The sequence below is a fragment of the Phacochoerus africanus genome, chromosome 15, assembly GCF_016906955.1.
Source record: "Phacochoerus africanus isolate WHEZ1 chromosome 15, ROS_Pafr_v1, whole genome shotgun sequence".
NCBI lineage: Eukaryota > Metazoa > Chordata > Mammalia > Artiodactyla > Suidae > Phacochoerus > Phacochoerus africanus.
The window spans coordinates 107,109,765-107,533,931 of record NC_062558.1 but is presented as its reverse complement, the minus strand read 5'-3'; the positions used below and the strand labels follow the sequence as shown (position 1 = coordinate 107,533,931).

At 46.0% G+C, this 424,167-nt stretch overlaps 2 protein-coding genes, 1 long non-coding RNA gene and 1 pseudogene across 46 annotated transcripts; 3 read left to right on the top strand and 1 right to left on the bottom strand.

Annotated features, from left to right (window-relative positions):
* Positions 1-9,333: 9,333 nt before the first annotated feature.
* On the top strand, positions 9,334-54,252 carry ALDH18A1 (aldehyde dehydrogenase 18 family member A1). 4 transcript variants are annotated; one of them, XM_047760632.1, is made up of 18 exons: positions 9,334-9,537; positions 13,267-13,382; positions 19,107-19,321; positions 23,353-23,502; positions 23,616-23,720; positions 26,785-26,943; positions 27,353-27,443; positions 30,964-31,088; positions 31,837-31,981; positions 32,910-32,983; positions 34,146-34,239; positions 37,245-37,465; positions 39,796-39,933; positions 47,059-47,254; positions 47,356-47,477; positions 49,595-49,781; positions 50,787-50,882; positions 53,178-54,252. In XM_047760632.1, exons 2-18 carry the CDS (start codon positions 13,295-13,297, stop codon positions 53,357-53,359), a joined length of 2,388 nt encoding a protein of 795 aa, XP_047616588.1. In that variant the 5' UTR covers positions 9,334-9,537; positions 13,267-13,294; the 3' UTR covers positions 53,360-54,252. The 4 variants fall into 4 exon arrangements, with proteins under 4 accessions (XP_047616588.1, XP_047616587.1, XP_047616589.1 ...); XM_047760631.1 differs by having other exon boundaries at positions 9,334-9,542; XM_047760633.1 differs by having other exon boundaries at positions 9,334-9,546; positions 26,785-26,937.
* A 35,109-nt stretch (positions 54,253-89,361) lies between these two features.
* Positions 89,362-331,930, top strand: SORBS1 (sorbin and SH3 domain containing 1). 41 transcript variants are annotated; one of them, XM_047760524.1, is made up of 34 exons: positions 89,363-89,497; positions 156,392-156,479; positions 207,122-207,176; positions 212,494-212,562; positions 215,558-215,653; positions 217,652-217,780; positions 227,139-227,251; positions 232,547-233,260; positions 233,870-234,229; positions 238,629-238,773; positions 242,731-242,760; positions 248,811-248,983; positions 251,310-251,373; positions 253,208-253,282; positions 253,614-253,676; positions 263,351-263,398; positions 263,523-263,652; positions 266,211-266,325; positions 272,370-272,453; positions 276,780-276,845; positions 277,460-277,561; positions 281,843-281,892; positions 291,623-291,795; positions 294,445-294,530; positions 297,804-297,971; positions 301,130-301,176; positions 306,516-306,630; positions 306,772-306,897; positions 308,770-308,964; positions 310,731-311,492; positions 321,679-321,738; positions 322,484-322,542; positions 325,527-325,639; positions 329,164-331,930. In XM_047760524.1, exons 3-34 carry the CDS (start codon positions 207,167-207,169, stop codon positions 329,229-329,231), a joined length of 4,608 nt encoding a protein of 1,535 aa, XP_047616480.1. In that variant the 5' UTR covers positions 89,363-89,497; positions 156,392-156,479; positions 207,122-207,166; the 3' UTR covers positions 329,232-331,930. The 41 variants fall into 41 exon arrangements, with proteins under 41 accessions (XP_047616491.1, XP_047616521.1, XP_047616480.1 ...); XM_047760535.1 differs by lacking the exon at positions 297,804-297,971 and having other exon boundaries at positions 89,362-89,497; XM_047760529.1 differs by lacking the exon at positions 215,558-215,653.
* On the bottom strand, positions 231,120-233,942 carry LOC125115876 (uncharacterized). The gene is made up of 3 exons (XR_007132186.1): positions 233,234-233,942; positions 231,554-232,078; positions 231,120-231,337 (listed from the first exon to the last, which is right to left on the bottom strand). It is a non-coding gene; the product is annotated as an uncharacterized LOC125115876 (long non-coding RNA).
* Positions 331,931-353,809: 21,879 nt separating the features above from the next.
* On the top strand, positions 353,810-354,369 carry LOC125116992 (COMM domain-containing protein 2-like; annotated as a pseudogene).
* Positions 354,370-424,167: the final 69,798 nt, after the last annotated feature.

Sequence of the window (424,167 nt, the reverse complement as noted above, 5' to 3'; positions counted from 1 at the left end):
CAAACGCTGCTCAAATCTGGCATTGCTGTGGCTATGGTGTAGGCTGCCAGCTACAGCTCCATTTTGACCCCTATCCTGGGAACTTCCTTATGCCACAGGTGTGGCCCTAAAAAGCATAAATAAATAAATAAAGGGACTTGGGTTATTTTCCTGGGAGATACACTCTCTGAAGACCTGAAATATGTGGCACTGACATAAATAGTGAATTCAGCATGAAATCTGTTTTTAGTGTAAGGCAGTGGCAGCTTTAAGGGGCAATGCACACAGGCATGGTTGGGCCCTACCTGCTTGACCAACTCATAGATTCTGGCTGCAGAGAAAACCACTTAAAAAGGTAATTTCCTTTTAAAATCATTCTTGAGTGGAGAAGCATGGGTTGGGAATTACTATAGAAAACTTAGAAAGCAGGAAGCATAAAAAGGTTTAGACTGGAGTTCCTGCTGTGGCGCAACAGGATAAGTGGCGTCTTGGGGGCTATGACACAGGTTCAATCCCTGGCCTGTCACAGTAGGTTAAGGATCTGGTGTTGCCACAGTTGTGGCTTATGTCGCAACTGCGGCCCAGATCTGATCCCTGGCCCAGGAACCCCATATGCTGTGGGGAGGCCAAAAAAAAAAGTTTTGACCTAAAACAGAATTATGCTATCCTTGGAATTTAAAACAAAATTCTTATGTAAGAAGTATCATTTTATCTAATTTTCTTAAACTTTTTAAGATCTTTTTTATAAAAAAGAACAATGTAAAGAATAGGATGTAAGAGAATAATTTACTGCAATGAAAATAGTATTGAACACCTACTGTGAAACAGAATTGGAAGATACAGCCCCTTGATGAGCTGACAATTTGGTGGGGGAAGATGACATGTGACATGGGAGATGCCATTTCAGAGAAGTAATCAAGGTGGCCTAGACTAGTGAGGGACAAGCTTTGAGGAGGTGGTTGGGTTGGAGCTAAAGGTGGCAGATAGGTAGGATTGGGAAAGGAGGCCGTGATCCCGAGGAGGAAGAACTACCTGAGTGAAGGCCCAAAAGTTCACGTGGACCAGAGGCTTAGGAGCTGGAAGTGACAGTAGAAGTACTGCAGGGGCAAAATAGGCAAGATGTGCCAAGTAAAATGGGGAGTCGAAAGCCAGGCAAAGAGAAATGGGAGGTAGTATATTTTCAGACTCTTCCACAGTGTATTAACGATCTGAATCTAAAATTGTTTTTTAATAATAAAGCATGGGGAGTTCCATTGTGGTGCAGAAGAAATGAATCCAACTAGTATCCATGAGGATTTGGGTTCAATCCCTGGCCTCCAACAGTGGGGGATCTGGTGTTGCCGTAAGCTGTGGTGTAGTTCACAGACTTGACTCGGATCCTGCGTTGCTATGGCTATGGCACAGGCTGTCAGCTGTAGCTTCTATTCAGCCCCTAGCCTGGGAACTTCCATATGCCACAGGTGTGGCAAAATAATAACAATAATAATAATAATAACTTAGTTATAATAAGTCCTGCTTCATGAGCAGAAAGTACTATTGTAGGAGTTCCTGCTGTGGCACAGCAGGTTAAGGATCTGGTTTTGCCACAGCTGTGGCACAGGTCACAGCTACAGCTCAGATTCAGTCTCTGGCCTGGGAACTTGCATATGCCACGAGTGTGGCAAAACAAGAATAAAACTAATTGTAAACACCATCTCTGATGGGCTTATCATTTTGCCTCATTCCAAAGTACCTCAAAAATAACCTATGTCCACAGAATAAAGTGGCACATTTCTCGTAGCAATTATTTATAACTAGTTTCTGTATAAGGAAGATTCTGCACAAGGAGACTTGGGAGCTGGGAAGATGATGGCAGGATTTTCACCAGAGTTCATTACAGAGATGTTTTCATTCAGCAACCCTGCCTCTAAGGAGACCTGTATTAAAACAGACCACAAAGCTATTAAGAGTATTTAGGTTTTCCAGTTTAGACTGCTTAAAGGGAACTAACGTTACAGTTCAATCTGAGATACAGGGTCAGAGACATCTAGTCTGCTCCCAACAGCCTCAAAGTCTTTTTCAGAGTCCAGTCCTTTTCCTCTTTTATTCAAATGTTTATTCCTACACCAAAGTGCTATGAAACCATTCTGCTCCTTAACAAAAAAAGTTAGATCTCAATTACAATTCACATACCATAAAATTCACCCTTTGAAAGTATACAATTCAGTGGGTTTTAGTATATTTGGAGTTAGGCAAACATCATCACTAATTCCAGAACCTTTTTATCATCCTAAAAAGAAGTCCCTTGCTGATGAGCAGTCACTTCCATTTTCCCTTTACCCCTGGTTTCCAGCAGCCACTAATCTACTTTCTGTCTCCATAGATTTGACCACTTACAAAGTCTCATGTAAAGGGAATCACACAAGGAGTTCCCCATCGTGGCGCAGTGGTTAACGAATCCGACTAGGAACCATGAGGTTGTGAGTTCAATCCCTGGCCTTGCTCAGTGGGTTGAGGATCCGGTGTTGCCATGAGTTGTGGCGTAGGTCGCAGATGCGGCTCGGATTCCACGTTGCTGTGGCTGTGGCATAGGCCGGCAGCAACAGCTCCGATTAGACCCCTACCCTGGGAACCTCTATATGCTGTGGGAGAGGCCCTAAAAAAGGCAAAAAGACTAAAAAATAAACAGAATCACACAACATGTAGCCCTTTGTATCTAGCTTTTGCACTTGACGTAATATTTTCAAGATTAGTCCATGTCGTAGCATGTATCAGTACTTCATTCCTTTTTACAGCTGAATAATATATTCCATTGTATCAATATACCACACTTATTTATCCATAAATTGATGGACATTTGGGTTGTTGCTATTTTTTGGCAGTTAGGAATAATGCTGCTATGAACATTTCATGTTCAAGTGTTTGTGTGGGCTTATGTTTTTATTTATCTTGAGTATATATCTAGGAGTGGAATTGCTGGGCAGTATGATAATTCTATGTTTAATTTATTGAGGAATTGCCAAACTGCTTTCCAAAGTGGCTGTACCATTTTACAATCCCACCAGCAATAGATGAGCGTTTCAATTTCTCCACATCCTGGCCAATATCTGTAACTGTCTTTTTTATTTTGCCATCCTACTGGGTGTGAAATGGTATCTCACTGTGATCTACTATGCCTTTTTAAACTACTGTATGAGATCTTAATACCAGAAATTAGCACATCTGCTCTTCCAAGGCAGGAATATCTCAAATATTCTTTTCCTCTCTTCCTCTATGCTAACTTGATTAGCTTGTAAGCCTAGTTTCCAATTACAAAAAGCTGCTTAATATATCTTAGGTAAGATTTTATGGAGATCTTATCTCCAGTCACTCCCTTGTAGCAGACCTTCAGGGAAACATTTTTTAAAATCATCTACGGAATTATGTAGTCTTCATCACTCCCTTTATTTTTATTTATTTATTTTTGCCTTTTGTCCTTTTAGGGCCGCACCCACGGCATATAGAAGTTCCCAGGCTAGGGGTCTAATCGGAGCTGTAGCCGCTGGCCTAGGCCACAGCCACAGCAACTCAGAATCCAAGCCACATCTGTGACCTAAACCGCAGCTCACGGCAATGCTGAGTCCTTAACCCACTGAGCAAGGCCAGGAATCAACCTGCAACCTCATGGTTCCTAGTCAGATTCGTTTCCTCTGTGCCATGATGGAACTCCCATCGCTCCCTCTATTTATACAGTAAGTGATCTTCTCTCTGACTTACTGTATGAGGTCTCTATTGTAATCATGTATTCAATTTAAGAAGCAAGTTTCACTGCAGAGGGTTATGTGCAATTTGGATAGAATGAAATGGAAATCCCAGCCAGCCTGTTGTAGGTGTGGAGAAACAAATACTCTCAAATACTTTTAGTGAAAATATAAACCAGTAGAAACTTGGAGAGAAGGGCAAGTAGCTATTTAATAATATGTATCAAAAGCTTTTAAAATGTTCATAAACTCTAACCTAACAATTCCATTTATTAGATTGGAATGTTGTACAACTATTGAAAATTGAGTAGTACTGTCTTTATTGCCCTAAGAAAACATTCAGGATCTATTTTTAGTGCATAAAATACCAAAGGGTACGTATGTTTTATCTTCCTATTTTTGTGAAATAAAAAAATATATGTATGTTGTTTGACAAACAGAAGTCTGGGAAGCTAACATGTCTAAAATTGGAATTTTTTTCTAATTTTTATAATCAGAAAATAAAACTATATTTTATTTTATTTTATTTACTTATTTTTTTGTGTCTTTTTGCCTTTTCTAGGGCTGCTCATGGAGGTTCTCAGGCTAGGGGTCGAATCGGAGACGTAGCTGCCGGCTAACACCAGAGCCACAGCAATGCGGGATCCAAGCCTCGTCTGTGACCTACACCACAGCTCACCGCAACGCCGGATCCTTAACCCACTGAGCAAGGCCAGGGATTGAACCCACAACCTCATGGTTCCTAGTTGGATTCGTTAACCACTGAGCCAGGACGGGAACTCCTAAAAACTATGTTTTAAAGAAAATATTTGCTTTCCCAAAAAACCCTTCCTGTTTATTTATGTATTATAAATATTCCTTATTTATAAATAACTCCCCATTTCTACTGATGTATTTGTTTGTTTGGCATTCTGGGCCTATCTTTTAAAGCAGGGGTTCCTGAAAGCCAGTCATATCACAATCCAAGTTTCTTTAAAAGTGCTGCCTCCTGGGAGTTCCCATTGTGGCTCAGCAGTAATGAACCCGACCTGTATCCATGAGGACTCGGTTCAATCCCTGGCCCCACTCAGTGGGGTAAGGATCCAACATTGCACGGACTGTGGTATAGGTCATGCAGCCTCAGCTTGGATCCTTAGTTGCTGTGGCTGTGGCGGAGGCTGGCAGTTAGAGCTCCTATTTGACCCCTAGCCTGGGAACTTCCATATGCCTCTGGTGTGGCCCTAAAAAGACAAAAAAATTAAAATTTAAGTCAATCAATAAATACAAGTGCTGATTCCTGGGTCCTGCCCCTAGAGATTCTAATTCACTGGGGGCTTCTAAGAATCTGTATCTTTTAAAAGCCTTTCTGGTGCTTCTGATATTCAGCCCAGTTTGTGAAACTACAAAATGTTATCACCTATGGAGTTCCCATCATGGTGCAGTGGAAACAAAGCAGACTAGGAACCATGAGGTTGCGGGTTCAATCCCTGGCCTAGCTCAATGGGTTAAGGATCACAGCATTGCCATGAGCTGTGGTGTAGTTCGAAGATGCGGCTTGGATCTGGTGTGGCTGTGGCTATGGTGTAGGCCAGCAGCAACAGCTCTGATTAGACCCCTAGCTGGGAACCTCCATATGCCGTGAATGTGGCTCTAAAAAGACAAACGACAAAAAAAAAAAAAATGTTATTGCATAGTGTGGCTGAAACTGGTTTATTCGTTTGTCCTAACACTCCCAACTCAGGTAACATGTCTACCAGTCTCACCTACTCCCTTTTCTCAGAGAATCTCCATCACACAGAGTTCTGCTGAAGGGGAGGGCCCGGCCTCCGTGTTCACATTACCTGTGTGACCCCTCCTCTCCCTGCCACAGCTGATTAGACCAAAAATAGGAGTCCTGGACCAAGGTCGGCCAGTAAAATATTCTCTCTAGGAATATGAAACTGGAACCAAGTCTAAAAGTCCAGCTGGGAGTAGCCACTAAAGATATTTTAGGCTCGAGGAGGCCATTTTCCACCAATGTTCACTAATGGAAAGTGTTATCTTAAAAAGAGGGGAAAAAGGAGATGAGTAGAAAGAAGTATAAACTAGAAACACAGAAATGGAGGATATTCTTGGTTCCCAACTTCCAGCTCCGTGTACCCACCTGTTATGAGATCCAATTTTACCTCCTGCTCTTGAAAACTATAAATTATTCCTTCTAGTAAATTGCCTTTTTTGAATAAGTTTCTGTTATTAACAATGAAAGAAACTGAGACTAAGATAATTTAACCTACTACACTATAGGATGTAAAGAAGCAGTCCTCAATCCTGCATTCTTACTTCTTAGTTTTGCTTTTTAGGGCCGCATTTGCAGCATATGGAAGTTCCCAGGTTAGGGGTCGAATCAAAGCTATAGCTGCCAGCTTATGCCACAGCAACACAACAACATCAGATCCTTAACCCACTGAGTGGGGCCAGGGATCGAACCCACATCCTCATGGATCCTGGTTGGGTTTGTTACCACTGAGCCACAAAGGGAGCTTCCAATCCTGCATACTTATAGTTCAGTTCTAAATAGTCCACTTCCTATGTGACTTTCTGGTCATGTCCAGCCTTATTTCCATTTGCTGAGACAAAAATCCCTCCAATCAAAAAAGAATCACTTGGAGTTCTCATGTGGCTCAGTGGGTTAAGGATTCAGTGTTGTCACTGCAGCAGCTCTGGTAGCTGCTGTGGCATGAGTCCAGTCCCTGGTTTGATCCCTTACTTGTGAAAAACTGCGCTTTTTTACTTATTTATTTATTTGTTTTGCCTTTTCTAGAGCCTCTCCCTCGGCCTATGGAGATTCCCAGGCTAGGGGTCGAATTGAAGCTACAGCTGCTGGCCTACGTCAGAGCCACAGCAACTCGGGATCCAAGCCGTGTCTTCGACCCACATCACAGCTCACGACAATGCCAGATCCTTAACCCACTGAGCAAGGCCAAGGATTGAACCCACAAACTCATGGTTCCTAGTCGGATTCGTTAATCACTGCACCACAATGGGAACTCCCATGCTTTTTTTTTTTTTTTTTAAGTCACATGCAGGAAAGATACCATGGCTGAATCAGTGCCTTGATTTCTAGGAAAGGCAAACTAGATTATAATCCTGATATTTGATTTTTCCCAACCCACAGGCACATATCCCATTTCCTTCTCTTTTTTGGTGGAGTAGAATATTAATAGTAAAACAGTAATGTATATAATAGTAATAAAAAGGAAATGTTTGGACAATGTTAAAGGATTTTCATATTTGATCTTAACAACCCTCTAGACTAGTATATGTAGACTATACTATATAAAATATAGGCAAGTATAGAAGACAGGGGCAGTGTTATTAGCACAGTTCTTATTTGAGAAAACTAAGGCCAAAGAAATTAAATTCATTTATCAAATTTTTATTATGTGCCATGAGTATACTTCCCAGCTCTGAGGAGCTGATTTTCTAGCAGGGAAGGCAGGCAGGCAATTACCCTAATATGACTGTGAGTTAAGGACACATTCAAAACAGAACTAGACTTGCTGAGTGGAGACTCTGTTCCTAATGGCTTTAACCATACCCACAGTTCCCTATTTAGTTCTAAATTCTTGGTGGGAATCTTAAAAGCTCAAGTACCCAACGAAACCACCAGAGGGCAGTTTTATTTCTTTTTTATCCCCTACCCTTCTTTAAATGCACAGTGCTCAAAACTTAACATATGCTTGGTGTTCTCATCTTTCACCCCCAAAAAATGCTCCCCTCATATATTTCCCAACACTGCTGCAGCACCACCAGATTTGCAAGTGCTCCTCCTCGCCTCTCGCCCTCCCACTTTCAAGTAGTGAGCAGAGATCAGCTCTCCCTCTTTTATGCTCCCAGGCCCCCTGCTGGAGCCTTTTCCCCAGCCATCATTTCTTACTTGAGCCTTTGCGGTGGGTTAACCAAGCACTGTTTCTACTCCTCTACTACTTTCAGACACACAAATCTGATCATGCCATTCCAGTACGTTTAAAAGTCACGGCTCTCTATCTTTGAGGATAAGATTCAAAACCTTTAGCACGGCACAGAAATTTTGCAAGATGCCCCCCTTCCATCACCACCAGACATCTCTCCTCATAGAGTGTCTGATGTCTCTACGTGTTATACTCTCTTCCTCCTATGATCCTGTGCCCCTCTTTTACGTGAACTACTTCTTTGTTTTTTTGTTTTGTTTTGTTTTTGTCTTTTTAGGGCCAAACCCGCAGCATATGGAGGTTCCAGGCTAGGGGTTGAATCGGAGCTGTAGCTGACAGCCTACACCTCAGTTACAGCAATTCAGGAGCCAAGCTGTCTCCAACCTACACTACAGCTCACGGCAATGCTGGATCCTTAACCCACTGACCAAGGCCAAGGATCAAACTTGCAACCTCACGGATACTAGTCAGATTCATTTCCCCTGAGCCACGACTGGAACTCCGAACTACTTACGTCTTGTCCTTGAAAGCATAATTCAAATGTCTACTCTGTTTAAAGTCTTGCCTGACTCCCTGAGCACCCCCCCTCTAACACTAATCACACAACTGTTTGCTCACATATCTGTCTTTCCCTAAAGTCTCTTTAGAGAGGTGACATGTCTTCCTCCAAACCTAGGGAAAGCCTGATACATAGAGCAGCCAACTTTTAACGAACGAGAGAATGAATAAATAGGCTCAGCAATGTTCTCAGGGACAACTACACAAGAGGCAATGTGTCCTCCTCATCACCAACCTCGACCAAAGTGCTCTGCCTACTCCAGCCCCTCACATGTCCAGTGTACCCAGCACTACATCTGTGTCTATGCAAGAACGAAGATGCCCTTTGAGGAAAACATAGCAAGTAGAAAAGAGGGAGAGAGTCTGAGCTCTAATTTTAAGGGTGGATCTGCATTCACCTTTGGAATGGTTCTAATTGTCAGGAATTCAATATAACCTTTTTTTTTTTTTTCCTTTTAGGGCCACACCCATGGCATAGGGAGGTTCTCAGGCTAGGGGTCAAATGGGAGCTACAGCTGCTGGCCTATGCCAGAACTACAGCAACACAGAGCTGAGCCACATCTTCGACCTACACCACAGGTCACAGCAAGGCTGGATCCTTAACCCACCGAGCGGGGCCAGTGATTGAACCCTCAACCTCATGGTTCCTAGTCAGATTCGTTTCCACTGCACCATGATGGGAACTCCAATGTAACTTTTAAAATACAGTCTTCTCACCAATGCCCTTGCTGAAAGGGAGTTGGGCTGGGACCCTTGAGGAAACCTCCAGGCCACTAGGGAATAAACCATTTTATAGTAATGCCAAAATATTCCCATTTGATAGCAGTAATATGCCAGGAGTGTGGGATTCTCAAATATGTATAAATTGATCCAACCTATTTCTGAGGGTTGCCTGGGATATAACGATCAGTAGTGACAAACACATCATGTGGGATCTACAAGCAGCTACGGCATCTTTTCTGCCTCCCTGGAAGGCCCAGTGAGCGGTCTCGGACATTCTCCTTGGCCCCTCTCTTGGGCCCCTGTTCGCCTCTGCTCCTGGGACGTGGACAACCACCTATAGCGCTCCAGCCCCGCCTCCCGGCGTCTGCCCGGGCCTCGGCGGGCGGGGCTCGCCACGTGGAGAGTGAGCAAGATTCTTGGAAGGCGCGTACGCCATTGCCGCAGCGCAACTCCGGGCCGGCCCCTTGCTCTGCGTCAACAGCGGAGGCCCCGCGGCGTGGCTTTACTCCAACGCTGTTGACGTAACGTCATCTTGCGGGACGTTGACGCAAGAAAAAGGAGAGTGAGCCGGAGCCGGAGTTGGCAGGCGTGGAGTGTAGGCCGGGCGGCGGCGGCGCCGGGCGGAGGCGGTGAGGCAGGTACCGGCGGGCGGCGAGGATGGCGGGGACAGTGGCGGGGATAACGAAACGGCGGCGCCTTCGCAGTGGCTGAGGCGGCGCCGGGGCTGAGGAGAGGGAGGGTGGGCGCGCCGGTTCGCGGGCGACCGAGGCAGCTGCGGGACGCGCGGCCCAAACAGGAGGAAGGTGGTCTGGGGTCCGGCTTGCGAGTGAGTGTGGGCGCGCGCTGAGGGATGGCGGCGGGCTTGGGCCTCCCAGGGCGCCGCTGCACCGCCATATGCTAGCGCGGGAGGCCTAGGGCTGGCGGGTGCTGCGGGTGCCCGAACTCGCAGGCCACCCTGGGATACACCCCAATGCGGTAACTGATCCATGTAGAGGCTTGAAGACTCAGCGGACCTCTTCTTGACCGGGAGTCTGGAACCAGCTCCCAGTGCACCTGCGTCGGTGGTGGTGTTTCACTGCGTGTGAGAGTCTCCCCCACGCCTACGCTCAGGGGCTTGTATGTGCACCCTCTGCAGCCTGCCTGAGCTTACCAAGATCCCCTCTTTAGACCCAGCCCCCTGCAGCCAGAGAGCTTGCTCACGACCTCCTTTTGCAGTGTGGCTTATAGTCTGTGAAAGTGCCTCCCTGGCCCATCAGGGTGGACCCAGATTCCATCCCCCATCAGCATCCCCTGCTCTGGAGGCCCTGAGGTTTATCATTGGGTCTTTGTCTTTAAGTGGTGAACCATAACAATCCTGTGCTTCTGAGCGACGTTTGTTGGGACTAAAGTTCACTTCTCTGTCCAGGTCAGTAAGATAAAGGCTTTCTGTTCAGAACCTGTAAAGAAGTTCTTGAGAAATGTCCAGAGTCAAAACATGGAAACTTTTCAATTGTTGACATGGAGGCTATACACACACAGAGACACACATACCCTTTGCTCCCTGGAATAAGCTGTCTACTTTTTGAGGGTGTAATAAACTGGCAGGGTGAACTGTCTTTTACAGTGAGGGAGGGGTCAGTCAGAGGCGAAGAGAAGAGGTCAGAAGGCTTGGTTTCCAGATGAGTCTTCTGCCTAATAACTTACTGACCTTAAACATTCAGAGCTTGCAGTTATTCATAGATAAGAGAGGGGTAAACAGTCAATAAGTATATTTTGTGGTTATTATTTGTCCATTAGAAGATGTGAAATTCTTTGTGACAGGCCCTGAAAGAAGTGAAGAAGTGGTTGTAAGATATTATTGGTGCTCGGCGTTCCTGTCGTGGCGCAGTGGTTAACGAATCCGACTAGGAACCATGAGGTCGCGAGTTCCCTCCCTGCCCTTGCTCAGCGGGTCGAGGATCCGGCGTTGCCGTGACCTGCGGTGTAAGTTGCAGATGTGGCTAGCATCCCGCATCGCTGTGGCTCTGGCTAGACCAGTGGCCACGGCTCGGATTAGACCCCTAGCCTGGGAATCTCCATATGCCGCGGGAGCGGCCCTAGAAAAGGCAAAAAGACAAAAAAAAAAAAAGATATTATTGGTGCTTAAAAGACAGAGGAGGAGAACTGATGTTTATTGAGCATCTGTTGTACCCAGACATTCCATACATTGACTCACAGTAATTCATTGAGATCCTTATTCTTTTTTTTTTTTGTCTTTTTGCTATTTCTTTGGGCCGCTCCTGCGGCATATGGAGGTTCCCAGGCTAGGGGTCGAATTGGAGCCGCAGCCACTGGCCTACGCCAGAGCCACAGCAATGCGGGATCCGAGCCGCGTCTGCAACCTACACCACAGCTCACGGCAACGCCGGATCGTTAACCCACTGAGCAAGGGCAGGGACTGAACCCGCAACCCCATGGTTCCTAGTCGGATTTGTTAACCACTGCGCCACAACGGGAACTCCGAGATCCTTATTCTTATTGTCCCCGGTTTACAAATGAGAAAATTGAGGCTTAGAAAGATTGAGTAACCCTCCAAACAGCACACAGCCAGCAAGTGCAAAGCTTGACCAAAATCTCTCCAACTTTGAAGTCCTTGTTCCCCATTCTGTTTACTGTGCTGTCAGTGGGAGGTTTATAATCCAGTTGGGAAAATCAACCGTAGCACGTAAACCAGTCAAAAACTAACTTGTAGAATTATATCCAGCTTTGAATGCAAGAGTTGCTGGGGAAAATTTGTGGAGATAGAATTTTAGTGTCATTATTTGATTATTTTACCCTTTGGGCTTTTCAGTGGGTATTTTGGAAAATTCACATGTAAATAATTGTTTAGCAACAATTACCCAAGGAATTTGTATAAGCAGCAAACATCCATCATGGAGTTATATCATGCTTCAGTGTTATGCAAGTAATTTTCTCTTGAGACCTTCTATACTCGCAAACACTGAAGTTAAAGACAGCACTTAACACTTTCTATTGCTTATTAGGTGCCATAACTTTACAACAGATGTATCCTGCCAGTCTCTTCTCTCTCCTTTCTGTACCTTTGCACAGTACAAATTGAAGAGCAATACATGCCATTCCTTGTTTCTCTTCACTATAGAGCAAAATGCTAGTACTTTGATGCAAGTTTAGACACACAGAGGCAAGTTTAAGAGGGTTACACTCTATCTGCCACGCCATAGAGCAGAAGTTAAAAGGAGGCCCACAAGCAAAGAAGGCACAGTATTTTCCTTATCTTGCACAACCATGTTACTGTAGTATTTTAAGAGCTGCAATAATGAATGGCATATTCTGTGTGTGGGGGGGGAGAAGCTCCCTAACTTTTTGTGAAGTAAATATTTCTTTGTCTAAAACCTGCAGTTTGACCTGCGGTGGGAAAATTCTCACAACTACTGTGTTCTCAGCCCTGAGATCACTAGCCATGTACTCATCCTCCAGGAGATGTGCCCTTGGACATTTCAGGTGCCAGCCATTTGCAGGCATTGCCATCCCTCCCAGGGATGCAAGAGTGTGCTTTGGATTCCTGTTTTCAGCAGGAAGAAAGACAAAGCAGCAGCCTCTGACTTTTCTTCCCTCCTCTTGTGTCAGCAGGGATCAAGGGGGCATTTCAAATATGTGGTTTTCATAGTTCTGTTGGGAGGTGATAGCAGGAAGGTGGAGGTAGCTGCTTATTGGATGTCAAATCTGTTTTTTGATCTGTTGGAGACACCCTGATGGTTTTGGAATTATAGTGAGGATTTAATATCAACTCATAAACATTATTTGTATTTATTTATTTATTTATTTATTTATTTATTGTCTTTTTACCATTTCTTGGGCCGCTCCCTCGGCATATGGAGGTTCCCAGGCTAGGGGTCCAATCGGAGCTGTAGTTGCCGGCCTACGCCAGAGCCACTGCAACGCAGGATCCGAGCCGCGTCTGCAACCTACACCACAGCTCACGGCAACGCCGGATTGTTAACCCGCTGAGCAAGGGCAGGGACCGAACCCACAACCTCATGGTTCCTAGTCGGATTCGTTAACCACTGCACCATGACGGGAACTCCCATCAACTCATAAACATTATAGCTTCAAGATTTTTTCACTCAGGGTATTTTTAATTCTTAATTGCCATTTGCTTATGTAAAACCTAAGATGGTTCTAGAAAAGGAAGGGTAGAGTTGGAGCTTGAGAAGGAGCCATTTGTTCTTTCTCTAAATAGAAGAGGTGGGAGTTCCCCAAATGTAGAGGAGTTTGAGCGGGAGGGTCAGGTTTTTACTCTGAGTGTGGGGAGGTGGACAGAAATAAAATGAATTGTCTTGTATTTTTGATTATTCGTTTTTTTAAAATGCATTCTGCAGCTACCTTGGTCAGTGACCACCTTGCAGTATGTTGAGTCAAGTCTGCCGCTCTGGGTTCCAGTCCTTCACCCAGCATCTCCTGCCCTGGGTCCAATCCACCACACTCTCCAGATCTGGTAGGTACCATAGAAACATAAGTACATGGGACGCTTGGTCAAACTGTATTTCAAACAAGGTTTTGAAGAGGAAGAAAAAAAATGTCATTTGACAGAATTGGACAAAGGCAGTAAGCAAGAAAGCAGCCTTACTGGTGAACTGTTACATTTGTATTTATCAATAAAGTGAACTTTTCAGAGGGGATAGATAGGTTTATGGCATAGATTATGGTGATGGTTTCACGAGTGTATACTTATCTGCAAACTCATAAAGTTGTGTACATTAATCTTGTACAGCTTTTTGTACATCAAATTTTTAAAAAACTCAACATTAAAAAGTGTTACCTTTATTTAATTCTCCCAGGGTTTTTTTGTTTGTTTGTTTGTTTTTTCCCAGGGCTATACCCTAGGCATGTGGAAGTTCCCAAGCTAGGGCCTGAATCAGAGCTATAGCTGCCTGCCTAAGCCACAGCCATAGCAGCTTGGGATCCAAGCCAAGTCTTTGACCTACACCACAGCTCACGGCAATGCCAGATCCTTACTGCACTGAGCAAGGCCAGGAATCAAACCTGCATCCTCATGCATACTAGAGGTCAAATTGGAGCTATAGCTGCTGGCCTTGGTCAGCTATGTGGTTTGAAAGTATTTTCTCCCAGTTCATAGTTTGTCATTTCAGTCTCTTAACAGGGTCTTTCACAGAGGAAAGTTTTTTGTTTTTGTTTTTTTACTTTGGTGAGGTTGAGTTTATCAGTTTTTCCTTTTATGATTGTATATATGAGGTCAAGTCTAAGAACTCCTTTATAACCTTAGATTCTGAAGATTTTCTCCTGTGATTTTACCCAAAAGTTTTGTAGTTTTACATTGAAGTCCATGATCCATTTTGAGTTAATTTTTGTCTAGGCATGGTGACTAGATTGAGATTCACTTTTTTGCCTGTGGATGTCTAGTTCCAGCACCATTTCTTGAAAGGTTGTTTATGATGTTTTAAGTTGCCTGTCTCCTTGATAATACATAAAAGTTACCAACAATCTTACTGCAAGAGGATTTGCTTATTTAACTAATCAAGCTTATCATCATTGGAAAAATATCTCTTTCCCATTCTTGTCAAGAAAAATGTGAAGATTAAAAGTTCAGGGTCTGGAAGTAGGCTCCCTGTGTTTGAAAACTAGCTTTGCTACTTACTTAATGACCACAGCTATGGATTTAGGTCACCATTCCATAGGTTGGCATTTTGGACCGAGCTTAGCTACTCAGCGGTTCTGTGCCTATGTCAGTTCTTGAATCAGCTCAGGGTTGATTGTTGAGGGCCGGGGAAAATCTGCTGAGATGATAGATCATCTCTGTTCCAGATACTCATTCATTCTTCAGCAGGCTATCCATGGCTTCTTCATATGATGCTTCCCAGGACCGGGAAGTGACAGGGTCTCTTGAGGCCTCAGCTCAGAATTCATACAGAGTTAGGTCTCTGCCACATCATATTGGTCAAAGCAAGTCATAGGGCCAGCCCCCACTCAAGGAGTGGGAAAATAGACTCCATGTGTTGGTGGTAGAAGCTTCAAGTTTTATGGCCATTTTTACAATCTGGGAATGTTGTTAAGTTATTCGGCTTCTCTGTGCCTCAATCTCCTTATTTATAAAATGAGGCTAATAATAACTAACTCATAATAATTCCTAACTCATAAGTCTTAATTCCTGAGAATTCAGTAAGATAATGGTGATGACGATGATAGCCATAGCTAACACTTTGCTTTACCAGCTAATATGTATTGAGTGTTTATTTTGTGCTAATCCCTGTTCATGCATTAACTCATATCATCATCCCCCACAACAATCTTAGGAGATTGGTCAAGTAAGTGGAGAGGTTGAGATTCCAACCTAGGTGGTCTAGTTCTAGAGCCTACACTTGTCCTTTCATATATTCTCTGCCTCTGTATAAGTTGTATGAATAATTAACACAGCTCCTAGCATACAGTAAGTATTCTCTTCAATATTTTTATCATGGCTATTACTGTTTCTTCTTTTTGCCTTCTGTGAATGAGGCACTTTCTGATCCTGTCCCTAGATTTTTTTTATCTTTGTATTTAGATTTTTCTGGAGCCTGGAGTCCGCATGTTCACTGACCATGATAAACAGAAGAGCAGAAAAGAAATAAACAGGCAGAGTGAGAAGCATATAGATTCAAACAGAGGGCAGTGGAAGGCCAGGAGGGGAGATGGAAACCATGTCAGGATCCCTTCCTGTTTAGACCTGGAACACGGCCTCATTGATTGCTGAGTATAAGGATTCTGATGCTGAAAAGGTCAAGGGCTTCTCCTCCTTTGGAGTGTGTGTGGCACTTTTGAGGAATATGAACAGCCCTCCCCCAACACGAATGCACACATATACACCTGAGTATCCCTTCATGTATAAACAGGAGGTGCCTTTTCATTGAGACTTAGAGTTTCCTTAGAAGATAGGACGAGATTACCCATCCAGAAGCCTTGGATTTTTCCTAAATAATCAAGGCTTTTTCAGTCCTTCATATGGACCCTAAAAAGTATACTACCCGACAGAACAGAAGAAATGCCCTCAAGAGAGGTAGGGTCAATCTGAGGGGGTGAAAGTATTGTTGAATAGAAAATCCAGAAAAGCCCTGGACCCCAAAAAACTCTTCTTGGTATGATACACACTGGATGTGACTGAGATTTTACTTGCTTAAAACCTTGTTCATAGATGTGGCCTCTTCTTGAACTGTATCAGCTCTGATCTGATATGACCTGGTTGCCTGCCACCAGAATAACCCTTGACTCCCTGGCATCAGGCCATGCCACCTTTCCGTGGATCAGGAGTCTCATTCATGCTCACCTGGCCTGTTCGATTCTAATTGGTTTGATCACCTGGACTGACCTGCTTGCCACCACCTGTGTCCCTGAGGTGCCCTCTCAGGCTGCCGCACCCGTGGTCAGTACTTTTGCAGGCCAGGACATTCCCTGCAGTGCACAGGAGAGCAAAGTGACCAGCAGGCCTTGTCCTGACAGCTGTCAAAGAGATGCATGATACTCTGCATACAGCCAGTGATGATTACAGGTCCAGACTCCAGGGGAGTAAGTCTTTCCCTCTACCATCCCTCCCTCCACCAGGTCAGCGTGGCCAAAAACATTATGTGTAACTTTTAAACTTAGACTTAGGTATATTCATTGCATAGGCTGATACCCCTGCAGACTGAGCCAGCATATCTATATTGATCAACCTAATGAAGAAAGAGAGCTCTTCACCGAACAGCCCAGCCCCTCAGTCTCTGGGACCCCTCCAGCAGGAACGAGTCTAGCAAAGGTGCCAAGCTCCAGTTCTATCCCAGATGATGGGCTTACTGAGCAGCTCTCTGCCTGTTATGAAAAAAGATCATGTCGTCTTTCTTGTATCTCCAACACACTTGAAACACAGTCATTTAAAGAAAAGATTATTTAATAGAGGGAAGAAAGGACCCTTCATGACTTTGTTTAAGATGTTCTTTCTCAGATTTGTGTGTGAAGGAGGCAGAGAGGGAAGAGAACACACAGTGAATCTTCTGGTTCACGAGAATAGGACTCTACCAGCTTTACCACCTTTCTTTTTTTTTCTTAGCCGTACCTGCAGCATGGGGAAGGTCCCAGGCCAGGGATTAGACCCATTCCACAGCTGTAACCAGAGCCACAGCAGTGACAATGCCAGATCCTTAACCTTCTGAGCCACAAGGGAACTCCTACCCACCGTTTTTGTAGCAGAGAGAGAGACAATGGATGCTGTGTTACAGTTAGAGGAGTCAGTTATCAGGAGATAGAGGCACTGGGTAGAGAAATTCTGAGAAAGCTGTCTGTAAATATAAAGGGAGGTGATAATGGTTGACTCAAGTGGAAGAAAAGTTACTCTGTGATAGTGCAATTATAGAATGGCAGCTTGGAAAGATTATTTTGTAATTCCTTTCAGTATTTATTAGCGCCTGTAGTGATACATAGGTAACGCCTTGTGGGGGGAAGAACCTAAAGTTTTGTCCTGCAGAGAACAGAGAATCAGGGAATCCCACCAAGAAGTCCATTTACTGTGAGTAAGACCACCCGTTAAAGCTACTGTCCTCAGGAATTCCCTTCGTGGCTCAGCAGTTGACAAACCTGACTGGCATCCATGAGGATGCAGGTTCAATCCCTGGCCTCGCTCAGCAGGTTAAGGATCCAGTGTTGCCATGAGCTTTGGTGTAGGTCGCAGACGCAGTTTGGATCCCATGTTGCTGTGGCTCTGGCATAGACTGGCAGCTCCAACTCTAATTGGATCCCTAGCCTGGGAACCTCCATATGCTGTAGGTGTGGCCGTAAAAAGACAAATAGAAAAAAAAAAAAAGCTGACGTCCTCAGTCAGCCTCTCCTCTCCTTTCCAGGCCTCACCTGTCCCTCTACCTGTGCACTCATCTTCCCCTATCACTTATGATTGCAAGTAACAGAAAAGCCCAAAAAATAATGGCTCAACAAGATCGACATTTGGAGTTCCCTGGTGGCTTAGTGGGTTAAGGATCTGTCACTGCTGTGGCTCAGTTTGCTGCTGTGGTATGGGTTTTTCCATGGCCTCGGAACTTCTACATGCCCCAGGAGCAACCAAAAAAAAAAAAAAATAGATAGATAGACATCTATTCTCTCTTCTTCCCCTGAAGGAAGATGGGTTCCTAAAAGAAGGAATATCTCTTTTATCCCTTCCTGGACAGAGTAGCTCTTTGAAATCATCAGCCTTTCACACTCTTTTTATTGAGTCACAGTTCTTAACATGTTTTCTTACAGTCGAAAATCAGATATTTGAGTTTTGGCCTTTTCATCTGTTTTCCAAGGATGGATGAAAGGAAACAATTTTTTTTTTTTAATTTAAACCTTTTCCTTGTTCACATTTAATGTAATTTCAGTCAAAAAGGCTCCAGGCAGCACCAGTAGGTAACAACATAGGATGAGAAGTGATTCTAAGAGGCAGATTGGTTCTATATAGAGAGTAACTGTGGGGAGCTCTGGCCTGAACCTTGATTTTTATTTGTCTAGGAGTAAATAATAGCCATGAATTGACACAAATGGATGTGGCTAATGGCAGCTTGATATTAGGCAGCTGTGGGTTCTAGTCCCAGGAAGCACTTTTCTTTTTTAAGGAAATTCCTAGAAGGGTTAATTGGGTTTGGGGTAGGGGTAGGGGTAGGTAATTGGTAATTGATTAGGTAAATTGGTAAGTGATCAGCAGTCACTGGATTTGTTTTCTTTATCTTTTTCTATGAATTTAAACATGTATGTGAAACATATGAGCATTTACCTATGTTATTGAAAAATTCTTGGGCATTTACTCTTTCTGATTTTCCTTGTTTTAAATAACACTGATGAATAGCCTTCCGATAAATCTTTGTCGCCATCTCTGATTAGTTCCTTAGAATAAATTTCTGAACATGGAATAGTTGGATCAAAGATTTGAACATTTTTAAGGCTTTTGATATATTTTGTCAGTGCATCTTCAGGAAAGATTGCTTCGTTTAAACTTTCCACCAGCAGTATTTGGGTGTACCAGTGTACTGGGCATAAACTCTACATAATACTGGAATAAAACATGCTGTACATGGCTTTTATATACTGATTTTACTCAGTTAAGAATGATAAAGCTCTTTTTTGGTGGCTAAACTCCTTACTATTATGCATTCATCTTTTACTGAGAAATTATATTGTGTTATTTCTCTTTTTTTTCCCTTGCATTTGACTCTGGGGGCTGCAGGTCACGTCCAGCCTTCGGCCATCAGACATGTTCGTTCTTGGAGCAACATTCCCTTTATCACTGTTCCCCTCAGTCGTACACATGGCAAGTCTTTTGCCCACCGCAGTGAGCTGAAGCATGCCAAGAGAATCGTGGTGAAACTCGGAAGTGCCGTGGTGACCCGAGGGGACGAATGTGGCCTGGCACTGGGGCGCCTGGCATCTATTGTTGAGCAGGTAATTGCCAAAATGGAAAATTCGGCTGATCTAAAACAAAGTCGGCTTTTCAAGCTCTTATTTCAGGTTCCTCAGCTTGTAAAAAATAATCTTGATTTGAGTGCAATAGATTTACCCAGTCTGAAAACTGCTTTCCTGATGAAGATGCCACTGGGAGATGGCATCCCTGGGCAAGCAAAGGGGGTGTCAAGGAGTGGAATTGATTTCATGCCTTTCATCCCCCAGACTTCTTAATGATAAGGAGCTGTATAAGTCAGTGATTCTTCATCCTGGCTGTGCGCTAGAATCGCCCGAGGGACTTGGAAATCCTTTATTAAGGACTTCGCACTCAATCCTTTATTAAGTGTCTCTGCTATATGGGGCTCAAGCATCTGGTGTTTTGTTTGTTTGTTTTTTGTCTTTTTAGGGCTGCACCCATGGCATATGGAGGTTCCCAGGCTAGGGGTCCAATCAGAGCTGTAGCCTACACCATCAGCCACAACAGTGCCAGATCCCAGCTGCATCTGTGACCTACATCACAGCTCAGGCCAACACCGGATCCTTAACTCACTGAGCAAGGCCACAGATCAAACCTGTGTCCTCATGGATACCAGTGAGAGTTCTTTCTGCTGAGCCATAGCAGAAACTCCAGCATCTGTATTTTTAAAGTTCCCCAGGTTATTCATATGTAGTCAGGGTTGAGTCACCAGATGGGTTTGTGTAAATATTGAGATTTTTTTTTTTCCTGTTTTGCTGGGCTTTATCTTTTTAAGTTAGCCCAGTAATCTTAAAATAAAAATGAGCTATCATTGCATAAATTTCCCAAGTTCACATATTTAAAAGGGTTCCCCGGACTCCACAGAGAATGTCCATGGCAGGCTTTCATGTCAAGGCAAAGGGATTCAAGGCTCCAAGAGAGAAGGAAGCAAGCCTTGGGGGTCTGAGAGACATCCTACATACAAGTCCCCCAGCATCTTTACTCACACAAGGACCACACTTTGTCTCCAGACTGAATCACCAAGAGATCTGTGCAGGGAATCTTAGCTTTGGAAAGACTTAAAGTAGAAATTTTCAGTGGGAATTTTATGCCCCACTACCCATGTGGTCAAACCAGGCTGGCCACTGATAGTTTATCAGTTTAAAAAAAAACTCCTTGGGGGGTCAGTACAGGAGTTTTGGACTTTAAACATCACATCAAAAATTCCACTACCCTTATCTTTTCCAAGAGCAGGGATTACCAAACCTTTCCTGTAAAAGGCCAGATACTAAATATGTAAGACTCTGTAGGCCATGTAGTCTTAAATATATGAGGAAAATTCTATCAAGTTTTAGGTTAGCAGTTTTCTAATACCAACTCTTCAGAAACACTGGGTTTTTTAAAAACTGAAAATATGGTTATGGAAGATTGAGCTGAGTTACAGCTAGAATGGAAAGGCTCTAGCTTTATCTTCAGGATAACTGGAGTTCTGGTTTTTGACTTTTTGGTCAGGGGTTGGCAAACTATGCCCTGCAGGTCAAATATGTCCCTGCTCTTGGGACTCCCAGAATAATTAGGTAATTGTTCAAGGCAGGTAATACCCAAATGAGAGGCCCAAATGACAGTGACTGACAGGTTTAGAGATAGAAAAGTCAAATGAGAGAAGTCATTTCTTAGGACTTTGTAGGAGAGCTGGGACTCAAGGTGGGCCTGGTACTTGTAGGATTTGCACCAGCAGAGGGGAAATGCTCCATGCTGCTAAGTGCACACTGTGAATGGTGCCTCTTGAATGTGCAGCCCAGTGGTTCTGGGGAGCGAGTGGCTGTCCAAGTAGATGCCAGACAGGAGACCAAAGCAGAAATGAGTACGGCATGCTGGTGAGCCAGGGAGGAGGCAAACTTGAAAGCAGTGGTGGTGGTCTCATCAGGGAGAGTGGGAAATAAAGTGGATCATTCCATTAGGCAGGGCTTTGAAACCAGGAGGAGGAATTGGGGTTTGATCTCAAGGCAGATTGAAGATTTGAGCAGAAGAGAAACTTGATGAAAACTGGGGAGAACCTGGTAATGGTTTGCTTAGGTCACCAGCTCTCCTTCTAGGGCTACCCATGGACCTCAAGGAAGGGTTTTCTAGATCGGAGTAGTACTAGTATATAGAGTCAGCTCTCTTGTCCCAGGCATCTGATCCCCTAGGTGGATTCAGGAGCTGACTTAAAATGGCTTCCAGTGGCCAAAGATGGGAGTATCTGAACATCAGTAATTATTGCACTGAATTTAAACACATGAAATATGTTGAAATCCATGAATCACAATGATACTTAAAAAATATTGGTCATCTTTGAAAAATTCTAGAGAAACTACTCATTATTTAGGAAACAAACAAAGGGAAAGAGACACATTTGTGCTGCCTTTCACCTACAAACCGTACCTCAAGGTAACTAAATAATGAATGAACGTTTTCTTTTACTGAAGTATTGTAGCCTATAAATAAAGAAGTGGGAGTTCCCTTGTGGTGTAGAGGATTAAGGATGCAGTGTTGTCACTGCAGTGCCATGGGTGCAGCCAAAAAAGAAAAAAAGAAAGAACTGAATTAATGAGAATATAAGTACTTTATAGGTCTTGATGATGATCGTCATGATGTAGTTGCTATTATCACAAAAAGAAAAGCAGCCAGGTTTTTATTTTATGTCCCCCTTGATGGACACCATGACCTATTAAAAAATTACTGACAAAAAAATCAAGCCTCCAAACAGCAGTTTTACAGGAAGTAGAGTACAGCATTAAACTACACCACAGGGACACAAGCAGGAAAGTCAAGGCTGAGAAACCCCAAAGGACAAATAACCTAGTTTCTTTAAGAAAAAATTATAAGGGGAAAAATTATGGAGGGGAAACTAATGATTAAAGGTGAATTAAAAGACATTTCAACTAATTGCAATATGTGGGCTTAATTTGTATCTCAGTTTGAACAAGTTGAAAAAAATTGGAACAATGTGAACACTGGCTACTTGATATTAGGGAATTACTGAAATGTTTCAGATATAATGGTTTTGTAGATATATACACATACCTTGCATTTTAGCAATTACTTTCTGAAATCTTTACAGGTGAAATAATGTGTCTGGAGCCTGGGATTTGTATTAAAACAGTGGTGGGCGCTATAAAAGGAATACTGGAGAATGAGAAATGGCCGTGAGAGATGGTTGTTGAAGCTGGGTGATGAGTACGTGGGGATTTATAATTTTATTCTTACCACTTTGGTTAAATATGACATTTTCTATGATAAAAGGGTATTTTTTTTTTTTTTTAGGTCATGGTGTATCAGAGCTGTTTCTGGGTTCCAGGAGGTACAGACAGATTAGGAATATTGAATCTTTGATTCTTTCATGTGAATCTGTCCTAGGTGGGAAACAAAGTGACCACATCTGGTTCTAGGCAGACAGCAGAACAGGGTCCGTATCTCTCCCTGGTCTAGCCGGAGGCAACTCATGAGAATCAGACCTGCCCCCAAAATAGCTGCATCTCCCCCAGGTCATTCCTTAGAACTCAAGAAGTCATCTGCTAAGTGTATGCTGCAGTTGCGGGCTCCAGACTTGTGTTCCAGCTTTATTTCCTGAAACAAGTAGGCTTCTGCATTATGGAATCCTCCAGGTACCTGCAAGTCCTGTGGATGCCAAAGCGGCTACAGCCAGAATCCCCTTATTAAAAACTTCTAGTTTTCTTTCTTACTCTTTCTGTCTGTCTCTGTCTCTCTCCCTCTCCACCTACCCTCCCCCCAACCAGCCCTCAGAGCCTGCCTGTGCTTTCTCTACATTTGTCTTCTCTCTAAAACAGACTCGCCTCACTAAAAAACAAAAACAAAACCTTTTCTTTTCTATCTGCTACCTACTTATCAGATTTGAGGAAGCATGTAAGACTCTTTTTACCCAACAACTTGAATGATTCTTTCAGAGCCAGTCCAGTGTTGATCTGTAAACCAGTGTTTGGGATCCACTCATTAGACCAACCTTCCTGAATCTCTTGTGATGAGAGGAAGGAGACATTACAGGGACTTAGGCCTTTTCCTTCCCCATTGTCAGGTGTCAGTGCTGCAGAATCAAGGACGAGAGATGATGCTGGTGACCAGTGGAGCCGTAGCCTTTGGCAAGCAACGCTTACGCCATGAGATCCTGCTGTCTCAGAGTGTGCGGCAGGCCCTACACTCAGGGCAGAACCAGCTGAAGGAGATGGTGAGTGCTGATTCCCCAGTCCCCAGCCCCTGTGACAGGGCCCTCAAGCCTCCTTCCCTCACTCCCAACCTCCTTCCCAAAACTCCCACATTTTGTCTGTTGGTGTGTTACAGGCAATTCCAGTCTTAGAAGCCCGAGCCTGTGCAGCTGCTGGACAGAGTGGGCTGATGGCCTTATATGAAGCCATGTTTACCCAGTATAGCATCTGTGCTGCGCAGGTGAGAGGCTGACCTTCCCAGAGGGTGATTCCGGTGGAGCAAGGTGATTATGAGCAGGAATCGAGCCAGACTGGCAGGATACAGTCTCAGCTTCACCACTTGCTAGTTGGGAGATCTAGAGAAAGTCTTTAAGTCTAACCTTTTATGGCTCCATTTCCTCATCTGAAAAATGAGGATATTATCAATGCCTACCACAGAGAGTTTTTGAAAGAGTTCAATGAGAAAATATATGAAAAGCATTTGATACAGTGTATGGTACACAGTACTAGCTCTTGTTATTATGCTAATAACTCTTAGGACTACTACAAGTACTGATGCTTCTCCTAAAAATAAAAAGGTTTTTAGATGTCTTCATTTGATTGGCTTCCGTGACTTCAGGGGGCTTGTTTCTCTTTGCACCATGTTGTCTCATATAATGGATATCTACTAAGCATTAAAGGGAAATGGTGGTGGTTTTAATTCGTTTAGCAAATGTTTGTTGAGCACCTGTGGTGTACCAAGGAGTCCGTTACACATTGAGGGTACTTTGATGAACGAATCAGCCATGTTCCAGTCCTCACGGAACTTAAAAAATTTTAGTGGTTACCCCCTAAATATTCTAGAACATTCTTTCTACATTATTTCTTTAAAAAAAAAATAGAGCTCCCCAAGTTATTTTCAAATTCCTTTGCTGCCTCTGATCCTACTATTTACACAGATATTATTATATACAGATGATTTTATATATACATCCTATTAGATTTGGCTCTTGTGTTTCCTATCACTTCTGTTTGTCCATCATTTTCACAGTCGTTATCCACAGTGGTGTTCTGGTATTGTACCAGAGTGTCCTTGAGCAAGGGAGCTGAAACAGGCATGGACTTGCCCACCTGTTGGCCTGTGGCTGAAACCCCACTCACTGTAATTTTAGATTTTTTTTTTTTTCTGTTACGCAAATGCACTGGAAACCTCAGTTTCTGTCATTGTATTCTCAGTTCTTTTCTCCACAATTCTGTGGCAATTTTGGTCTTTAAATTTTTTTTTTTTTTTTTTTTTAGGTGCCTGGAGCTAGGTGAAGAAACTTAGGTCTAGAAGCTATACTTTCGTTTTATTTTTTTCTCAAGTATGATTCTTTTTGAGTTTTTAGTTTGTTTTAGTGAAAGTATCATTAGTAATATTGTGCATTAGCTTTGTTTTTTGTTTTTTTTTACTAATATTGATGTGAAAGAACTCTGTGCCTCCAGTTTCCAGCACACATCCATCCTCGGGCCCCTTCTCTGTCACACCTTTGCATTCCCCATGATCTGATCTACAAGAGGTTTTTGCCCTTTGTACTTCATCCTCTGGTTCCTTAGTTTCTTCTGTAATCCTGTTTTGAAGGCTATTATCAGGGGCTTTTGAAAATCTCCCCTAAGTTGTTTGTCAGATTAAAGACTTAAACAAGGACAACAGTTTATTTTTTTCTTCAGAGAAATGAAATTGACTTGCATCCTAAGAGATTGCCCTTCTCCTAACACATACTTTTGTCTCTCTGGTCTCTTGTCTCTTGCTTCTTATTTGTTAAACTGTTTGAGCAACAGGTCTTTTCACTGGACCTTTGTATCTCCTGCTTGCCTCTCCACACACACGTGCTTACTTTTATTGTTTGACCTTTCACCACCAGGGCCAGAATTTATATGTTCACCTTTGATCTAGGTCTGTTTCCTGTAGCACTAAAAGGCAGTCGTGATCTACCCCACTCCACCTTCCCCACTCCACCAACATTTTTATGAGAATAAGGACAACTCAGCCCTATTCCATTTTGTTTAATCCACTTTGCAAGCAGAGTAGCCATTCATTCACTTGCTCACCACATTTCAGCACTTATTGTGTATGGCCAAACTTTGAGTCAGATACTGGAATATAAAGATATTTTAGAAATTCATAGCAGTGATTACTCTCCCTAATACCCCTCTAAAGTATATACATTCATTTTCTTAAATTTTTTTTAATTTTTATTTTTTATTTTTATTGATTTATTTATTTTTACTTTTTAGGGCCGTACCTGCAGCATATGGAGGTTCCCAGGCTATGGATCCAGTCAGAGCTACAGCTGCTGGCCTATGCCACAGCCATAGCATTGCAGGATCCAAGCCACATTTGCAACCTACACCACAGCTCACAGCAATGCCAGATCCTTAACCCACTGAGCAAGGCCAAGGATTGAACCTGAAACCTCATGGTTCCTAGTCAGATTCATTTCCACTGCACCACAACGGGAACTCCCATTTTCTTTTCTTTCTTTTTCTTTTTTTTTTTTTGTCTTTTTGCTATTTCTTGGGCTGCTCCCTCAGCATATGGAGGTTCCCAGGCTAGGGGTCCAGTCGGAGCTGTAGCCACCGGCCTACGCCAGAGCCACAGCAACGCGGGATCCGAGCCATGTCTGCGACCTACACCACAGCTCACGGCAACACCGGATTGTTAACCCGCTGAGCAAGGGCAGGGACCGAACCCACAACCTCATAGTTCTCAGTCAGATTCAGTAACCACTGCGCCAGGATGGGAACTCCGGAACTCCCATTTTCTTAATTTTGTAAATGGATGTTATTTGGTAGCTCTCTGAGGATTAAAGTACTTTTTCAGGTCTTTAGCACCCTAAAATAAATCTTCCAAGTGATTTTAACTTTTTTCCCATCCTACAAAAGAATTAGATAAATATCCAAAGATATGTTTCCTGGGATTCGTGTTGTGACTTAGTGGGTTAAGAACCCGACTAGTATCCATGAGGATGCGGGTTCGATCCCTAGCCTTGCTCAGTGGGTTAAGGATCCCTCATTACTATGGCTGTGGCGTAGACCAGCAGCTGCAACTCTGATTTGACCCCTAGCCTGGGAACTTCCATGTGCTGCAGGTGTGCCCCCAACACACACACACCAAAAAAAAAAAGTCCAAAAAGCCCATAAAGATGTGTATTCCATTCTGATCTATGTGGTATTCTAGAAGCCTGAAGTTTAACTCCTTTACTCATAGCACCCTTTAGATGCTGTTCCTGGGAATTTCATCATTATCCTCTCTCCTGCATTTTCAATCTTTTTAATTCATTTAGATTTTGGTGACCAATTTGGATTTCCACGATGAGCAGAAGCGCCGGAACCTCAATGGGACACTTCATGAGCTCCTCCGAATGAACATTGTCCCCATCGTCAACACAAATGATGCTGTCGTCCCCCCAGCAGAGCCCAATAGTGATCTCCAGGGGGTAAATGTGGGTAAAGTATTCCTGAGGGTTGAGCATGCTGTAGACACTAATGGCACGCTATGCTGCATGTACTAACACTGGACGTTGCGCATAAACAAGACGGAGAAATGGGAGAGAAGCTGGCGTCCCGGAGCAGCGGCTGCATAAGCTCTTCTGAAGTCAGGGGGTTTCATTCAACCAGATGAGGTGCAATGGTGATTTAAGGTGGTGCTGTGAGCATGGCTTGTGTGTGTCAGTGAATGGAAGGGGGGTTGCCAGTAGGCATGGTGTCTTGAAGACTAGAGGGGCCTGCAAGAGCTGTCATGCATGTACTCTGTGTCGCTAATTTTGCCTGCCAGAGCCTAGCTGAGTACTTCTGTGGAGTTCTTTTTGAACTGTATAGCTCTCTGACTCTCAACTTCTAATTGCATTTTAGGTTATTAGTGTTAAGGATAATGATAGCCTGGCTGCCCGTCTAGCCGTGGAAATGAAAACTGACCTTTTGATTGTTCTTTCAGATGTCGAAGGTATAAATAATGCCTTTTCTTTTTATCACAACTGTATGTGTGAGCATATGAGTTTCTCTGTTTGTTGGAGTGTTTCTGATTTTTTTTTTTTTTTTTTACCATAGACCATTATTTTCTGCACCATATGGTCTAAAAAGGGTTCTATGATTGTAAAGGTGGGGGAGTCTGGGAAATGTCATTGGAATGCTGAAATGTTGTTATTTCCAGGGACTTTAGTTTTGTTTTTTATAACAGCTTTATAAAGGTATAATTTACATAACATAGAGTTCATCTATTTAAATGTACAGTTCACTGATTTTTAGTACATTCATACAATTGGTCAACCCTTACCACAATTTAGAACATTTTTTTAATCACCCCAACAAGAAACCCCATATCCATTTGCAGTCGCTCACGTCCCCTGAAACTCTCTAGCCCTTGGGAAGTTCTATATCTACCTTCACTATTGATTTGCCTGTTCTTATTACATCTGATATAAATGTAATCATACAATATGTGATCCTGCATGACTGACTTCTTTCACTTAACATAATGTTTTCAAGGTTCACTGATATTAATAGTACATATCAGTACTTCATAATTTTTATTGCCAAGTAATATTTCTCTATATAGATATACTAGATTTTATTTACCCACTCATCAGCGGATAGACATTTAAGCTGTTATGACTAATGCTGCTTTGAACATTCGTGCACAAGTTTTGGTGTGGACATGCTTTTGCTTGTACTTAGGAGTTGAATTGCTGGATCACATGTGTAGCCTTTTGAAGAAGCAGACTGCTCTCCCAAGCAGCTGCCTATTTTACATTTGCCCGGCGGTGTATGAGGGTTCTAGTTTCTCCACATCTTCTCCAGCACTTCCCTCTTGATGTCTCCCTTTTTGATTTTAGCCATTCTAATGAGTGTAAAGTGATAATCTCACTGTGTTCTTGATGACTTTCCATTTTTATTGTAAATCACGAGGCAGATTATTTTAATTGGAGCCACTGCAGAAAATGCAGGCTGCATGACTGCCGTGTTCTTTGCTCCTCTTATTCCTCTCTGCTTTCCTCTTCCTCGTGGAGGGGCCCTTCTTGGCTCCAACTAGGCTCTGCATTTACTCTTCTCACTTTGTTGAGCTATTCCCATTTTACATTCTGACCCATAAGGAATATGGTAGCTGTGTCTAAAATAAGCCAAACTTATAGGATCCCCAAAGTCCTCCATTACATTCCCAGGAGGTTAGAAAAACGGTTTTGTTCCCTGCCCACAACCAAGGCGAGTTAATGTGGCAGGACTTGTTCTCCAGTTTTATACTCTGACAGCAATGGGGAGGGGCAGGGGCTGCCTGGTGGAGGCAGGGGAGGGTACAGATGAATTGATCTGTCTTCTGCCCATGTGGAAGGTCAGAGATATCATACTTATATGTCAGTATCTTTACCTGTAAGAAGTCTTAGTACCATGTTTATTCATGATAAATTTGAAATCTCAGTGTAGGAACAGCTAAGTTTGGGTAAGAATAAGCCTTTCTGGAAAAGAAGACATTTCAGTTAATTACCAGATTTTTATTAAACTTCTGTGTTCACATACTGTGCTAGATGCTTTTATAAATGTCAGTTTATTCAGTCCTTATAAGCAGCTCTGCAAAGTAGCTAGGTTAGTCCATTATTCAGATGAAGAAATTAAAAATCAAGTTCACATTAGTTAAATGGTATATTCAGAGTCACATAGCTAGTACTTGGCAGAGGCTGGTTTCAAATCTAAATCTTTTTGGTTAAAAAATGTACTCTTCCTTTCACCTGTACTATCTAGCACAGCAAAAGTTATGAGTTTGAGAGATCAATACATAAAACCCAATATAGGGGTTCCTGTTGTGGCTCAGCAGTAACGAATCCGACTAGTATCCATGAGGATTCAGGTTCGATCCCTGGCGCCGCTCAGTGGGTTAAGGATCTGGAGTCACTGTGAGTTATGGTGTAGGTTGCAGACACGGCTCAGATCCTACCTTTGCTGTGGCTGTGGCATAAGCCAGCAGCTGCAGCTCCAATTTGACTCCTAGGAACTTCCATATAAGGTAGCTTCAGACACCAAAACTGGTCATTGGCAGACTTGTGCTCTTAACTCTGATTAGTTATCTACTGAATATTGATTTTTAGAACATCATCAGATTTTATTTTATTTTTTTGCTGCACCCATGGCATATGGACGTTCCTGGGGCAGTGATCAAATCCAAAATCCCGCTGTGACCTATGCCACAGCTGCAGCAACACTGGATCCTTAATCCACTGCCATAGTGGGAACTCCAGAACAATATCAGGATTTTATATGTGCTCTTGGTGAGTTTCAGATGCTGCTGTAAAGAAAAAGAAGAGTAGGCAGAATATCAGAATACTAGGAACTCCTCTGAGTCTCTGGAGAAGGCTTGGCTTAGAATTGTCCAACCTTGCCCACACTAACAATATCATGGCACAGTTCACCCCAGCTGTCAACCCCGGGAGCTGTGGGGTTCTGAGTTGAGGTGAACAGGGGTTGTGAAAGGTTACTTCTCCCTCCATGCAATTGCTGCTTGTGGTTTGCACTGCTTGTTGTGCCTTGGACACTATGTCCTCACTGCTCTGATTCCGTTACCTTCCTAGAGAGGATGCTCTTGACAAGGTTGTGTTAAAGATGTGGAATAATGGGGCAGTGGAGTGTATTTTAACACAGGAAAAGCAGTAACTTGAAATCAAAAACATCACTGCCTAAATATCCTTCAGCCAGTCCCCGACCCGCAGCAGTTCCTCCCTGTGTCTCCATTAGACGCTGATATGACTCCATTTTCTCCTTCCCCTTCCAAGGCTCAGACCACTCTTTTTCAAAGTGAAATTGAGAATTTTTAATTTTGAATGATACACATGTAACATTTCATGTAACACTTACGTCATTCTACTCAGTTATAAAGGGAACATAGGCTTTGTGGTGACAAATCCAGACTGAATGCCAAGAGTCATGTGCTCTTCTGCTGACTTGGCCTAACAAGTCACAAAGCCTTACCCATAATGCGGGGAGTATAATGTGACTGTTTCAAAGGGTACTGTGAGAGCTCACGAGAATCTCTTTCATATTTCATGCCCTTGGAAACCCTCACATTAAACAGTATATGGCAGCTGCACTATTTCTGCAAAAGCCACTCATCTTTTTCAGTTGCTTCCTTAAGGTTCAGCATTATAAGTAGCAATAGCAAAGGGGAGAACAGCTTCCCTTTAGACTACAGGCAGGGTCAGTAAATTTAGTGCCAAGGGTATGGCCATGCCCTGATTCTGTCAATCATTCGTTCATTAGGCAAGGTTATAAAAGTATGTAAGGTGCATCCACCTGGAGTTGTTTTTAGTGTGAGCAGACTCCACGAATCCCTTGACTTCTTTTCTGGTTGGAGCTGGTGGAATAGTAGGATATATTTGGATGAGGCAAGTACAGAGTGGTTGGCAGGTCCCCAGGGAGGTCTGTCATGTGGGATACTCACTTCTGTTAAACAGCATTACCAACTTGTATCTACTTTTTAGGCCTCTTTGACAGCCCCCCAGGGTCAGATGATGCAAAGCTCATTGATATATTTTATCCTGGAGATCAGCAGTCTGTAACATTTGGAACCAAGTCCAGAGTGGGAATGGGTGGCATGGAAGCCAAGGTAAGAATCCGGTGCCTTTACTGCCTATAACTAACAGTTACAATTTTATCCTTTTTACTTTTGTAATTGTTTGAGGGCTGATGCACATACACACTTAAAGATGCATGTATCTAAATACAGATTTCATGTGCGTTGTGTACCTACATTTAGTCATGTCTTTGTATTTTTATTAATAATATATAAAGAATATGTTCATATTATAAATTCCTCAAGGGCAAGGTTTATATATTTTGCATACTTCTTAAGTCCTAAGTGTTAATATTAGAGCTCAAATATTTCTTGAGGAAATCTTTCAAAAATTCTCTCCCATTAATTGTTCTTAGAAGTTATGCCCTTCAGGCACAGCATCATGTGTAGCAGTGGCAGAGATGAGGATATGAAGTCCACTTACAAAAGCTCAGAACACTCAGGGTCAGATTCTGATCAAACAGCAGGCTGGACACTAAGTTGAGGCACAATAAGTCAAATGCAAAAGTCATGTGTCCCAGTACTAGAGAGTCTTAGAGAAAACATGGGGAACACAGAGGACAGGTTGGTTCATCTTTAGACAACACATGCCAGAGTTGGGCTGGGAAGAGTGTGTAGGCTGAGCAAGTCTTCAGAGCTCCTGAGCTGTTGAAAATATTCCTGCGGGTACTTAAATTGCTCAATATCCCATTGTATTGTCTATGTTTTGGCATGTTTGAAGTGCAGGTGACTAGATCTTGCCAAGGTCTTAATTTCATCCATGGATCTGATCTCTCCCTAGGTGAAAGCAGCCCTCTGGGCTTTGCAAGGTGGCACGTCTGTGGTCATTGCCAATGGGACCCACCCAAAGGTGTCTGGGCACGTCATCACAGACATCGTGGAGGGAAAGAAGGTTGGCACCTTCTTTTCTGAAGTAAAGCCTGCAGGTAAGCAGTTCTTCATAGAATCCCATGGTCTGTGATGGTAGCTAGTGACTCTGTGGTGGCCTAGATGGGGCTGAAGAGGGAGCTTTCCTTCTGGGAGTAGAACTCACAATTTATTAATGTGCTGATGATATAAAATATGCTATTGTTCTGGACACTACTTGCAAAACTGGATTCTACTTTGCTTTTGTAAAATTCATCTAACCTGCCTAACTAGGCCTCCTGTCCTCTCTAAAATCAGTAAGTTAAAGTATAAACATCCATTTTTCTCAAGAAATGTTTGCTAGGCCCATGCTGGATGCCAGGTACTAATGAACACTTACAGATGCAAAGATGCATAAGATATGGTATTTGCTCTCCCAAGTGTGTACAAAGACAGAATTGCTTTATAATCTACATTCAGAAATGCAAACGCATTAGGAGTTCCTGTTGTGGCTCAGTGGGTTAAGAACCTGACTAGTATCCATGAGGACACGGGTTCGATCCGTGTCCTTGCTCAGTGGGTTGAGGATCCTGTGTTGCCGTGAGCCATGGCTTAGGTTGCAGACACAGCTTGGATCCACATTGCTGTGGCATAGTCCGGCAGCTACAGCTCTGATTTGACCCATAGCCTGGGAACCTCCATATGCCGAGGGTGCAGCCCTAAAAAGCAGAAGAAAGAAACAGGAAATGCAAACACATTAGGAAGTATAAGCCAAGAACTCTAGAAAACATATTGTCCGCCCCGAAGATGCAGGCAGGTTCTTGTTTTTTTGTCTGAGTTAATTGGTATGCTGTTCTGCCATTCTATTGTTCAGAGTGATCTCTGGATGTGAAACAGGCACACCAAGACCCTGCGCTTGTGCTCTGTACCTGCAAGGAGCCCGTGCACGAGCGGATAGTGAGAGGGCGTAAGCTGACCTTAAGCTGATGTTGACAAATGTTCTTGCAGGCCCTACCGTGGAGCAACAAGGGGAAATGGCTCGATCAGGAGGAAGGATGTTGGCCACCTTGGAACCTGAGCAGGTAATAACCCTAGGTCATAGTTTTCAGAGTGAGTCAGACTGTGAGGTTTAATGCTCAGTTAAGCCTGCTGTTTCCCCATTTATTCCTCAGATCCCACAGAGTTAGATCCGAGTTACAAGCCTGATTCATATTTGCTCTGCCTTTTTTCTTGTTCTAAATTTCACTTTCCCTTTTGTCTTTTATAAGCTGAGGCCTAAGGTAGCTTTGCATCCCTATGATGTTGATAGAAAGCAACATGAAAATCATGAAACCAAAGAGGCTCCCTGATCCTGCCACATAGTGGGCGTAGAAGTGTAGGGAAGTTACTTACCCGAAGCTGTCCAAGTCACCTAGCTTACCTATCAGCTGTAGTCATAGCCCTGCCCTGATCACAGTGAATCGGTCAGTTGAAGTGGCAGACACAGTGAATTCGAAGAGGTTGAGGGGAAGCAGGGGGCTGCTTCCTAAGGGTCATGGTGTTAGGGCTGGATTTGAAAGTGATGTATATAAATTTCTTCTGGGGAGTACTTTGGCCTGAGAAGAAAAGAGTGAATTTAAAATAACTACAAGTAGAGAAGGAGAAGCCAGGAGGACCTAGCTTCTCTTTCTCTTAAATCACTTCTTTTACTCCTTCAGTAATTACTACTCTAATTTGCCACATTTCCTAATCTAGATGGGTACGGGTTGGGGTATCCTCCACCATCCAGGACAGGGTTTTTCCCCTTTGACTGAATTCATTTAATGTATACTGGCCAAAAAAGAAAAGCTAGATACAGAAACTTACCTGAGAAATCAGCTATATGGCTAGTGCTATTAAATAGGTGGAGATGTGTATAGTATACTGATTCAAAGTGCTGGCCCCTGTCTCATGGGCAAATTGACTAATTCATCATGCCCTCTCCCTGCTACAAGATTAAGATTTACTAATCATCAGCATCAAGAGTGGTAATAGAGGAAGTGAAGTAAGGAGAAACAGGGGAGATAGTAGTGAAAGAGGAAGGAAAAATGAGAGGAGCACTGGTGGGAAATGAATGAATGAAGTAAAGGGATTGCAGTCATTGGTGACCTTGGATTTAGGAGCAAGGCATGGCCCACTCAAAAGAGTAGGTTTAAAAGTGGTGCGCACTTGTCATGGGTTAACATGTTTGCTTATTTGTTTTAACGTTTTCCCTTTTTTTCCTAGAGAGCAGAGATTATCTATCATCTGGCTGATTTGTTGACGGACCAGCGAGATGAGATCCTGTTAGCCAACAAAAAGGACATGGAGGAGGCAGAGGGTAAAGACCAGGCAGTTTAGTCAGTGTTGTGGAGGAGTTTGTTTTGGTTTTTGTTCTGTGTTGTACCAGTAATACTTTTTTTTTTTTTTTTTGGTCTTTTTAGGGCCACACCTGAGGCATATGGAGGTTCCCAGGCTAGGGGTTGAATTGGGGCTATAGCCACCAGCCTATGCTACAGCCATAGCAACATGGGATCCAAGCTGAGTCTGCAACCTACACCACAGCTCTTGGTAACACCGGATCCTTAACCCACTGAGCGAGGCCAGGGATCAAACCTGCGTCCTCATGGATGCTAGTCGGGTTTGTTAACCACTGAGCCACGACGGGAACTCCTCTTACTAGTAATTCTTCTATCATTATCTGCCTGAAGTCAGGATTGTTATAGAAGAAATTATATATTATGCATCATTTTTATTGAAGGTTGGTAGCTGGTATTCTTTGGGATTTTTTAAACTATACATACTGCCTCCACCCCTTTCCCAGATATTCTAGTACAAGCCCAGAGGGGCTTTTTCCGTTCCCTCTAGGTCACAATCTCTGGCTACTGTGTTAATTTCAAGACAAAAAATAAAGATTGAGGACTTCACTATTTCAGATGTGCAGCTGATAGCAGCTAACATTTACTGAGGCCTTCAGTGTTGCTGGGCATTGTGTTAAGGGATTAACAGGCAAGATCTCATTTTATCTTTACAGCATGGTACCTATGTGGTAGCTACCATTTTATTATCTCTATTTTTTAGAGGGAAAAAACTGAAGCACCGAGAAATTGTTATGTGCCTAAAACCATACAGCCTGGACAGTGCATATAAAATAGTTGCAGAGATAGTTTTGCATCCTGTAATGAAAGATAGTTTATCTTCTAGTTCCTTAAGCAGTATGTAGTCTGCCCTCCAGAAATGCCCTTGAGCTAGAGTCAGTGAGATGGCCCAGCTCACATTGCAAACAACTAAGTACCAAGGGAATCAGGTGGGCCCTCGTGCTTTCTCTCCTTTTTCTTAGTTCTCTGTCTTTTCCACCCTAAAATAATAGGGGTTGATTTTATGGGGATTTTTTACATTTCCTTTTTTCTTAAATAAATGTGCCCCAAATTAAACATCTAGATTAGTGGTTTTCCCTTTAAAGAAACCTTCTATGGCTTATCAACGTCGTTTTCTTTCCTGAAAACATTTTTGAGACATTGCCTTGGAACTTCCTTTAGACTTTGCATTTGATCTTTTGAATTTTCGCAGAACTGAAGAGCCACAAAATAAATTTTCAGAAATGGAAGAAATCTTTATTGACATCTTTTCCAGTTCATTAAAGTAAAAGAATTAAGACCCACAGGTGTTAAAGCTGTTGCTTAAGGTCACACACCTAGTTGTTGCCAGAACTCTGACCTCTGATCCCAGTTACCTCTCTCTGGGAATCCATGAGGACACACATGGCTCTAGAACAAAGTCTTGAGTATACATGAGCATGGTAGTTGCCTTTGATTCCATGAGCCCATTTCAGGAAATCTATCCCAAGAAAAGATTGCAAGAGGAGAAAACAGCTCTGTATGTAAAGATTCTTAGAGCAGGATTATCCTATTGAAAACTAGAAACAACCTGAGTGTCTGATTAACATAAGTGCGGTCATGTTCATTAAACTTTATCAACTCAATGGAATATTTAATAGTACTTAAAATAATTTTTGCAACATGAAAGATGTGCATGCATTAGGAGGTGAAAAACCAGAGTATAACATTAAACATGCACTATAATTAAAATTTTATTTTTAGCACATGGGGAAAAGTGGAGAAAATCAATTAAATTGATATGTATCTATATCTGTGTGTATATATATATGTGTATATATATATTTTTTTTTTTGATCTTTTGTCTTTTTAGGGCTGCACCCATGGCATACAGAGGTTCCCAGGCTAGGGATCTAGTTAGAGCTACAGGGGCCAGCCTACACCACAGCCACAGCAATGCCAAATACAAACTGCATCTACAACCTACACCATAACTTATAGCATCGCTGGATCCTTAACCCACTGAGCGAGGACAGGGATCTAACCTGAAACCTCATGGTTCCTAGTTGGATTTGTTTCCACTGTGCCACAACAGGAACTCCTGATATAATTTGTTGAGAAAATGATTGTGTATATTTTTCCTAATATAGGATTGGTTCCTCCCCTCCAAAGTAGAAATCTTTTTATTATTTTATCATCGTGGTTATGACTATAAAAAAGAAGGGGAAATTTTTCATAGTCTCATTCAACATGAACCTTAGTTATGATTTGTGATGTGTGATTCCAAATGATTTTCCTGAGTGTATATACCTGTACAGGTGTATATATGAGTGTGTGCGTGTGTAGAGAGATAATCATACCATGCATACACAGTTAAATTTTAAGAAAAATTCTATATGTAAACTTGCCATAATTCTGTTTTTATTTAAAAAGAAAACATCTTTATTGCTTCCAATTATAAAAGTAATTCATTATAAAAAGTTAAAATAACTCAGAAAGGTAGGCAGAGATCATCACTGTTTCTGATGTTTTCTGGCATCTCCCTGTGCTCATGTATTCACAGTGTGAGATGGGATCATGGCATACCTACTTTTGTAGTTTCGCCTTGTTCACAAACTATATCCTGGACCGCTTTTCATATTGGTAAATATAGATATTTATTTATAATAACTACATTGTTGCCCATTGTCTGAATCTATAGGTAGAATGCAGTTTCCCACTTTTATAAAAATGCCATGCTGAGTATCCACCACATGTAAGTTTGCTCATGCAAATGATAAGTTTCTGAAACTGAAATTACTGGCATAAAGGGTGTGGGTGTCCACACCTTCACATGATGATGTCTGCTGCCAAACTGCCCTTTCTCAGAAAGGCGATATAAATGGATTATTGTCTCCCCAAGATTCCCTAAGTTCCATGTCTGTTCCTGACACTGTGCCGCATGTTCAATAAAACAGCCGTAGCCTGCCCAGATTTCCTGCTTCATCATGTATCCTTCCTGCCTCTTCAGGAAGACTTGCAGCTCCTCTGCTGAAACGTTTGAGCCTATCCACGTCTAAACTGAACAGCCTGGCCATCGGTCTGCGGCAGATTGCAGCCTCCTCACAGGACAGCGTGGGGCGGGTTTTGCGCCGGACCCGAATTGCCAAAAACTTGGAACTAGAGCAAGTGACTGTCCCAATTGGAGTTTTACTGGTCATCTTTGAGTCTCGCCCTGACTGCCTACCTCAGGTATGTGGCTAACTCCTGCCATTGGGCTGAGGGAATTGGAGGAAGTGCATCTTTTCAGGACTCGAGGTAAACCACCCAAAGATATCTTTCTTTCTTCTTTCCCATTCCATCCTCTCTCCCTGCCTCCTTCCCTCCCTTTCCTCCCCAGATACAATTTTTGAGACTTTATTCTCAGGTTGCTCTCAAGGCATTTTATGTTTTTTATTCTTCCAATAATTCTAAAGTAGGTAATTCATGTGTCCATTTTACAGTTGAAGAAACTGAGGCTTACTGAAGTTAATATTCCTGTGACATATAAGGATGGGGCTGGGCCTTGAGCCCAGATGAACCTCCTGTGTCATGATGCAGGAGCACATTTCCGTATGTCCTCGCTCGCTGGAGCACTTTGTTCCCTGGCCACCGGGTCCCCGCTTGCCTACTATAGGCTCATTCATCTAACAGCTGGCTTCATCCATGTGAAAAAGACACATTTATTATCAGTGTCACAGATGGCTTCTTGTAGGTACATCTCTTAGGAAAAAGAACTTTTATTAATTGATGGAAACTAGTGTGCAACTCCCTTTAAGGAATCTAACAAATCGCAGGCTAATGTGAAGAAACCATGTGGTAAATGGCTTGCCAGGCAGCCCTGCTCTGAAATATAAGGTGCCGTTAGAGGTTACCTCGCTCATTGCCCTAAACTCTCTTCTGGGAATCTGGAACCGGTTCTCTGCTGGACTGTCCATTAGGATGATAGCAGCTCTTTCTTTGCACTAGCCCCAAAGTCTCAAAGAGAGATTCCCTGTTTTAAAACAAACTGAAAACCAGTACCTCTTTAGGGCATGGGTGACCATGGGAGTTTCATATGCTTCGTGGAGGCTACTGCCTGACATGACCTAAGACCAGCTTGTCCACCAAGGGACTCCCATACTATTGGGGTCTGTCCTCAGCCCCTGGATGGTGCTGTCACACTGCCTCCTTCTGGCCACATATTTGTCTCAGAGAAGCCTCAGAGATACTGTACAACTCCTCTCATCTGGTAGAAGTGGCTCCTGAGTCTCTCTTCAGGCTGTGTCCGTGAAATTTCTCTGCTACCTTTCATCCATACTAGCAAATAGTTCACAAGGAAAAAAGTTTCTTTTTTAGGCCATTACAGCTGAAGTTTCTCACCTGGGATCTTAACCTTGGATGGCATCACAGAATCCATGAATCCTAAAAGTTATGTGCAGAATGCTGTGTGTTTGTGCATTTATCTGGGAAACATTTACATAATTTTTGCAAGGGGCTCATGAGCAACAGAAACAAAGGATTGAGAACTATTAATCTGGAGATTAACATTTTCAAGCAAGTTTTTTTAGTAAAAAGTTTCTTTGGCTGTGTTACAAAAAGATTTTTGTTCATCCCAAGAGCATTTAGAAAGTTCATCTTCAGGCCTTGGATGATCAGGCCAGTGTCATGATCTCTTTGCTGTAAGAGGGCAACTAACCCTCCTCCTGGGTGATCTGCTCCTTCCTCCCAAGACAGGCTTGTGCTTCTTCCCAGCGGTTTCTGCCACAGCTGTCCAGGGGCTGGCAGCTCTGGTCCTTCCAGGTTTCACACTAGGCATTGGAGCTCTAAAACAGTGACAGGGCCAGGGTAGGATGTGGCCAGAGATCCTGTCCAGCCTCAGCCTGAGTCAGGGGGCCACTATGGCCAAAGGAGTGAAGGACCCATGTGACCCTAGCCACTTAACTCAGGTTACTCTGTAATGGTGCTAAGGAAGCTGTACAGTATAGTTCCTAAGATCTGGTGCTTTGGCTCTGAAGTTAAGGATCGCAGCCCTTCCATTTATAAGCTGTGTGATTCAGGGGAATCACCAATTTCTCTGGGCATCATTGTCCTTATTCATAAAGCAAGGGAGGAGTTCCCTTCGTGGCTCAGTGGTTAACGAACCTGACTAGGATCCATAAGGTTGTGGGTTCGATCCTTGGCCTGTCTCAATGGGTTAAGGATCCAGCGTTGCTGTGAGCTGTGGTTGTAGGTCGCAGATGCAGCTCGGATCCCATGTTTCTGTGGCTGTTGTGTACACCAGCAGCTACAGCTCCAATTTGACCCTTAGTCTGGGAAGCTCCATATGCCTTGGGTGCAGCCCTAAAAAGCAAAAAACAAAACAAAAGAAAACAAAAAACCATAAAGCAAGGGATAAAATAGGTACTTAATTTGCTGCAATATTGTGAAGATTAAATATAGGAGGCCTTACAAAGTGATTAACACAGTGCTTGGCACAGAGAATGAGCTTAGTGAGTGCTAATGTTACCATTACTCTTAACTGCTTTTTGTTTTGGTTCACTGCTCTTTTCTTTGATCTGTAGGTGGCAGCCTTGGCTATTGCAAGTGGTAATGGCTTGTTACTCAAAGGAGGGAAGGAGGCTTCACACAGCAACCGGATTCTTCACCTCCTGACACAGGAGGCCCTCTCCATCCATGGAGTCAAGGAGGCTGTACAGCTGGTAGGTCCCTGGGAATGAGCCAAGTTAGGCCCAGAGGAACCAGGTCAGGCCTTTGGGTGTTTGAAGCAAAGTGAATGCCACATAAGGTCAGGCTGCTTGTACAGACAGGATGGATTGGAGCAGCAGCAGGTCCTGTGTGCCTGCTGACTTTGGAAACTCCAAGGGCTGCCTTGGCCCAGATGGACCTTGAGTGGCTCAGGAAGTCCTCTCTCATACAGCTGTGTCCTGGCATCATTTACTTACAACAACAACTTTTAGCCCTTTATTCTTTAGGTCACAGGTAGCAGTGTGAAGCCTGGGTTCTACTTACTGGCAGTGATTTAGGCCAAGTCAGAAAAAGTACATTTTCTGAAGGTTTGTCGTAAACTATCATGCAGCTTGCAAGTATGAGGTCATGCTGTTATCACTGTTATGATTATGGTGATTGTTTAACCATTGTGTCAATCTCTTCTAATATCTTCCAGTGGAGATATTAGATAGTTTTATTGAGCACCTACTATGGGCAAGGTAATTAGATAGTTTTATTGAGCGCCTACTACGGGCAAGGTACTTTCATCCACTATCTCATTTAGTCCTTATAACAGCTGTATGAAAAAATACCATTAACTATTAGGTCCATTTTGTAAATGGAGGAAAAATAAGTCATCCAAAATCACACAGTCTGTGGTAGAATTTAGGTTTGGAGCTAGACTGACTCCGGATCCTTCTCTTTTTTTCCTTGAGGCCCACTTGCAGCAACATTCCAGGATTCTGTTGGTTGCTAGTAGGAATCCTGTTACGGGATTCCTGATGAGACTGGGTTATTCTCATAGCAATGTAGTGGGTAGAAAGAGCATAGACTTTAAGGGGTTCAATCCCCAACTATGACAAATCTTGGTTTAAATTGACAGGTTTCCTACTTTTTCTCCATTATATTGATAACATACATACAGTAAAGTATCCTAATCTTATGTGAACAACGCTATGATTTTGTCCATATATATACACACATACGCATGTAACCACCACGTCAAGATATGGAACATTGCCAACACCCTGAAGGCTCCCTTGTGCCTTTTTCGATTAGTATACCCCACCCCCACCACCAGATAACCACTTTTTTTCATTTTTTAAAGTTTTGTTGAAGTATAATTAACAATGTAATAATTTCTGCTATACAACAAAGTGATTCACTTATACATATACACACATCTACTCTTCTTCAGATTCTTTTTCCTATATAGATTATCATAGAATATTGAATAGAGTTCCCTGTGCTATACAGCAGGTCTCCATTGGCCAGTCATTTCATATACTTCAGTGTGCATATGCCAGTCCCAAACCCTCAGTCCCTCCTTCCCCCCCACCTGACTCCTTTGATAACCGAGTAATATTCCATTTTGTATGTGTACCACATTTTCTTTATCCATTCCTCTGTGGATGGACATTTAGCTTGCTTCCATGTCTTGGCTTTTATAAATAGTGCTGTAGTGAACATTGGGGAGCATGTATCTTTTAAAATTATGGTTTTCTCCAGATAGATGCCCAGGACTGGGATTGCTAGATCATGTGGTAGTTCTATTTTAAGTTTTCTGAAGAACCTCCGTACTGTTTTCCATAGTGGATGTACTGATTCATATTCCCAGCAACAGTGTAGTAAGGTTCCCTTTTCTCTGTACCCTCTCTGGCATGTATTGCTTGTAGACATTTTGATGATGGCCATTCTGGCTGGTGTAAGGTGGTACCTCATAGTCGTTTTGATTTGTGTTTCTCTAATAATTAACAATATTGAACATCTTTTCATGTGTTTTTTGGCCATCTATATGTCTTCTTTAGAGAAATGTCTATTTAGATCTTCTGCCCATTTTTTGATTGGGTTGTTTGTTTTTTTGATACTGAGCTGTATGAGTTGTTTGTATATTTTGGAAATTAATCCCATCAGTCACTTGGTTTGCAAATATTTTCTCCCATTCTGTGGGTTGTCTTTTTATTTTGTTTATAGTTTCCTTTGCTGTGCAGAAACTTTTAAGTGTAATTAGGTCCCTTTTTTTTTTGGTCTTTTTGTCTTTTGAGGGCCACACCTGCGGCATATGGAGGTTTCCAGGCTAGGGGTCTAATCGGAGCTACAGCTGCCGGCCTATACCACAACCACAGCAACGTGGGATCCAAGCCTAGTCTGCGACCTACACCTCAGTTCACAGCAACTCGGGATCTTTAACACACTGAGTGAGGCTGGGGATTGAACCTGCAACTTCATAGTTCTTAGATTCGTTTCCACTGCACCACGATGGGAACTCCTAGGTCCCATTTTTTAATTTTTGTTTTTATTTTCATTATTCTAGGAGGAGGATCTGAAAAGATACTACTGTGATTTATATTAGTGTCCTACCTATGTTTCCCTCCAAGAGTCCTGTAGTATCTAGTCTTACATTTAGGTCCTTAATCCATTTTAAGTTTACTTTTGTGTATGGTATTAGAGAGTGTTATGCACATGTAGCTGTCCAGTTTTCCCAGCACTTATTGAAGAGACTGTCTTTTTCCCATTGTATGTTTTTGCCTCCTTTGTCATAGATTAGTTGACCATAGGTGTGTGTTTATTTCTGCACTTTCTATCCTGTTCCATTGATCTATGTTTCTGTTTTTGTGCTAATATCACAGTTTTGATGACTGTAGCTTTGTAGTATAGTCTGAAGTCAGGGAGCCTCCAGCTCCATTTTTCTTTCTCAGGATTGCTTTGGCTATTCAAGGTCTTTTGTGTTTCCATAGAAATTTTAGTTCTGTGAAAAACACCATTGGTAATTTGATAGGAATTGTGTTGAATCTGTAGATTTTCTTGGGTAGTATAGTCATTTTGACAAAATTGATTCTTCCAGTCCCAAAGCATGGTATATCTTTCAATATATTTGTATCATCTTTGATTTCTTTCATCAGCATCTTATAATTCTCAGAATATAGGTCTTTTGTCTCTACGTAGGTTTATTCCTAGGTATTTTTTTTTTTTTATGCAATGGTAAATGGGATTACTTCCTTAATTTCTTTTGGATCTTTCATTGTTAGTGTATAGGAATGCAAAAGATTTCTGTGTATTAGTTTTGTACCCTGCAACTTTACCAGATTCACTGATGTGCTCTAATAGTTTTCTGAAAACATCTTTAGGATTTTCTATGTATAGTGTCTTGTCATCTACAAACAGCAACAGTTTTACTTCTTCTTTTCCAATTTAGATTCCTTTTCCTTATTTTTCCTCTCTGATTGGCATGGTTTGGATTTCCAAAACTGCTGAATAAGTGATCAGAGTGGACATCCTTGTCTTGTTCCTGATCTTAGTGGAAATGCCTTCAGCTCTTCACCATTGAGAATGATGTTAGCTGTAGGTTTGTCATATATAGCTTTTATTAGGTTGAGATAGGTTCCCTCTATGCCCACTTTCTGTAGGGTTTTTATCATAAATGATTGTTAGATTTTGATGGAGGCTTGACTTGTGTCCCTGAATGTGATATATCCTAGAGAATGCTCCATGTGTGCTTGAGAAGAATGTGTATTCTGCTGCTTTCAGATGGAATGTTCTGTAAACATGTATTAAGTTCATCTGGTCTAATGCATCATTTCAGGAGTGTTTCTTTGTTGATTTTCTGTCTGGATGATCTGTCAATTGCTGTAACTGGGCTGTTAAAGCCCCCACTATAATTGTGTTATTGTCGATTTCTCCTTTTATTACCATTTGTTAATTGTTTTGGATTTCTTCTTGTTGGTGTTTTTCCTTCCCTTCTTCTTTGTTCTCTTCTCTTGTGGTTTGATGATTATCTTTAGAGTTGTGTTTGGATTGCTTTTTCTTTCTTTTTTTTAATCTATTTTTTTTCTTTTTTTTCATTTTTTAAGTGAGAATTGCAACTTTTTAATTTTTATTTATTCATATTATTTATTTATTTGCTTTTTAGGGCTGTACCCGCAGCATATGGAGGTTCCCAGGCTAGGGATCAAATCAGAGCTACAGCTGCCAGCCTATGCCACAGCCATAGCAACACAGGATCCAAGCCATGTCTGTGACCCACAGCTCAAGGCAACACCAGATCCTTAACCCACTGAGCGAGGCCAGGGATTGAACCCTCAACCTCATGGTTCCTAGTCAGATTTGTTTCCACTCTGCCATGACAGGAACTCTGGATTGCTTTTTCTTACTTGTGTTGTAGCTATTGTAGATTTTTGGTTTGTGGTTATCATGAGGTTTTAATACTGGAGTCTGTATATTTGTACACGATTGTTTTAAATTGCTGGTCTTTTAATTACAAATGCTTATCTCCAGTATCCTGCATTTATACCCTCCTTTTCTCACAGTAGCTGGTTTTGATATTATATTTGTGTGTGGATGATTTCCTACCTTTACTATATGTTTGCCTTTACTGGTGAGCCTTCTTATTTGTAATCTTTCTAGTTGTGGCCTTTTCTTTTTTGCCTAGAGAAGTTCCTTTAGTGTTTCTTGTAAAGCTGGTTTGGTCATGCTGAATTCTCACTTTTGCTTGTCTGTAAAGTTTTTGATTTCTCCTTCAAATCTGAATGAGAGCCTTGCTGGGTAAGGTATTCTTGTTTGTAGGTTTTTTGTTTCACCGTTTTAAATGTATTGTCCCACTCTCTTCTGGGCTGCAGAGTTTCTGCTGGAAAATAGGCTGATAACCTTGTCAGGGTTTCCTTGTGTGCTACTGCATTTACCTAGCTGCTTTCAGTATTTTCTTTGTCTTTAGTTTTGGTCAGTTTGATTAATAAGTGTCTTGTGGTATTCCTCCTTGGATTTATTCTATATGGTATTCATTGTGCTTTCTGGATTTGAGTAAGTGATTCCTTTCCCATGTCAGGGAAGTTTTCGGCTATTATCTCTTCAAATATTTTCTCTGGCCCTTGCTCTTTACTCCTTCTGGCACCCTTATAATGCAAAAGTTGGTGTGTTTAATGTTTCCCAGAGTTCTCTTAGACTGTCCTCATTTCTTTTCATCCCTCTTTCTTTATTCTATTCCATGTCAGTGATTTCCACCAGTCTGTCTTCAACCTCAGTTATTCATTCTTCAGCCTCTGTATTCTGCTATTGGTTCCTCCTAGTGAGTTTCTCATTTCAGTTATTGTGTTGTTCATCCCTCCTTGTTAATTCCCTAAATCTTCTGTTTCTTTGTTAAATGTTTGTTTTAATTTATTGATCTTGCCCTCCAGTTTTCTTCAAGATCTTAGATCTTCCTTACTGTCATTACTCTAAAGTCTTTTTCATGTAGGTTGCTTATTTCCCATTTCACTTAGCTGTTGTTCTGGGGTTTTTTCCCTTGTTCCTTCATCTGGCTCATATCTGCTGTTTCATTTTATTTAGCTTTCTGCATGGACTCCTTTTTGCAGCCTACAGGATTGTAGCCTCTCTTGCTTCTGGTGTCTGCCCCCTTGTGGTTGAAGTTGATATAGGGACTCGTGGCAGGCTTCCTGATGGGAGGAACTGGTGCCTGTCCACTGGTAGGTGAGGCTGAGTCTAGTCCATATGTTGGGTGGGGCTTTGTCTCTGCATGTGATTAGAGGCAGCTCTGTGCCTTGGAGGACTTTAGGCAGCCTGTTTGCTGATGGGTGGGGCTGTGTTCCCACCCTGTTTGTTTAGCCTGGGGCTCCTCAGCCCTGGTGGGCGGGACCTGATTTTTCCAAAATGGCAGCCTCTGGGGTGCTTACAGGGATGATTATTCCCTGGGACCTCTGCCTCCAATGTCCTGCCCCCATAGTGAACTACAGTTAACTCCTGCTTTTCCAGGAGAACCTCCAAGACCCAACCATCTGACCCACATTCTCATGGAGTCCCTGCTTTGCCCTGAGACCCAGTGAACGTGAAATCCTGTGTGCGCCCTCCAAGACTGGAGTCTCTGCCCCAGTTCTCTGGAGTTACTGTGCTCAAGCCCCACTGGTCCTGAATACCACATGCTCCAGGGGCTCTTCCTCCAATGCTAGACCCCCATGCTGGGGAACCTGTTGTGGGTTTTGGAACTCTCACTCCTGTGGGAAAGCCTCCATGATATAGTTGTTTTCTGGTCTGTAGGTTGCCTACCTGGCTGTTATGGGATTGCTTATATTATGAAAGCACTCCTCCTACCATCTCACTGTGGCTTCTTTTATGTCCCTGGGTGTAAGATAACTTTTCTGGTAGCTTCTAGTCTCTTTTGTTGATGGTTGTTCAGCAGTTAGTTGTAATTTTGGTATTTTCGTGAGAGGTGAGCTCAAGTCCTACTCTACCATCTTGTCTCTGAATATCAGTAACCATTTTTTTTTACTTCTTTCACATTATTTCTTTTGCCTGCTCTTGAACTTCACATAAATGAATTCATACAAAACGTACTCCATCATGCTGTATTTCTTCTGTTTCGTTATGTCCATAGGATTCATTCATAATGTTGCATCTAGCAGTATTCTGTTTTCTATTGCCATGTGGTTTTCCATTTACATGCATGTACGACCGCTTATCCTTTCTTCTCTTGATGGACATTTGGGTTTATTCCACTTTGGAGCTATGCAGATTAAAGTTGCCATGAACCTTCTTATACATATATTTGTATTTCTATTATTAGTAATATGACAGTATGAGGGAATATTAAATAAATATCAAGAGGAAGAAAAAAAGTGCCCATAATCTCACTGTCCTAACACAAGCACTTTAGTCAATCTGGCCAGCAAAGTCGTGGAGAACCATGACTCCCTAGCAAGACCTGACATGTCATTAAGGTTGTCACTGGAGAGCCAATGGGGCAGCCACTTCCTTTTGTAATCCTCATAGCCTGGCATGCTCTGTTCCTCCTTGACCTTCCAGAGATAGCACTTTGTACCTCTTCTGGCATTTTAAAAATGACTAGTCCTGTCCTAGTCTTGTCTTCCCTACTAGACGTGAGCTCTGTCCTGCTTGTTTTGTAGTGCAGAGCACAGCACTTAATTATAGGGTTTGATAAGCATTTGTTGGATACCTTTTAAGTTCCCATGATCAAGAACTTAGTCTTGTTTTTGGAATAAGTTTTCACAGTACCAGACTTAGTTCTCAAGAGGTACAGACATTTGTCAGTAAAAGGGATTCTGCTGCTTCCATATTTTGTATGGTCAGAAGATGTTACCTCTTTATCTTTTTATTGTCTGCCTCTTCAGGTGAATACCAGAGAAGAAGTGGAAGACCTTTGCCGCCTAGACAAAATGATAGATCTCATCATCCCACGTGGCTCTTCCCAGCTGGTCAGAGACATCCAGAAAGCTGCTAAGGGCATTCCAGTGATGGGGCACAGTGAAGGGATCTGCCACATGTATGTGGATTCAGAGGCTAGTGTCGACAAGGCCACCAGACTAGGTGAGCTTGATGGGGTCCCCTGTTTTATGCAGGCAAAATATTTGTCACGACCTCAGTGACTCTGGATCATGTAATAGAAACAATTCTTTATCCTCTTTCAGTCAGAGACTCTAAATGTGAATATCCAGCCGCCTGTAATGCTTTGGAGACCCTCTTAATCCACCGAGATCTGCTGAGAACACCATTGTTTGACCAGATCATTGACATGCTGAGAGTGGAACAGGTAGGGCAAGTCCCTCACTTCTGAATCTTTCCTTCCGAGATTTAGAAGCCTGTGGGATTAGACTGGGAGCAGCTGCCATACCATTTAAGGCAATTTGAGAAGCAATGTTTTTGAGCATCTGCCATGTACAAAGTTCTGTGCTGAGTACACAGAATGAGTTAAGACATGCCTGTGTTTCTGACAGCCTAGTAGATGGAGAAGACCCATATACAAATAGCTTCATTCCAAAGGGAAGTGTGTTCAGTGCTAAGAGGGTTCAAAGATAAGGCAGATCCCATGACTGCCCATTGAATGGACTCTTTCCTGCAACCCTTACCCAGACAACATAAAATTTATGTTTGGATTTGATTTGAAAAGATTGTGCAGAAATTTTTCAAACCAAAAATTTTATACATCTATCTCTCCACAAATGTCTTCAATTACCAATATTAATGTACTGACTAATATAGTGATATTTGGGAGTGAGCAATCTGTATAATATTCTCTCTGGATTATTTTCATACCATGTCATTAAGGTTGTAAATAACCAATGCTAGTAAGTTTCAAATAGGTTAATCCTAAATTCCTAATTTTAAGGAAATAGATGCTCCCCAGAGAAAAATGGACTTTTTTTTTTTGGCCATGACTACTACATGCAGAAGTTTCTGGGCTAGGGATCAAACCTGCATCACAGCAGCGACAGTACCAGATCCTTAACTCACTAGACCACCAGGAAACTCCAGAAATGGACAATCTTAAATTTTCTGTCAGGATGCACTTAAGCTTTAATATCTGATTTCATGGTGCTCTTTTAGAATGATGTAAACTAAACTAGCACAGTAGTAGAGAAAGTGACTGCTGGCTTTGGTTGCTTTGACCCCGAGCATGTGTCTCTTCCCTTTCATCCCTCTGCTGGAAACCGAAGGATTCAGCCAGTTTATAAATGTGGCATGGTCCCAGTGAGAACCCAAAAGGACAGTTTTGAAAATGAAAATGTACCCTACAAATGACAGGGGAGTTAGATTACATTTGGGGCCTGACTTGACACAAATGGCCTATTTGAGCACTTGTGTATATGCCAAGTGCCAGGCTGGACTGGACTCAGTAAGACAGGAGAAAAGCTCTCCTTTATCCAGGAGTAAAACCCCCAGTCCTGATTCAGACAAACCCACGATATCTTCATTCGTGCTAAGGATTGCCTTGAAATTCCTCGAGTCACAGTGAGCCAGTATGTGTACTCATGCAGCACCTTACAGTGCAGGAAGTAAACCAGAGCACAACTTGCAGAGGGCTGGGGTTCTGGCCCCTGAACAACATGGTTGGATCCAGGCCTGGAGGAAGTGAGATCCCAGCTAGGAAACCACACAGAACCTCAGGAGCAGTAAGGACAGGACAAACACCACTTGCCCTGATTTGAGCTAAGGCAAGAGCTTGGTCCCAAGGAATCAAGGCATGAACACCACCCTATGGAGGTCTCAGAGGACAAGGCCTAAGTGGGATCATACTTGTGACTGGGGTTCTCAGTGACCAGCTTCAGGAGCCTATAGTTCCTCCAGCCAGGAGCAGGATTAGCCCCAGTCTGGACCTGAGCTGAACCTAGAGATGGGGCCAGACAGAGGTGTAAGTCAGAGATGTAACTATAAACTGTGGTTACCAGCCAAGTACCATTTCCCTCTAAAGTACACCTAGGATTTTTCCAGGGTGAAGGGAGTAGAAGTACATTGGTGACGTCTCCCTTTTTCCACCTGATCCAGTGCCTAAGTCCCACATGCAGGGAGTGGGATTTTTATAGTCATGTGTTCATTTTAGTAAAATGCCAGCAGTCAAGGGCTTATGTCGCTAGCCTGTTAAATGCCTTGCACATTCTTCACATTCGAGAGCTTCCTGTTTAAATCCCTGCTCCAGTTTTACTGGGGGCCCATTGCTGGCAAGTGGCCGTCAGCATTTTCCAAAGCGGAACATCCTGGGGGGTAGGGGCTGCCTCTAAAAGGAAGCAGAAACTGGTTTAGTTTGCAGGCACAGGAGCCCCAGGCTCATTGTCTTCAGGCTTGTCTTGCTCTGGATCTCAGAAGGAGGAGTATGCACTTGCCTGTTTCTACTGTGTTTATGTTGTTGCCCCCAAACTTCCTCTGTTCCAGGTGAAGATTCATGCAGGCCCAAAGTTCGCCTCCTATCTGACCTTCAGCCCCTCTGAAGTGAAGTCTCTCCGAACTGAGTACGGGGACCTGGAACTGTGCATAGAAGTGGTGGATAGCGTGCAGGAGGCCATCGACCACATCCACAAGTACGGCAGCTCCCACACAGATGTCATCGTCACAGAGAACGGTCAGTGTGCAGAGGCTTCAGCACACGGGGTCTGCTTCTTCTGCCTTGATTTCCAAGGCAGCTCTGCTCTTCTCAGCCCCTCTTGGCCTGCAGGAAAACAAAGTATCAGTGAACTGATGGTGATAACATATTGGTAGCATTTGCTGGTTTGCTGAGTGCTTTTACACCTGTTACCTCATTGCGTTGTCACAGTGGCCCCATGCGAGGAGGCAGGGAAGAGGTGATTAGTTCCACTTCAGACGTGGCGCCCTCTGTGTCAGAGATGTTACTATTTAATCTACACAGCAGTCTTTCTAGGCTCTTGGAATAAACCTGTTTTACAGCTGAGGAAATCAAGGCTCAGGAAGTTAAGTACAGAACCAGCTAGTTTAGGGCAAAACCAGCTCTCTGTGGTCACATTTTCCCTCCACAGTGAACACTAAGAGACATGCCTGGGTGTCAGGCACTGGAGGCCCAATAAGAAAGGAAGCCAGTATAGCCCCTCAGGGAACTAAGGCAGTTTACTGGGAACTCAGACTGTCACCATTAGTGACAACAGCTAATATTTAGGCTTTGGGATGCATGCTCTATGGCTGTCCATTCATTTTACCCTACCCCCAGCTGGGTACTATCATCAGTCCCCATTGTACCCAGGCTCAGAGAGGTTCAGAGACCTGCCTACAGTCACCCAGCTGTGGGTGTGGAGTTGTAGCTGAGACTTAGGCATTTGGCCCAGGCCATGTAAGTAGATAGTATAGGCAGGCCATTGCAGCACTGAAGGTATGTATGTCTGCAAGGAGATCTGGATTCCAACCCAGTCTTTCCCAGGACCTGCTCCTTCAACAATATAACTGATGAAGCTGGTTTTCTTTCTTCCTTTTTTCGATTTTTCAAAGTCCGCATGTTTAATAGGTGGGGAAGCGCCTCAAGGACCTGGACCCTGCCCCGGTCAGGCTGTTGAGTGGCTAGAAGCAGGAATGTTCTCCACTGTCCATCCTAACTCAATTTTTTCCCTTTATGCTGCAGAAAAGACAGCAGAGTTCTTCCTCCAGCACGTGGATAGTGCCTGTGTGTTCTGGAATGCCAGCACTCGCTTCTCTGATGGCTACCGCTTTGGACTGGGTAAGGAGGAGTCCGGTTGGGGAGAAAAGAGTCCCTTATGAACCACTGTGTGGCCCGAGGAGCCCAGTGAGGGTGGAGGAGACACCTGGCCTTTCTAGTCACACGCGGGTTCAGGATAATGGAGACAGACTGGGAGGTGGGCTTATGAGAGCATGGTAACCCTCCCGTGAGCTGGTACAAGATCTGCGTTTTAGGCATTTCACATGTCAAGAAGGTAAGTATTTGTATTTCCTTTTTCATAAATGAGGAAACTGAGATTCAAAGAAATGAAGTAACCTGCCCCAGGTCATACAGCTGCCACTCAGACCCAAACTTGAGCAAGTCCAGAGCCTAGGTCATTACCACCACTTGTGGCAGGCCTCAGTGTATCTGCATTCATGGGTTTTGACAGTTGTGCATGCCAGGGTTCCCAAGGGCAGGACAAAAGAAGGTATTGGTACCTAGGCTGGGCTGAAGTGTCAGCTGCAAAAACAAACAGGTAAGCCCAGAGGCACAAGGTTGACTTCTAAGTCAGTATTTGGAGGAGTTCCAGTCATGACTCGGCTGTTAGCGAACCTGACTGGTATCCATGAGAATGCAGGTTTGATCCCTTGTTCAGTGGGTTAAGGATCCAGCGTTGCCATGAGCTGTGGTGTAGGTTGCAGACGCGGCTCGGATCCTGCGTTGCTGTGGCGTAGGCTGGTAGCTACAGCTCCGATTCGACCCCTAGCCTGGGAACCTCCATATGCCACGGGTGTTGCCCTAAAAAGAAAAATAAAATAAAAATAAATCAGTATATGGAACAGAAAGCTTCAGAAAGACACCCTTTCCCTTTCCATCATTAGTAATGTAATCTCCACCGCCAGTAGTATTAAGAATTTTCCAGACAGTCTCTGGTTTTCAGGGGTACCATTATACAGAGCTCCAATAAGGCATTTATGGCACATCTGAGAATATTTCAACTATGTAACACACTTTAATTTCTCTGAACTTTTGAATAGATGATCTGCCTAGAGAAGTAGTTCTCACTGAAATGCTAAAGGTTATTAAAGGGAATTTTGCTCAATTACTCTTAGTCATTGGACTCTTATTTTTAGCTCCATATTTCTGTTGAGGTGGGATATGATTTAATTATCACATCGCTTGCGCTGATCTTTATATTCCATGTTCTTGAAGAAAGAGCAGCATACTTATAAGAGCTGAGGTGCCCAGCTTTCAAGTGCAAGTCCAAGATGTGGGAGGAGCAAAGACCCCTCCATACTTTCCTTCACCCACTCAGGCTCTGGTTGAGTTCACTTCCTGTGAAATGCATTAATAACAGTGACAGGCAGTATCACTCTACTAAGTGCATCACATGCATTATCTCACTTAGTTCTACATAATGGATTCTGATATTTTCCTCCTTTTCCAAAAGGAAAAACTGAAGCAAGAGATGGTTAGGCAACATGCCAAAAATTCATGCGGTCTCTACCCTCTTAAACCAGGATTTGAAGCCAATAGTCACAGTCTCCTTTTCAGCCACTTCCCCGGGCACATCCCCTCTCAAGTCCTTGCCCTTGCTCCTCTCTGCCTGCAGCTCCCCCCCACCACAGCTCCCCCCTCCCAACTCTTTCTCATTGTTCAGGTTTTAGCCAAAGGCACCTCCTTAGGGAAATTCCCCCTGACCACAGTATCCAAGATGCTGCCACCCTGCCCACAGTCTCTCTCCCAGCACCCTTCTCTGCACCCTGTCACTGCACAGAATTATTTGCTGCACTATTCCTTGGCTCTTTTGACCACAAGAATTGCATCAATTATTTATTACTTTGTCCCCAGGGCCTAACTCAGTGCCTGTTCAGTAAGTTGTGATGAATGAGGGAACTGCCTCCACTGTACACAGTGCTTGGGAACCTTGTACGAAGCCAGACACAGGAAAAGCCCCGGTGCCTGGTGTCTGAGGCTGGAGCTGGGCGGAGGGAAGTGAATAGTACCCTTTTGTGTATCCAATCTCATGAGTGTCTAGATGCTGAGCATCCTGGAGAATACCTAGAACATGTCCTTTACTGTCTCGAGTTTAAAGGATACTTAGGGAGATGGAACTTCTATGCAGTACCAAAAAGAAGCCCATGCATTGTCTTTCCTTAGAAGAAGGACCGTGATTTATAGCAAGCAGAGGACACATTTATGGGGACAGTGGAAATCAGGCTAGCACGGCAGGGATGGGTCAGGAGAGAAGGGGAGAGGTGCCTAGTGAGAAGGAGAAGATGTAAGCCTGATGGGCTACAGGAAGCAGAGGCTAGGGGAGTGCCACATCCTCATCCCCCTGCTTTTCCACAGGAGCTGAAGTGGGAATCAGTACATCCCGAATCCACGCCCGGGGACCAGTGGGACTTGAAGGATTGCTTACTACCAAGTGGCTGCTGCGAGGGGAGGACCACGTGGTCTCAGACTTCTCAGAGCACGGAAGCTTAAAGTATCTTCACGAGAACCTCCCTGTTCCCCAGAGAAACACCAACTGAAAGCATTCAGAGGAGAGCTGGACATGTTCTGAGGGGTCTTCCCAGTTAAAATGGTCTTCTGCACCTCAGGGGATGGACCAGGCCTTCTTGTCTCCTGCTTCCTGGAAGGGTCTCCTGTTGGAACGTGCACCTTGATGCTTCTGGGCTCTGTGGCAACATCAGCCTGGGCCAAGGACTCCATTCCAGCTTACCCTTTTCTTTCTTCCTTCCTTCCTTCCTTCCTTTCTCTCTCTCTCTTTTTCTTCCTCTCTCTCTTTCTTTCTAAGTTAGATAACAGTCGCTGTAGTTAGGGACTTTGCTTAATTGCTACGGATGGGGACTTTGCCTCACATAGTGTAATTCCCTTCAGTGATAGAAACAGAAAGGTACCATTTCCCCACATAAAAGGCAGTGGAAAATCATGGTTGCTTTTTACCTTTTATCACCTCAATGAGGTAAAGTCTCCCTTGGCATTTGGTAGTTACAAGAGCCAGTCACACCTAATAAGTCTTTCCATGTTTCATTTCTTTCATACTCCTAGTCATCTTCAAAAAGGAAAGATTTGGAACTTTGAAGAGAGACAGCTCTTCTTTTTAGCATTCTCATCATAAGCAATCACAAAAAGGACTAAATCATTTGCACTGGGAAGATTGACATTTTGTATTTATTGGAGTAAATATAAGTAAACTCTCTGCATCCAGGGGCTTGCCATTACCTGGACACAGTTGGAACCCAGAGCTGCAGACAGGAGATGCAAGTTTCAGGATGAAGTACCTACAGCCATTGTGCTTGAAATTTTTTTACGAATTATTTTGTCATCCTTTCCTTTCCCCCAAAAAACAAAAATTAGAGGATTATTTTAATACTTTGTATTCTTCCCCCCTTTTTGAGAAATAAAGTTCTTATGAAAAGCCTCTGTGCTCTGGTTCAAGTTTTCTCCCTCACTGTGGCCCTCACCCTGCTCTTACACAGTCTCTTCTCTGGAAATTGACTGGGGAGAGAGGCCATTGGAGAGGCCTCTGGAGAGAGGCCACCTGGAGAGAGGCCAGGTGTCAGTGGAAGTAGCACAGGCAGACCCCCAGGGGAGGAACTCAGACTGAGAGAGGAAAGGAAAGCATGAGATGAAGCCCCTAGAGCTCAAGGACTGAAAACACGGTGACGGTCTGAAGGTGGTGGATGTGAATGACACGAGCGTGCTCTCCATGTGCCAGATCCACGCATTGTCCACTTGGAAGGCTGTAGCCCCTCCTGGCATCCGTAGTTCACTGTGGGTGATGCTGCCAGCCCCATTGCCTCAGGATCGCCTGCTTCATTGACAGCTCTAAGCCCTCCATCCGTCCTCCATCCAGCTCCTGTTTTTAAGGTTCTTGGTGCCTGACAGTCTGCAATTGGAAGATTTCTTGTCTCATGGGGGCCCTCCCAGAGAAATGAGCACTTGCTTACATGTTTCTTCTTATCCTCTTGAGGATGTTTTATGAACACAAGAATTACGGTGTCGTGTGCAACATGTTCCCAGGCTGGCTCCAGACTCTACCTCTCATCCAGACCCGTACATGGTCGGCCAAGTTACCCTGCCTGCTCTGCCCTCTGAGTGGGGAGTTCTGGCATAGCTTGCCTGAAAAGGCAATAAGCAGATTTCTGCCTGAAACTACAGCAAAGACCATGATCAGCTCCCAAACAGACAAGTGCCCCTGGGATTGAAAATAGAAAGTGACCCAAGAAGGCCAAACCCTTGGGGAAGACTCCACCGAGGAGGCAGGCCTGGAGCTGGGCCCTGGGAAGGACAAGCCGCAGGATAAGGAGAGGGCAGAGGATTCAGGCAGGGGGTTGGGGAAGCAAAACCCCACGGTGGGGTGAAACCCAAGTTTGGGGAGCAGTGAATATGCCAGTTCTGGACCAAAGTTCAAGTGGGTAAACAGGAAGGTGATAACATGGCAGGCAGCTGGTAAGTGTAACCTCTGTGGGAGCCACCCTTCTTTGGGCATGAGATGGTGAGTTTAGAGCAGAGGATGCAGGTGAAACTCAGTTACCCAATAAGTCCACTCCCCCTGGAACGGCTTCCTCAGCCCTAGCCCATTTCTTTCTTGTTCTTTTGTATTTTTAGGGCTGAACCCGTGGTATATGGAGGTTCCCACGCTAGGGGTTGAATCGGAGCTATAGCCCTCCGGCCTTGGCCACAGCCACAGCACCACAGCGCCACAGCAACTCAGGATCTGAGCTGCATCTGAGACCTACACCACAGCTGGATACCTAACCTGTTGAGCGAGGCCAGGGATCGAACCTGTGTTCTCATGGATACTAGTAGGGTTTGTTAACCTCTGAGCCAGGACGGGAACTCCAGCCTTAGTCCATTTCTGTAGTGTTGTGGACCATCTGATTCTCCCTTTTTCCACCAAAATAGATCTCCAAAAGAGGGCCAAGAGGCAGCCATAGCCTCACAGGGATCCCCCCCACCCAGGCAGCCTTCCAGTACTTGGCTTGTCTTAGCTAAAGGAATGGGGGCTTTTTATTCAGAAATCTGTCCTGTGGTCCTGCCCTACTACTTCCCTTTTCTGGCCACTAGCTCCTGGCAAAGGAGGTTGCTGAACCAACCAATCCTGAAGCTCACAGCGAGGGGGAAAAAAGCCCTCAGCAAATTTTTTTTAGGCCTTCAGCAAATGTTTTTATTCAGATGTTTTACTTGGGTTTAGGTTTTTCTATTGCTTATAAATAATAATCATAATACTAAAGGTAAATAGTGATAAAAATTGTCTGGATGATACCGGATATTCATACATTATAGGGGCATTTACAAAATTATTCATATGGCCCTAAGATTCCCCTAACGCTAGGGGGCAGTCAGGCCCCACAGACCTAAGGAGGTCTGGCCTCCAAGTCCTAGTGGACTGCCCTCCCTCCGCCAGCATCCTCAGGCTGTCCACCTGGAGATGAAGTGCTGGCACAGTAAAATAGCAGAGAACTTGTTTACCTAGAGAATAAGAGTATAGCCTTTTTTTGGATAAGAGAGGGAATAGAATTTGGACCTTGGTTCCACCACCTGCTGGCTGTTTGATCTGGGGAAGATATCTTAACTTCTCAGAACTTTGATAATACTTATCCATAAATGGGTTTTTTTTTGAGATTATATGTATAACACTCAGCATAGGAGTTCCCACCGTAGCTCAGTGGAAACAAATCTGACTAGCATCCATGAGGACGCAGGTTCAATGCACAGCTCTGTTTGGATCCCTAGCCTGGGAATCTCAGTATGCCATGGGTGCGGCCCTAAAAAGACAAAAACAAACAAAAACCATTCAGTATAATAGCCTATGATAAACCTTCATTAGCTATTAGCTGTATTATTTGTTTTGTTCTAAAGGATAGGTTTCACTTAGTTCTGGACATTGCTCTCTTAATTAAAGTACAAATGTCTCTTCCTAGGAAATGAGGTAGGAACACTCAGAAAATAATCTGCTAGGTATGAGGCACCATAGTAGGAGCCTTACAGGTGATGCCACAACAATCTGAATGAAGTACTTGTTATCCCAATTTTACAGGTACAGAAAAAGGATCAGAGAGGTTGAGTAAATTCCGAGGTCACACAGGAAGTGGCAGAATCTAGATCAGAACCAGATAGCTGGGCTTCAAAGCTCTTCACCACCACGCAGGCTGTAGCAGCGGTGTTGTCCCAGAAGTTCTTGTACCTTAACCCAAGGCAAGTTGTAAGGCAGAAGAAGGAGATATAGCTATAGCTACTAACTGGACCCCTTTTCAAGTAATCAGATCCTACGTCTGCTCCAGTTTTGCAAGAGGAGATGCTTGTCTGGAAACTCTCCTCAACACCTGCCCCTGGAGGGAGCCAACTGCCCCTGAATTATTTAGAGAGTCCCTAGACACTTGATATAATGAGCAGGTGTGGATGCTTCTCCAACTTTCCCCCAAACATGCCTTTACTGATCCCCCTCTCCTCCCCCTAGTTGCCTATGAGGAAAAGGGAGCCTTCTCATATTGTATGTATGTCTACCTTGTTATCCATGAGAAGTGGATCATTTTCCTTGCAAATCTTAAAATCATATTGGTTTCAGTTGAAATTGATGGTGTATTGGGGTTAATCGATGCAAACTATTGCATTTGGAATGAATAAGCAATGAGATCCTGCTGTATAGCACAGGGAACTATATCTAGCCACTTGTGATGGAACACGATGGCGGATAATATGAGAAAAAGAATATATATATGTGTGTATGACTGGGTCACATTGCTGTACAGTAGAAATTGACAACACTGTAAATCAACTATAATGGGAAAAATAAAAATCTTAAAAAAAATTGAAGGTATAAATAGGACCTTAGCTAGTAAATTGATAAATTGTCTTTTTCTATTGATACATAGTTCCTTTTCCTCTATCCTAAGCTCATGCAAGTCAAACCTAAAAACTGAATTTGTATAAATGAAAACAAAGCAGGTAAAAATATTCATAATATAAATTTCAGTTACATAAAGGAAAAAAACTATACCTAGAAAAAAGCCTATGGAGTTCCTGTTGTGGCGCAGCGGAAACAAATCAGTCTAGGAACCTTGAGGTTGCAGGGTTCAATCCCTGGCCTTGCATTGCCGCGAGCTGTGGTATAGGTCGAAGACAGAGCTCAGATCCTGCGTTGCTGTAGCTGTGGTGTAGGCTGGCAGCCATAGCCCCAGCTGGACCCCTAGCCTGGGAACCTCCATATGCCGTGGGTGCAGCCCTAAAAAGACAAAAAAAAAAGCCTGGAGGTAAATATGAGTATAACGCTGGCACTTGGCCTATAGTTTTTATGCCATACTGGCATATGGAATAGTACAAGAGCAGTTATTAAAAATTCAGGGATTAGGGTCATGAGTTTTCTAGGGTCTGTTCCCTACTCATGCATCCTCACGTGTACTCCTCACCTGGACTGTCCATCCATCCAGTCCTTTCACTTCCTGTTTGTAGGCCAGTAGTGGGTCACTGTGCAGCCTGAAATTACCCTAGTAAAGAGTTGCTTCCAGGTCTGTACCTGATCTAGTCTGTGACTCTGTGTTGTTTCAGCATCTTTTGCAGTATCCCGATTAGATTTTAATGTGAAATTAAACTGAAACCATTGAATCTGAATTAATATTTTAAGTATGTATCTTTTTACAGTGAATTATTTGAAAATAATTAGCCATTTTAAAAAGTTTTTTTTTTTGGAGTGGTTTTTTGGTTGTTTTTTTTTTGTCTTTTTAGGGCTGAACCACAGCATATGGAAGTTCCCAGGCTAGGGGTTGAATCCGAGCTGCAGCTGCTGGCCTACACCACAGCCACAGCAACTCAGGATCCTTAACCCACTAAGCGAAGCCAGGGATCAAACCTGCTACCTCATGGTTCCTAGTCAGATTTGTTTCCACTGCACCACAACAGAACTCCTAAAAACCTTGTTTTTAAAGAATATTTACTGACATGAAAGAGAGGCTCGCTACAAAATGTCAAAGAAAAAGCTTGAGGAGTTCCCGTTGTGGCGTGCAGTGGTTAACGAATCCGACTAGGAACCATGACGTTGCGGGTTCGATCCCTGGCATTGCTCAGTGGGTTAACGATCCGGCATTGCCGTGAGCTGTGGTGTAGGTTGCAGACGCAGCTCGGATCCTGCGTTGCTGTGGCTCTGGTGTAGGCTGGCAGCTACAGCTCTGATTAGACCCCTAGCCTGGGAACCTCCATATGCCACAGGAGTGGCCCAAGAAATGGCAAAAAGACAAAAAAAAAAGAAAAAAAAGAAAAAGAAAAAAAAAGCTTGATTTTAGGAGTTCTCTGGTGGCACAGCAGGCTAAGGATCTGATGGCTCAGGTGACTGCTGTGGCATGGGTTCAATCCCTGGCCTGGGAATTTCCACATGTCATGGGCATGACAGAAAAAGAAACCCCAAATCAAAACTTGACTTTACACAGTGTATTTAAAACTTCCCAATTATGCGTGTGTGTGTGCTTAGAAAAATATGTATTTGGTTAGAAGAAAAACTGAAAGAAAATGTATCAAAATATTATGAGTAATTCTTACTGAGTAGTAAGACTAATAGTGAGTTTTTCTTATCATTGTACTTCTCTGCTTTCCAAAGTTTCTGTTTTACTACTTGAATTATTTTTAGAATATTTTTCTTGTTTTCATAGCTACTAATACTTATTCCTATGAGAAATTAGTGGGGGATGGTGGAATGTTGAAAATAGTTTGTGATAACAATCTTTTAAATCTCAGGAGGCTTATTTTTCCATCCCATCCCCCTTTGCACTCTGTTTTTTACAAACAAGAAATCAAGGCTTAGAGGCTAAGTCTAAACTGGAGCCAGGGCCTCTGTCCTGTAGGGGGATTGTGGCTGTGGCCTCCGGGGAGACACTGGACTTGTCAGCTCTAGGGCACCTCCAACCTGGGGCTCCTGATCTCTGTTGCTGTGCTCGTTTCACCCCTGTGCTCACAGCCCTCCCAAAGCAAGAGAACATCAGAAAGCCACCGAGTGTTTCTGCTCCAGGTCCTTCACTGAACGCAAGTTTTCCTTCTCTGACTCACAAATAAGGCTTCATCTCTGACTCTACGTTGCCAGATTCCGTTTCAGTGCAGACAATTAGATGATAAATAATTCAAGAGAACGGAAACTGGCAAAGTGGTGTGTGATGTCCAAATAGCTATCTTGTTTACCCTCTGGTGTAAACTTCAGGCTCATCTGCAAGTGGGAGCCCTGGGAGTAGGTAAAATGTGCAAACGCAAGAATCTCCCTCTTATATTCCCTCCCATTTTTGTATATTGTTGAAGGTAAGAATGCAATTTCCCAGTTTGATTAAAATAAATTACCATGGTTTTGGCAGACAGATTTAGATGCCTTCTTAGGCAAGTCTGAAGTTCCTCCCCTGGTGGGTTGGGTGTCTAGAATCTAGAAGCCTCCTCCTCTCCTTGGGATGAGGATTCATGACCAAGGCTGAGGTCTCAGCAGTATCACCATGCATTCCCCCTCTCTTTCTTCTGTGTGGTGAGGAGGATACCTTTCAGCAGGCCTTCTAAACCTGCCTGTCATTAAAGAAGCAGTCTTAGTTAAGACTCTTTGAGTTACAAGTAACATAAACCACCTCCACCTTGCTTAAGAAATAAAGGATAATGGAGAGTTCCTGTCGTGGCTCAACGGTTAACAAACCCGACTAGCATCCATGAGGACTAGGGTTCGATCCCAGGGCTTGCTCTGTGGGTTAAGGATCCCGCGTTGCTGTGAGCTGTGGGGTAGGACGCAAACGCCGCTCGGCTCCCACGTTGCTGTGGCGCAGGCTGTGGCGCAGGCTGTGGCTGGCAGCTGTAGCTCCAATTCGACCCCTATCCTGGAACAGCCATATGCTGTGGGTGTGGCCCTAAAAGACAAAAAAAAAAAAAAAAAGAATTCCTTATGAAATAAAGGATAATGTATTATATGGATGCAGGGTAGCTCATTAAAGCCTAAGGACTGAAAAAAGGGGGAAAAAAAGAGCTAGCCCACTCTCTAAAGAGACTGGGAGTAGCTCAGGTGAAAAAGAGAAATTTGTGGCTCAGGAAAGCAAACCACAGCAAGCATGAGAGACTGGAATCAGGAGCCCAACATCCTTTCCACATACCTATGCCTCTCCTTGCTGCAGGAAGGCTTCATTTCCTCCTCAGGGAGACGGGCTTTGTCCATGAGTCTAGCACCTAGCCAATGGAAGCTTCCAGACATAGCCTCACAGCTTTGTCTCACTTCCCACCCACTGCAAAAATAAAAAGCTCTTGGCTCCCAGTTCCAGTGCAGAAGGACTTTGGCTGTTTACTTGGGCCCCCTGCCCTCACTGTATGGAGATACAGAGGAGGGGCCATGGTAGGGTCTGGGCTGATTCTGCCATATATACTTGCATGATCATTCCATGGCTGAATCTTGAGATCATTTCATAGGACTGGTATGGGACAAGGCATGGATACAGGACATGCCTCTCTTCTGGTAGCATGGGGTAGGTAGCAACAGTCCAACTCAAGCTCCTTAAATATTGTTTAAACTCATGAGTTCATAATAGCACTTAAAAGAGCGTCCTTTGTCATCTTTTGAAAGATATTCTGGGAATCAGCCTATTATTTTGAACCTGGTAAATAAAAGGAAAGAAACAGTATTTATTCTGCCATTCCTTTTCCAACTGTGTGTCAGGATAGCCAAGTAGTTGGTGAGGGGAAGTTTTTCTTCATAGAAATATGCCAGCTAATAAATGAATAGGTGAGGCTAGGAGTTCCTTTGTGGCACAGTGGGTTAAGGATCTGACTTTGTCACTACAGCAGCTCAGGTTGATAACTGTGGCACAGGTTCAGTCCCTGGCTCCGGAACTTCCACATGCCACAGGTGCGGCCACCCCTCCCCCTCAAAAAAGAAGTGAGGCTTAAAAATAAGATTAACATATCAACATATCAACATTTCATTTTTGGCTGCACCTGCAACATGCCCAAGTTCCTGGACCAAGGGACAAACACAAGCCATAGCAATGACAACACCAAGTCCTTAACCGCTAGGTCACTGGGGAAATCTATCAACATTTTTACAGATGTTAATGGAATAATAGATCCAGGCAAAGTTCATTAATGGCTGCTAATGTGCTAATGTCAAAAAAAGAAAGATAGCAGAGTTCCCCTCATGGCTCAGTGGAAATGAATCCGACTAGGAACCATGAGATTACAGGTTCAATCCCTGGCCTAGCTCAGTGGGTTAAGGATCTGGCAATGCTGTGAGCTGTGGTGTAGGTCGCAGACACGGCTTGGACCTGGCGTTGCTGTGGCTGTGGCTGTGGCTGGCAGCCATAGCCCCAACTGGATCCCTAGGCTGGGAACCTCCATATGCCGCCGCTGCAGCCCTAAAAAGCAAAAAAAAAGAAAAAAAAAAGATAGCAAGGTATTATATGTCTTTTCATGGAAATTTAAAAAACTACCTATGAAGCATTCTAAAAAAAAAAAAAAGAATCCGAACCCTCGCAAGTCTTTTGATCTATCAGTTTGTAGGCAGTACAAGGTTGATGTTAAATGATACTATGAGAGGCGACCAGCAATATCCTGTGGAAAGCTCTAGGCCAAGAGACCTGGTCCCTTCAGAAATTAAATCACAAGCAATGTTCATGTGTGTGGTGACTCTAGATTAAACAAAACAACATACATATCACCTTGCTGCGATCTTTAGACCCTAATTTATAAAATTCTGAAAAAACATTCTTTTAGGACAACAATCATGAAAATTTGAACACAATTTCATTAGATTATATTTAAGGAAGTACTGCTCTTTTTTTAGGGGTGATGATGTTGTATTTGCTTATTTTTCAGAGAGACACATTGGAATGTTTGTGGGCGAAATTATACAATGTCTGAGACTTGCTTCAAAGTAATCTTCAAGGAGGTTGAGGGGTCACTTGGGTGGGAGCATAGGAAAGTGAGATTGGCCATGAGGGAGGATTCGTGGATCTGGATAATGGGTCCATGAGTTCATTGTATGTTCTCTTAGCACTGTGTATGTTTGAAACTTAATGAGCACTTAAGGAGGTACAATGACAGTGCTAAGCACTCTGAGATGAAGCAGATACCATCTCTCCCCTAGATCGTCTCACAGCCTGGTTCCCAAACTCTTATCTCCAAGCACCTCCTCTATTGTTCTTTATCCTAGCAAGCTCCATGTTTGAACGATTCTGATCACTAAATAAAGGCATTTATTGGCACAGCAGAAATGAATTCGACTAGGAACCATGAGGTTGCAGGTTCGATCCCTGGCCTTGCATTGCCATGAGCTGTGGTATAGGTTGCAGATGTGGCTCAGATCTGGCATTGCTGTGGCTGTGGTGTAGCTGCCGGCCTACACCACAGCCACAGCCCTGATTAGACTCCTAGCCTGGGAACCTCCATATGCTGTGGGTGCGGGCCTAAAAGACAAAATGACAAAAAAAAAAAAAAGGCATTTATGTGATAATTTTAAAATACTACATCTTTGTGAGGAATATATACATAAATATATATAATGGAATATTACTCAGCCATGAAAAGGAATGAAATAATGCTATTTGTGGCAACACGGATGAACCTAGAGATTATCATAAGTGAACAGAGAAAGACAAATATTATATGATAATACTTACATGTGGAATCTAAAATAGGATACAAATGGGAATTCCCTCATGGCTCAGTGGGTTAAAAATCCAGCATTGTCACTGTTGTGACTCAGTTTACTGCTGTGGCACAAGTTTGATCCCTAGCCTGGGAACTTCCACATACCACAGGTGCAGCCAAAAAATCTTTTTAAAATAATTAATTAAAATTATACAAATGAACTTATTCACAAAACAGAAACAGACTCACAGACATAGAAAACAAATGTATGGTTACCAAAGAGGAAAGGGAGGGGGAGGAATAAAGTAGGAGCTTGGAATTAACAGATACACACTACTATATATAAAATAGAGAACCAACAAGGACCTACTATATAGCACAGGAAACTATATTCAATATCTTATAATAATCTCTAATGGAAAAGCACTTGAAACAGAATATACATATATATTAGTTAGTCCTCCTAAGTTCACTGCTTTTTCTGGTGTACCACTGTCAGCTGAACATTGGAGGGGTTTTGGGAGTACATAGACAATCTAGTTTACTGTACTAGAAACAGTAATATATGAGCCTGTCACCTTCTTTTTTTAGGACTCAGCTATGCCAGTTCTTTTGACCTTTCCTCATAGATTTTATTTACTTGCCACCTTCTGAGACTATTCCAAGGCTGTCTGACACATCACCAGTTTGTTTAACATTTCCCCCTGTGACAGGTTTCTCACACTTACTTTCCTCACCCCTCTTCAGTTAAGAGTGGAACTAAGTGAAGAAGTCAAGCACAGTCAACTCTTGGTTAACTGGGGCCAATTTTCTGTCAATCATTATTAAAAAAAAAAAAAAAAACCCAAACCACCATATAATAGGTGTAGAACAGCAATCAATAGATGCCACGCTGATTAACTTTGATGTTAGAATGTGCCTCCTTTCACCAAGCACACAGTGTGTGCACGTTGGCTTATTGAGAAATATTTCTAAATGAGTATTTAGTATTTTATTTTGGACGCTTGTCACAAACACTTTTGCTCAAAGTTTCCAGTGTTAAAGGGCACCTCAGTGATGCTTCAGCTGCAACCTCTTCTCCATCAAAGACGATTATCCTGTCAAAATGGCAGAACCACATCTCCCCCCATGCCTCTATCTAACTGACCGTGGAGAGCCAGTAACCAGCCTCGGTTGCCAAAGTTCTCATATGCAAGATTGAAATCTTTAAAAGCCCTTTTGGATGGTTACTGTGGTCAACTCTCATCTCTGTTGGGAATTATTTGGTTTCCTTCCTGAATTTCTATCAAGGAGAAAAAGAGGCTTGACCTGCCCCCAGCCAGAACAAGAAGTGGCTTTCACAGCAGCTGATTGGAATGGAAAACCAGGATCAGATCCACCTCCAAAAAGCTTTCACGTGAAAAGGAATGAAGATTCAGTTATCAGCTCCAATTCCAGAAGTTCCAAAAGCTTCTTGAGAACCCAGAATTTCTTATGTAAATTAATGAAAGAAGAAACATGACACATAATTAGAGCCAAGTTTTGCCACTGATGTGCTCAAGGGTCCAGGAGAGCCTTTGAATTGCAGTGCCACCGGTAGTAAGGACTGAGGATGAGGAGTGACTGTCAGTACCATGACAGTCCCTAAGGACAGGATGCTCCATCATCCGCCAGCCTGCCCACTTGACCTCAATTCTTTGTTCTGATATCCCCAGGACACCTTACAAGTCAACCTACTTAGCACCCTGCTTCCCTGATTTTCATGATTTACTTCCAACCTGGAAACTCAGGCCTAATAACCACACCTACATATTATATAAGCTTAGCAAACTGGACATCAATGAGAACGCCCCCCCATTGGGTAAAAGCTATTTGGAACAAGACCTAGAAATAAATCATAATTATTGGCAAAATATTAGAAGGGTTTCCATTAATGTCAGAAACAAGGCAGGCAACTCACGGTAATATACTAATGCAGTGGCCAAAAAAAGGAACGGGAAGCACACATATTGGTGAGAGGGAAAGAGAACTTCCTGTTTCCTCTGTCCTCATTACTGATGGCTCCCTTTCCGACCTTGACTTTACCACGCAGTCTGTGGCAAGGAGCAGATGGAAAATGGCCTGTAGCTTAAAATGCCTGCGCAGTGAGGCAGTTAACACTTACTGATTTTACTGTTACCAGGTTGATCATTTCCTCTGGGATATCTGGAGCCAAGGTAGGAGGCAGAATAGAAAAGGGAATTAAAAAAAAAAAAAAAGAACTTTACTGATTAAAGTTTCTATGATATAAAGAAAGATGAGAAGAAAAAACAAATAGCAGGAATTACGGCAAGAATTAAGTGAACAAGAAGGACAAGAAAAAGAGAAATGGAGGATGGACATGGGGACAGATGGAGGGGTAGTCGGGGTGGGATAGAGAGGCAGAAGCCCAAGGTGCAGTGTGAGCAGGAGAAAATGGGAAGAAATAATAGCCAGGGAAACATCTGCACACAGGACCTGAAGCCTTACCTTGGCTGAAGGAGCTTGGTGATGTCTGAGATGGAGCTGGGGTAGCAGAGGAATTTGATTGGAGAAAAGTAACTTGCATAGGTCTGAGGTAAAGTCTGGGGAAGCTCTAAGTCCTTAGAGATGCACCAGGCACTCTGTTAAGTGGATGACCTCCAGTGTCTAATTTAATTTCACCCTTACACCACCTCTATTAGGTGGGTGCTCTTATTTTTTTTCTCCTTGTACAGATGAAGAAACTGGGGTTCAGAAAAATCAGGTCTTTTGCCCAAGGTCATTTAAGAGTAAGGGGGCTAGGATTCAAACCCAAGGCTGCTGACTCTGGAGTCCTGGCTGCAGACTGTTCAGTTTTGCTCCTAAAAACTCTTATCTGGCTTGACCCAGTTTACCTCCCAGGATTGGGTGTATCCAGAGTGGTATGGGAGGGGTTGCTATGCATTATGTAGGTAGGTGAGAAGAATTTTCTCAGACTAGTGAAATTAAGGATGCCAGTGCTCTAAAATCTGTGTCGAATGGGGAGCACTTGGAGAAGCTGAGGTTGGTTATCTGGAGAAGAGGAAGGGGGGAAGCTGGATATTTGAGGGGACTGACTTGAAGAGGCGTCATTCCAGAGAGGAGACCAGGGGTGTGGCAGGAAGTGGGTTTCAGGTCAGTCTTGGGTCAGACTTTCTGTTAAGCCTTTCTAAAGTGGGACGAGCAGCTTTAGGCTATAGAAGCTCCCCATTTCTGAAGGCATTCCTCATTCACTCATCTGTTCAGACAAATTTCTATGGAGGATCCACAAAGTGCCACCTTGGTTCTAGGGAAACAAACGTGTTCACTGCTCTCCTGGAGATTTCACTTGAGTGGGAAAAACAGACAATAAACAAATATAGAGACAGATAATTATATAAACTACTTACAAACCGTGACATGTGTTATGGAGGAATGAACAAGGGCCTAAGAGGGATGATAAGGGAGGGAACTGGAGTGGGCCTTGTGGGTGCTCCACTGCGGGTCCCTGGGATCCCGTTGTGGTTTCTGTGTTTCAATCTCCTGGCATCTGTGCACCTTTGCTATAAGGACAGGCTCCTGCAGCTTAGTTCCAAGGAGGGCACTTGGGCCACTGGAGCTTTGCTGGCTTGGGCAGAGAGCGACCCCCCACCTGCCCTCGGGCCAGGACTCAGCTAATAGAGCAGGAATGTGAAGTTCAGGGTGCACTGCAGCCTTGCAGGCTTTTTCCCGTGGTGTCTCCCACTTGTCTCTACAGCTCCCCCTAGTCCCTCACCAGTTTGTCCTGAGGCTTTTTTTTTTTTTTTTTTGGTCTTTTTAGGGCCGCACTCACGGCACATGGAGGTTCCCAGGCTAGGGGTCGAATCGGAGCTGTTGCTGCTAGCCTATACCAGGGCCACGGCAACACCAGATCCGAGCCACGTCTGTCACCTACACCACAGCTTACAGCAACACCGGGTCCTTAACCCACTGAGCAAGGCCAGGGATCGAACCCGCAACCTCATGGTTCCTAGTCGGATTTGTTTCCACTGCACCACGAGGGGAACTCCTCTCCTGAGGCATTTTTAAAGTAAAACGCTTGTTTATGAATCCTTGTCTGAGGGCTGTTTTGGGGGAACTCCACTTAAGATGAGGGGGGAGTCATGATCTGATTGACTTTTTTGTGTGTGTCTTTTTTTTTTCTTTCTTTTTTTAAAGAGCCTCTTTTTTTTTTTCTTTCTTTCTTTTTTTTAAGGGCCGCACGCATGTCATATCAAGGTTCCCAGACTAGGGGTCAAATTGGAGCTGTAGCTGCCGGCCTACACCACAGCCACAGCAATGCAGGATCCGAGCCTCATCTTCAACCTACACTACAGCTCATGCAACACCAGATCCTTAACCCACTGAGCAGGGCCAAGGATCAAACCCACATCCTCATGGATACTAGTCAGGTTCATTACCACTGAGCCATGGCAGGAACTCCCTGATTGACATTTTTTATTTTATTTTATTTATTATCTTATCTTATTTTTTTTGTCTTTTTGCCATTTCTTGGGCCACTCCCGCGGCATATGGAGGTTCCCAGGCTAGGGGTTGAATCGGAGCTGCAGCCGCCGGTCTACACCAGAGCCACAGCAACGCAGGATCTGAGCCACGTCTGCAACCTACACCACAGCTCATGACAACGCTGGATCCTTAACCCACTGAGTGAGGCCAGAGATTGAACCTGCAACCTCATGGTTCCTAGTCGGATTTGTTAACCACTGAACCACAATGGGAACTCCCCAACTGACATTTTTAAAAGGTACCCTGGTTCCCTGGGGTATAGACTGTGGGCTTGGAAGAGTAGAAGTAAGGGGGCCAGTTGGGACTAGCAGTCTAGGTGAGGGATGAAGAAGGCTTGCCCTGGGACAGTGCCATTGGTGATACCAGGAAGAGGAGAGATTTAAGATCTCAGCAAGTGTCAATAAAGTTTGCTTGGAAATGACAGAAGGGGAAGGAGGAATCCAGAATATCTTTTAGACTAGATGAGGGCATATGGAGAAATCCCCTTGCAGAGTGGGAAGTGGAACTAGGTGAATTCAAAGCCATATATCCATTGGAAAATCCACCTGCAATGGCCAGATTTAGCAACCAAAAAAAGATGGGAGCTAGAGATGACTGCACACACGAATAAACATAAAAACACAGGGAGTGTACATAGATTGGCAGGTAGCTTGCAGAACTCATTAAAGTAACCCAAATTCCTTTTGAGTTATCTAATGGAGGGTGTTTCCATTTTCTGCTCCTATGGTTCCCCACCCACTTGGATCCAGGCCATACGTGGCATTCTGACACGTACTGGGCCTTTCTCTAGGAGGAAAGTATGTATGTGAGAATCATGCTGGCTTTCTTGGCTTGCCTAACCCAAGCTCTTGCTGATGGATCAGCTCGCCTTTTTATTTATTTTTTTTAGGGCCACTCCCACGGCATATGGAGATTCCCAGGCTAGGGGTCTAACTGGAGCTACAGCTGCCAGCCTACACCACAGCCACAGCAACGCAGGATCTGAGCCCCGTCTGCAACCTATACCACAGCTCATGGCAACACCAGATCCTTAACCTGCTGAGCGAGGCCAGGGATTGAACCTGCAACCTCATGGCTCCTAGTTGGATTCACTTCCACTGTGCCACGAAGGGATCTCCCAGCTCACCTTTTTTTAAATTAAATTAAATTTTATTTAATTTTATTTATTTTTTGCTTTTTAGGGCTGCACCTGTGGCATATGGAGGTTCCCAGGCTAGGGGTCAAATTGGAGATACAGCTGCCGGCCTACACCACAGCTCACAGCAATGTCAGATCCTTAACCCACTTATTGAGGCCCGGGATCGAACCCGCAACTTCATGGTTTCTAGTCGGATTCGTTTCCACTGCGCCATGGCGGGAACTTCCCAGCTTGCCTTTTTAAAAAAGAGATGCCAACCTGCTTTTGCTGCTGTTGCTGCTGCTGCTGCTGTTATTATTACTGCTAACATTTACCAAACACTAATTACCAGGCATTTTGCTTAGTAATTTGCTATATAATGTCATTTACCCAACACAACAACTCTTCTAGGTGATGCTTTCGTATTCCCCCCTGGGGGCTGGAGCCATCACAGCTTAGCTACTTGCCCAAAGTCAAATAGCCTGAGAGTGGTTAAGTTAGGGTTTGAACCAAAGATCCCATTGCAGACCCTAAGTTCTCAACCAGTATGATTAAACTGACTGAAAAAAAGAAAGTGCTCTTAGGGGAGCCTGAGTGCTTCCTATGCTTACACAAAACTCCAGGCATGCCAGGGCACCAAGTCTAGTTCCCATTGTCCCACGTGCCAGAGCCTCTCGGCATCTATGCCCACTGCCCTCTGTTCACACCCAATCCCAGAGGTCCAGGTGTTCATGGCACCCAGCAGGCCTCATCGATTTCTTCCTCGGGTTCCTAGGACACAGTACAAGCTCCTGAAGAAGTCCGTCCCCTCTGGAGTTTAGGAGTTTCCTTAGAGTCGACCCCGGAGTAACTTGTTTAGGGTCATTTAGATCCATTCAAACCATGTTCCCCAGCAACTGTTTTGTGCTAGACTCTGTGTTTGGCAACGAGTGAAGGAAAAGAAGTAAATAGTGTCTTTGGCTGTAAGGAAATCACAGTCTATGTCAGGCATGTTGTTCAAGCAACACATCTAGAAGGCTGAGTACTTCCAGTTCTCTGATGACTTCAAGGGTCTTTTCTAGTTTAAGAAGGGGAAAGGGCTTCCAAAGCCAGAAAAGATTCCTCCCACAGGTAAATATGTCCAGTAGTAAAGGATTTGTTAACTCACTGATACACTATTCCACACCACAAAATGTTTTTAAAGGCCTTAAAAAGAATTCTGAATCACATGGTCTTCATGATATATTTTTAGGAAGTGAAAAAAAAGGTATTAAGGGAGTTCCTGTCGTGGCGCAGAGGAATCGAATCCAACTAGGAACCATGAGGTGGTGGGTTCGATCCCTGGCCTCGCTCAGTGGGTTAAGGATCTGGCGTTGCCACGAGCTGTGGTGTAGGTCACAGACATGGGTCAGATCTGGTGTTGCTGTGGCTGTGGCGTATCAGCTACAGCTCTGATTCGACCCCTAGCCTGGGAACCTCCATATGCCTTGGATGTGGCCCTAAAAAGACACACACCAAAAAAAGGTATTATAACATGTTGCAGACTATGATGCCATTTAAATGAATAAATGATACATGGTATATGGTGATTATGTCAAAATAGTGACATTCCTGGTGGATTTTATTTTCTTCTTATGATTGGCTTGAAAAGGTTGATTTTAAAATAATTTCTTTAGAAGACTACCTGCAAATACTACATACTATATTGTTCCAACTATATGACATTCTGGAAAAGATAAAACTATGGAGACAGTTAAAATATCAGTGGTTGCCAGCAATTTGGGTGGAAAGAGGGAGGAGTGAGAAAGTAATAGGTGGAGCAGTTCCCGTCCTGGCTCAGTGGTTAACAAATCCGACTAGGAACCATGAGGTTTCGGGTTTGATCCCTGCCGTTGCTCAGTGGGTTAAGGATCTGGCGTTGCCGTGAGCTGTGGTATAGGCTGGCAGCTACATCTCCGATTAGACCCCTAGCCTGGGAACCTCCATATGCTGTGGGAGCAGCCCTAGAAAAGGCAGAAAGACAAAAAAAAAAAATAAAAAACAAAACAAAAAACAACAACAAAAAAGAAAGTAATAGGTGGAGCACAGGGGATTTTTAGGGCAATGAAATAATTCTGTACAATATTACAATGATAGTACATGTCTTTGTATGCTTATCAAAACCTATAGAATATACAACACAAAGAATGAACCCTCATGTAAACTATGGACTTCAGTTATTAACAATATATCAATATTGGCTCAAAATATACCACACTAAGGCGACAGTGGAAATTGTCTGTATGTGTTGGAGGTGAGAGTGAGAAGGGATGTGGAAACTCATACTTTCTGTTCAATTTTTCTATAAACCTAAAATTGCTATTAAAAAATAGTCTATTAATTTAAAAAATAATAATCTATTCTATTTCAAATATGCAGAAAAATACAGAGAATGTAATGAACACATATTTATTCATCACATAGATTTAATAAACCTTAAGATTTTGCCATATTTGTTTTAGATTTGTTTGTTTGTTTGTCTTTTTAGGGCCGTACCCGCAGCAATATGGAGGTTCCCAGGATAGGGGTCAAATCGGAGATGCAGCTGCCAGCCTCCACCACAGCCACAGCAACACCAGATCTGAGCCGTGTCTGAAACCTGCACCACAGCTCATGGCAACGCCAGCTCCTTTACCCACAGAGCGGGGCCAGGGATCAAACCCACATCCTCATGGATACCAGTCAGGTTCGTTACCACTGAGCCACAACGGGAACCCTGAGAAATACTCAAGATATTAAGTGAGAAAAAATAAGATATAAAACATTACTTACAGTATGACACAGAACGCATACATACAAAATAAAATGTTGCAATGGCAAATACAAAAAGTTTAACAGTGTTACTTTCGGATTGCGGGATTATGGATAATTTTTTGTATTTCCTAAACTTTGTACAGTGAATAAGTGTTGATTTTATAATTTTTTGTAAAAGTAAAACTAAAAGCGTGCGGTCTTACTGAAGCAGGGGTTTGAGCTACATATCTCACAAAGTGATAACCTCCCTCCCCACCTCTGTTGGTATAGCCCCTGGATACTCTGGAAACAGCCCTGCCCTGTGTCACCCAGTCATCTCGCAAAGGGCCAGCAACTAGTCCTGCAGCTCCAGCCCCAGTAGTGCTATCTTCCATGGCACATTGAATTGGGTTTTGATGCCTGATACCCGCAACGCAATTATGGGATTAGCTATAATTATGCCTGCAGTGATATTATAGGGTGGGATATAAATATTCTTGCTACATGTGAAGAGAGTTTATTTCTGTTCACAGTTTACCATCTGGCTGCAGTGCACCCTTTCCTAGCTGAGAAGTGGAAGAGCATTATCAAAACCAGAGGTGAAACAGGAGTCAGATCAGAGGCTTTGGATAATCAATTTCAAAAAAAAAAATCATCTTAATGTATGTGAAGGGGCCATAGTGTCAGGAATCACAGGAAGAGGCAGCAGGTTTTACCAGGTCTGTGTTTTCTTTCCCTGCTCTGAGCTTGCGTCGGAGCTTGGTCAGGCTGGCTTAGACCTTTCCCAAGTCACAATATTCCTGTGCCCCAAAGGCCACAGAGGGTACCCAGGTCTCCACCTTCCGCCTTGACTTCCCTCTCCTGCTCAAGTCCTACATTTCCACCTGCCTGCCGAATGGTTCCATCTTCCCGTCCTACTGTATATCAAACTAAATTCAGAAGGATTTCTTCCTAGATACTCAAACCAGGTCTCTATCCTAACTCATCTCTTTCTTTTAATGGCAACACCATGATCCTAGACATCTGGGGCAGGGGGCGTTCATCTTTGCACCTTTTGCTCTGGACCTTGTATCTCAGCAGAAAGCAAGTCACGCCACAACTTCCTTTATGCATTCAGTGCCCAGACCTAGCACAGTTCCTGGATCTCAGTGCTTTATAAATGTTTCTTGAATGAATGCATCAGAAGATGAACTGCCAGTGGTCACCTCCCGTCCCTTATGACCTCACAGCAGGACTATTGCAGTAACTTCTCAACTGGTTGTTCTGCCTCCTGTCTTTCTCAGCTTTAGTTCATCCTGCTGTTGCTACCAGACAGGTTGTGCTTACCTGTCACCTCCATCGCACCACTCCCCTGTTTAAAAGCTTTCGGTGATGTCTCACTGGCTACCAGATAAAATTCAAAATCACACGCCTAGCTTTCAAGGCCACTAACACTCTAGCCTCAATTCACATCTTTAGCTTTTTGCCTAAAACTATTCACATTCCCAAGCCCTCTCTACTGTTCTCAACATCTGACACTTGACCATCTCCAAGATGACTATCCTCAGGCCATTCCCTTAGGCTGAACTGATGTTCCCATTTCTGTCTGTTCTCTAAAGGAGGTAATATCTGAGCTAAAACCAAAAGCATGACTAGGAAGAAGTCAAACTATTATTCCTCTATTTAACCAATGTTTACTAAATTTCCACTCTGCTGAGCACGGGGCTGGCACAAATCAATCTCATCCTTGCTCTTGAGGGGACAATCATTTCACATCATCCACAGGCTCTCCAGGACTTTGGGATTGTCTCCCCCTGAGCCTCCTTGATCAGACTGGGCCTTCAGGAGTAGACTGTGCCTTTGGTTTTCTGACCATCCTTGGGTTTGACCTGCTGACCCCACAGGGGAAATTGGCCGTTGTTTATCCCTAATGGTTGCCTTGGAGCTAGCTGACTCTGACAGGCCAGGCCTATGGGGCTCAGCTCTTGGCCTGGGCCCCCACTCTTGCAGGACATCACACATCCCATGCGCCTCCAATCTGGGATCAGTTTTGTTTTGTTTTGTTTTGTTTTGCTTTTTAGGGTCACATCCACGGCATATGGAGGTTCCCAGGCTAGGGGTCCAATCGGAGCTACAGCTGCCGGCCTGCACCACAGCCACAGCAACGCAGGATCCAAGCCCCATCTGCAACCTACACCATGGCTCACGGCAATGCTGGATTCTTAACCCACTGAGTGAGGCCATGGATCAAACCTGTAACCTCATGTTTCCTAGTCAGATTGTTTTCACTGCGCCATGGTGGGAACTCCTGGGATCAGCTTTTATGTTAACCAGTCTTTTCCCCACTTCCCTGAGCCGAACAATTCCATTCAGGCCTCCCAAGGACCAGGTGGCTACCAAAAACACACAGGACGTCAGACCCTCCCAGGCACTGTCATGACACTGTGGGACAGGCCTATTTAGAATAAGCAATTACAATTTTTAAAATATGGGTTATGAAATGGCATGTATTACATGGACTTATTTTTAAAGTAATTCTTGGAGTTGCAGACAGGGCTCAGATCCTGCATTGCTATGGCTGTGGCATAGGCTGTCAGCTGTAGCTCCGATTAGATCCCTAGCCTGGGAATCTCCATATGCTGTGGGAGCAGCCCTAAAAAGACAAAAGACAAATAAATACATAAATAAATAAAATAATTTTTCAAAGTGAAAAAAATTTTTCAAGATAAAAATAAAATCTGGAGTTCCTGTCATGGCTCAGCAGAAATGAATCTGACTAGTAACCATGAGGACGCAGGTCTGATCCCTGGCCGTGCTCAGTGGGTTAAGGATCTGGTGTTGCCGTGAGCTGTGGTGTAGGTCACAGACATGGCCTGGATCCAGCATGGCTGTGGCTGTGGCATATGCCAGTGACTACAGCTCTAGATCAACCCCTAGCCTGGGAACTTCCATATGCCGTGGGTGCAGCCCTAAAAAGACAAAAAAAAAAATATATATATATATATATATGTGTGTGTATATATATATATATATATAATAAAATAAAATCTAATAGAGCTGATTTAAAATTTTTCTTTTTGCTTATCAGTGGTTTCCAGTTTTTTTTCACAATGATCGTAACTTCCTAGTAGGCCATTAAAGGGAAAATGAACCTAGTGGCACAAGAAATGATAGAATTTTAAAAAACATCACTCTATAATTTGTGTTTTATAAATGTGAATTAATAATACAATGCTTTTGTGATTTCCTTTCTTGGAAAGTTCGTAATCATGTTCCTTGCTAATTATATCACCTATTACAGAGGGTGGTTCTTAAAACTTATAAAACTCAAAGTTCTCACTTCTCACACATGCTGGCAGCCCAGGCCTCACAGTCACAGCTGCCAAATCTTGGCATTTACCAATCTCTGGGCACATGAAACCCTGGATAAGGGAGTTCTCCTGGCCTGGCCCAGAGAGGCTTAGACAAGCATTGCCACAGAAGCATCAAAAAACAATAGAATGTGATGTCGTGGGCATCCCAGGGGGAAATAACGCTAGATTGAAATGCAGTTTTGCATCATTGATTCTCCCTGCTGATTGAGCCCAGTTTATCTCATTTGGCAGATCAGCCTCAAAGTGCATGAACTATTTGTGCCTCATTAGTTTCCAATAGATTGATTTTTGCTAGGATTGCGAATTGGCCATCTTGCATTGCAGCCCACAGGAGCTGGCTCTGGCTCAGCCTTGGGGCACAGGCACATGGAATAGCAGCAGCCCCTGTAGCACTGCCACCAGCAAGAGACTAGAGAGCTGTTCTATGGCCACAAGCACAGCAGTGTGTTACATCTTTCCCGGAACCAGGCAGGATAAAGTAGGGACCTATTTGAAAGCAAACAAGGGCTATATGCGCTCTTTTTCTCTCTCACACATACATACTCCTCGCCCCCCACCCACCCCCCCCGCCCCCGCCCCGGGATCTCCCTCCTCTTTCCCCCAGGTCCCCCTCACCTCCAACCTTAGCCCCTTCGTCAAAAGTAAAAAAAATTAATAATAAAGAGAACATTTTTAAAAAGAAAGACACAAAATAAAATAAAATTGAAGGTCAGTTTATAAAAATAGTGAGTGCTGAACTACTTATAATGATTGGAAAGAAAAACAGAAAATAAAACTGAACATATAGTGTGATGTTGCTTTATTAGAAGTATACACAGGAGTTCCCGTCGTGGCGCAGTGGTTAACGAATCCGACTAGGAACCATGAGGTTGCGGGTTCGGTCCCTGCCCTTGCTCAGTGGGTTAACGATCCGGCATTGCCGTGAGCTGTGGTGTAGGTTGCAGACGCGGCTCGGATCCCGTGTTGCTGTGGCTCTGGTGTAGGCCGGTGGCTACAGCTCCGATTCGACCCCTAGCCTGGGAACCTCCATATGCCATGGGGAGCGGCCCAAGAAATAGCAACAACAACAACAACAAAAGACAAAAAGACAAAAAAAAAGTATACATAGAAAAAAAAAGATGAAAAGGAAAAAAAACAAGCAGATGGGGATAGTGGTAGCTTTGGATATTGGGTGAGATGGATGATTTTCTTTTTTTTTTTCCTTTAAACTTTCCTGTATTTTCAAAATTGTCTAAAATGACTAATAGTTCATATACTTATTCTCAGAAAAATTTTATTAATATACATAAGGTAATAATACATACATAAAATAACAAAGTCTTCCATGCTTTTCATTCAGCAAGGTATATTGGTTCTGCCAGTTAAAATAACAGAAAACTAACTCAAACTAGTTTAGCAGTTCCTCAAGAAATTTAAAAGTTACCATATGACCCAGCAATTCCACTTCTAGGTATATATCCAAGAGAATTAAAAACATATGTTCATATAGAAACTTGTACATGAATGTTCATAACAGAATTGTTCATAATAACCAAAAAGTGGAAAAAAACCAAATGTCTCTCAACTGATGATGGAACAAACAAATTGTGGTATATGTGTACAGTAGAATGTTATTTAGTCATAAAAAGGAACAAAATATTGGCACATGCTACACCAAGGATGAACATTTTTCACATTATATTAAGTGTAGGAAGCCAGACACAAAAGCTGCATATTATATGATTCCACCTATATGACATGACCAGAATAGTCAAATCTATAGAGACAGAAAGTATATCAGTGATTGCCAGGGACTGGGGGGAGAGGGGAAATGAGGGGTGGCTGCTAATAGGTATAGGGTTTCTTTTCGTGGTGATAAAAATGTTCTGGAATTAGTTTATGGAGATAGTTGCACAACTTCATGAATATACTAAAACCCACTGGATTATATAATGTCTTTTTCACTACGCCTAGGACATGCAGAAATTCTGGGGCCAGGGATTGAACCCATGCCAGAGCTGTGACCTGAGCCACAGCAGTGACAAGGTCAGATCCTTAATCCACTATGCCACTATGGGCATTTTTGGATTATATACTTTTTTTTAAATTAAAAAAAATTTTTTTTGTCTTTTTGCCTTTTCTAGGGCCTCACCCATGGCATATGGAGGTTCCCAGGTTAGGGGTCGATTGGAGCTGTAGCCGCCGGCCTACACCAGAGCCACAGCAACGCCAGATCTGAGCCGCATCTGCAACCTGCACCACAGCTCACGGCAACGCCGGATCCTTAACCCATTGAGCAAGGCCAGGGATCGAACCTGAAACCTCATGGTTCCTAGTCAGATTCCTTAACCACTGAGCCACGATGGGAACTCCTGGATTATATACTTTTAAAGGGTAAATGTGGAGTTCCCATTGTGGCTCAGCAGTAACGATACCGACTAGTATCCATGAGGATGTGGGTTTGATCCTTGGCCCTGCTTGGTGGATTAAGATCCCATGTTTATGTGAGCTACAGTGTAGGCTGCAGATGTGGCTTGGATCTGGCATTGCTATGGCTGTGGTGTAGGCCAGCAGCTGTACAGCTGTAGCTCCAGTTTGACCCCTGCCTGGGAATTTCCCTTAAAAAAAAAGGGTAAATGTTCTGATAGGTGAATTATACCTCATTTTTAAAGAAAGTATCTGGGAGTTCCTGTCGTGGCTCAGTAGTTAACGAACCCGACTAGCATCCATGAGGACGTGGGTTCAATCCCTGGCTTCGCTCAGTGGGTTAAGGATCTGGCATTGCCAAGAGCTGTGGTGTAGGTCGCAGATGCGGCTCAGATCCTGCGTTGCTGTGGCTCTGGTGTAGGCCAGTGGCTACAGCTTCAATTCGACCCCTAGCCTGGGAATCTCCATATGCTGCCAGTGTGGCCTTGAAAGACAAAAGACAAAAAAATAAAAAAATAAAATAAATTTTAAAAGTACCTATCATACTGTCTTGTAATTGCCAATATCTTTTAAAAAAATGTTATTGGAGTATAGTTGACTTACTACCTGTAGTAGTTTCAGGTATACAGTAAAATGAATCTGTCACACATATACATATGTTCATTATTTTTTCCCATATAAGTTATTACAGACTATTTAGTAGATTTCCCTGTGATATACAGTAGGTTCTTGATAAGTATCTATTTTATATACAGTAGTATATACATTATTTCCATCCTCCTAATTTATCCCTCACTTACCCCCATGGTGACCTTAAGTTTGATTTTGAAATCTCTGCGTTTGTTGCTGTTTTATAAAAAGGTTCTTTTGCATCACTTTTGTTAGACTCCACATATAAGTGAAATCATATGGTATTTGTCTTTCTGTCTGACTTCACTTAGTATGAGACTCCCTAGGTCCAACCATAATTGCCCTTGTCTTTGTCAGTCTCTCCCACTCCTTTGAAAGCATCTTAAGGATGAAGGCCGCTCCTTTTTTTTTTTTTTTTTTTATGATTTCTTGGGCCGTTCCCACGGCATATGGAGGTTCCCAGGCTAGGGGTCGAACTGGAGCTGCAGCCACCAGCCTATGCCAGAGCCACAGCAACACAGTATCCGAGCCGCATCTGCAACCTACACCACAGCTCATGGCAATGCCAGATCCTTAACCCACTGAGCAAGGCCAGGGATCGAGCCTGCACCCTCATAGTTCCTTGTCGGATTCGCTAACCACTGAGCCATGATGGGAACTCCAAAAGGCCTATTCTTATTCTCTGGTTCTCCAACCCTGAGTAGAGGGCCTGGAACTGAGCAGGCACATAAGATTGTTAATTGAATGATTTGAGAGTTTTCTTCCCACAATCGCAGGGCAATGGCTGGCTCTGCTCCCCACTCTCAGCAAACTGTCTAGGTGTTAGAAGCTCTAGTCCAGGTATAGTATACTCTGGAACCCAAGAGTGGAACAGCCTGTGGTTTAAATATCAACTGGTAGACTCGCTTTGTTTAATCCCATTGAACCTTGTCCAGGGGTCACACTGCGTCAAACAAAGAGGCTGCCACTGAGCCTTCGAGGTCCTTACTTTCTTATTGTTGGAAGGCTCACCATGAATAACTTTCTTCCTTTGAAGGTGGCAGCCAGAGGTGCAACAGACTATGAAAACCCAGGTCTAGCATGTTTCTGATTCTGCTCTACTTCTAATCAGGGTCAAATGAAGATGCCCTTGGTTCTTTTGGCCTAAGGGAGGAGATAGGTATCTCTATCTACTTCTCCCTTGAATAAAATCTAGTTGCCTTCACTCCCTGGGCCTTAGGCCTGATTCTTACAGATTATCTCCTTACGGACAGAGCAAGATAAATAGGTGGGCCAGGCAAGCACAGCTTAGATTGCCAGTTTAAAGAGGGCTCCAAACATCCCTGGATGTAGGTGATTCTTTTTTTTTTTTTGTCTTTTTGCCTTTTCTTGGGCCGCCCCCGCAGCATATGGAGGTTCCCAGGCTAGGGGTCTAATCGGAGCTGTAGCCGCCGGCCTACGCCAGAGCCACAGCAACACGGGATCCGAGCCGCGTCTGCAACCTATACCACAGCTCACGGCAACACCAGATCCTTAACCCGCTGAGCAAGGCCAGGGATCGAACCTGCAATCCCATGGTTCCTAGTCGGATTTGTTAACCACTGCGCGGGAACTCCTGTAGGTGATTTTTCTATGACCTCCTCTCACAGAAAGCCATGCAGGCCTGGAAGAACCTCTTGGTTCAGCCAATCAGGGAAACTGGCAAAAAAATCCCTAGGGGGCACAGCACAGGGACTAGAGATGGTCACTAAAATACCATTCACAAAAGTGGGTTGAGGTAACTGAAGGATTAGAAGACAGGTGTAAGAGACAGGGCAAGCGAGTTTGTGGACAGGACAGGCTTGCTGAGGGAATGGAGAAGGGGCTGATGCCGGATAGGCACGCCCACCATCTTCCGTCTGCCCTCTCCACAGCGCTCTCATCGCCTCTTGATGAATGCTGACAAAGTGTCATTAACCTTCCCAGGGCACCCATGTGACTCAATTTGGCCTTGTGTGATGAGTTCCCTCAGTGAACGCTTCCAGTCACCTCTGACAAGCTTCCAATAGCTTCCAGAATGTCAGTTATTCCCTTAACACCATTGTTGTTGATTTTTTAACCCTGTTAACGTTACACTAGTGAGACTAGTTGCCCCATTTCTTCAACTGCTGTATTTTTCTCTTTTTTTTTTGTCTTTTCTGGGGCTGCACCCGAGGCATGTGGAGGTTCCCAGGCTAGGGGTCCAATCGGAGCTACAGCTGCCAGCCTATGCCACAGCCACAGGAACACCAGATCTGAGCCACGTCTGCCACCTACACCACAGCTCACGGCAACGCTGGATCCCCAACCCACTGAGTGAGGCCAGGGATCGAACCCGCACCTTCATGGTTCCTAGTCAGATTCATCAACCACTGAGCCACGAGGGGAACTCCTCAACTGCTGTATTTTTTTCCTCAGGCCATTTAAAATGATTTGTCCTCCTCTCTTCTGCCATCTCTCAAATATTCTCTGGTTCTCCCTGGCTTTCCCTGTCCCACCCTTTTTTCTCTCTTCCTGGCTTCCTCCTTTTCTCTCTCCAGCCTCAATCAGAATGCATCTCCCAGAGCTGTCAGCTCTATCCACCAACCATAAATGGTTTTCTCAAGGAAATGCTTCATTAACTAAATTACTTTAGAGGAGTAAGTCTTTCTCAAGTAAACTCAGCATATGCTAATCAGTGAATCCCCCGCCCAGTTAGAAAGAAATGGATTTCCCAGCAGCTGCCTTCAGACAGCCCCCTCCTTTTGTACCCTCCCCAAACCCCTGATCTAGGGCAGGCCTTTCCATTAATACAGTGAAAGTGGACAGAAATGCCTTCTGTATTTTTGGTTACTCCCAGAGATCCATCCAAGTCAACATTTTAAAAGTCTTATTTTGACTTCTAATGGCATGAAACATTCTCAAAGCCAAACCTTATACACTTGGTCAAATACAATACAAAGGTATAGAGTTGGGTTCTATTATGTACAAATGCTTTCATCCAAGCAACACAAGACACGGAGCAAGTGTTTTTAGGTTGACAAATAGAGGCCTGGTGGCTAGACCCTTGGGGTGACTGATTGATATTCATCTGGGCCCTGCTTCCTAAGCACAATGAGGTCCTTGCCTCCTCTCATTCTCTACCTGGCCCCACAGCCTTCCCCTGACCACCTTCCACCCATCTCTCCAAAATTCCCCAAAGCAGCATCCCCCAGTCCTGACCGCCAAAGAATGCGGAACTCTGGGATCCGGCATTCCACCATCTTCAAATCAGTTGGGGCCCTCAGGCATGAGGGTATAGACTTGCTTTTTCTCAAAAATTCATCGTCAAGAAGCAAGAGAATTAATCTTTTAAGGACATTTTGCTCTTTCTACTCCTTGCTTCATTTTCTTCAAGATGCTACAAAAGAAATTAAGTACAAAGACCACCAGGGTTTTTAGTTATTGAACAGCTAAACTCTTTGATTCCTTATTCCCTTTCTCTCATTTGGCTTTCTTTTTTCCTCCTGGCTTCCTCTGGCTGATATGCCTGAAAATGACTGCAATCAATTTTTTGGGTAGTTAGGGAAACAATTACCAAAACCAACACTTTTTTTTTGGTGGAAGTTCCCTGGCCAGGGATCAAAACCACATCACAGTAGTGACCAGAGCTACTGCAGTGACAATATCGGGACTTTAACCATTGCACTGCAAAGGAACTCCTAAAACCAGAACATTTTAAGAAAGCATCTTTCATCAGTGTGATACACCACATTAACAAACTGAAGAATAAAAACCATATGATCCTCTCAATAGATGCAGAAGAAGCTTTTGACCAAATCCAACACCCATTTCTAATAAAATGCCTTCAGAAAGTAGGCATAGAGGGAACCTACCTCAACATAGTAAAGGCCATATATGACAAACCAAGAGCTAACATCATTCCCAGTGGTGAAAGCTGAAAGAATTCCTGCTGAGATCAGGAGTAAGACAAGGATGTCCACTCTCACCATTACTCTTCAACATAGTTTTGGAAGTCCTAACCATGGCAATCAGAGAAGTAAAAGAAATAAAAGGAATCCAAATTGGAAAGGAAGAAGTAAAACTCTCACTATTTGCAGATAACGTGATACTATACCTAGAGAACCATAAAGACTCTACCAGAAAACTGTTAGAGCTCATCAATGAATTTGGCAAAGTTGCCGGATACAAAATTAATACACAGAAATTGACTGCATTTCTATATACTAACAATGAAAGATCAGAAAGAGAAATTAGGAAAACAATCCCATTTACCATCACATCAAAAAGAATAAAATACTAAGGAATAAACCTACCTAAAGAGACAAAAGAGCTATACTCTGAAAACTATAAGATGCTGATGAAAGAAATCAAAGATGACACAAACAGATGGAAAGACATACCATGCTCTTGGATTGGAAGAGTCAATTTATCAAAATGACTATACTACCCAAGGCAATTGAGAGATTCAATGCAATCCCTACCAAATTACCAAGGACATTTTTCACAGAATTAGAACAAAATATTTTAAAGTTTATTTGGAAGCACAAAAGACCCAGAATAGCCAAAGACATCCTGAGAAATTAAAGTGGAGCTGGAGGAATCAGGCTCCCTGACCTCAGACTATATTACAAAGCTACAGTCATCAAAACTATAGAACTGGCACAAAAACAGAAATATAGATCAGTGGAACAGGATAGAAAGCCCAGAATTAAACCCACACACCTACAGTCAACTAATCTATGACAAAGGAGGCAGCCTGTTCACTAAGTGATGCTGGGAAAACTGGACAGCCACATGTAAAAGAATGAAATTAGAACACTTCCTAACACCACACACAAAAATAAACTCAAAATGGATTAAAGACTGGGGAGTTCCCGTCGTGGCTCAGTGGTTAATGAATCCGACTAGGAACCATAAGGTTGTGGGTTCAATCCCTGGCCTTGCTCAGTGGGTTAAGAAATCCGGTGTTGCCATGAGCTGTAGTGTAGGTTGCAGATGCGGCTTGGATCCCACATTGCAGTGGCTCTGGCAAAGGCTGGCAGCTACAGCTCCGATTTGACCCCTAGCCTGGGAACCTCCATATGCCATGGGAGCGGCCCAAGAAATGGCAAAAAGACCAAAAAAAAAAAAAAAGGATTAAAGACCTAAACATAAGACCAGATACTATAAAACTCTTAGAGGAATAAATAAATAAATAAATAAAACTCTTAGAGGAAAACACAGGCCAAACACTTCCCGACACAGACCACAGAAACATCTTCTCAGATCCACCTGCTAGAGTAATGACAATAAAAACAAAAATAAACAAATTGGACTTTATTAAACTTAAAGATTTCTGCACAGCAAAGGAAACCCTAAACAAAACAAAAAGACAACTCACAGAATGGGAGAAAATATTTGCCAATGAAACAAGTGACAAGGGATTAATCTTCAGAATATATAAACACCTTCTGTAGCTCAATACCAAAAAGACAAACAGCCCCATCAAAAAATGGGCAGAAGATCTAAACAGAAAATCCTCCAAAGAAGACATACTGATGGCCAAAAACCACATGAAAAGATGCTCAATATCATTAATTATTAGAGAAATGCAAATCAAAACCACTATGAGGTACCACTTTACACCAGTCAGAATGGCCATCATCAAAAATTCTACAAACAATAAATGCTGGAGAGGGTGTGAAGAGAAGGGAACCCTATTACACTGTTGGTGGGAATGTAAATTGGTGCAACCACTATGGAAAACAGTATGGAGATTCCTCAGGAAACTGCAAATAGAACTACTATTTGATACAGCAATCCCACTCCTGGGCATCTATCTAGAGAAAACCATGACTTGGAGACACCTGTACTCCAATGTTCATTGCAGCACTATTTGCAATAGCCAAGACATGGAAACAATCTAAATGTTCATGGACAGAGGAGTGGATCAAGACGATGTGGTACATTACACAATGGAATATTATGCAGCTATTAAAAGGAAAGAAATAACAGCATTTGCAGCAACATGGACGGATCTAGAAATTATCACGCTAAGTGAAGTTAGTCAGATAGTGAGATACCAGCATCAAATGCTATCACTTACATGTGGATAAGTGAAAAAAAGGACACAATAATTTTCTTTGCAGAACAGATACTGACTCTCAGACTTTGAAAATCTTATGTTTTCCAAATGAAACAGGTTGAGGGGTGCAGGGATGGGCTGGGTGTTTGGGATGTAAATGCTATAAAATTTGGTTGTGATGATCATTGTACAACTATAAATGTGATAAAATTCACTGAGTAATAAAAAAAAAGGAAGGATCTTTCACCACTTGGCTTCCTAGTAATATTAATAATAACGCCCCCTTAATGAGTGCTTGTCTGTCAGGCAGTGTATAAGCACTTTACATGCATGCTCTCATCTACAGCACACAAGGACCTAGATCTTGCCCAAAAGTTCCACATTAGGCACTGGAGCCAGGATTCTGCCCACAGGCTTAACTGATACGCTTCTTGCCATCTCTAGATCACCTTCTTTACCCCTCCCTTAGGGCATGTGACCCTGAAGATGGAGGACAGACTGACAACTCCGGGCTGCACTCCACAAAATCCTGCTTGTTCCTCTCTCAATGCCTCACTTATGGCCTGCTTGGGGGATGCTTCCTACAGCATGTTTATGACCCTGGTTTGTGTGTTTGACCCTCCCGCCTGATATTTTTATTTCTTTCCAACAGCGGAAGGACTGCTGGGAGTAATCTTATGCACATGAAAAGAAAATGAGGAGTTACTAATAAGACTAAATTAAATGTAAGCACATTTTTAACAGTGTGTAAAGCACAGCACTAAGCACTGTTTGAGATGAGCAGACACAAGCCAGGACCTCATGGAATTTACGATCTGGTGAGGAGCGGGGACGAGGAATAAGACTACCCACATACATCTATGAGTTCATGCCAAATATGGTAAATTCCACGAGAATTTACCACGAGAAAGGAATAAATGAAGTGCTGTAGGGCTGGAAAGCAGGGACTGCTCACATTTCCCTGGGGAACCAGGAATGAGACCATATGATATAAGAGAATGGTTAGGATAAGAGTGGAAAGCCCCGAGCTTTACTCCAGGCTCAGTCACTGATATACTAATAAGGCCTTGGTATTTCTCCTCCCCAGGACAGGCCACATAATTTATAGGGCTTGGTACATAATAAAAATGTGGGGTTTCTTGTTCAAAATGAAGACTTTCGACATGGCAAGAGCAAAGCAATAAACCAAGTGTGGGGCCCTTCTTAGCACCTCCGTGAAGCTGGACATCCCTGGGCCTCTGCATCCCTAGGAGTTACCTTGGGGAGGCAGGGAGTCAGGTCTCTCCAGCTCCCGGCACAGGGCCTGCTACTCAGATGAATCAGTGAATGTCTAGAGACAACAGGGAATTGACATGAGCACCCTTGATGATTTCTTGGGTCACTTTCTGTGTTAAAAGTTTATTGGACCATGATTCTGAACAGTTCTTGGAGGAGAGACTGGAGATGATGAATCTTGAAAGACAGCAGCATTTTTCTTCTCTTTGGCTTCCCTTCTCTCCTTCCCTCTTGTCCTTCCAGCATTTTCCCATTTATCTCCCAAACCCTCCTAACCTACAGACTTGGAACCAGCAGAGGAAGGCAAGGGCTCATTAAAGATTCCCCCAGGCAGTTTCCCACTTACAGGGGTGACCTTGCCTGGAGATGGAATCTCCACAGGTAGAGTCTGATTTTTCATTTTAAGATTATTTTGTTTTATTTTCATTGAACAATTTGATAGATGTTTATGAAGAAAAAATCTGAAAAATATAGTTGAGAAAAAACTACTGATAATCTCACAAGAAATAGTTCTAGTGGGATTGCAGTATAAAACTAGTTTTCAACATACTTTTCCATCCAGTGATACAGTATAAGCATTTTTGTGTGTTAATGACTCACTAAGCCTTTTCATTTTTCATGGCTGTATGATATTCTGTCATGTGGTTGTACAATAATTTTCTTAACCAATCCACTGTAACTGGACATTTGGCTTGTTCTGATTTTTTTTTTTTTTTTGCTATTCTAAGTGGTGTAACCCTGAATTTGCTGGGGAGGCAATTTACTTAGTTTTTCTAGTCTTATTTTCCTTCTCTGTAGATAAACTCAAATAGCATTCCCTCCTGGGGTTGCTGTATGGCGTCAGTGATTTAATGCATGTAAAGCTCTTAGCATAAATATATTATAGTGCATAGCAGGCTAGTCATGAGGTTAGCCCTCCATATATGCAGGGTTCACATCTGCAGATTCAACCAAATCAAATGTGATCAAATTTGATTCGGAGTTGGTGGAATCCGATGATGTGAAATGAACCAATACAGAGGGCTGACTGTATTCCATTTTAAATAAGGGACTTGAGCATCCTCAGATTTGGGGATGCACTGAGACTTTAGGAACAAATCCCCCACAGAAAATGAGCGATGAGTGTATTAGCCATCTTATTACTTGATAGGCCCAGGAGGAACGGTCTCATCTAGATCATGGAGTAAGAGAGCCTAGTCTAGCGTTTTTTGCAAAATAGCAGGATGAGGTGCAATTTGGGAGGGCTTAGGCTGGGGACTCCCTAGACTGGGTAGTTGTTTCTTGGTTTCTTGTCTCTTCAGTTGTAGAATAAGCTCTGAGGCAGCTAGGAGACTTCTATTTTTTTTTTTTTCTTTACACAGCAAAGGACAGCAGGGACTCAGCAAAGACTTGTCTCTGTTCCTTGACATCCAAGAACCTTAGCAGATGTGTTTCCCATCAGCCTGTGCCATCATCAAAGCCTTTCTTTCTCTTGCACACACAGCCTATTAACTGGGAATGTGCTATAGCTGAAGATTCTGGCCAAGGGCAGCTGCCAAAAATCAGCATTCAGGGGTGGCCCAGGGATGTGGGAAACTAGGTGTGGAGGGAGCAAGTTCCAGGCCAAGTACCTGTCAGCCCTGAGCTTGGGCAAGCAGTTTCCCCTCTCTGAGTGCCCTGTTTCCATTTTGTAACACTGAACAGAATGGAGATGGTCAGTATGGTATAGTGGTTAGCTGTGAACCCATCAGGCAAAGTATTTTTCTCTCCACTGTTCGGTTCTATTTACTCTACTCTTTACATTGTAGGTGATCGTGTGTGCATGTGTGCGTGTGTGTGTGCGCGCGCGCATGTGTCTTTCTACCACCGCAACGGGGGTGGGGGTGGGGGTGGGTTGTATGGAAGTTCCAAGGCTAGGGGTTGAAATAGGAGTTGCGGCTGCTGGCCTGCACCACAACCACACCGGATCCAATCGGCATCTTGGACCCACCCTGAGCTTGCAGCAATGCCAGATTGCCAGGCCACTGAGCAAAGCCAGGGATGGAACCCACATCTTCATGGATACTAGCCCTGTTCTTAACTTGTTGAGTCATAATGAGAACTCCTGGTCTTTTTAAAATTTATTTGCTTGTTTCTTTCTCTGTCTCCTTCACTAAAGTGGAAGCTTCCTGAGGGGAGGGGTCTTGATTGTTATTTTCTTCATAACCTCTGGACCTAGCATATGCCTGCTATGGAGCTGCTTATTTAACGTGGTGCCTGAATGAAATCTCAGAGTCTGGGTTCAAATCCTAATTACACCAGGTTTTGTGTGACCTTGACCAAGCCACTTAAACCATTTCAGTTTTCCCACTTGAAAGATATATATATTTTTTCTTGTGATGAGAACATTTAAGATTTACTCTCTTAGCAACTTTCAAAAACACATACATTTCAGTATTAACTATAGTCGCCATGTTATACATTACATACCAATGACATTTTAGATGTTTTTAAATGAAGTATAGTTAAGATACAGCATTATATTAGTATACAGCATAATGGTTTGGTATTCGTATTTATTGCAAAATGATCACCACAATAATTCTAATTAACATTCATCACTGAACATGGTGACAGAATTTTCTTTCTGGTGATGAGAACTTTGAAGATTTTCTTTCTTAGCAACTTCCAGATTTACAATACAGTTATTAACTATAGTTGTCATGCTGTATATCACATCCCCCATGACATTTATTTTATAACTGGAAGTTTATACCTCTTGAATCCTTCTCACATTTTGCCTGCCCCTCTCCCATACCCTCCTACCTCTTTTCTCTTTATGAGCCTGGTGGCGGTGGTTGTTGTTAATAGATTTTACATATAAATGAGATAATTTGGTATTTGTCTTTCTCTGTCAGACTTATTTCACTTAGCCTAAATGCCTTCAAATTCCATCCATGTTTTTGCAAGTGGCAAGATTTCTTTTACCACTTGAAAAATATGAATTAGTAATGGCGACTCATAAAACAATGAGGATTAAATGAGAGAAAAGCTAGGAATCATTAAGTAAGTATACTGGGTGGTATACAGTATAATAACGATAGCAGCAAACATTTATGAAGCATGACGGCCAGACACTGATCAAAACGCTTTACACACTTGAACAATATTAATCTTCTCTATATCCTACAAAATTGGTACTGTTACTATACCATTTTATTTTTATTTTTTTGTCGTTTTGCCTCTTTCTAGTGCCGCTCCAGCGGCATATGGAGATTCCCAGGCTAGGGGTCTAATCAGAGCCGAAGCCACCGGCCTACGCCAGAGCCACAGCAAGGCGGGATCCCAGCCGCGTCTGCAACCTACACCACAGCTCCCGGCAACGCCAGATCCTTAACCCACTGAGCAAGGCCAGGGATTGAACCCGCAACCTCATGGTTCCTAGTGGGATTTGTTAACCACTGCGCCACGATGGGAACTCCTACTATATCATTTTAAAGATACGCAAACTGGGGTTAAGAAGTTATATGCACTCAAGACAGGTTAGCTGTTTTTTTGTCTAAGATTCCTTCCCAGTTTCCCGTGGGCGACCCCTGTGTAGGACCAGAGGGCGTGTCCCGCCTGCCTCCCGCCCAGCTTGAAGCCGGCCAGGACGGAAAGGGTTACTGGGACCGCGTGCACGTTATCGGCTGGAGATCCGCGGGCCCGCGCCCAGGGCTCACAATGTCGCGGGGCTGGGCGGTGCGGCGCTTTCTCACCTCTCATTGGCGCACACGCCCCTTCCTGTCACGGCCAGGCCTGGCCCCGCCTCCTACCACCGCCCGCCGCCCAGGAGCCGCGGGAGTGGACAGTTCCAGACGCATGCTAATGAGGGGGCGGCCGCCGCAGCCCATTGGCCGGTCGCGGAGTGTCGGTGAAGTCAGCCTCGAGTCCCAGAAAAACAGAGCGGGGCCAACTGCAGCGTGTAGTGCGAGTGGGGCAGGACGCGCGCAGCCAGCCCGCCCGCCCGGAGACCCGCAAGGTAAGCCCGCGCCAGCAGTCCCTCAGCCCGAGCTCGCCTGATCTGCAGCGCCAGCGCCGTGGGCGTGCGCCGGCCCGGCCCCCGCGGGCGGCGCCTTTGTTCCGCGCTCGGAGGAGGCGCGTTTAAAGGGCCAGCTGTTGGAAGGATTTGGGGGACCCCCTCCCCCAGAGCATCCATCCCCCGTAGTTACAGGGAAAACCGTAGTCCTCCTCTGCCGAACCCTCCTTCCTTCCTGCTAGGTGGATCCCCAGTCTTTAAAGGAAAGTTCTCCAGGATGCAGAGGTTCTGAGGGATTCCGGGGATTTTTTTTTTTTTTTTTTGGTAGGTGTGGGTATGTGAGATCATGGCCTCTGCTAGGAGAGAACGTCCTCCGTCTTCAGGCTGGCTACAATATGGGTGGGTGGAGGAGACATCAAAGCTCGGGTGGGTTTGCGCTGTAAAGTGAAACTACCGAGGAGGGGCTCCTCTGCAACAGCCAGAGGAGGAAGGAGGGAGTGAGCGGCAGAATGGAGCCATCTCAGGTGTGTTCATTCATCAGCATCCCTGTGGGAGAGAGGGCGGCGGGAGGGGCCCAAGGACTAGGGTCTGGCCTAGGACCCGTCAGAATGAGTGTGTGTGTGTGTGTGTCGCCGTGTCCGGGGACGCCGGTGCCTGCTCATCCGCCCATGCTCCTTCATCCCCCAGAGTGACAGGCAGCATCTTGCTAGCCAGCTCCTGAAATGGACAGAAAGCAACTCCTTTCTCCTAATTCCCAGGGCATCCCCAGATCTCTTCTGGTTGCTTTCCGAGGAGGCTTCCTTCATAAGCGTTAGCGCCATTCAAGATAGAGGAGGGAAAAGGCTTGAAGTCATTACGTTTTTTTCTTGGGAGTATGTGCTGTTGAAATCTGCATCCCCGTGCATCCGCTGTCGTAAGATGGCTTTGAAATTCACCAGTGCATGCTTTCTTCGGGCAGACAGAATTTATTACGCTTTTACATTGCTACAGAAAAGCGGAAAGGATCACACTGAGCGGGGCTCGTTTCATCCAGACCCAGGATTTTCCCGGCATGTTCTGGCTGAGCCTTTGGATTTTTGTTTTAAACTGAGCGCTGGGTCGTCCCTCTTGTCACAGGGCGGACCTGCTGAAATTGCCCTAATTGATTTCACCGTTGATAGGAGGGAGGGTTCATTTAGAGATATCATGGAATCTGTCTGGCATGTTAGGCTTTTTACATTAACCCCCACCCCCTAAGGCCAGGGAGGGCTTGTCTGTTTCCACACCCCTTTTTGGTTTTTGAGCTCCCATAGATTCAGTTTTGTGTTTTTGATTGAAAAGATGGCTTGGCGGAGATTGAGAAGGGGGTGGATTAAGCATAGGGTGATCAGCAGATGTGGACGGCAGCCTCAACGACAGAAAACACATGCTGGACATTTGGGGACTCCAGATCTCCAGCCCTTACAGGAGTAGGTGAGCTAGATGGGTGTCTACAAAGCGAGAGAGGGTGTGTGTGTGTGTGTGTGTGTGTGTGTGTGTGTGTGTGTGTGTGTGTGTGTGTGTTTGCGCTTGCTGTGAGGGAGGGATAGAGGAGGATGCTGCCATCAATTTTTCTACTCCACCCTCTTGAGGCTGCCTTAAATAGCTCCTTGCCATCCAAGCCCTGGTGTTTCAGGCTCTTGGCCTTAGAGGAGGGCCTGGAAGGTTTGGTCTGTTTGGTACCTCTGCCCTGGGCACTGTTAGTGTGGCTGGTTAGGAAAGGGTTAGTTCTCCAGAGGTTGCAGGGAGCTCATTTCTCTGCTGCAGGGCGCTGAGTTGAACTTACTCCCTGACTTCCTGGCAGGGTATTAGCAGCTGAAAATAAATGCTTTCCAGCCCCTAGGGTGAAGAGCTAGGAGGGTATTGTCAGCCATCCCTTTGACACTCACCTCCTCTTGGCTCTTTTCTCCTCTTACCTGCTTTGTTTTACTCTAGTTGGAGAGTTTCTGTGAACTTTTCCAGAAGGTACTGGGAATGTTGGGAGGTGAGGTAGGAGTTATGGGAAAGGAGGAGCAGATACTTCTTCCTGGCAGAACATAGAGACCTGTTTGGCTCTCCTTTTTCCAAAATAGAGTTCCATATATAGATAGCAGAGTCTGGGGTTTTCTTTGCAGAGAATGAATGGGCAGGGTTCAGGAAGGGAAGCTTGTGTTAGGCAGCATTAGTAATCATCAGGTCATCCAAACCTAGCTCAGGACCTTTCCTGGGACTTGGAAATAGATTTTGCCGTAGAGGACACACTCACTGGGAATTTGGGATTGAATCTCTCTCTCTCTCTCTGAAAAAGGAAACGGGTGGTCTCAAAAAGCTTTGGTGGAGGTGCTCTGGACTAGAAGCAGGACAGCTGGCTTTGATCCCGGGCACCAACCTTGGGGCTTTTGGCTAGCGCCTTCTGCTCTCTGGGGATGGGTCCTCTTTGGGCAAGTGGACGGCTTGGGAGAAGATTGTTTACTGACAGCATTACTGTTCTTAGATTCACAAGTACAGTTTTCAATGGTACTTCTAGATTCCTTTCCTGTCTGCTAAGCTGATGTTAAATTCACAGTATTGCTTGATGGCACAAAAGAAGCATTCCAGGACTCAGGCTTCTGTTGGATTCAGATTCATCTGAGCCTTGATTAGCATGATTTTGAGGTTTTACCATATCTAAATGATTTAGAGCTAGAACAGCCCAGAGTGAGAGGCACAGCCCCTCAGCGTAGGTGGTTGGTTGGGAAGACTAGGTGGAATGACAGAATGCTGAGGAAAGAGAGTTTCTGAAATTCATTCTCTCTTCCTGTGTATGTTTCACTCACTGCTGTATTTATGGCTGTACAGGTGACTGTTTAGATCTTTAAAACCTGAGAGTTGAAAGAGACCTCTGTGATTGCCAGGTTTGGCCCCCCTTACTGAGGAGTTTGAAGGGTTGGTTGGCTTGGCCATTTGTCCAAGGTCACACAGCTACCAAGATGCAGAGCCAGGCAGAAACCCAGGTGGATAGATTCTAGGTCTTGTGTTCTAGATAATTCTCTTAAGCCCCTCTTCCTCTGCCAGGGATGATATTCAGATGAGGTGGAGGAAAGCAGGGAGAAACTAGAGGCAGAAAAAGGGAGAGGTTGGGGAAACAGACCAGGTGGAAGGTTGGGGGCAGGTCAGGTGAGCAAGGGGAAAACACAGACTCCAGGCTTGGAGGAAAAAGGGGATGGAGCTAGAAGGAGGAGGCTCTATCAGCTGTGAACTAGCAGATGTCTTCGGCCCTTACAATGAAGTAAGCGAGGAGAGGCTTAGCTTAGACAGGGGTTGAGGTGGGTGGACAGAGCCCATCTAGGACTGGGATTGACTTGGAGTCTCTTGGGATCTCTGTTGACCCTTAGAGAGTGTGTGGTGGAGGCTGCTTCAGCTTCAGGGCCAACCCAGGGAGGGCTCTGGAACCAGTGGGGCAGGCAGAAAGAACTTGAACATCTGCAAAGTCAGGCGTGATGCTGGAGAATGCTGAGGTGGGAACCAGTGCTGCTGAAGTTCCACTTTTTGTTTTTGGAATGAATGCACAATTTAAACAAGTTTTCCATGGAATTTCTTTTCAACTCAAGCAGCATTTTCTCCTTTGACTCTGGTTGGTGCTTCGTACATTATAGGAAATAGTGTTTTCTGTGATAGTGTTTCATGTACTCTCCTTTCAGAGCAGATGCTTGGAGATGACTGAGTTACTGAACTGTATGTATCTCATCTGGAGGGAGCTTCTGGTCTGCGACCTGAGCTAAGCCTCAGAATGTTTCAAGGAGCAGCTAAAGAGCTGTGAACAGTGGTTAATCAGCTTAGTAACCGGTCAGAGGCAAAGATAAAAGGTGATGACACTTTGAAGTCTATAGCCCAAGCCAACAGCTGGCCATGTACAGTGTAATTTACTTTGGCCTGGGAGGTGTCTCTGTGGCTCCTTTAGTTGTTCGCTCTTTTTGTGTATGGTTACATATGTGTGTCTGTCTGTGCCTGTATCTTGCTGTCTTCTCATCCTTCTTTTCCCACATTGCCCTCTATACATTTTTTTTTCTCCTCCTAGTGTATCTTTTTCTTTGCCTTCCTCCCCCATCCTTTATTTCCTGTCAATAACATAGCTCTGAAGTGTATTTTGATTTATTTATTGTGTTACTAAACTTGCATCCTCTCTGTTCTTAATTTGAAATCAGTTGAGGTCACTTCTTTGAATGTGTATCTGTGTATTTTACACAAAAAACAAACAATTAAATTGCTTTTTAACTTCTGTGTGGCCTTCCATTGATTTCTTTTTGTCTCTTGTTACTCTTCTGTGGTCAGTAGTGGCTCTTTATAGAAAAAAAAAAAATTCCCAGCCCACTGTCATGTGGATATTATTGTTTTTATAATAAAAACAGCTACAACAATAGAAAAAGTTTCCACCCTTGTATTGTGGACACAAGGGGCACCCTCTCCCAAGAGATGTGTCCTATTTCTTGACTTCCTTCCATGGAAAGAGTATCTGCAATGTATTCTTTAACAGAGGCCTGTACTCTAGGGGGCAGGGGGGTGGGTGCTGATGGTGGAGCTGGGGTTTTATCAGTGATTCTGGTCATGCTTACAGTGTGGGGGGGGGGAGATGGGCAGGCTTATGGCCAAGGGAGGACATCTAGGAAAAGTTTTCTTTCTCTCCCCAGGCTGAGCTAACCCTCCAGGCAGTCACACAACCAAGACCCCTTGAAAAAGAATGAGATGCTTCTCAACTTTCCTATTACTGTTGGGACCCAAGAGGCATCTTATGGTGACACAGGGAGGGTAGGCAGCCAGTGACAAGTTGCTGGTGTGAAGTCCCAGTTGCTTTGATGGATGCATGTTGTAGCACTTTAAACTTTCTTCTGACTCTTATTAATTATAGAAGAGATTGAGTCTTGATGCTCAGTGGTCAGCGGATAGTTTAGTGGGCCTCTCAAACAAGAGGTCGCCTTGAAGTCTCTAGTGTTAAAAATTCATGTGAGTTTCGTATTGTGTGATACCTCTGTGCTGGTTTTGGTATAAAAGTATTTAAAATGCACTACTCTTAAAGTTCCGGTCATGCCTCAGTGGTTAATGAACCTGACTAGGATCCATGAGGACACAGGTTCAATCCTGGCCTTGCTCAGTGGGTTAAAGATCTGACGTTGCCGTGAGCTGTGGCGTAGGTTGCAGCAGACTTGGCTCAGATCTGGCGTTGCTGTGGCTGTGGTGTAGGCCAGCAGCTGTAAGCTCTGATTTGACCCCTAGCCTGGGAACCTCCATAGGCAGCGGGCGTGGCCCCCAAAAGACAAAAATAAAAATAAATAAATAAATAAATACAATGCGCTACTGTTGAGTACAGTTGACGGTACAGTTGTGGTTGTCTTGGGTCTTCATGTCTCCATACCCGCCCCAAATATATATAACAGGTCCTGAACCCCAGCCAGGGAAGCCAGGGGCGGGGCAGGATTCAAAACTCATGGTGTTGGGAAGGGCCCACCCAGCCTCTCCTGCTGGCTCTGTCAGACCTAGTGATGTCCCAGTCGTTCAGATCTCTTCCACCTGCCCCCTGGTCTTTGTTCCCTCACCAGAAGGCCTGTTTCTTCTTTGGCTGGCTGACTCCTACTCTTTCAGTCACCCCTCACATCTCCAAGAGGTGCTTTCTTCAGCAGTAGCTAGTTCTCTGTCTGTCTTCTTTCCCAGATTGTGAGATCCGGCAAGGCAGAATTTGTGTTCCATCCCTTTGAAAATGAAATTTAAGTTTGTATCAAAGTTATTTATATGAACTATATACATCTAGTTTTTGAAGTCAAATAACACTGCGAGGCTTATAAGGAAGGCTTTGTCACTCCTCATCCTGGGGCTCCACTCCTCAGGGTTAGTCATTGAACATGATTTTCTGTTGCTGCAGTAACACATCACCACCGATGTAGTGGCTTCAAGCAACAGAAATTTTTATTACAGTTGTGTGTGGGTTAGAAGTCTGGGAAGGGTCTTAAGGGCTGCCTTCTCTTCCTTGCATCTTGCCTGCATTCCTTGGCCCGTGGCCCCTCCCAGCATCTTCCAAGCCAGCAGGGGCAGGTTGCGTCCTCCCAGGCATCACTGGCGTTCAGCATCATCACATCTTCCCACGCCCTTCTCCTCCTTCCCTCTTCCACTTTTAAGGACCCTTGTGATTACTTTGGGCTCCCCTGGTAATTTAGGATAATCTTCCTGTCTTCAATTCATTGGGATAGCACCCTGAATTCCATTTGCAACCTTTATTCCCCTCTGCCATGTACCTGTTTATGGATGCGGGGATTAGGATATGAGCATCTTCATCTTTGAGGGGCTGTTATCCTGCCTTGCTACAGGCACTTCCAACCCTTTTAGCTGTTGCTCCTGATACTGCTGTTGTCCTGCCATAGATTAGAAGAGCCCGTATTCCCCTCTTCCCTCCTCCCCCCACCCCTCCCACTTACTTCCCTTCCTTCATGTGCTCCCAGTGTGGTTGTGTCACAGTTGTGGTTACATTGATCGTCAATACTTATATTATTTTGATTGTGTAAATGGCGTTCATGGCTGAGACTTATTCCTATAATAACATTTCCTTTCTTGTATGTCTTTTTGTTTTTTGTTTTTTTTTTGTTTTTTAGTGTTAATAATTGCTTTTTTCTCTATTGTTTCCTTTGTACTTATGACTAATTCCCAGAGTTTTGGATAGCATTTTAAAAAAATATCTCTTTTATAACACATGTTCCTTCTTATTTTACTGCAGGTTTTTTTTTTTCCCTTGGATGGATGGATTTCCCTTCTTCCCTCTCTCCTCTATGCTGGGCTGAGTGACCTCTAGGCCCGGGCATGACTCTTCCTGGGGATTCCCTCACCTTGTTCTAGCTTAGATGCTCTTTGTCTTGTTTCTTGATTTATTTCTTAGGAGTTTCCAAGGGAGGGTTGGGCAAGTTGATCACCTCAAACTTGCATGTTTGAACTGTTTTTATTTTCTACATTCACACTTGATTGGTGGTTTGATTTGTTTAGAATTTTAGGTTGAAAGCATTTTCCCCTGGAATTTTGAAGACATTGCTCCACTGTTTCCCAGGTTCCAATACTGATGTCATCATTTGGATGGCATTCTGATTCTTGATCATTTATGAGTAACCTGATTTTTTCTTTTCTTTCTTTCTTGGCCACACCTGCAGCATATGGAAAGTTCCTGGGCCAGGGATCAAATCCCAGCTGTAGCTCTGACCTGTGCTGCAGCTGCAACACCGGATCTATAACCCACTGAGTGAGGCTGGGGATCAAACTGGCGCCCCTCCACAGAGACAAGCCAGATCATTAACCCACTGCATCACAGTGGGAACTCCAACCTGCTTTTTTCTTGCTGAAAGTTTTAGGATTCTCTCTCTTTCCCTGTATTTGGACTGTTCTTGCTTTAAAAATTATGACACTGGGTCCTTGGTGAGCTCTTTTGAGCTTCTTCAACTTGGGGACATTTTGTTATTTTTTTCTCTGTTAATGTCCTTTTCTCCTCTTTTTTTTTTTTTGTGTGTGTTTTGTCTTTGGAACTCCTGTTACTTGAATGTTGGACGTCCTGGGTCAAGTTTGCAATTTTAGAATCTTCTATTTCTTGTTTTCCATTCTGTTTTTTGCTTTGCTTTTTGAGATGTATCTTCAGCTTTATCCTTTATAGGCCTTTTGAATGTTTTCTTAGGCTATCCTGGTTTTGCATGCAACATTTTTGCATGTTTTACTTTCTAGAATTTCTTAGTTCTCGGAAGGTTCACTTTTCTCTCTTCCTTCCTCCCTTCCTTCCTTTCTTCCTCCTTGCTTTTTCTGAATAACATCTTGTTCTTGTTTCATAGGTGGAATAAATTCACTTATATTTGTTTTGTTTTGCTCTTGGTGTCTTTCCAAGTCCCCTGCATTGTCTTTGTTTCCTCGCAGTCCTTTTTCTGCTTCTGTTACTGTATTTTCCATTGGAACCATCCTTCCATGTATGCTGATCCTTGACTGTCTGTTTATATTTTAAGAGTGGAGACCAAAATGCTGATTGGGCATCTGCATTGGGCAAGGAAGGGGCTGTGACCTTCAGTGTCGGGTGATTCAGTAGAGAGCCTCCCTCTTCTCCACTGGGAACACCTAGATGTCAGTGCCTGTACATCTTTTCCCTGGGAATGTTGGGTTTTCCTGGAGAGGAGTTTGCCTGGGGGTGTAACAGCCTGTTTCTGGCTCCTTCTGGGAGCCTTGATGGCCAGGGAGGCTGGATACCCTGTTTGGTATGCAGACTTTCACTCAGTCTGTCTGCCTCCGGAACGTTGCCCCCCTCTTTCGCCACCTCCCTCACTGTGTCTGAATCCAGAGTCTCTGGTGTAATTTGCCTAAACAGTGACCCTCCACCTCTTGTGGCTGAGGGAGGGAGGTCCCCAGACTGAGCACATGGCAGGAGGGACCTTGGGGTCTCATCGCTCCTTCCACCGACTTTCAGCGGTCTCCCTTCTTCCCAGTTCCCTCCTGCTTCTCCCCTCACAGGCCTTTGGTGCCTCCTGTTCCTGAGCCTTCTCCTGTTTCTGTGGCGTAAGTCACCATTTGTTCTGTGGTTTTCTCCTCTACTTGGACTCAGCAGAGCTGATGAAGCAGAAACCTGGATCAGCGACCACATGACAATCAGCTCTTTGTCTTCCAGAATTCTGTTAACATATCTTGTCTGCCATTGTCTCTTTTCTTTTAAAAAGCAGATTCCTCTACTGTCCTTTTTGTGGGGCTCTGGGAGAGCAGACATATATGCGGGTGTTCTGATCTGACCGGAAGTTTGTTTTATCTCATTAGCCAGGCCTTTAAACAGGTGTCCAATCTATAGTATGTTCCCAAGAATTGTTTGTGAATGATTGGATGCATGTTTCTACGATGGTATGCATACATTTAGTCCTCGGATTTCAAGAGCGTCTCCAACATACAGTCATATAAAAATAAATCCATTGTTTATTCTGAGAGTTTAATAAATAAGCAGCCGGCAGATCCTACCACCCTCCCAATGTAGTGTTGGACAAGAAGCACTGTGAGATGGATCATAGACTGTGGGACTGGTAAGTGACAAGGCCCAGGTGCCGTCTCCAGCCCCATCACTAGCTACCTGGGTCACCTTGAGAAGTCACTTAACCTGTCCGGGCTGTGGTTTCCTCAGCCTTCAAATGAGCCTCTGGTCAAGATTCGATTCAGTTCACTGCACCGAGTGCCTGCTGTGTGCAAGGCACGGTGCAGCCCCTGGGCCCTCCAGGTATCTCTTTAGTTCAGTATTTTGTAGACGTGTCTGTTACAGCATGTGTCACACTGAATTGATTGTGTTTGGTTTATATGTCTTTCTCCTGATCATAGTTCAGTGACTTGCACAGGGCTAGTACTCGGCAACTTTCACCTCTTTCTCCTTTAGACTGGGGCTCCTTGTGAGGGCTGCACCATAGCCGTGTTTGGGAGGCAGCTGTGCTCACCACTGTACCACCAACACCATAGCCATCTTTGTATCTCCTGTATCTGCCACCGTCCTTGGCCCATAGGGAATGTATGGAAAAATGTTAGATTTTTTTTTTCACTTAGAAAGAGTACATCAAGGAAGTATGAAAATGTGAGTTGCTCTACCAAAATCCCCAAACCTTGAGAATGAGGTCTCCCTTGTTGGGAGTCTAGCTGCATACTCTCTGGCTCACTTATGGAGGCTGGGGGCTTGAATGCATTAAGTCAGTGGAGATAGCAGTTCTCGGCCACAGCCTTGACACTAGTGTATTGTTCCCCCCAAATGGATCACAGTCATGTAGTTGTTTAATCAGCCTCATAGTGTTAGGAGTTAAGATTGGACTCAGACTAAGGAAATGAATTACAGATCTAATTCTGTATTTATAGTTTTTTTTTTTTTTAATGTTTAAGTGCTATTTCAAAACTTATTTTGGTTTTCCCAGACCTGTGAGCTAATGTGCCAGGACTAGTAAGTAGAGATATCCGGGAGATAGATGTAGCTCCGCAGAACTTTTAGAAGATTTGCCTCCGTGGCTCTTCATCTTGAGAGCTGCTCCCTCCAGTACTGCTCTGGGAGGTCTGGGCTCCTTGTCATGTTGAGATTTGCTGTCCAGTGGGCAGGGAACCTGAAGAATCAGTGCTTGTGTTCTGATGAGGTCATATTAGGGCACCTGAAAAGTCATTGGCTTTTGATTTGTTCAACAAATAGTTACTAAGCCCCAACCACAGCCTGGGTTCTCTCTTGGGCTGTGTGAATACAGCAATGACCAAAGAGAAATGGCACCTGCCATCCTGGGATTTATAGACGAGAGCTGAGTTTCCAATACGGTAGTCCCTAGCCACATGCGTATTTGTTTAAATTAATGAAAATGAAATACAATTTAAAATCCAGTTTCTCGATCACGCTAACCTCATTTCAAGTGCTTCATAGCCACAGAAGCGAGTGGCTGCCATATGGACAGCGCAAATAAAGAATGGTTCCATCATCGCAGGACATTCTCTTAGGCGATGCTGGACCACAGAGCTAAAAGTCTCTGTTTCTAGACCAGGCATCTGTGACTAGCTTTGTTTCACAGTTGAGACAGATGAGGCACAGAAAAGCAATTTATTTAAGGTCATGTGGCTGGATGGGCCTGAGCTGGGAGCAGATCTCATATTGGAGCTTGTCTCTTCTCTCCTGGAAGTGAGGTCGGGACCAGAGTGATTAAGAATGTCATCCCTCTGGAGTTCCCATCGTGGCTCAGCGGAAAAGAGTCTGACTGGTATACAGGAGGACGTAGGTTTGATCCCTGGCCTCGTTCAGTGGGTTGAGGATCTGGCGTTGCTATGAGCTGTGGTATAGGTCACAGATGCAGCTCAGATCCCTTGTTGCTGTGGCTGTGTCGTAGGCTCGTGACTACAGCTCTGATTCAGCCCTAGCCTGGGAACCTCCATATGCCCCGGGTGTGGCCCTAAAAAGACAAACAAAAAAAAAAAAAAAGAAAAAAAAGAATCCAACCACAGTGGTTCGGGGTGCTGTAGAGGCAAGGGTTTGATCCCCTGCCCGGCACAGTGGGTTAAAGGATCCAGTGTTGCCACAGTTGCAGCATAGGTCACATCTGTGGCTCTGATTCAGTTCCTTGCCAAAAAAGGAAAAAAAAAAAAAAGAAAAAGAGTGATCTCTGCACTCAGGCTTCCTGGGCTCCCATCCTTGCTCTCCTGCTTCCTAGGGGGCAGGTTACTAGTCTGGGCCTCAGTTGCCTCACCTGTAAAAGGGAGAAAATAAGAGTGCCTATTTCACAGGAGTGTCTAAGGCTTTAGACCTGTGCCTGACACTTGGCAATCACTCAGTAATGCTGGTTGCTGTACTGAGGATGAGAAGGAGACAGACGTCATTGGAGAAATCAAGGAGGCATTTCCAAACAGGAGACCGTGCAGTGGCAAAAGAACGTTGGCAGACGAAGCTGTGTTTGTAGAGCTGACCGACCCCCTGGAGAAGGACGTGTAACTGACTATAACTGAATATTTCTAAGCCAGGGGGCTGGTTTGATCACGTGCACTGCTGTGAAAATGCCTGCATGTTCACGAAGCCCTCCCAGCCCTCTCCTCATCACTGGTGCTCCCAACAAGAATCCTTTGATGTCTCCTTCCTCCTGGTCTGCCCCTACCCACAACCTTCTCTTCTGCCCCCAGACATTCCTCTCCACCTTGGAGGGATGGGGGCACCGATGGTTACCACTCCCCCCGCCCCCGGGGAGCAGAGGGACGTGTCAAGGAGTGCAGAAGAGAGAAGGGACCACGATTTAGTGGTTGGATCCTGGTCTTTTCCTGGAGGTTTCTATCCCTTACTGATTCCCTTGCCGGCAGGTCCATCTAAATGTAGCTTGCTGTTCTGGAGGTGCCCGTTTTGGTGGACAAGGCAAAAGAGAGCTCTGCTGTTAGCTCCAGGGATGGGAGGGTCGTCATCGGAGAGGTGAAGCCCTGCCTGCCCTTGGAACATTTGTTTGAGAAGTGTTTTAATAACCACAGTCTCATTTTATTTGTTAAACAAATATTGGTGAATGATGTGGACACAGGCCCCGCCCTCAAGCTGATTTTCTCACTAACACCCAGAGGGGCTGACTCTTGTCTTCCCTGGCAGGTTTGTTTCAGGTTTTGAAGTGGGAAAGTGTTTTGTTTTGTTTAATATTACTGCCTTTATTTTTTAACCAAGGATGCAATAAAGGTTGTTTATATTCTCTTGTTAGATACTTTTAGTTTCTTTTTAATATAAAACAGTCAGAGGTAGGAAGGTTTTAGTGGGACAGAGTGTGTGGGGGCAGTGAGGGCGCTCTTGAATTGCATAACCCATGTGGCAGGAAGTAAAGAGAGGCCGGTGATGGGCCTGCAGTCGGGAGTGTGGTAATGACAGACCCAGGAATGATCTGTGAAGGGTCTGTTTCTGGCACTTGAGATTCTCAACGTGGCAGAAAAATACTGCCCGAGTACCCATACCAGTGATCAGGAGTATTGACCTTTACCTATACCTGGCTCTGCCAATCTCATCCCCATTTGAACCTTGACTTTCACTCATCCTGGGTGATGTTCTGGCTCATGCATGGCACCTGTATCAGAAGTGGGTGCTTTGTAGATCCCAGATGTGGAAACTCATTACTCATTTATATAATGCCTTCCGCATTGATTATTAACATCTGCCCACAGGCCCTCCTTTGAGCTTGGTTTCCCAGTATGAAAGGTCACTAGGACATACCCTGGGAAATCCTAACAGTTTCTCTCTTTGCCTGGATTCTGTGTGTGGAACCTGGCGGCTGTGCACATGAGTGCTTTCCTTGGCTGATGTGTAAATAACAAGTAATACATTTGCAGATTGCTCTTCTCCATTTAGAGTTTGTCTTGAGTCAGGGCAGATCCAGTGTTGGGTGAGTGTTTCCTGCAAATCTTGAATAATGGTCTGGGATTTTAGTTGCTGATAGCAAATTAACAGGAGAGAACGTGTGAACATTTTCAGGGTAGGTTGCTCTAAGGGGGTCTTTCCAAGGGTGCTGTAGCATGCACACTGTGGACTTGTCTGTGCTTGGGTTCTTTATATAGTCAGTGCCCACCAGAAGCAGGATCTGGAAGCTAAGGATGAAGTCAGAAAGGCTGGGTGAAACTGGATCTGGGAGATCTGAGTGACTGTCCCAGTGGCCCAGGCAGTGGGCTTGAGAGCAGGCCAGGGACCTGGATGGAAAAGCCAATGCAGAAGTAGGAACTGGGCTGCTTTAAGCAGGACAGAATGAATAAGGCTCCAGAGAAAGCAAAATCCCAATAGGGACAGGAAGTCGAGTGGCTGGAGAAAGCTGGGACTCAGGAGAGCCCAGGGTTTAAGCAGGTTGCTGAAAATCAGGCTGCCAGGCACATGAGCCTGGGCCAAAGTGGTCTCAGTCCTTTTGGGACAATTTTGCCTTTCCTTTGTGCGGCCTTTATGTTGGACATGAGTGGGCCAGCACTGGCAGGTGTGAGGGGGCGAGGTCCCCCAGGAACTGAGAAATGTTAGTCATGCCTGAGCACTCACAGAAGATACGGCTCCTCTTCAAGACAGCTGCTGCGGGAGGAGGCCCCACAGCCCGCCTCCCTGCATTGCAACCCACGGTCTTGGGTTTATCCTTAATTATTAAAGTCACGAGCTATTTAAACACTCACCTGCAGCATCACTGTAAATAATTCTCCCTTCTTGAGGTCACAAGTGCTCCAGTTAAGGAAGAGGTTTTGCGGCTGTGGTTCTGAATTTCCCAGGTTGCTCCTGCAAGGAACGTATACCCGGGCAACCAAAATACCCAGAGGATGCCCTTGACTGCAGGTTACACACCTCCACAGACCATTTGTAGATTGGCATTTATTTTGTGTAAATCCTTAGTCCAAAGAGTATAGGGTTTTCCTTTCCATTGTAGGCAAGGAAGAAGCTGTACTGTTAGCAAATGTAAAATATTTAACACTCTCTTTAAAAAATTAAACTGCCCAGGAGCCTTTGCTTGGTGGTGCCCATGGCAACGTGCATGGTTTGCAAGAGTGTCTTCCTAGCTTTGGGGCTCCTCAGAAGTGAGGGGAGCCTGCTACTGGCAGGACTGGCTGGAGGCAGAGAGCCTCAGAGGCTGGGCAAGTAGCAGGGCTGAGTGACCCCTTCAGAAGCTTGGGGCAGTCTGTTTGGAAAATTAGAGAGGAGTAAAGGGGAGAAGAGGAACTGCCATTGTTTGGGGGCTTGTTCTGTCATTTTTGGTGTTTTTCTTTTTCTCTTTTCTATTATTATTTTTTCCATTATAGTTGATTTACAGTATTTTTTTTTCTCCCCCCACACCCAAGGTATATGGAAGTTCCCAGGCTAGGGGTCAAATCTGAGCTGCAGCTGCTGGCCTGTGCCACAGCCACAGCAACATAGGATCCAAGCCGTGTCTATGACCTACACCTCAGCTCATGCCAACGCCAGATCCTTAACCCACTGGGCGAGGCCAGGGATCGAACCCACATCCTCATGGTTACTAGTCGGGTTCATTACTGCTGAGCCAACTTAGCTCTGTTCATCCTTGAGATCTCAACTGAAGCAGCCTATTTCTGGGGAAACCTTCTCGGACCCTCTGGAGCAGATTAAATACCTCTGATTGAGGCTCTCATGATTCAGTGGTTCTGGACAGAGCATTCTTCACGGCATCTGTCTCAGCTGCTTTGATACACTTGTTTGGAAAATCATGTGTGTCTGCCCACCGGCTAGTCTGTAGGATCCATGATGACAGCGGCCAGGGCTGTTTCTATCCCCGATGCCTGGTATGTGCCTGGCCCACAGGAGGTGCTCGCTGTGGAGCAAATGGACTCATTTATTAAGTTTTCAGTTCTGTTCCAGATTCTGAGAATACAAAGGGAATCACAGACCCCTGCTGTCCTCACAGAATTCTTGGCTGAGAGCAGTGGCTGAGCTCTCAAGATCGCTATGGAGGGCCAGGAGAAAGAAAACATTATCAGTTAAAGTTCTATTTATTCTTTAACTCAAACAGAAGAAAGATGAAGCTTTCCTATTTATAGTACTCTAGATTTTATTTGAGTAAATATGCTCGAAGCTATTTTCTAATAGGAATGTGTGATCAAAATGTTTGGTGACCACTGGTCTGAAGGGAGGGTAGGCACATCAAAGAGTTTTTTTTTTTTTTTCTTTTTATGGCTGCACCTGCAGCATATGGTAGTTCCCAGGCCAAGGGTTGAGCGGAAGCTGCAGCTGCTGGCCTACATACACCACAGCCACAACCATGCAACCAGATCCGAGCTGCATATGTGACCTACACCTCAGCTTGCAGCTACACTGGATCCTTAACCCACTGAGAGAGGCCGGGAATCGAACCTGCATCCTCACGGACTTTATGTTGGGTTCTTAACCCACTGAGCCACAATAGGAACTCCACATGAAAGAGTTTTTATATCAAAATGTGATGAGCATTAAGTTAAGGCCAGTACAGGGTGCATAGGAGAAGAACTGGACCCAGACGGGCGAGGAGGGGCTGCCCGATGAAGCAGGGTGGCACGAATAAGGCACATACTTGGGTAAGGCTTGGAGTATAAGACCGGCGGAGAGGAGTTCCTGTCGTGGCGCAGTGGTTAACGAATCCGACTAGGAACCATGAGGTTGCGGGTTCGGTCCCTGCCCTTGCTCAGTGGGTTAATGATCCGGCGTTGCCGTGAGCTGTGGTGTAGGTTGCAGACGTGGCTCGGATCCCGCGTTGCTGTGGCTGTGTCGTAGGCCGGTGGCTACAGCTCTGATTCGCCCCCTAGCCTGGGAACCTCCATATGTCGCGGGAGCGGCCCAAGAAATAGCAAAAAAAAAAAAAAAAAAAAAGATAGGAGGAGAGCTGCTGGATGTCCCTCCTGGGGTTGGCAGGGATTGGGACCTAGGAACAAGGAAATAGGTGAGACAGGCCTCCTGTCTGCAGGGTGAACACAGTCTCGTAGGGTCTCCTAAAATTGTGCAGATGTGCCTTACGAGGGAGATGGTGCAGCGAGTACCTGGAATTCAGAAGAGGGTGGATGTTTTGGTTAGGAGGGATCAGACCTGCCCATGTTTTCAAAAATCTGCTATGCCCCAGGTTGCACAGCCCCCTCTCTTCATTGCAGAAGGGGAAGGGTAGAGAGCCAGGGGGCTGACCTCAGGCTTCTTTCAAAAACCCTCTTGGGGTGAGGCTTCTCCATGGCTTTCTCCTTCATCTTCTCTGACCTGGAGAGATTTTTTACTTAGTATGATTTAGAAGCACCTCTCCTCCTTCCTCTATTTTCTGGGTCACAAAATTGTGTATGAACAAGAAAATGGCATACGGTATGTATAAGGACACATATTGATGTGTTCACTTTACCTGTGTAATCATACACCCCTTTCTTTTAAAGTCCCGGGGCTTGAAGTAATTATGTAATCAGAATCCACATAGTGTGGCTAGGTAAGGTGTAATTAAAGAGGAAAGCCTAATTTTGGAAGAATGATAAGAGGTCATTTGACTCATGCTGGGCCCAATCCAATCTTGGAAGAACAGTGCAAGGTCACTTGGATGAACAGAGCTCGAGGCCACCCAGGAACCCAGACTGGCCTGTTGGACAGATTCTGTTCCAGTTCCCTGTGAAAGCCATTCACGGAGCATCTTTTTGGTACAGGGTATTGTGGGAGGCCCGGCCGTGAGTAAGGATGGAAAGAAGGTCTGGATCTCAGGGAGGACCCGGCCAGGGTGGGGGGAAACATGGCTTGAGGACACCCTGGAGGTCCTAACGTGATGACTTGAAGACTCCTGCGGGTTGAAGAGGAAGCTGGGTTGGGGAGAGAGTCACAGTGCAGGTGGCATCTCAGAGGTGCCTTGAAGGGTCAGGAGGGTTTCAAGAGCATAGACAAGAATTTTCTGGCACCTTAGAGGCACTCAAATAATGTTTGTGGAGTGAACACCAGGCCGAGTGAGGTCGGAGGTGGAAGGGACGTGGCCATTTGTGATTTGGTGGAGAGGTAAAGCTCAGATGCTCAGCGGTACAGTAACAGTGGGGGGCCTGGAGCACAGCAGGCTGAGGCCTCCAAGTCTGAAGAGGGAGCCCTGAAGGATGACAGGATGGGGGGAAGGGGGAAGGGACGCAATGATTTGGGCCTACAGTCTGGAGAGGGAGAGAGGAGGGGGCACGAAGGGGAGCAGGGCAAGGCCAGGTGGGCTGGAGTGTGTTACTCTGGTGCCTGGGGGTCGGGGGTATGGATCCAACGGAGGAGCCCTGGTAGGCCCTGGTAGGTCTTTGAACAGGAGAGTGGTATGAAGGAGGCGTGTTGTCCTTGTCCCAAGGTGATAGGGCCCAGGCACTGAGCCCTTCTTCCCGAGGGGTTAGTGGTCTTGGTGATAAGAAGGAGGAGAGACTGGAGGCAAGGGAATGGGGTGGAGGTGACCACGCGCTTCCTGGCCTGGGAGGATGGTGATTCCTGAGACAGGAGGGGGTCCTGCTGGTGGGAAAAGGTGTGGGTGGCGGCCCGGCGGCGTTTAGAGCACAGAGATCCTTCTTCCAACCCAGCCCTGCTTCTGAACTAGCTGAGAGACCTTGGCCCAATTCCTTTATCTTTTGAGCTCCTTTTTTGTTTGTTTGTTTTTGGTCAGTAGACACCTCTGTACCTTCTGGTACAAGCTTATCTCAGACAGTGGAGTCATTTCCACCCTAGGCCTTGGGCAAGGGGAAGGGTCTGGGCTGGAGATTCATGAACTTGTGAGGCTGCCCCTTAGAGGGGAGAGAAGAAACCCCGTGGCCTTTGTCTTCCTGGAGGGGAGGGGTGTGGGGAAGGGGCTCTGGGGGATCCGGTTGGATGAGACTCTCGGGGCAGAGAGGGCACTGTCCAGACTCGTCCTGCCATCTCAGGGAGGTTAGGAGATGCCGACATAAGGTGCATATGAAGCCTAAGCCTGGTCACTGTTCCAGGTCACTGCTCCATTCTGGGGTGGAGCAGGGGAGGGGGTTAATCTTTCTGAATTCACTGAAAGGAAATTCTCAGGGCAGGGAACTGGTTCTTAGGGAATTCCTTCCCCTCCACCTACCCCTCCCACCCTACTCCCCAAGCCAGTCTTTGGGACACTGTGGCCTTCGACCTTCAGAGACAGGGTCTGGGCAGAGAAGGCTTCCTGACCCTTGGGAAGGCCCTTCCAGAGGAGAATGACACGGAGTTACAAGATTTCAGACGGAGAGTCCAGAAAGGAAGGCAGATGTCTTTTGAATCCTCAGCTCTGTGCCAGGTGCTTTCATGATCTTTGTCTCATAATCTTTTTTTTTTTTGTCTTTTTGCCATTTCTTGGGCCGCTCTCACGGCATATGGAGGTTCCCAGGCTAGGGGTCTAATCAGAGCTGTAGCCGCTGGCCTACATCACAGCCACAGCAACCTGGGATCCGAGCCTCATCTGCGACCTACACCACAGCTCACGGCAACGCCGGATCCTTAACCCACTGAGCAAGGCCAGGGATCGAACCCGCAACCTCATGGTTCCTAGTCGGATTCGTTAACCACTGTGCCACGACGGGAACTCCTGTCTCATAATCTTTATATCATTTCTGCCTCTGTTAAGGCAGCAGAAACAGAGAGATGAACTAGCCCAAGCTTTCAGTGCAGGGTTTCATTTTACTCAGGTCTCTTGACTTCAGTGACAACAGACTCATTTTTGTAGTCTGCAAATACTGTATTCCACTAGCTTTCAGGGGAGCTTAGAGAAAAAGGGAGAATGATTGTCTTTATGGCCCTTATCCTAGTTAAGCACTTGCTTAAAATGTGGGTCCAGCTGCCATCTGTGCTGCAGCGTTTCAGTGCAGAGCCGTATCTTGGAGCTTGCCAGGGTCTAAATCTCTCATTTGACAGATTAGGAGACTGAGGCCCAGAAGAAGGGATATGCCAAGGTCAGGAGCAGAATGGGGATGAGAACTAGAAGAGTCTGGAGACTTTGAGACTTTTCTGGTCCTTTTAAGGCCTCCCTGTGGAAAAGTTTGTTTTTAGACAACAATGGAAGCCTTTGTCTGGAGAATTGGTCTGGGCAAGGTTGGATCTAAAAGGTTTTGTGTGCGTGTGTGTGTGTGTGTGTGTGTGTGTTTTCTTTCCTTCGCTTTAACCCCAGATGCCTTTGAACCAGCAGGAAGGATTCCTTAAGACCAAAGGTTAAGACCAAAGGCATTTAACAGGTGGAAAGGCCATAGGAAGGAGGGGGAAGATCAGAAGCCACAGAAATAGAAGACTAAACTCTAGGCTTGGCTAAAAGGAATCTTCAAATAATCGTGCACGTTTATTGAGTCCTCACTGTGCTGGGCAGTCTTATGAGTCATTTTATGTAACTGCCGTGGCTTCTGCGTGAGATAGCTGCTGTTTTGTTGCTCCCATTTTATAGATGATGGAACTGAGGCTCAAAGAGGCCAAGTGACCTACTTCATGTTGCAGAGTCAGCAAGACATAGACCCAGGACTCCAGGGCAGGTCCACCTGATCAAAAGCTCTGCTGTTAACCCCTTGGGTATTTTATAGGACTGGGAGCTCCATTCACCTGAACTTTGGGGGATGCATGGAGTGGGACATTTTAGGGAGGTCCCCCTTTGGCAGTGGCTCTCAGCCAAGGCAGTTTTACCCCTATGGGATGTTTGGCAATGTCTAGAGATGTTTTGTTTGTCACAATTGAGGGGGTGCTACTGGTATCTGGTGGGTAGAGGCCAGCATGCTCCTACACAATGCAAGGCAACTCTGCCACCAAGAGTTATCCCATGCCAGAGGTCCACGTGCTGAGGTCGAGGGCCCCTGCCCTTGTATCCTCAGGCCAGTGGGAGCCACCCGGCAAGCCCACTGGAAGAACTTGAACGGTTCTCTTACCTCCAGGGACTTGTGTTGTACCCTAATGGGTGTTTGCAGTTTGGGCTCCTCGCTGACTGAGCCCCTAGGGGCCAGCGTGGTGGTTGTGGTGGGTGGAGGCTGGGAGGAAGAATTCCAGCCCAGGGCTGTAGACGAGCTACAGCAGGTGAGAGGCGGGGGTGGGGTCCAGCCCGGGCTGCTGGGAACCTATTTGGTTGTTTCTCAGGGTGTAACTGAAATAAGAACTCAGATCCAGCTAATTGTCTATTTTGACTTTATGAAATGCCTTTATCAAATTATTGCTGTGACTACTCACCATCGAAATGCCTGAGAAAGGGGTACGCATCGCAGATGCACTTGGATGTGACCGCGCCGCTTGCCAAACTCCTTTGGTACTAGTTACTGTTTAATCTAACTCTCATCTGCCCGGGCCACTCAGGGCAGAACTGCAAACATCTGGGAAAGCCCCGGGACCCACAGGCTTTGCTTAAACTTCTCTGAGCAGTTTCATCTGCACGTTGCCTGTGGCCGGAGCCTCCCTCTTCCAGGTCAGACACAGCAACAGCGTGTGGGGGTCCTTGTCTTGGGTGGTGTACCTCACCAGGTAAGACTTCTGCCTCAGCCACGGGCCTCCCTCTTTGACCCCATGTCAAGCTTGCCTTCCCTGCCAAGCCTCCCTTGCCTTCGGTCACCCGGGCCCCACCCCCAGACACTCTTCCCGAAGCTCTCTGGGCATGCAGCTGCCAGGTCACCTCCCTTCTCCAGTGATTCCTCTGGTCATTTATCCAGTCTTTTTTTTTTTTTTTTGGTGTTTTTGCCTTTTCTAGAGCCATTCCCTCGGCATGTGGAGGTTCCCAGGCTAGGGGTCTAATCGGATCTGTAGCCACCAGCCTATGCCAGAGCCACTGCAACGCAGGATCCGAGCCGCGTCTGCAACCTACACCACAGCTCACGGCAACGCCGGATCCTTAACCCACTGAGCAAAGCCAGGGATCGAACCTGCAACCTCATGGTTCCTAGTCGGATTCATTAACCACTGATCCATGACAGGAACTCCCTATCCAGCCATTTTTAAGATTTTTTTTTTTCTTTTTAGGGGCATACTCGCAACATATGGAGTTTCCCAGGCTAGGGGTCGAATCAGAGCTACAGCTGCCCGCCTACACCACAGCCATAGCCACACCAGATCTGAGCCTCATCTGTGACCTACACCACAGCTCACAGCAATGCCAGATCCTTATCCCACTGAGCAAGGCCAGGGATTGAACCTGCATCCTCGTGGTTCCTAGTCAGATCCATTTCCACTGTGCCACAATGGGGACGCCTATCCAGTCATTAAATTCTCCTCTGCCTGCATCACCTTCCGACCTCTCTGGTGGTTCAGTCACTAACTAGCTGTGTGAACTTGGGTGAGTCACTTAGCCGATGGAGAAGCAGCATAATGTTGAACCAGGTGACCTCCGCTTCCTCCCAGCATCAGTGTCGCCTGCAAGTCACAGCTGTTGGAGCTGGGGTGTCTCTCTAAGGTTGCTGGAAATTCAGGTTCCCCATTGATCCCATATAGATTTGTGGAGAACTCAGAACGTGTTGTTAGGAAACTGTCTCCAGACTAACTAAGTAAACTTTAATATTAATTCTTTACTCGGCCAATGTTTGTGGAGTAGAGTGCCTGCTGTATCTAGGGGTGTGTGGTGGGTTCAGCAGGGCTGAAAGATGGGTCTCTTGGGCATAGCCCTCAAGGAGCCCACAGCCTTGTGGCTCCTGGGTGTGTCTGTAGCCTTCAGCATATCGCCCTGGGTCCATCCTTAGTACCTGCTCCCACAGTTGTGTAGACACACACGCACAGACACAGTTCCATAAGATGTGGAGTTTTTTTACGTCTTCCTCACTATGTGCCAAACACACGACCAGCAGACAGTAAATATTTGTTGAATGATTGCAGTAAAGAATGGCACCATCTGACTTGGGTTTTGGAAGAAGGGTAGGAGTTCGATCTGCATAGATGGGGCACTGGCGGGGGCTGGGGTGGAGGCAGGAGGAGGAAATGGCCTGAGCAAATGCACAGGGAGAGTAAAGCCCAGGGCATGCTGGGTCATGCATGTCCACTGGGATGGGACCAGGCAGGATGCAGAAGGACTGGACAGGTAAGTTGGGGCCAGAGGGTATAGAGTCTTGGATTCAAGCTTATGATAAAGGGACTGGATTTTATCCTACAGTTGGATGACCTCAGCATCCAGCTTCCCACGGTGGCTTTGCCTGTTGCCCCAGTGTGATCATTAAATATCCCCCTTTCACTAAATCCCTGTTTGGATGATAATCATACAGTCCTGCCATCCAGGGCTGAGTAGGAGCCCTGAGTGGGACACGGTCAGGCTGGCCTTGGGGAGGTCAGTGCCCACAGTGTTTGGTGGGCCCTGGAGGCAGGAGAGGAGGCATCTCGAGTCCAGGTGATTCAGGCCTGAGCCCAAGGACTTGTGGTGACACTGGACAGGAGGAGATGGTCACACAAAAGATGAAAAGCTGACGTGGCGCTGCACATGGTCTCGGAGATGACTCTGAAGCGGCTGCTCCAAAGATGGAGCCGCTCTAAAGTGCTGACATCCCAGAGAAGCCTTTTTCTACCTTCAAGTTATGACTGATACGAAAACAGTCTATGTGGTGCCTGTTTCCCGAGCAATTAAAAGCCAGAGAAGCTTCTTCCCAGCCTCCAAAACATTCTGGTGAAACACACTGGTATTCGCTTTCCTAAACCCCAGCATTGTTCTTTGGAATTTAAAATAGGTTATGAATGTGCCTGATGTCAGGGAAGATAAATCTGCGAGGAGGACTGTAGTCAATACATTTCCTTTTTAAGTAGAAACAATATAAAGAGCTGAATTCAGGCCCGAATCAATCTCACTTTGTTGCCATGATTGTGTAAAACCTGAACTGCTTTATGTCTGTCACACTGTTTATATTCCCCCAGTGTTCCCGTCTCGGTGGGGCCCTCACGGAGTCAAAGCCTTTTTAGGCCATGCATGGCTCTCTTCTCGCAGGGCTGTTTTCTTGTCCGATGCAAAAGGGTGGTGCTGTGAGCAGTGATTTCATTTCATCTCTAGGGGTGCTCTTCAGGGTAGCTATTCACTGGTGCCCCCAAATGACTTTCCTTTGTCCACGAGGGTTAGAAGGCTGAATTCTTTTCTTTTTTTTTTTTCCCCATTAAAAAGATGAGTACATTTTAAAATAGTTGATACATACCCATGGTTCAGAAATCAAAACACTGTTAGTGTTTCCACTCTGGCACAGTGGGTTAAGAATCCAACTGTAGCAGCTTGGGTTGCGGCAGAGGCGAGGGTTCAATCCCCGGCCCGGTGTAGTGGGTTAAGTTGCTGCCGCTGTGGCATAGGTTTCAGCTGCAGCTTGGATTCAATCCCTGGCCCGGGAACATCCAAGAAACAGAAGGTGAAACTCTATGAAAATGTGTGCATTGAAAATTTTCTTTCTAACCCCCGTCATGTCTACTTCCCTTCCTCCCCCAACCTGGTCCCCATTCTGCCTTGCCCATGACAATCCTAGTTTATGTTCTTTGTTCTAGTGAATCATCAGTGACACCTTCTCTTATTCTCAGAAGTGTCCCAGGTGAAGAGATAAATCCTCCTAAAGATTGGTGATCATTTTTTAATTTTTATTGATTGATTTATTTATTTTAGGGCCGCTCCTGTGGCATATGGAGGTTCCCAAGCTAGGAGTCTAATCAGAGGTGTAGCTACTGGCCTACACCACAGCCACAGCAATACAGGGTCTTTAACCCACCGAGCAAGGCCAGGGATTCAACCCGAAACCTCATGGTTCCTAGTCAGATTCCTTTCTGCTGTGCCACGATGGTAATCCTTGGTGATCACTTTTTTGGTTTCTTATGTATGTCTTCGGATATTTCTATATGCAGATACATTCATCAGGGGGGCTGATACACATTTGCCTTTGTTACTTAACGATATAGCCTATAAAACTCCATATCAGTAGAAGTGGAGTTTCCTCATTTTGTAAAACTTTCTTTGGATAGGGGTGTTTGTAGAGACTGGTAGGCAGTGACCTTTCCCTTGGTTTATCAATTAAATTGCTCCTTAAAAGTTGCTCCTGTTTACCCAGGGAGAAACAAAAGGCTGTGGGAAATAAAGCCAGCTTCCTTCACTTACAAAAGCCAGTTCAGTAGTAAACTCATCCAGGAAGCATTTATTAAGCCCCAGCTTTATGCCTAAGGTGGTGCTAGGCATTTTGGATGAAGTGGGTCCTCTTTTTTTTTTTTTTGTCTTTTGTCTTTTTTGTTGTTGTTGTTGTTGTTGTTGCTATTTCTTGGGCCGCTCCCTCGGCATATGGAGGTTCCCAGGCTAGGGGTTGAATGGGAGCTGTAGCCAGGTCCTCTTTTTATCTCCACTTGTCCCAATGCTTCAAGATCCAGCTCAGATGCCTCAGCCCTTCATGAAGCCTTCCCTGATTCCCTGGCCAGATCTCTTTGGCATCCCCATGTATCCACTCACCCATCCATCCATCCATTTTTCCATCTCATGAACCAGCCTTTGCTGAGTGCTTCCTTGGGCCAGGACCTGTGCTGGAGATGAACCAGATGATGAGCGCCTTGCTGTCAGAGACAGAGGCAGGTGCACCACCGGGGATTACAGTGCAGTGTCATAGCTGCAGTGATAGCATCATCATTGTCAGCCTGTGGGGGAAGCACAGAGATGGATGCCTGATTACTGTTGAGCTGGGGGGTTGGGAGGCTTTCTGAAGACACTTGGCCTAGTGGGACTTGCTTTTTATTTTCTACTGTATTTGCCTTATCTTCACCATTACACTGAGGCTCTTCATGTTCTCCTCAGCTCTGGACCTGTCTCCTGTCACTTTGACCCCTGGTGTGGTGCTCTGCATTTTTAGCCCCTCAGATATTTATTAAGTGAGAAGAGAAGCCAAGATTAGTTAAGTAGACCTAGCCTCAAGGATCTTGTCATCAAAAAGGGTAGGTGAGATGTTCTTTGCTGGCCTTGACCTTCATGGTTTATCTAGGCAACTGGTATCCTCAAAGGTCCCTCCAAATGGGAGTTCCTGCCATGGTGCAGTGGTTAACGAATCTGACTAAGAACCATGAGGTTGCGGGTTCCATCCCTGGCCTTGCTCAGCGGGTTAAGGATCCGGCGTTGCTGTGAGCTGTGGTGTAGGTCTCAGATGAGGCTCGGATCCTGTGTTGCTGTGGCTCTGGCGTAGGCCGGCGGCTATAGCTCTGATTCGACCCCTAGCCTGGGAACATCCATATGGTGCGGGAGCAGCCCAAGAAATGGCAAAAAAAAGACAAAAAAAAAAAGGTGCCTCTAAACAGAGGCTGGCCCCTCCCTTCAGTGTTTTTTTTTTTTTTTCCATGCTAAGCAGTCTTTGTCCCACTCCATCCATTACCATTGCCATGGTGAGAAACCCCCAGACTCTGACTAAGGCTGGAGAGAGAGAGCTGCGTAAATGGAGCCCATAAATCCCTCTTTGGTCTTGATTTCCCTCTTGGCAAGAGGGCGGTTGGGGCGCGAGCCCTGAGGACACTGCTCCTCTGACATTTCAGAAACAATGCTTTCAGGAATCAGCCTTCTGCCTCATATCTTCTCCTAATAAATCCAGCTTCCCTTGCTGTTTCCTGGTGCCACAGGGGGTGATCAGTGCACGATAAGAGATAGCCAGGCCAGGAAAATGACCTTTTCATAAAGTGGAAAGGGACACTGGGAGAGCGAGGATGGCCGGACGTGTGGCCGTGAGCCGTGTGCTCTGTGCCGTGATTGGCATTGAAAGGAGTTTCAGGTAGTGGCTCCAGCTGCAGCTGCAGAGGAAGTGAAGAGAGTTGGGTTGTCACGGAAGGGGAGTCTGGCTCAATGTTAGCCGATGTTTCCCTAAAACCCTGCAGAGCAGCCTTTCGTGGGAAGAGGTGAGCTTTGTTTGACAGCTCACCCGCCTCCCCCACCCCCTGGCCCTCTTCTTTCTGCAGTAGCTTTGCACAGGAAATAGGAAGCCGAGACAGCGTTTCTCGGGTCAGTCCATTGTGTCCCTGGCCCTGTACTGAGTGTCTTACATTCCATTAAAGCAGTGGCTCTTCAGCTTTGGGGAGTACCAGACTCACTTGGGGGTACTTGTGAAAAATGCATATTCTTGGAGTTCCTGTCATGGCTCAGCAGAAACGAATTTGACTGATATTCATGAGGACGCCGGTTTGATCCTTGGCCTCCCTCAGTGGGTTAAGGATCCGGAGTTGCTGTGAGCTGTGGTGTAGGTCGCAGACGCTGCTCGGATCTGGCATTGCTGTGGCTGAGGCGTAGGCCAGCAGCTATAGCTCCAATTTTACCCCTAGCCTGGGAACTTCCATATGCCACAGGAATGGCCCTAAAAGGACAAAAAATAAAAGCATCTTAAAAAAATGCGTATTCCTGAAGTTCCTGTTGCGGCTTAGCAGGTTAAGAATCTGACTCTAGTATCCATGAGGATGCCAATTCAATCTTTGACCCTGCTCAGTGGGTTAAGGATCCGGTGTTGCCATGAGCTGTGGCGTAGGTCACAGATATGGTTCAGATCCCGCGTTGCTGTGGCTCTGGCGTAGGCCGGCAGCTGTAGCTCCGATTCAGCCCCTAGCCTGGGAACTTCCATATGCCGTGGGTGCAGCCCTAAAAAGACCACAAAACAAAAAGTGTATTCCTCCCTGGTGGGGCCCCCGAATCTGCATTTTCAGCATTGTTCCCTGGGTTTGTTCGGGTTATCTGAATGTTTTCTGAGATTGGCTAACAGTAGGGTAACTTGTGTCTCTCAAACAGAAGAGGCGCCCTGTAGAACTCCACGGCCCAGCAGTCATGTGACCTGCAGTGTGGATTGTGCATACCCCCTCCCCGCCTCCGTGGAGTTGTGCAGTGGGCTGATTTGGCATGGAATCCAGAGGTCGAGTGGGCTTTGGGTTGATTCAATGGCCCCATGATGTCCACAGGGATTCCTCCCTTCTCTGCCATCTCTGGTGCCAGCCTCATTTGCAGGCTGGGAATAAGATGTTTGAGCATTTCCAGGCGTTTAGGCAGACACAGCCACATCCAGAGAAAGAAGAAGGGCATAGAGCCATCCCTGCTCGCTCTCTCAGGAGCCAGGAAGTTACCTGAGGCACCTCCAGCATGTCCCCTTTGCCTCCTTGGCTGCCCCTGGGTCACATGACCACCTCAGGTCAGTCACTGTTCACTGGGAAGCAGCCGCACCTCTGGACTCACCCGCAGGAGGCATGGATACCCGAACAAAGTGGAGGTTCTGTTAGGAGGGAAGGACCAGGGTCTAGGGGCTGGGGAGGCAGCCACCGGGGCCCAGCGCACAGGTGGTTTGCAGACCACAGGCCGAGAGACACGGTCTCACGACATCAGAAGGGCTGGCTGGGGCTGTGGGTAAGGTTATCGCTGTCCTGCAGATGAGGAAATGAGACGCACTGGGCTCCAGTGACTTGGAGATAACACGCCGCCAGAAGGTTGTGGGTTGGGAGTGAAGGGACTGGGCTGTTTCAGAGGCCTTTTTTGCCCTAGGAGAGTACGCAATCATCCTTTTTTGCCTTCCCGAGGTGTCAAAGCAGCCCCCTTCTTTTTGCTTTCTCCTCCAACTGCAGTTACTTATGGCAGGAGGCCTCTGGGAAGAATTTTCCAGGCAGGATAAAAACTATATATTATGCTTCCCCCATATGCATGTGGGCTGTGCCCAGAAGCAGTTGAAAAAATATCAGCTCCCATTTTGGGCCGGGGGGGGGGGGGGCTGCCCCTGTTGGCCCTTGTACTAGTTATAGTACATATATTATCTTGAATGTTGGCAACAACCTCTTCAGTTGGGTTTTATCATCTGTATTTTCTGGATGGGGAAACTGAGGTTTGGAAGGTGAAGCTGGCCACTGAGTGGGTCGCACAGCTTGGTGGTGGAGCCAGGACAGTTGACACCCTGCCTCAAAGTGCTGCTCCCCTGCTCCACAGGGTGACTTAACAGGGGTTGCCAGTCTTGTTATGCCGCTGGAGGAAGGTTCTCAGGGAAAGGGGTGTTAGTGTCAAGAGTTCCAAAGGAGCTGAATGTTTCCTATGGAAATAATTCTCAGGACACTAGGAAAAATATCCTGAGCATAATAAACACAAGAAAGAAACAGGAAATCTGGTTTGTTATATAGCAGCTAAAATGCGAATACGAAAAACCTTATAAGAGTTCCTGTTGTGGTACAGCTGGGATGACCCTGTCTAGTGTCCATGAGGATGCAGGTTCGATCCCTGGCCTCACTTAGTGGGTTAAGGAGCTGTCGTTGCTGTGAGCTGCAGTTGTAGGTTGCAGACGTGGCTTGGATCTGGTATTGCTGTGGCTGCGGTGTAGGCTGGCAGCTGCAGTTCCAATTCAACTTCTAGCCTGGAAACTTCCATCTGCTCGGTTGCAGCCCTAAAAAAACGAAGAGGAAAAGCTTCAAAAAGCCCAAAGGTTTGTTGGATTTGAAAATGGAAGGCCCTGACTGAGAGGGTAGGAAAACTGCCTGGGGTTTCGGAGATGGTGGCTCCGTGGTGACAGATGGCTCCGTGGTGGACAGTGTGGCAGCAAGAAGTGCTGGCTGCAGAGTCTGGGTCTGAACCTCTCATGCCCCACCTTCCCCCCAAGTCCTGCTTTTGTGCTATGTGACCTTGGGCAAGTCAATTGGCCTTTCAGAGTAAAATGGGGTCCTGGCTGGCAGCTCACTGGGCAGAGGAAGTGGGAGAGGTAAAGGGTGGAGCGAGCCTTGTCAGCTGGGCAGGGCTTGCAAAGGTGAGTGTCAGGGTGTGAGCAGAGCTCAACGTTTTAAACTTAGTGCAACTCTAAGGTTTCAAGCTGTGAGTCACCTCCAGCACAGGGGCGCGTCACGGCCAGTGGAGGGCAGATGTCTGGCTTTGGCCTCATCTCAAGGAGCAATCAGCTTTGCTTGCAAAGTCTCCTTTTTAAGCTCTGGAAGTTTGAAGTCCCTCCCTGGGTGCGTGGCCTGCATGTGCCTTGGGGAGTATCGTCCACAGATGCCCAGGAGGAGAGGGCAGCAGGACAGAGTGGCCAGAGATAAGTGCCCCGGGCTCAGTTCAGAAGGTACAGGACCATGGCTGCTGTGGGGGCACCCCAGGGACTCTGGGAGCTGTGGATATGCTGGGAGGAGGGAGCTGTGGGTTGAGGATGGACCACAGGTGTGTGTGGGTTTGGGGGAAGTGACAGGTGAGGCCCTTTCCAAATGCAGCCAACACACCTCTCTGATGGTGTGAGCACCAGAGAGACAATGACTTGACTTTTCAAGTATGAACAGAGGAAATAACAGGGAGTTTTCTCCCACCTCCCCACCCCCGCCCCCTCGGGAAGTACATCTGCAACTTTGTAGAATTTTGAGTCTGCAGCAAAGCATTTAAGATTGGTTTCTCCTTCTCATCCTTCCCCTCTCCCCTTCATAGATCAGACTCTTGGGAGTGGGACCTGGGATCCTGTTTTTAACAGTCAACTGGGGGAGATTCCTGGATGTCTTAAGAGTGTTGGGAACTGGGCTACGTGATTTCAACCTCTAATCCTTTCAGTGATAGTCTCCTTAGCCATACATATGACCACAGGAACTGGAAAAATAAAATATCAGCTCTTTTTTTTTGTCTTTTTAGGGCTGTACCTGTGACATATGGAGGTTCCCAGGCCAGGGGTGGCATTAGAGCTACAGCTGCCGGCTTATACCACAGCCACAGCAACTCGAGATCTGTACCGCGTCTGTGACCTAGACCACAGCTCACAGCAACGCTGGATCCTTAACCCCTTGAGCAAGGCCAGGGATCGAACCCACGTCCTCATGGATGCTAGTTGGGTTCATCAACCACTGATCCACGACGGGAACTCCAAGATACCAGCTCTCTTGATGTTTTATCCTAGCTCTCATGCCTTCGGCAAACTGCTCCATAGTTTAGGTGTCCTGAATCTTGACAGCGTGGGCTTGTGAGCTGTTCTGCAGGCTGGCTTTGATATTCCTTGAGGAGGAAAAGCCTTGTTAACACGCACCCGAATGTGACTGTCAGAATCTGTTTATGAGCTGAATCATTATAATAAACACCCATCTCAGCTTTTCATCTCCGGCTTTGGAGTGTTTGACCGGCTTCGCTTTTCTGAGTCATTCTCCCTGGGCTCCTGCATTCTGACGAGGTCATTTGGATTGTCTAACGTGGAACCAGAGGTTTCATCTTCTCTTTGACAAATGGCCTCTCTGCTCTGGTTCCCCTCCTGTCATCTTTGTGAAGTTACTCATGGAGATTCATGAGGTTTTCATAGCTGCTATGTGGGTTCTCTTTCTCTCTCTTTTTTTGATATTGCGTCTGAAAACACAGTTTTAGTGTTCCAAGCTGCTAACTAAGGGCTAGTAATACATGGTTGCCTGGGAGTCTTTCCCAGTTTCTTATTTTTTCCCTTTGAAAATCTCCTCGTAGCCCCCAAGATTCTACAATGTTGTGACTTGGAGAAGCTGTTGCCTAAAAAACCCACTCTCAGCCCGACCCCTTCGTAATCCTCAGGTGTGAGTGAAATGGTCTTAGGTGAGAGTGTGGTATTTTGTCCCATCATGAAGACCAAACCTTGGTCCCAAGTATCCTAGATCGTAACGACTAGGAACTTGCCTCTGGATCTTGGTTCACTTCTGGTTCTGTTATTCTGTGCTGTGGTTTTCCTTGTCAAAATCAATGTGCAGTCACAGAATTCTACCCTAGTAAATTCTGGGGAAGCCCACATGACCCAGGTGGGAAAAATCCAGAGATGTCTGGAAGCTATGAAAGTGGTAGATGAGCCCCAGAAGGCAGGGCCGGTGTGATCATTCCCTGTATTTCCCAAAGGTCTTACATAATTCTCTGCCCACAGTGGGTGCACAATAGGTGGCTGTGGGAAAAATGGATTTTATTAGTATGATAGACCAGTAATTAAACTGGTGAAGGCATGGAATTCAAAGGGGGAGGAGGAAACAGTGTGATTTTGAATTTGCCCTTGTTTCTTCGTTAAGTTTAATTTTCATGGAAATATCAATTAGATGCAGGATTAGTTGCAGTGCAGAATGGCAGAGAGAAGAGGCAGACGTTGTATGCATTTTAAGTACTTTGGTACATCTGTTAGTTGTTTATTACATGCCATTTTGTTAGATAATCCCCAGAGACTGACTGAGAGTCCCCTTCATTGTGGGTCCAGAGAAACTGAGGCACAGGAGTGACATCATTACTCTAAGTTTACATGGTGAAGCTGTCTGCAGGCCAGTTGACCAATAATCAAGAAGGATTTAGGGGGAGTTCCCATCGTGGCTCAGCAGTTAAGGAACCCGACTAGTATCCATGAGGATGTGGGTTTGATCCCTGATCTCGCCCAGTGGATTAAGGATCTGGCGTTGCCGCGAGCTGTGCTGTAGGTCGCAGACGTGGCTCAGATCCTGTGTTGCTGTGGCTGTGGTGTAAGTCAGCAGCTGTAGCTCCGATTCAACTCCTAGCCTGGATACCTCCATATGCCATGGGTGCAGCCCTAAAAAGACGAAAAAAAAAGAGAGAGAAGGATTTAGGGAGTACCTCCTCTCCACTGGAATGCGCAAGAATCAAAATTTAGCTTTGCAAAAGCTGGTAGAGGTGAAGGAGAGCCCTTTGGAACATAGAGCATGGAGTTGCCTTGTGACGTTTCTATACTTGGCTCTTTGGCTTTTGCAGGTGTCTCCACAGGACGGGGAGCTCACTCTTCACTGAGGCAGTTCATTTATTTTTGAATGCTTCTAATTATCAGAATTCTTTAATATGAGCTGTCATCAACTTGTCTTATAATTTTCTCCTTTAGGAGCCCTGTCTCAATATATCTGCAACTGTGATTGATTGATTAACTAATTAATTCATTCAAGTGTATGTGTTGAGCCCTAGCTAGGTTTTAGGTTCAGAAGAAATAGGAGTAAACAAAATAGATATGATTCTTGCCTCCTGGAGTCTGCTATTAGTATAATGAAAGGAGAGTTGAACTAGAGGTTAGACGTACAAAGAACATTTATTAAAAATAAAAACAAGAAATGGGAAGTTTTGGATCCCTTGCAGCCTGCATGAACTTAGCTAAGACACTTGAGTATTTCTTCTCACTTCATTCTGCAAAGGACATTATCCCAGTGGACCTTGCAAAGCAGTGTGAGTTCACCGGGGTGAGGCGCTTTGTAAAATGTTAATGGCTATGTATATTACTAAGAGTAAAGTGGTAGCTCTTGCTGCTGGAGCAGTGGTTCTCAAAGTGTGGTCCCTGGGCCAGCAGCATTGGCATCACCTGGGAACTGGCTAGAAAATGCAAACTCCCCAGCACCTCCCCCAGACCTGCTGACTCAGAAACTCAGGGGCCTAGAAATTGTTTTCCAAGGGCTCCAGGGGATTCCGATGCCTGCCCTCGTTGGGGAGCTAATATAGGTGAGGGCAGTAGTTTTCAGCCTTGACTGCGCAGTGGATTCACCTGAGAGGAGGGCTTATCAACCTAGACCTGCTGCGACCTGGCAAGTTTGCGCAGAATCTGAGGGCGGGCCTCATGCAGAAGCCGCGTGGGTGATTCACCGGTGCAGCCACAGCCAGAGGGGCCAGGATCTGTGAGGGTGAGAAGCACAGATGGCAGGACCTGCCTGGTTTGGTTTGAGTCCTGGTTCTGCTCCTTCTCAGCTCTGTGGTTTTTGATAAGAGGACACTGGTCTGGGTTTCCTCATCTGCGTAACGAGGATAAAAATGCCCATCCCTCAGGAGCGTCGTAACAGCCCAGTGGGATGATGTGTGCCAGTCTCCGAGGATGTGTCTGTGTCCGGGCCGTGGTAAGTGGGCCAGGGTGGGACTTCTTGCTGTGGCTGTGGGTATTTGAAGCTGACGATGCTCATCTTTGGTCCCAGCTCTCATGTCTGCACGCTAAGCCTGCCTCTTCCTTCTAGGACATAATTTCCAGCCCCTTCTTTAGGGAACCTCCATGTCGTCCATGACTCTTTAACAAGCAGTGTCCCACTGGATGATACCTGTCAGTTACAGATGCATCCCCTTTTTGTCCTTGTAGTTCTAGTTCTCGGAGTTTGTTCTACCGACATCCTTGCCTTTGTGAGAAATGATGTGTGTCTTACAACATTCACAGTAGCAAAAGACTGGAATAACCTAAATGTTTATCAATCTAGAATCTCCAAGCAGTTGAACCCCCTGCTCTTCAGGTGCTGGTCTAGAACGCTGTAGGGTTTTTTTTGTTTTTGTTTTTTATTTCATTTTTGGCCGCCCTGAAGAATATGGAGTTCCCAGGCTGGGGATCAGATCCCAGCCGCAGTTGAGACCCAAGCTGCAGATGCTGAAACACTGGATCCCCAACCCACTGTGCTGGGCCAGGGATCAAACCTGTGTCCCAGCACTCCCGAGATGCTGCCATCCCATTGCGCCACAGCAGCAACTCCAGGATTTATTTATTTATTGTCTTTTTGCCATTTTCTAGGGCCGCTCCTGCAGCATATGGAGGTTCCCAGGCTAGGGGTGGAATCGGAGCTGTAGCCACCAGCCTACGCCAGAGCCACAGCAACGCGGGATCCGAGCCGCATCTGCAACCTACACCACACAGCTCACCGCAACGCCGGATTCCTAACCCACTAAGCAAGGCCAGGGATTGAACCTGCAACCTCATGGTTCCTAGTCGGATTCGTTAACCACTGCGCCACGACAGGAACGCCAGGATTTATTTTTTTAAGTGAAAAAAGCAGAGTATGAAGCTGCTGATATGGCGTGCTACCATTTGTGCAAGAGAAGAGAATATATGTTTGCTTGTAAATGCACGTAGTGCGTTTAGGAGGGTACAAAAGAAATGAGTAACGTTGGTTGCTTCTTAGGAGGGTACTGGGTGACTGCAGGACTGGGAAGAATAGAAATTTTTCACTGTAAACCACTGGGTGCTTCTTAAGTTATATGATTGTAACCCATTACAAGTTTTCCTTAAAAGTGTGGTGTCCTGAGCTGAATCTTGCCTTTGTGGCCTGACCACAGTGGGGTACAGTGGGAGTATTACCATTTTTCCGTGCAGTGGACACTGTCCTACTTTTGATGCCATTTAAGATTGCATTAGTCTTGGCACTGCAGGCTCCGATGAACCTTGCGGTTGGAGACAGCACCCAGCTCTGTTTCACGTGGATGGCTGCCAGGGCAGGTCTCATGGACTCGAGGAAGTTTAGAACCGCCCCTGCCCCCACCTAGCTGGTTCCTTGCACAACCGGCTTTGTTTTGGCCCAGAATACTGGGCTGTCTGGATCGGGTGAATCTTGCTTCTGCCATCGGTAGCATCAGCTCCTCTTTCCCATTTTGTGCTGTCTGGGGAGTTGATGCACCTGCCTCCTGAGTGCATCTTTAGTCCAGTCATTGTGGAGAAGACATTGGACAGGGTGTGGCGAGGAATCGAACACTGTGTTGTGCTCTCAGTAACCTTTCTCTGGCTTGTCATCAAGCCATTGGAGAAGCCAGTGTATACACCTGTTCCCCCCACCCCAAATCCTGAATGTGTGCCGGGCCCTGTGCTCAGGCCGAGGCTACCCAGAGGAATGAGACCACCTTCCTGCCTGAAAAGAGGTGCTCCTCTCCAAGAGGTTGGAGAACTTTTTCTCTAAGGGGCCGGAGAGTAAACATTTTTGGCTTTGCAGGCCATGCAGTCGGTTCTAAATAGTCAATTCTGTGATTGTAGTGCCAGAATAGCCGTAGACAATGTAAGCACATGGCACGGCTGTTGTAGAAAAACGTTCTAGACACAGGTGGTGGCCTGGGTTTGGTCTCTGGGCCACGGCGTGCTGACTGCTTGTCTCATAGAAAGACTAGTAGCTCCGGGAGGTGTGAGAAGTGCTGTGAGAAGGAGACAGTTCGGGGGGTGGGGGGATGTGCTGGGGGCATGGGATGGAAAGCCTGTGCAATTGGATTGTGATGATCATTGTACAACTATAAATGTAATAAACTCATTGAGTTAAAAAAGGTGCTGTGAGAGAGCCATGTACAAAGGACAGTGACAGCCGGCCGGCCGGACGTTCTGGGGGGGAGAGGTACGGTGAGGTGTTAGCTGGCTAGATAGTCATACACTGGCACCAGCTGCTTACCTCTTTGACTGTCTTATTCGCAAGTGCATCACAAGAGACTCGGTAGATGCTCTGCTGAAGTCAAGATACGTGTTCTCTCTCGCCTTTCACCTGGTCTGGTCATCGCAAGAAACAACGGGTTGCCTTTTGACACAGCCTGGTCATTGTGGACCCACATTGCCTGTTCCTTTTTTTTTTTTTTTGTGCCACACCATATGGAACTTCCCAGGCTAAGGATCAAATTGGAGCACCAGCTGCCAGCTTATGCCACAGCCACAGCAAAGTGGGATCCAAGCTGCGTCTGCGACCTACACCACAGCTCAAGGCAATGTCAGATACTTAACCCACTAAGCGAGGCCAGGGATTGAACCCGCATCCTCATGGATACTAGTTGGATTCGTTACCACTGAGCCACAACAGGAACTCCCACATTGCCTGTTCTTAATGTTTATTCTTTTCTAAGCATCCCCAAAGCACTGTTTGATAGTTTTGCCAGGAATCCTTCTTGGTTTGTAGTTATCCAGGGCTTTTTATGTGTAGATGTCAGGGGGGCCCACTTTGCTACTTTAAAATCGGAACATTTGCCCATGTCACATGCCATCATGCCCTTCTCTGTGATTTTGACGTTGATCAGTTGCAGTTCTGAGAAACTTGTATAGGCAGTTAAATATGCATGAAAGACACTAGATGTTGTCTAAAGAAAATTGGGAGCCATATCAAAAAGTGGAAGGGGGAGTTCCTGCTGTGGCACAAGGAGAAAAAAAAGCCAATTAAAAAGGGGGGGAGGGGCATTGTCATCATGGCTCAGTGGTTAATGAACCCGACTAGTAAACATGAGGACTCAGGTTCGATCCCTGGCCTCGCTCAGTGGGTTAAGGATCTGGTGTTGCTGTGAGCTGTGGTGTAGGTCATAGACGTGGCTCAGATCTGGCGTTGCTGTGGCTGTGATGGTAAGCCAGCAGCTGTGATTGGACCCCTAGCCTGGGAACCTCCATATGCCTCCAGTATGACCCTAAAAAGATAAAATACAAAAAAAAAAAAAAAGGGGTAGGGGGAGGGAATGCTAAAACAAGTTCATCATGAGACTCCACCTCGGCCCCTGTTAACATTTCGGTGTTGTTTTTGCCAATGATGAAAAGTAATCAAAACTTACAATCAGACGCTTGGAATGGCTGTGCGAGCCTGAGGTATAAGTTAATTAGGAATGTTTTAGAGGAGCAAGATTCAAGTGTGTTCAGACGGGAGTGGAAGCGGTAAGGAGGAGAAAGGGGTCAGCTTCACCTGGGCAAGGGAATGGCTGGGAGGGGCTCCACAGAACAGGTGACCCTTGATCATCATGCAGAAGCCGTCTTTGGAAGACCAGGAAACAGAATTGTATATAAGCCATAGTCATAGCCATGTGCTAAAGGTAGATGAAAAAAATGCAGGGAAACATCCGCAAATAATACCACAGTAGGAATGTTGGTGAATGGGGTTTTATGTTATCTGGTTTTCGAAGTGGGAGTATATTGCCCCTTGTTAGTATTTTTCCTAACACCACACACACGGGCCCAGTCTTCAGTGACTCTGGGTTTCAGAACTTGGCTGCAGGCCTGCTGCAGAGCCAGGAGTCAGGAGTGCAGAGCCACGCTGGCAGTGCCCATGCAGCCCTGTCCTTGCTTTCAGCCCTGTCCTTGTCCCTGCGAGGCTAGCATGAGCTTTGAAACCTGAAAGTTCTTGACAAATCTCGGATGTAACTTGAACAAGATGGTACAGATAGCTTCTTTGCAACCTTGCCTCATCAGGTCAGCTCTTGCTTCTCCATGCTGAAGTCTTTGACGTAGCAAGAGGTAATTTCAAAATGTTTTAAGTGCAAAAGCTTGAGATAATGGTTGGGGAGGTAAGTAACATCATGGGGACATAGAGAATGTTTACATGTGGATTTCTCCCTTTTCTCATTTCAAAATCATGAAAAGCAAATAGGTCTTTACTGCTGTCATTCTCCATGATATTTCTGGCATGTAGATTTCCCACTCCCAGCATTGATGCCCACTGACCAGATCCAAACACAGAAGGGAGGGGCATCGGGAACCGGGGAAGTTCTTGCTGCCTGTCCTCCAGACATTGAGTCCTGTCTGATTCTTCTCCACCCCCAGGATGAGGAGAGTTGTTGGACTGACCCGAGTTCAGATTTCGGCTTCACCTCTTACTGTGTAAACTGTAGGCAAGGTCTCTAAGCTCAGCTTTTCATCATTAAGTTGGGATGATAAAACTGACCTCCTGGAGTTCCCTTTGTGGCTCAGTGGTTAACAACCCGACTAGGATCCATGAGGATGTGGGTTTGATCCCTGGCCTCGCTCAGTGGGTTAAGGATCCAGGGTTATCATGAGCTGTGGTGTAGGTTGCAGATGAGGCTCAGATCCTGAGTTGCTATGGCTGAGGCCAGCACCTGCAGCTCTGATTTGACCCCTAGCCTGGGAACCTCCATATGCCACGGGTGTGGCCCTAAAAAGCAAAAAAAAAAAAAAAAAAAAAAAGAAAAAAGACAACACACCAAAACCCAAGATTGACGACCTAGTTGTTGTAAGGATTGAACCAGGTAGTGTACTTAAGCACTGGAAAAATGCCTCATCAGTGAACAGGTGTCTGGTATATTGTGGCTGCTGTTACTCATTATTACTATTTGTTGGTCATCGCCAGCTTTGTGAGTCCTCTCATATGTGTGTCCAATATGTGGTTGTGTAGAAATCGCCCTGCACTCATTATGATTGCTTTGCCCCCATGACTTTGAATATTGACATGACGTTGGCAAGAACTGGGGTGCTGGTGGGAGCTGTGGTCCAACAATATAAAATAGTGTTTGGCAGAATTTCATGTCAGAGGTCATTTTTTACAAAAGACTCTACAAGCTCCCCTCCCGGGGCGGGGGGGGGGGGGTAGATGTCATGAAATGTCAGGTGCTTTGTATATATTGATGAAAGCTGCACTAAATTGGGAGCCAGGCTTATGTTAAGGGCTCAAGAAGTATGTGTTGATTGACTAGAAAAACAAAAGGGTGATAATTGGCTATGGGGAAGAAGGAAGGAGAGAAAAGGAGGCCACTGTGCGTTGGGTCTTAAAGCCTCTGGAAAAGTGTCTCCCCCCTTCCTGTCTCTTTCTAACCTGTAACCACACTGGGACCTGGCACTGAGCTTTGAGGGCCTGAACAACTTGGCTTGAAGTTAGTGATGTGACTTTATACTTTTTTCCCCTCCGGGACAGCCCCAGTGTTGTTCACATCTCTACTGCTCTGAGGTCTGCTGAATTCCAGATTCAGTGTCATTGGTGACCAGAAACAAGATCAAATCAGGGAAGGAAGGTTTGCCCTTTATCCAGAGGACCTGAAGGATTGGCTTAGAAGGCACCAGGGAAAGAATGGTGAAAGAGTCAATCCATCTCCTTGGCTGCCTCTTAAGATGAAAAAGTCATCCTTAAATTAGGGCTGACTGATTCCTCAGCTGCATGGAGCGCTGAGCTCTCCCTGTTTGCCGTCCACCTCTGCCTGCTGTCAAATATCAGCTGTATCTAAAGGCATGGTGTGACCTTCCGTCCTTATCCTCTGTTTTTTTTTTTTTTGTCTTTTTAGGGCCACACTCACGGCATATGGAGGTTCCCAGGCTAGAGGTCAAATCAGAGCTGTAGCTGCCAGCCTATGCCAGAGTCACGCCGCAGCTCAAGGCAATGCCGGATCCTTAGCCCACTGAACAAGGCCAGGGCTCAAACCTGCGTCCTCTTGGATGCTAGTCAGATTCATTTCCACTGAGCCACGATGGGAATTCCCTTAATCCTCCATTCTTACCCCATCATGGCTGTTTGCGGACTGGGTAGACAAAGGGTCAGGCAAAAGGAATCTTAGCTCTGAGGTCTGGCACACAGTAGGTGTTTAATAGACATTTTTCTGTCTCATCCAGTGCAGGACCCATCTGTGGGAAGTACATCAAATTCAGGACAGGGATAGAACTGGAACCATGTGTTTGGGTCTCTTTAACAGTAGGGTAGGTGCTATTTGGAATATTCAGGTTAATGTATAAAAATAGTCTAGATATCTTTTTTGTAGAAATGTCCATTTTAGCACATTTTACAAAGAGTGAAAAATCTGTTGGTCTGGGTTTAGCTGCCTACTGCCCTTTCCCCTAATTGCAGAACCATAGCTTTAGATCTAATGGATTAGATCTATCCTCAGTCTCACTGCAGTCTCTTAAGCCTCCCAGCATTTATTGCAAAATCCTGGTAGCTTTGTCATGCCCTTGCACTGTGCAAGCATTACGCTTCATCTATTTTTAAATAACTTAAAATGTTTGTTTTTTAAATTAAGGTATATTTTCTCATTTAATTGGAAAGCATTTGCCTGTTCATATTTGGGCATTTAAAGGCTTATTTTAGAAGCTAGAAATGTCCTCAAACTCAGCGTCTGCTGTCTTAGTGGTGGGTCTGCTCAACATTTGTTAATGGCCTTTTTATTTTGCAGAAGGTTGGGTGCTGACATGGTACAGTTGGTTTGTTAGGTTTGTTATGTCTCTGATGCTGCTGTATAGGGGGGAGTTGTCCACCTCCCTCTTGAACAGCCTTGGTCATTACGGCTGGGGGAGCAAGACCAAGGCTACCAAGGCAGCGTCAGATGGGGGCAGCTGGACACTGGGCTTCCGCTTTGACACCATTCACCATTCTCTACGTTTTTCCTTTTTTTCGGTCTTTTTCTAGGGCCACTTCCCACAGCATATGGAGGTTCCCAGGCTAGGGGTCTAATCAGAGTTGTAGCCGCCGGCCTACACCAGAGGAACAGCAACTCGGGATCCGAGCCACGTCTGCGACCTACACCATAGCTCAGGACAACACCGGATCCTTAACCCACTGAGCAAGGCCAGGGATCAAACCGGCAACCTCATGGTTCCTAGTCGGATTCGTTAACCACTGCACCACGACGGGAACTCCTGTTTTTCCTTTTCTTTTCTTGCTGTATATCTGTTTCTCTTTACTTTCTTGCCCCTGAAATTTTTTTTTTTTTTTTTGGTCTTTTTAAGGCCGCACCCATGGCATATGGAGGTTCCCAGGCTAGGGGTCCAATCAGAGCTGTAGCCACTGGCCTACACCACAGCCACAGCAACGTCAAATCCGAGCCGTGTCTGCAGCCTAAACCACAGCTCAAGGCAACGCCGGATCCTTAACCCACTGATCGAGGCCAGGAATCGAACCCACAACCTCATGGTTCCTAGTCGGATTCATTTCCGCTGTGCCACGATGGGAACTCCTTTTTTTCCCCTGAAATATTTTGTAGGCATTGTTAGACTTAGTGCATCTAGGCTTGTCGTGAAGAATAGGGGATGTGCCTTCCTCGATTCCCCCCCTTCTGCTCCTTCTGTTTGGATGAGCATTTCACAAAATGCCCTTGGCCATTTCCCCATGCCTTTCTGTGCATGTGCAACTTAGTCTGGGTTTTGCAAAGAGAGCGATGGCTCAGGGGTCGGCACCCTTCCCCAAACTGGATGTCAATTATTTGTGACTCCTATTTTTGTGCCGGGGGCATGACTGTGCTCCCCCTTGGCAGTGACTTGGCGGTGACAAGTACTTGCTGAAGCCTGGCCAGTACCAGGCTCCTTGGCTCCTGCCGTGGCCGTTGCTGACTCTGCGTTGCAGCTATGGTGTCGTTTGTATTGCCCATTTAGTCTGTGCTCTTCTACAGCCTTTTCATCATAGGACTTGCACAACTTGAACATTTTTGACCTTGTAAGGCTCTGTAGAAGAGACTGTAAATTCCAGATCACTCTGTACGGCCTGGGCTGATGCCAGGAAGAGATTGTTGCTTGGACGGATGGCCTTGGTCTCTGAAGGCTGTCGTGCACTTGGTCTTGCGGGTGTGTTGAACCCATCTTGGAGGGAGCTGGTGCTGCATGGAAGACTGCTGGTAGGCATGAGCCCGAGGGCAGCTTGGGGATAGACAACCTGCTTCTTATGGTGGCATATGGTGTTTCTTCAATTTTGTGCTGTGGGGAGGGAAGTTCAGGTTTAATGAAGGGCATGGTAAACAGTCTCCTTTAGCTTGTTGCTCATGCTTGGTTTATTCCAAGCTAGTATCAGGGGGCCTAGGAGAAAAGTCAGTGGGCTATCATTCCTTCCTTTGCTGGAGGGAAGCTCTTTGACTGACCTTCACTTTGGGGGAGGGAGAGCCGAGACCCCACCTGGCCTGGTCCAGGCAGATGTGATTTTGTGATGGGTTTTGACTGGCAGGCGTTTTTAGGAGCTTAGCACGTCTCTTCTCACAATGGCCATGTAAGCCCACTCTTTGGTTACTGGGGAGGAAGCCTCCCTGGGGCTGAGGGAGATGAAGTGGCTGACCCTGGGTCACGTAGTCATGGAAGGACCTGGATTAGAATTGTCTTTCTGCAGTGTGTTTTACACCACGTTGCACTGGCTCACCAAAGCCTGGACCTCCATCAGTCTGGAGAAACTTCGACCCAGTGTGGGGACAGGTACTGCCTGAGTATGGCTAACGCCATGCACTTTGCAATCTCATTTGGGTTCCGGTTCTAGCTCCGCGACCCATGAACTGGGTGGTTGGGAGTGTATTCCTGAACCCCTCACCCCCAAGTCTGTTTCCTCACCTGTAGAATGGGGACCACACCCACCTGATGAGATTTTGAGGATCACCCTGGCCTGTTCCTAGATAGAAACACTGACAAAATTCAGCCTTCAAAGTTGAAGCTGGGATGAGTCTGGAGTCTTAACTGATACTGAGGCAGAGAAAGTTGCAAGGGATTCCAAGCCTGCTTGGGTCTTCACTTCATTCAGCACTTGGTTCTGTGAACAAACCAAGGCCCTGGGGGATGTGTGTCCTTTGGAGGAAGACGCCTGTGGGTTTAATAACTTGTGGGTTTAATAATTGGCCTTTATTGGCCAAGTGATATTGCAGAAGCAAATGGATTTTTTTTTTTTTTTAATTGGGGCAGAAAGAATTGTATGCTTCTCCAGGTAACCATGAGTCAAGCCCTTGTGACTTCTCTGTTCCTGTGCATAGCCGGCTGTACAGAACCTCCTCTTCCCTTTGCCCACCCCTGCCCAGCTGCCCTATGAGTCATTCCTTAAATATTTGAGTGCCTACTGTGTTCCAAGCGCAGGGCAAAGTACCAAGGAAAGATACTGGTGAGTGGAAACAGACCAGGGCCTTGACTCCATGGAGTTTATGGGGTTGTGGGGAAGGCAGACTCTAAGGATAAAACTAATCATTGTAAGGCTATGAAGAAGTCCTTGGGGCCATGGGGAGCATACACCAGAGAGAGCTGACCCAGTCTGGGAGGCCAAGAAAAGTCCCCCAAGAAGTGACAATTGAGCTGAGCTGAAAAAAAAGCTAGAGGTGGGGTGGGATGGGTGACCTGACTTCCCCTGCCACCCCCAAGCCTGGCATCCACCCTTTTTCTCTTGGTCTTTAGGAGGCAGTTAATTCTCCTGCAGTCAGTCAGTCCTATAATTTCAAATGTAGGCTATTTTTAAAGATTGCATCATTTTTAGGGCAAAACTATAGTATGGCTGCTACTTTAGGATTTAAAAAATATAAATTGCAGCCATTTGGAGTGCCCACGGTTAAGAATCTGACTGCAGTGGCTCTGGTTGCTGCCCAGGTGTGGGTTTGATCCCTAGTCCAAGCCAGTGGGTTAAAGGATCCCATGTTGCTGTAGCTCAGATTCAATCCCTGGCCTGGGAACTTCATATGCCGTGGGTGCAGCTATAAAAAAAACCCTGTAGGAGTTCCCGTCGTGGCGCAGTGTTTAACGAATCTGACTAGGAACCATGAGGTTTGCGGGTTCGGTCCCTGCCCTTGCTCAGTGGGTTAAGGATCCGGCGTTGCCGTGAGCTGTGGTGTAGGTTGCAGGCGCGGCTGGGATCCCGCGTTGCTATGGCTCTGGCGTAGGCCGGTGGCTACAGCTCCGATTCGACCCCTAGCCTGGGAACCTCCATATGCCGCAGGAGCGGCCCAAGAAATAGCAAAAAGACAAAAAAAACCAAAAAACAAAAAACAAAAACAAAACACCCCTGTAGCCATTTGCTGCATGTCTGCTGTGTGGTAGGCACTGTTCATACACTGTCATTTAATCCTCGAAACAACCCTGCAAGGTGAGTCTTAAAGACTTACAGGTGAAGAAACTGAGGCCCAGAAAGGCTCAATGACTTGGGTTTTGTCTCCTTTTGGTTAATGATGGGAAAGCTGGGGTTGAAACCCTCTGGCCACTACCAAACCTCCCTGTGTGCTCTTCTGCCTCTCCCTCTGGCAGATGGACTTTTGTGGTGTGATCTTGGGATCCAACCACCATCTCTGTGTTATGTTTGGGCAAAAATGCAGTCAGAGTTCCAGCCTTCCAATTTATAAATGAACTTTGGGAGCATGGCTCATTTATCACTTGAGGATTGTTGTCTGTGTCAGGTCAGCATTGAGACTAAGTGGATCTGTCTCACAGTGGTTATAAAATTGCTTTTTTAGTTCAAATCCAGAATTAGTGGAGGATGGTTTTAGGAATAGACACTTGAGATGGGTTACAATGGGCCAGATAAAAAGGAATGTCAATTTCTTTCTTGCTGCCAGCAGTATCCCTGTGGGCCATGGGGAAAACAAAACAAAACAAAACAAAAATTGTTGTGGACTGGTAACTCTTAATTAAAGTTTTGGTGGCTTTCTAGTGGCTCGTCAGTGAGTGGGCTCTGGGTGAGGGTCCTGGCTGTCAGTCACGCCATCTCTCTGAACCACAACCGCTTTACCCATAAAATGGGATGAGAATTTTGCTCAATCTATCTCAGCATTGCTATGAGATGCAAATGAATTGCCAGACCTTAGGATTAGGAGAGGGTATCCCTAAGACACTCTATTTGAAGGTGTTTTGCAGGCCTTAGTAAACAAATGCCTCTTTTGTTGATTGACCATTATAGTTCGTATTAGCAGTGTAACCACTAGTTCTCACACTTTAGCTGCAATAGATGTACCTTCAGGGCTCCTCAGGCTACAGACGGCTGGGCTCCCCCAAAAGCATTTCTGATTCAGTAGCTCTAGAGTGGGGCCAAAGGATGTGTATTCCCAGCACGTTCCCACAGGATGCGGATGTGGCTGGGCTGGTGGCCACACTTGGAGAAGCACTGGCACACACCACTTAGATCTGGAGCTGGTTGGTTTTGCCGCTGCCACAGGCCTAGAGTGACAGGTGAAACCCATTGACTCTTGGGGTATGGTGGGTGAAGAGGTCAATTTGGGGCCATGTTGTAGGCAGGCAGAGTTAAGTGCACCTTGGCCTAGGGGTTGGGTGGAAGCAGCCTCACTATTTCCTGGGATGACTTGGGATGGCCTTTGGCAGTCACTGCTTCTCAGGGCCGTGGTGTGGGGAGCAGAAGGTACCTATGGCAGAGTGCTTTGGGCCAAACTTGGACAGTCCCATCCATGTTGGGGAACTGTTCCATTCCTGAGGCTGGATTCACCCAAACTCAAGCCCTCTTTGGCTCCTGTAAAGAAATCCCCTTCTTTCATAAGATTGTCCAAGGTTGTAGTGGAGGGAGAGTCTCGCTGTTGGGCTGGTGGCTCATCATCCCATTCTCTCTCTCTCGCCCTAAGAGATTTCCCACTGATGGCCCCAGCCTTGGTCTCCTTCTCTTCTTCACCTCTGTGGCTTCTGGTTCAATCTCTTTCCTCATCAAGGCGCCCAGCCTTTTCCTTAATCACTACAATTTCAGAAGAGGACAGGCTGGAACAGGCTAGCAGCAGGTCTCACACTTTCGGGGTCCTATTGAGTGACTTGTTAAAAACACGGATTCCCTGGCTGGGCCCTCAAAGATTTTGTTTTCTCAAGTTTAGAGAAAGTCTAGGGATTCCGATGTTGGGATCCAAGAACGACACTTACAGAAATAACTAAGGAGATTTATGACTTGCTTTCCAGTCTGCCAACATGCGGTGGGCACCCTTTGACTTGGACATCTGTCCTCTTTAGTGTTTACCACCTTCGAGCCTGTTCCATCCCTGAGAGACACAAAGCTGTGGGGCTGGAAGGGGAGGCGGTTTGCTACATGGTTGTTTTCTTGGTCACCCAACAGATGGCCTGGCCTTTGGTTTCTCTGAGGAGAAGAAAACCTCAGGGTATCTGTTTTGGCCGGGAGTGTATTTCCCTGTGCAAAGTCTGGGTGACCTTTGTAGCCCATGCTTGATTCCTTCTCACAACTTCTTATGACTGATAATGGGTTTTTAAATTTTTCTTTTGCTTTCCATGGCTGTCTGACTACCTTTCACTGGGCTGACTTTTAGCTCAAACGACATTGTAAGCATCCTGGAAGTTATGCTGTCTGCATGGTGCTGGATGTACAGATCCCCGATCAGTGGTGGTTTGGGTGGCGTTACCATGAGGCTTCTGGGCTGGGCTGGCCACTGCTTGATCTTTCCCCAGATCTCAACTCCATGGCAATAAGGGTCTAGAACTGGCTCGATCTCCACGGAGTCTCTTAGCCGGAAAGCCGTTTTTAGTACAGGCCCTTGAGGATCACGGTCATCAAACCGTGCTTCCAAGGAGGGAGCACCAGGCACGTCTGGTCCCTAACCAAAGACCAAGATTTTCACCCAAAATAGAGCAGCATCAGGAAGGGAGCTGGGCAGGCAGCTCTTCCACTGCATCAGTGGTTGGCAGCGGCTGCTGGCGGTGACAGAGTTAGCTGGGGATCTGCCATGGCAGCGGACTACTCAGAAGGCTATTTGAGGGTGTTTGAGTTTTTGTGTGTGAGGGAGAAGGAGACAAAGTCCTTACTTCAAACAGCATTCTTCCTGTGTTGCACAGGGATAGATTTTTGTCCCCTTAAATGTTTCTTTTATTTCTTTCCCACATAATAGTCAATGTTCAAGATTGTGCAGAGAGAAATTCAGGCAACAACCCAAGAGCCCGGTTTTCAAAAGGGCCTGGGGAAGCTCTCAGCATTTTGTAAGGGGCTCTTTCTAGCCTGGGATGCCTTCTGCGGTGGCGTGCCAGACCCCTCTGGCGAGATTGCCGGGTGGCCGGCCCATCCTTTGCTCTCAGTGTAAAGTAACTTCTTGGTTCATTCTAGTCCTTTTCAATTGGTGACATATTGCATTTGGGTTGCTAAATTTAAAGCGAGAACATGGAATCAATTGGTACAACCAGGCCCAATGACAGAGCTGTGACATTCCTTCCTGGAGGATCCCAGCTGGCCCACAGGGATCTTGCTGCCGCGCACTGCCAGGGCCTTAAGCCCAGGTGCCCCACGACTGAATTTCACGTTCTTCCTGCCCCGAACTGCCATGGCAGAGATCCTGGTTTCCCTCTGCTCCTCCACTTGGCCAGACGGAGGTGGGGCCCGTAGAGAGAGAAGGGGTTCCAGGGCCAAGGTTGGTGGAACCGTTTCAGTTCAGGGAGACTGCTGGGGAAAGGGGTGTGTTCAGATTGCATTTGAAAATGGGCTGGGAATAACACTGGCTGTGAACCCATTATCAGAAATCTGCAAAATCAACACTCTTTCTTCCTGGTAAACATGAAAGCGCGGCAGCTGCACCTCCCTCTCACGTGTGTGGCCAACTGCTGTCCAGGACCCTGTGCCTCCCTCAGTGGCGTATGGGAGCTGAAGGCAGTCAGGGTTGGCATCCCAGCGCTTTGCTGGGTGGCTCAGGGCGTTTCAGTGCTTTCAAATGCTGGACCTGTTCAGATGGTTGTTGGACTTGAACTGGCGCTTAGACGCATCCATCTGAGGTCACATGGACCCTTTGATGTGGCTCCACGTCGCTAGTCGGGTTTGGCAGAGTCAAGACCCAGCGCAGGCAGAAGACCTGATCTTATTTAGTCAGAGGCGATTTGTGGGTGATGTCTTTTCCATCAGAATCCTCACCCTCTTAGTCACCCCGTAACCTCTGTTAGACAAGAGAATTTTGTTTATTTCAGAGAACTGGCCCACACACAGGTTTGAAGCAAGTCCAAAAGGAACATTTGCCACTGTCTGAAAACTTGTCTCATCTTGCTGCACTCAGAGAACTGAACCACCCCTCTCCTTGCCCCTCTGAATGCCCACCCACCATTTACCTACATCATTTGTAGAAAACTTACTGGATGGGGATTTAACTGGTGTGTTTCTCGGGAACTGGAGCCATTGCCTGACTTTCTTCAGGAAATACTTAGGGAAAACAGAACTGCCTCACTCACTCTCTTATTTCTTTCTTTAAAAAGCATTACATGTGTCGGAGTTTCCGTCGTGGCGCAGTGGTTAACGAATCCGACTAGGAACCATGACGTTGCGGGTTCGGTCCCTGCCCTTGCTCAGTGGGTTGGCGATCCGGCGTTGCGGTGAGCTGTGGTGTAGGTTGCAGATGCAACTCGGATCCCTCGTTGCTGTGGCTCTGGCGTAGGCCAGAGGCTACAGCTCCGATGTGACCCCTAGCCTGGGAACCTCCATATGCTGCGGGAGCAGCCCAAGAAATAGCAAAAAGACAAAAAAAAAAAAAAGCATTACATGTGTCTTTACCAGAAGAGGGCTTAGAATAGTTACCAAGAAGAATGTACCAGTGATTAAGTACCAGTATGGGTTCCTGGAGTGCAAGCCTGTCAAACAGGATATCGTCCGTCCTTTTTTTTTTTTTTTTTTAAGATTTTTTTTTCCTGCCTTGTCTAGGGCCCCTCCTGCGGCATATGGAGTTTCCCAGGCTAGGGGTCTCATCGGAGCTGTAGCTCCCGGCCTGTGTCAGAGCTACAGCGGGATATCGTCCTTTCTTGACATGGGTGGATACTGGACCTACTGGGTACATGACTCCTGTGATTTCAATGTGGCATCTAAGGGAAGGGTCCCACTCAGAGCCTAAGGATAAAAATGGGAAGTGAGGGCTGGGTGATAGGACTGCACGTGGATTCACTGCTGGTTCACCAGATCAGACTTGCATTTTCTGTAGGGGAAGCATGTGTGACAGACCTAGGGTTGTGCTTGGGCCTGTTCTGATCGATATTTTTTTTTATCAGCTCCTTGGGGCTGTAGAAGTCTGCCATACGACGTATGCAGATCTCTTAAGGCTGAATGAGAGAACTTGCACTTCCAAGAGTAATCAGGACCCAGAAGGTTTTTTAAAATGTGCCCAGCCTCTGGGCTACAAAATCCTGTATATATAGGATGACGGTAACCTGATTTTAAAAGAGGATCTTGGGGGAGTTCCTGTTGTGGCTCAGCGGTAACAAACTGGACTGGTATCCATGAGGACGCAGGTTTGATCCCTGGCTGAGAGTGTGGCCCTAAAAACATAACTAAACAAAAACAACAAGAAAGAAGCTCTTGGGGAAAAAAGACTCAAAACATTTTGGGTAATCAGAAGCAGCAGCAGATCCCCCTCAGAGGGATGGAGGACTAGTTGGTACTTTAGCAGGATTCCGTGATAGGTTTAGGTTTGCCCTCTGGACCTGCTGATGCCCCCGCAGGGAGTGGTGCTGCGCTGTGTGCAGGACCTTTCCTCTGGCAGGTGCCCTGGGGGAGAGAGAGGCAGCTTCGGCTTTAGTCCTCCTCCCTGACCTCTCTGGGTGGCCGCCCCCCTGCCAAGGCCTCTTCTAGGGCTACACTGGCTTTTTCAGGCAGGGGTCAGAGCTCTTATTTCTGAGGGTTTCCTAGTCGGACCCTGGGCCTTGGGGCTAGAACTCTTTTTTTTTTTTTTTTTTTTAAACAAAGGCACAGGGACCTTAAAAAATGGATGAATGGAACACATTGTGTCCCTGTTTTAAAGACTATTCTATTTTGCAAATGCAAAAAAAAGTAGTAAGAATACGACTTCAGTTCTGTATTCTCTCAGATTGAGGGTGTCAGGGAGAAGGTACAGTATAGGTGTGAGAGGAGTAAAACAGGAAAATGGGGACGAGAGCTAGTGACAGGTGGGCAGGGAGAGAGAGAGAGAGGGGCAAAGACCTGTGTGGCAAGAAACGCACGGTATATGGGGAGAGAGGCAGATAATGTAACCTGAGGTGAGACCGGTTTTCAGTAAGGATTCCTCCCCACTGCTGCAAACAATTTTTTTTTTTTTAAAGGGTTGCACCCAAGGCATATGGAGAAAGGCTAGGTATCGAATTGGACCTGTAGCTGCTTGCCTATACCACAACCACAGCAGCATCAGATCCAAGCCACGTCTGTTGACCTACACCATAGCTCACGGCAACACCGGATCCTTAACCCACTGAGCAAGGCCAGGGATCAAACCTGCATCCTCATGGATGGTAGTCAGATTCGTTTCCGCCGAGCCATGACAGGAACTCCCACTGCTGCAATTTGCTGTCTAAGAATTCTGAGAAAATCACAGCACTCCTATCCAAAAAGTGCTTGTCTTTTTCTTTGTAAAGGAACCACGCAGTCAAAATATGACAAGCTGGCATGCCTATGCTTATCGAGTGGAATCTTCATATTGACTGATGGTGTAAGAAGCAAAAGCCGAAGTTATTTAATACCTAAAAAAAAAAACAAAAAAACCCCACTCCTTCTCCAAAATAAAACAAACCTTATGGTCATTGGATGAGTCCAAAAAGTTAAAGAAAAATCTCTGTTTTTACTGATACATGTATATATACATACATAAAAAGAAACTACCTCCAGATCATCCAGCACTTCTCTCTGGAGGGTGATTTTATAGCTATTTTTCCTTCCCCACCCTTTTTGGGGGAGGGGGTGTCATTTCCAATTTTTTTTTTTTTAGAATAAGTATTTCTTGAATCAGGAAAGAGTTATTAAAATATACTCTGGAAAATACAGAGAAACAGAATTTAAATATTATCATTTGCAGTATTACTTATTTTAAGATGGGAAATAGATCCAAGATAGCCTAGCCCTTTCTCCCCGACCCCCTTTTTCTTTTCACAGTGTAGTTTTTATCAAATTTACACATGCATATAGTTTCAAGAATCAAAAGATTCTACAGGAAAACAATCTCTTGCCTCCTCATCTCTATGCCTTATACCCTGGGGCATGCACTTAAGTGTAGGAGCTGATTCTTTTGGTATTTCAGGTTTTGCTTTTTTTGTTTGTTTTTTTAGGGCCGCACCTGAGGCCTATGGAGGTCCCCAGGCTAGGGGTCAAATCAGAGCTACAGCTGCCAGCCTATGTCACAGCCACAGCAACGCCAGATCTGAGCCCCATCTAGACCACCTACACCACCGCTCTGGCAACGCTGGATCCTTGACTGAGCAAGGCCAGGAGTCAAACCGGCATCTTCATGGGTACTCGTTGGGTTTGTTACCGCTGAGCCACAACGGGAACTCCTCCAAGTTTTTTAGTAACTTCTCTGTGTTGCTACTTTGGGGTATTATTTATTGACTCCTGAGGCTTGAGCTGTCCTTGCCCTCCCCCAGCACTCTGTACCACCCCCTACCCCTGTCTCTGATCTTTGGAGGAAGAAAAATCCTGTCTTTATTAAAAGTACAAGTGTCATGTCTTATCCTAGAGAGGGACACGGGGGTTCTTATGTGGAATAACATGCACAACTTTAGGCCTTTTATGAACTTGCCAGTAAGACTTTAAACTCTGTCCAAAATTCTCAGTAATAGGTTTGAATTGAGCCGTGTATTATTACTAGCTCCATGGACCAGCCAAAACCAAGGGCCCGTCAGAAGCTGGGTTGAATTAGGGCATGTTCTGGATGTGGTTTTTTTGGACCGAATATCAACTTATTTTGTGATCCTTTGCTTTTATCATGGAGTGTAGAGAAAATACACCATCCAGGTTAATGTAGGCCATTGTGTGCTGCACTGGGTCTTTGGGGGTTGGGGGGGAGGGTCCTAGGAGGCACCTTCCTTGAGCTCTCAGCTCCAGAGCCCTCTCAAGGAGATGACTTCTGCGTGTATTCGACTGGTGATATCCAGAGTTGGTGGAACAGTGGCAGCACTGCCGGTGTCCTAAAAATGCTGCCTTTTCCAGAAAAGCTGCTCCAGTCCAAACTCAGGTTAGGACCTGTGGGCTCTGCTCTGAGTCTCCGAGTCTCGCTTTGTTCCAGAGCTACCCACAGACACGTCTGAATTCTTTGTCCAGTTCTAGAGGCTGTTCTTCTGGGCTTACCTGTTTCCTCCAGCTCAGGAGGGACTCACATCTCTTGCCCTTTACCTCTGTCCAGGGCCCTCCTGCATTCTAGAGACTTCGGGGGAACTCACGCCAGGGATCTTGCTGTCTTATTAATGAGGGATGAGGGGAGGCCAAGGGCCATCCTTTTGCAATGGAGATTGAATCTTAAGGTTATGAGGGAACTTGGAAGCCTTAGCTTGTGTACCCCCAGCAGGGAGGTGCTCACTTTCTCCAGAAGCCCCCCCCCCCCTTCCCATGTTGGGTGCTCATCCTTTGGAAAGTTCTTTCCTGCCCACCTGTCATCGTCGTTTGGGATGTCCCTTCACTAAACGGATGAGGTCAGCCTTGACAGTACAGTTTGTTGAAACTAGTCAACAAATCACTCTTCCTATGTTTCTAGCATCCGTGGTACTAAAAGTGGTTTTAAGAGGCAGCCATAAAAGATGCTGATGAAAACTCATGTTTTTAAAGCATTGAGTGTGTTGCCAGAGAGGTTCAGTTTTGTTTTTCTTTATTGTTATAATTTTGATTGATTTGCGTCCGATAGAATGGTATCAGTAACATGAGGAATAATTACATATCTTTTGAAATTCTATCCTGGAACCCCACTGGGAATGGACTTAAGATTCGTGCCAAGGAACACATTGTAGGTCTTGGGCTTTTTAGAATGTGTTTTTAAAAAGGCTCGTTTGAAATGCTAGACTTATTGATACTTAAAGAGCATTGTTGTAGTGGGTGGAGTTCTTTTTTGATTCTCTAAGTTTAAACTTCTTAGCTTAGAGTGGCCAATAGTGACCATCCTGTCTTGTGCGTTCAAGAGGCCTCTGAGCCTAGACCTGCTTGTGTGTGTGTATGTGTCTGCGTGTGCGTGCACACACACTTGTGCCCATGTGTGTACTTGTCTCCCTTTTGTCAACCAGTTCTAAACTTTTGATGCTTACTGCCTTTACTGAATGAATCTTCAGGAATGCTGCCCATCTTAGGAAAGCTATGTGATACAATTTTTTAAATAAAAACGATTCGACTTACAGAAACTGGCAGCGATAAATCAACATGTTAACGTTGGTGGTTGGATAATTGTTTCCTTTGAGATTTCCTTTGCTTTTCCAGCTTAATATGAACATGGTATGACTTTTATATTAGGGGAAATTATTTGGGGAAGCATGGTTGCTTCCAAATTTAATCCTAGTCCGCCAATGAAGTAACACGATGGATGATACAGGAAGGGCAACAGATTGGAATGGAGGGATGCTGGGAGCCAGGGCTGCCATGGGAACTGTTATCCCCAGTCTTTTTTTTTTTTTTTTTACTATCAAAAAGTCCTCCTTTTTTTTGTATGTATTTATTTTTCTTCTGTCCCTTGCTTTGAAATATTTCATCTAACCCAACATGGCGTTTGTTAAGTAATAATTCCCCCATTGTTGATCAAAGACTAACTGCCTATTAGAGAGTTACTGGGTTATTTGATAGAGTTGATGCTGTTCCAGCTGAGAGCAGAGACGTGCAGTTTGAGTTGGCCCTTCGTTAGGCACTCATCTATCCTCTCCATCTTCATGGCTGCCCAAGGTGGGACCTTCCCAGCTGAGGACCCTTGGCTGGGATTCTGCAGTTAGAGCTCTTTGGTATTTTGGGCTCCAGGACTCTGTAGTCCCTCTGGTACTGGGAGGTCTTTCCCACAAACCTGCCTTAATTTTATTTTTAATGCAACCTCTACACAACCCCAAACCAGTAAGACAGTAGGGCTTCTGGGCCACGCTACCCTTTGAACTGCCTCACCCTTCTTGATCATAATTCTCATCATGGTAATGATAGTGGGCATCAGTTGAGCGAGCATTTGCCTTGTACTGGATACATGTGAAATGACTACATAGGTGATCTCATTTGACCCTCATGACTCCTCTCTGAAGCAAGGACTTAATTAGCCGCCACCCCCCATTATATTGATGGGGAAGCTGAAACTCAGAGGTTGAGTAATTTGTCCCAGGTCACAAGGCCAGAGAGTAGCAAAGAGTGCTTTCCATCTCTTCCACCTTCCTTTAATCTTCCTCCCTACTCATTTCTTTTCAGACCAGGACTCCAGCTTTGGATCTTCTTCACATCCCAACACATCACCTTCTTGTGTACCTGGAGCCAGTTGATTCTCTCCTCAGAGTTCCCCAGCAGGCGGTACAGGCAGGGTGGCCAGATGCCTGGGATGGCGCCTATTCTGCAGATGAGAAAACTGAGACCCTGAGATGGTTAATGACTTGCCTGTAGACATGCATTTAGAAGGTGGTTGAGGGAGTTCTCGTTGTGGCTCTGTGGTTAACGAATCCAACTAGGAACCATGAGGTTGAGGGTTCTGTCCCTGGCCTTGCTTAGTGGATTAAGGATTCGGCATTGCAGTGAGCTGTGGTGTCGGTCACAGATGTGGCTCGGATCCCGTGTTACTGTGGCTATGGCATAGGCTGGCAGCTACAGCTCCAATTCGACCCCTAGCCTGGGCACCTCCTTATGCCATGGGAGCAGCCCTAGAAAAGGCAAAAAGACAAAAAAAAAAAGAAAAAGAAAAAAAAAGAAAGTGGTGTAGTCTTTGCATGGGATTTTAGTTGGACCCCGGGGTCTAGAGTACTTCCGTTCTAGAGTACAAGCCAACACGTGCACTGCTTAAAGATAGAAATTCATGTAACAAGATATTAGGTGGGTACCAACCCCCACAGTCAGTGATCAACCTGCTTGTCAAGGTGGTGGAGGAAGGAGAGGCTGCTTGTGGCTCCCCTTTTGCAGAATCCTCCCCCATCCTCTTGGACCAGTGAGGTGCATCTGCTTGGAGTTTCTAAGTGTCCATGCTTTTCAGGGATCCCACACAGTTATCTCGTTGGCATTTAACAGTTGGTGGGGAGTCGGACAATCTGGGCTTCTCTCCCAGTTCTGCCCCTCCAGCCTGTGTGACTTGGGGAATCATTCAGACACTCTGAGCCTGTCTGCCCCTCTGCAAACCAGGGAGGATGACTCCTAGCCTTCATTAGGATGAGGAAGGGTCTCACCTACCACCGTGGGAGGAAGGCGCTGCCTTTAATGTGTCTTCGTGTGGTCCATGAGCAAATGGCCTGCTCCCAAGTACAGTGTGGGCGGTGTTCTGGTATTAAGATTAATGGGCCAGAAACTGACCTGTGACTCTGACCGCACCTGACAACTGTAGCTTTAGAAAGTACAGTGAGTATTTTCATAGAGCATCAGTGACCATAAGAATGAAGATTTTGGAATGGTCTGTACTCCTCCTCCTGCCTGCTTTGCTATTCTGTTCCCCACCTGTTCATGACCCCCAACCCCCAGCAGGTATCCTTAAAATCAGAGAGCTGTGGCATGTCAGTGCCAGAAAGGAGCGCTGATCACCTATGACCAAGCTTCTCATTTTGCAGGAATGGAAATTGGCTCAGAGAGGCATAGGAACTTGCCCAAGGCCACACAGCTAACTCTCGGCAGAGTCAAATGTAGGTTGGCATTCTTTCAGTTGTGCCATGAGGCTTTTGTATCTCCTCCTCTGACTTCCTTCACAAGCAGGCTTAACTCTTTTATCATTTTTTACCTTGTATGGCTCTTATCCCCTCTACTTCCTTGAAAGTAGAGGCTGGGTCGTTCTCATCCTAGCTTCTCCCTCTTCCTCTTCACCGCCTCCCACACTGCCTCTCTGCATGGAAAACGAGGCAGCAAAGCCATTGCATAAGCAGCGCCATCTCGGAAGTCCTCGATGGTGCCAGGCTCACTGTTCTGCACAGTCAGATCATTGTAACTTCTCTGAGCACCAGGATGAATCTCTGCTGTAGACAGAGACCTAGAGAATGCCCCTCTGTATCCTACTTTAGCCCATCAGAGTAGGGATGGATATACACAGCCGATGTGTTACCCGAAGCTTTGGAACCCAAGGTGGGCTGGCTTCATCATGCCTGTGCTGGGCTCTCTCTCCACAAAGCTGTAACCCAGGTATAAAGAGCATCTTTTCTGGAGTTCCTGTTGTGGCTCAGCGGAAACGAATCCAACTAGGATCCTTGAGGATGCAGGCTTGATCCCAGGCCTTGCTCAATGGGTTAGGGATCCGGCGTTGCCGAGAGCTATGGGAAAGGTCACAGACGTGGCTCGGCTCTGGTATGGCTGTGGTATAAGCCGGCGGCTACAGCTCTGATTCGACCCCTAGCCTGGGAACCTCCATATGCCACAGGTGTAGCCCTAAAAAACCAAAAAAGGGAAAGAGCATCTTCTCTGCATCTGGCCGGCGGATCTGAGAGGTGACTTTTAGCACTACCCCCTTGCCACATGCCACATGCCACAAGCAGTGTTCATAGACTTTCTCCTCTTCTCTCTGCTAAACAGAGGTTGTCTGTTACTCAGCTTTCTCGGTTTCCCTACCTTTTAAGGAGAATTTTCTCTTGGTTAGCTCAGTTCCTGGGCCTTTCTCATATAGAGGCGATGAGTAGAGGCTGAGTTGGAGGACCGGGAGGTGGGCCGGTCTGACTGTGTGTGTGTCGGGGGGAGGGGAAGTGTGTGTGAGCTGAGGGTGGGGGGTGTGGAGTGATGAACAGGTGAGTCTTTAGAGGGGTGGCTGCTGCCTCCATATGGGATACCAGCTGGTGGAGGAGGAGGATTTGTAAAGGCAGGTCCCCGTGCATTAAGAGTTTAATTCCTCCCATTGATGTTCAAGGGGTCAATAACATTTCAAATTTTATGTTTGGTCTGGATTGTGCTTGGCCGACTGTGTGAAGGCGGGGCTACGTGGAGACGTAGTTGTGGTCATGCTACACTGGCATGTTCTGTCTGAGAGATGGAGACCGACTACGGGGCAGGAGAATTGTGAAGACTGAGGCGGGTGGGGGATTTGGGGAAACACTCGGTGGTTGGGTCCAGGGACCCAGGGCTGATGTGCCAGCATCAAGGTGTAGTTTGTATTCCTATGAACAAACCCAGATCATTTTCCTGCATTAAAACTTGAAAAAAAAAATGTATCTGAGTTCTCAGATTCAGTGCTTATTCACTTTGTACCCTTTTTCCGAAAAGAATATAAGGCAGTTCAGACTCAGTGGGGAGAATGTAGTGATTCAGTCACATTGTATTTTTTTCATAGATTTGCCCAAAGAAGAAAGAGCAGGTTGAGTTTCCTGGTCATATTTTACTGACAGAAATACTGGGAAGGATATTTAAATTTTTGTTCTCCAGGAAATCGCTCTTTTGTACTGATTTAAGATGGAGATGGGGAGTTCCCGTCGTGGCGCAGTGGTTAGCGAATCCGACTAGGAACCATGAGGTTGCGGGTTCGATCCCTGCCCTTGCTTAGTGGGTTAAGGATCCGGCGTTGCTGTGAGCTGTGGCGTAGGTCGCAGACGCGGCTCGGATCCTGCGTTGCTATGGCTCTGGCGTAGGCTGGCGGCTACAGCTCCGATTTGACCCCTAGCCTGGGAACCTCCATATGCCGCTGGAGAGGCCCAAGAAATTGCAAAAAGACAAAAAAAAAAAAAAAGATGGAGATGGCTTAGCACAGAACGCTTTTAATCCAAGGGAAGAAGCAGTGACTGTTAGGTTGAGATAAAGTGCTGTTTTCTGGGAGTTCCCGTTGTGATTCAGTGGTAATGAACCCAACTAGGATTCATGAGTCTGTGGGTTCGATTCCTGGCCTTGCTCAGTGGGTTAAGGATCTGGCGCTGCCATGAGCTGTGGTGTAGATCACAGATACAGCTTGAATCCCACGTGGCTGGGGCTGTGGTGTAGGCCAGCAGTGGCAGCTCCATTTTAACCCTAGCCTGGGAACTTCCCTATGCCGCAGGTGTGGTCCCCCCCAAAAAGGGCTGTCTTCTTCTGCTGGTGTCCAGTCCTGGAGTTGGATTGGTCCATGTGCTTTGCCAGTCTAGCATTCACGTTCAGTAATGGCTGAGGCCCCAGAATCAACAGGCTGCTGGAACTTGTGGGGCCAGGCGTGGAAGTCCCAGCCCCATTCTGGGCTCCTAGGGGAGCAAGAGAAACACTGCTGCAGAAGAGCTCGATGGGTCAGCCTGCCATCCAGAAAGTTGAGGCAAGCGCCGGGGTTGTCGGTAGCAGGCAAGGGTAGAAAGAGGTCCCGGTCCCTCTTGAATGTTGCTGGTGGCAGCGCTAAGGCGCACAGTCTTTTTTAACCCAGTTACCAAGCTACTGGCTACTTTGAAATTGTCTGCATTTTTTGATCCTCCTAAGGGGCCTCGTGTGAAGGCAGGAAGTGTCAGCTGTCTTCTGGTGTTTAAAACAGTGTCCGGGGCAGACAGTCATTTCCTACCGAGCTGTACAAGATGCCAGGAAAGCAGCCTGCTGCTGAGGAAGGGCCCCGGTTAGCTTCTGGCCTCTCTGTGGGCCGCACCTGCCTCATTCAGCCTGGCCTGCTGAGTGCAGCCGGTGGTGGAAGTCCTGGGCCAGCCCTGACGCTCCTGGTTACAGTTGCTCAGCCATGTCAGTTTCTCAGGGGGACTCCTAGGCCAAGGGCACCAGAATGCTCCAAGGTTTGTATGTACTCCTCCTACTATGTGCACACCTGGACCCCCACCAAGTAGACTGTTGGGAGTCTCGGGGAGGTCGAGCTCCTCAGCTGATTCCTTTGTACCCTCTGGCCAGTGTGCCATCTGCTGTCCCAGCCCAGTTCTGCACATTGTGCCTAATAAATTTGATGCCCTGAGACCCTAGATTCACCTTTTATGGACTTGAAGAAGTTGGGGAAGGACGCGGGTATTGAGAACTAGTTGCTCTGATGACGCGCCCCACAGCCCCGCATGTGGGGTGTTCTCAGCCCCCGTCTGCAGAGGATCTGAGTCTCGGATGGAGAGCTTGCTGAGGATCCTGGCCTTGGTGGGTGACCAGGCCTGACCACAGTCCTCATTTTTCCTGTTAGCATTACGGTCCCCACCCTGGTGTCTCCTCAAGCATGGCTGGGCAGTGGATGTGAGCCATATATGTAACTTAAGATTTTCTAGTAGCCACACTAAAAACATAAAAAGCAATGAAATTAGTTTTAACTACATACTGTCTTTAACCTAGTGTATTGAAAGTGTTACTTCTGGAGTTCCCGTTGTGGCTTAGCAGTTAACAAATCTGACTAGAATCCATGAGGACGCAGGTTCGATCCCTGGCCTTGCTCAGTGGGTTAAGGATCCAGTGTTGCTGTGAGCTGTGGTATAGGTTGCAGACGCAGCTCGGATCCTGTGTTGCTGTGGTGTAGGCCAGAGGCTACAGCTCCGATTGGACCCCTAGCCTGGAAACCTCCATATGCTGTGCGTGTGGCCCTAAAAAGCCAAAAAAAAAAAAAGAAAAAAAAAGAAAAACCAACAAACCAAAAATATTACTTTAATATGTAATGAGTATTTTAAAAAATCTATGAGCCATTTTACCTTCTTTTTTCCCCACACCAAGACTTCAAAACCCAGCATGTGTGTTCCCTATACAGTACCTCTCAGTCACAGCAGCCACATTCCTGGACTCAGTGGCCACATGCTTAGTGGCCAGGGGCTGCCTTACGAGTCAGCACAGTTCTAGCATCTCTTGGCTGGAAAGGTGCGTCCTGCCCGGCTGCCCAGGGTAGCAGGGCGGGGTCCCAAATTTCTAAAATAATTGTTTCCAAATGGCCACAGAATGAATCCGTGCTGGGCAGTCTGCATGAGTGAAACATGAGGAAGAGAGGGTGTTAGAATTCCGACATCTGTCTAGAGCCCCGGGTGATTCTGGGTAGTCTGACTGGAAACAACTCCTCTAAAAACATTGACTGGGCAGTTTACCTGGGTTCTGTGCCTCGGCCCCACCCCTTTAAGGGACACTGGCATTCCAAGCACGTTCTTGGTGGGGGGGGGGGTAGTGTGACAAGAAAGGGGGGGAGGCATGCCTTGAGGGCCTCTTCCCTCCCTGGCTAAACTGAACTGCAGTTGCAGTGGAAAAACAAAATCTTGTTTATTTATCTGGATGTGTCATGCATAAGGGGTGAAACCTTCTCTTTCAGTAGCAAAGAGTAGGATCCTGTGTTCTCAGGCAAGGTGAGATGAAAGAACCAACATATTTAGGTAGAATGGGATACTGTGTACTTAACCTGTGTTCTTTTCCAGTGGTTTGATGTTAAAGTGCATTTGCTGACATAGAGCAAAAAATTTTGGTCGTAAAGAGTCACAGTCCAGGTCCAAACCTCAAATGCCTCAGGCCAGGCAGGTAACATGCGATCAGGGCTGGGGGATTTCAAATCAAAACTTGTAGGAATGTTTTTCCCTTTCACAAAAATGTGGCGGTTTCCCTTTTTTCTGGAAATACAAGACTCTCTTGGTCTTTGCACTTTCCCACTGTTGATGGAGAAATATTTCTCTCTCTGAGAAAAAAAGCAGTTGCAGGCACCATGATGAATAGCATTTGACACTTGGCCTTGGTGTTTAGGGAGATGAAGCTGAGAGCCATGCCTGTCAAGGGGGGGGCTTGGTGTTACCACATCTTGCTATTTCTAAGTAGAAGCTACAAATCTAGAGTATTTAAATGGTAAAAAAAATCTTTGAGTCTCTTAAGATAATTAAATTTTTTTTTTTTTTTTGGTCTGTCTTTTTAGGGCCGCTTCCACTGCATATGAAGTTCTTAGGCAAGGGGTCAAATCGGAGCTGTAGCCACTGGGCCTACACCACAACCGCAGCAATGTGAGATCGTAGCAATGCTGGATCCTTAACCCACTGATCGAGCCTGGGGATCAAACCTGAGTCCTCATGGATACTAGTCGGGTTCGTTAACCACTGAGCCACGACGGGAGCTCCTAAGATAATCTTTAACCTTAGGAATATGGACTCCCAGGAAGTTTAAAACAAAACCAAAAAAAGGCACGGGGTCCCGTGTGTCCTTCCACTAGCTTCCGCCAATGGTAACATCTTACATAACTAGTACAGTATCCTAACCAGGCTGCTGCAACCCACAGTCCTTATTCAGATTTCACCAGTTTATATCTGCACTCATTTGTGTGTGTGCAGGGTAATTCAGCTTAGCATACTTTTCCTGAGCACCATCTATATGTCGGTTTCAGAGTCAACACAGAAGAGTGTGGTTAGACCCCAGTGATCAAGGGACAGTCAGTTGGAGGAAACAGAAGAAAGGGTTTCAGGGTGTTATCATGATTTGGGGATCAAGGGGAGGGGCACTAGGCCCAACCAAGGGGACCTTAGAGGCAGCAGCGGGAGAGGGCTAGGGTTGTGACAGAGGCTGAAGTGGGAAGCTGGGGTGTTGGAGAGGAGTCAGAAAACTGCCCCCTGCAGGTGGCCTGAGGCTTCTCTCCCAGAGTGTCTGCGTTTGCTTCCTTCTCTGCCTGCAAAACCCTTTCCCTGTCTCTTGCCATGGCTGGGATGTTGTCACCATTGAGAGCGCAGATCAAATATCATTTCTTAACCAAGGCCAGCGCTGATGACCTAACTTGAGTCCCACTAGCAAAAACTACTTTCAATCCGTAATTATCTAATTATCTTGTTTATCCATACTCCTGTCTGGGAAGGCATGAATATTGCCTGACTTGTTGGCAGGATTTTCTGGGGGAGAGGGGAGGCCAAATCAGAACAGTTATCTTGGGGAGGTGCCTTGTCTTATGATGGTCAGGGAGAAAGGAGGGTGCCACCACCTTCCGGAGTAAGAAAAGCAAATCCCAGTGGAAGAAAATATGAAGTCACTGTGAATCATTTAATGTAGGTGTGCTTTTTTTTTTTTTAAAGCGTGCTAAAAATCATTTTGCTATTTTTCAACTAATTTTATTCTACTTGAAGAGCTTTGTGTCATTCAGAGAACTTGGAAACTTCATTCTCCCTCCTACTGAATCTGTGGGGTAGGTGGGAGAGCTATAAAAAGCTCCTGGAGATTCACTTTCTTCTGCCAGTGGGTGTGGAAGGGGGACGGCGGGGCTGGAGGACCAGAGGTAAGAGGTGTTTGGGAAGGAGGAGCCACCTGGGCGTTGAGCATCCTGGAAGCTTCAGTGGCGTTCAGGCCTGGAGGATGTGACACTGGGCCTGGCCCCAGTGGGATTTGCTCTGGGAGATGGGGAATGCTTCTCAAGCTCAAAACAGGAGTTCATTTCATATATGTTACCGTCATTTTAAAATAGTAAATGCAGTGTAATTTTTTTAAAATTGCACAACATGGAAAGATAATTAATCTGATTTGTTTCTTTCCTGAGTCGGTCAGCCTCAAGGCAAGTTGAGGATTGATTTTTTTTTTTTCTTCTTCCTTGGACTGTCTGAGTTGGTTCATGGAGGAGTTGGAATTGGGGGAGGGAGGAGAGTCTTCCCTGAGCTCAGGAAGAATGCTGGGCCTTGGATTCAGAACGAGGAGAGGGGTCGAGTGTGAGAGGCAGGAGAGGAGGTGGGTAAGGTCCGGTTACCTTCAGCAGACTTTCCTGTTTCCGGCTTGGGGAGGGAGTGCGGTGGGGTCAGAGCCAGGAACCAGGTGAGTGGCATGGGCAGGGTGTATCACGGTTGAGTAGTTAGGTGGAGTTAGGACACATACAGAGTGGCAGGGGTTGGAGCGGGCATGAAGCCGGAATTCTAGGCGATGGTCAGGGACCTAGATGTGTTTAGGAGCTGAAGGCTAATAGCGAGCAGCTCTGGCATCAGGCAGAAACTTGAAGCATTGTTGTGTCATGCCAGAAAACTAGAATTATGATCAAATTCCTGGTGAGACAGAAATCAAGCCCCACTGTTGCTCTCAAGCAGAGTACAGGTGCTTTGAGCATCAGGTTGAGGGTTAGGACTCAAGACTCTGGTTTATGGTCCATAGGAACCTGATTGTACCTCTTGGCTCTCTTCTCTCCTCGTCACCCGGTAAACTTTTCCAAACTGACTTTGACTTTTGTAGGTGAACTTGACCTTGGGAGCCCAACTGAATTAGTACTTTACCAATACTGGACTAGCCTTCTGAGCAGGGTCCTTCCTTGTCCACTAAATTAGTGGACTAATTAATGATACCTAGATTCCAGAAGCCAGTGGCAAGACTGAGCGGTTAGGGAATGGGTTGACTTGGGCACCTTTAAGCTGGAAGTCTTGAAATTTGGGGTGTATTTTGAGGGAACCTAGAGGGTTTAAAGATACTATACTGAAATACAGTGATTGGCCAGTCAAGCAAACAAAAGAGCCTGACAATAAAAAGACAAAATGAATGTTGACCTGGATCCTTGTTCATACATAGGTTAGTGGGAAAACAATGTAAAAATAAGTGATTTGTGCTGTGTAGGAGAGATACACAGTGGCTATGAGACTATGTACCCGGAGAGGCTCCTTCTGGTCCAGAGCTGATTGGTTGGTCTGATATGATGTTGAATAGGAGTCAGTGTAACCAAGGTGACTTTGATAGCATCCAGGATTGTCCTTTGTTCTGGGGATGGGCTGGAGATGAGGGTATAGATGAGGGTGTTTGGCCCTCATGGTTCAGGGCCTTGAGCAACTCTTATGACTACTTTTGGAGGGTTGGGTCAGAGAGAGGTCTTGCTTTAGGTCAGTATATCATGGTATTGCAAGAAATATTGAATTTCTTGAAAATTGAGGGTCACCAGAAGGGATAAATTAGTCTCTTGAGCTTTTCCTAGACTTCCTGCCTCACCTATGGTCTTCCAAATTTGCATTTTGGCTCAAGTGGAGGGCCTTTAGGTTGAAGGGGATGCTTGGGGGTCTCCTCATTCTGGTGAAGGATCCTGTAGGTTGCTGCTGGGCCTTGCAATCAGGGAGGCTGACCTTAGTGAGCCATTGGTTTCTCTGGTGCTGGGCTGTCTGAAGGTCACCTGATAGCATCTGGTGATGTCGGGGACGAGATCTCTTTAGGATAATCCATTCAGGGAGCCAGCTTACTCCGATCTGTCCTCCTTGTGGTCTATAGCACTTACTTGCCATTCTTGGCTTGAGATGGTTCAGGCTGCCTCTTGGCCACAAGGGGAAATCTGGGAAGAGAAGTGCTCTGCTGGCTTGTCAGGTTTCCAGGCGTTGCATTCATCTGCAGTGTCCTGCTCTTTGGCGGGCAGTGAGGACCTGATCAGAGTGATGTGTGCCTTGGCGCTTCCTCGAAGTCCACCTGGGTGACCAGATGTTCCCAGACCCTTTGCTCTGCCAAGTGGAGCCTGTGCCACGTGTACAGGAGCTCAGGTCTGCTGAGACCAGTAACTCCGGTGGATCATCTGGAGGCCCTGGTGTTGGGTCATGGTGTACAGGGTCTGGGGCAGGGGAGGCTTACCCAGTTGGCATCCTGGCTACTGGCATTCTGCTTTTGTTTAAAATAAAAAAGAGGAGTTCCCGTCGTGGCGCAGTGGTTAACGAATCTGACTAGGAACCATGAGGTGGCGGGTTCGGTCCCTGCCCTTGCTCAGTGGGTTAACAATCTGGCGTTGCCGTGAGCTGTGGTGTAGGTTGCAGACGCGACTCAGATCCCGAGTTGCTGTGGCTCTGGCGTAGGCCAGTGGCGACAGCTCCAATTCGACCCCTAGCCTGGGAACCTCCATATGCCGCGGGAGTGGCCCAGAGAAATAGCAAAAAGACAAAAAACAAATAAATAAATAAAAAATAAATAAAATAAAATAGAAGTTAAGCGATGGCTGTGACAGTGTGATGTAGGGAGTGGGTCAACATACTAAGAATGTGCAAGCCACCTCCCCAAAGCCTGGCTCCTGGAATCCTGCCTGAAAAATGCTGAACTAATAACTTGAGATTGTTATAGAGGGTGGACGATACCCTTTTGACTATCACTCATACGAGTATCACTGTCTGGGTATCAGAATCATCTGAAGAGTTCCTGGGCCTCCAAACCAGAGATTCTGATTTAATAGATCTGAGGCCCAAGAAACTTTGGTTTCCAGGTAGATTTGGGAACCTAAGGGGTGCTTCCTTGTTTCCTGGTATCCCCCTTGACCCTGAACCCTAACCGTGGTCTTCACTCCTCTTTATGCCTCTTCCCAAAAGCTCGTCTTTCGGGGATGCTGCCCCCTGGTTTTGCCTCAGCCGGGATCATGCCTGGCAGCTCCTCCCTCTCTTACCTGTGAAGAAAAAGGCAGCTTGACCTAGGCACTTTGATGGGCAGAGATTCTGGAACATTTTCTCACAGAACTTCCCGCTTGAGGCTTGATTCCATAGTAGACTCTGGCTGTGGAAATCCAGGTGCATTGGAAGTGGAGACAGGACCCCCCTGTGATGGCAGAGGGAAAAATCTGTCTCCCGTCTCCTCCAGCATCATGGAAGTACTGGGAATACTGGGAGGCTTGGTGCGTCTACCCCATGTTTCTTGGGCCCCGCAGACTCGAGGGTAGCATTGATTGCCCTGAGGAAGTCACAGGTAGGCTTTGCCAGGCAGCAGGGCTGAATTCGGTGGCTTTTTTTTTTTTTTTCCTGTCTTTTTGCCTTTTCTAGGGCTGCTTCCCACGGCATATGGAGATTCCCAGGCCTAGGGATCGAATTGGAACTGTAGCCACTGGCCCACGCCAGAGCCACAGCAACGCGGGATCCGAGCTGCGTCTGCAACCTACACTGAAGCTCACAGCAACACGGGATCCTTAACCCACTGAGCAAGGCCAGGGATGGAACCCGAAAACTCACGGTTCCTAGTCGGATTCATTAACCACTGCGCCACGACAGGAACTCCCTGGTGGCAATTTTGATACAGGCACTTGGTGAGATAAACTGCCTGTGTGGGGCTGTGCATCAAGTCTCAGCAGATGTTGGGTCAGGTGGCGTAAGGCGAGGTTTTTTAAAGACTGATAAGGTAACACAAGATCTGGACAAGGCCAAACCGGAGGGGCTCTTCTTACTCTGCTTTTGTCCACACTGTTCCTGTAATTGCTGCCTGTCCCTCTTCGCCCCTCTCCTGCTCCACTCTCAGCCCTACTTTAAGGCTTTCCTTGGGCATCTGTCCCAGCTGGGAAGCATCTTTTCACCTGAGCTGCACCAGGAGCCCCTGCTCGGGTCTCCCATAGCGCCTGGGCCTACCCAGGTCTTTACGTTGACCCACCATTTTGGAATTCCTTGAGTGCCTGTATCTCTTACCCAGACAGAGCCACTTAGGGGCAAGGACTGGGTCTGTTCATCTTTGTGTATCTATTGCCTCACACACTGCCTGGCATCTAATAGGGTTCAATAAATATCTGCTGAGTGAATGGATCAATACATTCTTAGAGGGGATGATATAAATAACCCCCTTCACGACCTTAGAGTTGAACATTAGTCATTTATGACAGTGTTGGTACCTGTACATAAGCTTATTTATAGCCTTGTATTCAAGATGAGTTTTTTGTTGTTGTTGTTGTTTTGTTTTTTTTTTACTTTTTAGGGCCGCACCCATGGCATATGGAAGTTCCCAGGCTAGGGGTCAAATCGGAGCTGTAGCTGCTGGCCTCTGCCACAGTCACAGCAACGCAGGGAACCGAGCCGCATCTGCAACCTACACCACAGCTCACAGCAATGCCGGATCCCTAACCCACTGGGCAAGGCCAGGAATATAACCTGCGTGCTCATGGATGCTAGTCAGATTCTTTAACCGCTCAGCCTCAATGGGAACTCCTCAAGATACATATTAAGGGACAGTTTTCTAGCATGGAGAGCATTTCAGATTGTTTGAAACAATAAGTGAGCACTTTTGAAGTAGTAGCAGATTCATGGTATTTGGGAGAACTTTTTTTGTACTTAAAGCTGCAAAATTGTTTATAATGTCACATTAGGAAACAAGCCCCCAGGGAACCTGATGGAACATACTGTTACCCTCTTTGGCAGATGGAGGTATGGCAAGCATTTTAGAACAGAGTGGACTGGATGCTTCAGCCAGTATTTCCTTGCGTATTAGTTTCAAAGGCAACACACACATACACATGTGTGCATGCATATCTCTATAAAATTTGCATTTTCCTTTGTAATATAAGACTGTATTGATAATGTAATAATTATGTAATATAATGTAATAATATAAAATAATAGTGCTGATATATATGTACTATGACTGTGCAATGGGGCATAGTGAAGTGTCCCGGCTTAGAGCCGCTTCTAACTGTGCTAGTGGGTAAGTCAGTTTTCTGCTTACACTATAAAATGGGGGTGTTCTCTTCAGGGGTTGCAGATGTCTGCAGGAATGAGTAACTTAAGTTGCTCTATGTGCTGTAATGGTCTCTTCCCCTCCCCCCGCCCCGCGAACTCAGCCCCTCTTTTTGTGTTCCCACTTTTGTTAGAATCATAGGTAGAGGGAAATATTTCTGTACCACAAGCAAAACAATAATACAAGGACAGTGACAACGACAACTTTTCTCTGTGTTGAGATGACAGGGGTTGTTAGGGACTGTGGCAGATTGGACTCGCCAAGCTGGCCTGTGATGGGTAGCTGCCACCTAGCACCAGCTGATCATTTGCAGACATGAACACGTGCCATGATGACAGATCTTCTGTTTTTTAAAGAGAAGCCAGCCGTCCGGGCTTTTTTTTTTTTTTTTTTTTTTTTTTTTGCGACAGCTCTGATTTTTAAGTTTTGGCTCAAATTTTCTAAACATATTCTGCAGGTTAACATAATTCCTCTACAGGGAGTTCCCTGGTGGCTCAGCGGGTTCAGGATCTGGTATTGTTGCTGCTGTGGCTTGAGCTTCTGTCGTGGCCTGGGTTTGATCCCTAGCTTGGGAACTTTCTGTGTGTGTGTGTATATAAAGTAATATATGAAATAATAAAATACTTCTACATCTATTATAGATGTGACCCACCAGGCATCTGTTATAGATGACCTTTAGAACTTCTTTCTGCCCAAGATCCATTCATTCTAATAAGGACCATATCAGCTAGTGAACTAAAGATTCTCCTACTTGGGGAAGTCAGGGTAGGAAGGAAGGTGGGGCTGGGAGAGGAGGACGAAGGCTTTGAGTCCAAACAGGGTGCCTGGCAATTGGTATTTGGGTGGCCTCCTTGGAGAGAGGTCACGGGTACCTGATTCACCGCAGATGTTTGGTATGTTTGTCATTGCAGGAGTGGCGTTCGTCGGAAGAGTTTGTGAAACCTTCTCTCTGCCCGGAGCTCCAGGACCAATGCATCTTTCCACCACCTTGAACCACTGGTGAATATATGTGTTTTTTGGTTTTTTTTCCTGCTGCAGCAGTGAAGGGACATTTTCAGTAGACTGTAGAATGGGATTTTCTGAGGACTGCACTGTCCTTTCTATTAGAGAAGGAAGGACACTGGATGGGCCTGGGCATATCTGGGTTCTGGTACCCACCTGGTTCTGCTACTTATGGTGGGATCTTAGGTGCATTGTTTGATCTCCCTGGGTCCCTGGACAGGGAAATGAATTCTGTCCTGTTGGAAGATGACGTATGTGTGAATGCTTCCAAGGGAATAAAATGCTGAGCAAATATAGAGTAATCCTGTTTGGCTCTGAGGTGCAGAGCTGTGCCATTCTCTGCTAACAAATTGAGATGTGATCACACATGTTGGAAATGGGGATTTTAAATACCTACTTTGAGTCCTCCAGAGTGGTTCTTGAGATTTGCATTTTCATTTTTTTCCTTCCTGCCCCTGCAGCTGCCATTTTTTTTGAAAGATAAATTAACTATGTTTTATAATTACTTTCATTTTTATTTGAGCTCAGATAATTTCAGTTAACAAATGTTCTTCCTTTTGCCGAAAGAAACTTAATTACTCATCACAGCAGGTAAATGTCTTGCATCTGTGGCCGTTGAAAGAGGCAAATATATGACCTTAATTGCAGAGTGTTGCAAGGCTGGGAGTACGTTGATGGGGACAGTCTCACGTGAGCTACTGAGGGGGAGGACCATGAGCCAGGGATGTGGTTATGACTCGTGGGTCTCAGCTGCAGCCACTCTCCTTTGGGAGAAGCTGGCTCATTTGCTGCTGACTGCCTAGATCATGCCCACCAGTGAGACCTGGCCTGGTGGCACAGCCACCTGGGGAACTTGCAGGGTGCTGGGGTGGAGCAGGAAGGAAGGGTAGTCAGTCAGGCCCAGGGTTAGGGACCCAACTCAGGCATAAGAGGCTGCCTGTCATCCCACTGCTGTGTCTAAAGGGACACAGTGGACATTCTGGGTCCCTCAGTCAGAGTCCCATCTGTTCAAAAGAGCTATGGGGGGAGTTCTCGGGGAAACGGATGGTCTCAGGTGGGTGGGACACTGTAGCCATTCAAGCAAATGTATACAAAAGCCTCCTCTGTGCCAGGTCACTGCTCTGGGCATTGGGGACTCCATGGTCACAGACGGACTGGAGCTTAGATTCCCGTGGGGCCACAGACAAGAATGGGACCGCCCCGAGGGCAGAGATCTTGGCTTATCTATTCACTGCAATCTTCCCAGCTCCTAGAAGAGGACTTTGCTCACAAAGGTGGCGGGTGTTTACTGAATATTGTTTTGTAAATGAAGGAAATAACTAAATAATATAATTTCCTGTAGTATTCAGTGCCATAAAAAGTGAAGGGTTCTTTTTGAAAGGTCTGAGAAGACTTCTGTGTGTGTGGCGGGGGCGAGGGGGGGAGTGGATGGAGGGGGGAGAGACTTTTTGTGCAGAGAGCTGAATAGAGTGAAGGCGTTTGGGAGAAGTGTTCAGGCAGAGGAGCAGCAGCAAAAAGAAAGGCCTTTGCCGCAGGCTGAGCTTGGCATGAGGGAGGAGCAGGAAGGCATCCATTTTGGCCTGCCTTGAGCTGGGGGATGGGGCCAGTTTTGGGGAGGGGGTGTGGTATGAAAGGAGAGCCGTGGGAGGTGGAGGCCAGATCTCAGAGGCACGATAAGGAGTTTGGACGTGACTCCAAAGCCCAGAGTGTGATGGGATACCTTTCAAGAAGTTTGAGTAGAAGAGTGATGTGATCTTTGTGCTTTAAAATGATTTTCCTGGGTCCTGAAAGGAGAAAAGCCTTTGGGGGCAAGGATAGAACTAGTGTGACTTGTAGGAGACCCTTCCAGTGGTCCAGGCAAGTGACAAAGACGTGGCTTGGATTAATATAATGGTGGTTATAGAATGATATGAATGGGTCAAGCTCAGAGTATCATTTGAAGGTGGAGCCTGCTGAATTAGGGGTGTGGCGTGAGCCAGAAGTCAAGAATGAGTCCTGTGTTTTCGGCTGGGGGAATGATGTTGCTGTTTACTGAGATGGGGAACAAGGAGGGAGATGTGGGCAGGACTCTGAGAGTTCCGTTTGGGCTTATTAAGTTTGAGATACCCATTTGATATTATTCTCAGGGAGATTTCCAGGTGACTGTGGCTGGGAATGGTACCTTTGAGAGTCATCAGCGTGTAGATGGTATTTGAAGCTACAACTTGATGAGATCACTTCGGGAAAGGAGGTCTAGGTAGGATTTGGACAGGAAAGAAAGGCGAAGGATGGGTTTTTCCATGTAAAATCCCTACTAAGAAGTAAATGAAGACACATGCTAATGAATATGAGATGATTTCATCTAATGCAAATATAAATTATTCAAGTGAGATGATGGGAAAGTAGTAATAAAGCCTCACTTTTTTTTTTTTTTGGTCTTTTTGCCATTTCTTGGGCCGCTCCTTCGGCATGTGGAGGTTCCCAGGATAGGGGTCGAATCAGAGCTGTAGCTGCCAGCCTACACCAGAGCCACAGCAACGCAGGATCCGAGTGGTGTCTGCGACCTACACCACAGCTCACGGCAACGCCGGATCGTTAACCCACTGAGCAAGGGCAGGTATCGAACCTGCAACCTCATGGTTCCTAGTCGGATTCTTTAGCCACTGAGCCATGACAGGAACTCCTCACGTTATGTTTTAAAAGAAAAATGGGAGTTTCCTGGTGGCCTAGCAGTGTTGTCACTGCTGTGGCTCAGGTTTGATCCCTGGCCTGGAAACTGCTGCATGCCAACAAATGTGGCAAAAAAAAAAAAAAAAAAAAGGAAATACTGTGACTCCCTCAAATCAAGAAAATGAGTTTTAGGATTGCATGATTTAAAATCTGGCCAGCTGAGTGAATTATAAACTGCATTAATGCAGTTGGCACATGGCTGTCTTTGGCTGGCAGGCAGGAGGATCAGCCTCCTTTGCCAGTAATAGCCTGTTAGCTATACTGTTCTTTTTTTTTTTTTTTTTTGTCTTTTTGCCATTTCTTGGGCCTCTCTCACGGCATATGGAGGTTCCCAGGCTAGGGGTCGAATCAGAGCTGTAGCCGCTGGCCTACATCACAGCCACAGCAACGCGGGATCCAAGCTGCATCTGCAACCTACACTACAGCTCACGGCAACGCCGGATCGCTAACCCACTGAGTAAGGCCAGGGATTGAACCCGCAACCTCATGGTTCCTAGTCGGATTTGTTAACCACTGAGCCACAACAGAAACTCCTAACTATGCTGTTCTTAATATGCACTAGAACTTCTACAAGCCATTTGGATGAAGTTTAATTCACTGTTAATACGTTTCAGATTTTTTTCATCCTATGATCATACCCAAAAGTTCATTACATGAAGGTGCACTAAATAGAAGAAAACAATGCCTGAAATTCATTACTTTTGCAGTGGAAGTTGTGATAGAATTTTATGAAAAGGCCAAACAGGCACGGTGAATTGTAGGATCACAATTTAGGAAACATTTAGGATATCTTTGAAATACCAAGGAAAGGACAATTGCTGTAAAAGACCAAAGCAGCAAAAATAGACACATGATGGTTGCAGTAGACACGTGTGTTTCAGGACTATCGATACCCCTTAACCATCATCCTCTGAGATGAGAAAATCAGTTTTGAACATAGGCATTTTCAGCTATTTGTGGGTGTCTGGCACAAAATACAGCTCCTCTGTATTGGTTTTGTCTACTTCCCAGAGAAGATGCCCCATGAGCTTCCTGCCTTTTCTCACTGTGGTCCTTGGCTTTTCCATTTTCAGGATACCCGAGAAGTCTCTTTAGTCTGGTTATCTCCAGCCCCCAGAGACACTCCCCGCCCCCGCCCCACCGCCCTCAACAGCCATCAACTCAAAGCTGCCCCCTCCTCCCTCTTGCCGACCTTCAGGCCCCCCCCCCCCTCCAACTGCCCCAGGAGCCTCAGGTGAGCAATATCCTCAAGATTCTCTTCTTTGAAAACGTTTCCACTTTTTCTCCAGGCTTGGTTTTTTTCCACGCCTTTTGTGGAAATGACAAAAGAATGGGAAACCCGTGCAGCTGTTGGGGGCATTGTGATAAGCAATGTTTTAACATGTGCTCTTCCAGATTGCCTGGGCCATGGGCAGCCCCAGCTTGCTTTTATAGGCCTCTTAAGACCCTTGTGTTTCAGTGACAGTATTCTCACGAGACTTGTGGAGCATCTCATCTCTGGAAGATGAGCTCTGATTGTATAGCATGAAAGCATTGATTTATGGCAAAATGAAGGTTTCAGTGGAATGGTCATGACAATTGACACATGAAAACCAGGGATGGTGTCATCTTTTCTCAGTGTGGAACTTAAGATGAAAAAGAATGAAATTGACTGGTGGTCATAGCCAGGAAGATTTGGCCTTCCTGTTTTCTTTTTAGTAAGTGATTTTGGGAATGAGGGGGGACAAAAGACGGTGCCTTTCCTGCCCCTAGAGACTTAAGAGTGGTGGGGCATTTAAAAAAATAGTTATTTATCTTAAGTTTTATTTTATTTTATTTTATTTTTTTAAAGCCAGGTGTGCAAAATAGTGCTTCAGTGCTCATGTGCATATAGACCATCTCAGGAGGAGCTGCTGGAGACTTGCAACTTTGTGGGGAGGGCAGTGGTCTCGGAAGGAAACTTACTTTTTGCCCTATACCCTTTTGTACTTCTAAATTTTTTTGTATTCTGTTTATGTGTTACCTTTTAAGAAGATAATAGTTTCCCTTTTCGGCTTAGTAAATAATCTAGAAAAATTTAAAGTTCTTCACTGCTTGGTTTTATCAGTGTTTTGCTTGATGTCTGTTGATCAAGGTCTTGCCTTTGTTTTCAGGCTTCACATTCATCAACTTGGGACTAGGCTTTGGGAAGAAAATTTTTTTTTGGTCTTTTTGTCTTTTCTAGGGCCATTCCCCAGACATATGGAGGTTCCCAGGCTAGGGGTCGAATAGGAGCTGTAGCCACTGGCCTACAGCTGCACAGCAATGCAGGATCTGAGCTGCGTCTGCAACCTACACTACAGCTCAAGGCAATGCTGGATCCTTAACCCACTGAGCGAGGCCAGGGATCGAACCTGCAACCTCATGGTTCCTAGTCGGATTCGTTAACCACTGAGCCACAACGGGAACTCCAAGAAATTTTTTTTTTTACTCTTCTGACTTCTGGCTGGTCTAAGAATTACGTTGATGTGAGACAAATTAGCAGTAGAAAACCAGATTTAATAACCCTCATACAAGGGAGAGGAAAACTGAGAAACTTCCCCTAAAGGCCAAAGCTCTTATTTTAAACACCATCTTTGTGTGGCAGCAGATTAAATATCCTGCATTGTCACTGCAATGGCTTGGGTGACTGCTGAGGCACGGGTTCGATCCCTGGCCTGGTGCAGTGGGTTAAGGATCCGGCGTTGCTGCAGTTGTGGCGTAGCTTGCAGCTGCAGCTCAGATTCAGTCCCTGGCCTGGGAACTTCCATATGCTGAGGATGCAGCCAAAAAAAAAAGGAAACAAAAAAACACAACCCATCCTCAGCTAAAGATAAAAGAGGGTGAGATCAGTTACGGGAGGTGACCAGGAAAAGCACTGTAAGGTAGGGTAAGGTCGTTGGGCAGATTAGTCAGTGCCTTCTTGATGAGTTTCATCATCCTCTTCCTGGTATCGCCAGGGACACGCCCTAACAAATGAAAATTTACCTTTAATTTTTTTCTTTTTAGGGCGGCACCCATGGCATATGGAAGTTCCCAGGCTGGAGCTGGAGCTGCCGGATCCACAGCCACAGCAATGCCAGATCCCAGCCACATCTACAGCCTACACCACAGCTCACAGCAACACTGGATCCTTAACCCACTGAGCAAGGCCAGGGATCGAATCCGCAACCTCATAGACAAGAGTCGAGTTCGTTACCGCTGAGCTACAACAAGAACTCCTCAAAAAGGATTTAAGGCTGTTTCTGGCCAATATTTTATTCAGCTACTTTTGACAAATGTGGATTCAAAATGAGGTGTGGTTTCCGTGAGTTGAGGCACAAATCATGTCCATTACAACTGGACATCTCCCTGCTACGCTTTAGAGCAAAGTCTTAACTGCATTGAGGAGCAGAGCATGGGGTTTAGAACATGTGGGTTTATTTTCTAGCTGTAGAGTTTGGTCCAGTTAAAGTGATCGTCCCAAACTCATTTTCCTTGTCTTGAGAATCTCAGCTACTTTTAGAAAATGTTCAAAATGAGATCTGCATATAAGTTGTAACTTGTTCTGAAAGTGAAGGCTAGAATTCATTGTCTAGGACCAAGGGTGCTGCTCACTATGTCGGGAGTGACTGTTTGGGGCCAGTTTCTTCAGGGACCACTGTCCCCCTGGGCTGCCATATGGGTTTGTATTACCAAGGCTCCTAAAGCCGCTTTCTGGCTTTGTGTCCTGCAAAGACGTGACATCCATTTTGTGCAGCCCTGACATTGTTTGAGGTGTTGATGTTTCTCCAAGAGATTTACACGTTTGATTTTGTACTTCTAAAACAAACAAGAAGTTTTGCCATTTACGCTTGCCAGCCAACCGTGTGTAAAAACAAGATACTTTATCCTTTTCTATCTAGTGATAACAAATAGAGCGAGAGAGATTTTTTTTGGATTTCCTTTCTTTTCCCTCTGGTTTGGGGAGGTAAATGTTAGATTGTGCTTGGGGATGCCACTAAAACAAGGTGTTTCATATTATCTCCAGTGATGACCGAACATCATGGGAAGAAACCATTCTGACTGCTCCACTAATGTAGACAAGGCACCACCTAATACCTGCCTCACAGCAGTGCCCTCTTGCAGCCTCTTATCAACATGGAGATGACTCACTCTGTTTTTCTCACTCAGAGAGTTTTTTCCCTGGTCTGCTGATTACAGCAGTGATTAAATTAAAAATGGTTCCTGCCAAGAGAGGTATGGCTGGGGGCGGGGGGAAAGGCTGAACTCTTTGTGCTTGAATTTGCACAATTGAACTTGGACTGTTATAATCAGCTGTTGGTTCTTAGGCTTCTTGCGGGGAAAGGGTCAAGAATCCCTCAAAGGTGCGAATGCACCTACATCATTTCTATAGATTATACTTTCAGATTTCCAGGAGATGACATCCCCCCACCCCCGCCTGGTTATCGTGCCTTCCAACTTAATCACACGAATTATTAGCATACCATTATAGAAGTGGCTGCCTCTGGGTAGCTCTGGGTGGCATTTCTGATTAAACCGAGAAAGTTTAGGGAAAGTTGCTATGTTCAAGGCAGTCTAACTTCAGTGAAATTGACAGCTTCCGGAATTGTCTCCTTGTGGACTCAAAAGCTGGAAATACTTACATGAACTGCTATTGTTTTAATAAAAAAAGGAAGTAGAGGTACCTTTAACCCTTCTTGATTTTTAACGGCTGATTTCATTTTTTCCCCTTCAAATTCAAGTAGCCCCCCATGCTCCTTCCTCCTGGGTAAAAGGCAAGTTATGGGAGGGAAATTTAGGTTTAAAAAAGAGTATTTATGGAAAAAATAAAAGTCTTAAAAATTAAGAGTATATAGAGATCAGCCTTCATTTTCCAATAAATATGTTTCTAGATATTGAATTTCCTCCTTGAATTAATCATGTTTGTAGCATTTTATCCTTCAAACTAACTGCCCATAAAACACCAGTGTTTTAAAAGTCTTTGAAGAGGCCAGGATTTTCAAAGTCGGGAGATTTCACATGGTTTGATTTCTAGCTACTCTTTTTTTGGGGGGGCCACACCCACAGCATATGCAAGTTCCTGGGCCAGAGATTGAATCTGAACTGCAGATCAACCTATTACGCTGCTCTGCCATGGCTATGGCAACACCAGATCCTTAACTCACTGTGCAGGGCTGAGGATTGAACTTGCACCTCCTCAGTGACCTGAGCTGCTGCAGTCAGATCCTTAACCCACTGCGCCACAGTAGGAACTCCTGATTTCTAGCTACTCTTGACACTTAGAATATCTAGCAGTGTTAGGCCATACTTTTGTATGGAACAGTGTGGGCTGGAGTGGAACAGCCATTGTCCCATCATATGGGGGCACAGAGTCCAACTGTAATCCCCACACTGTCATTTGTTATCGGGCTGGCTCTCTTAACCTATTGGCTTTGGAACCCCTGACTTTTAGTATCAGTTTAAAATCTTAACTGACAAACCAAAGGATCTTGAGATTCAGCAAAACATCCTGTGGTATCCTCTTTTTAAATAATGGAAAGTAAATTAAAAAATGATAGAAAAATAATTGGCTGCAGAGTGAAACAAATGCTTCCTCTTTTCCTTAAAGAAGTTTGTGTATTTTAAACAAGAGGGGAAGGAAAGAAAGCAATAATATAATTTTTTTAGTATTCTTTACAGATATCAAATCATTATATTAGTTTTGAAACATATCGTGTACCCTGTGTGATGTGGTTTGCCCATAAAATTACCATGTTGGGAACATTTATACAAATCTACAAATTACATTTGCTCTTAAATAGTTCCAGGTTTTTTTCCTTTCAAATAGAGCTGAACTACTGAACTTTGAAGGAGCTTGAACATTTCTTAGTTTCCCTTTTTACAGTTAGCAGACAAGAATATAAAACTGGACGACAGAAGTCACTAAGGTTTTAGTGAGGCAGAGTTGCTAGTTTTTGGGGTCCTGATATTTTCCAAAGTATTCAGTAGATTATAAGAAAGGAACTTCGTATAAACAAAGGTCAACAAACTATCCTAAGACCTTAATAACCATGTGAATTTAATCTAAATCATTTCCATTTTAGGCGCTATTTGTTTCTCAAAATGCCCTTTTCCTCCTAAAATCATTCCTGTAAGCTTCTGAAAGCTAAACGCTAGCCAGAAATTCAATATCTAGAAACCAAGAAAGTTTAGGGAAAGTTGCTATGTTCAAGGCAGCTTTTTGATCCTTTTTCATTTTGAACTGCTTGATTTTCAAGAGTGAAAGCTCATCACAGACTCTGGGGATGCTGGACACGGCCGAAGGGGAGATGGGAATTCTCACCCTGGCCACCTGCTGGGCCCTGCCGTGCCCCCTACCCTCCCTGGGCTTTGTTTGTTTCTTCCATAGAATGAGATCATATTTGGGTTTCACTCCAACTCAGAACAGTCTAGAATGCTCTTGCACTGTTGTATGTCCTGCGCACTCAGTGCTGGGCCTGAGTTCTGGGGAACCCTGGGGTTCTGGTTACATAACCAGCTCTGTGGGGTTGGAAGAGCAGCATCCCTGTGGAGGAGGGTTCCTCATGTCATTTCTTCTCCACGGTTACCTGCAGTAAGCACAAGAGGACTACATATAAGGGGTTCTGTACCTATGAGCTCACGGTGGCGCCCTGACCTCACAGCACGGTGAGAAAACGCTCTAGTTCTGCTCAGTACCTGGTGCGCAGGTGAGCGAGGCAGAAGGATCGGTCTTCCTGGTCTGCTGTAGCATATTTCCGGGGATCGGGGCTCCCAGTCTCTAAGTTGACCCATGTTCACTGGTCGGACTACTGGACACATTTACACTCCTGGGGGATACTTTTCCTAATAAAGGTCGCGGGTTCACCACAAGTTGCTGACCACCTGTTGGCCATTACAAGTCAAACTTGGGCCTTCCCGTCATGCCTCACTGGAAAGGAATCTGACTAGCATCCATGAGGATGCAGGGTCGATCCCTGGCCTCGCTCAGTGGGTTAAGGATCTGGCGTTGCTGTGAACTTGTTGACCAGAACAAAAGATAAGTGAACAGGCAGACAGGGAGGTGTTTGTTAGCAGGGTAAACAATACATGTTGTAGAACATGCTCAAGGCAGGACCGAGCTACAGAGGCTGCTAGGGTGTTTTGCCTTGGGCTGTGTCAGCAGTCGCCTGAGAGTGTGTTGGGCTGCTTTCCTTTGGCTGAGAGCTTATAAGGGAACTGAGAGCTGGAAAAATAAATAACAGTACACATGATGCAGTATAATACATATGCAATACATGGAACCTCTTGGGTGCATATTTGATATTAACTGTATTGTGTTTTTAGGAAATTTATTTCGGAAGTGAGTGGCACTAAAATGATCCAGTGTTGCTTGGGCTGGCATTAAATGGACTGTTATTTGCCTAGGAACAAACCAGGGACCGGAGACGAGGCTCGTGAAGGCCTTGCCATTATGTTATAGAGAGAATCTCTTTGGCAAAATCGTAGACTGCCTTCATGGTTCACATGCCTGAAGATACTATGTGTTTGCAACTCAACATCAAAACCTGTTTACTTGTTTATTCAAACATCGGTATTGGAATAGCTAGTAGTCCTTATGTAATGCCTTTTGGCATGTGGGGTACATCCATATACCTCCTCCCACTTAAGTGTGCTGTGTCAGAGCCCAGTCAGATGCCTGGGCAGCTCCCTGCATGGGTGGACCACTGTGATTTCACTTTCTTGTGCTTGTGAGCAGAGCTACCCACAGCTTGGGCTGGGCTACGCAGAAAGGAGCTGGGACAGGCGGGTAGAAGGATAGCTGTGGGAGCGGTACTTGGACAGTCGTTCCCAGCAACGGAGGAGGTGGGGGGTTGTCTGCTGAGCAGGAGGCTGGTGGGTGGGATGCGGTTGGGGCTCTGAGGAAGATGGAAACTATTTGGAACAGCTGCCATGGGTTGGGCACTAGGGGCCAAGCAAAGGCTTGAAAGCAAGGCCTGCCGAGTGGACTGGGAGGAAGCCTGGATGTAGAGCAGGTGGGGCTTGGCTGTGTGACTCAGAACAGGCTGGGGGGCAGGGGTTGGATGGCTGCTTGGTGGCTGGCCTGGTATTGGCATACGCTGACCCTGAGAGTGTGGCTATATAGGGAGATGTTAGGGTGAACAGCAGGGGACCATGGGGGCAGAGGGAAGGGGGGGACGCTGGGTGTGCTGACAACAGTTCTTAATATGGCTTATAAGGCCCTCTATCTCTGAGTCCCTCCCACTGTGCACGCTCTCTTGAGCCATTCTGTGTGCTTTTGCATCTGTCATTCCTCTTACTCTTTCCTTTGGCCTCACTACCTACCTCAGGTGCTGGCCTGGGCATCACTTTGGGGGAGCTGTTCTTGACGGCCCTCTGTTCCATTCTTTGCTGGGCAGCTGACCCTTTGTCCTGTCCCCACATCCCTCCCTCTGTACCATAGTAGAAGCTTGTTTCCAAGATGCTGGCATACGTGGATTGGCAGGCTCCTTGAAGCCAAGGCCATCTGGTACCCAGCAGAGCACCTGACATACCGAAGGTGTTGAGTAGAAGGAGGCATGCCTGCCCTTCTGTAGCCCTTCGTCGTGGAACGGAATGTTAGAACTGGAAGAAAACTACGAGGGCAGCTAGTCCAACTGATTCGTTTCATAGTTCACGGAGAATTGAAACTCAGAGAGGTTGAGTGCCGAACCTGTCATCACACAGCTTTGCTTGAGGCAGAGCCAGGGCTCTGAGTCGCCTCCTCTGACTCCAAATGCCACCTTCCTTCCTCTCAACCACCAGGTTGTCTGTGGAGGACTTTTAAATGTGTGAACATGGCAAGCATCTGTCTCTGCTTAGCGCTTGGGTGCAGCCTCGTGTCACTGTTGCTAGCAGTCTGTTTTTTCATTCTTCTCACCGGGAGGAAGACCGAGTCCTGACAGCGCTTTTCCTCTGCATGGTGCCAGGTTTACAGCAGCTCTTAGCTCACTGCTTCCCCTTCCCTTTCCGGGTTTGTCCTAGTTTATCTTTGGGGTAAGTATCAGCAACTGTTTCTAAGTAAATAGAGGAATTGCAGATTCAGGGCTTGTGGCTTGAAACATTCAGTGCTTTTGGCGTCAGCCTGTCCCCTTCTGGCTCCGGTCACTGCTGCTCCTGTTTCTAGATGGCCCTGACTTTGCATGTGTTAAAGGCTGGAAGTTTCCTCCCTGGAGCAAGCAGCAGAGCTGGCAGAACCCTGGAAAAGGGGAGCCGTAGGGGACGGAAAGTCAACGTGTATCTCTACCACTTGCAATCAATTTTTTCTTTTTTTTTAAAAAGGAATCCTGTGGTTTCCAGACCTATCCTTGGAGTATAGGATACTAGGTGGAGTGTGTAGAAATGTTTTGTTTCCATATTTTCTATCTCTAAAACTTGTCGCTGAGCTTTTGGACAATATCTGAGATTTAGAATATTCTGTTCAGGGTTAAAGCCTCAGCGTGGATGATGGAGGGTAGGCATGGATGATGCCGTTTTGTGAGGGAGGTTGTTCCACTTCACTGCAGGTTGTCTGAATTCTGCCCATCACCCTGGGTCCAAAGTAGCTCAGCGTCAGTTCCAGGACTGGAAAGTCCACTCACTGAACACAGGGGATGAGGGAGCGACTGGTTCAAACATTCTGGTTCTTCTGTTAATGAACCAAATAGTACGTGGGGAAAAAAATGCCCATTTTGGAAAAAGTACTTGGGAACGAGGGTCTTCCAATTCTTCCTTATTTTAGGGAACCCTGCAGCACTGCTTCTCTTAAGCACCTCCATCTCCCCCCCCCACCTTTTTAAACAGGAAGAGCTAGATGATGTCCGGTGCCCCTTTTAGCTCCCCATGGCTTGTGACAAACCCAGTGTCTTTGATCCTGGGGGTTTCTGAAGGCACTTTGGACCTTCTTGGCTCCCAGCCACTTGGAGCCTGTTTCTGAGTCTCTCTGGGCTGGTCTTGAGTTCCAGGTATTGAACCAAAAGTTCATCGGCCAAGGGTTTGGACTGCGTCAGAAGTATTTTGATGGGCTGTGTTCTCTCCTTGGCATCTACTCATTTCCTTCGGGGACGTCCCCTTCCTTGGAATAAATAACTCCAAAGATGCTAAGGCATTCCAACCGGGCATTTCCATGCAGGGATCTTGGCTCGTCAGTTACAGGTCACTGGGTGAGAAGGATGTCACCCAGTTGGAAATGCTCCTGACACCCACCCCTCCCTGACTCACCCCTGTCAGCAGTGGTCCTTATGCTGGCCAGTTTTGAGAATGACCATCTTGAGATAGAACCATCTTTGGCAATAGCAAGCGTTGTCCAGAAGGTGTTTCTAAGCTGCTGGGCTGTTCCTAAGAGGTATCCAAAAAGTGGTGGTCCCTGTTGAGTCCCAACCTCAGCTGTGTTGGGATCCCACATGGAGGCTGTCTGGGAATCATCATAACCCCTTTTGTCAGTGACCACCTTAGGCTCTTGGTTCAAGTGAAGCGTATTGTCAACCCAAGTACTACCCTCTGCCCAGTTTCTGCCAGAAAGATGTCACTGTCACACAAGTTTTCATCCTAACTTCATTTTATCTTTTTTTTTTTTTTTTTTTTTGACTGCGCCTGCAGCATGCAGAAGTTCCTGGGCCAAGGATCAGACCTGAGCTACAGCAGTGACAATGCCAGATTCTTAACCCACTGAGCCACCAGGAAACTCCCATTTTGTTAGCTTTGATTCATTTTATAACCTGTGAGGAACTTCTAAAATCCGGTCTTTTATCACCTGACAAGGCGGTTTTCCCTCCCTCTTTTGTGTCACAAATTGTTGACGCAAATGAAAAGGGCAGAGCCAAAAGCATGTGCCTGTGGTCTGGTGGTTCACCTATCTATATATAAACCCCCAGTTGCTCTTGTTTCTTTTGCTGTATTCACAAGAATGTCATGGGCTCTTTGTGAGAGCCTGGCTCAAGGGAAGTCACACTCAACTGAACTATCGGTGTAATAAATCTCATCTCAAAAGGGCATTGGTTAACGTGGTGCTTATTCCTAGTGAATCTGTGTCAGAACTTGACAATCACCACTTGTTTCTTAGGTATTCATCTGTGTAAGACTCCACCCTAGACCTTTTCTGGGTAATGATGCCAAGTTCCTTGGTGTAAATGTCTAAAACCTTCCTCTCGTTAATTCCTTCCTCATCTTTCATCACCGTTCGTTGCTCTGAGGTTTCTGAAGGATTACAGTGGTGACACCTGCTCGTACTTTGACCGTCTGTGGCTCTGACTCATCTGAGCCTGAAGACCTGATCGGACTTAGAGTGGCTGTGGCCCTGCTCCTAACTCCATACCTGTCCTCTGCTTTGGGTCACTCTTACCCCAGGGGCTTTTCCTGTTTGATGAGCCTTCTCTCAGATGGAGGAGATGAAGCCCTACTGGTGAGCAGCCGGTTTTCTGTCCAGCTGTCACGTGACACTGGCTTCCCCAAGCAGGCCTATTAACTGCTTTGCTTTGTTTCTTGCTCTGATCAAAGCTTGAAAAACCCCACATAGACACCTACCCCTGAAGGTTATTCACATGTTTCACGTGTTTTAACTCATCCCAGACATTATTAGCCTTCTGGACGTTCTTCTGACATACACCGCTGTCCTTTGTTCAGCCTCAGTGCGTTCCTTCCTTCTGTGGCCCAGACATGTAAAGAGCATTCTGAGGGTGGTAGTGCTTCGCTGCCATTTAAAGGACTTTCCAGGGCTTTCCTGGCTCCAGTGCCCCTCCCCCCCACCCCCCACTTGTTTGGACTGCAGGAGTTTTCACCTCCAATCTCAGATGACCCCTGCCTCCCTGGGTGCCCTTCCAAGAACTTTGTTTCTCACTGTCCTGTTCTTTCCAAATTTAAGTTGTGACTGGTTCCCTTGGCTGCCAGGCGTAACCATACTGGGCTGAATTAGTGACTCAGGACAGGATTCAGCCACGCTGACCACCCAGAACTTTTAGTCCCCCCCTGACTCCCCAAGAGATCAGCTTTTCGGAACTCCCACCCAGGGCTGGGCTGGGCCGGGCCAGGCCGGGCCAGGCCGGGCTGGGTCCACCCATCCCTCTGCCGGGATTGAATTCCCAAGGAGCATCTGGGCCTCTCCCTGAGCTGAGGCACAAGACCAAGGCCGCCCGGCCCCTGCGTCAGAACCCAAAGGAGAGAACTGGCCAGGGATGGGCCAGCAGAGAGAACGGGCCGCTTGAGCATGGAGACAGGACGTGTGGGGAAGGGCGGAGAGGGGGAGGTTGGGAAGTTGGCAGCGACTCTGAGGACGCTGTAACCCAGGGGGACCCAGGCAGTGGGGCGTTTCACTTTTCTGGAACTCGGTGTTGGGCTGGTGCCCTCTCAGGCACCCATCCTATTTTGGGAGGAGTAAGACAAGGAGCAGCTCTGTCCTGGCGCCTGGAAGGGCCTCCCCTTTCCTCATTTTAGACGTGCCATTCCTGTAAAGAAAAGCACCTTTACCCTCCGTTATTAGAGATTCAGGATCGTTAAGACTTGGGCTGGATTAAAATGGATCTCTTTACTGTCTGTGGAGAAGGGTTTACAGAGAAAAAAATCTCAGCGAGGAATGTTGATTGAGGGGCGAGCTCTTTAAAGGGCCCATTTTAGGAGTGTACATTTGCATACACACAATGAATGTGCTAATTAAAATGATTCTCACACAGTCATTTTGCTGTATGGGGGGACTGCTGCTTGGCAACACTTGGAGTAGCAGTGAGTGTACTTGGAAATGATAAAACATTGCTTCTTCCATCCATCAAACCACCTCAGACGTAGTGCCTTCTGTGTGCAAGCACCTGCGCTAGAACCAGCGAGGTGGGGGTGGAAGGTCAACCTAATATTTACCCTCTAGGGTGACGTGGGACTACTACCGGGAAAGTCCACGGAGAACTGGCATGGGTCAAGCTGCTTCTGGAGTGGAAAGCTTAGTGGGAATTGGCCAAGTACCTAAAATGGTCCACCTGTTAGATAGGCCACACCCGTTCACCTTGTTTTAAAAACTGTCAGCTTTCTGCCCTAGAGGGCTTCCTCGCCTCTAGATTGAGGAGTTGAATTCCCCCTTGAAACTATATCCCGACATTTAAAATATTCCTGTTGTCATCTTCGTCCTCATCGGCCTCAGCTCTCACCAGGCACCTGCTGTGGGCAGAGCTCCGGACTTTGTGAGTGTGGGACGTGGGGGGAGGCTTGACTTAGTGTGGAAGTGATACAAACGCCTTTCAGCTTCTGAGGGACCACCACCACCTCCTTACCTTTTTAAAAAGGTGTGTTAGAGCACAGTACTTGCAGAGTAAATATTTGTGGATTGCCATTTATTAACTCTGTGGTTAAGAGCACAGGGTCCAGAGACACGGACCTGGTTTCAAATCCTGGCTCTCTGCCATGTGCTTGCTTCACAGTCTCAGGCGGGCTTGTGCCTTAACCTCTGAGGCTCATTTTCCTCATTTCTGGAATTGGGGTTAATTGAAGGTGTTTGTAATAACGATGGTGAGAGGCTGCCTAGGGGCCTGCATAGCAGCACATACGCTGGAGACAGACTGCCAAGGTTCAGCTCCCACCTCCTAGTTAGTATGTAACCTTGAGCAAGTTATTGAGCCCCTCTGGGCCTTAGTTTTCTTTTTCTTTTTTTTTCTTTTTAGGGCTGCACCTGTGGCATACGGAAGTTCCCAGGCTAGGGGTCAAATCGGAGCTGCAGCTGCCAGAACCACGGCAATGCCAGATCCGAGCTGTGTCTTCGACCTACACCACAGATCAGGGCAACACTGGATCCTTAACCCACTGAGCAAGGCCAGGGATCAAACCTGCGTCCTCATGGTTGCCAGTTAGATTAGTTTCTGCTGAGCCACAATGGGAACTCCTCTTTTTGTTTTTTGGCTGCACTTGTGGCATGTGGAAGTTCCCTGGCCAGAGATTGAATCTGAGCCACAACTGCAACATATGCCAGATCCTTAAGCCACTGTGCCAGGCTGGGGATCAAACCCATGGCTCAGCAGTGACCCGAGCTGCTATAGAGACAATGCGGCTCCTTAACCCACTGTGCCGCAGCAGGAACTCCTGGGCCTTAGTTTTCTTATCCATAAAACAGAGATAATAATAGTACCTATGTCAGAGGGCTGTTAAAAGTAAGAATTGTACAGCACCTTGTGCCTGGCATTTAGTGCGCTATAAATGTTTGCTAAATTTTAAAAACTACAAAGCTATTATTATTTCACTTTGGTTCTCATATAGCGTTCCTGTGAGGTTAGACAGGGCAAGTATTACTCCCTGTGGCTTACTTATTGTTGTTACAGTTGAGGGGCAGACCTGAGATTCTGATAAGTTCAAATGGTCTCCCAAAGGGAATCTGGCTGGTATATTTAAAAACCAGGACCAGAGGAGTTCCCGTTGTGGCTCTGTGGAAGTGAATCTGACTAGCATCCATGAGGATGCAGGTTTGATCCCTGGCCTCGATCAGTGGGTCAAGGATGCTGTTTGCCGTGAGCTGTGGTGTAGACTTGGGCAGGATCCGGCATTGCTCCGATGGTGGTGTAGGCCAGCGGCTGCAACTCCGATTCAACCCCTGGCCTAGGAACCTCCATATGCCGAGGGTGCGGTGCTAAAAAGACAAACAAAGAAAACCTCCCAAACAGAACCCAAAACTCCTGGGACTGAATCCATGGTCTTTGCCATAAAAGAAGGTACAGGTGCATCTCTATGTATTTATCAAGGGCACATGGTCGTGCATGAAAATATTAAGACTTTGATATAATGCCAACTATTGCATTTAGAATGGGTAAGCAACGAGCTCCTGCTGCATAGCACAGGGAACTATATCATGTCCTATCATGACAGAACATGATAGAGGATAATACGAGAAAAAGGATGTATGTCTATCTATGGCTGGATCACTTTCCTGTACAGCAGAAATTGACAGAATAGTGAAAATCGACTATAATAAAAAAAGATTTTGACCTAATCTGGAGACCAATAAATAACAGATGTCCCTCAGACGTGGTCCCCCAGCACACTAAGTGATGTGCTCTGTGAATGACAGCACTGAGCTTGTACCCCTGCCCCCCAGTTGGGTCCCTGGATTGACTAAGGTTGTCAGTTTAAACCTCCTTTTGGAGATTCTGCTGTATTTATATGCCTGATTTCAGAGCCCCTCAGAGGAGCCGTTTGATTCAGGAGAAGCCCAGGCTAAACAGGAACACTTTCCCTTCCCCTGCTTTTATATTTGGTGTCCAAACTCGTCATTCTTTGTGAGAAGCTTAATCATGAAAGCCGTATATCAGGGAGTTTAAAAAAAGCTTTAAAACGCTTGCTTTTGCCAATGTCTTGTCACTCAGGCAGATAGCTTTGGATCGAAATGTTTTCATGTCTGTTCACAAACATGGGCATGTCTTAAAACTGCTGCAGTGTAGGGGTTAAAACATAAGTACGATCCTATATGAGCGGTGAAAGGTGCTTTAGTACGTAGGTCCTATTTTTATGCTCTGGAATTCAGTTCCTTCCTGTTGCCAGCTGAACCTGGGACTGATGTATTAGATGAAAATATACTCCTATCTTCAAATGCAGACAACAGGACATTCTGTCCTCCAAATTTCAGTGTTTGAGTTGGGTGTTGCAGGAAACTTGGCACCCTTTCCTTCTTTTCAAAATAATAAACAGAGATGATGTCGCCTCAGGTTTCATCTGATGAGGCTTAGATGCGATTGCCTCATAAAGGCTGATTCATAGACAAATGTGAACTAATTATAGTAACTTAAAAATAATGTCCCCATTTAAATTTGGCAGGGCAGGATGCCTTGCGTGTTTTGTAGGACATGAGAGACTCCGTTTCTTTAGTGGCCTGGAGGTGACATACCCACTACTATTTTAGCCACACAGTAGTTGCGCTGGGTCACTACCTGTCATCTTTATTTTTTTTTGGGGGGGGGAAGGGTTGCTCCCATGCACACCCCATGCCCAAACATTCAAGCACCTCTCACTGTCATCTACACAAGGAATTCTTTCTTGCTATATGTCCACTGCATTTTAAGAAATTAAGTGTCTGAAGTGAAGAAAGTAGACTACTTTTTTTTTTTTTTTTTGGTTCTAGGCATTTCGGAATCTCTATTATGAAAAATCGTAGGTAGTTATCCACTTCTGTCTATGGAATGAATAGAAAATTGTCAGACTGTGCTGATCGCTTCTCCCTTTCTCTGGGAATTGGGTGGGAACATATTATGCTGTGATCCTCTTCAAATCATTTTGTTTTTGAATCTGCTTTATTTTATTGTATTAAAGTGTAGTTGATGTGCAGTGTTGTGCCAGTTTCTGCTGCATAGCACAGTGACTCAGTCATATATATATATATACACACATAGTCTTTTAAAATATTTTTAATCTTACTGAATTTGCTTTAAATACCTAGGTGATACATGACCATGTTTAGGATTCAAAAAATTAGGAAAAGAGTTTGTAGTAAAAAGCAAATCTTCCATCTCTCCCATATTCAGGTACCTAGTTCTCTTTTCAGAATCAATCCTGGACACCAGTTTTTGTGTGTGTATTTCCTGTGGAAATTTTCTCTGCATTTATAAATATGTGTATATGTATATTTCCCCCCTATAGAGGCCATCCTGCTACCCATGGTGTTTTGAACTTGGCTTTTCTATTGAATCAGAATCTTAGAAACCACTCCATCTCACATTTTGAGCTACTTCATGATCTGCGGGTTTTGTTGTGTCCATTGAACAGATGTCATGATCCATAAACAATTGCCTGTGAATGGCATGTAGGCCGTTTTAATCCTTTGCCGCTAAGATCACGGTATAATGATGATTTTGTACCTCTGTGGGGTAGGCAGTCCATCTCAGTGGTGGTCAGTGTGGGCTCCAGAGCCCAAAGCCTAAGCTTAAATCCCAGCGTTTCCATTTACTATTGAACTATATAGTCTTGGCCAGTTACTTAATCCCTCTATGCTTCATTTCTAAGATAGTATTTATCTCATAGGTAGGATGTGATGATTAAAAATACTAACCTAGGAGTTCCCGTCGTGGCGCAGTGGTTAACAAATCCAACTAGGAACCATGAGGTTGTGGGTTTGATCCCTGACCTTGCTCAGTGGGTTAAGGATCCGGCATTGCTGTGAGCTGTGGTGTAGGTTGCAGACGCGGCTCGGATAACATGTTGCTGTGGCTGAGGTGTAGGCCGGCAGCTGTAGCTCCAACTAGACCCCTGGGAACCTCCATATGCCACAGGAGCGGCTCTAGAAAAGGCAAAAAGACAAAAAAAACAAAAACAAAAACAAAAACCACTAACCTATACAAAGCTTACAGCCGCTGCTGGACACATAGACAAGTCTGTATGTAGTTAGTATTATTAGCATTTTGCATGGAAGCACATGGATCCTGTACTTAACTCTGTATGTTTCTGAACCACTCCCAGTGGCTTTTAGAAGTGGTTATACACCTTTTGAGCCTGTGGATTTTCTCGCCTAAATTTACTGAAATGTTCACCTCCCCCTCCCTTATTTCTGTGTTGCTTTTTTATCGCATCTTGGAGGAGAAAAGGGAGGATTATATTTCAGGCCACTATACTCGGGTATCCCGACCCTTTCAAAGGCATAAAATGTATTGCTGGTGGTGATGCTGTTTAATGAATGGTTCACACTTTCCCCCCATACATACATACCTAATTTATAACTTTACAGTACTTAAATATTTTACACTGAGGCAAGTATAAAGCTCGTGTGTGTATGCATGTGTGACTCAAATTTTTAAAATTTCACCATGTTTTAAAGATTTATAAATTATATCTTTGGGAAAGACTGGAGAGTATACGTAGACTATTTAGTTAACTTTGGAAGTTACATGGTCTTAGGTCACCCATAAATCTTGTATCATTGGAGACCCCCACTTTTGGATTTAGACAAGTCAGAGCTAAAACCCCATGTTGGCCTATGCTCACCATGTTACCTGGGGCAAGTCACTTAAGCTTCTAGGATGTTGGCTCCCCCCTCAAAGGGAGACATTGATCCAACCACGTGATAGGAATTTATGAAAGTGACAAAAGATAGTGGGTGAAAGAGCCAGCAGTGTACGGCTCAGTGCAGGTGCTCATGAACCATCTAACCTTCCCCTCCTGCATCTCACTTCCTCAGTCCCCTGGAAGTCACTGCCTCCACCTTAAGTTCTTCGTCGCCACTCCCCTCCTGACTGGCCCTGGACTTACCAGTGTCCTTTCTCTGCCTTAACTTGGGGGCAGGGGGCAGTTCCTGTCTCAGCTGGTGTCACTTGCATCCTACCCAATGTTAAACACGTCTTCAGCGGATGTCAGTGAGGGAGGGAGGCAGAGGCGGACTTGTCATGTCCCTACCCAGTGAGGGCGTTACTGTCTGGATGCATCAGCTAGCGACAGCCTTGCAGGACTGCAGGCAGGAGCCACAGTGAGTTACCGCAGCCCTTGATAGCGTCACAGAGGAATGGCTTTTGCACTCTTGGTCATTCCTTTGAGGAAATGTGCTATAGCCAACTAGTGAAATTTACATTCCTAGCTGGTCTGGTCTTTTTTTTTTTTTTGGGAGGGTGGAGATGAAGGGCATGTGGAAAACCCGTTTCACATCCTCAGGCTCCATAGGACCGGCACTTGCAGGAGGGTGGCTTTGACTAGTTACACATCCACTTCCAGTTGGCTTGTAGACCTTGTGGTCAACTGTACGTAGGTCTTGCTTTCAAGTCCTGGAGGTGGGCTGCTGGACACCCAGGCAGAGAGGCTGAGCAGGAGAAGTGAGGCTATAGCTGGCAAGCAAGCAGGAAAAACCTGGGCTAGATCTTCCAGATCACTTATTTGGAGAGGAGCTACTCCATCCTGCATGAAGTGTTTTGCTGTGAATGTTCGAAATAGCAGGCACACCCATATTCAAATATAAGAAGCAGAGCGCTCTCCGAAGACGGGAGGCCAGGCCCCTTCCAGCTACTAAAGGTGGCGACGATTCTAAACATAAATACTTGCATGATAGGAACCACTGCTGCCACTGGGATATTCTTCCCAGTTCCTTTGCACTTGCGCCTCCCTGTCCTTGAAGGTCTAACTTAGCTCCCACCGTCCATTGTTTGTGGTTTTGACTGGGCTGTTTGACTGGCTCTTGGTTAGATGTAGCCTTGTGTGTTGAACTGGTAGTTACTAAGTCTGTGGCCATTGAGGCATTTTTCCCATGCTGATGCCCTGGCTTCCCCACTAGGTCCTCACACTCTAGGCTGAGGCCCCATCCAGTGCCTGTGTCCCCACAGGTGGGCCTAGTGCAGGAGGTCCTCACTGCTGCTGTGTGCCTCTTCCAAGAGCTGGTTGGAAATGCACACCAGCATGCTGAATTAGAAGGTCTGGGGTGGGACTCAGCAGTGCGCAATCTCACAAGCACTGCTGGTGATTCTGCCAGGCAGAGGTTGGAGAGCCTCTGGTGTAATGAGGAGGGGGATGGACAGGGGTTCGAAGCCAGCTCTGCCACTTCCTGACTGACCCATCTTAGGAAAGTGAGATTTTTCCTTTCTCTCTCCATCCAGAGGTCTTTTGCAGAAATGTGTGCTGCATGATGTTAATAGGCGCTCTAGAAATAGGGATGTGTCAAGTTCCCGTCGTGGCTCCGAGGAAGCCAATCTGACTAGTATCTATGAGGACACAGGTTCAATCCCTGGCCTCGATCAGTGGGTTAAGGATCTGGCATTGCCGTGAGCTGTGGTGTAGGTCGCAGACGCGGTTTGGATCTGATGCTGATGTGGCTGTGGTGCAGGCCCGTGGCTTCAGCTCTGATTTGACCCCTAGGCTGGGAACCTCCAGATGCCGTGGGTGTGGTCCTAAAAAGACCAAAACCAAAGGTATTTTGTGGGACACATTTTGGGAGATGCTGATTTAGGTGATCAGTAAGGGCACTTAGAGCGTGGAGACTTTACAGTCCTATCAATCCGTGAGGAATTCAGACACTTTTCGTACAGGGCAAATCAGACCTGATACCAGAATGTATCATTTGAGTAAACCAGATTTATACAGCAACTTGAACATTGAGATGATATGGAAGTGACTAAACATTGAAGGATACAGGGTTATGTATTTTTTAAAGCAGCTAGTTTTTCTTAGGTAGAAAAACTGGATATTCAGGGAGAGGAGTGGGGAAGGCGGATTGAGGAAGATGTCACTTCCTGAGCGTTTTGGAGTCCTGGTAGGAAATATGGCACATTACATCGGGTAATTTAAGGAGATTTAAATAAACGAACTAATTATAAAAGGTGTAGGCAGAGTGTGCAAAAAGCAGCAGTGGTCACAGCAGGACTTGAATACCTCTTTATGTGCGAGGTTTATGTATATCCTGTTCAGTCCTCCTAAGAACCCCAAGGATGGGTTTTATTATTTTAACACTTTCGCGGAAGAGCAAAGTGAAGCTCCAAGAGGCAAGGCAGATTACCCGGAGACGATAGCTGGGGAATGAAACAAAACTCCACTGCCACCAGCCTCTCGGTCCCCAGCTTCTGTTACGTGTTTCTTTAAACAGAACTTCCTCTCTTGACGCTCTCCTTGTGACTCAGCAGCAATGAATCTGACTAGCATCCATGAGGACGCAGGTTCAATCCCTGGCCTTGCTCACTGGGTGAAGGAACCGGCATTGCCGTGAGCCGTGGTGTAGGTTGCCGACGCGGCTCAGACCTGGCATGGCTGTGGCATAGACTGGCAGCTATCTGACTGGACCCCTAGCCTGGGAACCTCCATGTGCTGTGGGTGCAGCCCTAAAAAGACAAAAGACAAATATATATATATATATAATATATAATTAAAAAAAGAACTTCCTCTCGTCCATCAGTCTTTCTCCATATGGCAAGGCTGACAATACACTGTGTTCTGAGCTAGTTACACGGCTAGAGTTGGTAGATGGGGAAAGATAACACATTAGGCAAATATATGTACTCTGCCTGCTTTTCTGATTAACTTATATATATGCGGAGGAAAGATGATACACATGCAGTTTCCATGGCTCAGTTGGTCGGGGCTGTGGAAGTCTGTCTTGCACCCTTTTTTGGGGGGGGTCCATCCCTCTCTAGAAAAAGGTTTCGGAGGATATGGCAGCCATTCGAAGGGCGCAACTGAGGCGGCTTAGCTTGAAGGGGCCTAGGAAGAGGTAAGGGAACTTTTTCAGACATATGGCACAGCTTGGGAAGGCTTGGCGGTGAGAGCAGAGCTAAAGAGCGCTCTGTTCCTAGGTGCCTGAGCCAAATGGAAATGGTGCTGCTGGTGGCAGGTGGGCAAGCAGCTGGGAGAGGAAAGAGGTGCCGTGGTGGCTCTCAGGGTGCCTCTGACTCCAGTTTTTATGCCGGGGCCACATTGGTCCAGTAAAATCTCTCTAGCCTGATACTTTGTTAGAAGGTGGTAGAGGATGAAATTTCGAAGAAGTGACTTTTTACTTCCTTTAGGAAGTTTCAGGGTACCTGAATGTCTAAGTTCTCTTACCTCCTAAGAAAATGCAACAGTCCTGTGTCTGAAGAGGTTGCTTTTGTCCACGTTACTTTGAATTTGGGTTGGTTTTTAATGCTCAATTTGAATATAGCTTATGGTCAAGCCCCCTTTGTTCCAGAAAACAAAACCGCCTCTCAGACACTGTGCACAACAGACCTGCCTTTGAAAACATCTGGTGAAAATAACAATTCACTTGGAAAACTGTGACTCTCAGATGCGACCTCCACCCCTTTATTAGCGGGGAGTCACTGGAGCAAACCTTTATTTCCTGTTGCTTCCACACAGCGGTCCGTTGTGGAAATATTTCACATGTTTCCTTAGGCAGCAGGGAACCTTGAAGGGCAAACAGGGCTGAGGCCCCGGAGAGGAACAGAGATGCTGTCTTTGCCCAGCAGCACCTCGGGGTGTGCAGAGCGCCTGCCGAGGCCCCGGAGCTTTGAAGTGGCGCCAGGCTCCTGCCCCCATGCTAAAAACTTCAGCTCTTCCCCCGGGCACGAGCGAGCGAATGAGGCCCAAACCTGCCACACCCCCGGCTCCTCTTACAAGAGAGATGTTCTAAAATAGTCTTAAATGTCAGATATATTTTTTTCCATAACACGCCGCAGACATCTCATAAATTATCCTTCAGTAAAATTTAATAGGAATGCTCAGAAAATTAAGAGTTCTAGGCTTGGGGTTTTTGGTAACTTGGATAACCATTGACCCCCAAACGTCTTGCTTTTTCTACTCCAGACTCCTTGAAGAAAATCATTATGAATTGATTTCCCTGAAACTGTGCCCAAGGCCATCTTTGATGACCAAGGTCTTATGTTCCATCGTGAAGCCGCATGTTGTTTGAACCGTGTGACACTCCAGTATGTGACTGTTTTTCACTTAAGAAAACCATCTGATATGGTTCCATCTGATAACAATATAAAGGGTAGGCATTTGAAATATACTTCAAAATATATCTAGAAAACAGTTTTATTTAAGGAATCTATGAGATCCAGGTGATAGCCACCTTGCCAATTGCTTCTTTCTTATGACAATGGGTAATTAAAGATTCTGGTGGTAGAATCTGTGTCACTGTTCAAGCTGTGATATCTGTTACACTGGCTCCACATGGGGCACTTCTACAAACACGAGTCACATCTCCAGCCTTAGACACATTAGGTTCTGTTTCAGGCATACTTGCTTCTGGGCACCGTGAGCCTTCCCTTTATGGGGTGTTTTTTTGTTTTTTTGTTTTTGTTTTTTTTTTGGTCCGTTGTGTCCTATGTTTGTTTTTACTTCAATGCTTACTGATTTGATCTATTCAGTTACTGGAAACTAGAATTTGGGGAGAACTTTACCTTGCTCGTTGGTACAAAGAGAGAAGATGGGGGGCTGTCCTAATAGTCTGGGACGCGCAGCATAGTGCAGAGCTGTGGTCACTGATGCCCAAAGTGATGCTCCTGGTGGCTTCTGGCCCATGGGAAGAGAAATTGTACTAAGGATGCTGGTGCGTTTGATTTCATAATATTTCTCATGGTTCAAAAATGGGACTTGGTCTTTTTAGGCTTCGATAACAAAACACCACAGACTGGGTGGTGTATAAACAACAAACTTAATTCTTGAAGCTCTGGAGACTGGGAGCATCAAGGTCAAGGGGCCGGCACGGTCATGTTCTGGTGAGGGCCGCCCTCCTCCAGGTTGCGGACTTGTTAGAGTCTCCCATGGAAGGGCTGGGAGCTCTCTGGGGCCTCTTTTATAAGGGCAGTGACCCCATTCATGAGGGCTCTGCTCTCTCCATCTTCGCACCTTCCAGAGGCTCCACCTCCTAATACCATCCCCTTGGGTGTTAGGTTTGCAACATGAATTGGGGGGGGATGGGGCCCAGACTCTGCAAATCAGAGCAACCAGTGTATTTTGTTATCTAGACCATTCCATCATGTCTTTGTACATGAAATGTTAGTACCTAGGAGAATTTTTCATAGTGAGGCTATTTTAGTATCATTTGCCTTTTTATATCTACTCAGATCAGCAAAATATTAATTGCCCCTTTACTGCATCTAAGGCACCATGTGACAATTCAGAAAAAAATATTTTCAGCAAATAAAGAATTTTGCTTCCCTTGAAATTAGATGCTAGCCTGACAATTTCCTTACCATTTGGTCTGTAGAAAGGTAAAGCCGATTAGACACATCTTGACTCAGGGAAGCATCCTCTGGGGGAAGTAGCACTGGATTGGGAGTTAAAAGCCCTAGTTTCATTCCTGTCTGGGTCACAAGCTCACTCTGACTTTGGGGCAGCCTTCTCCTTTCCTAGCTAAACTATTTTCTCATCTAATACAGGGAAGATTATTTCTAAAGAGCCTAAGGTCCTTCATAACAAAGTAGACCCAAGGGTGCTTTTATTCAATGCTTTCTACTGTGTAAGGAACTGAGATAGTTCAAAATAAGTGTAAAAGAGCCTCTTACTTTTGGAAGTTTTAAAGGTTCCTCATTGTAATATTAAAACAAAAAACAAAAAACAAAACTAAAATCATTTATTGGCCATCCTCCAAGAGTAGATCCTTGCAAAGAGCAGAGAAAAAGATAAGATGGTGTAGAGGATTCACCTCCCCCTCTTCTGAGAGTCATCCATGGTTTACAGCAGAATAGATAATACTGGAGGTGTCACATGAGTGGGACAAAGAGTGGATGAGACCAAGGGTGTCCTCCAGCCTGAGTAGCAGCTGTCACTAATCAAGCACTTGCACTGTGCCCAGCTTGTGCCAAGAGCTTCCAAGTGCTTTACCTGTATCATCCCAACTGAGCCTTGTCGTAGCCACGTGAGAGGGATGTTGTGATCACCCCATTTTAATTTACAATGAGGAACGGAGGTTGACTTGCTCAAGGTCACACACCTAGTAAATGCGACTCATAATTGTTACTGAGCCTGCCTTCTTAATCACCATGCCTCTGAGGGAAGGTGAGGCATGGGTAGAGTGGCAACTGACCTCTTGTTAAAGAAAAGCATGGAATTGCCAAGCGTTGGTGATGGAAGGAGAAGGGGACTGCCATGACCGTGGGCCATTTACACGGACCCATTGCCTTAGGGTTGTCCTGCTTTGATTTCCTGTTGCTGGCTGCTGGGGAATACTGGCTGTCTATGGTGAAGGCCGTAGCCCAAGCTTGGCCACAGAAGCTCCTTCCAGCTCCCCTCCAGCTTTCCTGCCAGCGCTAAAAAGAGCCACGTGTTTACTGGAACTGGGGATATCTTTGCCACTTGACAAGGGTCAAGTCAAAGGAGTAAACAGTGGACTTGGGATTGGAGGGTGACCCCCCCAGCAGCATAACCATGAATAAGTTTAAGTTTTTGTCTCCAAAGGTTCCCAAACTTGGTTTTACTTGAATGTTTCTGATATTTAATGTCTCCATGTGCTGAACCGAACAGCTCTGGTTTTGGAATTTGTGCCATGAAAAGCTCAGAGTGAACAATGTGACAAGTCCTTAACTAGCTCTCTGTTCATTTCATGGACCAAAGGGGCCACTTGTATCTGCTCATAGGCCTGAGTCCAAGCTTCTGTTCACTGTCACCCTCTCGGCAGCCAGCAGTGGACGATGGCCAAACATCATGTGACTTAAAAAAAAAAAAAACCCCAAAATGCCAAAACACTGTCCTGCTTTTAAGCACCCTTCACAGCTTGGATTGCAGGCCCCTCCAGGGCAGTTGCTTCTCTCTGCAGCTAGACTGAGCAGAGTGTGGGGACTAAACAGATGCTTCAGAAAGGCTGCTGATTCTGTGGAATATGTCCTGTTGAGCACAGATTCCTGATTACTCTAAAGACGAATGGAATAGAAAGATGTTCTCAGAATGAGCAAGGCACTGTAGGCAGGGAAATGCAGTGAGATGCAAAACACATCTTTGTAGAATGGGGTTGTTGTGAAGAGCCCGAGGTTTAAGGTGGGATGGGGTTGTCTCTCGAGATATCACCACTTACTGACCGTGTGACCCCCGAGAAGACACTGAACCATCGCCTCCTTCTAAATTGGCAGCACTGGTCCAGGCATCATAAGGTCACTGGCAGTAAGTGGGGCCTTGTGTGTAATGTGCTAAGCATAGTGCCTGTGCTTAAGAGGGGGCCTCTGGGTGATAATGTTAGTTGCATTTAATTTATTGCTAGGAAAACAAGATCGGATTTGGCCACCTTTCAAAAGAGACAAGAAGCAGAACTTGAGTATGTGCCCCCTCACCCCCAAATTAAATTTTTTTTTTTGTCTTTTCTAAGGCCGCACCTGCGACATATGGAGGTTCCTGGCTAGGGGTCTAATCGGAGCTGTAGCCAGAACCACGGCAACTCGGGATCCGAGCAACATCTGCGACCTACACCATAGCTCACGGCAACACCGGATCCTTAACCCACTGAGCGAGGCCAGGGATCGAACCCACAACCTCATGGTTCCTAATCGGGTTCGTTAACCACTGAGCCACGATGGGAACTCCTCAAATTAAAATTTTTTACGTGTTACACAATGGTATAATCCTGAATATTTTGCAGTTACCTGGATCAGAAAAAGTTTACCAGGCTGTGAGTGATATTTGTGGCGGTTTGGTCCTACAGGCCAAGAGATGGTGATAGGGTGGTGACATTATGGATTTTTAGTTTTCAGATGTTTGGGTCTGTGCTTATATTTCTTTTGTGCTTAAAAAAGAAATAAAACCTGATAAATCTTAAAGAAATTACTCTGAAATGAAAAGGGGATTCTTCTAAAAGAACCTAATTCTTGAACAACCACTTTTGATTTTTTTTTTTTTTTTTGGTTTGAGTTGCTTTTCCAACTGCTTTCTGCAAGAAACTTTGCTATTGCTGAATAATTAAAAATTACTAACATGGAAACACATTAGAAATTGGGAGTTTGAGTCTAATATAAAATGAAAACCATTCCTTTACAATAATATGATGGGATAAAGTATTAATGGACTATTAGAAATCAGAGCCTGTATAATTAAAAAATAAACATTTACTCTTTAGGTGGCATCAGCAGATGCATCAAAATATGTCTTTTTGGAGGAGTTCCTGTCATGGCTCAGTGGAAACAAATCTGTCTAGAATACATGAGGATGCAGGTTTGATCCCTGGCCTTGCCCAGTGGGTTAAAGATCCGGCATTGCCATGAGCGGTGGTGTAGGTTGTAGATACAGCTCGGATCTGGTGTGGCTGTGACTGTGGTGTAGGCCAGCAGCTGTAGCTCTGATTCGACCCCTAGTCTGGGAACCTTCATATGCCACACAAAAACACACACACACACACACACACACACACAGAGATGTATATATGTATTTTTTTAAGGTTATAGTCATTTTATGGATTATGATATGAAGTTGTTCTACATTTGGGGTATATTTGAATTTTTTGCTTTCTCAAACATCCAGTTTAGGAATCTTGAAGCTAATAGATGAGTGTAGTCAAGTTCCTTCCTCATTTGGAAACCCTGTGCCAGACTGTGTGCAGATGGGGCAGCAGTCATGCCTGGCAGGCCCTGCAAGTGGCATTACATTGGCACATTGTCTTATTCACTGTGAACATTTGCAGGGGAAAGAGGAAAAACTGTCTCCTTGCTTAAATGAAATTCTGACGCAGTCAGTGCAAGTTATAAATTATGTTTAAAGTGATGCAACACATGCATGAGTCTCCAGCTTTGTGAGGAACATTGTGGGTGAGCTGTGGGCCTCTAGTCCTTGGTGCTGCAGTAACTTGATTGTACCGACCAGTGTTTCTCAAAGGGTGGCCAGAAATGCAGATTGCAGGGCCTCCTTGGAACTTCTCAATCAACATTACAGAGCAGAACCTTCAATCTGCATTTTAAACTTGTGCCTCCCCTGTTTATCAGTGTATGGCAGTTTTTGAGACCCTCTGGTGTAGTGGAAGATTTTGCAAAGATTATTTTAGGTATCAGCATTGAAAATGTTTTTAAATCCAGAGAATTCAAATTTATTATGAAAATTGAAGTACAAGTTAAGAATTTGTTGAAAGACATGTAGGAAAATGAATTTTTTTTTTTTCCCCTTTTTTGGCCACCCCATGGCATATGGAGTTCCCGGGGCCAGGGATCAGCTCCAAGCCATAGTTGCGACTTAAGCAGCAGCTGCAACAACACTGGATCCTTAACCCACTGTGCTGGGCCGGAATTGAACCTGCGTCCCAGTGCTCCCAAGATGCTGCTGATCCTGTTGCACCACAGTGGGAACTCCTGAGAATAATTTGTAAAATGCCTCCTCTTTGGAGTTCCTGTTGTGGCTCAAGGGAAACGAATCTGACTAGTATCCATGAGGATGCAGGTTCCATCCCTGGCCCTGCTCGGTGGGTTAAGGATCCAGCTGTGGTGTAGGTCGCAGATGCCGCTCGGATCTGATGTGGCTGTGGCTGTGGTGTAGGCCAAAGGCTACAGCTCCGATTTGACCCCTCGCCTGGGAACCTCCATATGCTGTGGGGGCGGCCCTAAAAATAAAGAAAAAAAAGAAAAAAGCCTCCTACTCCATTCTGAATTCTCCAGTTCATTGAGTTGACTACAAATAGCATTGCAAGTTAGTCTTTAAAATACTTTCTCAGTGCTCATGAGAAAGAGTGCTCTTAAGAAGGAAACTTAAATTTGGGAAAATCATTAATTATTAAATTACTTATGAATTTATCAAAGTATTTGTGGAGGAAATTACTGAATTTAGAGGAAAATGATAGAGAAACCCAAGTGTTACCTCTTATCAAGGGCTAAAGCCAGTATTTAATTTAATAGCTATTAATTTGTGGGTAGAAGAGAAAGGCAGTTCTTTACATAAAAGACAACGATGGTTCTATTTGGGTCTCCCCTAACCATGTAGTTACACAAAGCAGCATTTTTGGCTTTAAGGTAATGAAATGAAAGCCAAAAGACGTCACTTGATGTCACACCGTACTCTGTAATACGCATACATCCTTATCTTTAAGGAAGAAAATTGAGACCTAAGAGAAGCCATCATTTTGATTGCCTTAAAATTTCTTTGACTTTAAAATGATTTCACATAACCTATCCATATTTCAATATAATTTCTTTCTTTCTTTCTTTCTTTCTTTCTTTCTTTCTTTCTTTCTTTCTTTCTTTCTTTCTGTCTTTCTGTCTTTCTGTCTTTCTGTCTTTCTGTCTTTCTGTCTTTCTGTCTTTCTGTCTTTTCTGTCTTTTCTGTCTTTTCTGTCTTTTTAGGGCCGTACCCGAGGCACATGGAATTCCCAGGCTAGGGATCTAATTGGAGCTATTGCCGCCAGCCTATGCCAGAGCCACAACAAGGCCAGATCTGAGCCATGTCTGCAACTTACACCACAGCTCATGGCAGTGCTGGATCCTCAACCCACTAAGCAAGGCCAGGGATCGAACCCGAAACCTCATGGTTCCCAGTCGGATTCGTTTCCACTGTGCCATGACAGGAACTCCTGAATATAATTTCTTAGTATCATTTGTGTAGATTTCAGTGATAGACGAAATGAATGAAATAAGATTTAGGGAGTTCCAATGTGATGCCTAGAGTTAAGGATCCGGCAATGCTACAGCTGTGGCACAGGGTGTAACTGCAGCGTCTGTTTGGTCCCTGGCCCGGGAACTTCCACATGCAGTGGGGGTGGCAAAAAAGAAAAAAAAAAGACTTAAAGAAATCTTAATCTCCGTTTAGAAAGACAGATACTACATAGTATCACTTATATGTGGAATCTTAAAAAAAAAAATAACACAAATGAATCTATTAACAAAACATAAGCAGACTCACAGATAGAAAAAAAACTTGTGGTTACCCAAAGGGAAAAGGATCTGGGAAGGATAAATGAGGAGCATGGGATTAATGGAAACAAACTATTATGCGTAGAAAAGATAAGCAACACGGATTTACAGCATGGCAAAGGGAACTGTTTTCAATATCTTATAAAAACCTATAATGGAAAATAACTTGAAAAAGATGTATGTGTATATATAAATGGAATCATTTTTGCTTACACCTGAAACTAATATAATATTGCAGATCAACTGCACTCCAATTTTTAAAAATGATCTTAGAGCATCAGAAAAAAAATTAGGCTGCAAGGACCAAAAAAATTAAAAAATAAAAGCACCAAGTAGTACACAAACCAAAAGAACCTTTCTGTTTGAAGAATTCTGTACGTATCTCTGTCTGTATAATTTAAATAATTCTTGTAAAGAATTGGTCTTTTTTTTCCCTGTTGAAATATTGTCTGGGCTGGTCTATCCATCCGCACGGTTTTATTCCTCTTTGGGGACTCCCTGCCCTTCTTCCTCCATCTGTTGTCCCTCTGTGATGGCAGTGGGGCCGAGCACATTCTGCAGAGAAACCAGGCTTTGTTTCCAGCCAGAGAGCAGTGCTCTAAGGATGATTTCCTTATCTTCCCTCCAGTTGCCTGAAATCTCCCTTCTAGTGCTGATCTAGGGCCTCGTCTCCTCTCTTGGCCAGGCGTTTCCACAGCCTTGCCGGGGTCACCCTTTGCAGCTGGTTTCACTCTGTATTTAATGAGGGAGCTGAGCTGAGTGGCCCTGAGAAGGGTTTCCCCATCCGGGCGGCGTGGGGTTGGGGGGGGTGGGCTCGGCTACACGTCCCTGTTCAATGAGTAAATGCCGGCTGCTGGGAGATGCTGGGAAAGGGCCTTTCCAGCCAGTTCTCCTCTGTCAGCATCTAGGACACATTTCTGAGCCCGCCTGCTCCTCCCTCCTTTCTCTTTGGACTTTGGTGTAACTGGCAGTGAATTAGGAACGTGAGTGTTTTAAATCCCAGGTATGTGTAACTTTTGGAGTCCCTGGCATCCTCTGTCCCTGCTCACTGGCGGGACTGGACCATTTAGCAAAAGCCTGTCGGCCAGCTTTGTGTCCTTGTCCAGGATTTCATGCTACCCAAGGCCTCACTGCACCTGACTGTCTGCATTTAAATTTGCCAGTTTGTTTTCAGAGATGTGTTATTAGCAGATGGGAGTTTGAAAGGCCTTATGCCATGCTGAGAGGCCAAGTATTTTTCATCTCTGTTTTAAGAGTTTTAGCTCTTATTTTAGTCCCCCCCCCTTATAATCTAGTGTATATACTTAGGCTTTACATTTGTACATAAGGAAAAACTTATTTATATTTGCCCTTTTATTATTAGATAGGAAGAAAGTCTATAATTATATACCTCTTAAACTGGATTTCCTCCAGGAGTGTAATTATGTTCACCAAACTCCACAAATACCGAAGCTCCCTTTAAGAAGATTGGGAACCGACCCAAGCGTTCTAAAGTTACATTTTTATGAAAGATTTTTGTTGCATGCTTAAAGGATGGGAGAGATTTCTTAGGGGACCTTTATCCTTTCCCCCATCTCTGCAGTCTTCTTAAAATGCCCTCTGTTAGAATTTTTGAGGGCTGGATTTGAGACATATAAGACATACTATAAATTTAAAGTGAGAAGAACCAGACTATTCAGTGCCTTGCATTAGTGAACTTTTATTGAATGAATTAATGGGTTCAGAAGCACCAAAAGTCATTTGATTGCAGCTTTGCCTTGAATTAATGGTTTATTTTTTAAAAAGGAGCCATTTATTCCCCAATTTTATACTTATATGTAGCATTTTTTACTTTAGTTTGAGACATTTGGACTTGCTATAAATGGTATAAAACCATGGATTTTGGAGTTTCTGTTGTGGCTCAGCGGTAACAAACTCGACGAGGATCCATGAGGATGCGGGTTTGATCCCTGGCTCTGCTCAGCAGGTTAAGGATTTGGTGTTGCCGTGAGCTGTGGTGTAAGTCACCAATGCAGCTCAGATCTGGTGTTGCTGTGGCTGTGGTGTAGGGTGGCAGCTGCCGCTCCGATTAGTCCCCTCGCCTGGGAACCTCCATATGCTGTGGGCGAGGCCCTAAAAAAAACAAAAACAAAACCCAGGGATTTTAATTTTCTGCTGCCGCTTCTTAAGAGGGAAGAGTAAGAGGGAAATGAAAATTTTAAAAGGAATTTATAACAATATTTTAGTGCCCTCATGACTTACAAACTCATATAGGTTACAGACGCCTGTCTACAGCAAGCTTAGCTTCAAGAAGACACAGCAGGCCCACAGGCATAGTAGCTGTAAGACTTGTAGTCCACTGGGTGGAAGGGCTTGGCAGGGTGGGGTTTTTTGTTTCAGCGAGCATGTGTACCTGTATGTTGCATTTTCTCATCTCATTGGGTTGGTCTGGACCTCAGGGCTCCTAACTTTCGAAACCTGTGGTCCTTTCTAGCCCTGAAATTCTGTGATGCTCCGAGACCTTTTGCACACCTTGTTAAGGACAGATTATATTGCACTCCGCCCCTCATGCCCCCCCCCCACCTTTTTTTTTTTTAAAGATTTTAGGCAGCCAAGGCCACTGCTGGCAGTGCTATACAAAGTTCTATGCACATGCGGGGTGCTGGGTACCACATGCTTTATATTTTCTGTCCAAGGCAAAACCCCTCATTTCTTGGCACCTCTTTCAAGCAGAATCCCAGTAAACTATTGGTATAGTGAAACAGTGACTGACTAAAGGCCTTTATTAACTAGAGTTTCCATTCACCTCTGACTCTCCTCATTGTGGAATTAGAACAATACAAATGGAACATAGAGCTGTTGTGTCAATGCGATCATTTATTGCGTTCTTACTGTGTGTATTGAGTTCTCACTGTGCTACATGGGTAATGCTTGTCCCCATTAATCCTTTCAGGAGGGAAGTTAGTGCTATTTTAATTCCTGTTTTGTGTGAGGGACTCTTTGCTGATGGTGGGATGTAAGGGATTTAATATTCTTTTAATCAGAATCGTAATGTCATCACTCCATCCCCCTGCCCCCAATCCTACACTAACTATAATTGAATACATAGTTCTGTTCTTCCAATGTCTTATATCTATGTTAAATTGTGAATTGTGATAGCAAGGTCATTTTGTGTTGAGAGTTGACTTTTTTTTGGGGGGGGGCTTTTTATGGCTGTATTTGTGGCATATGGAGGTTCCCAGGCTACGGCTCAAATCAGAGCAAGGCATGCAAGATGCTGTGGCATGTGGACCCTACAGCACACCCACAGTAACCCCAGATCCGAGCTGTGTCTGCGACCTACACCACAGCTCATGGCAATGCTGGATCCTTAACCCACTTAGCAAGGCCAGGGATGGAACCTGCAACCTCATGGTTCCTAGTTGGGTTTGTTTCTGCTGTGCCACAATGACAACTCCCGAGAATTGATCTCTTTGACATGAGTTTGAAAATGAACTCTTAAACAGCCCCGACTGTCATCTTTTATTCTGTTTTAGTGGCTGCTATTGTAGGGTCCCTTTGAATTCTAAAGGATTTTTGACACTTTTTACTTTCTGATAATTTTATGTTGTCGGTCACCAGGGTAATTGGGCAGAAAAAAAAAAATTGCTGTGGACAAAAGTGGCAGAATATGATTTGAGTAAGCTCAGAAAATCAAATTCTCTCCGAGCAGCAGTTTTTGCTACAGATAAGCAAGACAAGACAGATGTAAAAGTTATCACCTGAGGTTGCTGTACCCAAAGGCTCTGTGGAGCTTTTCACATCCAATGGGAAAAACAAGTTTTCTGGGAGCAACTTTCCTGGGCAGAGAGGGTGTATATGGTTGAGGGAGATTTTCCTTGGTGCAGGAGTGGTGTCTTACAAAAAACACTAGAGGAGTTCCCGCTGTGGCTCAGTGGTAGTGAACCTAACTAGTATCCACGAGGATGTGGGTTTGATCCCTGGCCTCGCTCAGTGAGTTAAGGATCCAGCGTTGCAATGAGCTGTGGTGTAGGTCACAGATGTGGCTTGGATCTCGAGTTGGCTGTGGCTATGGTGTAGATCGGCAGCTGCAGCTCTGATTCGAACCCCTAGCCTGGTAACCTCCATATGCCGTAGGTGCAGCCCTAAAAAACAGTAAAATAAAATAAATAACACTACCCCCTCCCTTGGCCTGGCCTCAGCTCACAAGCAGTCTATTCGCACATGCTCCCTGCCCTGGTGCTTCCACTTCTTCTTGTCCTTTGTCCTGCATGCCTCGGTCAGATCAAACCTGAATTAGGAAACTTCCAAAGCGTTTGTCTTGCATTCCATGTCCTGGTAGAAGCCAGCACAAAGGCTGATGCCTGGCCTTCGACCCCATTTTTCTGGCCTGGACACGCCATCTACCCAGTGTTCTCTCCATATGCGCTTCAGTACGGATGCTTCCCACCTACTGGACCGGACTGGAGTCTTTTCTGTGCACATTCTGTGCTGTGTCCCAAACCCTGCCTATGTGGATCCCATCTCGGAAATATCACCTCGGGAACTTTTCGAGGAGCACAGCTTGTTAGTAGCACAGACATAGAAGATGATAATCTTTATATCTCAATCCAGTGATACCTAACCGGTCATGCAACTATCCACTGAGGATTTACCCTTGGGAGAAAGCGGAGACTAGTTACTTGGCTTCTTGTGGGAAGTTGAATTTTGGAGGATTGTGCTTTTGGGCCGATAGGCCCTGTGACTTCAGGAGAGAGAGGACATAAGTGCAGAAAGCTCTTGGAAGGAGCGCTGACTGAGACTGTTCTTTAAGCTTGAAGAGGTGAGCTTCCCTGGAGCTGAACACAGAACGTCTGCTGCTGCTCAGAAACCAGCTGAGGAGAAAGTGGATTTGAGCCTCGGCCACAGATGCACCCGATGATGATGGTCATGCCGAAAGCAGCAGGAGTTTAACAAGCGCTTTGTAAGACCGTGATGTGCTTGACCTCATTTAATGCTCATCGTTAACACTCTGGGGCTGACCGCTGTTGTTATTCCCATTTTACAGATGAAGAAACTGAGTCTTAACATGATTCGCTGACAGACCTCAGCTTGAGCATCTAGTAAGTGGCAGAGCAGCAAACGAAACCCCAATTATTTATTCTGGAGTCTCTGCACCTTTTAAAGGTGTGCGTGCGTGGGTAAGGGGGTGTTGATGGATGTCATTGCTTCCTAAAGGCTGCTCAGAAGTGCTGTGTGTGATCCAGTTCTGGTTAACTTCCCCCAGCGAACCCTCTGTAGAGAAGTTCATGCTGTAAGAACTACATGGATGCCCTTAAATGTTCAGAAAAGGGTATATTTGCCAGCATGTCCCTGGTCTTTTGCTGGGTAAGTCTTGAAGCTTGGTCTTCTCTTGGCTGGTATATTCCTACAGTGGAGGACAGTCCATAGATGCTCTTCCAAGGCTATTGGTCTTCTCAACTAGAACACAAGGTCTTCAAGGGCAGGTGCCATCTCTCTCTCTCTCTCTCTCTTTTTTTTTTTGCATTTTTGGGGCTGCACCTGCAGCATATGGAGGTTCCCAGGCTAAGGGTTAAATTGGAGCTACAGCGGCCAGCCTACGCCACAGCCACAGCCACAGCCACGCAGGATCCGAGCAGCATCTGTGACCTATACCACAGCTCGTGGCATCACCGGATCCTTAACTCACTGAGCGAGGCCAGGGATCAAACCTGCAGCCTCATGGTTCCTAGTGGGATTCATTTCCACTGCGCCACGACGGGAACTCCTCGCCATCTCTTACCTTGGTTGATAAGTTTGCTTATTGCCACAGCTGGATAAAAATGCCTCCTAAGATTATCCATCTCTTTTTTTAAAGTGTATCTGTTCTCTGAACAACCTTCAAACGGGGGCATCTTGCTCCCAGCAGGAACTGTGTTGTGCCTTTTGGGGTGAGGATCATGGGATGGAAAAAGCCTGGGCTTAGGACCAGCACCAGGATTTTTCCTGCTTCCTTCTCTAAGACTCCTCAGTGAGTCTTTTCATGTCCCTTGAGGTTCGGTTTCTCCATTTGCAGAATGAGTATAGAAAACCTTACAGTAGGGTTCTCAGGATTAGAAATGATGTGTGTAAGTGGTCGGGTCAGGGTTGCCATTTAGGAAATGAAGAGATGGTTCAATGGGATCGGCAGTGTCTTGGGAGTGCTGGGATGCAGGTTCGATTCCCGGCCAGGCACAGTGGGTTAAGGATCCAGTGTTGTTGCAGCTTTGGCTCGGATCTGATCCCTGGCCTGGAATCTCCATATGCCACAGGGTGGCCAAGAAAAGGAAGGAAAAAAAAGTGGGTTTCTTACAGCATGCCTTTGGGTCTTGTTTTTTGATCCATTTTGATATTCTCTTTTAATTGGTGTATTTAGACCATTGATATTCAAAGTGATTATTGATATAGTGGATATACATAGAGCAACTGAAGTCAGAAATGTGTCTGTGTATATATATATGCATATATATAATGCTTATTAATATTTAAATGTATAATAGATGCCAACTTATTTCCAGGTAATCTGGTCTGAGAAGCAATGTAAATTAAAAAAAACACACAAATTTTCTTTTTTGGAGTTCCTGTCTTGGTGCAGTGGAAATGAATCCGACTAGGAACCATGAGGTTGTAGGTTCAGTACCCGGTCTTGCTCAATGGGTTAAGGATCCAGAGTTGCCGTGAGCTATGGTGTAGGTCGCAGATGTAGCTCGGATCCTGCGTTGTTGTGGCTCTGGTGTAGGCCAGCAGATGTAGCTCTGAGTAGACCCCTGGCCTGGGAACCTCCATACGCTGCAGGTGTGGCCCTAAACAGACAAAAGACAAAATCAAAAAAACACACCTTTTATTGAATGGTTTGCTATGACCTTGGCACTATAGTGAATATTTTATTGATTTTAGCTTAGTTTGAAGAGAAGTCATTTCAGAAATTTGCACTGTATTTCCAAATGCTTGGATGCAGCTTTTATACCTGATATAAACGTAAAAAGTGCCTGAAATTAGTGCAAAATACAATTAAAAGAGAAAAGTAGCTGATGTACCATTCACTGCATGGTAGATGGAAGGTGGTGTGTCCCCTTCCATTGATACCGTGAGGCACCAGGGGTCTGATGCAGCCTTCAGCCTTCAGGGCCTGGGTTCAGGGATGATTGATTCTGGGCCTGGCTACATGTGTTCTACCTTGGTTCTTAAACAGATGCTGCTGAGAAGAGAGGCTTTCTCAGAAAAGATGATGCTTTCCGTGTTTCTCTTGGCTTCTTGCTAGAAGTGTATTTTCAGTAGAATTTCAGAACGACTTAAGGAAAACAAGCAATTCCTGAATAGGCCAGTATTATGACCTGAGGTATTTACGTTGTACATGTGCAGAAAACCCAGGGTCTTTTTACTGAATGGGACGTCTGTTCTCTCATTCCTGAGCAAGGTATGGGCCTGCACTGCAGATGTCGGTGTGATATATGATGTGGTAACTACATCACCTTAGGAATGTTGTGGTTTAAAAGCAAAATTGAGAGGGAGTTAGGGCTTGTCTACAAGAGTGGACCCCTCTCTTGCCATATCAAACCCACCCTTCTTTCCCATTCCCAAACGCTGAAAGACCCCTTTTCAGTTGTTTGAGCTTTCCAGCCCCACACAGTAACTTCTCAGTCTCTCTATCTATAGCCTGTGGTTTGACCTTGACTCCTGAGAATTCAATAATGCTCTCCTTTATGCTGTCTCTACAGGTGGACATTGGGTGGCAACTGCTACAGAAGAAAGGCATCATCCGTAGCCTGGGCTTCTTCCCTTGATTAGTTGGAGGTTCTGTGTTGACAGTTTAAACAGAGCTAAGATGTTGTGCTGTTCTCTAACGAGTTTGGGCATCTGCCCTTGTTTGAATGCTCTAGATTTCCTGAGTGGAGGGTTTCAGGTATATTCGAGGCTGCGGTGAGGCTGCTTTGTTTTGGCTCTGTAGACAGAGCCATATTTGGGAAAGACAAATGGGCCAGTTTTGTATTGAAGACTCGTCTTGGTTAACAATGCCTGCTTAAGAAACTGTGTGCTCAGAGCTGTACATATAAAGCGTGTGAGGAGCTCAGGGCTCTGGAATGTCGCGAAGTTGGGTTAGGAGCAGGGAATTGGCAGTGAGCAGGCCTGGGGAGTGATGGGGGTACTGCGTGTGTTGTCACCTGGCAGCCCCTGTGGACTATTTTAAGATAAAATGCTTTGGTGCAATTGCTTCTTTAGGAAATCTGGCTGAACACTCTAGCCGCGTTATTGCCCCCCTTGTCCTCATAAGGAATTGCATGGGAGTAGTTTGGCTTCATTAAACAAAAGCAATCACTGGCAATTAATGTTGGAATTCCACATTTGGGGTATTTGCTCTGAGTCCCGCAGAAGATTGCATCTTTGGGGCGCTGCCCTGTCCTAATGAACTGCTCATGGCATTTTTTTTTTTTTTAGCTCGTCTCCTAGACTTTGCCCTTAAAATGATTAAAGATGCATCCTTAAAGATGACACAAGCACATACCAGATGTCAGGGATGAGATCAAAACCAATTTCTTGTCACCAAAAGAGAAATGTATTATAACCACATTATACACAGTTTGAAAGGTAGAAAGGGAATTTAAAAGTTACCCGTAATTCCACACTTCCACATCATTAGTCAACTTTGGACATAGTTCCTTTGAAGTATGTGCCGGTGTTTGGGTTTTTATATATTTATAATCACAAGCGTCACCCAGTCCTACGTCCTGCCTTATTCACCTAATCTTGTAAGAAGTGTTTTCCTGTGTCGTGTGGTCCACATAACCATTATTTTCCTAACTGTTCAGTCGAGCCAGAGGGTGCGTGGCCATGTAATTGGTCCCCTGTCACTGAATGCAGGAGTGTTTCTAGGTTTTCACTGTTAATAAAGCTGTGATAAACATCCCTGTCTCCGTAGCTTTCCTGTCATCTGGGGTTCTTTGAGCTGGATTCTCCTAAAGCACAAAGGGTAGGCGGTTCATTAAGTCTTGACATATAAAGCTGAAAATAACAGTAACAATTTACAGTGTCACCGACTATAGGAAAATATAACTGTCTTTGCCTTTGCCCAGACTGAGTGATGGTGTTTTTAAAGGTGTGGACTAGTTTGAGAAGTGTCAAAAAACAGTCATGATTTGAATCTTTTTAAAACTAATCAGCCTAAGTGAACATTTTCTCGTAGATTTGTTTGCATTTTTTTTTTTGAATTAAAACATTGTAAATGCCTTTAACATTTTTTTCTTGGCAATGGATATTGAGCACACTCTAAAGCAAGGATAGTAATTGTCTCTTATGTTGGCTTAAACCATGCATTGTTATCCATAACTTGTAATCATATATTATTTCCTAAGTTCTATTGTCTGCAACTCAAATACTTTTGCGTTTATAAGACTCGAAACTGTTTGGGGCTGTATTTTGCTTATTGGCAGTTTTGTTGGCAGAGTCCACTCAGCATGTTTATATAGACTTCATTTAAGTATACAAGTGAAAAAACGGTTGTGGATATTATCAGTGGCCAACCTTTCCGCTCTGGATCTTGACCCATCTTTGGCAACGGCGTGGGATGAGAGTGTGATGATGTTGGTGGGATCTTGGGCATGAGATTTCTGAATTCTGTGATAGTTAAATAGGTCTTATTAAAAGGAGTTCCTTCTCATGATGACTTTGAAGAGTGATTAAAAACTAAACTGGAGTCCCCAGAGTGGCTCGGTGAAAACGAATCCGACTAGTAACCATGAGGACGCAAGTTTGATCCCTGGCCTTGCCCAGTGGGTTAAGGATCCAGTGTTGCCGTGCGCTGTGGTGGAGGTTGCCAACAACCATCGGATCTAGGGTTACTGTGGCTGTGGTGTAGGCCGCTGGCTACAGCTCCGATTTGACTCCTAGCCTGGGAACCTCCATAGGCCACAGGTGCAGCCCTAGAAAGCAAACAAAATGAAACAAAACAAAACAAACAAACAAACAAACAAACAAACTAAACCAAAATTAAAATCTTCCATTGCAGAGTGGGGGCACTTCGTCTGGTGAGTGGGATTGGCCTTAACATTTGGGGGAGGCGAGAGAGAGGGTATTAGTGGAAAGTAATGATGGAATTAAAGACTTGGAAATGGGAAATCTTGTTCAGGATTCAGTAGGAATGACAAATATGATGCACATGGAGTTTAGGGCTTATTGAGCGCAAGGGGGAGATGAGGCTGCAAAAGTAATTGGGACTTCATCTTACAGAGCCTTGTGAAATTTGGATATTTAGACCATGTTTCCCGAAGTGTGGCATTTGAGCTGAGGGTAGAAGGTGTGCCATTGAACATTAAGAGCTTTTAGTATTTATCATTCCTTGCTGCTCTCTCCTTGCAGAATTTAGTTCTTTTCTTTCTATGCTCCTGTAACACTTAGGTTAGATCGCTAGCAGAGGGTCACCCTTCGTATTGTATTTAAATGGGACGCGTCTGTTATCCTGCAATGCTGTGATGGCCTCAAAGACAGCAGCCGTCCGATTCATGTTGGTCCCCTTTGGGCCAAGTACTATTCTGGGGGCCTGGTAGATGCTAAAGAACTGCTTTTGGGATGGCATCATTGGGTCTGTGTGTTAGGTACATGATTCCTAGGAGGTTCGCTGCCTTTTTTCCTTTGGCCCAGTACTGCCCAGCCAACCTCTCTGAGCTCAGAGGAGCCCCATGGATACATATATATTTTTTCTCTTATTGAAATTTGACCAAGGAACACTCTCACTGTAGAACTTCTCCACAGTCAGAACATGGCAGGACCTGGGCTGAAGGGTGATTCTGAGGCTTATCAGGCCATTGTAAGGGTCTGGGAATGAGGTGATGGAATGGAACAGTGAGTGTGGCTGGGGCGCATGAGTCATGGGGGTGGAAGAATTGACAAGACTAGACAAGGCATTAGGTGTGGGATGGAGAGACAGAGGTGGTAAGAGAACAGAAAGCAGTGGACTCAGACCTACCCAGGGAGCAGACATTCCCTGTTGGGTGCTTGCTCTAAGCTAGGCACCATACCAGCGTTAGGATACAGAGATGAGCAAGACCCCGCCTACTGGAGGGGGCTCATGGTCTTGATTGGAGGAGATGATGAGCAAGACCCCGCCTACTGGAGGGGGCTCATAGTCTTGATTGGAGGAGCAGAGACTAGGAAGGCAAGGCAGGGAAAAATGAGTAATGGACTTGGCCAGTCTTTGCACCTGATGACCAGGGCACTTTGCATTGTTTGGTGAGTGATGCAGTGATATTGGAAAGTTCTAAGGGGGAGATGGCACCATCCAATTCATGTGTTGGCTGTGAAAGGTTGACTCTCAAGTGGAATTCAGCGTCCATTGCCAAGAGGCCAAAGGCTGAAGGTGCCCTGAGGAAGGAAGAAGAGGGAGGGGAGGGAAAGCCGGCTTAGTAGATGGAATTCAAGAGCAAAATTAAGGGGAACTTTCCTGAATCTGTTTTTGCACCTACATAATAAGGAGGCAGATTAGATTTCTGGTTTATGAACCTTCTTCTTTTTTGTTTTTTTTTTGTTTTTGTTTTGGAGCCGGAGAACCCATTCATCCAAGGAAAATTCAGGAAGTATAAATGATACATGATTCCTAGGAGGTTCGCTGCCTTTTTTCCTTTGGACTTGTCCTGCGCAGCCAACCTCTCTGAGCTCAGAGGAGCCCCATGGATTTTTTTTTTTTTTCCCTCCATTGAAATTTGACCAAGAAACTCCATTGATAAAAGCACAGCTTCCCTGGTGGCCTGAGGGGGCTCAGGGAATTTTCTTCCAAAACAGGTGGGAAAACCATGAAAACGGGCTAGCGAGCCTGCGTGGGTCCTGCTGGTCCTAATAGTCCATGCTCACGCTTCTCTAGGAAGCGTGAGCATGCGGTTGGAAAGGAAAGAGGACCCCGCTCAGGGCCCTTGAGCTCTTTGAACTCCTAGAAATTCTGCAGAGGTCCTGTTCTAGAAGGAAGAGCCTCAGGGCCCAGTGTAAACCTGTCCACAGTGACAAGTAGAATTCAGGACCAGAACGTGCCTGCGGGAGGAGGAAGGAGTTAACTGTCTTAATTCAGGGGCAAGGTCAGTGAGGCCCCGACCACTGCAGAAACCATTGGGCTTGGCCATGTGTGTGCCCTGGAAACCTTTCTGAAGGCTGTTTTCGATAATTGGTTAGAACGGAAACCACGTTGGAGGGATTCCAGGAGGAAATGGGAAGATGTGGGGGATGGCCTTTCAGACAGGCTTTCCTATTGCTCCCTCTCCAGACCATCGGTCTTTTCACAGAAACCATGTGCGTGTTATGTTCTGAGCCCCCAGCCGTGTCATGGGATTCCAGGCTGAAGTTAAGGTCGGGGTCAAGTTTATCCTAACTTCCTCCCCTTGAAAGGCAATGTTCGCGACTCAGTGTTGATCCTTTCTGGCTCTCTGAAGAGCCTTCTCCACCCTCGCCAATACTGTAGAGAGTGCATTTGAAGAGATATGACATTAAGAGAGATTGAGAAGAAGATGAGCTGTCAAAAAAAAAAAAAAATTTGGAGAACAGTGCCTGTCTTGGTGGATCAGCCAAGTATAAAGCAGTAAGGCCAAGCGTGTATTCTGGGGCTTTGTGAGCTGTCCTTTATGTCCTTGTCCTTTTCAAGCTTTTGGAAGTCTTTGCAGATATATATAAAATCAAGTCCCAGATTGGATTTCAAAGCCAGAGTTTGCTGTGTTCCTATTAAGGCAACTATAATGGAGTTAAGGAGGGTCTTGGTTATTTTGAAGATAAGACTTGAAAGTTAGGTTCTGATGGCTACATACAGACAAGGGCCACGTTCATGACTGAGCACCCACTAAATTCTCAATTCTGAGGATGACGCAGTGTCTCCCTTCCGGAAACTTATGATCAGGTATGTATATGTAAGTATTTGTGGAGAAGCAGCAGAGGCAAAACACCATAGGGCACAGGAGAAGCAGGAACATTGCTGCATGAGAGGCCAGCCAGCAGCTCCTTCTCTTCCAAGAATCCTTGTTGGACCTTGAATTCATTTTTACAGACAAACTCAATGATCCATATAAGGAAGGACCTTCTTTCCTTCCCTAATAAACAACCCATATTTAGTTATTGGATTCTGTTTCAGCTGGAAACATGAGTATAACTTTCGCTTTTTCGTAATTATTCACTCTGTGTCATCAAGACTTATCAACGAATTACAGGGTCGTGCTTTTGGAGAGGGACCATGCAGAGCCGTTAATTATCTGGATGCATTCTTAACAAAATTGGCTACTTCACATCTTGTTCTTTTGGTGGAATGTCTGGGTTGATGCTGTGGTGTTTTGATCAAGTACAGTAGGTCCCCACAGCCCGAGGGATGGAAAGGCAACTTGGCCCTGGCTCGCCCACCCAAGCCGGAACACTATAGGTTGCTGCAAATCACGGCAGGGATACCCGCTGGCAGCAGTCCAGTTTTGCCACTAGATGGCACTGTTCATCCTTTTGGCTTTGACCCAAAGGCCCCTGCCTCCTCTGGAGGGGACCTGGGGGAGAAATTCCAAAGATGTGCCATCATCATGTTCTCAGCCAACTCCAACTCTTTACAGTTTAGTTTTTAAACAAATATTAAGTGTCAGAGGTTTTTATATAAAATGAATTCTCATGTTCTACATATGATTGTAACACTTGCACTATCTCTAAATAAACTGCGGGGATTAGATTGTGACTTCCAAAGCTTCCTGCGTTCTTCTGGTCAGACTTGGTCTGTGCCGCTTCTGGATTGCATCTCTGCTGCCCTGACTCTGAGCTCTTCAGGCTGTAGAGACAAAGCCATTTGCTGAGCCATGGGATTCAGCTCTGGATGCCCCCCTTAGGAGAGAGGAAGGAAGACTCCCCTCCGACTGAAACCTTTGGGGGCTCTCTTCTCCCCCATCTTGTGCTGCTCAAGATGCTTGGGTTGCACATGACCAGAAACCACCTCTGATGAACTCAACTCAAACTCAAAAGGGGGATTTATTAGCAAGATCTCAGGTAGTTTGGGGTTTATGGGAGCCAGGAGAATGGCACTCAAACAGGGGCAGAAATCCAGGGGAGGCTAAGTTGGGTGGGCTCAGAGCCAAAACCTGGCCCCGGAATAGACTGGATAGGATGTCAGCACTATTGCCACCAGTGGTGAGGATGGGACACCGAGTGCCGTCTTCAGCACAACTGCCACTGTTGCAGTTTTAATTTTTATTTAATTAACTTTTTTCCTTTTAGGGCCACACCCCTGGCATATATGGAAGTTCCCAGGCTAGGGGTGGAATTGGAGCTGCAGCTGCCGGCCTGCGCCACAGCCACGGCAATGCCAGATCCGAGCTGCCTCTGCAACCTACACCATAGCTCGTAGCAATGCCAGATCCTTATCCCCCTGAGCAAGGCCAGAGGTCGAACCAGCATCCTCATGGATACTAGTTGGGTTCTTAACCCGCTGAGCCACAATGGAAACTCCCAATTTTTATTTTGTCTTAAACTGCCCCCTGCTGCCTCTTTAAGCATCAAGTGAGAGCTTGTAACAGAGCCTACTACTCAAGAAGTCTTTGTGTGCAGAGCTGGCACCCACCTAGGCATTGTCATTGCCACCTACCACTGTCCTATGTGTTCCAAAGGTACTGGAATAGTGTTCTACCACCCAGGGCCCAGTCTCCTTCCATCTTTTCACAATCCAACCACTATATGGTAAAGACCTGGCCTGAGGAGCCCCCCACCCTGAAAGAGTGCTACATTTGGCCTCTGTTCTGGTTGGTGCACCTTTGTGTCAAAGTGATGGTTAGTACTAGGGACACTCTCCCTGGCCATATGTACTTTAGATCCGTTTTTAAGCAAGGATGGGGCTGACACCTCAAAATTACTGGTATCTGTATTGAGGAATATAAAATGTGCAAAGGGTGACCCACATGTGACAGACAGTGCTGACTCATCAGATGTGAGTCAAGGCATCCTTTTGTTGGCCTTGTAAGACATTTCCCTTCATCTCTTCCCCAGCCTAAGAATGCTGTTGTGCTGTGTACTTTTTAAAAACTAAAGCATAGTTGATTTACAGTGTTGTTAGTTGCAGGTGTACAGCAGAGCGATTCAGTTATCTAACCCACTTCTTCAGATTCTTTTCCATTTTAGGTTATTAAAAGATATTGAGTATAGTGTCCTGGGCTATACAGTAGGTCCATGTTTGTTTATTTTGTATATAGTATTGTGTATCTGGTAATCCCAAACTCCTAATTTCTCTCTCTCTCCCTCATCTCTTCTGGTAACCTTTGTTTTCTGTGAGTCTGTTTCTGTTTTGTGAATAAGATCATTTGTATCCTTTTTTTTTTTTTTTTTGGTCTTGTTAGGGCTGCATCCACAGCATATGGAGGTTCCCAGGCCAGGAGTCTAATCGGAGCTGAAGCTGCCGGCCTACGCCACAGCCATAGCGAGGCCAGATCCAAGCCTTGTCTGTGACCTACACCACAGCTCATGGCAACGCTGGATCCTTAACCCACTGAGCGAGGCCAGGGATTGAACTCGAGTCCTCATGGTTCCTAGTTGGATTCGTTTCTGCTGTGCCATAATGGGAACTCCATTTGTATCATTTTTTAAAAGTTCCACATATAACTGATGTCGTGTGATATTTGTCTTTCATTGGCTTACTTCATGTAGCATGATAATTTCCAGGTTCATCCATGGTGCTGCAAATAGCATTATTTCATGTTTTATGACTGTGTAATATTTCATTTATGTACTTAGGACTGTAAGAATCAAGAAAAGTGTTTATGAAATATTTAAGAACTAGAACACAAAGCTGTCCAGACATTGTTTTCAACTATGTAAATGCTCTTTATGCCAATAAAGGTTAGAAAGGACTGTAAAGAAAGAAAAATAGCTCTATTAAGATATCTTCATGGTTAAAGCAAAAACATTTCTTCAGTCGTGCTTTAAAAGTTAAATAAAGAAAACCTTAACATGATTGTTAACATTATTTGAAAAATAAAACATCAGAATGATAGCCCAACATCTCTTTGAGTCCTGGGAGGCAAAGAAAGATATCATAAAACCGGGATTGAAAACCACTGGGGCAAAGAGAACAGAGCAGATTGTGTTCTTAACAGAAAGAACAAACGTTTCCAAAGCTTAGAGGACAATCTGAAGGGCTGTTGAAGGTCACAGATAGTCTCAGGTATATTGGACAGTGATGGAGGCAAGGTTTCTGCTGATTTGGGCTGGAGACAAGGACTTAGAAGGACAACGTTTTTGCCCCCCAGCTTTTAGTCAGTTCCAAGGACAGTCAACAAGACACCACCCAGAAAGGAATCCAGTGCCCACCTTCAGTGTTAAAGAGGAAATTAAAGCATGGCTCCTGGTGCAGACCCTCCGTGCATACCCTGACTTATTACAGAATTTGTGAGCCAGGGAGTTGATCTCTACATCACTGTGTCTCACATTTGGGACCAACTGGGGATCTTGTTAAAATGCAGATATGGGAGTTCCCATTGTGGCGCAGTGGTAACGAATCCGCCTAGGAACCATGAGGTTGTAGGTTTGATCCCTGGCCTTGCTCAGTGGGTTAAGGATCCGGCGATGCCGTGAGCTGTGGTGTAGGTTGCAGACGCAGCTTGGATCCAGCGTTGCTGTGGCTCTGGCGTAGGGTGGTGGCTATAGCTCTGATTAGACCCCTAGCCTGGGAACTCCATAGGCCACGGGAGCAGCCCTAGAAAAGGCAAAAAGACCAAAAAAAAAAAAATGCAGATATGAATTCAGGGGCCTAAGGTCGAGTCTGAATTTCTCCATTTTTCAATAAGTTCCCAGCGGATGCCAGTGTTTCCTGGTCTACAAACCACGCCTTAAAATAGCAAGGTTCTACATCTCCTGAAGATCTGCTTTTCAGGTTGTCCTTCGGATGTGTTCTAGAAGCTAGAACTTACTGTTCAAAATACATGTAAGACCTGTGCCTTGAAAACTACAAAACAGTGCTGAGAGAAATTGAGAGAGACTTATATAAAGGGAGAGAGTTCATTCTCATGAATTGGAGAATTGAATGTTGTTAAAACATTAATTTTCCCCAGATTGGAGTTCCCGTTGTGGCTCAGTGGTTAATGAGCTCGGCTAGTATCCATGAGGACGTGGGTTCCATCCCTGGCCTTGCTCAGTGGGTTAAGGACCTGGCATTGCCGTGAGCTGTGGTGTAGGTTGCAGATGCGGCTCAGATGCCGCATTGCTGTGGCTCTGGCGTAGGCCAGTGGCTACAGCTCCTATTAAACCCCTAGCCTGGGAACTTCCATGTGCCGCGGGAGCGGCCCTAGAAAAGGCAAAAAGACAAAAAAAAAAAAAGAAAAAACAAAAAACCAACCAAAAAAAACAAAACGAAAAACAAAAAACCAAAACCTCTAGTCATCAAGACAATGGACTCCAAAAAAACTGATCGAAGGAACAAAATCCAGAAATAGACTCACACATATAAGGCCAGTTGCTAAATTGTGTAATGCTCAGTGAGAGAAACCAAATACAAAAGATTACACACACCATGATACCTTTTTATAAGATTCTAAAAGAGGTAAAATGAGTGACAGTAGCTCAGTGTTGACTGGGGACCTGGAACCGGGACTTCATCAAATGAGAGGGTTACCATTTGTAGAACAGTACGTAGATGGAATGCATTCCAACCTCACAGCCACAGAATGTAGTACCACCTCTGCCACATGGGCAGGTGAGCTGTTCACCTCTCTGTGCCTCAGTTTCCTCATCAATGCGGACTGATACAAAATTAGTGCCTACTTTGTATGGCTCTTGTGAGGATTAAATGAATTAATATATTTAAAACAGCTAGAACATTTACTTGTGCATTATAAGCTGTGTAGAACATTATTATTTTCCAGTAATTAGTTTGTGTTCTGACTTTACCTCCCTCTCTCCCAAATCTTGGTTCTTTCCTTCATTCTCTCCTTGACATACATGGACTCATGTAGCTTGAGGTTTTTATCAGAATGTTAGAGCTGGGAGAGATCTTGGATAATATCTGAACAAAGTGTGGGTGACACAATAGCCAAGACTTGGAAACAACCTAAATGGCCACCAGTAGATGAATGGATTAAGAAGATATGGTACATATATATAGTGGAATACTACTAGGCCATGTAAAAGAACGAAATAATGTCATTTGCAGCAACATGAATGCAGCTAGAGATTATTATAAGTGAAGTAAGTCAGAAAGAGAAAGACAAATACCATATGATATCACTTGTATGTGGAATCTAAAGTCATGGCACAAATAAGCCTATCTACAGAACAGAAACAGACTCACAGACACGGAGAACAGACGTATGGTTGCCAAGGAGGAGGGAGAGGGATACATGGGGAGTTTGCGCTTGGTAGACACAAACTATTACATTTAGAATAGATAAGCAATGAGGCCCTACTGTGTAAGCACAGGGAACTATATCTAATCTCCTGGGATAAACCATAATCGAAAGGAATATTAAAAAAAAAGACCGTATATATGTTTTTAGGTCACCTTGCTATACAGCAGAAATTGGCACATTCCAAATCACTGTAGTTTAATAAAAGACAAAAAAAATGTGGGTGACCAAACAGAGGCCAAGTGATGTCCCCAAGGTCATGTCAGTACACAGCCCACCAAGAACCAGGAGCCTGGCGCAGCGACTCCTGGCTCAGCTCTGTTTTATCCAGGGTTATGTACGGTGTTTGCATTTTTAATGTGAACCATTGGGATTTATCTCGAACCTGCCATTCATCAGTTCCATTGTGGTGTTTGTTTTTCTGCAGAGCAGTGCAGAGCCCCAGTTTCAGAAGACTTGTCCTGCCGCCACCATGAGCTCTGGTAAGTCAGTTTAAACCCTGTCTTTCTCTTCTTGACAAATCTACAAAACCGGGCCGCTTACCCAGGTCTCCCGCTTACTCTGAAGGCCCCAGTTGCATTTCATGGTTTATTATTTGAGTCCTTGGTAACTGCCAAAGCTTTGTCATAAACCGTCGTCGTCATCATCACCTTTATTATTGAGTACCTACCGTATGTCAAGAACTATGCTATATGCTTCCTACGTGCTGTGTGTGTCCTAATCTGTATAATGGGCTCGCCCTTTTCCTTGATTTAATAACTTCATTGAGATATAACTGGCATACAATAAACTATGGATATTTCAGTTATACAATTTGACAAATGTCAACATAGGTATACACATCAGTGGCATTTCTTAATCAGACTGAAGCAAAGTAAACAGATTGACCGTAACTGCTCCAGGGTATGAGCTAATTTATCATTTCTTTTGTCAGGGCAAAATCACTCTTTTGCAGTGGGTTTGGTAGTAAAAATCAAGACCTCTATGTAGGAGTCCCTTCATGGCTCAGAGGTTAATGAACCCGACTAGGATCCATTAGGATGTGGGTTCGATCCCTGGCCTCACTCAGTGGGTTAAGGATCTGGCATGACCATGAGATGTGGTATAGGTCACAGATGTGGCTCAGATCCCGTGTGGCTGTGGCGTAGGCCAGCAGCTGTAGCTCCAATTCAGTCCCTAGCCTGAGAACCTCCATGTGCTGCAGGTGCGGCCCTAAAAGGCAAAACAAACAAACAAACAAAAAATCTTAGACAAATGACCTGTTTTGAGTTGTTTTAGAGCAGCTGTGCTGAAAAGCCTGGGCTAGGGAAGACAGAGAAGGCAATAGCTCCCTGTTGGTTGCCTGGCCAAGGGCAGTTATCCTTCCAGCCCAGAATTTGAGGCCGAGAAGTTTCCATCTGGAGATGAAGGTCCACCTTGGCGACTGAGGGAGCCCTGCAACCTCGGGAGCTGCAGGCTGGGTGGGCCAGGGGACCACTGGATGGAGAGCTCACTCGGCGGCCCCGCCATCCTGCATTATCTCCAGAGTGTCATCAGAGACCACTTGAGATGAGAAACAAGCCTTTCCATTGATTCACAGGCAATACCCTTTTTTTTTTTTTAATCTTTTTTGTTGTTGTTGCTATTTCTTGGGCGCTCCCACGGCATATGGAGGTTCCCAGGCTAGGGGTTGAATCGGAGCTGTAGCCACCGGCCCTACGCCAGAGCCACAGCAACGCAGGATCCGAGCCGCGTCTGCAACCTACACCACAGCTCACGGCAATGCCGGATCGTTAACCCACTGAGCAAGGGCAGGGACCGAACCCGCAACCTCATGGTTCCTAGTCGGACTTGTTAACCACTGCGCCACGATGGGAACTCCGGCAGTACCCTTTTAAGCCAAATCCTACACCGTGCAGGACAGTGTGTGCTTAGGACCAGGAGGAGCCGAGGTGGATCAGCTCAGGGCCCACGTATGGACTGTGGGCTTTGGCCTGCAGTGGACCCTTCCCTGTAAAATGGGCATCACGAAAGCACCAGCTCATTGGGACTTTGTGAGCGTTAAGGCGGGGCTTCTCAAGTACTGAGTGCTGTGCTCGAGGCCTGGCCAGTGTCCCATCCGTGGGTCATCAGCTCTGGTTCCCTCTTTGCGAGGAGAGGGGCTGGGCTCGTTCTTGACTCTGTGGGTGCTTCTGCTGCACCCCTTCTTTTCCAGGTGGACTGGGGCACTGCCAGTAACTCCTGCCTTGTAACTCAGTTTTTCTCCTTGTTTGGCTTTTTGGTTTTATTGTCATGTAAAACAGGCCAGTGCTTTTCTTCTTCTTTAAACTTCACTCTACAGCCTAAAGCCTCTCTTTCTTCTAATATCAGAATTCGCTTAAGCCAGCGTCACCATTTCCAGCACCCATAAGGGTGGAAGAGGTTGGCTGGGTGGGGCTGGCCGGAGGGTGAAGGTGTGGAAATGCCTGGACCTCTCCCCAGCCTCCCTCTCTCCCAGGTGTGGCGTGGAAAGGAGGCATTTCATAGGAAGAGTCCAAAAAGTTGGACCCTTTGGCCTGATAATCCCACACTTGGGAACGTCTGTCTTAATTTGAAGGAAACAAAAACATCACCCGGATGAAGGTGGGAAAAGGAGTAGATTCATTGTGTGTGTTTACTTGCTGGAAGGTTTTGCCTCTAATAAAAACAGTCACAAGGGAGAAAGCGGCTATGCAGAAATCATTTGCTTTAACTTTTGGTGGAAAGAGCAGCCTGTTTTTATTCCAGGCTTTGGGGCTTGGCTGTCAGTCACAAAGGGAAGGAAGTGCTTTACCTACCATCTCTCACTTCGCTCTCCTGGCAGACCCTCAAAGGTGGGCATGGTTTACCACCCCATTCTAGAGATGGGCACGCCAAGGCCCCTCGGGGTGATGATTTGTCCATGGTCCCCAGCTAGTGTGCAGTGGAGCTGAGGTGGCCCCTGCACTCTGTGCTGCAGAGGTTTGAGTCTGAGGGGATGGGAGTACTTTTCCAAATAGCTTCAATTGTGTTGGAATTTAAAAAACAAACCAAAAAAAAAAAAAAAGGAAAGGAAGAACACAGACTAGGGACTCATGAAAGCTCAGAGGCTGCTGGCTTGGGGAGGCCAGAAGCAAGGCCTACAGTCCTAGGAAGGAGACCTGCAGTTGAGAGAAATTAGGGCAGGTGGGTGGGGAAGGGAAAATTGGAAAATATGGAAGTGTGGAATCTGTGATGTTTCTTTCCCATGGATTTCTGGTTTTCTGCCAAAACCTTCCTTCTTTTTTTTTTGTACCCAGAAATGTAGGTACAAAGGGGACTTTGGTATCTGGAGGAACTAGGCTTCATCTGTAGGTGGATCAGGGGCAGTGGACAGGTTGGGACCTGAGGGGCCAGTGTCGGGAGGTCCTGGCTGCTGGTGGAAGAGCTTGGGGGCAGTAGCCCTGCTCATGTCTGGACCAGGAGCACCCAGGCTGGCCCAGCAGTGTAGTTGGTGTCAGGGAGGCTGATGGTTAAGGGTCCAGGTAGGGAGACCTAGTCTCAGTCAAATGAGCTACTGGGGAGTGGGGCATTTGGGGAAACAGAATATATATAAACTTATATAGACTGTATCTGGTTTATACAGAATCTTCTGTATATATATAAATTTATTATTATTTTTTTTTAGGGGCCACACTCACGGCATATGGAGGTTCCCAGGCTAGAGGTCAAGTCAGAGCCGCAGCTGCTGGCCTACACCACAGCCACATCCACACCAGATCCGAGCCTCATCTGTGACCTACGCCATAGCTCAAAGCAACACTGGATCCTTAACCCACTGAACGAGGCCAGGGATCAAACCCGCATCCTCACGGATACTAGTCAGGTTCTTAACCCACTGAGCCACAACGGGAACTCCTATTTTTTATCGTAAAAAATTAAAAAAAGTTTATCCCAGCTGAGGACAAAGATAAGCTTGTGAGATGGACCAGGCCAGCCTTCAAATCCCAGTTTTGTGCTCTGAGAGCCTGGCATCCTTTCTGAGCTTCAAATTTCTTATCTATAAAATAAGAGTTCCTAAGTCCTAGCTCCAGGGGCCTGGGTATTAAAGATAAAAATGAGATGCTAATTATGAAATGCTAAGCATCGGACCCTGAGATCCAGGCACGTAGAGGCTTTAAAAGACCAAAGCTGGTGGGATTCTGTTTGTGGCTTGGTTGCTCTTGGCCTCAGGGGCTCTCCTCAAGCACGCTGGTCATGTGTCTTGTCTGGGCTGTGCCATCAGCGCTGGGATGCGGAACTGCTGGGGCTTAGGCTGCAGGGAGCACTGAGGGTCTTGGTGTCTGCAGCTGAGCAGAACTCTGAAAGGTCTCCACTGACACATAGGAGGTGGCATTCAAGGGGAGCCTTGAGGCGGTGCAGGAGTTCCCTGAGGAGCAGGCACTCCTGGCCGAGGGCCTCTCAGGAACCAAGGCCTGAAGGTCAGAAAGCCTCTGCTGTGCTGAGGGGCTGTGAGACCAGCGTGGTGGGCAGGAAGAACTTGCCGCTGGAGAAGGGCTGGGGCCAGTGGCCGGCGAGCGTGGAGTCTGGGGCGTGTTGCTGAGGCTTTGTCCCCTAGGCAGTCGCTGGCCACTGGGGCCTTGCTGGTTGTTTGCTTTTCATCATCAGGAAGGTCAGTCTGTTAATTTGAATGGGACCGCTTAGGTCAACATTCAGGCCATCGCACTTCCCAAAAACCTTATATTCCTAACAATCTTTTTTGTTTTTGTTTTTGTCTTTTTTTATTTATTTTTTTTATTTTTTGTCTTTTTGCTATTTCTTGGGCCACTCCCGCGGCATGTGGAGATTCCCAGGCTAGGGGTCTAATCTGAGCCGTGGCCACCGGCCTACACCAGAGCCACACCAATGCGAGATCTGAGCCGCGTCTGCAACTTACACCACAGCTCACCACAGTGCCAGATCCTTAACCCACTGAGTGAGGCTGGGGATTGAACCCGCAACCTCATGGTTCCTAGTGGGATTCGTTAACCACTGAGCCACGAGGGGAACTCCTAATAATCATTTTTATGTTTTGGGAAACTCAATTCCAAGTTTTCTTTTTGCCTCGTGGGAATGATGGTATAAATGATTGACGTCCCAGCCTAAACGTCAGTATTTCTGTTTTCAAAATAGAAGTGAAATACAGTATATTTGACGTGGAGGGGCTTTAGAGGGTCACACTGCTGTGTCCTGTTTTCTTTTCCTCTGTCCTGTGCGCTGGGGCTCGGCGAGTGCGCGCAGATGCGGAGTGAGGGCTGGGTGGAAAGGGGGACCGAACAGAGGAAGGGAGAACGGTCAGGGAGCCAGGTCATTCCCACAACAGGAGCACAAGGACCTCTCCTGGGGGCAGTGTGGGGACCAGTGGGCAGCACGGCTTCAGTGGCATCGGATAAAGGACAATGGCCCAGAGCCTGAGGTTTCTGTTCTGGTTTTCTGACAGCGCTCACTCCAGAGGCACAGGGATGCATGCAAGTGGCCTTGGGATAGTGGATATGCTTTTGTCAGGCAGGAGATGGTATTTTGAGGGAATTAATAAGCAGATCTTTTAAAAATAGCAGAAGCAAAGCCTTAGCCAGGCGGCCAGAGCATTTATATTCCTCCCAGCACCCTTCCCCTCCCCAACCGGCTTTTGCATCCTCCCTGGTTCAAGCCACCCAGTGCTCTCAGGACTCTCCCATTCGCCCCAGGGCACCCCCTCCAGGCCTGAGGAAGCCTGTGGGATTCCCCCCCCCCACCCCGACCTCCATGGGTCTCCAGAAAGGGCGGAGAGATGCAGTCACAAACCTCAGGCTCCTTTTCTTTCAGAATGCGATGTGGGTGCTTCCAAGGCCGTGGTGAATGGACTGGCACTGGGCAGCAACGGGCGAGACAAAGGTAAGGCTCTGGAAGGGAAGCCTGGCATTTCTAGGAGGAGCAGGGCCTGGGCCACCCGCCTGGTGGGAACAGTCACTGATCTAATTAGGCTGTGACCCAGAGACCTGTTCCTGTGCCTTCCGAGACTCCTGAGTCTGAAGCTGCTGTGTCCCACTGTGAGGTGACATATTAAAATCTGTCCCCAGCTCACAGGATGCTGCATACAACTAAACACACAGCCAGAAGTCTCACATATATGGCATTTATCAGCCTGAATCTCTCTTATCTGGCATTTCACCTTCACGTGTCATAAACAGTGGCATACTCCCAGTCCGGACCCTGAAGCAAGAGCCCAAATTGCTGAATCAGATGTTTTGGTGACATTTAGTTTCGCATATATCCTCTGGGATTTTCAATTCTTAACACTTTAGGGCAGAAGGTTTACATGTGAAATGAGTGATGACTAAGATGACAGCGGAGGTCCTGTTGGCCCTGTGGCCTCTCATCCTGAAGAGCCAGGCAGCAAGCTTTCCACATCGTGAGATGTGGGTTCGAGTCCCCGTCTGCTGCTTGTAAACAGATAGCTCTTGGGAGGTCCTTTGTCTTTTTTCTTTTTCAGGGCCATGCTGTCGGCATATGGAAATTCCCAGGCCAGGGGTAAAATCAGAGCTACAGCTGCTGGCCTACAACACAGCCACAGCAACACAGGATCCAAGCCACGTCTGTGATCTCATCACAATTCACAGCAACCCACTGAGTGAGGCCAGGGATCGAACCTTCGTCCTCATGGATACTCGTCTGAGTTCATTTGCACTGTGCCCTTATGGGAACTCCGGGAGGTCCTTTTTCTTTAATGAGTTTCCTTCTCTAGAAAAGCGGGGAGTTGGATGATCTGTGGTCTTTTTTCATGCTTCAAGTTCGGGCTGCGGTGATTCTTTCAGTGCTCACCCCGCTAAGTCTTATGGTATCAAAGAGGGAGGGCAGAAGTCCTGTTGTGGGGAACCGAAGTCAGGACGCACCTGCTCACAATACCCTAGAGAGCTTGACATGTCTGGACTCTGTAATTACCATCTGGGTCAGCTAAGTATCCCTGTTGAGAAAGGCAAAGTGCCAGGTCAGGGGGAGCAGCCAGGAGGGATGGGGAGCCTAGGGCCAGCGTCCTCCTGCTTCCTGTCCTCCGAGGCTCCCTGCCTGGCCGCCCCCTCTGCTCGAGGTGTGGGGCTGTGTTCCCCGGGTCTTGGACAACCTTGCCTGCGTGGCTTAGGGCAGGTTGAAGGGCAGTGCCTATGGTGAGGAGCATGGGAAGACGGCGCTGATGCTGGCCACCCACCCCGCCCTGTGAATTCACCACAGGGGAGACTTCGGGGGTGTGGGCAGGGGCAGGTGGACCTGCGTTCCACTCTCCCTTTGGTTGGAAAGAGGAGGCAGATGCCACCTGGGGTCATCGCGGTGGCCTGGGGCAGTCACTGAACCCAGTGCCAGGACAGTTGGGCTCCATCTCAGCCTCTTTACCTGAGACCCAGATGACTCCAAGCAGCTCTCTTGCTCCTTTCCCTGAAAACAGTAGCAAAATGCTCCCGCTCAGGCTCCCAGGTGGCCGTAAGAAGCAGGCAGAAGCCTTAACACATGCAGGGTTGTTGTTACCAGCTCAGTTCTTGGAGGCCATGTGACATCCACACGCTTTTCAAAATGGCAGCCCGGGAGTTCCCGTCGTGGCGCAGTGGTTGACGAATCTGACTAGGAACCATGAGGTTGCGGGTTCGGTCCCTGGCCTTGCTCAGTGGGTTAACGATCCGGCATTGCTGTGAGCTGTGGTGTAGGTTGCAGACGCGGCTCGGATCCCGCGTTGCTGTGGCTCTGGCGTAGGGCCGGTGGCTACAGCTCCGATTCAACCCCTAGCCAGGGAACCTCCATATGCCGCAGGAGCGGCCCAAAGAAATAGCAAAAAGGACCAGAAAAAAAAAAAAAACAAAAAAAACCCAAAGTGGTAGCCCGATGAACTAACTAGAAGGTGAGCGGCCCATCGCCGAGGTGCCTCCCTTCCTCCTTCCCCTGCCGGGCTCGTCATTGAGACACTGATGCAAGCATGACAGCCCTACCCCCCAGTTATGATGTGGGTCTGGGGCCAGAAGACCTCTGGGTGCTGCTCATTGGATTGACCTGGGCACCATAGCACACAAGCACCCATCTCTCTCTTTGCTGCCGTTAGGACGGGGGAAGCCTCACAGCAAGCTTGTTTGGGGATGTGCCCACCATTGAGATTCCAGTACCCAGGGAAGCCCGTGGATAGACAAGTGTGAGGGACTTTGGGACAGCAGCCTTTGCCAGCATCCTGGGCAGGTTATCGCAAGTCTCGAGCTCACCTGGTGTCCGCATCCGGGGTGCTGCCCAGAGTCTTGAGCATGCACGAGGACACTTGGCAACCTGGGTGGGTTGAAGTAGACCATCTGCCGCCCAACAGACGGGGCTTCTGCTTTGCCGGGAGCCAGAGGGCTGTGGTTGTCAGAGCAGGCACAAGACACAGAAGTTAGGATTCTGGAGAAGCAGCTGTGATGGCTGCAAGGACCAGGTGACTCATGAATTTGATCCCTTTCCTTCCTCCACTCCCAAGAGGTCTGTGAACCATAACTCTCCTCCTCAGAGCCTCCCCCAGCACAGACACCCCAGCATTTTCCCAGGGGGCCCTTGGACCCTGCTTGCTCTCCCCTTCCTCTCTTTGCCAGGCCACCTGTGGCTCCATGGATCTCTTTGTCCCAAGCCTTGGCAAGTTCCTGGTGTGGCATGGACACTGACCCAAGCTGCATTTGGGGGACGGCTGTGGGGAGGGTTCTGCCATCTGGGCGTGGGCCTCTAAAGAGCGAAAGCAGGTTATTTTAAGTTACTGCATCTACTGCTCTTCCTATTGTTCTTTTCGTGCGGGTGACTTCCTTCTATTGTCCCTGCCTGGTTCCTCTGCTGCCCGAGTGTTTCCCAAATGTTTTTTCTGGATGCACCATTTACCCTTTTGTGTTTTCAGCAACTGCCGACCCTTTCCGTGCACGCTCTATTTCTGCTGTTAAAATAATCCCTGTGAAGACAGTGAAAAACTCTTCAGGCCTAGTACTCCCTCCAGGTATCTCTCCTTGGGTTGGTTTCTTTCTTTTTTAATTGTTAGCACATCATGCATGGTTTTCCTTTCTTTTTTCCTTCTAACAAGGACTTGGAGGCTTAATCCTTTGCATGTTCAGGAGCCATTTCCCCTCACTTCCGCTGGCTGGTTTCCTTTCTTCGTGTGTGTGTGTGTGTGTGTGTGTGTGTGTGTGTGTGTGTTTCTGTGAGCCACTGGCACGTGTGGAGAAGAACTGACAGGTGCCTTGCCCCTCCCTCCTTTAGGGAAAGGTCAGTCCAGAGGCAGAATGTTGACTTCAGCTGGGTGGGTCTGAGCCACATGGAAGACTTAGGGTTCTCCCAAGAGGTGCCAGCTCCCACTGCTTTATTTAAAGTTCCACTGTCCCCAGGAACTAATGTGGCTGCACAGGGCATCTCTGAGTTGGCCCGAACTTGAAGCAACTGTCTTAGTTTAGATGCCAGATCTGGCTGTATCTCTGTGATGCTGGCAGGGCGTGTCCCTGAGCACTTCCTCCTCTGACCCCAGCCTCACCTGCAGGAGCTCCCTCCTTTCCTCTCCAAGGAGGGGGTGAGGTTCAGGTGTCCGCTCGGGCTCTGTAGCTTCCTCTGTGCAAGGTGGGACAAGTGTGGCCCAGGTGGCTCTTTATCCCCGTGGTGTTTTCAGGCATCGTGTGGATGGGCAGGGTTGGTCCCTTTCCTCCTCACCCTTTTGAAAAGACCGTAAATCAGTTTTCCCAGTGACATCAGTTGCTTATCCTCTTGATAGAGCTAGACGAGTCAGATGCTTTCCAGCACCACTGCCGGCTCTGCCATACTGTGTGTTTTTGTGCTTTGCCCTCCACGTGAGAGGTCTGATGGGGCAGATCTGGCCCCTTCCAGAACACCAATGATTGAGCTGTTTGAGCTGTCAGGAAGGGGGCTGCCGGAGGGGAAAGGAGGAGCAAGGAAGCTTTGCTTCTCAGCCCTGGCACAGGAGTGGGGTGTGAGCTGGATGTCTGAGCCCATGTCCTGCCTGGTGCCCACCTTAAACTTTACCCATATTCCCAGTCATGACAGTTTTAGGTCTGAGACCCAGGCTGTGCCGTGAGCAACTTGAAAAACTGTGCAATTCACTTGAGCTCCGTTGCACAGAAAGAAACATCGGGCGTGTGTGCATCCTAGGACTGTGAGGTCTGCGTGGATTTCTCGCCTCCTCGTTACTGATCTTCCTGGAGGGTGAACATCCAGATCTCTTGAAGCTTGTTTTGAAAGCCTTCTTGGTGCAATTCGGAAAGATGACCTGGGTCTGTTATTAGGCCATTGTGAACTGTCGGAGAGGTCGGGGCCCAGGGATGCTCGGCTGGAGGTGCAGCGAAGCCTGTTCCTTGAAGGATTCAGAGTTTTCTTTGGTGTGAATTTTCTTCATTAAGTTTGGAATGCGAGGCTCTGGCCCATGGTCTTTCTCCCCAGGCAGCATATCTGGTCTCACCGCTGTGGGGGGCTTGGCTCGCTGACACAAGGAGACTGTGTTTTTGCTTTTTCCACTAGGGGGCTTCCCTGAGCAGATATCCTCTGCAGAACAGCCACCTCATGTCCCATGCCGTCAACTTGCTCTTTGATAAGAAGGATGCTGTGGGAGCTGGAAATCTTTCATAAATTCTTTCTTGAACGGCGCCTTACTAAATGGCCCAATGTCCACTTACCAACCTAAATGCCATTTAATAGATGGAAACAACCCGCTTTGGTTTGGGAATGTTGACAGCTGACACGGTGACTTGCACATGGACTCAGAACTCGCTGTTGCCTCCATGTCCTCCTAACCTCGTGATGGGTGGAAACCCTCTGAAAATGTGATTTGTCGCTCTCCACCATCCAGATTAATTTTCATTGTCCCCAAGGCCGTGCCCATCTCTAACCAGGTTCATCTCATTCCCCAGCTGCTGTGAGTTGCCGGCTGACTGTGGCTTTCATCCTTTGGGAGCCTTGGATTCAGTCTTCCCTCTTTTGGGTCTTTGCTTTTCAGACACGGATCCTACAAAAATCTGCACCGGGAAGGGAGCCGTGACTCTCCGGGCCTCGTCCTCTTACCGGGAAATCCCAAGCGGCAGCCCTGTGAGCCCCCGCGAAGCCCCGCAGCAGGAGAGAAAAGCAGGTGCGCTTCCTTGGAGACAGGCAAGGGTGGGAACTTGGCGGCCACCTCCCGATGCTCAGGAGCCCCTGGGACGGTCCCCTCCATGTCCCATCTGTGGTGGCTGGTGATCAGTGCCCTCAACTGAGGGGCTCCCACTTGCTTCAGGCAAAGGCACAGCCGTGAGCACTTTATTCTAGCTTCTGAATGAACAGGTTAGCAGAGCCCCTGTGACAGCCAGCGGCTCTGCAGACTATGTACATGAGGACAGATGGCTTAGGGGCTGGGGAGGGAGTAGTGAGGAGGCCTCCAGGTCAGGCTTCTCTGAGCCCATCCCTGTTCCTGGAGCTTGGCTGTGACCATCTGGGCAGGCTGGGGCTGAGGAAGAAGCCAAAGGAAGCTAAGAAGTGTAGCATCCGAATGGCCTTAGCTCCCAGGAAGGCAGGGAGGCGACCTGAGGGGCCAGGATTCAAAGAGCACGTCCAAGGCCAGCAGAAGGAGACCAAAGAAGCCTGCTTCCCCACCCTGACCAGTTGCTCAGGAAACCCGAGTGCCTAGGGCACAGCATTGAGGTTGACACCTGGGACTCTGGAACCCGATAGATTGGGCTTGTGTCCTGCTTCTGGCACCTGTCGGTTGTGCAACCTTCCGTGAGAGAACTACTCGCTCTCGACCCTGGTGAACCCCTCTGTAGAATGGGGTTGATAACTGTACCTGTCTCACAGCATCCTTGTGGGGACAACATGTAAAGTGTTTTGCACCACACCTGGTGGCATGTAATGAGCTGTTAGACCTTAGCTGCTCTGGGTGCCTATAAATGTGGTTATCTGGGCCTCTCTGCAAAATGCAGAGGGCTTTTTGCAGCCCAAGTGTTCTGGGGGCTGGGGAAGGCTGCCTCCAAGGTTTCCAGACACAGTGAGCATATAGGATGGGGGAGCCCCTTTCCACTCTGTAGGGCAGCAGTTCTCACCCTTCAGCTGCGTCAGAATCACCTGGGATAAAATGACAGATTCCGAGGCCCCAGCCCAGAGTTTGAGAATTTGATTCCCACTTGTAGGTGTGAGGCGGGATCCAAGGTTGTGCGTTTCCGACAAGTTCCCAGGCCATGCCGATTCTGCTGGTCCAAGGACCGCAGTTGAGAGCTCCTGCTATAGGGGATGGGAGGAAATGAAGAGAGAAAATGAATTGGGGTGATGACGACTCCCTTGGGATCAGAAAGGAGAGGAAGTGAGGACACACACTTTTTTGGTACAGGGAATGGTGTGTTGTGAAAAGATGGAATTACGTAGGATAGAGATGGGCAGTGCCCAGCATCCTGGAAACCTGACTTTCTTTCTCTCCCCGTCACCTGTAACAGGTACAAGGCAGATGCCCTTCCTAAGGACAAGGCCAGGTTAGGGTTTGAGCACAAGCCCCGTTCTGGTCATGTTGGTCCCTTGGAGGGTTTCTTTTCTCCTAAGCTCAGGGCAGGGCACAAGTGGCCTCCAGGGCTACAGGTTGAAAGTAGCTGCTTGGCTTTGTATTCCCGAACCCACATCTGCCTCCTGTCCCATTGCAGCCCCACTGCAGTTTGCCAGTCTTGTCTCCAGGAAAGGTGGGGCCAAGGATAGGAGGAAAAATAATTTCTTCCTAAGACTAGCCCAATCCAGCCTCTCCAGGCCTAACGGGGAAGATTCAGCTCCCAAGCTGGAGGGCCTCTGAGGAAGCAAGAGCCCTAAGGTCTAAGTTAACAGGAAAGAAAGACCACACTTACAGCCCCTTGGCCTTGTAAACTGACCTATCAACCTGGCCCTTCCTTTGGTGGTGAATGGGAGCGGTGAATGGGAGGAGAGGGAGCCTTGAGCTCCCCCTGGTGGTCACAGTGCAGCACAAACATAGAACCCCACTTAATTTTTACCTTGCTGTCTATAGGCTTGCACTCCAGTTCTGTGCAGTGATTTGAGCACTTGAGGAAACTCTTTCTAGTTCCCCAATAATTCTGTATCTTACAAATTTATAACATCTAATTTGGGTAAAAAAGGATCTCATTTTAAAACTCACATATTCCAGAGTTCCTGTCATGCAGTGGTTAACGAATCCGACTAAGAACCATGAGGTTGCGGGTTCGATCCCTGGCCTTGCTCAGTGGGTTAAGGATCTGGTGTTGCTGTGAGCTGTGGTGTGGGTCGCAGACGCAGCTCGGATCCCGAATTGCTGTGGCTCTGGCGTAGCCTGGAGGCTGCAGTTCCGATTGGACTCCTCGTCTGGGAACCTCCATGTGCCTCGGGAGCGGCTCAAGAAAAGGCAAAAAGACCAAAGAAAAAAGAAAAAAAAATGCACATAGACCGAAGAATTAAGGAATAGCTGCCAATCATTCACACCTTATAATACATTAATCTTTGTAGATTATTTTCCTCCTGATAAATTGAATCCAAATAAGCAGACATTCATTCTGCAACATCTAGGTGCCAGGCATCCCTGGAAGTCACTGAGAATTGTGATGAGAAAGGAGAAAGAGAGAAATTCTGGGTGCATTTAGGCAAGCACAAAAGGCATTTTGTTCCAATAGGAGGGTCAGTTGTGGGCCCCTAGTCCCCCGCCATATTTCTTTTTCTTTCTTTCTTTATTTTTTTTTCTTTTTTCTTTTCTTTTTTTTTTTGGTCTTTTTAGGGCTGCACCCGAGGCATAGGGAGGTTCCCAGGCTAGGGGTCAAATCAGAGCTGTAGCTGCTGGCCTACACCACAGCCACCACAACACGGGATCTGAGCCTCGTCACCACAGTTCACGGCAACACTGGATCCTTAACCCATTGAGTGAGGCCAGGGATCGAACCTGCATCCTCATGGATACTAGTGGATTCGTTTCCGCTGAGCCACGATGGGAATTCCCTGCCATGCTTTCTGACCTTGGGCATGTCATACCTCTGAAGCTCATACGAAAGGTAAAGGACTTGGGCAAGATGGTTTCCAAGCCTTTCTTATTCTAAAATGCTTTGTGAACTTGGGAAGTTTGGGAAATAAACTCACAAACAGAATCCTATTCATTAGGGACAAATTCAGGATTGTACTCTAGGCCAGTCTGAGTGGAGAGGAAAAAGCTGGGTTCTGAGTAAAAGGGCAAAACAAGCCTATTACGAGTACAACTAGGAGTTCCCCAGGGTGGCACAGAGGGTTAAGGATCCAGTGTTGTCTCTGTGGGCCCCCATCCTGGTACAGTGGGATGAGGATCTGGCGTTGCCACAGCTGTGGCATAGGCCAGCAGCTGCAGCTTGCCAAAGCCTGGGAACTTTCATATGCCAAAGGGGCAGGGGCGGGGGGGAGAATACAACAGGCCAGAATGAGTTCACACTGGAGATGAGGTTAAAAGGATGCTGCTCCAGAGGCGGGGCATACAGGATCAGTGATCTTGTCCTCTTACCCTTCTTAGGGTAGGAGGCTTTTGATTCTGGCTGGATCCAGCCCTCGCTCCTCATCACTGCCTACACCCTCTGTTGGAGCCTCTGGGTGACACCTTGCTGGCTCACACCAGTCTCGGGTCCCATCCTGGGGCCTGGGAGGCACTGGGTCTTGACCAGTCTCAAGAAGACAGTTTTCAGCAGTATCTGCAGGCAGCCGTGCCAGCCTGGTCGGGAAGCCCAAGTGTGAGGCCGGGAGCCTCACCTGGCTCTTGCCAAGGATCGGGCATGCTTCCTGGTCCCAGGGTCTTCGCAGGTGGTATCAGCTAGCGGCCAGCTCCCTCCCCCACCAGTAGAGCCCGCATCTGTGCCCCAGCTGCTCTGTCTGCCTCCTGTCTGCCCTGCTCCCTGGCTTTACTGCCTTCTTCCATCCCTTTGGTCTCCAAGCTGCTGATCCTTTGCCCAGACTGGAAGCTTCGGTCTCGTACCGCTGCCTACACCAGTGTCCTGATTTCTTTCCCTGTGGGGCCCCTTTACACCCACATTTCAGCGATGTCCCCTATTTTCAGTCCTTGCTCCAGCTCCCTCTTCCTGTGAGAGGGGGTCTAGTTCTTGAGAGTCACAGTCCTCATCAGGGCTCAGCCCCCGCCACTTCCTCGCTTTGTGATGTGGGCCGATTCACCTTGGAGAGCGTCCGTTTCCCTCCCTCTAAAATGAGACGATCTTAATCGAGTTGTTGGGATTCAGTGGACTCTTTCACATCAAGCTGTAGCACAGAGATGGAGTTCCCGGGTGGCTCAGCAGGTTAAGGATCCGGCTTTGCCGCTGCTGTGGCTCAGGTCAGTCGCTGCTCTGGCACAAGTTCGATCCCTGGCCCAGGAACTTCTGCAAGCTGTGGGAAGCTGTAGCATGGAGCCCGGCATGCAGAAGCTGCTCTTTGATGGGAACTGTTCTAGGTACCGCTGATCAGGAAGCTAGTTAAAGATGGGCAGTAATTTCTATTAGAGGCTGTGAATTGGCGGCAGTGGGAATGAAAAGGAGAGACCAAGTCAGAAGCGTGTTTGGAAGAGTGAGATGGCAGGGCTTCATAGAGCGTGTTTGAGGAGCATGGTTGTGGGACTCTCTTTGGACCAGGAGGTGAATCCTGCCTGACTAGGTGCATCAGTGGCCCTCATGGAGATGGTGGGTTTCTGAGTGGAATTCCATTTCTTACTGGGTTTAGCTTTTTGGCAAGTAGGACCTCTAGGAGGAAGTTTCTAACAGGCATGTGGAAATGTGGAGTCTAGGCTGTGGATTTGGGAGGCCGGAGGTGGAGGGGCACACGGGCCCTTGGAATCGCCCAGTTGAATCCCAGCCTCCAGGCTCCTGCCCTCAGTGTTAGCTCGACTCTGGATCCCTGCCCACCCTCCTAAGCTCTGAATGTAGACCTAGCTTTTGAATCAGAACCATCTGGAAGGAGCTGCACGTCAGTCATCTCAGTGCCAATTCCCTGCCTCTGGGAGAGGCCTCTGATTCCTGCTTCTTGGTAGAATAGCCTGGCCAGGTCTAGTGTTGGCCCTTTTGGTTCAGAGTGTAACGCTGCCTGTGTCCCCAGGTCATGGTGGTTTCACTCGGGAGGAACAGGGAGCCTGGGCTGATGGTGGGCACAACCCCAAGCTTCCTGGCTCGTGTGGCCCGAGATGTCAGTCCCTTCGTTCTGACTCACGAGCCAAAGTTCAGTTCGAGCCTTCGACTTGATGGATTCTGCACCATTTGGCTTCAGTCCTTCCTGCCTGATTCTTGACTTCAAGGTTCACCTTGGATGTAAAGATTCTTGGACCTGCAGTCAACTCATTTCCTCATATTTTCTCTCCAGAAATGGCAGTAGAAAAGAAATAAGAAAATTGGCATCGGAGTTTCCATTGTGGCTCAATGGTTAATGAACCCAACTAGCATCCATGAGGTCGTGGGTTCGATTGCTGGCCTCGCTCAGTGGGTTAAGGATCTGGTGTTGCTGTGAGCTGTGCTGTGGGTTGCAGACGTGGCTGGAATCCCTCGTGGCTGTGGCTCTGGTGTAGGCCGGCAGCAACAGCTCGGATTGACCCCTAGCCTGGGAACCTCCATATGCCACAGGTTCGGCCCTAATAAGACCAAAAAAAAAAAAGAAAGAAAATTGACATTAAAACCACATTCCCTACCCCTATTAAGAAACTTTTTTGTGAGCTCATGTGTATGGAAAGGGGATAGATGAGAAGCAGTTGGAGGTGAAAGTCCCCACAAGAGAAGACTCACTGTGACACCAACTGCAGCGCCCAGGGATTCCCAAAACCACCTTCAGGTTTGATAATTTGGTAGCAGGACTCATGGAGTTCATTAAACTGTTCTTACCATTGCAGGTCGAGAGGAGGAGGCATACCTAAGAATTATTCCTAAGGGAGTGGGCGGGTGACATTCTAAAAGAATCTATAACTGAAACAGGTTATAAAAACTGTTTTAGGAGTTCCCATTGTGGCTTAGTGGTTAACAAATCCCACTAGGAACCATGAGGTTGCGGGTTCGATCCCTGGCCTTGCTCAGTGGGTTAAGGATCCGGTGTTGCTGTGAGCTGTGGTTTAGGTCATAGACGCAGCTTGGGTCCCACGTTGCTGTGGCTCTGGCATAGGCTGGCGGCTACAGCTCTGATTAGACCCCTAGCCTGGGAACCTCCATATGCCATGGGACCGGCCCTAGAAAAGGCAACAAGACAAAAAAACAAACAACTTTGTTTTAGAGGGGGAAGAAATTTGCAAAAATGGATACAGGTTTCCAGAATAAGGGTGGTTGTGAGTATTCATTATTATATCCGTGATTCTCAAAGTGAGCTTTGGGCTATGGACCAGCAGCCTTAATGGAACCTGGGGGTGTGTTAGCAATGCAGATTCTCAGGCCTCTCTCATCCAATGAAAAACTCTGGGGGGTGGGGCCCGGCGCTGTGTGTTTTAATGAGCATTCCTGGTGATTCTGGGGAAGCTAGAATGGGGTTCATGGGTACAAATAAATGGAAACCTTTTCCCCTGCCTGGCCTTTTGCTCTGATACCTTCTGGCCGCTAACCACCTCCCTGGGAGGTAGGTTCTCCTTTGCAGCCTGTGGTGAGGTTGGTGGCTCTCAGGGGTGGACAGAGCATTGCACTTGATCCTGGGGATCCGGGCTCACTGCTTTGTCGCGTTGTGACTTTGGCTAAGTCAGTTGACCTCTCTGTTTCCTCATCCATGAAGCAGAGTGATTACCTGCCTCACAGACTTGTGGACACTGAATTGAATAGTAAATATGAGCAAAAGTGACTAGTAACATCTGACACTTTGGTGTCCAGTAAACATTTCTGAATCTCAACTGGACATTTGAGGGATCCACACCGAGGTGGAGCCGGGGGCTGTGAGAGCTGCAGTATTACTCCCTTCTTTATGGAGAGTGAGATAAGAGGAGGGAGTTAAGGGATTGATTGGATGAGGGCTTGGAAAACTGTGGTGCTTGGGCCAAATCTGCCCCATGTTTGTTTTGGAACAGCTCGCTAACTAACAATGGGGTATGTGGAGTTCCCGTCGTGGCTCAGCTAGTATCCATGAGGATGTGGGTTTGATTCCTGGCCTTTCTCAGTAGGTTAAGGATCTGGCATTGCCATGAACTGTGGTGTGGGTACAGATGCAGCTCAGGTCCTGCTTTGCTGTGGCTGTGGTGTAGGCCAGCAGCCGTAGCTGCCGTTTAACCCCTAGCCTGGGAGCTTCCACATGCCAAAGGTTGGGCCCTAAAAAAAAAAAGAATGATGTATGTGTGTGTGTACATAACACACACCAATTTAGGGGGGTTGCCATTAATTTAATTAGACTTAACCTTTTTTTTTGTTTGTTTGTTTGTTTTTAGGGCCGCACCCTCGGCATTTGGAGGTTCCCAGGCTAGGGGTCGAAGTGGAGCTGTAGCTGCCAGTCTACACCACAGCCACAGCAAGGTGGGATCCGAGCCGCATCTGCGACCTACACCACAGCTCACGGCAACACCGGATCCTTAACCCACTGAGTGAGGCCAGGGATGGAACCCACAACCTCATGGTTCCTAGTCAGATTTGTTAACCACTGAGACACAATGGGAACTCCCTTAACCTTTATTTTTTTAAAAAAGTGGAATCCATCCCGAAGGTAAGGGTTTAGGGGAATAACTTTCTAATACTTTTCTTATAAACGAAAATTCTTCTTTGGAGTAAAGTAGACTTCTATTTGCTGTTCACAAGGTTACCCCTGAGTTGCAAAAAATTTTCCCTGTATTCCCCCATTCCGTCTGGGCTGGAGCCATCAGACAGAAAGTGTGAGGATGCTTTTTTCTTGCATCTGGGGTTTTATCTTTTTAAGGGTTAAAAGAAAAATCAGACAAAACTCGAATAATGTGCCATGTGAAATTTAGGTGAAATTCAAATTTCAGTTTCCATAGATAAATTTTATTGGAACATAGCCACCCTCGTTCACTTGATATTGTCCGTGGCTGCTTTGGGGGCTACAATGGCAGTGTTGAATAGTTGCGACTGAGACCATATGGCTGCCAAAGCCTAACGTATGTACCAACTGGCCCTTTATAGAAAAGGTTTGCTGACCCCTGGGCTGCGGGGGAAGATAGCGCATAGAAACAAGAGGATGCAGAAGATGATGATAGATAACGCATATTTCTAAGCTCTATCAGGCACTGTGCTAAGCATTTGTCATGCAGTATATCACTTAATTCTTTTTTTTTTTTTTTTTGTATTTTGCCATTTCTTGGGCCGCTCCCACAGCATATGGAGATTCCCAGGCTAGAGGTCGAATCGGAGCTGTAGCCACCAGCCTACGCCAGAGCCACAGCAATGCAGGATCCGAGCCGCGTCTACAACCTACACCACAGCTCAGGGCAATGCCGGATCGTTAACCCACTGAGCAAGGGCAGGGATTGAACCCACAACCTCATGGCTCCTAGTTGGATTCATTAACCACTGAGCCACGACAGGAACTCCCAGTATATCACTTAATTCTTAACAACACGTGTGAAACAGGCATACCCCCATTTTTCAGATGGGAAAACTGAGGCTTATAACTTGCCCAGGATCACAGAGCCCTTAGGTGGTGGAGCCAGGATTTGAATTGAGGTCCAGCTGCCTTCCCAGCCGAGCTTGTTACCTGGGTGCTCCCCTGCCTTGTGCTGCTAGGTGGGTCAGGTTAGGAGAGACTCAGGGTCTCTGAGATATGCCAGGTCATGGATGGAGGGCATGCTGGTAGCTGCCTGAAGGGAGACAAAGGTGCTTTGTCGTCTGATGAACACTCAGGGTGATTAGTTTTTCAAATGTTTGTGTGGCTCATTTAATGGCAGGGAGAGGGAAAAAAAAAAAAAAAGCCCTTATCACAGCAGATACCTCTGGGCTTAAATCATGGTCTCGCCCTCACCCTGTATCAGCAGCCATGGAAAAAGTGCTTATCGATGTCTCCCTGTCCGGGCCTGTTAATTAGCCCAGGATGCTAATGAGGGGAGGTCATTCTGAGCCCACGTCAGGCTTACAGCAGGGGAATGCAAGCCAGTGAGTCGGGTCGGACAGGGGAGTTCTGTGGCATTTTGTCTGTAAAATAAGAATGTCAAGAACAATTGTTTCTTCATTACTGTGAATGTGAGCCTTGTGTTTTCAAAGGTCATCGCCTGTGAGCACATCATGGTTTAGAGTGGGTTCCTATGGTAATTAGGCCATCGTGGCTGAGGGCATTTTGTGTCAGGCAGCGGGGCTGCTGGATTTTCGTCTTTCTGGGCAGTACATCCTTGCTTCCTGCAAACGTAACCATTTCCATTTTCCCCCTTTGCTTCTTGTTTTCATCCTTTCCGCGCCACACGTAGTTCTGGAGTCAGAGAATTCCACAGCAGGTACGCTTTCTCTTGCATCCTTTCTGTCCTGGACTGCCTTCTACCGGGAACCCTTAAATTAGAGGGGAACCAGGGAATGTTCCTGTGAGTGAGGGGTTTCTCTGTGTTTTTTTTCCCATCGCAGATGAGTGGAGGCTTCCTTCCCATGCTGATGCCAATGGAAATGCCCAACTGTCTTCACTGGCTGCCAAGGGCTACAGAAGCGTGCACCCCAGCTTTCCTTCTGACAAGCCCCAGGTAGGCCTGTGTGCAAGGCCGGGGAGGGGGTGGGGACTGTTCTGGAGTCTCTTAGCTGGCACTTGGGGCTTCCTGCTCGCCCAGCTGGAGAGCTGGGCCCGGTTCTGAGTTGCACTTTTGGCCAGCTCTGGAAAAGCTCCAGGAGGACCAGAATGAGGGAGAAGGTGGGGTCAGGGGAAGCGGAGGCATGGGATGAAACTCTTCTGTACCTGGGTTTCAGAAATACAAGCCCCGTATTTCCTAGGTTTGAAATGCATGTGGAAATGTCCTGAAAGAGGGAATGGCAGGTTGGAAAAAAGTCTGAGCCTGTTTGGTAAAGACTCCTTAGCGTATAATATTCAAAAGAAGAGGGTGCTGGCGTTTCCTTCGTGGTTCAGCAGTTCACGAACCCGACTAGGATCCATGAGGATGCGGATTCCGTCCCTGGCCTCGCTCAGTGGGTTAAGGATCCGGCATTGCTGTAAGCTGTGGTATAGGTTGCAGGTCGAATCCTGTGTTACTGTGGCTGTGGTGTAGGCCAGCGGCTACAGTTCTGATTTGACTCCTAGCCTGGGGAGCCTCCATATGCTGTGGGTGTGGCCCTAAAAAGCAAAAAAAAAAAAAAAAAAAGAAGAGGTGTTCTTGTGTTGATTCTACTAATTTGCTGGATTTGGGGCCATAAGGGTTCCAGCAGCCCTGTCCTTACAGATAAAGATGATGTAGCTTGGAAGCAGGCAGGTGGAAGTCCGAATGGCGGTACAGCGGGGTTTAAGCTGCCCAGCGCCGCCCTACAAAAGAAAATCCCCCAAGTTGAACAACTGCTTGGAGTAGGAATAATTTTGCTTAAGTTTTTCCTATATGTTGTTTTCCTTGTCTTTCTTCCTTCTCCTCCCTGTTGCTACGTTGCCATTTTGATGAAAAAAAAAATAGACCCTGTTTTAATTCAGGTGATCTGTGAGGAATATTTTTACATAGAGGAGTAGCGTCGATGGAATGGGACAGGCCTTTCTTTTCAAAAGACCTGTGCTGCTCAAAAAATGTGGCAGAAGGAGTTCCCATTGTGGCTCAGTAGGTTGAGAACCTGACTAGTGTCCGCGAGGATGCTGGTTCAGTCCCTGTCCCCGCTCAGTGGGTTAAGGGTCTGATGTTGCCATGAGCTACGATGTAGATTGCAGATGCGGCTCGGATCCTGCGCGGCTGTGGCTGTGGTGTAGGCAGACAGCTGCAGCTCCAATTTGACCCCTAGCCTGGGAACTTGCATGTGCCACAGGTGCGGCCCTAAAAAGACAGACAGACAGACAGACAGAAATGTGGTAGAAATGTGTTCCTTTTTCGGTCTACCTCCATGCCTCCTGTGCATGTGCTCCCAGAACTCGTGAGGATCCCAGGGAATTCACCTGCCTTCCTGGTTCCTACTCCACTTCTCCAGTGGTCCTCTGGGTTCTGCTCCTGAGGGCATAACATTGCACCAGCCCCTGAGCAAGTCAGAGATGGTGCCTTCCTTCCCTTCTGCAGACCCTACATCCCCGGACTGAGAGGAGGTTGCTGAGGCAGCTGCCCCTACACGGCCAGCCTCCCTGAGCCTGCGGGGCTGCTGGTCAGAACTGGGAGCGGCAAATGGTCCTGGCCTCCTAAAGATCTCTTTAGACTCGGGATGTGGGAGGTCAGCTGTCCTGTAAATGACGGGCCCATTTCCAAGACCTCCCCAGCATCTAAGTCGGCTGCTGGTGGAAGGCCCGCTCTAGGCTGGATAGCTGGCTGTGTAGGCATGGAGGGATGTAGCACTGATGGACTCAAGGCAAATGTAGAAACACATCTCTCCCGCTCCCGGTGACTTAGCCCTAAGGGTAGCTCACTAATTCCTACTGGCGTCTTAAATAGCTCTTCTAAAGAGAGCATTTTAACAGCATGTGAACTGCATAAAAATTCCCTTTCAATGCATTTATTTATAGCCACTGTATCAAGCATTTGTTGTGTTCAGATTGTCATGGGAAACGTTGCCCTCGAGGTGTTCGTAAGGCTGAGCCTCATAATGAGGGGGACTGTCCTGTAAAATCGCCTAGGAAAATAGTGTATTTTCTCACCTGCTCCCATCAGAAAGTTTCCTTTTTGCTGGGGTGTCCGAAAGGATACCTGGCAAATTGCTGTGAGAGAGGTTTTATCCTATGTATTCAGAGTAAAATTGGCCGTCCAACTTTTAAGACGCTCTCGGCATGGGTTACCTCTTGGATGTGTTTTCTGAGTGCAGAAATGTCTTGTCTATAGCTGTTGCCGGAGCTGTTAAGTGTACGCTGGCTTAGCCAAAGCCAAGGTGGGCTGGGCTGGTGACTGCCCTGGCTTGGTTTCAGATGACAACAGCTCTCAGACCCCTGTGGGCCTAGCTTCTCCTCATAAGGACTGAGTTGGGAGTCTAGGAGACGCCCAGGCCAGAGAGGAATCCTGTCTCCTGAAGCCCCGCAGGCTGCCTTTCCCCCCCGGCTGCCCTGCCCTCCTCACCCCTGTGATAGGGAACCAGGGTGTTCCCCTCTCTGGTAGCATCGTTGTGGGGGTCCCCAGTGGAGGCAGGGGTTGATAGTTTCTGCTGTTGTACACAGAGCAGATTTCTCAAGCTTTCTTGCTGCCCTATCTTCTAAAAAGATAAATGGAACTTCATTAGTAGGCAACTGGGGAAGAATGCGAATGGCCTGTGTGATTCCCATAATGTTTGCAGTTGAACAGAGTAGTTCCTTCCATGTAAAGTGACTGTGCCTCTCCCCCTCCTCCTCTGGGGCTGAAAGGAGCCCCAGGATGGGAAGGCCTTGGCTTCGAGTGCATTGTCAACACTCTGGAGAAGTGTCCTCTTTCAAGGGTCAGAGCCCTGGGAAGCCTCTGGCCTGATGTAATGCAGCCCTGTCACCTTATATGGCCACGGCCAAATTAAGTGAAAAACTCATTGAAACTGATGTCCATCTTTGGACAAGAAGGAGTCACATGTAGGACACTTGAGTGCAAAGGAAAAGTCAATCTGAACTTAACTCAAAATTGCCTTTTATTTCCCTCCCTGACAACCATCATCACCTTCCCCGCAGTCCCTCTGGTGCCTGCTCAGTCAAGGGTTTTGTTTCTAGAGAGGATCCTTAAAAGGATCTGTGACCACACGCCAACCTCCAGCGTAAGTTCACGGAAACCAAGAAAGCAGACCTGGAAGGTTTGGCTCCTGCTAACCACTGAAAAGATGTGTTGTATTTTTGGCTGGTACATATGGCCACATTCCCCTGGCACCGTCATGGGCACCTTTGTGGAAAGGATAGGCATTGAGTTAACCTAGGCCACCCAAATCATTTTTTCTCTGTCCTGGTTGTTTGTAACTCAGAAACGGAGTGTGCCATGGGGTAGGCTGTTGACTGTCTCTGGGTTGATATTCTAGTTCAGACCCATACTTTATTCTTACCTATCTGCCCTTGCAAACATCCCTTCCCCTTGCTCCCTACACTCCATAAAAAAATAAAATAAAAGCCCCAACATAGGCCCACACCCTGGCACCTGCCCAGTTTTGTGTCACAATCCATTTACCAGATATTGACCAAACTCTAATAAACCCTCTCTGTGCGATTTTGTGGAAGGTTCTGTTTTTCTTCTTGTACTGGGCTCTCTTTAAAGATGGGGACCATGGAGTCCCTCTTGTGGCTCAGCGGGTCATGAACGTGACCAGTATCCATGAGGTTGTGGGTTCGATCCCTTGCCTTGCTCAGTGGGTTAAGGATCTGGCATTGCTGCGAGCTGTGGTGTAGGTCACATGTGGTTTGGATCCTGCATTGCTGCGGCTCTGGTGTAGGCTGGAAGCTGCAGCTCCCACATAACCCCTAGCCTGGGAACTTCCACATGCCACAGGTGCAGCCCTAAAAAAAAAAAAAAAAAAAAAAAGATGGGGACTTGTGAAGAAAATCTAGGTGTCTTAGCCTAGGCTGCTATAATAAAATATCAAAGACAGGTGGCTCAATCAACAGACATTCATTTCTCATAGTTCTGGAGGCTGGGAAGTCCAAAGTCAAGGGGCTGGTCCATTGGGTTCCTGGCTAAGGCTGTCTTCCTGGCAGGTAGACAGCTGCCTTCTCCCTGTGTCCTCACCTGGTGGAAAGAGAAAAGGACTCTGGTCTCTTCCTCTTTTTATAAGGACACTAATTCCATTGTGGGGGCCCCACCCTCATAATTTCATCTATCCCTAATTACCACCCCCATTGGAGCCCACCTCCAAAGGCCGTCACTTGGGGTTAGGGGTTCAACTAAGAATTTTGATGGACACACATCCAGTCCATAGCATTAGGATAATAAACTTTCCTTAACTCATTCCCAGTTGAGCTGCAGGTTGACAGATGGGCTCTCCTTGAAGTGAGGACATCTGGAGCTTTACCCCGTTTCCTGACCCTCTGCCCCACTGAGACCTGAGGAGGAGGAGCTCAGAGCCGTGTTGAGGGAGAGGAATAAGATGAGCACTGTAGTTTTCTTGGGCTTAGACCAAGAGCATCTTTCCCTGGTGGGCTGGATGGGAAGAGGAGATGGGCTGGGATTTGTGAAACCAGGCCCAGTCCAGTCCCGTCGGCCAGTCAAATGCTTTATTGCCTGTTCCCTATGTTCTAGATACATCAAAAATGGATGCTTTTCATCTCACGCCTGTCTTCCTTCTAATAATTAGTTCCATCAAACCATTTCCTCTGAGAAGCACGTGAATTCTAAGTCCTTAGCGTTCTCTTCTTGGTGAGCATTAATTTGCCGTGTTACAGAGTGGAATAGAGCACTAGGTCCTAGCGATTCGCTGAAAACATCTGTCTCTGAACACAACTCAGGATGATTCTTCCGGTTCTCCATTTCCTAAGGGAAAAGAATGGAACACGCTCAAGAGTCTGAGTGAATTTGAACTTCCTTTAAAGCTAAAGACACTCAAAGAGGAAAGTCTGGGAGGAACCTGGGGGCTCGCGGGCTTCTTCCCCTGGCCCTGACCCTGGGGCACCCTTCTCTGGTCAGGAGGTCTCTGAGGGGGCAGGTCCACCCAGGTCTGGGGTCAAGGTGACTTAGCTCCCTGGGTGGAGCTCAGCCTCCCTGTGCCGTAAAGGAGAACCAGGCCTGCCTCTCCAGGTGAGTACGATTCAGTCCTCAGCTTTACCCGGAGGAGACATGTACGGGTGTGAGGAGTCTTAAGCTGAGGATTTGCTTAAAAAACGTGTCAAGAATTGTTTTTTCTTCAGATCATGTTGTGCTGCGCTTTCTAATGGTGGTCCTTCTTTCCATTCCCCCTCTTCTTTCTTTCTTTTTATTGTGTCTTGAAAATAACTACCGAAGGTCCTCTCTCCCCCACACCCTCCTGTCCCTCAAGAGGACCGCTTTGCATGGCAGCCTCCCGGCACCCGCAGCCCCTACAAGGACTCCCTGTACCTGAGCTCACCAAAGCCTTACGTCCCACCTGGCACCCCCAGCCAGCAGAGCCCCTCACGACCCCAGGCCAGCTCTGTGCCCCCGGCAGCCAGATCAGCCCCCAAAGGTGTGCCGTGGCCTGGGTCCCCGCTTCCAGGTTCCACGTCCCCTGTTGCTTCGGGCCAACCCCAGCACCAGTGTGCAGCCACCAGGACAGTTTCTAGAGCGAATGTGAGAGCTAACCCACGTCATGAGGCAGTTGGGAATAAAAAGGTCAGCAGCTTATATGTACCTTGTTTATCCCATAACATTTGCCCGGTGGCATCGGAAACGCTCCGTGGGGTTGCACGTGACCCAGCCAAAGGCACTCTCTGGGAAGCTGCGGGCACCCGAGCACCGGCCCCCAGCATTGTCTCCTGCACAGCCACAGCCGGCACGGGAAAGCCACCCTCTGCTCCTCCTCCCGACCCTCCCAAGCTGTTCTTTGACATCCGCAAAGATGCCGAGAGTCCTTCCCGGGGGACTCGGCCTTCGTTCCCAGATGCAGTGAGACCACCTGTGCTAGCCCCCCAGGTTACCTCTGATCCCGAAAACCGGAAGAGAAAAGAACCTTACCTTTTGCAGCCGTGTTATCCAGCCAAGGCAAGGAATTAGGAATGTTTGTGTGTCTTCTCCATGGTCTCTTTCGAAGCTCATGTGAGCAGCTCGATTGTTTTCTGGGGCGCCCTGCCCTCCCTTTCCTCGTTAATGTTGCTGTAGCTCGACTCCCAAATCCTCTCTAAACATCTCAGCACCGTCCTCTCTGTGTGTCTCCCCCCTCTGTTTTCTGTAAATACGTAAGTATGCTGGAGCGTGGGACCTGTACGCTATGAGTATGATGAGATATTCTGTCGTATGTGTTTTATAACCAGGTGCCAAAGAGATCGTATTGACTCCCAAGCTTTCAGGCTCTGCTAGCGGTTTGGGGGTTAAACACAGCCTGCCTGCCTGTTCTCTTGTTCTCTCTCTAAAGTGTTAAAAGGAGTTAAAAATAGATGGATGGAAAGTAAACTTGGACGGGGTTCCCTCTGTGTCACAGAATGTCAGGAGGCCAGCTGGCTAGCACTGACTGTCTCATGGACTCTGAGGAAAGGGCACCGATTAAATATTTCTCACAGTACATCATTGCATGTCCACTCTTGACTGTTTAAATAAGGAATTCCTTCTTCCCTGCTGTACCCCTTTACATAACCACCCCCTTATTTCCTACAGGATGCCATTTCCAGCCCAGCCCAGCCCGAGGTCATAGTTGTCCCTCTCTACCTGGTTAATACCGACAGAGGGCACGAAGGCACTGACAGACCGCCAGCATCTCGGGGGCCCCGAGGCCCCCCGGCCCCCGCGACCGCCCCTGCCGGCTCACCTCTGACCTTCCCGACTCTAGATGATTTCATTCCCCCTCATCTGCAGAGGCGGCCCCAGCACAGCCAGCCAGCCAGCGCTCCTGGCTCCTTCCCCCCTGTTAGCCAGACACCACCATCCTTGTCACCGCCGCCTCCGCTGGTCCCTCCGGTCCCAGAGGGCCTCCGCAGAGTCTCGGAGCCTGACCGCACGGGAGCTGTTTCAAGTACCGTAAGCGTGCTGGATCCCCTTCCTCAGAGCTGTCCTGAATGTCTGCTCCCAGCAGTTGTAAAGAAACCAACAAAAACCCCAAACCAAGAAACCCTTCTCACTGAAGTACTAAGTTCTGAGAGGGACGCTGGCTGCCCTGTGCTTGTGTGATGAGCAGAACCGTGTTGGCTTCCACTAGAGCATGCCTCCCCTGCGTGCTCCGCCCGCCCCTCCTACCTCCTCCCCCGTCTCTCTCCACCCTGTGCCCCTCTGTCCTGTTCGGAATGCGCATCTTCCTGCAGAGAAAACCACCCCTGGAGCCTTTCCTTGGGCGGGTACCCTGTGCATAGGCCAGGCAGGTGTATCTCAGGGAGCAGAGGAAACTTGAAGGGCTGCGTGGAAAAGCCAGCAGCAGGCATGGTGCAAACTGTTTCTCCGCCAGGGAACAGGGAGGTTCTAAGGGAGGAAAAGATTCACTTTTGTTGATTTTGCAAATAAACTCATATATATATATATATATATATATATATATATATATATATATATATATAGCAATGGCAGAGACTTTTTTTTTTTTTTAAGAGTTTAGTTCAGCAAGTAGATATAAAAGCCTGGTACAAATGTTAGCCCTGCTTCCTCACAAGGCAGAAAGTTGCCGGCGCCCCTGCGTAGTGGCCGCCAGGGGCTTTTGTGGCAAAACAGTGCCCTAGTGGTCATGGGACATGTCCTGACACTTCAAGTCCTGTCCTGTGAGGGACACGTCCCCATCATAGTGGGAAAGCCCAAGTGCTGCAGGGGAGAGGCTGCGTCCAGGACTCAGTCTGTTGTCTCCTCAGGAGCCCTGGGATTGGGAGACTGAAAGAACCTCGGTATGAGTGGTAAGATGGGGGCCACGGATCTATCAGGGCCATGGCTGCGGTGGGATGGAGTAAACAGAAGTTTCTGTTACAGGGCTCAGTGCAGAAAGAGAGCCTTAAATGCTGGTTTTGGCACTGAGGACTTGCCCTAGCAAATGGGCTAGAGTAGCTGGCTAGTTAGCAATTCATTGCTGAGCTCCTACCATATTCTAGGTATTCTGCTAGATTCTTTGGGCACAGCTGTGAACAGAGGATTTATCTGAGTCGGGCATGAGTTCTCAAGCTTAGCATCCGTGGAATCCTCTGAGGTTGTGCTCCTCGAGTTTCCAATTGAGCAGGCCTGGGGATGGGCCTCAGACTGAGGATCTGTGGACTCCATTCTGAGATATAGTGACCTAATGGGTCATGCAGTTGGCTGAGGGGACTAAACGTCCACTGATTCCCCTCTGTGTAAAGAGGCATGCTTACACAAAACTGGCTCAAATGAAGCCAGTCATGCAGAAAGCAGGAAGGAAACTGTTTTTTTGTTTTGGTTTTTTCTGTTTGGTTGGGGGTTTTTTGTTTATTTATTTGGGTTTTTTTGTTTGATTTTTTTTTTTTTTCCTGCTTCTAAGAGAAATTATAGTGAGATATGAGGCACGCCAAAGCTGTAGAAGGTTACATTGTAGGCTGGGTCATCTCAAATTTCCAGATACAGTGCGACATGGTTAGGCGAGGACCTGGCCAAAGGTGGCCCAGGGGCTTTGAGCTTTGCCGCTCAGCCCTGTTGGAGGAACATGCACTTTCCTTCCCCCAACTCAACTTATAGGTCGATTTAGAAGCCACTCTTGTTTTGGAGAGTACAGGAACAGCGTTTTTCTCTAGAGCAGCATGTTTTTAGTGCATTAGGATCCCATCATGAGTGGCGTTCCCATGTACCCTGTGCGTTGTCGTTGGCGTAGATCTAGATTTTCATATTGAGTTTGTTTCAGGTGTGCCAGGATAGCTTAGTTGGGACAGTGTCCTCATTTTATCAAACCTGTGTGGTCAGCCTGGTACAGACTTCCCAGGAGGCCTGCACTTAGTTTGGCCCCAGGTACAGAGTAAGAGGTGAGAAAAGAAGCTGCTTGGACTCCTGGGTTGAGTAAGAATTGTTGAAAAGAGCGGGAGCCCCTGTGGATGGTGGCCAAGCCACGTCTGATCCACCCGCAGTGATTGGAGAGTAAGAGGGAAGAAAATTTACGTGAATTGATCTAAGTTCATTTTTTTTTTCTTTTTTTCTTTCTTTTTTTTTTTTTTTTTAGGCTGCACCCATGGCATATGAAGGTTCCCAGGCTAGGGGTCCAGTCGGAGCTGTAGCTGCTGGCCTACACCACAGCCACAGCAGCATGGGATCCAAGCCGTGTCTATGACCTATACCACAGCTCAAGGCAATGCCAGATTCTTAACCCATTGAGCAAGGCCAGGGATCAAGCCTGTGTCCTCATGGATGCTAGTCGGATTCCACTGAGCCACGACAGGAACTCCCAGTTGATCCAGGTTCTTTTCGTCCGTAGCCATTTTTGGGGTGTTTCAGAGATACAACTTATGCCAGAGTAAAACTTGTGAGATACTTAATGTTCACATGACCCATCCAGGTATTTATGCTTTACAGGGCTGTATGCCTGAGTTTTTTGTGTTTCTTGGGTGCATTGTGGCCCATGCTATATCATTTATATTTATTACATCACTGGGAGTAAATTAGGACAAGTGTAATTGTCTTCCACTTTATAAAAGAAAAAAATGAGATGAGGCATTTTTGTACAGGATATTGTGCCTCTTGAGTCTTGGGGAAAATGTTTTATTCAATAAACTGAGCTGCTGCTCATAACAGCTGTGACTTTCAGAAGAGGTGGGCTGACCAAGCCTGTGTTTTTAAGGAAGCCCCTACCTGTGTGTCAGGAGTTGTCCCAGGTCCTGACACTCACATCCTCTCTTTTGATGGGCATGTGTTCTTTTGCTCCAGAAGCTGTTCAGGAACACGTTTGCTGGTAGACAGCTCCTGTCATCCATGTGGTATTTACTGAGCATGCAAGGTCTGCAAGGTGCTATGCTAGGTGCAGGGGGCAGAGGAGGTAGGGAAGCATGGCTTTTGTCCAGCAGGTGTTTGCAGAGCAAGTGGTCTCTGGTGGACCATACTGATTGCTTTGAGCTATACTTTTATCTGAAAGGTAACTGGTCAGTCTTGTTCTTCTTTAAGAATGACATTCTGTGAGTTCCCACTGTGGCATTGTGGGTTAAGGACCTTATGTTTTCTCTGTGGCAGCTTGGGTTGCTGCTGAGGCATGGGTTCAATCCCCGGCCTGGCACAGTGTATTAAGAATCCAGTATTGGAATTCCCATTGTGGCTCAGTGGTTAACGAACCCGACCAATATCCATGAGGACATGGGTTCGATCCTTGGCCTTGCTCAGTGTGTTAAGGAACTGGCATTGCCACGAGCTGTGGTGTAGGTTGCAGACGCGGCTGGGACCCCATGTTGCTGTGGCTGTGGTGTAGACCAGCAGCTATAGCTCCAATTTGACCCCTAGCATGGGAACCTCCATATACTGTGGGTGCAGCCCTAAAAAGACAAAAGATGAAAAAAGAATCTGGTATTGCCACAGCTGTGGTATAGGTTGCAGCTGCAACTCAGGTTCTGTCTCTGGCCTGTTAACTTCCATATGCCTTGGGGGTGGCTGAAAAAGGGGGAAAAAAAGAAAAAAGAGAAAAGAATGGCATTCTGGCTTCAGGATCTGTAAACTCCAAAATAGAAACTTTGCAAAATTTATAGGTGTGCTAGAGGAAACTGTCTACATATCCCTACTACATGTCGAGGTCTTATTTTGATGTCTTTAGAAAGAGTGGCATTATTCCCATATGCGGATTATAATCTTTGAGGTAATGATTTTATTGGTGTTTCTGGCAGAGGCCTCAGGACTTTGAAGTCCAGGTTTTCTTAGGTCTTTACTGCAGAGATCTTTGTCACTCAGACTTGGAAAAGAAAAATGTCACAGTAGGACAGGATAGTGTCCAGATCTCAGGAGTGAGCGCTAGTAGGGTTGCTCCGTGATGCAGATGGTAAGAGTAGCTTTCCAAGAGTTCTAGTACCTAACTCTTCCCTGTTCTTACCTCGATGGCTTCTTGTCCTCACATTGTCTCCTGTTTCCTTACATAAGTGTACTAAACTTTCCTGATTTCCCGCCAATTAAACCAGCTCTTGTTCTCCGATCGCACTGGAGATGGCATGAGTTTTGCATGTTCGGCTACATTGATTTGAATTTGCTTTTTCAGTAACCGGACTGAGCCACAGTTACAACCAGGCGAAAATAACGAATGACGTTGCTGAGACTTTAACACTCACCTTCCTTCTCTCCTCTTACTAATCCCCACAAAGATAACGAACAATCCCAGGTTCGGCTTCTCACCGGAATTGATAGGTCTCGCTGGTTGCATTGCTTTTTGTAATGAAGGTCCCTGGGCAGCCTTCAGTCTCCTCTTTTTACGAAGTATTATCTCTAGGTTTCACATAGTTACAGTGAGTGACAACGCTTGTTTGCCTTTTAGGACACAAGTCCTCTGCTAAATGAAGTTTCTTCACCCCGTGTTGGAACTGATCCCCAGACCACTGCACCAGTTAGCAAGCCATCATCTGCCTACCCCTCCACGACCATCGTCAACCCTACCATCGTGCTCTTGCAACACAATCGAGGTAAGGGATCGTCGAGGCGCACCCCGCCCCCAGCTCGCTGGAGTCAGCGTAGCTTTTCTGTGACATCTGGGGCAAGAATCCCGCCATTCCTCAGCATTGTTCACAAATCCCAGCCTTGCTCTGGTTTCCTGACTCTCACGACCCACAAAGTGGATCACAGCAGCAGACAGAGGCCCCTGTTTGGGGATGGTGTCAGGGGGTCTGAATTAATCACGTAGGTGACATGTGTGTCCCACAGCCTGGGTATTCAGTTTTCTTCGGACGGGCACTCCAAAAAGAAAAAAAAGGCAGAAAGGAAAAGCCGGCCCCTTCATTCCTGTCATGAGAATCCCAGTCAGAGCTTTCCTGGGAAAAGTCTAGGTGCCGTCATACCTCTCCTAAGTACTGTCCTAAATCCTAGAGTTCTGTGATGTGAATTTTCTAGAAAGCAAACTGTTGAGCACCAAAATTTTAAAAAAGAACACCTACAGGGTGGGTAATTTTCTAAAATAGAAAGCATGTTTATGGAGCTCTAATCCAGAGGCGTTTGAGGCTTTTCTTAGTGACTCATGCATGGCCTTCATTCTCTGCAGAAGTTCCTGTGCTGGGCTCTCACTTAGTAGCCTTGCTGGGGACCTGGGCTTGGTGTGGCTCTTTGCCTCTTACGCTACGTGGCCCCAGATGGCCTTGCTGAGAGTTTCCATGTTGGTTTTCTAGAGTGTCTCTGGCTGCTCTGGTTCATTCCTCCCCTTCTCTGAAGGGGCATCTTATGGGAAACGGAGTGCTTTGAGTTGGTAATTGTACGTGTTGACCCTTCTGCTTTAAAATTCCAGAAGAGGATTCTAAGCCCCTAGTTTTCCTTTGGTAAATGCCATAGAGGAGTAAATTTTCCCTTCACAGAAGTCCTTTGCAATGGAAATGCAAAGTGTTCAAGCTGTCTCCTACTGCAGAAAGGGCTCTTGAGCCTGAATTTCAAAGAAGAGGTGTAATTATTTTCTCCAGGGCTCAAAGCTGGGTACCAAACCTTCCTTTTCTTGACTCTTGGCTGACTGCCTGATTTTCCTCCACGCCCCTCCCCTCCCTTTCTGTATTAACTTGGACGAGAATGGGACTGGAGTCTATTTTTAATTGTTTTCCGTATTAAATCGAGTTTTCTATTTCTTGCCTCTAACTTGAAAAGCAGATGAATGAAACGTTTTCTCTCACTTAAAGTCTTGCACTCAAGTCTTCGTTGTTTAAGTCATTTTATTTTTTTCATTTAGTGTGGCTCCCATATTAATGTTCATGAATCTGTGTTCTTTAAAAGATAAAAGGGTCTCCCCCCACCTCCCCTCCCCACTCAACTATGTAAGAGCCTGTTTTCTTTTCAGCAGTGCCATACCCCTTACTGGCATTTGCTTTCTCTGCCCAGAAAGTGTCCCGAATGCAGGACAAAGTGAAATTTTGGTTCTCTATGAACTTCTTTATGACTCATCTTTTTTTAAAAAATAAAAAAAACCCACTCAAAAAGAAGAAAGTTAGTTCCCAGAAGGAAGGGCAGTTTCTCTAAAGATGGGATTTATTCCCAAGGCAACTCGGTTTTTGGGAAATGCCAAGTGTAATGCCAGCTGCTTCCAGTGACACCTAGTGAGACATTTTTGGGCACAAAAATGCCTGCAGTTCTTTTTTGTTTCTTCCCCGAACAAATGGATGCATCTTATTTACTCAGATGCCTTCGGTTCTTGCCTTTCTCTTTTGTCCAAGTCCTGCCTTTGAGCTTAAACATCAGAATTGTGCAGCCTGTGTCACATGTCCTTCAGAAAAGTGTTCAATATGTTAGTTGTTTGGGATTAAAAGTTAGTTTCCTGTAGAGAGCAAACCACATGCTCTTCAAGGAAGTGGTAAGAATTGGGAGAGCAGAAGCACCTAGTGGGCCCTGCTTGGATCACGAATCACCAGTGGGCTTTAGGGCAAGTGCTTTTGGCTTTGCTTTGCCATTTACCCAACCTGGCAGCCCTGCTTTGCCTTGTCAACAGTGCCCGTAAAAGCAATTGCTTAATTATTCACAGTTCCTATCATGGCTCAGTGGTTAGCAAACCTGACTAGCATCCATGAGGACGCGGGTTCAATCCCTGGCCTCGTTCAGTGGGTTAAGGATCTGGCGTTGCCATGAGCTGTGGTACAGGTTACAGATGCGGCTTGGATCTGGCGTGGCTGTGGCTGTGGCATAGGCTGGCATCTACAGCTCCGATTGGACCCCTAGGCTGGGAACCTCCATATGCCATGGGTGCGGCCCTAAAAAGACAAAAAGACTGAAAGAAAGAAAGAAAGAAAGAAAAAGGTCTTCTGAGGGAATGAAAACTCTATTTCACTTCTAGAATTCTAGTTTAGTCAACCTGAAAAAGGTTTCCTTTGTTCCTGCCCGAGGCTACCCTGGGGCACAGTATGACAGTAACCCCAAGCCAGGCCCCCCTACTGCAAACAAGTGAAGGGGCAAGAGAGCATTGCACCTTGCCTGGCTCTCCTGGTTGCTCGTATACATAGAGTCCCCGCCCCTCTCTCTGGAGCTTTCCATCCCACAAGTGTTTGAGAGCAGATGGCTCGTGGTCATGCGGGGGAGGAGGATTTGAACTGGAAAACTCTGAGGACTGAAAGAGCGCATGGGTGCTCAGGTGCAGAGGTTCTTGGTCTTTCTATGTGCATAGAATGCCGGGGGTCACATTCAGGAGGTCTTTGCGGAGGAGTCGTGGAGGAGAAGTTCTGTGTTGTTTAGCAAGCTTCTGGGGTGTGTCCATGGGCCGCGTGGAGGACAGGAGCTCGGTGGTTCCAGAGTTCCTGATCTCATGGTCATGGGGCAGTCTGGGCACTACCCTAGGGTCACTGATTTCTAACTCTGCTGAATGACACTCCTGAAAAACAACCACCATGTTCTGCATTGCATGCATCTCCTTCTATGAAAGGAAGGCTGTTCCACACCTCAGTCTTTTCAAGTGAATAAATTAACTTTTGGGCTTTCTTCCTGCTTGGACACTAGCGCGTGGGAACCGTAGATCCAGAGAGCACTTTGGTTTAAAGACCAAGAACTAGAGGCTATGAGGTTACGTGATTGGTCATTGCCATCTGGCCAGTTGCTAGCAGGGCTGAGCCGAGGGCTCGGTGGTCCAGCCCATGCGAACCGCATCCACGTGCCTGATGCGAATGGGGCGGCGTCTGCGGTGGTGGCGAGCTCACCTCCTGCTCTGTTTACCTCTTGCCCCACACTGGTTCTGGAAGGAGGGTGGGGACACGGCCAAGGGGGATGATGACAGCACCATGGGCTGGCAAGTGTTCTATTTTTATACTTGTGGCTGCTTTATATAGCCTCTCTGGAAGGTAAAGGTCATCTTTGTGCTTATCCCCGAGCCGGGCGACACAGAACTCTGCAAGGGAGATGCAGGCCCTTCTTCCAGAGTGCCCTGGAGGGCAGGAAACCAGGGGACCTGCAGCGTGAAGAAATAGTGGGGGGGCCTGGTGCTTAAAGTTGGAAAGAAACCTGGGGAACTCAGATTCTAGACACAGCTCTGATTTTTGGTGTCACCCTGGGCCGTCTGTGCCCCGTATCTGAGGTCCTTCAGCCCGTGCTGACCTACCCGCTGGCGTTACTGAGATTAAAAGCGTTAATACATGCGAAAGCGCTTAAAACAATGCCTGGCCTTGAGCAAGCTCTCAGATGGTAGCTGCCGTGGTTATGATTACATTTCCCTTAATTTGGAGCAGAGGTAAACAACCAGAAAGCAGTGATCATACCCTGAATCCGAGGGGGAATCCTGATAGCTAGATAATGAAGCCATGTTAATACCCCTGCATTTAGCTGGGCTGTACATCATTGTAGCACTGAGCCCAGAGGATGCTGAGGACGTGGATGTGGGGATCTGAACGAGTTAGTCCAGGACTTCTTGGTCTTAATATGTCTGCGTAAATCTCACTTACACTGTGTATTTTTTTCCCCTTTTATCACAGAACAGCAGAAACGACTCAGTAGCCTTTCAGGTAGGTGAGAAATCCTTTTTTTACACGTTAACACCTGTTCCTGCTCAAGCCGTCTTCTGATCGCAGCCTGATGTGTTCAGTTCATCAAGTCTTGCAAGCCCCTCTGATGTGCTGGGAGCTCTGCTTATTGCTGGCTGTAAAGATGATGAAAACAGGCATGGTTTCTGCCTGCCTGGAGCTTGCAGGCTGGTGGGGGCGCACTAGTGGCTCAAACTGGTAAATGCGTCCTGTGGGACTGCGACAGGTGCCTTGATGGGTAAGAACAGGCTTTTCTGAATAAAAAGAAGGAGGTATGCTTTAGATGGCATGCTCCTGGCCAGTATCATTGAAGAAGCCACCTTCCTATTGCTTCTGTCTGTCTTGGGACATGACAAACCCAAGGTGGGGAAATGTGGTCTGGTTCTCTCTTTTTTGGTGGCAAAGCCAGTAGATGACCCTGGCGTGATGGAGCCAGGGGGAGCCTCCTGACCAGTTGTGCCTGGAAGAGGGTGGGAGAGCACTGCTTCTTGAACTTGAACAGGCATCAGACCCTCCTGGAGAGCTGGCCAAAGCCCAGATTCCCAGGCCACACCTCCAGAGAGTTGGACTCCATGGGTTTAGGCTGAAGTTACATCTCTAACCAGCTCCCGGCGGCTCTGATGCCACCCTCTATACTGACTGCAATTGTGTGAACAAGTTTCATCAAGGGCCGACAATGGCGGGGACTGGCTGCAAATATAATCAGATACCAAGGCTCCCTCCCTGACAAAATGTGCCAGATTGGGACAATGTTGGGGTGGGGAGGGAGCAAACACGGAGGTTAAAGGGATGAAGAAAGTTGAGCCACTTCCTCCTGGCTTTCTGTAGCCAGAATCCTGGTTCTCCCAACTTACTGACGGTGCCCCCTGAGCACTAATCTCCAGCACACATCAGGTTTTTATGCCGAATAGGGAAAAGAAGAAGTGCCTCCGAGGTTCTGCTTGTAAACAGCTTAGCACTGAGCATGGGCCCTCCTCAGTGCTTGATAGGTGTGACTTGCTGTTGTTGGTAGGTGCCCCCTTGGTTTATGTGTGGTTTTATTGAGTGCTGCTCTGTGTCAGGCACTGAGCCAGGCTCTGGGGCTGTATCAGGCAACTGCTGGCCTCAAACAGCTTATGGTAGGTATCACGGCTTGTAACCTTGTTTGGGCTGGGGACTCATCTGGAGAGTCTAAGCAAGGCAGTCGATTCATTCTCTAAGAGAAGCCGCACTAGGGGACGTGGCAGCTTTGCAGATGCTCACGAATGCTGGGGTTAAGGACCCCGGATCTGGTGGGTAACAGAAGCCTCTGTTTTTCTGAGCAGCTGCTCTGTGATTTCTGTGTTCCTTCATCTCCCTGCTGCTCTTGTGATTCATGGAGAGCCTGGTGGGAAGGACACGGGTTCTCACACCCTCCCAGCTTTATCAGGACTTGGCCGCCAGGCCAGGGCAGGCTGTGGTTGCTGCCCCTTCGGGAGCTGTCACGCTCCAGCCCACTTCATTCCCTGGCCCCAGCCCAGGTTGCCGAGAACAGGGTGGCTCTGAAAAGTAGCTCCTGTAGGCACCTTCCTGCCTTTTGGGAGTTTGACAAGGCACCTCAGCACAAGTAAAGGGACTCGGATTTTGGTCCTGGTTCTTCCCTCATAGTAGCTGTTTGTCCCTGGGTAAGTGACTTGATCTCTCTGAGCCAGTTTCCTTGTGGGGGAAATGGAGAAATGGGAAATTGCTCCTGCCCTAAGAAGGCACTGTAGGGATTGTGTGCGATGGGAAGAGGGGTGTGCTTTGCACACTGGAAGGTGCTGTGTGAATGTTGGGGCTTCTCTGCCGTGCTGACAGGCTCAGGCCTCTTCCTCTGCTCTAAAATAAGCCCAGTGCATTCATCCTCCACTAGTGGTGTTTGATAGAGTGGGACATACAGTCGGTGCTCACTAAATGTAGCTTTTGTTGAAAGAAAAGGGGCGCCGTCTTGTTCAGAAGCTCCTGGAGGAGAGAGGGCTGGTGGGGGCTGGTGCTCCCGTCTGCGTTCTGGAGCAAGTGAAAGTGAGGCTTTGCCCCGCACGCCGGTGGCGATGGGACTGGGAGGGACCACCAGCCTCCCTCCCCTTCCAGGACTTTGCATTGAACCTCGATAGGGCTTCACGCTCAGTGAGGTTCTTCCAAGAAAGAGACCCTCATGGGATTTGGCCTCAGGAAGCTCCCGTCCCAAGAGGACAGACAGGAAAACCAAGTCTGGGACAAAGGGGTCACCCCTGGGCGTCGAGAGGCCACACCTCCCTTCCCCGGCTGGGATCCTCAGTCACAGAGAGAGCTTTGAGCGTGAGGAAAAGAGACGCTTTCCCCACCTCCCACAAGCACAGATGCCCTGTCCAGGTCATCAGCAGCATCCATTATTTAGCAGCCCTTTCTAGGACCTTCCTTTGAAAGCACAGTATAAAACCAGAAGGAAATGCTCCAGGAGGCCATGCATTTGCCTTGTGAGAAAGAACAGCAAGGCCTCGCTGTAACCCATTGGCTGTCAGAGGGGAGCCCCATCACCTGTGTGGTACAATGATGTATCACTTTGGGTTTCGCTCTGTAAAGAAACATTTCTTCTTTAGAAGCTGCAGTCCAGCCCTCTGTATATTGAAACCCACGCCATCACGAATCACGTGATCATACGCTTCTAAAGTAAAATAATTCAGGGCTAATTTGTGTAGATCCAAAGGACTCTGGCAGCTTGGGAACAAATCCAGGGACTGTCAGCGTGCGTTTTGCAGCTAAGTGATTGTTGCCAGAGCCACCTGCCCTGCCAATTTGAGAATTACTCTGGGTCTGGAAATGCTGAGATTGGCATATCTGTGATCTTCCTCTGCAGAGATGACAGTAGTGAGTGAGGACTTCGAGCATCTCCCAGCCCCAGGCGAGATGGCTTGAAATCAGCCTCACCTGCTGCTGCCTGATTCCACTTAGGCTGGGCCTTTCCAGGCGGAGGGGTGCTCAGCAGAGCCGTATTAAGGGTAGTCTCTGGTGACTCAGAATCCCCGCCCCTTCCCGGCTTCCTGCTGCATCCGTGGCCTCCTAAGCGTATGGCGATGATGCCAGGGATCAGGGTTTTCTGAAGCGCTTGTGAAGCTGGGGTCATGCACAGAATGTTTAGAAATTGTTCTGAGATCCCAGAATGCATACTTGTTTCAGAAGTTTGTTTGAAACCTGGGCAGAGCCACTCTGTTGAGCGTACTGTGAACCTGGGCAGGCTGATGGCAGTGTCCCCCTGCATTTCTCCACACATACAGATGTCTCTGACCTTGGCCCAATGTTCCATGTACCCTCCAGCCAGCACTCTGCACATTTCCTTTTCTCAGAGATGAGACCCTCTCCCTTAATCAATGAACAGATCCTTCTTGGATAGATCCTAATGGGTCACATCCCCTGCCATCTCACCCCAAGGGCTTCACTGACTGGATGTTAGACTCCCCACCTTAAGGCTTTGTGCCCCTAATCTTTGGCCTCTCTGGTTACTGTCTGACACACTCCTTCCTTCCGTGCTGAGCTCCCTCCCCACTTACGGCCCACTTCCTACTCGAAGATTCATCCCTTTCACTGCAGTCTTGCATTTGCCCTCACTCCCCTCCTGAAATTCGCTCTCCCTGAGGAACCCATTGACTTTTTTTTTTTTTTGCCTAAGGTCCTGCTGCCTCCTCTCCTTCAATTTCATTTCATTTTTTTTTTCTTTCTTTCTTTTTGTTTTTTCTCTCATGCATTGAACCTTCTCCTTCTTGCAACTCTGTCTTTATGGTATCAGTGACACCTCGCAGGTACCTCCCTAGTTCATCTCCTCTCCCTCTGGCGCACCCTGTTGGAATCATTTTTTGCTCTGCGGCTGTGATGTTCCCCAGTGCATGTCTTTGGGCCCTTGAGTCCGCTGTCACTCACCTCCTTCACTAACCTCCTCCAGCACCTTGCCTCCAGCCATTACCTTTGTGCCAGTGGCTCCGCCAAGACTGCCCTCCTCCGGCTGGGGTCTCTCACTGGCTCCACGCCCAGATTTCTTCTAGGGTCTCTGGCCATTTCTACTTGAATGTCTCTCTGTCTCCTCCAAGTTACCCTGTCTCAGGGCAGGCGGCTCCCTCTCCCTGCCTTCCCCAGCCCAGTTCCCTTTCCTAACTTCTCTGTTTGGATCAGGCCAAGCTCCCAGGCTTGAAACCTTGTTTCCACCTTTGAGGGAGGCCAGCAGGATGTGGTCAGAGAGGACTTTTGGAGGCAGATGGACGCTAGACCAAAAATCTCAGCCTGACCATGTGCTGGCTGTGTGACCTCTGGCAGGCTACTTAACTTCTCTGTGCTTTGTTCCCCTTGCCTGTTTTTTTTGTTTTTTTTTTTTTAATGGAGGGACGATAATAGTTTCTTCCTCATAGAGTTAATTGGGAGGATGAGCTGAGATAATGTTCGTGAAGAACTTAGCATAGTGCCTGGCACATAATAAGCTCAGAGTAGTTCAGAGGCCCTTGCATTTGCTTTTGCTATTCTGTCTGACAGGAGCACCCTTCGCTTTCTGTCTGTCTGGCTGACTCCTCCTCTGAGTTGAACCCCAGTTCCTCTGCTGAGTTGGATGCAGGCTCTTCTGTCAGCCCTGGTGGCCTCCATGCTCATTGCAGGCTCTCCTGCTCTTATGGCCCGCTAGACCATCAGCTCTCTGAAGGCCGGGGCTCAGAAAGACGTGTGAATGCATAGCACCTGGCAGGTGCTCAGTAGATGCCTCCCATAATAAATGACATGCCTGGGAGTAACAGAAAATGCTGAGTAATTTTATGATCTATAGACCACACATGGTATGTTTATTAGCCCTGTGACTTGCAATTCTGAATCAAAAGAGCGCGAATGTGCATTCAGCAGTTCACAAGTTTCTGAGCACCTTGGTGTAAGTTATTTTATTGGATCCTCACAACATTGCTGCGAGCTGGCCAGTGAAGTGTTATCCCTATTTTTGGAAAAGAAAACAGAGGCCCAGAAAAGTTAAGTGACTTCCCCCAGATGAGACAAGAAATTTCAAGTACTGTTTGGCTACCTGTCCGCTGACTTTCTAGAACAGTCAGAACTTCTTGGATGTCTGGAGCACCAGGTACAAACCTCTGTCAAACACTGAACCAGGTGGCTGGAAAACAGTATGGAGATCTCTTTTAAAAAAAACTAAGTAGAACTACAATATGACCCAGCAATTTCACTTCTGGGTATATATCCAAAAAAACCCCAAAACCCCAAATTCAAAAAGGTATATGCACCCCAGTGTTCAGGGCAGCATTATTTACAGTTGCCAAGGTATGGAATCACCTAAGCATCTGTCAACAGAGGAATGAATAAAGATGTGTGTTTATATATATATATATAAATGCACACAATGGAATACTACTCAGCCATAAAAAATAATGAACCGTTGCCATTTGCGGGAACATAGATGGACCTGGAGGATATTATGCTTAGTGAAATAAGTTGGATGAAGAAAGACAAATAGCATATGATATCACATACATGTAGGACCTAAAAAATGCAACAACCTAGTGAACAAAGCAAAGAAGAAGTATACTCACAGAAACAGAGAACAAACTAATGGTTACCAGTGAGGGGATGGGCAACATGGGGTAAGGGGAAAAAAGGGGTCATTTTGGGATTATATGAAATCATACAATGTGTGCGAAACTTTTGAAAATTGTGGAGCACTATAGAACTGAAAGGCTCTTTCATTCAATAAATTAAAAATTCTAAAAAAAAAAGGTGTATGAGGGCACCAGATGGTAAATATTTCAGTCTTTGCAGGCTATACAGTTTCTGTCACAGCTACTCAGTGCTGCCATTGTAGGGCCAAGCAGCTGTAAATAACACATGAAGGAGGTGGCTGTGTTCTAATAAAACTTTATTTACAAGACCCAGGGACTGGGCCATAGCTGGCTGACCCCTGCTTTAAGCATAACTCCTTCCAGCTGAGAATTGGCAAACACACGTTTAACCGGGTTTCCTGTGGGCGATGTGCTTTGGAGCCACTAGAAGAGCTTCAGCGAACAATTGCTTTTCTTTTCCAGATCCTGCCTCAGAAAGAAGAGTGGGAGAGCAGGACTCAGCACCACCTCAGGAAAAATCCGCTTCCCCCGGCAGGGCTGCTGAAAAGAAGGCGAAGGATGACAGCAGGCGAGTGGCCAAGAGCGTTCAGGACCTAAGTGATGTTTCTGCGGATGAAGTGGGCATCCCACTCCGGGTATGAATACAGACTCAGACATCCTTCTTGGGCTTCGTCTTAAGCCAGTGACAGGTGTACACCCTGAGTCCATGTGAACCCCCGTTATGGGTGTCAGAGACCTCAAAAGGAGGCTCCTTGCCACTGTCCACCCTCCAAGCCCACCAAAGCCTGCAGAGCCTCCAGGGGCTGATGCCAGCCTCCTGAGGCCACCTTGATCCTGGGCCCCGTGTGTGATAGCTTCTCCCAAAGTATACGTCAGGTGTTACTCAATCCAGGTGAAAACTGTTTCCTGGTCACATGAGTTTGGGGAGATGCTGGGTGGAGCAAAGGCAGCATGCTTTCTCTGTGGCAAAATTCCCAAGAGGCTTCGGCCGTGGGCATGTTCAAGAGGAGGAGGTCATGGGCAGTGCCTCCCTGTTTCCTTCATCATTGGGCTGTAGTCCAGGGGTAGAGGACCCTGGGCAGAGGCTCAGGCTCCCTGTCATTGCAGGTTCAGGAAGAAGTTCCTCTGATGGAAGATCCCCTGCCATCCAGGGAGAGTAGGAACCTCTAAGGGACCCACAGAGTAGATTCAACCTCAGAGCAGGGCAGGTCTCTGTCCCAGCCCTCCCCGCTGTGCAGGCCCCTTGGCCTCCTACAGGCCCTGGAATTCCAGGGAAGCCTCGCCTTTGCACCTGGATTGCAGGGAATCCCACGGCTCCATGTGCCAGAATCAGAACACCAGCTGCTGTGTGTTTCTCTGTGATTTCTATTTAGCAGAGGACAGGTTTTTGTGTCTCATTGCGGGAGGCTGATAGAAACAGCAGTGGGCCAGAGTTCCCATCGTGGCTCAGAGGTGAACGAATCCGACTAGGAACCATGAGGTTGTGGGTTTGATCCCTGGCCTTGCTCAGTGGGTTAAGGATCTGGCATTGCCGTGAGCTGTGGTGTAGGTTGCAGACGCGGCTTGGATCCCATGTTGCTCTGGCTGTGGTGGAGGCCAGTGGCTACAGCTCCAATTCAGCCCTAGCCTGGGAACCTCCATATGCCGCGGGAGTGGCCCAAGAGATGGCAAAAAGACAAAAAAAAAAAAAAAAGAAAAGAAATAGCAGTGGGCCAAGCCTCAAAAGAACTGCTGTGCTGTCCTAAGGAATGGTAAGTATAATAAAACAATAATAATACGTAGAATTATTACTCATGATCGCAGCTACCATCTGTGGATGCGTCAGCACGTTGAAACGTCATTCACTGTGCAAGGTAGAGCCTAATACCATTCGGATTTTGTAGATGAGGAAACCAGAACTCAGGAGGGATTACCTGGCCAGAACTGTACAATCTGTAGGTAACAGAGCGGTCTGTCTGACTCCCAGACCCTTACCTCTAACCATCGTGTTGGGCAGCCCTCCCACTCACCTCTCGTCAGTTCTGTGACCTCAGGCAATTCATTCTGACTTTCGAGATGACATTTTCTCATCTGTAAAGTGGGAGTGAGAGTCTCTGATCTTACCACCTCTCTGTCCCCTTCCTTGTTTTATTTTTATCTTCAACAACAGTCCAGCTTTGTGGTGAGGATGGGAACATTGGATGCTGTATTGGGTTATGTTTTAATGTGTGCGTGCTAAATCTGGCCCTCTGCAAGGTGGCTTGGATGCACTTCTACAGAAAAACCTGAAGTGGGTGAGGGCACAGCCTGAGAAGCAAATGCCCTTTGTTTCTTATGTTTCTAGGAGCCTTTACTTTAGTGAATTATCTGTATATGGCGAGAGATTGTCTCTAAAAATGAAATTAAAAAAAATTACTTAAGAGCAGACACATTTCAAGTGGATCCCTGTCTACTGCTTTCAAAACCTCCATCCTTTGGGTCAACCCTGCAGATTCAGGTGTGAATCCCTTGGTTTGTCTGTTTTTTCTCAAAAGTTTTGCATTAAAAAAAAAAAAAAAAAGATTTGGAGTTCCCGTCGTGGCTCAACGGTTAACAAACCTGACTAGCATCCATGAAGATGTGGGTTCAATCCCTGGCCTCGCTCAGTGGGTTAAGGATCCGGCGTTGCCATGCCCTTTGGTGTAGGTTGTAGATGTGGCTCGGATCCCACGTTGCTGTGGCTCTGGCATAGGCCTGCAGATACAGCTCTGATTAGACCCCTAGCCTGGCAACCTCCATATGCCGTGGGTGCAGCCCTAAAAAAAGGCAAAAAAAATAAAATGAAAAAATTTTTAAAGAAGATTTAAATGTGAGATTACAAGATGAATGGAGGTTTGTGAGTTTTGATTGAATCATTGTCACTTTGCATTTTGGTTTTGTAATCATGGAAGTTCTGAGACATGCCAAGGGCTCCCTTTTATTTTACTCTTTGTTTTTCCCCAGAACACCGAGAGATCCAAAGACTGGTACAAGACCATGTTTAAACAGATCCACAAACTGAACAGAGGTACCGATTTTCATTTGTACAAGCTGTGCTGTGCCCATATGTTGACAGTTGTGGTGAGAACTGAAACTCATGTGCCCAGGATGCTGGAAGCCCATGCCCTGCAGCTTGACCTCATTAGGCCCTGGCCTGCCTGAGCCCAGCCATATATTTTCAGAGCCGAGGGGGTGGGAGAACTTGTGCGCCTGCCCCATGTGTGGGAGCAGAGTTTGGCTCCCAAGTCTCCCCCCCTGCCCCATGTTGGGGATGCAGCAGGCTGAGCCCGGCACTCTGCCTGTGCCCTTGAACCTCTGCCTGCCTGGGATGCGAGCATCTTCGACTCCCATCTGCTTCTGGCTTTAGGTGCACTTCCCGGTGTCAGCCCATGACTGCCTTGTAGGCAGAGCGAGTTGAGAGGGCATGAGCAGGGAGTTACAAACTAATCTCATCTGGGTTCAGACCCCCAAGCTCTCCTGTGACCTTGGGCCAGTCAAGTACCTCTCTCTCTCTGTGTCTGTCCTCCCCTTCCTCTGAGGGCTGGTGCATGGTCCAAATGAGAGCAACTTCTGCCTTGTGTGGGAGGAGGCAGGGTGCACCTGTATGGTGGGGTTAATAGGAAAAGTCATCTTCCCCAGCTGGGAGCCAGCCCTTGGCAAGTGGCCCCGAGAGCCAGTCAAGAGCTGACACCCCGAAGCCCGCTCAAGCTGGGAGAGTAGTTGCTTCCAAATCAGAGGCCCGCTGCTGCCAGCAGGGGACCCAGCATGGTGGGAGACCCCCCGGCCAGTGCTCCGGCAGGTTGCGACCCCAACTGCTCCGGTCTGCTTGTGCCACCAGTCAGCTGATGGGCAGGGATGCAGGTGCATCCTGGGAAGGGTACCACTCCTCCTGCGGACCAAGCATCCTGTCCTTCCCTGAGACCAAATCCAGTCTGGCCGCCTGGCACAGATGACACATGAAGGCAAAGTAAAAGCATTCTGGTCAGGGCTGGCCTCGGCCACGGATGACCAGTATCTCTGAATAGCTATGGATGCCAGCTAACACCACTGTTGATTAGCCCCTGCAGTGTTCAGAATGACCCTGGGGTGCCCCTCTTCCAACTGTTTAAATATAGAGATGCTCAGTACTTAGTGTTTCTGAGGCAAGAGTAAATTTACTCTTTCTGAGGTAGATGAGTTCAGTCACGGTGGCGATGCTACTTGCTGGCTCTGATCAGATGGTGGCAGTTCTGCTGGTCACTTCTAAAGCCAGTGTCCATTTCCTCCAGCAGTCTGTGTCTCTCTCACCTTTAGACCTAGCGTTGGCAGCCCCACTGCCGGGACACAGGTGCCTATGTGAAAAATATGTAATTCTGCCTTCGCATATGTCACAGCTGCTAACTCAACCTCAGTTACAGGTTCTGAGCAAAACTACTGGCCCTCAGCAGAGGTATTTGAAAAATTAAGAATCTGCTTTTTTGCCCTGATTCTAATGTCTACAGCACAAGCTTTTGATGTGTTTTAAAAAAATCATTTTGCGGCAGTATTTTCTTCGCATGCTATTTATTAGCATACTTCACTTTTTTGCCTATTAAAAGGTGAACATTTGAAGCTTTTGGTAAATACCTCTTGTTTACTGGAGCCCATGTATATGCAATTCTTTGTCCAAGAAGAGAAATGATAGTGTCTCTTTAGATGTGTCTCAGTAATTCAGGCAAAAGGACTGGATTTTTAAAAGCAGTTCGAATTTCTTTCACATCACTGGTGAAGCTTAGTACATTCCAGAATTCAAGGAGCCTAAATTGTGTGTGGATTCCTATTCGTTCATTCTCTCCATTTGTATTTTCCTCTATTCTCTCTCCCAAACCTGCTCCTCTGCCTAGACACTCCTGAAGAAAACCCTTATTTCCCTACGTACAAATTCCCTGAACTTCCTGAAATCCAGCAAAATTCTGAAGGTACCATGAACTTAGACCCAGCCTGTCTGTTGTCCTAGCCATAACTTAATTCTTTTAGTTCCGTTATAGGAATAAGATCTGGCTTTTAGATTTTGCTTTTGGTAGTCATTTTTGGTTGGCGGAAATTTTGTTTCACTCATTTGCATGACGTGCCCTATTCAAATAACTAAGTCCTTTCTAATTCATTAATCTCTTTTCAAGTGTGTGATGCCGTGTGCTTTTAATAACACTAAAATAGGTAATCAGTCATTTGAAAGAGTCACTGGGAGATGGTCACCTCCTCCACCTTGTGGTGGAGAGTTTCAAAACCCACTGCTTTTCTCTGCTACAGAGGACAATCCTTACACTCCTACCTACCAGTTTCCTGCATCTACTCCTAGTCCTAAATCCGAAGGTAATTAAAGGACAATCGTGTGCCTCTCTTTGTGCCGGTGCTGTTACTTTCTTTTTCACCCGGGGGTTCCTCCTGGTGGCTAAGAGCTGTCTCGCCATCCTTTGCTTCCTTCCAGCCTTGTGTTCTGTGCTCTTCTCTGGCTCCTCCCTGACTGTGTAACTGGAGTCTATCCAAATGGTATTTTAATCCTATTCCCTGGGAGTTTACATGATTAATGGGGTAACCAATGTGGCCTACTTAGAATGCTTTGAGCAGGTGGGGCTCTGGGAAAAGCTGCCAGTGTCCGGCCAACGCGGGCTCTGTTTTGGGGGTGGTCATGTGATGCTGGCAGCTGGACCATGCGTGACTCGGGGAAGCTGAGTCATTATGGCTGATAGGCAGGACGTGGACGTGCCAGCATCAGCCACAGAAAGATTCCCTGGTTCCCATGTGTGCAGCTAACTCCTCACTGGGCCTCCCCTTATCATGGATGTATCTCCAGGTGTAGCTCCTTGGTAGGGAATTCTCGCAGAGGCCGTCCAGGTACAGGATTCCGTCATGGTGGGAGACGATCATCTCTTGAAAATCAGGGTTTGGGCCAAACCAGAAACCTTTTTGTAAGAGAGCTGGCTCGGAATTTGGACCTGCTGGGGGAGGATGGCCACCTTGTACCTAGAAGAGAATTCTTTTCTGGGGTAAAGTGTTGAGGTGTCACAGAGGGCTCTAAAAGTTGAGTAAAAGGCAATGTTATTCTAGCTGTAGGGATCGTCTGCTCTTTAGATGAGTGATCCGGCATGGGGAGTGCAGGAGGCATTTTCATGAAATGCTTTTCCAGGAGAGATGTTGCGTGCTCTGAGCCTCATTCATTCGAGCAGCAATGAGCACCTTGGAGCTGAGGGTAGTGCCATGAATAAGATGTGTCCTTTGTTCTCCAAAGGTCATGTCAGACAGGGAATTAGACGAGGCGGCTTCATCAAACTATGTCCAGTGTGGTGGCAATGGAAAGAGCATGGGTCCAGCAGGTCCCAGAAAAGCTTGCTGGCACCCAGTAGGTCCCCAGTACCTGCCTGGAGAATGTCGGGGGCTGAGGGCTTTGGACCCCAGAATCAGAGTTCCTTCCTAGGGGGTGAAGCCCATGGCAGCCCCCACCTCAGTGCTTCTCTATTCTAATTAGCTCAGCAGACCATCCTGCCCAGTGCTTCTCATCTTTGGTAGAGTCATCCATTCAATCAGTCACCAAAACTATCAATGATCACTTGACATCTATGAGATGACATGCTGGGATGTGTTAGATACAGTTTTAGTAAAATGCCATATTCCGTTTTTGGTCTTGGTGTGATGTGCTAGTCAGCAGTTTCCAACACTTTCATGCCTGGAGCCTATTTTGAACAAAAAGAAGAGTCTACCAGACGAACCCAGACTTAAAAAACTAAAAGCTGGTGATTTTCATCAGTGACTTCCTTCCTTCCAGTGTGAGTCTGTCTGGCTTGGGATAACCTAGTCTTTTTATCTTGAGCTGCTGCTTCCAACCAGAAGCATTGCTTCAGAAACAACGGACGGAACTGGATGAGTCAGACTTTTTTTTTTTTTTAAGTGTTAATTTTGATCAAATGCAATTTTTGATCTGTTCTGTCTTTGGCCGTGAGAACCCAACCCACACGTAAGATAGGATTCCTTTCTGGGGAAGATGACCAGCATGCCTGACGGTGTGGAATCCTCTAAGTGCGGCCAGAGGAAGGCCACCCAGAGGAGTCCTGTGGAGAAGAGCAGTGACTCCTGCTGGACTGGAATAATGCCTTAGGCTTGTCACAGGCAGCGTCAGCAGCTTCCAGTCAGCCTGCCTGTTGAGCTGAAGATAGGGTTTCTCTTCTGGCCTCACACCCAGAGCTGCCCTGTCCTCAGCTGCTGCACTGAGCAGCTCTCGCTAGTGACACCTGCTTGGTGGTACCTGTCAAGCCAGGCCAAGGGGACCAAGGGGATATTTACCTTGAGGCATTGACAGTAAGGGGTGGCATGATAACTCTTACTTATAACCGACAAAGCTGACCTTATTTTTTATTCTCCAAGACCAAAAAGGAAGAAATTGTCTTAAAGGATAAAGAGGATAAAATTAGATTGGACATAAAAGATTCATAATAACCAAGATGATTAGACTTTAACCCAGTAGACTTTAACCCAAGTTTCTAAGAAGTCTTCCCCCCTGGAGGCTTTTTAAAAGTAGGGTAGGTTTCATCTCACCCCCACTCCTGCCTCGATGACAGAGCTAGACGTGGATCCCAGATGGGAGGCAATTAGATGAAGGCTTTTCACAAATGAGTGAAATGTTGGCGCTCGGTCACTTTAACGCATTTTTATTTTAATTTAAGTAATAAGAGATTCTCTGGCTTGTGGTCTTGGTGTCTGTGCGTTCCGGCCAGGCCTCCTCAGCTCTGTCCTTGGTACTGCTCCAGCCCTCAGGTGGCCTTGGGAGCTGCACATCCTTCTTAACATGGGAAAGATGAATTGTGCCTTTCAGAGAAAGGTGTTAAAGACAGATTAGCACCTCACCGAGGCAGGCTCTGCCCGTAGATTTTCGTGAGCATGGAAAAATAGATTTACTGAGAGATGTGAGCTGTCATTCTGGAGTTGGTCCCCTGCCTGTGGGGAGGACACCCTTGTTTCAGGGTTTTTTTGTTTTGTTTTGTTTGACCTCAGAATTTGAAACTAGAATTGTTTGCAGTAAACCTATCAGAACCTCCCCTAAGGTCTGGTGCTTTTTGTTTAAGTTCTAGCTGATTATACTGTATAAAAAAAAGATATGTTAAGTGTCTCAAAGCTGATTCTCCTAAATAGTAAAGGACTCCATGAACATTTATGTCAGCTCGGCCACCACTGCCCAGCTACACTGAAAAAATAAACTTCTGGCCAGACTTTCAGAAGATAGAATTAAAAAGTACTTTTAAAGAAAAGCCTGCAAATTCCAACAAGGAGCAGGCGCTTGTAATCATTTTATAATCTTTAGGACCCCTCTGTGGGACAGGAGCAATGTGACTTCTGATTACTTCTGATTTCGTGGGGGCATTAGGAGGAATTAGGGCTGGGAAATTTGGGAAGAGCAGAATGAGTTCAAGACTTATTTCTGTAATTTCTCTGTATACCCTGGCCCCTGAAAGCTTATCAGAAATAAAAATAATTTACTAGATACCCATTGGGAAAAACTTTGAAGTAAGGCTAAGCACCTGCGTTGTGCTTTCTTTTCCTTTTAAACCTTCATTCGACCCACCCTCTTCTCATCATCATTCCTTCCTCTCTGACCCGAAGCTACTCGTCTATGACTCACACTCCAGTCTCTTGCTGAAAGGTGCCCATCCTTTCTTAGCTTCTGAGATGCTCTAGGTCATTTTGACTGTGGGGGAGGAGGGAGGGGGATGCTGGTTTAGAGGCTGGAGCCAGCCCCTCCCACCACTGCATCCTGGCCTGAGGAGCAGGGGCAGGGGAAAGCTGCCTGGCTGAGTCTTTAGACATCCCTCCCATGGTTTGCTCCTGAGACAGGGGTGAGAGGAATACACAGTGGAGAAACAGCGGCAGAAGCCCCGCCACCACTGCCACTGCCACCTCCTGCTTTAGGAAACAGCAGCAGCATGGTGGCTCGCACCTCAGCAGCTTACAGTCATGATCCTAATAATAATAGTACAACCACCACAGTGACTGTGCCATCCCTGCCATTTATTGAGCCCTTACTGTATACCAGGCTCTGTGCTGGGTGCGTCACAATTGTTAGCTCGTTGTTATCCTCCCAGCAACCCCATGAGATCCGTCCTCATTTTTGTCAGTAAAGGAAGTGAGGCTCAGAAAGGTTAAGTAATTTGTGCAAGGTCACACAGCCAGGGGGCAAGGCCAGCATTCCAATGCAGGTCTCTGGGGCCCCCTAGACTGGGGCTCTTATTAACCCAGCTGATTCCTTTCCCTCTCGGGCTACCCTCTGTGTCCTTTCTTGTCCCCTTTGCCATGGGCTCTCTGAGGCCTAACGCCAGGCCTCTAGCTGGCCCTGCTTCTGAGGCAGTCATGCCTCACTCGGCTGAGCCAGCGTCTCCTAGCAGGTGTCTGGGAATATGGCTTTAGGAAAGCTCCCCAAGCGACTTGACACATGCTCAGGACTGAGAACCACTGGCATGGAGGAATAGCACTCTTCCTAGTGACAGCAAAGGGAAGGTGATACTTGCCAGTGCATTTGCGGGATTTGGATATAGAATGAATGGGGAGGGCAGATTCAAAAGAACTAGCCTTTCTGCTCTGGTGGCCAGATGACATTGGCTCCCTCGGTGTGCTTTGAGTCAAGAAAATGGAAGAAATTTTCAAATGATGCCTCCAGGTTAGCAGCTAAACCAAGTAACTGGTGTCTTAGTTCCTGGGCCATGGCCAGTGAGAACCCATTTGGCCCTGGCAGGGTAAAGGCTAGCATATCAGCCAAGGGTGAAACCCCAGAGACCAGCTTTCTCCCTTGCTTTTGGATGCCTCGGCTGTTAGGCCGAGGGTGGCCACTGCCACCTCCTGGTGAAGTGACTCAAGCCACCACCTCCAGGCATGGCGGCTTGTGGGGACATAGCACGTCACCATGGTCCCTCTCGTTGAGCTTTCCCCCTGTTCCTAGGTGAGGATGCAGTAAGGCAGGAAATAAGGAGGCTGATTGTCCCAGGCCTTTCTGTATCTGAGTTCAGGTGGTCTCCTTCTGGCCTTCCAGGCTTTCTAAGAATAGCCTTATTTTGCCTGAGTTCAAGCAAACAGCCCTACTGAGAAAGTGCCTGACCAGGATCTGTGCCTCCTGCTCAAACTCCAGGGAGCTCTGCCCAGAGGAGGGGCCGAGTGCTCGCAGCAACGTCCCCTGTGGTCCCCTTTGCTCTCCTAAGTAGAGCTGCCCAGAAAGCCTCTGCCCAGCAAGTGCCCACATCTGACCTCCGAGAGAGTGGAGAGAGAGCAGCGGCCAGTCCCTTTCCACCTTCAAGGGAGGGGCGCCCGCCGGGAGATGAGGCCGGTGAGTGGTCTCCCAGCCCTGTGGTCCTCCCACATCGGTGCTCCTTTCCTGCATCCCCCCCACCACCCCATTCTCTTGCTGCCTTCACCTTCTCTTTGTCTCTGAATTTATCCTCTGCAGCTTCTCTACAGCTTCTAATCAGCTCATAGCCTTGGGGGCTCCTCTCTCAAGCTCCCTGACGTCTCCTGACCATCCTGCCCCCTCCCCCTTTTTCTTATTCTCCCTCTCTAGTCCCACCCAGACTTTCTACCCTCCTCTGCATACTTCTCTTTCTTAGGAACATTTTGGTTTGTTGGAGTGGGGAGTCTGAGTCTATCTTGACCCCTTTATCCTTTCTCATCCTAAGTGGGGGGTGGGGGTGGGGTCAAGCAGGAGAAGGACTTAATTTGAACAATGGGAAAAGATGGCCACTGATATGAGAAAAAATTATTTTAAGTGTAAAGGCCTAACACATGATATAGGCAAGCCATTAATGCAAATACGGCTTTTGGCCCAGCATCCCATTTTGGTCAATTACACACTTTTTCTAGGGCAACCAGCCCTTTCTGCAGTGTCTTTAAGATGATTATAAATTCTAAACACTCACACATACACACACACACCCGACAATAGTCTTTTGTCGTTCATGTAAAGTCTCTGTGGTTGAAAAGGCAATCCTGTGCCTCCTGGCAGTTTTAGGAACACAGTTGTCCCCAAGTGGAGCCTCCGAGGACAGTCTGTCACAGCCCAGAGGGCACTCACTGGTGTGCAAACATCAGAGCCCCGCAGGGATCCAGGGCCCCAGGAGTGAGTCATTCTTCCTCAGAAAATTCCGCTGAGTGTTGGAGCTTCCTGGAAGTCACTTGCACCCGATGTTCTGAGCGCCGCTGTGGAGGTTCGAGGTTTGCAGCTTGGGGCTCTGAGGGATACAGTCAGTGTGTGGCTCCACCATGAGCAAGAATCATAAGATTCTGTGGCTCAGTAGAAACATACCGATGAGGACGCAGGTTCGATCCCCAGCCTCACTCAGTGGGTTAAGGATCCAGGGTTGCTGTGAGCTGTGGTGTAGGTCGCAGACACAGCTCGGATCTGGCATTGCTGTGACTGTGGCATAGGCCGGCAGCAGTAGCTCCAATTTGACCCCTAGCCTGGGAACTTCCATATGCCAAGGGTATGGCCCTAAAAAGACAAAAAAAAAAAAAAAGGAATCACAAGATCCTGACTCCACCGAACCTCTAGGACATTCTTTGAAAGGGCTCTTGGAGAAGTAGGGAAATCGGGCTTTCATGGGCAATGTCTGTGTTCCTATCAATTTGAGAAACATCTCCTTCAGTGTCTCTTAACTATGGTTGAGCACACCTGTTTGGCAGCTCTAGCGTATAGACACGCAGAAGGGTCAACCTTACACCCAGTTTTCCCATTTCAGTGGAATTTCCAGTGGCACCCCCACCGGCCTCAGGGCAGACTTGGCCTGCCAGGAGAAGGTTCAGAGAAGCGGCAAGTGAAAGATGTAGCAAGAGTAACTCAGTTTTGCCCATTTCCCTGGAGAAGAGCTGGAGGAGAGTCAGAAGTGTTGGTGGGGTAACTCAGAAAACTTGCTGAAATGTCCCCAGGGAGGGAGTGATGTAGAAAAATAGAGCAAAGACTTCCAGGGCTAGAAGTCAACCTGTGGAATAGCCCCAGTTCTCCCAGGGATCTGGCAAAAGAGGCCAGGGTGAAGGATAGAACAAAGCCCCCTCCCTCCCACACAGAGCCGAGAGGTGGTATACCAAGGACCTTGAACTCTTGAGCCTGTTCCTGCTTTGTGAGGAACAAATTTTCTTAACCTTCCTGGGCCTTAATTTCTTTGTCTCTAAGATAAGATATTTACATACCTCCAGGAGTTTTTGCAAGGATTAAATGAGGGAATATTAGTAAATTACCATTCCTATGAGGCCCTCAATAATGGGGGCAGCTATTATTTTTATTCATAAATGTAGGTACATATTTCTTCCATTAGATTTGCAAGACAAAACCTGAAAAAATTAAAAGAATAAATTACACATTCCCTGGAACTTGTCCTAATTGCCGATTTTCCAATGAATCTGTGCACCTTCAGTTGGCCCACTGGAAAGGCGCTAAACTAAAATCCTCATGTCAGCTCTGCTCCCATGGACACTGAGAAAAACATGAAAAGCTTGTTCAGTGAGACACTTCTGCCATGTGCTAGCCTGGGATGGGGGAGGTCTCTTTTTCCACCTACACCAAACAAGAAATAGCTTTAAGAATGTCTGTCATTCAAACTTCTCTGTTGCCATCAAGCCTCCACCTTTTCTATTTCTTCCAACTTTCAAAATACACAGATTAACTCCCCAAGCCGTTCTGTTATCCCCCCCTCCATCTCAGAAGAACTATTTCTCATTTTCCTTTAATAAGTCTCCTAGAATTTCACATTAGAAAGCTCTAGGGAGTGAAAATTTTTAGAGCGCTGAGAATTTTTTTTTTTAAATCTTTGAATATTTAAATGCCATTTTCCCCCAGGAAAACTTTGCTTCTTACCTCAAGAACCCGGTAATAGTTATAAATTAACCCTCACCTAACCCATCTGCAGTTAGGCTGTAATTTCTCCATGATTCAGAGTTGCAGGGTTTTGAGTTAAAATGTTAGGTTGGGAGTTCCCGTCGTGGCGCAGTGGTTAACGAATCCGACTAGGAACCATGAGGTTGCGGGTTCGGTCCCTGCCCTTGCTCAGTGGGTTAACGATCCGGCGTTGCCGTGAGCTGTGGTGTAGGTTGCAGACGCGGCTGGGATCCCGCGTTGCTGTGGCTCTGACATAGGCTGGTGGCTACAGCTCCGATTTGACCCCTAGCCTGGGAACCTCCATATGCCGCGGGAGCGGCCCAAGAAATAGCAACAACAATAACAACAACAACAAAAGACAAAAAAAAAATGTTAGGTTGGATTTGAAGCAGTGCCTGCATTGGTTCCTATCTAAGCTAATTTTTCTTTCAGCAGGCATCATTTTCGCCAATCCAATCTCTGCAATCCCAGCTGATTTTTAGTTTTATTTGATGCTGTGGCATTTTGTCATTACCATAGTCAGAAGTTCTGTTAAAAAAAAAAATGACAAGCAACACAAAATTCTTCAAGGCAGTACTCTAAAATGTATATTTCTGGATCCCACTTGATTGCTTCTGCCCTGTTTTCAAAAGTTAACATAAATAAACTGGCACGATCCATTTATAGCAGGGAAAGGCTTGGCTGGCTATATTGGTAGAAAAACCTTAAGCCCCGTTCAGCTTCTAAGGATAAGAATTAGTCATTATCAACAAAAAAAAGGAGAGAGAGAGGAAAAAAGAGCTTGAAAACTGAAGGCTTTCAGACAGATAGGCTGGGACGGAGAGGAGAGGGGAGGTAGAGGGAGACATAGGCTGTTTTTGAACAACACTGAAAATAATAGCCATGTTAGCTTTATTAACAGTTTATAAAAATGTTCTTGCCTTTTCTGCTCTGAAACTTAAAATGACTTGCATGGAGACAGGGACTTGACTGACCCTTTAGCCATCAACCTGTCACCTCGGATTCTTTGACTTATCTTTGCAGGTTGGTTCATGTGCTTTGTTAAAGCTGTTTGAAGGGAAGGCGTTGGGTTTCATGACATATTCATGCATTCTGAAGTTGGGTTAGCGAGCTATTGGAAAATGGGGAAGACTGACTGTTTCAGCGGAAGTCTTGGAGAAAAGTTTTTTTGGGGGGGGGATCATCGTGGAGGTAGGGACTAAATCTCCTGGGTTTCCAGGATGGTCCCAGCAGAAACACCTGATCCTGTGCATGAACCTGGGGTCTCATTTGTAGTTTAGTGCAGGCACTTCCATGAAGGGGTTCAGTCCCGAGTTGGTTCTGTGCATTTTAGCGCCCCGGGCAGTGTTCAGCTTACTTAGGGAACCTGTGCTGTACCATCAGAGAGCCAGCTCCACCACGGAAACATGTGAGTTTGATTTTCTCCAGGGTCCAACTTAAACCACTTACCCCGAGTGGCAGCTTTGCAGAGATGTCGAACCTCATCTGCCTGTGGGGTGGGGGAGAAAGCTCCTGGAGGAACCAGTTTGAGGTGGAATCAAAACACACGAGGATGAGGGGTTTCTCAGACTGTTTTCTTAGCTACAGTTCCTCTTGGCCGAATGGTATCGTATCCGGAAGCTTCGTGTGTAAAACAGGTTGCAGCTGAGCTGGGGAGTGCCAAACACACCTCTGGGCCTCCCCATCCCACCCCGTGGGTCTGAGGACTCTGAGAAACTCAGCAGGATGATAGACCAGAGATAGCGTGAGCTCCCAGGCCTCGATCTCAGCCCCTGTTTTCCCCTCAGCTGGACTGGGAACCAGCTTTGCTTGTGGGGATCCTCTCGAGAAGACCTTTCGCTGTTTGTCCCCGTGGGTTTCTGGGTGCCCAGAGCAGAGTCCTCCAAGGGCATCATGAGTGCACCTTCCTGACCTCATGAGTCCAACTTCCTGCAGGTTGGGCGCGTGGACTCCCCAGACCGAGCTGGGACTGTGGTTGGCCGTGGTGTAGCTTCTGGTGCTTGGCTGCTCCTCTGTCCTCTGGGCTCCCTGGTGGGGCTGGACGCTGGGGCAGGATGGTGGCGGTTGCGGGGCAGGGGGGCGGGGGTCTCTCGGTTCTCTTACCGCCGCTGGATTTTGCCTGATTGCCTCTTGTTTTGTTCACTAGATGATGACTCAGACCTGTACTCTCCTCGATACTCCTTTTCTGAAGACAGTAAGTGATTTCGAATTTCTCGGTTGCTGGGGAGGAAGGGAGGGCGGTGGACCAGGACAGACCTCTTCCTATTTTCAGTTTGCATCCGTTTTAAAGGTCTTTTGCACCCACTTTCCTTCTCCAGCCAAATCTCCCCTCTCTGTGCCTCGCTCAAAAAGTGAGATGAACTACATTGACGGTGAGAAGGTAGTTAAGAGGTCGGCCACGCTTCCCCTCCCCACACGCTCTTCCTCGCTAAAGTCAAGCCCAGAGAGGTAAGTGCCCTGTGACTTTAAACTCACACGCAGTCTGCCAGTGAGGTACTGCCTCCCTCTCTGGGTCAGGCGGCACTGGAGCCAGGACTCAGACCTGGCTTTGAATCCCTGCTCTGTCACTTATTAGCAGAGACTTGTTTTTTCTGAGTCTCAATGTCCTCTTCTATAAAATGGGGTCAACTTTTACATGCAGGAGTTCCTGGTTGTGGCTCAGCAGAAACGAATCTGACTAGCATCCATGAAGTTGCAGGTTCGATCCCTGGCCTTGCTCAGTGGGTTAAGGATCTGGCGTTGCCGTGAGCTGTGGTATAGGTCGCAGACGAGACTTGGATCTGGTGGTGGCTGTGGCTATGGCTGTGGTATAGGCCAGTGGCTATAGCTCCAGTTTGACCCCTAGCCTGGGAACCTCCGTATGCCACAGGTGGGGTCCTAAAAAGACCAAAAAAAAAAAAAAAAAATCCTAGGGATGTTGCAAGGTTAAAATAAGGTTAGGCATGTCATATTTCCAGTAGCCTTGCTTAGAGTATGGGCTTAAATAATACTGACAATAATTATTATCACTTTTTACCTTTGCACAAGAGACATCTTAGCTGTGAGATGTGGCATGTATTTTGATACTCTTTGTGCATACTGATGGGACCCATAGCAGATAATATAATTTTAAGAAGAAGCCACACTTTTTAAATACCTTTTTTTTTTTTTCGGCCACACCCTCAGCATATGAAAGTTACCAGGCTAGGGATGGAATCCAAGCCATAGCTGCGACCTATGCCAACAATGGTATGCTACTATACACGTTTTAGAATGACCCAAATCCAAAACACTGACATCACATGCCGGTGAGGATGTGGAACAAAAGGATCTCTCATCCGTTGGCTAGTGGGAGCGCAGAATGATATGGACACATTGCAAGGCAGTTGGGCAGTGTCTTACAAAGCTGAACTTGCTCTTACTGTATAATCTAACATTTGTGCTCCTTGATATTTACCCAAAGAAGGTGAAGATTTTATGTCCACATGAAAACTTGCACTTGGATGTTTGTAGCATCTTTATTTATTTCCTTTTGGAGCACACCCATGGCACATGGAATTTCCCAGGCCAGGAATTGAACCTGAGCCACGGCTGCGACCTGTGCCACAGCTGCAACCAATGCCGCAGCTGCAGCAACACTGGATCCTTCACCCACTGTGCCACAGAGGGAACTCCTAAATATCTATTATTTATGCAAGTACATTATCAAAACACAAGGCTCGGACTGGTTGTAGTGATGACAGTCATCTCTTAATGCCCACATGGAAGGACCCAATGGTCTTTTATTGACTCTTAAGCCCTCTGCAGTCTTCCATCACTTCTCTATACAAAGAAGGCTCTGGCCGAACTATTCATTTTTCCCTGAAATTCACACCCAGTGTCACACCTCTACACTTCTTCCATCTTCATAGACAAATGAATGGCTGTTGTATAAACTCCACATATGGGTAAGTGGCATCTGCCTGGGGAGTTTGGTAATTAATTTGAAAGGAAGGCTGGGTGTACCCATGAATCCTTACAAATGCATTCATCAAGCACCTACTGGGTGCATTCTGTGTGCACGTTGGACCAGATGCCCTGGAATATATAAGCATATATAAATCATCATCCCTGCCTTCAAGAAGTTTATAGCCTTATAGGAAAAACTGAATATTGTCACAGTGCCAAATGCAATAGTGTGCATACATTGGGGTTCCCTGGTGGCTCAGTGGGTTATGGATCCAGCATTGTTACTGCTGTGGGGCAGGTTTGATCCCTAGTCTGGGAACTTCCACATGCTGCAAAAAATAAAATATTTTAAAAATGTGCTTGCATTAACAATTTGCACACAATCTCCATGAATTTCCATGTCCTCTGAAACCCCTCACTGGACCAGGTTTAGTACCTGTTGCAAAGGCTGCGGTTTGGGTGATTACTGGGGTGGAGTGCGGAGTAGCGAAGGCCATGGTTCTAAGAACAGATACCACTTATTGAGTGGTTACTCTGGGCCAGGTGACCTGCTCCGTGATTTATATGCTGAGACACACTGTCTCATTTAATCCTTGCACCAACCCCGTTTTCAGATGGGAGGACTAAGGTCGAAGTGCTTGGCCCAGGTCACCTAGCTCGAAAGTGCTGTAATGGGGGGAGCCACAGCCCACTGGCTCTGGGACCTGCATTCTCTCTCACTGCATAGCATGAGTGGGAAGTACAGGCATGTTTGGGGAATGATAAGCTCACACGAGCAGAGCAAGGTGAAGGATTTTTTCCAGCGCAAGCTTTGCTGCCGCCGCTGCCTCCTTTCTCTTCTCACTGCTTCCCGGCCCCTGGTTGTGAGCCCAGGATACCTCAAGCCTTTTGTGAAGTGAACACAGGGATCCAACGGGTTGTTTGAAGACCCGAAACCCGCACAACTAAGTGCTCTGCGCTGAGTCTGATCTCGCACCTTGGATACAGCAATTCCTTGATTAGACTGCAGTCAGCCAACGTGGGACCTGTCGGATGCCAATTTTCATGAAAGTAGCTCTAATAGGATTTTCTTTCTGCAGAAACGACTGGGAGCCCCCCGATAAGAAAGTGGATACAAGAAAATACCGCGCGGAGCCCAAAAGCATTTACGACTATCAGCCGGGCAAGTCCTCTGTGCTGACCAACGAAAAGATGGTAATGTGCTGTTCACGGTCCTTTGTCTCACCCTGCCCGCCACCCCCTCAATCCGATGCCTCGTGCACTTGGATGCCATTCTTTCTCCCTCGAGATAGATGTGCTTTGTTGAGATGACAATGGGAAAAAAAAAAATGAAGTATTTTGACCCTCTTGATTTTGCAGGTGTTCACAAAATAAGTCCCGAGGCTCTGCTTTGAAAGAATCCTCTCAGTGTGGCTTTGTTGCTCTTTCTGTGCATGGTTTTCACTAATTTTAAATTTTCTAATGTAAAGATAGATTTTGCTGCTGTCTTTTTAAAAACCCTCTAACCATTTGTTTAATCAGGCTTCTTACTAACCGGACTACAGTGGGGTTGGTTTGGGTTTTTTTAGGTGACTCTTACTTGAACATGCATACATTTTGTAGGAGTTTCTAGTACATCATTAAAAGCCAAATGATTAACATGATGATGTGCCTTGGGAAAAAAATAAAAAGCCCCAGGCTGTTAGACTCTGCCTTTTAGCTCTTCCTTTTCTGACAAGTGCAAGAGAGAGGACGGATTTCACATTCAATGTGGTTGATGGTTTCCTACACAAGTTCATGTGGCCAAGTAATTATCAGTGGGGAAAATTGCCTGTACGGGCGTAGCAGGCCACCCTGGAGAAGCAGCGGAGAATTTTTACAAACTAATTAGTTCCATATCTGCCGATCATGCTTCCTTTTATTCACCCTTCCTTAGAAAAAGCTGGGTTCAGGATTCTGCTCCTGGTTAAAGGGATCCTCCAGAGCTCCATAAACCCAGCAGCCCTCCAGCCCTGCCAGTGGGATGGAATTAGCGTGCTGGGGATTGATTCTTATTAAAATGCAGCTACCACACCGAGTCCTGAGTCCCGAATAAGTCAGCCTCTGAAATGCGGGCTCCAATTATTCTCCCTCCACCTCTCTTGCTCTACGTGTTTTTTAAGGAATAATTGATTTGGCTGGTACTAAAATAAGAAGGTGACATCTTTAAAAGCACAAAGGGATACGTCATTTTAATTAGAAAAAAAAGGTTCAGCAGTTCACAGAAGTGTTTGAGTTGTCACTCTTCAGCACGTACTGTGCACCCCCAGTTATTTTAAGCTGAAAGTTCCGAGAGGTACAGAGAATGTTCCCTCTGGCTCCACCCTTCTGGAGCTGGAGGTTCTCTCTCTGTTAGAAGGTAACCTTCCCCGCAGGTGTTCCTAGAAAGAAAGCCATATCCTTTGAGTATGTTCCCAACCCTTGAATCACAAGCCAGGATGCACCAGCACATATCAGGACAGTTCAGTGATTTTAGACCCTGTGGGCCTTTGGGTGTTTGGTTTTGGCAATATTATTGTTCATAGATGGTCCTTGCTTTTACTGAAGGCTGGCCCCTTCATTTCTGCTTTGTTTCCTCCTTTCTTGGTTCTTAATAATTTGACCACTGTTCCAAACTAGGGGGCGGGGGGGAAACCCAGCATAGTTTTGTTTTTCTCATTGGCAATGCAATGGTCACAATATCTTCCATATCACAATCCTTGGGATTGTTTATATTCATCTTACAAACCCTGAAAAGTAGCACACAGAGCCCCGGGGGCCCTCTTTGGAGGGTAGTGGTGACCGTACACGTGGATTGCCCAGTGCCATCTGGGTGTCCCACACCAGAAGTCCTTGTGCCCACCCAGTTAGGGACATGACCCCAGAGGCGGGCCAGGGAGGAACCTCATTGTCCATCACTGTTTTCATGGAGCGCCTTTCCCCTCCATTTAGCCCTGTTCTTTCCAAAGAGAAATGTTTCCTTTTAGAGAGGCATTTCCGCCGAATCCTCTTTGCACAGTCTACTCTTCACAGAGGTTGAATTAGTCCTTTATTTGGGAATTTTTCTTTCTGCTATCATTGCCACATGAACAGGCAAGTTGGAACGTGAGTTTCAGTGGTCTGGGGGTCCTGTCTTTTGGTACCCAGGCTCTGTTTTGCCAGACTTTGAGGAACCCCTTCCTTTCCCATCCATCACTGCCATCACCCTCCCCTCCCACACACACACGATTTTTGTTGTTGTCGTTACCATCACCATACACACACACACACACACACACACATTTTTTCTGGCTGTTGTTAACTATGGATACATATACTAACTAGAGACAAATGTAGACTCTATTAAATTTGCCCTCAGAGATGCACATCTCCTTTTAGGGGTGAGAAAAATCTGCTCCCCGTCCCCCATTTTTTTTCCCCAGTTGGAGGTGCTAATGGAAACCGTGACCTCACAGGCACATCTGTGTTGCTCACAGGAGGGGTTGAAGGGTAGCCTGGAAAGCTGCCTTAGAGCTCATCCTGTCCCCGGAGCCAACCCCCAGCATCCCAGGCAGAGCAACGTGTGCTGCCTTGGGCATCCCCCCGGGAGGTCCACGGCCTTGCTGACCTATTCAGCTGTTTGGCAAACTCACATGAAGTTCCTCATAACTGCTGGGCCCCCTCCTATCATAGTACGAGTGCATTTTCTTCTCTTCTGGCCTTGGCATCAGAGAGCTGCTTTGTCAGAAATGGCTTTTTTTTAGGCTGGCTTACTTTGCTCCAGAGTCCTTATAGAACTGAACTTCAGCTCATTTCCACAAACACACTCACAGAGAGAGAGAGAGAGAGAGAGACACCGCTGACCCTCGAACAATACGGGTTTGAACTACACAGTCAACTTATGTATTTATTTATTTATTTATTTATTTATTTATTTATTTATTTATTTATTTATTTATTGTCTTTTTAGGGCCGCACCTGAGGCATACGGAGGTTCCCAGGCTAGCGGTCAAATCAGAACTACAGCTGCTGGCCCACACCACAGCCACAGCAATGCAGGATCTGAGCCGTGTCTGCCACCTACACCACAGCTCATGGCAGCGCCAGATCCCCAACCCACTGAGCGAGGCCAGGGATCAAACCTGCATCCTCATGGATGCTCGTCAGATTCATTACTACTGAACCACGAAGGGGACTCCCAAAGTCAACATATACGTGGATTCTTTTCAGTAGTAAATACTGTAGCCCCACATGATCTGAGGTTGGTTCAATCTGTGGGTGCACTGGAACCCACCTATAGAGGGCCGACTATAAATTTTACTTGCATTTTTGATGGCAGGCATCCCTGATCCCTGCATTGTGCAAGGGTCAGCCGTGTAGAATAACTTTTATGTGCCAAGCCCTGGGAGAGACATTGGGGCCCCCGCTCCCATAAGGTGTAGTGGGAAGGACAGGCATTAAAATAGTTATTATGGATAGATATTCGGAAGTGACAAATAAGAGGATGTACCCCACTTGGTTTCTTCCCAGTTTACAATCCCCTTGAGTTCCTTTTCGAGTTTTTGAGGTGGCCCTCTTGGCTCTTGGCATCATTGGCAGACTTGGTGGGCCTGCCCCCTTCTCATGGGCTGTCTGAGCAATGTAAATAGCCCTGGACTAGGAAATGCAGGGTCTGAGTTCTGAGTTCCAATTCTGACTCTGCCTTATGTCTTGGGGTGTCATGTCACCTTCCTGAACCACAGTGTTTTCGTCTGTGAAATAGAGTTACTTTCTGGCCTGCAGCCTTACTGAAGCATTGGGTGAGAGGATCAGGTGCAGTAATGTGGCTAAAAGGTCTATGAACCTTATAAAGTGCCCTGGAAATGAAGACACCACATTCAGATTATTTAATGAAAATCTGAGGCTAGTCTCTGGCTCCTGTCCAAGCAGCAAAACGGTCCTGGGGGAACAGTCGAGCATTTTCCCTGCGAGTCCTCTGCCCTTTCTGAGGTTTTTGCCAAGCTGGGAAAAGACAGCCCTGGTAGCAGAGAACTGGGCCTCACTTTGTGGCACCTGCCTGGCCTGCCAGTGCAGAGAGCCTGTTCTGCATCCAGGGCGTTTTCCCTTTGCGGCCAGCCCCCTACTTGGATCCATAGTGGAGTTAGAAATGCCAGATTCGGATGCGGCACTGCCTCTCTAACTTTCTCTCCCAGTGGCTCAAAGGGCTGAAGCTGGCTGCTCTGGATCCAAGCTGGTGGACATACCTCCTGATTCCATTCTCAGCGCAGTATTAATCTCAGCAGTAAAACAGTCTGCAAACAACCTTCGACAAGAAAGCAGGTTAATTCTTTCAGGACTGAGTACCAAGACGTTCAGTTTCCTGAAAGAGTCGGTGCATTTTATTTTAAAGAAGGAGAAGAAAGAAAGGAAGGAAAGAAGGAAACCTATTCCCAGAGAACAGTTTATAAATAGTCTTCAAAAATAAGAAACATGAAGTAGGTTTCATGAAACTCCATCATATAAGGGATCGAGGATGTTCCTGTGTTTAAACTTGTCCCTGCTGAGTAGTGGCATCTTTGTAGATAGGGTGCCTTGTTTCACTGAGTAAATATAGACTCCATTTGGAATCCATTATTTTACATAATTATAGAATCCACTGAGAGAGAACGTGTATTCTCCTTTAAGATTTAAGTCCTACGTCCCCAAAGATGATTGGAGGTTTTAATCTGGATGCAAGAGGGCAGAACTCTGTTTTAAGACATATTTCCCTTTGATTTCAGCTAACGTCTATCCATTAACTTCATTTCATTTCAAATTAACTGAACTACATTTCAGTTAAAGAAAAGTTCTCTGCTAAGTCTTCCTCTATTTAAAGCTGAAGTGGAGGGCTAATGGTAAAAGTTCTTACAGGGCTTTTTAAAGAGATTGGTGAAGGTCACTACGTTTACAGCCATGTCAATAAACTGCAAAAGACCTGTTAATTGAATGTTAAGAAAAAAATGTGCCTGGGAGGAGCTGCTTTGTGAAGGAGTCACTGGGAGACCATCCGTTTCCTTCCTCGTGTTGTCGCCCCGAGGGTGTGAAGTTTCTCTGTGATGTTTTCAATCTCAGTGGAAAATGTGCATCTTATATTTCATATTGTCAGAATATCACCGTCTGTCTCTTTTGTGACTGTCAAGGTTTTTTTGAAACGTATGTACGCATACGAATTAAGCTCTGAGGTCTAACACTTCCTCTGTCTGATGGGAACCTATCTCCAGTTTATTTAGGGGAAACCTGATTTCCTTTCCAGGCATTCCTTTTCCGACTCATTACTTCCAGAAACACATGCTCTTTCATAGATCAAGGTACCAGATTGCTATAACTATTTGATTAAACATGAAATCCATGGAATCAAATGATCAGTCTGTGAACTGCCTCTTAGAGTTGTATAAAATGAGAAATCTAACTGGTTTTTGTAACATAACCCGGAAGTTTTTTTCCCTCCGTGTTGTTCTGTTATCTGTCTTGTTCAGCTTTTCCCTCACTTTATTTTTTTTTCCCCAGTTCCTTTGCATTTATTTCTTAGAACAAAGTATATTCCGTCTGTAGTCATTCCCCCTGGATGCTCGTTTAAAATGCTTTTTTTCACTTGTGTCTTCTGTTTTTACTTACATCATCTTTCCCTTGACTGTGTACGGGACACGGTTTCTCACCTACTCATGTGCCATTAAAGATGCAGTATTAACAAATTGGCTTTTATAAAAAGTGTCAGTATTTGCTGTTTCCTTTGAAAACCTTAAGGCAGCCTTGCAAATAAGTACTAAAACTGTACTAGCCCGTAAAAACTGTTTGCTCTACTCATCTGGCATAAATGGCTAAATGTTGGGTGTGTTCGCCAGGTTTTTTGCTCGCAACTAATAGCTCTCTGTAAAGAGGAAATTGGGGCTCTCTTTCTCCTACCACTCCAACCATTGCCGAGGAATACTCTTCCGCCTGTATTCCGATGTGTTGGGAGGGCAGCGGCGAGGTCTGGTGGGCTCCATCTGCCATGCCTCATCTTGGGACCAAGAATGGTCCCCCACTGCTCCCCACCTCAGCGTGCTTCTTTTCATAAACGCATCCCTTCCCGCCCGATTCAGCTCCCTGATGTTGCTCATGTCAGTAAAAACTGGATAATTGCTGCTGTTGAATGCAGGTGCTATTTCTGGAAACCACTGCATCTCTACTGGCCAGTTCCTATGTAATCTTTGCATAATGTTATCCTTCTCTCTCTTCCATTTCCCTGTCACCAACCCCTATAGAGTCGGGATATAAGCCCAGAAGAGATAGATTTAAAGAATGAACCTTGGTATAAATTCTTTTCGGAATTGGAGTTTGGGAAACCGGTAAGTTTAATAGCTTCAGTGGTTATAGACACTTTTTAAAATAATGCTGTTGATGCATAGTTGCTGCTAAAGAATCAGATCTCTTTGTAAAGAGTGCAGGAAGTGGGGAGCAGCCTTGTTGGCTGTCAGTGGTGGGATTGGCTAGCCTCACTACCACCTGGAAGCATTCCCTTGCTCTACTTCACTCAGAAGGGACAGTGAACTCTGGAAAGGATTTCTTGCTAGAAGATCCCAGGAGACACAGCTAAATCATTACTTGTCTTAGGATGTTCCAGCACTAGCAACAGGTATCACACATCTTGTGGACTGCAACGTTCCCACCTTTGGTTCAATTCCTTGACCAAAGCCTTCATGGTGTACAAGCAGGAAAACACATTATACATGGAGAAACACCAGCATTGTCACTGCTTTAAAGAGAAATTTGAGAAGCAAAATGCAGCAAAGTGCCAAAGTGAGTAAAAAAGGACCCCTCTGTTCGGAGGTGATCAGCAAATGCCCCCCCATTCCAGGAGACTTATAGGAAATTATTTCTGTGAGGTAGGATAATATTTCCCAAAATTAGAATTGGAAGTAAGGAATTCTAGCAAACTTAGTATTGGCCCCATATCATGCAGCTTCCCTGTGATGTGTCTGGCTTGGCTTTGGTGCAAATTGATTTTTGGCGCTTCAAGGAGCGTTTTCTTGGCCTTGCACCCGCAGGAGTATCAAACAGAAGGGAGACTTGAGCTCATTTTTCCACTGGAGATGACTGGAAACTGACTTTAAAACTTCAGTTACTTTAAAATCGTAATTATTACAGCTGCAGAAAGAATTTACAGGTGCAGAGATTAAGTGTTTAAAAATAAAACATTTTATTAGGTGTTTGTATGAGACCTTAAGCATGGAATCCAGCATTTGAATCACTATGATTTAGAATGATGGTTTTATTTGCAGATAGCCGTTAACTTTATTGTTCTGTAAAATGTTAAATTCCGTAGTATTTTTTTTTCATTAAGATAAAGATGCGGCAGTGTAGCTGGTGCTCTGGAATTTCTTATTTGATTTAGTGAAACTGAGCTTTGTTTGAATGTTCAAGCATTTTCTGAGTTAGCGCACCTGGCTTGCAAACACCCAGCCTGGAAGAACAGGCATCCCTCCCACCTTGTCCCTCTCCCAGATTAAGTGACCCCATAGCAGCAATGCTGTCCTGGTTGAACAGCGCCACCTAGTGACCAATGAAGAGGGAAGCATCTAACCCAAAGTTGGTACCATCTCCTCCCCTCCCCAAAGCTTTGGTGCACACCTCACTCTTCTCTCACCCTTTTTTCTCTGCTATCCATCATTCAGACATCAATAGACTACCTCAGTCAGTCTTTTCCACATTCAAATATTTAACAGCATCCTAACCCTTTTTTCTTAAAAACCTGCTCAATTATCTCACCAAAACCAAAACCAAACCAAACCAAAAAAAAAAAAACAAACTTGAAATGTGCAAATTCCCCCCCCCCAACAAAAGACCATGATTGGTATATATGAAAATAATATAATTCCATACTTTCATCAGGGAAAGAAAAAGCTGTTAGCTTTAAATTGTAATAATTTACAAATAATACTAATAAGGAGTCTATGCCATTGATTTTTGAAGCCCTATTCAGAATCCACAAATTTCTAGCTGTCTCCTCATTTGCCAAAAAAACTAAATTAGTTTTACTGAAATATTAACTCTCAGGAAACGTTATGAAGCCATTTTTTTTTCTAATTGTAATTGGTTTGTTTTTACCAAATCTGTCATCGTAAATAATACTCTTTTTGTTAGCAATAGACAGCATTGCAGTCACAGCATACTTAGACTCTATGAACAGCTCAGTAAGTTAATATTGTTTCTCCTGGAAACTGTAGCCTGAGCACCATACAACCAACCCAGACAAAGGTTGAGAACATAGTCCATTTGTGTACTGATTGGCACCTTCCTAGAATTTGCATTCCTACCCTATTGCCCTAACTGCCTATTAATTATTTAAAGACTTAGAGATGCTTTTCCAAACGTTGTTTTCTCTGAAGCCTGAGTGTTCCTTGCATAGGCCCTAGAGGCCTTCTTAAATGGGGCCACTACTTTTTGTGTAGGTCTTTTCAAGTAATAAAAGATGATGCTTTTGAAGATTTGCCAAACTAGCTTAATCAAGGCCCATATCCTGAGGGACATGGTTGAGAAGAATGGGTCCTTAGGGTCTGAGACATCCCTAGAGGGGGCTTGTTACCTAGTTGAACCAGGCTGATGACTGGATATTGCTCCCAGGGATTGGGAAGAAGGTGTGGTGGGGAGAAATCGTTTCTTCCTTCGCTTTCTCTTCTACCCCGAACGACAACGGGCCACAAAAGAGCAAGAGACAGAAATAAAAGGGGGGTAAACCATGGATGTTCTTCTGGAAGATTTTTTAGTCATTCTGAAGCAGAATGAAATTCCAGTGCCCATCAAATCATGTGGATTATCGTTTCTCCCTTTTATTCCACACCAACCGAGGACTCACTTCCTCTAAAGGAGTGAGAGCCTGCCAGAACGTCAGACGTTTCCAGGGATCTCCTCTCTTCCTTGGCCCCTTCACCTAAAGTCACGTAAAATGAGCTGAAGCTTCAGCAGCCTTCTGACTGTAATACCTTTGAGGTCTAACAGGTTGTAGAATTTCAAATAATTTGAGACCCCAAGGACCATGGGGGGGTATTTAAAACCAATTTATTTATTTTTATTATTTTTATTTTATTTATTTATTTTTTATTTTTTGTCTTTTTGCTATTTCTTGGGCCGCTCCCGCGGCATATGGAGTTTCCCAGGCTAGGGGTCTAATCGGAGCTGTAGCTGCCAGCCTACGGCAGGGCCACAGCAACTCGGGATCCGAGCTGCGTCTGCAAGCTACACCACAGCTCACGGCAACGCCGGATCGTTAACCCACTGAGCAAGGGCAGGGATCGAACCCGAAACCTCATGGTTCCTAGTCGGATTCGTTAACCACTGCGCCATGACGGGAACTCCTAAAACCAATTTAAATTGTAAGCACTGTCTTGTTTTTTGGTAACTAAAGAAAGGAGTAAGGCTGCCTCCAATGACTTAAAAAAGTCTGCATCCCCAGATGAACAATCTCAGTGTATGTAAGAGCTTAAAGATGAATGGTCATTGTTAATGGCACCTATTTTACAAATTATAGAACCTGAGTATGCAGAGATCACCTTACTGACCTATTGATGTCTGCATTGAAGGCACCTTGGAATCAATTGCTTTTCATTTGCAAATTCATTACAAAGGGCCCAAGGGTCAGCTCTCTCTCCCCCTCCCCTCCCTCCCGCCAATTTCTGCAGAAATTGATGTGATTTCTGCAAGTAAGCTCAAGGCTAAAGGTAAAACTAATTTGAATGCTTCCATAGAGTTGGTTATGATGAAATTTGCCCAGAATGATGGGAGTTATTAATGTATCTCCTCTCCTCAGAGGTCATTGTGTAAGAATGTCAAGTCTAAGTGGGCCGAACAAGGTTTACTTAGTGGGAAAGAGGTTCCAGAGTTCGAAGTGGCTTGTAACCTCCAGGTGTCCGCCTTCTGGACCCTTCCCCCCTTCAACCTAAAACAGTTCTCCGGCAGATTTCTACCTTGGGATCACAGCTCTAATTCTAACATGAAGAGTTAAAGGAGAAAACAAAAATGACCTTACAGTTCACCGTTAAAATTCAAAATATGAGCTCTGTCCTCTCGGGGAGGGTGGACGGTCTGACTCTACCCACCAGCCGTGTTCTCAAAGTCCAGTTAAACTGTAAAAGGCAATTTTCGTCATCGTCTCGTGAAATTGTCTAGTTATACAGCGCAATATTTAACACCCTTTTTGTACATGGATTTCATTGCCACGAAGCGCAGAAAAGAGCACCACTGGCCCACCATCAGTCAGATCTCCAAATTCACGCATTTAGGAAGATGTGATGGATTTTACAGGGCGGGGAAGACTGCTTCCAGTGTCAACCTTAGTGTGAAAAGAACCATGCGGAATTTAAATGTTTGCTTTGGTTCAAATCGGTGTTAATGCTCCTTCCCTCCCCCTCCCCCGCCCCCACCGTGGCCCTTTTTTAAGTTTGCAACATTTAGAATCCAACAGCGATTTCCTCCTGAGACCTAGACCTAGAAAACTCCTCGGGGTCCCCCCCAGTGGCCTCAGGAGGCAGAGTGCCCGCTCCTTTTGTTTTTCCGTTCACTTTTCTGTGTTGAGACAGTTCTCCTAGTGTTGCCCCTTCTTCGTTTGAGCCGGTCTCCGTGTTTGTCTTTTATGTCTTTATGCTCATTTCTTCATTTCCTCCTCTGCTTCCGGTCAGCCTCCCAAAAAGATATGGGATTATACTCCTGGAGACTGCTCTATCCTTCCTAGAGAGGATAGAAAGGTAATTCCACTGTGCCTCCTCCCGTGGGCTGTGTGCGTGCGCTCTGGCCTGGCAAGTGTGAGTGTGTTGTGGGGTGTGGTCTTTTATTTTCTTAAATCCCATTTTTTCTTTTTTTTTTTTTTTAACTTTTATGTTTTTTTCCTTTAACTCGATTGTAACTCTGTTTCCTTTTTTGGCTTGGTGGTAAAACCGTTTCACAAAGTCTCTAAGACGGTCTACTAATGTGTAGAGGGTTTTTTAAAGCAATTACTCACTTCTCTGACCTAGCGAATCAGTCACAGTCACCATAGGCTGCAAAGAGAGAACCATAGGTATTTCCTTGAAGGTAGGTGTTCTGGGTGGTATCTGTAGCTGCTCTCTTGCTCGAGCGGATAGAATAGAGTTTTGGAGCTCTGATGACCTCAGGATTTCTATTCTCCATGCCTAAGGTTGCCTTCTCTGTTTTCCTGTCTTTTTAACTCATTTCTAGTCAGCTCTTGTGTTTTTTAGTCGTGCCATCTTTGCCTTGTTCATGTGTGACACTAAAAAACTCACTTTTCAAACGTAACCTTCCCCGCGGGCTGCCTTCCCTCCTAACGAAAACCCTCTTTCCCATCTTTTCTCTCTTGAACCAGACTAATCTAGAGAAAGATCTCAACCTCTGCCCAACAGAGTTAGAGGCAGATTTAGGAAAAACGGAGCCGCTTACTAAAGCACCCAGTGCAAACCTGTCACAGGTACTTCCGAGTTTTTCTCCTGCCCCCTCCCTCATTCCCTTTGCTTTCCTCCCTGTTCCATGGTTTTTGATGGAGTCGAGGTGATGGACGGATATGCCGGTTATTTTTAAGGTGCATGGCTTTCGGACTCTTGTTCAGCTCCCCGCCCCCACCCCTCAACTGAATTTTTGCTTGGATTTCTCGAGCTTGGCATCTTCCTTAAAGGGGATTTTTCAAATATATGCAGGGTGGCTGCTGCTTTAACTACCCCCCCCCCCAACCCCAATCCTCTTTCTCTGCTTTCAAGGGGTTACCCTTCTGGTTCCCCTTCATCCTCTTGGGTGTATATCTTCGCTGGATTTTCAGGGAGTCACTTTTCAGAGTCAACTTCCTTGTCTTTTTTGCAGCCCTGGGAGATCCCAACCTCAGAGATCCTTTTCCGAAACACAGCAGCAGTGAGCTGCGTGCCTCTAACGTGCATGGCACCATCAGGGTCGTTAGTAGTATTTGTGATTTGAAAGGTCAGAAAGTTCTCAGTGAAAAAAAAAAAAAAACGCACTCCAGAAGCCAGTCACAACTATTTACCACTCAGCCCGAATTGATATCTTTAAAGAGAGCTCCGTTCCCATGTGGTTTCTTAAAGGATGCGTAGGAGAGAGTCCAAGGTAACTGGGCTCCCAAGGGGAAGGAAAACAGCAAAGGTTTGGAGAACTGCCCTGGGGGCTCCATGGCAAAACAAAGGAGACTCTCACAAGGAAGGGGAATCTTTACAGGAAATAGGAATGGAATGCGGACGCTGCTGGAGAGGCTCAGATGTCCATAGGCTGTGGCGAGAGAGATGGAGGATATGCTCACGGATTGTGTTATTCTTAGATGTAACTGAGACATGGAGGGTCAGACTACCTTGGGTACGAAGTTGTGTCAGACTCAAACTGGGGGATTGTGGCTGCAGCACAAGGGGCTGGGATAAGAGGGGCAGAAGCTGAGACCCGCAGGCAGCTCCCGGGGAGTTAGGGTTTGGGAATTGGAGTCACTGAAGGATGAGGTAGCCAGCAGGACCCGCGGTCAGGCCTTTGGGGTGGGGGGACTGAAGGCAAGCGACAGTGCAATCAGGCAGCTAGGTGACGGGGTGGGCAGAGTGGGAGCTGAGTTTCCAGCCAGGGTGCAGACGGGGTACCAACCCGTGGGAAGGGAGGGTGGAGCTAGTTCTGAAGGAGAACTGTGGCTGCAGGTAAGAGCTAAAGTGAGCTGGGGGGCAGGGCGGGAGCCCAGAACGAATTGGCAGGCACGTTTCCCCCAAGTCTGAGTGGTTCTGTAACACGTGCCAGGCTGGAAGGCAGCTAGAGGAGGACTCACCACCTGCAGCCTCCCTCGGGCAGCAATGGCATCCAGTCCTCACAACCCTGCCTGGGGCTGGGTGCACCGAAGAGGTGCCTGATGCAGGGCTGGATCCTCTTGACATTGGTTCAGTCGTGTGTGACCCCTAGTCCCTAATGTGTGGGCAAGATGTGCTGAGAGAGGTTCTAAATCAGCACGAAGAGTGGACGTGGCCTCCAAGGGCATGACAGCGTCATCATGCTCATAAACAAAAGATCTCCAGCAGTTCACAGCGCTGCCTGGTAAGAGCTAAGTGAACGCTACAGGCTCTGAGTGCTCAGAAGAGGGAGAAATCGTCCAGGAAATCATGGGCGACTTCGCAAGCTTGTGGAATTTGGGTCTGCGGGGAGAATGGGGGCCATCCCTCTGAGGCACATCGAGGGGCCCCAAAGCGAGTGTGTTTCGGGTTTACTCAGGAATAAAGTAGATGCATACAGCTGTGATAGGCAATTTGGGGTAGTAACGGTGGGAGGTAGGTTTGGGAAAAGAGGGTTGGCCCTGGATTGTAGAGTCAGAACATATGGTTAAGGAGATGATTGAGCTTTCCCTCAGGCCAGCAATGGAATTCAGGAAGTGTTTTAGAGAATTAGTGTCCTCATGCTAGAGAAACTGAGTGGAAGGGAAACCCTCTAGTCGGAGGCTGAGAGGGCGAGGAGGCTACTGCAGGAGTCCAAGCGTGTAGGGGTGAGACCCCCAACACCATGGCCACCCACCTGGAGGGCGGGGGAGGGTGGATGTGAGAGATCCCAGAGGAAGTTGCAATGGGACATTTTAACGAATCGATGTGAGAATAGAGAATTGGGGGGATGGGATGGAGACACGGCAACTACAGCGTTTTGGTCGGGAAGCTGGAAGAATGGGGACATCAGTATGTCACATAGGAAAGGTGGGGAGGAAGTAAGTGCAGAGGGAAGATGAGGGAGGTGGTTTGGGGTAGTTTATTTTCCAGGTGGTCTTTGGGTCTCCTATAGGGAGTATCCAATAGACAGTTGGAAGCAGAAGACTAGATCTCCTAAGAAGTGAAGGTTGACATCCTGGGGTAGATGAACAGATGGAAGGGAGGCCCACAGCCACCCATCTGGATGTTGGATGCCACGGAATGGGAGGCGGAGGGCCAGGTCAGAGAAAAACAGAGTGAGGAGCAAACGTGGAGGTGGGGCAAGTTGAGAGCTGCCTGAGGGGCCCCCTAAAAATAGACCTTGAGAAAAGTTCAGTGCATTTGACAACCAAGAGGCTTCTAAAGACTTTGGAGGTTGCTGGGTAAGTAGTTGACAGGGGCTCAAGTATATGGTGAAGCGTGAAGGGGACCCCCCAGGGTCCAGCACTGACTGACAATGTGTGACAGTGGAAGGAAGGTGTGGGGGAGTTTCCAGAGGACCGATCGGGGTTGCGCAGAAGTTTCTTCCAAGATGGACACCCATGATGAGGCAGGTGCGAGGTGTAGTGGGGGTCCCGTGCAGGCAAGGGGGCTGGCAGGATGAATACGGAGATGGGAGCAGTGCCTTCTCAGGAGTAGTGGGGCTGGGAGTACAGGGGGGCTGGGGGATCGAGCCCCTGATGAGGGCTGTTTCCCCTCCCATCATCTTCTTTCACAGTCTTTTCCTTTTCCTGGCGTTTCTCTCCTTTCCCCAGATATCTCTTCGCCCAAGAGCTTGTTTTTCTTGAAGTGGTCTTTAGTGGAGATAGGAGCATCTTTATTTTTTATTTATTTATTTGTTTATTTACTTATTTATTTTAGGGCCACCTCCGAGGCATGTGGAGGTTCCCAGGCTAGGGGTTGATTCAGAGCTGCAGCTGCCAAGCTGCGTCTGTGACCTACACCACAGCTCATGGCAACGCCAGATCCTTAACCCACTCAGCCAGGCCAGGGATTGAACCTGCACCCTCATGGATACTGGCCAGATTCGTTTCCGCTGAGCCAGGACGGGAACTCCAGGAGCATCTTTAAAAGTGACCTTGACATTGGTTTATTCACCTACCAGGTGATTTTTAAAAACAAATGTATCAAACCCCTTGCCTTTCTTTCTCCATGACAACAGAAACTGTAAACTGTAATTATGCTGCTTTTTCTCTGCATAGAGCTCTTGACTGTTTTCTTCCTTTTGCATAGTGGCCTGTATTTTTATAGCATGTCCCCCCACTCATGCTGAAACAGTCGTTAATAGGTTTTGTGAAACTGTGTTTCTATTTCCACACCTTTGAATCTGCAGGGGTGGACAAGTGATCCAGAAAGACAGTCTTTTTTTTAATTTTTATTTTTATGTTTGTCTTTTTTGTCTTTTTAGGCCCAAACCTGCGGCATATGGAGGTTCCCAGGCTAGGGGTCTAATCGGAGCTGTAGCTGCCAGCCTGTGCCACAGCCACAGCAACGCCAGATCTGAGCCACATCTGTGACCTACCCCGCAGCTTACGGCAATGCCAGATCCTCGACCCACTGAGCGGGGCCAGGGATCAAACTCACAACCTCATGGTTCCTACCGGATTCATTTGCACTTTGCCACAACGGGAACTCCCAGAAGTACAGTCTTTTAAAATGCATTTTTGCATCCTGTACCTGAAGTGTTGGATGACTCTGTTTCTGGTTGTGGCTTTTGGGTGCATGAAGGAGTCTGGTGGGCTTGGCGGTGGGGGGCGGGGGTGCTGGGGGTAAGCTGTCCATGTCGCTAATGCATGTTGCCATGCGGTGGGCCTGTGACTGAAGATAAACATGAGGGGTGGGCCATCCCCCGACCCACCTGGAGAGTCTTGGCTGCAGCCACTGGGAGACAAAAGCCCAGAAACCCTCCTCCTAGAGGAAGAACCCCACCCTCCCCCAGCACTGAGGCCTTGGGGAAGGGGCTTGTCTCATTTTCCCCTTGGCTTGAAATGTTTGAGTCAAAGTAAATCATCATCTTTTTTTTTTTTTTTTTTTTTTGACATTTACAGAGCTCAGCAGTCAGCCCCACTCCAGAAACTTCTTCAGAGCCTCCTGGATAGTAAGTTGCCCTTGTTTCCATGGCTTGATGTATTAAATGTTAGAACTGGGGAGAGGCTTGTGTTTTATTTGTATCAGTCTAGTGGTTTGGAATGACATGCAATTTGGTGATAAGTAGCAATGGTGGTCTTCCAGTTAGTTTTTTCCTCCTCCTTTTCCAAGTTAGTTTTGGGATGAATCATATTACCTTTGATAAGTTTTTCCTTGTGTTGGCATCTTTACTATTAGAATGTAAATTCAGGAGTTCCCTTAGTGGCTCAGCAGTTAACGAACCTGACTAGGATCCATGAGGATGAGGGTTCAATCCCTGGCCTCGCTCAGTGGATTAAGGATCCTGCATTGCCGTGAGCTGTGGTATAGGTTGCAGACACGGCTCAGATCCTTCGTGGCTGTGACTGTGGCTGTGGCGTAGGCCAGCAGCGATAGCTCCGATTCTACCCCTAGCCTGGGAACCTCCATATGCCACAGGTGCAGCCCTAAAATGCACAAAAAAAAAAAAAAAAAAAGTTCATTTATTGATTCCTGGGGTGGGGTGGGGTGAAAAAGACTACATCTGCTATAAAACTGGGGGTGGGGTCCTCAGGCTGGACCTGTCACAGGGAAAGATGGAGCCAAGAAGGGGCCGACTTGTCTGATTCTCCATCTCAGAGATCTGTACTCCCTGAGACCAGTTCTGAGAACCCTGCCTGGGTGATGAATGCGTAGCCCACTCCTTCATGGTGTAACCCCCAGCCTCCTTTCCCCCTCCCCCACACCATCCATGGTCTCTCCCAGGTTGCTTGTCTCCGTACTTTATGATGCAGCTGTTATCCCAAATGTTTGTGCCCCCTGCCCACCCCCCCACCCCCCCGCCCCCAGATTTGGCTTGTGTAAATGGACTCTATCACAGCCTTCCTATACCCAGTCTCATGATAGTACCTCTCCACACTTCTCTGGCTCTCTACTTGTATTATGCTCTTGTGTTTTTATAACTACAATACATTGTAAACTCTCTGAGGGTAAGTACTGCATCTCCATAGTGCCTGGTGTGTCCAGTAGGTAGGAGCGGCTTCTCATCTTACCACTGTTCTGTTACCATCTATGTGACGTTTGAAACAAGGAGGAAAGAAACGATATTACCCGATCATATTGTGAGTCCACCATGAACCAAGTTCCCCTATACCTAGTCTCATGTTCAAATAGAAGCCTGACTTGGTCTGAGGAATTCCCATTGTGGCACAGCGGAAATCTGACTAGGAACCATGGAGTTGTAGGTTCAATCCCTGGCCTCGCTCAGCGGGTTAAGGATCTGGCTTTGCCATGAGCTGTGGTGTAGGTCGCAGACACAGCTCAGATTCAGTGTTGCTGCGGCTGTGGTGAAGGCCAGCAGCTGTAGCTCTGATTGGACCCCTAGCCTGGGAACCTCCATATACTGCAGGTGTAGCCCTGAAAAGGAAAAAAAAAAAAATTGACTTGGTCTGAATGCAGAGTTTATGGATTAAGGTGGGAAATATTACCACCACTTGGGCATATCCAACCTCTCTCACCAAAGAAGGCATTTTGCAAGAGTAGTTGCATTTGAAAGTCATTCAGCTGGGACTAGGGTATTTTGGTGGAAAATCGCTTCAAGAGGCTGAGTGAATTTCTTCTGGATCTAAGGCACTATGCTGGGTCTTATAATAGGGGCATAAGATAGAGTCCCCTAAATAGCTTTAGGGACAAAACATACATCAAAAGAAAAAAAAAAGAAATGAAAAGGAAATGTGGCAAGTGAATGAACTAGATTGTAGAGGTTAAAAGTATTCAGAAGAGAAGGCAGCTCCCACCAGCTATCAGAGTTAGGAGCACAGGTCTTGAATGAAATGATCATTTATTGACAGCATTTGCTGTGTGCCCGGTCCTGTGCTTAGCACCGTATGTACGTTACCTCATTTAGTCCTCAACATTCTGGGATCAGGCGTTATTTTTAATCCCTGTTTTATAGGTGAGGAAACAAGCACATGAAGGTATGTGTGCCTAGGTTCTAAAGCCGTGTGTGGCAGAGCTGTTGCTGAATGAGAGCAGTGACGGTCCTGGCTGGGATCTACCAGTAAACTCTCACCTGTACCAATATGGATTCAAAACTGAGTAATCAATTAACTGAAGTCATGCTAGGCTTTACTGTTTTGAGTGATAAAAAAAAAAAAAAACAAGCAACCATTTATGCAGTAGTGTGTTAGCAGGATTGAAGGGGACAAATGCAGACTTTTTAAAAGAGCAAATTGCTTTGAGACACTGAGTACTTGTGTACATAAACATATTTGATGTGTTAATTTACCAAGTGCTCTATTTGTATCATTGAAATAGGTCGCCAGAGACCACTGTTTTTCAGCCAGAGCCCACACTTGGCAGGAATAGATGTTTTCCCCTCCTGCTATTCTTCCATGTGGGGAGTTTTCAATAATTCAGGCTCGGTTTTCTCCCAGTTTATAAGGTTTTTCTGTGTTTGGAATTGGTGAGGAGTCCGTCTAAGTGTGGCGCCTGACACATAGGCAAATGCACAGTAAATGCTGAAGAAATGATCTTAAATCTCCCTTAACTGGAATCCCACTTGCTTAGCACAGAGGCAGGTAGCTTGTGAACCTACCTGGCCTTTTTCATTGCACGGATGTGAATCATGCAAGAAAGAAACACTGGCTGCACTTTGACTTAAGCCAAGGACTAAGAAAGAGGAGTCATGGGTGGCTGGGGATCCAAAACTCTGTGGTCACTGCAGAAGTGATGCTGTTGTTTTAAATCCGTTTTCACATCTTAAGCAGACTGCAGTGTAGAATTTTATTAACATGATTCCATATCACAATATTAGAAGAACCTGGGACTAGAAAGGAATAAATCTACCCATTGTCCCAAGATCCCGATACAACTCTCAGTTCTTCCCTGCACAAAATGGATTTTTATAATCATGATCACACCGTATGTCCAACTTTGTCTTTTTGTCTTTTTGTTGTTGTTGTTGTTGTTGTTGCTATTTCTTGGGCCGCTCCCGCGGCATATGGAGGTTCCCAGGCTAGGGGTTGAATCGGAGCTGTAGCCACCGGCCTACGCCAGAGCCACAGCAACACGGGATCCGAGCCGTGTCTGCAACCTCCACCACAGCTCACGGCAACGCCGGATCGTTAACCCACTGAGCAAGGGCAGGGACCGAACCCACAACCTCATGGTTCCTAGTCGGATTCGTTAACCACTGCGCCACGACGGGAACTCCCGTATGTCCAACTTTGAATTTTATTTCCCTGGAGTTATCAGATCTGTAAGTTAGCTGTGTTGACTCCTCATTTTCTTCATTACTTAGCATTCATTAGCGTGGATAAATTTTTTGCTTAACCAAAGAGCTTTACTCTATATGGCCAGCAAGTGGCACTCAAGAACAACTGCTTTTTTCTAAATGGTCATGTTCCACTAGAGAAAACACGTTTTCCCCTTAATCTCACCTAAGATCAAAACACAAATCATTACCTAAAGAACTATGTGAAAGATTAGAGACACACACACAACCCTGCCCACCCCCCACCCCCCCAGCCCCGGGCCTTAAAAATGTCAGAAATCTGTGTGCATGTAGGCATTTAATTTCATAAAACCATTTGCTCCACTAAAAGGTATTTATTGAACAGTGGTCCTAGACACCAGGCATGCAAAGATGAGCAAGATAAACACCCTGGCCTCAAGGGGCTTAGAGTCTCATTGGAAAATTACACACTTGTACCTGACAACCAGAATGCAGGGTGGTACATTCAGTGATGGGATCCAGGAAAGAGTCAGCATCTCTGTTTTGTGGAGGAGGAAAGAAATGTTTTATAGCGGCACATCAAATAAGAAGTGAATGACAGTAACATTATATTATAACTACACAAAAATTTTTTTCCTGTAGCATAAAGCACTCTTCAAGATTGTCTAGACTCCCTCCCCCCAAATCTAGAAACAATTACTTTTTTTTCTTCTTAAATAGGTTTAAAAAAATTTTTTTTAATTATAGTTGATTTACAGTGTTCTGACAATTTCTGCTGCACAGCAAAGTGACCCAGCCGTACATCCATACGCATTCTTTGAATACCATGAGGCTGGACGTTTTTGTCTGCTTTGTCCTCGGTAGAATCTCCACCTAGGAGAGTGATTGACACTGAGGAGCTGCTAAGTAAATACTTGTGGAGTGAATGAGATGAGCATTGAGATGACAAACTGAGGTCTTCTGACAACATCACTGGCAGTGATTTGCAAGGATGATTGGAGGGAGTCGGAGCTGGAGAGGTGCCATGGGAGCAGTGCTGTGCTTCCTGCAGAGGCGGGGGTGAGCGGGGAGCTTGGGGAGCAGAGGAATTCATGTGAGCTGTGTCAAGGACAGGGAGTGAGCAGGACTTAGTGACTGCCTGGGTCTGGGGGGCAAGGAGAGGGAGAAAGGGGGTTGATACCCTCCGCTTTCTGGCTTGGGTGAAGGGGGAGATAGAGGAACACAGGTTTGGTTGGGACAGGTTGGGTTGAAGATGCCTGAGGACCGGGCATGTTTAGAAGGCAGTTGAATGTTTACGTCTGGGGTTCAAAAGAAAGGTGTGTACAGATTTGAAGATGGATTTCTCGGACCATCTCACCAACCCGTATTAGTTTTGCAGATGAAAGAGGCTGAGGCTGAAAGAAACGGATTCTTCCCAAGTTTTTAAACAGCGGGTTTGCCTCAGCCGATCACATTCCTTGTTGGAGCTGGGCTGGAATCTCAGCCTGCCCGGACCCTGCCTGCCTCCTCCAGAGCCCGCCTGTTAGTGTCATTGGGAACAGTTAGCCCTAAGACGATTGCTCTGTTCTCTCACTTTGTCCTTCCAGCGAGTGTGCTTTTGTTGACTGTCCCTTGAAACTCAGCAGCCAGCGCTGCATCTTAGCCAGAGGTCGAGTTCTCCACCGCTGTCTCCTGGCTTGCACTTTCCTAACCAAAAATGGCTCGACTCAGGCTACCCGAGGGCTGAGCTCCTGAATTGGATCTGTTTTGTTACGTAGTCAGTGGTTGCTAGCCCGAATTGGCCTTTCTCAATCAGTCTGGCAGGTTTTCCCATCCTCTCTGATCTGTTTGAACCACAGCAAAGACCCAAGAACTCTGTGACCTTCTGCACATGCCTTCACCACTCTGCTCCTGAGACTCCCCTTGGGGACACTGGGACAAATGATATGTCTTTCTAACCTTCGGCGAGCCAGTGGAGATGATACATTTAAAAACAGTGTTCAGGAGGGAGTTCCCATCATGGCACAGTGGTTAATGAATCCGACTAGGAACCATGAGGTTGTGGGTTCGATGCCTGGCGTCGCTCAGTGGGTTAAGGACCCAGCGTTGCTGTGAGCTATGGTGTAGGCCGCAGACGCAGCTCGGATCCTCATTGCTGTGACTCTGGCAAAGGCTGGTGGCTACAGCTCCAATTCGACCCCTAGCCTGGGAACCTCCATGTGCCGCAGGAGAGGCCTTAGAAAAGGCAAAAAGACCAAACAAACAAAAACAAAACAAAAACAGTGTTCAGGAGCTTTCAGGTGCCCTTTTTAAACAAGGAGGCCCTCCGTTGCAAAGTGTTCCACATCTGGAAAAACATGTTGGCTTTGGTATCAGAAAGAAAACAATTGGCTGCAGCAAATCTATTCTGAGAGGTTTCCTGAGGACTGGCTTGTTGTTCTAGTGGGAAGCAGGAAAACAGGGTGATAACGGGTGGAATAAAGCCAGAAGTGGGGTGGTTGTGGGAGGGAGGTGGGTTCTGACAACTGGTGAGGTGGGGGTGCGTGTGAGGTCAGGCAGCCAGTTACGGCTGAGAGTCTTAACCAAACGAAGTGAGGAGGCACAAGGGGGGTGGGCTTGGCAGTTCTGCCCGAGGCTGAGGTAGTTTCATGGGCAGCAGGACAGAAACCGCTGTCGGTCAGTCCCTGGTGCTGAGGGCGATCTGCTAACCCCACACCAAGGCAGACAGGGCTTTAGAGACGGTCCCCTCTCAGGATAGATCTCCGTCATCCCAGTGTGGGTTGGCGAGCCTAAAGGACATCTATTCGTGGATCTTTTCTCAGTTGAGGCTGTACAAAAAGGAGAAACATGGGGTTCAACTGGACAACAAAATAAAAAAATACAGCCAAAAGGAAGAGAATGGAGGCGCTCCTCTATGGCGCAGCGGGTTTAGGATCCAGCGTTGTCACTGCGAGGCTCGGGTTCCATCCCTGGCTCAGGAACTTACACATGCTGAGGATGTGGGCAAAAAGAAAAAGAAAAGAAGAGGGTGGACTGTGAAAGGGAAGTGTAGAAAAGGGGCAGGTTTATTTTTTCTTTCTTTCCTTTTTTTATGGGTGGGTGGGGGGGGCTGCATCCACAGCATGTGGCAGTTCCCAGCCTAGGCATTGAATCAGAGCTATAGCTGCTGGCCTACCCCACAGCCACAGCAACGCAGGATCTGAGCTGTGTCTGTGACCTATACCACAGCTCATGGCCATGTCAGATTCTTAACCCACTGAGCGGGGCCAGGGATCAAACCCATATCCTCATGGATACTAGTCAGATTCGTTTCCCGCTGAGCTACCATGGGAATGCCCCAGATTTATTTTTAATTGTGAAATTCAAATTTAAAGCCGGTTTAAATGAACTTACATTTATTTAAATTGGCAGAGTCCCTCAACCTTGCAAGGCAGCTTTAGGGGTTCTCCAGCCCTCGAGCAAGAGTTGATGGCTTTTATCAATCAGAACCCAGGGTAGTGGCTGGGGACGCCTCCTATAGGCAGAAGCAGGAGAGCCAAAAGCGGTGTGGGTGTCACCTCAGAGCCTGGAAAGCTGCACCTGCTTGTCTCTAGGGAGGGAGGGGTACCTCCAGGCAGGGGCCCAGTGCACAGTAAGGACAGCCAGCCTCAGCCCACGCTGTCCTAATCCCTTGTAGTTTCTCTTTCCACCCTTCGGATGACTCCCTGGTCACTGATATTGGGAGCTAGGAGACCTCAGTAAATGTGGTATAATTCTGATACTTGTGAAAGAATTTCTAAATGCATAATTTCACAAGTCAAAACATATCCTTAGATCATGTGTGCCAGTTTTACTTTCTGAAAATGTGACCTTTTATTCATTCAACCAATGTGTATTGAGTGCACCCATGGCCAAGATAGTCAAGTGGGCACCTGCAAACAAGGGCACAGCCTGGGAGGAAGAGCCTGGCTTCATTCTGCCCCTTCCAGGGGCTGCTCCTTGGAGACACACGCCCTGGAGGGTGCTCTGTAGCCTCGCTTCATTTGCCTGCTTTTACGTTGTCAGCTTCGATTCTTTCCCCTTAGATTCCCCTTAGGTTCTCCCATGTCGTCTGAGGAACAGGGAGAAGCATTTGATCCCCTGACCTAGGCTGGAGGAATGAGGAGGGACTGAGCACCTGGACAGCCTGGCAGTGCCCTGAGGAGACCTGGGAAGCCCTTAAAGCAGCGGTGGGCACAGAACCAGGGTCCAGGATTGGTGGAGACCAGGAAGGGGTTGTTACCAGTGCTGGAAGCAGTGGGGACCTTGACCACTTTGAGGTGGAGAGGTTGCCTGTCCTACCACAGTCTCATCTCTTTTCCGTTTCTGACTCCTTGTTCTGGACACTTGTCCAAGAGTGCACCCTGGCAGGTGGCCCTTGGCAGTGATGAGGCACACGAAGCTCCAGCATCTTTAAGCCTGTTTCCAGTGATGTGCGAGTCTGGGCTCTTGGAAGGCGCTGCCTCCTGGGTGGTCGGGAAATGTTACAGCGGCTGAGAGTATAGTCAGGGTATCTGACGGCAAGATTCAAGTTCCACCTCTGCCAGTCTCCTGACTGTGCCCTCCCTGTGCCTTGTCCTCATCTGAAAATGGGAGAAAGTAGGATTGCTTGTGGGAATTAGAGAATGATTATCAGGTGCTTAGCCCAGGGCCACCCACATGGGACGGCTCCCCAAGCAGGGTGTAGGGCTGCAGTTGCTGTCATTGTCTGTAACCATGGGGACCCAGAGTCTGTGGGAGTATAAAAATAACAGTGTAGTGATGCATGGGGAGAGGGAAAGAGATGGGAGATGGGAGCAAGCGAAGGCAGAACACCGTTCCTTGTAGAATCTAGGTTTCAAGGGTGGTGTCTCGGTGTCCACTATTGTAATTCCTTAACCTTTTCTTTCCCTTGACAATATTCACAATGAAATATTGAGATGAAGCAATTTCATCAAGCTGTTGATGTCTTAAGAGCTGGAAAGTCCATATTGATGTCAGTAACTGGAATTCAATAGGACTGAAAAGCAGCCTAGCGGGCACTTGAGTGCTTTTGTGGGAGAGAGGTCAGCACTTATCTGAGTGTGTGTGTGTGTGTGTGTGTGTGTGTGTGTGTGTGTGTGTCAGTGGACAAGGGCATAGAAAACTGGAATTGGGAGAGGGGGAAGGTTTAGCAAATAAGTGCTCTTACCTTTGCCTGTGCCCCACCTCATTCCCAAAAGGATTTGCGGTGATGTGCAAAAATACCTAGATTCTCAGCATGATCAAAATAAATGAAGGCTGGAGCTCCCGTCATGGCTCAGTGGTTAACAAATCCGACTAGGAACCATGAGGTTGCGGGTTCAATCCCTGGCCTCACTCAGTGGGTTAAGGATCCGGTATTGCCGTGAGCTGTGGTGTAGGTTGCAGAAGTGGCTCAGATCCCGCATTGCTGTGGCTCTGATGTAGTTCAGTGGCTACAGCTCCAATTCGACCCCTAGCCTGGGAACCTCCATATGCCATGGGAGCGGCCCAAGAAATGGCAAAAAGAAAAAAAAAAAACACAAAATAAATGAAGGCTGTAAGTGAGCCATAGTTTACACTTATAACACAATCATAAGATTCTCAATACACATTTTGAAAGCAGCTGGCGCAACATGTGGCTGGGATAAAAAGCACATGGATCCCAGCTTCCCGTTACACTTGGTGGCTGGTCTTCCTGGAGACCCAACACAGCTGGGTCACCCCCTTTCATGGTTGATTTCCATACTGCATTGGTCAAAGCACTTGCAAGGATCAACCCAGAAAAATAATCCAGGTGGTGGACCTGGAGTGGCCAAGACCAGCCATCAACATGCAGAGGCTCCACTTACATCCTTGGTTGTCCCATCTCGTGTGCAGCCACAGGGCCCCCAGCTCCTGGCCGACCCCTGCTACTGCCCTCTTTCCCTAGGAGGTATTTCTCAGAGTTCTTCTTTTAAAGCACAAATGCCATCATGTGGGTTAGAGCACCTTGCTGTTTGGACAGAATTCCTGAGCTCCCAGGGGCACCTGTGAGCCTGTCTTATCTATAGCGCTCTGTCTCGGTAAGAGTGTCCTTTTGAAAGGACGGTTCTTTTTTTTTTTTTTTTTTGTCTTATTGCCATTTCTAGGGCTGCTCCCGCAGCATATGGAGGTTCCCAGGCTAGGGGTCGAATCGGAGCTCTAGCTACCAACCTACGCCAGAGCCACAGCAACGCAAGATCTGAGCCGAGTCTGCAACCTACACCACAGCTCACGGCGACGCCGGATCCTTAACCCACTGAGCAAGGCCAGGGATCGAACCCGCAACCTCATGGTTCCTAGTCGGATTTGTTAACCACTGAGCCACGACGGGAACTCCAAAAGGATGGTTCTTGATTAGGATGCTAGGAAGGGTGTTGCCTTGTACACAGCTGGTAAGGTGCTTTTTTGAAAAAAATGTTAAAAATATTAAATCTTATTCTGTATATTTTTCCCCCTCTTCTCTCTTTGAAAATTCCATCGTTCTCAGTATATATTCTTCCAACTTCCACGCAGTGAAGAGGGAATCAGATGGGGCTCCTGGGGACTTTGCTAGCTTGGAGAACGAGAGGCAGATTTATAAAAGTGTCTTGGAAGGAGGAGACATCCCTCTCCAGGGCCTGAGCGGGCTCAAGCGGCCATCTAGCTCGGCCTCCACGAAAGGTAACTGGGTGAATCTGGGGGTGCTGCTTGCCCATCCACACCCATCATCGGGGTGTTGGCGGCGGGGCTGGGGGGTTGACCTCCAGCTACTGGGATAAGTTTTGACTTGTTCAGATCCATTTCCAGGCCATCAAGCCCACCTAGCCCCTCCCCTAGTGTTTCACCGGCCATTTTTCTTTCTGGTATCAATAGCGTCCCTTCCTTTGAACCCACTCTTGCTCTCCCTGAAGCATCTCTCTCTTTTTCGTTCTGATTCCCTTTTCTTAGAAATTAGCTGAGCTTTTCCTAACTCTAACAGGGTGACCATTTTTCGTTGCATCTTTGCACCTGCTTTGCAGCACAGATTATTTTGCTTCCGGACATCGACTGGAAATTAAAACCAAAACCCAAAAACCCCTTATGACAAATGAGCATGTTACCTCTCCTTTTTTTTTTTTTTTTTCCTTTTCGTAGCAGCTTTCAGCTTTAACCTAATGGGTCTGTTTATTTTATTCTGCATGCTTTCCAGTGGATCGTAAAGGTGGGAATGCTCACATTATTTCTTCATCTTCAGTCCATAGCCGAGCGGGTCACACTAGCAGTGTGTTAGGCCCTGGGTGTAAGCACAAGAAACCCCTGTCTGCCGCGAAAGCCTGCATTTCGGAAATCCTCCCCTCCAAATTCAAACCCAGGCTCTCTGCTCCCAGCGCTCTTTTGCAGGATCAGAAGAGCATCCTGTTGCCATCAGAAAAGGCTCAGAGCTACGAGAACTTGTGTGTCTCGGTTTCTCTGGGTGACTCCAAGAGAGGCCTCCCCCTGCAAGTGGGGGGCAGCGTGGAGAACCTGCTGATGCGCTCGAGGCGGGACTACGACGGCAAGTTGGGCAGCACCATGAGCCTGCAGGAGTACAGCACTGGCGCCAGGAGGCCCTGCCCGCTCTCCAGAAGGGCCGGCTCGCAGTTCACCGTGCTCTACCGGGACATGCACCACATCAACCGGGCCGGCCTCTCCCTGGGCTCCGTCTCCTCCTCCAGTGTACGGGATCTTGCCTCCCACTTTGAGAGGAGCGGCCTGGCACTGTCCAGGGGCGAGCTGGGCCCCAGCCAGGAGGGCTCGGAGAACATCCCCAAGCACACCGTCTCCTCCCGCATCACGGCTTTCGAGCAGCTGATCCAGCGCTCACGCTCCATGCCGTCCCTGGACCTGTCGGGCAGGCTGAGCAAGTCCCCCACGCCCGCGCTGGCCCGGGGCGGCCTGACCTCCACCCGATCGGCCGAGTCCCTGCTAGAGTCGACGAAGCTCCGGCCCAGAGAGGTGGTGGGGGGGCTCAGCCCCGAAGGCCTCTATGCCTCCCCAATATGTAGCCGGATGGCGGACCCCACCCTGGGCTTCCGGGGCCTCGTGCCTTCCGAGCCCCTCTCCACCTGCTCAGACGAGCTGGACCGCTGCTCTAACATCTCCAGCGACAGCCGAGAGGGCAGCAGCAGCAGTGTGCACGGAGACTTCCCCAAACACCGCCTCAACAAGTGCAAGGGCACCTGCCCAGCCTCGTACACCCGCTTCACCACCATCCGGAGGCACGAGCAGCAGCAGACCTGCAGGCGGCCCGACTGGCGCCCAGACCCCCGGGGGGACAAGGCCACGCTCCTCAGGAATATCTACCTAATGAGCCCCCTCCCTTTTCGGTTGAAAAAGCCTCTCCAGCACCCCCCTAGACAGCCTTGCTCCGGGGACTTCTCAGGCCAGAAGGCAGAGCCCCCCAGTCAGCCCCATCTGGATGAGCCCCCCTCCGGGGAGAAGCCCTCGGTCCCCAAACGCCTGTCTTCCCGGCACACCATGGCCAGGCTGAGCCGGACCTCTGAGGCCCCTCAGGAGAGACCCTCAGCCCCGGAGGTCTGCCCGAGAGCCTTTAGTAACGGGAACTCCGTGTCATACCCAGACCACGGCCTGGACAGGAACAACAACCCCCAAAGTGAACTGGGAACATCCCTTGGAGGTGGCCTTCTGTGTCTTTGCCCCATCTCACTTCACCCATCTCTCCACTCTGCTTGCTTTGTTCCCTCCTCCCGTGTGCCCTTGGTGCTCATTTTCTGGTCCGTCCTTCGTTTTCTGTTTGTTTTGCTTGGCAATTAATCATGGCTCGTAGTGGCTGCACTTCTTTAAAAACAGACCCCCCGTGTCATTTAGACTAACCGCCAAACTCTGTTTCGAAAGAAAAATTGGCCGTTTAGCTCCTCTGAGAAATTTGTTCATTTGAACTCTTGAACACCTTTGCAGTTCACACCAATCTCAACTCACCCCGTGGTTTTTTGAGAGGCAGCCTCTCTCGGTGGCCGTGTGTGTGTGTGCGTGTGTGTGTGTGTGTGTGTGTGTGTACAGTGTGCGTCCCTGTAAGATCCTGCACGTCTCTTAATAGGGGCCCTTTTCAAAGAAAATCCTCTCTTTGCTCACGTTTTGCCTCTGATTAGTTTTCTTTGTATTAAACTAGTTCCTAAGTCAAGAAACAAGAGGGAGGGGATTTGGGTTTTTTTTCCTTCAGAATTTGAGTACTGACCACCAAAGACGGTGAACACTTGATATTATTTCTCACGGCTGAAAGGTGAAATCTCTTCCCAATCTGGTTTCCTACTCAAACCTTGCCTGTTTTAATTCTACTTTATTGTTTTGAAGATTCAGAATCGCCAAGGCATTTTATCCCAGCTGATTACTTGGAGTCTACAGAAGAATTTATTCGAAGACGTCATGATGATAAAGAGGTAATCGCCGCCTTTGAAATCTCTTAGCTCTTGGGCAGTTAAAAATATGAAGGAGGTACACATTCAGGGAGGGGACATGGTCTAGCAGTTAGAAGCAAACATTGGGTTTTCACAGGTGACTTTTTATATGACATAGGCTCCGTCACTCCTCTCTTACTCTACTTTTCCAAAAAGTAGGACTGATTTTCCCCAAGGCCCCAGGTTCCAAATGCCAAGGCCAGCCAGTACTGCGAGCCAGTACTGAACCTGGGAGGTTCAGAAAGAGGTTGCCCACCGCTGCATTCGGTGCCTTGCAAGGGGAACCCAGAGGCTCTTCCTCTTGTTATTAAGCAGAGTCCCCCACCTAATTACTCTCCAGGACAACCACCCTCCTGTTTCTCCAATACCACCCACTCTCTATTGGCATAAAGCATAGTTCACATTGAGAAGGATGCAGTAGGAGAAAGAGGACCCTGAAAAAGAATATAACCAATGGCACATTTTATAAAAACCGTTTTAAGTTGCCTTGAACTCAGAAGAAGAGAGATACCCCAATAAGCATTGGTAACTCCCCACCCCAGGACTTCGGGATGCAGAGCTTGTCTGGTGCGATGTCTGTCCTACAGTGGTAGAACTGACAGGTCCGAAAAGGAGCAGTGTTTCCTGGGGTTTAGGAAGGGGTCGTTCTGCATATCAGCTAAACAGGCAAGATCACAAGCTTCCATTGTGATGAAGCGTTGTTATGAGGCGTGCTTTCCAGACTTCATGTTCCCGTAAGAAAGAGCCCTATAGATTAAACAAGCCCTGATGAACATTTTCCCACAGTGAATTATGAGATGGAAGACTTGCTTTGAACCTGTTGGCGGCAGGGGAGGGCATTCATGTGTACACAGATCTGCCCCTTCCCCTGTAAAGTCTGAAGCCTTTTTCCTGGGTTGCTCTGTTTTGTTGAGTGGCTTCAGAGTGTAGGGGGAGTTTCCTGGTGGATTAGAGCAAGGCTGACATTGAAAAGAGCTGGAGAGTAACAGTCACCGCTGCCCGATGGGGAGACAAAGGGCAAAAATGACCATCGCTCCACCCCTCTCCAGGCACAACACAGACAGTTCGGTAAGACACTTGCACCTGTCCGTGGAAACAAGAAGAGGCACCTGATGGACAGAATTATTTGTAGTAATAAGGTGAAAACCCCACTCACAAGGAGTGTCCATTGGGCCACAGAACAGATGCCTTTTGGTCACTATCACTGAGATAACAAGATTCCCACGTATCTGAGCCGGGGCTTCTCTGATGAGAGAAGATGACATTCCGTTTGGGTAGCAGTACCCCTAGCATCCAACCCGGAAGGTTTTGTGATAGATGTCTTGCCTACCACATGGGCAGCAGATTTTACTTTGCTGGTTTCGCAATTCAGAGGGTGAGCAGCTCACCCTGAATAACACAGGCTCGGGAATCCTTGTGTCTTAATCCATCATTTTTGGCTTATGTGGTTAAACTGGGAATATGGGTTTACTGAGGTCACGTTCGGGTGCTGGGTAGGGAGCTCTGCTCCGTTTGCATCCTTCCATTTCCATTGCTTCAGCAATAACCCATGTCCCATCGAGGGGAATGACGGTCCTGGCTTTTTAATGGGCAGATGGCTTATTATTACCATTGGTGATAATGGCATCTCAGAGAGCGAGAACTCGTCAGTCCCGGGAGGGACATATAGCCAGTCCCCTTGTTTTATCTAGGAAAGGGCTGACACAGGGTGGCGGTTTGTCCAGGGCCACCGAGCAAGTTAACTTGTTCCAGAGGCAGAGCTGGAAACCAGGGCTCCCCTGTGCTTCACAGAGCACTTCCTCGTGTCTTGTCTTGATTAATCCTTACCACGCTTACCTGAGCACCGGAAAGCCACCACCAGTTGCTTTATTACTGGTGGGCCCTGGAGGAACATAGAACATGGGCCCTCCCTCCTTGGGGGCTAGGTGTCACTGAGGACATTTAATTGTGTGCTGGAAGAAGACTGATGCTTTATTGAGAATGCTAAGAATGATCAGTTCTAACTAGTGCTTTCCTGCAAGAAATGTCAATCCCAGGACCATAAGTTCAATTCGTATGGAGTAAGAAGACATTAAAATTCACTTCTATAGGGTCATTTCAGTAGGCAATGAGGACATGTAGTTAGATACAACATTGTTTAATTATTTTAAAAGGCCTTTAAAACTAGAAATAGATGACTATTTCCTTAGGAGAGGTTATTTCTTCTAAACCCAGGTACCATTATGCTTGGTTTATCTTCTGTATTCATAGTCTATGCCATGCCCTTAAACTCAGCTTCCTTTCACCTAATGAGGAAAGAGTTAAGTTAAAAGTAATGATCTGAGTTCCCATCATGGCTCAGCGGAAATTAATCTGAGTAGTATGCATAAGGACGCAGGTTCGATCCCTGGCCTCGATCCGTGGGTTAAAGATCCAGCATTGCCGCGAGCTGTGGTATATAGGTCGCAGACTCGGCACGGATCCCAAGTTGCTGTGGCTGTGGTGTAGGCTGGCAGCTATAGTTCCAATTCAACCCCTAGCCTGGGAACCTCCGTATGCTGTGGGTGCAGTCCTAAAAAGCAAGACAAAACAAAACAAAGTCATAATAAGTAAGTGATACTCTCTGTCAGTCACTTAAATAGCCTTTGGTACATGTTCTGAGACCTAAAAATTGTGCTCAGAGGAAAGGTTGTCTGGCCCAGCAGAAGCAGTGCCATATTTTCTGAAGTGAGTACCTCTAGAGCAGCAGGAATAGGAAGCACAAAAGTGACTTGCTTGCCATAGAACCACACAGTAAAAGCCCACAGCAGGTTTAACAGGCCTGATTTGGGCAGGAGGGACCAGCCAGCCCTGGTCCCACCATGGGAATACACTGTGGAAACTTGTCACTGCTTAAGCGAGGTAAGGACAGCACTTCTGGCCCCCTGCCATGCTCGTGAGTGGCTCCTGGTGTCCCCCTGGGTGACCTGGCCCTGGCCATCTGGTATCAGGAGGCAGGAGGCTTTGGGCTGAGCGGGGAGAGAGTCTGGGAACAGTGTAACTGTGCAGGGCTCAGCCCTCCACACATCCCAGCGGTCCCCAGGTTTCTCCCCACAGTGCTGGGAGTGCACAGTGGGTGGTTACAGCGGGAGTGTCACAGTTGTGGCCATAGAGCCCCTCCAACATCTGTTTCCTCCCTATTGACCCAGCACCTTCTTCCTCAATTGTTTTGGTTGGGAGTTTTCCAGTACCCTGGACCAGATGATTCACAGCCCATTTTATGCAATTTCATGGCAGAAACTTTTAGCGGACCAGAGACGACTTAAGCGAGAGCAAGAAGAGGCCGATATTGCAGCTCGACGCCACACGGGCGTCATCCCGACGCACCATCAGTTTATCACTAATGAGCGCTTTGGGGACCTCCTCAATATAGACGATACGGCAAAAAGGAAATCTGGGTCAGAGGTCTGTTTTGGTCGCCTCGATCTGCTGCTTGACCCAAAGCAATATTTGCCTCCCCTCGGCATTGCCCTCCGTAGGCCAAATTAGTTCTCCAAACAGCATCTGTCATCCTGGCTTCCCTTAGGCTTGCTTTGGCTCTTCTCTGGCTGATTGGTGGACATGACTCCCATTGTTTCCTGTGCTCTGTATGTCCAAGCATGCCTGGCTGTGGGACCGGGGTCTGCTAGGCGCACACCCCCAAATGCATGCCTTAGAGCATCGGCTGCTTTCATCGGTCCGGTCCTCTCCATCCTGCATTTTATCATGGTACCGTGTTGCCTGTGCATTCTGCTTAGAAAGCTATACCTTAGTCCCTATGCATTAGTAGCTATGGGGTGGACAATGATAAGATTCTTCTTTGAAGAGATGGCTTAGTGTAACTCCTAGGACATACAGTACTGCCTCTCAGTGTCCTACAGTGAATTCACTGACAAAAGTGTTCAGTGGAGCTTAAACCTCACTGAGGAATTTTGAAACAGAGTTTTGCAGTTGGGGTAAGAGCTCTCTGAGAGAGATTTCCTTTGTTCCCTTAATTTTGCACTTTCTAAGCTGAGATTACAAAACCTAATATTATAAAAGGAACAAAGCAGCACAAATCTTGAAGTGATTTCATCCAGGCTTTGGCCTCCTACAGGAAGGTCAACATGTTGAAATTCCCGTGCTGGCCAAATGCTGCATCTTAACGTTTGTTTTGCCATGTGACCCTTAAGTGGCCCTGCTGAAGATTAGCTCCTTTGGGGAAGCACGTGTGTGTCTGGGGCTTGAGAAGGTGGAGAGATGGGGGAGTAAGGCCAAAGTGTATACATTCAGTGTAATAGCTGATTAATACTCATGTCGCTATCATTTGAGTGACAGAGGCCCCACTAGCTATTCATCATATAGTTTGGGTTTTATTAATGTAATTGAGAGATGATATCATTTTGTCTGAATTCAGTTGCCACGCAGAGTGTGAACATGGTGCTACTTTGGTAATTTTTTTTTTTTTTTTTTTTTTATGGCCACACCAGTGGAATATGGAAATTCTTGGGCTAGGGGTTGAGTTGGAGCTGCAGCTGCCAGCCTGTACCACAGCCACAACAATGTCAGATCTGAGCCATATCTGCGACCTAGACCACAGGCTCACAGCAACACCAGATCTTTTAACCCACTGAGCAAGGCCGGGGATAGAACCTGCATCTTCATGGATACTAGTCAGGCTCGTTACTGCTGAGCCACAACGGGAACTCTCAGTGGTATAAATTTTTTAAAGTTTGCACAGCTCTACAGCTGACTGTCATGAGGTAACAACCTTTTTTTTTTTTTTTTTTAAATTGGAATCACTGTGAAACTTTTGTCCTTACAGTGTTGGTCATTTGGCCTTCTCTCCTGAACTTGTCATGTATTATTAACATCATATTTGTTCTTTTTTTTTAATTTGCTTACAACTGTCAATTTATCTTCTTTGATCACAGACACAGATGCAGGCATTGAAATTCTTTGACATTGATTATAATACATTAATTATAAGACATATTCAATTGATTTCTTATATGTACATTTGTAGGTAGATAGATGGAACCATCGCATGAAAATGTGAAAATAAAAAATTCCTGCAGAGAAGTCATGGCCTTAAAGAAGGTCCCTACAAAAAAGACCCCAAGTGGAGGAGCCTGGAAACATGGGCATTTCACTAAGGGATCAAATCTAAAACTAAGCTTGGTGAAGCTTCTAAAAAACACTTTATCCCCCCTCACCAAGACTCTTTTTCCCCTCTGCTTTGTTCGTGCCTTCTCATATTGAAGTATGTGATTTAATTTTTATCCCATTGTTTGCCCAGACCAAAAAATCACAGCAGTTGGAGCTGCTCATGGCTGGGGCAGAATTCTGTTGGCAGCCATGGGCGGTGTACTCACATAATTTCTCCCCTCTGTTTTTCTTTTTTTAAAAAAATTTGTTCAAATAACTGCTTTTAATGGTGGGAAAGAAACATGTGCAAATAACTACAATATGTCAAGGGGACTCTTTTACTCTTTTTGCTGGTATTGGAGATGAAGAAATTCCAGGCACCTTGCTGTGGCTGTGGTGTGGCCAGCCGCTCCAGCTCTGATTCGGCCCCTAGCCTGGGAACCTCCATATGCTGCGGATGTGGCCCTAAACGACAAAAAAAAGGAAAAAAAGACATTCCAGACAAAGAAGGGGTGTCTAGACAAGGTGCAGCACATCGGTTTGCCTGACTGGAACAGGAAGAGTGTCGTAGGAGATAAAGGCAGTTAGGTAGGAGTGGGGAGAAATTACCCAACGGCCTCATTAACCCACCTCGAGTTGATCTGAGGGCAGTTGAAAGATTCAGCCAACTTCAAAGCAAGGAAGTGATGTGATGGACGTATTTGAGGAATGTTATTTGTGCTCCTGAGTGACAGTAGATTAGAGTGAAGAGAAGGAAAAATCAAAGGACGCTTTGTGCCTGGAGAGACTAGAGGTCGGACCCGAGTCCCCCAGTCGGGTCCTGGGGGCGGGGGAGGGAGGCTTGCCGTGACTTCATGACAGACTTGATGAGAGAGTGGAGCCGGGGGCCGCAGATGACTTTCAGGCCCGGGGGGGTCCTGGAGGCGAGGGCAACCCCACAAGAAGCCCTGGAGGAAGAGAATGAGCTCAGGGCTCACTTTATCAGGCTTCTTGGGTGATTTCACAGACCGTGGGAAGTATGTGGAGCTGGAGGTGACGTGAGAGGTCGGTCAGGGGTTCATCTACTTGCAGGTCGTAATTGAAGTCAGGCAAATAGAACACGTTCCCCAAAGAGTAAGACGGGAGAGAAGGAATGACTTAGGACTTCTGGCTGTTTTTTTAATAGCAGCGGTCAGCTTTGGGAACCAGCGTTTCAGCTTTAGGGTTTTTCTGAGCCATCCTTCCCTAAATCTGGCCCTCCCGAGGCAGATCATCACCCGATGCGTGGCAGAGCTGACCAGACCTCCATCTAGTACTCTGCTAAGGTCAGACAAAGTGGAATTTTGCCCATATTGCAACAGCAGCGTAAACTGGTTAGGGCGGATTTTTCTGCTCTGCTCTCTGGGAACCTGTGAAAATGGGTCCTTTTCATTGTACATGAATTGTGATTCTAACTTGTCATTGTTTCTTGTGTTTAGATGAGACCTGCCAGAGCCAAATTTGACTTTAAAGCTCAGACGCTAAAGTAAGTGCCACCCGTCATATTCACTCAACTGCCTCTTTGAAACGCGGAAGTTCACTCATAGAGAAGAGGTGGAGAAATAACAGTGATTTAAAAAGCAGTAGGGTGGAGTTCCCATCGTGTTGCAGTGGTTAACGAATCCAACTAGGAACCATGAGGTTGCAGGTTCGATCCCTGGCCTTGCTCAGTGGGTTAAGGATCCAGCGTTGCCGTGAGCTGTGGTGTAGGTTGCAGACGCAGCTCGGATCCCACGTGGCTGTGGCTGTGGCGTAGGCTGGCGGCTACAGCTCCAATTCAACCCCTAGCATGGGAACCTCCATATGCGTGGGAGTGGCCCAGGAAATGGCAAAAAGACAATCAATCAATCAATCAATAGCAGTAGGATTTCCCGTTGTGGCACAGCGGAAACAAATCCGACTAGGAACCATGAGGTTTTGGGTTCAATCCTTGGCCTTGCTCAGTGGGTTAAGGATCTGCCGTTGCTGTGGGCTGTGGTATAGGTTGCAGACATGGCTCGGATCTGGTGTGGCTGTGGCTTAGGCCAGCAGCTACAGCTCCGATTCGACCCCTAGCCTGGGAACCTCCATATGCTGTGAATGCAGCCCTAAAGAGACAAAAAAAGACTAAATAAATAAATAAATAAATAAATAAATAAATAGATAGCAGTAGTGTTTAGGAGTTCCTGCTGTGATGCAATGGGTTAAGGGGCTTAAGGATCCAGTGTGGGGCTAAGCTGGCCTGGGAACTTCCATATACCATGGGTGTGGCCAAAAAAAAGAAAGAAAAGCAGTAGTTTTTAAGAGTTTACCATGCGCCAAGCACCATTCAAATACCTATTTAACTCATTCAGCTCTCACTGTAACGCTCTGGGGTTGATGCTGTTATGATTTACTTTGTACTCATGGGGAAACCAAGGGCCGCAAGGTTAAGGAGCCTGCCCAAGCTGGCAGAGATGGAGTCGGGATCCACATCCAGGCAGCCTGGTGCCAGAGCCTGGGCTCTCACTGCTGTGCTGCTCTGCCACCTCCTACGTAAGGATTCAGATTGCTTGATTAAGTGGTGACTTGAGCTGACCTTCTCTGTGGGAGGAACCAGAAGCAATCGTTTTGCTACTACTTCCCGAGAGAGTAAAGGCTTATGGGAACCCGCAGGAGACCAGCATTTCTCTAAGTATCTCTGTAAAATATTTCTCAGATAGTGTTCCATCATAGAAATGAGCCTGGGAACCACTGCATCCTACTTCTCTCCACCTCCCACCCCTCAGACTTTGCTATTGGCATATCAGTGGCTCTCTAGAACGCTTTCCATGCAGAAACTGATGAGCTGATTTTGTCAGGGTTACTTGAGTTTAGATGACCAGAAAACCTTTCTGTTTGGGTTTTTTTTTTGTCGTTGTTGGGTTTTGGGTTGGTCAGTTGGTTGGTTTGGGTTTTTTTGGCAGTGCCCGAGGCATGGGGAAGTTCCCAGGCCAGGGACTGAATCCACACCACAGCAGTAACCCAAGCCACTGCAGTGACACCACCAGATCCTTAATCCACTGTGCCACAAGTGAACTCCTAAACCTTTTATTTTATGTAGAACGAAACTTGGGAAATGCTACCTGTGACTGGGTTCCAAGAGGAACCTGCTTACTTCGTATCTAATCATGGATTCAAGTGGGCGGTGAGCTTTCTTGGGCAGCACAGAGCAGCAGCCATCCTGTTGTCCTGCCGATGGGAGGCCCCATGTCTGCTGCTGAGAGGGAAAGCCCTCCATCCTTAGAGGCCAGGAAATGCCCTGTGGGGCCTGCTCAGCTGTAGTTCTGATCTCCTCCAACACAAAATGGGAGACTAGGTCAGTTTCCAGAAACCAGGCACAAAGCTGGTGCGGTCTGGTTTTGTTTGTCATAACTCCATTCCTGTAGCTTAACAGCTCACGGGAAGTGGTGGCCTAATGGGCAGATCGTGGGCTCTAGAACCAGGAAGTCCTGGGTTTGCATCCTGACGATGCCGTCACTGTCTTTGTGAGCAAGTCACCAACCGCCCCACCTCGAATTTTCTCATTTGTAAAATGGGCATAAAAATGCCTCTCCTGCAGGGCAGCTGAGGTAATCCTTGTAAAATATTTTGCATGGCGTAGCAAAAGTACCCCCTCCCCATGAACTAACACAATGTTATAAGTCAACCATACTCCAATTAAAATTTTTTATAAAGGGAGTGGGAGGGATTGGGAGCTTGGGGTTATCAGTTATAATTTAGAATAGATTTACAAGGAGAGCCTGCTGAGTAGCATTGAGAGCTATGTCTAGATACTCATATTGCAATAGAACAAAGGGTGGGGAAAAAAATGTATACATGTGAGAGTAACTTGATCCCCATGCTGTACAACAGGGGGGGGGGTGTGAAAAAAAAAAAAAGAAGATAATTCTATAGGAGATAACCTTCCTTCTTAATTTTGTACAAGGCCACAGTGACCCATGACTCACTGCTTGCTTTGTATTCATACAAGAGAATTGTATAAACTATCAATAATCCATCCTTTAATGTGTAACCTTCTGTCTCAAATTCTTAAATAACTTTGCTTTTACCTTTAATGGATGGAGCAGTTCTCAGATCTTTCTGAGAGGCTGGTCTTGGGTTATAAATCTTAATTTGATTCAAATAAAATCTTCCATTTAAAAAAAAATTTTGTGAAAAAGTATTCCCCCCACCTTTCTTTTAAACCAGAGACCCCTGGTTCTTAAAAAAAAAAAAGTTATATAAATTAATTGTTTAGTTTAATCAAGATGTACCAGAGTTCTCTTGCAGCACAGTGGGTTAAGGATCTGGTGTTGTCGCTGCAGTGGCTCAGGTCACTGTTGTGGTGCAGGTGTGATCCCTGGCCTGGGAATTTACATATGCCATAGACATGGCCAAAACTGCAACAACAATAACAAAGTACCTTTTCTGCTTTTCTCTGAATTGAGGAAGTTCCATGCACTCATTAAATGGCATTGTGATATTATATTTACCAAGATTTCCTTAAAAAATCTTGTAACAGTGTTTTCTTTAGACCAAACCTGTCAAATAGAACAGGTGAGAAGGCTGAGATAGAGAGAATCCACCATTTATCAACATTGCTCATGCAGTGTCCCAGTGCTGTCAGTACATTCCTCGTGCAATGTCCCAGTGCTGTCACTGTACCACATTGCCTCAAAAAAAAAAAAAGTTAAGAAAACTTTTTAAAGAGAAAATGAGAGATCCATAGATTTGAATATTTTAAACATATTTTGAACATCTTCAGTCACTAGGTTGTATTTCTCCCCCTGTAGTATGTTATTCAACTAACTGTTCTGTGGGAGCACTCGGTGTTACCAAGTCTGGCAGGTTTCTGTGCCACAGAACTTTCTCCAAGCTTCCACTGTGCTAAGGGCCATGGTGACACACTCCAGAAAAGATCCAAAGTATATCATGCTACCATTTCTCAAACATTACTTCTCAATGTAACCATTATTTCGTGTGTTACGCTTTCTCAAACCTTGTTTCCGCCAGACCTTGCCACTTGGTTCTTTGGGAGACAGGGGTGTGGTCCACAGTGCAGGAAGGGGACAGCTCCAGGACCCCGTGACCCACCCACTTTGGCCCCATCCATCCCCTTTGCCCGGGACCTCTCAGCGTCACATGAGCTGTCCCCCTCCCTGCTTATCTGGGGCCATTACAGCTCCCACCCACCTCCACAGCTGCGAGTCACTTAGGGTGGCAGAGTTTGGAGTCTGCAGCTCTCCAGCAGGCCTGGGTATGCTGGGAGTCCTGCACATCCATGTGTCCAAAGTTTGGGATAAACGGGAGCGGGAGGGGGTGACAGATTCAGAACTCTCCTCTTCCCCCCCACCCCAAGGAGGGCCATGGCAAAAATTTGGCCGAATACCTTTCTTTTTTATGGAGACACGTGCCACAGATCCCCTTCACAGACTTCTTTGGGGTTAGAACCCTGCCTACTGATGTGAGACCCACACAGGCTGCCTTGTTCTTTCACTGGGCACAGCGCTGACTTTGTGTGGTTTTCCAGATGTGCTCCAGTTGTTTAGCCAGCATCCCTCTCATACCATGGGACTTCCTGGCACACTGCAAAGCAGCCACACCCCCTCCAAACTGCAGTCAGAGACCTTTCTTTCCATGCTGTTGGTTTGATGCAAATGGAAAAGATCTAGTTCATTTTTTTTTAGTTCGAGAAAATTTCAAGTTGCAGTTTTTGTTTATAATTTACCTTTCTGTCTCATTTTTAAAAACAGAGTCCTGATTAGAGGTTAACATATCATTATTGAAGCATATAAGGGATGTGTGTGGAAAAGTGGAAAAAGGGCCTGAAGAACACTGAAGGAAAATCCACTTTTCTTTCTAAGATCCCTTTTGCATGTTGAAAAGGATGCAAATTAACATTTCCTGACTGTTAACTATAATAGGCACCATACTCTGTCTTTAATTTGTAGTTTGTTGCTAAATTCTCCAACAACTCTGAGTTAGCTTCTATATTCACTAAATAAAGTATCCCTGGAATTCCTGTTGTGATACAATGGGCAGCGTCTCTGGAGCGCTGGGACACAGGTTTGATTCCCAGGCCTGGCACAATGGGTTGAAGGATACGGTGTTGTCATGGCTGTGGTGTAGGTCACAACTGTGGCTCGGATATGATCCCTGATTTGGGAACTCCATGTGCTGCAGGGCAGCCAAAAAAGAAAAAAAAAAAGAAGAAGAAAGTATCTCAGAGAGATTAAGTATCTTGCCCAAGGCCCCTGAGCTGGTAAATGGTCTAATTGGGCTTTGAACCCAGATCTACCTAATTTCAGAGCCTTTCTACTGCATGATGATAGATGGGTGGATGGATGGCTAATGGGGAAAATGATAAAAGGATATCAGTACATCACAAATAATTTGAGGGTAATTTAAATATAATGGGTAATGAAGCCTTGCTAGGGCCTAAAAGAGAATAGTGAAAGTATTTAGAAGGAAACATTTTTCATCATTTAATGAACGGCAGTGAAGACTGCTGGGTGCATCACTATGGGTTGCATAAATATTCTGAGCATGAGATGGCATTGACCAAAAAATACATTGAGGAAACCGCAACAAACAAACAAGCTATCAGAGCACTTTTGAGTGGTAGTCAGTTTGAAAGTGAACCTTCCTCCCACAAAGGGCTGGAAAAATGCCAAAGGCGTTGTAATTTCCTGAATTGTGGGGTTTTCGCTTCCAACTATGGAGCCCCCTCTTGTGTAACTTAGCCCCTTTGACCTCACTCCAAGATTCCCTTTGCTAAAACAGTGAGCATCTTAATCGTACACATATTGGAACATCTGCTAAAACGCCATCGCCCTCTGTCCACAGGGAGCTTCCGCTGCAGAAGGGAGATATTGTTTACATTTATAAGCAGATCGATCAGAACTGGTACGAAGGAGAGCACCATGGCCGGGTGGGGATCTTCCCCCGCACCTACATCGAGGTACGTGTGACTTTCCAAGGAAAAGCCTGGTCATGCCCAAAGCCTCCTTTCTCTAACTCAGGTTTTGTTTCCTCCTTTCCTCCCATTTTCCCTGCTTTCTTCTCTCTTCTGTTCTTCTTCACCTCTTTTCTCCTTTCTCAGCTTCTTCCCCCTGCTGAGAAGGCTCAGCCCAAAAAGCTGACACCAGTGCAGGTTCTGGAATACGGCGAAGCCATCGCCAAGTTTAACTTCAATGGTGATACGCAAGTGGAAATGTCCTTCAGAAAGGTAAGCCGCCCTTTCATCCCATGCCATGGGTTCCCCCGCTGGGTGGCGCTGTTGTCCTGGGGATGTGGCGTTGCAGTGGCAGCCAGCATGGCAGGGCTGTGCCAGATCCAGGGTTGCACCTGGAGGCTTTCTGAGGTGAGGTATTAAGAAAGAGACTCTACGTTTGTCAGGGTTTAACCTATGTTGAACTCACTGATGAAAGGCAGGATTTCTGCAGTCATAGACCTCTTTTATAAACTGTTCTCAGCGTTTAATGAGCACCAGCCTGGTGCTGTGTTGACGACTAAGTTGTTCAGCGTTAATGTGGAGAAAAGGAAGTTCTTTGATACCAAGGGAAGTTTAAAAAACTTTGAATCCAAGAGTCTCAGGTTAAGGGCATGTGGACTTTGGGGAGTTAAATAATTTTTCGGATCCACGATTTCCGCAGATGTAAGATGAGGATAAATGACCCTCTCCCAGAGCTGCTGTGAGAGGATTAAATGAAAGAGCCTCGGTGTAGCTCCCAGCATGATATATGGCATCTAGTTGGAGCTCAGTGCACAGGAGATGCTGGTGGTGTCATTACCTTTAAGGCGCTTATGCTTATTTTGAACAGTTAAGCTATGCCGAGACGCTCTCTCTTATCATGTCAGCCTTCGCTGGCTGGCTGAAGTTATTAAAGTTACTAATTTTATGGAGGATTGAGGGAATTGAGCATATGCCTTAGAAAGATGAGCCACCTCATACACAGAAAAGAGAAACGCAAACCCCAGAAGCAACCTAATTGCCCTATATCAGGGGACCAAGAATTAAACCATTATACGTGTATACAATAGAACTTCCTGGAGTGGGCCATTAAGCTGTGTGCAAAACCAGTAAAAATGGAGAATTATACTTTTGGAAAAAGAAGGAGGTTTACTGTACATTAAGTATAAAAAAGCAAGTTGGGAGATTCCCTGGTCGCCTAGTGGGTTCAGGATCTGGTGTTGTCACTGCTGAACTCAGGTTTGATTCCTGACCGGAACTTCTGCATGCTGTGGGCATGGCTCCTCCCCACCCCCCGAAAAAAAAGCAAGTTGGAAAGCGGAAATACAGTTCATAGTTTTCCTAAGAGAAAAGTATGTGCAAATCTAATCCATGTGGAATTAGCTATGCCAAAATACGAACAGTGGTAACCCCTAAGTGATAGTATGGGTAATGATTATTTTCTGCCTTATGTTCATGTTTTAATTTTTCTATAATGATACAGGAACAATAAAGTTTAGGAAAAGAAAAAGAACCATAACCTTAGAGAAGATTGGTTATCTGTCTCTTTTGCATTCTATGAGTCAAATACTTTGCCTGTTAGCTTGGGGGAATACATCTGACCTTCTTCTTGACAAAAATATTTAAAGACCAAGCTTAACAGCATGCAGATAGCTCTACTCCCGTTAGCATCTCCATCCAAGTGATATTCATTCCATCCAGGTCTAGCAAGGAAGGTTTTTCTTTTTTTCTTTTTCTTTCTTTTTTTTTTTTTCTGTCTTTTTGCCATTTCTTGGGCCGCTCCCGTGGCATATGGAGGTTCCCAGGCTAGGGGTCAAATTGGAGCTGTAGCCTCGGGCCTACGCCAGAGCCACAGCAACACAGGATCCGAGCCACGTCTGCGACCTACACCACAGCTCACGGCAACACCGGATCCTTAACTCACTGAGCAAGGCCAGGGATTGAACCTGCAACCTCATGGTTCCTAGTCGGATTCCTTAACCACTGCGCCATGACGGGAACTCCAAGGAAGGTTTTTCTGAACAGAGAATGTGATGACCAATTCAGGACAGCACGGGGTACCAGCAGGGGCCTCCGATGTGCCGAGATCAGGTCGGACAAGGACCCTTGTCTTGCCGTGTCTTGCAGGGCGAGAGGATCACACTGCTTCGACAGGTGGACGAGAACTGGTATGAAGGGAGGATCCCAGGGACGTCCCGGCAAGGCATCTTCCCCATCACCTATGTGGATGTGATCAAGCGGCCACTGGTGAAAAACCCCGTGGATTACATCGATCTGCCTTTCTCCTCCTCCCCAAGTCGAAGTGCCACTGCAAGCCCTCAGGTACCTATGCTTCTGGTCAATGGTTTTCACCCTCAGGACCACACACCTCAGTGCCACAGGCACACAGCCCCTTTGCAGCAGTTCTGCAACACCACGATTAAGAACCATCACAGCAGTGCAGAGTATACACACCAGGGTTTGTGTACAAGTGCCATTTTTCAAGAACTTGGGAGGGAAAAAGATACACTCAAGGTGATTGCTCTGGGGATGAGGTAATTAGAAAAAGAGAAATAAGAGCCATTATCAGTTGGCTGGAGATGCCGTACTGGAAGCATCCCATCTCGGGTGAAGCTGGTGTTCTGGGTACCACCCCTGCCCCATACATACTATAGCCAGTATGATTCTCTTAGTCATCTTACTGGTCAAGACTGGCCTGCAGAAGACAGAGATTGAAAGGGAGAACTTCACATCTGCATCCTCAGACAGAGACCAGATTCAGAGTATTCTTTGCAAGCAAGAACCAGGTTGGTAAAGGAACTTAGAGCATCTCTGTCTATTACTGGGCTGAAAGGAAGTAGGTTTATAGGCATCATAAGGTCTTTGCATCCTTGAACATTAAACAAACTTTTTTAAAGTTAAATTATTCCAAACCCATCCCCACTTTCTCCAAAACAAGAAGAAAAAAAAAAAAAAGAAAAAATATGAGACCTTGGGGAGTTCTGTTGTGGCTCAGTGGATTATGAACCCAACTAGTATCCATGAGGATGCGGGTTTGATCCCTGGCCTTGCTCAGTGGGTGAAGGATCCGGCATTGCTATGAGCTTTGGCGTAGGTCACAGACCCAGCTCAGATCCCATGTTGCTGTGGCTGTGGTGTAGGCTGGCAGCTATAGCTCCAATTCGATCCCTAGCCCGGGAATTTCCATATGCCGCAGGTGCGGCCCTTAAAAAAAAAAAAAAAGAGAGAGAGACCTTGGGTTCAGGAGAGGTACAGTGGGGTGACTTCCTGTGACGTAGACTGACTATAAATGGTAAGTTACCTCTCATCCTCTAGTTCTCTCCTTCTCTCCCACCTGCCACTGCTGACCCCAGGAGGTGGTTCTTGGCAGAAAGCAGGAGATGGGCTGACCCAGGGCTTCCTGCACAGCGAGATCCAGATCCTGTGATCTTGTGGTTGGGGGGTGGGGGGGCAGTGTGAGCCGGGCACAGGGCATCCCCCTTGGTGATAAACTCAACCAGACTTTGCCCTTAACTGTAGCAAAGCATGATGATAAAAGATGACTGCACTGCTCACACCCCTCTCTGGAAGGTTCTTTGCTGAGCCCCCAGGGAAAGTAAAAGCCCAAGAAGGGCCAGGGCTATGGCAGGGCTTTTTAAACTTTTAAAATCGAGGGATGGTTAATGTACAATATTATATGAGTTTCAGGTGTACAACGTAGTGGTTCCACTGGGCCACCTTCTCCTCTGGACAGGGCTTTATTTGCAAGGGTGGTCGGGTTGGACGGGGCAGGGAGCGTCCAGTGTGTCCCCTTAAAAGTCTGATTCTGCCAGCACCATCTGTGCCTGCCCCGATGGGACCCTTTCTCCCATCTCCATGCCACGTGCCTCTCCCGTCCCCCCCCCTCCTGCACCCACGCGCACACACCCGCATCCCAGTCTCTCTCCCAACTAGCCGATTTCCTTTCTGGACACCAGAGTGTCCTGCTTGTCCTTTGCATTTCCTCCTTCTCCGTAGAACCCTTGTGGTGATTTTCCTCCTTTCTTCTCAATGCTGACACTTGTGCCTTTTGCTTCTTTTCTTTTGTTTTCCTCTCTTTTCCTTGTAAGTTTCCTGGTCACAGCAAGCTCCTCGTGCCAGCCCCCACATCTCTGCCCCACCCCCACCGAGCCCTGTCCCCCGAGATGCACGCGGTTACTGCTGAGTGGATCTCACTGACTGTAGGGGTCCCGAGCCGGCGTTCTCTGGCCCTGACCCCACCCTTGCCGCCTCTGCCCGAGACGTCTGTCTATAGCACAGACCCCCTGGCCTCGTTGGCGAGGCCCAGCCCTTCCCTGTCCCTCAGCCTCCCCACTTCGAACTGGTCGGACTGGTCCACCCCACATGCAGCAGGCTCCCCGCTGGCCCTGCCTCCCCCGCACAAAGCCTTCTCCCTGGTGCCCGGTGCCCAGGCCTCTCTCCACATCAACGGAGACAGCAGTACCCACATGGCACCTCCGGGGCTCCGCCAGGATAGCTTCTCCCAGCTGCAGCTTGGGCGCTCCGACAAGGTCATCTCGGAGCTTAGCGACGCCTTTAGCAGCCAGGGTAAGCGGCAGCCGTGGCGAGAAGAAAGCGGAGCCCGTGACAGGGAGGCAGGTGAGAGATGCCTGGGTGGACCCGCGATCTCTAAGAAGAGCTGCCTGAGACCTTCAGACGTGGTCAGGTGCCTGAGCAGCGAACAGAGATTCCCAGAGCTCCACGCCCCAGAGGAGAGCTGGCCCCGCCGGCCGCTGGGTGGCCCTCTCCCGGGAAGGGAGGCTGAGCACCCAGAGCTTCATAGAGGTGGCGAGCCGGCCAAGAGGAAGGCCGCTCGGACGGGTGCGAGCCAGGTAGGCCTGCAGCATGACCGTGTGTGCCTTGGGCCGGACGACTCACCCACGGCCAAGTGGGCGCCCAGGAGACCTGTTTGCTTGCCTTGGGAATAGAATTATGACCCAGGAGGGGACGGAGGGGGTCATCCAGTAGGGGTGTCAGGGCTGGGCCAGTTGGAGGCAAAGGGTAGTCTGTATTCTGGCCTCTGGAGGTGATTCAGAAGTGACCCTCAGGTTGGGCACCTCCTGGCCTGGTGCCAAGGCCCACGAAGAAGGAAGGCCTTCCTCCCGGTGCAGTCGTGCCTGGGAGATAATCCTTGGTTTGCTCTAACCCAGCTGAGAACACCAGGCTTCGGTTTGGCTCCGTGTGGTTTGGTTTCGTGTGCGACGCGCTTTGTGTCCATAACCCGTGATGCTCTGCCTGCCAGCGCTCAGCCTGTCAGGTGTTCGTCCTGTCTCGTGTCTGTGTGGGAGCGCAGGGGCCTTTGTACACTGATGAGCAGGTGCATTTTGCTTCTGGCCAGGGAGCGGCCCAGTGCTGGGGTTCCTGAATGGGCAGGCCAGGTTTTTAAGTGACTGATTTGCTCTCTGGGTCAGCTACAAAGATTTCAGGATTTGGACCGAGGTGGGCCCTAGGGTGTTTTGAGGGCTGAAAAAGTTGGAGCAAGGAGAGGTGAACTTGGCAATTAGATCATGGTTCTAACTGTAATTTTGGCTATGCCGTCTAATACCCCAGAAGTCAAAAACTTTGGGCAGTGTCTCCAAAGCAGCCAGATTTAAATACCTGCTCGCCTCTACTGTCTAGAGGCTCTTCCCGTCTCTGAGCCTCAGTTTCCTCATCTGGCCAATGGAGATAACACCAATGGTCCACTTGAGAGGATTCCCCAAAGTATGCGTGTGAAGTGCTAAGCACTGGGGCTGGGAACGGAACACATCATCATGTTGCAAATGGACGCCAACTGCTTCGAGGGACCGAGAGCTGCTTCTGGAACTGAGAACATTCTAGAATGTTCTTTGAATCACTTCAAGAACCAGCTGAATTCTTGAAGCAGTGCTAAACCATTTATTTATTGTGCACAATGCCCACAGTAGACTGTACCTGATCCTTACACCTGCAATCCTAGTTTCCCTTTAAAGTGTCATTTACGCACTCATCATATATTTATACAAGGGCTGTAGATACCAGCCTCTGGGTAGGGTACAGGGGTCATTGCATTCCTTCCCTCGAGGAGCCTTACGTTTGGTGAGACTGGAGGACACAGCAGTGGAGGTATGCTTGGAGGATGCAGGAGCCCAGAGGCCAGAAGCCTGGGTGAGGCCAGACCACCAGCCCCAGCCTGATGGTTGGGGGTGGGGCATCATTTGTTGCAGGTTTGCTGCAGGGAAAGACAGTGAGGGAGAATGATCGCTGTCAGGCGTAGCCCCCCTCTCTGGTTTTCCCCTTTGCACAGTAGAAGTGGAACTGGTCCCTTCTCCCAGGGCAGGGTAAGGGTTCTATGAGGCAGGCGTGGTGCTCGGCATGTGGTAAGTCGCCCTAAAGTGGCTGGTTGCTCCAGCTCCGTGTGTGGGGCTGAGGAAATAGCAGCACCTGGGGAGGGCTCGGCCTGGCCTGGGAGCAGGTGCTCCTGGAAGGCCTGATCCATGAGGGGAGAGAAGGGTGTGTCCGGTGAAGGAAAAAACAGCTCGTTGGAGGAGATGGGGTGAAGTGGCTGGTTGAAAAGAAGTAAATATCTCAACAGAGGAACAATTCTGTAAACGTTCCAAGTCAGCCCACAGTGCCTGGAGACCTGGTTATGGTTAACGGTGAGTCACCGCGGCCCGATGCCAGGACCCGGTATGTACAGGAAGCGTGTGTGGCGCCCGGGTGAGGTGAGGGGTATGCACTTCCTGCTTCCTCACTGGGAGAGCAGGGGACGTGCTGGCAGTGTGGAAAGTCAGGCTTGTTGGGAACTGATTTTCCTTTCTTGGTGGGCCTCCGGACCCCAAGTGCCCCTCTTCCTGTCCCCTCCCTTCCTCCTGCCCTCCCGGCACAAGCCCCTTCTCCATGGCCCTGGCCTCGCTCCCTGTTGAGGGCAGAGGGGCTGTGCGAAAAGGGCTCCTGCCCACACACCCCCTCCCAAGCCCCGCCACTTTCCCCGCCTGTGACTGGGAGCAGGACAGCAACCTGGGAAGTGAGGTCCTTCAGAAGCAGCTTTCTTTCTTTCTTTTTGTTTTGGTCTTTTTAAGGCCATACCCATGGCATGTGGAAGTTTCCAGGCTAGGGGTCGAATCAGAGCTTCAGCCGCTGGCCTATACCACAGCCATAGCAATGCCAGATCCAAGCCACGTCTGCAGCTTACACCACAGCTCACGGCAACACCGGATCCTTCACCACTGAGTGAGGCCAGGGATCGAACCTGCATCCTCATGGATACTAGTCAGATTCATTTCTGCTGAGCCACAACAGGAACCCCAGAAGCAGCTCTCTGCCTCCCGAGGCCCTCCTTGGATGACAGAGCTACAGATGGGAAGGACTCAAAGGACAGCTATTCTCTGGTGGCCCAGTCAGCATGATGTGACCTCAGGCTGGGTCACCTACTTGAATAAATGCATTCCAGACCCGTTTGTGACATCAGGAAAATTGCCTGCCACTTCTGTCCTTGCTGAGAACCAATAGTTCTGAGTTTGGTTTACCCTCAGGAAGCTGGGTTGAGCATCTGACCCATAAGTAGAGGGAATTTCACCTGAGAGCCTGAAATGGAGAGACATTTGGAAACATCATGACCATTTTCTTCCATTCGAGCCTCTAGGATGTTCCAGGCACTGTGCAAAGTGCTGCAAGAGACAGAGAGGGGTGAACACCATCAGGGGCTCCCCTTTGCTTTCAGGAAAGTCTCTCCTCCTTCACAGGCTTAAAAGGCCCCAGGTGATCTGGCTATTTAGACAGCAAGCCAGCCTCACCTTTCAGAGCCTCCTTGCTTGTGTGTCTGGAAAACGCCCACCTTCCCCCACTGAGATCGTACTTCTTCCAGGAAACCTCTTCTGACCACTTTTCCCTCCCCTGCAAGACGGGATTAAGTGCCGGGCTTTGTGCTTTCATGCCCTCTGCCCCTGACCCCAGTGGGGCACTTTTTAGCTCTGTTGTCTTCATCCCTTTGGGTGTCACTGTTACAGCCTTAGGGACCAGGACCCCTGGCGTGTGGAAGGCACACACTATTTCTTGAGCGAAAGAAAAGATAACACGATGACCCCACCTGAAGGAGTGTACGCTCTCCACTGGGGGAGATGAGGCATGTTCACAAGTAATTATAACACAGACAGGGAAGGAGGGCCGCAAAGAGTTTGCTCTGAGAGTTTGAGATGTGGAGAAATAATAAGCAACAAGAGGGGGAAGATGCAAAGACTTCAAGAGAAAAGTGGGCTTTGATCCGGGGCTGAAAGACCTGGACGTTTTCTGATAGGCGAACAATGAGAAGGCGGCATTCAAGGCAGGCAGATAGCCCAGCCCAGGCCCTGGGTGGGAACGTGAAGGGGGTGGGGAATTGTGAGGTCCTCCTGGTTTGAGTGAAGCTCAGGTGTCTCAGGTGGAAAGAAGGAGCTGCAAGGAGAACCTGGAGACTGAGCAGCACCTCCTCACAGTGTCTGGTCATCTTCCTCAAGCCCTGTGATGCTTGCTCACTGGCCGTCAGGATTCCCTATTTGATGCTCGTCCCTGCTTGGCTACCTCCCTTCTCCGGAGTCCCCTGTCCAGGCTGCATGCCCCCGGCTCTGCCGATGTGCAAGCCCTTCCTTGTGAGGGGGTTTGACTCTTCACACCTTTGTAGACATTGGGTCAGTTGCTTACGTTTTTAGGTGGGTGAATGAGGGGCCAGGGGTGTTAAGGGGAAGCCAGGACCAGGGGGAAGAGCACTGCATCCAAAGTCAGGATGCCTCGGCCGGAAGCCTGCTGTGTGTCCTGGGGTGAATCGCTCCCCTTCTCTGGCAGCTTCCCTTGATCATAAAAGATTCAGACCAGGCTATCCAACTACTTGTTAGCTTTGATAGTCTATGGTTAGCTAAACATTCTGCGTGAATGTCAGTTCAAAGGAGAAAGGTGGGAGTTCCCTCTGTGGCACAGCAGGATCTGTGGTGTCTCTGTAGTACCAGGACATAGGTTTGATCCCCAGCCCGGCACAGTGGGTTAAAAGGATCCGGCGTTGCTGCAGCTGTGGCATAAGTCAAAACCAAGGCTGGGATCTGATCCCTGGCTCCCTGGCCTGGGAACTCCAAATGCCGCAGACTGGCCAAAAAAAGTACATAAATAAAAATAAAATTTGAAAGAAGAGAAAGGAGAACATATGCAGAAATTTGAGGGGGGTTATGATAGACCTCTGGACCTTCACAACGGGAAAATAAGTTTTTTCTTTTGTTAAGAGACGCCTCAACTAATTGGACAAAAGCAAACACAGGCCAAAGGCCCAAGTGTTCAGAATTATCAACCAAGTTCTTGGATTTTGTTGGGTGTTCTTTTGGCCAAGAAGGTTTAGGACAATTGGCCGAGAAAGAAAATCTCTACCGCTGGTGTTGTCAAATATTTACTGAACTTCCCCCGAGAGAGAGGCACTGTTTGCTGACTGGCATCCAGACTTGGTTTTTAAGAGCTCCTATCATTGGCGTGACAGATCCTCAGAGAACTTCTGCACTAAAGAGAATCTTTAAAGGTCATCTACTCCAGTGACTCGTAACTTTTTCTGGACCCTGGAACCTTGGAGAATCTGAGGTTAGCAGAGGACACTAGGCCAGTACTTTGGGAAGGAGGGTGGCACGCACACAATTTTGCATAGTGTTTTAAAAGATTCACACTTGAGTCATTCCGAGAGCACTTAGAGAAAGGGGGGGAAAAAGAGAGACCCTCTCAGCCGATGACCAGAAGATGGGCTTTGGTGACTTCAGAGGGAGCATCCCTTACTGCCCGGAAGCTAGGTTAGTTCCCAGAAAGATAAGAACAAAGGCATAGACCCGCTTTGAGCGTGGAAATCAGAAATAGAAGGGAAAGTCTGAGATGCAACTTACAAGAACAGAAAGGAAATTAAAAATGTTAAAATACCCACCTAAAATGGAGAAATGTTTTCCTTTGACTGACTCAGAAAGGAAATCTCTAAATATATACAGAGGGTATTCAACAATGCACGGGACGGGGAGAGACAGTGCGGCTGCAGTTCTCACAAAAAATAACCAGCAGGTGTGCGCTCAACACTGAAGCATAGACCTGAGGTTGCCGGGTCCACCCTGACAGAGGGTTCGCGAGCAATGGGGGATTGCTATAGAAACCCTCATGCCAGTCGCCCTTACCTGGCGAGTTAAGGTGGCCTCTTAATGGGCACATCCCTGCAGCTATTCTGATGTCTCCTTCTGGCAGAGCACAGCCTGGAAGGTCAGGGTGTGGCCGAAGGCAGGGGACTTGAAGTTGAGAGGCTGGGGTTCAAATCCTAACTCTCCAATTCCCATCTCAGACATGTTGGGCCTTGGTTTGGTAAGATGAGGTAAATATGGACCACCTTGGTGAGTTATGAGGATTAAATGAGGCGTCATGGAGATTCACGGACCTAGCACAGAGCGTGTAGTTGGCACTCAGTGAATACTTGTGTGATACTGGGGTAACAGGGGGAAGAAGTTTACCCTCCTTTCCCCATTCCACCTAAGAGAGGAAGACGGGGCTGGAGGAGAGAAGAAAGTAGAAGATGGAAGACTCCTTTTTCTTTGGTTCCACAAATCCAAAATTTAGAAAATCTAGCATTTATACTCTGAATTAGTGTTTCTCCTTATTCTTCCTCACCTCAAGGACAAAGCTGTCCTCTAAGAAAGCTTCCGGTTTCTTCATTCGTGGATGCACACTTGCCATTACTTTGTCTGATTGTTTTAGGAAAGAAACAGACCCCACCACAGACCATGAGAAGGCTGGGGTTTAAGTTTAGTGCTGTCTGAGTTCCCACCATGGTGCAGTGGGTTCAGTATTTGAATATAACAGCTCAGTTGCTACAGAGCTGCAGGTTCGATCCCTGGCCCCTCGCAGTGGGTTAAAGGATCCAGCATTGCCGCAGCTACAGTGTAGGCTGGCAGGCGTGGCTCGGATTTAATGCCTGGTCTGGAAACTTCCATATGCCACAAGTATGACTATTGAAAAAAAAGGTGTAATGCTGTCATCAGATTCAAATTACAACAGAGCTGACGTGTTGTCTGTGAACTGATCTGCCAGCAGATTAAGTCTGGATGGTAAGCAGTTGAACTAATATGTAAGGTGGGATCTTTTTCTTAATAAACCCAAGGGGAAAACTCAGTGGAATCAGCCTATTTTGCAGGACCCGTGGAGATTTCCAGAGCTGAAACCCAGGAGCCTGAAGCATTCAGGTCTTCTGACTCCTCTGACCCAGTTTGTCCAGCTCCTCTTCTACTTCTGGAGTCACCCCTCACCTCCCAATGGCCAGAAGGGAGGCCTCCAGCCACCCTGGAGGCTACAGTCCAAAGCCACCTTACTCCAGGGTCTCCAGTGGGCAGCCAGTGCAGCACCAGCCCCCTTGATCCGGGTCAGCCCTGCCCCCATCTTCAGTTCATAGGATGTGCACATTCTAATCGCTGTGTTAGAACTTGAGAGCCAAACAGGATGTTTATGTAAATCAAGTCCAAGCTGCGTATTTTCCTAAGAACTTGAAATCCAAAGAAGCGAAGCATGTTGCTCAAAAGACACTAAAGGAGTGTGAGAGCCTGGCCTGGAACCCAGTTTCCTCCCTCCCAAGTCCAATTGTCCCTTGAGCGACCAGTGTGAGTCACACCAGAGAGGATAAGAAGATTTGGGGTGGGAGATGGGCAGAAGAGCCATTTCAGAGCCAGTCAGGCCAGCAGAGACGCGCGATGCTGCTAGAGGGGCTCGGGGCCCCGCAGAGCGGGTGTTCCTGTGTCCACAGCTCCAGGACGTCCTGCTGGACTCAGGCCTGGGGACATTTTATTTTGGGCGCCCAGGCTTTGGCACCCACCCAGACCTGGAGGAGGATGCTTGGTAAATCAAAGTAGCACCAGGTGTTTTGTGGCTCCAGAGGGATTAACAGCCCCAGGGAGAGCCCCCGGGGCAGATTTCTGAGGGACTTCAGTGAACTGGAGGGAGAAGAGCAACAGAGCAAGGACACAGGCAGGGTTGCTCATTCAGAAGAATGAAACAAGAGCTCCGGGCCAAGAGGCCGACTTGGGCATGTGTGTGCAAATATGGAAGTAAAGTGGTTTCTGGAGCAGCAACTATTACATGCTTATTGTTGATGGGGGGGGCAGTGCAGCGCGAGGGCTGCGTGTGTGTTGGGCTGGCGGCTGTTTTTCTAAACATGTGAAAAGCTGGAATGTATTTCCGAGAGTCCGAAATGTACTTAGCATGAGATAATACTCCTTTTATCCCTAACCCCGGCTGGGGCTCTGGTTAGAATTCTGTCTGCTTTTTTAGGCTTAAAGAGCTGGGGAGGGTTTAGAGCAGCGCTGCCCACAGGACTGTAATGTTGAGTTGTGTACGTAATTTAAAATTTTCTGGTATTAAAATGGAACAAGTGAAATTCATTTTAGTAACATATTTGATTTAATCCAACATACTTAAAATAGTGTCACCTTAACATATAATCAGTATAATCATCGAGATATTTTCCGTTATTTTCCATTGGCCCCATTGCAAGTGTTAAGTAGATGCATGTGGCTACTGGCTACCGTACTGGACAGCATAGGTTCAGAGGAAGAGAAATAGAAAGACGTACATGGTTAGCAAATGAGACCAGGGAAAGAAAACATAGACTTAGAAGAAAAAAAAAAAAATCTGAAGGTAAACAGCCTTTTAATGAAGGGCGAGTCCCTGTGATAGATAGCAGTGGTTTCCATCTCCACCCAGAGTCCATGTGCCATACCCATCCCCCAAGCCCTGTGTGCGTGCACGCGCGCGCACACACACACACACACACACACACACACCCTGCCCTCCCAAAAAAAACCTAGTTTACATTTTAGCTTTATGAGATGTTTGGTTTAAATCTAAGGAATACATTTCAAATAGGGAGAAATTGAAACTTAGCTAACAGGATAAATATTTAACTTGCCTTCCTTTATTCCACAAATGTTAAGTAAGGAAGCAAGTTACCTCTCAGGGATGAGTTCAGTTTGTACTAGATATTAAGTTTTTGTGATGTAAAGGCTGCCATGACATGCATCCTCTGGCTTGCATGTGACCTGAGACCAGGGACAGTATGAGCTGGCTCAGGCTCCTTTTTCAATACTGTGGCTCCCTGAGTTAATGAATGGATGATACCCATTCCACACACTGGACCTTTTACATGAAGAAAGAGGATGCAAGAAAAAAGTTACAGATCCTGTTTGCAGAAGAGGCAGGAGCTGGGTGTTGGTATCACCCTCACCCCAGCTGTCCCATCGTGAGCCAAGAGGGCGATGGTGTATGGCGATTAGACCCTGAGAGCTTCAGTACTCCATGGCTTTGCCACCTTGTGCAAATCTTCAGACTTCTCAAGCCTTAAAATTTCCATTTCTGCCCTCCCCAAGTAAAGGGTGAATATAAAAGTCAGGTGAGGTAATGGACCTCTATATGTGCTTTGAAAGCAACTAAAAAAAAAAAGTTTCTGTCGTGGCTCAGTGGAAATGAATCTGACTAGGAACCATGAGGTTGTGGGTTCGATCCCTGGCCTCCATCAGTGGGTAAAGATCAGGCATTGCCGTGAGCTCTGGCGTGGGTCACAGACAGGGCTCAGATCTGGCATTGCTGTGGCTTTGGCATAGCCCAGCAGCAACAGCTCTGATTAGACCCTTAGCCTGGTAATCTCCATATGCTGTGGGTGTGGCCCTCAAAAGACAAAAAAAAAAAAAAAAAAAAAAAGCAGCTTTACAGGTGTTCCTGTTGTGGCTCAGCGGTTAATGAACCCAACTAGCACACATGAGGATGCAGGTTCGATCCCTGGCCTCACTCAGTGGGTTAAGGATCCAGCATTGCCATGAGCTGTGGTGTAGGTCGCAGATGCGGCTTGGATCCTGCATTGCTAGTGGCTGTGGTTGTGGCATGGGCCGGCAGCTACAGCTCCGACTGGACCCCTAAGCCTGGGAACTCCAATGCCTGACTCCAGGGTTTCTGTGGGACTCACTGACAGTAATGTCAGTGAGCACATTTAATAATGTGGGAATGGCCAGAGGATGAAAGAGAAGGTCCAGTGGGACAGTAAGTGAATCCAGGAGACAAGCCTACCACTAACTTGCTGGGTAACCTCAGGGAATGCCCTCCCCTTTTCTGGGCCTTCCTGTGAACAAGTGGGTCACACACACAAATATCTAAGTGCCCTTCTAGAAGGCGTTGGAGGTGCTGTGGCTCATTGCTATTATTGCATATTACCTGGAGGGTTTTTCCAAGGATGGCTCTTCAAATGTTGATTTAAGGAGACTTCTTAGAGCTTGCAGTTGAATCCTCTCTGGGGGAAATAATTCCACACACCCTTCCTGTGACGGCCTATACGATCCTTACTTAAAAGACAGGTCTGCTTGAGCTGGTGAATGAAGAATGATGGGGGCATTTCTACAGCTGTGTCAGGACACACCCTCCTATGTCTGGAAGCAAGCCCTGCCCTGTGAGCTTATCAGAACTCATCTGTCACACAGCTGGGGTGGATCACGTGCAGCTTTTTCCTGGGGAACAGTATTGTTTGATACATCATGTAGTACCAAGGAGTTTGTCAAAAGCACTGGTTTTTGTAAGTATGGGAAAATGGCATCTCTGAGAGTTTTACAAACTTGCTTTGTCAGAGGAGGCTCCCTGTCAACAAAGTAACCGAAACTGGCTTCTGGTACAGCCATCCTCGCATAGATGCCAGCCGAGAGCCAGGGGACCAAAGTGTGTTGTTTACGGAGGGACATGACTGTTCCTTTAAGGCAGCCCTTCTGTGTCTTCCCTGCCCATCTGGGGTCCCTGTGTTATTCATTCTCACCTCACTGCAGCCATGTTCCCATTGCATTGCGTGGATGCTTGCTTCTAACTCTGTACATTGCATTTTCTCCTCTGCACCCACCGTGTTGTCGTGGAAACTCAGTGGCCATATGCCACGAGTATCCGGTGTCATCGAGTGTGCTGGTGTGGTATGTGTATTTGCTCACACTTTTATTTTGACTCCTTTCCAATGTGACATCTGCTAAAATGTCTCCCTTATAATTTGCTTGGTGATCACAGCCTTCTCATCATTCATTGAGAGCAGGACCTGATCTCACAGAGTCTGAAAAGAGCTATGTGGTAAGATGCCTGTTGAATAAGACTGTAGCTTTTCTAAAGAGAATTAATTCTTCCTGACCTCTAGGCTCTAGACTGGAGTAATGCCTGGTTAACTTACAGAGCCATTCTTTACAAGAATCATATGGCTATTGTAGTAGACAAAGATGCTAGGCCACCCCCTCCCCTCTCAAAAAAAAAAAAAAAAAAGGCAGAGGAATATAGAGACCATATTTCTCCTCTGGCTACATGGGGGTTTAAATTCAGGTGCTAGTGCATGAATGGGGATACATACTTGCATTTCTATCCTGAAGTTATTCTGTTTGTAACCATTACTCACTAAATTACAGGCTTTTATGCTGCTGGCTTTTTTTTTTTTTAAATATTCATACTAAATCCCAAATTCTTCTGTATCTCACCTGTTTTTTTCCATGCTTACGCCTGGATCCCTCCTGCACTCCACTACTGGAATACCTATATTTTTAACCTGGATCTTCAACTCTGTTGTTTCCCTGGACTTATGTGCTTCGTCTGGAATGTCACATCTCTTCCTCTCTTTCTTTTTTTTTTTTTTCTCTTGTGTCCCCATGTTGACTGTTTTATGGGGGTTTCTGGATCTCTCGGGGCCACCTCACAGGAAGCAGTTTGCAATGAGATCATAAACATTGCCGAAAAATCGGTTCATTACTGCAGCACTGTTTCTCATCCCCTTGACTTTCATCACAAGGTATCCCCTTCTGACAATAAATCATCTTTAATCATTTCTCAGCAACCTCAAGCCCAGCAGCGAAGAGTCACCCCAGACAGGAGTCAAACCTCCCAGGATTTGTAAGTACACTTGGCGAACCTCCATTTTCGTGGCCTCGGGAGGCTGTTGGGCCTTAGGAAATGGATCGTTGACTGAGCAGGGGCAAGCCCTTGGGGGGAAAGAATGGTCGCCCCCAACTTCTCTGAGGGTTTCTCATAAAGCCCTTTCCAATCAGCCCAAGGGAAAACAGGTGGCAGGTAAAATAAAGGAGGTCAGAGACTGTTAGAGGAGAGACAAGTAAAAGCATTAACTGCCCTACGGGGCAGAGGGGAGCTGGGCTGGCTGGTTTCATTCCCAGTGTGGTGGGAAGATAGAAGAAAGAGGGGTGAATTCGGATTGGAGACGAGTGAATGGGATTGATTTAAACCAACAGTATTGGCTATCTCCTATGTTTTAAGCACAGAGGCGTCAACTCCATTCATAGAAGAAGGGGGTTTGGAATGAGTGTCGAAAGACAAATTGGATTTGAGAGCTAGAGCAGGGGGGTCAAAGTCTTCCCAGCTGAGGAAGCCAGATGTGCCAAGGCCTGGGGGCAGGGTGTGTTTGGAGAAGGTCCGGAAGACCCCAGGGGCCACAGTGCCTGGAAGAGATGAAGGCAAAGCCAAGGAGCAGGTCGGGGTCCGTTTGTAGAATGCAGAAGGCAGTGGAAATAGGTTGGGCTTTTAGTCTGCATTCACTCAGGAACTACGGGAGGTTTTTAAAATACAGAACAATGGGTTGGATTTTGTTTTGGGGTGATGACTCAGGCAGCAGAGTGGAGGCTGGATTTGAGAGACAAAAGGACAAAGATGATGGTTAGGAGATAAGAAGCCAGCAAAGAAATGCTGAGGGCCTGAGCTAGGACAGAGTGGGCGCTTCGTGCATGGAAGTATATAAGATTTCCCAACGAGACAGGGGTAAAGGGAGACGAGAACGGAGCGTAGATCCTTGGGGAACCAACTTCGAAGGCCACCAAGTAGCAGCCAAGCAAAGGGACAGCAAGAGACACAGGCGAGGGCCTGAGAGCCTCCGGTTATGTGGAACAGAGCAAGCAGGGTGTGGTCAGCGGTGCCCCTGCTTCAGAGAGGCCGAGGAGGGTAGGACTTAAGAAAATTGGGAAAGTCACCTGCGACCTCTGCGATGGCAGTGCTGGAGAGGGGGAGGCAGATGCTCCATTAGGAAGGGCTGATGAGTCACTGTGAGGGTGAGGGCAAGGAGCAGGGTGGGGTGTAATACATTCAGGGCATAGCAGAGCCAGGGGAGGTGTTTTTAGGATGCAGAGACTTAGGCCCATTTGTACTTGAGGAGAAGGACTTGACAGACTCAAAAGAGTTAAGGGAATAGTCCCAGGATGGGAGTTTAGCCTGGCCTGGACAAGGGACCCTTCCTCACACGTGGAAACAGGAGCAGGAGAGGAGGAAAATTAACTGCTGCCTGCAGTGAGCTTCTTCCTCAGGAAATGGGGGAAGAGTAAAGAGCCCTCTGCCCAGAGCCAGGCACCAGAATTGGCAAAGGAGGCGGGAAGGACTGTATCTATGGAACCATGTCCTGAAGAGGGCAAAGCCTGCCCAAAATAAGGAACAGGCAGACACCAGGAGTAATTTCCCAGAGCTGAGGCTGGTCAAGGCGTTGAGGTGGGGGTAGGAGACAGCAGGCACATACAGAAACATCAAAACATATTCATGTACCAACTGGAAATCCATCTGCATCACTTAATTCGTCATTAGAGACCTTCCTTCTGGCAGACAGATCCATCTCCCAGAGTTTCACTGCATTTGGATAAATACTATAAAATTAAATCGGGAGTTCCCGTCTTGGCTCAGTGGTTAACGAATCCGACTAGGAACCATGAGGTTGTGGGTTCAATCCCTGGCGTTGCTCCATGGGTTAAGGATCTGGCGTTGCCGTGAGCTGTGGTGTAGGTCGCAGACGCAGCTCAGATCTGGCATTTCTGTGGCTCTGGCATAGACCAGTGGCTACAGCTCCGTTTCAACCCCTAGCCTGGGAACCTCCATGTGCCGTGGGAGTAGCCTAAGAAATGGTAAAAGACAAAAAAAGAAAAATAAATAGATAAAATTAAATCGCCCCTTTGGTTTTAGCAGAGGAAAACAAGCCTCTTGTTTCTGGGAACTTGTTTCCACTTACTTGTCTCTCTTGCCCACACACTGGGATCCACTGGCTTCCACTGAAAACGATAGGTGATTGGCTCATTTGCAGAGTGTTGGCAACTACTGTTGTGTTCCATCAAATTAGCAAGCAAACAGAATTATGTGAACTGGGGCATAGTAGATACTTCTTACATATTTGCCCAAGGAATACACGAAAGCAAGCTTTTATTTGTTGCCAAAGCAGGTATCAGATTTTACCACAAGTAACCCAGCTTTCTGCAGAGCCTGATCGCACAACAACACAGACCGAATTGCCTTAGGCCAATTAGCAAGTACATAAAAATCCTAACCCCAAACATCCCCAGGAGAGAAATGCTTTCAAGAGTTTCAGAAAAATGGCATGCACACATGGAAGCAATTAATGAAAGGCGTGTTGGCAGGTAAAGAACCTCAAGGTAGCTTTGCTGAACAGCGAGGCAACTGGGATGTACTTTTTAAAATTATATATATAGAGTTGTCTCCTCCAATTATGTGACCAGAATATAATGCCTGTCTCTGAAGCTAAGTATCTTCTGATTATCCTTGATAATCTACATGTATTGTCCTGTTAAGAGAATGACTTATTTAAAGGGGGAGCATCTAGACAAAAAAGGTTGGCCATGGCAACCACCTGAGACTAAATAAAAGGACTGATAAGGATTTGCTTCTCAGAAGTTCCCCATCCCAGTGAATTTTATCACCTGTTGAATGGCTTTCCCTAGATGCTAAGTTTTTAGAAAAATGGCTAATAAAATACTTAGATCCCCCATGATGAGTAGGAAACACTACCCAAGAGTTGACCGAACTGAGTTTTGAAAACTCATTATTTAATCCCATCAGTGTGTGAGTCTCTTAATAGTTACTCTTCCCATTTACAGATTTAGCTACCAAGCATTGTATAGCTATATACCGCAGAATGATGATGAATTGGAACTCCGAGATGGAGATATTGTTGATGTCATGGAAAAATGTGACGATGGATGGTTTGTTGGTAAGTCATCTTGTCATGCTTTTCTTACTAGTGGCATAAATCGAAGAAGTAACTGGGAGTGATGAGTCATGGAAAGGGCAGTTTTCTCTGCACAGAAAGAAGGGCCTTCTCAGTTCCTTTACTACTGTGAGGAATGCTGGGGCTCCCCAGTTTATGTTGGCTCTCAAGGCAGCGTGGATGATACTGACATTGAACCTCAAAACCAAATATGCCAACATCTACTGCACGGAAGGGCAGCTGCCAGCTTCATCCACTGAGTTTTGTTTGTATTTCTATCATGCAACTCTGTCTTACATTTGGCGTTTATTTTTAAAACGCCTATGAAACAACACAAGTACATCCAAACCTAGATTTGTGTCCTGAAACTTGAGCATATGTGTAGACAGTCCACAGACTTTATTCCAGGCTTCAAATAACTTTTGTCAAAGCAACCTGCTTTTTGGGTTTTGTTTTTTTGTTTTGTTTTTTTTTGGCCGCACTCATGACCTTTGGAAGTTCCCGGGGCCAGGGATTCAATCCAAGCCACACCTGCAAACTTCACCCTAGCTGTGGCAATGGTGTGTCCTTTAACCCACTGCACCAGGTCAGGGATCGAACCTGCACCTCTGCAGCGACCCCAGCTCCTGCAGTCAGATTCTTAATCCGTTGTATACCATGGTGGGAACTCCCAACCTGCTCAATTAAAACAAAGGATTCACCTTTATAGGAGGGGGAGATATGGATCAGAATTTGAGATTCTGTAACAAAACAGACAAGTGTTACACTTTCTTAGTGAAGCTCTTTCAACAACCTGCCTTAAGAATTATCCTCTTCAACATAATTTTGAGGAGTTCCTGTCATGGCTCAGCAGAAACGAATCTGACTAGTATCCATGAAGGATGTGGGTTCGATTCCCTGGCCTCGCTCCGTGGGTGAAGGATCTGGCGTTGCTGTGAGCTGTGGAGTAGCTCGCAGACGTGGCCCAGGTCCAGCATTGCTGTGGCTGTGGTGTAGGCCGGCAGCTACAGCTTTGATTCTCCCCCTAGCCTGGGAACCTTCCATATGCCACAAGTGGAGCCCTAAAAAGCCAAAAAAAGAAAAAGATCATTTTGAGATTCAGACACTCAGGCCCAAAGGCATTAGATAACTAGCCCCAAAGGCATTAGATAACTAGCCCCAAGGTCACCGCCCAGGGAGCACCAGGTAGGGCCAGTATTTGAACTCAGGCCTACCCCTCCTTGAGCCTATGTTCTCTCTACTTAGGCAGGAATATAATGTTAAGAGCTGGAGTTCCCGTCGTTGCTCAGTGGTTAACAAATCCGACTAGGAACCATGAGGTTGCAGGTGCGATCCCTGGCCTCACTCAGTGGGTTAAGGATCCGGTGTTGCCGTGACCTGTGGTGTAGGTCGCAGATGCAGCTCGGATCCCACGTTGCTGTGGCGAAGGCCAGCGGCTACAGCTCTGATTAGACCCCTAGCCTGGGAACCTCCATATGCCATGGGTGTGGCCCTAAAAAGACAAAAAAAAAAAAAAATGTTAGGGAGCCATCGACACACTTTGTCTCAGTTTTCCCCTTAAACAACTGGCTTTACCCTTTTTTCCAAGGACCAACTCTTTCCTGATCTCTCTAGCAGAGCTTTGCTAAAGCGAAGTGAGGTCAGGGCTGGGGCCCTGAGAGAACTGCAAAGCCTCAGCATAAATGGGAAGCCAGAAAGGTTTACCAGCTTCCTAGAAAGCCGCCTCATCATACCAGGATAATATTCAAAATATTATCACGAATATGTCATCAGTATAAAAAATTGCAAGGGAGATATTTTACCTTCTTCTAAGAAGAAGTCTTTGAAATCCAGTGTATATTTTACAGTCAGAGCGTAGCTCAATATAGACCAGCCATGTTTTGGGGGCTCAGGAGCCACACAGGGCGATCATATGTAGAGTGCAAACTAGCTACTAACCTCTTCCAGGAATATTTACATTTTTTTTATGAGAATATGAGATGGGGTGAGGGGCATCCCAGGCTGCTTTGTTAAGGAAATTTTTTAGATTCCTTAATTGTTCCAACACTTAGAAAAGTAGCTTTGTATTCAGACAAGACATAAAGTAACCCAGACAGCTCTTCTTTCTCATCGATGGAAAGGTACACACCAGCTATACAAGCACATCTCTGGGCCTTATCCTCTCAATTCTCTGCAACCTCTTCGACACTCCACCCTCCTCCACTGGGGCTGGTTGAGAGGTTTTTTTTTAAGGACTGTACCTGCGGCATATGGAAGTTCCTGGGCTGTGGGTTCGAATCTGAGCTACAGAGGTCAGCCTCCGCCACAGCCACAGCAGCACCAGATTCGAGCCACATCTGTGGCCTACACCACAGCTCACTGCAACACCAGATCCTTCACCCACTGAGCAAGGCCAGGGTTCAAACCTGCATCCTATGAATCCTAGTGGGGTTCTTAACCCACTGAGCCACCCTGGGAACTCCTCAGCTGATTGTTTTAGATGGCCTTAGCTTTGACACATTTGGTGTAGAAGTTTGACTGCTGGCAAAAACTCCATCCCCCTGGCAGTGGCTGCTTGAAATGTGTTGAACCGGATTGTGACGGCTGGCCAGGCCAGCTGGGGGGAGGATGTAATGATCATATTGTGATATCTGCTAACAGGAAGGTAACAATGACACAATGTGTCATCACCCAGCACCTCCCAGCTTTAGAGAGAGAAGCCCAAGGAAAGGAACAAGATTAGGGAATCCAGCAATTCTGGGTGTGGAGCAGCCCGGGAATGGCTTTGTTCCCTGGTAGCTCAGTGCTCCTGGCTCAGCAGGAACCCTGACAATGTTGGTAGCAAAGACAGGGAATCAGTTTGGGGCTGAGGGGAGAAATTTCCCTTCGCCGCGCATTCAGATCGAATGGACGTCTAGAAATATTACAGCTTAGAAATTCTAAATCCTTAGCACCTTCTTGTGTTGAAATGTGTTCATTCTTTCCTAATGGAGAAATATGGGAGAGATCAGTGGCCTGGGAGTCGGAAGACCTAGGTTCAAAGTCAGCTCTGATATTGAAGCTCTCTGACTTCCAAGTTTACTATCTTAAAAGATGGGAGGGTTCCAGGAGTTCCCGTTGTGGCGCCGTGGTTAACGACTCCAACTAGGAACCATGAGGTTGCAGGTTCCATCCCTGGCCTTGCTCAGTGCGTTAAGGATCCGGTGTTGCCGTGACCTGCGGTGTAGGTTGCAGATGCGGCTCGGATCCCGAGTTGCTGTGGCTCTGGCATAGGCCGGTGGCTATGGCTCTGATCAGACCCCTAGCCTGGGAACCTCCATATACACGGGAGCAGCCCTAGAAAAGACAAAAAAAAAAAAAAGATGGGAGGGTTCTGAATGCCTTGCTTATCATCAGCATTATTCTTCGACCTAAAGGAGATAAGAGACAGTGGGTTGGAAACTATATGCTCTTCTACAAGCTGTAGGATTGTTATCAAAGGCTCTCTGAACTCTTTGAGGTGAGTCTTGTCATTGTGTATGTGTCTTTTTTTCCCCCCTTTTTTCTAGGTACTTCAAGAAGGACAAGGCAGTTTGGTACTTTCCCAGGCAACTATGTGAGGCCTTTATATCTATAAGAAGACTGAAAACCACGGAGATGATCCTTTATTGGAGGATGAAGCAGAATTCATGTATTGGTCTCTTTATTTAAATGTTGAGTCAGTAGGAAAACTAATGCAGTGGATAAAGTAAGAAGCAAAAGAGGACAGAGAAGTGTTGTGTTTAAAACCCGAGCCTGTCTAAGTTTACTTATCAGACAGGACTTGAACCATGCAAAAAAAGGAATGAGGCAAAGCAGTATTAGTTTAGCTGCTTCTGGGAGCCACGCCGGCCCTGCCCTTCTCCCTCCGCCTCCTGCCCGGCTTGGGTAAACCGAGCTGCGGCAGGGTCCCGGAGCAGTTAGGTCAGAAAGGCCTCCTGCTGCCCCAGGCTTGACCAGCTTTGGCTCAAAAGGGTCGTTTGTCCTGCAGGAGCCCTCGGAGCACCGAGCAGAGTCCCAGCCATTCTGCAAGGCTCCATGTAGACTCCCCCTCGTCTCGCCCTTAGCCCTGCTAGAGATTAGTTGGGACTGCTGAGATGCCTCCTAAACAGTGGGGGAGCCCCCAAACGACCCCAGCCCAAGTCCCTCACTGCAGGTATGTTGGGAAGTGGAGGTCAGAGTAGGGGCCCTGTGCATTCAGCCTGCCTGCAGCATTGCCACCAGTGCCCCGATGTTCAGCCAGAAAAGCACACAAGGTTTGCACGTGGAGCAAGGGGGCCAGGCAGAAAGTGAACATTTGCCTTTCAAGTGATTAAGGCAAGAAGCCCTATAGCCCTTGAGATTCTTGCAGTGGCTCCTTCCCCATTATCACTGGCTTTTACAAATAGTCACCTTCAGGGCAGCACAGTTTCCTAGCAGAATGCCAAGGCCACCCTTCCTTGTCTGGATTGTTTTAGGCCAGGACAGTTTGGGGTGGCTGGGCCTATTCTCAGAGAACCAAGCATGGTGTTCAGTGGTTCATTTAATACACACTCTTGTACACTGGATGCTCCCAGGCTTCAGAAAGGGTTGCATGTCTCCATTTTTCACTCCCCACAGAGTCCAGGGACCACTCACAATACAGCAGCCCAGGGTTATGTATCCTGGCTTCTCTCCAGCACAGAAGGTGCAGTGACCCTAAGTGTGAGGCCATATGATTCATCCACCCCCCAGGACATCTGTCCTTTGGAGGGGTCAGAGCCAAGGAAGGAGGCCCCTGTGAGGTGTGGGGTGTTCGGTCACAGCTTTATCCAGGGCAAGGGTGTTTATCAGCCCATGAGACACCTTGAAGAGACGAAGCTAGAAATGACCCGCTCCCTGCCTGCTGGGAACTCAAGAGGTGGTTGGGGAGACAGACACGCAAGGAACATTCAATCCAGAGAGACTGTGATATGTGCTAAGAAGGGTTGAAGAGGGAGAGATGAATTTTCCCTGAAGGGATCCTAAAGGCATAGTCATATTTCTGTCTCCGTTAGCTCACTTTTGAACAGCTAGGTTGCTGGAGGAAACTTGAGGGCTAGTTTTTGGCTAGAAATACTTGGAACCTGTTCCAGGGTCTTCGAACTCATCCTCCCTACAAATATGCATTCAAGGTCACAAATAGGTGGACCAGTTCTAGGCTGGTCGAGTGTGTACAGGGACCGCGGCTCTCTGCATATAGCTCAGAATTGTCCCAGGACCGATGTCCCAAGTCTGGAGTCTTCATAAGTAGGCAAAGAATGTCTTCAGTGCCTCTGCGTCTGTCTCCACTACTCATCTTAGGACCCCCATCAGCTACCCACCCTGCGTCAGACAGCCACAATACCCTCACTTTCTCCCAGTCCTTTCAAATCCTGCTCTCAGGAAAGCACCTGCCACTGACTCCTTCACACTAGAGTGTAAGTGACTGATAGGAGGAACGTGTTACTTCTTTCAGAAACACTGGCTTTTTAACAAGGACACAGCAGAGCCTTAATCCCAAGGGGGAAAGTCTGTGGAACTACCAGGGCTAGGTTGTGGGGGAGGGGAGCAGGTAGGGGTGGATGCACTTCCTGGGTGGAAAGGGACTCCTTGATACTCCTTAAATTAAGACTCAGTGCCCTTGGACGGTGAGGTGGGCCTTCCAAAGCAATATGTTTCTGTCTCTGCTTCCCTGCTCCCCACCCCCAAACGTAGTTCAAGTGCATCTATGCCTGTGCATTTTGTAGCATTTCACCCATTTTGGAATGTAATTCTTATCCCGGCTAAATGTGTTTCCTGGTCTTTCTTCGAGGCAAACCCTGAACAACACAATCTTACCTGTTTAGAGGGGTACTTATTAAGTAGGTTATTTTGAACACCTCTTTAAATACAGCTAGAAAATAAACCAATTTGTAAAGCCACATTTGCATATGATGCCAGCCACAAAACTTTGTACATCTCCAGAATCCCAGGTATGCCTCACCCATTTGCCCGCCTTGAATCAACTCATCTGTTACAACTTTGCGTCTGTTACAACTTCAGCTTCCTACACACAATAAAACAAGAAACAAAGGGTTCGACTGCTCCTTTGTCCTCAGACATTTAGGAATATAAAATACCTATTTTTATGCTGAGATATTTATACAGGTTTATTAATCCAAGCGCAACTAACTGGAGGCATGTGCCCTACAACACATTTTGATAGATGAGTCATGCTTCTGGGTAAAGGCAAGCCCCAAACTACTTATCTTTTGCAGTCTCTCTGGGTCAGTAAGAGGAAAAAAAAAAAATCATATGCTTAAGAAGTGGGACTGTAAATATGTATATTTAACTTTGTATATCCCATGTACCTACTTTGTATAGAAAAATCATTTTAAAAATTTGAACTGAAGCGGAGGTAAATAAGGAAGTCAGGAAGGTTTTTTTCTTTTGCCTATTTAAATGAAGGAATTCCAAACTGACCTGCAGGTTTTTAGCACAAAAATAGCCATGGTAAAGTGTTACAATAATCATTCTTTCTGGGAGAGAAGGTAACTTCTCAATTACAGTAGATTTTCTTATTATTTGACTTTTTTTGCAGTCCTATTTACCTGCAGTAGTATCAAGTCCTATTGCTAGAATAGGTTACTACAAAAAAAGACATCCTGAAAGAAAAATAACGGACATTCTATATAACCAGTTAATTTAAAGTATTGCCATTTAAATTACACACCAAGAGCATGTACTATGCACAGATTTTCCGTTCATTATTTTTTTTCTTGCAGTGGATCGATTTGACAAATAGATGTTGAATTATTCCATTTGCTGTATATATTATTTAATAAACTTTATTCAGAATTTGGTGGCATAGGTTTGTTCTTTTCCTTGTTTCTTTCCTTCCCATGACAAATTTTTTAGTTGAGGCTTCTGTTCCCTGCTTCAATGTTATCCACTCTCCTTTTCCATTCTTAATCCCTTACCATCTGGCTTACACCGCACTCCTTGAAGACACCACTTACAGTGTTCTCAAAAAGGGAACTATATGATGCTCTCTGAATTGACTTTTTTAATTTTAAAAAAATGCCTATGTCTCTAAAAGACAAAGTGAAACATAAAATATGTTTAATAGGTCTCCATTTACTCCACAAGATAGGAGTACAGAAAATCAGACTGCATTTAGTTTTTCTAAGCGAATTAAATCCAGCTGAGTCTTCTCTTGCCTTGGTGGGTGAAAATGAGGTCTTGTCCTTAGCTTCCTCCCAAACTATGTGTGTCAAGCCCACAGCACAAGGCATCCTCATCTGCCATCTCCCTCTGGGGTGGGCCGGGCTACAGCAGCAGCAACCTGTCCCACAACAGAAAACCCAAAATTTCCACCCTCTCTCTCCCGCTTATGTCCTCCTCCACCTTCAACTCCAAGTACCAGTTTGTACCACTCCCCCTTTGGGGTGACCCACTGGAATCCCCCTTAAGCCTCCAGCAGTCCTGGGAAAAGGGTCACCTCCCAGGGGTCTGACAGCCTTGATACTGGGCTCTGAGTCACAGGTACTACTTCCTGCCTTCTGTCCCATCCAACAAATCCACCAGCTGTATCTTCAAAATACCTTTCGAAGCCAACCACTTCTATCACCAAAATCCAAGCCATTTCTTCTCATCTGGATCCTGGCAATCATTTCTAACTCATCTTCTCCCTGCCTCCATTCCTTGCCCCCTCTACCCTCATCTCAACACAGCAACCAGAGTGATCATTTGAAAGTTGACCCAAAGCCTCTAGTGGCCTGTCCTCTCAGACTGCTCTTGGGATGGTGCAATGGCCTCAAGTCCAGAGCACAATGCTCTGCCCCCTCCCTCTCCTCTCCACTTCTCATTCTTCCTTCCAGCCACACAGTCCTTCTGGCCTCAAACTCATCAAGCTCACTTCAGTTTGTTTGTTTGTTTTGGCATAACCCGAGGCATGTGATAGTCAGGGAACAAACACATGCCACAGCAGTGACTGAGCCATTGCAATGACAACACTGGATCATTAACCCACTGTAACACAAGGGAACTCCCACATTTAGGGCCTTTCGTATGTTGGCGCCTGGGCCCAGGAGACCCTTCCTTCCCCCAGAGCCACATGGCTTCCTTTCTTCCTTCAGCCTCCTCAGGGAGGCTTCCTCTGTCCACTTTATATATTCTAGGGCCCTACTGTCCCCACCCAGCATCCTGTCCCCACGCTCTTCCTCTGTGTTCTCCAAAATATCTGCTACTTGTTTTCATAATCAATCATAAAACCCATGAGGGTAATGATTCTCTTTTGCTATTACTTGCACAGCACCGACAAGTATGCCTAACTTGGTCACTCAATCCTTTGTGAATCAAATGAGTGAATGAATGGATCTCTAGACCAGAGATCCTAAAACTCAATACTAGCACTACTTGTGGAAGAAAGGAACCATCCTCATTCCACTATATCACAGCAGTAGAAAGATAACGAAAATTAGTCTCCACATGTTCCTGCTCACATAAAAACAGAAATTGAGGGGTATTCCCATTGTGGCTCAGTGGTAATGAATCTGACTAGTATCCATGAGGACGCGGGTTTGGTCCTGGGCCTCACTCAGTGGGTTAAGGATCTGGCGTTGCCGTGAGCTGTGGTGTAGGTCACAGATGCAGCTCGGATCTGATGTGGCTGTGGCATAGGCTGATGGCTACAGCTCTGATTTGACACCTAGCCTGGGAAGTTGCATATGACACACCTGCGGCCCTAAAAAGACAAAAGACAAACAAAAAAAAGCAGAAAGTGAGGTGAGCCCAGTGTGGGTCAGATGTAATGAATCCGACTAATAACCAAGAGGACACAGGTCTGATCCCTGGCCTTGCTCAGTGGGTTAAGGAGCTGGCGTTGCTCTAAGCTATGTGTGTAGGTTGCAGACACAGCTCGGTCCCTACATTGCTGTGTCTTAGGCTGTAGCTCCAATTTGATGCCTAGACTGGGAACTTCCATATGCTGCAGGTGCAGCCCAAAAAAAACCAAAAAACAAAACAGAAACAAAACCCAAAAAACAGAAAGTATTCCGTAAGTACAGTCACCTCCCCACAGAGATCACCTAACTATACAATGTAGGATCCTCTGAGCTTTTTGCTTTGCACATACAAGATACATCTATAAACAAATGCTTTACATAGTTTTACATGCATTTTCCCTGTTAATAGAACTGCAACATGTTTCCATGACTTCCTTAACCAAACCGCAATTAATGATTCCCAGCTTTTTACCACAACAAACAGTTCAGCATTGAATGGAGTTACTGGCTCAAAGAACAGGGGCACATTTCAAGTCTCTGTGAAATTTGATAAGTCATCTTCCCCCCAATCTCACCAATTCATTCTTTCACTAAATCCCTGAGAGTGTCTGTCTCCCACCAACCAACCCTCTACATCCTTGGTTCACCTGCATTTCCAATAGGCAGCATCTTCTCAATTTTCTTTCTAGATCTTCGTTGCATCTCAGCCCTGTTATTTTCACAGGTGCTCCTTCAGGAAGCAGATTCTTGACTATATAATTTGACCCAAAGAGTCAGTTGTCTGAAGCTCCTTTTGTTGATAAGTGAGAGAAAACTAACGGCCTTGCCAGCCTTGAGTCCCATCACAGGGAAGGAGCTGGAACCAGCCTCAGGCAGGAGTGAAACCAGAGACTATCTGTATTTGTCTTTCTCTTGGCTCTGTTGATCTCGTTTGGCTACATTTTCACCTTCTGAATGTGATACTAGGAACCTGAGCTGCAGGCAGCTGCAAACCTTTTAGTTCTGACTCTAGACAAGGGAAGGGCCCTCCTTTGACTTCCAAGAACACCATTCCAGACCCCGGTGGGCCCAACTTGGGTATTTGCCCCTCCATGACTCATCACTTTAAGGGGCTGGAGAGTAGTTGGCAGACCTCCCTAGAATGTCATGGAAAAGGGGACAGGAAGAGACCAGGGGAGGGGGTGTCCTGCTCTAAGGAGGGAACTGACAGCTAGGCAGATCACTCAATGGTCCCAACTGGACCTGGAATGTTCCTGTGACAAACTATGGAAAAGGGGACACTGCTTTCCTGTCCCAGTACAAACCTTAGTGTAGCTGACCTCTGGCTCTGTGTGCTGAGCTCTGCTAGCCAAGGTCTTGACAAGGACACAATGTAGGACATCCATCCAGAGGAGGGGGCTGAGGTGACCAAGGGGATGAGGCACAACTGTATCACACACTAAAAATAACAGGACTCTTCTCAAAGGGAACAAAGACTGGGGTCTCACAAGTGCGTGCTTGGATGAGTTGTATGAGCATGTAGAAGTCAAGCCTGTTTCTGGGACCCTTGTCTGAGTCCTATTAGGACAAATGAAAGAAGATACAACTTGATAACAGGTAACTTGTGGAATGTACCATCCAACAAGGTGGCTCGGATTGAAAATATTTGAGAACATGCAGGAGTTCCCGTCGTGGTGCAGTGGTTAGTGAATCCGACTAGGAACCTTGAGGTTGGTTCAATTCCTGGCCTTGCTCAGTGGGTTAAGGATCTGGTGTTGCCGTGAGCTGCGGTGTAGGTCACAGACACAGCTCAGGTCCCCATGGCTGTGGCTGTGGCATAGGCTGGTGGCTACAGCTCTGATTTGACCCCTACCTGGGAACCTCCATATGCCGTGGGTGTGGCCCTAGAAAAAGACAAAAAATAAATAAAAAATAAGAATATGCAAAATGAACTCATAGATGCAAAAGCCCTTGATATTTTAAATGACCAGATGACACTTGAGTTTATGAGGTCTGTCCTGGAAAACAACTACTGTGCTCTCCTAGCCCCTTACCCTGGCATCAGAGGTAAAACATTGGGTAGATGGAGTCTCTCTGGCCCCTTCTGGCTTGTTTTAAAATGACTCCTGACAAACTCAGTTGAAACTACAAAAGAGGTAGATCTGAGAATCATCTTCAAAATAGCATAAATCATGTATTGACGAGAGCTTCATCTCAAAGTAGGATCTGTGGATCCCTTAGAGTCCCTAATCTCTTTCAGGAGATTCATCAAGTAAAAACTATTTTCATAATAATGTTTGTTTGTGTATGTATGTATGTATGTATGTATGTATGTATGTATGTATGTATGTCTTTTTGCTATTTCTTTGGGCTGCTCCCACGGCATATGGAGGTTCCCAGGCTAGGGGTCAAATCGGAGCTGTAGCCACCGGCCTACGCCAGAGCCACAGCAACACAGGATCCGAGCCATGTCTGCAACCTACACCACAGCTCACGGCAACGCCGGATCGTTAACCCACTGAGCAAGGGCAGGGACCGAACCCGCAACCTCATGGTTCCTAGTCGGATTCGTTAACCACTGCGCCACGACGGGAACTCCCATAATAATGTTTAGATGCTTGTAGTAGCCAGTTTCCAACAATGCCCTCAGTGATCCTCACTTCCCAGTATTCACTCCCTTGTGTGGTCCCCTTCTCTGTTCTATCAGGGTTGTGTGACCAACAGAACGTGGCAGAAGAGAGGGTACATCACTAACAAGTCTAGGCCGTAAAAGCCATTGTGGGAGTTCCCGTCATGGTGCAGTGGAAACAAATCTGTCTAGGAACCATGAGGTTGCGGGTTCGATTCCTGACCTCGCTCAGTGGGTTAAGGGATCCGGCATTGCGGTGAAATGTGGTGTAGGTCACAGATGTGGCTCAGATCTGACGTTGCTGTGGTGTAGGCCGGAGGCTTCAGCTCTGATTAGACCCCCTAGCCTGGGAATCTCCATGTGCCGCAGGGGCAGCCCTCAAAAGGCACACACACAAAGCCATTGTGGCTTCTGTCTCTCGTTTGGACTATACTTTAAGAACTAGGTTTGAGTAGTTGTTTTGGGTAAATAGGCTAATTCATCCAAAAAGAGAGTCATTGAAAAGAAGAATGGGCTGTGACATTTTTCAAAGATCTAGAACAAATAATTCTACATTTTATATGGAAGCATAAAAGACCCAGAACTGTCAAAGCAATCCTGAGGAAAAACAAAGCTGGAACCATTAACCCTCCCAGATTAAGACAGTACTACAAAGCTACAGTAATTAAAACAGTATGGTATTGGCACCAAAAAAAATAAGGATCAACAGAACAGAGAGCCCAGAAATAAACCCACACATCTGCAGTCATTCAAACTTTGACAAAGGCGGTAAGAATATACAATGGAGAAAAGACTGTCTCTTCAGCATGTGGTGTTGGGAATGTTGAATAGACACATGTAAAGCAATGAAGTTAGAACACACCCTCACACCATGCACAAAAATAAACTCAGAAATGGCTTACGGATTTAAACATAAGACATGAAACCATAAAACTCCTAGAAGGCAACAGAGGCAAAACAGTTCCACATAAATCATACTCATATTTTCTTAGGTCAGTCTCCTGAGGCAAGAGAAACAAAAACAAAAATAACCAAGCTTTTTAATAAGCTTTTGCACAACAAAGGAAACCATAAAGTGAAAAGATAACCTGTGGACTAGGAGAAAATATTCACAAATGAGGCAGCTGACAAGGGCTGACTTTCCAAAATATGCAGACTACTCATAGAACTCAATAATAAACAAGAAAATTCAAATAATGGGCAGAGACCTAAATAGACATTTCTCCAAAGATAATACAGAAGGCCAAAAGACAAATAAGATGTTCACCATCGCTAATTATTAGAGAAATGCAAATCAAAACTACAATGAGGTAATAACTGCCACTGGTCAGAATGGCCATCATTAAAAAGCCTACCAAGGAGTTCCCGTCGTGGAGCGGTGGTTAACGAATCCGACTAGGAACCATGAGGTTGTGGGTTCGGTCCCTGCCCTTGCTCAGTGGGTTAACGATCCGGCGTTGCCGTGAGCTGTGGTGTAGGTTGCAGACAAGGCTTGGATCCCGTGTTGCTGTGGCTCTGGCGTAGGCTGGCAGCTACAGCTCCGATTCGACCCCTAGCCTGGGAACCTCCATATGCTGCGGGAGCGGCCCAAGAAATAGCAAAAAGACAAAAATAAATAAATAAATAAAATAAAAATTAAAAAAAATAAAAAGCCTACCAACAATAAATGCGGCAAAAGGGTGTGGAAAAAAGGGAATCTTCCTGCGCTGTTGGTAGAGATGTAAATTGGTGCAGCCGTTATGGTAAATAGTAGGGAGGTTTCTCGGAAAACTAAAAATAAAGTTACTAGGGAGTTCCTGTCCTGGTGCAGTGGAAACGAATCGGACTAGGAACCATGAGGTTGTGGATTCGATTCCTGGCCTCACTCAGTGGGTTAAAGATCTGGCATTGCTGTGGCTGTGGTGTAGGCCGGCAGCTGTAGCTCTGATTAGACCCCTAGGCTGGGAACCTCCCTATGCCGCAGGTGTGGCCCTAAAAAGACAAAAATTTAAATAAATAAATAAAAATAAAAATAGAATTGCTATATAATTCAGCAATCCCACTTCTGGGTATATAATTGGACAAAATTCTAACTCAAAGAGATATATGCGATTTACAATGAGATCCTGCTGTGTAGCACTGAGAACTATGTCTAGATAATTACTTCGCAGCATGACAATGGGAGAAAAAAATTATGTATCCGTGTATGTGTATCTGGGTCACTATGCTATTCAGTGGAAAAACAAAACAAAAAAACTAGGACCATTAAAAAAAAAAGAACGATACATGCACCCTGTGTTCACAGAAGCACTATTCACAATACCCAAGACATGTAAGCAACCTAAATGTCCATTGACAGATGAATGGATAAAGATGTAAGGTGTGATATAAGTGGAATGCTGCTCAGCCACAAAAAAGAATGAAATAATGCCATTTCCAGCAAGCTGGATGGACTTTGAGATTATCATATTAAGTGAAGTAAGTCAGAAAGTGAAAGAAAAATAGTATAGGATACCATTTATATGTGGAATCTAAAATATGACACAAGTGAATTTATCTATGAGACAAACAGACTCACAGACCTAGAGAACAGACTTGTGGTTTCCAAGGTGGGGGGCCAGGAGGTTGGAGAGGGATGGATTGGGAGTTTGGGATTAGGACAAGCAAACTATTACATACAGAATGGGCGAACAAGATCCTAGTGAATAGCACAGGGAGCTAGATTCAATATCCTGAAATAGACCACTGTTGACTAGAAAAAAGTGCACAACCTCTAAGTAGAGAGTTATGTTTTTTATCTGGCAGACCTTCTGAGAACTTCAAGCCCAAAGACAGGACTCTCAGACAGCTCTAAGGATAGAACCAAAGCAGCAAGCTGGGGGAGCCAGGATATAAGCTTTTGCAACAAAGAGCAGGTAGTCAGAACATCAAAAGATTACTATTAAAGAAAACCAGACATCTCAGTGAAACTGGTGCTTCTGTGTATGGGAAGATGCAAGTCTGGACTCAATGAAATCAGCAGAGCGGAGGCCAGTATTATGTGCTTTCTCATCCAAGACTCCTCAGGGTGCACTATAAGGGGTGGCTGTACCAGCTGACTGCTTGATGACTTGCATCCTGTATCCATACCAAGTTTCCTCAAGGCTCACCATGGTGGGGTAGGGGGGGAGCTGTAATTTGATGGACTGATGGCTGTGACATCCTTTGTTTACTGATAATGGTGGGTACACATTTCTCCTTCAATGCCTCCCCTTGATCATAAATTCAACGAAGGTTTGGGAGACATTTCATGACCAATTTTCGTCCCATGGTGCTAGAAGCTTATTCCTGGATCAGGCAAAAATTCTGTCGATAGCCACTCACGGTGCTCATTTTGGATCAGGGCATGTTGATAATTTAAAGTTCTCTAGACTGGAGTTCCCATCGTGGCTCAGCAGAAGTGAATCTGACTAGCATCCATGAGGATGCATATTTGGTCCTTGGCCTTGCTGAGTGGGTTAAGGATCCGGCGTTGCCGTGAGCTCTAGTATAGGGGGGAGATGTGGCTCAGATCTGGCATTGCTGTGGCTGTGGTATAGGCCAGCACCTACAGCTCTGATTCAACCCCTAGCCTGGGAACGTCCATATGCCATGGATGCGACCCTAAAAAGCAAAAAAAAAAAAAATTCCCTAGATCTCCTGTCTTACTGATCTACTATGATCCAAGAAATGTTTTCCCTTGTTGCTTCTTCCCTTATCTAGAATTAAACTATTGCAATTATTCTATGTAGAGTTATAAATATGACTTATTTCCTTAAGATTTCAGACATCAATTTTGTGGAGGCCTGGTTACACACTGGTTACTGTAAGTGACAACAATCTTACATAATACAATAAAAGGAATACAGCTAGTAACACTGAAAAAACCACAGTGCAGCAGGGAAACAAAGCATAAATAATTTGAAAATAGAACATCAAGTCAATGATTAGTACAAGCAGTTGTAATCTAGTTGCAATAAACCATCAAGTCCACAGGAGAGCCAGCTGGACAAGTCCAATTTTGAAAGGATCAAGTAGAAAGAAACAGATAAATGTTTTATCTTTGTTTACAAGTTTTGCAGGTCATAGCATAAGAGGAAAGATTTTTCTGGAAAAGAAAGTTCAAAAGCTGGGATATTGCTCAAAAGTCATAAAGTTATAAATCATATTTATCCATTAATTCAGTCCCATGTAATCAATTTCTATTGACCTGGATGAAGTCACCAAGTTTTCCTTTAGGGTGTGTTAATTTGTACCTAGTTCAGTCATCATCTAAAGACTATGAGAGGAGTTCCCATTGTCACGCAGTGGTTAACAAATCCAATTAGGAACGATAAGGTTGCGGGTTCGATCCCTGGCCTCTCTCAAGGGGTTAAGGATCCGGTGTTGTTGTGGCGTAGGTTGCAGACACGGCTCGGATCCCTCACTGCATAGGCCAGCGGCTACAGCTCCAATTAGACCCCTAGCCTGGGAACCTCCATATGCCACAGGAACGGCTCTAGAGAAGGCAAAAAGCCAAAAAGAAAAAGAAAGAAAAGAAAAAAAGAAAGACTATCAGAAATTCAGAGTTCCTGTTGTGGCACAGTAGAAACAAATCTGACTAGGAACCATGAAGCCTTGGGTTCGATCCCTGGCCTTGCTCAGTGGGTTAAGGACCCAGCGTTGCTGTGAGCTGTGGTGTAGGTTGCAGATGTGGCTTGGATTCCATGTTGCTGTGGCTGGCAGTTGTAGCTCCGATTAGACCCCTAGCCTGGGAACCTCCATATACCACAGGTACGGCCTTAAAAAGTTAAAAAAAGAAAAATGAACAAAAAAAAGACTATCAGAAACTTGAATTTGTTAAAAAAAAAGTCCCTTTTATGAATCTTTTTTTTTTTTTTTTTTGGCCTCACATGCGGCATGCAGAAATTCCTGGGCTAGGGATGAAACCTGCAGCTACAGAAGTGACAATGCCAGGATCCTTTACTGGTTGAGCCACTGAGGAATTTGAGTCTTCTTAAAGATTTTCATTTTGTATAAACATCAGTGCTTTTTATTTATTAATGCCTTTTTTTCTTCTTTTTAGGGCCACACTAGAGGCATATGAAAGTTTCCAGGCTAGTGGTCAAATCAGAGCTGCAGCTGCTAGCCTTTGCCACAGCAATGTGGGAGCCAAGCCACTTCTACAACCTACACCACAGTTCATGGCAACACTAGATCCTGGACCCACTGAGTGAGACCAGGGATTGAACCGGCATCCTCATGGATACTAGTCAAATTCATTTCCAGTGTGCCACAATGGGAACTCCCAGTGCTTTTTACTCTAATTGTAAAAAGCAATTAAAGAGTTGATTACATTGCAGTTGGCAAGAAACTTGGATACTTCATGGAAAGGTAACTCCTGCTTTCAAATTGAAAAAATTAGTATTGTGAAAATAGCCATACAACTCAAAGCACTCTAAAGATTTAAGGGACTTGCTATCAAATTATCCATGATATTTTCCATAGAACTAGAACAAATAATCCTAACATTTATATGGAACCATTAAAGACCTGGGCTTGACAAAGCAATCCTGAGAAAAAAAGAATAAAGAATAACCCTCTCAGACTTCAGACGATACCACAAAGCTGCAAATATCAAAACAGTGTGGTATTGGCACAAAAATAGACATGCAGATCAATGGAACAGAACAGAGAGCCCAGAAATAAACTGACACATCATTAATCTTTGACAAAGCAGGTAAGAATATATAATACAGTAAAGACAGTCTCTTCAGCAAGTGGTTCGGGGAAAGTTGGACAGCTGCATGTAAATCAGTGAGGTTAGAGCCCACACTCACACTAAGCACACATAAACAAAAACCCCTCAAAAAGACTTAAAAACTGAAACATAAGACCTGATGCCATAGAACTCCCAGAAGAGAAGAGATCCTAGGGAAAACATTCTGGAGTAAATGGTACCAGTGTTTTCTTAGGTGAGTCTCCCAAGGCAGTAAAAGTAAAAAAAAAAAAAATAAACAAATGGGACCTAATTAAATTTATCAGCTTATGTACAGCAAAGAAAACCATAAACAAAATGAAAAGACAACCTACAGAAAGGGAGAAAATATTTGCAAATGATACAACCAACAAGGGCCTAATTTTCAAAAATACAAACAGCTCATACAACTGAACAAAAAAACAAACAACTCAGTTAAATAATGCCATTTGTAGCAACATGAATGCAAGTAGAGATTATCATACCATGTGAAGTTAGAAAGAGAAACAAATACCATATCACTTGTATGTGGAATCTGAAATATGACACAAAAGAACCTATCTATGAAACAGTAACAAATTCATGGACATACACAACAGACTTGGTTGCAAAGGTGGGGGTGGTGGGGTGGAAGGTTGGAGTTAGCAGATGTAAACTATTATGCACAGAAGGGATAAACAATGAAGTCCTACTGTATACCACAGGGAACTATATTCAATATCCTATGATAAACTGTAATGGAAACAAATATAAAAAAGAATGCATAACTAAATGACTTTGCTGTACAGCAGAAATTAACATGGTAAATCAACCACACTTCAAAAAAAATAAACTTGGATACTTCTGTGATATATAACATTTTAAGATAATAACTAGAATTATGACTGATAACAGAGCAGGGCCTATCAGATGTTAGGAATTTCATGTAAATATTGGAATACCTAAACTAATGATATTTATCCATATGCTAGAAACTAAGGTTCATCTCTAATCACTTGACACTGTTTTTCCGGCAATTTAACCCACCAAATAAGCCTAATTATTTTAATATTTCACTCGGATATCTCAGGATTCCTTTGAAGCATCCCAGGGTTAGTTGGAGGCTAAAAGAACTTTATTTTCGTCTTCTTTTTTTCTTTTTTTGGTCTTTTTTCTAGGGCCTCACCCATGCCATATGGAGGTTCCCAGGCTAGGGGTCAAATCAGAGCTACAGCTGCTGGCCTACACCACAGCCACAGCAATGCCAGATCTGAGCCGCATCTGCAACCTACACCACAGCTCACGGCAATGCCGGATCCTTAACCCACTGAGCAAGGCCAGGGATTGAACCCACAACCTCATGGTTCCTAGTCGGATTTGTTTCTGCAGTGCCATGAAGGGAACTTTATTTTTTTCTTGGCTATTTAGGGCCGCACCTGGGGCATATGGAAGTTCCCTGGCTAGGGGTTGAATCCGAGCTGTAGCTGCCGGCCTACGCCACAGCCACGTCTGTGACTTACACCACAGCTCACGGCAATGACAGATCCTTAACCCACTGAGCAAGGCCAGGGATCAAACCCACAACCTCATGGTTCCTAGTTGGATTCATTTCTGCTGCGCCATGATGGGAACTCCTAAAAAAGAGCCTTAGAGTTTGATATTTGGGACTTTGTTAAAATATCAAAAAGGTTTTAAAACACATGAGGTCACTGTGAAACAATAATTATTCACTCAACTAAAGTGACAAAGATTTCAAAAAAAACCCCAACAAATACAGATCATTTAAAGGCACAGATACTCATGCAATCCAAGAAGCATTCCAAGAAAACTTTATTCTCTGAATAGAGAGAACAGCTTAGATAAATTAACCTTGCTTGCTTAGATGCCTTTACTATTTGTGGAAAAGACTTAAGATTTGTATTTGTCCTGGATGACATTCTAAGGAGGCTATGAATTCAATTTTCAGCTGTTGGAGGCTTTCTGATGGTTTGAGTTAAAACGGTCAGTTTTGCCATTTTCTTTTCCTTTGGTTTCAGGCTCTACCTAATTGAGCTAATTAGACTCAGTCTCTGGTCAATGTGGGCTATACTGTAGAGATTTGCAACACAAATTCTTAAAAAAAAAAAAATTTGCTTTTAATTCTCCAAATAACTGGTCTATCACCCAAATGATATTTAAATATCGATTTGCCCAATTATGTTAACTTTTTATTATAGTTGATTTACAATGTTCTGTCATTTTCTGCTGTGCAGCAACTACATATTTTTTAAATTTGCTTTTATCAGGTTTTTTTTTTTTTTTTTATTCAGTGAGATTTCTAACTAAATTGAAATTTAGGGGTCCTATGTTCTAGACTTTGGGGTTTAACTTACCATGTCTTCAAAACTTGTATAATGCATTCAGCAAAGGCCCTCTTTCTGAATGTATGGGTTGAACCTAGAGCAAAATCACTTTTTTTTTTTTAGTAAGCTCTGAATATTATTTTGCAGATTTTTTTTTGAAATCTGAATAAGATTTATATAGTAATAGCAACATTTAGTTATGCTTTTATATTACAGTTTTGCAAAATATTAACCATTGTGGAGAACTGGGTAAAGTGTTCTTATATCATTTTTTTACAAATGCATTTGACTCCAGTTATTTTATTTTTTGCAGATTTTTTTTAAATTTTGCAGTTCATGTAACCATATTGGTTTTCTTCGTATGTTTAATTAATGCTTTCTGAGAGGCAGATCTAAATACCTTGCAGTACCACCAAGGGAAGCATTTCCCAGTAAAACAAGCCCATCCCTCAATCTGATTAAGCAAAAGAGATGTAACCACCTTATACAAAGCCCATTTGTATAAATATGTAAATTTTTATAAACTCTCTCAATCCTATCAACTTTTACACCCGTGTACCTTCAGTTTTCATTAGGACCCTATCAACAAGTTTTAATCTTATAGGAGGAGTCCTAGAAGTTTTTCTTTCATTTCCCTGTCCATTTTATGTTTGTTTGTTTGTTTTGTTTTTTGGGGGCGGGGGGGTTTTGCCTTTTCTAGGGCTGCTCCCACAGCATATGGAGGTTCCCAGGCTAGGGGTCTAATTGGAGCTGTAGCCACCAGCCTACTCCAGAGCCACAGCAACGTGGAATCCAAGCTGTGTCTGCAACCTACACTACAGCTCACGGCAAAGCCGGATCCTTAATCCACTGAGCAAGGCCAGGGATCGAACCTGTAATCTCATGGTTCCTGTTGTGGCGCAGTGGAAACAAATCTGACTAGAAACCATGAAGTTGAGGGTTTGATCCCCGGCCTCACTCAGTGGGTTAGGGATCTGGTGTTGCTGTGAGCTGTGGTGTAGGCCGACGGCTACAGCTCTGATCTGACCCCTAGCCTGGGAACTTCCATATGCCTCAGGTGCAGCCCCAAAGAACAAAAACAAAAAAACCTTGGTTCAAGTCCTGGCAGGTGAGTTCAAATCCCAGTCTAAGTTCAGGCTAGGTTTAAGTCAGAGGTGTTTTCAGTTTCACCTTTTGGTTCATATAACCTTAGGTTATAACTTTGTGTTTTAATCCCATAAATGTCTGTTTTATTTCTCCCATTATAAACCATCATCTAAAGATTTATCTATTTGGGGAAAATACCTTTAAAATTTCTGCCATGTTAAGAAAAAGTCTCTAGACCTTCCATACAGGTTTTTTCCTGTTAAATCAATTTAACAGTAGTTATTCTGATGTTTTTATTACCATCTGTAAGACCATTAAGGGGAAACTGAGAACACGATAAGACTTCTAGAAAGAGTTTCTTGTTTTAGACTGAGCTTTTAGTTAACCATTAGAGATATATATATATTTATATTTTCCACTTTTGATTCTAAGTACCAATGAAACAGCTGTTTATAACAAAAGCTCTCTAAAAATTTACCTAATAGTGACTCAAGCTAATAAGATGCAAAAGGCTTTCCCCCATATGAGTGGGGAGGATGCCACCTAAATAAGATCCAGTAAGTTTACTCCCAAAAATAGTATGGCAGAGGACAAGATTTTCTTTTTTCCTTTTTCAGGCCGCACCTGCAGTATATGGAGCTTCCCAGGCTAGGGGTTGAATTGGAGCTGTTGGCACTGGCCTACGCCACAGCAACTCGGGATCCAAGCCACGTCTGTGACCTACATCACAGCTCACAACACCACCAGATCCTTAACCCACCAAGCAAGGCCAGAGATTGAACCCACATCCTCACCAGGGTTACTAGTCTGGTTTGTTTCCCCTGAGCCATGACGAGAACTTTTGTTCCATGTAATATTTTTACTTTTATCCCAACAAATTATTGTTAAGGTAGCTAAATTGCAGAAGGACGTCAGGTCAACTTCCTCCCCAGGTTCTGAGCTCTGACAGCTCAGTTTCCTTTATTAAGCAAATACCAGGCTCCTTTAAAATCTTTCAATTAGGGGAACTTTCTCCCAGTGTTTTTAAACTGGGCTCCCCTAATACCTTTGAGTTAGGGGAGTCACTGCCCAGTATCTTTCAACTGGGGGGCCATGTACCTATTAGACACCAAATAAAACTCAGGATCAACAACCAATAATGGGGAGAGCTGAGAACTGGGAAGACTCGCCTAAATCAATGAATTCAGTAAGTTGCAGCAAACAAAAAAATTCACAGAAATCTGTGGTTTTTCTATACACTAACAACAAAAGATCAGAAAAAGCTAAGGAAACAATCCCATTTACCATTGGATCGAAAAGAATAAAATATCTAGGAGTATAAAAGACCTGTACTCCAGAAACAATAAGACACTGATGAAAGATGATACAAACAGATGAAACATTCACAATGTTCTTAGTTAGATTGGAAGAAATAATATTGTGCAAATGACTATACCACCCAAGGCAATCTACGGAGCCATTGCAATCCCTATCATATTACCAATGGCGTTTTCACAGAACTGGAACAAGACAAAAATTAAACATGCATAGGAACCCAAAAGACCCTCAATAGCCAAAGCAATTTTGAGAAATGGAGCTGGAGTGATCAGGACCCTGGACTTCAGACTATACTACAAAGCTACAACCTAAGAAGCCATTTCTCCAAAGAAGACACATGGATGGCCAACAGGCACATGAAAAAATACTCAACATCACTATTTATTAGAGAAATGCAAACCAAAACTATACTGAGGTACCACCTCAACCTGTCAGAATGGCTATCATTAATAAGTCTACAAATAACAAATGCTGGAGAGGGTGTGGAGTAAAGGGAACCCTCTCTGTTGGTGGGAATGTAAATTACATTCCTTCTGTTGGTGGGAATGTAAATTGGTACAACCACTATGGAAAACAGTGTGGAGGTACCTCAGAAAACTAAATATAGAACTGTGATATGATCCAGCAGTCCAATTCCTGGGTACATATATGGATGAAACTTTAATTCAAAAAGATATATGCACCTTCATGTTCACTGCAGCACTATTCACAATACCCAAGACATGGAAACAAGCTGAATGTCCATCGACAGATGAATCAATTAAGATGTGGTACATATACACAATGGAATACTACTCAGCCATAAAAGAACAAAATAATGCCATTTGTAGCAACATGGATGGAACTATAGACTCTCATACAAAGTAAAGTAGGTCAGAGGGAAAAAAATACCACATGATATTTATATATGGAATCTAAAATATGGTACAAATGAAACTTTTTTTTCTTTTTACAGAAAAGAAACACATGGACTTGGAGAACAGACTTGTGGTTGCCGAGGGAGTGGGATGGACTGGGAGTTTGGGGGTTAGTAAGTGCAAACTATTGCATTTGGAGTGGATAAGAAATGAGATCCTGCTGCATAGCATAGGAACTATATCTAGTCACTTGTGATGGACCATGATATGGAGGATAATGTCAAAAAAAGAATATATGTATGAATGACTGGGTCACTTTGCTGTACAGTACAAGTTGATAGAACATTGTAAATCAACTATAATAAAATTTTTTTAAATAAAGCTATTATATAATACTATAGAATGTATGCAATGGAATCTAAATAGCACAGCAACTTGATATGTCCATCATTCTATTTAAAAAGAATGTATTTCTTCAACAAAATTAAAAAAATATATTTAGGAACAAACCTCTCCAAGTAGGTGTATGACTTGTATGTTTAGAAACAAAACATTAATAAAGGAAATTGATGATGATTTAAAGAAATGCAAAGATATCCCATACTTTGTAAAATGGTCATACTATGCAAACCAATCTATAGATAATGTGATTGGTTTACACATTATCTATAGATAATGTGATCCCTATCAAATCACTCATGATATTATTCACAGAACTAGAATAATCCTAAAATGTATGTGGAACCACAAAAACCCAGAATTGCCAAAGCATCCCTGAGGAAAAAGAACAAAGCAGGAGGCATAACCATCCCAGGTTTTGGGCAATAATATGAAGCAACAGTAATTTAAACAGTGTGGTATTGGCACAGAAACAAACAGATCAATGGAAGAGAATAGAGAACCCAGAAATAAACTCCCACAGCTTTAGTCAATTAATCTTCAACAAAGGAGAAAAAAGACAGTGGGGAAAGGACAGTCTCTTGAGCAAGTGGTGCTGGGAAAGTTGGAAAAAGCCCCAAGTAGATTAATAAAGTTAGAACACACCCTCTCTACCACACACACAGCGAAACCAAAATGTCCTTAAGACTTAAATATAAGACCTGACACCATAAAACTTCTAGGCAAGAACAGAGGCAAAACGTTCTCTGAAAGAAATTGTACTAACGGGTTTTTTGTTTGTTTTTAGGTCAGTGCCTAAAGGCAAAAGAAATAAAAACAAAAATAAACAAATGGAACCTAATCAAACTTATAAGCTCTTGCACAGCAAAGGAAGCCAAAAACAAGTAGAAATATAACCTACAGGCTGGGAGAAAACATTTGCAAATGATGCTATGAAAAAGGGCTTAATTTCTAAAATATACAACTCATGGAACTCAATAACGAAAAACCCAACAACATAATCAAAAACATGGGCAAAAGACGAATAGACATTTCACCAAAGAAGACATACAGATAGCCAATAGGGACATAAAAGATGCCCATCACTGCTAAATATTAGAGAAATGCAAATCAAAACTACAATGAGGTACCACTTCACACCTGCCCTAATAGCCATCATTAAAAAGTCTGCCAAAACTAAATGCTAGAAAGGGTGTGGAGAAAAAGGAACTCGCCTACACTGTTCGTGGGAATATCAATTTATGTAGTCACTATGGAAAACAGTATGGAGGGTCCTCAAACAACTAAAAATGGGGTTGCTATGTGATCCAGCCATCCCACTCTTGGCCATATACCCAGACAAAACTGTCATTCGCAAAGATATGCACACCTCAGTGTTCATGGCACCACTACTCACAAGAGCCAAAACATGGAAGCCACCTAAATGTCCATCGACAGATGACTAGACAAAGATTTTATACATCTATATATAGAGTACTGCTCAGCCATAAAAAAGAATGAAAAAAAAAAAAAACCATTTTCAGCAACATGGATGGACCTAGAGATTATCATACTAAGTGAAGTTAGTCAGAAAGAGAAAGACAAATCCCACGTATTACTTATATGTGGAATCTAAAATACAACACAACACAGATGAACTTATTTACAAAACAGAAAAGCTTCATAGAAAAGACTTGTGATTGCCAAGGGGGAAGGGGAGTAGGTGAGGGAAGGATTAGAGCTGGGGATTAGCAGATGCAAATCTGTATGTACAGAATGGATCGACAAGGTCCTGTTGTCTAGTACAGGGACTATATTTCAATATTCTGCAATAAACCATAATGGAAAAGAATATGAAAAAGTATACTTGTGTAACCGGATCACCTGCTATACAGCAGAAATCCTGTCAACTACACCCCAATAAATTTTTAAAAAAACCCTATTTTGAAAATATATATGCACCCAAATGTTCATTGCAGCACTGTATACAATAACCAAGACATGGAAGCAACTTAAATGTCCATCAACAGAGGAATAGATAAACAAGATGTAGTATATATAGCCAGTGAACTATTATTCGGCCACAAAAATGAATGAACAATGCTATTTGCAGCAACATGGATGAACCTGGGAGATATCATGCATAGTGAAACAAGTCAGAGCAAGACAAATACTGTATGTTATTACTTATTGCAAAAAAAAATGATACAAGTGAACTGATATTCAAAACACAAATAGACTCACAGACATAGAAAACAAATTTATGATTATCAAAAGGGGAGGGAGGGATATATTAAGAATCTGAGGAGTTCCTGTCGTGGCACAGTGGTTAATGAATTTGACTAGGAACCACCAGGTTGCAGGTTTGATCCTCGGCCTTGCTCAGTGGGTTAAGGATCCGGCGTTGCTGTGAGCTGTGGTGTAGACCAGCGGCTACAGCTCTGATTAGAACTCCAGCCTGGGAACATCTATATGCTGCGGGAAGCGGCCCTAGAAAAGGCAAAAAGACAAAAAAAAAAAAAAAGAATCTGAGATTATTTACTTTATATGTGATACTGCATATGTGCTAAACAACAAGGATCTACTGTATAGCACAGGGAAAGAATCTCAATGTTTTTTAATAACCTATAATTGTAAACAATCTGAACTATATATATATGTATAAAACTGAATCACTTTGCATTACTACTGAAACTAAAAGAACGTTGTAAATCAGCTATATGTCAATAAAAACAAAATTTAAATTTAAAACATTAAAATAGGGGTTCCCTTTGCGGTGCAGTGGAAACGAATCCAACTAGGAACCATGAGGTTACAGGTTCGATCCCTGGCCTCAATCAGTGGGTTAAGGATCCGGCGTTGCTGTGAACTGTGGTGTAGGTTGCAGACACGTCTCAGATCCCACGTTGCTATGGCTGTGGTATAGGCCGGCAGCTGCAGCTATTAGACCCCCTAGCCTGGGAACCTTCATATGTGGCAGGTGTGGCCCTAAAAAGAGACAAAAGACAAAAAATAATTAAAATAGAAAAGCAAAAAACCCCCAGTAAGCTATTAAAGTAAAACAGAGAAATTTCATAATCACTCCAAGATGTATATGTGTCCTTCTCTTTTCACTTATCACAAGTACCTTTCTTGATGATACACAGTCACTTCTATGTCATTGTTTTAATAATTATGTGGTTTATCTAGCAGCCCTCTGATGTTGACAGGATGTTTCCAGTATTTTTCAGTAATGGCTATTCTCTGATGATCAAATCTTTCACACTCAACAGTATCTTAAATGCCTTTTCCCCTAAATAAGTTCCTAGAAATAGAATTGCTAGATCAAAGGGTGTGACATACTGAAGACACTTAGCACATATATACTGACAAGACCTGTCAGTTTGTCAGTTTTTTGTTTTTTTGTCTTTTCTAGGGCTGCTTCAGCAGTATATGGAGGTTCCTAGGCTAGGGGTCTAATCTTTTGGAGCTGTAGCCGCTGGCCTACGTCAGAGCCACAGCAATGCAGGATCTGAGCTGTGTCTGGGACCTACACCACAGCTCACGGCAACACTGGATCCTTAACCCACTGAGCAAGGCCAGGGATCAAACCCGTAACCTTGTGGTTCCTAGTCGGATTCATTAACCACTGTGCCACGACAGGAACTCCCATCCTGTCAGTTTTTCTTTGACACCTAGCTTGGGTTTGTAATTTCCTCTCTGTTGCTAACAATTCATCACCGTACACTCCACCCCACCCTCAACCGATACCACGTCCTCAAATCTGTTCTAGGATAAAATGCTTCCTCACCCCAGAATGATTGTGCATTCAGAGGTGGGAGTCCATGGTAGATAAATAGTCTTAAGTATATTTGAAAAGTTTCAAGTGGGGCTCCTTAATGGAGGGCATTGGGCCTCAAGGAAGGCAGGGAGCCACAGGCAGAGGATGTGACAGCAGCTGGTATGGATCGGGAGGGTTCTTCTAATTACGTAGAAACAGGCCAGATGAGATGAGGAGCGGGGCAGAAAAAGAGCCTAGGGCTTTCAAGAAGGGCTGCAAGAAGAAACCGGACCGAGAGGAAGTTAAAATTTACAGGGTTGGGGGGTGGGGGGACGTGCCTGGGCTGTGGGATGGAAATCCTGTGAAATCAGATTGTTATGATCATTATACAACTACAGATGTGATAAATTCATTTGAGTAATAAAAAAATGGGAAAAAAAAATTCACAGGGTCAGTTGGGATCAAGGTCAGATGATGGAGGGAATAAGAAACGACTGAAATCACCTTCCAGGACCTGTAAAGACTGGCCAGTCCTCCCTCTTCAGGTGAGGAAGCCCCTCTTGATCATATTCCTCCTCCCCTACAGCCTCCTTTCTTCCATCCCCTTACAGCAAGAGGCCTCCAGAGAGCTGTCTCCTCACTCCCTCCTGAGCCCACTCCCAGCAGGACTTTGCCCCCACAGCCCAGCCAAACCCTCTCATCAGGACCCTCGAGGACCTGAACAGTGTTACATGGCCAGGTTGATGCTCCGCTCCCAACTCCTTCCACTTGTCAGCAGATTTGACACACCTGATGGCTCCTTCCTCCTGAAAACACTTTCTGCCCCAGGCTTCCAGGATGCCACCTCCTCTTGGTTCCCCTCCTCGTGCACTGGCTGCCCCCTCTCAGATCCTCATTTCCCAGCCCCAATCCTTGGCTCTGACACCTCTATCTATTTCCAGGTGCCCTCATCCACTCTTTTTTTTTTTGTCTTTTTGTCTTTTTCTAGAGCCACACCCCAGGCATATGGAGGCTCTCAGGCTAGGGGTCGAATCGGAGCTGTAGCTGCCAGCCTACGCCACAGCCACAGCAATGCGGGATCCAAGCCACATCTGCAACCTACACCACAGCTCACGGCAATGCCAGATCCTTAACCCACTGAGTGAGGCCAGGGATTGAACCCACAACCTCATGGTTCCTAGTCGGATTCGTTAACCGCTGCGCCATGACGGGAACTCCCCACTCTTCTGTCTTTAAAAATCTTCTATATACATCTCTGGCGTGGGGCTCTCCTGTGGCTTCCTATCTACAACTGCCTGCTCCAGGTCTCCTCTGAACTATCAGATGGGTGTCTGAAACTTAAATGTGTTCAGGATTGGCTGCCCAACAAAGATGCTGCTGAACTCATCAGAGGAACCTAAGAAGAACCTGGCTGACCTTCCTGCTGCAAGTGGACAGGGTGGTGTTGCTGAATTGGGGCAAATTGCAGTGGAGTTCCTGAGGCGAAGAGCAAAGCCCAAGATCGCCAAAAGAGAGCTCAATGCTCACCACTCCAACCTGGATTTCTCCAACCTGCTTTTTTGTTCTGGGATTTTCTGAATAATAATAATAAAAATACTGTTTCAGCTTTATCTGGACAACAGTAAGGAGATCAGAACTATCCTGAGTGAAGAGCACCAGACTTTCCCAGTTACTACAGCCTTGAGTGGAGACGAGATAGACAGTCTACAAGCAGAAGCCTCAGGCAACAGATTAAACCACCAGTGACTATAAAGCTACAGCTTAATCAGAAGGGACATCACCACACCCATGTTCTGGAGAGAGACCCAGCCACCCTGCTCCATTTGGTGTAGCAATTGGAACAAGCATTGAAGGAGGTGAAAACAAACCCCTCTAGGAGAGTTGTAAGAAGTTATCAACTAGTCCCAATTTTAAGGTTTTATTCCCTTTGAATCACATGTGAATTGATGATATGTAGCAGTTACCTTTCAAAGTTAATTTTTAAAATTAATAGTGATAGGAGTTCCCTTGGTGGCTCAGCGGTTAACAAACCCACCGATGAATCCATGAGGATGCAGGTTCGATCCCTGGCCTTGCTCAGTGGGTGAAGGATCTGGTGTTGCCGTGAGCTTTGGTGTAGGTCCCAGACACAGCTTGGATCCTGCACTACTGTGGCTGTGGCATAGGCTGGCATCTATAACCCCAATTTGACCCTTAGCCTGGGAACTTCCATATGCCTCATATTGCACTCTAAAAAGACAAAATAAATAGTAATAAATACAAAATTTTTCATAAAATTTACCTATCAAGATATTGAGGTCATGGGCATTCCTGTTGTGGCTCAGCAGATTAAAAACCCAACTAGCACCCATGAGAATGAGGGTTCAATCCCTGGCCTCACTCAGAGGGTTATGTACTTAGTGTTGCTGTGAGCTGTGGTGTAGGTTGCATATGCCACTCAGATCTGATGTTGCTGTAGCTGTGGCATAGGTTGGCAGTTACAGCTCCAATTCACCTTCTAGCCTGGGAACTTCCATGTGCCTCAGGTGTGGCCCTAAAAAGCAAACAAAACAAAACAAAAAGATAATGAGGTCATGATCAAAAGCTAAGTAAAGTTCCTTTCCTGATGCTAAATGTGGTCAGCTTCTTGATAATTATATTTGTATTTTAAAGGTCTAAGTAGGATTGAATCAACTGGAAGTGAATCTATACTGTTTAAATCCTCTGTATATATAAATGACTATCTTTTTTGATACTTGACTATTATTTTCCTCCTTACTGAGCTAAATTTGAAAATAAAATCCACAATGTAATACTATTACTACTCAAAATGTTTCTAAACAGTTTAATATTTTTGGTCTTTAAAAGCACCCCATATATGTATAGGCATAACTGATTCACTTCATTGTACATCTGAATCATAAATCAACTATACTCCAATAAAATTTTAAAAATTAATTATGTCGAAAATTAACTCTTCACTGTATCCCTAAAGCTGCTTGCCCCCCAAGGCTCCCCCACTTCAGCTCATTCAAAAACAGACAGGAGGGAGAAAAGGGCAGGGCACAAATGCTGGGTAATGAAGAAAGCTGTTGGGATGCCAAATAGACCAGCTAGAACCAGCTGAAACCAAGGTGGCATCAAGTATGCTCCAGCCATTGACCTTTAGCTCATTACACCTTCCCTGTAACACTAAAAACCACTCCCCCTCATGCCCTGACAGTCCCCAGGCAGACAGAAAAGGCCCCAAAGTGGCCAATTCCTGGTAAATCCCCACCCTCCCCTGAAATAGCAAGGGTACCCCCCACCCCCCAACCCCCCTATGAAACTACTTAACCCTTCAACACCTAAGGCCCCCATTCTCCCTATGGAACGTGTATCTTTAAATAAGCTGGCTTTGCCTTTACTCTGACTGGCTCTCCAAGGGCCCCCTGGGCAAAGCCAAGCACCCTCGCTTGGTGGTCCATCCGAAGGACCCCTGCAGGCCCCAGGACATGACATTTTCCTCTCCTGCAACATCTCCATCCTCCTAGCTGCTCCTCAGGCCAGAACCCTTGAGTGGCCCTCGACACCCCTCCTGAACCTCACTTCCTCTCCCTCTCCCATCAGCAGATGCTTCACCACACAGCCAGAAGCCAGGCTCTGCTCACAGATGCCTCTGCTCCCCGCCTGGGTCCCAGGCAATCATCATCCCTCGCCTGGATTTTGACAACAGCCCACTTACTGCTGCCCTGCCTCTGCTCTGGCCTCCTCTTCCATCTGTTTCAACACAGCGAGCAGAGTGTGGAAAACAAAAGACAGATCCTCAGATTCCTCTGGGCAAAGCCCTCAGGACCTCCCCTCTTCCTTCCCCTGGTTCTCCAATGCCCAGCCAGGCTCTGTTATTTCTCCAGCCTCACCCCCTTCTCCTCCCCTCACTCACTCAGCTCCAGCCCCACTGGCCCCCCTGCCCGTGAAGGTGCCTGGCTGTGTCCCTTCTTTGAACTTACTGGTTCCTCCCCATGGAAGGCTATTGCCCCAAAGAACTACATGGGCTCCTCACTCACCTGGTTCAGGTCTTGACTCAAGTAACCTTCCCGAAGTCTTGTTCATGGATTCTGGAGCAGAGACAGGTTTGTTGCAGGGCCAAGCAAGGAGAACAGCAGCTCAGGCTTGAAACACCCAGGGTCCCCAAAGAGGGTCAGCAAAGCATTTTTAAAGCCAAGGGGAGGGAGGGGCATCACAGGGCATGTGATCAGCTCGTGCACAATTCTGATTGGTTGCTGGTGATCAATCCTTAGGCACCCGGAGGTGTGGGAGCCACGTGCTCATGATCATCAAGCAGTTAATTTCTTCCATTTGGTGGTGGTTCTTAGCCTCAGAGAGGAGTCAAGCAGAGGCTGTGGAGGAGGGGTCTGTCCTGGGAAGGCCCCAAGAGGTCTTGCTCCGCAGTCTTCCCTCATCCCTTGTATTATTGACATTTGCAACCTTGCTTATTTTTCTACATAGAATGCAACACTATTAAGCTATATGTTTCTTTTTTTAAAAACATTTTCTTGTGAAACAATTTCAAGTTCACAGAAAAGTTCCAAGGAAAGTACAACACCCATATATTCTTTACTCAAATTCACTTATAGTAAACATTTTATCCGTTTCATTTGTGATGTCTTACACACAGCAACACAGAATGACAAACTTTTTCCTGAACAATTTGAGAATCAATTCTATACATGTAGCCCTTTATCCCTCAATACTTCAGTGTGTAATTCCTAAAGATAGGGACATTGTCTTACACAGCCACAATCTCATCATCAACCAGTACATTTAATGGTCATGCAATTCTTTCTACCGTCTGAATCCATTTTTCCAATACAATGTCAACTTGATGATGAGATATACTGCATTTGGATTTTCTGACTCTTTACTCTCCTTTAATCTGAAACATGCGTGTCCCACAACTCCCTTTGTCTTTTTTGATATTACCATGTTTGAAGAATATATTCCCTTTGTAACCAAGCAGGACTCTAGGCGTCCTTCCAGGGACAGACCCTTCCCCCATATCCTCTGCTGTATCTTCTCTCTGAAGATAAGAGTAACTAATGCATATTTCCTGAGTTTTTCAGATGCTAAAAATCACCGCCCAAATTAACTACTTGATGATCATGAGCATGTGGTCCACAACCTTCTGGACCCTAAGGATTGATAATGTCAACTACCCTGTTCCTTCAAAAACAACCAGAGAATTGTGCACGAGCTCATCACATACCTGAGACCCTACCCCATCCCCATATCTGGCCATTAAAAATGCTTTCCTGAAACAATTTGTGGATCTTAGGGTTATTTGGGGCATGAGCTGGCTTTTCTCCTTGTATGGCCCTGCAATAAAGCTTTCTCTGCTCCAAACCCCAGTACAAACTAAGAGGCCAAGAGATGTGACCAGAAAATAGGTCATTGAATTGTAATACCATGTTGCAGATGGACCTATTTTGTAAAAAGGTAAATGGCAGGGACATCCTGTAATTCCAAACGTTTGTGACCCTATTCTGAGATCCAAGTCTAGAAAACTCCTTCTGAGTGTGCCTTCTTCCCCCACAGGAGCCCGATGTTTTAGATGATCCCCTTAGGAGTCCATCTCCTCAAGGTCCTCAAGCCCAAACTCCCACCCACCCCCTAATTCTAAGGGGGAGCACCCTTCCATACCATCTACCCCTTGCACAACACCGGGACTGTTGGAAATCCTACTGTCTTACCACCTGTCTTGTAGCCTCTGTTACTGGAGGGGAGTTCTGCCAGTAAGACATGAAGCTGGGCTCCCTACCAGCCTCCCAGTACTAAACTCTGTGCCTTAAGGGAAGTGATGGCTGGTGATGCAGGAACAATTAGAATCCATGTCCCCTTTTCTATGGCCATGGAGGACCCAGATACTTGCAAAGAGAATTTTTCTGAGGACTGTAGTTGGTTTGTAGAGGAATTCACCAAGCTGATGTTGTCATATAAACTTACTTGGGGGACCTACAGGTCCTCCGTTCTACATACTGCAGCTTTGAAGAGAGAAGTCAGATCCTTGGTGCAGCCCTGACATATGATGATCAACTGACAACCTGAGATCAGGACATGTAATCTACTTTATGGGGATGGAGGTTGGGGTGGATGTAATCCCCAAATTACCAACAGGGAAGTAGAAGGCTTGAACACAAGAACCACATGATAAAGTGCCTTGTAGAAGAAATGAAAAGGTGTGTTGTTAAGCCTGTTAATTATGACAAAAATCAGAGAAGTAACACAGGGAAAAGGTGAGAACTTGGTGGAAGCCTTTAGAAAGTATACCAGTGTTAACCGTGACACCCCAGAGGGCAAGTCCTAGTAAATACCCATTTTATCACTCTGCCCCCAGACATTAGCAGAAAATTATGTAAGGCAGCTATTGGACCTCAACCCCCTGGGAATCAACTCAAAGACTTGGCTTTTGGAGTATCTAACAATAGACATAGGATTGGATAAAAGGGATTCGGGGACAACAAAAAAAGGCACAATTATGGGTGGCAGACCTAACCCCTGTACCATCTCAGGGCTACTCCCCATCCCCCACTCCTTGGGAAAGCTCAAGGCAGGGGTAGGATGCAGAAAGTCTGGATCAGAGTGACTACCCCACTGAGCAGGGACTTCTTTTAAATGTAGTCAGGAGGAACACTAGAAGGACAAATGCCCACTGTATGGAAAAAATGGGACTTGAGTTGGCATGGTATCAGATTAGGGCCACTGGAAGAGGGACATCCCTCAAGCCCAAAGGGGAACTGGGGCTCCCAAACCTACGAAGGCCAAGTGGACTAAAGACTGAGGGGGCCGAGGACCCTCCCTGGATCCCAAAGGACACCAGTCATTTTTCCGGAGGGGCCTTGGGTAACCCTTGAAGTGGCAGGTAGCAAAAAATCTTTCCTTAGATGGGGGGCTGTCTACTCTGTGCTGACAGCTTTCTCTGGACCCTTGTCCACCCAATCCTGTATAGCAATAGGGATCAGTGGATGGCCCAGAGCCAAATGATTCCCCCACCCTCTTAGGTGCTTACTAGGAAGTTTTACATTTGCAGCCACTCGGCTCATGCCAGAATGCCCCGTCTTCTTGTCAGGAAGGGATTTGCTCAGACAAGAGTTACATTAGGAGACCCCCTCAGAGAAGGCACCCACCAGGGAAAACAGCTTCTCTTGGCCATGGGAGCCTCCCTCAGTCCCAAACAGAGGAAGTCTCCCTTCCACCCCATATTGTTTCTCAAGTAAACCCACCCATCCAGGACCCTGAGGTTCCTGGCAGAGTTATTCTTGAATGTTCGCTCAGTTCAGATTTCATTGAAACCCACTGCTGATTACCCATGGGAAAAAAAGCAGTATCCCTTAAGACTCAAGGCCCAGTGAGGTATCCAGGCTTTAATAACCAAGTTCTTAAAATGTGGGCTGTTACTACCCTGCCAATCTCCTAGACATCCTACCTCCTCACCAAGTACAAGGGGGTCCTAGAAGCAAAGGGACACCAATGGCCGACAGGTGGATAACTGCTTAAATACCAAGCCCGCCTACTCAACACCCAGGCATAACTTTTAAGATCTGTCAAGTCCTGAACCCAGCAACTCTGATGCCAAATCCCCCCACCCTTAGGGTCCTTTGTTCACTCCCATGTTGAGACTTCTGAACGAGTTTACTTCGGTAACCCAGACCTTGAGGATGAGCCCCTGACCAATCCCAATGCAGAACAGTTTACCAGTTTTACACATGAAGGGGTTAGAAAGGCCAGCTATGCCATGGTTAACCTGCTGACAGTTGGTGAGTCTGGAGCTCTACCCTCTCATTTCTGCCCAAAAGGCTGAGCTGATTGCCTTGACAGGAGACTCTCTCTCTAGGAAAGGGATTAAGGAGCTTCCTTGTAGCATAGCGGGATAAGGATCCAGTACTGTCATTGCAGCAGCTTGGGTTGCTGCTGGGGCATGGGTTTGATCCCTGGCTAGCCTAAGAACTTCTGCATGCTGCAGGCATAGCAAAAAGAAAAAAAAAAAAGAGAGAGAAAAAGGGATTAAGAATCAATATATGGGAGTTCCCGTTGTGGCACAGTGGTTAACGAATCCAACTGGGAACCATGAGGTTGTGGGTTCGGTCCCTGCCCCTGCTCAGTGGGTTAACGATCCAGTGTTGCCGTGAGCTGTGGTGTAGGTTGCAGACACGGCTCGGATGCCACGTTGCTGTGGCTCTGGCGTAGGCCAGTGGCTACAGCTCCGATTCGACCCCTAGCCTGGGAACCTCCATATGCCGAGGGAGCGGCCCAAAAAAATAGCAAAAAGACAAAAAAAAAAAAAGAATCAATATATGATGTTTCCTAATGTTATTAAAAAGGTTATACTACCCAAAGTAATCTACAGCTTTAATAGGATCCTTATCAAATTACCCACGACATTATTCACAAAACTAGCACAAATACTAAAATTTATATAGAATGATAAAATATTCAGTATTGCCAAAGGAATCCTGAGGAAAAAGAACATAGGAGACATTTCCCAGATTTCAGAAAATACTACACAGCTACAGTAATAAAAACAGTATGGTATTTGTACAAAACAGACATATGGATCAATGGAATAGAGAACCCAGAAATAAACCCACATACCTATGGATAATTAATCTTTAATAAAGTAGATAAAACTATATAATGGGGAAAGGACAGTCTCTTTAGCAGGTGCTATTGGAAAAGTTGGGCAGCTGCATGAAAAATCAATGAAATTAGAACACAGCCTCATATCATACACAAAAATAAACTCAAAAGGGCTTAAAGATTTAAATATTAATACCTGATACTACACAAGTCCTAGAAAGAATATAAGCAAAATATTCCAAAGGCAATGGAAATAAAAGCAAATACAGGAGTTCCCGTCGTGGCGCAGTGGTTAACGAATCCGACTAGAAACCATGAGGTTGCGGGTTCGGTCCCTGCCCTTGCTCAGTGGGTTGACGATCCGGCGTTGCCGTGAGCTGTGGTGTAGGTTGCAGACACGGCTCCGATCCCGAGTTGCTGTGGCTCTGGCGTAGGCCGGTGGCCACAGCTCCGATTGGACCCCTAGCCTGGGAACCTCTATATGCCGCGGGAGCAACCCAAGAAATAGCAAAAAGACAAAAAAAAAAAAAAAGCAAATACAAACAAATGGGGCCTGATCACAGTTATAAACTTTTGCACAACAAAGAAAACCATAAACAAATGAAAAGACAACTGATGGTTGGCCTTGGGGCAAATATTTGCAAATGATGTCACTGACAAGGGCTTACATTCCAAGATATACAAAAACAGTTCACATAATTCAGTGATGTAAATGCAAACGACGCCATCAAAAAAATGGATAGATCCAGATAGACATTCATCCAAAAAAGGAGTTTCCGCTGTGGTACAGCAGAAACAAATCCAACTAGTAAACGTGAGCTTGCAGGTTCAATCCCTGGGGTTGAGGATCTGGCATTGCCATGAGCTGTGGTGTAGGTTGCAAACACAGCTCAGATCCTGCGTTACTGTGGCTGTGGTGTAAGCCAGTGGCTAGGCTACAGTTCTGATTTGACCCCTAGCCTGGGAACCTCCACATGCCATGGATGCGGCCCTTTAAAAAAAAGATATACGGATGGCCAAAAGACACATGAAAAGATGCTCATTGTTGCTAATTATTAGAGAAATGCAAATCACAACTACAATGAGGTATCACCTCACACTGATCAGGATGACCATCATCAGAAAGTCTACGAAAAATAGGAGTTCCCATCATGGAACAGTGGTTAATGTATTTGACTAGGAACCATGAGGTTGCGCGTTTGATCCCTGGCCTTGCTCAATGGGTTAAGGATCTGGTGTTGCTGTGAGCTGTGGTGTGGGTCACAGACACGGCTCGGATCCCAAGTTGCTGTGGCTCTGGCGTAGGCTGGTGGCTACAGCTCTGATTAGACCCCTAGCCTAGGAACCTCCATATGCTGTGGGAGCGGCCCTAGAAAAGGCAAAAAGACAAAAAGAGAAATAAAAAAAAAAAGAGGGGTCTACAAAAAATAAATGCTGACAGGGTATAGAGAAAAGGGAACCCTCCTACACTGTTGGTGGGAATGTAAATTGATAAAACCACTATGGAAAACAGTATGGAGATTTCTCAAAAAACTAAAAACAGAGTTGCCATATGATCCAGCAATCCCACACCTGGGTACACATACAGAAAAAACTAGATACATGCACCCCATATTCATAGCACCACTATTTAAAATAGCCAAGACTTGGAAACAACCAAAAAAATGTCCATTGATAAATGAATGGATAAAGATTTGATCTCTACACAAAGTAGAATATTACTCAGCTATTAAAAAGAACAAAATAATGCCATTTGCAGCAACATGGATGGAACTAGAGATTCCCATACTAAGTGAAGTTAGACAGGGGAAAGACAAACACGATGTGTGTGGAATCTAAGATATGATGCAAATGAACCTATCTATGAAACAGAAAGTAAGTCATGGACATAGAGAACAGACTTGTGGATGCATGCAGAAGGAGGATCAGGGAGGGAAGGACTGTGAGTTTCGGACAGATGCAAGCTAGTATATATACCATGAAGAAACAGCAAGGTCCTACTGTGTACCACAAAGGAACTATATTCGATATCCTGTGATAAACCATACTAGTAAAGAATATGAAAAAAATATATGCATAGCTGAATCACCTAGCCATACAGAAGGAATACATTGTAAATCAACAATATTTGAATAAAATTACATATCTATGTGTGTATACACACTCACACACACAGACCCCAAGTATGGATTCTTGGTATTACATGCCCTTGATGTTATATGGAAAGAGAGGGGAACCCAGCCAGAGAGTCCCCTATAAAACACCAGGCAGAAATTCTAGAACTCCTAGAAGTGGTCCAGCTTCCAAAGGAAGTTGCAATGTTCACTGCAGGGATCACCAAAGGGGCAACACCTCCCTTACAGTGGGAAACATCCTAACAAGGCTGCTACCGCCACAGCCAAAGAACAGTCAGTCTCACAAGCTGCAGCTCTCAGACCTGACAGCTCACCCTTCCTGAAGGTGCCATCCTAAACACCTCAAGAAGCGTGGGATAAATGCACAGGAGTGAAAAGAAACCATTCAGGAGTTCCCTGGTGGCCTAGCTGTTAAAGGACCTAGCATTGTCACTGCTATGGTTTGGGCCACTGCTACAGCACAGGTTCAAAATACCTGGGAATTTGAGTCCTGCAGACACAACAACAACAAAAAGACGATTTAGCATGGCTGACAAAATATAATGCCTTCTCACTCCTGGGGCAGAACAATAGAATTAAGCACTGCTATGAATCCTTCCACTTACAATGGGACTCCCTAGTCAAGCTGGTTACTCAGGTGTTCCTGCGTAAGGGACTGTCATAAACTATTACAAATGTCACCAAGACTTGTTATCTCTGTGCCCACAATGACCCAGGACGCCACCCCATACCTCCACTCTATCTCGGCCCATACAACATTAGGGAACCTACTGAAGGGAGGATTGGCAAATGAACTTGACCCAAAGGCTCCATACAGGGTATGGAAAAACCCACTGGTTTTCATAGACACCTTTGGGTGGACAGCAGCTTTCCTACTAGAATTGAAAAGGCAGTAGAAGTATACGTATTTCTGCTTAACCAGAGAATTCTGAGATTTGTGTTGCCAAAAACCTTGCAGTGATAACAGACTTTCCTTCACTGCCAAACTGACCCAATTAGTTTCCCCAGCTCTGGGTATTAACTACCACATCCATTCTTCCTGGAGGCCCAGTCCTCAGGCAGGGCAGAAAAAGCAAGTCATGCTCTGAGAAGGCTTGCTAAGCTATGCCAAGAGTTTTCAGGAACCTGGGTCTCTCTCCTGCCTGTAGCCCTTCTATGGACCAGGACAGTCTGAAAGGGAATTTTAAAACGTCTCACTTGAAATGACCTATGACAGGCTCTTTTTGACTTCAGATCTAATGTTTGATGAGGAAACCCACAAATAGGTCTCCTACATTGTTCGCTTGAGCCAAATTCCAAGGGCCTTGTACCTGCAATGTACGTGCATTATGTTCATAACTTCTCTCTTCCATGGCTCCTGGTAGATGCCTCCTTGTTAAATTCTTCTGTTCCTGGAGTTCCCGTCGTGGCGCAGTGGTTAACGAATCTGACTAGGAACCATGAGGTTGCGGGTTCAGTCCCTGCCCCTGCTCAGTGGGTTAACAATCCGGCGTTGCCGTGAGCTGTGGTGTAGGTTGCAGACGCGGCTCGGATCCTGCGTTGCTGTGGCTCTGGCGTAGGCCAGTGGCTACAGCTCCGATTTGACCCCTAGCCTGGGAACCTCCATATGCCGCGGGAGCAGCCCAAAGAAATAGCAAAAAAAAAAAAAAAAAAAAATTCTTCTGTTCCTGGATCTCTTATTACACCTTCAGGAGATGGGGCACTCCCCAGAATGAAGGCCCAGAGACAAGAGAAAATTTGGCCCCTATGGAAATGCTTATCCTTATATCAATGATGTGTGGCAAGAGGCAGCGTGTATATTAGGCCATTTGGTCTCATTCACAGTCACTATACATGATAATACTCATACTGTCCCAAGAGGACCACGGGAGTCATGTTAGCAGAAATAGGACTGGCAGGAGATTGGCAGCTCCACTGGGAGGCTTTGCTTGCCATGAGGCGACCCCAGAAAATCTAACCAACACTTCAGAAACCCAAACCTTGACCACTGGAAATGCCGTAAATAGACTTTTGACTTCTTTAATCTCATGCCAGTGTAGTCATGGACGACAGATGGGCCTTGGTGACTGAGCAGGGTGGCATGTCTGCAGTCAAAAAAACACACCATGGAGTTCCCGTCGTGGTGCAGTGGTTAACGAATCCGACTAGGAACCATGAGGCTGCGGGTTCGGTCCCTGCCCTTGCTCAGTGGGTTAACGATCCGGCGTTGCCGTGAGCTGTGGTGTAGGTTGCAGACGCGGCTCGGATCCCGCATTGCTGTGGCTCTGGCGTAGGCCGGTGGCTACAGCTCCGATTCAACCCCTGGCCTGGGAACCTCCATATGCCGCGGGAGCGGCCCAAGAAATAGCAACAACAACAAAAAAGACAAAAGACAAAAAAAAAAAAAACACACACACACCTGCTATAACTAAGTTAATAATTCAGGCCAAATTAGGATGGTCATCAAAAGGACTTATTGGAGTTCCCTGGTGGTGCAGGTTAAGGATCTGGCATTGTCATAGCAGTGGCTAGGGTTGCTGCTGTTGCATAGGTTTCAGCCCTGGCCCGGGGAACTTCAACAGGCCTTGGGTGTGGCCAAAAAACAAGAAAAAAATGAAATATTGCCATTTAACTTACGAACCAAGAGTTTCCACTGTGGTGAAACAGGATTGGGGGTATCTCTGCAGCACCAGGCCACAGGTTCAATCCCTGGCCTGGCATAGTGGGTTAAAGGATCTGGCAAGGCTACAGCTGTGGTGTAGGTCCACAAGCATGGCTCAGATCTGATCCCTGGCCTGCTAACTCCATATGCCTTGTCCAAAAAAACAAAAAAATTACACACCAATAGCATGTACTATGGAGATGAGATTTTTCTGTTCAACTATTCTTTCTAAAGTAAATCTCTTTGACAAATAGATGTTGAATGACTACATTTGCTATCTATATAATAAACTTTGTTCAGAATTGTATGCCTAAATTATTAAAAATGTGTGAGTATTTTTCTTTGCAATGAAGTTTTGATAACAACTGAAGTTTGTTCTTTTCACTGTTTCTTTCCTTCCCTTGACAAGTTTCTCAGATGATGATTATACTGATAGCATCAATGTTAGACTCTCCTTTTCCATTTTTAGTCACATATATCTGACTTCCACCTTACTCCTTGAGGAAACCCCTTCTTAATCTATACTTAAAACCCTAACTCCATGACACTCCCTGAATTGAATGATTATACGAAAACAATGCAGAGTTCCTGTTGTGGCTCAGCAGAAATGAATCCAACTAGTATCCATAAGGATGCAGGTTTGATCCCTGGCCTTGCTCAGTGGGTTAAGGATCTGGTTGCCGTAAGCTGTGGGGTAAAGCAGCTACAGCTCCAATTCGACCCCTAGCCTGGGAACTTCCATATGCCTCGGGTGCGGCCCTAAAAAGAAAGAAAAAAAAAAAAAGAAAATAATGAATGTCTCTAAAAATCAAAGTGAAACAAGGTATAATTGGTCTCAGTTTTTCTAAGCAAGTTATATCCAGCTATGAGTCTTCTCTTGTTTTGGTGGGTGAAAATGAGGTCTGTCCTTAGCTTCCTCCCAAACCATGTGGGTCAAGGCCACAGCACAAGGCATCCAGCCTCACCTGCCATCTCCCTCTGGGAAGAGTCCGCTGCAGCAGCAGCAACCTGTTCTACAACAGAAAAGACCAAACTTCCACCCTCTCTCTCCTGCTTATGTCCTCCTCCACCTTCAACTCAAAGCATCAGTTTGTACTGAGACCCCTTTGGGATGACCCGCTGGAATCCCCCTTAAGCCTCCAGCAGTCCTGGGAGAAGGGTTACCTTCCAGGGGTCTGACAGCATTGATACTGGGCCCTGAGTCACAACGACTACTACCTGCCATCTGTCATTCCAACAAATCCACTAGCTGTACCTTCAACATACTTTTTTTTCCTTTGCTACATCTGTAGCCTACAGAATGTCTCACGTCAGGAGTTCCCATCGTGGCTCAGTGAAAACAAATCTAACATCCATGAGGACATAGGTTTGATCCCTGGCCCTGCTCAGTGGGTTAAGGATCCAGTGTTGCCATGAGCTGTGATGTAAGTTTCAGAGGCAGCTCAGGTCTGGCATTGCTGTGGCTATGGTGTAGGCCAGCAGCTACAACTCTGATTTGACCTCTAGCCTGGGAACCACCATATGTCATGGGTGTGGCCCTAAAAAGACAGAAAGACAGAGAACAATGTCTCAGGCCAGGGACTGAGCATCACAGCAATGACCTGAACCACAACACTGACAATGCTGGATCCTTAACCAACTGAGCCACCAGGCAACTCATTCAAAATACCTTTTGAAGCCAACCACCTCTATCGCCAAAATCCAAGCCATTTCCTCTCATCTGGATCCCGGCAAATTTTTTTTTTTTTTTGTCTTTTTGCCATTTTCTTGGGCCGCTCCCACGGCACATGGAGGTTCCCAGGCTAGGGTTCGAATCAGAGCTGTAGCCGCCGGCCTACACCAGAGCTACAGCAACATGGGACCCGAGCCGAGTCTGCAACCTACACCACAGGTCATGGCAACGCCAGATCCTTAACCCACTGAGCAAGGCCAGGGATCGAAAATGCAACCTCATGATTCCTAGTCAGATTCGTTAACCACTGAGCCATGACAGGAACTCCCCCGGCAATCATTTCTAACTCATCTTCTCCCTGCCTCCATTCCTTGCCCCCTCTACCCTCATCTCAACACAGCAACCAGAGTGATCATTTGAAAGTTGACCCAAAGCTTCTAGTGGCCTGTCCTCTCAGACTGCTCTTGGGATGGTGCAATGGCCTCAAGTCCAGAGCACAATGCTCTGCCCCCTCCCTCTCCTCTCACTTCACTTCTCATTCTTCCTTCCAGCCACACAGTCCTTCTGGCCTCAAACTCATCAAGCTCACTTCACCTTTAGGGTCTTATGTACACTGTCCCTGGAGGACCCCTCTGTCCTCCAGAGCTGCATGGCTTCCTTGCTTCTTTCAGGTCCTTCTGTTGCCTCCTCAGGGAGGCTTTCTCTGTCCACTTTCTATATTATAGGACCCTACTGTCCCCACCCAGCATCCTGTCCCCATGCTCTTCCTGTTCTCCACACATCTGATATTTGTTTTCATAATCAATCATAAAATCCATAAGGGTAATAATTCTGTTTTGCTACTTCACGCCCAGCACTGAGAAGCATGCCTAACTAGTTGGACCTCGGTCACTCAATCTGATGATCAAAGTGAATAAACAAATGAGTAAACGAACCCTCCTGGACAGAGACCCTAGAACTCAGAATACTAACACTAACTGTGAAAGAACTGACTCATCCTCATGCTACTTTCTTATAGCAACAGAAAGAAAACAGACATTAATCTTTCCCAATATTCTGGGCTCACACATACAAAGTCTTCTGTAATTACAGTCACCTTCCCAGAGAGATCCCCTAACTACACAATGCATGATTCTCCACACTTTTTGCTTTGCACATACAAAACACACCTATAAACAAATTCTTTACATGACTTTACATGCTTTTTTACTGTTAGTAGAACTTGGACATGTTTCCATGATTTACTTAATCACTCCTCCATTCATGGTGCCAACAGTTTGATATTCCCAGCTTTTTACCACAACAAAACAATGCGGCATTGAGTAAAATTACTGGCTCAAGGAATGGAGACATTTCAGTTATCTATGAAATGTAGCCAAATTACCTTCCCCCGAATCTCACCAGTTCATTCTTCCATCAAAACCCTCAGAGTGTCTGTTTCCCACCACCCAACTGTCTACTTCCCTGGTTCACCTGCCTTTTCGATACCAGCAGCTTCTCAATCTTCTCTCTAGATCTTCATTGCATCTCAGCCCTGTTATTGTCTTGCCACACGTGCTCCTTCAGGAAGCAGGTTCCTCACGATATAATTGGGCCCAGAGAGTCAATTGTCTCAGTGATAGGATAAAGTGATAGAAATTTGACAAATTTGCCAGCTTTGAGTCCAATCATGGGGAAGAAAAGGAGCTGGAACTAGCCTCAAGCAGGAGTGAAACCAGAGACTCAATCTACCTGTCTTATTATTGGCTCTGTAGGTCTTGTTTGGCTACTTTTTCACCTCCTGAATGTGGTTCTAGCAACTGTAGCTGCAGGCAGCTCCAGCCTCATTCTTCCAGTTCTGACTCTAGACGAGGGGAAGGGCTTTACATTCTAGACAAAGGTGAGCTCAACTTAGATATTTATCCCTCCTCTGGTTTAAGGTGCTGAAAATGGTTGCAAGCCTTCCAGAACATCAAGGAATAGGAATAAGAAGAGTCCAGAGGAGCAGGTATCCTGCTATAAGGAGGGAAGTAGCAGCCAAACAGATCACTCGGTGGTCCCAACTGGACGTGGAGGAGTTCCCATTGTGGCTCAGTGGGTTAAGAACCCAACGTAGTATCCAGGAGGATGCAAATTCTATCCCTGGCTTTGTTCAGTGAGTTGAGGATCTGGTATTGCCACAAGCTGAGATGGAGTTCACAGATGCAACTCAGATTGCTGGGGCTGTGGTGTAGGCCTGCAGCTACAACTCCAGTTTGACCCCTAGCTCCAGGAACCTCCATATGCCACGGGTGCAGCCTTAAAAACCAAAACAAAATTGGACTTGGACTGTTACTTGTGTCAAACAGTGGAAGATGGAACACCGTTTTCCTATTCCAGCACAAACCTCAGTGTAGCTCACTGCTGGCTCTATGTGCTGAGCTCTGCTAGCCAAGGTCTTGACATGGACACAGTGTAGGGTATCCATCCCGAGGAGGGGGCTGAGGTGACCAAGGGGACAAAGCTCAGCTGTATCAAATGCTAAAAATAGTAGGATTCTTCTCAAAGGGAACAAAGACTGGGGTCTCACAAGTCAGTGTTGGGATGAGTTGTATGCTGGTGTATGAGCATGTAGTCAAGCCTGTCTCAGGAACCCTTGTCTAAGGCCTATTATGAAAAATGAAAGAAGATAGGACTTAATTAACAGGTAATATGTGGAATGAATTAGCTAAGAATGTGGTTCAAATTGAAAATATATAAGAAATTTTAAATATGGCTTACTTGTTTTTAAATTGACTTCTAACAAACTTAGTTGAAATTGCAAAAGAGGTAGATGTGAGAATCATCTTCAAAAGAGCACAAATCATGTCGCCTGATGAGAGCTTATATTATCAGAGCAGCAGATCTCAAAGTATGATTCATGGACCTGAGTCTCTAATATCAGAGGATTTATAAAATCAAAACTGGTTTCATAATAATGTTAAAAATTGGAGTTCCTGTTGTGGCGCAGCTGAAAGGAATCCAACTAGTATCCATGAGGATGCAGGTTCGACCCTTGGCCTTGCTCAGTGGGTCAGGGAGCCAGCGTTGCCGTGAACTGTGGTGTAGGTCGTAGACATGGCTCATATCTAGTGTTGCATGGCTCATAGCCTGTGGCATAGGCTAGCAGCTGTAGCTCTGATTCAACCCCTAGCTTGGGAACTGGCATGTGCCATAGGTGCAGCCCTAAAAATAACAAGAATAATGTTAAAAAGCTTGTGATAGCCAGTTTTCAAGAATGCCCTCAGTGATCCCCATCCTTAAAAAGTCTACAAATGGTGTTCCTATCATGGCTCAGTGGTAAGGAACCTGACTAGTAACCATGAAAATGCAGGTTCGATCCCTGGCCTTGCTCAGTGGGTTAAGTGATCCGGTGTTGCCGTGAGCTGTGGCGTACATCACAGACACAGCTGTAGACTGGCAGCTGCAGCTCCGATTCAACCCCTAGCCTGGGAACTTTAATATGCCGCAAGTGTGGCCCTAAAAAAGAAAGGTACAATAAATGCTTATAGGGTGTGGAGAAAAGAGAACACTCTTTACACTGCTGATAGAAATGTAAAATGGTACAACCACTATGGAACACAGTATGGAGGGTCCTCAGAAAACTAAAATGAGAACTACCATAGGATTTGGAAAGCCCATTCCTGGGTACATTATCTGGACAAAACTATAATTTGAAAAGATACATGCACCCCAATGTTCATAGCAGCAGTATTTATAACAGCCAAAACATGTAGGCAATCTAAATGTTGATGGACAGATGAATGGATAATGATGTTGTGTGTGTGTGTGTGTGTGTATGGAATACTGCTCAGCCATAAAAAATAAAATCATGCCATTTGAAGTAATCTGGATGTATTTAGAGATTATCATATTAAGTGAAGTAAGTCAGAGAGTCAAAGAAAAACAGTATAGGATATGATTTACATGTGGAACCTAAAATATGACACAAGTGAACCTATCTATGAACCTATCTAAACAGAAACAGACTCACAGACCTAAAGAATAGACTGTGGTTTGCAAGAGTGGAGGAGAGGTTAGAAAGGGATGGATTGGGAGTTTGGGGTTAGGAGAGGCAAATTACATACAGACTGGATAAAAAACTAGGTCGTAATGAATACCACAGAGAACTAGATCCAATATCCTATACTAGACCATTGTTGACTGAAAAAAATGCACAGCCTAGAAGTAGAGAATTACGTTTTATCTGGCAGACTTTCTCAGAACTTCAAGCCCAGAGACAAGACTCTCACATAGCTCTAAGGATTGCTCCAAAGTGGCAAGCTCAGGAAGCCAGGATATATAAGTTTTTGTAACAAAGACCAGATAGTCAGAACATCAAAAGATGATTGTCAAAGAAAACCAGACATCTCAATAAAATTGGTGCTTTTCTATGTGTGGGAAGATGCCACATCTGAACTCATTGAAATTGTTTAATATACACTGCAGCTTTCTGGGCCGGTATCCTGAGATTTCTAGTCCTGAGTCTCCTCGGGGTGCACTATAAGGGATGGCTGTCCCAGCTGACTGCTTGATGACCTGTATCCTATGTCCATACCAAGTTCCCTCAGGGCTCTCCATGGGCACTGCCCTAATGTGGTGGCCTAATGGCTGCAACAGCCTTTGTTTGCTGATACGGCAGGCACACATTTCTCCTTCAGTGCTTCTCCTTGGTCATAAATTCAACCAAGTTTTGGGAGACTTTTCATCATCAAATTTTGTCCCATGCTGCTGGAAATTTATTCCTAGATCAGGCAAAGATTTTGTTGATAGCCACTCAAGGTGCCAGCATTGAATAATGCCCTGTTGCTTTGGATCACTTTTCCTACTAGCCTATTATAATCCAGGAAATGTTTTCCCTTCATGCTTCTTCCCACATCTAGAATTACACTATTACAATTATTCTATGTCAACTTGTAAATGTGATCTAGTTCCTCAAGATCACATTTACAAATTCCAGTTCCTCAGGATCACATTTACTACAAAAGTGTGTCACCATCAATTTTGTTGGAGGCCTAGTTATACACTGGGTGCTCTTAAGAGGCGATAGTCTTATAAAATAGACAGGATATAAATAACACAACTAGTAATATTGACAAACTCAGTGTAGCAGGGACACACAAAGAATAAGCAATTTGGAAACAAAGAACAAATCAAAACAATCATTAGCATGACTAGTTTTCAGTCCTGTTACAATAAACCATCAAGTCTGCAGGAGAGCCAACTGGAGAAGCTAAATTTTGAAAAAATCAGATATAAAGAAATAGAAATGTTTTATCTTTGTTTACAAACTTACACTCTATCAAGATATTGTAGGTCATGGCATAAGAGGGAAGATTTTTCTGGATAACAAACTTAAAACCAGTATATTTCTCAAAAGGTCACAAAGTTACAAATCATATTTATCAGTTAATCCAGTTTTATGTAATTCTTGTTGATCTGGATGAAGTTACCAGATTTTCTTTTTTCCCTTTTTGTCTTTTTCAGCGCCGCACCCATGGCATATGGAGGTTCCCTGGCTAGGGGTTGAATCAGAGCTGTAGCTACCAGCTTGTGCCACAGCAACGTGGGATCCAAGCAGTGTCTGCAACCTACATCACAGCCCATGGCAACACGGATCCTTAACCTACTGAGCAAGGCCAGGGATTGCACCTACGTCCTCATGGATACTAGTCAGATTCATTAACCCCTGAGCCATGATGTGAACTCCTATCAGATTTTTCATTAAATTTTTGTAATTTGTTACCTAGTTTTAAAGATGATCAGAAACTTGTACTTGTTAAAATGTCCTTTTTAAGAGTCTTCAAGATCTTCATTTTGTAAACACATCAGTATAAAATAGTAATTGTCTAAATAGGACAAAACTTTAAAATGGCATGGGTAAATATTTGGTTACAATGTAATTGGCAAAAAATTTGGATATTTCATGGAATGATATCCCATATTCTCAGATTAGAAGAATTAATATTATTAAAATGGCCAAAGTGCCCAGATTTAATGCAATCCCTATCAAATTAACTGTAACATTTTTCACAGAAACAAATAATCCTAAAATTTATATGGAATCATAAAAGACCCAGAATTGCCAAAGCAATTCTGAAGAAAAAGAATAAAGCAGGAAGCATAACCCTCCCAGACTACATACAATACTACAAAGCTATAATAATCAAAACAGTGTGGTATTGGCACAAAAACAGACATATAAGTCAATACAACAGACCAGAGACCCCAGAAATAAATCCACACACCTACGGTCAATTAATCTTCAACAAAGGAGGCAAGAATACAGAATGGGGAAATGACATTCTGCTCAGCAAGTGGTGTTAGGAATGTTGGATAACCACATATAAATCAATAAAATTAGAACACCCCATATACCATACACAAAAATAAACTCAGAATGGCTTAACAACTTGACCCCATAAAACTCCTAGAAGAGAACATAGGCAGAATTATTTTCTGAGCTAGATCATACAAGTGTTTTGCTAGGTCAGTCTACCAAGGCAATGGAAATAAAAGCACAAATAAACAAAAGGGACCTAATCAAACATAAGCTTTTGCACAGCAAAAGAAACCATAAACAAAATGAAAAGACAACCTACGGACTGGGAGAAAATATTTGCAAATTTTGTGCCAACAATAGCTTAATTTCCAAAATATATAAATAGATCATACAGTTCAATAACAGGGGGAAAAAATGGGCAGAAGGCTTAAACAGACATTTTGCCAAAGGAGACTTACAAGTGGCCAATAGGCACTTTAAAAGATGCTCATCATTGCTAATCATTAGAAAGTGCAAATCAAGACTACAATGAGTTACCATCTTATACTTCTCAGAATAGCCATCATTAAAAAGTCTACAAACAGGGAATTCCCTAGTAGTCAGTGCTTAGGACTTTCACCACTGCAGCCTGGCTTCAATCCCTGCTCTGGGAACTGCAATTCCACATCAAACTGCTGCATGCCATGGCCAAAAAAAATTTTTTTTTAATCTGCAAATAATAAATATTAACCGTGCAAAGAAAAGTGAACTCTTCTACATGAATGGTAGGAATGTAAATTGGTGCGCCTGCTATGGAAAACAGTATAAAGATTCCTCAAAAAACTAAAAATAAAGCTTCTGAATGGCCCAGTAATCCCACTCTTGGGCATCTATCCAGAGAAAACCGTAATTCAAAAAGATACATGCACCCAAATGTTCACTGCAGCACTATTAACAATAGCCAAGACATGGAAGCAACCTAAATGCCCATTGACAGAGGTGCGGATAAGGAAGATGCAGTACATGGTATATTATTCAGCCATAAACAATGAAAAATGCCATTTGCAGCAACATAGATGGACCTACAGATTATTACACTAAGTGATATAAGTCAGAGAAAGACAAATACATGGTATCACTTATATGTGAACTCTCATAAAGAATAATATAAAAGAACATATTTAAAAAGCTCATAGATTTCAAAATCAAGCTTATGGTTACCATAGGGGAAATCATGATGGGGGAAGAGGGATAAATTAGAAGCATAGGAATAATACATACACACAATTACATAAAATAATTCACAAGAACCTACTGTATAGCACAGGGAAAGCTACTTAATAGTTTGTAATAAACTATATGGGAAAAAAAGAATGGATATATGTATAACCAATTCTCTTTGCTGTACACCTGATTCTAATACAACATTGTAAGTCAAATATATGCCAATAAAATCAAAAGAAAAAAGATACATGCAACACTTGTGTTCATAGCTGTACTATTTACAACAGCCAAGACATGGAAGAAACCTAATGTTCATCAATAGGTGAACAGATACAGATGTGGTGCATATATATACATATATTTATATATATGCATTTATATAATATTAATCACCATAGGAAAGTAAATAATGTCATCTGCACCAACATAGATGGACAGGGGGATTTTAGTGAACTAAGTCAGAGAGAAAGATAAATAATATATTAATACATTATCACTTATATGTGGAATTTTTATTTTATTATTTTTTTGTCTTTTTAGGGCCACATCCGTGGCATATGGGAGTTCCCAGGCTGTGGGTCTAATCAGAGCTACAGCTGCTAGCCTAAACCACAGCAATGCCAGATCCGAGCCACATCTGCAACCTACATCACCAGCTCACAGCCACGCCAGATCCTTAACCCACTGAGCGAGGCCAGGGATCGAACCCGCAACCTCATGGTTCCTAGTCAGATTGTTTCTGCTGCACCACGATAGGAGCTGCTAGAATTTTTTTTTTAAATGATACAAATGAACTGATATACAAAACAGAAATAAACCCAAAGACAGAAAACAAATTTATGGTTACCCAAAGGGAAAGGGGTGGGAAGGAATAAATTAGGAGTTTTGATATTAGCATATACACACTAGTACATATGAAATAGACAACCAACAAGGACCTATTGTATAGCACAGGGAAATATACTCAATATTTTTTAGTATTCTATAAGAAAAAGGACTCTGAAGAAGAATCAGCAATATAAAACAGAATCACTTTGTTGTACACCTGAAGCAGAACAGTGTAAATCAACTACATTTCAATAACATTTTAAAAATTAAAAAATACAAAGTTACTCAAGTAAAACAGAGGACTTGCGTAATTATTGCTACTGAGATATAACCTCTTGAAGAGTTGTACTCAGACATTTGTGTGTGAGCTGCTCTTTTCATTACAAACACCTTTCTTGATGATAGGCACCTGTACATCATTGTTTTAATGGTCATGTGATACTGTTGATACTGAGGATGTTTCCAATATTTTACTGCAATCAATATCCTATGATGAACAAACATTTGCCTACTCTTAGTAACTGAAGTACTGCCTTTTCTTCCCTAAATAAGTTCCTAGAGGTGGAATTGCTAGATCAAAGCGTATGCCCTAGTGAAGGCTGTCAACTAAAATTTTCACACAAAACCTGCTGACAAGACCTGTCAATTCTCCCTTGGAACTTACCTTGGGATTGTCCTTTCCTCTCTGTCACTTAGAATTCATCATCTTAAACCCCACCCCGCCCTCAAGAGATACCACTTCTTCAAATCTCTTCTTCTAGGGTTAATGCTTTCTACCCACAGAACAATTGTGGATTTAGAGGTGGGAGTCCACTGTAGATGTATGGCCTTCGGCATACTTTAAAGGATTGGAAGAGATTCAAGTGGGGCTCCTTCATCGAGGGCACTGGGAGTCACAGGGGAAGGCAGGAATAGGAAAGGGGATGTGCCAGCACAGTTGGGTGGGAAGAACTAGGAAATTATAGGAGACAGTCCAGATGAGATGGGGAAAGGGAGAGCCCCCCCCCACCCCCAAAAGAGAGCCAAGGGCTTTCAAGAAGAGCTGCATGAAGAAATAGGACAGAAAGGTAAAGGGTCAGCTGGGATCAGGGTCAGATGATGGAGGGAATAAGAAACAACTGAAATCACCTTCCAGGACCTGTAAAGACTGGCCAGTCCTCCCTCTTCAGGTGAGGAAGCCCCTCTTGATCTTATTCCTCCTCCCCTACAGCCTCCTTTCTTCCATCCCCTTACAGCAAGAGGCCTCCAGAGAGCTGTCTCCTCACTCCCAGCAGGACTTTGCCCCCACAGCCCAGCCAAACCCTCTCTTCAGGACCCTCGATGCCTTGAACAGTGTTACATCCTCAGGTTGATGCTCCGCTCTCAGCTCCCTCCACTTGTCAGCAGATTTGACACACCTGATGGCTCCTTCCTCCTGAAAACACTTTCTGCCCCAGGCTTCCAGGATGCCACCTCCTCTTGGTTCTCCTCCTTCCTCTCTGGCTAAGCTCTCAGCTCCTCCTCAGTTCCCAGGCCTAAGCTTTAGCCATGGCCGCTCTAGTTCCAAGTGCCCTCATCCACTCTGGGTCTTTAAAGATGCTCTGTGTGCTCACCTCTCCCTGGGACTCTCCCATGACCTGACTCCCATCTACAACTGCCCGCACCAGGTCTCCTCTGGACTATCCAATGGGTGCCTGAAACTTGAATGTGTCCAGAATTAAATTCCTCACTCTATCCCCAAACCTGCCTCCCACACAGGCTCCCCAGCTTCAGTTGATGAAAATTCTGAGATAAGAGGGAAAGGGGCAGGACACAAATGCTAGATAACGAAGAAAGGGCCCAGCTCCTGGGAGGCAATGAAGACCAGCTAGAACCAGCTGAAACCAAGGTGGCATCAAGTATGCTCCAGCCATTGACCTTTAGCTCATTACACCTTCCCTGTAACACTAAAAACCACTCCCCCTCATGCCCTGACAGTCCCCAGGCAGACAGAAAAGGCCCCAAAGTGGCCAATTCCCGGTAAATCCCCACCCTCCCCTGAAATAGCAAGGGTACCCCCCAACCCCCAACCCCCCTATGAAACTACTTAACCCTTCAACACCTAAGGCCCCCATTCTCCCTATGGAACGTGTATCTTTAAATAAGCTGGCTTTGCCTTTACTCTGACTGGCTCTCCAAGGGCCCCCTGGGCAAAGCCAAGCACCCTCGCTTGGTGGTCCATCCGAAGGACCCCTGCAGGCCCCAGGACATGACATTTTCCTCTCCTGCAACATCTCCATCCTCCTAGCTGCTCCTCAGGCCAGAACCCTTGAGTGGCCCTCGACACCCCTCCTGAACCTCACTTCCTCTCCCTCTCCCATCAGCAGATGCTTCACCACACAGCCAGAAGCCAGGCTCTGCTCACAGATGCCTCTGCTCCCCGCCTGGGTCCCAGGCAATCATCATCCCTCGCCTGGATTTTGACAACAGCCCACTTACTGCTGCCCTGCCTCTGCTCTGGCCTCCTCTTCCATCTGTTTCAACACAGCGAGCAGAGTGTGGAAAACAAAAGACAGATCCTCAGATTCCTCTGGGCAAAGCCCTCAGGACCTCCCCTCTTCCTTCCCCTGGTTCTCCAATGCCCAGCCAGGCTCTGTTATTTCTCCAGCCTCACCCCCTTCTCCTCCCCTCACTCACTCAGCTCCAGCCCCACTGGCCCCACTGGCCCCCCTGCCCGTGAAGGTGCCTGGCTTGTGTCCCTTCTTTGAACTTACTGGTTCCTCCCCATGGAAGGCTATTGCCCCAAAGAACTACATGGGCTCCTCACTCACCTGGTTCAGGTCTTGACTCAAGTAACCTTCCCGAAGTCTTGTTCATGGATTCTGGAGCAGAGACAGGTTTGTTGCAGGGCCAAGCAAGGAGAACAGCAGCTCAGGCTCGAAACACCCAGGCTCCCCAAAGAGGGTCAGCAAAGCATTTTTAAAGCCAAGGGGAGGGAGGGGCATCACAGGGCATGTGATCAGCTCGTGCACAATTCTGATTGGTTGCTGGTGATCAATCCTTAGGCACCCGGAGGTGTGGGAGCCACGTGCTCATGATCATCAAGCAGTTAATTTCTTCCATTTGGTGGTGGTTCTTAGCCTCAGAGAGGAGTCAAGCAGAGGCTGTGAAGGAGGGGTCTGTCCTGGGAGGGCCCTTTGGGGTCCTGCTCCGTAGTCTTCTTCCCTCATTCCCTGTATTATTAACATTTGCAACCCTGCTTATTTTTCTCCATAGAATATAACTCCATCTGTATTGCTTTTTTTTTCCTTTTAAAAAAATTTCATTTGGAAACAAGTTCAAGATGACAGAAAAGTTTCAATAAGAAAAGTACAAGGAATACCCATATATCCTTTACCCAGTTCAGTTAGAGTTAACATTTTATCCATTTCTTCATTTCTACTTTTTGTCTCTTTCACACACACCCCCACATAGAATCACAAACTTGCAAATTTTTTTCTGAACCATTTGAGAATACATTCATATACATGTGGCTCCTTATCCCTAAATACATCACTGTGTGTTTCCTAAATATAGGACTGTTCTCTAACACAACCACAACCTAGTTATCAATCAGAACATTAAACAGTGATACATTTCTACCATCTGTATCCATTTTCCCCTCCAGTACAATGTCAATTCTACCCTCAGGTATATTGCATTTGGATAGTCTGACTCTTTACTCTCCTGGGATCTGAAACATGTCCCACAACTTCCTTTGTCTTTTATGATGTTACCGTGTTTAAGGAATAGAATCCTGCTTGGTTACCAAGGAATATAAGGGTCTTTCCAGGGATAGACTCTTCCCCCATATCCTCTGCTGTAGCTTCTCTGGAGTACCTAGATACGAGCATTTGATGCCTATTTCCCGGGTTTTTTTATATGCTAAAAATCACCATCAAATGGAAGACATTTACTTGATGATCATGAGGACATGGTCCATGACCTGAGGATTGATCATGTTAACTGCCCTGTTCCTTCAACAACAACCAATCAGAGAATTGTGCACAAGCTGATCACATGCCCTGCAAACCCCCTTCCTCAGCTGGCCTTTAAAAATGCTTTGCTGAAACCCATCCAGGAGTTCGGGTTTTGGAGGGGCATGAACTGTCTTTTTCTCCTTTCATGGCCAGGCAACATACTTTTCTCTGCTCCGTACTCTGATGTTTGGCCTCACTGTGAGTCAGGCTCACAAACTGGCTTTTGGTGACACCTCCCCCAACCCTGTTTTCAGAGGAAGGTTGTCTGGTGTTTCCTTGTGATTAGGTTCAGGTTATACTTTCCTAGCTGGAATTTACAGAGCAATGCAAGATCCTTCTCAGGATGTCGTATTTGAGTCACACAGTATTCTTAGGCCCCTCACTGATGATGTAATTTTCAGCTTCCGGCCAGGTGGCGTTGAATTTTGCCATGTTGTCACCAAAGGCAAATTCATGTGCCTAATATACAGTGAGGCCAAACAATAACATAAATGTTTGAGTTTGGGGCAGAGAAAACTTCACTGCAGGGCTGTGCAAGGAGATGGGTGGCTCATGCCTCAAAATAAGTCCCAACTTCCCTAAAGTTTTCAGCAAAGCTTTTTTTTTTTTAAAGGCAATGTATAGTTGTTTTTTTTTTTTCCACATGCATGTATTTACTTTTTCTCACATTATCATGCTCCATCATAAGTGACCAGACATAGTTCCCATTGCTATACAGCAGGATCTCATTGTTTATCCATTCCAAAGGCAATAGTCTGCATCGATTAATCCCAAATTCCCAATCCATCCTACTCCCTCCCCCTCCCCTCCCCCTCCCCTTCGGCAACCACAAGTCTCTTCTCCAAGTCCATGATTTTCTTTTCTGTGGAAAGGTTCATTTGTGCCATATATTAGATTCCAGAGATAAGTGATATCATATGGTATTTGTCTTTCTCTTTCTGACTTGCTTCACTTAGTATGAGAGTCTCTAATTCCATCCATGTCGCTGCAGATGGCATTATTTTGTTCTTTTTTATGGCTGAGTAGTGTTCCATTGTGTATATAGCAAAGCATTTTTAAAGGCCAGTTGAGGAAGAGGGTCACCGTGTATGTGATTAGCTTGTGCATGATTCTCTACTTGGTTGTTGTGGAGGTAACAGGTTGGTGTCAGAGGGTTTCACATTATTAATCCTTAGGTTTCAGGAGGCCTGGGGGCCATGATGTTCTCATGGCCATCAAGTAGTTAACATCTTCCATTTGGTCAGGGGGGGTTCGCATCTATAAAACAACTCAGTAGTGTGCATCAGATACTGTAATCTTCGTAATTCAGAGAGGATCTGAAGCAGAGGATATGGGGGAAGGGTGCCCCTAGAAGGCCCCATAGGGTACTGCTCAGTTACCATGCGTTCCCCCCCCCCCCGCCCCTTGGCATCCAATCAACAATCTGTGGGGAAATAATTTAAGACCATACAAACATCCTCTTCCTTATCAAATTCTTATCCTAGATTTTGCAACCAGTGATGATTCCCACCTGAATTTTTGTTATGATATTGCAAAAGGATGGTTTTCAAACTCCTATACTCTCTACATGCCTCGTTGGAATTCAGAATTCTACTGTTAAGAACTTTCTCTTTCCCTTCCTTCCTCTTTCATCTATCTGAGTGGACTTATGGATTCTTATTTTTTTCTAATTGTCCAAAATTCTCTATTATTCAATGTTTAAATTGTCCCATTTTTGGCCAATGGGATCCCTTTAAGCAGTCTTCAATGCTTTTGTAACATGTCCCTGAGACAAGAGGGTAAGGCACAGGACACAATAAAGGGCAGGCAAAGCTATTGGGATGGCAATAAAGACCAGCTGGAACCAGCTGAAACCAAGGTGGCTTTGAAAATAGCCTATCATTGACATTTGGCTCATTATACCTTCTTTATAAAACTAAAAATCACTCCTCCTCACACAATGACAGTTCTGATAAGAACAACAACAACAAAAAAAAGCCAAAAATTGGGCAGTGGCTCAATTCCTAGGAAATCCCCACCCTACCCCAAAGTAGTAACATTTTTCTCATTAGCCCCATTAGCCTATGGAGATTACATAACCCAAAAAAACCTATGACCCTATGCTCCAAGGCCACTCTCATTTTCTGAGAATATCTGCATTCTGCCTATGGGATGTGTGTTTCTCTGAATAAACCTGCTTTTCCTTTACTCTGACTGGCTCTTGAATTCTATCCTGCAGGAAGCCAAGTACCCTCCCTTGGTGGTCCATCCTAAGGACTCCTGCAGGTCCCAGGATGTGACATTTCCCTCTCCCGCAACAGCTTTTGTGGCAACCATCAGAGTACCTCAAGCAGCATAATCTTTTTTTGTCTTTTCTAGGGCCGCACCCACAGCATACGGAGGTTCCCAGGCTAGGGGTTGAACCAGAGCTACAGCTGCCGGCCTACACCACAGCCACAGCAATGCAGGATCCCAGCCCCGTCTGCGACCTACACCACAGCTCACGGCAACGCCTGTTCTTTAACCCACTGAGTGGGGCCAGGGATAGAACCTGCAACCTCATGGTTCCTAGTTGGATTTGTTAACCACTGAGCCGTGATGAGAACTCCCAAGCAGTATAATCTTCACCTGCCTATTAGGCTATGTCTCCTCTCCTCCACAGAGGGTGGCTGGGACAGAAGGTCCCAAGCCCCCATGAAGATCAAGTAGCCTCTTCGGTGACAGCTGATGCTGTCCACAGGATCTGGCAGAGACCAGCTCTCTAGATGTGAAGGAGTCCACTGAGCCTGAGGCTTCTCTCTGCTGGCTCTCCTTCTCTTTCTCGCTTTCTGGTTCCATTACTCTACCTCTTTGGATCCCCAAAGATTCATGAGACCACCACCTGGACCTCCAAATTAAGACCATGGTCAATAATTGTCCACTTAAGTTTCCCCACCGTGGCTCCTTGAGCCCAATTCACCCTCCCCACTCATTCCCAGTCTCATTCCATTTCTGGGACCCTGGAACAGTGTCCAGGGGCCCAGGTGGAAGGATATGGGAGACCTCCCAGTAGATCTGAGGCCCTGGCCCTCCCTTTGTGTGCATGGCCTCATCGCACCCAGAGCAGAAGTCACATGTGGGCTCCTCCCTCATGCGGTCCTAGATTTATATTTCCTAGCTTAGTTCAGATTCACAAGATCCATCACTCTGGATTTTCCCTTCCTCCTCTCAAATTCTTAGACTGTCTCTGGGTCCTCCAGCCAGCCCTGTCTACTCGGCCAGCAGGTTGGGTGTTGCTTCTGTCTCAAGGCTGTACAGAGGTTTCCCTCTTTAGCCTGCCCTTTAGCTAAGTCCACAGAGGATTTTGTCCCCTTGGATGTTTGCTCTGATATTGTTTTGCTAAACCTCCCAAGAGCACAGCCTGGAGGGAACTTTTTCCTTACTATCATCACAGAACTTTGTGGCACTCCAACCCCACCCTTTGGGCTCTATCTACTTCGTTTTTTCTTTCACAGGGCAACGAAGATTATTTATTCCCTTAGCCTATTCTTGGCCTAGGTCTCCTCCCCACCTCTCTGAAGGGTTTAGGCCTTGGCATTCTGGTTTCTCCTGCTGGCTTGTATTCTTCTCCTAAACGAACTTGGGGGCCTTCTCGGGCTTCTGAACAGGTAGACTTTGGGAGCTCATGGGGATCTCACTGCTACCTTTGCCAAACAAACCCTTTCTGATGGCTGGATGGCCACAAGCCCAATTTCTTCTGCTTAGTTGATTAAAAATCTCTTCTGCTTAATTCCCTACCCTCTAGTCAGGGGCAATCATGGATCGGATCAGTTATTTTTATCTTTTTAACTGTTGATTCTGCAACATCCACTTAAGGGGGTCCCATCCACTGAAGTCCTTAGCTGTACTCTCCTTTATATTTTTAGGAGATCAAGAACACTGGGAGAGCGCCAGAACTGATAACTACTATTTGGCCAGGGTCTGTCAGGCCCCCGTCTCATCATGACATCTGAACCAAACATGGGGGCGACTATAAGCACCCCAAAGGACTGCCCAATAGGATGTATATTGGCTAACTGGGGTAAATTTAGACAAGATGGATTAAAAAAAGAAATTAATTTTCTTTTGCAACATTGCATGGCCCCCATACAAACTAGGGAACTAAGGGATCTGGCCAGAAAATAATTGAATTACAATGCCATCTTGCAGCTGGACCTATTTTGTAAAAAGGAAAGTAAATGGGAGGAAGTCTCACACATCCAACGTTCATGACCCTATTCTGAGATCCAGGTCTAGAAAACTCTTGCTGGGTGGGCCTGGATCACACCCCTTCAGTGTGACTTCTTTTCCCACAGAAGCCTGTTGTGTTTAGATGATCCCCTTATGAGTCCAGCTCCTCAAGGCCCACAACCCAGAACTCCCACTCCCCCACCCCCAAATTCTGAGGAAGGACATTCTTCCAGATCATCTACCCCTAGCACCCCCCCTGGGCTGTTGGAAATCCACCACCTTCTCACCCCAGCCCTATCCTGTACCCTCTTTTTATTGAAAGTGAGTCCTGCCAGTAACACATGAAGCTGGGATCCCGACCAGCCTCCCAGTACTAAACTCTGTGTCTTAAGGGAAGTGCTGGCTGGTGACAGAAGAACAATCAGAGTCCATGTCCCTTTTCCTATGGCTGTGGAGGACCCAGCTACTTGCAAAGAGAATGTTTTTCTGAGGACCGTGGTTTGTTTGTAGAGGAATACACCAAGCTGACAATCTCCTATGAACTTCCTTGGGGGACCCACAGGTTCTCCTCCCCAAGGGCATAAAATTGACCTTACAGGGAGTGGGGTGCAATCACCAATCAAGACCACCACTGGAACTATCAACAGGAGATAGAGGGCTTGAACCCAAGAACCACATGATAACTTGCCTCATAGAAGGGATGAAGTGGTGTGTTAAGCCTGTTAAATTCAACAAAATCAGGGAAGTGATACAGGGAAAGATGAGAAACTGCCCTCTTCCAGGGCTGCCTGGTTGAAGTCTTTAGAAGTCATACCTATATTAATCCTGATACTACCAAAAGCCACATCCGTGTGAATATCCATTTTATCAACCTGCCCCAGATATCAGCAGAAAATTCCAGAAGGGATCTATGGGACCCCAAAGCCCCAGGAATCAGCTCATGGACTTGGCCTATGGAGTATTAACAATAGGACTGAGGAAGCACAAAGGATTCAGGGACAACAAAAGGCAGACTCAACCCCTGTACCTCCTCAGGGTTATACCCAATCCTGCATTCCTTGGGAAAGCCCATGGTAGGGCAGCATCTAGCAAATCTGGATCAGAGGCACTGTCCCACCAAGAAGGGACTTGTTTTAAATGCTGTCTGGAGGATGAATGCCCACTATATGGAAAAAAATCAGATGTGAAAATGAGAGGGCCACTGGAAGAGGGACTGCCCCAGTTCCGAAGGGGAATTGGGGCTCCCAAACCAATGGAGGCCGAGTGGACTAAAGATTGAGGGGGCCGAAGACCCTCCCTGGATCCCAAAGGACACCTAGGCATTTTCCAAGAGGAGCCTTGGGTAACCCTTGATGTGGCAGGTAGCAAAGGTTTTCCTTAGATGGGGGTCTGCCTACTCTTTGCTGACTGCCTCCTCTGGACCCTTGTCCATCTTGTCCTGTATAGCAATAGGGATCGATGGATGGCCCAGAGCCAACTGATTCCCCCACCTGCTTAGGTTCTTACTTGGAAATTTTACCTTTGCAGCCATTCTCTGCTCATACCAGAACACCCCATCTTCCTATTGGCAAGAGATTTGCTCAGCTCAAATCCAGACAAGAGATCAATTTGGAGACCCCCCCAGGGGAAAACAGCTTCTCTTGGTCACGGGAGCCTCCCTCAGTCCCTAACTAGATGAGCTCTTCCTCCCACCCCATATTGTTTCTCAAGTAAACCCCTCCATCCAGGACACCTGGGTTCCTGGCCAAGCTACTTATGTGCCCCCAGTTTAGATTTCACTGAAACCCACTTCTGATTGCCCGTGGAAAAAAAAAACAATATCCCTTAAGACCAAGGCCCAGTGAGGTATCCAGGCTTTAATAACCAAGTTCTTAAAATGTGGGCTGTTACTACCCTGCCAATTTCCATGAAATATACTGGTTCTGCCCATTAAAAAATGAAAGTGGAGAGCACAGGGTTTTTCAAGACCTGAAGGCAGTTAGTGAAGCAGTACTTCCAGTTCCTGATAGTCCCTAATGCATATACCATACTGACCCAAGTCCCAGAGAATGCAAATCGGCCACAGAACTAGACTTTAAGGATGGCTTTTTCTTTTTTTTTTTTTGTCTTTTTGTCTTTTCTAGGGCCGCTCCTGCAGCATATGGAGGTTCCCAGGCTAGGGGTTCAATCAGAGCTGTAGCCACCGGCCTACGCCAGAGCCACAGCAATGCGGGATCCAAGCTGCACCTGCAACCTACACCACAGCTCATGGCAACACTGGATCCTTAACCCACTGGTCAAGGCCAGGGATCGAACCCACAACCTCATGGCTCCTAGTCGGATTCGTTAACCACTGTGCCATGTTGGGAACTCCAAGGATGCCTTCTTTTGAATTCACCTGCACCCAGACACTCATCTCTTTGCCTTTGAGTGGACAGGTCCAGACACTTGTGACACTTCCCTGCTAACCTGGACTGTGCTACCCCAAGGCTTTAGCAATAGCCCCCTCTGGTTTAGCAATGCATTACCAAAGGAATTGAGAGGATTACAACCAATTGATGGGCCTCTCCAAAGTATGTGGACAACATGCTAATGTATAGTCTCACTAGGGAACCCTCAAAAAAAAAAAATACCATTCAGGGAGATCCCATTATGGCTCAGCAGGTCAAGAACTCGACATTGCCTCACTAAGGATATGGGTTTGATCCCTGGCCTCGCTCAGTGGGTTAAGGATCCAGCATTGCCACAAGCTATGGCACAGGTCACAGATATGGCTCAAATCTGGTGTTGCCTTGGCTGTGGCACAGACCTCAGCTGCAGCTCCAGTTAAACCACTGGCCCAGGAGCTTCCATATACCACAGGTGCAGCCATAAAAAGAAAAAAAAAACAAAACCACCATTCAGGGAGTCAAGGATATTGAGATACTTCCCTCAAGACCTAGATTTCTGCCAAACAGATTAAGTGTCTGGGATACGAGGTCACCCCTATGATAAGGACTCTAGACCAGGACCAAAAGGAAGACATTATAACATTTCGAACCCTCCATCCCCACCCCAGACTAAGAGGCAAATGAGGGCTGTTCTGGGGACAGCAGGATCCAGATACTTGGATTTGGACTTAGAGTAAAGCCCATGCGGCCCTAAAAGGAGATGACCATGAACTTAGAAAAACCTTTAGCTGCCACACAGCTGAAAGACAAGTGGTAGCCCCGGCTGGTGTTATCCCAAAACTCAGGGACCTCCCCAGACCAAGAGCTCATTTCTCAAAACAGCTTGATCAGGTGGCCACTGGATGGCAGGATGTCTTCAGGCAGAGGCTGCATCTGCTCTGCTAATAGAAGAGACCAGTAAGTTTACCCTGGAACAATCACGGGAAGTCCTACCTCTTCCTCACCAAGTACAAGGGGTCCTAGAAGCAAACAGACACCAATGGCTGACAGGTGGACAATTGTTTAAATATGAAGCCCTCCTACTCAACACCCAGGCGTAAGGTGTCTCCTGAATCCAGGTCTGCCAAGTCCTGAACCCAGCAACTCTGATGCTGGACTCCCCATCCCTAGGGTCCCTTGTTTACTCCCATGTATAGAGTTTTGGACAAGGTTACTCCAGTAGCCCCATCCTCAAGGATGAGCCCCTGGCTGATCCCAGTGCAGAAGAGCTTACAAGTTTACACATGAGGGGGTTAACAAGGCCAGCCATGCCATATTCAACCTGCAGACAATTTTTGAGTCTGGGGCTCTACTCTCTTACATTTCCACCCAAAAGCCTGATTTGATTGCCTTGACTAGAGCACTCTAGACAGAAAAGGGATTGAGAATCACATACATATAGGGATTCCTAATACTGTTAAAATGGCCAAATTACTCAAAGCAATCTACAGGTTAAAAACAATCTTTATCAAATTACCCATAGCATAACTGCAATAACTACAAGAAATTATCCCAACATTATATGAAAACATAAAAGTATTGCCAAAGTACTCCTGAGGAAAAAGAATAAAGCAGGAGGCATAACCTTCCTAGACTTCAAGCAATACTATAGAGGTACAGTCGTCAAAACAGCATGGTATTGGCACAAATATACACATATTGATCAATGGAACAGAATAGAGAACCCAGAAAGAAACCCACCACCTATGGACAATTAAAATTCAACAAAGGAGGAGTTCCCATCATGGCACAACAGAAATGAATCTGACTAGGAACCATGAGGTTGTGGGTTTGATCCCTGGCCTCACTCAGTGGGTTGAGGATCCGGCATTGCCGTGAGCAGCTCAAATCTGGCGTTGCTGTGGCTGTGGCATAGGCTGGCAGCTGTAGCTCCTGTTAGACCCCTAGCCTGGGAACTTCTATATGCTGTGGATGTGGCCCTAAAAAGACAAAAGAGGAGTTCCTGTCGTGGCGCAGTGGTTAACGAATCTGACTAGGAACCATGAGGTTGCGGGTTCGATCCCTGGCCTTGCTCAGTGGCTTAAGGATCCGGCGTTGCCGTGAGCTGTGGTGTAGGTTGCAGACGCGGCTTGGATCCTGCATTGCTGTGGCTCTGGTGTAGGCTGGCAGCTACAGTTCCGATTCGACCCCTAGCCTGGGAACCTCCATATGCTGCAGGAGTGGCCCAAGAAATGGCAAAAAGACCAAAAAAAAAAAAAAAAAAAAATTCAACAAAGGAGACAAGACTATATACCATGGGGGAAAGAACAGTCTCTTCAGCAAGTAGTGTTGGAAAAGTTGGACAGCTTCATGTACATACATCAGTAAGGTTAGAACGTACCCATACACCATACTAAAAAATAAACACAAAATTGCTTCAAGACTTAAATATAACACATGACACCATAAAAGTCCTAGATGGGCACATTGGCAAAACATTCTCTGAACTAAATCATACCCGTGTTTTCCTAGGTCAGTCTCCCAAGGCAATAGAAGTGAAAGCAAACATAAACAAACTGGACCTAATCAAACTTAGAAGCTTTTGCATAGCAGAAGAAACCATAAACAAAACGAAAAAACAACCTATGGCCTGGAAGAAAATATCTGCTAATCATGGGACCGACAAGCGATTACTTTCCCCCAGATATACAAATAACTCATGCAATAACAACAACAAAAACCCAATCAAAAAATGGACTGATGTAAATAGACATTTCGAGGAAGAGGAGGAAGGGGAGGAGGCCCTCCACTCCAATTCGACCCATGAAACATTGGCAGTATTGGCAAGTGGACGTGACCCAGAGGCCCCCATGTGGGGGATGGAAAAACCCACTGGTTTTCATAGACACATTTAGACATAGGACAGAGAGCAGCTTTCCTATTAGACCTGAAAAGGCAAGAGAAATATCCAAGTTTCTGCTTAAATAATTCAGAGATTTGGATTGCTGAAAACATGACAGATTGATAAGGCACTTTCCTTCACTTCCAAGTTGACACAACAGGTTTCCCCAGCTCTGGTTATTAACTACCATGTCCACTCTTCCTGGAGGCCCAGTCCTCAGGTAACGCAGAAAAAGCAAGCCATATTCTAAAAAGAACAGAACCTTTGCCAGAAACCAAAAAAAAAAAAAAAAAAGAAAGAAAAACAAACCCTGGCTAAGCTATGTCAAATCTCAGAAAATGGAGTTCCCATTGTGGATCAGCGGTAGCAAACCCAACTAAAATCCATGAGGACGTGGGTTTGATCCCTGGCCTCGCCCAGCAGGTTAAGGATCTGGCATTGCTGTGAACTGCGGTGTAAATCACAGAGGCAGCTCAGATCCTGCATTGCTGTGGCTGTGGTGTAGGCCAGCAGCTACAGTTCCAATTCAACCCCTAGCCTGGGAACTTTTATATGCCATGGGTACAGTCCTAATAAAAAGACCGAAAAAAAAAAAAAAAAAAAGAAATCTCAGAAACCTGGGTCTCTCTCCTGCCTGTAGCCCATCACTGGATCAGAACAGCTCAAACGGGAATTTAAAAATAGCCCATTTGAAATGGCCTGTGGGAGGCCCTTTGTGACTTCAGATCTCTTGTTTGATAAGGAAACGCACAAACTGGTCTCCTACAATGTTAACTTGAGCCAAATTCAAAGGGCCCTCTGACAAGATAGGAACAAAGTGCTACCCACTCCTAAAAAAGAAAAGATCCAGGTCTCTGTCTAGTCAGGGGACTTTGTCTTCCTAAAAACTTGGAAGGAAGGGTCTCCTGAGGACCATCTACAACCAAAATGGAAGTGACCTTATCAAGTGGTACTAAGCACCCCAAATTCTATCAGGCTACGGGGAGTTACTAGTTGGGTACATCTCTCTCAAATAAAACCTCTATCTCAGAAGTCTCAATGGGAACCAGAGGGGACCTACCGCGAGCCTGTGTAAGACCTCAGATACCTGTGCCAGAGGAGATAAGTGACTTCATGTGGCCAAGGTGGTGGGTTGACCTAGGAATCCTTCTGTTTCTATTATGCTCTTATTCTGGCTCTTTTCAGAGTCCCTTTATCCCTGGCAAACATCTTTGCCCCTGCTGGGTCTGAAAAAATATACAGTAACATGTCAAAAGTCATAACATGTCTAATAGGATTTCTGACAATGGTCTGTGGTTCAGGGAAAAAGCGAAAATAATGCTTTAGTAAACACATCTAAAATAGTCACCCAGGGAGAAAAACTAATTGTTGGGTCTTCCATGAAAACTATTGTTCCAGGTCCATGTAACTACGTACAACCAGAGTTTCATCAATTCAAACACACAGGAAAACCCACCTCCACCAATGGAGTGCAGTGGGCAACAGGCCCATCAGATCCAATATCTTGCCCACATTTGACTCCTTCTAAAAGGATGACATCACTTTTCCATTTGTCACGGTAATTTTGTTACGAAAACCACTCATGTTTCCAACACCACCTGTTCTCTCAGGTACACTGGGCTTCTTTTTCTTTTTTTTCTTTTTTGGGCCATACCCGCAGCATATGGAGGTTCACAGGCTAGGGGTCCAATCAGAGCTACAGCTGCCGGCCTACACCACAGCAACACCAGATCTGAGCTGTTTCTGTGACCTACACCACAGCTCATGGCAACGCCAGATCCTTAACTCACTGAGCGAGACCAGGGATTGAACCTGCAACCTTATGGTTCCTAGTTGGATTCGTTAACCACTGAGCCACGATGGGAACTCCAACACTGGGCCTCTTTGGAGCAATCTCTGGCCACTGGATGGTAATATCACTACAACGCTTTGGAACCTGGACCCAAACTGTAGTCCCACGAATGCCTCCACTCCGTGTGCTTATAATGAAGCCTAGACCTGAGGTGCCTATGGAACAGGGATGGGATGGACTAAAGGTTGGGCTAGAAATTGTCAGGCTCTGTGGAAGCAATGGATAAAACCCTCTGACTACACCATCTTATCTAAGCCAAGGGCATGGAATACCGCCAGACTGAACTATTTTGAATATACTACTGGGCCCTTGTCCCTGCACTGTGTTCATAAATTGTCCCTTCCATGATACAGACAGCTGCCTCCTTGTTAAATTTTTCTGTTTCCAGATCTCTTATTGCACCTTCAGGATATGTCTGGATATGGGGCACTCCCCAGAATGAGGGTGCAAAGACTAAGGCACCCCAAGAAAAATTTGGCCCCTGTGTAAATGCTTATCCTTATATGGATAATGTGTGGCAAGAGGGAGCATGTGCATTAGGCCATTTGGTCCCATTCACAGCCACAGTAACTGTCCCTGGAGGGCCATCAGATTAATGTTAGCAGGAATAGGACCAGCAGGGGATTGGTAGCTCTATAGGGAGGCTTTGTCTACCATGAGGCAACAAGAGAAAATCTAACCAATACTTCAGAGATCCTGTCCCTGACCACTAGAAATGCCCTAGACTTTTGACTTCTTTAAATTCACTGGCCAGTGTGGTCATGGATTGGCCTTGGATTACCTGTAGCCAAGCAGGGTGGCATTTGTGCAGACCTAAACAAAACCTGCTGCACCTATGTTAATAATTCAGGCCAAGTTGAGATGGACATCAAAAAGATTTATAGGAGTTTCTTGGTGGTAGAGAGGGTTAAGGAGCCAGTGCTGTTATAGCAGTGGCTCAGGTTTGATCCCTGAACCTAGGAACTTCTGCATGTCACTCACATGGGGGGAAAAAAAATTATGAACCAGTGTCATGGTTACACTGCTGTAACCAGGAGTCAGACCCTAACGCCATCTGGTCAACTATGAAGGGTGCCCTCCTTAGCCTTGTGTGGTTTCTGTCCTTTAGAGCCCAGCCAAGGTCATACTTCTCCTCCTCAGTGTTTCTGTCTCTCCTTCTGTACCAGCCCCCGACCTTGAATATATTTCAAGTGCATATATGCAGGTGCATTGTGCACAGCAGCATTTCACCCATTTTGGAATTTAGTTCTTAGATTGACTGATGTATTTCCTGGTCTTTCTTAAATGCAAACCACTAATAACATAATCTTGTCTGTTTTAAAGAGTACTTTTTAAGTAGGGGTAATTTTGGACACCTCTTTACTTTTATTTTTATCTTTGTCTTTTTAGGGTCGTACCTGCGGCATATGGAGGTTTCCAGGCTAGGGGTCGAATTGGAGCTATAGCTGCCAGCCCTCACCACAGCCGCAGCAACTCAGGATCCAAGCCACGTCTGCGACCTATACCACAGCTCACAGAAAAGCCGGATCCTTAACCCACTGAGCAAGGCCAGGAATCGAACCCACAATCTCATGGTTACTTGTCAGGTTCATTAACCACTGAGCCATGATGGGAACTCCTGAACACCTCTTTAAATACAGCTAGAAAAATCAACCTATTTATTTGTAAAGCCACATTGGCGTATAATGCCAGTCTCAAAACTTTGCATCCTCAAACCTTTGTATATCACCACAACCCCAGGTATGCCTCACCAATTTTCCCATCTATAATAAACTCACCTACTAAAAGCTGCAAACTTTAGCTTCCTACCTATGACAAAACAAGAAACAAAGAAAACACCTGTTTTTATGCTGAGATATTTAAATGTGTTTATTAATCCAAGTGCAACTAATTGGAGGCATATGCCCCACAAAACATTTTCATAGATCAGTCAGGCTTCTGGATAAAAGCAAGCCCCAGACTACTTATCTTTTGCAGTCTCTCTGCGATCAGTAAAAGAAAAAAATCATGTGCTTAAGAAGCGGCACTGTAAAAATATATATTTAACTTAGTATATCCCATGTACCTACTTTGCATAGAAAAGTAATTTAGGGAGTTCCCGTTGTGGCGCAATGGTTAACGAATCCGACTAGGAACCATGAGGTTGCGGGTTCGATCCCTGGCCTTGCTCAGTGGCTTAAGGATCCGGCGTTGCCGTGAGCTGTGGTGTAGGTTGCAGACGCGGCTCGGATCCTGCGTTGCTGTGGCTCTGGCGTAGGCCGGCAGCTACAGCTCCAAAAGATTAGACCCCGAGCCTGGGAACCTCCATATGCCGCGTGGGAGTGGCTCAAGAAAACACACAAAGACAAAAAAAAAAAAAAAAGAAAGAAAGAAAAAAGAAAAGTAATTTAAAATTTTGAACCAAGGCAGGTGGGGGGGGTAAAATCATGCCGTCATGAAGTTTTTCACCTATTTAAATAAAGGAATTCCAAATTAATTAACTGCAGATTTTTAGCACAAAAATAGCCATTGTAAGGTGTTTTAATAATCATTCTTTCCAGGAGAGAAGGTAACTTATTATAGTGATATTTCTTATTGCTTATTTTTATTTTTTATTTTTTGCAGTCCTATATAACTGCAGTAATACTAAGTTCTATTGCTAGAATGGGTTACTACAACAAAAGGTTATATTCTGAAAGAAAAATAACTGACATTCTATATAACCAATTAAAGTATTGCATTTAAATTACATACCAAGAGCATGTGCTATGCAGACACAGATTTTCTGTTCATCTATTTTTTTCTGCAGTGGATTGATGGGACAAATAGATGTTGAAATATTACATTTGCCATATATATTATTTAATAAACTTTATTCAGAATTGCATACGTTTGTTCCATTGTTTCTTTCCTTCTTGAGTGACAAGTTTCTCGAATGACAATTGTCACTCCTTCAATGTTACACACTCTCCTTTTCCGTTTTTGTTTGTTTGTTTGTTTTAAGGTATGTACCTGTAGCATATGAAAGTTCCCAGGCTATGGGTGGCTGGTGGCTTACCCCACAGCCATAGCTTGGCCAGATCCAAGCCTCGTATTGGGACCTAAACTGCAGCTCACAGCAGTGCTGGATCCTTTAACTCACAGAGTGGGGCCAGGGATCAAACCGACATCCTCATGGATACTAGTTGAGTTTATTACTTCTGAGCCACAGTGGGAACTCCTCCATTTCCATTCTTAATCATTTACATCTGGCTTCCACCTTGCACCTTGAAGACAGCACTTCTTACACTATTCTCAATAAGCCAGCTCCATGACACTCTCTGAATTGATTTTTATATTTGTTCTTATTACAAAAATAATGGGTATGTCTCTAAAAGACAAAATGAAATACAACATATAATGGGTCTCAGTTTTCTAAGCAAGTTAAATTCGGCTATGAGTTCTCTTGCTTTGGTGGGTGAAAATGAGGTCTTGTCCTTAGCTCTCTCCCTAACCACCTGTGTTGAGGCCATAGCACAAGGCATCCAGTCTCACCTGCTATCTTCCTCTGGGGTGGGCCACAGCAGCAGCAACCTGTCCCACAACAGAAAACCCAAAATTTCCACCCTCTCTCTCCCGCTTATGTCCTCCTCCACCTTCAACTCCAAGTACCAGTTTGTACCACTCCCCCTTTGGGGTGACCCACTGGAATCCCCCTTAAGCCTCCAGCAGTCCTGGGAAAAGGGTCACCTCCCAGGGGTCTGACAGCCTTGATACTGGGCTCTGAGTCACAGGTACTACTTCCTGCCTTCTGTCCCATCCAACAAATCCACCAGCTGTATCTTCAAAATACCTTTCGAAGCCAACCACTTCTATCACCAAAATCCAAGCCATTTCTTCTCATCTGGATCCCGGCAATCATTTCTAACTCATCTTCTCCCTGCCTCCATCCCTGCCCCCTCTACCCTCATCTCAACACAGCAACCAGAGTGATCATTTGAAAGTTGACCCAAAGCCTCTAGTGGCCTGTCCTCTCAGACTGCTCTTGGGATGGTGCAATGGCCTCAAGTCCAGAGCACAATGCTCTGCCCCCTCCCTCTCCTCTCACTTCACTTCTCATTCTTCCTTCCAGCCACACAGTCCTTCTGGCCTCAAACTCATCAAGCTCACTTCACCTTTAGGGTCTTATGTACACCGTCCCCTGGGCCTGGAGGACCCCTCTGTCCTCCAGAGCTGCATGGCTTCCTTGCTTCTTTCAGGTCCTTCTGTTGCCTCCTCAGGGAGGCTTTCTCTGTCCACTTTCTATATCATAGGACCCTACTGTCCCCACGCTCTTCCTCTGTTCTCCACACATCTGATATTTGTTTTCACAATCAATCATAAAATCCATAAGGGTAATAATTCTGTTTTGCTACTTCATGCCCAGCACTGAGAAGCATGCCTAACTAGTTGGACCTCGGTCACTCAATTCTGATGATCAAAGTGAATAAATAAATGAGTAAACGAACCCTCCTGGACAGAGACCCTAGAACTCAGAATACTATCACCAACTGTGAAAGAACTGACTCATCCTCATGCCACTTTCTTACAGAAGCAGAAAGAACACAGAAATTACTCTAAATATTCTGGGCTCACACAAACATAGAAAGTGAAAGTCTTCTGTAATTAGAGTCACCTGCCCACAGATACGACCTAACTACAGTGTATGATCCTCCGAGCTTTTTGTTTTGTGCATACGAGACACATTTATAAACAAATGCTTTACATTGTTTTACAAACTTTTTTCCCCATTAATAGAATGGGGATGTGTTTCCATGATTTACTTAACCAATCCCCTATTAATGATTCAGCAGTTTAAGTCTATGCCAGCTTTTTACCACAACAAACAATGTGGCATTGGGTAGAATTACTGGCTCAAAGAACAGAGACATTTCAAGTCTGTGAAATATTGCCAAATTACCTTCCTTACCACCCAGCTTTGTACTTCCTTGGTTCACCTGCCTTTCTGATAACCAGCAAGTTCTCAATCTTCCTTCTAGATCTTCACTGCATCTCAGCCCTGTTATTTTCTCTCCACAGGTGCTCCTTCACGATATATCGTGAGGTGGGTCCTCACGATATAATTTGGCCCAAAGAGTCAATTGTCTGAGGCTCCTTTTGTTGATAAGTGAGAGAAAACTAACAGCCTTGCCAGTCTTGAATCTCAGCACGGGGAAGAAAGGAGCTGGAACCAGCCTCAGGCAGGAGTGAAACCAGAGACTCAATCTATCTGTCTTATTCTTGACTTTTGGGTCTTGTTTGGCTACATTTTCACCTCCTGAATGTGGTTCTAGCAACCATGGCTGCAGGCAGTTCCAACCTCATTCTTCCAGTTCTGACTCTCGATCAGGTGAAGGCCCTCCTGTGCCTTCCTGAAAAAATTCCAGACCCTGGTGGGCCCAATTTGCATATTTGCCCTTCCTTGACTCATCACTTTGGTTTAAGGGGCTGGAGAGTGGTTGGCAGGCCCCCTTGAATGTCATGGAAAAGGGCACAGGAAGAGACCAGGGGAGGGGGTGTCCTGCTCTAAGGAGGGAACTGACAGCTAGGCAGATCACTCAATGGTCCCAACTGGACCTAGAATGTTCCTGTGACAAAATATGGAAAAGGGGACACTGCTTTCCTGTCCCAGTACAAGCCTTACTGTAGCTGACCTCTGGCTCTATGTGCTGAGCTCTGCTAGCCAAGGTCTTGACAAGGACACAGTGTAGGACATCCATCCAGAGGAGGGGGCTGAGGTGACCAAGGGGATGAGGCACAACTGTATCACACACTAAAAATAACAGGACTCTTCTCAAAGGGAACAAAGACTGGGGTCTCACAAGTAAGTGCTTGGATGAGTTGTATGAGCATGTAGAAGTCAAGCCTGTTTCTGGGACCCTTGTCTGAGACCTATTAGGACAAATGAAAGAAGATACAACTTGATAACAGGTAACTTGTGGACTGTATTAGCCAAGAAAGTGGTTCAGACTGAAAACATTTAAGAAAATGTTAAGATGAACTCATAGATGCAAAAGCCCTTGATGAGATGTTATGAATGACCAGGTGACATGAATTTATGAGGTCTGTTGTAGAAAACAACTACTGTGCTCTTCCAGCCCCTCACCCTGGCATCAGGGGTAAAACACTGGGTAGATGGAGTCTCTCTGGCCCCTTCTGGCTTACTGTTTTTTTTGTATGTTTGTTTTTTTAAGGCCACGCTCGTGGCATATGGCAGTTCCTGGACTAGGGACTGAATCTGAGCTGGATCTGCAAGCTATGCCTTGGCTGTAGCAATGCTAGATCCTTTGACCCATTGTGCTGGCTGGAGATCGAACTCACACCTCAGCAGGGATCCAAGCTGCTGCAATCAGATTCTACCCATTGCACCACAATGGGAATTCCTGGCTTGTTTTTAAAATGAATTCTGACAAACTCAGTTGAAACTCCCAAAGAGGTAGATCTGGGTATTCTCTTCAAAATAGCATAAATCGTCTAGACTGGCAAGACCTTATATTATCAAGCATAGTGGCTCTCATAGTAGGGTCCATGGACTCCTTGGAGTTCCTAATCCTTCTCAGCAGATATATAAAATCAAAACTATTTTCATAATAATGTTAAAATTCTTGTGGTAGCCAGTTTCCAAGAATGATCCTCACTTCCCAGTATTTACTCCCTCATGTGGTCCCCTTCTCTGTCCTATCAGGGCTGTGTGACCAACAGAACGTGGCAGAAGAGATGGTACGTCACTAACAAGTCTAGGCCACGAAGCCATCATGGCTTCTGTCTCCTGTTTGAACCACATTTTAGAACTAAGTCCTAGTTATTGTTTGGATAAACATGCTAATTCATTCAAAAGGGGAAGGATTGAAAAGAACAAATAGCTGTGACATTTTTCAAAGAAATAGAATAATACTAAATTTCATATGGAAGCATAATAGAGGCAGAATTGCCAAAGCAATCCTGAGAAAACAGAACAAAGCAGAAACTTTAACTCTCCCAGATTCAAACAGCACTACAATACTTCAGCAATCAAAATGGTATGTTATCAGCATAAAGATAGACATATGATCAATGAAATAGACTAGAGAGCCCAGAAATAAACCCACACATCTATAGTCAATTCATCTTTGACCAAGGAGATTAAGAATATACAAAGGAGAAAAGACAGACTCTTCAACAAGTAGTGCTGAGAAAGTTGGATAGCCACGTATAAAAAAAATCAATGATGTTAGAACATACCTGCACACCATATACAAAAATAATCTCAAAATGGCTTAAAGATTTAAACATGTGACACCACAAAACTCTTAGAAGAGAACATAGGCAACACATTCTCTAATAAATTGTACCAATGTTTTCTTAGGTCGGTCTATGATGGCAATAGAAATAGATACAAAAACAAAACTAATTACATACAAGCTTTTGCACAGCAGTGGAAATAAACAAAATGAAAAGAACCTATGGACTTTGAGAAATATTTGCAAATGATGCTACTGACAAGAACCTGATTTACATAATAGACCAACATCTCATAAAACTTAACCAAAAAAACACAATCAAAAAATGGGCAGAATACAAACAGACATTTCTCAAAGAAGTCATCCAGATGGCCAACAGATACATGAAAAGTTGCTCAACATCGCTGTTATTATTGAAAAGCAAATCAAAACTACTATGAGGTACCACCTCACACTGGTCAGAGGAGCCATCATTAAAGTCTGCAAATAACAAATGCTAGAGAGGGTGTGGAGAAAAGGGAGCCCTCCTACACTACTGGTGGGAATGTAAATTGGTGCAGCCACTACGGAAAAGAATAATTTCCTCAAAAAACCAGAGTTGCAATATGATCCAACAATCCCACTCCTGCTCCATATACAGATAAAACTCTAATTCAAAAAGATACAGGCACTCCAATGTTCAATGTTCATAGTGGTAGTATTTACAATAGCCAAGACATGCACCAAATGTCCATCAACAGATGAATGGATAAGGGATATGTGGGGATTCCCTGGTGGCCCATTAAGAATCTGGCATTGTCACTGCTGTGAGCAGGGGTTTGATCCCTGGCCCGGCAACTTCCACAGGCCCCAGGTGAGGCACACACACAAAGAATATGTGGCTTATATACACAATGGAATACTGCCCAACCATAAATAAAATGAAAATAACCCCATGTGCAGCAACATGGATGGACCTAGCAATTATCATTCTAAGTCTCCTCAGAGATACAAATAGCCTATCATATCACGTCTATGTAGAATCTAAAACATGACACAAGTTGGGAGTTCCCATTGTGGCTCAGTGGGTTAAGAACCCAGCAGTGGAGTTCCCATCACGACTCGGTGGTTAACAAATCGGACTAGGAACCGTGAGGTTGCAAGTTTGATTCCTAGTCTTGCTCAGTGGTTAAGGATCTGGTGTTGCCATGAACTGTGGTATAGGTCGCAGATGCAGCTCGGATCCTGCGTTGCTGCGGCTCTGGCATAGGCTGACAGCTACATCTCCGATTAGACCCCTAACCTGGGAATCTCCATATGCCATGGGTGCAGTCCTAGAAAAGACGAAAGACAAAAACAAACAAAAAAACCCAACAGTATCTCTGTGAGGATGCAGGTTCAGGTTCAATCCCTGGCTTTGCTCAATGCATGATGTGTCTGGCACTGCCATAAGCTGCGGCGTAAGTGGCAGTTGCAGCTTGGATCTGGTGCTTCCATGGCTGTGGCACAGGTCCCAGCTACAATTCTGATTCAACTCCTGGTCTAAGAACTTCCATGTGCCACGAGCTTATCTATGAAGCAGAAAACAACTCACAGATGTAGGGAACAGACTTGTGGTTGCTAAGGAGGGTGGGTGGGAGAAGGATGAATTGGGAGTTTGGGATTAGCAGAAGAAACATATTTAGAATAGATAAACTACAAAGTCCTACTGTACAGCACAGGAACTATGATATCATGTAATATATCATTGTCGACCAAAAAAAATGCACAATCTAGATATGAGAAATTATGTTTTATTTGGACTTTCTGAGGGCTTCAAGAGCTGGGACAGGGCACTCAGTTCTAAGAGACTGTTCCAAAAAAGCAAGCTGGAGGAGCCAGGATATGTAAATTTTTGCAATAAAGACCAGGTAGTCAGAACATCAAGAAGATTGTTAAAGAAAACCAGACATCACAAATTAGTGAAATGAGAATTTTTCCAGGTATGAGAAGATGCAAAAATGTGAACGCATTAAAATCATTTCTTGAATATACACTTCAGCTATCTGGGCCAGTATCCTGTGTTTTCTCATCCTGAGTCTCCTCAGGCTGCACCATAGGGGTGGCTGCAGTAGCTGACTGCTTGATAACCTGCATTCTGTTTCCATCCTGAGTTTCCTCAGGGCTCCCCGTGGGGGCAGCTGTAATGTGGTAGCTTGATGGCTGAAACATCCTTTGTTTACTGATGGGGCAGGCATGCATTTCTCCTTCAGTGTTTTCCTTTGGTTATAAATTCACCCAAGATTTCAGAGACATTTCATGACTAATGTTTGTCCCATGGTGCTAGACGTTTATTCCTAAAATCCTAGGTGAAGATTTTGTTGATATGCCACTCAAGGTGCTAATTTTGGATCAAGCCCTGTCGATTAATTCCCTAGATCTCCTGTTTTACTCATCTATTATGACCCAAAAAATGTTTTTCCTCGTTGCTTCCCTCCATACTTAGAATTAGACTATTACAATTTTTTTTTAAAGTCATTGTGTCTCTAGGTATACAAAGAAAAAAATAAAATTAGTATAACTAGTTACAATCCTATTGCAATAAGCCATTAAATGCACAGGAGAGCCAGCTGGAGAAGCCAAATTTTGAAGAGATCAGGTAGAAAGAAAAATCTTTTATTTTTTTCTGCCATTTCTTGGGCTGCTCCCTTGGCATATGGAAGTTCCCAGGCTAGGAGTCAAATCAGAGCTGTAGCCACTGGTCTACGCCAGAGCCACAGCAACTCGGGATCCCAGCCGTGTCTGTAACCTACACCACAGGTCATGGCAACACCGGATCCTTAACCCACTGAGCAAGGCCAGGGATCAAACCCGCAACCCCATGGTTCCTAGTCATATTCGTTAACCACTGAGCCACGACGGGAACTCCGAAAAATGTTTTATCTTTGTTTACGAAGGTATACTTCATCTATGTAGGTTATGGTGTAAGAGGAAAGGTTTTTCTGGAAAAGATTAGAAGCCAGCATTATTTCTTAAAAAGTCATAACATTATAAATCATATTTATTAGTTCATTCAGTTCCATGTAATTAATTCATGTTGATCAGGATGAAGTCATTTTTTTTTCTTTAGGTTTTCCATTAGAGTTTTGTCATTTGTACTCATTTCAGTGGTATTCTCAACACTAGCAGAAACTTCTATTTGTTAAAAAGTCCTTTTTAATGAGTCCTTTTTATGAAGATCTTCATTTGTAAAAGCATCAAATCAAAAGCATTAAAATGATTAGCTTCAAGGACAAAACTTAAAACGCATGGTTAAAGATTTGATAACAATGTCATTGGTAACAAACTTGGTATTTCTGTGATACCTAACATTTAAGATGACTAGAATTATGACTGATAACATATCAGGGCCTAACGGATTATAGGGATTCCATGTAAAATTATGGAGTGTCCAGATAAATGACATTCATTATAACATAAGGTTCATTGCCAATCACTTGTCAATGCTTCTCAAGCAATTTAACATACCAAATACACCTAATTACTTTAAAATTCCTCTCTGAGGAGTTCCCATTGTAGCTCAGCAGGTTGAGAACCCAACGTAATCCCCATGAGGATGCAAGTTCCATCTCTGGGCTCACTCAGTGGGTTAAGATCCAGTGTTACCATAAACTGTGGCATAGGTCACAGATGTGGCTTGGGTCTGAGGTTTCTGTGGCTGCGGTGTAAACCTGCAGCTCTGATTCAGCCCCTGGTCCAGGAACTTCCATGTGCTGCAAGTAGAGCTGTAAAAAGGAAAAAAAAAAAAATTATCTCTGAGGTATCTCAGGGTTCCTTAGAGACAGTCCAGAGTTAGCTGGAGGCTAAAAGGACTTTAGTTAGAATTTGATATTTGGAAAGTTTGTTAAAATTTTTAAAAATGGTAGTTCCCTGATGGCCCTGCAGGTTAAGAATCTGGCACTGCCACTGCTATAGCCGGAGTTGGATCCCTGGCCCAGGAACTTCTGCATGCCTCAGATGGGACAAAAGAAAAAAACGTTTTTAAGACACATGAGGAGTTCCCATCATGGCTCAGTGGAAACCAATCTGACTAGTACCCATGAGGACACAGGTTTGATCCCTGGCCTTGTTCAGTGAGTTAAGGATCAGGTGTTGCCATGAGCTGTGGTGTTGGTCGCAGACAAGGCTTGGATCCTGCACTGCTGTAGCTGAGATGCAGGCCAGCAGCTACATCTCCCCAATTATACCCCTAGCCTGGGAACTTCCACATGCTATGGGTGCGGCCCCCCAAAAACCAAACAAACAAAAATGAGGTCAATAATACTTATTCACTCAACTAAAGTGAAAAGATTAAAAAAAAAAAAAAAGTCGCTTAAGGCACATAAACTCAATCCGTTACCAAATGCATCTCTCCAGGAAAACTTCTCTTTATAGAGGAACAGCTTAGATAAGTTAAACTAGCTGACTTAGTTAGCTTTACTATTTGTGGAAAAGACTTTTAAGATTTGTATTTGTTCTTAATAAAATTCTGAGGCAACTATAATTTTTTTTTTTTAGCTGAGGGAGGCTTTCCAGAGGTTTAAACCGCCACTTTTGCCATTTCTTTTCTTGGTTTCAGGCTCTCCCCAATTGAGATAATTAGGCTCAGTCTCAGGTGATTGTGGGCTGAACATAAATTTCTGATTTGTAGAGATTTGAGAGACAAAGACAGTTGTTTTTATTTCTCCAAAGAACTGGTCTGTCACCTAAAGTGTCACCGAAGTCTGATTCGCCCTACTTTATGTATTTTTAAACTTTGCTTAAATTTTTAATACAAATTTGTTATGTTTTATAAAGATAAACATTTGTATAAGACATTCAACAAAAACTGTTTGAGTGCATGGGTTATCACCCATAAAAATCAAATTTAAATCATAAATTTATTACCCCCTGAATATTAGTTCCCAGTTTTATTTTTTTGGCCACACCCACACTACGTGAAGTTCCTGGGTTAGGGATCAAACCCATGCCACAGCAGCAAATGGAGCCACAGCAGTAAAAATGCCAGGTCCTTAACCTGCTGAGCCACCAGAGAACTCCCCCCTTTTTACTTTATACTGTGCAGGTCAGGTATCCTTACTGGTTTTATTTAGTGTAGTTAATGTTATCTACACACTAGAGGCAGATCTACACACATCTACTACCACACAGGGGAAGCACTTTCTAGTGCAACATGCCTATCCATCAATATGTTAGGCACAAGAGACGCCACCATCTTCTATAAAGTCCATATAGATTTTTTTATAAACTTTCTCAATCCTGTCAACTTTCACATCTTTAACTTTCGTTTTCATTAGGATCCAATTAACGAGTTTGGATCTTTCAGGAGAAGTCCTAGAAGTTTTTCTTTCTTTTGTTTCCCTGTCCATCTTAATCTATTTTTATGTAGAAGACCCTGGGATCCCAGACAGGGGTTTAGCCAAAGAAAAGTCCTCAGAAGGTCTACCAACAGCAGAAATTATCACAACCTGGTAAATTAACTATACTTAAAAAATCCACTAAATATAACATCCCTAAAAAGACAAAAAATAATGTAACTCTCAACTTCTGGGTTGTACTTTTTTTTTAGTTGATAGCATAATGGAAAAGAACATGAAGAATATTATATATATATTTATATAACAATCACTTTGCTGTACACTGCAAATCAACAATACTATAATTAACAAATTAAAAAAAAGACAACTGTGGGCTAGGGAGTCAAAAAGACCTGAGGTCAGGTGCTGCCTCTGATACTTATAATCTAATAAGATATCAGAAATACTACTTAAGCTAAGCCTGGCTTTCGTTATCATGGAGGGGGAGATGTTTGGGACAAAGAGGGGTTCTGTTAGGAGGAGAAGTGGGAAGTGATGCTTGAATGGCAGCCTACAGTGCACACTACAGAGTTCTCCAGCTACTCCAGTGCCGGCCATGTACCAGCACTTTTCATGCATTACCTCATTTACTTCTCATACCAAAGGATACTGTAAGTTAAGTATCCTTATCACCATTCACGGGTGAGGAAACAGTCTCAGAAGTTTGGCCCAAGATTTTACAGCCCCCCAAGGCAATGGAAATAAAAGCACAAATAAACAAATGGGACCCAATCAAACTTAAGCACAGCAAAGGAAACTATAAACAAAATGAAAAGACACCATACAGACTGTGAGAAAATATCTGTGAACGATGCCACCAACAAGGACTTGATTTCCAAAATATGCAGACAGCTCATACAACTCAATAACAGGAAAAAAAAAAAAAAAAGCCCATTTAAAAATGGGCAAAACCCCAGAATTGCCGAAGCAATCCTAAGGAACAAAAACCAAAGAGGCATAACTCTCCCAGATTTCTGGCAGTATTACAAAGCCACTGTAATCAAGACAGTATGGTACTTACTTGTCGGAAACAGACATATCGACCAGTGGAACAGAACAGAGAAGCCAGAAATAAACCCAGACACCTACAGCCAATTAATCTTTGGCAAAGAAGGCAAGAATATAAAATGGGAAAAAGAGAGTCTTTTTAGCAAGTGGTGCTGGGAAAACTGGAGAGCCACCTAATCTTTGACAAAGAAGGCAAGAATATCAAATGGGAAAAAGATAGTCTTTTTAGCAAGTGGTGCTGGGAAAACTGGACAGCCACCTATAAACCAGTGAAACCAGAACACATACTCACATCATGCACAAAAATAAACAAAATGGCCTAAAGACTTATAAGACCAGACACCATCAAACTCCTAGAAGAGAACATAGGCAAAACATTCTCTGACATCAACCATACAAATGTTTTCTTAGGTCAGTCTCCCAAAGCAATAGAAATAAAAACAAAAATAAACAAATGGGACCTAATCAAACTTAAAGGCTTTTGCACAGCAAAGGCTTTTGCACAGCAAAGGAAATCTTAAAAAAAAAACCCTGACAACCTACAGAATGGTGGGAAATGGTTTCAAATGATGCAATTGACAAGGGCTTAATCTCTAAAATATACAAACAACATATACAACTCAACAACCCAATTGAAAAATGGGCAAAAGACATGAAGAGAGATTTCTCCAAAGAAGACATACAGATGGCTAACAGGCACATGAAAAAATGCTCAGCATCACTAATTATTGGAGAAATGCAAATCAAAACCACAATGAGGTACCACCTCACACCTGTCAGAATGGCCATCATTAACAAGTCAACAAATAAATGCTGGAGAGGGTGTGGAGAAAAGGGAACCCTCCTACACTGTTGGTGGGAATGTAATTTGGTACAACCACTATGGAACCAGTATGGAGGTACTTCAGAAAACTAAATATAGTACCACCATGTGATCCAGCAATCCCACTCTTCGGCACATATCCAGACAAAACTTTCCTTGAAAAAGATACACGCACCCATATATTCATTGCAGCACTATTCACAATAGCCAAGACATGGAAATAACCTAAATGTTCATTGAGAGATGAATGGATTAAGAAGATGTGATACAGGAGTTCTCATTGTGGCGCAGTGGTTAACAAATCCAAATAGAAACCATGAGGTTGCGGGTTCGATTCCTGGCCTTGCTCAGTGGGTTAAGGATCTGGCATTGCTGTGAGCTGTGGTGTAGGTCACAGACGTGGCTCGGGTCCCGCATTGCTGTGGCTCTGGCGTAGGCCAGCAGCTACAGCTCCAATTCTACCGCCAGCCTGGGAACCTCCATATGCCATGGATGCAGCCGTAAAAATACCAAAAAAAAGAAAAAAAAAAGAAAAAAAAAACCATTTGCAACATGGATAAACCTAGAAATTATTATACTAAGTGAGCCATACAGAGAATATATGATATTACTTATATGTGGAATCTAAAATAAAGAATCTTAAAATATGACACAAATGAACATATCCACAAAACAGAAACAGACTCACAGTTGTGGTTGCCAAAGAGGAAGGAGAGTGGAGGAGGGAAGGATTGGGAATTTGGGATTAGAAGATGCCAACTAGTATATATAGGATGGATCAACAAAGTCCTACTATATATCCCAGGGAACTGTATCTGATATTGTTAAACCATAATGCACAAATGGAAAAAGAAAATATATGTATAATTGAATCACTTTGTTGTACCTTAGCAATACATTCATTGTAAGTCAACTATACTTTAATAAAATTTTTTAACTGGGCAGACTTGTATAGGCATTTCTCTAAAGACATACCTCTGGCCCGTGAAAAGATGCTCAACATTGCTAATAGAGAAAAGCAAATCAAAACTACAGTGAGGCATCACCTCACTGGTCAGAACGGCTAACATCAAAAAGCCTACAGATAATAACTGCTGGAGAGGGCATGGAGAAAAGGAAGACCTCTTGCTGGGAATGTAAACTGGGGAAACCACCATGGAAAACTACATGGAGCTTCCTCAAAAAACTCTTAAGACAGTTGCCATATGATCCAGCATTCACACGTGTGGGCATATACCAGATAATACTGTAACTCAAAAAGATACACACACCCCAATGTTCTTTGGAGCACTATTTATAATAGCCAAGACAAAGAAGCAGCCTAAGAGATGGGTAAAGCAATCAACAGATGGATACATGTGGTGTATATATATCACAATGGAATACAGCACATCAATAAAAAAGAATGAATTTTTTTGCCTCTGCTCTTGCTCTAATGCCATTTGCAATAACACAGATGGACCCAAAGATTATCACACTAAGTAAGCCAAAGACAATTTATGATATCACTTATATGTGGAATCTAAAAAATGATGCAAATGAACTGATATACAAAATGAATAGATCCACAGACGTAGAAAACAAACTTATGGTTACAGAAAGGGGGAAGGGAGAGAGAGAAATTAATAGATTGAGATTAGTATATAAAAACTACTATACATAAGGGGGAGTTCCCATCATGGCGCAGTGGTTAACGAATCTGACTAGGAACCATGAGATTGCGGGTTCGATCCCTGGCCTTGCTCAGTGGGTTAAGGATCCGGCGTTGCCATGAGCTGTGGTGTAGGTCGCAGATGTGGCTCGGATCCTGAGTTGCTGTGGCTCTGGCGTAGGCCAGCAGCAACATCTCCCATTTGACCCCTAGCCTGGGAAGCTCCCGAGAGCGGCCCTAGAAAAGGGCAAAAAGAAAAAGAAAAGAAAAAAACCCCCCAAACCCCAAAACAACGATACATAAAATAGATAACCAACAAAGACCTACTGTATAGCACAGGGAACTATACGCAATATTTTTTAGCAACCTGTAATGGAAAAGAACCAAAAAAGATATATGAATAATGGGATCATTTTGCTGCATACCTGCAACATTGTAAATCAACTGTATACGTCAATAAAATTTAAACACATTAAATAACAAATTTATCGTTATTGGAGTAAAAACAGAGAACTCCTATAATTGTTGCCACTGAAATATATCCTCTTAACATGTTCTCCTCAGAAGTGTATAACCTGTTTTTTCACTCATCACAAACACCTTTCCTGATGATACATAGTTACCTCTACATCATTGTTTCAGTGATTGTGGCTTATCTAACAGTCCTCTGCTGTTGACACTTAGGATGTTGCCAGTATTTTGCAACTATTGATATTCTAAGAGGAACACCTTTTTGCAAACTCTAGTACCTTAGTTACCTATGTCTTTTTCCTAAATAAGTTCCTTGAAGTAGAATTGCTGAATCAAAAGCTATGCCATATCGATAGTTTTCAACACACACACATACTGTCACATGAGACCAGTCAGTTCTTCCTCGGGCTTGTCCTTTCTTCTCTGTCACTAAGAATTCATCATCTTATGCCCCACCCTGCCCTCAAAGGATACCACTTCCTGAAATCTCTTCTGGGATAAAATGCTTCCTTCTCACAGAACGATTGTGGATTTAGAGGTAGGAGGCCATTGGAGATGAATACTCCTAAGCATTTCTGAAAAGTTCCAAAAAATTAAAGTAGGGTTCCTTAAGCAAGGGCACCGAGAGTCAAGGAAGGAAGGCAGTCATCGGAAGCAGGATGTGCCAGAGCAGTTGGTGTGGATCTGGAAGGAACATCTAGGAAATTACAGGAGAAACAGGCCAGATTAGGTAGGGAAAGGGGGGGCTCAGAAAAAAGAGCCTAGGGAGTTCCCGTCCTGTCTCAGCGGAAATGAGGTTAAGGATTCAACATTGCCGTGAGCGTGGCATAGGTCCCAGACACGGCTCGGATCTGGTGCTGCTGTGGCTGTGGCGTAGGCTGGCAGTTGCAGCTCCATTTTGACCCCTAGCCAAGAAATTTCCATTATGCCTCAGGTACCTCCCTAAAGACAGGGAAAAAAAAAAAAAAAAAAAAAAAAAGGCTACCTAGGGTTTCTAAGAAGAGCTGCAGTGGAGTTCCCATTGTGGTGCAGCAGAAAAAAAAAAAAAAAAAATCAGACTAGCACCCAGGAGAAGGTTGGTTCTGATCTCAATGAGACAGCAGTGCGTGATGGCTTGGAGTAAGATCTTGGTTTTCTGCTCAGGCACTGAACCTGGGCAGCCTGGATGAAAACAAGGAGTCCCAGCCACTGGATGAACTAGAGGCTAAAAGCAGAAATGCCCCCATTCTTACCCCCTATTGAAAGCAAGAGTGTTTTAAGAAGGCAAAGACTGTGGAAAAACAGTATAAAGTTTATTGTTAGAGTCACAGTACAACATGTGGGGGAGCACACAAAGAAGTAGTTTAAGGCAGAAGCAAAGAAGTAATATATACCCTAAATAGGAGTGCGGGCATCCCCCTGAGTGAGGAGCATGCCAGAGAGGTGATTCAACTTTTTTTTTTTTGATCTTTTTGCCTTTTCTAGGGCTGCTCCCATAGCATATGGAGGTTACCAGGCTAGGGGTCTAATCGGAGCTGTAGCGACCAGCCTACGCCACAGCAATGAGGGATCCGAGCCGCGTCTTCGACCTATACCACAAGTCGCGGCAACGCCTGATCATCAACCCACTGAGCAAGGCCAGGGATCGAACCTGCAACCTCATGGTTCCTAGTCGGATTCCTTAACCACTGAGCCACAACAGGAACTCCTTAACTCACTTATATAGGACAGTTCTGCAGGGTCTTTGTTTACCTTTGGGCAATAATCTTGTTTTAATTCTCACACCTGACTGGACTCTGTACAGTCAGACTCTGTACCCTCCCCAATATGCATGCGATATGCATGCAAAGATGGATTCCAGAGCAAAGGGTGCCAGGAGGGTATCAGGACTTATTATGGTCTGGCGTCTGCTCCCTTTCTGACCCCTAGGAGTCTTACTGCGCATGCATAATTGGGGAGGTCTCCTTGACTCCAGGAGTGATTGAAGTGGTCATCTTATCTTTCTATTCCAGCAGAGCTCAGCTCCTGCAGTTAACTTTTTTCCTTGAAATGTCAAAGAGATGCAAGGCCCAGTTTACTTGGGCTAACAAGTCCCAGCTGTCCTCAGCCAGGGGCCCATCTACCTACCTTGGGTTCAATCCCTGGCCTCACTCAGTGGGTTAGGTATTTAGCATTGCCATAAGCTGTGGTGTAGGTTACAGACACATCTTGGGTCCCATGTGGCTGGGGCTGTGGTGTAGGCTGGTAGCTACAGCTTTGATTCCACCTATAGTCTGGGAACTTCCATATGCCATGGTATGGCCTGAAAAAAATAAAGAGCTGCATGAAGTCAGAGGACAGAGAGGGAGTTAAAATTACAGGGTCAGGTGGGATCAGGAGCAGCCAGAGAAGGAATAAGAAACAATTGAATCACCTTCCAGGGCCTGTAAAGACTGGCCAGTCCTCCCTCTTCAGGTGAGGAAGCCCCTCTTGATCATATTCCTCCTCCCCTACAGCCTCCTTTCTTCCATCCCCTTACAGCAAGAGGCCTCCAGAGAGCTGTCTCCTCACTCCCAGCAGGACTTTGCCCCCACAGCCCAGCCAAACCCTCTCATCAGGACCCTCGATGCCTTGAACAGTGTTACATCCTCAGGTTGATGCTCCGCTCTCAGCTCCTTCCACTTGTCAGCAGATTTGACACACCTGATGGCTCCTTCCTCCTGAAAACACTTTCTGCCCCAGGCTTCCAGGATGCCACCTCCTCTTGGTTCTCCTCCTTCCTCTCTGGCTAAGCTCTCAGCTCCTCCTCAGTTCCCAGGCCTAAGCTTTAGCCATGGCCGCTCTAGTTCCAAGTGCCCTCATCCACTCTGGGTCTTTAAAGATGCTCTGTGTGCTCACCTCTCCCTGGGACTCTCCCATGACCTGACTCCCATCTACAACTGCCCGCACCAGGTCTCCTCTGGACTATCCAATGGGTGCCTGAAACTTGAATGTGTCCAGAATTAAATTCCTCACTCTATCCCCAAACCTGCCTCCCACACAGGCTCCCCAGCTTCAGTTGATGAAAATTCTGAGATAAGAGGGAAAGGGGCAGGACACAAATGCTAGATGATGAAGAAAGGGCCCAGCTCCTGGGAGGCAATGAAGACCAGCTAGAACCAGCTGAAACCAAGGTGGCATCAAGTATGCTCCAGCCATTGACCTTTAGCTCATTACACCTTCCCTGTAACACTAAAAACCACTCCCCCTCATGCCCTGACAGTCCCCAGGCAGACAGAAAAGGCCCCAAAGTGGCCAATTCCCGGTATATCCCCACCCTCCCCTGAAATAGCAAGGGTACCCCCCCACCCCCCAACCCCCCTATGAAACTACTTAACCCTTCAACACCTAAGGCCCCCATTCTCCCTATGGAACGTGTATCTTTAAATAAGCTGGCTTTGCCTTTACTCTGACTGGCTCTCCAAGGGCCCCCTGGGCAAAGCCAAGCACCCTCGCTTGGTGGTCCATCCGAAGGACCCCTGCAGGCCCCAGGACATGACATTTTCCTCTCCTGCAACATCTCCATCCTCCTAGCTGCTCCTCAGGTCAGAACCCTTGAGTGGCCCTCGACACCCCTCCTGAACCTCACTTCCCCTCCCTCTCCCATCAGCAGATGCTTCACCACACAGCCAGAAGCCAGGCTCTGCTCACAGATGCCTCTGCTCCCCGCCTGGGTCCCAGGCAATAATCATCCCTCGCCTGGATTATGACAACAGCCCACTTACTGCTGCCCTGCCTCTGCTCTGGCCTCCTCTTCCATCTGTTTCAACACAGCGAGCAGAGTGTGGAAAACAAAAGACAGATCCTCGGATTCCTCTGGGCAAAGCCCTCAGGACCTCCCCTCTTCCTTCCCCTGGTTCTCCAATGCCCAGCCAGGCTCTGTTATTTCTCCAGCCTCACCCCCTTCTCCTCCCCTCACTCACTCAGCTCCAGCCCCACTGGCCCCACTGGCCCCCCTGCCCGTGAAGGTGCCTGGCTTGTGTCCCTTCTTTGAACTTACTGGTTCCTCCCCATGGAAGGCTATTGCCCCAAAGAACTACATGGGCTCCTCACTCACCTGGTTCAGGTCTTGACTCAAGTAACCTTCCTGAAGTCTTGGTCCCCAACCCAAGTTCATGGATTCTGGAGCAGAGACAGGTTTGTTGCAGGGCCAAGCAAGGAGAACAGCAGCTCAAGCTCGAAACACCCAGGCTCCCCAAAGAGGGTCAGCAAAGCATTTTTAAAGCCAAGGGGAGGGAGGGGCATCACAGGGCATGTGATCAGCTCGTGCACAATTCTGATTGGTTGCTGGTGATCAATCCTTAGGCACCCGGAGGTGTGGGAGCCACGTGCTCATGATCATCAAGCAGTTAATTTCTTCCATTTGGTGGTGGTTCTTAGCCTCAGAGAGGAGTCAAGCAGAGGCTGTGGAGGAGGGGTCTGTCCTGGGAGGGCCCTTTGGGGTCCTGCTCCCTAGTCTTCCCTCATTGCTTATAATTTTTTTTTTCTGCTTTTTAGGGCCACATCCCTGACATATGGAGGTCCCCAGTCCAGAGGTTGAATCGGAACCACATCTGCTAGCCTACACCATAGCCACAGTAATGCAGGATCGGAGCCACATCTGCGACCTACACCACAGCTGAAGGCAATGCCAGATCCTTAACCCACTGAGCGAGGCCAGGGATCGAACCCGAAACCTCATGGTTCCTAGTCAGATTCGTTTCTGCTGTGCCATTACAGGAACTCCTCATTGCTTTTATTATTGACATTTGTAACCCTGCTTTATTTTTCTACATAGAACATACGTCTATCATGCTGTATTTTTTTCCTTTTTTAGAAAATACCTTATTTGGAAACAAGTTCAAGATCACAGAAAAGTTCCGAGAATAAGAATTGCAGAAAGAACATCCATATATCTTTATTCAAATCCACTTAGAGTTAACATTTTATTAGTTGCTTCATTTCTGTTCACTTTGTCTCTTACTTTCACACATACATACGTCACAAATATCTTTTTTCTGAACGATTTGAGAATAAATTGTATACACATGGCCTTTTATCCCTAAACACTTGTGTAATTCTTTTCTCTCTCTCTCTCTTTTTTTTTGTCTTTTTTGTCTTTTTAGGGCTGTACCTGCGGCATATGGATGTTCCCAGGCTAGGGGTGGAATCGGAGCTACAGCTGCATGTCTATACCACAGACACAGCAACACAGGATCCAAGCTGCATCTGTGATATACACCACAGCTCACGGCAATGCCAGATCCTTAGAGTAATTCTTTTTTTTTTTTTTTGTCTTTTTGCCATTTCTTGGGCCACTCCCGCGGCATATGGAGGTTCCCAGGCTAGGGGTCGAATCGGAGCTGTAGCCACCGGCCTACGCCAGAGCCACAGCAACGCGGGATCTGAGCCACGTCTGCGACCTACACCACAGCTCACGGCAACGCAGGATCCTTAACCCACTGAGCAAGGCCAAGGATGGAACCCACAACCTCATAGTTTCTAGTCAGATTCCTTAATCACTGGGCCACGATGGGAACTCCGTTAGAGTGTGTAATTCTTAAATACAGGAATATTCTCTAACACAACCACAATCTAGTTATCAGTACATTTAACACTGATAAATACTTTCTACCCTCTATATATTTTTCCCTCCAGTACAATGTCAATTTGATGATCAGATATATTTCATTTGTATTGTTCTCCTTTAATCTGAAACGTCTCACAACTCCCTTCGTCTTTTTTTTTTTTTTTTCGTCTTTTTGCCTTTTCTAGGGCTGCTCCCAGAGCATATGGAGGTTCCCAGGCTAGGGGTCTAATTGGAACTATAGCTGCCGGCCTACGCCATGGCCACAGCAAGGCCAGAAAAGAGCCGCGTCTGCAACCTGCACCACAGCTCACGGCAACACCGGATCCTTAACCTGCTGAGCAAGGCCAGGGATCGAATCCACAACCTCACTGTTCCTAGTCGGATTCATTAACCATTGAGCCATGAAGAGAACTCCTCCCTTTGTCTTTTTTTGATGTCACCATATTTGAAGAATATATTCCCTTTGTAACCCAGAACAAAGGGAATCTATGGGCTCTTCCAGGGACAGACCATTCCCCCATATCCGCTGCTGTAGCTTCTCTGAAGTACTCAGATAATAGTATCTGATGCAGATTTCCTGAGTTTTTCAGATGCTAAAAATCACCACCAAATGGAAGGAATTAACTACTTGATGATCCTGAGCCCGCAGTCCATGACCTACTGGCACCTAAAGATTGCTAATGTTAAGTGCCCTGTTCCTTCACCAACAACTAATCAGAGAATTGTGCACAAGCTGATCACATGCCCTGCAAACTCTCTCCCTCACCTGGCCGTTGAAAATGCTTTGCTGAAACAATTAGGAAGTTTGAGGTTGTTTGGGGCCTGAGCTGAGTGTTCTCCATGCACGACCCTGAGACAAAACTTTCTCTGCTCCAAACTCTGATGTGTCAGTATTGTTTGGCTTCATTGTAGGTCAGGTTCACAAACCTGCTTTTGGTGATACCTCCCCCTACCCGTTTTTTTTCGTAGAGGGTTGTCCAATGACTCCTTGTGATTAAGTTCAGGTTTTACTTTCCTGGCTGGAATGCAATAGCATAGCAGTGTTTTTCTCAGGATGTCATATTTGAGTCACTCAGTGTTCTTTGACCCCTCTCTGGTGATGTAATTTTGATTTCCCGGTCAGGTGGTCCTGGATTTTGCCATGTTGTTACCAAAGGCAAATTCGTGTGCTCAACATAGAGTGAGGCCAAACAGTACTATAAATCTTGGAGTTTGGAGCAGAGAAAACTTTCATTACAAGACCATGCAAAGAGATGGGTGGCTCATGCCTCCAATATGCTGAACTTCCCAAAAGATTTCAGCAAAGCATTTTTTTTTTTCTATGCTTCTGGGGGCCACACCTGTGGCATATGGAAGTTCCCAGGCTAGGGGTCAAATAGGAGCTGCCGCTGCTGGCTTGGGCCACAGCCACAGCCATGCAAGATCAGAACCATGTCTGCGACTTACACCATGGCTCTCAGCAACACCAGATCCCCACTGATCCAGACCAGGGATCGAACCCACATACTCAGGGATACTAGTTGGATTCGTTTCTGCTGCGCCACAATGAGAATTCCCAGCAAAGGATTTTTAAATGCCAGGAGATGGAGGAGGTTACCATGTACATTAGATTGTGCACAGTTCTCTGCTTGGTTGATGTGGAGATAACAGGGTGGTATCCGAGGGGTTAACATTATTAATCCTTACGCTCCAGGAGGGGTGGGAGCTATAAGACACATGGTATCTTCCAATTGGTGGAGAGGGTGGCTCACATCTGTGAAACAACTTAGGAATGTGCATTAGATGCTGTTATCTTGGTACTTCAGAGAGAAGCTAAAGCAGAGGATATGAGGGGAGGATCTGCCCCCAGGAAGACCCCATAGTGTCCTGCTCTGTTACATTCCCCCCTTTTCTTTGATACTCTTTGGGTTTTTTTTTTTTTTTTTTGTCTTGTTCCTTTTCTAGGGTCGCTCCTGTGGCATATGGAGGTTCCCAGGCTATGGGTTGAATCAGAGCTGTAGCCACCCACCTACACCACAGCCATAGCAACACAGGATCTGAGCCATATCTGCGACCTACACCACAGCTCGTGGCAACGCTGGATCCTTAACCCACTGAGCAAGGCTAGGGATTGAACCCGCAACCTCATGGTTCCTAGTCGGATTTGTTAACCACTGAGCCACGACGGGAACTCCTCTTTGGCACTCTTCAATCTTGAGGAGAACAGGTGTTGGATAAGGAGAGGAATAAAATTTCAGATAAAGAGGTTAATCATAAACTTGAAGGAGGAACTATAGGGTCAGATCTTTTCTTCTCATCCTGATCTGCCAGTTTTTACACTACTTGAGCATTGCTTTAAGGTGATTTTGAGGACGGCAGTCCTCCCTCCAGGCCAGTCTGGTACAGGGGCCCTTTCTAAATGGAAATATTAATCCAATAGTTAATTCCTTTCAGTTTGGCTGTGCATGAGCTAGTTAACAGAGTACCTGATAAGGGTCCCTTTACCTAGATGGGAGACAGCCCTTTAAATGATGCTCCTTCCAGGTTACAGGGCATCTTATATTCAAACACACAGAATGGGAGAAAATCTTTGCAAATGAAGCATCTGACAAGGGATTCATCTCCAAATATAGGAACATCTCATGGAATCTTATATCAAAAAAAAAAAAAAAAAACCAAAAAGCCCAGTCAAAAAATGGACAAAAGACTTAAATAGATATTTCTCCAAAGAAGAACAGATGGCCAAAAAAATACATGAAAAGATTCTCAACATCACTGTTTATTAGAGAAATGCAAGTCAAAACTGCAGTAAGTTATCATCTCACACCAGTCTGAATGGCTGTCATCAAAAAGTCTACAAACAGTAAATGCTGGAGAGGGTATGGAGAAAAGGGAACACTGTTGGTGGGAATGTAAATTGGTGCCAGCACTATGGAGGTCCGTATGGAGGTTCCTTAAAAAGCTAAATATAGAACTACCATGTGATCCAGCAATCCCACTTCTGGTCATATATCCAGAGAAAACTCTAATATGAATAGATACATGCACCCAATGTTCATTGCAGCACTACTTAAAACAGCCAAGACATGGAAGTGACCGAAATGTCCATTGACAGAGAAATGGATAAAGAAGATGTGATACATATATAGCACGGATTACTATTCATCCATAAAAAAGGATAAAGTGGAGTTCCCATCGTGGCTCAGTGGTTAATAAATCTGACTAGGAACCATGAGGTTGTGGGTTCAATTCCTGGCCTTGCTCAGTGGGTTAAGGATCCGGCGTTGCCGTGAGCTGTGGTGCAGACTGTAGACAAGGCTCGGATCCCGCGTTGCTGGGGCTCTGGCGTAGGCTGGCGGCTACCACTCCAATTCGACCCCTAGCCTGGGAACCTCCATATGCTGTGAGAGCGGCCCAAGAAATGGCAACCCCCCCAAAAAAAGGATGAAGTAATGTCATTTGCAGCAACCTGGATGGACTTAGAGATTGTCATACTGAATGAGGTAAGTCAGACAGAGAAAGACAAATATGGTATCACTTATATGTGGAATCTAATAAAATGATACACAAGAATATTTAAAAAACAGAAGCAAACACAGATTTCAAAACCAATCTTAAGGTTACCATAGGTGAAACTGTTGAGGGGAGGGAAGAATTGGGAGGGTGGGAGTAACATTTACACACTAGTGTATAAAGTAGATGACTAATGAGAACCTACTATATAGTACAGGAATCTACTCAATAGTTTGCAATAACATATGGTGAAAAGAATTCATATATTTATATGTATGACTAATGCACTTTGCTATACACCTGAAACTAATATAACATTATAAATCAACCATACTCCAATAAAATAAAATTTTAAAAAATTCCAACACGTGGAAAAGCTCTCCTTCACCAATATGGCGGGATGGACAATACCCCCATCAGGTCCAACACCTTGCCTATCTTCGACTCCTTTTAAAAGGATGACATCACTTTTCCATTAATCATGGCAATTTTGTTATGAAAACTAGTCATGCTCCCAACACTACTACATCTCTAATGGTCCTCACAGGCACACTGAGCCTCTTTGGAGCAATCTCTGGTCATTGGATGGTAATATCACTACAATGCTTTGGAACCCAGACCCAAAATGCATTCCCACAAATGCCTCCCCTCTGTGAGCTTATAATGAAGACCAGCCCCAAGGTGCCTATGGGATCAGGATGGAATGGGCTAAAAGTTGGACTGGAAATTGTCAGTCTCTGTGGAAACGATGGACAAAATCCTCTTACTACACCAACTCATCTAAGCCCAGGGCCCAGAATACTGCCTGACTTAACCATTTTGAATATACTATAGGGCCTTTGTCCCTGCACTGTGTTCATAACTATCCCTTCCTTCTTAAATTCTACTGTTTCCAGATCTCTTATTGTACCTTCAGGATATGTCTGGATATGGGGCACTTCCCAGAATGAAGGCCCAAAGACGAGGGCACCCCAGGGAAAATTTGGCCCCTATGTAAATGCTTATCCTTATATTGATAATGTGTGGCAAAGAGGTAGAGTGTACATTAGGCCACTTGGTCCCATTCACAGTCACAATACATAATAATACTCAATACTGTCCTAGGGGGACCACGGGAGTCATGTTAGCAGAAATAGGACTGGCAGGGGATTGGCAGCTCCATGGGGAGGCTTTGTCTACCATGGGGCAACCCTAGAAAATTTAACTAGCACATTAGAGAGCCTGGCCCTGACCACTAGAAATGCCCTAATTAGACTTTCAACTTCTTTAAATGGTCATGGACAACAGATTGACTTTGGCTTACTTGCTGGCCAATCAGGGTGGCAGGGTGTGCAGTCCTAAACAAAACTTGCTGTGCCTATGTTAATAATTCAGGCCAAACTGAGAGGGACTTCAAAAAGATTTATGAACCAGCATCATGGTAACACTGCTACAAGCAGAAGTCAGACCCTAATGCCTTCTGGTCCACCATTAAAAGTGCCCTCTTTGGCCTTAGGTGGTTCCTGCCCCTCTGAGGCCCAGCTATGGTCATTCTTTTACTCTTCTTCTTTGGACCCTGCCTCTTGGTAAAGTTTGTGTCTTCTGGGTTACAACAGTTCCACATCAAAACAATGGCTGTGAAAGCATTCCAACACATACTGTTCCTGGGACCCCTAAACCAGGCATCTGGAGACTTTTACTCACTGACAGGGCGGTCCACATCCCTGCCTGGCTGTGAAGCAGCTGCAGAAGCTGGACCATCACTCTTCTGCTTCCCTTAAGAATATGAGAGTAGGAGTTCCCGTCGTGGTACAGCAGAAACGAATCCAACTAGGGACCAATAGGTTGTGAGTTCGATCCCTGGCCTCATTCAGTGGGTTAAGGATCTGGTGTTGCTGTGAGCTGTGGTGTAGGTCGCAGAGATGGCTCGGATCCTGTGCTGCTGTGGTTGTGGTTGTGGTTGGTGGCTACAGCTCCAATTGCACTCCTAGGATGGGAACTTCCATATGCCATGGGTGCGTCCCTAGAAAAGACAAAAAAAAAAAAAGAATATATGAGAGTAAACTCTCTGAAGGGGGAATGAGACAGGAGGAAAGGGCAGGACACAAACGCTAGATAATGAAGAAGAGGAGCAACCACTGGAATGTGATAAAGACCAGCTGGAACCAGCTGAAACCAAGGTGGTATCAAGAATAATCCAGTCATTGATTTTTACCTCATTATACCTTCATTGTAACGCTAAAAATCACTCCTTTGTACACCACGACAGTTTAGAGGTGGACCATAAAAGGCCAAAAAGTGGTCAATGGCCCAATTCCTGGGAAATCCCACCCTACCCTGAAATAGCAAGACTCTTCCTCCCACTTGTTAGCCTATGAAACCCTATGCCCTGGGGCCTTTCTTACTTTCTGAAACAGTCCCCATTCTGCCTCTGGAATGGATATCTCTAAATAAACTTGCTTTTCCGTTACTCTGGCTCACTCTGGAATTCTATCCTGCTTGAAGTCAAACACCCTCACTTGGTGGTCCGTCCTAAGGACTCCCGTAGGTCCCAGGATGTGACATCTCCTTCTCCTGCAATTTCCCCACCACTTTTTCAAATATTTTCTTACTTTCTGCATAAAAAGCTATTCCAGGCTCATTCTTGTACGTATCCTGCTGCAGCCCTAGAAATATGCACAGACATAGACCTACTTATTTAATTACATACAAACCTACGTAACTCTAGATATGCAAAACATACCATCAAGCTTGCTTATTTGTTTGTCCTTTGCACTAAAATGTAAGCCCCAAAATCAGCTATAATGGAAAAAATTAAAATCATTCAAAAATTTTTTAAAAAATGTAAGCTCCACAAGAGAGAAAATGTTTGTCTATTTGTTTGCTGCTGGTTTGTTTTTTTTTTTTTTTTTTTTTTTTTGCTCATTTTTAGGGCTGCACTGGTGGCGTAAGTAAGTTCCCAGGCTAAGGGTTGAATCAGAGCTACAGCTGCCAGCCTACACCACAGACACAGCAACGTGGGATCCGAGCCGCCTCTGCAACCTACACCACAGCTCACAGCAACACCAGATCCTTAACCCACTGAGGAAGGCCAGAGATGAACCCTCATCCTCATGGATACTAGTCGGACTCCTTTCCACTGTGCCACAACAAGAACTCCTCTAAGTGCATAGAACAGTGTGTAGCAAGTGGTGAGTGTTCAATAGAAAGTTATTGCCTTAAACAGAGGAAAGAAAGAGCCCCAGTGGGGCTAAATAATATGCCAAATCCTCACAGCTGCCCAATGACAGAAATCTCTTTTTATCCTACTTCCAAGACCCAAAACAGCAGCTAAAGTTGGACTGGATAGCAGATGTCTTCATGGTTCTTTTCCCACCTAATTATTTTTCTGACATCCTTTATGTCCAGACTTCTGTAGTTTGTATCCTTTCTTCCTCCCTTTGGGATTCATAACCTCCGCTGGTCAGTGGGTAGGAGTTGAAGGCAGAGGCTAGGTGGCTGGTCCTGGAAGTCAAGGAAGACCCCAAGCCCATAACCCAGCGGTGATGGCTGAGTCCTCTTTTCGGCTTAGAATGTGGTCTAATGCAGGGCGCGGGGGCGGGTCAGGTGGTGGTACCTGGAGTCAGTTATCATTGCTAGCATACCCAACAGCAGCCTTGATGCTGCCCAAGGAATGACCACCTGGAGTAGCATGTCAGAGATAACAGGAGAGAAGACAGACCCTGAGGGGAGCCAGTGGAGACCCAGCAGAGAGGAAGCCACCCTCCAGGAGCCCTGGCGTCATGGAAACTGGCCCTGCCACTCCATCTGTCCTCAAATGCTATAAATAGTTGGTTTCCAGTATCAGCCATGGCCAGACAAGGCCAGCAGCACAAGCAAACCCTGAAAGGAAATGGATTTGGGGAGGATGTCACAGAGAGAATGAGAATGGGTGGCATGGGAGGAATGAGATGAGATGGAGGTAAAGCCGTTTCCTTGTCCCCACTGCTCACCACAGCAGACCACTGGCACTCAAAGCCTGCCCCACAGGACTTTCCAGCCTGTCTATCATCCGATAATATCATTCTACCAGATCACCCCCTCCTTTCCTACTACTTTGTTGTTCTGTTTCTGCTGCACAGAATAGCCTTTCTGCCTCCGTATTTGCTCATACTTTTAAAGCTTATCTCAGTTTCAACTTCCTCTAAGGAGGAAATCCAAAAAGCCATCCCACAAAACACTTCTAGTCTGGTTCAGCTGCTGGCACTTGGGCTGTGGGTGTCCCAGCTCATGGAGGAGGAAGATCCGGCCCTTGGGACCTTCATGAATTATGGACATGAGCATCTCCTGGGATCCTTGGAACTTCTAAATAACCTCCTTTTTCTGTTACGAAGTCCTCCAGACCCTATAGCTCTTCCTCTGCCTCCCCAGACCAGACTTTGCTTTGTTACTTGGTTCCTGGATGATTTTAGGGAAGTCTCTTGGCTTCTCTGGACCTTTCGCAGGCTGGGTTCTCTGGTTCCAGAGACAGAGTGTCTGTGCAGGATGTTTATGAAGGAGGGCCTTTGGGCTCAATGCCTGTGGAGGGGCCATGAGAGGAAGCTGAACTGGGCAGAGGGAGAAGCTGAGCAACAGGGAGTTCGAGAGCATAATGACCCATCAGAGTTGCCTCATGTTAGGCACAAATGTTAAGTGCCTTAGCCCTACCAAGACCAGTCCCTGAATACAGGCCTCCTGGAAAAGGGCGTGCCCCTGGGCAAGGCAGCTCTCTGCAACAGTGGCAGTCCCAGAGGGGGCTAAAAATTGAAGGCTGTCTACCTTTCCGGGAGCTGGAAAAATAAGTCCTTCCACGAAGGTGGACCTGGACGGTGCATCAGTGCCTCAGCTTCCTCTCGAATAAGGGCATCATGACACTTCATTGGGCTCTTGGATGAAATACAACAATATATAAGGATAATGTTTATTGTCTGGGTATTGGGTTAGGGTCTGTAGAGTAACTCTGACCCTAAGCCACCTACCCTCTTTTGGCGAGGTGACCAAGGGTTGGGTCCATGTGAGCTATAGACTCCAATTTCAACTTTTGAAGTTTTTCCTATGAGGTTACAGATAAAGCAACGGAAATGTAATAACAGCAATGAAATATATTAAACACACAACTTTAAATTCAGGTCTTAGCAGATACATTATATCTTTATTAATCTATTAATTATCTTGTGAACAGCATTATTATATGAAATTGTCTTTACACTTCTCCAATACAGACGTTTAATATGAACCACCTTAGCTATGATCTTCTTTTGGAATGTCTTGTTCTTTTACTAGAGATGCTTGAGAAAGGGTGGTGGTCTGGCCTCTCTGTATTTATTTATTTATTTATTTATTTATTTATTTATTTTTTTAGGGCCACACCTGCAGCATATAGAAGTTCCCAGGCTAGGGGTTGATCAGAGCTGCAGCTGCTGTTCTACACCACAGCCACAGCAACACTGAATCTGAGCAGCGTCTGCAACCTACACAGGGCAGCAGGATCCTTAACCCCTGAGCGGGGTCAGGGATCTGACCAGCTTTCTCATGGTTCCTAGTCCTGTTTATTACCACTGAGCCACAACCAGGAACTCCCTGGCCTCTCTGTGATGATTTTGTGCCACGTGTCCTGGGAGCCAGGAAGCAGGTAAACAAAATAGCTTCTTGTCTGCTAAGGGCAAGGGCCAGCATCAGATCTGACAGCTCCTCTGTCCACACCCTTATCAGCTCAGACGGGCTTTCAGCCGGGTCATGCGTCCAGGTATCCTTAGGGCTCGTCGTGCCACTGAGCATGCTCTGTATTGATTGGAATCCGAAAGGCGCCCAATCCCAAAAGGCCACCTCAGGATTCCACCTTTCCACCCCACCCCCACCGCCTGGGCTGGAGCAGGAAGTAGGAGAAAGGAAGAATTGGGAGCCCAAGTCCCTGTCCGGTCCCTGGTGCAGCTCAGGGCACCTCCCCCGCGGGGCCCGCCACCAGCTGTCCCGCAGAAGCGCGGGGACGAGTCACGCGCGGGACCCTAGTGCCAGACGCGCTGACCCTAGGAACAGGGTTGAGGGTTGACGGGGATCAGACAGGCAGGGTAGGACCCAGCGGGAAAAGATGTCTTTGTTTTGCTAGCTTCTGAGCTTGGGTTTCAGTTCTTTTTAGAGAAAAGAGAAGCGAATAACTCTGATGTCATTTGTCTAGGGTGCCCCGGGCAGTTGCACCGGTTTGGGGATGGGAGCCGTTGTGCACCCTGGGGCAGGGGGTGGCGAGACCGGAGCTTCCGGCTCTCTAGCCCCTGGGCAGAGCGGGCCTCAGATCCCAGTGTATGGCTGGAGCCTGGGAGTCATCTAGCTCTCTCTCGGGTCGCGCGCGGCTCAGTCTGCACTCACTCAGGAAGGGTCATGGCCACGATCTCCAGGAATTTGAGCTCTGCAGTCTCTTGGGCGAGTCCAGGACTTGTCCTGGAGATTAAGCAAGACCATCTGTAAAGTCTACCACAGTCCTAGTCTCAATGTCCTTTAGAAATGGGGCTGTTGTTCGAGTAAGCAGTCTCAGCACTGTGGCTCTGGAGGGTCCTGGCAATGGCACCCTGGGTGTGGGAGTAGCCAGCTCTGCAGAAGCCAGACAGAGAGAATCGCCAGCAGAAGCCTCCCACCCTGTTCACATTGTAAAACTGGACTGAGAGCTGGAAAGACCCACTATTCCCTGAATTCCTGGACCACTGCCCCTCTGTCCTTTTCCTGCCCTCCCTGCTTCCATTTCTTCAGCATCCTCTCCACCCCACCCTCACCCCTCATACCCAAGTATTTTATGAAAGCTATTTAGGTAAAAAAACTTTTATGGAATTCATTATAATAATAATAGCAAGAAAACTGATGTTCAGAGAGGTTGCTTAAGGCCATTCGACTAGCACTCTGCAGGAGTCAATGGTCTGAGCCAACTGGCGAGTTTAAAAACAGGATTAATAAGTAACGGTTTTTAAGATAAAACAAGGTTGCCTGTGGTTTGGGGGTCAGAGCTGTCAGTCTGTCACTGGGTATTTTTTGAGTATTTGCTGTGTGCCCAGCTCAGAGCTAGCTTGCTGGAGGAGGAGGAGGAGGAGGGAAATCAAAAAGGTTGAGGATGAGGTTCCCTACCCACAGAAAGACTAGCATTTAGTTTCCAACCAAGGAGCTGAGGCCATTTAATTGATTTTTATTTTAAAAACTTTACATCATCGTTAGAGGAAATTACTAAAAAAATTTTTTTTCCAATTCCATCTCCCAATACAAAGTTTTATACTTTCTCCAAATTTTTGGCAATAGGTAGACATAATTTTTATTTTCTAACATAAAATGTATAAATAATTTTGTTTACAAATAATAATTGGTTTACAAATAACTTGGTTCCACTTTTTTACATATTTGAAAACACATGTCCCTGCCTTCTCATAGTCTTCATGATTATCGCTTTATGGTACATACTATTCCCTCATATGGCCATACCATATTTAGCCACATTTCTCTTGCTGGTTAACTCCAGGGTTTTTTTATTTGATTGTTTTTGTTTTGTCATTATA

Excerpts from the sequence above, each read along its gene's own strand:
- ALDH18A1 (XM_047760632.1), top strand. The coding sequence starts at position 13,295 with ATGTTGAGTCAAGTCTGCCGCTCTGGGTTCCAGTCCTTCACCCAGCAT. Across the intron at positions 23,503-23,615 it reads AGAACCAGCTGAAGGAGATG|GCAATTCCAGTCTTAGAAGC; the intron begins GTGAGTGCTGAT and ends GGTGTGTTACAG. Across the intron at positions 37,466-39,795 it reads GCCCTGACTGCCTACCTCAG|GTGGCAGCCTTGGCTATTGC; the intron begins GTATGTGGCTAA and ends TTTGATCTGTAG.
- SORBS1 (XM_047760565.1), top strand. Across the intron at positions 251,374-263,350 it reads GATCCACAAACTGAACAGAG|ATGATGACTCAGACCTGTAC; the intron begins GTACCGATTTTC and ends TTTGTTCACTAG. Across the intron at positions 272,454-276,779 it reads AATTGGAGTTTGGGAAACCG|CCTCCCAAAAAGATATGGGA; the intron begins GTAAGTTTAATA and ends GCTTCCGGTCAG.